At 42.3% G+C, this 576,716-nt stretch overlaps 4 protein-coding genes, 1 long non-coding RNA gene, 1 other non-coding gene and 1 pseudogene across 10 annotated transcripts in view; 3 read left to right on the top strand and 4 right to left on the bottom strand.

Annotated features, from left to right (window-relative positions):
* Positions 1 to 13,877: 13,877 nt before the first annotated feature.
* On the top strand, positions 13,878 to 173,753 carry CNMD (chondromodulin). Of its 2 annotated transcripts, none has more exons than XM_089668799.1 (7): positions 13,878 to 14,035; positions 21,249 to 21,389; positions 30,873 to 31,013; positions 60,184 to 60,297; positions 102,421 to 102,574; positions 105,211 to 105,401; positions 173,361 to 173,753. In XM_089668799.1, exons 1-7 carry the CDS (start codon positions 13,892 to 13,894, stop codon positions 173,397 to 173,399), a joined length of 924 nt encoding a protein of 307 aa, XP_089524925.1. In that variant the 5' UTR covers positions 13,878 to 13,891; the 3' UTR covers positions 173,400 to 173,753. The 2 variants fall into 2 exon arrangements, with proteins under 2 accessions (XP_089524925.1, XP_089524924.1); XM_089668798.1 differs by lacking the exon at positions 173,361 to 173,753 and adding an exon at positions 131,025 to 131,872 and having other exon boundaries at positions 13,879 to 14,035.
* On the bottom strand, positions 47,259 to 59,296 carry LOC149469672 (elongation factor 1-alpha 1-like; annotated as a pseudogene).
* SUGT1 (SGT1 assembly cochaperone of MIS12 kinetochore complex) lies at positions 148,666 to 351,351 on the bottom strand. The gene is made up of 14 exons (XM_089668800.1): positions 351,234 to 351,351; positions 343,803 to 343,884; positions 332,835 to 332,883; positions 323,710 to 323,800; positions 314,351 to 314,420; positions 302,002 to 302,072; positions 297,552 to 297,605; positions 296,151 to 296,170; positions 250,292 to 250,323; positions 215,329 to 215,425; positions 203,881 to 203,988; positions 166,401 to 166,488; positions 158,243 to 158,424; positions 148,666 to 149,037 (listed from the first exon to the last, which is right to left on the bottom strand). The coding sequence occupies exons 2-14, from the start codon at positions 343,832 to 343,834 to the stop codon at positions 148,936 to 148,938; spliced, it is 996 nt and encodes a 331-aa protein (XP_089524926.1). The 5' UTR covers positions 343,835 to 343,884; positions 351,234 to 351,351; the 3' UTR covers positions 148,666 to 148,935.
* Positions 351,352 to 377,610: 26,259 nt separating this feature from the next.
* ELF1 (E74 like ETS transcription factor 1) lies at positions 377,611 to 548,164 on the bottom strand. Of its 3 annotated transcripts, XM_089668801.1 has the most exons (11): positions 548,029 to 548,164; positions 527,084 to 527,163; positions 464,244 to 464,300; positions 425,957 to 426,242; positions 406,266 to 406,440; positions 401,270 to 401,377; positions 399,385 to 399,543; positions 398,678 to 398,761; positions 395,647 to 395,839; positions 393,642 to 394,112; positions 377,611 to 379,514 (listed from the first exon to the last, which is right to left on the bottom strand). In XM_089668801.1, exons 4-11 carry the CDS (start codon positions 426,026 to 426,028, stop codon positions 378,899 to 378,901), a joined length of 1,878 nt encoding a protein of 625 aa, XP_089524927.1. In that variant the 5' UTR covers positions 426,029 to 426,242; positions 464,244 to 464,300; positions 527,084 to 527,163; positions 548,029 to 548,164; the 3' UTR covers positions 377,611 to 378,898. The 3 variants fall into 3 exon arrangements, with proteins under 3 accessions (XP_089524927.1, XP_089524928.1, XP_089524929.1); XM_089668802.1 differs by lacking the exons at positions 527,084 to 527,163; positions 548,029 to 548,164 and adding an exon at positions 502,317 to 502,443; XM_089668803.1 differs by lacking the exons at positions 464,244 to 464,300; positions 527,084 to 527,163; positions 548,029 to 548,164 and adding an exon at positions 451,714 to 451,852.
* On the top strand, positions 426,588 to 450,412 carry LOC149469675 (uncharacterized). The gene is made up of 2 exons (XR_016311530.1): positions 426,588 to 426,751; positions 449,894 to 450,412. It is a non-coding gene; the product is annotated as an uncharacterized LOC149469675 (long non-coding RNA).
* On the bottom strand, positions 547,678 to 547,749 carry TRNAE-UUC (transfer RNA glutamic acid (anticodon UUC)). Its single transcript has one exon. It is a non-coding gene; the product is annotated as a tRNA-Glu (tRNA).
* A 341-nt stretch (positions 548,165 to 548,505) lies between the features above and the next one.
* The window catches only part of WBP4 (WW domain binding protein 4), a 32,254-nt gene continuing 4,043 nt past the window's right edge, over positions 548,506 to 576,716 (top strand). Inside the window, exons 1-9 of one of the 2 annotated variants that reach the window (XM_089668804.1) lie at positions 548,506 to 548,640; positions 562,015 to 562,037; positions 563,222 to 563,294; positions 565,820 to 565,882; positions 568,262 to 568,388; positions 571,032 to 571,193; positions 571,276 to 571,331; positions 572,251 to 572,326; positions 572,403 to 572,611. In XM_089668804.1, the coding sequence (XP_089524930.1) occupies positions 562,036 to 562,037; positions 563,222 to 563,294; positions 565,820 to 565,882; positions 568,262 to 568,388; positions 571,032 to 571,193; positions 571,276 to 571,331; positions 572,251 to 572,326; positions 572,403 to 572,611 (768 nt within the window). In that variant the 5' untranslated portion in view covers positions 548,506 to 548,640; positions 562,015 to 562,035. Of the gene's footprint in view, positions 548,641 to 558,593; positions 558,702 to 562,014; positions 562,038 to 563,221; positions 563,295 to 565,819; positions 565,883 to 568,261; positions 568,389 to 571,031; positions 571,194 to 571,275; positions 571,332 to 572,250; positions 572,327 to 572,402; positions 572,612 to 576,716 lie in introns of those variants that run through there. The other variant, XM_089668806.1, reaches the window with a different exon arrangement.

Consider the following 576,716-nt stretch of genomic DNA (forward strand, 5'->3'; position numbering starts at 1 on the left):
TTCCATAAATGGATCCATTTATGGAAACAAATACATACAATGTTTCAACCGCTGTATGGAAGGACAGTCCCAGAACTGTCATTAATAGTCTATTTCTGACAGTTCTATGACATTCCCTCCATACAGCGGTTGAAACAGCTGTATGGAGTGAATGTCCCAGAACTGTCAGAAATAGACTATTTATGACAGTTCTGGGACTGTCCTTCCATACAGCGGTTGAAACATTGTATCTATTTTTTTCCATAAATGACATTCTGCAAATACACTTAGAGGAGCGCTGCAGATACACTTTTTGCCGGCTTGGAATTAATCTTATTTTCATCCTACTTCTTCTTCTTCATCCTCATCCTCATAAGAAGAAAAAGAAGAAGTAGGATGAAAATAAGAATAATTCCAAGCCGGCAAAAAGTGTATCTGCAGCGCTCCTCTAAGTGTATCTGCAGAATGTCATTTATGGAAAAAAATAGATACAATGTTTCAACCGCTGTATGGAGTGAATGTCCCAGAACTGTCATAAATAGTCTATTTCTGACAGTTCTGGGACATTCACTCCATACAGCTGTTTCAACCGCTGTATGGAGGGAATGTCATAGAACTGTCAGAAATAGACTATTAATGACAGTTCTGGGACTGTCCTTCCATACAGCAGTTGAAACATTGTATCTATTTGTTTCCATAAATGGATCCATTTATGGAAACAAATAGATACAATGTTTCAACCGCTGTATGGAAGGACAGTCCCAGAACTGTCATTAATAGTCTATTTCTGACAGTTCTATGACATTCCCTCCATACAGCGGTTGAAACAGCTGTATGGAGTGAATGTCCCAGAACTGTCAGAAATAGACTATTTATGACAGTTCTGGGACATTCCCTCCATACAGCGGTTTCCGGCAAAAAGTGTATGTGCAGAGTTCCTCTATTCTGCAGATACACTTAGAGGAGCTCTGCAGATACACTTAGAGGAGCTCTGCACATACACTTTTTGCCGGCTTGGAATTATTCTTATTTTCATCCTACTTCTTCTTCTTCTTCATCCTCATCCTCATCCTCTTCTTCTTCTTCTGAGGATGAGGATGAAGAAGAAGAAGAAGAAGAAGTAGGATGAAAATAAGATTAATTCCAAGCCGGCAAAAAGTGTATGTGCAGAGCTCCTCTAAGTGTATCTGCAGAGCTCCTCTAAGTGTATCTGCAGAATAGAGGAACTCTGCACATACACTTTTTGCCGGCTTGCAATTATTCTTATTTTCATCCTACTTCTTCTTCTTCTTCTTCTTCTTCTTCATCCTCTTCTTCTTCTTCTGAGGATGAGGATAAAGAAGAAGAAGAAGAAGAAGAAGTAGGATGAAAATAAGATTAATTCCAAACAGGCAAAAAGTGTATGTGCAGAGCTCCTCTAAGTGTATCTGCAGAATAGAAAAACTCTGCACATACACTTTTTGCCGGCTTGGAATTATTCTTATTTTCATCCTACTGCTTCTTCTTCTTCTTCATCCTCATCCTCATCCTCAGAAGAAGAGGATGAGGATGAGGATGAAGAAGAAGAAGAAGAAGAAGAAGAAGAAGTAGGATGAAAAGAAGAATAATTCCAAGCCGGCAAAAAGTGTATGTGCAGAGTTCCTCTATTTCTGACAGTTCTCTCACAGCTTCTTCACATGTACAGCGGTTGAAACATCTGTATCCTAAATGGAAACTAATAGATACAAATTGTATCTATTAGTTTCCATTTAGGATACAGATGTTTCAACCGCTGTACATGTGAAGAAGCTGTGAGAGAACTGTCAGAAATAGAGGAACTCTGCACATACACTTTTTGCCGGCTTGGAATTATTCTTCTTTTCATCCTACTTCTTCTTCTTCTTCTTCATCCTCATCCTCATCCTCTTCTTCTGAGGATGAAGATGAAGAAGAAGAAGAAGAAGTAGGATGAAAAGAAGAATAATTCCAAGCCGGCAAAAAGTGTATGTGCAGAGTTCCTCTATTTCTGACAGTTCTCTCACAGCTTCTTCACATGAACAGTGGTTGAAACATCTGTATCCTAAATGTAAACTAATAGATACAATGTTTCAACCGCTAAACATGTGTTCCTTCTGTCAGAGAACTGTCAGAAATAGCAGAGCTCACTGCAGGGACACTTTTGCCGGCTGATCGGGAAATGTTCGATTCGCGCACCCGAAGTAGGCAAAATTTCGGTTTCGCCGCGAATCGAATATTTCCTGAAATTCGACTCGAATTCCGGTTCGCCTGGTTCGATTCGCTCATCTCTAGTGGATACTGCAAACCAAGTCAATTGTACACCTAAAGTAGAAATTCACCCATAACAACATGATAAAAAAGAATGTTCTTTAACAAGGAACATACATTCCACATTAATAATTATGCTATCAAAATGAGTGTGTGTGTAATTAGCCTCCAGCATTGGTCTTGTTTCTTTTTGCTGGAGGCTGCCATTTTGCTGAAGCTCAGAACCCCTGAGCAGCAGTAAATCTTTAGGCTGACAGCAGATTGGCCTCTACATACTCGGCACAGTGCCTAAAAATAGAGAGCTACTGAGCATGTGCAGAGCACAGTGAGACCATATATTACTGAATTCTAAACAGTACAAGTCCTTATTTTTAATATTTTACACAGCTATACCTGAAAAAGGGGCCAGCATGAAGTGATCTATCAGGACTGACTATAGTTTCACTTTAAGTCATTTACTTTGTATAAGGATTAATGCTTTCAGGTTGGAGGCTACTTTATACTTAGAGCCCCACACACTTACAGAAGGTCTGTGCCTCTTCTCCAGCCTGTAGCTAGGTCTATTCCTACCTGCCCCAACAATAGACTTTGTAGCATTTTGAGAAAATAATACAGAGTATGTCCTTAACTCTACCATCCCATTTCACATCTTCACTAGACACTTGTCATAACACAATAAACCCTTACACACACAGGGAAGCCACCATACTTCTCTTCACTAGATCTTGCACATCATGACCACTAGCTCAGTACATAGGCAAGACTTGTACCGCAGCAGTCTCCAACATGAAGACTCTGCCACTAAGTGGGAAAACATGAAGTATTAAATATTCCCTCTCTACAGAGTCTCCCATCACCTGCTACCATCACTGTTTCCACTGCCAGTTGGCTACTCTTCCTTCTTTTTACACCTTTGCTCCCTAACAGTAAAAGCTATCTAGAATATTCACGTGTAGGCACCTAACCACATAGGCTAACTTGGTTATCACATAGATACTCTTCTCCATAAAGGGTTAGTTTTGCGTTACCAAAAACATGCCAATGCACATAAAGCCCTGTACACATGGGCTGAATATTGGCCGGTATCAGCTGGTTCAATAGAAACCGGCCGATATTCAGCCTGTGTGTACACCCACCTGTCCGACAGAAGCCAGCTCAGGCATGCTGGAAAACCAGCATCCGATTGGCATCGATCAGAGCTGGCAGCCAATGGCTTTGAGCACTGACCGGTGTGTTCTGATGAGGGGGACAGGTCCCCAGTCAGAATACAATAGCTCAGCAGGGAGATCGCTGTACTAACATTGGATAGCTAGTACAGAGAGCTCCTTCTGAGGGTTGAACAAAAAAGACCTGATGGCGTGTACCCATCATAAGGGTCATCTGTAGATATAAACAAACTGTGCAGCTCTGTCTAAAATTGGAGAATACCCTTGCTGTAGGTGTAGGACATTTATGTACCTCCTGAAGCCTGACTGGAATACTTACAGGATGTTGCTAGGACATTAACAGAGGCCTAGCCATTACTGCTCACCCCACGATCACAGATGTGAGCTCTCACACGCTGAGCTATTGCATCAGCGGAAAACATGTATGTGAGGGAGTTTGAATCAGAGAAAGAGCTCACTACTGTGATGGTGAATGTGAGCAGTAAGAGCTAGCTTCTCTTAGTAATGTCTTAGAATTTTAGTCAGGCCTAATAAGGTAAGTAAATGACCTACACCTAAAGCAAAAGCATTTTTCAACTTTAATCCATGCTGCAGTTTGTTTTTATCTAGAAGCCCCTTACCTGTATACAGGGACAGATCTGGGGAGTGATGGGATGAGCTATGCCCCCCAAATTTCAGCTGCGCCCCCCCTTCTCCCAGGCAACCCATGGACTTTGTCCAACAAGAGAAGCTGTCTGCACAGTCGCCCCCCCCCCCCTTCCCTGCACTCACAGGAGAGAAGAGAGGGGATGGATGTACACTGCCTCCTTCTGCCCCTCTCCTCCTGTCTGCCCCATCCATACTCCAATTCCCGGCCAGTGCTGTGCCTAAGAAGATCTGTTGGTGGGATATTTGAAGCACTGCAGACAACTACATGGTAGCTGCAGGATTGATTCCTCTGCCTAAGCCTGAGACAAACCAGGGTGAGTGAACTGAGCTCTGCACTACAGCTGAACTCTCCCCATCTCTCCCCCTTCCCCTCTTCTATCCCCCCTATTTCCCCCCTTCTCTCCCGCTCTATCCCCCCTCTCTCCCCCTCCATCTCCCCCCTTCCCCCCCCCTCTATATATCCCCTTCTCTCTCCCTCTATCTTGCCCCCTTCTCTCCCCACCTTCAACCCCCCATCTCCCCCCTCTATACTCCCCTTCTCTCCCCCCCTGTATCTCACCCCCTTCTCTCCCCCAGTCTCCTCCATTCTCTCCCCCTTCTCTCCCCCGTCTCCTCCTTCTTTCCCCCCTCTCTCCCCCACCTTTCTCCCTCTCCCCCCACCTTCCCCCCCATCTCTCCCCCCTCTATCTTCTCACCTTCGCCCCCCTCTATCCCCCAACCTTCTCTCCTCCCTCTTTATCCCCCCTTCTCTCCCCCTCTATATATCCCCCTTCTCTCCCCCCTCTATATCCCCCCCTTCTATCCCCCCTTCTCTCCCCCTCTATTCCCCCCTCTACCTTCCCGCCCCCCTTCTCTCCCCCATCTCTTCCCATCCCCTCTCTCCTCCATCTGTCTCGCTCCCCCTCTCCTTTCATGTTAACACGCAGGGACAACTTTAGTATTATTGAGGGTGGAGCTCCGCTTTAAGCATTTTTATTTATGTTGCTGTTGGAGAGTTCCCTTGCATTCCTGTCTGGTAGAACCTTGTCAGCACTACAAGAAGTGTGGGTAAATCTCTGCAGTGGAGAAAAAAGAAAAAAAAGCTTTGGCCTTGATTTATTAAAGGCAAATTGGCTGTTCAATTGGTAAGGAACTTTCCTCAGTGCTTAGTGAATATAGAGAAATTTCACTTTGCAACGTATACCCAATCATATGCAAAGAACATTAAAAAACCAGCATTTTTATTTGCTTGTGATTGGATAATGGAAGTTAGAAAACCTTTATCTCATTCAGTAAGGTAAAGGAAAAGATATTTAGCATGGTCCAACTTCCCTGAAAATTAACAGTCTGTTTGCCTTTAGTAAATCAAGCCAAAAGCTTTTTTTCCTTATTTCTCCATTACGGAGATTTACCCACACTTCTTTTAAAACCATTAGTGTATTGATAGAATAGAGACATTTTAAGTATTTCAGTAGTAGCACATTACACCCCCTTCATGTCCAGGCTATTTTTCACTTTTCAGAGCTGCATTAGTTTGGCTCGGTCATTCAACACTTTGCCAAAATTAACCACATCAATACTGGGCGCTTTTACCCCCTTCTTGCCCAGGCTAATTTTCAGCTTTCAGCACTCTCGCACTTTGAATGACAATTGAGTGGTAAAGCAACACTATACCCAAATGAAATTTTTAGCATTTTTTTCACACAAATAGAGCTTTCTTTTTGTGGTATTTAATCACCACTGAGTTTTTTATTTTTTGCTAAATAAAACAAAAAAAAACCCTGAAACGTTTGAAAAAAAACAAGCTTTTCTTTGTTTCTGTCATAAAATAAATAACATTTCTTCATAAATTTAGGTCAAAATGTATTCTGATACATTTCTTTGGTGAAAATAATAAAAATAATAATAATAATTTCATTTGTATTTTTTGTCAAATGTTTCTATTATTTTTTTAATTTTTATTACATAATTTTTTATTTATTTTACTTTTTTTTTTCCACACACTGTGACCAAAGCAATACAGTGTTACCATAGTAATATTGAACTACTCTGGGCAAGTGATCATGATTTCTCTTTTTTTTTTAACACATAATGATTGCTAATACCAATGTATTTGATTGATATCTGCAATCATTGTTACTGAATGAAACTGATTAATTCACACTTTTGTTGTGATAAGCTGTGATTGGGCAAAGCTGATCACATGATACAGATGGGCTGTGAATGGCCCTGTCTGTATGATGTGACTGCTTTGACCAGTCACAGCTAACATCATAATTGTATACAATGGATGGCATGAAAGGAAGCCATCCATTGAATACAATTGACATGTGATCTGCTGTGATTGGTCAATTGGCCAGTGTAGTGATATGTAATCGGCTGTGCCCCGAGGCCGCGTGAGCGGCTCGTTTTAACTGGACGTCATATGAAGCCCAGTTACAACGAGGAGTGTCCCGCCCGGCCGTCAATCTGCAATAGGCCAGGTGGGAAGGTGTTAAATTTATATAATTTGTTTGAGACAGAAAGAGCTGTATGAGTGAGTATGAGGATATCACATGTGTGAGACTTTTTCAATGTTTGAACTGATTATGTACCTGACATTTATCTTATGCATGACATTTATCTTATGCATGACAAAATCAAACACATTTGTTTCAAAAGCTTTGCCCACTAACACTGCCTCATTGTATTATAACAAAAACAACAACAAAAATGATCACAGAGCAACACTGGTAGCGGGTGTTATCAGCAACACTGGAAACAATGGTACTGGCTGTAATCAGCAACACTGAAAACACTGATACTGGCTGTGATCAGCAACATTGAAAACACTGGTACTAGCTGTGGTCAGCAACAATGGAACTGGCTGTGATCAGCAGCACTGAAAACACTGGTACTGGATGTAATCAGCAACACTGGTACTGTTTGTGATCAGCAACACTGAAAATACTGGTACTGGCTGTGATCAGCAACACTGAAAACACTAGTACTGGCTGTGATCAGCAAAGCTGAAAACACTGGTACTGGCTGTGATCAGCAACACTGGAAACACTGGGACTGGCTGTGATCAGAAACACTGGAAACACTGGTACTGGCTATAATTAGTAACACTAAAAACACTGGCACTGACAGTAATCAACAACGATAGAAACACTGGTACTGGCTGTGATCAGCAGCACTGAAAACACTGGTGCTGGCTGTGATCAGCAACACTGGGACTGACTGTGGTCAGCAACACTGGAAACACTGGGACTGACTGTGGTCAGCAACACTGGAAACTCTGGTACTAGCTGTGATCAGCAACACTGGAAACACCATCACTGGCTGTAATCAGCAAAAATAGAAACACTGGTACTAGCTGTGTTCAGCAACACTGGAAACAATGGTACTGGCTGTGATCAGCAACACTGGAAACAATGGTACTGGCTGTGATTGGAAACACTGGTACTGGCTGTGATCTGCAACACTGGAAACACTGGTACTGGCTGTAATCAGCCACAATGGAAACAATGGTACTGACTGTGATCAACAACACTGAAAATACTCGGTACTGGCTTTAATCAGTAACACTGGAAACACTGATACTGGCTCTGATCAGCAACAATGGAACTGGCTGTGATCAGCAGCACTGAAAACACTGGTACTGGCTGTAATTAGCAACACTGGCACTGGTTGAGATCAGCAACACTGAAAACACTGGTACTGGCTGTGATCATCAAAACTGAAAACACTGGTACTGGCTGTGATAATCAAAGCTGAAAACAGTAGTACTGGCTGTGATCAGCAACACTGGAAACACTGGTACTGGTTGTGATCATAAACACTGGAAACACTGGTACTGGCTGTGATCAGCAACACTGGAAACATTGGTACTGGCTATAATTAGCAACACTGGAAACAATGGTACCGGCTATAATCAGCAACACTGAAAACACTGGTACTGGCTGTGATCAGCAACACTGAAAACACTGGTACTAGCTGTGATCAGCAACAATGGAACTGGCTATGATCAGCAGCACTGAAAACGCTGGTACTGGCTGTAATCAGCAACACTGGAAACACTGGTACTGGTTGTGATCAGCAACACTGGAAACACTGTCACTGGCTGTAATCAGCAACAATAGAAACACTGGTACTAGCTGTGTTCAGCAACACTGGAAACAATGGTACTGGCTGTGATCAGCAACACTGGAAACAATGGTACTGGCTGTGGTCAGCAACACTGGAAACACTGGTACTGGCTGTGATCAGCAATACTGGAAACACGGGTACTGGCTGTAATCAGCAACACTGCAAACACTGGTACTGGCTGTAATCATGTAATCAGCCACACTGGAAACAATGGTACTGGCCATGATCAGCAACACTGAAAATACTCGGTACTGGCTTTAATCAGTATCACTGGAAACACTGGTACTGGCTGTGATCAGCAACACTGGAAACACTGGTACTAGCTGTGATCAGCAAGAATGGAACTGGCTGTGATCAGTAGCACTGAAAACACTGGCTGATCACAACCAGTACCAAGTGTTTCCAGTGTTGCTGATCACAGCCAGTACCGAGTGTTTCCAGTGTTGCTGTGTTTCCAGTGTTGCTGATTACAGCCAACAGCAGCAACACTTGAAACACTCGGTACTGGCAGTGAGCAGCAACACTGTAAACACTCGATACTGGCTGTGATCAGCAACACTGGAAACACTCGGTACTGGCTGTGATCAGCAACACTGGAAACACTCGGTACTGACTGTGATCAGCAACACTGAAAATACTGGTACTAGCTGTGGTCAGCAACAATAGAACTGGCTGTGATCAGCAACACTGAAAACATTGGTACTGGCTGTAATCAGCAACACTGGAAACACAGGTACTGGTTGTGATCAGCAACACTGAAAACACTGGTACTGGCTGTGGTCAGCAACACTGGAAACACTGGTACTGGCTGTGATCAGCCACAGTGGAAACACTGGTACTAGCTGTGATCAACAAGAATGGAACTGGCTGTGATCAGTAGCACTAAAAACACTGGTACTCGCTGTGATCAGCAACACTAGATACACTTGGTACTGGCTGTAATCAGCAACACTGGAAACACAGCAACACTGGAAACACTCAGTACTGGCTGTGATCAGCAACACTGGAAACACTCGGTAATGGCTGTGATCAGCAACACAGGAATAAATCGGTACTGGCTGTGATCAGCAACACTGGAAACACTCGGTACTGGCTGTGATCAGCAACACTGGAAACACTCGGTACTGGCTGTGATCAGCAACACTGGAAACACTCGGTGCTAGCTGTGATCAGCAACACTGGAAACACTCGGTTCTGGCTGTGAGCAGCAACACTGGAAACACTCGGTACTGGCTGTGATCAGCAACACTGGAAACACTCGGTGCCGGCTATGAGCAGCAACACTGGAAACACTTGATACTGACTGTGAGCAGCAACACTGGAAACACTTGTTACTGGCTGTGATCAGCAACACTGGAAACACTCGGTACTGGCTGTAATCAGCAACACTGGAAACACTCGGTACTGGCTGTGATCAGCAACACTGGAAACACTCGATACTGGCTGTAATCAGCAACACTGGAAACACTCGGTACTGGCTGTGATCAGCAACACTGGAAACACAGCAACACTGGAAACACTCGGTGCTGGCTGTGATCAGCAACACTGGAAACACTCGGTACTGGCTGTGATCAGCAACACTAGAAACACTCGTTGGCTGTGATCAGCAACACTGGAAACACTCGGTACTGGCTGTGATCAGCAACACTGGAAACACTCGGTACTGGCTGTGATCAGCAACACTGGAAACACTCGGTGCTAGCTGTGATCAGCAACACTGGAAACACTCGGTTCTGGCTGTGAGCAGCAACACTGGAAACACTCGGTACTGGCTGTGATCAGCAACACTGGAAACACTCGGTGCCGGCTATGAGCAGCAACACTGGAAACACTTGATACTGACTGTGAGCAGCAACACTGGAAACACTTGTTACTGGCTGTGATCAGCAACACTGGAAACACTCGGTACTGGCTGTAATCAGCAACACTGGAAACACTCGGTACTGGCTGTGATCAGCAACACTGGAAACACTCGATACTGGCTGTAATCAGCAACACTGGAAACACTCGGTACTGGCTGTGATCATCAACACTGGAAACACAGCAACACTGGAAACACTCGGTGCTGGCTGTGATCAGCAACACTGTAAACACTCGGTACTGGCTGTGATCAGCAACACTAGAAACACTCGTTGGCTGTGATCAGCAACACTGGAAACACTCGATACTGGCTGTGATCAGCAACACTGGAAACACTCGGTACTGGCTGTGATCAGCATTTAACTTCAGCTTGTTCGATTCAGCTTTGCAATAAAACCTGGAAGCTGATTGGTGTGGAATCATGAATGCAGAGAGGTTTTTGGACTAGACCAGATATCCAGGTGGATAGATGAGACAAACTCTTTGCTTGTCTTCCCATTTAAAGTAGTTGTAAGCACTTACATACATTCAGTGAAGTGATACACAGAGATGTAAACAATCCTCCTACATAAGGTGTATCCGTTTATCTGCAGTTTTCTCTTCTCTACATCTGATCAAAGTGCTGAATTCATACAGCTTGTCTGAAAATTTGGAAAAGAGGGAACAGAGAGCTGAAATTACATTCTGCAGAGCTCAATGAGGAGAGCTCTGCGAGCTGATTGGAGGGAAGGGACACACCCCACCTCACACAGCTCACAGGAACAGAGCTGAGGCTGTCAATCAGCTGGAGTTCCCTCCCCTGTCAATATTTGTCTCTTGGTGTCAGGAAAACTTGACAGAAGTGATTCCTGCTGATAGCAGAGGAACAAAATAGCGGACAGAAATGACACTTAGTGCTCTTAACACAGACAAGTACACACTATAGAGGGATATGCTTTGTTTATATTTCATGTCTGACCTTTACAACCACTTTAACTGCTTCCCAACTGCCCTATAGCAGAAATACTGCTACAGGGCAGCACGGGTGCACAAAATCACGTATATATACCGGGCATTTCTGGGTAGGCGGCGTGCGCGAGCCTTGTGTGCTCCCTACCCATGCCGCCATGTGCGGCCGCGGCTGTCAATCACTGGGTTCTGGACAGTGATTACTCACCGGCGCCCGGTGATTTCCGAGGATCTCCAATGGGGAGGATAACTGTTTTGTTTACTAACAGTTCTCCTCCCTGTTAGCTCAGACACACTGCTTTGGATGGCTGTGCACAGCCATCCAAAGCAGTGTGATTACAGTGAAGTACACTGACACAGCCCCCTAGCAAAACATACCCAGCACACAGTTAACCCTTTGATCGCCCCTCATGTTAACCCCTTCCTACCCAGTGCCATTAGTACAGTGTCAGTGCTTTTTTTGAGCACTGATCACTGTATTGGTGTCACTGGGGATGTCAGTGACACCAAATCAGTTATCCCCAGTGTCAGAATGTCCGTCGCAGTCCCACAGTCCTTCTATAAGTCACTGATCGCCGCCCTAACTAGTAAAAATAAAATAAAAAATTCCAGTATATATACCGCCATTTGTAAACGCTATAACTTTCACATGAACCAATTCATTTACACGTATTGGGTATTTGGACATGTCACAAACTACAATTTAGCATACATTTGTGACTAAATTTGATTTTTAAAATTTTTTTACTGGACGTGTTTAACCACTTGCCTATTGGGCACTTATACCCCCTTCCTGCCCAGGCCAATGTTTAGCTTTCAGTGCTGTCAAACTTTGAATAACAATTGCGCGGTCATGCAACACTGTACTTATATGAAATTTTTGACATTTTTTCACACTGATAGAGCTTTCTTTTGGTGGTATTTAATCACCACTGGGTGTTTGATTTTTTGCTCTATAAACAACAAAGAGCAAAAAATTTGGAAAAGAAAGTTTTTCTTTGTATCTATTATAAAATTTTGCAAACAGGTAATTTTTCTCCTTCACTGATGTGCGTTGATGAGGCTGCACTGATAGGCTGCACTGATGGGCACTCATAGGCAGCACTGATGGGCAGGGATAGGCAGCACTGATGGGCACTGATGAGGTTGCACGGATAGGCAGCACTGATGGGAGGCACTGATGAGCTGGCACTGATGATGCTGCACTGATAGCCGACACTGCTGGGCAGCACTGATGGGTGGAGCTGCTGTGCACAGGTGGGTGGCACTGCTGAGTGGAACAGGTGAGTGGCACTGGTGGGTGGCACTGCTGAGTGGCATAGGTGAGTGGCACTGATGGGCACAGGTGGGTGGCACTACAGGGCACAGGTGCGTGGCACTAAAGGAGGTGGGTGGCACTGATAGAGGTGGGTGGCATTGATGGGCACAGGTGGGTGGCGCTGATGGAGGTGGTTGGCACTGATGGGTACAGGAGGGCAGCACTGATGGACACAGGTGGGTGGCACAGGTGGCGGCACTGCTGGGCATTGATCATCAGGTCACTGATCATCTGTACCCTGATGATCTGTGCCGATCCCTTCGCTGACAATTGCTGGTTGTCGGCAGTACTTTCCTCACGCTGTGACAGTGTGAGGAAAGTGCAGCTGAGAACCGGCAACTGTATTTACCCGATGAACGCTGTATCATTGGACACAGCTGATCACGTGGTAAAAAGCTGCCGTGATTGGCCGTTTACCATACCATGTGATCAGCTGTGTCTGTAGTAGGGGGGTGCGCAGGGCAGCGTGTCCTGGAATAATGTCCATGGATAGCGCGGTTGGAAACCAGTTAATAGCAAAAATTAAAAAACATTGTTTTTTCTCAAAATTGTTGGTCATAACGCAAAAAAATAAAAACCGCACAGGCCATCAAAAGAAAGCTCAATCTGTGGGGAAAGATAGGACATACATTTTATTTGGGTGCAGTGTGGCATGACCGCACAATTGTCAGTTAAAATAACACAGCGCCATAATGCAAAAAATGGCCTGGTCATGAAGGGGGGTAAATCCTCTGGAGGGCAAGTGGCTAACACCTCATTACCTGTCCTACACACACAACTTTCTCCATAAACACTTACCTGACTCCTGTCCAGGGGTGGACTGACAACTCATGGGGCCCCCAGGCAATAGGGGATCATGGGGCCCCTGTGTCCTTGCCCAAACTCAAAAAAGCCTATGAAAAAGGTACCAGGGGCATCTCATGGGGCCCCCTACTGACCCCGGGCCTTTGGGCAGTGCCCGAGTTTCCAAATGGTCAGTCCGCCCCTGCTCCTGTCACAACTGGAGACACTGAGAGCAGCAGGGCCATAGGCTCACAAATTCTGTTAAGAAGCAGAGGTGTGGCTTACCTGCACAGTGTGTGTCTATGGATGCACACAGCCCGGCTCCAGAGTGAGCATGCACAGGTATCCCCTTAGCACCCGGGAGAAGGAAGGAGTGGACAGAGACTGCCAAAGAGGAGGTAAGGGCTGGCTCTGTGCAATATAGCTGCACAGGGTAGGTAAGTATAACAACCTTTTTTTATTGTAAGATAAAAAAAAAGCCAATTTTAATATGACTTAATATACTTTGCAAATGTGACTTTATGTGAGCCAGGCAATGATGTAGGATGCATCCAGACATGAGAGAAGGGGCAGCACCCTGGGAATGAATAGCACTGCTGTCTCCTTCCCTGACAACACCTGAACCTCCAGTAGTGGGGAGGAACATTCCGAGTCTGGAAGTCATAATGGAGCTGTATGTGTACAAGAAACATTCCTGAGCTGAGGTGGAATCCAGCTGACCACAGAGGGAGGAGGGAGGAATGGCCCCCATGCTGTGCACCCTGAGGAGGGGAGGAGGTGGGCAGGTGGCAGGGTGATTGACAGGGGGAGTCACATGATCCTCTCCTGTCCAGCACAGATCTCTGAGCTCCATCTGGGGGGATCAGACTGGGACCTGCACTACACAATGGCAGAGAGTTCGGAAAAAGTTCCTATAGCCCTAGCTGGACCTGAAGATGTGGAGCAGTGCCTTCCCCCAGTGAGTACCAACCTACACTGCCAGCCTGAAAACTTTTAGCCCTGTCTGTCCTATGGGAGAATAATGCTTAGAGGACATTAACATCCACTTGGAGTTTGTCTGTGTACTTGGCTGTTGATGTGTGCAAACTGTGGCTGCAAAGCCAGATCTATATTACCTATGATATCATAAAATATTCTCTGTTTCTACTTTTCTATGTAGAACAGCGTTGTGTTTGTTATTGTCAACAATATTCTCTGTCTGTTTCCCAGCATAGATCAGAGCAGTGTGGAACTACATGTCTCAGCAGGGTGGATTGGCACAGTGGTCGGGAGTGCCAGGCTCTGTAGGTCGCACCTTATCTAGAACATGAAGCCAGCAGCAGTGAGAGGAATAAAATCTAGACTTCTATGGGATTATATTGGAGAATGGATGATGCTGTAATTCCCGTCTCCCATAGGTACAGAGGGATGGGGATTAAGCAGAGGAGACACGGGATTTTGGAAGGTGTTTGATTTTTGTTTACTTCCCGAAAAAGGTTAATTAGATCATTTCCCTGCATACCTGCAAAGCTGGAGATTAGTGCGGCACACTGCTCTTATTACTATAGGAACAGGCGGTGCTGACGTGCACAATGTGAGCGGCATTATCACAATGTGACAAACATGCCATGGTGCCCGATGATTATGGTCATATAATTGAAAATCCACAAGTAAGTTTGCAGGCGTACTGCCAAGACCGCGCTAAATGTGTAAGCACAGGTTCCCTCCTGCTGGAGGCTTCCCGACGAAGTTAGGATTGTAGATGATGGAGAACTACAAGTCCCAGCTGGCCTTCCTTGTTACATGCTGACACTTCTGGTTCTACAACCTGTGATGAGCCAAAGTTTGTCTATTCCTATTTTAATGTAAGGAATAGTAGAACAATTGTGGAAGCAGATAATGAAAATATCTTTCTGAAGGTCAACACACTTTGTACAATTTGACTGTACAATCTCCATACAATCCTATTTATACAATTTCTTTTATGGTGCCCATACACTGTTCAGTTTTTTAGTCCAATTGATCTGCGATTTGCTCAAATCTGCAAGAAATTGAATAGCCATAACTTTCCTCCCGATAAATAATCTGATTATACAACTACCTTTATATTGGCCGTACACGCTTCAGTTTTTGTAATCCAATTGATCCGCAATTCGGTCAAAGCTGCAAGAAATTGAATAGCCATAACGTCCCTTCCAATCAACAATTTGATTACACAACTTCCTTTATGGTACCCATACACGCTTTCATTTTTTTAATCCAATTGATCCGCAATTCGGTCAAATCTGCAAGAAATTGAATAGCCTTAACTTCCCTTCCAATCAATAATCTGATTATACAACCTCCTTTATGGTGCCCATACACGCTTCAGTTTTTTTTTATTCCAATTGATCTGTGATTTGATCAAATCTGCAAGAAATTGAATAGCCATAACTTTCCTCCCAATAAATAATCTGATTATACAATTTCCTTTATGGTGGCCGTACACGCTGTCATTTTTTTAATCCAATTGATCTGCGATTTGATCAAATCTGCAAGAAATTGAATAGCCTTAACTTCTCTTCCAATCAATAATCTCATTATACAATTTCCTTTATGGTGGCCGTACACGTTTCAGTTTTTTTTTATTCCAATTGATCTGCAATTTGATCAAATCTACTAGAAATTGAATAGCCATAACGTTCCTCCTGATCAATAATCTGATTATACAATTTCCTTTAAGGTGCCCATACACGCTTCAGTTTTTTTTTATTCCAATTGATCTGCAATTTGATCAAATCTGCAAGAAATTGAATAGCTATAACTTCCCTTCCAATCAATAATTTGATTATACAATTTCCTTTATGGTGGCCGTACACGCTTCAAGTTTTTTTTTATTCCAATTGATCTGCGATTTGATCAAATCTACAAGAAATTGAATAGCCATAACATTCCTCCTGATCAATAATCTGATTATACAACTTCCTTTATATTGGCCGTACACGCTTCAGTTTTTTTAATCCAATTGATCCGCAATTCGGTCAAAGCTGCAAGAAATTGAATAGCCATAACTTCCCTTCCAATCAACAATCTGATTACACAACTTCCTTTATGGTGGCCATACACGCTTTCATTTTTTTAATCCAATTGATCTGCGATTTGATCAAATCTGCATGACATTGAATAGCCATAACTTTCCCCCCCCCCCCGATCAATAACCTGATTATACAACTTCCTTTACGGTGGCCATACAGGCTTCAGTTTTTTTTTAATCCAGTTGATCTGCGATTTGATCAAATCTGCAAGAAATTGAATAGCCATAACTTCCCCTCCAATCAAAATTCTCATTATACAGTTTCTTTTATGATGGCCATACACGCCTCAGTTTTTTAATGCCATTGATCTGCAATTTGGTCAAATCTGCAAGAAATTTCATAGCCTTAATTTTCCTTTCTAATCAATAATATGATTGTACAATTTCCTTTATGGTGGCCATACACACATCCATTTTTTAATTCAATCGACCTGCGATTTGATCAAATCTGCAAGGAAAACAATAGCCATAACTTCCCTTCTGATCAATTTAAACTCAATTTCGATCAGCCAGGGCAGAAAACGGTCAGTTATCAATCAGCAGCACTGGGATACTTAGTTCATGAATACAATTGTATTTTGATCGATCAGATTACTTGATGGAAACAGAGATTTGATAGATTACTTACAATCATAAGATATGATCATATTGATCAAAATCCACTTCCCCATGTGTGGCATATTGATCAAATGGGTTGTTGTTTACAGATCAATTATTCAGTATGGAAAAGACTGGAAAATCAGTTATTGAGGCATGTATGGCCACCATTAGATTTACCAAAAGTGTACACTATGAGGACACGCCTTATCTATCCAATCAGGCAGGCCCTTGTATGGCATTGTTGATGGAAGATCTAAAAGAGATTGTACAATCCGATTTCATAGCATTTGGGGAACTTTAGATCTACCAACAAGTGCCTGCCTAAATTGATACAGATTGATTGGTTAGAATAAGTAGGGCTTTGTATTACATAGTTTTGGTAAATCTGAAGTGAATTGTGCAAAGATTGTATGGTCAGATTGTAATGTGTATGGTGACCCCTAAGATTGTAGGATCCTTTGTGTACAAGAAGTCGGTCCAGTAGTGATCTCTGACTAGTCATTCAGGGCCAGTGGTTCTATGCTGGTGTTGATTTTGTTCCCAACTGTCAGTATGTCCAGTAGGCTGATAAAGGAAGAGTCCGAACAGGTGACTTGCTCTTTAAAGTTTTGTTAATACTAGTGTTCACCACTCTTACATATACATAAATGGTTTGTAATCCATTGCTGAAATCATCTTATCTTTGGGTATTGCTGTTTTAAAAAAATATTATTTTTATGTATAGATTGTAATTATATGTTTGCATGGGGGTGGCCACATTTAAACTGTCTGCTGCAGTCTCTTATGATGTGAAACATCCACAATGCATTTTATAGCCAGTCCATGTGATCTTTGCCTTGGTTCCAAAGCAGCAGTTTTTTTTCATGGCAAGAAGAAGGCATCTGGTACACCAATAGTAATGTGATTTTTAGGTATAGTTAAATTCAAAACTTTTTTTCATTTAGGATGGAGCAGGGGACAGTTAAAACTGCTGACATTTTTTGCCACCTGTGTCTCATAAGGGAGATTTCCCTTCACTTCCTGTCCTGTAGACTCAACAGGAAGTGCTATGATATCCTTCAGTTGTGAGGGAGATTCCTGCAAATGGCGGCCTCACATTTTGCGTGCAATTGATTGATTTATTGTCTGGGAGAAAAATGTTTGGAAGATCAAAAAAAGATTTTTCTATATAACCTACACTTAGCGATCATCAATCTATCTTCTTTCCTATCTTTGGATTTTCCATCTGGACTAATCAGAATCATTTTGATGAAACTGATCTGTTTTGCTGTAAAGAACCATTCAATCAGATTGTCACCTGTATGGCACAGGAACAAATGTCCCCATTGGAAGATTTCCCTGGATTCCTGCTGTGGTCACTCAAAATTGTGGATGTACCCCTCATTTTAATTCCCAGTTACATTGGTGATCAGGACCAGTACAGAGGATGCATTCAATTTCTCTGATTTGCTCCGATAAATACACCATTGAAAGCATTTTATTATAACTGTTCAATAAGTGCAAAAATAAACGTAGCTGTTCATCCAGCCAGAAATCTGTGCTCTCTTCCTCTGGACTGTTATCAGTTGGCATGGTTCCCTGCTAGCTTAATGGACTACAAAACACCTCCCCCTGTTATGGAGACAAAAGGGAGGTGTTATGTAGTCCTACCATGGAGTAAGATACAAAAGAAAATCTCACAAGAGCACGTTCAGCTTCACCCACTCTTCTTCATTTAATCCTGACACGCATTGGGGTTGATTTACTAAAACTGGAGAGTTGAAACGCTTATGTCTAGGTTCACACCTATGCAGCTTGCGTTTGATGCGTTTCTACATTGCGTTTTTGCACTTGCATTTTTGCCGTGTTTTTGATGCATTTTGCAGGGGGGGGGCTTTTTTTTGCTTGTTGCTCAGCAGATTTTAAATGCAAAATGCAGCAAAAACGCAGCAATACATACTTTTCTTGAGGTCTATAGAACCAAAAACGCAACGTTTTGCGTTCAAAAAAGACCCTGACCCTTTCCAAAAAAAACCACACTGGGTCAAAATGCAGAAGTGTGAACTTGTCCCATAGGAAATCATGGTAAATGGACTATGCTGCAAATCACGCTTGGGTGTGAACCTGGGATAACAGAACAAGCTGAAATTAGAAACTGATTGGCTACCATGTCTCGCTGCACCAGAAGACTTATGTAGCACTGTCAAGTTACCCAACACTTTACATATATATTGTACATTCACATCAGTCTTAACCTACATTCATATGTACACATACTAGGGACAATTTAGACAGGATCCAATTCACCTACCAGCATGTCTGCGGAGTGTGGAAGGAATACCTGGAGGAAACCCACACAGGCACAGGGAGAAAATGCAAACACCAGGCAGGAGGTGCCATGGCTGGGATTCAAACCAATGACACTAGTACTGTCAGGCGGAAGTGCTAACCATTTAGCCACTGTGCTCCTATCCTGTCCTAGGGTGACAATGCTGCTCAGTACATTTGTTACTATTCCAGGAAGTGTGTTAATGGCAGGATTACCAGGTTAAAAGAAAGGTGGAAAAAAGGTGTAAAAAAGAAAATTAATGCAACATTTAAGGACAGTATGTTGCAATACTATCAACTTTTGTTTTTAGATGTTGATATCCTTAAAATGCCAGTTCACACCAGAATGTGGTCCCGAAAACCTGCATTTCCGAGTGCATCGTGTTCAAAATGCACAGCACTGCTGGGATCTGCTGGGGGTGTCAGTGTAATACTAACCACACCCCAAACGCAATGTGTTTGCCTGCACCGGATCGCATGGTTCAGAAGTGCAATGCCATCCAGTTGCACTGCATTTTATAAAGCAGTGCATGCACTACTTTTGCTGCAGTACCCGGATCGCATGTGAATCACACAAGAAGGCACAGCGCATTCCTGTGCGATTCATGGTGTGAACCAAACAATATATACCTGTGCTCAAATCTCAATAGCTTGTCCGTGTATTTATCTATCAGGTGGTAAAAGGGTGTAACCACATATTAGAAGAATTTCTAGTGTCATGGTGTGAACCGGCCCTCCAGCTAGGTTCACATCTGTGCGTTATTTAGTGCATTTGCGGATCTGCAGAAACACACCACAATCCATTTAGCATTATTTTTTTGGGGTACTATTCAAATTTATGCAGTTTTTGGAAAGGTAAAGGGACATTTTTTATATGCAACATGATGGGAGGGAGATTTACTAAATCTGGAGCACTCAGAATCTGGTGCAACTGTAGCCAATCAGCTTCTAACTTCAGCTTGTTCAATTAAATTTTTTCAATAAAACCTGGAAGCTGATTGGTTTTCTGCACAGAGCTGCACCAGACTTTGCACTCTTCAGTTTTAGTAAATCTCTCCCAATGCGTTTTGGGTTTCATAGACTTCAATAGAACTGCATTAAAAATGCATAACAAATGCACGGACATGCATTTTTGGTGTGTTTTTGGTAGGGTTTTGTATTTAACAACTAGTCTCCTCCTCCTACAATCAAATCGCATAAGCATGAAAAAAGGCATAAAAATGTGCCAGAAAAACGCATCAAACACACATGCATAGATGTGAACCTAACTTAAAGTGTATGTAGGTCTAATAATCCCATTTTTGAGAAGTAATAGTTGACTATAAGTGTATATAGGTCTAACAATCCCATTTTTGAGAAGTAATAGTTGACTATAAGTGTATGAAGGTATAACAATCCAATTTATGAGAAGTAATAGTTGACTGTAAGTGTATGTAGGTCTAACAATCCAATTTCTGGGAAGTGATAGTTGACTATAAGTGTATGAAGGTCTAACAATCCAATTTCTGGGAAGTGATAGTTGACTATAAGTGTATGTAGGTCTAGTAATCCTATTTTTGAGAAGGAATAGTTGACTATAAGTGTATGTAGGTCTAACAATCCAATTTTTGAGAAGTAATAGTTGACTATAAGTGTATGAAGGTCTAATAATCCTATTTTTGAGAAGGAATAGTTGACTATAAGTGTATGTAGGTCTAACAATCCAATTTTTGAGAAGTAATAGTTGACTGTAAGTGTATGTAGGTCTAACAATCCAATTTGTGGAAGTAATAGTTGACTATAAGTGTATGTAGGTCTAACAATCCAATTTTTGAGAAGTAATAGTTGACTATAAGTGTATGAAGGTCTAATAATCCTATTTTTGAGAAGTAATAGTTGACTATAAGTGTATGTAGGTCTAACAATCCAATTTTTGAGAAGTAATAGTTGACTATAAGTGTATGAAGGTCTAACAATCCAATTTCTGAGAAGTAATAGTTGACTATAAGTGTATGTAGGTCTAATAATCCTATTTTTGAGAAGTAATAGTTGACTATAAGTGTATGTAGGTCTAACAATCCAATTTTTGAGAAGTAATAGTTGACTGTAAGTGTATGTAGGTCTAACAATCCAATTTTTGAGAAGTAATAGCTGACTAATAATGTACGCTGTGATAAATTGTAAGACTAGTATGGCATCTAGTTTTTGATGATTGTGTCCTCTCTGACTCCAGGCATACACAGCAGTGACAATGAAGCCATCCAACAATGGCCGTCTCCTCCGAATCGGGGCCGTGGTGCTCATCTCAGGGGCTCTTCTGCTTCTCTTTGGAGCCATTGGTGCCTTCTATTTCTGGAAAGTTAATGACAAGCACGTAAGTGACCCTGAACAGAACACGAACAATGGGCATCTGTCCTCTCCTCTCCCCGAGCATGCTCCTGAAGAGCAGATGTGAGAATCAGGAGGTCATAAGGTTTCTGCTGTAAAAGGAGCCTATTCACTTCACTTCCCAATATCCATTTATAAACATACAAGACACCCTTCTATTTAAAACAAGGGATCCATCCTTAGAATACATCACCAGTAGTCAGCCACAGATCATTCTACCCTTGATAGGGAGATAAAAGATATCCGCCATATAAAATGTATATTGAATGCCTCTTTAATGCACAACTGTTTTCTAGCTAATCCGGCAATATTGGATAAATGAAATGTGGTTTTATGCACTTGGACAAAATGACACATTAGAGTTTATTATTTTTGGATTGTTTGAAAAGCAGATATAAATAAGATCATAATAATTTGCCTGACTATTTAACCTGAGTACAGATGGCTGTCTTAATTGGCAGAAATATAAATACATAAATTATTAAAATGGACCATTATAGCTGCAGTGGGGAAAGACGTGTAACTTGTCACGATAATTGGCTTTGGAGGAATAATTAGCGTCAAGTAAAAAGCTGCCACTTTCCCTTTCCGAATGAAAAATACAGTATTTAAAAGGATTTTTTTTTCCACTGATTGTGTTGTCCCATATAAAATGTGAACACTCTTGATGTGCCTTGAAGGGACTTGTACAGGGATGGCCTATGCTGGCTCCTCTGCTTATGGTCTTGTAGGCTGAGCTGGGGTCAGTGGTGACTGCTTGCAGACAAAAGCCCCTTTATGTCGGACTCAATCAGCTCTTGTATATCAGCCAGCTACTTCCCCCAGCACTACTTCCAACAGCAGCATGTCATGAATGCAGGCCAGTATTTGTAGACCAGCCAGCACCCAGCCAAACTAATGTGCGTTTTATCATTTCTGCATAGAGCTGCATTGACATAACATATAATATCATACAGGGCTTGTTGTTAAACTTATGTGGCTATTTATCAGCTGGCAGTATTAATTCATATGTCTGCTTAATTGGAAATGTTCACATTCAAGGACCTCATGGTGCATTATTGGGTACATTACTGTCACTAGTATAGGCTGCATCAGCGGCCTCAATGGCAATGTAATAAGTGTGAGTGTCATATAGCTGTGCACAGTTTGCAGCCGTAATGGATTTTGTTTGTTTGAAACATACATGTAATTGTTATTTCATCCAATTAGTCACGGAAAGAAATGTAACGTGTTGTATTGGTAAAATCAACATAGATAACAGCAACCATATGCTATTCAGTTTACAGCAGGATATTCATCTCTTTATTTCATTTAGGGAATAGGTCATTGATTTGGATGTCCTCATGCATTATCGTCTAAGTTGTGTTTAGTAATCTAAAAATGGAAAAAACACAATAGTGTTGGATAATATGTGACCAACCAAACACAGTTCTTTTTAATCTAACCTGATCACATGATATGATCCCAGTATCAGAAAATACAAAATTATGTATTTATTTGGTCCCATTCTTCTTACTTAATATCAGAGAGTTCTATAGTAAGTGAACATTCCTCCTTCTTTTCAGAACAAAGCTATGCCGGCCTAAGGGCTTGTTTATACCTGCATTGTAGGGGGTAAAAACACATGGTTGAGATACATTTTTACCGCATCCCGTGCTTTAAGTTTTAAAGGCAGGGGTGTTAAGATTCCATGCTCCTGATGTTTTGCTTCACTGTCACAGCAAAAATGATTCCACCATCACGTTCAGCTGGCAGAACCGCTGCTGGACGAGACCTGCTTGAATGAATGGGACCATGCTGCAACAAACACGCAACTGCATGCAACAAAGGAGGTTGTGGCACAGCAGCACAGCATCTATAGGGTTACAACAGGCAGTGAGGAGGTGGCATGTAAGCAGCCCTGATTTTCCAGCAGCTTCTGCCAAACTGGCCAAGGTATTCTCCAATCTCCTTCAGATATGAGTTAGGGTACACACACCTGTACAGGGAAAAACTCCGCCATCTTACTTACTCTTATACGCCTGTCCTGAGGCCAGTGGTGTCCCGAGGCAGGTGCGGGGGGTGCGCACCGCACCGGGTGACACCAACCGCACGGGGTGACGCCGAACCCGCTCCAAGAAAAAGCAAGTTGTAAAGAAAGCAGACGATCCCTGCAGGATGGATCCGATCCATCCTGCGGGGATCGTCGGCTTTCTTTACAACTTACCTTTTCGTGGAGCGGGTCCGGTGTCACCACATATAGGTTGCATGCCGACGATCCCCGCAGGATGGATGGGATGTGAGGATTGGGGAGCACAATGGATCAGACTCCGATCCATTATGCTCCCCAATTCGCAAATCCGAACCATCCTGCGGGGATTGTCGGCATGCAACCTATATGTGGTGACACCGGACTTGCTCCACGAAAAGGTGAGTTGGAAATTACGCCGACGATCCCCTCAGGATGGAGTGGATCTGCGGATTGAGCATAATGGATCGGAGTCTGATCCATTTATCCAGTCACCAAGTATTATCGCATCAGGTGACACCAACTCTAGGGACGCCTCTGCCTGAGGCTCACCTTCGTAAGAAAGGGTTGTCTACATTTACAGCCTTTTAACAATATTCTACTGTAGCAGTAACACAACAGAAGATCTGTACTTCACCTTTACAGCTTAAAGTGGTTCTAAAGGCTCAAGGTTTTTTACCTTCATTCATTTTATGCACTTTCTCTGTGCATCATCCCCCCCAATACTCCCCCCCCCCTCGATCCAGCAATGTGCACTGGAGTCTCACCTATCCCAGGACTCCCTCTCCTCATTGCCTAACACAGAAGCAGGAGCCATTAGCCTCCACTGCTGTCAATCACAGCCAGTGAGCCAATGAGAAGAGAGAGAGGGTGGGGTCAGGCCGTGGCTCTGTGTGTTGATTGAACACACTGAGGAGCCGGTGCCCCCATAGAGAGGAGGGAGGGGCAAGGAGCGCTGGCAAGGGACCCAAGAAGAGGAGGGTCCGGGCTTCTCTGTGCAAAACCACTGCACTTAAGTAAAGACATGTTTGTTATTTAAAAAGAAAAAAATACGCCTTTAGAATCATTTTGCGTTCAGCATCAAATTTCACCACAGTGTAATTACATATAAACTCCTCAACACAGGTCCCCCCCGTAGGTGGGTTCTCCTCCCCATGGCCTACCCTGAAGTGCATTCTCTCTCACAAGCTACAAACTTACATAGCATATATCAGGGGTAGCTTGTTTCCATTACTCCTCTCTCCAGATTCCTCCCACTCCAGAATATATAGGGGTGCCCAACTCCACCCATCAGATCCGCCTAGGGGAGGGACCTCACTAAAAGAGGTACTAACCCCTGCTTATGCTCTCCCTTTATTAACAGGGTCCTTGTGCCTGGGGTACCACAATGCTAGAAAATAATGACATGGCTCCAACTTAACCAAAGATAATAATAACCAAACCAGTAACCACACTCGTGGAAACAACAATAATCATGAGCTGCTAGAACACTATGATATCTTTTTTCACAGCAAACTATATATGCAAATTCAGTGCTGTGCTACAAATATACCACACAATAGAAAAGAAAAAAAAACAAAGTGTCCAAGTTAAAGACCAAATAAAGGTGTTTCAGGAGAAGACTTCAATCTTATATATAGTCACCATCTGCTAACCAAATAAATATGACTCTGTGTTTAAAGCAACGGTCACTAAATGGCGGTCCACGAACGGCCCCAGCAGCGCTGCCACCCGGACCGCCAGCCAACAAGACAGATCCGCCACAGAGCAGGGCGTTCGTCACGGCAACATGACATCACGTGTGCGCCTCTCCCCTTTCAGTTCGCTGTCTCTCTGGCTCCCGCTCTCTGCCTGTACACAAGCATCCAGCAAGGATCCCAGCACAGCTCCTGTCTGCCCTCAAGGTAGGGTGTAGTCTTACAGGGGCACTCTGATGGGCACATTGAATGTTAAGGGGCACTCTGATGGGCACAACATAGAATGTACCTATCAGAGTGCCCCTTAACATAGAATGTGCTCATCAATGTGCCCCTTAACATAGAATGTGCCCATCAGAGTGCCCCTTAACATAGAATGTGCCCATCAGAGTGCCCCTTAACATAGAATGTGCCCGTCAGAGTGCCCCTTAACATAGAATGTGCCCATCAAAGTGCCCCTTAACATAGAATGTGCCCATCAGAGTGCCCCTTAACAAAGAATGTGCCAATCCGAGTGCTCCTTAACATAAAATGTATCCATCAGAGTGCCCCTTAATATAAATGTGCCCATCAGAGTGCCCCTTAACATAAAATGTGCCCATCAGCATGCCCCTTATTTTATGTTAAGGGACACTGATCGGCATATTTTATGTTAAGGGGCACTCTGACAGGCCCATTTTATGTTAAAGGGAACAAATGGGCACATACTGTGGAAAAAAGCACTCTGATGGGCACATGTGATGGAAAGGGGCACTCTGATGGGGAATATGATGTAAAGGGGCACTCTGATGGGGAAATATGATAGAAAGTGGTACTTTGAGTGTAAGGGGGCACTCTGACAGGAATACCTGATGTAAGGTGGCAACGTGATGGGGATACCTGACGTAAAGGGGTACTCTGATGGGCACACCTGATGTGATGGGAATACATGATGTAAAGTTGCACTCTGATGGCAACACGTAATGTAAGGGGGCACGCTGATGGGCACTCCCTATTTGGACCTCAGCCAGAAGAAAATTTTAGTGACTGGGCCTCCTTGAATTTTAATTCAATACCCCTGATTTAAAGAGTCATATAGCGCACTGGGATTGCATGCAGATCCACACTCCCGGCCTCCAAATGCCTCCTGCTGTAAAGATAATCCTCCTGCTGGGGGCGATATCATGAAAGGTCTCACCTCCTGTTCATGATACCAAAAAAAGAGAAAGTCCCAATCTCCACATAGTGTGAAAACTGATTGACTTTTATTAAAAATTGCTCTTACAGGCAAAGCAAAGTAAGAAGCTCTGCATAAAATCTCTGAACTCACAGAAATTCTGCATAAAATCCCTGAACTCACTGAAATTCCGCACTTCCTGTAGACTGTGATGACATCAAAACAGGCTCCTACCTACGCATTTTGTCATAGTTGATGTCTTCTGGGGAAGAGGGGCCAGGAGTGTGGTGGCTATATTGAAGATTGAGTTTTTTGCTTTTTGCAGAAATGTGCTATAGTCCATTTAACATGGTTTCCTATGGAACATGTTCACATCTATGCTTTTTTGGGCTGCTGCTTGTTTGGAAAGTGTCAGGGACTTGTTTTTAAAGCAAAAACCAGCATTCTTGCTACAATAGAGTTCAATGAAGAAGCTGCTGAAACGCATGGTAGTGCTTTTTGCCACTTTTTGCATTTGCAAAAAAAATTCCACATTAACAAAAAAAAAAGAGCTGAACAAGACGCGGTAAAAACACGCCAAACATGCACCAAAAACACATGTAGAAAAACGCAAAATGAACTGAGAAAAGCACTCCAAATGGACAAAAAGCAAACTGCATAGGTGTGAACGGAGCCTTATTTGGACATTCATGTGGAGACTTTTGTTCTTTTTTATTCTGTGGTATATTAGTAGCACAGCACTGAATTTGCATTAAACATAAATAAAATGGCAGATGATACCAAGTATGCATCACATACAAAACTACTAGGTATAAAATAAAAGCATATACCTTTCTGAAAGCTTAAACGATTACAAACTACTGTATATAGGTTATAAAAATATACATGATATAAGGAACTATCTATAATGCTTTTATAAACCACTCAGAAGCATTCACATATAATAGTTGGGATTAGAGAATTCCCTCCATGCATCCATGATGGGATGCTGTCTATGGACGAAGTAATACAGGTCAACGCTACCTTTTCCATAAACACACGTCTCCTTTAGTTGTGACAGATAGTACAGAGGAGGCGCAGTAGTAAACAGAGAACACTAAATTGTATTAGGATGATTATATAAAACCTCTGCCCCCTTATATCAGTTGTTCTTACCAGAGTCCCTGCTTACATCAGGATTCATCCTCAAGAGTTCCATCTTACATTGAGGTTCCTATAATTGTCCTCCCTTTACATCAGGTGTTCTCATCAGAGTGCCCCTTACATAAAAGGTCCATTTCAGAGCGCACCCTTAAATTAATTCCTCCCCTCAAAGTGCCCCCTTACATCAATTGTCCCCATCATAGTGCCCCTTCACATCAATTGTCTCAATCAAGTCCCATTGATCAGTTTGATGCACACTTAGAAATCTGGGAGGGGGTACAACTAAAATCTGGAGGGGGCATAGCCCACCCTAAAACTCCCCTAGATCCGGGCCTGGTTGCTGGTGGCAGTGGTGTATTTAGGTTTTGTGCTGCCCTAGGCTACACAAAAATCTGTCTCCCCTCCCCAGCAGAGAGAAAGCCTGGCACCAACACCAGACCCCCTCCCCCCTGCGGAGCATGAGCCTGGCAGTGACCAACAACACCCCTGCCCCATCTCCCACCCGAGATAGCCTTCCACTAAGGGCTCGTTCACACTTGGCTGTTTTACCAACGCTTGCCAAACGCCCCTATAGCATTTGGCAAGCGTTGGTCCGGCGTTTGCAGAGCATTTTTTAACGCTCGGCAAACGCTCCGCAAATGCCACATGCGCGGTTTAGTGGCGGTTGCTAGGTGTTTACCGCCCCACAAACGCCTATAATACAGTTGAGTGGTGTTACCGCTCCGCAAACGCCCCGCAAACGCGTCGCAACCGCACCGCAAACGCCGGCTGGGCGTTTGCGGAGCAGCACCATAGACGAGAATAGGAGGCTTCAAAGCCTCCTGACTCGACCAGAGGTGTCCGTTTTGCCGCGACGCAAACGCTCCCGTTAGAACAGCACCATGTGCTGTAATGTGCAGAATTGGCAGAGGCGTTTGGGAAGCGGTAAAAACGCTTCCCAAACGCCTCTCTGCCCCCTGCACACAAGGCTAGTGTGAACGTAGCCTTACACCCACCTTCACAGCTCTGGGCATCCCCTGGAACCACAGCCAGGCTCTGCATACACCATCAAGCAGCCCGCAGCCTCTCTGGGATCCCACCTGGTCCCCATGTCACATATGTCCCTTCTTCTGGGGGGCAGTGCTGCCCCCCTAAAAAATGCCGCCCTGGGTAAATGCCTTGTTTGCCTCTGGCTGGCGGTTCATTGCTGGCTAGTGGTGGTGCAACAGTCTGCAGGCTCACTAAGGGGACTCGGGTCAGTTTTTCAATTCAACCTCTTGGTTGAAAAAAGGCAGCTTTAGGCAACGAACATAAATGTGTAGAAAAAAAAGTGCATGCTCTACACCTCAGTGGTTAGGTGTGAACCTGACATTATTGTTCTGGATTTTTGTTTCTGCAAACATTGATTTTCACTCAGAATGGCTTGTTTTGGGTTAATTCTTACCTACAGATGTAACCCATAGATTAAAGTGCCATTTTAGGGTGTTATATATGTGAAAATGCAGGATACATTGATATTATCTATATTCCCAACACAGTTCATGTAATGATTTGATAAACATATTTTTCAGCCAGAACAAGTGAGTCAGAGCCATGTTTCATGAGAATAAATATTTTGTACAGCAGGCATGTTCCAAATACAACAGAAGTTAGAGTCGTGAGCAGTTCTTACACTTTTTTTCCGTATTAGATGCAAAGTAAACACCTTTTCACCTCGCTCTACTCTTTTAAAATTCAATTTGTCTGAATGTACTTTTTCTAGCAAATCACAGTTTACATAAATTTCCTTCTTCCTCTCTTCATCTTTTTTCAAACACCTTTTGCTTTTATTTCGCTTAAATACAGTTTCTATGGACAATGCTGTCATTTGTACTGTATGTATATTTTTGCAATGGTTTACAATGCATTCTAGGTAGACCTACAACACCAGTAAGCAAGAATCACTAGACGTTCTGATGTCATCAGCATACAGTTACTTTATTATTACACATGATGGTGGGTTATACATGAAAGAAGTGGTCACTAAAGGCTCATTAACACTACATAGTGAACATTGCTTTGCGCATAACGTGTGTGCAATTTGTGCTGCAGTACACTATAATGCGTTGTTAAAATGCATTGCAGTTCTTGTTTGTTTGGTTTTAATTTTTTTTTAAACTTCCATGTAGTTGTATACCCTGCACCATTTTGTACGCTGGAATGTGCTGCCCAAAACTGCAACATATTCTGCAGCCTAAAGAGGAGTCCCATGCTCCACCAAAAAATTAAAAGTCAGGAGCTACATACTGTAGCGGCTGACTTTTAATATAAGGACACTTACCTATCCAGAGGTCCAACGCCATCATCACCTGGCTAGTTCTGCACTAGCCTCTGGGTTCCCAGCACCGGCATTGCCTCACGGCTTCACAGCCAGTTTCCTACTACACATGCGTGAGTCGCACTGCGGCTTGAGATTGGTCCCGCAGTCTTCAGGGACCTCTGAAGTGTCCCAGAAGACTGCGGGTGGAAGGAGGGGAGCCGGAGGTAGGAGTGGGAACCTGTCAAAACCAGGTACCTGCTCCCACCCCCCCACCCCAAAAAAAAGTGCCCAATGTGGCAATGTAAGGGGGTAGGAGGCAGACAAGTGGAGCTTCTCCTTTTGGGTGGAGCTCTGATTTAAGGATGAATGGTCCCATGTGTAAAATGTTCTTCACATATACAGAGCACAGACGCACAGAAACTGAATATAAGCCAAAGACACTCCAGCAGAAACTGTATGCAGAAAATGCATATTAAAAACACTCATCTCCAGATAAAAAAAAACACCACAGAGCAAGTTTACAAGGTAACTTCGCTTTTGTGGGAAAAAAAAAATAGCAAAAAAAAAATACAAATGCATATACAATTGCTATACAAGCCATATTGTCATTGCATGTTATTACAAATTACCTTTCCTATTCAATCTAATTTTCTGCAAAATTTAAAGAAATATGGCAAGCTCAAGGCGTCCATGCACTGAACATCCCCAGAAATGTAATTTCCTGCTTGTGTAACTGGCTCACTGATTTTCCCAGAAGTCTGCACTAAGATACAAGTCAGATTCTAGGCTTCCTCATTTTTGATGAGATACTCCCAAAGGGTTAATCACTTCTACAGAGATGCAGACCTTGCATTTTCTTCATTAGAACACTGCGATTGCATCAGCTGAGCAATGATGAAAAAGTCACTCCCATTCAGATTCACTCTGCAGGCAACAAACTGCTTTTTTGCAGAGCAGAAACAGGTAGGAATCTGCAACAAAGTTTGTTAAAATTGTGCAATGCTCATGGATCACCCACGGGATATATTGCTTTTTCTCAGCAACAGTGGAGTCACTCTTTAAAAGTAGCATACTGAAACCAGAGTATATATTTTAGTATGGACATGTAAGTGAGGTCTAACAATTTTGAGGTTTGTTAGTGTAAATTATAATCGTTATAAAAAAGATTGTTTTGATCTCTTGTTCAGGTTTACAACGTCCACTACACCATGAGCATCAATGGCAAAATACAAGAAGGGTCAATGGAAATTGATGCAGGGAATAATCTAGAAACATTCAAGACCGGCTCTGGTAGTGATGAAGCCATTGAAGTGCATGACTTCCAGATTGTAAGTATGCTTGTGTGTTTGTGTATTTGGGTCAGAAATGTCTGCAGGCACAGAGCATAGGTACTAGAAATGTGTCTATATCAGAGCAATTTAAAGTCTCCAGAGCTCTGAACCAATTAAACATCTTAGTGGAGCCAGCTTGAAGTGCAGATACCTGACAACGTTTACATATACTCAGCTATGGTAATGAGCATAGTCCTCATTGTTTTATTTGTCTGCATAATGGTCAGAAGAACCACTTTATAAGTAGATTGAGAAGGAGAGGGTGGGCAGGATAAGCAACGCTTACAGGTCATTCCACGGAGGCAGGCCATCATGGTGAGAACATTGATCAACCACCCACTCTCTATGTCCTCACACACTTAGGCGGAACTGGCCAAATTTTGATCCATCTATGGGCAGGCTGACTGTACTGAAGCTGATATATCAATCAATATAACAATCAGTCTTCTTTTGGTAAAATTACTGCTGTCGGCTATAGCCAGCAGCAGTAATCATTGAATTCTGACAGCGGGGGAAACTTTCTGCTGTCAGAGTACAATAGCACAGTGGGAGGGATTCCCCCATCAACACTGACTAGTTGAAGGAAAGAAAACTGCATAAAATTGCATGCAGCCTTTGGTAGTCCAGGTGGTTACAACTGCAGTGCTGTCACCTCTTTGATCTGTAAGGTCGCATGACAAGTCGCACCCGGGGTGAACAGAGGCTAAAGCTAGCCATACACATATATATTTCCTTAGTTCAGCCTGTGGGCTGAACAAGAGAATTCTGATTGATTCCTCCATCCATGCTAAACCATATAGGTGGAGAAATCACTCAGAATATCTAAACAGTGACTGCATCTGATTGGATGTAATCAGCACGCAACCAAAAACTTGCCACCTGGTTCCTTTTGACAAAAGTCACTTGAAAAATCAACTTTTGGACAGCAGGGTGGAGCCAACAGGGCCGCCTATGGCTCAAATTGCATCCAGTTCATGGCTGAATCGGCCAAGGTATGAGCCTTCTATGGTCAGTGACCTTTCAGCCCAAACTTTGTTTTGGATAAAAAGTGGGAGGGTTAGATCTTTTGTTGTTCTTTTGTTGCTGCCTATAGCCTTCTAAGGGGAGATTTCCTCTCACTTCCTTCCACAGTAATGTCTAAAACATGTGAACTGAACTCTGGAGTGTATTATTTCAGTAAGGTTCTTTCAAAGACTCCGCCATATATGGTTGAGCTCCATAGTTTAAAATGTGTAGTTTGTGCAGTGCTGAAATACATCTAGTTAGAAATCCCAATAAATTAGGATGCAGGCAGCCTTTCTTCAACTTGCTGAGGAAATATTAAACTAGTAAAGTAACGTAACTAACATCAGCTGTCTGAAAATACCTTTCAGTTTGTAGGATCTGTCATTTCAGAGTGCTCCGCCAGCAGTTATGCAAATACTGACTTTCTCAAAATTGCCTGTAGGCTCCATGTCTATTCCCACTATGAAGAATAAGAGACAGTATGGAGGGGGCTGTAAGCTGTGAAGGAATAGAAGAAACAAAAGTATGGGCTGACAGCAATCCACCATACAATTTACTTTACTATGTAATTATTTTCCACAGGTTCGTTTAATATAGAAATTTAAGGCAGCAAATTAAATTGGTCATTGAATGGATGATATCTACTAGCCTGACCACCATAGCAGAAAGTCCTTCCTGCAATCACACCTTAACATGTATCATGTAATCCATTGCAGCCCTAATTCATGAAGTTTCCTACATTTCACATGGTTCGTTTACCTCCTGAAGCCTTCCTGAATGCTGTGTGAGCTCATCTGTTTCTGCTTGGTTTGTCACCAGTTATATTCAGATTTCCATGGCAGGTTTGAACCTGACTGGTGACATCAAAGTGTCATAGATCTGAACCTTTGATGGTTTTAAGCATGGGAGAAATACCACTGAACGTTCAGTGGGTGTGTTTGGGAATGTCTGTTCAGTATCACGAATAGGTTTTATCAAAAGAGGTTCCCAAGTTACTTACAAAAGACAATGATGTGGACTGGTGTATTGCAGCAATGCTGGGTGAAAACTGAAGCAGTGCAAAGATGGTACGCTTTCTCCATATTCATTTGAAGGTACAGCAAATCCAAATATGGTCCAGTGTAAAGTATCTACATTTTTGTATGCATATGGGATTATCTACTTAGCAATATGTTAATAGTTTTACTAGCCTCTATTTTAAAGACTAACTCCATCTTTTGCTACATGTTACATTTGTGTGGGGTTCTTCTTCTGTCCAACAGCACCTGCTACTTTTGAAATCTATGTCACTGTGTGGGACTCCGCATAGCCATGTCATTCTTTCAGAGAGCTGTACATCAGTAGAGCAGATAGACTTGTAGTTCTCAGTGGAACACCGATGCGGTAATCACTGCACTTGTAGTCCATTGACTTCTCCTCCAGCTCTCTAAAGTCTGGTACACACTATCAGAAAATCGAATTAAAAATTGTCCTATTTTCCATTAAGGTACTTATCATGATGTAGTTGAGAATGGTTGTAATTTGTTCCAGATCGTTCTTTGCTTCTGATCATGCACATTGTTTTCTATTTGATTATTTCCACACGATTACTGTAAACATTGAGCGAAAATTGGACACTGTGTTCACGTTCGATAAATATTTTCTAGCTTGCACCTTCGTTTTTTTTGTCCAGTCAGAATCGGCTGCTGAAAGCACTATACCAGATGTGCCCATCCTTTTGGAGAGTGAGGGCCACTTAAGAGACTTGGTAACCGGTAGTGGGCCACAATGAGCAGAGCGGGCAGATGAAAGGTCTGTGTCTACTCTGCATTTGCAGAGTGGACACGGACACAACCTGGTGTACTTTGTGGGCCCTTCGATCTGATCTGATCTGCTCATACAGAAGGGAATGAATCCCCTTCTGTTTTTTGTAGCGGATCGGATTGGAGGTAGGCGGGTGAATGAAGGGTCCAATTGGGTCCACTGTAAAAACGGACAGGCGGACCCGATCGGACCGATCATGTGAAAGGGGCCTAAGGTTGCTTTCACCTTGATTTGCTGAGGGTTACCAACACTGCAGCATAGTGCACCTGTGACTTACCTGTGGGTTAACTGTTCTTTGCCATATAATTCTATTATATCCTGCAGGTGTGGTGCACTTTCTGAAATTGCACCAAAACTCCTGCATTCGAGCATTTTGGTGCATTTTCAGAAAGTACACCAAAGGTAATAACAGAAGTCTATGGCTCAGTGCAGGTTTGAAAGCAGTCCAGAGTAACCAGTGCAGAACTAGAATAGATATGCCCATTGCTATGTGATTTTAATTTGAAAAATTACCTTTAAACACAATCTTCACTTCAGGAATCACCCTGCAAGTATCGCTAGCTGTTGCTGTCCCAGGCAGGGTGCATTTGGAGCCAGTGCTATGCAGGAAGCATTGGCTCTGCGCTCTACTGCAGCCAGTACTCCACCACTGGCTCCATTATCAACACTCTGGTATGGCAGGTCAGGATCACGCGATCTGGGCTTGCCCACCCACCATCCCAGAGCAGGAGGTTGTGGGCCACATTAGAGGGCTTCGCAAGCCATATGTGGCCCGCAGGCCAGTGGTTGGGCACCCCTGCACTATACTAACAAACAGATCATGCACAGATCGTTCCTTGTACAGACATTTTTGTGCGATTTTCTTTACTGGAAGTCTGTACCTCTCTAGAGACATAGACCTGGAGGAATAATTTGCAGGAGCCTGGAATTGCACCCATGATCCACTGATTGCAGGTGTGATGTTTTGCAGGCTCCTATGGAAAAAAGAATAAATGTACCTTTTTCTTGCAAATATATGTGCATTTATTATTACTATTATTAATATTTTTTTTGCCAAAAGGTGGACTTAGCCTTTAAGAACGCATGAAATGTAACAGCATGGAACGTCTCAAGGGGCTGTTTTCTGCTCCTTGAATGGTTAAGTCTTTTAAGAAACCCCTTCTGAGGAATTTACATTTCTAGAATGATTTTGTCAAGGTCTGAACTTTCCAGTTGTTTACTACAAATATAGTGCTTTGTAGCTATAAATATTAATAACTCAGCATGGGCCATCAGGATATTGGGATATTACAGCATGTGACATTTTGTGTATGTGCAGATGCCTGATTTTCTATGAGCCTAAGGAGCATATATGCCACTTGAATAACACAGGACATGTGATTTGTGCAACGTTATGTCAGAGCTTGGGGTGACTCGCTGGGCAGATTAAGAATATATTACTTCTACATGTAGCTTTATTATTAAATCATGTACCCTCTTCTTTCTGTTGCTGGTTTTCAGTTTGCTATGGTATGGTGAAATATTACATTAGCTTTTTAACTCTATGCTGTCTTTTATGAACATCTATCTGTAAGATGCTTTGGCTTTATCAGAGACAATAAATACAAATATGACATTTGTTGATTGGTTTCAGAAAGGGAAGAATGCCTTCTTTACTGCAGTAACTGCATATTTACATGGATCAATAATCAAGCCATTTTAGAATGTGTTCAATAAACTCCAGTATAAGGTCTTCTAAGGATGTATCTTCCGGGCTTGCTATCTTCATTTGCATTCAGATTTCTTTACAGTAAACTGATTTTATTGCTTGATTTATGACCAAGGACATGGAAAAAAAATGAGAGTATCATCAAGACAAACAGAGTTCATCATGGGGCCCATCTTGTTGGGTTCCAGAGATAAATTTAGTGGTCACAAAGCAGAGCACATGCAATGCCCATTGACAGCTGCTACACATATGCGTCACTTATTTTATCATCCACGACTTGCCGAAGGGTTTGTGATCATTGCTGCTCACGTTTTCCATAGAAAACAATCGGTGAGAGCTCTGTGGCAGACCCTTGTACACAATGAGAGTAGAAATCTTGATGTACGGTATATCCAGCTAGACCTGACAGTTTAAAATGAGTCTGTGCTCACTCCAGCCAAAGTAGGTTGACATCAGAAAGTCTGTGCAAATTCCTTGGAACGCCATGGTTGCTTCAGCCTTAGGGTGCTCTAATCTGCAATTAAAGGCACACTAAACAGTATCCTTATTCACCAAAAATAATCCATACACATCCACTACTTAATGACCCTGTAATTTATTTTTCATAACAGTGTTTCTTACTGTATTTGTTTGCCTCTGCATGGCACAGAAATTGTAGTGTATACCTGTTGCAGTTAGATGAGTTTTCCATACAATAGTATGATGGGCCAGCCCAGTGGTGGGCAACCTGTTTTTTCAACTGAGCCAAATCTCGCCAAAACCACGATTGAAATTTATTTTGAGAGCCACATTTTTAAAACTGAAAATACATCCCCCATATAGTAATTCATCCCCCATATAGTAATTCATCCCCCATAGTAATTCATCCCCCATATAGTAATTCATCCTCCATAGTAATTCATCCCCCATATAGTAATTCACCCCCCATATAGTAATTCATCCCCCATATAGTAATTCATCCCCCATAGTAATTCATCCCCCATACAGTAATTCATCCCCATACAGTAATTCATCCCCCATATAGTAATTCATCCCCCATATAGTAATTCATCCCCCCTATAGTAATTCATTCCCCATATTGTGTCAATTCACTTACCTTTGCTCCGCGCGTTGTTCCGGTCTTTAGGGCGGACTGTGAGAGGAGAGGAGTTCGTCACGCTGCCCCGCCTACATCCTGACAGCCAATGTTTGCCACGCGGGCCGGATTAAAAGGTCCGCCGGGCCGTAGTTTGCCCATTGCTGGGCTAGGTGCAGAGTCCTGAATTTTGGGGCGGCCGCCCGAGAGGAGGGAGGGGAGCGGGCGCCCGGCACACAGAAGAGCCGCATTAAAGTGTGCAAAGAGCCGCATGTGGCTCGTGAGCCGCGGCTTGCCGACCACTGGGCTAGCCAGTACATTACTATTAGCCTACATTTACGCCCTATGCACACTGGGTGTTAAAAATGCAACTTTTAGGAACATTTGGCCTATTCTCTAAATGCCTCTCAATGTTAGCCTATGTGTCCATGCATGCGTAGGCATTTATGGGTGTTTAGAGGCAGAAAAAAATGCTTGATTCACTTAAACACATTTAAACGCATCTAACACTAGGTGCATTTAGCTCTTAAGTATTAATTCATTTAAATTATTTTTCTGGACAATTAAATTAATTAACGCCCAAGCACTTTACACACATAAACGCATTTAAACGTCCCTAAATGCGTTTACAAAAACACGACTTAGGCATGTTTGATACTGCTTTTTCCTTGCCAGGAGAAAGGTGTTCCATGCATGAGGCCTCAAGGTGAATCTGTATCCACCACATAGATGGAAACTGGCATAAGAATGTCTGCACAATCACCAGGGGAATGCATACGCATCTTTTGCTATCTTCGAAGAGTCACTAAACCCAGGATCTTCTCATTTGCTATATAGCTAAACTAGTTGCTGCTTTCTAGGGACATGCAGGATTTCCGAGCTGGCTATGTTTACCTCTGAATGGGTCGCTCTCAGGAGCTCAGTGAATTCAAGCATGGTACTGTGATAGGTTGCCACCTGTGCAATAGGTCCATCCGGGAAATTTCCTTGCTACTAAATGTTCCACAGTCAACTGTTAAGTGGTATTATAACAAAATGGAAGTAACTGGGAACAACAGCAACTCAGCCACCAAGTGGTAGGCCACGTAAAATGACAGAGCGGGGTCAATGCATGCTGAAGTGCACAGTGCACAGAAGTCACCAACTGTCTGCAGAGTCAATAGCTAAAGACCTCCAAATTTCATGTGGCCTTCAGATTAGCACAACAGTGCGTAGACAGCTTCATGGAATGGGTTTCCATAGCCAAGCAGATGCATCCAAGCCTTACATCCCCAAGTGCAGTGCAAAGCGTCAGATGCAGTGGTGTAAAGCATGCCGCCACTGGACTCTAGATCAGTGGAGACGTGTTCTCTGGAGTGACAAATCACACTTCTCTGTCTGGCAATTTGATGGAAGTGTCTAGGTTTGGCAGTTGCCAGGAGAATGGTACTTTCCTGACTGCATTGTGCCAAGTGTGAAGTTTGGTAGAGGGGAGATTATGGTGGAGGGTTGTTTTATAGGGGATGGCTTGGCCCCTTAGTTCCAGTGAAGGGAACTCTTAAGGCGTCAGCATACCAAGACATTTTGGACAATTTCATGCTCCTAACTTTGTGGGAACAGTTTGGGAATAGCCCTTCAGCCTTTACAACCACTTTAACTCCTATTGGTGGGTGGTTATATGTTTTCTTCATGGTCTGTATGTAGGAACATAGCCACCCTCTCTTTATCACTCACCAGCTGAACTATGGACGATGAGATCTGTAGTGTTCATAGAGCAGTGCACATGACTGCAACTAACCTGTACTACTCATTCTAAACAAACAGAAGTGAGGGGTAAAGGACATTACAAGGAGGCAGAAAAGAAAATATTTTTTTGGAGAATAATGATATTATTTGAACATTTGTTCCAATGTCTTGTATTCTGCTGATGGCAGGTAGCAGGACATGTCCCTTTGCATGTTTTTCAACTAGCTGCTCCTTTCCAGGGACGTGCAGGATTTCCGAGCCGGCTGTCTTTTCCTCTGAACATATGTTTCTGGTGATGTTGTCACCTATTTATTATAAGTGTCAGAAGAGGTATGCCATATAAGTGGTTTCAGCACCTTCTTGGTAATATGGTGGCGAGCTCTGAATGTGTTAATGGTCTGATACACCCTGAAAGAACTTGGGTAGAGTACAAGATAACAAACTGATAATTCACTTGTATCAGCCATGAGGGAGGGCCTAGAGCTTCTGTGTGATTTATGAGCCCCGGGATTAAACTTCCACTTCAATTACACATCACAAACAAGATGCACTTGGAGCTATATTTGTGAGATGTCAGCTAAAATGGAATTATATTTTTCTGATGACAACCAGAAGCACTCAGCATCCCATTTTTGCTTCTGTTGCTGTTTATCAAGTGTGAATATAAAATCCAGTTTCTACTTGTGTTGTTTAGGCTACAGGATATGCCCTTATGGGTATAGCAAATGCGAGAGGAAGCACGGCATAAATATGGGATTACCTAGCAGCACATCATTGTAATGTACAGCTTTTTAAATAGGGCTCTCACCATACTTTGCTGGGCTGTCACTTCAATGTGCAGGATGAGAGCCATGTGAAGAAATGACAGTTATAATTCTGGAGTCTCATTTTTCTTCATTCTGGTCACACAAGCAATATAGACACCGTAATAATAAGCCACCAAGCTGATAATTCTGTGGCAGAGTAAATGGTCTATTTTGACTCATTTACAGAAAAGTGACATTTCAGATTCTACCTTTGCTCCATTAGGCCCTGGCAAAAGCAGTGTTATTGGCCTCTATATTTAGTATAGAATGTAAGAGCATGGCTAGAAGCAGTAGTTAGAATTGCCCCCCATGGCCCCCCAAATAATATAAGGGGGATGGATAGCTGCTAAGAAACCTTTTAACCCCTGAGGCATATGTTCCAATGTACCATCTCAGCACGCCGTTTCAGCACTTAGGTAATACTTTTAAAACTGCTTGTCTCCTTCTAAATTGCATAGACCTGAAATAATGGTAATTACTGGTTTATGTGTTTTAGCAGTATAAAGGCACAAATGATTCAATAGAGGTTAAACGTTATGATATACGATGCTTGGAAATCAGCATAAATTTCAGCAATAGACACAGATCAATTAGGTGTATTTGGTAGGCAAAGCATAGCAGTGTGTTATTCAAAGTATAGGGCCTTGTTTACACGGGGCGTTCTAAAGCATAGGCCTGTGGAGAGCCGCATTTACCCGAACAGATGTCAGACTGGGAACTGTATCTTTGTCTGTGCACATCAATAGGATTGCCTGCATGAGGATGAACAGAACACCTTTGCACCCCCATGTGTACCCCATGTGAACAAGGCCTAAAGCTGCCCATACATATAGAGTTTTGTTTTGTGTAGCCAAAGGACTTAAATACACCAAAAAGGAGGTAGATGGAAGTAGCTCCTCCACTGGGACATTGTATTCTGATAGCAGCACTCTCAGCTGTCAGAATGCATTGATCAGTTGCTGTAGATCAGGGGTGTCCAACCCTCGGCCCAGGGCTGCATGCAGCCCCAGAGAGTTTAGCATGTAGCCTGGGGCCCGTCTGGAGGGACGTTAGGGATGCTGTGCAAGCACAGCAGCCACAGTGGCCGACACAAAAAAAACATCTGTAGGGATGCTGGGGCAAACATAGCAGGATAAATTGACAAGCCAGGGAAAAAGCATGGCTGGAGGGATGCCAGGGCTGCCAAGTTTGCATTAGCAATCGTTTGCAATAGCAGTCTGCAGCAGGAAATGCAGGGGCACCAGGTAAGTAAATATACAGTGGGGATCGAAAGTTTGGGCACCCCAGCTAAAAATTTGTATTAATGTGCATAAAGAAGCCAAGGAAAGATGGAAAAATCTCTAAAAGGCATCAAATTACAGATTAGACATTCTTATAATATGTCAACAAAAGTTAGATTTGATTTCCATCATTTACACTTTCAAAATAACAGAAAACAAAAAAATGGCGTCTGCAAAAGTTTGGGCACCCTGCAGAATTTATAGCATGCACTGCCCCCTTTGCCAAGCTGAGACCTGCCAGTGTCATGGATTGTTCTCAATCATCGTCTGAGAAGACCAGGTGATGTCAATCTCAAAGGTTTTAAATGCCCAGACTCATCTGACCTTGCCCCAACAATCAGCACCATGGGTTCTTCTAAGCAGTTGTCTAGAAAACTGAAACTGAAAATAGTTGACGCTCACAAAGCTGGAGAAGGCTATAAGAAGATAGCAAAGAGTTATCAGATGTCAATATCCTCTGTTCGGAATGTAATTAAGAAATGGCAGTCATCAGGAACAGTGGAAGTTAAAGCAACATCTGGAAGACCAAGAAAAATATCAGACAGAACAGCTCGCAGGATTGTGAGAAAAACAATTCAAAACCCACGTTTGACTGCACGATCCCTCCAGAAAGATCTAGCAGACACTGGAGTTGTGGTACACTATTCCACTATAAAGAGATACTTGTACAAATATGGTCTTCATGGAAGAGTCATCAGAAGAAAACCTCTTCTACGTCATCACCACAAAAATCATTGTTTGATCTTTGCAAATGAACATATAGACAAGCCTGATGCATTTTGGAAACAAGTTCTGTGGACCGATGAGGTTAAAATTGAACTTTTTGGCCGGAATGAGCAAAGGTACGTTTGGAGAAGAAGGGGCACAGAATTTAATGAAAAGAACCTCTGTCCAACTGTTAAGCATGGGGTTGGATCAATCATGCTTTGGGGTTGTGTTGCAGCCAGTGGCACAGGGAACATCTCACGAGTAGAAGGAAAAATGGATTCAATAAAATTTCAGCAAATTTTGAATGGTAACTTGATGCCATCTGTGAAAAAGCTGAAGTTAAAGAGAGGATGGCTTCTACAAATGAATAATGATCCTAAACACACCTCTAAATCCATGGGGGATTACATCAAGAGGCGTAAACTGAAGGTTTTGCCATGGCCTTCACAATCTCCTGACCTCAACATAATTGAAAATCTATGGATAGACCTTAAAAGAGCAGTGCGTGACAGACAGCCCAAAAATCTCAAAGAACTGGAAGACTTTTGTAAGGAAGAATGGGCAAAGATACCTCAAACAAGAATTGAAAGACTCTTGGCTGGCTACAAAAAGCGTTTACAAGCTGTGATACTTGCCAAAGGGGGCAGTACAAAATATTAACTCTGCAGGGTGCCCAAACTTTTGCAGACGCCATTTTTTTGTTTTCTGTTATTTTGAAATTGTAAATGATGGAAATACAATCTAACTTTTGTTGACATATTATAAGAATGTCTAATCTGTAATTTGATGCCTTTTGGAGATTTTTCCATCTTTCCTTGGCTTCTTTATGCACATTAATACAAATTTTTAGCTGGGGTGCCCAAACTTTCGATCCCCACTGTATGGTCAGATTTAGGAGGGTGCTGGGGTGGGCTTCATAGGGTTGCCATCTCATCCCTCTAAAACCGAACACAATATTAATTACACAGGTTCTGTAGCTGATTAAACTCACTTCGTGCCTTATCTGCATTCAATTATCCTCAGAACCTGTGTAATTAATATGTGTTTGGTTTTAAAAGAATGACGTGGCAACCCTAGGGCTTTGCCTCTCCGGATTTCAGTTGTGCTCCCCAAAGACCCCTGTCCACAACCTTCCCATACAACACATACATAGGCTACATTCACACCGGCGATTGGAGCTGGTGCAAATTGTAGCAGCAGTTCCTCCTTCGGTTCTCAGTGAGTAGGTATGGCCATCAAGCCCATTCACTATAATGACAGGTCACTGGTGGACATACCTATTTTTGCTATCTACACAGCCAGTAATTACCTGCAGTAATCACTGCCAGAGGCACTTTGCAGTGGCCGCACCTACCCACTGAGAGCTGCAGGAGGAACTGTTCATCAGTTATCCTTATTATTAATGTATTTTATATGTGGCCCAAGATGATTTCTCTTTTTCCAGTGTGGCCCAGGAAGTTCAAATTGATGATTGGCCGCAGCTGTTGATTTAAGAAAGTTTTCCACATATTTCTTCAATGTCTAACAACACAAAAGAGAAATTCCCAGCTCTAACTTGCCAGCCAGCCTGCCAACAAACCGAATGAACCTGTCTAAAAGTATGCGATGAAAACGGGCTCTGTAGCTTACGCATGCATTTGCAAATGTGTGATAACTAAACCCCTTTTTGGGTGAAACATACGTTGGATCGTCATACATCGCTTCCTGGTCCAGGAATAGTGAGGCTTGAAGGGAATAGCAAGGCTTGAAGTGCAAAGCAGCCTTCTTTAAAAACATATGTGCCTGAAACACTGGTGCTGGTTTACAAGCACCTGTACAAGTGAGCGAAATATTTTTGTCTATGTACGGTAATTTTAATCCCTATTAAAGTACTACACTTAGATAAGCTATTCACTTGTCTGATTCATTGATTGGCCAGCTGCATTCCCGTTGGAGGAATATCTAAAACCAATTTAAAGTATATTACTGGAAAACCTATTGGAATCCCTTATATCTGGCTATAATCCATGGAGATTTGGAGATGTAGAGGGAAAAACATGGAGAATTCAAAAAGAAAGTGTGGTTTCCTATATAACCAAAGGTTTATTTGACCACCATAACTGGGGTCAAAGGATCTGGTGAGTGAGTCATCTACACTAAACGATTCATGGTTTACCATACCATAATATATTGTGAATGGTTGCTAAGGGCTTTGGCAGGTTTCACATCAGTATTGAACTTTGCATTGTCTTGTTAAAACAGAATGAAACCCAAAAACAAAAATGTAATACCGTATATTGCAGCTTACCAATTCTTAGACGTGGCAGCTGCATTTGTTTTCTTTTTCAGGCTTTTTTCCCCCTTTATTTTCACCTGGTGATCCAGCCAGTAAGTCTGTAATTTTTTTAAGACCGGTCCAGCAAAAGTGAAAGAGGGTTGAGACAAACCACTAAAAGTTACATCCGCACAGACATTTTGGCCCGGTGCATATGGCTGTTTTTGACACTTGTAAGTGGCTAGCTGTGGCTGCTGAGCTTATACACTTTAATGACAGGTTGCTGGAAGCCGTTGCTATTTGTGGCTGTTTGTACAGCCAGCGATTACTTGCTGTGATCACTGCTGGATGCACTTTGTTGAAGAAAACCTTTCTTTATAGAAACATGGAGTCTGTCTTCTCATTTATCAAATGCTAGTTATCTGGCTATCACACTTCAGCATTTTAAAGAGTAACTCCATTTTTGTTGAGAATAAAATGATCCCCTCTGGGTTATCAGTGTGCATTTCAGGGATTTTAGTGAACTAGATTTTATTTGCAAGTACAAGCCACAACCAGCGGTCTCCTTACCGCAGCTGGTTTCACCGGCCATCCTCTTTCCCCGGCGGTGGCATCTCAAGTGTAGTCTTCTGGGATCTGTCATATGTCCCAGAAGACAACGGGAAGGGAGGACAACTTCCGCTTCTGATCGCCTAAGCAATTGCAGCAGAAGTGGGAGCGGGTACCTTTCAAAATCGGGTACCCACTTCACCCATGCTCCCCAAGGTGCCAATCCTTAACCACTTGCTAAGCCTGCTATAGCGAATGATGGCTACAGTGCGGTTATCCAGTTCTGGGAGGACGTCATATGACAGCAGATCATGGAGTAAATACAGTTGCTGGTTATCGGCAGCACTTTCCTCACTCTGTCACAGCATGAGGAAAGTACTGCCGATAACCGGTAGCCAACACAGAGCAGATCGGCACTTATCATTAGGGCACTGATGATCAGTACCCTGATGTTCAGTGCCCTGCAGTGCCACCCATCAGTGCTGCCCAGCAGTTGTGCCCATCAATGTCCAGCAATGCCGCCAGTCAGTGCTGTTCAGTGCCGTCAGTCAGTGCCCACCAGTGCCGCCTATCAGTGCCCATCAGTGCTGCCTATCAGTGCTCATCATTGCTTCATATCAGTGCAGCAGCATCACCAGTGCCTCCTCATCAATGACTACCAGTGCCGCCTCATCAGTGTCACCTCATCAGTGCAACCTATCAGTGCTGCCTATCCGTGCCACCTCATCAGTGCCCATCAGTGCTGCCTATCAGTGCAGCCTCATCAACGCACATCAGTGAAGGAGAAAAATTACCTGTTTGCAAAATTTTATAATAAAAACAAAGAAAAACTTTTTTTTTTTCAATTTTTTTTTTTTTGCTATTTTTTTGTTTATAGTGCAAAAAATAAAACCCCCAGTGGCAATTAACTACTTGCCGACCGCAGATAGCAGAATGATAGCTACACTGCGGCCGGCCAGTTCTTGGTGAGCGTCATATGACGTCTTCCCAAAATGCGCTCTCCTGCACACCCCCGAGGGCGTGCACCTGGCGATCTCCGTCATCGCTGTATCCTACGGACACAGCTGATCACGTGATGTGGTAAAAGGCCAATCAAAACGGCCTTTTACCACGTGATCAGCTGTGTCCAGTGACACACTGATCTCCGGGAAATGCGATTGCTGGTTCTCAGATGCACTTTCCTCAGATCGTGAGGAAAGTACTGCCGAGAACTGGCAGTTGTCAGAGCAGGGATCGGCACCGATAATCAGTGGCCTGATGATCGGTGCCCAGCAGTGCCACCCACAAGTTCCACCCACCTGTGCCCAGCAGTGCGCCCACTAGCTCCGCTCACCTGTGCCCAGCAGTTCACCCACCTGTGCCACCCAGCAGTGCCACCTACCTGTGCCCACCAGTGCCACCTACCTGTGCCCACCAGTGTCACCCATCTGTGCCTACCAGTGCCACCCACCAGTGCCCATCAGTGCAGCCCAGCAGTGCTGCCAGTCAGTGCCCAGTGGTTGTGCCAGTCAGTGCCCAGCAGTGTCGCCAGTCAGTGCCCAGCAGTGATGCCAGTTAGTGCCACCTATCAATGCTATTAGTACCCATCATCAGTGTCGCCTATCAGTGCCGCCTATCCGTGACACCTCATTAGTGCTGCCTATCAGTGCCGCCTATCCGTGCCACCTTATTAGTATTAGTGCTGCCTATCAGTGCCCTTCAGTGCTGCCTATCAGTACCCATCAGTGCCGCCTATCAGTGCCCATCAGTGCTGCCTCATCAACGCACATCAGTGAAGGAGAAAAATTACCTGTTTGAAAAATGTTATAATAGAAACAAAGAAACTTTTTTTTTTTCAAATTTTTTGCACTTTTTTTGTTTATAGCGCCCAGTAAAGCACCCAGCGGTGATTAAATACCACCAAAAGAAAGCTCTATTTGTGAGAAAAAAATGATAAAAAATTCATATTGGTATAATCTTGCATGACTGCGCAATTGCCAATCAAAGTGCGACAGCGCTGAAATCTGAAAATTGGCCTGGTAAAGAAGGGGGTATAAGTGCCCGGTAGGCAAGTGGTTAGATACCACCAAGAGAAAGCTCTGTGTAAAAAAAGTATAACAATTTCATATGGGTACAGTGTTGCATGACCGCACAATTGTCATTCAACATGCTACAGCACTGACAGCTGGCCTGGGCACAAAGGGGGTAAAAGTGCCCAGAAGGCAAGTGGTTAAAATAGGAGCAGGGGATGAGGCCTTGAAGCGGAACTTCCCCTTTTGGGCAGAGCTCCGCTTTAACTTTGTTTAATGGTCACAGAAAATTTCGTGGTAGGTTTTTTCTCAAGTTGTTCCCACTTACAAATGACTGATTTAAAAACACTAAACTTAAATAAGAACTCTAAGGTGCCCACAAAAAATGATCAATCAGTAAACTGACCTACATGAAACATTAAACAGTTAGGGCTCGTTTACACCATGGTGCAGAGACGTCAGTTTTTCTGCACGGGTTCTGCAAGGGCACAACATCAATTATTCTCTATGTGCTCTGTTCACACCATAACACTAGAATCACATGCAGAATTTTTCTGCGCAGGAATCTGCAACGTGTATAAAACTCATTGAAGCTTGAATGAAAACTGATGTAAACTGATGTCTCTGCAAGTGATATCTATGCGTCAGTTTCCATCAGTTTTTCTGCACATATGGAGTGAACGCGGCCTTAGTTAGTCTGTTAAAAACCCCACCGTTCAGGAGAAAAATCAGGTAGAAAATTCATGACGTTATCACTGATTAAATAAATAGCAGCTTCAGCCGAGCCAAGGAGGAGGTGTAAATGCAAGGAGAGGAGACCTCATATCCTCCACTCTCACTCTAAACTCATTACAAACTACAGTTCCCATCAAGCAAAGGGAACTGTAGTGAATGTGGGCGGGTACACTGAGCCCGCAAATATTGCCTGTGGGAAGATCAGACCACTAGTCTCAGACTCACAGACTCACCCACTACAGCAAGCAGGGACTGCATCACTGTACAAAGAACTACAGCGGGATGTGACAAGACTGGTGGCAGGTGGAATACAAGGAATAGCGGCCACCGGTCTTACAAAACCAAAGACTGAGATAAATAACCCTATAATTTAAAAAATGCATCTGCTATATCTCAGAAACTACAGAGCCAACCTGAAAATAGGCTACATATTTTAGGAAGGTAGGAAAGCAGCATTAAAAGTAAGTAAAGGACTAATTTTCATTTTGGCTTATCCGCCTATTGGACCTTGCGGTCCGTGCCGAGATGCGGTTGGCGGGGTCACTTAAGTGAGATTCAGTTGAGGAACCACCCTACTGTTGCTTTCTATTGTCCCCGTCTCCCAATACCCCCTCTTCTCTCTCTTCTCCTCTTCTCCTTCTTTTCGACAGCCATGATGACAACAACAGCACCAGTCTGCCTCAAGTGATGCACAGTGAAGCGTCCAAGGGGAGAATAGTCAGAGAAGATCTCAAGACACATGAGCTTGCCAGAGACCAGGTCCATAATGGCAGTGTCACCAGACCTGGGGATTTCTTCCAGATTCTTACCAGAACGACGATTGATCTTCTTCGTCAGCTCAGCAAACTATGCACTGATTTGCATGTTCATGGGGGAAATACGTATTTGATCCCCTATCATTCAACAGGATTTCTGGCTACCAGGTGTCTTTCATACAGGTAGAGATTAGAAGCAGTCTCTTAAAGGGAGTGCTGCTAATCTCATTTTGTTACCTGATTAAAAGACACCTGTCCATAGTGCATAATTTGTTAGACATGCATTTATTTTGCATTTTGTGTTGCTATTTTGTCTCTCAGTGTTACAATACACCTACCATTCGATTTTTAGACTGATCATTTTTTTGTGAGTGGGCAAACATTCAAAATCAGCAGGGGATAAAATACTTATTTCCTTCACTGTAAGAATAGTATGGCAATCCAGCACAGGCACTGATCTGTCCTGGGTGGTTCAGGATAATATGTGTAGTGCACCCACCACCTTCCAATGGTGGGTTGTTCTTACTATCACCAGCAACATCACTACAATGGATATCTATTTTTGAAATGTTCTTTACATTGAAACAAGTGTTGTCATCGGCAAAGCCTTGCTCGAAGCTTCATGGTGTATTTTAACAGACTTGAGTTCAGTTGTTGCATTGACTGCAGTAAAAGTGGTAGCCTCCATACTTGGCTTCAGGATACCAGTTTCAGCATGACTTACTGGTACTGTACCAATACCACCAATCTTGTACACATCCTGCAGAAGCAGACAAGGAGGCTTGTCACTAGGGCAGCTAGATTGTAGAATGCAGTTAAAAGCTTCCAGTAGTGTGACTCCATCGCCTTTTCCCACCTTGATGCTCCATCCCTTGAACCACATGGCATATTGCTTCTGTGTTCAAGCATTTTGAACAGTATCTGGGTTTTAACCATTTTTTTTATGTAAGTGTTGACTTCCTTTGCAATTTGCTTGTAGCTCTTCTGACTGTATGGTGACTCAATGAAATCCATTTTGTTAGCACCATCAATAAGCTGTTTCACTCCCAGAGTGTAGACCAAAGAGTATGTTACAAGTTTCTCAATTCTCTGAAAGATCAACTTCGAACTTGTCGACACCAGCAGCAACAATAAGCGCAGCACAGTCAGACATGTGCCAGTGATCATGTGCTTGATGAAATCTCTGTAGCCAGGTGCATCATTAAAGGATAAGTTCACCTTTGGGAACATATTATACGTTCCACCCATTTTTAGGGTGGAAAATGTAACATGTTTCTAAAGCTGCAGCCGCCGCCCACCGCCCCCTCCCCGACAGATAATGTGGGAAGAAGTCTCCCCATGTTATCTTGTCAAATTTGAAAACAGCCTGCATGCCGCATCATTCAATCATGGACTTCCGTGAATGAATGAACTGCAAGTCCCGACAGCCTTAGCAGCTGTCGGTTTGTAGTTTTCAATGAACTACCATGGCGTTGTGAAGTTTCGTAGGTCATTGAAGCTTCCTGTCCGAATATCTGCTTGATCGTACATCTTGTAGGGCAAGCAGATATTCTGACAGGTCTGCAGGAGACCTGCATAGCATCAGTGATCTACTGATCGGTGGTGCAATGCTTTCTAGGCTCCTGTAGACAATAATAATAAATGCACGCTTTTTTACCTGCAAAAAAAAGTGCATTTATTTTGTCTAAATGATGAACTTATCCTTTAATTGTGACATAGTACTTGCTAGTCTCAAATTTCTACAGGAAAATGTCGAGGGTAATATCTCGTTCATGCTCAGCCATCAGTTTGTCCAAGGCCAAAGCATATTGGGAAAAGAAGAGTGATCCAAAATTCCAGTAGAGAGGTGTAAGAAACTCATTGAAGGTCACTGTAAGCGATTGATTTCAGTTATTTTTTCCAAGGGGTGTGCTACCAAATATTAAATTGAGGGTGCCAATAATTTTGTCCAGTCCTATTTTGGAGTTTTGCGTGGAATGTGTCAGATTTGGCTATTTGTTTCTCCATTTTTTTGTGTAATACCAACAAAAGAAATAAACATGAGAATACCTAAACATTCGTAATTGCAACAATTTTCTGGGCGAAGTACATTATCAGAAATGCAGGGGTGGCAATATTTTTGACCATGACTATATATGCTATATTATTTTTTTATTTGCTATTTTTTCCCAAGAAAGTGGAGTTACTCTTTATGTTTTTAATACCAAAACAAGTAAGCAGATAAGGACTTGTAACTTTTTCTCTGATTTTTCTTATCTGCATAGTTATTTCAGGTCTGTGACTCAGAAATGATTGAAGTTAGTGAGTGGACATAATAGCCAGGCAACTAGCATCTACAGAAATAGGTCAGCAATAACAGCCCCTTTACAGCACACCCAAGCAGGAAAACAGCAATTATGTCTAAACATTAGTGTGTATTGATGAACTAGGGTTGCTTAGTCCCTTAGCATGTTAAAACAGAGCCAGGTTTTCATCATTAGGCTGCATTCACACCTGGGAAGAGCAATTTAATGGTGTTTTTGCAAGCGTATGTGCGTTTTAGTTTTAGCCAACGTAAAGCACTAAGGGGAGGAGACCAGTTTTTACAGGCTAACAAATGCCTGAAAAACATTTGAAAAAACACTTGAAAGTGTTTACAGGCATTCCCTTTGTAGCACTACCCCCTTAAGAGTTGCTAGAGATTTGAGTCCTCCTATAGTACTGCACAGCCAGGCAATATGCATTCCTCACAGACTTGCACCCAGGCGACAGTAAATAGTCCTTGAGCTTGTTTTGTTTTGGATTTTATTAGGGGATAAATAACGTGGATGGGGTAAGGGGTATAAGGGATGCCCAAGGGAACTGCAACTGACAACTTCCTGGAACTATGTACGAGGTTTTGCTGAGCAAAACCTCTTTTTGAAGAGCTCTCCAGCCTCTCCTGGTGTACCACCCCAGACCCCAGATAATCATCCTGAATCCAGCTGTCTGAAGGAATCCCTGGGCAAGGGGATCCAGTACCTGCCACTTTTAGGATGAACAGTTCTGGGTAAGGATCTAATTAGGTTCTCCACCAGAGTGTTCCTTTCCCCTTTAACTGGCCCAGGGGGTATAGGATTACTCACTCAGACTTGTCCCTATGAGTTAGTGGGTTGGAAGCTACTGTCAGGCCCTCCGCTGAGATGGCTTCTTCCCTGCTACACAGGTGGTCCTCGCTCTGGGGGGCTGATGAGGTCTGAGCTTTCCTCCTTTCCAGCATCACTGCCATAACAGCCCACCGCTCCTTCCCAACTGGGCCCCCTCCTAGGCTCCTGCCCCTCAGTCTTCTCAGTCCATCTTCCACCCAAACTCTCCTGCTGTTGAGCAGGCTCTAACATATTCTGGCAACATGCCAAACCTTCTGCTCTGGGAATGGTCAGGGACCCCTAAGTGTGCAGGCCAGCCCCTCTTCACCCCCCCCCCCCACTGCTTTTAGAATCTTCTTCAAGATTCTAGAGCAGGGGGAGGTATCAGGGAACTGACCTGCAGAACCTCTCAGCCCTGACCTAAAATAACCCCTTCTGACTCAGCCCAGGCTGCTACTCAACCTCCTTAGCTGAAAAAACCTGAACTAGCTCCCCTAACTACCTAGGAAGGTGCTACACCTTTGAAATACATGGGGTCAAAAATGCTAGTCGGCCTGAAAACTTGCTCATGTAGCTTTGTTGCGCATCAGGCGTTGAGCTACAGGTGCCTGAGCAATCATTTATGACGAGCCACAGGTTTATTACATGGGAGTTTGTTTGTTGAGCGTTTTGGAGCCCTAAGGGGTCTTTTTATAAATGTTTTTACACAACTCTCACCCAGGATTGGCACATTTTCCAACTGAGTCAAATTAGAAAAATGTGTGAATACTGGGTGACATAGATATTTAGACCCCTGTGACAATAAAATTGTTCCACCTCCAAAGAAAAGTAGCCTAGTGAACTTTTTATAATCTTTTTTAAAGTTTTGTATACCGATCAGCCATAACATTGTAACCACTCACCATGACCCTCAAGGCATGGACTCCTCTAGACCTCTGAAGGTATGCTGTGGTATCTGGCACCAAGCTGTTAATAGCAGATCCTTTTAAATCCTATAAGTTATGAGGTGGGGCCTGCATAGATCAGACTTGTTTTTCCAGCATCTCCTACAGATACTCGATTGGATTGAGATCTGGAGAATTGTGAGGCCAAGCTAACACCTTGAACTTTGTTGCTGTGTTCCTCAAACCATTCTTGAATTCATTAAAGTAGGCCACCTTCTTCCATTGCCCCGTGGTCCAATTCTGATGCTCACGTACCCAATGTAGGCACTTTTGCCTTATGGGCACCCTGACATGTTTGTGGCTAAGTAGCCCCATATACAACAAAAATGTGGTGTGGTGTGTGTTCTGATACCTTTCTATCAAAACCAGTATTAACTTTTTCAGCAACTTAAGCTACAGTAGCTTTTCTATTGGATGAGGCTACACAGACCTTCGCTCCACACTAGCATTAGTGAGCCTTGGCTGCCCATGATCCTGTCGTTGGTTCCTCAGTTTTCCTATGTTGGATCAGTTTTGGTAGGTCCTGACCACTGCAGACTGAGAACATTTTATAAAAGCTACAGTTTTGGCGTTTCTCTGACCCAGTCTTCTAGCCATTACAATTTGGCCCTTGTAAGTCCCTCAAATCCTTATGCTTGCCCATTTGTACTGCTTTCAACACATAAACTTCAGTTATTATTATACATTATTATTTAGGATTTATATAGCGCCAACAGTTTGCGCAGCGCTTTACAAAATGAAGGTAAACATTACATTTACAATAAAATTTGGTACAAGGGGAAACAGAGGGCCCTGCTCGTTAGAGCTTACAATCTAGGAGGAAGGGTTGAGTGATGCAAAGGTAATAGTTGTGGGTGGATGAGCTGATGGAGGAAATAAATGGTGATTTACTAGGTAAAAGCAGGATAGCCTTCTTTAAAGAGAGAGGTTTTTATGGATCCTCTAAAGGTGGATAGATTAGGAGACAGCCAGAAAGATTGGGGTAGGGAGTCCATAGGATGGTGGAAGCTCGGGAGAAGTCCTGGATGTGAGCATGGGAGGAGGTGGCACGGGAACTAGAGAGCAGAAGGTCTTGGAAGGAACGAAGAGAGCAGTTTGGTTGATATTTTGAGACCAGCTTGGTGATGTAGCTGGGGGCAGAGTTGTGGATGGCTTTGTAAGTTGTTAGTATTTTGAATTTTATTCGTTGAGCGAGTGGAAGCCAGTGGAGGGATTGGCAGAGAGGGGTAGCAGACACTGAACGGTTGGTAAGGTGGATGAGCCTGGCAGCAGTATTCATGATGGACTGGAGGGGGGATAGCCTATGTAAATGTAAGCCAAATTCAGTGACAACATGTTCACATGCTGTCTAATATATCCCATCCACTTTCACATGCCATTGCCGCAAGATAATCAATGTTATTCACATTGCCTGTCAGTGTTCATAATGTTATGACTGATCAGTGTGTGTTTTAATAGAATACTACAAAAATGAATAAAGAAAAGGAAAAAAACATGAAAGCTTTTTAGTAAAAAATCATACAAAAAGGAGAAACTGTTAATAAAGACTAATTAGGGTACGCAAAGAGTTAATAAAGGGTTAAATGGGAACTACTTTTATAACAGTACATTTTATTTTCATTTTTACAATTGCAAGTTGTTGTAACCGGTGTGATGTGCAAGTAAAAGGGCAGATTGATCTATATATAAGTAATAAACATAATACATTGTAACAAAAGTGTTACAATGTATTTATGAATGAAGCCTTCAACCATTGTTTGCAAGTTTTAGTCACACAGGAACTACTGTCTCTGCCCCTGATTTCAGAGAAAGACAGTTTGACACTTTGGGCTCGTTCACACTAGGCTGTTTTGCCAACGCTTGCCAAACGCCCCTATAGCGTTTGGCAAGCGTTGGTCCGGCGTTTGCGGAGCGTTTTTTAACGCTCGGCAAACGCCGCATGCGCGGTTTAGCGGCGGTTGCTAGGCGTTTGCCGAGCGTTAATAACGCCCCACAAACGCCTATAATGCAGTTTGAATGGTGTTACCGCTCCGCAAACGCCCCGCAACCGTGTCGCAACCGCACCGCAAACGCCGGCCAGGCGTTTGCGGAGCGGCACCATAGACGAGAATAGGAGGCTTCAAAGCCTCCTGACTCGTCCAGAGGCGTCCGTTTTGCCGCGACGCAACGCGACGCGACGCAAATGCTGCCGTTAGAACAGCACCATGTGCTGTAATGTGCAGAATTGGCAGAGGCGTTTGGGAAGCGGTAAAAACGCTTCCCAAACGCCTCTCTGCCGCCTGCACACAAGGCTAGTGTGAACGTAGCCTTTGATCTTGAAACCTTTACCAGGACAATGGATGCTGGTGGGAAAGGGGAGGGTGTGGTCCAGTTTATTTTGCAGTGTTCCCAAACTAGACCCTTTGCATAGAAATAAAAAAAAATGGATGGTGGTTACAAAAGCTGGACTGTAATGCCAATCCTTCACTGGTCACATGCTTGTTATGGGTTAAACACTCAGAAAGTACTGAAGCCAGAGAGAACTAGAAGGAAGTCAACAATGACAGTCTGTATGTAATTTAATGTCCGTATGTAATTGCATTAGCGAAACTACAGTCATACATGGGCAGATAAAATATGAGATGTTATATACATGCATACATAGTTCATGAGTCTCATACAAGTAAATGTAAAAAAAATCACATGATGCTTTCAGCCAGTTCAAATATGCAGTGTTCACGTCTATTCCTGTGACAGTGACAAAACGCTATGCACGCAGATAGATAATTGAAAAGAACATTGGATTCCTGCACTTAACAGTGTAGAAAATGTGCTCTCCTTTGTCTCTGCCCTTTCGTATATCGAATGTGTATGAATGTGGCTTGGCCATTGCCTTGTGTCAGTGTTTCATTCAGCCTTAACACTCATCTATATTGTCAGCTTCCCTCCACGACTACAGCACTGAGATATGGAGACCGAGAGCTGATCCCAGCTGAGAACAGACATAAAGCAACAGAGGGAGCACCCATGTGTAAAAACTATGCTCTTCGAAAAAAAATATCCCTGGATGAGCCAGGGACCTATACTCTTGTGAAGCAACAAAAAAAATCAAAAAGCAGGATAGGCAAATTTGTAGCAGAAATAAGTAATAGCCATCAGTTTAACAACTCCATAGCAGAACTGTTATGTAATTCTTAACAATCCGAGAGGCTCTCTCCGTTTTGCTCAAAGCAAGATATGCTTAGTAGATATCTTTATCACACTTCTTCTAATTTTATGTAAAGACTGAGACTGATGTGTTATCTGGAATTCTTGGCACTTGGGGCTTTCTAGATATGGAATGTTAATATAATTTGGAGCACTAAGAAATATACTTAATTACATGTAAAACAATATTTGCCTTCCCCACACTATCTTTAACATACTCAGACCCTGTCAGGCCTCTAAAGAAATAATGAATTCAGTCTCTTGCATAGAAAAGGTGGTATTCATCTACGATAGCACCGGTGCCCTACTTACCCACTGTTCCAGCACTGCAGCCTCTGCCAGTCTGTTTGGAATTTGGCACTTCCAGGAGTGTCAGATTGTTCCTATTAGTCTTTTTTGATACAATTTTCAATTGATATACTGCGGCTTGTTTACATCTGCGGATGAGTGTATTTTAAATCAGGGGTCTCCAAACTTACTAAGCAAAGGGCCAGTTTACTGTCCTTCAGGCTTTAGAAGCGCTGGACTGTGGCCAGTGGGAATAGAAAATGCCCATAATTGGTTTTAATAGTAGAAATCGTGCCCCATTGTTAGAATCAATGGGATGAACAATGCCAATGCTAATGATGTCAGTTGGTGGAATTGTGGCCTATCGTTAATTTCAGTTGGTGTAACGGTGGCCCATCATTGGTGTCAGTTAGTGGAATGGTGCCCCATCATTGGTGTCAATTGGTGGAATGTTGCCCCATCATTGGTGTCAGTTGGCGGATGCTGCCCCATCATTGGTGTCAGTTGGTGGAATGGTGTCTCAGGTGCCAGATAAAGACATGCAAAGGGCCACATCTGGCCCCTAGGCTGCAGTTTTGAGACCACTGTTTTAAATGTTTATATCTGGCTTTGTATTGAAGGCAAAATGGTGGCAGAAATACTTTTTGGATTTCTATTAGAATATAATTTGGATTCTTCTTCTTTTTTCTTGATGTTCTCCATGCATATATGACCATGAAACAGCCTGAGCAGCCCCCCATTAATGTTCTAATATGACAATGAAACAAATTGTGACAAGTTGCAAGCTAAACACTGTTAGAGTGATTTCACAACACCCCCTAAAGAACTAAGAAAAAAATAATATAGCGTAGTACAGTAGTCCTACTGATTAAGTCTGTCCCAACGGGTTTAACGTGTATATGGGTGTAGCCTAGCCAATGACGTTGTCATGCGGCCATTTTGGGTTTGCTGAGTGGTGAGAGACTGGTACATTTTTACTGCCTATTGTGAAGCACCGTTTTTAGCATGATCTGGTGCTTTTTTTTGTTGGCTAGTAAAAGCAATGGGCTAAAAACACTATCAATAAATACAATGAGCTCTATCAGTCCCTTCTTTTTTCTTTTATTTATGTGATAAATGATTGAGCCGCATATGTGGTTGAAGGCAATAAAGGGACCAGGAATGCTAGAATATTCTACATAACCTCCACACAGAGACACATTGTGAAACAAGGCAAAAAGTCAGCTGCAGCATGCCTGCAGGTAGTACTGGTGACTGTCTACTGCTTGCCATTTGTGGGCTTGGACAGTTTAGAACCTCTTTAAGGACATTCACTCTGACCTTCATTTAGGGTTGTTTATTGGAGACGGAGGTGTGATATATGCAAGTTGTTAGTGATCTATACATACCTCTTCATACCTTCTCTTTAAGGAGACCCTGTCTCCAGAATCATATCAACAAAATTTGTTCTAAAAATATTATATGTGCAATATTATTTAATGAATGGTATTTACCTGTAAAACCCTCCCTTGTGTAGATATCCAGAAGCCCTGAAACTGCTACTGGCAGCTGTCATCTTGAATGTGATGACAAACAGCCCTCCTGTGACAATCTGTAGTATTTTCCTTTGCTCTGCCCCTGGTAGCTACATATGAAAGGATATGTAGGGATGTAAAGGGAGGGGCAGAGGTACTGGGGCAGCACAGAGAGTAATTAGATGCTCCAGGAAAAGAAGTGGACTGTCCAGTGCAGGAAGAGAGGGGGCTGTGCTAGGGAATAAAAGTGTTACTAAGTCCAGGACCCTGAATTCACTATATCCGGTCTTACACAGTCCACAGAACATGGAAATGCAATTATTTTAATAAATAGAAACTGCTAAATACCTTTTCTCATCAGCAGTTTGAGAAGTCTTGTGACTTCTATCTGTGTCCAGCAGAGCACTGTCTAAACTTGTAGGAGGAGTTTTCATTCTGCTCTGACTGTCCTATGAGGCTGCATAACCGCTGACCCTCTATATGGACAGTGCTGATCAGTGTAGATCACGTTGCACCCTCCCAAAAAAAACCTCTAGCAATACACACTAAACCGAGCATGAGCAGACTTGCCACTGCTGCTCTAACTTTTTGGCAGATAGATTGGGGACAGCAAAAGAATGGGAGGATCAGACAAGACGGGATCAAACAGTCTTTTTACGCAGTGTGGAGGAATTACCCCTTAGGTTGCACAGTGAGTATAAGAAGCATGCTTTACTGCATATACAGACTGATTTTACTGTTGTGGGTTTAGTAACACTTTAACTCCTTCTGGATTAGTAATTTTTTTTAGTACAAGTTACATTGCATGGGAAAAAAAAACATTATTTATCATAGACAAAAACAGTGCCGCGCATATATCTCTATAACCTCATATATGAATTAAAGCATCCAAATCATGTGATTATGCAACAACGGTGAATACACTGAATACAACTTAAAAGTCCATAATGCGTGCTTGATCCATGCCTTTATAATTTGTTCCCAAACAGGTGCTCTTTATTGCTTATATCCACATATATTCCTATAGGTGCTCCTCCACCAGAGACATACATGTGTACTCTCACCTCCTTTTATGACCCAAATTGCATAGGTCAAATACCGTCTTTCCCTTTTAACCCAGGTAGGTATACTGTGTAGATGACTCCTCTTTCCTCCTCACTCTGCTGCAAACGGTCCCGTCTCCTCTTTATCCCACATATCCTCCGCATATGTAAACAGAAACACTGGCCATAGAGTAGTATATAAATATAGCGTGATTTATTTAAAAAAAAAAAAAACTGCACTCACATTTAAAAGTGTCCTGCTGGGACACCAAAGTTAAAAACCTTGTTATAATGTATTTTCAATGTGCTCAGGTATTTAATCGCCATTGGGTGTTTTAATGTTTGCGCTATAAACAAAAAAAAGAGCAAAAATTTTGAAAAAAAAAGTTTTTCTTTGTTTCTATTATACAATTTTGCAAACATGTCATTTTTCTCCTTCACTGATGTGCGTTGATAAGACTGCACTGATAGGCAGCACTGATGGGCACTGATAGACAGCACTGATGAGGCAGCACTGATATGCAACAATGATGGGTGGCACTGACTGGCAGCACTGCGGGGCATTAATGGGTGGCACTGACTGGCAGCACTGCTGGGCATTGATGGGTGGCACTGACTGGCAGCACTGCTGGGCATTGATGGGTGGCACTGCTGGGCAGCACTGATGGGCACTGGTGGGTGGCACTGCTGGGCACAGGTGGGAGGCACTGGGCACTGATGGGCACTGCTGGGTGGCACTGATGGGCACAGGTGGGTAGCACTGATGGACACAGGTGGGCGGCACTGGTGGGTGGCACTGCTGGGCACTGATCATCAGGGCACTGATGATCGGTGCTGATCCATCCTCTGACAATTGCCGGTTATTGGCAGTACTTTCCTCACACTATGACAGCATGGGAAAGTGCAGTCGATAACCAGCAACTGCCTTTACTGGTGATCTGCTGTGTCATTGGATGCATGTGTATAGGAGCTATGATCGTGGCACATCACTCTGAATGGACAGCACACTTGAGTACACCCCAAGAAAGCCTAAAAATATGTGCATTCATTTGAGGGGTGTTATAGTTATCATTGAACCCTGCCCCCGTTCCAGTCTGCAGTATGTCTCCATATCCCTGCCATGCACATACCACTTGCCACATTTAAATCTATGCAGGTTTCGGAGCAATGGTATCTGCCCACCTGCCTAGCTATTCTACTTCACTGAACAAGGTAGTCAGAGTTCTGACTGACAGCTCACGAGGAGAAGGGGCTTGACAGGCAGTGCACACAGAGCCCACACAGCCCCTGCTCCCTGTCATGCTAAGCTGCCAGATGGAACATCGTTCTGCTGTGCAGTGCTGTCTCCTCATCTCTCCTGTTTACACTGAGTCCAGACCTGCCACCAGCTATTCAGGGCACAGAGAGCGTGGAAACTGTCAGCTTGTGTTGTGAATGATTGTAGCTTTAGGAGAGCACTTTCAATTACAAGAACACAAGTCGACAACACCACACCAGCTACTACACTAGTCTCCCTTGGTAAGTGTAGTAGCTGGTGTGTGTGGTTGTCAGCTTGTGTTATGGTGAATGAAAGCTGTCTTCTTCAGCTGCAATCATTCACAACAACACAAGCTGACACTTTCCACTCTCTCTGTGCCATGAATAGCTGGCAGGAGAGATGAGGAGACAGCAATGTGTCGTTCAGTCTGGCAGCATCTGGGAGCAGGAGCTGTGTGGGCTCATTCTGCACTGCCTGTTAAGCCCCCTCACCTCCTGAGCAGCCAGTCAGAACTCTGACTCCTTTGTTCATTGAGGTTGGATATCTAGGCAGGTAGGCAGGGCTAATTATTGGACACCACTGCACAGCAACTCCTGCATGAATTTAAATGCAGCAAATACTTTGTACACAGGATCTCCTAAGGGTTTACAAGCTTCTTTTCATCTGAGGATCCACTTTATTGTCCTTCGGACTTTAGGGGGGCTGGACTGCAGTCATTAAGCATAGAAAAGGTCTCAACGTCAGTTGAAAAAAACAATACCCCATTTTTGGTGTCATTTTCCCCATTGTTAGTGTCATTGGGAGAAATTGTGCCCCATCGTTTGAGTCATTGGGTAGAATTGTGTTCTTTCATTGGTTTCAGTGGGGGGGAATTATTCCCCATTGTTGATTGGTATCAGTGGAGAAATAGTGCTCCAAGGGCCAGATAAAAGCAAGCAAAGGGCCGCATTTTGGAGACCACTGCTGTATTTCACCTGATGTCAGTCACTTCACTGGATATATGACAGAGTTTACAACCACTTTAAGTGACAGCTGTCTAAGCGGTGATTTTAAATAATTTCTGAGACATTTGTCCTCACTTCCTGTTGTGTCTCCAGGAAAGAGAGTTAAGGAAAATCTACTTAAGGGGAAATAGACAAACCATGATTGTAATAATTTCCTGCTCTATGTGCAAGATAAACTGGAAGGAAACCTGTGATTCTGATCTTATTCCTGCCAGTGCCAGTCAACAGTTTACCCTCTTGCTGCATTATTCATATTTGGTTTTTCTACTTGGCTTACATTTCTGTGTTTTTATATAAGAAGCATTGTACATTTATGTGCAGGTTGAAGAGATAAGGCATACAGTGTCAGTTAGTATGAGGATCTGTGGCGTACGGGCGTATGGCCATTGTGTATAACTGTGTCTATCTTTTTAGGGTATTACTGGAATTCGTTTTGCTGGAGGAGAAAAATGCTACATTAAAGCTCAAGCCAAGGCTCACGTTCCGGATGTTGACAGCGTGACAAAGGAAAGCCTCTCGTTTGAGTTGGTAAGCACCAGACAAAAGAATAGGAATATGTCACAATTTAAGCCCATTGTGACCCAAAAGTTGCAGTATCAGATTATATTTTCTGCATGATTTCTGGAAGCTTCGATGACAATAACAGCAAACTTCTATATGACTGAGTTTTCTAATAAACATAGTAATGTGAGGAAAAAAAAACTGGACATTGGACAGCCATATAGTCAAGCAGTGCACAGTGTTCTTTAAAAGAGAAGTGTGGGGGGGTTTTTTTTTCAAATTATATTTACCCAGGTGGATGCAGCATTGGTCCTATGCTGCATCTGGCTCTAACGGTAAGAATTCAGCGATCACATGACCGCTGATCGCTGAGTTCTCGCCACCGCTGTATGCAGTGAGCGCTGGGCTGCGGAGAGGGAGGTGTGACAGACGCAAGATCGCTGCTACCAATATGTGACAATCCCACGATCGCTGCCACCAATATGTGACGAAGGTGGCGTCAGACCCCAGCCCTTCTCACCAAACTCGTGACCGAAGGACTAGCCAATCTAAAACCGCGATGTCACATGCGTAACAATGCCAAACCCAGCTGCACCCTGCAGAACGATTTTCCAGCTAATTGGACCACAATCTATGTACCGGCAGCCTGAGCGATTGTTACTGGGTCAGGTTAATTATGCAATTAACCCTTCACACTGCTACCACCTCCAGAGAAAGAGGAAACTCAGCAATATCAGCTATAACACTATAATGGTTGAGATAATCGTCTGTATAACACGGTCACTGCAGGCCCGTTATACAGAGGGTTAAACAAACACAGTAGCGCTCTTTTTAGAGACAGGAATTCGTAAATTGCAATTAAGAGCTATAGAAACAGTTCAACATTTTCAGAAGGAAAGATTTATTACTAAAAGGTCAAAAAGGGTGCAATAAAAATATTTTCAGAAAAAAGATGTAACCAATATATATATATAAATATACAGAGAACAACAGCACAGTAAACAGGTACAGAAGGAGGTTAAAGGGTTAAAGTACTTGCCAAACAGCCTTGGGTTTGCAGATCAAGTTTCAGAGCGAAAGGTTACGGGTCTCCCCAGGTGGTTCTGATGTTAAAATGGGAGACTTCTTCAACTTCTTTTCTTAGGCCTGACAACCCAATTTGTAGTTCCTCAGCAGGGGGTGTCTCTGAAGTCAAGGACCAATACTCCGTTTAGGGAGGGATCGTCTGGGCGTAGGCCTAAACTAGAGCCAAAATCTCTTCTAGTTCAAACTTTGGCTCATAACTTTCCATATGCATAAGTGACACTCCACCCGTGAGTAGATTATTATGCGAACACATCTGAGGATTGATTAGATATTAAATATGAAATTCTACACTGAATGGTTCACAAGATCTACTTTTCTGCTTTCCTATGTATTCCAACCAAAATGTTCGTCTCCTCTTGGCCAATCTGACGATATGCCTGGTTTTTTATGTAAGTCTCTCATATTCCAAGATAGGAGACATAGGGGAAAAATGGATTTTTAAAAAGGTTATCTTGTTCAATGTCTTTTGAACTCCTGGGAAGGCTGCATTATCTTTTTACGAGGTGTTAAATGGCACAGGTTATTTGGACAGCGAGGCCCCAGCTCCCTTGGGGACTTTTTAGCTCCTAGTCCCCTGCTGGGCTCTAGGTCTCCTGTGAAGTTGATCCAGGGAATATCTGATTGCCTCTCAGGGGATCATGAAGGAATTTTTTCCCCTGCTTGAGCAAATTGGATCATGCTTTGCTGGGTTTTTTGCCTTCCTCTGGATCAATGGTGGGTATAGGATTATAACTTTTTTTATTTTTGGTTGAACTGGATGGACTTTTGTCTTTTTTCCACCAGACCAGCTATGTAACTATGTTAAAATATTCCTCTTGAAATTATCATTGCTCAACAAGTTTCTGTTAATGAAAGTTTTGTCTTATTAGACGTGTCCCCAGTCATAGGTATAGCATGCCTGTGGTCCCATGTATCTATCATGGGAGCAGGAGGTGACATCTCAGCCTATCAGCACCACTATATGTCCTTGTGGTACTCCATCTGAATTTAAAGGGAATCTTTGCCATTCTTGCGTTCAGCCCCCCCATAATTTAATATGATAGCCACTCATCATGGTATATGCGGTACCTGCCCATGCCTTACTGCATTCATTTTTCACTATGAGCTCAATACATTTACACTAATATATGTATACCTTGCAGACAAACCCAGGGCTTCATCAAGGGGGGTAGGAAACTGTTCTTTTTATTGCTGTCCACCTGTTCATAGTTCATTACACTATAAACCCAGTTTGTATACAGTGTCCTTATTATCCTACTAGTTAAAATAGTTTTTTTTGTGTGTCCCAGTTTTAGACAGGTACATTATACAACATGATATATACAGTAACTAACTGAAGAAGAGTCATTTTTAACAAGCGGAAGGGAAAATATATTTGTTGTCTGTCAGAACTAACACTAGATTGCAGTATGGTAAACTCAATTAGCACTTGTTGTTATAAGTAAATATAATGGCAATTTTTGATTGTAAGGTTTATAATAATAGGGATTGATCATAAAGCATTTTAACTAGTAGTATAATAATTTAAAAAAACATAATATTATGTGAGGCTTTGGAAACCTAGTTGTGTGTACATCTAAATACACTGTAGAGTAGATGATTACAAATAATGAATCTGCTGACGTGTATATGGAAAGGACGACTGGGTGGGAGTGTACTGGATCCAGGCTCTCCCATGTGTATAACTGGCGGCTCCTCCATTACTCTGTCCTGTAGATTTATTGCTTGTAAGCAGTCTGCTGTCACCTACCATCAATTTGAAGATAAACCACTCTTAATGCTGTCATGTCATCCATACTCCTGGGCTGTGACCTGCTTATATGCTTTCTGGGATAAGGGAAGCTTGATAGAATTTTATGTATGAAAATCTGCCTTTTAAGAATTGTACATTATGTTTAACCATATACAAGTTATTTTACTGTAAAGGTTTGTTTGACAACCAGAATACATTGAACCTAAGCAAAGTAATAACACAATTCTTTTTATTAGCTTCATCTTTTTATTAGTTTATCAACATAAGGTTGGGCAGAAATAGTTATATATTGAGAAAAATCTAGGCCCATGTATAAGGCTAAGACAAATGCCTGTATTCCTAGCAGGATTTGCTGTAGTTACGGTGCCAATCGAGTGAAAAAAAAAAAGTTGTCATAGATAGGTATAGTCTATGAGAAGTTTATAAGGCAGATTAGGCAGATTGGTTACTGAGATCAGTGGATGGTGAGAGATTAGGCCATGTTAATCCATGTGGCTGGACCTCCTGTGACCTTTTACTATACCCTAGCAGTGCATGTGTCCACGATTAAAGTGGTAATAAAGTCCGCTTTTTTGATTTATACCTACAGAAAAGCCTATAATAAGGCTTATCTGTAGGTACATTAAATATCTCCTAAACATGCAACATTTAGGAGATATTTACTTTAGTGGCAACCAGTGAGATTACCCACGTGTGCTCTGAATTAAGGATGCCATTCATTCAGAGCTCTGTGCCATGGCCATGACTCCCGTGAGCATACGTGGGAGTGATGCCATTCAAACGGCCAAAGCCCTCCAACACAGAATGAAGACCTGGTGAAGATGGAAACCTTGGAGGGCTTCGTTTTAGGGCTCGTTCACACCATATGTACATGAAAACTGAAGAAAACTGATGCGCAGATTTCACTTGCAGAGACATCAGTTTTCATGCAAGCCTCAATGAGTTTTATGCAGGTTGCAGATTCCTGCACAGAAAAAATCTGTACTTGATACCAGTGTTGTGGTGTGAACAGGGCACATAGAGAACAATTGATTTTGTTGTGCCCTTGCAGAAAGCGTGCAGAAAAACTGACGTCTCTGCACCATGGTGTGAACGAGCCCTTAAGGTAATTCTTTCATAATTTGCTACTATGCTATGCATACTAGCACATTATGACACTATCCTGCAATGGCCCAATTTTTAATTTTTTTTTGCAGCAAATTACTCCCTGTTTAAGTTACCTGTGTAGGCAGCTTGATACCTACTAGGAAGCCAGGCTATACAGCAGAAGTACCTGTATCACTGACCTTTTAAAGTGGTTGTAAACCCTTACATATATACAGCATCCAGTGAAGTGACTGGCCTCAGGTGATACACAGAGATGAAACAAATTCTCATACACAAGTTATACCTGTCTATCTGCAGTCTTCTCTACATCTATTCAAAGTGTTGAAGCTTGTCTGAGAGTTCAGAAAAAATGAGGCGGAGAGCTGAAATTACACTCTGCAGAACTCGGTGAGGAGAGCACTGAGAGCTTAGTGGAGGGAAGAGACAAAGCCCCTTCCACACAGCACACAGGAACAGAGCTGAGGCTGTCAATCTGCTGGAAGTTCCTCCCCGTCACCATTTTTCCCTGGGTGTCACTTGTCAGAAATCATTCATGCTAATAGCAGAGGGACAAAGCAGCAGGCAGAAATGACACTTAGTGCTCTTACCTGAGACAAACACACTTTAGAGGGATGTGCTTTGTTCATATTTCATGTCTGAGATTTACAACCACCTTTCATGCTGTGACTTCACTGCAGACCTGGTTAGCAGAAGAATATTTAAAAAAATCGTCCACAGTCACCTGATTTCTGATGCTCCATACAATACATACAATACACAGTCCCCCCTCCTTCCCCCTACCTGTACCCCCAGCCTCACCTAAGCCTGTTAATATGGGGGGCACTATTGAACCTCCTCAGGCTGCCATCGCTGGGGATCTCCACATCCAGCTCCACTTTCTGCTGAGCAATGATGGCAGCAGCAATGCTCTCCTGATCCTCCTCCATCTCCCTCTCCAGTACAAGGCCTCAGTAGACAAGCTCAGAGCTCCATCCTGCAACTAGGGAAGACGATCACCACCCTTCTGCCGTGAGGCCAAGGAAGCTCCAGCTGAGACCCAGGCCAAGGCCAAGGAAGATCCAGCTGAGACCCAGGCCAAGCTCTCCAGCCTTCCCTATGCTGAAACTGAGCAGTGCCCAGCACGCATGCGCACAGCCAGTGGTGTATTTAAGTTTTGTGCTGCCCTAGGCAACACAACCCCCATGGAGAGACCCTGACACTAGCCAACACCCCCCTTCCCCACGAAGAGAGCCTGACATTGTCCAACAACACCCCAGTCCCCCGCCCACCCCCACCTGAGAGAGCCTTCCACTACCACCGCCTCCCATACACTGGCAAACCCCCCCCCCCACCCCACCCAGGTCAAACAAAATGGTTTTCTGCGGAGCCCGTTCACATTCATGCGAACCAGCCACAGTGTGATTTTGAAAAGAGTCCTATGTGATTTTCAGTGCGGTGTGGGTGTGATTTCCAGTCTGCATCCCGGTATCCTTTTATCTATACAATTTTAGAACTTTTTAAAACATTATTCTGTCATCTGAGTGTGCAGGGAACTTAAAGGTCAGTGGTACAGATGCCTGTACTGTATACCCTGGTTTCCCACAGGATATCAAACTAGAAGAAGGATGTGAGATGTGAGGGAACAGTTCACTTGCGGACTCTGGGAGGTAAACAGCTACTAGGGGGTTGTTGCATACTTTCCTATAGTAAATCACCCTGTATGTAAAAATACATTTAGCTATATTATCCTGTGGATATCAACATGCTATGACATATTTGTTTAACTCTCACAAGATCAATACATTGTATGGATAAGCAGACATCAGAATCTTCAACTATCTTTCTGGTGCGGTAGCTCAAATTCCTATAAATTTTAGGACTTTTGATACACCTTTTGTGCGGGCACGAGAGCCCATTCATTTGAATGGACTCCTGTGCCCCGTGACACACAGGGAAGAAGTCCCTGCACTTCTTTGGAAACCGCAACCCGCATGAGAACCTCGGTTCCCAGTACGGTTGCGTTTTCCAGTGCAGGCGTCGTGCCATTAGAACTAATGGCACCCGCCCGCGGGTCCGTATTCCTCCATGTGGGCGGTGTGGCTGCAAGGATTTTCGTGCGGATCCGCAGCGACATCACCCGCACAGATGTGAATCTATTCTAAGACAGTTGAGTGTCTGGTATGAATTTGAGTTCACTTGATTGGATAAAACCACACTGTCATGGATTTGTATTTGCCTTCTATGCCACCAGCTGGTGGGGAAAAGTTTTTAAAAAAAGTGCCAGGTCTTCTGGCAGAGCCTATGATGGTGGGGATAGGTATGGCTGTTGGACATCTCTCAGGCTGGCGCCCTCAGATGAGTTCATGCCAACAAATGGTGCACAGGTAAGCACCCAATGCTTTCTCAAACTAGAAAGATGTGAGATGTGAGGGAACAGTTCACTTGCGGACTCTGGGAGGTAAGCAGCTACTAGGGGGTTGTTGCATACTTTCCTATAGTAAATCACCCTGTATGTAAAAATACATTTAGCTATATTATCCTGTGGCTTACACTTATTGCAAGGCAAAGATTTCCAGGATCCGTAAGCCATCTCTAGAGTATTAGTTCAAGCTTAGTTACATCAAAGATAATTATGTTCATTAAGCAGTATTCTGCAGTAGTAATAGCCAATTCCACTTGATGTGTACCCCTGATAGAAATTTTGTACAGAGATGCACCACTTTGTATCACATGGCCGCTTCACAGACGATGAACTAGGTGAATTCTCAAATAGCTATAATTAGTCAGACTTCATACTACTACAGTGTACAGCAGAATCAGTCAATTTCTATCTAGACAGGCCACTGCCTTCCTGATCTTTCAAGGATATTCATATGCACTTGATGTACTGGTGTAATATATCATATAAATTGCTGCCTTTAGGTCATATCACTTCTTTACAGGATATATTATCTCACAAATGTTCCTGCCGAGACAGCTGTAGTCAGTAAAATTAGACAGCATTAAGCATGTTAGTGCTCACATAATTGTGTTTATTACCCTTATTTTCAGATTTTTTTTTCTCAAGATATGTACTCCCTGTGCATCATTCATATCCCAGACACGTGTCATGGTTATTTTGTCCTCTGTACAGATCAAAACCAATTACTAGGTGATATTCTCAATCATAATTACACTGAGAAACCTTTGCAAGCATTTTTGTTAGAGATTGCTTTTCATAGTTGATGTGTACTGCAGGAGAGATATGTTTAAAATAATTGATTCTCCCTGGAACATGCATAAAATGTACTGTATTACCTTTTAATGAAATGCAAAGAAGTGAATGGGAAAAACATTTAAGGAACCCTTCCACCTAAACCATATTCTGGGTAGAGTAGATTAGGGGTTAATCCTGTCTGAGAGTCCAGACATAGCGTACAGGCCATTATGGGTTTCTTTTCAGCTGATCTACTGCTGTCGCAGTTCTAGGTGAGTTCCTATTACATGAAGAATTTTGCAGATATATTAAAAAAGAATTATTGTGCAACATGTAACAACATTTTGGAACATACACAAAATGCACTGTATTAGCTCTTAATAAAATGCAAGTAAGAAATAAGAGGAAAACCATTCAGGGCGACCCAATGGCCTTCTTCACACAGCCGTTTAGCAGCCACCAGATTCCAGAGGAAAGAATCAGTAGATTTTTGTGACCAGAGCATGTGAATGTGCATGCAGCTGAGACTTCTGCCCTAAACTGCAGGTAACCACCTTGCTGAATTGTAGCTGTGGAACAATGTACTTGGTAGGAAGTAATTGACTAGCTTTATGGTAAGATATATTGTCTATTATCTGCATAGTGGTGTCTACAGTTTGCAGCGTTGCAAAATACTAACTCTAACCATAGGCAGGCTCGGACTGGCCATAGGGCACACCGGGCATCTGCCCGGTGGGCCGGGGCCACCGGGCTTAAGATGACGGGGCCGCACAGTGGGAGGTAAGTGGTGACCGTGGTCTGGGCGGGACTAATACAGATCGCGGCTGCCATTCACCTCCCACTGTGTGGCTATGCCTAAAGCAAGGCTGTCAGGAGTAGTGGCAGTGACGGCTCTAGGTGATGAGCAGGAAGCGCCGCTGACACAGGGACACCACCTCGACCAGTCGCGGCACTGAAGGGACAACGGCGTCCTCTCTTCTTCACCCACAGACACACTGTGACAGCTCTGTAGCGGCGGAGGATGGGGCTTTGTCTTTGCTGGATGGGCTTTGTCTTTGCTGGAGGGGCTGTCTCTTTGTTGGGCGAGCTGTCTCTTTGCTGGATGGGCTGTCTCTGCTGAACAGTCTGTGTCTTTGCTGGAGGGGCTGTCTCTGCTGGACAGGCTGTGTCTTTGCTGGAGGGGCTGTTTCTTTGCTGCAGGGGCTGTGTTTTTGCTGGATGGCTGTCTCTTTGCTGGGCGACTGTCTCTTTGCTGGATGGGCTGTCTCTTTGCTGGATGAGCTGTCTCTTTGCTGGATGATCTGTCTTTTTGCTGGATGGGCTGTCTCTTTGCTGGACAGGCTGTCTCTTTACTGGACGGGCTGTCTCTTTGCTGGATGAGCTGTCTCTGCTGGAAGGGGTGTCTCTTTGCTGGATGGCGATGTCTCTTGGCTGGATGGCGATGTCTCTTGGCTGGACGAGGATGTCTCTTTGCCCAGTTGGGTCCCTTTGGGCGACTGTCTCTTTGCTGGATGAGCTGACTCTTTGCTGGATGGGCTGTCTCTTTGCTGGATGATCTGGCTCTTTGCTGGACGGGCTGTCTCTTTGCTGGACGGGCTGTCTCTTTGCTGGACGGGCTGTCTCTGCTGGGCGAGCTGTCTCTTTGCTGGGCGAGCTGTCTCTTTGCTGGACAGGCTGTCTCTGCTGGACAGGCTGTCTCTTTGCTTCAGGGGCTGTGTCTTTGCTGGGTGGGCTGTCTCTTTGCTGGATGGGCTGTCTCTTTGCTGGATGAGCTGTCTCTGTTGGACAGGCTGTCTCTTTGCTGGATGGATGTCTCTTTGCTGGACGGCTGTCCCTTTGCTGAATGGGCTGTCTCTGCTGGAAGGGGTGTCTCTTTGCTGGACGGGCTGTCTCTTTTCTGAATGGGCTGTCTCTTTGCTGGGTGAGCTGTCTCTTTGCTGGATGGTGATGTCTCTTGGCTGGACGGGGATGTCTCTTTGCCCAGTTGGGTCCAGCAAAGAGACATCCCAATCCAGCAAAGAGACAGTCCAATCCAAGAAGGGATATCCCTATCCACCAAAGAGACATCCCTGTCCAGCAACGAGACATCCCATCTTTGCTATATGGGGATGTCTCTTTGCTCGATTGGGCCATCTCTTTGAATATATAGGGGGCACAGTGATTAGATCTCAAGGGGCACTGTAATGTAAAGGGACTCTGTGATATAAAGGGGACTGCACTGTAAAGGGGCACTGTAACCAATACAGTGCCCCTTCACAGTGCAGTCCCCTTTATATCACAGTGCCCCTTTATATTACCGTGTGGAGGACCGACTCCGTGAATATTCTGTCGCTAACTGCCCCCGAAAACGCCCTTGCACACATGCAAACCTCCCCCGTCCCCCCCGGAAATTGGCTGCTCAGTCTGCCCGGGCCTATTTTTTGTCCCAGTCCAGGCCTGTGTGTGTGGCTACATGCAAACAGCAGCAGCCTCTGTCAGCATGTCACTAGATTAAAAAGGCTGAGTGGTTGCCACCATTTGCAAGTAGCCAGTTAGGATAACAATAGAAAGGAGGGAGCAGGTGTCCAGAAGGGATTCCAGCATCAGCCAATTCAATGGGGAAATGGACACTGGCCTCTGTGATCAAGCCCCAGTGGGCAGGGTGAAACACGTCAGAGGGCATGGCCAGAGCGGTGGCTTAGGCCATCCCATACATTTGACTCCTGGGGACAGTTGAGCAGTGTCCATTTCCCCATTGATCTTTCTTGCTTGCAGTTAGGGTTAGGCTTTTGCACTGCAGCACGGCTATGCAGATAATAGACAATACAACTTACCATGAAGCTAGTCAATCAATTCTTGCCAAGTACACTGTTCCACGGCTACAAATAAACACAGCTTGTTTTTTTTTTTTATTAAGCATTTCAAATTAAATAGGAAAAAGGTTATGGGATGCCCAATTTGACTTGCAGAATGACAAAAATGAGGACAACTTTCTTCTCTGGCATACTGCAGCAACATACCATACATCCTGGGCTCCTGGGCTGGCATTATAGAAGTTTCAGGCAGGAGAGCTACTGGTTTTGTAGTAGTCTCCCCAAATGCAAGTGTAGACATATCAGTGCCCACTCTCATTGAATACAACCAGATTTCAAACAACAGAGAGGAGATCCCTACTCCTGTAGTTGCCTCTCACCACTCTCACTTGAGAGGCATAGCTGACCACATACCAGCTTTTGACAGAAATGCAGATAAATCCCAACGGTACACAAGGTTCACCAACAAATCATTGGGCCACATGATGCACCATATGTCCAGGTTGAATCATCATAGGCAATGTCTGTCTGATAATGTCAGGGGATATTCCACAGTTTCTTCTTTCAAGGCTTGCCAAATGGTCCCCTTACTTGTTTCACAACCATGTTAAAAAAAGACTTTACAGTAAAAGCACAAAACTAAAGACAATGAGCTGGCATCCACTATGGAAGACAAGGAGTTCCTAAAAAGTATGAGTAAGGAGCTGTATCAGGTCAATTCCAACAACTGGGTAGCACCACTGCGATTTCATGTCTCAAGAAAAAACTTCCAAATAATGTTCAGCATGCAGAAGCATGATTTACTTCTTTATAACTCCCCCTAAACATAAAACCTGACACTTTGTTGACTTTATGCAAAAGGTGTTTGCAAGAAATCATGTTGAGGCTGCACCACTTCTAGGGAACATTCTAGGGAATGTCGGTACCTTTGGCGTACTCACAAGCCAGACCAGGTCAGGGTGCTCTTTGACTCAAGACCTTGATATGAAGGTGTTTCCCTGAACGATGCCCTTCTCACTGGGCCTAATATGAACAACAAACTTATGGGAGTTTTGCTTCACTTCAGACAAGAACCAATTGCTGTTATGGCCAACATTCAGCAAATGTTCCACTGTTTTATCGGTCGAGAAGACAACAGAAACTTTCTCAAGTTCCCCCGAAGTCATAGACTTCCAATTGAAAGTACATGTTTTAAGTAACAGCCCTGCTCCTGCTGTAGCAATTTATGGGCTAAGAACAGCTCAAGAAAGTGAAAAGGGATTTGGATCAGATGCACTTGAGTTTGTGGAAAAGAATTTCTACGTAGCAACAGGCTCAAATCTCTGCCTACAGAAGAAAAAGCAATTGATCGTTTGAAGAGAATTCAGGATATGCTTGCTACTGCCAGCCTCAGGCTTCACAAAATTGTCTATAACTGTGACAAGGTAATGAAGGCCTTTCCTTTGGATCACCATGCTGTTGGCTTAAAGGGATTCAAGCTATGAATAGAGCTTCCCCTTATGCAGTGTAGCTTCGGGATGCCTTGGGATGTCAAACAAGACACATTCATGTTTCAATTCTCAACTTTTGACAAACCCTTCACGAAACAAGGAATGTTGTCTGCTGTGAACAGCATTTATGATCCTCTGGGTTTCATAGTACCCTTTAGCATTAAGGGTAAGATACTTCTAATAGAGTTTACTTCTGAAAACACAGACTGGGATACCCAGAGGGAAACAAAGATGGGAATTATGGAAACAGTCCCTAAAAGTACCAGAATAACTTCAGATACCATGCTCTTACAGTTCTACATCCCTAACAAATGCAACAAGGAGAGAAACCATATTTTCTTTGATGCTTGCATTGAAACAATAGTTGCAGTAGCCCACCTCAAGGTTATTGATCCAAGAGACAAAGTAAAAAGTGTGGATTTTGTCCTTGGTAAGGCCAAGCTGACCCCAAAACTAGCACATACCATTCCAAAGCTTGAACTACAGACATGTTAGCCATTGAAAGTGCTAAGCTAATAAAACCTGAAGTAAAATAGACTGTTTTTACTTTTACATGGACAGCAAGATAGTGCAGGGATACATACACAACCAACTGAAACAGTTCTACTGTATATGTATGTCAGTAACAGAGCAAAATATATCTGAAAGTTCTCCAGTCCAGATCAATGGCATTGGGTGTCTACATGCCTTAATCAAGGCACTCCTGTAGTACAATCCACTGCATATCTGGACATTTCATGGATGTCCCCAACTGATTTCTTGAATGGTGACCTCATCACAATTAACGTTGATTCTGCATTCGAACTGAGTCTGACAAGGAAATCAGAGCTAATACCATTACACTCAACACTTCTGTGAAGACAAAGTCGAGTTCTCACCATTTTGAATGCTTTTCAAAGTCCTCTGTTGTACGATCTATCGCACGACTTATACATGTTGATCATAATTTTGCAACCAATGCTGAGGACCACCAAGAGTGTTTTAGATGGCACATCTACAAAGGACCTCCCACAATTCAAGAGGATTCATCTTCTAAAACAACATCTTGATTTAAAGGAAGGTAGGAAGGACTGGTGCATGTTGCTGCCTTCCCCTCTGAAGATACACCCTTAAACTGTCTTCTGTGTCATCTTACAGACATCGATACTTACTTTACAAGTTTTGCAGTATGTTAATGTTTGCATTGTTCTTCCATGTTCTCCTCTTTCTTCTTTTTCAGGTGATCCAAGAATATTCTTCGCTTACAATGTTTGAACTTGATTCTCAATCATTTAATATTTGAAATGATAGATTTTGATGGGGCATTTCATGGTACACATGCATTGCTGTTTGTTTGCCTTTAAATAATTTTGTTCCTTCTTCACTCCATAGGTAGGGGGTGTGCAATGTAGGTAGTCCCATCATTCTTCTTCATGCTTCTCCTATGCCTATCTGCCATTCATCTGTTATGATGTGCACAAGGATGTCCCAGACAGGAATGCCTGCCTCTGTGGATTGATTATGAATATTAGTTTAGCCCTCAAATTAGTCATCATCCATAGGTATAAATGTAGAGAAAGATTTGTGTAATGTGAAATACACAGAATTGAACGCAGCTCGTTATATAAAATGGGGAACACTAATATAGTATGTATACTGAACAGCCTTGGGGAAATAAAAAATATTTTATGTTTTATTCAGAATTGTACTGATCTGCAGTGAAGAATGTCTGTAGGAAGAAGGCTAACAATTGCAGACAGAGCTGTCCTATTCTTCACACACTTACATATGCTGTCTATTGCTCACTTGTCTGCAGTGGACTAATAGTGACAGATCTGTCAAGTGAGGGTATGAGTGACAGTAAAAGGGGGCGGGGGATCTGAATGGGTACTCTACTAGTACCGAGTGTACATATGCATGAGAACTAGGGAGTGATCAAACCCTTCAACAAAATTGTATTATTTCACATAGTCATCCACATGCAGTGGATAGGCGTCCGTCAAGCATCACCGCACTGGTGGTTTGCTGTTTAATCAGCAGCTGCACAGGCATTTTTCCAGTACAATGATCATAACACTACCTGCAAGAGCTCATCTGGGCAATCATTTTTACTAGAGCTTAGCATCTTACTGGAACAGTCCTATTCAGTGGACACAGTCAGTGGAATTTATAAGGAGTCTGGTAGACACTCTTTAGAATCCTATCACTACTCTACACGACAAATATTGTTGTGGATGAAACATTCATATATCAATCATCAACAGGTACATGAATCAGTTGCATGGTGGGGAGCAGAACTGAGGCTGGAGTGTCCATAACACAGACACTTTGCCCTCATCCCTGGCCCCATTCAGCTGCCAGCCAGTAGATTTCCTAGCTGGCAGTTAAAACTAAACAAAGGGGCTGGGATGCTGATTGGCAAACGTGTCCAAATATAGCCATTGCTATATTTAGGTAATAGCATCAGCCAGTATCCCCAACCGTTTGTTTACTTTCAGCTGTTTGCATGGGAATCTCCTAGTCTGCAACTGAATAGGGCCAGGGATTGCTATGATGATGGCAAATTGTCACTGGTCCAATCAGCTGCAACCACAGAATTTCCAGATTCACAGCTGCACCTAAAAAAGTTGTGAGGATGCTGGTAACATAATTGACCTGATATGGCCACAATGTTATTGCTCAAATATGGTCACGTGGCTATAATAGGTCAATGATGTCACCAGCATCTCATTGTTATGAGCGGCTGTAGGGTAGAGAATTCCACAGACACAGTTGCTTGGATTTGCAGCCTGCTAGGATGTGACAATTTTACCACAGGTCATCTTTAGCTCACCCTTAGCCTTAATTACCACCGGTTTGCTTTTCTGAAAACTAGTAGTAATTCTGTTTTAATTCGTCGCAGTCAGAGTGGCAAATTCTAAAGGTTACAGTAATAAGAAGTACCTTAATCTGGAAGACATGTCTGAAAGCTTTATGAAGCTGCTGTGAGGCTTTCCTGAATTTGGTGCAGGCCATTTTAGAGGAGCCATACTAGGAAAAACAAGTGTTGTAACTGGTTTATTGAATTACCCCCAGTTTGTTAAAGCCGGCCATAGATTGTTCGAATATCAGCTGGTCCCTGCTGAACCGGCAGAGATTTGAACCATCTATGGGCAGGCTGATTGTATCCAAATCAATTGTTGTGCGACTTGGGTAGAACCAGCCTGTCGGATTATTCATGCTATTATTGCCAGTGGCTATAGCCTTACCACCTGTTTTAACCCCATTTTTGCAGACTAATGCACCACAGCCATGTATATTGCACACGGTTGCAGGGCATTTGCGTCTCTTCCCCATTGACTTTTATGTGTAGCATTCGGTGGGCAGCATAGCTACAAGTTGGGTCAACTTTGCAGGGGCCGCAAAGAGAAGCATTGCAGCCGCTACATCTAAACAACCCCCCCCCCCCCCGCGTGCTGCCTATTGCACCTTAACGGGGGGGCAGCTGGCGGGTGGCAGAAATGCAGCTCAATGCAGCTGCCCCCTCCAACTGCAAGTTTAAACAAAGCCTAAATCCTTGTCCATGAAAGGAATAATACAGTGAGGCTGTGTTTAGCTGCATAGGAATGCACAGGTCATGCATCCTCATGCAGGCATTCCCGTTGATGTGGGACTAGTCACTGCTCCCACACCAACACAGATGTCAGATCTCTCCTTGCAGCCGCTGCATCTCAATTGACATGAATGGGACTGCCTGCACAGGGATGCACAGAGCCCCTGTGTATCCCTGTGTGGGTAAAAACGGCCCTCCATACAGCCCTCTATGGGCATACACTTTAGTACATATGTGATCCAGGCCTTAGTAGGAATTTTGTAAGTTATGCTGTGTTCTTGTGTGCTAATAAGGTATTTAGTGTTTTTTTTTTTATTAAAAAAGCAATTTGATAAATATTTACGTTGAGCTACTACTGTGGTGCCTAAAAAATCAGTGGCAACTTATTATTATTATTATTACTTTTTATTCTACTGGTTATGTGCTTTCAGAAAATATATGGTTTGGGGGGTCTTTTACAAAATCTAAAATTTGTAAGTGAAAGATGAAAACCTCCAAATTTTTTGAGAAATTTGGTTATTTACAGTTTTGTGTATGTTCGATTTTCACCATTTTGCAAAAAGGCGCAATTTGAAATTTACAAGTATTTGTTATTTATCAACTCAATACAGGTTAAACTTTTATATTTAGTAGGAGTTTTGTAAAATTTACTGTGTTTGTATCTGGTAATAATGATTTATTGTATGTTTAGCGGAAAAAATTGTTTTGAGGAACGTTTGCACAAATATCATGGGGCCCTAAAAATCAGTAGCAATATTTTTTTTCTATTCTACTGGTCATGCAATTTCAGAAAATATATGTTCTGGGGGGGGCTTTTACAGTCTCTGAAAGCTATAAGTGGAAAATAAAAAAGCAATGGAAAAATTTCAAAAATGGTCTGGCCACCTGAGTTTAAAAGTGGAGCGCAAGGCCTGGCAGTGAAAGGGTTAAAGAGTACGTTCACCTTTCTTAACCTATTACATGTTATACCCATATTCATGGTGTAACATGTTGTTGAACATCTGCCTCCTCACCTCCTGATCCACTGCCTCCTTGTGACAGCGGGTGGGGGATCTTCACACAGAGCTCTGGGGCCACTGGGCCGCATCATTCACTCCCAGAGATCCGTGAATGAATACCTACAAGTACCGTCTTCCTTTGAGGATGACATCTTGTAGTTCTCAATGAACTGCAAGGGCACCGATGACAGCTCTCATAGTCCATTGAGCTTGCTGTACTTCAGTCTGCAAGAGCCTAACATTGCACCAGTGATCTGTTGATCACAGGTGCAATGCTTTACAGGTTCTTAAGAAAAAAAATAATGCACATTTTTTTTTTACCTGCAAAACAGATGTGCATTTCTTTTTTCTTTTTTTAAGGTGAACTTATCCTTTTAACTAGCAGCATCAGAATTTTCATACAAAATGTGAATAGGCAGCCCCTCATATTGCATACAGAAATTTTTATCAATCCTGTTTAATCCTGATGAACGTAATTATTATAAACTGATATATAGTTATTTCTTTTGCTATCCAGTGCTTGTTTGTATTATTGGAAATATTGAATTTGATTAGTTAGGCGTATGCACATATGAGCAAGCAAATAGTGGGGACAATTCACTAAGCGTTATCTTACTGTGTCCAAGTTAGATATTTCACAGCATTTAAAAAAAAACAAAAAACTTGGCATTCACTAATATACGCTACTAAAATACCACATGAGTTATTTTATTAAGTATACAGTATTTTAGTAGTTAAAACATGTGGTAATGTATCAGCTGAATGTAAAAAAAAAGAAATTACCGACAATTATAAATTAATTTTAAAAAAAAACAGAGTGGGGTTCCCCCAAAATCCATGTCAGATTCTTATCCCAGCATGCTTTGGAGTGCTGTGGGGCACTTATCAGAATCTGGAAGATCCCCCAGATCCCAAAACCCCCATGTGAGTGAGTATGGGGTACATGGTACTGTTACTCATTTTCCCTCCAAAAAAGGTGTAGTGTAAAAAAACACAGGAGGCAGTTTTAGAATCCTTTATTAAAAAAAACAAAAATATAAAAAATGTCTCCTGGTGTCAATTACGATGCCTGCCGCCATTGCTGAACTGAAAAGAGAAAATAAAAGGCTTCGTTCTCAACGAAGGCTCCCGCTGTCTGACAGCTCCGCCATCTGACAGTTCTTAAATAACTAGGGGGTAGGGCCATCCGGTGATGTCACCGGGTGACCACGCCCCCTTGTGGCATCATAGACCAGGGCATGCTGGGTCGATGATGTTACAAGGGGATGGGGACACCTGACAATGTCACCGGATGGACCGGCCCCTTAGTCAAAAGACCAAAAATTTAAAAAGAAAAGTTTTTCTTCTAGGCCAAAATGTATACTGCTACATTTCTTTGGTGAAAATAACTCAAATTAGTGTACATTATTTAGTCTGTAGGAAACTTATACAATCCGCAAACTATGGTATATATCTGAAAATCAATCAATTCTGATGTACTGACAGCCTATCTCATTTCCTGAGACCCAAAAATGCCAGAACAGTACAGATATCCCCAAATGACCCCTTTTTGGAAAGTAGAGAGTCTGCTGTATTTAGTAAGAGGCATGGCAAGTTTTTTAAAGTTCTAATTTTTTGTCATAATTTTTTAAAAACTAATTTTTTTACATACTTTCACCAGTGCAGTACAGTGTCATCAAATAACTGGTGTGGAGAGGATCAGGGACACTGCCTGTCCCACACTGGTGGCAGTGTGAGATTGGCTGGTCCTTTTCCGCAAGTTGGGGGCAGGGGTCGGGCACCGCGTTGCGTCACAGATGACATAAAAGCAAGCCATCCATTGTTTACAATTGTCATGTGACCTGCTGTGATTGGTCATAGTAGTCTCATGGTGACAGATCTCGCCGCACTACGCCGGCGATCTGGGAGGATGCCATATGATGCCCACCCGGATCAGTGAAAGTCCCGTTTGGCTGTCATTTTGCTGTTGGCCAGGCAGCAACTGGTTAATAAAGGACTGGTCAAAAACTGCCTCCTATGTTTTTTTACACTTCACTTTTTTTTTTAGGTGAATGAGTAGTGGTACCATGTACCGCATACTCATTCACATGGGGGGTGCAGGATCTGGGGGCCCCCTTGTTAAAAGGGGCTTCCAGATTCTCATAACCCCCCCCTGCCCTTAGACTGACACAACCGTCGGCCAGGGTTGTGGGGAAGAAGCTCTTGGCCTCATCAACAAGGGGCCCCTCCTGCCCCAAAGCCCCCCCCCCAGGTTTACGACATATAGCCTGGTATGGTTTGGGGGGGGGTGCTTGCTTGTTCCCCACATTCCTCACCTGCCGAGCTCGGATAAGGGTCTGATATGGATTTTTTTTTTTTTTGCCGTGGGGTTTTCCCTTTAAAATCCATAACAGACACAAAGGGCTTGGTATGGATGGGGGGGAATTCTTTTTTTTTTTTTTTACATTCAGCAGGGAACCCTACTGACAGCTGATGACTCATAGGCTATTAAGGACGCGGTGGCCGCCCACTCCTTAACAATCATAACAGTTACAGACAGTTACCAGTACATACCGCATGCCTCGACCACTACTTAATTACTGCATGCATTTAATTATTTATTTCCTTCTGTGAATTGACTTTTTGTGGTATGTACTGAGCATTTTTCTATTTGTTGTAAATACCACATACTAGCAATAGTGAATTTATATTTTCAGTATCGCATGCGATATGTGGTCACGTGACTGACATAACGCATGCGATAAACCTTAGTGAATTGTCCCCACTGTCATCTACAAATTTTCATTTGTGTTGATTACGATTATTTGGGGATTCTAGAGGATCAGATTTTAGTTGTCTCCTAGTTTACAGAAAGTAGTATGCACTCAAAAGGAGCTAAATAGCTGGGCGGATAGATACAATTTATCCATAGACTTGACACTGCCATGGGCCTGGGGTAGCTTGACACCCTGCATTTCTTTTACTCACAGTCCAGAACTCTGTGTGTCACTATTTAATGAAAGCATTCTTATCCTTTCATAGAAAATAAAATAATAGACCAGTCTGAATAAATTTAACAATACAAGAAAGATAGTCATGTCCTGTATGTCTGCCAAACATGTTTTCCTCTAGATGAATCACCCAAAAAAATGTAAAAATTAAATATGTATCTGTCCAACCCGGGTGCAGTGTCAGCTCACGCCTTGGAGGGATTTAATATGTGTAGTAAATGTTTTACAGTCAATTTATATTTCAGAAAATCAACATCAGCTAATTTCAAATGGTGTCATAAACCAAAGGGGATATGAATTATGCACTGCTCCATACGCTGAACTGGATTATAAGTTTGTTCATCTGAAGACTGAATGCAAATCAATGCTTACATTAAAAAAAAAAAGCCATGCGGAACATTAACTTGTTCTAGGCTCAGTTCTGGAATCTTTATCTTTTATTTAATATAGTATCATCCATTGCTGTGTTTCCCAGCATCCTATTTACAGGAGAGGGAACAATTACTGCAGTAATGTCACACTACTAATAAATAGCAGCAACGTTTAGTCATCGGGGCCTAATACTTTACTCTGTGCAATCATAATTTTTATTCCAGTAGTCACCTGAATAATGAAACATCATGTCCAAATTTGCTGTCATCTATTACTGCTGTGGATACTATATAGAAAACACACAGCAATATAACATATCCGTTTTGTCCCTGGAGAAGTGTGAGGTTCATATCATTTGACGATCAGTACGTCTGCAGTGTGAAATCTGTAATAATGTGGTTTCAGTAAAACAATTCTCTGTGCAGTGATACACTATCACGTTTATGATAATAGCTACTGGCTGTATAAATGCAATGTTTATGAAGATATCATTAAGACAGGATAATGCAGCAGAACAAGGTAATGCTGTCTGTCTTCCTCTATTTTGTTGTCGCTTTCTTTTGAATGTCATTTTCTTCCTACATAGCAGTAAGCACTATATTACTGGGCTGTCTATACAAAGAGGAGGTGCACAAAGTGTCCCTGGAAACTTGGCTGGGTGCTTGGGATCTGCATTTAGGTTTCTCAGATTTCCTCATTTACAATACACTGGCATCCCTAACAATGGCAGTACTCAAAGTGTGGTTCCTGAATAGAAATAATCTTAGCTTCAAAATAGTAAAGGACCATTAAAAGTTAATTGTACCCAACCATGCAATTTTAGGTTGGAAATATGTATACATAATTCAGCGTTTTTATTTTTTGCCATTATACAGAGTTTGAAGAACCTCCGTATCATTTGCATTTTGTTTTAACATGTTTGTCCAGCCAAAACTTACAATATTTTTTTACAAGAAAGGATGGAAGGGTAGAACTTTTCCGTACTCTGTTCAAAACTACATAAAAAATTTTAGCTGGACATATATACTATATTGCCAAATGTATTGGAACACCCCTCCAAATCATTGGATTCAGGTGTTCCAATCACCTCCAGGGACACAGGTGTATAAATCAAGCACCTAGGCTTACAGACTGCTTCTACAAACATTTGTGAAAGAACGGGTCGCTCTCAGGAGCTCAGTGAATTCAACTCTGGTTGCCACCTGTACAATAAGTGAAATTTCCTTGCTACTAAATATTCCACAGTCAACTGTGGAAGCAACTGGGAACAAGAGCAACTCGGCCACAAAGTGGTAGGCAACGTAAAATGACAGAGCGGGGTCAGCGCATACTGAAGCACACAGTGCGAAGAAGTCACCAACTGTCTGCAGAGTCAATAGCTACAGACCTCCAAACTTCATGTGACCTTCAGATTAGTACAACAACAGTGCGTAGACAGCTTCATGGAATTGGTTTCCATGGCCGAGCAGCTGCATCCAAGCCTTATATCACCAAGTGCAATGCAAAGCGTCAGATGCAGTGGTGTAAAGCATGCCGATACTGGACTCTAGAGCAGTGGAGACGTGTTCTCTGGAGTGACGAATCGAGCTTCTCTGTCTGGCAATCGGATGGATGTGTCTGGGTTTGGTGGTTGCCAGGAGAACGATACTTGCCTGACTGCATTGTGCCAAGTGTAAAGTTTGATGAAGGAGGGATTATGGTATGGGGTTGTTTTTCAGGGGTTGGGCTTGGCCCCTTAGTTCCAGTGAAGGGAACTTTTACGGCATCAGTATACCAAGACATTTTGGACGATTTCATGCTCCCAACTTTGTGGGAACAGATTGGGGATGGTCCCTTCCTGTTCCAACATGACTACGCACCAGTGCGCAAGGCAAGGTCCATAAAGACATGGTTGAGTGAGTTTGGGGTGGAGGAACTTGACTGGCCTGCACAGAGTTCTGACCTCAACCCAGTAGAACACCTTTGGGATGAATTCGAGCGGAGACTGTGAGCCAGGCCTTCTCAACCGACATCAGTGCCTGATCTCACAAATGCACTTCTGGAATAATGGTCAAACATTCTCATAGACATACTCCTAAACCTTGTGGACAGCCTTCCCAGAAGATCTGAAGCTGTTATAGCCGTAAAGGGTAGGCCAACTCAATATTCAACCCTACGGACTAAGACTGAGATGCCATTAAAGTTCATGTGCGTGTAAAGGCAGAGGTCCCAATACTTTTGGCAATATAGCGTATTTCAATGATGTCTCAGGGCCCATTCATACCACCTGCATGTAGGCAGCTGCAATCTGTACTCTGTAGGTGTAGGTGGCACTAGATTTGAGAGGCAAAGCCGATGAGGAAGGAAATTGTGAGAAATCTAGTTTCTCTCTGACTTCCTGTGGTCATTAGGGGCGTAGCCCTGTTTGACCTTGGTAGCCATCTTTGGTGAGGGCAGTGCTTATTTAAGACACTGGCTTCCTGGTTTGGCGTGCATTTTGTGGGTGGTTAGTGTAGGTACAGGTTTCCCTATCTGTCTGGGAAAGAGTTTAGAGTCAGGGAGAGGTTCTGGAGGAGTAGGGACAGTGCAGGGACTAAGCATATCCTCTACTATAGGAAGCGCCCCCCTTTGGGTGTGGACCAGCCAGGCTGCATTCCTAGGGTTGCCACCCCATCCCTTTAAAACCGAACACATATTATTAACACAGATTCTGAGGATAATTTCTTGCAGATAAGGCACTAAGTGAGTTTATTACCACCTTAATCAGCCACAGAGCCTGTGTAATATATACAGTTGTGTTCAAAATAATAGCAGTCAGACATCACTAACCTGATCAATCACTGTTTTTGGTAGAAATGATATTTCCACATGGCAAATAATTTACTAGCAGGTGTAGTAGAGTAATAGAAATCCAACAGACCCAACAGTCATGACATGCATGAGGCTGATTCTGTGTAATTGAATCACTGATTGAAAGGGACATATTCAAAATAATAGCAGTGTGGAGCTCTATTAGTGAGGTAATTAATTCTTTGAAAAACAGGTGGCAATTATTGCCCTTATTTAAAGAAGGAAGGCAGCAAATGTTGTACATGCTGGTTACAGTGCATTTCTCTCTGAAATTCTGAGGAAAATGGGTCGTTCCAGACATAGTTCAGAAGAACAGCGTACCTTGATTAAAAAGTTGATTGGAGAGGGGAAAACATATAAAGAAGTGCAGAAAATGATAGGCTGCTCAGCTAAAATGCTTTAAAATGGCAACCAAAACCTGGAAGACATGGAAGAAAGCGAAAAACTACCATTCGAATGGATAGAAGAATAGCCAAAATGGCAAGGACTCAGTCAACAATCAGCTCCTGGAAGATCAAAGAAGGTCTAAAGTTACCTGTGAGTACTGTTACAATTAGAAGATGCCTATGTGAAGCCAAGCTATCTGCAAGAAGCCCCGCCAAGTCCCACTGTTGAAAAAAAAAATGGCACAACATTGTGTGGAATGATGAAAGTAAGATTGTTTTTTTTGGATCTAGTGGCCGGAGACAGTTTGTCAGACGACCCCCAAACACTGAATTCAAGCCACAGTACACTGTGAAGACAGTGAAGCATGGTTGCGCAAGCATCATGATATGGGGATGTTTCTCATATTACGGTGTTGGGCATATTTATCGCATACCAGGAATCATGGATCAGTTTGAATACATCAGAATAAGTGAAGAGGTCATGCTGCCTTATGCTGAAGAGGAAATGCCCTTGAAATAGGTGTTCCAACAAGACAACGACCCCAAACACACCAGTAAACGTGCAACATCTTGGTTCCAGACCAACCAGATTGAGGTTATGGAGTGGCCAGCCCAATCCCCGGATCTTAATCCAATAGAAAACTTGTGGGGTGACATCAAAAATGCAGTTTCTGAGGAAAAACCAAGAAATAGAGAAGAACTGTGGAATGTAGTCCAATCATCTTGGGCTGGAATACCTGTTCACAGGTGCCAGAAGTTGGTTGACTCCATGCAACACAGATGTACAGCAGTTCTCAGAAACAGTGCTTATACAACTAAATATTAATTAAGTGATTCAAAGGAAAGCAAAATCTTCAAACATTTTTCAGTTTATATAGTGAATGTTTGAGTTTGTAAAGAAGAATACAAACACTGCTATTTTTTTGAACAGTCTAATATTAACTTTTCTTCAATTTTTTTAGAGGAACAACACAAATTTGATATATTTTTCTTTGGAATTTTTGATTTGGAATAGAATGTGTAGTGTTCCCAATGCATTTGTGTGTATGTAAATAAAAGTTATTAGAAGGATTTTGAGCTTTATTCACTTTTTTCAACACACTGCTATTACTTTGAACACAACTGTATGTGTTTGGTTTTAAAGGGATGAGGTGGCAACCCTATGCATTCCCGCTCCTCATTGCAGGTATTTTTGGCATTATCCAAAGTCCACAAACCATTGCTATAGTTTTGTAAGTGGTTCGGACAGCTGTACATATCCACTGAGCATAATTGTATCTTGTTGGAACTTTCTGAAATACTTTCAGCCTCTGTATCATTTCTGTCGCAGACACACCATGCTGCACCCTGCTCACATGCATTGGGCTGTGTGCTGGGCAGCTTTGCTCAGCACTATTCCAACCCCAAGATATTTCATCTTGTTTTCTATGAAGTAAATTCACACCAGTGTGTTGTGTTGTGATGGTATGGACTGAAAAAAAGTACTACCATGCGGTGCCTATTTTCAGCGCAGTGTATTGCAACACAAATTACCACATTGTAACGTTGCTGTAGTGAATAGAATTGAATGAAAGGTCTCTTGTGACATTCCAATAAAGTTCAAACAAAACAAAAAGTTAACAGAACAATGCTGCAAGATCAGTGCAATGGAACTGTTCTTTGCAGGGCAGTCAGAAAAGCTTGCTGGTACCATAGCAAAGACAAGATAACAGAAATTGGTTACTGAGCAATTAAGTCCAATTGAGGACAATAGAAGGATCTAGAGACTCCGAGCGTGTAGCCTGACTGTCCCACGTCTGTGCTCTTCTTCCCCACTGACCCTCCTCCTCTTCCTGTGACGTCACATGCTGCCGGTGTGTTCCAGGCTGGTTACTAGGCTCCTTCCTGTACAAATGCCTCTGGATCGGCTCTACAACACCACCACTCTGCAGGATTGACCACTACCGTGTCTCTCACCATCTCCATCAGCTCAGCTGCTCTTGCACCAACCACCAGTGGCGCCTGCAGGCCGTTTTGAGGAACAGTCATCTCTCATATACACAGATGAGCTTGTTTTATTACTTCTTTTGTGAGTTTTTTAATCCTTTGCTATTAAATACAGTGTTATTACTACACTCAGATGGGCGCCTCCGGTCTCTTTTCTTCTGAGCAATTAAGTGTGAATACCCCAGAAAAGCAGTGAATCTGCAGAATAGAGTTTGTCATTCATACCCTCCTGATGGCATTGTTTCCAGTCGTTCACACTATGCACAGGAATAGAAGGTGCAGATCTTAACTGCTGCCCACTATTCATCCCCAGTTGGCTTGTCCACTTGATTCATATGTTGCAGAATGACAGCGGATACTACCAGCCACTTGGGGGACATAAACACAGAACAAACCTGTGGTATAAAAATAAATTGCTGGTAGCCAGACTGGGCAGTAAAGGATAGTAGGGAGGTCACAAGAACAGGAAAGAACACAGCAAACCTTCAAGGTGCAAATCACAGATACGTTTGAAGCTATAAGTTGCAGAAGGCAGAAAAAAAGTAGGTTTTGTGAATGTGCTGCTACAGTATAGAGTCTCAGGTGTGTATTTATCAATGATTCACAAATGATAAAATTCACCTGTTAAAGCAGTATTAAACCCAAAAGCAAACATTTATTATATTGCAGCTTACCAATTCTTAGATGTGATGGCTGCATTAATTTTCTTTTTCTTTTTTAGGCTTTCTTTCTTCTATTTTCACCTGGTGATCAGGCCATTAAGTCAGTGAGACAAACCATTTAACACTGGCAGGGGTGCTAACAATGATTTTATGTAAAACCTTTATCTTGAAAGGAAAAAAAAGCAGTTTGCCGTAAATAATTCTAACGTATTAGCTGGAGTTTGACTTCTGCTTGTTAGTGTATTTAAATCTGCAAATACATCTCACACTCCCCTCCCCCCCAGACTGACAATGCTGCTGTCCAAAGATGCCCCTGTGCTCCTTCATGCGGTAGTAAACTGTGTCCATTATAAAAAAAAATTTAAAAAATCCCCTGCAAGGTAAAGACATAATGTGTGAGTATGCATCGAATGCTAGCACATTATGTAAAACTTGCCTTAAATCAAAGGTAATCTTCACCTGGTCTTCCTTCCGGTTTTGTGAGCTCCAGCCATCTGACTAGCTGGGCCACGAAGATGTCACTCTCGCGCATGCGCACGGGAGTCTTGGGACACGGCATAGTGCTTTTAAGGAACGGCACAGATATGCCGTTCCTTTAGAGTGCAAATGCCGGCTGCAAAAAAAATCTAAATATTTCCTAAACGATGCACCTTCAGGAGATATTAATTTTGCCTGCAGGTAAGCTTTATTTTAAGCTTCCTTTAGGTAAAAATATATAAAGTGAGCTTACTACCATTTTCATTCATTTCCTGCCAATATCACTTCCTGCTTATCCAGCATTTTTCTTTATCAGTTAGATAAGTTGTTTACCCTTTAAAAAAAGGAAGCTCAGCTTCTGGCTGAACCTCAACATTAACTATCTTCCAGATGGAGCTAAAAATTTATTTCCCCATATATATGCTATAAAAAATCCCAAAAGTATCCATAGCAACACCATTCCCTACCTAAAACTAGAGAATAGTTTAAATATTTTGCAAGGTGAAAATGGGCAAACAGTGAATGATAAATGGGATGAATAGTACAGTAAAGCACTTTCTCATTGAAGAACAGATGTTGGGGGAATCCTGTTTGATGACGTTTTCACAAGGACAAATCTAGTTTGATTCCATTTTCGACAGGTAGATCTTGTTTGAAATGGACAAAAAACATTGTGATAAATAGAGGGAATGTTAAAAATTGAATCTTTGTTAAAAAAAAAAATGGGTGAATGTTGGGCAAATTTTATGTTGAATCATTGATAAATACACCCTTTAGTATCAAACTACAAGTTTGTTACAAATCCAAATAAATATGTATTATTCATATTCTTCATGATTGTATAACAAAGACAACAAATTTCCCTGCAAACATCAAATCATTCTATAACTCATGTAATAACTAGTTTCATTATTATATTATACATTGTAGGTAGATTATCTTACATTGTGTACTAATAACTGATAAAGGAAGGGGCTTTATAGACCAACAATGATCACAGTGAAATAGGGAATATTTTGAAACTCTCTAGTCCTGCTTGTTCATTCTAATTTTTACTTTTACTTTATAAAAACCCCACTCATAGATTTATAATTCTATATCAGTTTTCACATTCATACATAAACATCGGAATTGGACACTTAGGCCCTGATTCACTAAGATGTGAGTGTAATAGCAGAGACTGACCATTCAGGCAGACTCCGGTCAATCAATCAGTGGTCTGACCAGCGTCTAGCAAGCTCATTAACGAGCGTCTACTGACTACTTTGCCATTAGTGAATGAGGTATCCTGTCTGGCACATTTTTAGGTGCAATACCGGATATATTCGCTAGATGGCGCACAAGCGCGGGCTTTATTAACATTGGCGTTTTTCTGATAGAAAATTCTAATACAGCTGTACTATTACATTCTGAAAATTCTCTTTTGCTATTTTTTTTTTTTTGCTGTTTCTCCAAAATGATCAGGAAAGTATTGCATTTACTAATGAATGTCATACATTCTATTTTCAAATGTTAAACATTTTCACACTTATATCTCAAATAATTTATATACTTCTAATTTCCCAATATAGTTATATATCTTCATTCTCTTTAATCACATAACTATTCTATGTTAAAGACAAGTGCAGCGCTATAAATGCATGTGATCAATAATGAACGCATGTAAAAACCAAAAAGTGTAAAGAATTGCAATAATGATGTAAACTGGTAAATCGTGCTAAAATAAGTTCATATAATTATTTCTGAATAATGGAATGTCCTTGGTGTGAGAGTACCAACTCAGAGAGTGCCTATGAATGGCACATGTGTTCTCTCCGTGACGGACAGTAGTGCATGAACTCGTGAAAGGTAAACCACCCTTGGGACTGGTCTACACTCACCAGAACAAAAGTATTAATGTGCATGGGTTATACACATCACACATCTGGGGGTGCAGCGGTATGCTGGCAGCTATGGGTTAGTCATCCAGCTCCATCCATCCATCCATCCATCCATCCATCCATCCATCAGGGTGGGTGCCCAAATGGTCCTGGGGAAGAATTAGCTCAGCCACAGGAGCCAGAAAGGTGCTCAATAGTGTAGTACACTGTCACAGGGGTGGATGACCTTTCACGACTTCATGCACTACTGTTCGTGGTTATATTTATCTTGTGTAAGACCATTTTACTAGTCTATATCATTTGACCAGCGCTCGCTTTATCATTTTTAAACAATGTAACTATTCTACATTATAACTCAAACTGTGTTTCCCACAGTGGTTTAGTGGTTAGAGCTCAGAACTTACAGCACTTGGGTCATGGGTTCTAATCCCAGTCTTGGCAACATCCCAAAAAAATGGAGATCAATTTTCTGGGTTGTGGCAGGAATATTGATCAATCAATTATGATTTTGCCTAATGACTAGAAAGTGGATGAATGTTACTTGCGTACTGTTCTTCTGCCAATTAGGTCATGTGCAAGTTTCATGCCGTGTATATTTCATTGTAACTTTTTTCTCTTTTAAATCTGTCTCCTTATACAACTTGACCCCCTCCCCCACCCCATCATCACCTGTCCCATATGCAAATCTATGGATCACCGCCCCACTCTTTAACTATCTATTTACTGATCAAGTGAATGTGTCTCATTTTCTATCAGCTACAGCTCAGATCTCACATTATTATACAATTGCTGATTGTATCTCACCACTAGTCTGATTGAATTCACAATTCCTGGTCAGTCCTGTTCCCTGACCTCTAATAACCTTTAGGGCCAGTTCACACTACATGTGTTTCAGTTGCTTTTTCAGCATCACAAACGCACAGAAAGAAGGTTATATGGTTGTCAATGTAATAGTTCACATCAGCGCTTGCATTTTCAATGCATTGCAGGTGCTGTAAACAAAGTTGACCACGCTGCATTGTTTCTGCACAGAACTGTACTGGAACACATTGAAACGTCCTTGAATGTACTAAAACGCACATGTCCCTAACTACATTGAATACAAAGAAAATAGAAAAAAATAAGTGGAAGGGATACAAAAATGCAATGTAAACATGTCCAAAACGCATCCAAAATGTACTGGAACACACTAAACATGCATGCCAAAAGGGCATGAAAAAAACCCATCAGGAACACATCTAGACTGTTTCTATAGTGTGAACCAGCCCTTAGGACTTGTTCACACCATTGGTGGTGCAGAAACGCATGCAAGAACACACATTTTCCAGCACAGCAAAGAAATGCAATGCCCTGTGTAGATGTGCGCAGGTACCATGATGAAAACGTTGTTGCACCTACACACGTCTATTAAAAACAGCCCCATTCACAGCCACAAATACGCATGGCACCACACTACTGTGCGGTTAGGTGCGACACACTTGGAAAATAACATAAAAATAAGCCAACATGGCTAAAACATATCTTGAAAATATGGGGACTCTGATATCCGGCGACAGTCCGTTCACGAACGAGAAGCAATTCTGCACCCCTAAAACCAACATAGAGGAAAGGGATGGTCAAATTGCTGTGCTGCTTCCAAACCACCTCTGGCATGCCAGGGTCATTATGCAGGTCCTCGATGCCAGTTCTTGCCTGCGGCCACAAAATATCCACTGGCCACAAGTGAAGGTGAGTGGAGGACGTGAAGGTGGATTTCTACCAGCTTCAACCGCAAGCAGTACAACTCCTGAAAAATGAGAGCAAATAATCATTGACACGTCATCATGACAGTCAATTCTCAGTGCAGGCTATCTAGAGTGTCTTTCCTTTTTAACCATTTCAAGAGTTTAAGGAAACATTCTTGGAGCATCTACTGTGTTTGGAAAGGCCAAAGGTCCCCCCCTCCCCCAGGCACACTAATGCTTATGCAGGCCATAGACGGGGAGAAAAACAGCCGATTTTTCTTTTAAAAAATGAAAAATCGGTTGTTCAAGCGGCCGACGTTACCAGCAATGGTAAAAAAAAAATCGGCCGATTTTCATCCCGTCTACAGCCGGCAAAAAGTGTCCCTGCAGAGAGCTCCGCTATTTCTTTGACAGTTCTTTGACATTTATAGCGGTTGCAACAATGTATTTGTATCCATTTCGGATACAGATGTTTTTATTCGGAAACAAATAGATACAATGTTGCAACCGCTGTAAATGTCAAGGAACTGTCAAAGAAATAGCGGAGCTCTCTGCAGGGACACTTTTTGCCATACTGGAATTCCTCTCATTTTTCATCCTTCTTCTTCCTCTTCTTCTTCCTCTTCTTCTTCATCATCATCCTCTTCTTCCTCTTCATCATCTTCTTCTTCTTCATCATCATCATCCTCTTCTTCATCATCTTCATCATCATCATCCTCTTCTTCTTTTTCTTCTTTTTGTCTTCCTCTTGCAGGTCACTGCTCATGTGCAGATTTTTTATCAGTAATAAAATCGGCCGATTTGCCCATCATTGCCGCGAAAATCGGCCGATCGGCAAATTCGGCCGTTTTTTTCCAACTTTACCGAAAAAAAAAATCTGCCAAAATACCGAAAAACGGCCGAACAAATAGCCCACCAACGATCCGAAAATCGGCCGATTTTATTTTCGGCCGAAAAAATCGGCCGATTTTCGACCCATCTATGGCCTGCATAAGATATGGTGTGGCCCTAGGGTCAATGTGTGTTTAGAATACTTCCAAAATGCACATACAAAAACACTCCATCCAAATGCATGTTGCATTTCTATAGCATGTTAAACAGAAGAAAAATGCACTTCCATAATGTTAACATGCGCAAGTAAAAATAGACAAAATCCACATCCTTTTATTCTGGCTTCACATACATGCATTGTGGTCTAACACCGCACTCCTGGGCAAATCACATGCAATTTGTGTGCGTTGCAATTAGAGACAAACATTTTGCACACCTCAAATTGCACCGCATCTGGGCCAAAAATGTGCAGGACCCTTTTTCAGGGTATGCACATGGGTGTGAATAGGCATGCCATCCAATTTGGCAAATCGCAATACGCTTTGTGTACCAATATTGGTGTGTTGGTAACTTCACCTAGAAAGCCGCAGCAGGTGGCATGAAGGGGTTGCGGTTGTGATGCGGTGCAGCGCTTGCACAGAAAACACTGCAAATTTCACATCGCATCTGTGTGACACCAGAATGTGCCAATATGTGGCTTGACAAAGCACAGTGGTCAGTGCAGATTATTTTCAATCCATGTTTTTTTACACTTTTCATTCACTGGTTTAACTCAGGTGATCATTAATCACAATTATCTCCGGAGATCACATGCAGCCCCTCAACCATCTACACATATCTCTGGAAATCTATACAGATCTCCTTGAAAAAATGTCTCCTCTCCTCTTCGGAAAACAATTGTCCTCCACCTCATAAACAGGGGGACAGAGAAGACTTCTCCTTGATAACTAAAATCAGATGAATTATCTGTGCTTAATAAACATACACCAATACTGCAAATGCATTGTACTGTCCAAGGCATTGCACACTAACGCATTGCACACTAGAAATGTCAAATGCGTTAGTGTGTACAGTGCATGAGTGTAAAATGCTTTAGTGCACACTGCAGTGTACAACGCATTGCACACTGTAATACTCTGTACAAAGTAATACCGTGTACACCCACACATTGTAGACTGTAATGCACTGTACTCTGTCATGCAGGATGGAGCAACGCATTGCACACTGTGATACCGTGTACACCCACACATTGTAGACTGTAATGCACTGTACACTGTCATGCAGGCTGGAGCTACGCATTGCACACTGTGATACGCTGTCCACTGTCATGCAGAATCCAGCAACACATTGCACACTGTGATACCGTGTACACCAACACATTGTAGAATGTAATGCATTATACGCAGTATCCATGTCCAGATATTCAAAGATTAGCCATGAAGGCCTAGCTGGTTACCTATTTGGCGACCGCAGATAGCCGAATAACGCTACACTGCATCCAGGCAGCTCTGGGAGTGTGTCATATGACATCCTGGCAGAACGCGCTCTCCGTGATTGCTGTGTCCTAAGGACACAGCTGATCACGTGATGTGGTAAAGACCAATCACAGCGGCTTTTTACCATGTGATCAGCCATGTCCAATGACACGCTGATCACCGGGAAATGCATTTGCCAGGTCTTGGCTGCACTTTCATCACGCTGTCAGAATGTGTGGAAAGTACTGCCGAGAACCAGCAGTTATCAAAGCAGGGGTCGGCCCCGATGATCAGTGCCCACCAGTGCCACCCAACAGTTCCGCCCACCTGTGGCCAGCAGTGCCGCCTCATCAACGCACATCAGTGTTGCTAAATTACCAGTTTACCAAATGTTATAATATAAACAGCCTTTTATTCATTATGAGCTATTTTGTGGTTTATCGAGCAAAAAGTAAAACTCACAGCAGCAAGTCAATACCACCCAAAGAAAGCTCTATTTGTCTGAAAAAACTGATACAAATTTAAGATGGGTACAATGTGGCATGACCGCACAATTGTCATTCAAAGGGTAACAGTGCAGAAAGATGAAAATTGGCCAGGACAGGAAGGGGGTAGGAGTACCCAGTAGGCAAGTGGTTAATATAATTGACCCATCAATACCCAGGAGCTAATGTACAGATAAGTAGCATGTGCACCAAGTGAGATTCTGCTAGGCCCCACCCACAAAATTACAATTACTTGTCCCTCACATGTTATAAACATATTTGCAATGGCCACAGTTACTTTACATATAAGGATCATCTCCTCAGTTGAGAACTGTGCTCTCGCCATGTCCAAATGCCAATAAAGTTATCAAAATTTTCAACCAACACAAAACCTCCAACCACTTCTCATCCACTTACACTCCCCACAACCACTTCCGGGTGCGTGCGCACCAGATGACGGACTTCCAGGAGGATAGCTGCTCGTGCGCCATGGGGGACACCTGTTTGGCGTTTATTTGTGCACGATCGCGCATATCTATGCACGATCGCTCATTTCTATGCACGGCTATAATAGCTTTCGCGAATGTGTGTTTTAGTGATTTTTTTTCTTTTTAAACCTTGGCTAATATATCTTTGTTGCCAAAGGCCAAAAATCAACATACAGTGGGGACTATTTTATTACTGTAAATCAAATTGTAGAAAACCTGTAGCTGGCTGCACAGTGAATGTGACATATTCATTAGTACATAATATTGTGGTGCAAGCAGGTTTTTTATTTTTTTGTTTGGTTTTGAAAAAGCCAGTTTGCACCCACTTGCATATTCACGCTCTTACAAGCTACATTTGAGCAGATTATATAAGTATACAAAGTAACTATTAAGGTTGTTCATATATTGAACATAAAATAAACACAAAAACATCGGTGAAACATTTATTGATCAAATATATCTTCATTTATTTTGTCAGCAGGAACAAGTAGGTACAGTCAATATCTTGGTGAGTCACAAAAATAGGATTGATGTGGCAAAAAGAAAACACTCCTGCTCATAAGAGCTTACAATCTAAAGATACTTCTAATGAACTGTGTGTGCTCAGGTTATAGCAGGAAACAAAGGGGAAGATGAATCAAGTAACATTTTCGTGCACATAAGGTTTACTTACACAATCATTTAGTATAAAGATCCATTCACAAAAAAGTCTACACATCAAAATATAAAGAAAACAAGACATATGTGAAAAACCCCTCCCACCTCTACAAATCCCCTACACATACATTTGTCAGCAGGTTTGTAAGAAAAAAGCATTTGAGTCTAAATAAGCAAGCAAAATTAAAACAAGAGCAGATTTTAAACAAAACGATTGACATGTGTGAGGCTTTCAATGCAAAAAGAAAAAACACAATCATTGTGCAATAACACACAAACACTTTACAAGGCCAAAAATATGCAAACATTTCCAGCCCACTTCCAAACACAGCCTGAGTGGTGTCTGGGGCAATTCAGCACAAAATCTCTTCCTCCCCCAAACCACTACAAGCAAGGACTTAGTCACAAACCACCCGGCCTAGTAACAGGCCAAATCACTCCCTACTGCACATCTTTATATAAGCTAGGTTGTATTTGGAGCACGCCAAACAAGGCCCCACACCCAATGAAGCCACACCCACCACTGACCTTAGTTTGGTCAGTGAAAGTGTTTTCACCTGATGAATCCGCTTCCTACCTGCATTAACCCTTGGTATACAGGCCCCACAAATCAGAAAGATATATACAGTGAAATGTACGTGTGCAGCATACAACAGAACATTGAGCAGGGATGTGAAAGGGAACCCCAATTGGAACCTTTATTGCTACTATGGTCACAATTCCCTCCAGATTCTCGCATGAGTTAAGACAGTCACATGACCACATCTTGTATGCAATACTGAAAATGACAAATCGATTTGACTAGTATGGTGAATTTCCCATCAATTGGTAAAACACTCCAGAAATCAAACATCACCAAACATTACACTCTGGGCAAAGCTGATTTACAAATCATGCAACTTACAGTAAAGTTGACCATTTCAATGCAATTTTCAAGACATCTGACACAGATCTCTATGCAAATTGCCACTAAAGTAGTACATGTACTACTATAGAAATCAGTGTTTGAAACGCACCCATGTGGTCACTCTAATAGCAGACAATAGGGTGCGACTTTGCAGACGATTTACAGCTTGCATGTTGTGCAAATCACATGCCAAGTCCCACTCAATGAGCACGCTATTGGAGCGTTCATATTGTTGTGGTTCAAACTTGGTAGGAGCCGCAAGTAATAATAGAGTAATGAATACACTACTTTTCATGCAATTTGCTGAGAGATCGATGTCGAATGTCTTGCAAATTGCACTTGAAATCACCATGTACCCCGACTTTGAAATCATGCAACTTCTATGCAAGTCACATGATGTGACTGTGGTGTCAATAACACCACTTAGAAATCTGCTTTAATGTGACCGGGTAGCCCCCAGTAACATTGTTTGCGATTGCCATGCAATTGGCATGACAGGCGACTTGCAAATCGTAGACCAAGTCGCACCCTATTGGCCACTGTAGGCTCTGTTCACATCCAATTGGATTGTGAACTCGTGCAACTTCACTGTAAGTTGGACAATTGCCGCATCGGATTAGATGTGACAGTGGTGTTGGCCCCCAGTAACATTGGGTGCAATTTGCCATGCAAAGAGCAAGCTGCTGGCCATGCCAATCACATGACAAGTCACATCCAGGGTGTGCAATTTCAGGTGCGATTTGTGCATTGACATCGTACCTGATATTGGATATAATGAATGTGAGTGTATTAACATACACCATTTGTTGCAGCGAGAGTTCAAAGGTATTTGAGAATTGTGGCCATTTATTAGCAATTTAACATCTAGACTCAAATAGAAATCGCAATGCTACACACAATTGAAAACACAACTAGTTAGTAATTCTCTAGAAAACACAGTAAAATTGGCAACTTAAAGAGTAATTTTCAATTGCATATAGTGTGAGCGAAGCAGGAAAATCAACAAAGGAAATAAATCTTTGAAGGCGTGCGGTACCTGCCTGCTGGGATAAGGGTCTGCTATGCATTTGGGGGAAAAATGCACGCCAGGATTTGTGACAAGTTTGATGTGTGGATTCACCAACCAAGTCTTTTCTCTCTCGTTCACTCTTCTGAATGTCTCTCTTTATCACTCTTCAGTATGTATCTCTTGCTCACTCTTCTTTGTCTCACTGGCTCGCTCTTCTCTCTCGCTCACTCTTCTGAATGTCTCTCTTTATCACTCTTCATATGTATCTCTCGCTCACTCTTCTTCGTCTCACTCTTCTCTCTCTCTGTCAGCTCTTTGCTTGCCAAATCCTTCACAAAAGTGGGTGGAGTGTAAACCATCATTATCAAATCTATTAGTGATTCAGGCCCTTATCTTATCCCATTGTATGACATTCACATAAGGTGCAGCTTTGAAGGTGTTTCAACAGACAAGGCCTCATTCTAATTCACATTTTAGGGATCATTTAGACAGAATGCAAAGATGTTGCCAGAACATGTATGTGAGACAGCCACACACGGAGATCATGAAGACAGCCACACACGGAGGTAGTAACCTCGCCGGGGTTGGGATTCGAACCGACAACCCTAGAGTTGTGAGGCAGCAGTGCTAACCACTAACCCACAGAGCTACATTGCTAACCCAGCCTGTATTTCTGTGCTGTGAATCAATCCTAGGTCCCTGGGCATGGTCAGTTTAACTAGCCAGATATCTCCAATGTGACACAAATGTTGTGCTATGTTGCCAATTCAGATGTATGTTGGTTCTATGTATCCCAATACAAAGGATTGCAATACTAATACAGGCGTACCTCGGTTTACCAACGCCTCAGGGAACGTCATATTTGGGGTACAAATGTCAAACCATTTCAGTTAATTGGTCTGTTTACAAATGTTTGAATAATTTGGTCTGGGCATGTGGCCTGGTATGGTTCAGGAGGGGGGGAGGCACTCGCTCGTCGTCGTCGTCCCCTTTCCTGACCTGCCGGGCTGCATGCTTGGATAAGTATGTGTTATGGATTTAGGGGGGTACCCCATGCTGTTTTTTATTTAATTTCAGCGTGGAGTTACCCCTTAACATCCATACGAGACCCGAAGGGCTAGTATGGATGGGAGGGGGGACCCCACGCCAGTTATTTAAAGAACTGTTTATAAATCACTGCAATACTTTGACATTCAACTGTCAGTGGGGAAATCCGCCGACAGCTGAAACATGAGCGCTGCATTGGTTTTCATTACTAAAATGCTGCATGAGTTGATAACATAACTCATGCGGGATTGTAGGAGCGACAGCCATGAGTTAATGTTTCATCTGTCAGCGGGGTTCCCCACTGACAGCTGAATGTAAAATAATTCCCTTTATTGCATAAATAATAAAAAAAAAGCGTGGGGTCCCCCCTCCCATCTGTACCAAGCCCTTCGGATCTGGTATGGATATTAAGGGGGAACTCCACGCTGGAATTAAAAAAAAAACCAGCGTGGGTCCCCCTCAATATCCATACCAGACCCTTATCCGAGCATGCAGCCCGGCAGGTCAGGAAAGGGGGGGGACGAGCGAGCGCCCCCCCCTCCTGAACCATACCAGGCCACATGCCCTCAACATGGGGGGGTGCTTTGGGGCAGGGGGGGCTCCCCCCCCAAAGCACCTTGTCCCCATGTTGATGAGGACAAGGGCCTCTTCCCCACAACCCTGGCCGGTGGTTGTGGGGGTCTGCGGGCGGGGGGCTTATCAGAATCTGGAAGCCCCCTTTAACAAGGGGGCCCCCAGATCCCGGTCCCCCCCCCCCCTACGTGAATGATTCTGCGGTACACGGTCCGCAGACTCATTCACAAAAAAACTAAGTGTGGTGTAAAAAAAACACAGTACAGGGTCTTTGACAAGTCCTTTATTAAAACAATGTCCCCCGAAGTAGATCCAACGTCAATCGCGGCGGCGGCGACCCGAAAAAAGGAAAAAAAAAAAAAGGTTCCGCTCCCGTCCGAGGCTTCCAGCCTAGTGAAGAAAAGCCTAGCTGACAGTTCTTATATAGGTATGGGCGGGGCCAGCCGGGAACAGCAAGCATGTGACATGGGGCGGGTCACTGGGATGATGTCCCCGGCTGGCCCCGCCCATACCTATATAAGAACTGTCAGCTAGGCTTTTCTTCACTAGGCTGGAAGCCTTGGACGGGAGCGGAACCTTTTTTTTTTTTCCTTTTTTCGGGTCGCCGCCGCCGCGATTGACGTTGGATCTACTTCGGGGGACATTGTTTTAATAAAGGACTTGTCAAAGACCCTGTACTGTGTTTTTTTTACACCACACTTAGTTTTTTTGTGAATGATTCTGTGGACCGTGTACCGCAGAATCATTCACGTAGGGGGGGGGGCCGGGATCTGGGGGCCCCCTTGTTAAAGGGGGCTTCCAGATTCTGATAAGCCCCCCGCCCGCAGACCCCCACAACCACCGGCCAGGGTTGTGGGGAAGAGGCCCTTGTCCTCATCAACATGGGGACAAGGTGCTTTGGGGGGGGGAGCCCCCCTGCCCCAAAGCACCCCCCCCATGTTGAGGGCATGTGGCCTGGTATGGTTCAGGAGGGGGGGGGCGCTCGCTCGTCCCCCCCCCTTTCCTGACCTGCCGGGCTGCATGCTCGGATAAAGGTCTGGTATGGATATTGAGGGGGACCCACGCTGTTTTTTTTTTAAATTTCAGCATGGAGTTCCCCCTTAATATCCATACCAGACCCGAAGGGCTTGGTATGGATGAGAGGGGGGACCCACGCTGTTTTTTTTTTTTTTTTTTTATTGCGGACCTTTATTTTTACATTCAGCTTTCAAAATAAATTTTATCTAGACCTTCAAAATAAGTAAAATCATAACAGAAATAATTATAAAGGATAAGAAACAAAAATATAATCACTAAAACGAAGGAAATCTAATTAGATTACATGAAGATATGCTTAATGCTGTTTATTAAACACAGTAGTCGCGACCGAGTGTCGGCTGTCAGAGGAATCCACAATCAGATTCACTATTAGTCAGTGGCTAAAAAGCAAACGCCCATGGCAGAGGACTAAAATGTGTTCTGCACATGCTCAGTTCTATCTGCCAAAGACACTGCACGGGCATCTAGATTTTTACTGTGTCGATTTCCTTGAGAAAAACGATTTTTAACACATTCTTAATTTTTTTGGAAATAGCAGATATTGTTTAAAGTGAAGTCCTGATATTTGGCAAAGCAAATTTCTAAGTGAACATGTCTCTACAGTGATTTTTCATGGTGTTAGACGTGCTTCTTAGCAAGTCTGCTTTTGTGAGTCTGATTCCGGGCGTGTGTCTTTTTGTGAATTAGATTGGGCGTCTGCTTATGGGCTCTGCTCAATAGTGAATTAGGTTGCAGGGTCAAAAATGGACGGACGCCCATGAAAATTGGGCTTAAGCCCATAAATATGCGCCCACGCCCAATAGTGAATCAGGGCCTTAGAGCCCATTATTCCTTTCTAGTGTTATGTGATGCATGCAAGAATGCAAATATATTAAAGCTCGTTAGTGCAAAGGCACCATAACACATATTTAATATGTTAGCACATAGCAGTGCTGTTCATTTTAAATGGAACCCCAATGCACAAATGCAACACACATCAGATGCATACGCTTTACAGCACATTCATTTAGATTGGAACTCCACGCAGGTGAGGATATTTCTATTTTATTTTATGCCCTAAAATGTCCATGCTACACATTGTGTATCCAGTTTATCATTTAGATAACGGAAATGCATGTCAATGTGTGGCCCAATGCATTGCACGAGTTCGGAGTGGTCTGAATGGACCCTAACCCTAAATTTGGTAGGTGTTCTAGTTTTCCTTTCTCCCTGCATTACTGTGTAGTGACTGGTGTGCTTTTAAGTGTTGTTTGTTTTGCACATAATATCTTCTCGCTTTTTTAATTTGCTGTCACTTTCTAGTCTGTAATTACACATACAGAGAAAAGTGAGATATACTGCGCCCCGAATAGTGACACAAATACAATCTGACAGATGGCTGCTCTGTGGTTACTGTTCATCACTCACAGAAGTACATTAATATAACTAAAACCGAATCCCTGTGTTCTGGCAGTTTGTGGGGCTTGTGTATTCAGGGTGATGTTACATGCCCATCGGTGCTCTTAGTGAGGTATAAATAATCAATATACATGCTTTTCACACTTTAGACTACAGGCCAGACTTCATTCCCACTCATCCATATGTTGGCACTGTACGTAATTAAAATAATAACTACAAAACAAACCAGACTTATGGATTTATTTTTAAATAAGTCTGTGATATTAAACAGAATACAAATTACCATTGTTTCTGAGATGGCTTTAGCATCAATTCTATATCGGATTATTCTTATATTAAAAATGTTATAAGTACTACAGAATGGTATGATTGGCGTCATATGAACATTGTGACTGGTTATAAAAATATGAGTAAAAAAGCTTCAAGATACTGTGAAAGAACATGGGTTTTTTTTTTCAAAGATAAACCATGTTGTGTAATTTGTCTGCCTAACTATTACAGGTATATGATATTTTTTTAATGAAAAAGACATATTTTATAGTGTTCCCTTGTACCTTAAGAAACACTGGTAGTCCATAGTCATGCTTCAGGTCATGCCTAGTTATCTTCCTACTGTCACCACTGGTCATGGGCAGGTTCTTCTCATAAATGGAGCTGTTGGATAACAATAAGGAGGGGAAAGACTATGGACATGGTCCACATCAGTAGGTTGTAGGTACCATTTTCCTGGCATCTTCTCTGAGCCAGGATGAATGGCACTTGGAAAAACAAAAACCTAGAGTGACATGGGTCTACTGAAAGAAAAATATTGAACAATGTTGGTATTAATGGTTGCTAACTATGAATTAAAACACGGCTCTCCAAAAAAACTCTGCCACTTATCTTAAATTTGCCCTTCCGTGGTACTACTGGAACAAATTTCTGTGGAAAGGTACGCAGCATTATATATAGCAACACTAAGACCTTATCTCAGAAATTAGGATTAGTAAAGGGGGGTATATGGAATGGGACTGCTTTTTGTCCCAAGGCCTTGAAGAGTTGCAAACATTAAGGGCTCCCCGAATTCAAGGTTGTATCAGAAAACATAATCATCAACAGCTATAGAAATAATTTGGTTAAAGTTGTTTTCAGTAGAGTAGGTATCACAGTTTGCTTTAATGTGGTTCTAATGGTATTTTTTCCTCTAAAACAAAAATTACTTATACGTGCCTGCTCTGTGCAATGCAAGCTGTGCCCAGTCATCTCTGCTGTTTTATGGAGCCGTCCAAATAGGGGAGGAACTTCAATCAATCTCGTATTCCAATCAAAAATGGTCCCCGCAATAACCAGACCTCGATATGAATTTAGAAATGGATTAACCAAGCCTCGGTTTCAATTTAAAAATGGCCCCTAATCATCCAAACCTCAGTCTGGAATAGCAAAACGTCCAATATGGCCGCCGATATTTATCAGCATATGCATAACTATATTAAAAAAAAATATTAAATCGCTATATTTATAAAAAAAGAATTTATAATCTAGAACTGAATGTTACTGCAGCTCATCATTAAAATATAAATATAAACTGCATAACAGTCTAAAAGACTATATTAAAAGATATTTACAATTATATATACAATAACCCAGTTTGGACGGATCCATATAAAATACCCTAACAAATAATATCTAGAATGATAATACATGATATTGCAACAGTGACATAATTAAGCATTGCTAATGAACAAATAAATATCCCACTCAACATTCATTCCGTGAGGGAAAAATATTTGAGCTCATAGATCCAACATGTCTCTAACTAAGACACCCACCTTTTAGAAGACCCCCCACCATAATGCCACATATTTATCTATAGCTATAAAGAAAGTCCCCCTTACATCTTTGTTATAATAAAGAACATAATGTTTGTCCTCTACCTTTACGGTCTAATTGAATGCACACATTGGAGACACATAAGTGATAGTCTGAAAAGATCCTTTCCGCTTATTATGATTGTCCAGCATCTTTCCCCTGCTTGAGAGTTATGGTGGATATACATCTTCAGGCCATTACATTCATGCGTTTATGACTTTTATTAGTTTAAGGGTCCACATGTTCCGATAAGAGTCCTACCATTACTTGGTGGTGGTGCACTTGGTTTACTTGAAGATACGTGGTGTTTGATTACACAATAACAGAACATTGGAACTTTATTCACGATTTCTCAATTTGGACTTGATTATATGTTGTTATTTTCATTCATACAGTTTTCATTATTTATGTATTTATTCTGACAACAAAGATGGTGTACAACGGCAATTTATTAATGCTTATTTGATCTGATTGTTTTGCCAGCAGCTTTTTTTAATTTTTTACTTTTTGTGCAACTTTTTTGCTACTTTTTTCAGCTTTTCGGCCTACAATGTGCTTTGTAACGTGTGCAAAAATGGAGAAGAAAATGCAGTGAAAGGGTTAAACTCTTTGTTCACTAAAATTTATTATAGGTTAACTAAGGTGACATGGCGTTTTAGGGGACATTCATCATAAACTTGATACTTGCCAAGGTTCAGAAACTTTTTATTTCAGGTGTGTGTGTCTATAAATATTATATTATTAATTCAAATATAAAATGTAGAACATGCTCGTTTTGATGTCAGTCTATGAGAGACGAGACTCATTTGGCCTATATTCTCCTAACTCATATGTCATTTTAAAGTATGCTAGTTTTAATTTACAGATAAAACACCAAGACCTACTTTCAGCAAATGGTGCTATGCTTTAGTTTAATTCCCATTAGCATAAGTGGAAGATAAGGAATAAAATCTCTTTGCTGCCTTTGATAAATGTGGGCCTTAGAGTCCTCATTATACAAAATACTAATTTAAGTACACAAACGCTAACACCAAACATTAATAAGAAAATCTAAGTGGGATGTAAACATTTCAGAACATTGTGTGTTATAGTTTGCTTGTCTTTCTATCGTGCCAGGAAGATGAGGTCATGCCGGCCAAGTTTGATGAGAATTCTCTTATCTGGGTGGCTGCAGACCAGCCCGTGAAGGATAACAGCTTCCTGAGTTCAAAGATCCTGGAACTGTGTGCCGATCTTCCCATCTTCTGGCTTCGACCTACATATCCCAAAGGTGGGTTTTCTATAAATAGAAAGTGGAGAGTTTAAAAGGGTTTACCCAAAAGTGCTGCTTATGGTAAAAATCAGCATCAACACTTTTTAACAAGGAAATTGAAAATATCTGGAAAATTAAAACTAATGTATTGTGTGTTATTGTTCATGGCATGAACAATAAAATGTAAAAACAACAAAAATTCTGCACTCACTTTTTTTTTATCTAACCCTCCTACCCAGTAGCAACTGTATAACTATGCTAACTGGATATTAATAAAAAGTGACGTAGCTACAGTGCTTACCATAAATCAATAACATAAATACATGATCCCCAAACCAAAAAAACTCAAAATAATAAATAATAGCTAAACAAGCAAATTAAAAGTGCAATTTCATATAAATCATACATATTATATACAATAATCAATACATCATGTGTAAAAATGCATAAGCCATATTAGTATTCATTTGATATATTCCACATAAAAAAGTGAGAACTGCAGATTTTCACTCTCGATGTAAAGTGTTAGCCTTTCATCACCTCCAGCATGCACCCCAGTGACTCAAATCACCCACCAGATTACAACATTTTTACAGGCCATGTGATAGCATGTGGGCAAGAAAGGCTTTAACTTTTGAGGGAATATTAATTGCTATAATAAACCTCCAAAAATGAGATGTATACATCCGACGACCAAAGTGTCTTTAATGTCTCTACTGCCCAATGATATTCGGCTGTATGCCAACTTCAAGAGTATTGTCCACCATTAGAGTATAAAAAATACTCTAATGGTGGACGATACTCTTGAAGTTGGCATACAGCCGAATATCATTGGGCAGTAGAGACATTAAAGACACTTTGATTGTTGGATGTATACATCTCATTTTTGGAGGTTTATGGTGATACCATCTTGATACCCTTCCTTGATGTCTATTTTACTATCAAGTAGTTTTTGAGCCATATCACTTGTCAATATAAGGACATTGATCCTGAAGAAGTGAGAATATCGTAAAACGTGTTGGTCCACTACACCATCTTGGAACAGAAAACATGTCTGTCATACTTTAATATGATATGGCAACTAATTTTTGTGCTTTTAACTATGTTTTGACTATATATAAAGTCATTTATATTTTATCTATTATGTGGTATATGTCCTCTTTAAGGCACATCTAAAGTCCCAATTCATCCTTTCCACTCTCCTTTAGTGTTTTGCATATAAGGGATGGTGCTATAAGAGGGAGTACCTTGGATGGTTCCACCCATGGTTTAAGTTTGAATACTTCACCAACCAGATTAATTTGACCCCTTAAAAAAACGCATTAAATAATGATGCCAAAAATAACTAAATTATGATGCCAATTTATCAGGCTGCAAAGGTCCTCCCGGCTCCTTAAGTATTTCTCCATGGTCTCATTAAGAAGAGCACGAAAAATTTACAAAGTCATACAGATTGTTTGTTTCTTTAGAAAGAAGCCCTTAACCTGCCAGCATGCTGTAGAGAATGAGTCTTGCTCATTCTGTGAAAGCAGTGGTCCCTCTGCAGAGGTCCAACCCTGCATTCACTATATCTGGTCTCCCACAGTACACAGAACATGGAAATGCAATTATTTTAGTAACTATAAACTGCTAAATACCTTTTCTCATCAGCAGTTAGAGCAGTCTTGTGCCTTCTCTCAGTGTCCAGCAGAAGACTGGTTAAAGCTTGTAGGGGGAGTTTTCATTCTCCACTCAATATCCTATGAGACTGCAGGACCCCTGACCCTTTGTTTGGGCAATGCTGATTGGCCCTGTGCTCATCACATGCACTCTCCCAAGACAAAAAACTCTTTAGCTATGCACACCAAACTGAGCATGTGCACATTGCCACTTTGCTCTGTTTTATCAGGAGATGGATTGGGGACAGTGGAAGAAGGCGGAGGATCAGAGAAGTCAGGATTAAACATCCATTTTACACAATACAAAGGATTAACCCTTTAAGTTCCACAGTGACTATAACAACCATTTACTGCATTCAGTTTGATTTTGCTGTTGTGGGTTTAGTGGGTAATACTTTAAGAAAATGAACTGTAAGACTTTGTACACCTTTTTGTTTTGATGCACCTGAAAACTATTGGAATGTTTTTAGCTGATTTAGGCAACTGATTTACGCAACTTTCACACTTACCTGCATGATAAAATACAGCCTTTTACCTGTGCAGACTAGTGTCAGTGTCAGCTGTGGTATGGAGCAGTGCGTCACACTGCTGACTTGTTTTTTTTTTAATCCTTTATTATTTATCTATTTTATAAACTTTACCTGTTACATGGGTACATCTCATGCATGTCCCTGCACAACAGCATGGTGCATTGTGCTTCTGTGCGATGACATACAGTGCCATCCAGTGTGCTGCAGAAAAATACAAACATGCTGCAATTGTTTTCTATGTGACCTAATGGTGAACTGCGTTTATCCAGTGCATTAATCCAGGTCATAGTGTAAATGAGCCCTAAAACAAAGTTCAATTGGGCTTTATATCAATGAAAGATTCACTCTAATTGGTTCTTAAGAATTACATGACACATCTCACTAATAGTATAGAGGACACATTGTTGATGTCAATATACTGTATGTGCTTTTTGAGGAACATCTCATTTACTTCACATATTTTTAGAGAGTCAAAGAGGTAAAAGAGATGTTGGAAGAAGAGCAAGACAAGCTCAGCACATCAACTTGGACCAGTTTGAAGCTGCGGCAGAGGAAGTAAACACAAGGCGCCAGGGGAACCGACGAGCTAAGCCAGCCAATGAAACACAACCGCCTGCTGAAAGAGAAGTTCCCTTCAACCCCGAGAACCCATACCATGTAAGTTCACCTAGTGATAAACCGCACTAGAGATATACATTTTTAAATATTTTGGATAGAGCAAAGCTGACAAAGTGTTCCCACACATGTGATTCTAAGTCTGATCAGCTGCTCAAATTTAAGTCTTCTTCCTCCAGTCTGTTATAAAAAGCAATAGTAATTTTAGCTATAACTGTTAGAGGATTCTGCCACTTAGTGTAAATTTAGCAGGAGAGCCCAAGAACCTCACATCTCAGATCCAACCTTTTCCCGAGTCTCACACTGCAATACTAATGCCTCGTTCATATGGACATCAAAGCCATGAACATGCTGGGTTTTTATGAGTGTCTGTAGACTCCAGGTCCTGCTTGCAGGCAGCCCATTGAAGTCCATTAGGGCGCAGTGGCTGCACAGACATAGCCGCTTGTCCTAATAAGATAAGTGAACAGGTGAGTGGCCCCGAACGCACACTGTCTGCTGAAAACAACATTCTTTTCACTGTATACAGAGCTCAGCGCCTCTTTGAATGAAGTCCAACAGTTCCCCCAGCACAGACATTGTTTACTTAATATTGACTATGGTGGAGACATTCTTTACCTTTACCTTCAGTGTCAACATCTCCAACACACATTGTTCTCCAAGCAAACTCCACCACATCTGTAGTAGCTTCTTGTCCAGTTCTCTTCTCATTTTCTGCATGCTTTTCAACTCTCCACACTCTATTCTTTTGTTATCAATTCTATATTTATCCTAAAATACAAAATATGGTACAGAAGTTGTACGTGACAGTGAAAGCAAAAGGAACCTTCTGAAGCTCTTAAATGTAGTGCCTTGCGCACAGTACCATCAGAACAGAAAAGGTTTCTGCCTCCCTTCTAAATGGAATCTGAAGTCATACATATGCCTGGCCCCACACAGCCATACAGGCTAAATAAAGGAGATTCAGGTGACACACACAAACCTCCACACCATTTGAATTATCATAGGAAGTGGAGCACCCGTAATCCAGACCATGTTTTCTGGCAGCTCCTCCCAGCTCTCTGACAACTATTCCCTTACTGCCTTCAGTATTTATTCTTGCAACTCTCTGCAATTTTCACACTAAAGCGGACACGATTTTCATTCAAATGTTCACAGAAAAATAATTTGTCAGAACATTCTTTCTTGTTATTAAATTGAATCAACTAACTTTGTTCAGACCTGATGCTTGAATGGAATTCCAGATGAATTAAGCAGGTTTCATTACAATATGTACGGACTATTACATTCACAATTGTAAATTATTTGGGTACATAATAAATGGGACTTTAAATATACCTCTGGAATTCACAAATAAATTGACATTTACTATATATGTATATAAAATTACAAAATGTTTATTTCATTAGTTACATAAGTTAAATTACAATGCACATAAATAATTTTTCCTGAATGTATTATGCGTCAAATGATGTAGGTCTACGCGTTTCATGGTTACGCCCGCTTTCTCAGTACCCAAACAGTTTAGTAAGAGAAAGTGCGGTTTTACATATTGTATAAAAAATATTCTGAAAAAAAGAAAAGAACTATAAATCAATCATGTCCAGTTTGCTGAACTGGCTGAATTTTGCTGCACATCTGGGGGGTTTAAGTCTTGCGGCTGCCCCTTGTCAGGTCTTTGTTTTCCAATGTTCTGGCATTCTGTCTTCCCCATTCCCCACTATACTTTCTAAGGTATGTTGTCTTTGAATAATGTCCTGACTGCTCCTTGGCTGTCATTGTGGAGACAAACTCCAAAGAAGTACTAATCCCAGCCCCTTCCCATTAATTCCCAGCCCTTGTTATGGATGTATTATGGTCCCAGCCCATGATTAGTACCACCTGTGCATCTTCTCCCAGTGAGACACAATCAGCCTCCAACTCTCTCTCTCCTCCAAACCTTAGCAACAATTTCTTTTTTGCCTCTTGTCTCCCTGTTCATGATCAATTACTGCTCTGCTCCCACAGCAATAATCTTCTTTTCTTCTGCCCACCAACTATTCTCAGCCCCACTCTTGCTATTGCACCAGTGGACCATGATCAGTTCATGCTTAGCCTGCTCTATCCACTGTCCACAATCAGATCCAACTAAATCTCTCTATTCCTTTAATTTATGACTGACAATTCTGCTTTCTCTTTCTCTCACTTTCCCCTGTATTATTGGCTCATGCTGTGCTTCCTCAAACTCCTGTCCCTGGGCATTTTATTCTGCCTTCTCAGCCTTCATTCCCCATCAGTTTACACTGTGCATCCTATGTAGCTCTCAGTACATGTCCAGCCACTATTTTGCCTCCTCATTGTGTCTCTTTCCCCCATGATTAGTGGCAAACCTGGCCAAATAATACATGCATACTACTGTGTTGTGAACCAATTAGTTACATTGAAGGACATTTTTGTCAAAAGTAACAGGTAACCTTATCCAAATTTTGGACTTGCTAATTCTTCATCGGCTGTCTGTATTTCTTTAGAAATATTACAACACTTTGATCCTTTTTAAAACTACACCTTCCAGCATTCCATAATAAGACAAGTTATAACCAAGCAACGATGGCATCTGCACCCAGCTTCTTTATAGTGCCGTTATATGTGTGTGCATGTCATCTTACCTTGTACCCTTACAATCTTCACATCAATCCAACACTGCCTTTTACAAGAAAAAATATATATCATTGTTACTGTGTCTCAAGAACAGAAAGGATCTTTTGTTATGACCTTTTCTTCTGCAAAGGAACTGCAGATGCAATGAGCTTTCCTTTAAACTGGTAGAATACATGGTAAATTTAACATTTTCCCCTAATTTGCATATCATGCAAACAGCGAGTAAATGTAAGAAGCTGAGGCAAACATAAACAGCATACCTCCAGTATAGAGGGTGTCTGTCTGTCCGTCTGTCCGTCCGTCCGGTGGCTAAATGGTTAGCAGTTCCGCCTGGCAGTACTAGGGTCGTTGGTTCGAATCCCAGCCATGATGGTAAGTTAATTGGCTCTGTCTAAATTGGCCCTAGTATATGTATGAATGTAAGTTAGGGACCTTAGATTGTACGCCCCTTGAGGGTTAAGGACTGATGTGAATGTAAAATATATATGTAAAAGCACTGCGTAAATTGACAGTGCTATATAAGTACCCTAAATAAATAAATAAATATATATATTGCATTCAAAAAAAGGTTTAAGTTCCCCCTGCGCTTAACATATATTACTACTTAATATGGTATATGAACGCACAAGCAGCTATCACCTTAACCTATACCAATGGCGTAAACAATTTTATAAATACAAATGGTGAAGCGCTATAAATAAATAACAGTAAATAAATTATGCTTCAAAGTGCTACATAAGTGACATTCCAAAGTGACAATGTGCAAAAAAACTGGTCCCACAAGTGGACCTATATATAGTGCAGATGAACCCCCACACAAAATAGGAGTAATATAAGTGATAAAATAAATAAAATCACTCCAATTAATAAGTGCTATAAATATCTAATAACAATTGATTGATAAATACCAAACATATAAAGTGATGACATAAAATTGATCCCAAATAAAGTGCAATACAAATCCCTCACAGTCCCAGTGGGGGACATATATAGTGATTTAATTAAGAAGTACACTATTCTAACTAAAAGTGACTTGTGTTAATAACAAATATCAATATTTAGGTGAAATAACTAACGATATAGTCCATCATTGTGCAAAAAATGCAACTATTTTCAGTGCTTGTGCGACACTCAGGTGAAACACATATCCATAAGTGGCCAAAGTGCCTCCTCACCTCCTTACCGCGACCACTAAGGGCCTCAAAGCTTTATACAGCATCCAATTCCACACCATGCGGCATCACATATAACTGAATCCAATAGTTCCACTTAATCTCACCTCTGGATCTCCCCTCAAATGGTGGTCCCCGCAGTATAGCTCATAGGTACATACCATTAAACCAGGGCAATAAAAAAATAAGCAGAAGAGACCTCCATAGTGTAACTCTATTTTATTATATCAAATGCCAAAATAGAGTCGCCAAGTGAACACTCACAGTTTTGTAGATTTCATATCAGCAGTTTTCCCACATACTATGGGTGTATTGCAAGGCTTTCAGTGTAGTAAAATGGCGTCTACCGGAAGTGCGTCTACCGGAAGTGCTTCACAGCGTTCTATGCCTTACGTCACAATTGGCATGTGACTTCCTCAGGAACAGCACCATTGATGACTTGCTCTTCTTGTTCAAACAATTTTATTAACAATAAACGGGGATGACACAAACAAGGAGACATTGTTAATACATATTAGGCATTGATGTGACAGTAGGATACAATAAAATGAATGAGGGTCAAGGCATTAACGCCTATACATTTCTAACTGAAACAGGTAAATAGAAATCAATGACAGAATGCAAGATGGTATCAGTCAATCATGGTAATGTCTCCCAAGTGCATTAAAGAAATAGGGGGAATTCTGGAGGTGGTCAGACAGGGGCGGAAGGGGGGGGGAAGGGGAAGAAGAACAACAAAAATGACTCCATGAATATTCATCAAGTTCACAACAGCCTCTACGCGCTATGCACGAGGGGTTATGTACCATATCCTTGTCGTACAGTACTGAACTCAAGGGAGAAGCAGTGACTCGTCAAAGTTAGACGGAAGGAAATGCTCTACCCAAGGGCTCCATATGCGCAGGAATTTAGGGATCGTGTCAAGAACTGTGGCTTCCACCTTTGCGTGTATCATGGCTTGAGTTATTCTGGTTTTGACAGCCGCGACACTAAGAGTAGGGGATTTCCAAGACTTTGCTATAACCTGTTTAGCCGCTGTCGTGACTTGCATAAACAGCTTAAATTGCGAGTTGGAGATGCCAGAAGGGCATTGGTTGAGTAGGGCTGTCGTTGGGTCTGGCTGTATAGTGATAGTGCTAAATGTAGATATCATGGTAAAAATTTCATCCCAAAAGGTTCGGGCTACAGGACAGTCCCACCATATATGGTAATGTGTTCCCAGATCCACACAGCCTCTGAAACAGTTGGGCGAGTAATTAGGGGTAAATTTTGCGATTCTTGCTGGGACCAAGTACCAGCGGGTTAAAACTTTATAATTCGTTTCCAATGCTACAACGTTCTGCGAAGACGATTTTGTGTTGGCCCAAATGTGGTCCCAATCAGACGGGTTGAATTTCTTACCTAGATCCACTTCCCATTTATGGGTATATAGAGGGGGGGACGTGGTGGTTGAAGCGGCGAAGAGTGAGTATAAGCAGGAGATAAGCCCACGTCTATGAGGGTCTTTGCAACACGCTCGTTCAAAGAGAGACATGGTGTCTGGCCGATTGGTTATTGTAGCGTATGGTGCGTAAAAGTGTTGTAGCTGCAAGTATCTAAATATCTCAGAGGCCGGGATGCTATGCGTTTCCCGCAGCGAGGCAAAGGATTTAAACTTATTCCTCTGTAGGAAGTGATGCGTACGGAGCAAATTAGCGGAGGACCAGGCTTTGAATAAACGGGGTGTCTGCCACGCCGGGGGAAAAGCTGGGTTTCGTAGAAACGAGAGCATAGGATTATGTAGTGATTGGAGGAGGTAACAGGTTTTCAATTTATCCCATAAGGATAAAAAATGAGAAGTGATGGGGTTGGTTATAGAGCGGCGGTCTACCGGCCTCAACCAAAGTAGGTTAGCGGTAGATAGGGGATCGCATTCTATTGATTCAAGCGCAACCCATTGAGGGATTTCAAAGGTTGCATGATACTTAGGTAATTGGGCTAAATGCGCTGCTTGGTAATATTTGCTGATGTCGGGTAGGCCTAGACCTCCAGCAAGCTTAGGGCGGTATAGGGTGGAGCGGGGTATACGAGGGCGAGTATTGCCCCATACATAGGAAAAGATGCGACGCTGCAGTGTGCGGAGGTAATGAGGGGGGACTGGGACTGGAAGGACTCTAAACAGATATAGAATTTTTGGGAGGACTGACATCTTGATAACTGCTATTCTGCCTAGCCATGCGAGGGGGAGGGAAGACCATTTGGACATAAGGGCAGAGAGATGGTTTAGCATCGGAAGATAGTTAGCTGCGTAAAGGTCTGATAATCCAGGAGTCAGTTTGATTCCCAAGAAAGGGATATGACACTGTGACCAAGGGAATGGTAAAATCTGTTTCAGATGCGTCAACTCTTTAGGGGGGAGAGAAATGTTGAGTGCTGTAGATTTATTTGGGTTTATTATTAGACCAGAAAGCGCGCCAAACGCCTCGAGAAGCCGGAGTAGGGAGGGTGAAGAAGTCAACGGTGACGTGAGAAAGAGCAAGACGTCATCCGCAAAGAGACATAGCTTATGGTGTGTGCCCCCAATTTCGAGTCCCCTGACATCCGGATTAGTTCTAATTAAGAGGGCTAGGGGCTCTATAGCCAGACCAAAGAGCAAGGGGGACAGAGGGCAGCCCTGTCTCGTGCCTCTGGAGATCGGGAACTGAGCTGACCTGTGCCCCAAATACCTAATTCTGGCCGAAGGTTCTCGATACAGCGAGAAGATCCAGGTTAAGAAATGTGGGCCAAAACCCCACCGATGCAAAATATAATCGAGGTATGGCCATGAGACTGTATCAAATGCTTTCCGGATATCTAGGGACAGGAAATATGCAGAAATATTACGGGATCTTGCTAAGTTTGCCAAAAGGGATGCACGTCTGATGTTATCTCCCGCTTGTCTAGTCGGGATAAAGCCCACTTAGTCATTATGAATTAAAGAGCCAATATACAGGTTAAGACGTGAAGAAAGGACTTTTGCTAGCAGTTTGATGTCAATGTTGAGGAGAGAGATTGGCCTATAGTTGGACCACTGCGTGTCATCAGAATTCGGCTTTGGGATCATTGAAATGTTCGCTTGCACTGTTTCATGGTTGAAGGTTTGGGCAGATAGTAAAGCGTTAAAAGCATTAGTGAGGATAGGTGTAAGGAGATGAGCAAATTTTTTATAGTAAGTGGCTGAGAAGCCATCTGGCCCTGGGCATTTACGTAGCTTTAGACTTTTAATAGCGTCTAAGGTTTCGGCTTGGGAGATGGGTCTTTCAAGTGCCGCTAACTGGCACTCTGAGAGTTTCGGGAAAGAAATGGAAGTTAAAAGGGTATCAGCCTGTGTGGGGTTGAAAGGTGTGGAAGAGGAGTAAAGTTGTGACAAGTGTTTATGGAACGTCTGTAGGATGTGTTCTGGGTTACTAGTGAGGTTACCAGAGGAGGTGCGTATCCTGATAGGTTTAGTGAGCTGGTCGAGCCTGCGAAGTGAAAGAGCCAGAAAAGTGTTGGGTTTATTTGCCCTAGTATAGTATTTGTGCCTAGATCTACGGAGTGAGAGTTCCGCTTGGTCTGTGAGAAAAAGATCTAGGGCTAATCTAGATCGCTCCAGGATTTCACGATTGGCAGGCGTGGGAGCCGTCTGGAAGGCTTGATGAGAACGATCATAAGTTTGCTCCAGTAGAAGACGTTGCTGCCTTTTGGTTATATTTAAGAAGGATGCTTTGCTAATGCAAAACCCTCGCAATACCGGTTTGTGTGCTTCCCATAACAAGAGAGGGGAAATATCAGGTGATTGATTGAGAGAGAAGTAGTCTTTAAGGGCTGCTTCTATTTCTAGACAGTGAGCTGGGTTTACAAGCAGGTTATCATTAATGATCCAAGAGGATTCAGCGGGGGATGAGGCCAACGAGGCCATAGATGTGAACACGGCGCAATGGTCAGACCAGGGAATGGGAATTATTTCAGAGGTCAAAAGCCGAGGGGAAGAGGCAGTGGTGACAAAAATATGATCTATAAGATTTAACATGTAGAGGGAGAGAGAATACTAATGGTGCTAACCGTAGTGACAATCAAAAGAGTATATCGCATGGTGTGTGCGATAAAAAATAAGGGGGGGAAAAAACATGGGACAGAGTTCAGTCCATGGTGTCTTGTGAGGGTAGGCCCGGAGACGAAAAACGCCCTCTCTTGTGGAAGTTGGATTGACCTTCAGTTGCACGCGTGGGGAAGGACTTCCGTGGCGAGCTGGATGTGGACCTCCGCTTGGCGCTCTCTGAAGGCGTCGCTGGGAGATGTAGTTGCAGGGTCCGCAGGGTGTCTATAAGGTCCTCAGGTGTCTTGCAGGTGTAATCTCGGGACTGGTGTTGGAATCGCACTGCAAAAGGGAAACTCCACCTATATTGTATTGCATGTTGTTGAAGTACTTGTAGGTGAGGTTTCATAGCCCTGCGTTTGGCGATGGTTGTAGGGCATAGATCCTGGAATAGTTGGTAGGTATGACCTTGGAACTGTAGAGATTCTGCGTTAAGGGCAGCTTGTAGAAGTTGCTCCTTGGTACGGAAAAAGTGAAGCTTGGCTATAATGTCACGTGGCGGACCATCGTTGCGTCGTGATGCTAACGCCCTGTGGACTCTGTCTAATTCCAATCTATCGATTGGGATAGCTGGGGCAAGCTCTTGGAACAGAGCTGTTATTGTCGATTGTACATCAACGATCGTTTCCGGAAGGCCCCGGACACGTAGATTTGAGCGCCGTGCTCGGTTTTCAAAGTCCTCTAGCCGTGTCAAAAAAGTTGCGTTTTCGTCACGCAGGAGATCAAGGTCATCTGTATGTGTCTGAAGTGAGACGTCAAGACCATCCACCCTCTGTTCTAGGTCCGCAGTGCGCTGTCCCAGTTCACGGATTTCCCTAGATAGTGTGGCAGTGATGCGGTCTGAGGTTTGCTTCAAAGCCTTGTGTAGCATTTTTTCAAAGCGTGATAACAGGTCTAGGGGTGTAAGGTCAGGCGTCAGGGCTTGTGTATGGACATCTGGTTCAGGGTCAGACTCACCCTCAGACGTGCAGGGATGGCTGGGATGCGGATCCTGCAGGGCTGCATATGCTCCTGCTGCCTGCTTGCTTCCACGTGCTGGGGCGGTGGCCATCTTTGTGGAGGCCTTTGCCAGGGCCTCCTTAATAGTTTTGGTGGATGGGGGGACCTGGTGCCGGGGTGCCCCTTTAACCATAGTGCTGCTTATATGGGGGGGGGCTGTTATTCCAATCTCAGCCCCCCTGTTCTCTCTCTTCTCTCCCCTGGCTCTATGTGAGAGGGTAGTGGTGGGCGGGCCTATGGACGGCTTGCTGCAGGGACGGAGTCCTCTGTCGGATTCCTCCGACTCACCGCAGAGGAACCGTCGCTGCCTAGGGCGGATCGGACCCTGGGAGGATCACCACGGGGACCGGGTCCCCTCCTGGTATATTGCGGGCCGGGACCCGCTGCTTCAAGGCGCTGTCACCCGACGGGGAGACGGAGCCTCAGCGGGACATGTCTTTCCCGCCAGCCGCGTATGCGCACTCCACTGATGACTTGCTCTTCTATTTATAGGGCAGTCAGATGTCAATCCACCCATTAGGGCGGACACTATAGGACCATACTATTGTTGTCTCACTTGCTAATACCGCGGCCATTTTCCCTGAGTCTGCTCAAGACTTGTCCTGATGTATATACACCCACCTTAATTAACTACCGGCTACTGAGATACTCGTACCAATGACAGATAACACTCGCCTTCTAATCCTACAGACTATATATTGATGGCAATCAATATAAATTTGACTTATGTATGAATAATTAAATAAGTCAATACATAGCATTAAATTACAATAGAGAATACCCATAAATTTAATATTAATAAATAGAAAAATATATATATAAAAATGAATATTAAATCTTTATTATTCCAAATAAATATAATAAACTAAAATAAATTAATAAAATGACTAAATCCTGAGGGGATAAAATAAGCCCAACTAATTAAATTAAATGTAGGAAAATGAGATTTAGTTATACAGTTGCAAAAAAAAGTATGTGAACCCCTTGGGATTACGTAGAGTTTTGCATGAATTGGGCATAAAATGTGCTCTGCTCTGAACGTCATCTAAGTCACAACAATAGAAGGACACAGTCTGCTGAACATAATACTACACAAACATTAGATGTTGCCATGGTTTAATTGCACATAACATGTAAACATTCACAGTTCAGGGAGGAAAAAGTATGTGAACCTTTGGACTTAATAACTGGTTGACCCTCCTTTGGGAGCAATAACCTCAACCAAACGTTTCCTGTAGTTGCAGATCAGAGCTGCATAACGATCTGGAGTAATTTTGGACCACTTCTCTTCACAAAACTGTTTCAGTGTAGCAATATTCTTGGGATGTCTGGTGTGAATCGCTCCCTTAAGGTCATGCCACAGAATTTCAATCGGGTTGAGGTCAGGACTCTGACTGGGCCACTCCAGAAGGCGTATTCTGTGCTGTTGCAGCCATTGTTTTGTTGAATTACTTGTATGCTTTGGGTCATTGTCCTGTTGCATCACCCATCCTCTGCGGAGCTTCAGTTGGCGGACAGATGGTCGTACGTTTTCCTGCAAAATGTCTTGATACACTCTGGAATTCATGTTCCCATCAATGACAACAATCCGTCCAGGCCCTGAGGCAGCAAAGCAGCCCCAAACCATGATGCTCCCTCCGCCATGTTTTACAGTGGGGATGAGGTTTTGATGTTGGTGTGCTGTGCCTTTTTTCTCCACACATGGTGTTGTGTTCTTACCAAATAACTCAATCTTGGTTTCATCTGTCCACAGTATATTTTGCCAGTAGTGCTGTGGAACATCCAGGTGCTCTTTTGCAAACTTCAAACATGCTGCAATATTCTTTTTGGACAGCAATGGCTTCCTCCGTGGTGTCCTCCCATGTACTCCATTCTTGTTTAATGTTTTCCTTATTGTAGATGTGTCAACAAAAATGTTAGCATGTGCCAGAGATTTCTGTAGGTCTTTAGCTGACACTCTGGGATTCTTCTTTACCTCATGCAGCATTCTGCGCTGTGCTCTTGCAGTCATATTTACAGGATGACCGCGCCTAGGGAGAGTAGCAACAGTGCTAAACTTTCTCCATTTGTAGACAGTCTGTCTTACCGTGGACACATGAACATCAAGGCTTTTGGAGATACTTTTGTAACCCTTTCCAGCTTCATGCAAGTCAACAATTCTTGATCGTAGGTCTTCTGAGAGCTCTTTTCTGCGAGGCATGGTTCACATCAGACAGTGCTTCTTGAAACCAGTAAACCCAAAACAGGTGTGTGTTTTTTAAGGTCAGGACAGCTGTCAGCAACACATCCAATATCATTTCACTGATTGGAGTCAAGGGTGGCTCACTCCCGGCTCCAATTAGCTCTGGGAGAAGTCATTAGGCTAGGGCCTCACATACTTTTTCCCCCCTGCACTGTGAATGTTTACGTTATGTGCAATTAAACCATGGCAACATCTAATGTTTGTGTAGTATTATGTTCAGCAGACTGTGTTCTTCTATTGTTTTGACTTAGATGACGTTCAGAGCACATTTTATGCCCAATTCATGCAAAACTCCACGTAATCCCAAGGGGTTTACATACTTTTTCTTGCAACTGTATATATATATATATATATATATATATATATATATATATGTGTGTGTATGGAAAACATATACATATAAAAATATAATTTTTATTACAAATGTATGTTAAAATGTATATTAAAATAAAAATAAGCTCTCACAGAGCAATATTGCATTGTCTACTGGAATAACCTGCTGTTTTAAAGGAAATTGGCATATTGCTGCTTGACATCATGCCAGGCCACTGTTCTGGTTCAAATTTGTATCAGTGCAGCCTTTCTTCTTTCTTGCTCCATAGACAAATTTTCAAATACATCCTGCCTTATTCCAGTTTTATCCATTCAGTGATTATTTTCACACAATTTTTGCTTAGCAGTCTATATAGAGAAATTTGAGCTACATTTTGAAATATGTAGGCAAAGTCAGTAGTTTTGCAGAAATCATGCCCATACCTAATAAAGGCAGACACTGATGAAGGTGCATTGTGATGCTTTATCTACAGTGTCCAAAGAACAGGCCGAGTTGATAAGAGTTTATTTGAGAGGATCCAGCCATTTCCCCATGATTCTACCTTACCAGGTGTGCCATCTTAAAATTCTGCTAGGGTGTTGTGTAAGTACCCAAGTAAAGACACCTGTCATTCACAGCATGGCCCCTATGTATCCAAATATGTAAAGCCATATGTATTTCTGCTTGCTGCCCTGGTAACAACTTCAGCTTGCACTTTGTTTCTCTTACCTGTCTGTCTGCCACCTACCTTGAGCTATTACCTATACAACAGCACCTATCTTGACCTTGCCCTGACTTCTGCCTGATTTTGGATTTTGCTGTTCCCAAACAGTTTGCTAGTTTTCAAGTGGGTAAATCCAAGAGGCACATCCAGGGAGAACGTGTAGCTTAGCCTAAACCTCTTTGCAAGGGTTCCCTCTGAAGACTAGACACTCATTAGATCCCATGCTTTGCCATCAGCCTAAGTATACACCTGGTATCACAGGGGATCCATTGTGACAGAAGACTTTTCTATAGCAAAACTTTGTTTATGAGCTTTAATAGACCATTTGTTGTCTCGGAAAAGGTGCAACTGAGAGAAGGTTTTGTGTGAGTCACACAAACAAGTGTGGCCTACTGATACATACATTCCTAGTGAACTAGATCATCACTGTAAGAGCGCCCCTGGATACAGAGAGGGTCTAAATACTGTAAACTACATTTATTATGTTTCTTCATGTTTAAAGCGACAGAATACCCAAAGTGATATCTTATTACTAGACAGAGCCTGGCCTACTGAGTCAGCCCTTGGCTTCTTATACATCTTGAATATTCCAACAGTGAGATCCGCTTGCCATAATTTATGATATTGCCCCTATCCTTCCATTGAGTTTTCGATCTTCACTTCTACCTTGGCATCTTCAAAAACATGTTGTATCCTACATAGTATAAAATTAATTGAAAATCCAACAATGAGAGTAATAACGCCAAACCACAGACCCAGTGACTCACTCTGAGATCCCTCACCCATAGACTCCTCTAGAGATACAAGAAACTGTCAGTTGGTTTCAAGGTCTAGCATCTACCAAAAATGTTTAAAATGCAAAGCCAAGTAATAATAAATAAGCACATTCTGCATATATTTAACCAGGGCTCCTTTAGTAAACCCCCCAAAAAGTAGACCAGCTGCAAATATTCAAAGTGGCAGAAGAAGACCAATGTAATCTTAATTTACAAAAAGCAGGTGATAAATAATAATCACAATAATAGAGTTTTGTCATTTATACTTCACACAGTACAAAATTATTATACACCAGCTGCAGTGGCAAAAAGACATTTTATCCAAATTCATGAAGAATAAAAAACAGCTCTTTGTTCTTTAATACAAACATGGAGCATTGGCAGTAAAAAGAGTTAAACATTTAGATGATAGACTACTCCTTCTTAAGTTCTTGTACTACTGATAGTACCACTATAAACTTCTCTTCTGCAAACAGCACTTTACATGAAGCCCACGTAGTAAGCAATTTCCATAACAGTTCTTTTCTAAAGATTGCTATGCATTTTCTGCTATTCAAGGTGTACAATGTTCTGAAAAACAGTAATTTAAATTGTGAATTCTTTGATGCGTACACACTACTTTTCCTTTTCTTTTCTCAAAAAAATGCTGTAGTAATCTAATGTACGTTAAAGGGAGTTTAAAGTTGGCTTTTTTTTTTTTTTTTTGCTAGAAAGCTAGAAAAAAAAAAAGACATTCACTTTACAGTACAATCTGGAGAAATGTAAACTAGATATGCCTTGTGGAAAATCAATATTGCGCTGGCTTGGTTTTCTGATCAATGTCATTTGAGTATTTAAAGCAAGCTCACATTTCAAGATTTCATCAGTATTCGTTCCCTGCAGGAGTTCTTGTCAGGCCTTTCAATAAAGTATTGTTCTTCCAATCATTCCTTAAAATCTAGCCACAAGTGCAAGCCAGGAGAGAATACTGACACTGCACTTTATGGTACAACAGACTTCTTAAAAGTAAAGTTTATTTTACCCAAAAAAAAGAAAGCTGTGTGACACTGACAGCTAAATAGAAGCATTTGTCTTTCTAGTGCAGTGTTTGGGTCAGGCTGGACAGGTGAGTTCTGATTGTCTGTCAATCAGCCAAGATTGGTTATGAAATTGTTTGCAGTCGATTGTGAAATATAAAAGAACTGGAAGTTATATAAAAGTCTAGAAGCTAAGCTATACAGACTTTCTTTGTTACCAGGATCTGTTGTCACACACAGTTTTGCAATCCATATCTTTCCATTGATGGGATTGTTGTGTCTGGTATTGATAATAGATTTTTGACTCCACAAAAGGGTAAAAGAAAATTTCCAATGTAGCACAACTTTTCTTGAAAAGATGTTATATATGTCTTTATAAAAGCTAAATTTGTAACAGAAGGGGGTTGAGGGTTTACCCAGAGGAAGGCCTTTTTTTTTATCTCAGTGAATTTTGGTGTACACTTCTGTCATTGATACAGCCAATGGTTCCTTATCTGAGGGTCACAGTCCAAGCAGTGCATCCAGTCAAGCATGCTAACTTTGGTCTTCAGGAGACAACGCAGAAAGTACACCAAAACTATTCATCCAAAAGTGGGGCTTCAGCAGAGTATTACCTCTGCTCCCTATCAGTACTTTGTAGCTCGCAGTTGACACATCATTTCCTATTTTCGGAAGGGGGAGGTCAAGAGTTTCTTTAGGAGTCCATTTTGTTTGAGGTGATTGTAGCCGTATTAGTGCATTTGCGTCAGAAACAATTGAGTACTGTCCGTGATACTTTTTTTATTTGCACTAACATACAATTTTGAGGACAAGCTTTCAGGGTATGTCCCCTTCTTCAAAGTACAAGCAGTACTATACAAATCACAAAGTTTCATTAAAATGTTAGAAGAGATGAAGAGAAAAAAAAAAAAAAGTGAGGCTAGAGATAAGATACAGCCAAAGCGAGGGGGGAGGGGGGGATACTACACTCACACAGAGGGAGTCAAGCTTCAGCTAATAGTTATAAAACTGTTGGATAATGAGTGAGGAATCCCATGTCCAAATTAAGGCCGTTATCTCTTGTGTCAAATAGAATTATCATTCTTAGTTAAAAAGTTTTTCTTTCCTGGATGGATTTGAAATTTCTTTTAAGAACTAAAATATTGAGGACTCCCATTGTGTGGCCTGGTTGTGTGAAATGGTGTCCTACAGGTGTGCAGAGGTCATCTTCTTTATGTTCCTTGATGGTATGTCTGTGCAAATTCATCCGTGTTTGCAACTTCTGTCCTGTTTCGCCAACATAAGATTCTTTGCTACATTTTCTGCACTGGATAAGGTACACAACATTACTGGAGGTGTAGCTGTATGATCCGGAAATATTGAAGATCCCTTTTGAGTGTCTGACACTTTTTGATGGATTGATTTGGTTGCACAGTTTGCAGCGTTTTTATTGCAGGGTTTGCTTCCATTATTTGTGACATCATAATCAGAAGGAAGTTTCCTACTGATTAGTTTATTTCTGAGGTTGGGGGGTTATCTGAAGGCCAGTATTGGGGGTTGCTGGAATATTTCTTTCAGAGTTCCATCCTCTGTTATGATGGGTTGTAAATCTGTGATTATTTTTCTTATCCCTTCTAGTGCTGGGTTGTATGTGGTTAGTAGAGGTACACGGTTGTTTGTTTTTTTCTCTTTGTACTGAAGTAGGTTTTCCCTTCGTGTTCTCAAGGCTGTGTTTATGCTGGTGTTGATAGTTTTGTCCTTGCAACCTTTCTTATGGAAGGCGTCTGCTAGTGTCCCGAGATGTTTATCTCTGTCTCTTGGGTCAGAACATATTCGGTGGTATCTAATAGCCTGACTGTGTATGATGGCACGTTTTTTGTGTTGGGGGTGGAAGCTAGAACTGTGCAGGTAGTTGCATCTGTCGGTGGGTTTCCTGTATATTGAGGTGTGAAGCGTATCATCCCTGATGTATACTGTGGTGTCTAGGAAGTTGACGTGTGTGTTTGAGTATTCCATTTTTAGTTTGATTGATGGATGAAAAGTGTTGATTAATGAGTAAAATTGTTTTAGGTTTTCTTCACCTTCTGTCCATATGATGAAAATATCATCAATATAGTGATAGTATTTAGGAGTCCATCAAATCTTCTTAGAGCGGGCCACCCGGCCAAAATGAGCGATCGAGGCAGAAGGGCCTTAGCCAGGGAGGTAACCAAGCACCCGATGGTCACTCTGAAAGAGCTCCAGAGTTTCTCTGTGGAGAGAGGAGAACCTTCCAGAAGAACAACCATCTCTGCAGCACTCCACCAATCAGGCCTGTATAGTAGAGTGGCAAATGGCAACCCACCAGGAGTTTGCCAAAAGGCACCTGAGGGACTCTCAGACCATGAGAAACAAACCTCTCTGGTCTGATGAAACAAAGATTGAACTCTTTGGCCTGAATGCCAAGCCTCATGTCTGGAGGAAACCAGGCACCGCTCACCACCTGGCCAATACCATCCCTACAGTGAATCATGGTGTGGTAGCATCATGCTGTGGGGATGTTTGCAGTAGCAGGAACTGGGAGTCTAGTCAGGATCGAAGGAAAGATGAGTGCAGCAATGTACAGAGACATCCTTGATGAAAACCTGTTCCAGAGTGCTCTAGACCTTAGACTGGGGCGACGGTTCATCTTTCAACAGGTTACCGACCCTAAGCACACAGCCCACATAACAAAGGAGTGGCTATGGGCCAACTTTGTGAATGTCCTGGAGTGGCCCAGCCAGAGCCCAGACTTGAACTCGATCTGAGAATGGTTGTGCACCAACGCTCCCCATCCAACCTGATGGGGCTTGAGAGGTACTGCAAAGAAGATTTGGAGAAATTGCCCAAAAATAGGTGTGCCAAGCTTGTAGCATCATACTCAAAATGACTAGAGGCTGTAATTGGTGCTAAAGGTGCTTCAACAAAGTATTGAGCAAAGGCTGTGAATACTTATGTACATGTGGTTTTTTTTTGTTTTTTATTTTTAATAAATTGCAAAGATTTCAAAACTAACTTCATTCACATTGTCATTATGGGGTATTGTTTGTAGAATGTTGAGGGAAAAAAAATGATTAATTTTGGAATAAGGCTGTAACATAACAAAATGTGGCAAAAGTTTCTGGATACTTTCTGGATGTACTGTATGTAAACATGAAGTCTGTGAGTGATTTATATTGTCCTGTATGTCTGTACTGCCTGCAACAATGTGCCCGCTATACAACTGGGCATGCTCCTTCCACTGCAGCTAAAACGATTGGCTCTTTGTGTTGCTACTCCCTCAGTGAAGCTGATGTGCAGGGACTGCTAGAGATGACTAACAAGTTAAAAATAAAGCGCTTACACTGTCTGCAATTTAAAAAATGCATTTAAAGGATAACTGTACATATTTTCAACTAACCTTTAATCAACTGCCAAATTTCTTCCAAGTGAAATCAAGCAGCTCAAATACTTGATGGGCAGGCTGGTTGTACTGAAGGCGATCCATCATACAACTTCAGTACAACCAGCCTGTTGGATTTTTTTATATGCGATTACAGATCACAATAGCACTGTGGGAGGGATTCTCTGATCAACACTGACTCTACTGATTGGGGAATCACGTGATTTTCTTCCCTGCAACCTGTGCATCTATGGCTTGCTTTACTTCTTAAATCCAGCAATCTTCCCTTAGTGTTCGCACGTGCTGGGACCTCATTCATTACTATGGGTAAGCTGTACTCTGTTTGATTGCTGGAGGCCCCTGGGAGGACAGCTTACTCTTTGGAATCAACAGGACCATGGTACTCACACACAACAAGACATTGGCACTGTAAAGACTATGCTTTGCAGGGCAGGGCCATATAGCAAAGACAAAGAAAAGATTTCTCAGTAACACTTACCAGCCAGCCTGCAAAACAGCCAATTTGGCCCTGTCTAACAGTTTGTGTTAAAAACAGAGGGTTTTGTTTGCACACATTTGCAAATACATGCATAAGCCACAGTCCCGTGTCAAGGGTCCTCTGTATACTGGGGACCTACAGTAACTCTAAAATTTCCAAAATCTTCATAGTAGGAGCACATATATCAATGGATAGTTTAAGGGCGCGTATGCCTGGAGGAGCCCATCCCTCCTTAAAGGTACAGGGCTGTACGTGGCACCCAGCTATACCAAAATGACAGCAAAGGCATCCAGTGCGTCCCTGCCCCAGTTAACCAACTCCACAAAAAATGGCAACTGTCCCAACCTGTAAACAGCCTTAGCAGTAAGGTGCACATGGAAGGGCAATGCACATCGCAAACAAAGAATTTCCCAGCAACACTTACCAGCCAGCCTGTAAAACAACCAATTTGGTCCTGACTAACAGTTAGCGTTAAAAACAGAGAGTTTATAGCAAAGAACATTGGATCCAGGAAGAAGTTAAGGGTTTGAGCAGGTGGGTTGCACTCGGGTTGGGGGGGATTGCTTAACAACCAAAAGGTACAATTGTACCTTTAAGAATGTATTGATGAGTAAAGAGCATGTAAAGGGGACCAGGTATCCTAACTCTAAGAACTGTCAGATTTAGGAGATATTTTGCTAATCAAGCTAATTAAGAGAGGAAATATAGGTGGCTCGGGCAGCAGGACAGGTAAGCATTTTTTTTACAGGGTTACTTGCACATGTGCAGTGGGAAGCCGGATGTAAAGCTGCAAGGAATCACAGCCAGCTTCCCAGAGTACACATGCAAGGGACCTGCAGACCCTTGAATAACTGGGCCGGGTGAGGATGGTGCTGGATTCCTGGACAGGTGAGTGCTCTTTTATTAAAAGTCAGCACCCACAATATATGGATCTGCTGATTTCTAATTATTCTCAGACTGAAGCTCTTCAACCCCTTTGCGCCCGCGCCTCCCAGCCCTTTAAGAGGTTTCAGAAGTCGGGAGGCCGGGCGGGGTTTTTAGGATCATTTGACCGCCGCGATTCGTTGGCACGGCTGTCACATGATTGGAAAAGGTCCCGATAGCAAGGGGAGATCGGAGCCTTTCCGTGAGACACGGACATATGTGCTGGGAGCACATATGTATTTTCAAATGTTACGTAAAAACCTTCTGTGAGCAGAACCCCTCCAATACGTACCTAATCCATATGCACGAGAGCAGCTGCTCTCCAGGGAAGCTCCCTCCTCATTGGCTGAGACAGCAGCAGAATCCATTGGCTCCCACTACTGTCAATCATAGCCAGTGAGCCAATGAGGAGAGAGTGGGGGTGGGGTCGAGTCACACTCTGTGTGTGATTGAAAACACAGAGCAGTGGCTTGGGTACCCCCATAGCAAGCTGCTTGCTATGGGGGCACTAGGCAGGAGGGAGGGGCCAGGAGGGCTGGCAGGGTACCTGAGAAGAGTTCTGCTCTGTGTAAAGATTGGGGCTGCTCAGACCGGGAAAGTGTAACATGTTTGTTAATTTTTTATTTTTCTGCCTTTATTATCACTGTAAGTACACAGTAAGCAACATGAAAGCGTGACACAAATATATAGTACATTACCTTTCACAGATAGTGCAGTACTCCTCTAGAAAACGCCTTGGCTTTTCTTATCAGAAGTATATCTCCATCTTTGTCCAGACATCATCCAGGGTCACCATGTAGATCACTGGTGCCCGGCGTGCAGGTTGCAACATATTCAACAGAACCCAAATTTTCTGGAATAGAGGTGCATGAATGGGCTGCCTGGCTAGAGAAAGCCATCTATAATTTTCAAGTTGACCACCACAGATCAAGATGTTGGCTCACAGATGCCACGGTCATGTAAATCCACCTTTCTGTGACACTTGTGACTTGCTGACTGAGTCTGATTACTGGGGTAAAAAAAAGACTTAGGAAATGCTTTCTCCTGCTTGCAGAAGACCAATGGCATCAGCCTAGGCAAAGTCACTTAATTGGAACTCAAGCACTGCTTTTTAATGACAAAAGGAGAATTCTTTTAAATTATACTGTTACTCCTTATTGCCAAATGTTAACAATTCATTCATGCAGGCTAGTAAGGTAACTTAAAGGTCATCTTTAATAGAACCGAGCATTTAAACAATGTGCTTATCTACTCAAAACATATAACCGGTGTGCTCAATTAAACAGAGTTTTCTTTGTAGAGTTTATTGGTTATATTAAACAGCAGTGTTTTTGTGAGATGTTCGCATTGTGTGGAAGCTTTCTTCCTCACACATGTGATGATGACTACATTAGTGCAGTCCCTCTTGCCTCTACTCTGCCACTCTGTCCCTTGCTGGTTTCCTTTGTTTTCCCATGTGCTGCCTCTGTCGGTGTTATTTTTGTGCACCGCTGTGTAATGCTCTGTGCCTCGTTTCACTCAAGCTGAGAGCTTAGTTAGATGATTTCACCAAAGTGCCTTGTGTTATTCCCAGCAATGCAGACACAATAACTGAGACAATCATCTCATATAGGTCGACTTGTCAAATTCAGTCTCTTTTTCCCCAGTCATGGAACTGTTTTAATTTGCAATTACAACACCTAGTACTCATGTCATGTTCGTTCAGATTTTCTGCTTACATTTGTATAGGTACTGTGGCTATTGTTCTATAAACCCACCTGCATATGAATAATTAGAAGTGGTTGTGTCGCTATGAGAAAAATAAATTGAGGCAGCTTATAAAATAAGCGTTGTACTCACCTGTCTGTGAACATTTATCCAAATCTTTGCTTTCTTTTTTTTTTTCTTTCTTTCTTTTCATAATAAAGTTTTATTTGGTTTTACAAATCTTTGCTTTCTTGAAGGGGTTCGACTTCGCCACTAAACGACACTTCCAGGTGTGTCAGACAGTGGGCGCTGTGGTTCCTCCCATATGCAAGACACTGTAATGAGATAGGAGTGGATGGGAGGAAGGACAGCGCCCAGCAGGAGGGCTCACTATCCAACACACCCTGAAGTATTGTTTAGCAGTAGAGCTCTTAACACTTCATGAATGTCAATATGAGTGTTTAGAGAAAGAATAATATGAAGCTAGGCAAAAAGTCTTTGGAAGATAAAATATAGACAATTAGTAACACAAACCTGGATACAATTACCATAATGGTACTTGTGGGGCAGTGCCAAAGCTTAAGGGAAGCAGCACTAAACTGTGATGTTGTTTTAATTGTTGGTTGTTATATTTTGTATGTGGCTAAATTCAGCAAGAAAACCATAGCTGGTGGCATTTTATGCTAGAAAACTACTTAGAACCCCCAAACATTATATATACAGTATATTTATTTTAAGCAGAGACCCTCCAGAATAAAAATGGTTGTTGTTGTCGTCGTTGCATTTTTTTTATGTTGTGCAATATTTTTCCAAGGTTTTAAAAAGGCAAATTTTCAGGGAAAAATACACTTAGAACCCCAAACATATTTTATATATATATATATATATATATATATATATATATATACAATGGGGCAAAAAAGTATTTAGTCAACCACCAATTGTGCAAGTTCTCCCACTTAAAAAGAAGAGAGAGGCCTGTAATTGGCATCATAGGTAGACCTCAACTATGAGAGACAAAATGAGAAAAAAAATCCAGACAATCACATTGGCTGATTTGGAAAGAATTTATTTGCAAATTATGGTGGAAAATAAGTATTTGGTCAATATCAAAAGTTCATCTCAATTCTTTGTTATATATCCTTTGTTGGCAATGACAGAGGTCAAACGTTTCCTGTAAGTCTTCACAAGGTTGGCACACACTGTTGCTGGTATGTTGGCCCATTCCTCCATGCAGATCTCCTCTAGAGCAGTGATGTTTTGGGGCTGTCGCTGGGCAACACGGACTTTCAACTCCCTCCAAAGGTTTTCTATGGGGTTGAGATCTGGAGACTGGCTAGGCCACTCCAGGACCTTGAAATGCTTCTTACGAAGCCACTCCTTCATTGCCCGTGAGGTATGTTTGGGATCATTGTCATGTTGGAAGACCCAGCCACATTTCATCTTCAATGCCCTTGCTGATGGAAGGAGGTTTGCACTCAAAATCTCATGATACATGGCCCCATTCATTCTGTCCTGTACATGGATCAGTCGCCCTGGTGCCTTTGCAGAGAAACAGCCCCAAAGCATGATGTTGCCACCCCCATGCTTCACAGATGCAACTCAGCATTCTCTCTCCTCCAAACACGACGAGTTGTGTTTCTACCAAACAGTTCTATTTTGGTTTCATCTGACCATATGACATTCTCCCAGTCCTCTTCTGGATCATCCAAATGCTTTCTAGCAAACTTCAGACGGGCCCGGACATGTACTGGCTTAAGCAGGGGGACACGTCTGGCACTGCAGGATCTGAGTCCCTGGCGGCGTAGTGTGTTACTGATGGTAGCCTTTGTTACGTTGGTCCCAGCTCTCTGCAGGTCATTCACTAGGTCCCCCAGTGTGGTCCTGGGATTTTTGCTCACCGTTCTTGTGATCATTTTGACCCCATGGCGTGAGATCTTGCGTGGAGCCCCAGATCGAGGGAGATTATCAGTGGTCTTGTATGTCTTCCATTTTCTAATTATTGCTCCCACAGTTGATTTGTTAACACCAAGCTGCTTGCCTATTGCGGATTCAGTCTTCCCAGCCTGGTGCAGGTCTACAATTTTGTTTCTGGTGTCCTTCGACAGCTCTTTGGTCTTCACCATAGTGGAGTTTGGAGTGTGACTGTTTGAGGTTGTGGACAGGTGTCTTTTATACTGATAACAAGTTCAAACAGGTGCCATTGATACAGGTAATGAGTGCAGGACAGAGGAGCCTCTTAAAGAAGAAGGTACAGGTCTGTGAGAGCCAGAAATCTTGCTTGTTTGTAGGTGACCAAATACTTATTTTCCACCATAATTTGCAAATAAATTCTTTCCAAATCAGCCAATGTGATTGTCTGGATTTGTTTTCTCATTTTGTCTCTCATAGTTGAAGTCTACCTATGATGCCAATTACAGGCCTCTCTCATCTTTTTAAGTGGGAGAACTTGCACAATTGGTGGTTGACTAAATACTTTTTTGCCCCACTGTATATATATATATATATATGATATAATTTTTTTAAGCAGAGACCCTAGAGAATAAAATGGTTGTTAATGCAACCTTTTATGTTGCACAATATTTGCGCAGGGGTTTATCAAAGGCACATTTTCAGGAAAAAATACACTTAGAACCCCCCAAAATTATATATTTTAAGCAGAGTCTGGAGAATAAAATGGTTATTGTTGCAATGTTTTATGTTGCATAATATTTGCGCAGAAGTTTATCAAACACATATTCAGAAACAAATACACTTTAATGAAATTTAGTGAACACAAACACAATAGAATACCCACATTTTTTGGTAAAACATAAAAAGTCATGTTATGCCAAGTAAATAGAAACCTAACATGTCATGCTTTAAAATTGCATATGCCTGTGGAATGGCTCCAAACTGCAGTACCTAAAAATCTCCATAGGCAACACTTTAGAAGCCTTTACTGGTTACCAATTTAGAGTTTCATAGAAGGTATGGTACTAGAATTATTACTCTTGCTCTGACATTCACAGTGATACCTCACATGTGTGGTGTGAACACCATTTACATATGCATGTTCACATTTGCGCACGAGCATGGGGGGGATGTTTTGTATTTTATTAATTTTTTTTTACACTGTACCTTTAATTTTTTAAAATAAACTTTATTACTATAACAAGGGACGAACAACATCCCTTTTGATAGCATAACCCATGGCAGATCCTTTCTATGGAGAGATCTGGGGGTCTCATAAGACCCCATATCTCTCCTCTTGCCTCCAAAGCATCTCATCAAACTGAGATCATTTTGATCAGATGTTTTCACAAGCTGCTAACAGCTTGTTTACATGAAACCAAAACCAGAAGTGACAAAATCCTTGTTGCTTCCAGTTTTTGATGTCATACAATGGGAGGATCAACATCAGTTCCTCTCATTGTGTCCGGGGAAGCTGATGCCGCCGGTCGCATCCTTACTGGGCCCCCCAATGGAACAGGAGAGCCTGGTAAAGGTGGTGGAAGGAGGAGTGGGATCCACTTTCACCACCTTGAATGTGATCCAGTGAGTGTATAGCTGCTTAGATCACTTCTACCAAAAAGAAAATTGTCAGCTGAAAAGAACAATACCAGGATCATGACTGTAGCTGCACTCACAATCCTGGTATAACCATTTCAACCCGAGGCTGGTTTGTAAAATGTCTAAGGATGGGAAGGGGTTAAGAAGATAGAATACAGCCTCCTCTAGAGCATTGGAACATTAGTTAGTTGATCACATGACATAATTGGTGGTATTAACATTCTGGCGGCCACATGTCAGTCCCAATACATGGACCGGTCACAGGCAGTGTGCACAAAAATATTCAAAATTAAATCTGAATTCCAGGTTTGATTTGTATTGCATAGTAACATTGTTCCAGCGTGGCTCAAAATGTCATACCTGAGAGAAAGCTGACCATTGCTGTAGTAGTCAGCTAGAGTGTTGACCATGATCTTTTGGGTCCTGTGCATAGCAGATTACCCTATGCACACTGGCCACAGGGGTGTGATATGTCAACACTGCCACCATTCACAGAATTTGTTATTTCCATGCATACAAGGTGTTCTCTGATTGGATTAGGTGAAGATTATGATATTATAATGCCTCCTCTCCAACTTGTCCAGTTGATTAATTGTGAATAACGGCTCTGGTGAGCAAATGATCCTCTGTGGTCTTTGTGCCATGGGGCAGCTGCTCGGCACAGGACCCGAGAGTATGCAGCTATCACTGTAGTAGGGCCAACTACTACAGTGATTTTCAGCTTCCCCAACTGCCCCTCAGGGTATAAGATACTGCACGCTTAAACCAGCTATAGAAGGTTCAGCAGGTATCGGCTGAATTTTGATCTATCTATGGGCAGGCTAGTTGCATAGAAGTTGATCTTTCCATTGACGGTTGTACAACCAGCCTGTTGGAAAATTTTTGCTTGATCAGGACCACCGACAGAATGAGTGTATTCTAATGGTGAGGAAGTCTCCCCTCTGTCAGGGATTCCCCTATCCTCCTTGAATGTGTAGATGGGGTAGTCAATCACTTCCGCCTGGCAGTACTAGGGTCGTTGGTTCGAATCCCAGCCACAGCACCTCCTTCCTGGAGTTTGCATGTTCTCCCTGTGTCTGCATGGGTTTCCTCCGGGTAATCTGGTTTCCTCCCACACTCCAAAGACATGCTGGTAGGTTAACTGGATCCTGTCTAAATTGGCCCTAGTATGTGTATGTGTATGAATGTAAGTTAGGGACCTTAGATTGTACGCCCCTTGAGGGTTAGGGACTGATGTGAATGTACAATATATAGCTAAAGCACTGCGTAAACTGACAGTGCTATATAAGTACCTGAAATAAATAATAAATCAATTTCTTTTTTCATTCAACCCGGTGGTTGAACAAAAGTGTATGAATTATTTATAACCTGCCTTACATTGGTCTAAGCTGGACCAATGTAAGCATGCAGCAAAGATTATGAGCAGGAGGTGAGCTTTAAATTTCCTCCTAAATAGCAGATACCCAGCATGACACACCCTGCCAGGTACACCATTGCATCCTCACCAATTGACATACTAGCCTGGAATAACTGTATCGAATTGTTTCAGCCGTGTAAACACAAAGTTGCATCCTTGATCATTTATTCAATATCCTCATATTTGCATGACACAACTAGAGCTCATGATAACCAATTTTTTTTTTATGGCAGTTGGAAGGAGAAGGTGGGATGACTTTTGACCCCATGCTGGACCATCAAGGCATATGCTGCATTGAATGTAGAAGAAGTTACACCCAGTGCCAGAGAATCTGTGAACCTCTTCTTGGCTACTATCCATGGCCATACAATTATCATGGGTGCCGCTCAGCATGCAGAATCATCATGCCCTGCAGCTGGTGGGTAGCCCGCATCCTGGGAGTTGTGTAAAATAAATGGCATTAAAATGACAGATGGAAATAACTTCAGAAAGAAAAAAAAAAAGAAGAAAAGTCCAAATTGAAAAGAACAGTGTATCAGAAAATGTTGTTGACATGTTATTTGTTGTAAATAAAGACCTAAGTTAATATGTGATGGCCACATTCATTGAGTAGAATGTGTTCAGTTCTTAGGCATGATCTCTGTATGGAAGGTGCAATAGTCTTCATGGGAATTTTCCTACACTTTACCTTCTTTTTTTATTTCTAGATTAATCTTTTCATGTAGAAACCTGTCCTGCCATGAGACATATTTGCTGACGTGATTTAGAGAAACGTTCATTTCTAAAGGTTAACTTGACTGGCTGCCGTGTTTCACATTTCTGTAGCTTGATGTAAATAAATCTCAAGTGAATTTGCACCCTGTTGTTGTTGAAGCGGATACATTTCAAACAGCGGAAACCAGTTGATGCCAGCTTGTTACTTGCTGCTGTTTCCAATCAGTAATTTCTCTGTAGATGGAGGAATAACATATTTGACAGAAACTATTTATATTTTTGACAATGTAATGTATAACACAAGTTTAGCTAATTTTATACCAATCACTGCAATAAAAAGAATAATTACTTTTTTTTTTCCACGGAATGGGCTATAATTCTCCTATGCAAATGAGTTATTTTATGTACGGTGCTCCTGAAAAAAAAATACTCAGCTATGCTTCCTTGTCAGTCTGAATAAACTTGCGCTAATAATATCCATAGCTTGCCTAATGTGGCCAACTGAATTTCTAAACAGAGATGCTAATGTGTTCTGCAATCAGATTAATCTGATTTCCAGGCAGATTGGATTATTTTATTTTCCTGAATGCGTGCTAAAATGTCCAGCATGAACAGAATCATGCAGCTTGTGCATTCTGTTGTTCTCCAGATGTTCACAAAAACCAGGAACTATTTTGCTTGGAAAATATTTCTCTATATTTTTCCTTTAGTTTTTAATTTCTTTGTATATTGTAATTACAGTAACTGGTGCATGAAAAGTGTCACTCTTCCATGTTTATGAAAACTGCAGAAGGTGTTCCATTTGAAGTCCATCTCTCGGCCTTCTTGGCTAGATTTAAAAAAACTAATTAAAGCAGTCTCTTGGTTGGTTTTTGCACTCGATCCACTTTTCCTTCTTCCAGGTTGACCAATCAGATCCAAGTAAGAAATCTTTAAAATTGTATTATATTGTGAAATAAATGTTTGAAAAACCCAAGCTTTTAAAAGGCCGTCAATGGCCATCGCTCCTGTAAAACATTTCATAAAGAGTAGTAAATATTATTAGGAACTGTAATATTATTCCTGATTTAAAGGGAAACAGTAGTGCATTTGAATGAATATACCTTGACTTATTGCAATGTTTACCTAAAAGGAAATGTTGTGACATTTTATACGCTTGATCTTCTATAGTTTCATGATGGAATGTCATACACAGGTTTGTAGATTTTCCCCAGAGAGTCTCTCTCTATAGTTGACAGCTTCAGTTAATATGCTTGCTTGAAAAACTACCAGAAATGTGATAACTAGCTTAGTTTTTCTTCCTAAAGTGGAACTGTGGGTAAAATAAAAAATACATGATGTACAGTATATTATATTGTCTGTCATTACCATTAACAAGCAGATTTTTTTCTCCCCTCCCCCATTACATAGCGGTAATACCTGTTGATCCTGCCAATAGGTCTGCTATTTTTCTGCTTACTGTAGGAGGCCAAGCTGTCCAGCAAATGTAGTAGCTACAGGGTTGGGTAACAATAACACTTAGCTTTTAACCACTTCAAGTCCAGACAATTTTACTCCCTTCCTGTCCAGGCCAATTTTCAGTGCTGTCACAATTTGAATGACAATTGCGCGGTCATGCATCACTGTACCCATATGAATTTTTTAGCATTTGTTTTGAGACAGATAAAATTTTATTTTGGTGGTATTTATTCACCACTGGGATTTTAATTTTTTTTTTGCTATATAAAAGAAAAAGTCCAAAAACTTTAAAAAAAAAAAAAGTGTTTTTCTTATAAAATTTTGCAAATAAATTATTTTTCCTCATAAATCTTGGCCAAAATGTATTCAGCTATCGCTTTAGTAAAAAAAAATAACTCAAATTAGTTTATAACCAAAAATTATAATTTTTCAAACTTTTTTTACATTCCTATTTTATATTATTTATGTTTGGGTTTTTTTTTTAACATACTGTCACCCTAGCAGGTACCTTGTCACCATAGTGACACTGTACTACTTGTGGGGGGTGATGAAGATTTTATTTTATTTTTTTTACACTGATTGCGGTTACACCCATAAAGGCTGTAAAAGCAATAATTTCTCTTTCTCTCTGGCTGCATTCTTGCAGCCATTGAGAAATACTGTGTGAGCTGTGATTGGTCACAGCTTGTCACATGGTACAAGGCTGTTGTGAATAGCCTTGTACCATGCGACCTCTGTGATCATTCACAGATTTCACATGTAGTAAGCAATGATGTCAGGAAGCGACATCTTGCTTTCTACTATTCATGTGATCACTGATTGGCCAATTAGTGATCACATGATCGGGACCTCACACAGAGGTTTCGTACAGCAATCAGTGTTCCACTGTGTCAGAAGGACACAGCGGGCACCAGATCGCTGTGGTGCGTGCTCCCAGGGTACGCGCGCACATGCTAAAATGGCGGGCGCTGTTTATGAATGGCAACCCGCCCCTGCAATGCTCCCGTCCGGCCATTTCTATACATGGGCTGGACGGGAAGTGGTTAAAAGTGTTAGCTGGACTTTAATTTTTTGCCGGATACTTAGTGCTGGTTCACATATACTGTATGTGGATTGGATGTGGTTTGAACCGAATCCAATCCGCATGACATGTGAAATAACATTGCTCCCTATAATGCCTGTTCACATATATCTGGTGCACTGGTGGTGCGGATTCAGTTCGGTTTGAAAAAGAGTCATATACAATTTCTGAGCAGTGCCCTCAGGTTCAGGTGCAGATTACAGGCTGTTGACTTCTATAGGAACCGTTTCTAAACTGCACATGTGGGAACAGGATAAAATCCTGACCTAATCCTATCCTGAACCTGATGTAAACCTGACATTAACCGCTGAACAATTACTGTATTAATTAGCTGTGAAACCTGAGCTTCAATCCGCACCGCACATGTGTGAATCAGCTCTTAAGGGAAGATTTACTAAAACTGGTGCACAGAAAATCTGGTGCAGCTTTGCATGGTAGCTAATCAGCTTCCAATTTTTATTGGCAAAGCTCAATTGAACAGGCTAACGTTAGAAGGTGATTGGCTGCCATGCAAAGCTGCACCAGGTTTAGTAAATCTTCCCCTTAAAGTCCATTTAAAACCACATACCCATTTAAGACAACCCTATCAGCAGGGTGACAGTGTTGCTGTGCAATATCACAGCAATACAAACATCATTATCACCTTGTTAAAAGAAGCGGAAAAACTATGGATCTACATAAACCCAGAATTTATAGGTAATAAAATTTTGTCATGGGTGGCAAATAAAAACTGCTGAGTTAACACTACAGCAGTGACCGACTATATCATGTGTCATTTTTCATTTGCCCAAAGTTCCCCAAACCAGCCAATCAGAATATACACTATATTGGCAAAAGTATTGGGACGCCTGCCTTTACACACACATGAACTTTAATGGCATCCCAGTCTTAGTCCGTAGGGTTCAATATTGAGTTGGCCCACCCTTTGCAGCTATAACAGCTTCAACTCTTCTGGGAAGGCTGTCCACAAGGTTTAGGAGGGTGTCTATGGGAATGTTTGACCATTCTTCCAGAAGCGCATTTGTGAGGTCAGGCACTGATGTCGGACGAGAAGGCCTGGCTCACAGTCTCCGCTCTAATTCATCCTAAAGGTGTTCTATCGGTTTCAGGTCAGGACTCTGTGCAGGCCAGTTAAGTTCCTCCACCCCAAACTCACTCATCCATGTCTTTATGGACCTTGCTTTGTGCACTGGTGTGCAGTGATGTCGGAACAGGAAGGCACCATCCCCAAACTGTTCCCACAAAGTTGGGAGCATGAAATTGTCCAAAATGTCTTAATATGCTGATGCCTGCACTGGAACTAAGGGGCCAAGCTACCAAACTTTACACTTGGCACAATGCAGTCAGGCAAGCACCGTTCTCCTGGCAACTGCCAAACACAGACAGGTCCATCAGATTGCCAGACAGAGAAGCGTGATTTGTCACTCCAGAGAACACATCTCCACTGCTCAAGAGTCCAGTGGCGGCATGGTTTACACCACTGCATCTGACACTTTGCGTGGCACTTGGTTATGTAAGGCTTGGATGCAGCTGCTCGGCAATGGAAACTCATTCCATGAAGCTCTCTACACACTGTTGTGCTAATCTGAAGGCCACACAAAGCTTGGAGGTCTTTAGCTATTGACTCACCAGACAGTTGGCGACTTCTGTGCACTGCAGTTCAGTGTGCGCTGACCCCGCTCTGTCATTTACGTGGCCTACCACTTCGTGGCTGAGTTGCTGTTGTTCCCAGTTGCTTCCACTTTGTTATAATACCACCAACAGTTGACCCTGGAATATTTAGTAGCAAGGAAATTTCATGGATGGACTTATTGCACAGGTGACAACCTATCACGGTACCACGCTTGAATCCACTGAGCTCCTGAGAGTGACCCATTCTTTCACAAATTTATGTAGAAGCAGTCTGCATGCCTAGGTGTTTGATTTTATATACCTGTGGCCATGAAGGTGAAAGGAACACCTGAATCCAATGATTTGGAGGGTGTCCCAATACTTTTGGCAATATAGTGTATCTTGTACTGAGCCAAATTTAGAAAAGTGCACACTGATTAGTACGGGTTACTGAATAGTTAGCATTTAGTTAGATCTTTGCTGAATGAGGGTATAGAGTATATTGTTTTCAGTCAGTTGGGAAAGAATGCCCTGTGAAATGAGAACAGTAATGAATATCACTGTAAAGCCTGCACTGTATATGAAACTAAATAATATACACAGAAATGAATTGATTTATCTGAAAGCAAAAACCAAAATATCCTAAAAATACTGTATGGTAAGTTGGCTGTTAAAATTACAAAGCAAAAAAGGAGACTTCGCATTGTCATAGGGTCAAGACATAAATGTTGTAGCGAATGCAGAAATATTCAAATTCACTCACAAGTGTAGCCCATTTGCTGCTCTTTCTTCAGAAAATGCCAAATATGAAGCTGCAAAATTATAGGGTGTTTTTTTTTCAGCAAATGTCAGAGAATGTTTAACAGTAGTGGCTATGGATTGAAGGTAGTTGTGTAACTGACCGATTTGTCTAGATTAAAATGGATATAGATCTTTATAAACCAATAACAAATAAGCCTCAAATAAAACAATGAATACATAGAAATAGGATCCAAAGACATCCAACAACGATTGTCATGTTTAATTTATGAAATTTACATCTAGTGACATTTTGGTATGCAAACATGTATATGAATGCAAATCTGTGTGCATAGAAACTAATCTAAAGTGTATCCATAGAGTACACATTATGAGTTGAACGTTTTTTTAAGCAATTTCTAATTTGTTTTAAGCTTGTTTTTTGCATTTTATATTTTACTGTAACCCTAGTGGTGACTTGTATGTCTAAAATCAGGGAGGACTTTAGTTATGTCACAGATGGCCAAACATCTTTGGCTGACGATAGATGGATTTGTTTGTTTTTTCTTTTGAACAGCCAATCGATAGAAGTCACTTGTTAGATTGGCTTTTTTTGAGTGGGAATAGAAATTTGGCTGCTGTGTGCTGAACTGGAAGAATTTCAATTCATCTATGGCCAGTTTTAGTTAGAATGAGCCTGGGTTCAGATATAAGTGGTGCGGGAAACCGTATTTGATTCACATAGAAATTGCACTGCATTCCTGTTCCAATCACATGTGATTCTTTGCAGTACGAATTAAGTCCATTCATTTTGTATAGCTCAAAATGCACCACACCAGCATGAAAAGGGTGCAGCCTTTTAATTATTTTGGCGCACTAGAATCAGATCATGTGGGAGTTCACCCATGCGATCCAGTTCTGGCAATCACACTGTGTTTTGCGACCTCTGTTTGGGGTGTCATTTTTACATTGGCATCCGCAGCAGATCGCATGAACACAATGCGATTCGGATGCGGTGCGGGAACACACAGGATTCACGGCATTTCCCACATATACTGTATGTGAACCTAGGCTAAGTGACAATAAGACATTTGCCAGTCATCAAATGTTTTTCAGCTCTTCCAAGATCTGGCTTGACCTCTCTAGCTCAGATGATGACTTTAGCAGTAGATGCATTCTGAAGCCTAAACTTTAAATCGTTATTTTGGCCCAAGCTCCTCACAATCTCCAAAGAGCTCATCCTGGTTGGGAAAGTGATCTTCTGGGAATCTCCACCACTAATCTAGGAAAAGGGAGAAAGACTGACATACACTGTCTTCAAAGTCTGATTGCTATGAGATTCAGGGATTTATATTACAGTCATTACTGTGTATAATGGCCAGACTGCTACAGCTGCTGGTTGCATTTGAGTCTTCATCTCCATAAAGGATGTTCTCTGCTAAGATTGCTGACAGGGACTAAAATGCTGATCAACCTACTAAACTGTAAGAACATCATCTCAGTCTTAAATGTGCATGTGCTTACAGCGGTAATAATCCGCCAAAAGAAAAAAAAAATCAGGTCCCCTGCAGGTTTAAGTCATAACGTATGAACCGCATACTAGTACAAGAGAATCACCTGCACACTGAGCCCTCCAGCGCAGCTCTGTCACGGCTCCTGGGCATTTCCATCTTCCACATTGGTGGGCTCTGGCTGCTCAAATGGCTGGTGCTGCAATGACATCACTCCTATGTATACGCATGGGAACCCCAGCACAGAGCGCTGAAGGTACAGCTTTGGTCTTTCATCCCTTCAGAGCACTTGTGCCAGTGATGTCACAGGCTGCATGCCATGTGAATATCTCCCAAACAGTGCAAGTTTAGTAGATATTCACTGTACCTACAGGTAAGTCGTACAGGCTTACCTGTAGGAACAAGTTAAAAAGTGGACTTTCCTTCCACTTTAAGAGCACAAACCCGTTTATAGCTGAAGACCAGTCTCCCAAGTGGCAGCAGCCCTTTATATATATATATATATATATATATATATATATATATATATATATATATATATACATACACACACACACACATATATATATATATATACACATATACAAAATCAGATTGAGCGAATCACATGTTTTTATCTCAGAGGTGTTCAACCTTTTTATGACAGGACCAAAAGTTCTGTGAGTTCCTGTTGGTCATTTTGCACTTAATTCTGTCCTCAAAATTCTGTGCCATTGTTACCCAATTGAAAAAAATACCGTATCTTATAACCTCCAAACAAGACTGTGGGATACCATATGAGTTTCCTCCTCTTCAGAAGTCTCTCCATCACCGAGTTGAAAGATGGACAACCTTTCCACAGGAACTCAGAGATTGAGTCCTGCCAGGAGACTTTTAAAAAGAAGGTAGTGTACCACCCAGATACAAACATCAAAGTACTCAGAAGAGCAGAGGACAGGTATTGACAGGGTGGCATCATTTAAATAGCCTTTAAAAGATATAATCTTGTAAAATTGTTAGATGTGTGTAAAGCTGACCATTCACATTACAGTCTGATTATACAATCTCATTTAGATCTACCAGCATTCATGCAGTGCAAGGGGCTGCTGACTGTATACAAACTTAATAGATTTTTTTTTTTAGATACAAATTGCAACAAAACAACCAAAAAAGTACCAAAAAAAAAAATCACACAGCAGGAAATGCGTATTTATTTATATACATGTATGCATATACAGTGTGTACATAGTTATGATTGTACATGAATGTCTTTTGTACAAAAAGTCTTCCATACACAAAAGAGAAACCAAGAATGCATGATGTTGAGGTATTGCCAAGACCTAGAATAACCCTGGGTATGTTAAGAGAGTGTGGAACACATACCTTACCACTGCAACGGAAGGGTTTGGTCACGCTGCATTGGCAGTGGGAAGGGCATAAAGGAGAGTTGTTCATTCGAACTTAAAAAAGTGTTACTAAACCCACAACAGTAAAATCAGTCTGTATATGCAATAAAGCATGCTTGTTATACACACTGTGGAACCTAAAGGGTTACTCCTCTGCATTGTGTAAAAAGGATGTTTCAGCCTGTCTTTTCTGATCCTCCTCATATTCTACTGTCCCCAATCCATCTGCTGATAGTACAGAGCCTAGGAGTCACTCTGCACGTGCTGATTTCGGTGTGTGTTGCTAAAGAGTATTTTTATTTCTTTGAGTGGGTGCATGTGATCAGCATAGGGCCAATCAGCACTGCCCAGACAGAGGGTTAGGGGTCCTGCAGCCTAATAGGACAATCATGGAAGAATGAAAACTCCCCCTACAAGCTTTAACCAGTGCTCTGCTGGAGACTGATAGAAGTCGCAAGACTGCTATATACCGCTGATAAGAAAAGGTTTTTAGCTGTTTATATTTACTAAAATAATTGCATTTCCATATTCTGTGTACTGTTGGAGACCAGATATAGTGAATGCAGGGTCCTGGGTTTAGTATCACTTTAAGCCTACTAATTGTGTACACGACATACAGTCCTTGTTAACCTCAACATTTTCTTTAGTTACTATGCCCCAAGCTGGAGTCTTACAGATACATACCGCAACAAAAAACATTTTTGAAAGATTTCCCATTTCCATTAAACATAACATATTCATATTCTTAAACCACTAAATAATGTACCTTGCACTCCCGGACTTCTGCACTCCCAGCATCCAGAGTGGTCAGGATTATGTAACAAAAATGCCCTGCATGCAGAGTGCAGTGACCAGGAGCATGCAAAATACAGTCCAGCACAGAATGTCATGGTCAGCTAACTTGAAGAAACATCTGTTGATTTTAAGGGGAATATTATTGAAGTCAATAGGAGGATAAGTCTGTACAGATTACCTTGACATGGCGTTCCTCCTTATAACTTAAACCCAGTTTACCATTTTTTTGTTGATTTTATAAGGCAATTTTCCTATGTCTTGGTTCACACCATGTGAAGTGTCTAAGTACCAGGTAGCTAAGACCTTGTAGATTGTGGGTCTTTCCTGGTGATTTCAAGCTCAAGAAGATGATCTCTCAATTCTTGGAACTTCTGTTTGTCACTCTAGGAAAGTCCAGCACATTCTTTTAGTTCAGGGCTGCCATAAATTTAATCTAATCTTCCTCATGCAAGATTAAAGCACTTTTCTGGCTTGTGGATGTGAACAGCTTGAGATCTCTTAACAGAGCCCGACAACTGAGGACCTGTTTGTTTCATAACTGTCTCTAAAGCTCATCTCTGGGATTAAAATAACTTTTCTCCCACCATCTTCTAGCTGATCAGTAACATGAAAAAAGAAAACAAAAAATCACTTATCTGAAACCGTGGTCATACTTTTATTACCCAGAAGAAGGCCAACAGTCTAAGGGGAGACGAGGATTAGTGGTTTTGGGTGCACTTGTGGCGGTAGATAGGCAGTCCCCGCACCTGGAAATGGCATCAGTAAGGAAACAGGATGGAAGAACTTGAGTATAATGTTACTTCAACAGGTAAGAAATATAAAACTCCTTACAATATGGGTTAGAGAGAAGGGGAACATAATTTGCCTGGGCTTTGAGCTCTAAGTAAGGCTTAACTGTGCAACTGAATCGCGTATATACAGCATATCTACCTGTTGCAAATCAGCTTAATCTTGAAAGTCAAAGTCCAGCAGGGGCTCATATCCTTGCTGAGACATGAGCTATTACTGTCTGCACACAAATTATGCAGAAGGCAGGTGTTTGTGAAGAGCAGAAAATAAAACAATTCCAACAGCATTGACAATTCTAAAAATATTAGTTTTTGTACTTCCCCAAACAAGTTCAATACATGTAGGATTCCAATATTTGCACAGGTTTGCAAACTGTGTAAAGATTTGCCTCTGAGTGAGATCAGACATTCATTTAATGCAGGAAGCTGTAATCTGATCCTCGGTTGTTGTGCAGAGGAGACCGTGCACTTACTGACGCATGGGGGACACGTCACACCAGATCCAGCAGAGTATAAAGGCTTTAGGAATCTGTCCTCTTACCCATGGTTCACACTAGTGCGAACAGAAGCCGCTGTGGGACTCGCACACAAAACCTGCAGGCGGGTGCCATTAGTCTAAATGGCATGATACCTTTACTGGAAATTTCACACGCACTGGGAACTGCACTGTAGGGCGGTTCCCAGTGCAAACTGCGATTTCTGGAAAGGAGCAGGGACCTTTTCCCTGAGTTTTGCAAGGCATGGCAGCTCATTCAAATGAAAATGGCACTAGTGTGAACCAAGAGTTACTGTTCTTTTTCATGTGTAGCTTTATGCATTGACATACCTCCATAGTCCCAGTCTATTCAGACAGTACAGTCATCTGCTGACTTTGCATTATCCACAGGCAGCTTATCCCTTCAGTAAGACACAGAAGTTTATATCCAACGCAATTTTACTTCAGCAAAGTGCAATGCAGAGGATGTTTTTCCAGTTTTGACTTTCTAAACCATGTTTTTGCAATGACTAAAACTATATTGAGGAAACATGGAGGGTCTAGTTGACGCAGGCTATTTATTGGCTTTCAAGTGATAATAGCACATTCCTACCAGCAGTTGGCAATTCTATAACTAGAGTTGCTGCTTATCACTAATTTCCCTGCCAAGCTATACAAATTGGTAAGTCAAAAGACAGCACTGTGACGACACACACGTTCAGATCAGTAATGCAGTTGTGATGAAGTTATAGACTGAAAAAAGAGAGAATGACAGAAATTCTGAACGTAGAACCAGATATAAATGTGAAAAATGAAGATACAGTGCATCCAGAAAGTATTCACAGTGCTTAACTTTTGCCACATTTTGTTATGGTACAGCCTTATTCTAAAATGGATTAAATTTTTTCCTCAACATTCTACAAACAATACCCCATAATGACAACATGAAAGAAGTTAGTTTTGAAATCTTTGCAATTTATTAAAAAAAAAAAAAAAAAAAAAAAAACATTCACAGCCTTTGCTCAATACTTTGTTGAAGCACCTTTAGCACCAATTACAGCCACAAGTCATTTTGAGTATGAAGCTACAAGGTTGGCACAACTATTTTTGGGCAATTTCTCCCATTCTGCTTTTCAGTACCTCTCAAGCTCCATCAGGTTGCCATTTTCAGATGTCTCCAGAGTTCAATCAGGTTTGAGTCTGGGTTCTGACTGGGCCACTCCAGGACATTCACAGAGCTGGCCCATAGCCATTCCTTTGTTATGTGGGCTGTGTGCTTAGGGTCGTTGTCCTGTTGAAAGATGAACCGTCACCCCAGTCTAAGGTCCAGAGCACTCTGGAACAGGTTTTCATCAAGGATGTCTCTGTACATCATTTCCTGCATTGAACCTGTATAGCACCCTACCGCAAAACAGGATATACACCATTACGAAGGGCTCCAAAACGCAGGGTCCATTGCCAACCAGCCACAATACAGGCTGTTCCCGTGCCCTCTCTCATCTGGTGTGGGAGCCGGGTACCATTTATCTGAGCAATGATAGCTGTAGGAATGAGTCTGGATGCAATTAATCTCCTGATCCCTGTAGGAACTGTTGACAATCTGGTAGAATCATGTTGCGAGTTGCACAGCACTTACCATCACCTTCAGACACTGGCAGAAAAACTGAAGCCTTTTCTACAAGGGAGAGGTTATGCCCAGGAGGGGACTTCTGATCCTTTTTTTTTTTGCCAAAGTACAAGAATACCATTTGTAAGGGATTACGAAAGAGACTTTGTGCCCCATGTGAAGTACAATAAAGAAAATGTAATTCCAGCAATGAAACAAGTGGTATATGAGAATTTTGAGCCAACCTTTAGGTACCTAGCATAAGCTGTTGTTGACACCCTTATAGCACTGTGGAATGTTTACTATACTGACATACTTATTAGCACAACAGTGGAGTGTTTTTCAGGTCTTGGGGAGCATTGGATATCTGTTATTTAGACCCGGTGACTGTACCTGAATCTTTCCGGGGGGGGCTATAATCTGATTAATTACATTGTGTAATATACAGTTGTGTTCAAAATAATAGCAGTGTGTTGAAAAAAGTGAATAAAGCTCAAAATCCTGCTAATAGCTTTTATTTCCATACACACAAATGCATTGGGAACACTACACATTCTATTCCAAATCAAAACATGAAGAAAAATATATCAAAGTTGTGTTGTTCCTCTAAAAAATTGAAGAAAAGTGAATATTAGACTGTTCAAAAAAATAGCAGTGTTTGTATTCTTCTTTACAAACTCAAACATTCACTATATAAACTGAAAAATGTTTGAAGATTTTGCTTTCCTTTGAATCACTTAATGAATATTTAGTTGTATAAGCACTGTTTCTGAGAACTGCTGTACATCTGTGTTGCATGGAGTCAACCAACTGCTGGCACCTGTGAGCAGGTATTCCAGCCCAGGATGATTGGACTACATTCCACAGTTCTTCTCTATTTCTTGGTTTTGCCTCAGAAACTGCATTTTTGATTTCACCCCACAAGTTTCCTATTGGATTAAGATCCGGGGATTGGGCTGGCCACTCCATAACATCAATCTTGTTGGTCTGGAACCAAGATGTTGCACGTTTACTGGTGTGTTTGGGGTCGTTGTCTTGTTGGAACACCCATTTCAAGGGCATTTCCTCTTCAGCATAAGGCAGCATGACCTCTTCAAGTATTCTGATGTATTCAAACTGATCCATGATCCCTGGTATGCAATAAATAGGCCCAACACTGTAGTATGAGAAACATCCCCATATCATGATGCTTGCGCAACCATGCTTCACTGTCTTCACAGTGTACTGTGGCTTGAATTCAGTGTTTGGGGGTCGTCTGACAAACTGTCTCCGGCCACTAGACCCAAAAAGAACAATCTTACTTTCATCAGTCCACAAAATGTTGCGCCATTTCTCTTTAGGCCAGTCAATGTGCTCTTTGGCAAATTGTAACCTCTTCAGCACATGTCTTTTTTTCAACAGTGGGACTTTGCAGGGCTTTCTTGCAGATAGCTTGGCTTCACATAGGCGTCTTCTAATTGTAACAGTACTCACAGGTAACTTTAGACCTTCTTTGATCTTCCTGGAGCCGATTGTTGGCTGAGTCCTTGCCATTTTGGCTATTCTTCTATCCATTCGAATGGTAGTTTTTCGCTTTCTTCCACGTTCTTCAGGTTTTGGTTGCCTATCATTTTCTGCACTTTATATGTTTTCCCCTCTCCAATCAACTTTTTAATCAAGGTACGCTGTTCTGAACAATGTCTGGAATGATCCATTTTCCTCAGAATTTCAGGGAGTATATGTTTTATAGCAAAAAGTCAAAAATGTTTAGAGCTTTTATAGGATAGGTTAGGTGTTAAGTTTCACAGGCAGGAAAGCATGACAGTATGGGGTCAAACTCGAAATCCAGTAGATGAAACAGCAGGCAAGGAAGTGTAATCTGTGGTCAAGTCAATGTCTGTAGCCAGAGGCATCAGATTTTAAGTGGAGAGTGAATAATGGTGAAGGTGGTCACAGTGTAGAGGTAGCAAGAAACTGGCATCTGGCAAACAAGAACTGCAGATGCATGGCTTAATATGGCCATAGATGGATCAAAGTGTGGCCAGTTCAGTAGGGACCGGCCAGATTTTGATCCATTTGAAGCCATTGCAGTTGACAAGACTTCCATTCAACCTCCATGCCAGATAAAAGCTGCTCAATCCGCGACTGCACCCAGTGGCTGCAGCGCTGATCTGTGTATTCTGACAGTAGGGGGACTCTTCCTGCTGTCAGAAAACAATAGTGCAGTGGATTCCTCTATCTATCTTGAATATGTGGAAAGGGAAATCTGTTCAGTTGTCTTTTTTTGTTCAGCCCACTGGGTGAATGAAAATAACCAAATCATGTATGGCCAGCTTAAAATAGGAAGTTCAAGGAAGGAGCAAGAAGTTCAGAGTTCAGCAGAAAACTGGTTATCAAGAAGACTAATCAACAGATCAGGCAAGTAGATATTTAAAGATTCAGGTGTTTCAGCAGGAAAAGCCACTGCTACAGGCACAGCAGAGACCCTTCCAGGACAGCTCCTGGATGTCTTGGTCCATTAGTTTTGCTTCCCTGGGTATTTTTAAAGTAACTAATATGTTCCATACAGTGGTACAGTTGTGAGAAAGGATGTCTCACAGCTGTGCAGGGATGCTCTTCCTTATGTTTTATTATGGAACTTGAATTCATCAATTTTTCACATCACATAAAAGACAGTAATTTAATGACAATTGAATGTGACAAGGAAAAAAAAAAAAAAAACTTCACAACTCCAACATGACGTAACTCTAAAATGAACACCATATTAACAGCTTCAGATTGAGTTACATTCAGGGGAAAAAAACACTAGACGGGATAAGAAAGATAACCAAAATAGACACAACCCATAATAACAGAGGGTATAATGCTAAAAGAAATTTTGCAAAGAACCCTAATGCTGGCTTTCAGGTAACCACCCAATCGCAGACAATTTTTTTAGCAGGAAAACTTCATTCTAATTACAGAGATGCAAATAAAAAAAAAAGCCTTGCAACAACAAATGCTACAAACTGTGCAACCAAATCAATTAATTAAAAAAAGTGTCACACATGTAAAGGGTACCTTCAATTTTAAAGGATCATACAAATGTACCTCCAGTAACTTTGTGTACTTCATTCAATGCAAAAATGCAACCAAGGATCTTACACTGGCAGATCAGGACAGAAGAAAAAATAGTAGGAACTCACAAAAACACACCAAAAACTAACATAAGAAAGAACATTACTGTACACCTGTGGGACATTATTTCTAACACACACACCACTGTATGGAAAAAAAGATTGTTTTAGTTCACTAAAGGAAACTTTACAAATATTTCAAAAGTTTTCCTTTAGAGAGTAAGAATGTTAGGTTTGACACAAAACAATGGACTAAATGTTGATCTACATTTTCTAAATCACTATCCCAACAGTTTTATGACCACTCATCTCTGACTCTCCTTCCATTTCCATAGTCCACTCCTATCCTTATTTTACCAACCATCCCAGTACAATTATCATTTGCGGTGTGTTTGTGGGTTTGTTTTTTTTCTCTCAAGAGATCCTACTTAACATTTTGCTAAAACTTGGTGTATCAAATACTGTTTGGGCCTTAAAAAGAAGGGGGTACACCCCAAAGGCTTGTCCTGAAAATTTCAATGCATTTTGTACAGTTCTCAATTCAATTTAGTGCTGTAATTTTTTTGTTTGATAGAGTACCCCTTAAGTGGAGTTGCAGCTACTGATTGGGAAAAGATTAAAAAACAAACAAAAAAAAAACCTGTGCCTCTCATCTTACTTGGTTTTACTAGATTTTATGAATACCTTCTGTTATTTGAGCTCATTTGCAGGGACTGTTGAGGAAAGACCTAGCCTATGCATTCACTGGCATTAGCCTGGATATGAGTGGACCAGACGTATGTGCGTCCTTGATCAGCATATTGTCAGCACTGCACCCACTACCTTTAGAGAGAGGATGCAAAGCCTGCACATGTGGACCTCAGAGTTGCAGCCACAAGTGACAGATGCAGCTACGTCAAAGGACATCTTTGCAGTAATGATGGCATACCAAATAAAATCAATGTGTGCAGTCATTGCACATTGGCCCACTCCCCCTTGGGTCTGTGGGCACTGCACACACTGTACATGTTAAGGACACACCAGTGAGAGCACTGCAGTACTTTTTAACATCACCTGCAGCAGTAACTTTACATTGAGGCTACATTCACATGGGCAACTAGGGCCAGTGTGAATTGTAGCAGCAGTTTCTTCTGCATCTGCAAGTGCCTCTCAATGGGTAGGTGCGGCCACCAGCCCCATTCACTATGATGACGGGTTTCCTGGTGGCTGTAACTATTGACCACACTCTGCAGGGCTAGCAATTACCTGTGGTGATGGCTGCTGGACACACTTTGTGCCTTAAGGATACAGATTACACCTTGCTACAGCTGAACAGTAACATTTTGTAATTTTGGACTGGTTATGGTCACCACTAGATGGAATTGCATTATCATGGTCTAAAATAAATAGCCAATATGACAAACTGTGGGGGACAAGTTCCCAAATGAACCTCACAACTGTTCATTCTATGTTGCCAGGCTCCTATAGACAAATCAAGAAAAGCTTTATTCAACATTTCCTTACAGCAGCCTGCTCAGTTATTGCTAGACATTGGAGGCAAATGTCTCTGCCCTCATTGCCTAATTGGGCTTGTGAAATGGACAGGAGCAAACATCTGGAATGCATGATAGCCCAGGAGGATGACAAGACTGACTCCCAAAAATTGATGGACAGTCTGGTCCCATTTTAGGTTTTCCTCCAATTTTGAAACCCTTGAAGCGGATCCTTTTGAGGTCTCTCAGGTTTAGATATAATCTTCCCTTCCCTCCTTCCTCCCTTTGTGCACCCCCCCCTTTTTTTCTCTTTTCTTTCGATTTGACAATGTATATTAAGTTACCATATGTCCGGTGCCCCGGATTGTCTCGTTATGTCTTTTCTGATAACACCAGTCCGTTTTTCTGTGTTTTTTCACATATTGTAAGATTAAGGAATTAACAATATCAACAAATGCTTTGCTATTTTTACTCAGCCTTAATGACCTTTACTATGACATGTCTTTGTGTAGATTCTTTCTAGGTCATTTGACCTGATCAATATTTCTGTATACTTCATGGCAGTTAACATGTACTCTTATGGTTAGTCTCTGTTCTGTTGAAAACCGAATAAACCAGTTTAAAACATAAACAGCCAATTGTCCAGAATCCATGGGGAGAGGAGGTCCTATACTAGAATGTATTTCCTAAAGTGGACACAGCCTGGATGTTATTTCTAGTATATATTCCTAAACTTGTTTGCTTTGATATTTTAACAGGTATTATAAATATGTAGCTGCCTGTCACACTGGGAATAGAGTAATTTCCATTTAAATATATGCATATTATACTTTCGAAAACAAAGTCGCCTTTTCTTTTCCTCATTACTTCTCAATGTGTACTGAGTTTACACTTGTACAAATCAATTTCCTTTATTTGGTGACAAACCTATAAATGATATGCGGTGTACAACTCCCACAGTTCAATTACTTCTTTCCAGTAATGTCAGACAGCCATCAGTATTTTGGACTTGCTATGCAAATCAAACATGACATCAAGTTTCCCTGCTAGTATATAAATAAAGTACTAGATCATATATTTGCACAAGAGCATAGCTACAGCTTCTGCAGCTTAAATCAAAAATAGAAAAAAAAGAAAAACAAGTGTTTATTGGAAAAAGTATATTTGTATTTTGCGATTCATAAAAGGGCAAACAGTAAGGTCGCTGTGAAAGATTTACATCAATCTGTCAGAAGTGATGACATTTACCACCCTGGTTACCAATAAAATAACTTGATGCACAATAAAAATCAGTATTCATGGAAAAGGTGGACTTGTGACTTAATCCTTAACATTTTACAGAAGCCGCAAACACAAAAACACAAAACAGTGTCAGTGTGATTTTCAGGGGTAGATCTCATGCCGGAGAAAAGAACTCAGAATTTCTTCCATTCCATATCATCTGGAGGATTCACATCAACTTTCCTTTTACCCACATCTGACCAGTTTGTGCTAAGGACTGTGCCACCAGACTCCATCTGTAAGACAGATATTGAGAAATATTGTCAGCAAACATGGAAAAGCTGATAAAACATGAAGGTCACTTGTACATTATGGCCCATTTCGTAAGATGAGTGGGTAAGAGTCATACATTTCATGAAGTTTTGCGGTTTGTGTCTTTACTGGCATATTTCCCCTCACTTCCTGTCCTGCTGAAAACAGGACAGGAGATGAGAGGGTGCTGATGTGATTGAGGAGCCAGAGCATTAGAAAACCAAGCAGATGTTCTAAGCTCTCCCCACTTTACAATATACATGTACGGGTCTCTGTCACAACAGAGGTACTGCATCACTTCCCGCATTGTGACTGGACATCCCAGGGGATGTGAGTTTAGGTTATATCTCTGCAATGAGTTAAAAGCAAGAAGAGACAGCCATGGTTGGTTCCTTGAGACATAAAGATGTTAAAAAGGCCCATAGAACATACCAAGGTTTGCAGAAATGATCAAAATACAATTGTGTCAAGAAAGTGGCAGGTACAGACTGAATTCACAGTGGTAACAATGGTGTACTATTTTTCAAGGATTTTTTTTTTTTTGTAAAATTATAACAAATTGTATTGCTTTTGTTTTTAATCGTTTCGGTTCTACTCACTGCACTACAGAACTTCTCAGCCATGAGCCTGTCAGTCTAACAGACACAGTAGGTAGGGGGACCACAATGAGAAAGCGATGTCCAATATGGATACTCTACCTAACTGCTAGGATCGGTCAGATTCATGCACTGGGTCCCTGACAAGTACAAGAATCTGGCTAAAGCATTTAAAAATTTTAGTGCAGCAACCCGACAGAAGTAAGTACTGTATATGAAAACCTCTCTCAGGAGATCATTTATGTAAGGCAGTGAGGGTAAATGTAAAAACAGACTTGGCATCAGTTTTATTTCAGGTATTTATATAGCGCTATCAATTTAAGCAGCGCTTTATGCATATATATTGTACGTTCATATCAGTCCCTACACTCAAGGAACTTACGATCTAGGGTTTACAACTCCCATTCATACATATACAGTATCTCACAGAAGTGAGTACACCCCTCACATTTTTGTAAATATTTTATTCTATCTTTTCATGTGACAACACTGAAGAAATGACACTTTGCTACAATGTAAAGTAGTGAGTGTACAGCTTGTATAACAGTGTAAATTTGCTGTCCCCTCAAAATAACTCAACACACAGCCATTAATGTCTAAACCGCTGGCAGCAAAAGTGAGTGAAAATGTCTAAATTGGGCCCAAAGTGTCAATATTTTGTGTGGCCACCATTATTTTCCCAGCACTGCCTTAACCGTCTTGGGCATGGAGTTCACCAGAGCTTCATAGGTTGCCACTGGAGTCCTCTTCCACTCTGCATGACGACATCACGGAGCTGGTGGATGTTAGAGTCCTTGTGCTCCTCCACCTTCCGTTTGAGAATGCCCCATAGATGCTCAATAGGGTTTAGGTCTGCAGACATGCTTGGCCAGTCCATCACCTTTACCCTCAGCTTCTTTAGCAAAGCAGTGGTCGTCTTGGAGGTGTGTTTGGGGTTCTTATGTTGGAATACTGTCCTGCTGCCCAGTCTCCGAAGGGAGGGTATCATGGTCTGCTTCAGTATGTCACAGTACATGTTGGCATTCATGGTTCCCTCAATGAACTGTAGCTCCCCAGTGCCAGCAGCACTCATACAGCCCCAGACCATGACACTCCCACCACCATGCTTGGCTGTAGGCAAGACACGCTTGTCTTTGTACTCTTCACCTGGTTGCCGCCACACACGCTTGACACCATCTGAACTAAAGTTTATCTTGGTCTCATCAGACCACAGGACATTGTTCCAGTAATCCAAGTCCTTAGTCTGCTTGTCTTCAGCAAACTGTTTGTGGGCTTTCTTGTGCATCGTCTTTAGAAGAGGCTTCCTTCTGGGACGACAGCCATGCAGACCAATTTGATGCAGTGTGCGGCGTATGGTCTGAGCACTGACAGGCTGACCCCCCACCCCTTCAACCTCTGCAGCAATGCTGGCAGCACTCATACGTCTATTTCCCAAAGACAACTTCTGGATATGATGCTGAGCATTTGCACTCAACTTCTTTGTCAACCATGGCAAGGCCTGTTCCGAGTGGAACCTGTCCTGTTAAACCGCTGTATGGTCTAAGCCACCGTGCTGCAGCTCAGTTTCAGGGTCTTGGCAATATTCTTATAGCCTAGGCCATCTTTATGTAGAGCAACAATTTTTTTTTTTCAGATCCTCAGAGTTCTTTGCCATGTTGAACTTCCAGTGACCAGTATAAAAGAGAGTGAGAGCGATAACACCAAATTTAACACACCTGCTCCCCATTCACACCTGAGACCTTGTAACACTAATGAGTGACATGACAACGGGGAGGTAAAATGGCCAATTGTGCCCAATTTGGACATTTTCACTTAGGGCTGTACTCACTTTTGTTTTGAGGGGACAGCAAATTTACATGTTATACAAACTGTACACTCACTGCTTTACATTGTAGCAAAGTGTAATTTCTTCAGTGTTGTCACATGAAAAGATAGAATAAAATATTTACAAAAATGTGAGGAGTGTATTCACTTCTGTGAGATACTGTACATACTAGGGCCAATTTAGACAGGAGCCAATTAACCTAGCAGCATGTCTTTGAAATGAGGGAGGAAACCAGAATACCCAGGGAAACTCACGCAAGCACATGCAAATCTCAAGGCAGGTAGTGTCATGGTTTTATACAATATGGTTAAATAAAATATTCTCTGACTGATCCAACAATTTCCTGTCATGCCACTTGAATAGCAGCAAAACATTTTTTCTCAGCAAGTTCAAAATAGCAATTAAAACAAGGCTGGCTTATGTATCAATAATTGCATTACCAGGCAAGCAACGCGTGCATTGTGAATAATCTTTGCACTTTACTCAAAAGGTGCTTTTTTTCTCGTACTAAATTTCAGATATCTAATTTCACACTGCTAAAATGGAAGTTCTATAAAATATTATTAGTCACATTTTTAAATAGGGCTAGCAGGATTTTATTGCACAAAAAGATTTTAATTTTCTTTCCTGCATCAGTCATTTTTCAATCCTGAAGCTGATGCAGTTGCAGTCCTGGGAAAAACAGTATTTCAAGAAAAAAAATTCAAATCAATCCTTTTTTGAGCGCGACACAATTTTATATTATTTTGTTTTTAATGAAATAGATTGCTACCAATGAACTTGGCAATAAAGAAGAGAAATTAAACAGAAGGGAGACCATAAAAATAAATCCATATATTCACAACCGATATAGTAAACCGAACGCTGGTAAGTTTTGTGGGGAAAAGTTTTGTGGGGACACATGAACAAGTAGCAATGAATGTAAATAGGGCAGAGGTCACTATAGTTCAAAAAAACCTTCCATGTAGTCTTCACCTTTAGAGTAAGACTTATATTGGCCCCAATGGATTTAGTGGTAAGTGGGTTGAAGAACCACTTAAATAAGTATTTATCACTTCTAGTCCTCAATTACCTCAAGCCAAGCACTTGGGGGATGTGGGATCAGCTACGATAGATGCTGATCCAGTATTAAAAAGGTACAAATTTATTTAGAAAAATGCAGTACTGTGCATAAGTTTTAGGCACTTGTGAAAAAGTTCATAAATAATGGAATTAATAGTTATTTTTCATCAAACAACAAAGGTTGTCCCAATTGCTTCTCTTTTCCTTCATATAACCCCAGAGAGACTCAGTTGTGCAGAGATCAGGGCTCCGTGGGGCCACACAATCTCTTTCAGGACACCTTGTTTTTCATTTTGATGAGGAAATTCCTTTGACTTTATCCTCTATGTCTGGGGTCATTGTCCTCTTGCAGAATGAATTTGGAACCAACCTGCTGCCTTTTACTGTATATTTTTTTTTCCATTGACGACTAAAACTTTTGTGCAGTACTGTATATTTCCACATGAAGAGAAAACCGCAGCAAAATGGTTCAGATATATTATAAAGTTTGTCTAGTGACAAAAACTTTTTTTTTTTGTTTACAGTGCCTTTAAATAGTTTGTCCCAAACAAACTTTCTTTTGCTAACAGAAGCACTTGCTGGGAGCTTTAGCTATATACAGTGCTGAGTTCTGGCAGCCGCTGTGCATTGCTCAGCTATTCACAGGAAGCTATATATTCTTTGAATAAATACAAATGTTTCTCAGATTGCCTGAAGCGGATGACATCACAATCTCAGACTCAGCCCATCAGTGGAAGCTTTGCATTTATTCATAAATTATAAAGTTTCTGTGAATGGCTAGGCAGGGCTCAACTTGATTTTGATTCAAAATGGGGACAGCTTGGGCCAGATTAACTTTTTAAAGGCACAGTAAACAGGCCCTTGAGCTTTAAGTTTCAGATAGACTAGTTAGAGGGTTAGAACCCCCCGTACGATTTATATAGACTGTGTCCCCATTAGGTAGATTCATTCTGTTGTTCTGATGACCAGTTGCTGGGACTGAATATGAGGGAAACATCAAGTCATGTTATGACCGTAACAAGAATAGAGAGTAAATCATCCAATGAGGACACTTTTTATGGTGACAAATGTCATAGAGGGTTATTCCTTTTACTTTGGAGAGATTTCCTTTTACTTCCTTTTGTGTACACATCTGAAAGCGTCCACTTTAAAATGAAAGAAAAATGGTTCTGGCTTAAGGTATAATTTTAAGGAAACCTGTACCAACAGAAATACAAAGACTTCAATTGATAAGATTTGCTCATAGAAAATGGTGCACGGCTACACTTTTCCAGAGAGCAACAGTCCATATACAAAACAGCCAAGACTCTTGGCCCCAAACCTGCTAAGAAAAAAAACTTTATTCATACAAGTAACATGATTAAAGTAATCTCGCTGACATGCTTTGACCAATCCTGGCCTTAACGCCCAATTCTAAGCACAACACAAAAAACATGAACCAAGTTCAATAACATATAAATTCAGTTTCCTAAAAAGCCACCCCGTCATGCCGACTTTCTCATACATTAGGCTACATTTGCACAGGCATTTAGCCACGGTGCAAATCCTACTAGTAGGAATTGGATTCCTGCTGCTGGGTTTGACAGCTGCAAGCAGATAGCTGTGGCCACTGAGCCCATACACAGCAATAACAGGTTGGCAGTGGCCCTAGCCATTTGTGCCTATTTGCACAGCCAGTGATCACCTGCAGTGATTGAGCTGGACACACTTGCGTGTCCAACCACGGTCACCTGAATCTGCTCTGGCAGCAAGATCTTTTAGCCTTTACCTTACGGAGACCAGGATTGTCTCACTTGACTTCAGGCCATACAAGGCAGTAATGTAGTCTCTGCTAATTTTTCCACAAGATTATATACTGCTCTATCTGCAGTAACAAGAACTTTAGCTGGATCACAATGGCAATCGTAGGAGAAATGTACAGACAGATCTACCAGGGCCCTCTTCCTTTTATATGCAATATATGTATACACGCTTAATTTATGCTGTCTGTAACTAAACACAGAATATGTTAATACAAGATATAGACACTGATCAGCCATCATTTTATGACCACCCAACTAATATTGAGTAGTTCCCCCTTTTTTGCAGACAAAACAGCCCTGACCCATTGATGCATGGACTCCACTAGACCTCTGAAGATATGTTGTGGTATCTGGCACCAAGCCAGCAGTAGCAGATTCTTTAAGTCCTGTAATTTGTGAGGTGGAGCCTCCTTGGATCAGACTTGATTTTTCCTCTCCTCAGTGCATCCAGGTGCCATCTCTTCCCCAGGTAGGTGATTCAAATGCACAAAGCCATCCACATGATGTAAAAGAAAACCTGATTCATCAGACTAGGTCACCTTCCATTGCTCCATGCTCCAGTTCTGATGTTCATATACCCATTGTAGGCGCTTTTGCCTGAGGACACAGGTCAGCATGGGCAGTCTGACCAGTCTTGCAGCTACACAACTTATACAAAACAAATGCAATGTGCTGTGTGTTCAGTCACCGAACACAATCGGCATTAACGTTTTCAGCAATTTGTGCTCCAGTAGCTTTTCTATTGGATTGGACCACTTCAGAAAGAAAATAACCCACAGGAGCTGAAGTTTTGCTATGACCTAGTCATCTAACCATTACAATTTGGCCCTGATCAGTTGCTGAAATCCTTATGTTTACCCATTTATTTTCTGCTTTCAACACAAACTTCAGGAACAACATGTTCACTTGCTGCCTAATATGTCTCACCTGCTTTCAGATGGCACCGTAATGAGATTATGAATGTTATTCACTTTATCTGCCAGTGGTCATAAAGTTATGGCTGATCGTGTGTGTGTGTAATATATATTATTATACAGGATTTATATAGAGCCAACAGTTTGCTCAGTGCTTTACAATATAACGAGAGACAATACAGTAACAATACAGTTCAATACAAGAGGGATAGGAGGGCCCTGCTCCTTGGAGCTTACAATCTAGGAGATATATATATATACATACATACATACATATATACACACACACACACACACACGCATACATACACACACACAGCGGGTAAAATAAGTATTGATCACGTCACCATTTTACTCAGTAAACAGATTTCTAAAGATGCTATTGACATGAAATTGTCACCACATGTCGCTAACAACCCATGCAATCCATACATACAAAGAAACCAAAACAAATAAGTTCAGAAATAAAATGGAATGACACAGGGAAAAAGTTCTGAACACGTGAAGAAAAGGTGGTGCAAAAGGCATGGAAAACCAAGACAAATGTATCAGTAATTAGAAAGCAATCCTTCCCCTTGTCAGTGCAAATTAATATCAGCTGGCTCAGTCTCAACTGATGGCCTATAAAAAGGTGCCATTACTAAGGTATCACATCTCATGATGGGTAAAAGCAAAGAGCTCTCTTAAGACTTTCGCAACCTTTTTGTTGCAAAACATACTTGATGGTATTGGTTACAGAAGGATTTCTAAACTTCTGAATGTTCCAGTGACTACTCTTGGGGTCATAATCCGGAAGTGGAAAGAACCTCCTTTAACCGTAAACCAGCCACAATCAAGCACTCCTCGCAAGATTTCTGACAGAGGAGTTTAAAGAATTATTAGAAGAGTTGTCCAAGGACCACTTCTGGAGAGCTTCAGAAAGACTTGGAATTATCAGGTTTAAGTGTTTGAAAAAAACAAAAAAAAAAAAACAAAAACAAACAAACAAACAAATAATGCACTTAACCGCCATGGCCTGTATGCACACTCACCACATAAGACTCCATTGCTGAAGAAAAAGCATGTTGAAATGAAGCTAGTTTAAAGTTTGCTGCACAACATTTAGACAAGTCTGTAAAATACTGGGAGAATATAGTCTGATCAGATGAGACTAAAACTGAACTCTTTGGATGCCATAATACTCACCATTTTGGAGGTCAAATGGTACTGCACATCACCCCAAAAACACCATACCAAACAGTGAAGTTTGGAGGCGGGAACATCATGGTGCAGGGCTGTTTTTCAGCCTATGGTACTGGCAAACTTCATGTCATTGAAGGAAGGATGAATGGAAATATATACCAAGACATTCTTGATAAAAATCTGCTGCCATCTACCAGGATGATGAAGATGAAGCAAGGGTGGACATTTCAGCAAGACAATGATCCCAAACACAAAGCCAAGGAAACTCTCAATTGGTTTCAAAGAAAGAAAATAAAGCTGCTAGAATGGGCCAGCCAATCACCTGACTTGAATCCAATAAGAAAATCTATGGAAAGAACTAAAGATCAGAGTTCATAGAAGAGGCCCACAGAACCTTCAAGATTTGAAGACTGTGTGGAAGAATGTTCCAAAATCACACCTGAGCAATGCATGTGAGTAGTTTCTCCATACAAGAGGTGTCTTGAAGCTGTCATTACCAAGAAAGGATTTTGTACAAAGTATTAAATACATTTCAGTTAGCGTGTTCAATACTTTTTCAATGTACCATTCCATTTTATTACACATAATTTCTGAATGTATTTGTTTTGGTTTATTTGTATGTATGAATTGCATGGGTTGTTACTGACATGCGGTTTAGTTTTCATGTCAATAGCACCTTTAAAAATATATATACTGAGAAAAAATGGCGACGTGTTCAATACTTATTTTATCCGCTGTGTATATATGTATGTATGTATGTATATACACACACACACACACACACACACACACACACACACACACACACACACACACACACACACACACACACACACACACACACACACACACACACACACACACACACACACACACACACACACACACACATATATATATATATATATATATATACATACATACATATATATACACACATTTAATGATTTTTTTTTTCATTGTGTGCATTCACACACATACAGTATATACACACACTATATGTTAAGATGTTCACACTAATATCTATCAAGTGGGAGAGAAAGTTGACCCGGAATGTTGAAATTTGGAAAAGACAAAATAAGCTATGCCCCAGACAATGTCAGATATGATGAAATGCGTAGGATGGAGCAAATGCTTGCGGCGTCATCATATACACTGATACATGGAAACGGTCTGTCTGACTCCCAGGTCCAGCTGGATTCTCTTTAGTGCACATGAAATATATTATTGTGTGTGTTTTAGCCTTCTAATTCCCTATATTACAGTTTTATACTATGTAGCCTCTCTGGCTCTCTTTTATACTTTTGCCAAATGATGCAAGTCTGAGGTTTTAGCTTGCAACATGATATCTGCTTTGCAGGAGGAAGTGCACATTATTTCATGTGGTGATCATTTGGAGACAAAAAGTGCATTTAGAGGCTTTCTTAATTGTAAGAGTCCATTTGCTCTGGTAAGCGTATCTGTGGCTCATGGTGGTGGATCACAATGCTGTCATTGCTGGTGGAGAGCTAAATGTAGAAGCATAATTGAAAAATTCAGCTGACCACTTTGGGACTGTCACCACTATCTATTTTGGACTCACCTCTTATTCACTATATAATTTGTATCTTTATGTCATTTTATTAGCGCTGCCCTTTTGTTTACATACCAGGCTACTAGCTAACTTTTGGTCTCAGCAAAAGAAGAATAGAGATAGATAGATCTGCAGATCTTTAGTACTTGTCTCATGCAAAACATTTCATACTAAAAGCATTTTGGTTATAATTCAGTAAGGTTGTTCAACATTTGCAGATGCTTCTCATACTTACAAATGATTTGTTCATGGCACGTTTTACTTCATCATTGCCATCTGAATAAATCTGTTGGAATAACTGGTTAAGTGCTGCATCTCCCTCCAGTTTTTCAGTTTTCTCCTCCTCTTTGATTTCACCAACCAGCTTATCCCAGTTCCTGGTATAGTGAGAAGATGTTGGGTATTTGTGCAAAGAATCTGGGAACATAAAACACAGCAGATGGATCAGAATAAGCACAGTAAGTTTGTAGTTAATGGTGATTAAAATAAATAGTTTTTACTGTCATTTATCTGATGATCAGACTATTTATATAAAAAAAAAAATATATTGTTTTTATACAAGTTAACTTTTCAGGCAATTTTCAGATATCAAGGAGAAATGGTACATAATGTTATATTATTTTGTAAAGATTAATACAGTATATGCACTCGTTGGTGAAAATAAATGTAAATAAAAGCCATAAAGTCTAGAGCATAGGATATCCATAAGCAGTCAAACTGAGGGGTTGGCAACACAGCAAATGAATGCTGACAGGCCCACAGAATAAAGGGTCAAGAAAGGCTTGATAACTCAGAGGGCAGCATTATTTATCTTATATCCGAAACTGGCAGTGTCATCTAACAAAGGTCTACATTCAATGTCATTGACAAATAGTCATTCATATATCAATTAGTCCGAGGCAGGGATAATAACGAAAAATAAACTGAATGACATGTGGGTAACCAAAACTCTAGAATGACAAGTGGGTAACCAGAGCTCTAATCTCCAGTTTTACATTTTCCAGGAGGGGAAGAGAAACATACCAAAGGGGCTGTGAAAAATAGTGGCAAAATTAAAGGTGAGTGTGGGACAAAAAGTAGGGAAAGGAAATAAAGACTGAAAGAAAGCCCGGCAGACAAAAAAAATGGGGGGAGGGGGATAATGGTAGGGAACGGGAATAGGAACGGGGGATGGCTGGGTGGGGTGTTTGAGAGGGGGACAGCTCCCACAGCCCACTGCCCAGAGGGTCATTTTATGCAGCTGATTCACACGGTCTCAGAAGTCTCTGTGGATGGACCAAGGGGTCCAGATCTTAAAGGATTTTTCCATTTGATTTCTCAGGACAGCCGTTAACTGCTCCATCAACTGTATGTCAGATACTGGTACTTGTTTTTCTACCTTTTTCCATTTGAGTGCTCTTAACATATTTTCAGTCTTGAGGCACCCCAGTCTAAGCCTTGGTTCACATTACTGTGTGCTGATTTTTAGCAGACGCGCATCAATCACAATAATTCTTATGGTACCCCCATGCATTGGCAAACGTGGCAGGTTTTAGTGTGTGGCAAATCTGTGGAGCACAATTAAAAAAAAAAAAAATTAAATATTGGGGACTTCTTTCCCTGTATTTCAGTGGGTAGTGCAGCCCACTCAAATGAATGCCCTACAAGCAGCACACAGCCATACAAATGTGAACCAAAGGCTTTTTCACACATGGAGGTTGGGCGGAGGCTGTAAACCAAGCTATTTAGCTGCGTATTTACAACCCCCAACTGCTCCCTATTTGGATGCAGAGGCAGCAGCCACGGTCGTACACATGATGTGGCAGGGTCAAGAAGTATACCCCCAGGTGAATGAGGTCTCCCTGCAACTACATGAATTGCAAATGGTTGCGGCATGGTAGTGCTGCATTTAGGGGGTTGAAGGATAAGTTGACCTTTTGGACAAAAGTAATAAATGTAAATTTTTTTGCAGGTAAAAAAAATTAGCATTTATTACTTTTGTCCAAAGGAGCATGTAAAGCATTACACCATCGATCAGTAGATCGCTGATGCCATGCAGGTCTCCTGCAGGCCTGTCAGAATATCTGCTTGCCGTACGGGATGTACGAGCGAGTAGATATTCTGACAGCAAGCTTGAATTAACTACCAAGGCGCTCCACAGCACCGTAGTAGTTCATTGAACAAGCCGACAGCCACTAAAGCTGCCGTGACTTGTAGGCACTCATTCACAGAACCTCTGTGAATGAGTGATGTGGCCGTGTAGGTGGAGCCCTGCATGGCCATGCTGTTTTCAAATTTGACAGATAGTACGGGGAGACTTCTCCCCATACTATCTGTCAGAGGGAGGGGGGGGGGGTAGCGGGCACGGCTGTGGCTATGGGAACATGTTACACCCTAAAAATAGGTGGAACATGCAACATGTTCCAAAGGAGAACTTATCCTTTAAAACAGGTGGTGAGGTGACAAATTGACACTTCACTGCCTGTCAAATGCCTCTTTAAAATGATCCATGGGTCGCTTTTTGGGGGGTGGCTGTTCTGATTGTATGGAATTAGGGGTTAAGGTTAAAAGTAACATACAGTACACACACACAGCCGTTTTACAAAATTTGCAGTACTGTACTTTTATCAACACTGTACTTCACAGTACCACCCTGTAGGGAGAGCTCGAGACTCAGGAAGACGCCTCCCCTGCCCTGTTCTGCAATTCACTATGCTTACCGAGCTCTCCTTGTGACAATTAACAGTCCGGCGGAGCAGCAGGAGCTTAGGCTGATCTTTGAATTTTAACCAATATGCCACAGTACCCCCGATGACCTCAGATGACACCCCAAGATGCTGCACCCGACCCAGTTGAAAAAGGCTGGTCTAGCCATTGCTCAATAGTAGGTGGAGAATAATTCTTCCACGTGACTGATATGCAAGCATTAGCAGCACCGAGAAGGTGTTTGAGAAGAGAGTTTTTGTAGCGTTTCAACATTGGGGGTAACGTGCAATAGGCATGCTGCTGGATCTCCCGCAAAAGACACACCCATGTCCAAAAATTCTGTAAGGAAGGACATTCCCAAAATATGTGGAGTAAATAACCCTCCGCTTTGGTGGCATCTACAGCATAGAGATGGTATATGGGGGTCAATTTTATGTAAAAGGTGTGGGACTTTATACAACTTTCTTGGTAGGCGTTCGCTATAGAGGCTTGGACAAAGGAGTATGCTGTCTTTTTTGGGTTTAGTGAATGTCCTCTTAACCCCTTCACGCTGGCGCCTCCTGGCCCTTTAAGGGGGTTTCAGACGCTGGCAGGGTTTAGGGTCATGTGACCGCCGTGACTGGCTGTCACAGCAGTCACACGATTGGAAAGGTAACAATCGCAAGGAGAGAAAGGGACCTTTCCATGGGATGCCGACATGTGCTGGGAGTGCGCACTCTCAGCACGTTTGTTTACACATGGTATGCAAATATGCGGCCACTCGGCATCAAGGGCCAGCTGCCGAGAGGCCACAGATTTGCGTACTGTCCATGAGAAAATTTTAAGGTCTCCTCATTTTCACAAGTGACATGGTTAGTGAGTGTCTGAGATCAACATAGAACAGGATAGCTATAGAGAATGTCTCAATGGAGATAGAACTTTTTTTTTTTTTTTCTTTTATTATTATTGGTGGCATAGATTCAACATTCTGTTAGAGGGTGGCTAAGTTCATTCTCAAATGTCCCACCATATCTAGGAATGTAGCAACCCTCATTTGCTTGCACCCGAGATGAAATAGGTACTATGGAATTTGTATCATGCTTAGAGTAGTGCACATAACCACAAAGAAGGCGTAGTATCTGTTCCAAACAAATGGAAGTAAGAGGGAGAAGGAGATGTTCAGAAACTCAAGGAAATTTTACAAGGAAGCAGAAAAACCCAGTCAGATTTAATGAAAAATAGATTACAGGGCCATTAAGGAGTGAAATGTAAACATTATATTTGGAGTAAACATATCTTTTAGTGTCAGTCTAAAAGTGTGACTAGCAGACCAGATGGCAGTCTTGCTAATCTGGGAAACGGACGCCTGATGTCGAGACACCCATGAGATGCACACAGAACTAGTGGAGTGTGCCTTAGCAGGGAAGGATAAGACACTATCCTTTAGACCACAGGTGTCAAACACAAGGCCAGAGGGCCAAATCCAGTCCTCCAGGCCATTTCATGTGGCCCTTTAACCTCTCCTGCAGGTACCCCCTTGTCTCTGCCCACACCTAGTCTCAGCAGTCGGCAGCAGAGAGGAAAATAGAATCCTCTGCCAAATCCTGCACCTCCCAGTGCAGCTGCAGCACCCCCTCCTCATCTCTGCCTCCCCTGGTCTCAGCATTCAGCAGACTCTGGTAACGGACTTCACTCATCCTCTGGTCTTCCTCCAGACCCTGCACTTTCGGTTTTCCAGCTCTGCCCCCAAAAGGGGTGCACAGTGATGTTAGGGAGGGTGTGGGATTCTTGACATCTGATGTAAGGGTGGGGAGGGGTGCTCTGGACATCTAGGCTTACAGTTACTAACCAGCCCTTCGAAGGCAACCATAATGCTTATACGGCCCACGATGAAATGGAGTTTGACACCCTGCTTTAGACTATAGGCTCAAATAATGACAAGTCTAATACACCTAGAATTGGTGGACTTGAGAGGCAGAGAGCCCTATATGGGAACTTTCAGAACGGGCAAAGAGAATTTAATTGCCAAAAAAAAGAAATATATGTAGACTTGCACAGCACATTCCATATTCAAACAGTGGAGAGATATTTCCTTGGAAAATGTTAAAGCATGAAGCGGGTTAGAGGCAGAGACCAAAACACTCGTTTGGTCCCAAGAGGTACAGAGAACCCATAGTCCAGAGGCTGCAGATGGCTGCAAAAGGTGACAAATGCCCCCCCCCCCCCCCCTGACAACTGGCAATGCCCACACATTGCAAGGAGGGCTTGTTCCTGTACTTGGAGGGTTCAGAGGTTGAAGTCTTTTAGCAGAAGTGAGAGCTGGGTTTGGACTTGGAACCAAAGGCCTGAGAGAAACAAAGAAAACTTAATTTTTTTTGTCTTAGTAGCTGAAGGCTTGGCAGGCACATCAATTCAAAAGGTGTTTCACAGGTTCCTATGCCTGTTTCCACTCAGACATAGAAAACGAACATGTTCTTAAAAGAGAAGTATCACCAGAAGATAAGAAAAAAATGTTTTTCTAATCTACCAGGGAATCCAGTGCACACTTGTCCTTGTTCAAATCCATGCTGTGGATTGTAAATTAAATGATTATTTTTATCTGCAAGTGCTGCCTGTAGCTCCACCCCACAAAGCCCAATATATGGGCATTCCAATGGGGGAGTTACAGCCAGCAGTGATCTCCTCCCCCTCTATATTCTGTAGCACTGTCATCTTTCACAGGGACTATTTACACTAATGCACAGTGTTTAGTTAAGACCAAGAATGAACCCTGCTGCCTGCTATACATCCATGTTTTCATGGACCTTGCTTCGAGCACTGTTGTGCAGTCATGTTGGAACAGGAAAGGGCCATCCCCAAACGGTTCCCACAAAGTTGGGAGCATGAAATTGTCCAAAATGTCTTGGTATGCTGATGCCGTAAGAGATCCCTTCACTGGAACTAAGGGGCCAAGCCTAACTCCTGAAAAACAATCCCACACCATAATCTCCCCTACACCAAACATTACACTTGGCACAATGCAGTCAGGCATGTACCATTCTCCTGGCAACCACTAAACCCAGACATGTCCATCAGATTGCCAGACAGAGAAGTGTGATTTGTTACTCCAGAGAACACATCACCACTGCTCTAGAGTCCAGTGGTGGCGTGCTTTACACCACTGCATTCGACACTTTGCATTGCACTTGGTGGTGTAAGGCTTGAATGCAGCTGCTCGGCCATTGAAACACATTCCATAAAACTCTCTGTGCACTGTTGTGCTAATCCAAAGGTGACATGAAGATTGGAGGTCTCTAGCTATTGACTCTGCAGACAATTGGCAAATTCTGCGCACTTTACGCTTCAGCATGCACTGACACCACTGTCATTTTACATGGACTATCACTACATGGCTGAGTTGCTGTTGTTCCCGGTTGCTTCCACTTTGTTATAATACCACTAACAGTTGACTGTGGAATATTTAGTAGCAAGGAAATTTAATGGATGGACTTATTACACAGGTGGCAACCTATCACGGTACCACGCTTGAATTCACTGAGAGCGACTCATTCTTTCACAAGTGTTTGTGAAAGTCTAGGCAGTCTGCAGGCCTAGGTGCTTGATTTTATACACCTGTGGCCATAGAGGTGATTAGAACACCTGAATTCAATGATTTGGAGCAGTGAACCAATACAGTATATCGCTAAAGGATAACTTCTCTTTTCATTAAAAGATAAAAGGCAGCAATAGAAGAACAGACTTTGAGCTGCCACGCTAAATAAAAACTGGACCGTTTCACCACTTGAATAACCTGTCAGCGCAAGAAAAAAAACAAACAAAAAAAACCCCTCCTCCCCCCCAAAAAAATGCTGGCTCAGAGTGTATAATAGACAGACCCCTGCCCTGTGACAAAAAAAAATATAAGCAAAGTACTATAGTCATATAATTACACTCCTGCTCCTGATACTAGATTGCATTGCATCCAGAAAGTATTCACAGCGCTTAATTTTTGCCACACTTTGTTATGTTACAGCCTTATTCCAAAATGGATTGAATTCAATTTTTCCCTTAACATTCTACAAACAATACCCCATAATGACAACATGAAAGAAGTTAGTTTTAAAATCTTTGCAATTTATTAAAAAAAAAAAAAACCAAACATGTACACAAGTATTCACAGCCTTTGACTTGACACTCAAAATTGAGCTCTGCTGCATCCCACTGTTCCCACTGATTATCCTTGAGATCTTTCCACAACTTGATTGGAATCCACCTATGGGAATTCAGTTAGGAAAGGCATAAACCTGTCTATATAAGGTACCAGTTAACAGTGCATGTCAGAGCACAAACCAAGCCATGAAATCCAAGGAATTGCCCGTAGACCTCTGAGACAGGATTGTATCAAGGCACAGATCTAGGAAAGGGTACAGAAAAATTTCTGCAGCATTAAAGGTCCCAATGAGCAGTGGCCTCCATCATCCGAAGAAGTTTGGAACCACCAGGAATCTTCCTAGAGCGGACCGGTCAGCCAAAATGAGCGATCGAGGGAGACGTGCCTTAGCCAGGGAGGTAACCAAGCACCCGATGGTCACTCTGAAAGAGCTCCAGCATTTCTCTGTGGAGAGAGGAGAACCTTCCAGAAGAACAACCATCTCTGCAGCACTCCACCAATCAGGCTTGTATGGTAGAGTGGATAGACGGAAGCCACCCCCCAGTAAAAGGGAAATGGAAGCCCGCCTGGGATTTGCCAAAAGGCACCTGAGGGACTCTCAGACCATGAGAAACAAAACTCTCTGGTCTGATGAAACAAAGATTGAACTCTTTGGCCTGAATGCCAAGCGTCATGTCTGGAGGAAATCAGGCACCACTCACCACCTGGCCAATACCATTCCTAAGTGAAGCATGGTAGTGGCAGCATCATGCTGTGGGGGTGTTTTTCAGTGGTAGGAACGAAGAGACTAGTCAGGAACGAAGTACTCTGGACCTTAGACTGAGGCGATGGTTCATCTTTCAACAGGACAATGACCCTAAGCACACAGCCCACATAACAAAGGAGTGGCTATGGGCCAACTCTGTGAATGTCCTGGAGTGGCCCAGCCTTGAACCTGATTGAACATCTCTGGAGAGATCTGAAAATAGCTGTGCACTGACGCTCCCCATCCAACCTGATGAAGCTTGAGAGGTAATGCAAAGAAGAATGGGAGAAACTGCCTAAAAATAGGTGTGCCAAGCTTGTAGCATCATACTCAAAACGACTAGAGGCTGTAATTGGTGCTAAAGGTGCTTCAACAAAGTACGGAGGAAAGGCTGTGAATTCTTATGTACATTGTTTTTTTTGTTTTGTTTTTTTTAATAAATTGCAAAGATTTCAAAGCGAACTTCTTAAACGTTGTCATTATGGGGTATTGTTTGTAGAATGTTGAGGAAAAAAATTAATTCAATTCATTTTGGAATAAGGCTGCAACATAACAAAATGTGGCAAAAGTTAACCATTATGAATACTTTCTGGATGCCCTGTGTATTCAGGAGGCCTGGGTCTAGGAACAGGGCATGCTATTAGCTATAGTGAATGTCTTTACTGATATGATGGGTCCAATACAACCAAACAAAAGCAGGCCTAGGCAAAACAGTAGCTGAAGATTGCCTACTATAAGTGCAATATAATTCACTATTGACGTGTCCTACATTATATGAAGGATATACATGCCTTAGTATCACTTTAAAACACTGTGTGGAAATATTGCACATACCTGGTGTAAAATGTTTTGCATAATAATCTGCTTGACCCTCTAGTTTATCCCATCGAATAGCTTCTGTCTTCTTCATTTTTATCTCAATCTATAAAGCACAAAAGTACAAATATATATATTAAAATAGCATTCCTTTAGTGAGGTGCATATATAAAATTATAGGAAAGGATTAGTGGTTATACCAGGAGGAACCAAAAGATTGCATTACTTTCACAGCACTATTAGAAAATTTCACATAGAAAAGCAAAGCTTCCAATGGACAAAGCTAAAAGACAAGTTCACCTTTGGTTAAACGTTCCACCTGTTTTTAGAGTAGAACATGTAACATGTTCCCAGGTATACATCTGCTGCCCGATCCCCAGCTCGTACTAGCTGTCACTTTTTAAAAACAGTGAAGCCGCGTGGGCTCCGTCCACGTCATTCATTCAGTGTTCTGTAAATGAATGAACTACAAGTCCTGACATCCTTAGCAGCTGTCGGCTTGTAGTTCTCAATGAACTGCCACGACCCAGTGGAGCACCATGGTAGTTCATCAAATCGTCCTGTCAGTATATCTGCTTGCCCCTACATCCCGCATGGGTATGTAGATATACTGACAAGTCTTCAGGAGACCTGCATGGCACCAGCGATCTGCTGATCGCTGGTGCAATGCTTTACAGGTTCCTGCAACCAAAAATAATAAATGCACTTCTATGTCCAGCATCAAAACTAATGCACCAATTCATTAAGGAGAAGAAATAACATTGTATATTTTTGTGTGATGCGTTGCTCCCCATGGAGCACCCTCCCATGTGGCTCCTGTAATGGAAGCCCCTGGACTCACACTAAGGGAACGAAGTCTATTACTTCCCTTGACAGAAATCGTATTTGGTTTTTGGAAAATGCAGGAAAAAAAATGAAAATTTATTTATTTTTAAAGTTCTCATCAATATACTTGTAACACACAGCATAGGTATATTTAGAATTACACCCCAGAACACATTCTACTCTTTCTGAGCATGGTGATACCACATGCCTAGCCTTTTTCACAGCCTAGCCACAGAGAGGCACTTTTAGGCATACTAGGGACATAAATTACGCATATAATTTCCTGACTACCTCTCACATTTTTGGAGGTCCTGGAGAACCAGGACGGTAAAAAATAACCATAAAATGACCACATTTTGTAAAGCAAACATCCCAAGGTATTTTTCTTAAGAGGCATGGTAAGTCTTTTGAAGACTTCATTGTTTTGCCACAGGTTTTTGGAAAATGCAGACTGTGTAAAAAAAAAAAAAGAAAAAGAAAATAATTTTCTCTAAGTTATCAATTTAATAAGATATTTCCCACACACAACACAGGCATACATTTTCGAATTACACCCCAAAATACATTCTGAACTCCTCCCAACTATGTGGAAATACCACATAAGTGAGATTTTTCACTTTTTGAATGGATTATATGCCGAATATTGTATCTTGTGTATCACACAAATGAACCAATTGTATCAAAAGCAATTTAAAGTAATTGTCACCTCTCTACAAGTTTTCAAGGAATATAGCTTAGGGTAGCATCACCTATAGCAGTCTCCATTCCCATAAGCCAAGGAAGCCTAGCCTACTGGTACATGACTGTCCCCAGGAATGCTCTATTCACTGGCCAGGAAGTACTGGAAGCTTAAGAAAAGAACAGAAGAGTTCCTGTGATTCCAGGAGTGCAGATGTCTATGGGGGATGGCTGGGAAATCTTGAAGGAACATAGTCAGATGCGCAGATGGATCAGTTCAGGCCACAGACAGAGACATGGTCAGCAAACAGGCAAAGGATCATTTCAGGCAGCAGGCATGTAATCAATAAACAGGCCACGGTCAATACAGGCAGCAGCCAAAGGTAACACTGTTCTGGAGTGGCAGTAATTAGGAACATTGCTGCTGGCTACACTGGTCAGGAGTCATTGGGGTTTAGTGTGGCAGCAATCAGGAACACTGCTGCTGACATACACTGAGATTGGTGTGGCGAAAAATCAGGGACACCGTTGCTGGCTTATACTGCAACTGGTGTGGCGGTGATCAGGGACAATATGGCTGGTGTGGCGGTGACCAGAGACACCGAGTGGCAACACTGGCCTGGTGACATTGTTAATTTTTTTTTTTTTTTTTTAAACACAATTTTTTTCATTTACATCCTGTTACCAGAGCACTGCATTGTTAGATTAGTTGACACTGCACTACTCTAGGGAGGTGATCAGGTTTTTTTTTTTTTTTTGCGTACTATGATTGCTTATACAGCCTGCCCATTCAGCCATATAAGCAATCATTTCACACAGTTTTCAGCTGCATTCATAAAGCCATTGGGAGCTATTAATTGGCCACAGAAATCACATGGTACAGGGATGATGTGACTGGCCCAGAGTTCACTGTGAACTATCACAGGGATCACAGTAGTTCTCAATGGATGTATGAATGACAGCCATGTTTACTACTGGACATATAATCACTGTTATGGGTCACAGAGATCACATAGTAGCAGGGCAGAGCACAGCAGCCTGGTACTCAGATCGGTCATACTCTGTGTCCGGTGGACACAGTGATCACAAGAGTGAATGCGCACAAAGCACAGTTCTGGGAGCAAGTATGGGCACATCCTCTCAAAACTGTGCTTTGTGCACACCCACTCTTGTGACCACTGTGTCCCTGTAACACCAATCTGAGTACCAGGTGGTTGTGCTTCACCCTGCTACCATGCAATCTCTGCAGTTAATATAGTTGTGAACATACAATGTTATACACCTTTTCTAATACAGATATAACTATGCAGTTACCCTGATTTGCTTAGTTTCAGAAATTAGCTTTCTTACCTTTTTTACAAGGTTAAACATTTCTGTTGTGTAACTGTGCACCTCTTCTTTCAGATAGTGGGGGGGAAGACTTACAAGACACTGTGCAGATACATAGTGTATTCCATAGTCAGAACGCAAGAGCAAGATGTTCTTGAGCACGGAACATGTTCAAGAGGCAGGCTGTGATTGGGAGGGGCTGTGTGCCAAAAGCAGGCTGTGATTGATCAGGGGTGGCTGAACAAACTACCCAATAGAGGCATGCTGTGTTCCTGTAGCTCTAAATGGCCAGCGAAAGGATGAAAACTGATTACATGAACACAGATCAGTTTGTTTTGTGTGGTCAGTTTAGGATAAGGAATAAAGGTGACTGGCATGATCAACCAGGTAGTTAAGATGGAAGAAATACATGAAAATGATAAGGACGATGATTCATAAAATACACAAGTGACCACACATAGAAAACAAATATTTAGGGAAATATACTTTAGATATAATAAAACAATATAAATGGCGCCACAGAAGAAATCTAATCTCAATGGCCCAATGGCCAATTACTCTTTTACCATCTGCAAACTGCGCCCTATAATAATAGGTGTATAAACAAAAAACAAAATAATTTGCGCTAGTAAAAAAGTTATATATAAATACACATATATGTGAATAAATGTCCCAAAACAAATAAATGTCAAGTAAAGTCCAAATAAAAAAAAAAAGTCCAAATAAAGTGAAAAAAATATATGTAAAAATGAAAACAATGTATGTATAAGTGAAAAGAATTATTACATTATTTAAAAAAAACCCGTGACAATCCACCACCAGAAAATACTAAAGTAACTCACCAGAGCTAGATGCTGATAATATTATAAATCAGCATAAAGCGCTTTTGCTCTGGGAGCGATGGTCAGCAAGCTGATGAAACGATAATTGGCTTTGAAAGACTTGATCTTCAGGGAGCAATACTCTGCAGCACACACTATCTGGCTAATAATTCGATTCCAGGGAGCAATACTCTGCAGTCGGTGTATCACAAGGAAAATCCACAGGGTATTGGACCAGGCACTCGGGAAAAAACAATAACTCATAGTGCAGTACCTTTTAAAATAGATTAATTTAATATGCACACATCGAACTTACAGCAAAATGTGTCCTAGCCGACACCAGCAACAAAAGCATGTTAGACACAATAGACGAACCCAGCTACTCCGCACATGCGCCGTAGACCACTGGGAAAATGTAACGACGTCACATCAACCCCTCCCTACGCGTTTCGTCAGACGTCCTCACGTAGCGGATCAATGTGAGACGTCTCAACCTCATTAAATATGCAATGCATGTGAAAACGGCCAGCTGTCATCAATCCGGAATCAAGCGGCAAAGCAAGACTCACACATGACAGATCGCCGTGTTTATAATACAAAGTATCATATTGCAGACATCAGAAGGCAAAGAGAGTATCTATAGAATTAAAATGATACAAAACAAACTAAATATAGGAACATGGAAAAACATAGGATTGTAAGCCAAATCACATATATATACACATATATATATATATATATATATATATATATATATATATCCAGAAAGACACGATATTATAATTTTAAGGGCCAGTCCAAGTATAAGGAAGGACCTCCACAAAAATAAAAATATACTTTATTAAAAAAATATTTTAAAAAAATCTATAAAAAAAATCTCATGGCCAAATGATTTTTTTTTTGTTTAATATACACTTTAGAACTGAAATGTAACAAGTTTTAATAAGCTCATATTTTGCCTTTCTTGTTCTTCCCTAATCTATCAATGTGCCCATGAAATTATTAACTAAAACCTGTTTAGATTATACTTGTTAATGTTACACTCAGACTCAGGTGTAAAATAAAGTATGTAGGTCTTTGTTCTTCTCTATGCACTGTAGCCAGATCATGATTGGTGGGAGATGCTGGCAGGAAAACAGAACATTGTGGTAATGTCCACATGTAATGCTAAACGTATAGGACTGGAAGAACTGAAATCCAATGAATAATAGGGTTGGGCAAGGACAGTAAGGATTGGGAAGAAAGAGCTAGAGGATACTGAACTGTGCCTTACAGCCAGGAAATGAGGCAGGCTCTACATGAATTCCTACAGCTTCTAATGTACATACTGAAAACCTTGCAGTGTACAGTGAAAACAGAGTAAGCAGTACAGGATGTGAGCCTATACAACTGTGCAAGATGGAAGGTGAGGCTGTGTCCCTCAATGGTTGAGAAAGAAAAGGACCATAATGGGGAGAAACATATCCCAGGTCAGAACATTAGCCAATGGGAACTTCCTGAGAAGGTTTCACTTATCTGCCCTTGTGATAATTTTTGGGTACAATTCACACACTTAAGCCTTGTACACACAGGCTTTACCTTGCATAAGTGCAATGCATAAAGCAAGATTTTTTTCTTTTTTAAGAAGTATGGCCAAAAGATCTACTGGCCCTACTTCTCATGTGAGTTATAAGAGTGCCCTTAGTTCTGCACTCCTGTGACCCCTTTTCAGATGACAGCAGGCTAAAGTCAGCTTTCTGCTGACATCACTGAGCCAATCCAGGCTCTGGAGAGATCCCAACTTTAAGGCCAGAATCCACCCACATTCCTGACTGACAGCTAGCTCCCAGCCTCTCAGAGCAGCACTGAGAGCCTCAGCCAGCCACTCCCACCCCCTCCACAGCCTGGTGCTTCAGTGAGCACTGAAGAGGAAGAGCAGAGAACCAGTGTTCTCCCTGAGCAGGTTTCCACCAGGTACTCCAGTTTCCTTCCACATTCCAAAGACATGCTGGTAGGTTAAGTGGCTTCTACATAAATTTGCCCTAGACTGTGTATGTAAAAATGTGAATTAGGTACCTTAGATTGTAAGCTCGAGGGCAGAGAGTGATGTGAAATGTACAATATATATGTAAAGCGTTACATAAACTGACAGCTCTATACAAGTACTGGAAATAAATGACTGCACAGTGGTGGGAAGCCACTGGTCACAACCTACCTACACCTCCCTTAAAAGAACAGTGTTAGCCTAGCTTGGGGCTAATCTTGAAGACTTGCTTCCTTTACTGTAGGGTACAAAAATACTTAAGCATTCCAGCACAGGACTCTGGGCTCCAATGTTTAGTGCCACACTGGCAAGCAGGAGATGTTTTGGAGAGACTCTAGGACCTTTTAGCTTTTCAGGTAGGTACAACCTTTAGTTAGATCTAAGATTCAGGTACAGTCCTCTCATTATCTTTGTTGTATTGCACAAATCTGTTTTACCTTATGACTGTCCATTTCTGTTGCCTTTTTGTTATTGTTGCCTTGATGGGTGTATACCCCAAAAAAATTTTCCTTCAGCTTTGGTGCGTCTATTAGCTTGGCTGAAATGCACCAGTGACTGATAAGTAAACTGATAGCATGACATGCAATGCATTGCTCAGACAACAGTTAAAGTCTTCCTCCGAAGTGTATGGGGGAATCTAATATATATATCTCAAATATGTGTGCATCAATGGAAACTCAAGGGATTTTGTAAGGTAGAAAGAGGCGGTCTCCTCGATCAAACTGAAGTATCAAGATCTTGCTCTCTCCAACAGCTCTTCCGGTTAGTTGAACCAAGTCAAAGATGAACTCCTCTAGATGAGATGTCCTAACCTTTCCACATTTTCATGGAGTAACATCACCAGCACATGGGCTTGTGTCTGGTTCAATTATGGAGGTGAATTTATATTAGTGGGTAGGTTCATCTCCTTTAATGAAGGTATATGACTTTATCAGGTGTACCCATCTTCAGACCTCGTAGCACAGGAACAGCTCCAGTCACTAGACCGATAAGTCGCATCCTTCCCCATAGGGCACACACAGTCTCACTCCAGCTGTGGACAAGAAAGCGGTTTGGAGCTTGCGGAAAGCTTTAGTTATGCTTTGTAAAAGGCTGCTATATAAGCTGAAGCTTGTACAAGACTTTAGGGGAAAATATTCAAATGTTAAGCTGTAGGAGAAGCAGAGCATTGTTGAAGAATTCACATTCAAAAACACACCCTGACACAACCACTTTGCTTTAGAAATTTGTAAGACTATTTTCTCAGCAAAACACTTGAACTGATATGCATGTTTGACACCTTACATTTTATTTCCATTTTAGTTGACTGGAATGTCAAAAAGCAAGTCAATAAAGATGTAGACACGCAGGACCTTTTCCAAATGCACTCCAATGCAGAGGATTGAACAAGCCCTGTTGAAAACATAATTTCTCTTTGAAATGCAAAGGAAAAAAAATGAAATGTCCGATGTGAACATCCCTAAGGGCAACAGCAGCATTTATAACAAACAGCGCCTTGACGTAGGGATTCCATGGAGTAATCATGAGAGTGGATATGGTAGTATGCATACATAACAAAGCTTTACTCTGTGGTCAGCACTAAGGAAATCTGGTATGTTCAGAAAAAATTAAAACATTTTAAGTGTATGTTTGATAAAAGATTGTCAGTTTAAGATTCCATTAAAATCTGCTCTTTCCAAAATTTCAAAACAGAAAGTTGTACAGAATTAAATAAGTAGTGTATAATTGCTCTGTCTTACAAACAGTATATCTAGTTTCCTGTAATTGCATAAGGAACTGTGAAAGGAGTATTGCTGCCTATGACCACTATGTCCTAGTGAGCCCTACAGGCCCTGCAACAAGCAGACTATTGTGGACTGCAGTACTGACACCAGCACCCAGAAAGAACCAGTCTGAACTGAATTTTGTCCTTACAAAAAGCAAACATATCCCATACCCTCAGCTGCAGGTAATCTTTAGCAGTTCCAGTATTTCAGTGTAGCCTGAATACCATTACGGAAACTGTGTTGTGCCACACATTCATATGGGGATTCCTGCGTAAATAAAGATTTCACCTTCACTCAGTCTGTAATTTATCTAGAAACTGCAATTCCAAACCTTTACTCGTTTCAACAAGAAACCGTTTTTGTGCTGTAAATCTTCATTACTGTAGCAAATAAAATTGGCTCATATTACAGAAAGAGTGAAGTTTATTAACTAGCAAAAGGAGTTGCCCTAGAAATGAATGTCGAGATCTGAAATATCCCACTTACTACTTTTACATTTACTCATACATTCAACCCATAATGATGGGATATGATGAAATGTAATCAGAATTAGCCACTAATTAATATCACTTGCTAAAACAGAAACTATGTTACAGAAAGTAATTGAAAGGTTTTCTAGCATATGTAACGCTTACCCCCGAAGGAGCCACTTGGTATGACGCATTCTCTGTTCTCGGTCACGACCCTATAAAACTGTCCCTTCTGACACCTAGTTATATAATGTCACAAACACCTGTCTGAGCTTAAACTGGTTGTAAACCTCACACATGAAATATGAGCAAAGCATTTCCCTCTATAGTGTGCACTTGCCTCTGTTAAAGTGGTAGTAAAGTCGATTTTTTAATGTAAATATCAGCTAAACGTGCAACGTCTAGGAGATATTTACTTTAGCACTGCTGGTGATGTCACCAGTGCATGCGCACAGCACTCTCATTGAATGGCGTGCCAGTCAAACGGATGAAGCCGCGAACCTGGAAAGAAGAACGGGTAAAGATGGAAGCCCCGGTGAACCATGACCGTGCTGCATTGAAATAATCCACAATATGCTCTTAACTTGCAGGGAGATTTTTTGCAGTTTAAAAGCACCAAGTATCATTTCTGTCTGCTGCTTTGTTCCTCTGCTGTCAGCATGAATCTCTTCTGACACGTTTTCCTGACACCAACAGGAAAAAAGGTGATGGGGAGGGATTGCCAGCCTCTACTCTTTTCCTGTGAGCTGTGTGAAAGGGGACGTGTCCCTTCCCTCCAATAAGCTCTCAGAGCTCTCCTCACTGAGCTCTCTAGAGAGTAAATTCAGCTTCCAACCTTTTTTTCTGAAGCTCAGACAAGCTTTATAAATTCTGCACTTTTGAATGGATGTAGAAATGAGAAGACTGCAGATGAACTGGTGCAACATATATAGGACGGATTTTATTGGACCGTCTAACGCTTGTCCTATATATTCACTATTATTTTAGGCGCCATTTTCTTGTAGACAATATTCAGCTCGTTGGCACCATTTTGTAGTGGTCCTGTCCTAGACCACTATATTAATAAAAGCACATTTCCCTATATGGAATTGTATTCAGGCTCCATTTTTTTGTAGTGCATGTAAAATCCGCTACTATCGAATCCTTTACAAGGACCACAACAGAATTAAAAAAGCAAATTAAATATCAAACTAAACTACAAAAAAAAAAATTGTAAAAAATACAACTGATGAGTTGATCACTTGGTACCGGCAACGGCCAGAACACAGATCAGTCATCGGCTTTGTCCGATGGACACAGCTGGTGACAGATCTCGCCACAGCACAGCCCCGGGGGCCCAAGTCAGTGATATGGGAGGACACCATAGGACGTCCACTCAGATCGACGAAAGTCTCGCCCAGCTGTCATTTTACTATAGGCCGGGCGGGAAAGGGTTAAAATACAGCAAGGAGTTGATGGTGTTGACTGAATCCAATGACAAAATAATTAAATAATTAAGCAAAGAGTGATTTCTCCATAATGGAGCAGAGGTCCATCACCTTATGACAGGGTTATAGGAGAGGCACCCAGAGGGCACGGCCCCAAAAGCTTTGCCATTGTCCAATCACCTGAAGGTATCAGCCTACAACCCAGGGTCTATGAATACTCAGTCTGTGTCCTGTGGTGTACAACTAAAGCCCAACTCTGGACAATGGGGCTGTCCCTGCAGGCAAGGGTTAATAGCTAATTTTACCCAGGATAAAGGAGAAACAATTTTACTCAGCTGGTCCTTCACTTCCCTTGCAGAAGATGCTCCCCCATAATCCGGGGGTGGACTGCCCTCAGCATCCTCATCTCCAGAGCAGGGCTATGGATTCTGCTCTAGACTTTATGACTTCAGGACCCTAGATTGCCAGAGTGTGGGGTTACAGAAGCCAAGGGGAAAACTCTAGATGTGGAAAGGAGGAGAAGATCTCGTAAGAATATCTCCTATTATTGTTTCCCTAGACATAATCAAGCAATTAACCCGCGCAGAGCAGGCACAGCCCCACTACAAGGAATATTTTTTTTTTTATTTGCCTAAATACATCTAAAAAACAATATGCATCACATATGAACTTAAACTCTATTATCAATTATGTTCTCTTGCCTATGTAAAGGAACTGCATTAGTGTTAGCATATTTTAAGAATGTGCCAAGATCACCAAAGGTGATGTCCTCAATGACCCCATTTTGTTTTTTGTTAGAAATCTATTTGCATATAACATGAAGCATATAAAACCTAACGGTCGAAACCTACGTGGTGGAAGGCCACTTGTGAAACCAAAAACACATTATAATTTCAGAAAAAACATGACTCTTGTAGGCAAAAGTAAACATGTCAGAGGTACCAAAGAGTTGCCTGCTCTAGATCCATCTTCTAAAAGCATAAAATGTTAAAAGGGGAGGATACTTGTAGAAACACAGGTAGGAGGCCTCATATACTAAAGGGTAAGTGCTGATGCTGTTAATGTATCTTTAAGCCATCTGCTTAAATGTGTGGAATTTTTTTTTTAGACATCCCCTGTAGTGGTAAGTATCCTGATACAGACACAGGTTTGAGCTGATTGTTGTTTCCAGAACTGAGAAAATGGGGGAGTAGACACTTTCCAATGTATAGTGATAGCTTTCCTGGCATATAAAAAAAAAAAAAAACCATAAAGAGACCTATAAAAAACATTCTTTCAGCTGTTGTAGGGACCACATCCTCAACTAGGCCCAATAAGCAAAATTTAGGAAAGAAGCCAAACTGGTCTGCAGCAACCACATTCAAAATAAGGATCTCTCGCTAGTATGCACTTATGGTAGGGCAAGATCAAAAGATGTGAAAATAAGACTCCCTTAATGTGGTCACATCACTGACAGACAGAATGTGTGTCAGAATCTACTTTTGAAGACCGTATGCCGTGAAGTACGCCCTGTAAAGTATTTTATATTGGATCAATTGATCCCTAGCTGATAAAAGTTGTTTAAGGGTAAGTCCCAGAGTTCAAACCAGTTTTCACTGTCCAGGTCCTGAATATCATGCAACCATTTTTGTTTAGGGGCTGATAAATCTGAAAATTTGATCCAAAGGAGATGTTGGTAGAGCGCTGAAGCTGGTTTTGAAAGGTGGTCAGCTCAGAGTAGACTTTCAAGATTGGGACAGGTCAGGGCAAGCTGTTGAAAGGAAAACCAACTACAGAAGGCGTTTGCAATCTGCAAATATCTGAACTGATAAAAAGAGGAAATATTATATCTAGCACAGAGCACATCAAAAGGAATTAAAGTGTGGTTGAGACAATATGCACAATATTTCGCATTTTAAATTGACCGCAATAGTGCAGGACAGAAATCAAGAAGTACTGTTATTCTATAGATGAGTGTACAAAAAAGTAGCTCCCAAAGGTAATTAACCCAGTGAAGGCATGTTTTCTGAGCCTTAATAGTAGTTTTCATAGAGGGGGGAAATTGAAAATAGAGCCTGCAGACCACAATATAAGTGACTGGAGAGCCTCAAAAAATGTATATTAGTGACTTCAAGCACTGAGTTATTAAAGTAATACTAAACACACACTGTTTAATTTACATTATCCTTTTTTTCCCTATATGGCTATGATGGCACTGTAATTATTTTAATTAAAAAAATCCACTTGACTTTTTACTAATTGATATATACAGCTGTCACATGACCCAGCTCTTTCTCTGTCTGCAGGGAGGAGCTTTTAGCTAGGAGCCATGTTAAAAAAAAAAAAAAAAAAAAAAAAGCCTTTAGAATACAGAGTAAAAATAATTAAAATCAATACAAAGTTTTAAACCGTCAAATATATATTGGAAATCAAATCTTTAATATTTTTGGCAATAACATGGTGTGGGCACATTTCTGCCAATTACAGGCCGTGTCATGCCCCTCCAGTCTGCGTATTAGAACAGGGAGGTGAAGCCTCCAACAATCAAGATGCGCTCTCTCTCTCTCTCTCTCTCTCTCTCTCTCCGCCATTCTGGCTGGCTGGTTAGTGGGCATGGAGGAGGAGGGAGTGGGAGGTAATTTAACACTTTGTATGCGCCCACATGTGTGACTGTATAGTCACAAGGGCTACTCAGATGCGACAGGGAGGAAATGCTCGGCCTAGAAAAACTCATAGAAAACTGAGCATGTGCAGCAGATGCTGAGCCACCTGAGATGCTGGACAGCATCCTGTCAGCTTCTGCTTGATCGCCACTTGCAACCAATTGTTACCAGCCTTTGGCTTGTTTACTTGACTACGCTTCTATTTAATCCCTATTTGTTATCTGCTACTGAACTCAAAGCTTGCTCACTTTCTGGTGGGGCAATCAGGTCTGCGAACAGGTACTAACATGCAGTAAAACCCATCTCCACCATAAGGAGCTCTGGTTTATACTGATTAGTGCTTAGACTTTGCACCTTGTGTGAGCCCGTGTCAACCGCCAGAGTAACCTGCTTGTGTACTTATCCAAGTGGTCAGTGGGAGCATCTCTACTGTTATAGCTATTGGTGTCTGAGCCTGACCACTGGCTGTGACATTAGGAGAGCTATAGGCCTTTACAAAGCACAAAGAAAGGGATCCTAAGTGTGCTTGTGAATGACAATATGTTCTTCCCACAACAAGGAAGACAAAGTGTCTACCGGCCAGAAAGGTAGTGAATGTGGCAGTGAATTCGGGGGCTAATGTGGTAGCGTGGGTCTTATAAAATTCCATGAGAATGCTGTCAGGACGAAGAGCATTACCACTCGGAAATGACGGAATGAGAATGGCCCTTTCAACATCAGACAGCCTTCCTAATGTTATGGGGCCCAAGTCTCTCCTGTCAGTAACTGAGAGGAGAAAGCGTTTCACAGTTAGCAGTCATATGCATTGAAAAGGACAATGTCTCTAAATATGTATGACAGAGGCCAGTATATACTTGCAGTTAGCCAGAGATCAGTGACATCTGATAATGACCAGCACTGTAGAAATTCAGGAAACAGATTAGTGTGTTGAGCCATTCTAAGAAAGCAACTGGGTAGTGTCTCCCCCTCCAGGATGCGGAGCTTGCTAGGGTATCGGAGACTGCATTTGGAGCCTCTCTCCTAAAGGTGTTTCTGCACATCTGTAATGGATCTTCTGTGTTGGAACTCCGGCTAATAATCTGGAAATAGGAAGATTGCATAAGGTAGGGCCGTGATGGCACTCCCAGCACAGAAGGAATCAGGGGTGCACTATGTGCCCATTCAACTACAAACATGAATGGAAGGCCCAGTGGCATGGTGAGAAAGGTTACAGCAAACTCTGCTGGTTTAGAGCCCTCTACATGTTCCAGAATGTCTAGCAAACTAAGGTTGTTACAGCGGAACCAGTTTTTCCCTATCAAACTTATTTTGTAAGGCCTTATTCTAGCATTGCAGGGCTCGTAACTCAGCAGTCGGTCCTTTGCCCTCCAGCTATGAGATGTGACCCTCTGCCTCAGTGAGGTGTGAACAGAACTTGTTCAGATTGTTTCAAATGAAACTAATGTAGACAGGGAGTCTCTCTTTTCAGTAAGTGTTTCCTTCCAGGTGGCGATGGCCGCAAGTATGTCAGCATCCAAAGGTCCAGGCTCCTCACCATCAGGTGGGGAGGACTACATGCCCTTTGAAATCTTGGTACAGGCAGCTAGCATGCCTAATATGACCAACACAGGAGGACAACGAGAGGAACCCACTCAGCAGGCTGGTTTAGATTTCTGGGTGACATACGGAGTGAAAATAGCGAATGGCCAGATAGCAGAGAGCAAGTTCACAGGAGCAGGACATTCAGGCACAGGGTAAACATTCAATTCAGGCTGGCATGTCTCATCGCACATGACAAGCTTGAGATGTCTGCCATCCTTGAACCCATGGCACTGTTTTTTATGTCTTAGGTGATGAGCAGAAGAAGTGTACATGGTTACTTCCCTATCCTCAATGAGAGGTGATAAGGCTGGAAGGAAATACATTACTTGGGACTTTAAAACAAAAAAATTGCACATCTCGCATGATGTAAATCAGTCCTCTCTGATCACACCAGCTGTTATATATTATGGAAATTTGTTCAAAAATCAACTGGAGAGAAGGACAGCAAAACTGAGCTATAAAAAGTAAGACATGATAAGTGCTACCTGCTAAATTATTTGCTCTGCTAAGATATAAATAAATCAATAGGCAGCAGCAAAATTGGCACAAAAATTACCATAATAAATCATAGAAAACTAACCATTTACTTGTAAATAAAGCATCACCCACACATGTCATTCATTTTGTTTTATTCAACATACAAACTATCATTATCACTTTAAAGCAGTGGTGCTCAGCTGACAGCCCAGGGGCTACAAGGTAAATCTGTCAAAAAAGAATTTCCATTCTCTCTCTCTTTATCCCCAGTATTTGACAGGGAAAATGGATCCAGTAAACTTTCTGCCCTGTTCATGGTACCGACTATTAAAATGTTACTAAACCCACAACAGTAAGTCTGTATATGCAGTAAAGCATGCTTGGTATACTCACTGTGGAACCTAAGAGTTTAATCCTCATTGCAAAGAAAGGCTGTTTTGAGCCTGTCTTCTCTGATCCTCCCCTTCTTTTACTATACCCAATCCATCTGCTAATAGTACAGAGCCCTAGGAGACACTATGTACATGCTCAGTTTGGTGTGTATTGCTAGAGTGTTTTTTTTTTTCTTTATGGGAGAGTGCAGTGATCAGCACCAGGCCAAATCAGCACTGTCCAGACATAGGGTCAGGGGTTATGCAGCCTCTTAGGAAATTTAGAGGAAAACGAAACCCCTCCTACAAGCTTTACCAGTGTTATGCTGGACAATGATGGAAGTCACAAGACTGCTAAATACTGGTGATGAGAAAAAGTATTTAGAAGTTTATATTTACTAAAATAATTGCATTTCCATGTTCTGTGTAATGAGGGAGACAAGATATAGTGAATGCAGGGTCATGGGATAAGTAACACTTTAATGTTGGGGTGAAGATATTTAAATTATTAAATGCTTGTGAAGATCCCAAGTTCTGGCCATTTGAATGGCACTAGTATGAACGGATCCCAACTCATTTGCAGGTTAAATCAATTATAAAAACAAAAATGTCTTCCCTATTAAAATTATATACAGTATGTTAAGTTATGTGTGCCAAACAAAAATCCTAACAGCTAAACCCAAAACAAAAGCCTACCAATCACATCGCAGCAAACCCCCGCCCCCCCTTCAGTTACTGCCTGTTCTAATATAGCAACACTCACTTGTTCTACTGCATTAGGGTGAAACAATTATTAGGTGACTACAGACATCTCTCCCTCTCCTCCATAGCATAGAGGAGAGGGGTTCTGTGTTCCTCTGGGATATCCAAGAACAATGTAACTGATAAGAATGCAGCCCAGGCAAAGAGCGCAGCTCACAAGATTAACAGGCATTTTGGAACTTCTCGAACAGAAATAATAAAACACTTTCAATAGTATATTAAAATACCACTGAATCCATGGCACTATTGAAGAGCTAAGTTGTTCAGATAAATATAATTCTTTAAAAATTAAAGCCCAGCTAGTTTGATTCATTTCGCATATGTAAGTTATGATGCAACACTGAAAGGGGGAAAAAAAACACTTCTAAAAATTGAAGATCATTTTTAACCACTTGAAGGGCACTTTATATCATTTCTCCATTAAAATTTGTGTTTTTTGCTAGAAAATTACTTGAAACCTCCAAACAACCATATATTTTTTTTAAAGCAGAGGCCCTGTAGAAAAAAAACAAATTGTGCCAGATGCAGTTTTTATATGCCATGCAAAATTTTTAAAACTCTTTATTCAAATGCCTACAATTCAATTATTTTTGTAAAATATAAAAAAGGGGGTTGGGTCAAATGAATAGAAAGTAAAAACATCAAGCCTTAAAAATACAAGCACCTGTGATTTAGCAAAAAACTACAGTACCCAAAAATGTTGCTTTAACCACTTGAGCTCCTGAGGATTTACCCCCCTTAATGACCAGGCCTCTTTTTGCTACTTGGCGCTGCACTAATTCAACTGATAATTGCACGGTCATGCAATGCTGCACCCAAATTTAAATTTACGTCCTTTTTGTCACACAAATAGAGCTTTCTTTCGGTGTAATTTGATCACCTGTGCGCTTTTTATTTTTCACGCTATAAACAAAAAAAGCCACAAACTTTGAAGAAAAACAATATTTTTTTATTTTCAGCTATAAAAAATATATAGTAAACTCAAAGTTGGTTATAAATTTAGGCCAAAATGTATTCTGCTCCATGTTTTTGGTAAAAAAATCCCAATAAGTGTATAATAATTGCTTTGTGTGGAAGTTATAGCATCTACAAACTATGGTATAGATACTGCAATTTACGCCATTTTTCTGCTATACAGCGCTGCGCTAGTTTAACGGACAATTGCGCGGTCATGCAATATGGTACATAAATGAAATTTACATCCTTTTTTTTCCCCACAAATTGAGCTTTCTTTCGGTGGTATTTGAACGCCTGTGCGGTTTTTATTTTTGCGCTATAAAAAAAAAAAATGCTGACAATTTTGAGGAAAAAAAAAATATTTTGGACTTTTTGCTATAAAACATGTCCAGTAAAAAAAAATGCAAAAATCAAATTTAGTCATAAATTTCTGCCAAAATGCATTCTGCAACATGTCTTTGCTAGAAAAAAAACTCAATACGTGTAAATTAATTGGTTTACGTGAAAGTTATAGCGTTTACAAATGGCGGGAAAGATACTGGGATTTTTAGGGGTTTTTTAATAATGGCGGCGATCAGGGACTTATGGCATCGACCAGCGACTTATGGCGGGACTGCGGCGGACATTCTGACATTGGGGGGTACTGACTTGGGGTCACTGACATCCCCAAAAACACTAATACAGTGATCAGTGCAAAAAAAAAAAAAACTGACACTGTACTAATGGCAATGGGGAGGAAGGGGTTAACTTTATTTAGCAGGGAAGGGTTATAGGAGTGAGGGGAGTGTTTTACTAGGGGGCGGGGATGTGTACTGGGCAGGACAAGGCTGATCGAGAAAGTGAAACTATTCTTTCTCGATCAGCTCATCCTTGAGCTGACAGAGAGGTGACAGACAGCACAGCTACTGCAGCTGTGCTCTCTGTCACCGTTTACCGCCGATCGCCGGGACATAGCCGCTAATGAGCGGCTGTGACCCGGCAACTGACATCTGCGGAGGTGATCCACAGGACAAATAGGGCGGCAGCGCGCTTCGCGTGCGCCCCCTATTTGTTTACAAAACATACGTTTTAAAATGTGGTTTTGCCTGTGAGTGCCGCCCTGCCGCCGTATATGTACAGTGGCTGGGCAGCATGCAGTTAAAAGCCTATACAGGTTATCAGTTTAACATTATTACAGCCGTAGAATTAATGCTCTCAAGCTGATGTTCGCAGCACAGTGGCTAAATGGTTAGCACTTCCAACTGGCAGTACTAGGGTCGTTGGTTAAAATCCCAGCCACGACACCTCCTGCCTGGAGTTTGCATGTTCTCCCTGTGCATGCGTGGGTTTCCTCCGGGTACTCCGGTTTCCTCCCACACTCCAAAGACACGCTGGTAGGTTAATTGGATCCTGTTTAAATTGGCCCTTGTATATGAATGTGAGTTAGGGACCTTAGATTGTACGCCCCTTGTGGGTTAGGGACTGATGTGAATGTACAATATATATGTAAAGCACTGCGTAAATTGATGGCGCTATATAAGTACCTGAAATAAATAAAGGAGAAATAAGGGCAAAGCTCTTTTGGCCCTACTTCACCTGTAGGTCACAGGAGTGCACTTCGTTCTAAACTCCTTGTGACCCATATTCAGCTGACAGGAGGCTAAAGTCTGCTGTCAGCTGACCCCACTGAGCCAGTCCAGGTTCTGGAGAGATCCTGACTTTAATGCCGGGATCCATCCAGATACCCGACCGGCAGCGCATTGCTGAGAGTCTAAGCCAGCTGCTCTTGCCCTCTCCACAGCCCGGCAGTGGGGAAGAACAGAAAGCCAGTGACTAACACTGAAGACAGAGCTGAGCGACCAATGGTCATTGATTGCCGCTTCTCAGTCTTTGAAGTGGCAGAGGACAGGTGTTTCATCAGATCGATGCTGCATCCACCTAGGGGAGTATGTATGTTTTTTTTTTTTTGTTTTTATTTTTTTAACTCCCAAACTTCTCTTATAAAATGGTCAGCAAGTTTCATTATCAATTTAGGGATGTTTAACACATTAAAAGGAGATAAATAAATATAATAAAGAATGTAGCGCTACACCCAAAATATATATGCACATGGAAAATTAATATATATAAAAAAATGTGAAATCACAAAATCTCATGAAAAAATATATATATAAATGTGACAGTGATATCAATTAATATTAATTAGTGCCCATAAATCATAAAATCAACACAATAAAATAAATAGCTCAAAACATGTGAAAAAACATTTCCATATATATATGTATAAACCACGCATACACATATATATAATTATAATCACACGTGCCTCTTGTGAAGTGAAATAACCATTAAAATGGTACAAACAACAGTGCTCTCAAAGTCCAATAAATATTGCTGGTGACCAAAGAGAAAACAGTGCTACCAATAACTACTGTTAGTGACCATAGGTAAAACTCGTGCAGATCTCTGAGTGCATATAAATCTGAGAATCCGACCACCATCTGGATAAGCCTCTCACCTCATCCCTTCGACCCTTGCGGATCAAAGAGCAGTAGTGGATCCCCCTCACGGATCCTCCAAGAAAAACTAATCACGCCAAAGGTTGTTCTCTCAGAAATAAGTATTCCCACTCTGGCTCTTCTCCAGGAAAGTATTGCAGTATCAATCTCTCAAATGAGACAAAATGAATCCTCCCATAGTGCAGTATGTTTTATTTACAACATAGGGACAGATGACATTAAGCATTTGCATTTGCATAGCAGCCAGTCCAAAACCTCATGCTTTCGGATGAGGATATGTATGTATGGGTGTACAGCTGAATACACAGGTGTACCAAGATGGCCGCCACGCCGGAAATACGTCACCACGTCAAGCCGACGCGTTGCGTCACAATGTCATATGACTTCCTCAGGGCTGTCAATCACAGTGACGATCTCACCTTAAATACCCATCTTGATGAGAGGAAACGCCCTCCTGGGAGGTGATTTCCTCGTCATCAATCCACCACTACTTCCCGCGGCCATAACTATGAAGACCACAGGGGACTCCTATGCAATTGATTCATACTATTAACTAAAGCAGGCACACATATACACGGATCAAACGAACCATATATATTAATGCACCCACTACAATCTATGCAACCCTAATCTTATAAAAACATTCTGCCTTATTAACATTATAGAACCATATAATCTTCATCTTCTAATTTATAAAAAACAGATTTTATTAAATAATAAAATTTAAAAAATACAAACAATATATTATTTTTATTTGATAATTAAAAACTCCATCTATCACATAATTACATACAATATTAATCAAAAACCAGTCTCAATCCATCTATTGATTTTGATCAACATATTATCTCCTATAATATATAAAAAATTTATACAGAAAATATATTAATAAATAAGGATGTATGCAAGAACATATATATATGTACATATATAAATACACGCACATACATATATATTCCTCCCTTCGATTAAAAAAGAAAATTAATAAAATATATCCAAATTAAATTACCTGTAAACAACTAAAAACGAATGAAAATATTAAAGCATATTTAAAAAATACTTAAAAAATATTTAAAAAATATTTAAAAAAATATTTAAATTTTTTTTTTTTTTAATATTTAAATATTTTTTAAGTATTTTTTAAATATGCTTTAATATATAATATATATAATAATATATTAATATATATGGAAATGTTTTTTCACATGTTTTGAGCTATTTATTTTATTGTGTTGATTTTATGATTTATAGGCACTAATTAATATTAATTGATATCACTGTCACATTTATATATATTTTTTTTATGAGATTTTGTGATTTCACATTTTTTTTATATATATTAATTTTCCATGTGCATATATATTTTGGGTGTAGCGCTACATTCTTTATTATATTTATTTATCACAATCACTGGTATATGATTTAATGTTAGCAGCTTCCCGGGATCTATATATATTTTTATTTAGTTTAAACACTTGGGAGCGCAGGAGGTTCACACCACTACTGTTACATTAAAAGGAGAGTCACAACAAGCCAGCTTCAGTTTTAGAGCTCATGCGCAGACTTGGGGCCACACAGTGGTACAATCCAACAAATACAGCGGAAAACAGATTGTGGTCTTTGATTGCTCATTCTTGGCCTTAGTGGCAGTGGGGGACAGATACAGAATCAGATCGATGCTCCATCCACCTAGGTGAGTATGCATGTTTTTTTTTCCCCAGTTCCCAAACTTTTCTGTCTCACGTGTGCTGCAATTGCTGTTTACAAACATATGTATACGATATGCATGCATACGTAAACAGCAATCGCAGCATGGTATAAATTTGTGCAATAACATGCTGTTATTTTGTTTAGATTTTTATTGTAAAATAATTTTTAACCATTTTTTTTTACTTCATTGCTTTTGCAAGGGGCTAACAAGACCCTTATGTGATAGCATGGGCAGGTGACAGTTTTTCTTTATGGGAACATCAGGGGTCTATTAAACCTCTATTTTCACCTCTGCTGCTAATCAACCACAGATTGTGATTGATTAGCTGCTTACCCAGCTATAGTATCTGGGGAATGGTGGCACTGAACCAGGAAGAAGCAAAATTCTAGTTGCTTCCGGGCTCATTAAATCACAGAGAAGATCTGGGAATGGATGTTCCGTGACCTCCCCCTGTTCAGCATCCCGAACATACTCAACCATGGTCCTAGGCTTCCCAGAGGAACAGGAAAGCCAAGGAACAACCTTGAGCGGTAACAGTAAGTGGCCCTTCTCTATGCAGTAAAAGTGATTGGGCCACTACAGCCGCCTGCATCACTTTTACTGAAACGTTGGGAATCTCAAAGCTGTCCCCCTAATGACTGGTGATCTGGTAAAATGTGGAGGATATTTGCAAAGAAGCAGGAGTGGTCCACAAAGTACAGGTTTACAAAACAAATGATGCAAAATCAGAGAGATGCATGCAGTACAGATTACTCACCAGCAAGTGGCACAGTAGTGACATCAACAAATCTCACTCCAAATCTTGTGAGCATAACAATTACAGGCAGCAGATGAGCTCACACTGTAGATTCACAGCTATAGGAGTGTAGACATTTTAGGTTACTGCTCAGCCACAAAAAACAGCATTTCCTCTGAAGTTTAGATCCACTTTATATTTGTGTTTACCAAGTCACATTTAAAATGTCACCCTTCTATTCTAAATTAAAGCTATAAAAAAGGAGAGAGGGGGGAGAGGGGGGGGGGAGAGAGAGGGGGGGAGAGAGAGGGGGGGGAGAGGGAGGGGGGGGGGAGAGGGAGGGGGGGGGAGAGGGAGGGGGGGAGGGAGAGGGGGGGGAGAGGGAGAGGGGGGGAAGAGAGAGAGCGGGGGGAAGAGAGAGAGAGCGGGGGGAAGAGAGAGAGAGGGAGGAGAGAGGGGGAGAGGGAGAGGGGGAGAGGGAGAGGGGGGAGAGAGGGAGAGGGGGGAGAGAGGGAGAGAGGAGAGAGGGAGAAGGAGAGAGGGGGGAGGAGAGAGGGGGGAGGAGAGATGGAGAGGGGGGAGGAGAGAGGGAGGGGGGGGAAAGAGGGAGGGGGGGGGGGGAAAGAGGGAGGGGGGGGGGAAAGAGGGAGGGGGGGGAAAGAGGGAGAGGGGGGGAAGAGGGAGAGGGGGGGAAGAGGGAGAGAGAAACGGGGGAGAGAGAGAAGCGGGGGGAAGAGAGAGAGAGCGGGGGGGAGAGAGAGCGGGGGGGAGAGAGAGCGGGGGGGAGAGAGAGCGGGGGGAGAGAGAGAGCGGGGGGAAGAGAGAGAGAGCGGGGGGAAGAGAGAGAGAGCGGGGGGAAGAGAGAGAGCGGGGGGAAGAGAGAGAGAGCGGGGGGAAGAGAGAGAGAGCGGGGGGAAGAGAGAGAGAGAGAGAGGGGGGAGAGGGGGGAGAGAGGGAGAGGGGGGAGAGAGGGAGAGAGGGAGAGGGGGGAGGAGAGAGGGAGAGGGGGGAGGAGAGAGGGAGAGGGGGGAGGAGAGAGGGAGAGGGGGGAGGAGAGAGGGAGAGGGGGGAGGAGAGAGGGAGATGGGGGGGAAAGAGGGAGATGGGGGGAAAGAGGGAGAGGGGGGAAAGAGGGAGAGGGGGGAAAGAGGGAGGGGGGGGGAAGAGGGAGGGGGGGGAAGAGGGAGAGGGGGGGGGAGAGGGGGGAGAGGGAGAGGGGGGGAAGAGAGGGGGGGAGGGGGGAAGAGGGGGGGAAGGGGGAGGGGGGGAAGAGGGAGAGGGGGAAAGAGGGAGAGGGGGAAAGAGGGAGAGGGGGAAAGAGGGAGAGGGGGAAAGAGGGAGAGGGGCAAAGAGAGCGAGGGGCAAAGAGAGCGAGAGAGCGGGGGCAAAGAGAGCGAGAGAGCGGGGGCAAAGAGAGCGAGAGAGCGGGGGCAAAGAGAGCGAGAGAGCGGGGGCAAAGAGAGCGAGAGAGCGGGGGCAAAGAGAGCGAGAGAGCGGGGGGAAAGAGAGCGAGAGAGCGGGGGGAAAGAGAGCGAGAGAGCGGGGGGAAAGAGAGCGAGAGAGAGCGGGGGGAAAGAGAGCGAGAGAGAGCGGGGGGAAAGAGAGCGAGAGAGCGCGGGGGGAAAGAGAGCGAGAGAGCGCGGGGGGAAAGAGAGCGAGAGAGCGCGGGGGGAAAGAGAGCGAGAGAGCGCGGGGGGAAAGAGAGCGAGAGAGCGCGGGGGGAAAGAGAGCGAGAGAGCGCGGGGGGAAAGAGAGCGAGAGAGCGCGGGGGGAAAGAGAGCGAGAGAGCGCGGGGGGGAAAGAGAGCGAGAGAGCGCGGGGGGGAAAGAGAGCGAGAGAGCGCGGGGGGGAAAGAGAGCGAGAGAGCGCGGGGGGGAAAGAGAGCGAGAGAGCGCGGGGGGAAAGAGAGCGAGAGAGCGCGGGGGGAAAGAGAGCGAGAGAGCGCGGGGGGAAAGAGAGCGAGAGAGCGCGGGGGGAAAGAGAGCGAGAGAGCGCGGGGGGAAAGAGAGCGAGAGAGCGCGGGGGGAAAGAGAGCGAGAGAGCGCGGGGGGAAAGAGAGCGAGAGAGCGCGGGGGGAGAGAGCGAGAGAGCGCGGGGGGAAAGAGCGAGAGAGCGCGGGGGGAAAGAGAGCGAGAGAGCGCGGGGGAAAGAGAGAGAGAGCGAACGGGGGGAAAGAGAGAGAGAGAGCGGGGGGAAAGAGAGAGAGCGGGGGAAAGAGCGAGAGCGGGGGAAAGAGAGAGCGAGAGCGGGGGGAAAGAGAGAGAGAGAGCGGGGGGAAGAGAGAGAGCGGGGGGAAGAGAGAGAGCGGGGGGAAGAGAGAGAGAGCGGGGGGAAGAGAGAGAGAGCGGGGGGAGAGAGAGAGAGCGGGGGGGAGAGAGAGAGAGCGGGGGGGAGAGAGAGAGCGGGGGAGAGAGAGAGAGCGGGGGAGAGAGAGAGAGCGGGGGAGAGAGAGAGCGCGGGGGAGAGAGAGAGAGCGGGGGAGAGAGAGAGAGCGCGCGGGGGGAAAGAGAGCGAGAGAGCGCGGGGGGAAAGAGAGCGAGAGAGCGCGGGGGGAAAGAGAGCGAGAGAGCGCGGGGGGAAAGAGAGCGAGAGAGCGCGGGGGGAAAGAGAGCGAGAGAGCGCGGGGGGAAAGAGAGCGAGAGAGCGCCGGGGGAAAGAGCGAGAGAGCGAGAGCGGGGGGAAAGAGAGAGAGAGCGGGGGGAAAGAGAGAGAGAGCGGGGGAAAGAGAGAGAGCGGGGGAAAGAGAGAGAGAGAGCGGGGGGAAAGAGAGAGAGAGAGCGGGGGAAAGAGAGAGCGAGAGCGGGGGAAAGAGAGAGCGAGAGCGGGGGAAAGAGAGAGCGAGAGCGGGGGAAAGAGAGAGCGAGAGCGGGGGAAAGAGAGAGCGAGAGCGGGGGGAAAGAGAGAGAGCGGGGGAAAGAGAGAGAGAGCGGGGGAAGAGAGAGAGAGCGGGGGAAGAGAGAGAGAGCGGGGGGAAGAGAGAGAGAGCGGGGGAGAGAGAGAGAGCGGGGGGAGAGAGAGAGAGAGCGGGGGAGAGAGAGCGGGGGGAAGAGAGAGAGAGCGGGGGGAAGAGAGAGAGAGCGGGGGAGAGAGAGCGGGGGGAAGAGAGAGAGAGCGGGGGGAAGAGAGAGAGAGCGGGGGAGAGAGCGGGGGAGAGAGCGGGGGAGAGAGAGCGGGGGAGAGAGAGAGCGGGGGAGAGAGAGAGAGCGGGGGAGAGAGAGAGAGCGGGGGAGAGAGAGAGAGCGGGGGGGAGAGAGAGAGAGCGGGGGAGAGAGAGCGGGGGAGAGAGAGCGGGGGGGAGAGAGCGGGGGAGAGAGAGCGGGGGGAAGAGAGCGGGGGGAAGAGAGAGAGCGGGGGGAAGAGAGAGAGCGGGGGGAAGAGAGAGAGAGAGCGGGGGAAGAGAGAGAGAGAGCGGGGGAAGAGAGAGAGCGGGGGAAGAGAGAGAGCGGGGGGAAAGAGAGAGCGGAGGAAAGAGAAAGAGAGAGCGGGGGAAAGAGAAAGAGAGAGCGGGGGAAAGAGAGAGAGAGAGAGAGCGGGGGAAAGAGAGAGAGCGGGGGAAAGAGAGAGAGCGGGGGAAAGAGAGAGAGCGGGGGAAAGAGAGAGCGGGGGGAAGAGAGAGCGGGGGGAAGAGAGAGAGAGAGCAGGGGAGAGAGAGCGGGGGAGAGAGTGAGCGGGGGGGAGAGAGCGGGGGGGAGAGAGCGGGGGAAGAGAGAGCGGGGGGAAAGAGAGAGAGAGAGCGGGGGAAAGAGAGAGAGCGGGGGAAAGAGAGAGAGCGGGGGAAAGAGAGAGAGAGCGGGGGAAAGAGAGAGAGAGAGCGGGGGAAAGAGAGAGAGAGAGCGGGGGAAAGAGAGAGAGAGCGGGGGAAAGAGAGAGAGAGCGCGGGGGAAAGAGAGAGAGAGCGCGGGGGAAAGAGAGAGAGCGCGGGGGAAAGAGAGAGAGCGCGGGGGAAAGAGAGAGAGCGCGGGGGAGAGAGAGAGAGCGCGGGGGAGAGAGAGAGAGCGCGGGGGAGAGAGAGAGAGCGCGGGGGAGAGAGAGAGAGCGCGGGAGAGAGAGAGAGCGGGGGAGAGAGAGAGCGGGGGAGAGGGAGAGAGCGGGGGAGAGGGAGAGAGCGGGGGAGAGAGAGAGAGCGGGGGAGAGAGAGCGGGGGGAGAGAGAGAGAGCAGGGGGAAAGAGAGAGAGCAGGGGGAAAGAGAGAGAGCGGGGGAAGAGAGAACGATAAGGGGAGAGAGAGAGGGAGAGAGGGGGAGGGGAGAGGGGGGAGAGAGGGGAGGGGGGAGAGAGGGGGGAAGAGAGAAAGGGGGGAAGAGAGAGGGGAAGAGAGAAAGGGGGGAAGAGAGAGGGGGAGAGGGAGGGAAAGAGAGAGGGGGGAAAAGAGAGAGGGGGAAAGAGAGAGAGAGAGAGAGAGGGGGAAAGAATAGAGAGGGGGAAAGAATAGAGAGGGGGAAAGAATAGAGAGGGGGAAAGAATAGAGAGGGGGAAAGAATAGAGAGGGGGAAAGAAGAGGGGGGGAAAGAAGAGAGGGGGGGAGAGAAGAGAGGGGGGGAGAGAAGAGAGGGGGGGAGAGAAGAGAGGGGGGGAGAGAAGAGAGGGGGGGAGAGAAGAGAGGGGGGAAAGAAGAGAGGGGGGAAAGAAGAGAGGGGGGAAAGAAGAGAGGGGGGGAGAGAGAGGGGGGAGAGAGAGGGGGGAGAGAGAGGGGGAGAAAGAAGAGAGGGGGGAAGAAGAGAGGGGGGAAGAAGAGAGGAGGGGGAGAGAGAGGGGGAGGGGGAGAGAGAGGGGGAGGGGGGGAGAGAGGGGGGGAGAGAGGAGGGAGAGAAGGGGGAAGAGGGGGGGAGAGGATTATAGACAGAAGGGAGAGAGAGAGCAAGAGAAAGGTGGGGGCGAGCAAGGGGGGGATAAGAGAGGGGGTGAAAGAGAGGGGGGTGAGAAAGACAGCGGGGGGTGAGAAATAGAGACAAAAAGGTTGAAAGAGAGAGAGGGGGGTGGGGGTGAGAGAAAGGGGGTGAGAGGGAGAGAAAAAGGGGGAAGGGGGCGACACGTGAGAAGTGGGGTGAGGTCAAGAGATGGGGGGGAGAAAGTGTGAGAGAGAGAGGGTGAGGATAAAAGACCCCTCGCCCTGTCTGCGGTTCTTCCTGTGCCTCCCTGTCTGCCAGTAGGTGTGTGTGATCCTTGGCACCTGGCATGACAGTAGTGGGTTGAGTCCATTTTCATTCTGGGTGATCTGTTCCTTCCTCTGCTCTGCGGTCCCTGGCTATCTGCAGTCCCTGGCTATCTGCGCTCGAGCCCGTTCTTGTCCTCCGGGCCCTGGTCAGCCTGTCCTCCAAGTGTTGGAGCAGCAAGCTGGGAGGTTAGAGTCGTCCATGCTCTGGGAGGTGCCGCCATTGGGGATGCTGCGCTCGCCTCTCCGGGTGTCAGTGGAAGTCTTCCCACTCACAGGCTCTAAATCCTAGCTAACCTCCATGCTATCCTTCCCCCTGCTCCCACTGCCACTGGGACCAGGACCCTCCAAGACAAGGGGCTCAAGAAGCAGTTGCTTTGGGACCGACAACAATGACTGGGCCTGGGGCAGCTGTCCCTTTTGCCCTGCGTTAAAGACGGCCCTGACTGTACATCCAGATGTCCAGTTCAGGACACAACAAATTGCATCCAGGACCGATCATCTGTACAAGTACATTGCAGGGCTATAGGTCTTGCATTTTACGTGGTGGGGGTGACCGCAGCAAAGAAAGGATTAGAGAGGAGGCTGCAAAGGACCAATTGAGTAGACTGAGGGAGCCTGCTGGAGTGAGAAGTCAAGTAATACAGCAACTTCCACAATTCCTTAGACTTTAGGAGCATTCAACTCTAACATTTTCCAATAAAAAGAACTGAAAAAGAACAGCTCTACACATGAAAATAACGACAACACCAGTGCAACTATCTAAAGATGAAACACAAGGTGAAAATGAAAATAAGCCTGGAACTGATGCCTACTGCAAAAATAAGATTTTGCCATTGCATTTCAAAGAAGGATAGCTGAAACCTGACTGTATTTCTAGCACAACATCCTTATTTTCCCCTTTCATCTAGTTTTAATAAAATGGCACTAAATGTTCGTTTGGTGCCAAAACAATGGTAGAAGTATGGCAGATTCCACTTTTGTTATTTGGAGCAGACATTCTCAATTCCCAAAAATGCATAAAGTAATAAAGGCAATCTGTACACTGGATTCATAATCCAATAAACAATATTCAGGTTGTGACTAGTAACAAACATCATAGCTATAACATACATTGTTGAAACTAGAGAGGACCTGAGTATATGAAGTGACAAAGGAAACCTCACACAGCTGTTGAGAAACCCCATTGAAGCACATGACTTGTTCTTTGATTGTGGCTTGTGTAAATGGAGCAGCTCCTAGCTCTCTGTGCACAGGCTGTCAGCTGTCACACAAGGGCACAGAAGCTAATTGGTATTCTTCCTCTTTGTTTAAGCTATCAATCTAAGAAACTGTTTCATTTGCATACATTCATATTTTCAGACGCCAGTTATATGAAAAATGCCCCACCTAAACCTCAAGTTGCATGCAGGCCACCACATATTCTGACTAATTAGAAACTACCATGCCCTAAACTAATTAGTTATGCTACCAAGCCTGTGCTTCTGTCAAACAGTGCAAGCAATTAAGGCTTGTGTTCCCTGAACATCAGAGCTTTATTTACTGCCATCCATAAGAATAGAAATTCGCACATAGACTATTTCTTTCATCGGCTAGATTTTCAATAACATTCGGTTTCTATTGGTTATGCTGAGAATGCTAATGCCTTAAGGGCATAAGATCTGTCTTCTACAGAATATTTTTCATAAAACTAACCTTCACTGAATACAAAAATTCCATCTATTTTCTATTTTATTTTGTCATTTCCTAAGAACTATGTTTTTAACCTAGAGCAGTTTCAGCTTCCTCAAGCAGATTTAAATGAACCATTCCTAGGGGAGGAAGCCTTAGCCTATATTTCCATGTCGATAATTTTAAAGGAGGAAAAAATGATCCTAGTAGTTCTAAACAGCAAACCTGCACTTATTTTGATAATTCTCTTTTAATAAAAAATTTTTCCATCATAAGTCAGTCTGTGTTACTGCACAATCTATTATAAAGAAAGCCCACAGTCAGAAAGGGGGCACTATTTAAGGCTGTTGTACTCTTGGTCTCAACAAGGTTTTTCCCTGCTTTTTGTGTGCAGTAACTACCTCTGATTTTTACTTTTAAAAAAAGAATTCTTCAGGAAAGCCTGAAAACTGTAAGAGAAGAGAAGATGGATATTGGGCACAAGATAATTTATAAGCACCACAAGGTTAATTGAGCACAATATTCATTTACCAAATTCATAAACAAAATACTTCCCAGCATTATGCACGGTACGTTTTATATACACAACACCTTGTCACATTGGGGTTTGTAATCTAAAGCCACGGTCATACAAGCACACTTTCACACAAGTTTCATACATTTCTCACAATAAAAGAGCAAATGACTGATCTTGGTGATGTGTAAGAGACAGCCCACAGCCCATAAGGGAAACTATGAAGAACATTGAAGATTGACAATGCAAAAAGTACCATTTACACAGCTATTATTTGCAACTACTACTCACTGGCTGAGACAGTACTGGAGTTGAGAAACACTGCCCTAGGGCAAGCAGCTTTCTGCGAGGGCACTGCTGCAGGGGGAGGGGTTAAGAGCACCTTTGGGGGACCCGTAAAGAAGAAAATCAGGGCAGTTGTGTGCAAAACTACTCCACAGGGCAAGCATGACAGGTTTGTTACTTTATAAAAAAAAAAAAAAATAATGAAGGTTTAGTATCACTTTAAGAGTTGCGCAAGTCTTGTCACAAATCTTGCACACGTCTTCTAAACTTAGAGCAGATATTGTTCCTAACAAAATGGGTGCTATCCCCTTTGTTAATTAGTCCTTTGTTCACATGTCCATTTAGCCGTTTATACCAGATTCTAGTGGCAAGAACCAGCAGATTCCTGCAGCTAGAATCACGAGTGCATGTGAATAGTGGGGGTTGCTCAGCCTCTAAGTCTTGACAGGCTGAGAATGCCTATGGCTGCCAGCATGTAGCTGCATACCAAGGGCTTACCTGCAGTTAGGGATGGGTGTCCCAAGCCTGGACACAGAAGGCATCCAGGCTCAGACACCTGCCCCTAACCACATGAGACCATTGGTGTGTGGCTACCTGTAAACAGGGATGGCCACTTACAGCTAGTCAATACTTTGTACAGGCTAAGTGGCCACCACTATTCACATGCACTTGTCATTCCAGCAGTAAGAATTTGCCGATTCCTGCTGTTAGAATCCAGTGTATGTGGCCAAATGGCCATGTGATGGAGGCCTAAGGAACAATTAGTTCTCAGTTCTGTGGCTGTGACAAATACAGCACAGAGAACAGAGGGTTAGAGATGCAAGCTCTGATCTCTTTCCCCATCCCTGCCCAGCACAGAGCGAAGGCAGGAGGAGGAAGTTGGTAACCCTGAGCAGTCTTTGCTCATGCTGTATAATCACTGCACAGGCAGAAGGGATGTAAGCTGTCTGCAGACAATTCACATACTGTATGACAAGGTCACGCCTGGTGAGAAAACTGCCACATTCCCTCTGTTAATCAGGTGCTGAGCTGCACTAGTTTCAACTTCACTTTGAAAACTGGTCTATCTGCTGTTAATGTTGCACACCACTCCTGGCCACATTCCTGCACCATTATAATGGAGAAAGGATCTTAATTCCTTGGTATGATCAAATTATTTCTACACTGATCACACAGGGAGTCAGACCATTTAAAACTATGAATATTATGTGTACAAACCAGAGGCAGTGCTGTAATACTGATAATTAGCATGTATATCATTAAAAGTACAAGAGATAGAATGTATTATATCAGCAAAAAGCTTAATTAAATATTATACCATTTTGAAATGTCACTTTACTGTGCATTGCTTATTAGTTATGTCACATAGGAATCCACTAAGTACAGCTCAAACTATTTTCCCCACCAAGTAATTAGTCATATATGGTCGTGTTTTAAATATAGCCAGCATAGCAAAGGCTGAATATGACTTGTCTAAGCTGCTTTCTAAGGCGATGTTCATATCAGCAGCAACCCTTGCAACCCCTCTGAAGACTGATCAGCCACAGACTGACAGGGGGTTTCCAATATGTCATCTCCTCACACCTTATGTTATCCCTGAAAAGCCTGCACCACCGCACTGCCACTGCATGAACCATGGTTGCAGGGCAGCTGTGGAGTAACCCTATTCACTTGAACACAGCGGGTTTCATTTTTGCCACAGACGCAAAGCACTGTGCCATGTGTACAGCTGCATATTTTTTAGGTGGGCAGGGATGGTAAAACTGCACCTGTTTTTACCATCCCAGGCACCCATGTGAATGAGTCCTAACAATGTCATGTTGGATAGCACCTTCTTAGGATTGGCTTCTCAGATGAAACCATGGCTGCTTAAAACAGGGGTAAGCAACCTAGAAGTGAATATCAGAAAGGCATGAAGAGATAAAAGATCACCAGAATGCAGTGTGTTTTTTCTTCCCATTAAAAACAGTGAGGAAGGTTTGAAGATAATTTTGAAAACTAAAAACATACAAATGTAGTAAACATAAAAACATATCTTGCCCTTTTTGGTTCAGTGGAAAACTTGGCAATCATTTGTATTCATGTCTGGAGAGTAAGCTGGCTTTCTGGGCTGAATTCTGGCCAAACTAGTTGGCTGGGCTCAGCATTTCAGTGCAGTAATTATTTTGGTCATGTCAATGCAGGGGTCAGGAGTAAAGAATGTAAAGTTCTGAGGACAGTAGAATGTAACGCACAGTTCAGGGGCAGGAGTAAGACAACATACAGAGCTCAAAAATATGTAGGATGAACTGCAGAGGTGAGTTGCAGGCATGAGCAGTACATAGTGCAAAGTGCAGAGGTCATTATTTGGTTTGTAACAGAGTTCAGTAGTATGTAATGCTGAGTGCAGGAGTCAGGAATAACACTCCTAACTGTAGCCAATCGTCCAAAGTTCCTTCACTTGCTCCAATAGGACTGTAATTAGACAACAGTTTCTTGACCTTGCAGCTCTCTCCAGAACTGGAGAAATCTTCAAACACAAAAACAAAACAGTGTCCTTGGCTTATGTAGTATATTTAATAAATCTTTATTAATAAAATACTTCAAATACTCACAAGGGTACTTGAAAAACAGCATCCATATAAATGCCCTACAGTAGGGACCCATAACTCCACCTTCTGACACAGTCTCAAATATGCATAATGCTGATGTGTATCGAGAGCCAGACCCTCTTTCTTGGAGCTAAGTGACCTGCACAAAGTCCACATATCAACCCACTGAAAAACAAACTGGCAACATGATAAACATCTGCCTTTTTTGTATGTTTTATTAAAGGCTAGGTAACGTAAAATGAGCTGTTTTACCAGCTGAATTGCTTAAGTATTGTTAAAGCAGAACTTCCTCTTGTTGGTTATGCACAAACATTTGGGTCAGTGTTATACACCCTGTTCCAAATTATTATGCAAATTCTATTTAAGTGTCACAAAGATGAAATAGTTTGTTTTTCAGTGTAACTCATGGATGGCATTGTGTCTCAGGGCTCTTTTGATCACTGAAAACCATTTCGGACACCTGTGATAATTAGATTGGCAGGTGAGCCCAATTTAAGGAAAAACTACTAAAGGAGGGTGTTCCACATTATTAAGCAGAGCACCATTTTCAAGCAATATGGGGAAGAAAAAGGATCTCTCTGCTGCTGAAAAGAGTGAAATAGTTCAATGTCTTGGACGAGGTATAAAACATTAGATATTTCACGAAAACTTAAGCATGATCATCGCACTATTAAGAGATTTGTGGCTGATTCAGAGCACAGATGGGTTTGTGCAGATAAAGGCACATTGAGGAAGATTTCTGCCAGATCCATGCATCGGATCAAGAGAGCAGCTGCTAAAATACCATTACATAGCAGCAAACAGATATTTGAAGCTGCTGGTGCCTCTGGAGTCCCACGGACATCAAGGTGTAGAGTCCTCCAGAGTCTTGCAACTGTGCATAAACCTTCTATTTGGCCACCACTAACCAATGCTCACAAGCAGAAACGGCTGCATTGGGCAGAAAAATACATGAAGACTAATTTTCAAACAGTCCTGTTCACTGATGAGTGCCGTGCAACCCTGGATGATCCAGATGGATGGAGTAGTGGATGGTTGGTGGACGGCCACCCTGTTCCAACAAGGCTGCGACGTCAGCAAGGAGGTGGTGGAGTTATGTTTTGGGCCAGAATCATGGGAACAGAGCTGGTCGGCCCCTTTAGGGTCCCCGTAGGTGTAAAGATGACCTCTGCAAAGTATGTGGAGTTTATGACTGACCACTTTCTTCCCTGGTACAGAAGGAAGAACTATGCTTTCCATAATAAAATAATCTTCATGCATGACAATGCACCATCTCATGCTGCAAAGAATACCTCCGCATCAATGGCTGTTATGGGGATAAAAGGAGAGAAAGTCATGGTGTGGCCACCATCCTCCCCTGACCTCAATCCTATTGAGAACCTTTGCAGCATCCTCAAGCAAAAGATCTATGAGGGTGGTAGGCAGTTTACATCCAAACAGCAGCTCTGGGAGGCTATTCTGACATCTTGCAAACAAATTCAAGCAGAAACTGTCCAAAAACTCACAAGTTCAATGGATGCAAGACTTGTGAAGCTGCTATCAAATAAGGGGTCCTATGTTAAAATGTAACATGACCTGTTAAAATGTTTAAAATGTTAAAATGTTGTTAAAAGTTTGATTGAAATAGCTTTTGATTTCAGTAAATATGCTGCAAACACAACAAATGATAATTTTCAGTTCTTTACAACCTATAAAGTATTTTGAAACTTACTGTGCGTAATAATTTGGAACAGTGCATTGTAAGTTTTTTATGCGTAAAAAAAATAAATACTGTTAAGAGGTTTGTTCAATAAAATTTGAATTGTACTCTTAATAGTTGATAACATGAGAATTATGCTGACTTATTTACATCAATTATTTAGGTAAATGAGAAAAATATCATTTGCATAATAATTTGGAACAGGGTGTATTGGTAGGCTGGTTGGTTTCCCTCATGCTCGACTTCTGGCCGAGAATATCTGTACAGGTTATGAGGATGGCATTCTTTTGCTTTATCTTTTGAAGACAACAAACTGAAGGATCACTCGGTCCTGAAGAAGTGAACATTGTCCGAAAAATGCATCATCATTGATCTGCACGCAATGTGGAACCCAAAAGGGGAAGTTCCTCTTTAAAGCTTCATCCTCCCACTCCCCATTAAGGACTGGCACCTTTGGGGGGCGGGAAGGTATACAAATTTGACAGGTAACCTCTCCCACCTCCGCTGCGATGGCCTAGGCAATCGGTAGAGGAAGCAGTCCTACCCCCCCCCCCCCCCCCTTCACTGTAGTCTTCAGGGACACCTGACAGGTCCCAGAAGACTACGGGACCATTCACAAAGCGCAGTGCTTCTTGCACATGCGCAGTGGGCACCTGGATGTGAAGCCCCAAGTTGTCACAGCTGGGCACCCACACTGAAGATGCCAGCACTGGGGATACAGGATGGCCAGTGAACCTAGCCGGTGTGAACACACCGTGGGACCGAGGGACAGGTGAGTGTCTGTTTTTTTAAACGTTAGCAGCTACAGTTTTTGTAGCTGCTGACTTATTTTTTTAAATTTTGACTGGACCTCCACTTTAGGTCATGGTCAGTGACTGTGTACTACTGATGTGCAAAAAATCTAGTTTAGTAAAGATAGTGGATGAATGTCCATCACTGTTTTTACAGTGTCAAACTATTTTGGTTTTAGATTATTTCTCAGGTGTTACATAAAGCAGAACTTCAACTGCAATGAAACATATAAGGAAAAGATGGCACTATGTGCTGAGAGATTATAACCCATTCTTTTGCAGTCTAGCCAAGTGTTTAATTTACATATTAATTTCTTATGCATGGCAGTAGTCTAGTCCCCAACATGCCTTTAGTTATCTATATAAGAAACACTACCAGTCCCCAGTCCTCCATTATCTGCTTGCAAATGACTTAGCAGCAACAACAGGAGAAGCACATGCCTTGGCCATTCCCTGTCTACATTAACACACTTTCTGCCACTTACTGCAAGTGCCTCAACATAAAACCGCCACAATTTATTTTGAAAGTTGTCATCTGAAAACAGACATAGGTGGCAAAGGAGCAGCTGCAAGCTGTATACTCATCTACTGGAACATATTTTAAAAGCAGCACATGCACAAAGAAAATTAGATCCAGTTTTTAAACCAGTCAATACTCTCATAGTACTGAACAGGCTCCACAATTAAAATGCAGGCATGGAGCAGTACCTGCACAAATCTTAACAGGCTTTCCACACGTCTTTGGGTGCTGTTGAAACTTGTTTGTTACAGCGCCTCCAAATTCAGGCCAGCCAAGCTGCTAAAGAAGCTCAGAAAAAAGGAGCTTCACATACAATAGTTTTGAGTCCCAGTGTATATATTTCCTCATAAATATTCCAAAGTGACAAGCCAACACATTTGTAGGGTTCTGTAGGTCTCCCATCATCAGGGCTCTGGGGTAATGGTTAAGAGGAAAACACAGTATTCCAGATTCACAAAGGTTAAAAGCCAATATTTGAGGAGTTAAAAAGGCTTCAGCAGCTGGCTTACATACATGGAAAAAAGAAGAAAGACTGCCTCAAATGGGTCTATGGTGATTTCTACATGACTGCAATCATGCAAACCTTAGGGTCCATATATAAGAAAATGGCATGTAGATGTCTTTAGCAACTGCACAGGCACAGTGAACTATATTTTTTTTGGTAATATGATAGCATCACTATGATACTAACTCTATCCATCTAGTGGCCATAATGCGGTATTTTTATTTTTATTGAGGTCTTTCCAAAACCTACTACGTTATGGCCACTAGATATAGCGGACAATCATCCTAGATTGTAAGCTCCAAGGAGCAGGGTCCTCCTATCCCTCTTGTATTAAACTGTATTGTTGCTGTATTGTCTCCCTTTATATTGTAAAGCGCTGAGCAAACTGTTGGTGGTATATAGATCCTGTATAATAATAATATGATATAATATTACAATTAATACAGTGTTAATTCTTTGTGCCTGTGCAAACACTGAAGACATCTGCATGGATGTTTTATACATAAAACCCTTATGCAGGCCATAGATGGGTCGAAAATCGGCCGATTTTTCGGCCAAAAATAAAATCGGCCGATTTTCGGATCGTTAGTGGGCTATTTGTTCAGCCGTTTTTCGGTATTTTGGCCGTTTTTTTTTAATCGGTAAAGTTGGGGGAAAAAAATCGGCCGATTTTCGCGGCAATAATGGGCAAATCGGCCGATTTTTTACCGATAAAAAATCTGCGCATGAGCAGTGACCTGCAAGAGGAAGACAAAAAGAAGAAAAAGAAGAAGAGGAAGAACAAGATGATGAAGATGATGAAAAAGAAGAAGAGGAGAAAGAGGACGAGGAGGAAGAGGACGAGGAGGAAGAGGACGAGGAGGAAGAGGACGAGGAGGAAGAGGACGAGGAGGAAGAGGACGAGGAGGAAGAGGACGAGGAGGAAGAGGACGAGGAAGAAGAGGACGAGGACGAGGACGAGGACGAGGAGGATGATGATGAAGAAGAAGAGGATGAAGAAGTAGAAGAGGATGATGATGATGAAGAAGAGGATGATGATGATGAAGTAGAAGAAGAGGCGGATGATGATGATGATGATGAAGAAGAGGATGATGATGATGATGATGAAGAAAAAGAAGAAGAGGAAGGATGATTATGATGATGAAGAAGAAGAGGATGGATGATTATGATGATGAAGAAGAAGAGGATGATGATGATGAAGTAGAAGAAGAGGATGATGATGAAGTAGAAGAAGAAGAGGATGATGATGAAGAAGTAGAAGAGGATGAAGAAGAAGAAGTAGAAGAAGAAGAGGCGGATGATGATGATGAAGAAGAAGAAGAGGCGGATGATGATGATGAAGGGGATGATGATGAAGAAGAGGAAGAAGAAGTAGAAGAAGAAGAGGATGATGACGAAGAAGAGGAAGAAGAAGTAGAAGAAGAAGAGGATGATGATGACGAGGATGATGAAGAAGAAGAAAGGATGATGACGAAGAAGTAGAAGAAGAAGAGGATGATGATGATGATGATGACGAGGATGATGATGACAAAGAAGAAGAGGATGATGATGAAGAAAAAGAAGAAGAGGAGGATGATGATGAAGAAAAAGAAGAAGAGGATGATGATGAAGAAAAAGAAGAAGAAGAAGAGGAGGAGGAGGATGATGATGATGATGAAGAAGAAAAAGAAGAGGATGATGATGAAGAAGAAGAAGAGGATGATGATGAAGAAGAAGAAGAGGATGATGGTGAAGAAGAAGAGGATGATGATGAAGGAGAAGAAGAAGAAGAAGAAGAAGGATGAAAAATAAGAGGAATTCCAGTCCGGCAAAAAGTGTCCCTGCAGAGAGCTCTGCTATTTCTTTGACAGTTCCTTGACATTTACAGAGGTTGCAACAATGTATCTATTTGTATCCATTTAGGATACAGATGTTTTTATTCAGAAACAAATAGATACATTGTTGCAACCTCTGTAAATGTCAAGGAACTGTCAAAGAAATAGCAGAGCTCTCTGCAGGGACACTTTTTGCCGGCTGTAGACGGGATGAAAATCGGCCGATTTTTTTTACCATTGGTGGTAACGTCGGCCGCTTGAACGACCGATTTTTCGTTTTTTAAAAGAAAAATCAGCCGTTTTTCTCCCCGTCTATGGCCTGCATAAGTCTCACAAGCATAACATGACTTTCAAAATATCGCTTCAAAATCCAGCAGAGGAACTTCAGACGAAAACTAGTTTTCAATATACAATTTCTTCCCATTTGGCCATTTTCTTAAAATTTTATTTCCATTTGTAGAATATAACATAATACAACCCTAAAGTGGAAGTAAAGACAAAACCTAACCAACTCTAAACCTACTCTCAGCCACATTCTAAACCTAATCTTGATAGCCCTGTAAAGAAAAAAAAAATCATTGCTATACTTACCTGTTCTGCAGCCACTCTGATCCAGTCCCATGCTGAGCTGTCAGGAACAGCTGCAGTGTGTAGGCGAGGCAGTCGTCAATGGAAGCCCCATAGTAACTATAGGTGAGGTCACTTCCCAGCCAGTGTCGGCTTTCTCCTGCAGAGGGCGCCGCTTGAGACTGGACCGAAGTGACTGCAGAACAGTTACACGGCTAGATAGATTAGACTTAGAAAGTGTCTGACAGTAGGTTTAGAGTTAGTTAGGTTATGCCTTTACTTCCACTTTAGGTGCAAAGGCACCATAAGACTCACCTTAGTTGAAAGCACTTTAAATGTACTTTGATCTGGCACAATTGAGTGGAGCAGGAAAAGTGTTAAATTGTACATTTCTCCTGTTGGAAGCTTCACATTTACATTTAACTGTAAAAGAAGAATATTTTGAGTTAATACAGGAATCATTACAGAAAACAAAATGAACAAGACATTTGATTTTTTTTGACAATCATCTCTTCATTTTGTTGGCAAAAATTGATTTTGAAAGAAATTAGCCTTAATTAGGATTCAAGGTCAGTAGTAAATAACTGCAACTACTGCAGCACAGGCATTCACTAACAGTTGCAGCGAGCAGGTGGTGCTTTTCAGGTTTTGTAAATGAGTCTGTTAGATTGACATGAACTTGTACTATTCCACAAAAAAGTAAAGTACCAACATTAAAAAGAACAGCATTAGGAAAGAAATAATGCACACCTGTCAAATTACTACAAGAGTGAAACAGTTCTCCATACAAGAGGAGGCCTAATTGGCTAGATGAGTCATTAACATTTATACCCCTTTTGTAAAAAAAAAAAAAAATGGTAAAAGTAGTGCAAGATTGTACTGTTGTTGGAACTCAGAAGCAATGGAATTGTTTTGAGTTTAATAAAAAAAATAAATACAATTTTATCAACTCTGCCCTTAAAATTTACAAGGCCCACCATAACTTAAAAAGCAAAAAATCAGAGGTCACAAACTTCTATGGAGACTATAGTCCAGTGGTAATGTGGGCTAAAACCCTAAAACCCAGACAAAACACAGCAGAAAAAAAAAATAATGGGTGTTGGTTTGACTGAGGTTTCATCCTGTACTGCTTTTAAGGATAAGTGAATTTTCACAAATGTGAAAGAAACCCAAAACATATTCTGCCACTCCTCCCCCAAACCTTAAATAATCCACACTTCCAACTGTGTGTACATCACAGTTGTCCATTTTCTTTTGTTTCAGACCCATACAAGTTCATTGTAAAGAAACAAAGCACAATGAAGCTCAGACAGACAGAACATGGCAAGCACAAAGTGCATGGGCATACCTTTCATTGGCAGAAGATGGAAGATAATATGCTTGTCATTCAGCTAATCTGTACTTTTAAACCACCATTCCCACCAACCCCCTTAATTTTAGTGAGATTTAGGTAACAAAATAAATGTGGATACAGGAGCTACACTGACTTTGCAACACACTGGAAAATCTTACCCATGTACACTCACATAGCAATCAATGTTCAAAACGCTCAACCTGCTTGCAAATATAGAGATGTCCAACACTGCCCATAGTTATATAATATATGATGCATGTGCAAGAAAAGTTTGTGGGCCCTTAGGAATTGCCTAGAGTTTGCTATGAATTGCTTTTAAAATGTTGCAGGACCCACAGCTAACTTAGTTTAATTAACTACAATCTGCGTAACGTAAAAGCTGATCTCCATCCTCCAAAGAAAATTCTCTCATCCGCTCTTTTGTTTATTTTAAATTTTTTTTTTTTTAGTTAAAAAGGTATGGTCTCACCACACCTGCACATCACTCACCTAGGCAAATGATGTGTACTGTGTTCCCTGTACATCAGGAGGCTGTCTGCTCCTCTGAGTTCAGCCAGCCATGTTCACAATGACGTCCCCCCCTTGTGAATGGAAGACAATCCCTCCTGGGATATGTGACGTGCATATCCCAGGAGGGATCGTCTTCAATTCATAAAAAAAAGGAGGGGGGGGGGACATCATCTTGAAGATGGCTAGCTGAGCTCAGAGGAGCAGACAGCCTCCTGATGTCGTCAAGAACAACATGGTGGCATGGGACCAGATCGGTCGAAGAAGAGAAGCGGATGTCCGCAGGGCAATGCCGCACTCACTGGGTGAGTGAATATCTGAATTGTGCAGAGACTACAACCTGGCAAGCAAAGGTTAAAAAGCAAAAACTACATAAATAAAACATTATAGTGGGGGGGGGGGGGAGAGAGTCCACTTTAAGAGCACAAACAACAACTGTACACTTTTACATCTTTAATGAGAGAACATTGAGGCCCATTTATAAAGGAGGCCCATTTTGCAGTACATAAAACCAACACCTGTGTCTCAAGGGGCTTCAAAGAAAGTCTGCTTTTCTGGTGCCCTACACATCCGGGCAGACAGTACTGACAGAATGATGAGATACCCATTTAGGTAAAGAACAGGATTAGAGACTGGGTCACATCAGAGGCTTTGCCATGACTCTGAAACACTGTCTGGGGCTAACAGTACATAAAGAACTAGAAAGCACACCAATGCAGAGTCCAGTGCTGTAGGACAAATAGGTTAGCTTTATCCCAATCTGAGGTTCACTGATAATAGAGGTTTGAGAGACTGGACTACTCTAGAGGCTGCACCACTGCTCTAGACCGGGAAAGCACTCTGAAGCTAACAAATACATACTATGATGTCTCTGCCATATCCAAAGGCTCACTCAGAGACTGGGTCCCACTAGAGAACTGAAGAGCACACTGCAGCTACTTAACACTGTACACAAAGGACTGAAAAGGGCCACAAGCAAAGCCCAGTTCCCAAAAGTCACATTCTAGGCTAGCCATGGGGATTATGTCCAGCAGGGTTTAGGGACAGCCTCTAATCTGATATCGAGGAAACGCCTATTTGGATAAACTGTTGTAGAGAAACCAGTTCAAGCAGTACAGCAAATTTCTTGCCTGAAGAGAGAAAAAACATCTACAAAGTACCAAGTATTTTGACAGAAGAACAGACAACAATAGAATTATTCTAAGCAGAGCTGAGGAAAAATTCGTCCAACCTACCAGAACATTAGCAAAAAACTGAGGTATGACTGCTGGATGTGGATTCATACAGGTGTTGACTGAAATTCAATACATGGATGGCACAATTAAATTGATTTTGGCCTGTTTTAAACCAGGTACATAAATACATTGCCTGCACCAACATTTGTCATGTGTTGGCACGGCGGATTTCTAAAGAGTGTCACTCTTTATACTCATTATGAGTGTCCCACTCGTTATCAATTTCCCAGAATGTCTTGAATCCTGATACACAGAAATGAATATCTAAGCTCAACACATGCTTTCATATAAGTGTATGTTCCACAGAGGTGGAGGTCAACCCCTTAAAATGTGCAGATGAATTCATTTCACTGTCTTTAAAGGAAAATAGATAAGACAAAAAGCACTTAAAGAAACCATTAGTGCATTCTTTCTAATGCATTTCTTTAACTGTCATTTCATTTTACTTAGGAATCCATTCGATCCTTTCTAAATATTACCAGTTAATGTAATCATTACAGTAAGCTCAGTAACCCCGAACACCTTGTGGTTAAGCACACCAATTTCTCACAAGATGTCTTTACCTCCTCCTGTACAGTGGCTGCTTGACCTAAATTATAACTTGTTCAACATAAAATTGGACAGCAATCCACGAACACAACTATAAAAGCAGAGGTTTTAGATACTTACAAGTGAAGACATTTAATAATACATTTTCAAAACCGAAAAGGATACATAAAGTTTAACACATACACCATTACAAAAAAAAAAAAAAAACATTTGTGTACCTTTTTATTTTGCAATGCAAATACAATACAATTTTATTTAAGTCAAAATAAAGAGCATCTTCTTAAATAAAAACATTTTACAATATCAAATTCTTTACAGAACAGAAATCCAGAAATGTATTAAAGAAGTCAAAAGTGCAGAACATTACCTAGTATACCCTTAAAACAAGGCTAACAGCACTTTACTAAGAATATGTTTGCTGGTCACAGGCAGCAAAAGGAAAGGTGCCATTGAGTTAGTGGGTACTAAGGTAAGATCATATAGTAAGATCAAGGGGTATGCAATTTCAAATCGTTTTAAACACCTCAATCTATCAAGCAGCCATAGTTTAGCTTTAAATAGTCAGGGTCTTTTACATAAAAGTGTATTAACAATAACCACAGTCAATATCTGTCTGTAACTACTGGTCATTGGTTGCTCAGTGAATACAAACCATCCAGGCTCAGAGGCTGCCTCCACTCCACCTTACAACTGGGATAATGCTTTAGTTTCAGGTATGCAGTGCACGGTTTTATTTAAAACACTATGTACACGTGCCATTGTTCAAATAGTGCTGTGGAACACCCAGCTGGTCTATAGCAAACAGCTTTACTTATTATAGTAGCAGGCATATATATTTCTGCCAGCAGCTGGCAGAAACATACAGCATAAACAATGCTCATTTTGGCGTATGGTTATGTGCAGTAAACTCATTGTACTGGCAGGAATATTCTAGCCACCAGAATGAACTTACACGCATACGTTTATGCATGTACATTATGCTAGTAAGCTCCCCTCCAAATGCAGGTTTGCAGCATTTTTTCATACCCCAGTATGCTGGTCTAAAATAGGAATCTAAAACACAACAATGTGAATGGCAACGAATATGAGTGGTATACAAAAAAATCCCTCAAAATGGCATTTTGCTGTCCAGCAGTCTGTGCCTATGACTGAGCAAATTAAAAAAAGAAAAAAAAAAACTCCAAAGCATTCACAAACCTTTTCTCATGACTATGTACGGTTTTACAGGTTGTAAAAATATCAGCAATTCTCTTGCTAAATACAACTGCTGGCTGTAATGGAAAACTGCTAGTATATTATGTACAAACACCGTCACATACAGAAATCAAGAAGGCTTTTGAAAACTGTATAACAAAAAAATTGCAACTATTATGATTGTAATAATGTGTTGCAGTGAGGTGATGTTGCCACATTACTTTTCATAAGCAAGCGTTAAAATAAAAAAAAACAAACACTTAAATGCTGAAAACCACAGGTCAATCTGGCCCATAATTTCACAAGGTATCCCGCTGAGTATACAATTTGTTTTCTTTTGGAGGAGGAGAATAAATGCAATGTTTTATAAATATTGGGTTTTTCTGTAACTCTGTGGGACATTTCTTCACACATCACAAAAATCTCAAGGCATATGGGTTACAAAACATAGCATGATGGGAAGTCATCAGTCTATTGTTTCTAGTAGTCTACAGTGTTAGTAGAAACCAAAGGCTTATTGTAGAGGTTTTCTAATTTAGCAGAGATAAGATAGGCCACACTACACCACCTATGGGGAAAACACAGTGAGATAACTTGACAAGCCCTGAATAGTGAATGTGCATGTCAGATGAATTAGGGATCTGCCAGAACGATTGCTTATAACTTTCATGGTATACTGTCAGCTTTATAAAGCAACATTTTAGAAAGATAGCTGCAGGATTTCTATAAAGATGGGCTATACATGGAGATATTACAAATGAAGCCTGCTCATACTAACAGGATCACTTCATTATTGTAAGCTCCTGCAAGCAGTTTGCATAACAATGCTCCTGTCTACTAAATTGCTGCCCAAACACTGTCTAATCAAGTTGCCTGGTGTACTTTCTAAGGGTGCCTGTTTGCGTGATAATAGAAGATTCCTGGAATATATTAGCATTAAATGCTAAGAAACATGCTAATCTTGGGATACCTGCATGGCTAAATCTTAAAGGGAAACTAAAGTGTATTTTTAAGCTGCACTAAAGCCAAGTCATTATTGTATAATTTACTGAAAAGTAATTTTTACATGACTTCCACATTTTTTTCTTCTCACAGTTCAATCATCTGGATACTGGCTTTTAGCTACAGATAAATTCAAGTGGAATTCCAGTTAACATCTAACTATCCTTAAAACTGTCCTCTTCCCCCACCTAACACCTATACTTACTAACCTGTGTAAGAAAGATGTATATGAAAAAATGTATCAGCCACACTCCTCTCTTACCTGTTCTTACTGTATTTATTAGTTGTCACTAAAATTACTGCATACAATATCTCCACCGAGGAACCAATCTTCACTGATGCATTTCACCACTCCTGGATTGGTCATAAGGACAGGGGAAGTCCAAAAGATATACTGTATACTTAATATACTATATACTTGCCTATTTTCAGGATGCTCTGGTCCGGTCCGGATATCTCCCCTGAGTCAGCCAGTGGTGGCTGCAGGGGAGAGGAAAGTGCGCTCAGACAACAGCTACAGTAAAGCCTGGAGCAGTGATTTCATATATAGGCTTCAATGGCCCATACATTGTTGGCGCTCCTCCTCTCCCATGCAGCCACACTGGTTGACATGGGGAGCCGGATCACGTGATTGCACCAAAGTGGCCTGAAAATGGGTATGTATATACATCTTTCTTACACAGGTCACTTAGCATAGATGTCGGGAGGAGATAGTTTTAAAAGGACAAGTTCACCTTTGGGAACATGTTACATGTTCCACCCATTTTTTTTTTTAGGGTAGAACATGTAAAGTTTCCAATGCTGCAGGTGCTGCCTGCTACACACCCATACCCCCCCGCACTTCCCCGTGACATTATACATGCACATTTACCTGCAAAAAATGTGCATTTATTATTTTTGTTCAATGTGTGAACTTATCCTTTAAGGCTTGTTAGGTGCAAGCTGGCATTCTACTGAGGCGTGTACCCGAAAAAAAAAAATCCTTGTATCCTTCAATGTGGTAGCTGTAATAGTTTTCATTTTCTAGGCTAAACACATTTTTCAGCAAATACAGAAAATACATGTTGATTTCCCAGAACTGAAGTGTCTTGGTTAGTTCCTGCCAGAAAAGACAGCAAAATGTTATATAATTTAATTTCTTAGCTACTGAACCCATCAATTCACCATGCACTGCAGACAAACAAAAGCAGTTGAGCCTCAAAGTTCAGCCTTTGTGACAACCATGACGCTCTCCGGAGATACAATGAAGAAATGAGTGTAACCACAAAGGGACAAGAAGTGTGTTAACTGCAAGATTACTATGTGAAAATAAATGGGGGGGAAGGGGGGGTCTGAAAAACTAATGCAGCCACTGATGAGACTAAATATAATACATTCTGTTTTCAAAACTCATTAGCCTTTTCTTTTTAATTAAAACATGACCCATAGACATGGGCTTTACGGGAGAAAGAATGAAGTACAATCTTCTGGAACAACTTCAAAACAGGGCCTACAAACAATGGATATAAAAAGTCTACACACCCCTGTTAAAATGTCAGGTTTATATGATGTAAAAAAATGAGAGAGATAAATCATTTCAGAACTTTTTCCACCTTTAATGTAACCTATAAACTGTACAACTCAGTTGAACAACAAACTGAAATCTTTTAGGTGGAGGGAAGTAAAAATAAAAAACTAAAATAATAATATGGTTGCATAAGTGTGCACACCCTTACACTAATACTTTGTTGAAGCACCTTTTGATTTTATTCCAGCACTCAGTCTTTTTGGGTATGGGCTTATCAGTATGGCACATCCTGACTTGGCAATATTTGCCCACTTTTCCTTGCAAAAACACTCCAAATCTGTCAGATTGCGAGGGCATCTCCTGTGCACAGCCCTCTTCAGATCACCCCACAGATTTTCGATTGGATTAAGGTCTGGGCTCTGGCTGGGCCATTCCAAAACTTTAATCTACTTCTGGTGAAGTAATTCCTTTGTTGATTTGGATGCATGCTTTGGGTCGTTGTCATGCTGAAAGATGAAGTTCCTCTTCATTTTCAGCTTTCTAGCAGAAGCCTGAAGGTTTGGTGCCAATATTGACTGGTATTTGGAACTGTTCATAATTCCCTCTACCTTGACTAAGGCCCCAGTTCCAGCTGAAGAAAAACAGCCCCAAAGCATGATGATGCCACCACCATGCTTCACTGTGTGTATGGTGTTCTTTCGGGTATGTGCAGTGTTGTTTTTGTGCCAAACATATCTTTTGGAATTATGGCCAAAAAGTTCAACCTTGGTTTCATCAGACCAGAACACATTTTCCCACATGCTTTTGGGAGACTTCAGATGTGTTTTTTTTGGCGGGCTTGGATGTTTTCCTTCGTAAGAAAACGCTTCTATCTTGTCACCCTACCCCATAGCCCAGACATATGAAGAATACGGGAGATTGTGGTCACATGTACCACACAGCCAGTACTAGCCAGATATTCCTGCAGCTCCTTTAATGTTGCTGTAGGCCTCTTGGCAGCCTCCCAGAACAGTTTTCATATTGTCTTTTCATCAATTTTGGAGGGACGCCCAGTTCTTGGTAATGTCACTGTTGCTCCATATTTTCTCCACTTGATGAGGACTGTCTTCACTGTGTTCCATGGTATATCTAAGGCCTTGGAAATTCTTTTGTACCCTTCTTTTGACTGATACCATTTAACAATGAGATCCCTCTGATGCTTTGGAAGCTCTCTGCGAACCATGGCTTTTGCTGTAGGATGTAACTAAGAAAATGTCAGGAAAGACCTACTAGAACAGCTGAACTTTATTTGGGGTTAATCAGAGGCACTTTAAATGATTGTAGGTGTGTACTGGCTCCTATTTAACATGATGTTGAATGCGATTGCCTAATTATGAACACAGATACATAGCCAGTTATAAGAGGGTGTGCACACTTATGCAACCACATCATTTTAGTTTTTTTAGGTTTACTAGCCCCCCCCCCAGAAAAAAAAAAAAAAAAAAAAGATTTCAGTTTGCTGTACAGTCTATAGGTCACATTAAAAAGGTGGAAAAAGTTCTGTAATTATTTATCTTTGCCTCATTTTTTAGATCACAAAAACCTGACATTTTAACAGGGGTGTCTATACTTTTTATATCCACTTTATATAGTGAGCAATTGGCTTAAAAGTTTAAAAACAAAAAATGGAGAATGGGTGGAACAAGGCTCACTCAACAAAAGGATTTTGAGCAAATAAAAAAAAAAAAAAAAAAAAAAGACTTCAAGCAAAATAGATTTTGAAAGTATTTAATCTACAATAAATGGTTTATCATTATGTGTATGGCCACCTTTCTGTGGGGAAAATGCTTATATTTATACAGCCCTTGGCACTTGTATTTTTGATTAATAAGGGAGAATCACAGTTCAAACTGTCAGACAATACTAGTCACGACTAATACTGGATTAAGCATAGAGCAACATGTTCTCCTGGAAAGTCAAATATATAATCCTTTGCATTATGTGTACTGTGACCATATCAGTGCAATATGTTTTGTAACAAACAGTTGAAAAATTACTGCAAATAAGAAAAGAATTGCATACAGTGCTCAACACAAGCCTCTTGAGAGATCTATTCTCTTCTTCAGATCAAAGCAGTAATGATTCACAGATTAACAAAATGCCAAGACAACGTTATCTACAATTCCAAATACAATCTGTGAAGGAGTGAAAAATATAAGAGTGTAAAGAGTGGGCTATGGAATGAGAGGGGTAAGCATGGTCATCATGTGTTAATGATACATTTTTGCACGCATTTTTGTGCATGTTTAGGTTATTCATTATGCAAGGTAAGGATTAAACATTCAGAACAGGTATCCAATCATTGTGCATGAGTTTTATACATTTACTGCTGATTTAATCAGGTCAGGAAATGCATAAAAACATAAAAATGCAGCATGTCTTTTGTTCTAAAAGTGCACTAAGCTGCAGTACACAGATGTAAACCAGTCACATATAAATAAATTAGATTTCTCTTTGAATCGCATTATTAAAGCAGTAAAAATCATGGGTTTTACTGAATGTAAGCCGACAAGTTGGTATGGGCTCTCAGACTGATATTAAAGTGAAACTAAACTAAACTACAAAAAAAAAAAAACCCCAAACAAAATAAAAAAAATCAAGCAGAAGTGAAGCGGAAAAGAAGAAGTCCAGGAGCTCAGGAACGCCGTTACAAGGAGGCCAATAAAATGCATTTTGTGAAAAATAGATTACAGCTGTTAAGTAATGTATGTGCACTAAGTGTAATTTCTATCTGCCGCCTCACTTCTCTGCATAAGTCACTTCTGACAAGTTTTCCTGACACCAAAAGAAAAATGGTGACAGGGGAGGGAGCTCCAGCAGATTGACAGTGTCAGCTTTTTTTTTCTACCTGTAACGCTGCAACGGGCAAGCAGAGGGCTCACCTGTCAGGTGGAAGCAATTGGGCGGCAGCACTGCCACCCGATTGCTTATGCACAGTGCCAGCCTTTCCCCCCCACCCCATGAGGTCTCCTGGGCTCCACTTGCCCATATCAGCTCTCCGCCGTCGGCTACGCCCTACGTGTCCTGACCCGGAAGTGACACTATAAGCTCACTTCCGGGTCCTCGTTGAGATATTGCGGACCATGGATGCTGGGAAAGAATGTATTGCGGCTAAATGTAATACCGCATTAAATTTAGTGGAGCAGAGGGGAGACATGCAGGGTCTTTTAGACTGCGCACGCCAGAATGAGAGCAATAATTCTAGCACCAGACCTCCTCCATAACGCTAAACTGATGACCTATAAGGAGCTTTAAAAATGTCGACCTATAGAAAATATAGTGTACTGAAGTTCGTTACCATTTCACGAGCACGCAAAATTTTAAGGCTTGACCAGTTGGATATCTATTTACTCAGCACAACCTCGTATTTTACATCTTACAAAAAAATATGGTAACATTTCTTTTTTGTGCCCTAAAATTAACTTACTTGTATATTTTACTGAAATTTTGCGGTAATATCATGCGACATAAAAAATTGTAACTACCACTATTTCATTCTCTAGGGTCTCTGCTTTCAGAAAATATATGTTTGGGGTTTTTTTGTAATCTTCAGGCCTAAAATGATTTTTTAAACTTGTGCAAAAAAATGCAAAAACGGCTCTGGCAGCGAAAGGGATAAAGGATAAGCCCTGACCCACCCTTTCCTGGGGAGCAGCCAATCAGTCCTCATTACACTGCAAGGTCTCTCCCCTCCCTGCTAATCCCTGGGTGCGGTGCTGGAGACAGGCAGGGAGTGGAGGAGGAGATAAACAGCGCAATGTTAAAAAAATTAAACCTTTAAGTCGCCAAAAAACCCCTTTTATGTTTAAAAGCCCCAGACACTCCTAATATCACCTCCGATTTAAATACAGTTTTGGTTAAAATTTTTAATTTTTTTTTTCATTTGGACAAGTAGATTGTCATGCGGGACAAGTAGATAGGGGCACTGATTTAGTCCTTGGACAAGCAGTTTTTTAAAAAAAAAGTCCACACTCCTGCGGTCTCATGAAAAAGGCACCATTAAACCCTAAAGTAAACATATTATATTTCAGCTTACCAATTCTTAAATGTGGTGGCTGCTTTAGTTATAATTTTTTCTAGATGCATCAGTTTACAAGGATGAGACAAACCATTTACCACTGACAGAAGTGGTTACAAAGAAACTCTAATTTATTCACATAAAACCTTTATCCCAACTGATCACGCTGTCCTGCCTAGTGTGGTCAGTTTTTAACAGGAAAGCAGAGGGACTGGCAAAACACTATGGATTTCACACAAAAGGAAGCAACACAAAGATAATAGGATACACGGTACAGCAGACACATATCAGGAATATGAAATGTTGGATTTTATTTTTTTAAACCTCTTAAACTTTTAGAGCCATAAAAACACATTACCTCTCTTTCAGCAAACTGTATGTGTACATCATCTTTCTGTGCATTCTTGATCATTACTGTAATGATAACCTGAGACTCTGTTTGGTACCAGTCGTGCCTTGAAAATATAAAAAACAAAACATGCAGTATTTAAACAAGGTCAAATGATTCACTCTGAGTGTATTCAGCCCTCTCTTGATCATAAACAAAAAAAAAATTACAAGGGAACAAGGACACCACTTTTCTCTCTCTGTAACTCTACCATTCTCCAGTATTCACACTATATAGAGGGTTGATGGGTTAAATGCAACAGTCATCCATCTTCATTCTGGAAGCTTACCACTTAAAACACCATATGGTACAGTGAAGGAAATAAGTATTTGATCCCCTGCTGATTTTCAATGTTTGCCCACTCACAAAGAAATGATCAGTCTAAAAATTGAATGGTAGGTGTATTATGACAGACAGAAAAGCAAGAAAAAATTCAAAAGAAATACATGTCTAATAAATGATGCACTGATTTGCATGTTCATGAGGGAAATAAGTATTTGATCCCCTATCATTGAGCAGGATTTCTGGCTATCAGGTGTCTTTCACACAGGTACCAAGCTGAGATTAGAAGCAGTCTCTTAAAGGGAGTGCTGTTAATCTCATTTTGTTACCCGTATAAAAGACACCTGTCCACGGGAGCAATCAAACAATCAGATTCCAAACTCTCCACCATGGCAAAGACCAAAGAACTGTCCAAGGATGTCAGGGACAAGATTGTAGACCTACACAAGGCTGGATTGGGCTACCAAACTATCGCCAAGCAGCTTGGTGAGAAGGTGACAACAGTTGGTGCAATCATTCGTAAATGAAAAACACAAAACAACTGTAAGTCTCCCTAGGTCTGGGGAACCATGCAATATCTCACCTCATGGAGTGTCAATGATCATGATAACAGTGAGGAATCATCCCAGAACTACACGTGAGGATCTTGTCAATGATCTCCAGGCAGCTGGGACCACAGTCACCAAGAAAACAATTGTTAACACACTATGCCAACAAGGATTGAAATCCTGCAGTGCCCGCAAGGTCCCTCTGCTCAAGAAAGCACATGTCCAAGCCCATCTGAAGTTTGCCACTGAACATCTGAATGATGCAGAGGAGGACTGGTTAAAAGTGTTGTGGTCAGATGAGGCCAAAATTGAGCTCTTTGGCATCAACTCAACACGCCGTGTTTGGAGGAGGCGGATTGCTGCGTATGACCCCAAGAACACCATCTCAACTGTCAAACATGGTGGTGGAAACATTCTGCTTTGGGGGTGTTTTTCTGCTAAGGGGACAGGACAACTGCACCGCATCAAAAGGACGATGGACGGGGTAATGTACCGTCAAATCTTGGGTGAGAACCTTCTTCCCTCAGCCAGGGCAATGAAAATGGGTCGTGGATGGGTGTTCCAGTATTTTATTATTATTATTATTATACAGTATTTATAAAGCGCCAATAGTTCGCTCTGCGCTGTACATTACAAAGGGGGACAGAACATGTGACAGAACAGTAACAATACAATGCAAAACATGGGGGGATCGAGGGCACTGCTCTTTCGAGCAGTATGACAATGACCCAAAACACACGGCCAAGGCAACAAAGGAATGGCTCAAGGAGAAGCACATTAAGGTCTTGGAGTGGCCTAGCCAGTCTCCAGACCTTACTCCAATTGAAAATCTGTGGAGGGAGCTGAAAGTTTGATATTTTTAGACTTTTAGATAAGTATGAAAGATATTAGACTGCTTAAAGCAGATAAGGAGTGTTTGTGGGATTGAACGTGTTTATGACATTTAGAAATGCTACATTAGGCTGCTTAAATTAGACAAGAACTTGTTTGTGCAATTAAAGATGTCTACTTAATTGAGAAGTTAGAAATCTTTAAGTTTAGGGTAGATAAGAAGCTGATCTGAAGCAATAGTGTGATATTCTTAGATAAACGTTGTTTGTTCAGTGTAGTGGCTGGGCTTGACTCTGTTACCCTCACAGAACCTTTCTGCTAGCTCCTCCTAGAGTGGGTGTGGTCCCCACCCACTTCGGGAAAGCTACCAGAAAAAGGGCTTAAAACAGGAAGCTTGAGCGTGATCAAGGTGGGCAGCCTTCCTATGCGGAAGAGGACGTTCTGACGCTGGCACTCTTGCCAAGGCTATATAGGTTCATCGATTGGTAACATTTACGGCTTTCCCGCGACCCCCTGTGCATTATGGTTCTGATGGAGTCTGTTCCTTCCCGTCTTCCCATAGCTTTGGTAATGTATTAATTTTATGCTGTGACTCTGTCAAAAGAGGTGTATTTCATGCTGTAACGCTCACATTAGTATTGGTGTGTATTAATATGCAGATTGTGATGACTATAAGATATATCCTCCTGTGTGTCGTGTGATTATAAAAGTGGAGGTTTTGACAGTGCAAGAATATTGCAGTTGTATTCTGTTATTTCTTAGAGTGCCGAGTGAATGCTATGAAGTGCCAGGGCAGGTGTTCATCTGGTAGTGGGTCTTTCACATGCTTAGAATAGTGTAAATGCTGGTTAAAACGTACCTGTGTATTGTGTGTATATGACTAGCTTTTAGTTATTGTATTCAGCATTGCATTACAGTTGGGGACCCCCGAGTCTCCAGAACTAGTGCCCTTATTGGAAAAGTATCCCTCTATTACTTTTCGGGGGACAACCCAAAATTGGGGGTTTCTTTTACTTTCAATGACAATGATAAACAGGACAATTAGAGAGGATGAACATCCCAAATGGTGGCACAGACCTCAATAAAAACCAACAAATGTTTTAAACCATCTCCACTCTGTCTGAAACTTAAAGAAAAAAAAAAAGTTTTATCTTTAGCTATACTTTTACGTGTAAGGGAGTAAAGTATGTTACAGACAGCCTAAGGGCCATGATAAAGCTTGCCATATACTAGTAGAATTATTTTCGAAATTTTTGTTTGAGATTTGCTTCAAAAATATTCATTGGGTTTTCTAATCATTACTGTTGTCAAATCAATGTTCATTTTCTATCACAGTGGTGAGATCATTATCCTCAACCAAATTTCAAACAATATATAAAGTTTTCATTTCAGTAAAATCCACTAGTTCCAAAATTGAATGTTGAATGCAAATGTAATTTTGAAGTACTTTCAAATGATGTTGGTCAAGTCATCAAATATCCTGAGAATTTTCATACAAATGTTTATACAAAAAAACTTAGTTTGAAAATCTACTATGGTATGGCCAACTTAAGGTTAAAGGTCAGGGTGAATTAGGCTGGCCATGGACGGAGCGATTTTAATTTCTGCAACCACAATCACATGGAAAAATCGGTAGGCTGTTTTTACCCAAGTTGATCAATTAACTTGAGCACATTCAGCCTTCCCGTACATAGTTTGAATCTTGAGCAGTTTTAGCCGGCTTTAAGAATACTTTTTCACTTGTTACCGCTGCTGCCATGCTCTTGCATTTGAGAACTAACATACTAGTATATGGGGCTTTTTTCATCTCCAATAAAGGCTTAACATATGGACCCACAAAATGTATTTGATTTTTTTTCTCAAAGCACAGAGCTATCGTTAATAAAGGAGAATATACACGAGTCAGAACTAGAAAAGAAATCCATCTATTAAAAATAGAACAAATGGTTGTAGGCCTAAGGTGTCATTTTGTAATAGAGGAAAGCAACATACTGGCTAATTAGAGAGCTATAGACCTACAGGCTTCACTGCTTTGCTTCCCACTAGATCCACGTTTGCTTTAAAAGATGGGGTAAGGGAGGTAAAGCAATAATGCTTTAAGCAGTCTCCAGCTTAAAAGAAAAGTCTAGAAATCCAAAACTGTGCACACATCTTTAATTTTATTCAGGAAGAATTAGCCATTTTTATGTTTTAATGGTCAGCTTACGGTTCCATGTGCACATGTCCCTAGCCTAAATATATTAGGAACACAAAAACATCTGATTATATATATATATATATATATATATATATATATATATATATATATATATATATAAAAAATTATCGGTTGATTGCCTGTTGTTTAAAATATAACCAGACACACAACCATTCAAAACTGGATTTTCTATACTCAAGTGCCAGTATAATAGCAAGCAAAAAGCAGGAACAAAACTCAGCTTTTTAAAGTACAGCAGCAAGGATATGCAGTACATTTACTGACATTTAAAAGCAATGATCGTTAAGCTTTTAAAAACATCTCTCTCACACATTTCTGCTGAAGATTAGCCTTTAGAAAACAAAATCAACCAAGTCTATAAGCAAGTTAATATGAAAATCCTTGCCATTTCACTTACTTTAGAAGTCAATACTGACCATAAAATGGCACAACAGTGCAGACTAGTGGCTAAAAGTACACAGTGCTGTTGCACAATACCAATTTCTATATTCATTTTACCTGCAGGCAGTTTTCTTTTAATCCACAAAAGTATACGGAGAACATTACAAATATAATGATAATGTGGGTTTAATTATTTTCAATTACATTAAACACTGAAAATGGTAAAACAATGAGGTCTTCTGTGTATTCAAATCATTGTCCTGCATTTCTCTTCAAACTTGATGCACAGAGGAGAAGCAGATTAGAAAAGAAAAAAAAAAAAACATGTTCACTCCCACAAATCTATTATTGATTCCATGTTAAATTTCATCATAGTACAACTGCAAACTGTCTTAAGATGAAAGTATACCTATTGCCTGCACACAGAAGATGAAGATATTTGCTTTTTTGTGAAAATGCAATCTCCTGACAAGGAACCAAAGCTGTCACAGATTTCTATTGAACGGATTACCTATATTCTCATGAATATTTGCTCAGAACATGTTGAAATCTAAGGTCATAAAGGGTATTTCACATCAAGAATGCTTATAGTTTCAATATATTTTCAATCGTAAATAACCATTCTTAAAAAAAAAAAAAAAAAACACTTGTGGCCCTCTAGGAACCTGCTGGATTTCTGCACAAATGTCTTGTAAAAAATAAACACACTGCCATCTATATGAAGAAATGATACCACTAAGGTCACCAGACATATGAATTTCTGCAGTGACGACTCCCTAAAAAGAGTGAGTAAATGGGTTTCACAATTACACAGTTTAGGCTCAATGTTAAATTCAGAGGCCTTTAGAGAAATGTTGCTGAAGCACTAAAGGGAATGAAACATGGTTTCTAAAGACAGAACTCCTTCGGTCTATAGTCATTGCTTTTCCTCAGGCAAAGCCATCCTACAATGGTAATAGCCAGTGTTGATGAGTTTTTGTTCACTTTAAACGGTTTTGCATTTTCATACCTGTCTACAAAATGTTCTAAAAATGTACATAAACTGACATGGACCAAAAAAACAAACAAAACAAAAACAAACAAAAAAAAAAACCTTTCTGCAGTGCAGGTCTCTAGTACAGCAGAAAGACAGCATTTGGCTGCGTTTGGTGTCAACAAAGGTGCTTCCACTGATCATTTAATGGAATTACAATTCACTTACATTTTCCGTCAGATTTGATTGCTTAAAATATCTGCTGAGTAAAAACATGCAAACTGCTGTGTGTTTTTGTCAAACAGGGCTCCCTAATCATGATCAGCTCAGACCAAAGCTGGGACAAGGTCAGTTAGTGCTCAGGGAGAAGATGACAAAGTACCCACTCCATGCAACATATAAAATCCCCTCCCCTTACCCGTGAAAAAATCCATTGCGGAGCTGCATGCTTGCCCACCCCCTTCCCTTCTAGCACAATAGTGTCCCCAGTACAATTCCCCCTCCCTCCCTGAAACGTTATAGAGATGGGAACACACCATGTGGTGCCCCCCTCCTTCAGATAGCAAAAGTCCTTCACTGGTGCAGTTCACTGCGCCAGGGGCAGCCGTCCCTCCTGCCTGCCCCTTGTCCCAACCCTGGCTCAGGCTTTAGGAGACATCCACACAACTACAGTATCTCACAGAAGTGAGTACACCCCTCACATTTTTGTAAATATTTTATTCTATCTTTTCATGTGACAACACTGAAGAAATGACACTTTCTGCAATGTAAAGTAGTGAGTGTACAGCTTGTATAACAGTGTAAATTTGCTGTCCCCTCAAAATAACAACACACAGCCATTAATGTCTAAACCACTGGCAACAAAAGTGAGTACACCCCTAAGTGAAAATTTCCAAATTGGGCCCAATTAGCCATTTTCCCTCCCCAGTGTAATATGACTGGGGAGCAGGTGTGTGAAATTTGGTGTTATCCCTCTCACGCTGTCATACTTGTCACTGGAAGTTCAACATGGCACCTCATGGCAAAGAACTCTGAGGATCTGAAAAAAAGAATTGTTGTTCTACATAAAGATGGCCTAAGCTATAAGAAGATTGCCAAGACCCTGAAACTGAGCTGCAGCACGGTGGCCAAGACCATACAGCAGTTTAACAGGACAGGTTCCACTCAGAACAGGCCTTGCCATTGTCAACCAAAGAAGTTGAGTGTGTGTGCTCAGCGTCATATCCAGAAGTTATCTTTGGGAAATAGACGTATGAGTGCTGCCAGCATTGCTTCAGAGGTTGCAGGGGTGGGGGGTCAGTCTGTCAATGCTCAGACCATATGCTGCACACTGCATCAAATTGGTCTGCGTGGCTGTCATCCTGGAAGGAAACCTCTTCTAAAGATGATGCATAAGAAAGCCTGCAAACCGTTTGCTGAAGACAAGCAGACTAAGGACATGGATTACTGGAACCATGTCCTGTGGTCTGATGAGACCAAGATAAACTTATTTGGTTCAGATGGTGTCAAGCGTGTGTGGCGGCAACCAGGTGAGGAGTGCAAAGACAAGTTTTCATGTGACAACATTGAAGAAATGACACTGTTATACAAGCTGTACACGCACTACTTTACATTGTAGCAAAGGGGTTAAATTTATTGTCCCCTCAAAATAACACAGCCATTAATGTCTAAATCCTTGACAACAAACGTGAGTACACCCCTAAGTGAAAGTGTCCAAATTGGGCCCAAAGTGTCAATATTTTGCGTGGCCACCATTCACAGGTTGCCACTGGAGTCCTCTTCCACTCCTCCATGACGACATCACAGAGCTGGTGGATGTTAGAAACCTTGCGCTCCTCTACCTACTGTGTGAGGATGCCCCACAGATGCTCAATAGGGTTTAGGTCTGGAGACATGCTTAGCCAGTCCATCACCTTTACCCTCAGCTTCTTTAGCAAGGCAATGGTCGTCTTGGAGGTGTGTTTTGGGTTATGTTGAAATACTGCCCTGCGGCCCAGTCTCCGAAGGGAGGGGATCATGATCTGCTTCTTCAGTTTGTCACAGAACATGTTAATATTCATCGTTCCCTTAATGAACTGTAGCTCCCCAGTGCCAGCAGCACTCATGCAGCCCCAGACCATGAAACTCCCATCACCATGCTTGACTGTAGGCAAGACACACTTGTCTTTGTACTCCTCACCTGGTTGCCGCCACAGACGCTTGACACCATCTGAACCAAATAAGTTTATCTTACTCTCATCAGACCACAGGACATGGTTCCAGTAATCCATGTCCTTAGTCTGCTTGTCTTCAAACAGTTTGCGGGCTTTCTTGTGCATCATCTTTAGAAGAGGTTTCCTTCCGAGATGACAGCCATGCAGACCAATTTGATGCAGTGTGCGGCGTATGGTCTGAGCACTGACAAGATGACCCCTCACCCCTTCAACCTCTGCAACAATGCTGGCAGCACTCATACGTCTATTTGCCAAAGACAACCTCTGGATATGACGCTGAGCACATGTTCTCAACTTCTTTGGTCGACAATGGCAAGGCCTGTTCTGAGTGGAACCTGTCCTGTTAAACAGCTGTATGGTCTTGGCCACCGTGCTGCAGCTCAGTTTCAGGGTCTTGGCAATCTTCTTATAGCTTAGGCCATCTTTATGTAGAGCAACAATTCTTTTCTTCAGATCCTCAGAGTTCTTTGCCATGAGGTGCCATGTTGAACTTCCAGTGACCAGTATGACAGCGTGAGAGGGATAACACCAAATTTAACACACCTGCTCCCCAGTCATATTACACTGGGGAGGGAAAATGGCTAATTGGGCCCAATATGGAAATTTTCACTTAGGGGTGTACTCACGTTTGTTGTCAGTGGTTTAGACATTAATGGCTGTGTGTCGAGTTATTTTGAGGGGACAGCAAATTTACACTGTTATACAAGCTGTATACTCACTACTTTACATTGTAGCAAAATGTCATTTCTTCAATGTTGTCACATGAAAAGATAGAAAAAAATATTTACAAAAATGTGAGGGGTGTACTCACTTCCGTGAGATACTGTATCTGGAATATCACGAAGGTTCACAAACTTCTAACAATGTTGTACTGCTTTTCAAACCACAGAATCTACAGGAAACCCCTTGCTACCCAAAACAGCAAGGAACAATTCAAGAATGAAAAGACATGAAAGGTTAGTCAACCGTTCTGTTTGTGAAAAATATTTAAGAATGCTGTATACCCAGAAATAAGGTTACCACTAAGAAAAGGGAAAAAAAAACAATGAAAAACAAGACCATTTCCATTTTTATTGTTTTATTTTTAACCCAAGCTTTATGTACCAGTTATTAATGGCTCAGTGATATTACAGACTGGGAAACACAAAACATTCCTTGCAGTTATAGAATGCATGTAAAATGCCCTCTAAGATTATAAATACTGTAGTGTTAGCCAGGAAATTATTAAGAGTAAAGAATTACACTGCAATAAGAATGTGCTATAAGTAAACATATTCTGGCAACTCTATCATCATAATCTGTGTCCTGGACTGTGCTTTATGGTCACTACTTTCTAAAAAGTAAGCCGTAGTTAAAGCTTTTCTTACTGAACTTTCAACAGGATAGCAGGTCTGTTTTAATAAAGTGGGGGACACAAATAAAAGATCTCTTCAGTGAGCTTTAAACAGAGGTTGTATTGGTAAAGCCAAGTAGGAATTTGGTGCTCATTGTAAAATCCTTTTCTCAATATCCATTGAGAGACACAGCTGAATAAGGGTTATGTTGATCTCTACTGGAATAAAAATGACACTAGGTACATGGAAACCTGAAGGCCAGCCTCAATGAGGTTATAACATCCTTCAACTCACACCTTCTCAGTTGTAGCAAGCAGTACAAATGGCGACACAGCTGAATACTAAGAAACCTAGGGAATCCAAAGGAAGTCCAAACAGAGGCAGACACACCACAATACACACAGGTGAACCAACCCAAACTAGAAAAAAAAAAAAAAAAAAAAAAAAAGGAGCATAAACAGCTGTTTGTGGAACCTTTCACTCAAACTAGCAACTGTGGAGACAGACATATTGATCAATTTAGAAAACAACATGTCCAAAAGACCAAGTCACAACCTAACAGTCTGAGACACAGAAGCTTGAGAAGAAAGCTCAAGAAATGCGCGGAAAAATGAAAGTGGCCAGTGTTCAATACCTGAAGCCGGCCACTAGCAAAAAGCAGGGAGCTCCAGGACACTGCAGCGCTGGCGTCAAGAGGAGTACATTTCAGCTTTAAGTGAGATCACACTGTGGAGCTAGAAGAAAAATTTACCCAAGACATACAGAGTATAGGGAAAAAGGACAGATCAGGTGCCAAGGTGAGTATGGTGGATGTCCAAGCACAATGGTGAGTGCGTGCACTCAGTTGGGAAACTGGATGGTGGGAAGGTGGATCAGGCATGTTGGTGACAGTGGGAAGGGAACAGTGTGCAGAAACCGGTGTAGTGGTGAAAGCAGAGAAAGCAACAGAAAGCAAAGGGGTGCAAGCTTGGTGGTGAGGATGCACAGGTAGTGAAATTGGGGGAATTTTTGTACAGGCAAAATGGTGAGAACTACCAAAAAAGGATGGTAGTCAGGCACCAGTGACAGGAGGAGGAAGGGGTGTGCGTAGGTATAGCAGTTGGAACCTGGGGAAACTGTACTGGTGTGAGTGCAAGGGGATTCAGGCGTGAGTTTGGCATGGTAGTGTTGGGGGGGGGGGGGCAGGGGTTGAGGTTGCTTCTGGCAAAATTATGAAAGTAGGGGTGGGGGGCAGAGATCATAATGTGGAACAAGATAGGATTAAGAGTGGTGGATAGAGAAAAAGGGCTGTTGACACAGTGTTGAGGGCAACAATCATGGCACCACTACCCACAGCCATTCACTTGCATGCCATTGCAAATGTTACCATGTGCATACCACGATCAGTCTCCAGGACTATATCATAAGTATCCTGAAAACAAAATTAGAATTTTGATTTACCTGTAAAATTTTTCTTAGGGTGCATCACAGAACAAAAAGCACTTAATACACATGACTACATGGATTATATTGCCACCTTCAAGTGAACAGACACTGACCAAAAAAAGGCAGGAAATCCTGCCTAGGCATAACCCCTCCCAACTCAGCTTTTTTAGCAAGCAATGAAGAACACAGGCAAGATCCTAATTTCTCAATTGTATATCACAGGACACAGATGACCTGACATTCATGACTACTTGAAAACTCCCAAAGCACTGAATATAAAGAGTGGGCAACACGACGACAAGATCAACACACCCAAAACCCAATAACAGAAGGTGGGAACCCCACTTTAAAGCCACTTGCAAGACCTTAAGCCCCAAAACTGGCTTTCACAGAGTGAACATCCACCTGGTAGAGCTTGGCAAACATTTGAAGAGAAGACCAGATAGCAGCTTTAAAAACTTAGAACAGACGCTTGATGCAGTAAAGCCCAGGAAGCAATGACACTCCTGGTGGAATAGGACTGAACCAGAAAGGAAGGAACCCTGCCCTTGATACCAAAGGCCTGAGAAATGAGCTGACAAACCCAACCAGAAATAGTGGATTGAGAAACAGCCTGACCCTTACGAGGAAGCTCAGGTGGAACAATCAGGAAAGCAGCACAGAGCAGAGAAAAATATACACAGCGCTCCTATCAGGTATGCAGTGCTGAACAGTCCATATAGAAGCAGTGCTTAGAGTCTGTCATGCAAACAGCAGATGAATGCAGAGATGGATGGATGGGTGGGTGGGCTGGAAGGATGGATGAATGGATGGACTGACAAGTGAAGGATGATGGATGAATGGACTGACAAGTGAAGGATGATGAATGAGTGGATGTCCCCTGCAGCACCAGCACCAGATCTGAGAAGGACACTCACAATTAAGTATAGAGAAAAGTAAAGCAGAGCACTGGAGTAAGCGCCACATGCCGGGGTATGACAGCTGTCAAAATGCCACATGGACATTGGAAGGGGGGGTGGTGGGTGCGGGCATAACGTGTTTCATGGGCTCCGCTTTTTCTTTTTTTTTTTAAATGCCAAGCCATGTCATTTGGCATCCTGTGCTGCTGTCTACTGGACTGCTGTGTGCTGTCACAGTAATACAAAAGTAATAATATAAACAAACAAAACTTCTTTATATGTTGTATTGTTTCTTACGTTATTACTTTGGTTTCTTTGTAGAAAAAATCTAACGATTGCAATACATATTTGAGAGCAGAAGAGTCCTGAAGTGGATATTTCCTGTGAGGCGCGTAGACTTTGGTTCTCACTTTGCATTTATATTATGTTGCTTTCTGTGGTCTTGTATATGCACCTTAAAATGATGAACACTCTACAATGTTTTCATGTCCGTTTTTCGGCTAGTTTTCACTAAACATTTTGAATAAAAACAACATTTTATGACTTTTACTTACATTGTATTCATAAGTTACTGTTGGAAGTATATACAAAGTCCCCTTTATTCTGGTTGGAAGTTTTGTATGAATGAAGAAACCATTGGCCCCAGCATCACATTATAAGAAATTCTCTACAGTAAAGCGCAGCCAACCCTGCATGCTGAGGTAACAGAAAGAGAAATACATGGTACAGAAGAATGTCATCCACATACACTTTGGGACCAAATGCCCGAGTTCTTAAAGTGGTAAACTCATTTTTTAATGCTTTTACCTACAGGTGAGCTTATAAAAAAGCTTACCTGTAGGTAAAATGAATATCTCCTAAACGCACACCGTTTGGGAGATATTAGCTCTTGCATGTGCCGTTTCTTCAGAGCACTGTATCGTGGCCCAAGATGGACAGCATCGCAGCTCGGCCAGATGGCCGAAGCTTGCAAACCCGGGAGAAAGACTGAATGAAGATAGAAGCCCTGTGTGCGATGCATACTAGCACATTATGACATTACCTTGCAGGACGATTTTTTTTCCCCCTTACCTGCGGTTTACTACTGCTTTAAGATGGCAAGAAGGGGTGCAAATACCTTTGTTAATACTCTGGGAGCATGATAGGCAAAATGGCAGTGCAAGTGTGAAACTGGAAATGTCTGTCTCCTACTGCAAAGCACAAAAATGGCTGATGAGGTGGGCAAATGGTAATATGCAGACAGGCATCTTGGATCTCTACAGATGCCAGGCATTCCTCTTGTCTCAGAGAAGCAATAACTGACCTTGCAGATTGCATGCAAAACTTTGTAGCTAGGATAGGATGAATACGCAATATGAACAAGTTTTGATACCATGAACGAGTTGGAATAGAATCCTTTAACCACTTCTCGACCGGCCGTTGTATATAAACGGCTGGACGGTGGCACTGCAGAGTCGGGTGGCCGTTTATAAACGGCCTCCCCGCACCCTGCTTGTGCGCACTCCCAAGGAGCGCGCAGCACCGCGATCTGGTGCCCGCTGTATCCTCCGGACACAGTGAAACACCGATCGTCGGATGGGACCTCTGTACGAGGTCCCGATCATGTGATCACTGATTGGCCAATCAGTGATCACATGCAAAGATGTCACTTCTGACATCATTGCTTACTACCTGTGAAATCACAACAGCCTTGTACCATGTGACAAGCTGTGACCAATCACAGCTCACTTAGTAGTTCTCAATGACTGCAAGAATGCAGACAGAGGAGAAATGATTGCTTTTACATCCTTTATGGGTGTAAAAGCAATCAGTGTAAAAAAAAAAAAAAAAAAATCTTCATCACCCCCCAAAATAGTACAGTGTCACCATGGTGACAATGTACTGCTAGGGTGACAGTATGTAAAAAAATAAAATAAAATAACTAATATAAAAAAAATAAAAATGTAAAAAAAATGTTTAAAAATTTTTGGTTATAAACTAATTTGGCTTTTTTTTTAATAAAAAGATAACGGAATAAATTTTGGCCAAGATTTATGATGAAATATTTAGTTGCAAAATTTTATAAGAAAAACATTTTTTTTCAAAATTTTTGGACATTTTCATTTACATAGCAAAAAAAATAAAAATCCCAGCGGTGAATAAATACCACCAAAATAAAGTTTTATCTGTCTCAAAAAAATGGTAAAAAATTCATATGGGTACAGTGTTGCATGACCGCGCAATTGTCATTCAAAGTGTGATAGCGCTGAAAGCTGAAAATTGCCCTGGTCAGGAAGGGGGTAAAAGTGTCCGGACTGGAAGTGGTTAAACTAGTGCTCCAGAGGTACTGAACAATTATACTCCTTGTGTCACAATGAGGGTTTTAGGGCGTTCTGCAAATTTGAATGTCCTTGAGCAGATTTTGGTTGGTTTAAGAGAAGAAAGCAGTGAGGGGGAAGAGTTGTAAGCTTTATTTGGTACCCCTTTACAATCACTTATTGAACCCACAGGTATGGAATGTCTGTGATCCAGAGAAAGGCAAACTGTAACAGCTGTCTTCCTACTCTTAGGAGTGAGGGCACTCCTTTCACTGAGAAGAGCGTTTTGGAATAAGCGTGGGGATTTTGTGCTCCAAGTCTTGCATTGAAAGAAAAGGAATGAATTTTAACTTGAAGCCTGGGTAGAGCATTGAGATGCTCTGCATTTTGAAGGGGTAGAAATCCCTAAAAACAAGGATTTGGGAACCTTCTGCTTTGGAAAATACCTACTGTGACATTTTTGATGAATTTGTCAAGTGCCTCTATCAGACAACTTCTTTCAGGTATATGTGAGAGACATCTTTTATAGACCGCTTCAACTGACCAGGCTTTGAGTTACAAGATTCCGAGCATGTGAATGGAAATTAGAGCCATTCTGGAAATTTGTGAAATTACTTTTTCTAGACCCTCCACACAAAAAAGCAAGGTAGAAGGTAGTTAGTCAAGATATGGTCCTGAAAAACAGGAAACGCCAGGTGTACTTCCAGAACAGACCGCCTAATTGTGAACTCTTTTTATCAAAAGATAGAGCTTGGTAACGACTCTGGGAAGGGTGAAAATCTATTTTGGAGTGAATCTTCACAGGTTGCACATTCTACTTGTTCATGAAAGAGAAATGTCTTTATACTTAGCAGATCTCTAAGAACCCAAAACGGCATGGTGAGATGGACGCAAGCGCAGCAATGCAGAGGCCTTTGCACCCATCAGAAGTGAGCATATAAATACTGGCAAGCATATTGCATGTAGCTGTAACAGATATAACAAAGCCTGGGGGCAAGAAGTCTTCCATAACCTCCTCTAACACCCTTCCCAGGTGTCCCATTCCCTTCATTCGTATCTAGGTCTACCTCTTCTAGAGTAGGCATACTGGGATCTGACTCAGGTAGAAACGGTGGGGTGGAGAAGCCTGGCATTTCTGGGTTCTGAGAGAGTGATGACTGAGATCGAGCTAAAATTGGATGCACAGATTGGTGTTAAAATAGAGTCCTGCTCCAATGCAAGGTAAGCATCATCAATCTGAGCAGTCCATCGGGAGAGTGAATGTTCATCTGAGCTTTTGCTGTAGTACCCTTGTACCTGGTTTCTGCCATTACTATCACAGAGGATATTCTCCTGTGAAAACTCATGGAGTGGAGTAGGGTCAAAGGGAGATGCATGTGGGCATGACCTCTAAAGTTTTGCCAGTGTCCAATCACCTGAAGGTTGCAGCCTATAACCCAGGGTTTATTAAGCCTGCGTCCTTGTACTACACGAATAAATATAAAAGGATAATTAGGACTGGATTAGGATTCTCTGAGATCTGTAAACAACTGACTTTTTCCATGATACAATAATAAACATACAATATATGCTGGACATACTGGCTGGAAAGACTACGTAATATACTGCAATGCTTTATATTATTCGACTTATTTTTTATCACTATTCCCTTGACAGTAACGTGACGGACTGACTGGCACCCGCCCGGGTGCGTCCGCCAGACAGCTGCTTCCTCGCCGATGGAACACAGGAACAAGGTACAACCCCTGGCAAAAAGTATGGAATCACCACTCTAATAAAATGTTCATTCAATTGTTTAATTTTGTAGAAAAAAAAAAAAAAGACAATCACAGACATGTCTCAAAACTATTTTCACTTAACATTCCAACCTTCTGGCTTTAAGAAAACTTAAAAAAAAAAAAAAAGAAAAAGGAAAACTGGTCAACTGCACTGCAACTGTTTTTGCAGATCAAACAAAGCAGAGGGAAAAAAATATGGAATCACTCAATTCTGAGGAAAATATTTTTTGGAATCACCATGTACTTTGCAGTTCTAAAACAAACGTCTGCATCAGATTACATCTGCTAATTAGTTTGTCGTTAAAAAGAAAAAAAAAAAAAGAAAAAAAAAAAAAAAAAAAGAAGGAGTGCTTGCACACCTTAGTGAGCTGTTGCACCAAGCTGATTGACACGAATCATGACTCCAACACAAGAGATGTCAGTTGAAACAAAAGGAGAGAATTATAAAACTTCTTCAAGAAGGTAAATCACAGAATGTTGCAAAAGATGTTCGTTGTTCCCAGTCAGCTGTGTCTAAAATCTGGACCAAGTACAAATGGGAAGGTTGTAAAAGGGAAGCGTACTGGTAGACCAAGGAAGACATCAAAGCCTCAAGATAGCAAACTTAAAGCAATATGCCTTGAAAACAGAAAATGCACAACAAAACAAATGAGGAAAAAATGGGCAGAAACTGGAGTCAATGTCTGTGACCAAACTGTAAGATTTTGCCTAAAGGAAATAGGATTCACATACAGAAAAGCCAAACAAAAACCATTATTAACACCTAAAGAGAAAAAAAAATAAGGTTACAGTGGGCTAAAGAAAAGCAATCATGGACTGTGGATGACTGGATGAAAGTGATATATCATGAATCTGCATTGGACACGGTGATGATGCTGGAACTTTTGTTTGGTGCCGCTCCAATGAAATGTATAAAGATGACTGCCCGAAGAAAACATGCAAACTTCCAGTCATTGACGATATGGGGTTGCAGGTCAGGTAAAGGTATGGGGGAGATGACAGTCATTAAATCTTCAATAAATGCACAAAGTTTATATTGAGATTTTGGACACTTTTCTTATTCCAACAATTGAAAGGTTGTTTGGCGATTATGACATTTTTCAGGATAATGCATCTTGCCATAGGGAAAAAGCCATGAAAACTTTCCTTCAAGAAAGACAATTTCAATGGCATGGCCGCCTGCAAATAGTCCGGACCTCTATCAATTGAAAGTCTATGGTGGAAATTAAAGAAAATGTTTTTTTCATGATTACATATTATTTTCCTTAGAATTGACTGATTCCATATTTTTTTCCTCTGCTTGATCTGCAAAAACAGTTGCAACCGACAACGGTTTCTTCTTTTTTTTTTTGTTTCTTAAAGACAGAAGGTTGGAATGTTAAATGAAAAATAGTTTTGAGGCATGTCTGCGATTAGTTTTTTTTCTAAACAATGGAATGAACATTTTCCAAGAGTGATGATTCCATACTTTTTGCCAGGGGTTGTATTATAGCTGGTCATTGCACTCAAAACTAGACAACACTAGCTTGTAGTTTTATATTACAGCAGTACCCATCAATCTGTTGTCTTATATTACGTGGTGAATGACAAGTGTGTATCATAGATATAACTATATAGCTTAGGTGCAAACAGGAACTGAACTTTATTGAAAATTCAAACAATTTATACCACACAAAATCAGATGAGCTTGATGACAATATCCTAAAAAATTCAAACTTTAAACGGTAATATCATGAGGACATCTAATGAACAGGCAGCCACTAACAGTAACCTGATTAAACAGTGATCTAATTAACAATAAGCTAATCAACAGTCAGGCACCCAAACCAGTCAGGAAGCCCACCCCAGACAGTCCAGTAACTACAACCCTGAATACACAAAGTACATTACACATGCGGTCTTTCATGGGTTTGGCTTTCACTGGTGTAATCTGTCCACTAGAAAAGTCAACATAAGACAAAAAACTCACCTTCTCCAACCCAGTTTGCATGAGGGCCAACATATTTCCTCTGACCAATAAATAACCTGTACAAGATTAATATTGCACCTTTCCATCCACTCCATAAGGGAAGCTTTATTGTCTTTATTCAGATAATTAATCCAAGCCTTGCTCTCAGCATTCATCACGTTGTTGTCCATCATTAGAGAATAATCTGCTCTCTATGGTATCAAAGACTGAACTGAGCTTTTTTCCATGCTTTGACCGGTAGAAGCAGACAAATCCCCAGTCTTCTCCATGGGCCATAATCAGTGGGTAGAAGGCTAGCCCCTAATCTCCTCCAAAAGCCCTTGTCTAGGTTGGGTCTGTCACAAGTTACATAAATTATTCCCATTGACGGGCCAGTGTAAGTTAAGTGAAACTGAACTATAACTTCTTGCTAAAAAAAGGTTCTTCGGTAAGAAACATACATTCCACATTTATAATTATGCTACTCAAATAAGTCTGTGCTGTAAATTAATTGCCTCCAGCATTGTTCGGGTTTCTGCTTGCTGGAGGCTGCCATTTTTCTGAAGCCCAGAGGCCCAGCAATCTTTTGGCTGTCAGCAGATAGGCCTCTACATTTTCGGCACATGACAAAAAATAGAGAGTAACTGAACATGTGCAGCGCATGAGACATTGCATTACTGACTTTTACACAGTATAGGCACTTATTGTTAATGTTTTACATAGTTCTATCTGAAAAGGGGCCATCCTGAAGAGATCTAGCAGGACTTAATTGTATGATTAAAGTTCCACTTTAAGTGAAAAGGGAAAACACCCCTAAATGAAAGGTTGAAGAACCTAAAGATGAAGGTATAAGATTACATTTTGAGTAAAAATCTGGGGTGTGCTAATCATGCAAAAGTAATTCTGAGAAAATACCAGATAATTGTTTTGTTTCTTTTCTGCTGTTAAACAATACAGTCTGTTAGAATAGGCTTCAAAGCTAAAATATATTTTTAGATTAAACAAAAAATACTCTTTGCTGCCAGAACAAAAACTATTAAAATACCCCAAAAAAGCTGCATATACAGTATGTCATTTACTTTAGCGATTTGTATCTTTTCATGCTCTTTAAAAAAAATCTTTTTTTTTTTTTTTTTTTTTTTTTTAACCTCAGAATTATAGGAATTCAGCAGGGGCATTGCTCAAGTGAAAATAATGTGAGCACAAGTAGGAACCTGTGTGGCGATGGCTCGCCATTGAATCCCTAAGTAAGTGTAAGCAGATGGCATTTGCTGTACAACACCTGCAAACACCCCACGCTCAAAATATTGTAGTTTTATGTGGACTCTGAAGACAACCATTTTTCCACATCTGCAACAGTTAAAAGTAAGCACTGCGGTTTAGATATCAAAACATTTACATGTGTTCAACAGCTGTCAACAATTTCCTCAAGTTGTTCCAGCAAGTATCCTGGCAGTAATTTTACTGATAACATTTAAAAATTATTACTGCTATCTGAAAAGGTGGCAGCGTCAATGAACACCCTAGAGAGTCTAGCTGGTAATACTTGAAGTAACACTCCTTTCAACAGCACATCAGAAACACTGCACAGCAACTTAACAGTCAACATGGTCCCAGCACAGGTGCAGCTAGACACATTTACAATTTCTTTTTAACTCCTGCGGATGCTGGCATATCTTTGTATATTTCCATCACACAAACCTAACAGACTACTTACATGCTCACAACTGTAGAAAATCAACATTTCTGTCTTCTTCGTGGTCAAAACTAAATTGCACCTTATGAAGTCTTGCAAGTGAAATGGAGAAAAAAAAAAAAAAACTATTTAAAAAGGGGGCTTTTTAAACTTTCTTTACATATGAAAACCCACTCCACTGGCATACACATCTTGATCAGTAGTGGTCTCCCCACTCACAATTCCTGTCAACCAGCATGTGGTGTTACTGAGTAACAAAGTATTTTATAAGTAAGATACAACTCTGGCTGGTTGAAAGTGGGAAGCCTATTTAAAAAGGCCTCAAAAGTGATAAGCAGTGGGGAAAAAAAAAAAGGAATTTTGACTTGCCTGTAAACCCCATATCTTGGCGTACAGTAAAGGACACATGCTTCATATTTAAAGACCCTGGGTTATAGGCTGATACCTTCAAGTGATTGAACATGCCTCCAGGGCAATCACAGTCAATATTCCCAATGCAAACGTTCCTGAAAATAGCTGTTTGGTATTGCTGGGTGCTGCAGTGTTCACAGGTTGGGACCCATGGACACTTTATGTGAGAAAAGGTCACCAGCACACCAAGGATTCTTCAAACAGGTCCCAAGTTCTATTTTGTGGCCACATAGTGCAAATAAAAAGAAAAAAAAAAAAAAAGGCAACCCAGGGCCCTTTCTTCAGGCAAGTGCCTCCAGGGCATTCCCACTATAACCCTAACCCAGCTCATTGAGTCCGCAGTTTTGTAGCAAGAGAAATTAACACGGGAATTGAAAGAAGGTGTCCTGTACCTTAACATATGGAATTCATAGGCAAGTCAAAATTCCTTTTACCTTAAATTGTGTAGTACATGATACAGGTTGAATATTTGTACACCCTGGGACTTCCCCCAAGCAATGAATGAAGAGGGTGTGCAAAATGTAGGCAAACAAACTGTGCCAACAAGACCAACAAACAAGTGTCAACAGAGGTGTTGCTATGGGGGTGTGAATAACACCAGGGTGAAGGCCGCCAGAGGGGTGACACCATCCAAGACAGCCATCGAGCGGTGGAGTGGGGAGGGGGTTAAGCCTGGAGGAGGCAGCATGACATCCCTGTCAGCGACTGATGCAGTGCTTCGAGAGGATGGGATGAGAGAGGGATAGTGGACCCAGGGGGATGAAGGCTACAGCAGCTGCCACTCCGAGCACTTTCCCTCCTAGGGACCTCAGTGGAGGGGAGGGGAGGGGCCACAGTCCTCATCCCGGCCGTAGGAAACAGCAAGTTGGACTCTGTGCTGAAGAGACCTGGAGGTAGCAGACAAATGCACTGTGAACTCGAAGCAACCTGCATTGTGTGAAGCAGGTCAGTGACAGTGATCGCCAGCCCAGCAGCTTAGTGTGTCCCTCTGTATCAATACCAGCCAGGCTGAGTGTTCCTGCCCAGTGCCCATACACCAGGTGCTATTCCCTTTCTAACAACCATGATCTCTATACATGGAGTGCCAGCAAATTATATCTTCAGTCTCTGACCATCTCCTGTGGTATGTGTGCAGTCTCTGGAGGTGACACCATGGTTTACCACACCAGGTGACACCAACCCTAGTGACGTCACTGTCCACAGACCCAACTTCAGAGAGCTTCCACAAGAAATTTGCGAATGGAAGCTGCATCCATAGAAGATTAGACGCAGAGCTAGTAGAACTTCGAAAAGGTATGAACAGAGGATAATGTCGGGAGCTTTACAAAGCTAGGCAACAGAGGCTTTATGTCAGAATGCGCAGCAAACACCCACTGACCCGGTGGAAGGAACATTTAATATTGCAGGAGGAGTTTTGTTCTTTAGAGTGTACACTTCAACTATGAGTTGTCTTATGCATCTTGTGAAGGTGGGCTTGGAAACAGGATATACCTTGGGAGGTCCTGAAAGTAGGACGAGAACAGAGATTCTGTCTCCCTGATAGAAGGGAGATTCTGATGGCTTTTATTATGTCCAGGAGGTGTAGAGCCATTTCCTTTGGGTGTTTGGGGCAGGGTACAAAGAGGGAAGTACTAGGTCTTCATTGAGGTGGAAAACTGATACCACCTCAGGAAGAAAGGATGGCCTTGGGCATAAGACTACTAGCTCAGAGACATGTCTGGCATGTGATAGCAACAAAGAAGGCAACTTTACAGGAAAGGTTGTTTAAAGCAACCTTTCTCAACCAGGGTTCCTTGAAACCCATTCTTCCCAATGGCCACCAACATAAGCACTTTTCCCAGTGACCCCAACTCTAATGTACAATGAACTGTAGATCAGCCTTTCCCAACTGGGGTGCCTCAGCACCCTGGAGTGCTGCGGCATTCTGGTAGAGAAAAGCTGTCAGAGGAGACCAAACTCCAGATCTCCAGCCGAACCGTACTTTGGGAGTGAAAGAACTCTGTCAGACTGTGAACGCACTTAGCAAAGTGAAAGCAAGAGGAGGGGGAGTGTGTGAGTGAAGATATTGTACTGCAACTTTTTAAAAGGCTGTATATAGGTGTGTGTGGACATGTGTTTGTTTTTAAATCTGTTCAGTTTTAATTCTGACTCCTTATTCCTGTGCTATCAGAACTGCTTTTTTAGGGCTTGTTCATAATACCAGCAAACACTGCTGCTAGTCTGAAAAGCAGCCCATGGTCAGATTGCTTTTCAGAGGCATTTCACAGACAGTGAAGAGGCAATATATTGCCTCCTCACCACCTGTTTTAACCCCCTAAATGCAGCATCACCACATGGCAACCACATGCAATACACACAATTGTGGGGTGGTTGCAGTGGAGCCCTGATCACCTGGGGGTATACTTCCAGCCGCAGCCACAACATGTGTACACCTCCAGCTGCTGGCTCTGCAGCTAAAGGGGGAACAGTTGGGGGGTGGTAAAAACAGCTCAACTGCATGGTTTTACTGCACTCCAATCTCACATGTGAACAAGCCCTTGGTTCACATCTGTGGGACTGCGTGCTAGGTGTAGGGCAACATATTACTTTCAATGTGCTGCCCTACTCACAGAAATGCAGGGAAAAGTCCCAAACCCTTTTTTAAAAATTGCATCGCACCACAAAAAACATTCCGCATTTGCCAATGTGTGGGGTACCATAAAGAATTAATGGCACCCCTGTGCATCTGTTAAAGAGCAGAGCATTTGTCTTTGTGTCAGGAATGAGTGCAATTTTACATGTTATATGCGACACACAGTAATGTGAACCATGGGCTTAGACTGGGGTGACTTGAGACGAAGGGATTTCGCTAATGGGTTCAAAATGGGGGTTCTGCAGGGCAGAGAGAACCAGATTGAGGTCCTAAAGAAACACAGGGTGCTGTAAGGGGGGCCTGATCTGACCAAAGAGTAAAGTTTTTGACAAGGTGTAGAAAAGCCAGAGGTTTTTGTAAAAGAATGGTCAAGATGAAAACCTGTCATCTCAGAGTGCTTAAAGCCATGTTCTGGCCTGTTTGCAGGAAGGCCAGAATATGAGGCAGCGCAATCTCTGGGCTTGAAGTGGCGTGAAGGTGGTCTAGATAACCTGTGACCTGAATGCCCTAAGTTCTTAGAAGGGAAAGAAGAGGTACAAGGATCTTTGAAAATAATCTGGGTACAGAGGATAGGCTGAATGGCAGTGCAACAAATTGGACATGATTATCTCCTAATGCAAAGTATAGAAGACACTGATAAGGTGGATAAAATGGGAATATGCAGATAGGCATATTAAATATCTATGGATGCCAAAAATTCCCGTGTCAAAGAGGCAGTAGCTGAAATTCAAAATTTTGGAATTTTAAAAAGGTATTTGTTAAGGGATTTTAGGTCAAGGAAAGGGCGAATACGCCCAAATCGTTTTTGGCCCAATACACACGTTTGAATAGAATCATTTAAACCTGTCTTCCAGAGGTATTGGAATTACCACTCCCTGTGGAAAGAGATGGTTCAGAGCATTCTGCAAATCTGACTGTCCTTGGGCAGATTTTGGCTGAACTGAGAAAAGGAAGCAGCGAGGCAGAAAGTTTTGAACTCTATTTTGCACCCCTTTGAAACCACCAATTGAAACCAAAAGTCTGGTACATCAGTGATTAAGAGATAGACAAACTGAAAAAGACGTGCCCCCCCCCCACACTCTTAGAAGTGAGGGCACCCCTTCATTGGGAAGAGGGCTTTGGGGAAGAATTGTTGGGTTTTGAGGGCCAAGTCTTATGCTGAAAGGAAGGACTGAACTTGGCTTCGAAGTTGAAGCTTGGGTAATGTTTTGAGGTACTCTATGTGTTGAGGAGGAAGATCCTCAGGAGGATTTTGGAACCTTCGGCTGAGCAAGAACATTTCCACCAGTGACTTTTTTGACTTTGACTAATTTGTCAAGTTCCTCACCAAAAGAAAACCTTCTTCAAAGGGCATACATGTGAAGAATCTTTTAAAGGCAAAGTTAACTAAAGATGTATAAACAGCGCTCAGGCTGTTATTTGATTCACCTTTAAAGTGATATACGAATTATCAAACTAACATCAATGCAAATTAAAGTGCTCAAAGTGCACAAATTTAAATACAGTGCTTTACCAAAATGTAAGCAAAAATACAGATTTCAATATTAAGCTGTGTTCATTACAATAACATAAAAAGTACTAAAAAAAAAGTGTCCACAATGTCCACATTCAGAGTGCCCTCATACACCTTCAAAAATGTCACTGCACACATGCTCCTCCACTCCCTTCAAAGCATCCACTGACCAGTACTATATGACCTCTTATATTTAACCACTACCTACCGGGCCAATTCTGACATTCCTCTTCAACCCAGCAGGCTGAATGAAAAAAAACTGACAGCTCAGGAGGAGCCACTGTATTAACGAACTATCTGATGTTAGTACAGCGATCTCCCCCGCTGTGCTATTGTGTTCTGTTAGGGGGAATGGCTCCCGCCAAAATACTCTAGTCAGAGCTCTCAGCCGATCGGGAGCCAATCAGCCAACCTTTTTCGGTCGTGCCCCTTTGACAGAAGCCGGACGCCGTACATACGGGCTGGGGAAAAATATCATGCTGGATATCTATACCGATATGAACTGCGTAATGTGTTAGGAACGTAAGGATGCCCCATCATTTAATTGAAATTAAAATCAACCTGCAGAGGAGTGAATTCAAAGACACCCTGAAAGTGAAAAGATGATGCAGCAGGCTAGTCCATTGCTACTACTAGTGACACTGACCCTAGCTAAATGCAGACTAGTGAAAGACAGTCAAAAAAGATGAGTAGGGGGAAAAAAATGTCAGTGGCCTCCACCTATAAAACCATTCCTGTTTTGGGGGATGTCTCACATTGTAGCCCATCTAGTGCACCTGTTAATTTTATTAACACCAAAGCAGCTGAAACTGATTAACAACCCTCTCTGCTACTTAACTGACCAGATCAATAACCCAGGAGTTTAATTGACTTGATGCTATACTCTGATTAAAAAGTGTTCCTTTAATTTTTTTGAGTAATGTATTTTTTAAGCAGGGACCATGGAGAGTAACAATGGTGGGTGTTACAGTTTTTTGTCGCACAACAATTTTCCAAAGACAATTTACTGGGGAAAAAATACACTAACTGCTTGCTGCACACTTACTGTACATTTCCTGTGGGCAGGTGGCAGAGCCAGGCTAAGCAACATACCAGTATGTCGCCTGGCACATGCACACTAGCGAGCCCCCTGGGACACACAGCAGTACAATCATGTGATCGCGGTGTCCAAAAACTCCAAAAGTGGACTGGACAAAATTATTGGCACCCTCAGTTTAATATTTGGTAGCACAACCCTTGGAAAAAAATAACTGAAATCACTTCCTGCAACCATCAGTAAGTTTCATACACCTCTCTATTTGAATTTTGGACCACTCTTCTTTAGCCAACTGCTCGAGGTCTCTCAAATTGGAAGAGTTCCTTTTCCAAACTGCTGCTCTGAGATCTCACCACAGGTGCTCTATGGGATTGAGATCTGGACTCACCACTGGCCAGTTCAGTACTTTCCAGCGCTTTGTCTGAAACTGTTTCTGGGTGCTTTTTGACATGTGCTTTGGGACATTTGTCCTGCTGATGGAGACCCAACTTTCTGAAACTATTCCCTACATTGCACCACAGAATTCTTTGGTAGTTTCAGATTTCTTAATGCCATGCACACTGTCAAAGACATCCAGTGCCCGAATCTACAAAGGAACTCCAAATCATCAATGAACTTCCACCATGTTTGACTGTAGGGACTGTATTCTTTTCTTTAAAGGCCTCATTGCTTTTTCTGAAAAAAGTAGAATGATGGACTTTACCAAAGAGCTGTAATTTTGTTGCTTCTGTCCACAGCATATTCTCCCAAAAGGATTTTGGCTTCCTCAGGTAAGTTTTGGCAAATTACAATCTGGCTTTTTAATGTTTCTTTGTTGGCAGTGGGGTCCTCCTGAGCTGACACAGTTGTACCCTGTACCTGAAGTTCAAATTGAATTGGTCTGGAAGTTGATCAAGGTTCTTTAGCCACCATTTGAACAATCCCTCGTTGCAATCTCAATCAATTTTTCTCTATCGTCCACGTCCAGGGAGTAGGCTACAATGCCATGGGCTGTAAATTTGTTGATAATGTTGCGCACAGTGGACACAGGAATATTAAGATCTCTGGAGATGAACTTGTAACCTTGAGATTGTCCATGCTTTTCCACAATTAATGTTCTCAAATCCCCAGACAATTCTTTGCTGCTTTTTCTCTTCTCCATGTGGCACACAGAGACAAACAGAAAGGATGAGTCAATTTATCACCACTTTACCTGGTTGCCAGGGTGATATCTACATGGTCAGCACCTGTTAATTGATACAGGTGAGAGTAATTACAAATTTCAGTTGCATCACAAACTTGGAACTCAATTATTTCTTACAATTTTGAGAAGGTGCCAATAATTTTGCCCAGTCCCTTTTTGGAATTTCGCGTGGAATGTGTCAGATTTGGCTCACAGTGATACCTCACGTGTTGAAAACACTGTTTACATGTGAGTACAACCTACGGATTAGTTCGCCTTTGCACATGAGAACTTCCGGCAACGGTCTTTCTGGGAGTCTTCTAGCTACATGAGAGATACCGGCTACGCCATCTACAGTAAACACAATACTGACACCAGTTCAAAAGCCCCTCCCTCCCTCCTCCTCAGAAATTAGGTAAAGTAGACCAACATCAAGAAGGAAGAATGGGGGGATAAAAAAGGTCAGGGTCAAACAGCCTTTTTACACAATGCAGGGGATTAGCCCCTTAGGTTCCACAGAGAGTATAACAAGAATGCGTTATTGCAAAAACATATTGATTTTACTGTTGTAGGTTTAGTAACACTTTAAACTTGGGAGCTATGGCAGCTGCTTGCGGCTCCTCAGGAACATATCATCCATTTTTAGATTTGTGAGACGCTGTCAAGCAGATGCTCTAGCCATTCAGATATGTCCGAAGCAGATTCTGGTGGGGAAATATTAGAAGTATGGGCTCTGCATTCTGAGTTACCAAACATATTTGCAGTTTGACCCAAAAATCTCAAGAAGAGTTGAGAACTTCTTTATTGGATAAAGCTGAGGTGGCGGGGCTAACAAATACACTAAAGGAGTCTCAAGAAAGCGACAGAAATCCAGACTGTCAGTGTCAGATTCTGGAGAAGGGACACTGCAGACCGCCTCAGAAATATTAGTGCATCGTGAGCTGGAGAGGCTCGATTTAGCAGGACTGCTCCCCCTGCACTTGGAATATGACATGATGCATAGCTTAACAATGACAACTTAACTGAGAAACCGTGGGTATCAACAAACCAGCTACTGCGAGCAGAAGAGATTCAAGAGGTTCAAATGACTCAAGTGGCTAAAGGTAACTTAATGTCTCTTAGGTATCTTAGAGAATGTAGGGATATGAAAAATTATATTAACACACACACGTTGAACTGGATGGATTAGTGTCTTTATTCAACTTTACCAACTGTGTAACTATATGGAATTTTGTAACTATGTTGCAGTAGCTCCCGATGCTCATCTTGCCTGGCCTATGAGCCTTCTCTGATTGGGCCACATGAGATCACTCTGCAGCTGACAGAGTAAACACAGGTCTGAAAAACACCACAAGCAAAGCCAATTGCCAGAATCTAACATCCTGGGCAGGCCTGGCAATCTCCAGTCAAATAAGCCAATCTGGATAGTTGCATTAAGTGCCCAGCTAAGCAGCATGTAAAAAAAAAAAAATTTTAAAGCTGAAACTTTACTGTTCGGTTTCTCATGCCGCTCTACAAACTGACATACCTCCTTAGACCCAGTCTGTCCAGACATTATGGTTACCTGTTGCTCTGGCACCATCCACAGGCACAATATTATACAAAGTATTGGGTTAGAGCCAGAACAAAAACCCATACATGGGTAACACATCCCAATAGGAAACTCAGCAGAAAAAAATTGTGGACAACTACAGACTATCAGTACTGCATAAAAACGTCACAGACAATAAAATAATTTTTTTTACAACGACAACTTCCAATAAAAGACCTGAACATACACACAATTTATTAAGAAGAGGAGATGCCCCAATGTCAGAGCAGGAGGAACCTCCAATACATGAACAGAGATAATTATGTAAATAAATTAAACCATGGGCAGCACAGTGGCTAAATGGTTAGCACTTCCACCTGGCAGTACTAGGGTCGTTGGTTCGAATCCCAACCACAGCACCACCTGCCTGGAGTTTGCATGTTATCCCTGTGCCTGTGTGGGTTTCCTCCAGGTACTCCGGTTTCCTCTCACACTCCAAAGACATGCTGGTAGGTTAATTGGATCCTGTCTAAATTGGCCCTAGTATGTGTATGAATGTGAGTTAGGGACCTTAGATTGTACGCCCCTTGAGGGTTAGGGACTGATGTGAATGTACAATATATATGTAAAGCACTGCGTAATGTGATGGCATTATATAAATACCTGTAATAAATAAATAAAATAGTAGGATAAGAAGAAAGACAGAAAGAAAAATGATGAACAATGGTCGAGGGTATTCCTGCTATTTCTCAAGTCCTCAACATGTTTCGTGGAAGAGCCCAGATCTTAACCCCAAAGAGTTGCTATGGAATGACCCCAAGAGAGCCATTCGCATCCTACAAATGTGCCTAAGCTGAAACAATTTTGTAAAGAGAAATGGTCAAAAACCTGAACTTTGTGCAAATCTGGTCCAGAGCTACTGTAAGTGCATGCTTGAAGTTATTGCTGCCAAAAGGAGGTTCGACAAGATATTAACTCTAGGGGCTCGCTTACTTTTTTCCTACAGCATTGTACATGTTTAATGGGTGTTTTCAATAAAGACACAATAGATTAGAATTGTTTGCGTGCCATCAGCTTAAGCATATTGTGTGTGTCTATTGTGATTTAGATAAAGATCACACCACATTTTATTAATGCAGTTAATTCCAAGGATTCACATACTTTTTCTTGCCACTGCCTGGCTTGCGACTGTATACCAAGGTATCAACTACCAGATCTAATAATTGCAAGGATCTCTCCTTGTTAACCAAGCAGTCAACTTTGGGTTGTGAGGAAGCAAGACCAGCCTCTGGGATAACTGGTTTTGTCTCACTGAAAGAATGTATGGTGGAACAACTGCTATAGATAGAAATAAAGAGAACCATGCCCTCTTTGGTCAGTATAAAGCTATCAAGATCAAGCTTGTCTGTTCATGCAGGAACTTGTGCAGAACCCATGGAATAAGATGCATTAGGGGAAATGCATAGCAAAGACTGAACTTTCAGGGATTCAAGAAGGCGTCCACCGCTAAGGCTGGAAAAAAAAAAAAAAGGATGTATGTTCACGTTTACCAAAGAGCCAAATAGATTCACTTCTGGAAAACCCCATAAACAAGTTATCTTGGGAGTAAACTTCTGAATGGAGAGGCCACTCCTGGAGAAACCTTGTGATAGCTTAAAAAATCTACCAAAAAAGGATGTGTTCTGAACCTGAAACAATAAGGCACTGGCCACCACACTTAACTTCCTCCAATTGGATGAGACTTTTGACCCCGTTGGAGATAATTTTCCTTGACACAAGTTGGACCCAGATTTATGAGCTCTCCAGCTCCATGTGCTTGCATTTGTTGTAAACTTCAAAAGACGCTGGCCAGGTCCAGAGAAGTCTCCTTTTAAGGTGTAAGCTATATTACCACCACCAGAGTGTTCACTTGACCCTGTACAGAATATACACCTACTTGTCTAGAGCTTGCAAGTTCGCTTTCCAAACCTGGAGGAGAAATCCATAGGAGGGATCTTAGATGATAACTTTCACACTGGATCTCAGGAATAGTAGATGTCATTAGGCCTAGGGCTGGTATAATGTTCCTTATCAGAACCAAATGGTGGCTCTGAAATTGAGTCATACATCTTATCTTTTGAATCTTTTCCTCTGGTAGAAAAATCTTCTGCTCCTGAGAATGAAGGGTATAACCCAGAAATTAGATTACCTGGGAAGGTTGCATATTGGATTTCTCTAAATTTACTAACCATCCTCATATCTCTGTAGCTGTTCTTCCAAAGAGATGGTCAACAAGAGTTCACCCAGGAAAGGAATGAATGCAATCAATTGTAGCCTCAAAGGAGCTAGGGCCTCTGAAAACAGAAAACATTCTTGGAGCTGAAGACAGCCCGAAGGGTAAAGCTCTTCATTGTTGATGACAGACAGCTCCCTCTATATCCACAGCCAGCTGCAAAATCTTTTGAGAGCTTTCCTTGATCGGGATACATAAATAAGCATCTTTTAAATCCAAGGTCACTGTGAGGCAATCCTGTTGTAGGATGTTCGTCACTGAAAAGATGGATTCCATATAAAATGTCTTGTATGTTATTGCTGTGTTCAAAGGTCTAAGGTTGAGGATCAACCAAAATTGTCTCGACGATTTTTGACAACAAAATTATACTTTTTTGAAACAAGAACTAAAATGTTTTTGTCTACTAGAAGAATAATTAGGCTTTTCAAAATCTTTAGGTAGATTTAATCTCTTTGGAGGATTGCTGTTGACATCTAAAGCATACCATGTTTCTATAATATTTAAAATAAAACCATTAGATGTAAACTTTTGCTATTGTAGAAGGAAACTAATTGAAGTACAGGCAGGCTGTCTTCCCAAGTAGAATTCAAAGAAATAAACTACCCATGCTGGGATGGGATGGGTGTCTATGTCACTGCATGGTCAATTTGAAAAAGAAAAGCAGGAGGCCTGGTAGGATCACCAGGTAGTTGAGACAAAAAGTAATGGAAATAGAAAAGGATACTTTTTTTTTTTATACAGGTACAACAGACACCTCTAAGGAATATGAAATGTTGGGGTAACACTTTAATGGGAAGAGAACCCAGTGAGATACAAGGGGACAAGAAACCGCTTAACACAAATTTTGAAAAACAATTCTAGTGCATTTTCATCTCCTTTTTCTATTTTCTAGCATCTATGGCTGAAAATGTGCTTTCAGGTTAGACATATGTATAAACTGATGTCTTCTCAGCTTCTTAAAATGTACCTACATTCAGATTTTTCTATGTCAAGTATTGTGGAAGTGTAATATTTACAAGGTATTTACAGTATCAACACTTAGTACTGCTCCTAACAATGTTTTCATCCCCATTTCTGCCCCTAATGACATTGTCACTTTGTTTTTTATAGCCGAACATCAGGGATGCTGACCTTGGATGATACTGTAACTGAACAGTAAGTTCCCATGTTTGTACAGTTCCCTTTGTGTTCTTGGGTGTATGTACTGTACATGCAAATTTCTGCACACAGATCATTTTCTTGTTGCTACCTCTTACTTTGTAAGCAGCAAAAAAGTAACAAAAGTTTAAGTGATTGATTATATCGTACACCCAAATATCCCTCCCAGGCTTGGACTGTCACTTCACTGAAGCCCAAGGAATGCTTTTAAGATCATAAAACGTATACGGTTGTATGTTGTGACTGGTGAGAAATTTATTCAAGCAAAATTGATAGGTCCACAATATACTACTGTCTAAGGGGCACAAGTTGATTTAATTTCGTCCTCACTCCAACAAATTACTCAATGCATGGCCAGCTTTAGTTTTATGAGCACAGATTTGGGCAAATCAAATCTACACTTTGTTTTGCACACTTGTGTTTCAATTCACAAACATGGGCCTAATTTATGAGAAATATATGTTCAAACCCTGCGCTGTGCTATACAAATTCCCTGATTCTAGGGGAGGAAGTCTGACAATGAAAATGCGTCAAGTGGAAGTGTCAGAGACACCAGGAAGTACGGGTGTTTTTACCTGCAGGTTCTGGGGCATTTTTTTTATGCTGAAATGTGAATATACTACCACCATTTAATAAAAGCACTTTTTTTGGTGACAATTTTACTACAGAAGTCTTTTATTTTGAATGCCTGTCCTATGAGGAGAGACAGTGAGTGAAGAAACAAGGGCCTTTTTTTATGACCAGACAAGTGAGGAGTGGAGTTGAAGGGGTTCATCTACCTGAAAGAAATCTATTATGTATAATAGGAGCCTTGATGGAAACCTGAATGTGATGACAGTTACCTGTTAATGCATTTCATGGCTCACTTAGCAATAAGGTCATGAAAATCTGGTGAGTCTCTTTTTACTTAAGGGCACAGAGGTGAAATAAATTTCCATGGAACATACTGATTTACCCTTCAAGGTTGAATGACTCTTTGGGGCAACCCTGAACAACATCATTAACACTTCAGCCAGAGGACTCGCCAGAGTACCATGGCCGAGAGAGAGCTTGGAAAGCAGTGGAGCCACATCACACACATACTGGAGCCTGTGGACCAGTTGGTCTGCCAATTCCAAGTAGATCAGGGAGACCTGTTCATTACCAAGACCTTAGTGTAAAAGCTTAGTCCCACCAAAGTAGGGGGACTTTCTGCCATTGTAACACTATCTCATGGACATCAAGTGCCCAGTTATGTGTTCCTGCAAGATGCACATTTGGCAGCCGCCTTGGTCCATGATTGGGCTGTTGGAGCAGACTCCACACGTAGCTAGGGGTGTGCTTGCGCTCGTTGGCCAGGCTTGGGTGACTACTGTACAGCAGTTATTTAAGATCTGGCAATCCTGTGCAATACCGCCTCCACCACTATACAATTACCGAATTCTCATATGCTGTACATATCTGGTGCAATCTAGCACTTGTTTCATGTGAGTGCATACATATTTGTTTTATGAAGTGATTAAACATTTTAAAGGATAGAGTTTTATTTGCAAGTAGTGGAGCGGATATTGAGAAGGAGGTAAGCGGAAAGCTGTGGACACTGGCATTGGCTATACCTAGGAGCTCTACGTGGTCCAATAAAGGGACAAAGGCACATTATGATCGAGCAACTGTTGTGAGGTTATATAGTGGAGGTGAACGGAAATCTGGTGGTGGTGCAGTCACTTAATATTGTTGGATGAAGCACAAGTGGTGGTACACATTTAAAGCAAAGGACACTGTTTATTAGTTGATTGCAGAGGACTTTATTTGGTCAATGATGAAAATTTATGTTTATTCACTACTACACTCAAGAGATCATATGGTGTAAGATGTTACTTACGTTATAACATTAATCAGCGTTGCATGAATTGGTTAGCATTTTATTTGCTTCACATTTTTAGGTGTAACTCAGCATAGTAAAGCTCCATGCACACTAGCATTATTTTAAGCTCCTGGAAGCCATTAGCATTTTTTTCTGCTTCTAGAAGCTAAATAGTGTTATCCTGTGTTCATGCACACTACATTAGATTTGCGCTTTTTGAGTTTCAGCATCTAGGAGCAAAAAAAATTTAAAAAAATAATTATTTTTGTAGAGTTCTTTACGCTTTTTTCCCAAGCGCTCCTAACAGCTTTTTTCTACATGTACTGTAAAAACGCTAAAGCTACTAAAAACTGCTAATTTACCAGCGTTTTCTATCCAGCTTTTTTAACTAAAAAAAACGCTGGTGTGCTTGGAGCATAAGAAAAATTGTTTAGATTGTCACAGGTTTGTATGGAGTGGGTCTTATTTTTATTTTTCATTATTTTAAATTTTTCTTAGCAGCTTGCAAAAAGGTATACAGTGGGGCAAAAAAGTATTTAGTCAGCCACCAATTGTGCAAGTTCTCCCACTTAAAAAGATGAGAGAGGCCTGTAATTGGCAGCATAGGTAGACCTCAACTATGAGAGATAAAATGAGAAAAAAAAATCCAGACAATCACATTGGCTCATTTGGAAAGAATTTATTTGCAAATTATGGAGGAAAATAAGTATTTGGTCAATATCAAAAGTTCATCTCAATACTTTGTTCTATATCCTTTGTTGGCAATGACAGAGGTCAAACGTTTCCTGTAAGTCTTCACAAGGTTGGCTCACACTGTTGCTGTTATGTTGGCCCATTCCTCCATGCAGATCTCCTCTAGAGCAGTGATGTTTTGGGGCTGTCGCTGGGCAACACGGACTTTCAACTCCCTCCAAAGGTTTTCTATGGGGTTGAGATCTGGAGACTGGCTAGGCCACTCCAGGACCTTGAAATGCTTCTTACGAAGCCACTCCTTCGTTGCCCGGGTGGTATGTTTGGGATCATTGTCATGTTGGAAGATCCAGCCACGTTTCATCTTCAATGCCCTTGCTGACGGAAGGAGGTTTGCACTAAAAATCTCACGATACATGGCCCCATTCATTCTGTCCTGTACATGGATCAGTCGTCCTGGTCCCTTTGTGGAGAAACAGCCCCAAAGCATGATGTTGCCATCCCCATGCTTCACAGTAGGTATGGTGTTCTTTGGATGCAACTCAGCATTCTCTCTCCTCCAAACACGACGAGTTGTGTTTCTACCAAACAGTTCTATTTTGGTTTCATCTGACCATATGACATTCTCCCAATCCTCTTCTGGATCATCCAAATGCTCTCTAGCAAACTTCAGACGGGACCGGACATGTACTGCCTTAAGCAGGGGGACACGTCTGGCACTGCAGGATCTGAGTCCCTGGCGGCGTAGTGTGTTACTGATGGTAGCCTTTGTTACGTTGGTCTCAGCTCTCTGCAGGTCATTCACTAGGTCCCCCCAAGTGGTCCTGGGATTTTTGCTCACCGTTCTTGTGATCATTTTGACCCCACGGGGTGAGATCTTGCGTGGAGCCACAGATTGAGGGAGATTATCAGTGGTCTTGTATGTCTTCCATTTTCTAATTATTGCTCCCATAGTTGATTTGTTCACACCAAGCTGCTTGCCTATTGCAGATTCAGTCTTCCCAGCCTGGTGCAGGTCTACAATTTTGTTTCTGGTGTCCTTCGACAGCTCTTTGGTCTTCACCATAGTGGAGTTTGGAATGTGACTGTTTGAGGTTGTGGACAGGTGTCTTTTATACTGATAACAAGTTCAAACAGGTGCCATTGATACAGGTAAAGAGTGCAGGACAGAGAAGCCTCTTAAAGAAGAAGGTACAGGTCTTTGAGAGCCAGAAATCCTGCTTGTTTGTAGGTAACCAAATACTTATTTTCCACCATCATTTCCAAATAAATTCTTTCCAAATCAGTTAATGTGATTGTCTGGATTTTTTTTCTCATTTTGTCTCTCATAGTTGAGGTCTACCTATGATGCCAATTACAGGCCTCTCTCATCTTTTTAAGTGGGAGAACTTGCACAATTGGTGGCTGACTATATAATTTTTTGCCCCACTGTATATTCTTGGGCAACTACTGGATCTAGATTATCCAGCTGGTCTCTCAGCCAATAATGAAAAACACCATGGAACCCAGGACCGAAAAGGTAGCTAAATCCTAACTCAGACTAGGCAGAAAAAACTGAGTCGTCTATGGCAGAAAGATGCGCTATAACCCTACAGAAAAGATTAAAAAAAGCTGTGTCAGTAAGAGAAAAAGGATGGATACAATTTCAACAATCATATGTCACTGATATTTACCTAAACCTTTTGCAGTCCATTACATAGAAATAAAAATTATCTTTTCTACATGTGAGGATTTTACCTATAGGTGCTGATTTACACACACACAATTTACATTTGAATTTCCTTTCTAATGATAAAACTACTCCATATGCACGACAGTAAGAAATACAACTACTTACAAAACAAAAAAGAAAAATCAGTTACCTGTATTTCGATTTTATTTGTTGGTCTGGGGACTGAAATTGGAAAAAAAAAATGTTAATAATTAACATTCTGCAACTGTTAAACTGTAAATAAATAAATAAATCTTATCACACTGGAACCATAAACAGAATGTAAAAATACAGGTGAAACTTGAAAAATTAGACTATCGTGCAAAAGTTAATTTATTTCAGTAATGCAACTTAAAAGGTGAAATATATGAGATGAACTATCTTGCTTTGTATGTAATGAGTCTAAGCCGTGATTTGTCATAATTGTGATGATTATGGCTTACAGCTCATGAAAACCCCAAATCCACAATCTCAGAAAATTAGAATATTACATGCAATCAATAAAACAAGGATTGTACATAGAACAATATCGGACCTCTGAAAAATATAAGCATGCATATGTACTTAGTACTTGGTTTGGGCCCCTTTTGCAGAAATTACTGCTTCAATGCGGCATGGCATGGCACTGTTGAGGTGTTATGGAAGACCAGGATGCTTCAATAGTGGCCTTCAGCTCTTCTGCATTGTTTGGTCTCATGTCTCTCATCGGTCTCTTGGCAATGCCCCATAGATTCTCTATGGGGTTCAGGTCAGACGAGTTTGCTGGCCAATCAAGGACAGTAATCCCACGATTATTGAACCAGGTTTTGGTGCTTTTGGCAGTGTGGGCAGGTGCCAAGTCCTGCTGGAAAATGAAGTCAGCATCCCCATAAAGCTCGTCTGCGGAAGGAAGCATGAAGTGCTCCAAAATCTCCTGGTAGACGGCTGCGTTGACCCTGGACTTAATGAAGCACAGTGGACCAACACCAGCAGATGACATGGCTCCCCAAATCAACACAGACTGTGGAAACTTCACACTGGAGTTCAAGCATCTTGCAGTGTGTGCCTCTCCATTCTTCCTCCATACTCTGGGTCCTTGGTTTCCAAATGAGATGCAAAAGTTGCTCTCATCAGAAAAGAGGACTATGAACCACTGAGCAACAGACCAGGTCTGTTTTTCTTTAGCCCAGGTAAGAAGCTTCTAACATTGTTTGTTGTTCAGGAATGGCTTGACAAGAGGAATACAACATTTAAAGCCCATGTCCAGGATCCGTCTGTGTGTGGTGGCTCTTGATGCACTGACTCCAGCCTCAGTTCACGGCTTGTGAAAGTCCCCAACACTTTTGAATGTCTTTTCCCTGACAATCCTCTCCAGGCTGCGGTCATCCTTTTGCACCTTTTTCTTCCACACTTTTCCCTTCCACATAACTTTCTATTAATGTGCTTTGATACAGCACTTTGGGAACATCCAACTTCTTTTGCAATTACCTTTTGAAGCTTTCCCTCCTTATGGAGGGTGTTAATGATGGTTTTATGCACAACTGTCAGGTCAGCAGTCTTTCCCATGATTGTGATTCCTACTGAACCAGACTGAGAGACCATTTAAAGGCTCAGGGACCCTCTGCAGGTGTTATGGCTTAATTAGCTGATTAGAGTGGGACACTTTGAGCCGAGAATATTACACCTTTTCACAATATTCTAATTTTCTGAGATTGTGGATTTGGGGTTTTCATGCGCTGTAAGCCATAATCATCACAATTATGACAACTCACGGCTTGTACTATCTTGCTTTGCATGTATATGTATATGAGTCTCTCATATATATTACTTTCACCTTTTAAGTTGCATTACTGAAATAAATGAACATTTGCACGATATTCTAATTTGAGTTTCACCTGTATATAAAATATTGTTTGTTTCCTCCCGCAGCAGCTGGATACAATCTTCTCCCCTTACAGGAAGAAATAGCAATTATAATATCAAACAAAATGATCGCAGAATGATCTGTCCAGTATTGTCCCTGTGTGTTTGAGGATCAGATGAAGTACAAAAATGCAAACTTAAGTTTTCGCATCTCCTTCATTCCTTATACAAGTGAAATCTCCATACTGCTAACCAATCTTGCTTTTCAATAATTCCACGCACAATGATTTAAAAGACACTATGTGCTCACTTTATAAAAATAAAAAAACAAGCATTATACAACCATGCCTGCTGCCTTGTGTTATCCTTCTTCATATACCCTTACTTTCCAGCTTATCAAAGAAGCTGGAGGTTAAGGGTACATAAAGAAGTATAAGACGAGGAAACACACACAGAGACGTCTTTGGACAGCAACATTGTTAACCACCTGCCTACCGAGCCATCCCTGACAATTCTCACATACATGTAAAAATCTGCATTTTAGCTGGAAAATTATTTAGAACTCCCTCCCCACCTCCTTCTGTGCCCTGTCAAAGTGATTGGGTGGCTGTAGAGCCACTCGGATCACTTTCACAGGTCAGTCTATTTGCCTGCAGCAAATTTTGATATCCAGATCATGATCCCTGTACAACCATTTCCACCTGAGGATATATGTGTATGTCCTAAGAGCATGAAGTAGTTAATCTGGGAGGAAGAGGATCCTTAGGTGCACTAGCAGATTTAGGCCATTTGCAGACGATTGTAATAATTTACTAATGTTTATAAATAGGATCTTGTTGACAAAAAGATCCTGAGTAAAATGCTCTGTAAAGATGTTGTGTAAATGCGCTTAAGGAGAGTAAAATTCTTCTTTTTTGGTAGCACTGCAATATATGCATATACAGTGCATCCGGAAAGTATTCACAGCGCTTAACTTTTGCCACATTATGTTACAGCCTTATTCCAAAATGGATTAAATCCATTTTTTTCCTCAACATTCTACAAACAATACCCCATAATGACAACGTGAAAGAAGTTTGTTTTGAAATCTTTGCAATTTATTAAAAATAAAAAACAAAATAAACCACATGTACATAAGTATTCACAGCCTTTATACTTTATTGAAGTACCTTTAGCACCAACTATAGACTCAAATCATTTTGGAGTATGATGCTACAAGCTTGGCACACCTATTTTTGGGCAATTTCTCCCATTCTTCTTTGTAGTACCTCTCAAGCACCATCAGGTTGGATGGAGAGCGTCAGTGCACAGCCATTTTCAGATCTCTCCAGAGATGTTCAATTGGGTTCAAGGCTGGGCCACTCCAGGACATTCACAGAGTTGGCCCGTAGCCACTCCTTTATTATGTGGCCTGTGTGCTTAGGGTCGTTGGCCTGTTGAAAGATGAACAGTCGCCCCAGTCTAAGGTCCAGAGAGCTCTGAAACAGGTTTTCATCAAGGATGTCTTTGTACATTGCTCCATTCATATTTCCTTTAATCCTGACTAGTCTCCCAGTTCCTGCCATTGAAAAACATACCCACAGCATGATGCTGCCATCACCATGATTCACTGTAGGGATGGTATTGGCCAGGTGGTGAGCGGTGCCTGATTTCCTCCAGACATGAGGTTTGGCATTCAGGCCAAAAATTTCAATCTTTGTTTCATCAGACCAGAGAGTTTTGTTTCTCATGGTCTGAGAGTCCCTCAGGTGCCTTTTGGCAAACTTCAGGCAGGCTGCCATTTGTCTTTTACTGAAGAGTGGCTTCTGTCTGGCCACTCTACCATACAAGCCTGATTGGACGAGTGCTGCAGAGATGGTTGTTCATCTGGAAGGTTATCCTCCCTCCACAGAGAAACGCTGAAGCTCTTTCAGAGTGACCATCGGGTGCTTGGTTACCCCCCCTGGCTCAGGCCCTTCTCCCTTAAATGCTCATTTTGGTTGGGTGGCCCGCTCCAGGAAGATTCCTGGTGGTTCCAAACTTCTTCCATTTACAGATGATGGATGCCACTGTGCTCACTGGGACCTTCAATGCTGCAGAAATTTTTCTGTACCCTTCCCCAGATCTGTTCCTTGATACAATCCTGTCTCAGAGGTCTACAAACAATTCCGTGGACTTCATTGCTTCGTTTGTGCTCTGATATGCACTGTTAACTGTGGTACCTTATATAAACAGGTTTATGCCTTTCCTAATCATGTCCAATCAACTGCCTTTCCCACAAGTGGACTCCAATCAAGTTGTAGAAACATCTTAAGGATGAACAGTGGGAACAGGTTGCACCAGAGCTCAATTTTGAGTGTCATGGCAAAGGCTGTGAGTACTTATCTACATGTGGGTTTTTCCATTTTTTTATTTTTAATAAATTGTAAAGATTTCAAAATGAACTACTTTCACATTCTCATTATGAGGTATTGTTTGTAGAATGTTGAGGAAAAAAATTAATTTAATCCATTTTGGAATAAGGCTGTAACATAACAAAATGTGGAAAAGTTAAACTGCTATGGATACTTTCTGGATGCACTGTATATGTGCATAAACATGCATACGTGTGTAAATTACTATACTCATAATGTAAAATATTCTATTTTTGTTTTCTGACTCTGTACTGATTTCTCTATTACTCATCTTTGCACAGATGTAAAAATTTCACAGACAACAAAGCATCTATAGCCAGATTAGTAAAGAAAAACGTGGTGCTTTTTTACTCTGGTTAAATACACTAACAAATTGAAGCCAAACTCCAGCTATCATGTTCTAAGCAGTTACAGAAAGTTTTTTTTTTCCTTTTGGGAGAAGGGTTTTGCATTAAAAAAAGCTGACGTTCTAAGCATCCCTGTCAGTGGCAAATGGCTTGTCTCAACCCTCCAACTGCTACATCTGCAGAACAGCTTGGTCTGATGAAAAACAACAGATTTACTAGCAGAAATAATCAGGTGAAAATACAGGAAAGAAAGGCTAAAAAGAAAACTAACACAGCCACCATATCTAAGATTGGTATGCTGAAACAGAATGACTGCTTGCTTCTGGGTTTAATATTGCTTAACCTAACGGTATACACCATCTGTTTTTTGTATTCACCAAATATACAAGAAAAACAAACTGTGGCTACATAAAAGGGAAAAAAAATGCTTGCTTATTGTTTGAGGTTAAGCTGGCCATAGACTGATTGAAATTCATCCAATTTACAGTGACCAACCAAATTTTCAAAAAACAGTATTCAGTCACAAGCATCAGTCGCGATATTGGTCACAAATTACAGTATTAAAGGTTATGACAGAATATATAACGTTTCCGGTAAAACATTGGCTGGTAAGCATAAGCACGGTGGACATGGTCAACTAACCGAAAGACAAAAAAAAAAAAAAGACATTGCTCAGGATTGTGACCCAGAACAGAAAAAAAAAAAAAAAAAAAAGACTCAGATTGAGCTCTGAAGTCACTTTTGCAGCAGCAGTTTTCTTATCCTGCGCAATATCCTTTTGACTCTTTTGGTCAGTTGACCATGTCAACCACTGTTATGCTAATCAGAAGATAACTGTACATATACTACATTGAAAAAGTATTGGGATGCCTGCAATTACACACACAAGAACTTTAATGGCATTCCAGTCTTAGTCCATAGGGTTCGATACGGAGTTGGCCCACCCTTTGCATCTATAACAGCTTCAACTCTTCTGGGAAGGCTGTCCACAAGGTTTAGGAGTGTGTCTATGGGAATGTTTGACCATTCTTCCAGAAGTGCATTTGTGAGGTCAGGCACTGATATCGGACGAGAAGGCCTGGCTCACAGTCTCCGCTTCACAGGTCAGGACTCTGTGAAGGCCAGTCAAGTTGCTGCACCCCAAACTCGTTCATCCATGTCTTTATGGATATTGCTTTGTGCACTGGTGCACAGTCATGTTGGAACAGGAAGGGGCCATCCCCAAACTGTTCCCACAAAGTTGGGAGCATGAAATTGTCCAAAATGTCTTAGTATGGGGGGGGGGGGCGCTCGTGAGCAGCAACCAGGATGGCTGCTTTCTAAATTAACTCCTCGGCCGCCGGACACATCGGCCGATTTTCACTCCTCAGGGGGGGTCCCCCTGTTTCCTCCCTGGCCCCGTCTCTCCGGTGCCCTGATGGGCAAAAAAACGCCGGCCGCCCGTGCCTCCAGCTCCCGGCAGGCTGCTCCGGAGTTTGCGGCCTACCCGCCGGAGATCGCGGCTGAAGCCGGGGCCTCGATTTTGGGCCGGCCACCGCGGACTTCCAGGACCCCGGCCACGGATTCGCGGCTCCCGCCCGGGACCTCAGATGGAGCCCCAGCCGCGATTTTGGGTCCCCCGCTGTCACCATCCATAGGTGGGTCGGACCCTGGTAGTGTGGAGGACCTGGCACCAGAGCCATCCCTGCAGTCTCCCATGCCATCTCTGCGGGATGCTGAGCTCCTGCGCCGATTCCAATGTATGCTGCAGTCCGAGTTGTCCTCCGCTACCTCCAAGCTGGCCGACCGTCTTTCGCAGGAGATTCGCGAGTTGGGCAACCGGACGAACGACCTCGAAGATAAGATGGACGCTGCGGCCACGGTCATGGAAAATCACGAACAGGATTTGTGCGACCTCAAGAAGGAATTGGCGGACGCTCTGCTACGGCTTGAGGATTTCGAGAATCGTTCCCGCCGTGGCAATCTGTGGTTAAGGGGTATCCCGGAAACGGTCGCAGATCTTACTTCCACTGCTACAGCTCTGTTTCAGGAGCTGACACCCTCTGTTCCCATTGACCGGCTTGAATTTGACCGCATACATCGTGCTTTGGGCCCCAGGCGACCGGATGGGCCCCCGAGGGACATTATCATCAAGTTTACATATTACCGCACTAAGGAAACTATCCTCTTGGCGGCCAGAAACAACCCTAACCTCAGCTTCCAGGGGCATCGCTACCAGCTCTTTGCGGACCTCTCTCAGACCACTCTTCAGAAGCGTCGCCAATTGAAGCCCTTCACTTCGGTCCTGGTGAAACACAGTATCAAATACGCTTGGGGCTTTCCGTTTCGCCTCACCTTCACCTACCAGGGCCGCAGTCATTCTGTGGCTACGCCGGAGGAGGCCCATTCTCTCCTGAAATCTTTACACCTTCTTTCGCCTGAGGCTGCGGATCGGAGCCCAGCTCATTCATCTGGATCCCCGGCGAGGCCGCTTCTTCCAAGCCGCATCTGGGAGCGGTCATCCAATAGAAAGAGGGCCCTCCCTCAGACCCCTTCGCGATCAAGTCCTTCCTGTTCTTCTCCGGGCTGAAGATGTGTCTTGGACTTCCCATGTATCATCTCACCGATGGACTTCCTTGACGGGACCGTGAGTTTGGCCCTTAGGGCTCCCCCAGTTTGTCAGCATTACGGGTTGGGACTGATCCAGTGTGCCCCCTTGGGTTCCTTCCCTGGTTGGGGGGGGTCTCCTCATGGACTCGAGAATTATGACTTTCTGCTGCCGCAGCCTATTTTGGGCCTGGGTGATGGTATTCCGTTTTTTTTTGGTAGCACGGAGTGAGGGTTCCCTCTGGTTTCGGGGTGGGAGGTTGATCTGGTAGGCCCGGCTGGGTGGGAGGGGGTTAGCCCCATGGTTCTCTGGGTTGCTATGGTACCCCGTTCTATTGTGTTTATTGCCTTATTGTCCTTTTGCCCCCTGGGGGCTTATGTTTCTGATGTTTCCATTTGCAGCCATGTGTCCGGTGGTAGAGCCACCCCTAACTGGTATCCTTCATTTGTAGGATGCACGTCACCATTGGCGTGACACGATTGCACTATTGTATATTCTTTTTGTGTCCTTTTCCTTCTTTCTTTCTTTGTTTTTTTTTCTTCTTTGGTTTTTTTTTGTTTTTGTTTTCTGCAGGGTTCCGGGACGCCACGGTCCGATCGCCATTGAGAGCGGACATTGCTAGCTGCTTTATGGTTTCTTCTGCTGAGCGTGTTGCCCTGATGCCGCCATGGCCTCGCCCCTTTTGAAAATTCATTCACAAAATGTTCAAGGCTTTAATTCGCCTCAGAAGCGGGCTAAAGTTTTTCATCACCTCAAATCACAACAAATTGACGTGGTATGTTTACAAGAGACCAGGTTTTCTCAGTCCTCCGCCCCACGTTATCTTTCACCTCACTATCCCACCTTTTACACGGCCTCGGCCCCTGAGAAGCGTTGGGGTGTCCTGATCGCTTTTAAACGCAATCTCCCCTTTGTCTGTGCTAGGAATATAGCGGACCCCACGGGCAGGTATCTGCTTCTGCAAGGCACCCTCTGGGACCAGGAGGTTACTTTTGTTTCTTACTATGCGCCTAATCGTTTTCAGGATAAATTCTTTTCACATCTTTGCACCATTGTTTCCCGACACTCCAAGGGTCTTCTTATTGTTTTGGGGGATTCAAATGTTACTTTGGATTCCGCATTGGATAGGCGCTGCGCACGGGGGGCGGCCCCTTCTCATGACTTGGTGCTGGAGGAACGTATGCGCTCTCTCCTGCGGACAGCGGGGCTGGCAGACGTCTGGAGGGAGCTTCACCCAACGGAACGCGACTTTACATTCTATTCCAGTCCTCATGATAGTTTTTGTAGAATTGATCATATATTTATGCAGGTTCAGCAGCTTCCCTTGGTCAGGCGGATAACTATTCCCTCCTTGCCTTGGTCGGATCACGATCCCTTGGTACTTCTCCTTGCCCTCTCTGGGTCAGAACGGCGCCCTTTTCATTGGCGCATTAATGATTCTTTATTGACCACTCAGGCTACCTGCCAACAAATAGAATTTTTTTTACGAACATACTTCACGGAAAACACGGGATCGGTCTCCTCGGCAGTGCCCCTATGGGAGGCGCATAAGGCCACGGTGCGGGGTCATGTTATACAGCTGGCGGCGGTCCGGAAGCGGGAGCGCCGACTTTTGGAGCTTCATTCTCTCCTGGCCTCTGCGGATGCGCGTTGGAAGTCATCTCCATCTGCGGCCCATAAACGCGCTCGGGACGCTCTGGCGGCAGAGTTGGACCTGCTTGCCTCTTCGGAGGCGGAACGGGCCCTGCGTTGGACCAAAGACAAATTTTATTCCTGTGCTAATAAGCCAGGCCCGATGCTGGCCAGGAAACTCAATTCTGTGGGGAAACCCCATAAACCGATTCGACTGCGACTTCCTACAGGTGGCTGTACTTATAATCCCCTGCAGATTGTTTCCCGTTTCTCAGACTTCCTTTCACGCCTCTACGCTAAACCAGATCCCTTCCCCGTGGCTCAAGCAGAGGCATTCTTTCAAGATCTCCGACTCCCTGGGTTATCCGAGGCAGCACAGGTGGCACTCAATGCCGGTGTCACTGTACCAGAAGTGCTCCAAGCTATCAAATCTTTACAGTCCACCGCGGCCCCAGGTCCCGACGGCTTTTCCGGTCTTTATTATAAGAAATTTTCAGCCTTGTTGGCGCCCTTTTTGGGTATTTTAATGCGTTACGACAGGGCTCCTCGCCCTCCCCAGATGCGCTTAGAGCGCATATCGCCATGATTCCTAAGACGACCGATGATGTACAGGAACCGCAAGCCTTCCGGCCTATTTCTCTTCTTAATGAAGACCTGAAGATATTGGGCAAGATCCTTAGTTTCCGCATTAATAAATATTTGCGTAGCCTGGTCCACAGGGACCAGGTAGGGTTCGTCCCTGGGAGGCAGGCGGGTGATAACGTTCGTAAGGTGGTCCATCTTATACATTTTCTGCAACAGCGGAAAATCCCGGGATTCTTACTGTCTTTAGACATATATAAAGCCTTTGATTCTCTATCCTGGGAAAATCTGCGGTTTGTGCTGTCTCGTTGGGGTTTTGGGGATTCTATCCTTTCTTGGATTCAGGCCTTGTATTCTTCTCCTTCGGCCTCCGTCAAATACGCTGGGTATTTTTCAGACCCCTTTCCTATTGGGCGAGGGACGAGACAGGGTTGCCCCCTATCCCCAGCGCTCTTTGTCCTGGCGCTTGAGCCGCTGGCTTTGGTGCTTCGGACCGATTGCAATGTATCGGGGGTTCCTTACGCGGGACAGGAATTCAAACTGAACCTTTTTGCGGATGATGCCCTCCTGACTCTTACTAACCCCCTGACGACGCTTCCTAATTTGCAACAGGTTTTTGAGCGCTTCTCTTTGATTTCGGGTCTCCGTATCAACTTGGATAAGACTGTCGCCCTCAATATTACTTTGGCTTCAGATTTGGTTTCGCGCCTACAATCCCACTTCCCTTACAAATGGGCTTCCTCTTCTCTTGAATACTTAGGCATTCGCTTGACCCCCACTTATGACTCCTTGTTTGCTGCAAATTATTATCCATTGCTTAGCTCTCTATCCTCTCTTATGCATTCTTGGCAATTTCCGCACCTGTCTTGGATAGGACGGGTTAATTCGGTGAAAATGACCATCTTGCCGAAATTGTTGTATTATTTTCGCACACTCCCGGTGCGGTTCCCCCTCATTTTCTTCGGTTGCTTCAGGCGAAGTTAATGCGTTTTATCTGGGCTGATAAGCACCCCAGAGTATCCAAAAGTACGCTTTTTGCCCATAGACTTCAGGGTGGTCTTGGGGTGCCTAATGTGACTAAGTATTATCAAGCGAGCCAGATTGCCCCGCTATCTATGTTGCACGCCTCTTCCGACGTCCCCCTCTGGGTCCTGTTGGAACTACCTAACTGTGCCCCTATCGCACTGTTGATGCTTCTATGGCTTCCCCCTGCCCTGCGCCCTATGGCACTGAGTCCGATGTTACTTCACGGTCTACAAGTTTGGGACTCGGTACGTTACTCTGGTGGTCTGATGTCACCTTTTCTGCCTTTGCTCCCAATTATTAACAACCCTCTTTTCCCGCCAGGTTTGGATCACCCAGGGGCGTTTTCTTGGTGGGTGACTAATGGTTTTTCGCAGGTGCGACACTTTTTGATTTTTCGGTCCTTTCCCACCTGGGACTCTCTTCGGGAATCCCGGAATATCCCCCCGGCGGAATTTTTTCGATATCTTCAATTGCGACACTGGCTGCTCTCGCTGCGGGGTACTTCTGCGTTCCCGTACCAGAAATCTGCCTTTGAACAGCTCTGCCAACAGCGTCCGGGCGCTCCGGGCCTTATATCCCTTCTTTACGCAGCTCTGAACAGACGCTCGTCGCATACTTCTCTTTCATATGTTGTTCAGTGGGAGCGTGACCTGGCAGTGGCTGTGGATCCGGAGGACTGGAATAAGGCCTGGTCACTCATAGCTAAATGCTCATTTAACACGACCACACTGGAGGCAGCCTATAAGGTATTGTTTCGTTGGTACTGGGTTCCGGCTCGGTTGGCCCGAGCTAACCCTGCCTGTAGTGATCAATGTTTTCGGGGTTGTGGTCATCGTGGTGATGTATTACATATCTGATGGTCATGCCCGAGACTGTTTCGTTTTTGGTCTCGTGTATTTGGCCTCCTTTTCACCTTGTTCCATCTCTCCATACACCGGGATGCTCGGTATGCCTTGCTTCATTGCCCCATATCGGGCCTCTTGGCTCACCAGCAGAAGTTGGCTTCCTATCTGTTTTTATCCACCACTAGAACAATTGCTCAGGCCTGGAGGAGTCCGTTTGTCCCTCTTCAGGGGGTGCGGGATCGCATGACCACTATGATGCTCAACGAACAGATGTCGAGTATCCGCAACGACTCCCAGCGTAAATTTTTGAAAACATGGGAGCCGTGGTTGCAATATGCCCTTCCCTCACTCCCCCCGGCTAGTCTAGGGATGTAATGGCGTTCGGTGTTGGCGCTCTTGAATCCCTGCTCTTTGCCCCCCCCCCCCCCTTTTTTTTTTTTTTTTTTCTCTCTCTGTTTTTGGTGTGACTGGACAGCTGCATTTAGTTGTTATAATCAGTTACATTAATGTTTTGTAACTTATGTGCCATTGATAGCCCCTGCGTGGGCGTACCTTTTGCCCTGTTGGCATTAGAGCATTGTTTTTCCCTCTTTTTTTTTTATTTTGCATTTTGTTTATCTGTGCAATTGATAGCCCCTACGTGGGCGTGTTTTATTGCCTCTGTTTATACGGTTTAAAAACTTTAATAAAAACCATTGAAATAGAAAATGTCTTAGTATGCTGACGCCTTAAGAGTTCCCTTCACTGGAACTAAGGGGCCAAGCCTAAGCCCTGAAAAACAACCCTCCACCAAATTTAACACTTGGCATAATGCAGTCAAGCAAGTACCGTTCTGCTGGCAACCACCAAACCCAGACACATCCATCGGATTGCCAGACAGACAAGAGTGATTTGTCACGCCAGAGAACACATCTTCACTGCTCTAGAATCCAGTGGCAGGATGCTTTACACCACTGCATCCAACGCTTTGCATGGCAAGGCCTGTTCTGAGTGGAACCTGTCCTGTTAAACCACTGTTTGGTCTTGGCCACCGTGCTGCAGCTCAGTTTCAGGGTCTTGGCAATCTTCTTATAGCCTAGGCCATCTTTATGTAAAGCAACAAATCTTTTTTTTCAGATCCTCAGAGTTATTTGCCATGAGGTGCCATGTTGAACTTCCAGTGACCAGTATGAGAGAGTGAGAGAAATAACACCAAATTTAATACACCTGCTCCCCATTCACACCTGAGACCTTGTAACACTAAGGAGTCCCATGACACCAGGGAAGGAAAATGGCTAATTGGGCCCAATTTGGACATTTGCACTTAGGGGTGTACTTACTTTTGTTGCCAGCTCTTTAGACATTAATGGCTCTGCATTGAGTTATTTTGAGGGGACAGCAAATTCACACTGTTCTACATGCTGCACACTCACTAGTTTACATTACAGCAAAGTGTCATTTCTTCAGTGTTGTCACATGAAAAGATAAAATAACGTGTACAAAAATGTGAGGGGTGTACTCACTTCCGTGAGATTATATATTATATACACACACATACATATACACACACACACACACACATATATACACAGTGGGGCAAAAAAGTATTTAGTCAGCCACCAACTGTGCAAGTTCTCCCACTTAAAAAGATGAGAGAGGCCTGTAACTGGCATCATAGGTAGACTTCAACTATGAGAAACAAAATGAGAAAAAAAAAAATCCAGACAATCACATTGGCTGATTTGGAAAGAATTTATTTGCAAATTATGGTGGAAAATAAGTATTTGGTCACCTACAAAAAAGCAAGATTTCTGGCTCTCACAGACCTGTACCTTCTTCTTTAAGAGGCTCCTCTGTCCTGCACTCATTACCTGTATCAATGGCACCTGTTTGAACTTGTTATCAGTATAAAAGACACCTGTCCACAACCTCAAACAGTCGCACTCCAAACTCCACTATGGCGAAGACCAAAGAGCTGTCGAAGGACACCAGAATATATATATATATATATATATATATATATATATATATATATATATATACACACACACACATACATACATACATACACACATACATACATACACTACACACACTATGAAGGAAGTCCAGGATCCCCAGCCAGCCATGTTGGTAAAACCAACAGCTTTATTTTCCAAAATGAGAAGGATAAACAAATACATCGAAAAAGTCTATACTCCTGGTACACAAAATAAAGATTCAGCTCACCACCTGTAAAACCTGTCCCTCAACAGGGTTTCATAGTCCCTGCCTGTTATGGGGTACACCAAGGTGGTCACCAGAGCTCAGGCAGACAACCCACAACAACCCACCATTTCTATTATTTCTAGCTTGATTACTGTTGGTTTTAAAACAAGTAATCCTGTAGATATAAATTAGACCTTTTATTCTGTAATTTGTTCCAAATAGAACACTAATTTATATTTATATTACAAAATCATTTACAGTTAAACATTACAAAGGCTTTTTGCCCCTTTTATATGTCTGTGTCATGGGCACCCGGCTCCCCTCGCCACTCCCTGCACTTCTTCCACCACTTCGACACCTCTAACATGTGGGGAGCAATTCATTCAAAGCCCAGCTCCTCGCACACAGCTCCCATCTCTGCTAGGTTCTGGGCAGTCTGAAACCCAGCTGCGGCCAGTGTGTAGATTCTCTCATGCCAGCTGCAAACTTCATCCCTCCAGATGCCAGAGTTCCAGTGGGCACCGCGTGCTATCCTTCCCATGCTGCATCCTGCCAAAGACAAAAAGATTGCCCCCTGTTGCACCTCTGAAGTGGAAGAAGCAGAGCATGTTGTCAGGGCAATACAATGGCAAATCTCAGGTTGCCTAATCCACAGGTAGGTAGGACATAGGTATATTTATTTGAAGCAGGGACAAGTGTGTGTCCCTCTGCCTCTCACCGTATGGGGACCAAAGAGTAAGTTCAGGCCTACAGAAGCTGCCATCTCTGCCCCCCCACCTACACCCTCTGTGCTCCAATACTGCGGTGTGCTGACAAGCAGATCTGAATTTGTGGCCAGGGTGCCCAGAGCTTCCCCTTCTCTTGGGACCCATAATTCTCCTGCCCAAGATCTGCTTCTGCAGATTATCCTGTATGGACATCTTCAACTCAACAGCTACACAGGATGATCAGACATTTGGAGTGCAAGTCCTTAAATCCTTGTGTTTCTCTTTGCTGTGCCATATTACTACCCTGGGGATTTTCCATCTTGCTGTGCCATGGATTGACCCCTGTAGTCCAGTGTGTTGTCCTGGACTCAAGTCTGGCTAACTTATGTTGCTATGTCATGATCTTGCTGTGCACCTCCCCGGTCCCCTGGATTGCTTTTTGTAGACCCACCATCTGCTGTACCCCTCCTGTACATCACAGTTTCCCAATAACTGCCCCACACATCAGGTTTGGCGTTCTATGCCTCATTGTGCTCTCTCTGCAATATATTATATAATATGGGCTTAAAAAAAAAAAAAAAAAAAACACAAACACAAAGACAAATACTCAACTCCATGTCTGCTCTAAAACAGAGAGCAGAGTGATCATAGAACCACTGACTGCTCAGTTTTCAGTCTGCGCCGAGCAGAGAGCAGTGACTGTTGGCAACTTCTCTCCACTCTGCCCCTCCACCACTCAGAGCACCCGGCAGGGGAAGGGGCAGGCAAGGCTAGCTCCAGTTCTCAGCACCAACCTGAAAAGCAGAGCCAGCTGTGAATCACAATATTGTGATCCTTTGAGACCCTGAAATAACTCAACCATCAGCTGATAGTGGTCAATGGCCCACTATAAGCTGATTTTGGGTCACAGGAGGACAAAAGTAATTGTACGCCTGTGACTCACATGTGAAGTATGGCCAAAAAAAAAGGTTTGGTAATACTCTTAATAAACAGTAACCAAAAAATGTAAACATTGAATGCAAGAAAACCAAGCGTGAAACAGGTAGTGGTGAGATCAGTGCTTGTGGCTGCATGAATGAGAACAAGACATGGACTTTCCGATTAAAATTACTATTTCATCATAGAATTCGGCCACCATTATACACCAGAATTTTTCAGGTATGAAACAAATGCATTATTTGCTATTGTTTAAAAAAGCTTAAACCATTAAAACACAAACAAGTAGGCAGAATAAATAAGGATTTTTGGCCACTGCAAAATCCTTTTTTTGAAGAATAGTACAAGTAACACAGGCTCCTTTAAATTGGTTATAGACTGCCATCTTCAGGTGATTACACTGGCAAACAAAGCAGTTAGGACAGCCTATATAACCCCTCACACTACCAGAAAACCCCAATTTTATTAGAAAGCAATCAGAAAAAAACAGACACAGGCAAGGGTAGCCTGTGTTCTTTAAGGTACTTAAAGAAAAGGCAAATCACAGATCTTTATTAAACGTTCAATACAGTATGCAGACACCTTTAAATCTTGACTATGTAGCAACCCAAAGCAATGCAACTGCAGGATGGGCAATGCAGCAAATGAAGTCAGCAGGCCCAAAACAAAAAAAGAATATGGGTTCCCAACTCGAAGAGCAGCTTGAAGCACCTTTATAGCCAAAACCAGCATCCTAAGGGGGCTGGAAATGCCTCTGACAAACATGTGATTAGAGGACAAGGTGGAAGACTCAGGCGTCATGTACACTGAAGAAGTAGTAGTTGCCGTGAGCCAACTATTGATGTAGGTAATAAACACCCAAGCAATGTAGCTTATATGTAAAATCACATTTTTATTATTCCCTTTGGGAGAAAAGGTAATATCCATGGATGGTGACATATACAATCACTGAATACACATTGAAAACAAATGAAAGACAAGCAATCCGGATTGCAACATTGAATATTTCTATTCACTTTGACTGGTTGAGATATACAGCAGCATATTAGCAAAGATAGCAAAAATTCAGCAGTTTATCACAAGGCTTTGTGTTGTACACATATATATCCTGCATATACAATGATAGCAGTGAGACAAAAAATTTGCCAAGTATATAGCTAGATATGTATCAGTTTGAGAACGGACATGGTGAAACAAACAGGATTTTTTTCAGAACAGAGAAAGCCTCTGGTCATTGAGAGACATTAGAATAAAGAGACGTCCGTATCCCTTCAGATGAAGTCTGGAAGTGACAAAACGCGTTAATGGATGTGACGTCAAGACGCACGCACGCTAACCGGAAGTGTCGCCGCGGCCATTTTGTTGGTTGTCTACACATGGTTTTCAGACAAATGTTTGCAGAGTCATTACAGAGCCATTGAGAAAGCTATGGTGTGAGCTGGAAGTTCCTTATTTTAAATGTAAGTTATGAATAAATTTGTCCCTACACTTTTGAGATCTGTCTAAGAGTCTTCTTTTATGAGGACTTTGGAGGAGTACCCCTGAAGCAGAGGAATGGGAAGAGTCTGATTTAATAATATAGCCTATGCATATGAATACTCCCAGAGGGTAATAGTATTTAGTATCACTGTAGGCTGGATCACAGAGTGCACACAATATTGGAGTGATCACGTTTTGGTTTATATATATTTATTTTTTTTGCACATTTAAAGAGTGGTTTGTGTTTTGCACGGATTGGAGTGTTATGTATATGTTTAAAGGTAATGCACTATAGATTATTTCTTTTTCTTGAGGTTTTCATGGAATAATTAGGATTATATTCCTTCTTACTGGATTGAAATGGAAAATTTGGATTTTGGGCTTTATTGGACACATTTGAGACTGAAATTGTATTGGACACTTTATGGTTTATTTGATTTATTTTTCATATTGTCTTTGGGAACTTATGTGGTTTATCACAAAAAAGTAGATTTATTATTTTGTACTTTCTAGGGAGAAAGTGTGACTGTTTGGTGGGAGTTGAGTTAAGGAGGTTATTTATCTATTGATATATAGCTAGATATGCATAATCACTAGATGTATGAGAACTGCAAAAAAAATGCAAGTTTAAAAAAGGAGTATGTCCATTTGTAGAGTGCAGGAAGGAGTTCCCATGGAATTATACAGTGTTAAAAGATTCATACTGTCCCATGTTCCTTCATAGCTTGAATACTGTGTGGTTTAAGCCTCCATATATCATGAAAATATGTAGATATATCTTTATTTCTTCTGGGTATTCCTCCAGATAAACATCATGGCAAAATATATTGTGAAGCTGAGAATAAATTGCAAAACTTCAGATGAGGTGTGCAGTAACATTTAACAATGTTTTAACAATGCACCCCATTCACCACTATTATACCAGCTAATGGCCTAGCCGTTTCCCAGGAAATAGATTCTCAGCCCGTTGAGACTTGATTGTCATGTTTTAGATATAGTGTGGATTATTCACACAGTTCCCGTTGGGGTAATGATCAAACCTCATATCACAAGTATGCCTTTTGCAGAGTTCCCACCAGATCAAGAGGCATATCGCATGGCGCAATAACATGGCCGCTCTCACCAGTCCATGGTGTTATCCACGTGGGACGTTGCTTCTGGGTGCGATGACGTCAGTATGTTATATTGACGCGGTTCTTCCGCCAATCAGTGCAGACTTCTTCAGAATAGGGAGGAGACAGTGAAGACTGCTTAACCAATTCAATACCGGGCAATTTTACACCTTCCTGCCCAGGCCATTTTTCAGGTTTCAGCGCTCTCACTTTGAATGACAATTGCGTGGTCATACAACACTGTACCCAAACTAAAATTTTATCATTTTCTTCACACAACTAGAGCTTTCTTTTGGTGGTATTTAATCAATCGCCAGGGTTTTTATTTTTTGCTAAATTTTTGAAAAAAAACACAACACGTTTTTCTTTGTTTCTGTTATAAAAGTTTGCATAAAAGTTTGCAAATATATAATTGTTCTTCATAAATTTAGGCCAAGATGTATTCTGCTACATGTCTTTGGTGAAAATAACCCAAATTAGGATGTATTTTTTAGTTTGCAGGAAAGTTATAGAGTTCACAAACTATGGTATAGATCTGAATATTGATCAATCCTGAAGAACTGACAGCCAATCTAATTTCTTGAGGTCCAAGAATATCAGAATAGTACAGATATCCCCCAAATGACCCCTTTTTGCAGAGTAGACAGTCCGACGTACTGCATAAGAGGCAAGGCGAGTTTTTTGAAGTTGTATTTTTGTCATAATTTTTTGGAAAATGAAAAAATAAAAAAATTATTTTCACTATTTTTTTTTTTTTTTTACATACTGTCACCAGTGCAGTACAGTGTCATCATATAACTGGCATGGCGGTGATCAGGGACACGGACTGGTGACAGTGTGAAAAAAAATTTTTTTTTTTATATAATTTTTTTTATTATTTAAAATTTTGTATTACATTTTTTTTCTTTTTTTTAAGATTTTCTTTTCATATTTCACTATGTCCAAAGTAGTACAATGTTACCATAGTAACATTGTACTACTTTGGGGAAGTGATCAGTATTTTTTTATTTTTTTTTTTTTTACACAAATTTGCTTATAGCAAAGAATTACTTTGCTATAAGCAAGCATTTACCTGAATGACATCTATTCATTCAGGGTTTTTTGTGGGGTTTTTTTGTGCTTAGCTGTGATTTGGCCACAGCTAATCACATGACATGTGCATGTGATTAGCTGTGACCATTCACAGCTAGACACTAGTATACAATGGATGGCATGAATGAAGCCATCCATTATATACAACTGTCATGTGACCTGCTGTGATTGATCACAGCAGGTCACATGGTACCGGCAAGGGGCCCAATACTCAGATCTGTCATCGGCTGTGTCCGAGGTACACGGCCAGTGACAGATCGCGCCGCTGCGCGGCTCTGCAAGCGTGCGAACTGCGCACGTGCGGGAGTAAGCCAAATGGCGGCCTCGCAGAAAGCTAGTGCATTTTTCCGGGCGCCATACGGCTATTGGCCGGGCGTCAATTGGTTAACCACCCTGTACCTTAATTGGGAATAATGTACAGCTCCCCCTAGTGACCAAAAGTCATCATGACTCATTCAAAAAGATTAAAAATGTCAGTATAAATCGGTAAGAGTAAATAATCTGACCTAATGGAAAAATTATTTTAGCATGGAAAATATTCAGAATTACCTAATTTCAATCCAAAAATACCTTGAAATTAAAGTTCAATATTTAAACCTTTTGCAACCAAAGTTTCAAGAGTGTATATCCAGAATTTTTCTTTCTGTAATAATAATAATTTGTCAAAATCACCTAGTCTTGGGGAGATGTTAAGGGAAAAGATACCTTTTACCTTAAAGCCATCAATTTGTCCATTATGGACTTCTTTGAAATGTTGAGCTAATGGATTTTCTCTACCATTTTCTTTAGGTTTAGATTTAATCTCTCTAAGATGTTCACCTATGGAAATTCTTATTTAATGTTTTGTTTTCCCTATATAGATTTTTACATGGACATTCAATTATATATATGACCTTGGAACTAGAACAGTTAATGAAATTACTATTGTAAAATTTAGTTCTCCCCGAGTTTGGAAAGTTCTTAGTTTTATCCACATGGGGGCAAATTTGGCAACGTCCACATGGAAACATACCAGATAGTGTAGATTGTTCAGTTAGCCAGTTACTTGATATTGGTTTTCTATATTCTAATCTTACTAATAAGCAGGGCTTTTTTTCTCAGAGGAAAGGTGGTGGAACTCCCCCACCCAAACCTGGCCACGCCCCCATCAAACCCTAGGACCACCCCTTTAGAGAACAGGAATGCAAGTAAAATTTGGGAGGGGCTATAAAAGTAAATGTATGGAATTAACACCGCCCCCCCCCCCCACATTAGTAAGAATAGCGAGTAACACTGCCCCCCCCCACATTAGCAAGAAAAGCGAGAAAAATTGTATCGCCGCTCCTTACCTGATGCTGACGATCCGCGCTATGGTAGGATCGACGAGCAGAGGGCGTGATGACGTCAGCGCGCACCGCCGGGTGTACTAAGATACACCTTTCCTATGGGGGTGGCCGCGCGCCCCCGATGTTTACACGCTGGCGGTAGAGGGGGGGGGGTGAAGCGTGCATGTCCCCGCTCACCGGCTGTGAGCAGCGGCAGTGACAGGTGCCGGGCACGCGCAAGCATGACATAAACAAGCCGCGTCCGGCACCTGTCACTTTCGCTGCTCTGCATAGCTTGTCAGCTCTGCAGAGGCAGTCGGTGAGCGGGGACAAGAAGAAAAAGGTGGCGGAACGCAGTACCGCCGCGTTCCGGCAGAAAGAAAGCCCTGCTAATAAGTCATTTAAATTAACTGCCCTACGTGCCACCATTGAAGGTTTTTCTCCCACCATATTAGCTATAATAAAATTAGCTGTTAGTATATGCCAATGCTTTAGCATTGTATTTTTTACACCTTGCCATTGTTGTCCAAATTTGGTAATGAACCAAATAGGTCCTTTGAGTTTTGATCTTGTGTCCTTGTGTCAAGTAGACTCTCTATAGGCTTGTATTGCTCTCCCTTTTGCTTTTCTAAGTGTTCTTTGGGGATATCCTGTCCTGTCCTAATTCGGAGGAATTGTCCAATTGGGATGCCTTGTTTTAAAGTAATTGAATGATGACTTGTAGCATGTAGCAAAGTATTTGCTGCTGTTTCTTTTCTAAAGGTTTGGGTAACTAAACCATGTACACTGGCAGTTCCTAAACTTAAGTTTAGGAGCTTTTGGCGTTTTTTTGCCAAAGTTCTTATACTCCACTCCATAAAACTATATAAAAAACTTAAGTAATCTTGCACGTACCCATCATAATAAGATTATTATTCACACAAAAAAATGATTAGTGACCAAGTGTTGCTGCTAGCAACTGTTAATGTGTTTCCACATCAAAAATATACAGTACCAAAAAAGTGCTGCGCACACCAATAATTCTTGTAGGTGTGCAATTATACATATCCTACACAGAGTATGTGTACAAAATATAAAACATGCATATTACCATAGTGATAAAACAGTGAACAAGAAAAAAAAAACTAGAAATGCGTCATTATAAAGGTCTCATGGAAAGCTGCAGAACATTCCTCCAATCTTGATACGAATAACCTCAATTCCCGTGCTCCAAAACTGTATTGGAAATGCAGTGTCAACAAATACAATGGGTATAGAAAATAATCAACCCTCTTTAAAGTGATTACATTTTGTTACTTTGCAGCCTGAAATGAAGACAGACATAGTTTTTGTTTTATATGGCTGTATGCGTATAGCATCCAAGTGAAACATATAACACAAACATGTCAGAATTTTTTTTTTTTTTTTTTAAATAATTCAAAAAGAGAATCACAGTGTTGGAAAAAGAATCAACCCCCCTCCTAAAAATGTAAACTAAATTAGGTGTAGCTAATCACCTTCTCAATGGCACACAAAACCATCTGACTTTGAACTGTGATCAGCATGAAAAGAGCTTTTCTGGAGCATTTCAGTCCCCGATAGTGCAACTGAAGCAAAACAATCAACTATGGATGGCAAGGCACTGTCAAAAGATCTCCGGGATAAAAGTTATGGACAGGCACAAGTCAGGAGATGGTCACAAAATAATTTCAAAAGCTTTATAAAAGCACAGTGAAGTCTATTATTAAGGAGTGGAAAGTATTTGGAACAACAAAGACCCTCCCTGGTTCAGTACGGTGCTCCAAACTGAATGAAAGAGCCAGAAGGAAACTGGTCAGAGAGGCTACCAAGAGGCCTACAACAACTGTGAAGCAGTTGCAGGAATATATGGCAAACAGTGGTCATTGTGTGCATGTGATAAGAATATCACAAATTCTCCACAAATATGGCTTGTATGGGAGGGTTGCAAGAAAAAAAGCCATTTCTCAAGGAAGGCCACATGCAGTCACGACCGAGCTTTACCAAAACGCACCCTAAGGATTCTGAAGCCACATGGAAAGAGGTGTTCTGGTCAGATGAGACTAAAATTTAATTATCTGGCCTCAACACTAAACGATATATCTGGCGGAAATCCAGTACATCTCACCATCCAAATAACACCATTCCTACAGTATAGCATTAAGGCGGTAATATCCCAATTTTGGGGTGTTTCTTTGCAGCAGGGTCTGGAGCATGTAGCAATTGTACGTACAGATATGGACGTGGACATCCATTTTGCTAAAGATCCACCATCTTGTTTCATTCTCACTCCAAATCAGTCCCCCCTCCCTTTTTGTTGAATGGCATGTGGTCCGTGTGTGTGCTGAGTTCAGGAGTGCACAGGGCACAGCTGGATACACTTCATGGTTGTAAACCCAATTAGCTGGTTCCAGGGTGTCTGGCAGACTCTTGCTCTTGCTGGATCGTAAAGCTATAAACCCATCAGTCACTGGACTTGAAAAGCATTCCGAAATAGCAGTAAAACATACATCCCACTCCGAACCACTTTTTCATACAATTTCATAACTCCCGGCAGGAAAAAGGTACAATAGAACAAAGCATATATTCAGATAGGTCAGTTTAATGCGAGTCACCTGATACCTTACATCCCTAGATTACGTCTACCCGAGAGCAGAAAGCGATATCTCTTTAACCGTCACAGGCAGATATGTCATATCTGGTGTCTGGACGTTCAGCAGATGAATCTGCATATTATTCTACCAGTGGATAGGATGCTACATATACCTATGGAAGGTATGGTATACACACGGGAGGGATTTGGGTCACAGCCTGGGTCTCCGCCTAAACCCCCTCCCCAAATGAGCAGATTGGCCCTTGGCTTCAGTAGACACCCCCTGCTGATGGACTAGAAAATAGGCTGTCAGGTCTGGAGAAGTAAGATGAAGAGATTCTCCCTTTTAACATCAGAAACCAACTTTGGCAGAAGGAACCCTTTTGTTCAGGACACTTGAATCTGCTTAAACCAAGGACTCCAGTAAGTATTCTACCTCCCTAAATTTCTGTTATCTCTCTGTATTATATATATATATATATATATACACATACATACATACATACATACACACACACACACACACACACACACACACATATATATATACATACACACACACACACACACACACACACACACATACACATACATACACACGCGCTACATCTTTTTCTGAAAATAATTTTATTGCACCATTTTGACCTTTTTAGTAATAAATCCTATTTTCTGCAAAGTGTTGAACTGTTTCTAAAGCTCTTTAATGCAAACTGAGAATCCCTGTCTCTGAAGAGCACTACTGTGTGTTTTAAACTTCTGCATACATCTGACTGCGGTGACAGTGTGTATACAGATGCTTATTCAAACATCATAGTGTTACTAAGATTTGTGAGTTTACTCCTCTGTACAAAAAAGTGGTGGTGGCAGTGTGAAGGGTTAATTTTGTAATTAACCTGACCCAGTAACAATTGCTCTCAGGCTGCGGCACATAGATTGTGGTCCAGTGAGCTGGAAAGTCTTTTGCAGGGTGCAGCTGAGCGTGGCATTGTTACGCAAGTGGCAGCACGGTTTTAGATTGGCTAGTCATTCGGTCACAAGTCAGTGAGAAGGGCTGGGGATCTGATGCCACGCCCGTCACAGAGCACTTGTCAGGATAGAAGGAAAAATGGATGGGGCAAAATACCTTCAAACTCTTGAGGAAAATCTGCTGCCCTCTGCAGAAAGTTGTCAATCGGAAGAAAGTTTACCTTCCAACATGACACTGATCCAAAGTACACAGCAAAAATGACCACACAGTGGTTGGAGGAGAAAAAGATGATCGCCCTTGCATTACCTAGTCAGAGCCCAGACTTAAACCCCACTGAAAATCTGTGGAATGACTAAGACTTCAGTCCACGGTCACCATCAAATTTAACTGAACTTGAGCAGTTCTGCAAAGAGTGGGCAAATATTGCAAAGTCTAGATGTGCAAAGTTAGTAGAGACATATCCCAACAGACTAAAGGATGTAATTAAAGCAAAAGGTGGCTCAACAAAATACTGACACGAGGTGGTGATCCTTTTTCCAACTCAGCGATTCTGTTTTTAATTTTTTTTTAACATGTTGGTGTTATATCTTTCACTTGGATGTTCTAAGTTGCACAGAGTAAATACAGCTGGATAAAACAAAAACTGTGTGTCTTCATTTCAGGCTGCAAAGCAACAAAATGTGATTGTTTTAAAAAGGAGGCGATTCTTTTCTATACCCAGTGTAAATAATAAAAATGTGTTCCCAATATTCACATGCTGCACAATTGTGTACTTCCACCTGTCAATGTTGCAGCTATTAATTGAGCTACTGAGCTGCTGACAGGGCGTTTGGAGCTGAGACTTGATGAAGAGTGAAAGTATTATAACCCATAATATTGGGAAGGCTTATTTTGACCCAACTTGAAAGTGGGTCAATAAGTGGAGGTAAGCAGCAGCATTGACAGCTGGAGGTACATGCTGGTGCAGTACATTAACATTGGGAGTAAGTTCTTATTACATATTTGTGGACACTGCATTTCTAATACAGTTTGGAGCACGTGAATTGAGATTATTCACATCAAAAAAGGAGAGGAATGTTCTGTAGCTTTCTAGAAGGACTTTATAATCGTGCATTTTTAGTTTTTCAGTCAACTCCATAAAAACCTATGTGTCCATGTAAACATAGGCTTTTAGCATGGCTCTGCCACATTTAAGTGAGATTAAACCTCCCTCTCCTGAACACGGCAGAATCGCATTCAGAATAGGAACGTTTTAACCGCCAGCCGTGGGAAGACGCAGAACACGTGTAAATGCGGTACTGCCTTTACACGTGTTTTTGCAGCGGTTTACATTTTTCTGAGGCCGCGGTCAGGATAGGCTAGTGTACATGTAGCCTTAGAAATCTGAGAAAGACACCTGGTGCCAGAAAGCCCAAGAGGCACTGATTGAATGAGTTCCAAGTCCAGCATCCCCCAACAGTGACAGATATCCAGGGATACTTCAGATTGAAGTGGCCATTCTCCAGAATCCAGGCGCTGATGACTTTGGCAGTCTGTCTGCCAATAGTCTATTCCGGGGATGTGAACTGCACACAAGGTTGAAACATGCCTTAAGCAAAAGCCATAATTAGGTCTGCTTCTTGAAGGGCTGTGTAACTTCTGGTGCTGTCCTGGTGGTTGACGTAAGCCCCAGACTGTGGTGTTCGAGTGAAACCTCATTGGTTACCCCTAAAGATAGTTGGTCTAATGCAGTGGGGATAGGCGAACGGTACTCAGTTCAAGAATGTTAGTGGGGAGTCTGGACCCCCTTGAGGAACACATCCTTTGGAACGTTTTCACCCCTAAGACACCACCCTAGACCAACAGTTTTGCATGTGTCATGAATGAGACTCATTCTGTTCAATGGGAGAAATTATTCCAAAGCAGGGCTGGTCAAACATCCGGCCAGAAATATCCTGGTTTTGGGACAGAGACACATGAGCTTGTGAAGACGGAGTGAGTCTGTCCCTCGCAGTGAGAACACTGAGCTATAGAGGCCTAGAATGAAACTGGGCAATCATAATTTTTGACTCAAATGAGGCCCAGAGCCTGCATGCAAAAACCAGACTACAGAGGTTATTGGAGCATAGGGTCCGGATATAAGCTCACAGGGTCAACGCTTATTCCCAGGATAGGAAACACTTAGGCTTGTGTTGTGTCCAAGACTAGGCCCAGGTACTCAAAGTAATGACTTCTGTTGGTTGAGAATCCACCAAAAGCTCTGAAGTGTCTGCATCGCCAGCTGCACATTGGTAATCAGGTGGAGTGATCCATAGTGGAAGGGGACAATCCCTGGACTCACCACCCAAGGGTACAGGCATCTTCCCAGGAAAGAAAGACCTCTAAAAAGGAGAAAACTCCCTACTTCATCCACTTCAGGAGAGCACAGAGAGGATGTTCAAGGACTGGAATTACAAGGATTCAGATTGCCACTGCCCTGGACCTGTAGAGCATTCTGCAGCTAACTGCACCATGTTGCAGTCCTGTACTGAGGGTGAGTGCCACAAGCAGAGTCCAGTACCAAAATATAATGTTACGGGCCAGCCATTCGTCTTCCATCCAATGGGGCCTGAGTACATTTTCCAGAGGTGCGCCCAATCAAGACGTTGCAATCATATAGCCTCAGTGGCATTGATGCAGCCAGGTAGAAAAAGGGTTTTTCCATGTGAGGATCCAAGTGAACCCTTCAATCCTCCCAGCAAATTTTGAAATATATACGAACAACCTGCCTTTAATAGAAAGGAGGATTTCTGGAAGATTGCCGGTGTCCTTACCTGAAGGTGGCAGCATATAACCCATGGTCAAATTTAAAAGCACCTGTGTGAAATTCACCCAACCCTGTGTTAACAAAAATACCAAACTCCGAACCTGGTAATACTAATGACAAAATCTATTATTTCATGCCATAAATGCAATTAACCTAGTTAAAAAGGACAGCAATTATACATACAACGTATATGCCATTGCTGAATTTCTCAATAATTTGAAAAAAGTCAGAACTATGTGCTACTGTTGGCTATGCAGTGGCAGAAGCAAACACTCCTCATCTTACATAGTTATTAAGGTTTAAAAATTACACAGGTCAACCTGCTTAGTCAGTACAACTTCCTGGGGAAGAGAGTTCCACATTTTTTTGCTGCTCTGACAATAGAGAGCCCCTTCCTCAATCTAAAGTTAAAACTTCTTTCTTCTAACCTCAATTCGTGGCCACAAGTGCTCTTCTATTACCTATCTTTTTCATCTGTAAAAACTGAAGAAAAAAAAAAATAGTTTAATACATTTGCCTTGTCATTTGTGACCAGCTTATCTGTTCTTTACTAATTTTTTTTTACCAATGATATATTTACCGCTTCCCACCCTGCCACCACATGTAAACGGCTGGGTAAGACAAGCACCTTTGTGGGAGGACGTGCCTGTACATCCTCCCATTTTTGGAGTGAGCGAGCGGTCTCAGGGACGCACAATCTTGTGGCGCTCGTTTCCCTTAGACACAGAGCATCACCAATGGGGATATGGGCTCTCTGACTGGCCTTTTTGATCACATGATGGCTGTCTCCAATCACTGCCATCATGAAAATGCAAACAAACATCACATCATTTGATCAGCCTCCTTATCCTCACACAGATCATGAGTGAGGAGAAGCAGAGCGATTTGTGCCTGCTACCAGGGATCAGTGAGTTTACCATCATTTTCCAGTGGATTAACACTCTGATCACCCAGCCAGTGGAGCCATCTGTTCTCAGTACGCATCATCTGTCAGTGTACCATTGATAATTGTCCCAGGGTTACCAGGGCACCAACATCTGCCACAGTGTCCCAGTGCACCAACATCTGCAATAGTATCACAAGGGCACCATCAACATCTGGCACAGTGTCAGCAGTGCAGCATCAACATTTGAACTCCATGCCTAAGAAATACACCAGCGAGACAGCATTCCAGATACCGAGTATGACGGATGAGAGTAGCAGGAACTCTTACTGTCAGATTCTGAATACGAGCCAGTTGAAAGCAGCGGGTTAGTAAAGGATTCTGAGGAGAGGGTCTTAACAGAGAATGAGGTGATCTAAGGAGGAGCGGGCAACAATCCGTAGCACTGTACATCCTAGTGAGATGGCAAGCACCAGCAGCGCATTACACCCAGAGGATAGGTCAGGTACTAGTAGCAGGGGCCCATAATAGCCTCTTGGAGGTGATTTTAACTGCCTCCCACCCGCCATATAAGGAAATGACGGGCAGGCGGCGTTTGTCATTCTGGGAGGACGTCTTTCCTGTGATCGGTGATCCACTGTGTTCAATCACAGCTGATCGCATGTACCAGGAAATGCCGGTTATCAGCAGTCCTCTCGTCATGCAAACAGTGCATGAGGAGAGAAGAGCCGGTAAGCAGCATTCCTCAGAGGAGACATCTACACTGATCATCTGGGAACTGATGATCAGTGCCCTGATGATCAGTGCCACCTGTCAGTGCCTACCAGTGCACATCAAAGCCACATATTAGTGCCCATCAGAGCTGCCTTTCAGTGACACCTATCAGTGCCAGTCAGTGCTGCCTTTCAGTGCCCCCTACCAGTGCCACCTATCAGTGCCCATCACTGCAGTCTCATTAATGTGCATCAGTGAAGGAGAAAAATTACTTAGAAAATTTATAACAGAAACGAAGAAAAAACTTTTTTTATCATCAAAATTTTCAGTCTTTTTTTAGTTTGTTTTGCAAAAAATAAAAAAAACCAGTGGTGATTAAATACCACCAAAAGAAAGCTCTCTCTCAAACAAAGAAAAAAATTGTTTGGGTGCAGTGTTGCATGACCACGTAATTGTCAAAGTGCGACAGCGCTAAAAAGTTGAAAATTGGCCTGGGCAGGAAGGAGGTAAAAGTGCCTGGTAGGCAAGTGGTTAAATTTCATATGGCCGCCCTCTAATTCGGCAGAACCTACAATACCAGCTTTTACAGTGCAGCCAGGCCCTCAGACAGTAATGAAAAATGTCAATTAATTTTTTTCATTTATTTTTTTACTGATGGTTTGCTAACAATCCAAATTCATCCTATGTCTGTCCATTTCAGTTTAAAACTTCTACCGTGGAAAAATATAAAGTTTTTCTTGGACTTACACTGAATATGGAACTGAGAAAAAAAAAATTAAGTTCACACACCCCATAAATCACATGCCAGTTTTTTCTTCTAATATGCCCAGAACACACTAGGAGATGATCATGAGATTTCTACACTTCAATTTCCTGTTCCTTGAAATCATCCAGCTTACGACAAGTTATTCAAATTTATTTTACCAGTAAGTTTTCGGAAATGTTAACTTCCGATAAAAATATTCAATTAGTCCCTAATCAATATCCCTGGAAGGCTGAGCATTAAACAGTACACTCCCAGTAAACAGGCCAAATATGAGGTGACGCTATACAAGCTTTGCGAAAGGCCAACAAGATACACGTATTTCTGAATTATGAAGGAAAGGACAGTCAGCTGAAGTCCCCTAGATGCCCTGACTGTAAGGGGACTAGAGGAAAAATTGTTTGGGACCCTGCAGAACCACTACTCCAGAAGTGGTACTATCAGGAAATTAACTTTTACAATAGCCTCCCACTATTCCACCATCTCTATCTCAAGCAAACTGTGGCCTGTGGGAGAGCACGGTCAAACCACAAGGGCTTCCCACAAAGACTGGTCACCACAAAACTCAAAAGGGGACAGTCGGCCAGTTTGCAGAATCAAGAGAGATAATAGATGTCTATGTCCTTTACTCCATCCATGATGACACCACAGTGGAACCTCAAGGAAGACTAGGTCCCAAAAAGTATGCAGATACTTTTTTCAGTTAGCCCTGTACAAATCCCAGGTCATCTTTCATAAGTGCACACAAAGACCCCTATCCTACCTGAAATACCAAGAGGACATTGTTACAGCCCTTATCTACCCGAAAGGCCATAACCCTGAATAAATTTGCTCCGACTTTGTGAGCAGACTTTCCCCATAACATTGTCCCCAATGTCCCTCCCAGCCAAGCCTCCCTATAGGAGAGTGCTTCCGGTTCTACCATACGTCACTACATTATTATTTCTCCGGTGTCCACCATCTGCCATTTCCCTGTATGAGCATGCCTCTGCCTGCCATCTGAATTGACCCCTCTTGTTTATTGACGATACCACTGACTGAAGCCTGAACTGACTGTCGAAAACGTTTCTGCCTTCCGCCTGAACTGGCCACAGTAAATCGACCATGCCTATTGCTATACTGATCTTTTGCTGTGCCAATGTAGTACTGAAATTCAAGCTAACACAGGGGTCTCACATATGTGAGGGGCTCTAGAGTAGTTTTTCTGGGTGGAGAAAACTACGTTTTTGGTTTTCTCAGGGTTTTGTAATTCCCAGATCAGGGTCTGGAGACCAAAGGTTTTAAAGAGATTTGGGTGGGATGAAGCCTGATGTTTCTGCCTGTTGCCACCTGACCCCAGCATATTAATTTACCAAGACTGACTACGGCCTGTACTGACCCTGGCCTATTTATGGACCATGTTCTTGCCTGCATGGACCCTGGACTGTTTATTGACCATGTTCCTGCCTGTTGCCTGGATGTCAGCCTGATGCCTGTACTGACCCTGGACTGTTTCTGGACCATGTTCTTGCCTGCTGCCTTGACCACTCCTTTGGCTGTACTGACCATGACTCTGCCTGCTACCCGGACCAATGCTTTCCCTGTATGACCACTTCTCTGCCTGGCACCAGTACTGACCCATCTACACGTCCTACTGGCTACGTTCCTGCAAGACACCAGGTCCACTAAGCATATGCCGACAACTGCACTACTAAAACCACAGGTGGGTGTTTACTTTAAAAAATGTGTTCATATTGTGGATGTTTCCATTGGCCTGGTGCTCCAGGTCCTCCAAAAATAGGATAGTCAGGAAATTAAATGTGCAATTTATGCCCCTAGAACATCAGAAGGTGCTTCTGAGATGTTGGGCCTTTATGTGGTGTGGTATGGTATCACCATATTTTGGGGTGTAATTCATGTCCATGCTGAGTGTTAGAAATAGCTTATAAATGGCCTTTTATTTTTTATTTTTTTTAAAACACAGTTTTCAAAAACTTGTGGCAAAAAGGACTTGTTCAAAAGACTTCTTATGCCTCATAGAAAATTAATTGGGGTGTTTGCTTTCCAAAATGTGGTCATTTGTGAGTGTTTACATTGCCCTGGTACTCCTGATAGGTAGTCAGAAAATTACATGAGTAATTTATGTCCCTAGAACGCCGGAAGGTGATCCTTGGATGTTGGGCCTCTAGGTGGCTAGGCTGTGAAAAGGTCTGATACATGTGGTATATCCCCTTACTCAGGAGGAGTAGCAAAATACATTTTGCATTAGCAAGGATATGATGTCCTGAGGAAGTCCCAGAAAAAGCATGGGACGAAACTGGTTGACATCAGTGGTACACCCCCTCAGAGTTCGGACCCCCACATGGCACACGGTAGTGGTGAGATCCTTTGTGAATACATTGGCATTAAACAGCTCCGCTCCTATGCTATATTAGGTCATATCAGCTGCATCTATGGACACATATGTTTACATCCGATAGGATAATATCTAGAGATGAGCGAATCGAAGTATCCGAAGTGGAATTCGAGTCGAATATCGGAAAAATTTCGATTCGTGCCGAATCCGAAAAACAGCCTAATTCGGACGCGCGAATCGAAATTTTTCCGAAAATGGCGGCTGACATGTGCGGCGACGGAGCGGGGATGTCGGGGAAGGCGCGCAGACAAGGCGCGCTGCCCCATAATGCATTCCTCAACGACATGTGATCGCATCAGCCAATCAGCAGCCAGCCAGCCAGCACTGTGTAATGGTCGAGGTATATATAGCGGCCATTTTGGAAATCTTCATTTGCCTGCAGTCATTGAACAGAGGCAGACCGCTCTGTACTAGGGACAGGGACAGAGTTAGGGCCACAGAAACGAGAATTGGGGACAGAGAGAAGTTACTTAGGGACAGAGAACCATTACTCAGGGACACAGACTTGTTAATGAGGGCCACAGAATCGTTATTTAGGGACAAAGAAACGCTAGTTAGGGCCACAGAATTCATACTCAGGGACAGACAGAATTGTTACTCAGTGCCAGAGAATTGTTACTTAGGGCCACAGAAACGTTATTAGGGCCACAGAATTTTTACTCAGGGACAGACAGAATTGTTACTGAGTGCCAGAGAATTGTTACTCAGGGACAGACAGAATTGTTACTGAGTGCCAGAGAATTCTTAGGGCCACAGAATTCATTCTCAGGGACAGACAGAATTGTTACTCAGGGACAGACAGAATTGTTACTGAGTGCCAGAGAATTGTTACTCAGGGACAGACAGAATTGTTACTGAGTGCCAGAGAATTGTTACTCAGGGACAGACAGAATTGTTACTGAGTGCCAGAGAATTGTTACTCAGGGACAGACAGAATTGTTACTGAGTGCCAGAGAATTGTTACTCAGGGACAGACAGAATTGTTACTGAGTGCCAGAGAATTGTTACTCAGGGACAGACAGAATTGTTACTGAGTGCCAGAGAATTGTTACTCAGGGACAGACAGAATTGTTACTGAGTGCCAGAGAATTGTTACTCAGGGACAGACAGAATTGTTACTGAGTGCCAGAGAATTGTTACTCAGGGACAGACAGAATTGTTACTGAGTGCCAGAGAATTGTTACTCGCACAGACACAAAATTGTTACTTGCACAGACACAGAATTGTTACTCGCACAGACACAGAATTGTTACTCAGGGCCACAGAATTCATACTCATGGACAGACAGAATTGTTACTGAGTGCCAGAGAATTGTTACTCAGGGACAGACAGAATTGTTACTGAGTGCCAGAGAATTGTTACTCAGGGACAGACAGAATTGTTACTGAGTGCCAGAGAATTGTTACTCGCACAGACACAAAATTGTTACTTGCACAGACACAGAATTGTTACTCGCACAGACACAGAATTGTTACTCAGGGCCACAGAATTCATACTCAGGGATAGACAGAATTGTTACTGAGTGCCAGAGAATTGTTACTCAGGGACAGACAGAATTGTTACTGAGTGCCAGAGAATTGTTACTCAGGGACAGACAGAATTGTTACTGAGTGCCAGAGAATTGTTACTCGCACAGACACAAAATTGTTACTTGCACAGACACAGAATTGTTACTCGCACAGACACAGAATTGTTACTCAGGGCCACAGAATTCATACTCAGGGACAGACAGAATTGTTACTGAGTGCCAGAGAATTGTTACTCAGGGACAGACAGAATTGTTACTGAGTGCCAGAGAATTGTTACTCAGGGACAGACAGAATTGTTACTGAGTGCCAGAGATTTGTTACTCGCACAGACACAAAATTGTTACTTGCACAGACACAGAATTGTTACTCGCACAGACACAGAATTGTTACTCAGGGCCACAGAATTCATACTCAGGGACAGACAGAATTGTTACTGAGTGCCAGAGAATTGTTACTCAGGGACAGACAGAATTGTTACTGAGTGCCAGAGAATTGTTACTCAGGGACAGACAGAATTGTTACTGAGTGCCAGAGAATTGTTACTCAGGGACAGACAGAATTGTTACTGAGTGCCAGAGAATTGTTACTCGCACAGACACAAAATTGTTACTCGCACAGACACAGAATTGTTACTCAGGGCCACAGAATTCATACTCAGGGATAGACAGAATTGTTACTGAGTGCCAGAGAATTGTTACTCAGGGACAGACAGAATTGTTACTGAGTGCCAGAGAATTGTTACTCAGGGACAGACAGAATTGTTACTGAGTGCCAGAGAATTGTTACTCGCACAGACACAAAATTGTTACTTGCACAGACACAAAATTGTTACTTGCACAGACACAGAATTGTTACTCGCACAGACACAGAATTGTTACTCAGGGCCACAGAATTCATACTCAGGGATAGACAGAATTGTTACTGAGTGCCAGAGAATTGTTACTCAGGGACAGACAGAATTGTTACTGAGTGCCAGAGAATTGTTACTCAGGGACAGACAGAATTGTTACTGAGTGCCAGAGAATTGTTACTCGCACAGACACAAAATTGTTACTTGCACAGACACAGAATTGTTACTCGCACAGACACAGAATTGTTACTCAGGGCCACAGAATTCATACTCAGGGACAGACAGAATTGTTACTGAGTGCCAGAGAATTGTTACTCAGGGACAGACAGAATTGTTACTGAGTGCCAGAGAATTGTTACTCAGGGACAGACAGAATTGTTACTGAGTGCCAGAGAATTGTTACTCGCACAGACACAAAATTGTTACTTGCACAGACACAGAATTGTTACTCGCACAGACACAGAATTGTTACTGAGTGCCAGAGAATTGTTACTCAGGGACAGACAGAATTGTTACTGAGTGCCAGAGAATTGTTACTCAGGGACAGACAGAATTGTTACTGAGTGCCAGAGAATTGTTACTCAGGGACAGACAGAATTGTTACTGAGTGCCAGAGAATTGTTACTCGCACAGACACAAAATTGTTACTTGCACAGACACAGAATTGTTACTCGCACAGACACAGAATTGTTACTCAGGGCCACAGAATTCATACTCAGGGACAGACAGAATTGTTACTGAGTGCCAGAGAATTGTTACTCAGGGACAGACAGAATTGTTACTGAGTGCCAGAGAATTGTTACTCGCACAGACACAAAATTGTTACTTGCACAGACACAGAATTGTTACTCGCACAGACACAGAATTGTTACTCAGGGCCACAGAATTCACACTCAGGGACAGACAGAATTGTTACTGAGTGCCAGAGAATTGTTACTCAGGGACAGACAGAATTGTTACTGAGTGCCAGAGAATTGTTACTCGCACAGACACAAAATTGTTACTTGCACAGACACAGAATTGTTACTCGCACAGACACAGAATTGTTACTCGCACAGACACATAATTGTTACTCAGGGCCACAGAATTCATACTCAGGGACAGACAGAATTGTTACTGAGTGCCAGAGAATTGTTACTCAGGGACACCTAATCGTTGAATTAAATAGTATGTCAGACAACATGCAGAGGAGTGGCAGAGGAGGCAATGTTTTAGGAGCGAGCAGACGTGGCAGCAGAGGAAGGGGTCGAGGCAGCAGTATTCGCAGCCAGAGGCCAGTGCTCCCGGTGTCATCCAGCGGTCGTGTCTCCACCGACAACCCTGCCGTCATTGATTGGTTGGCTCGGTCGTCTTCCTCTTCCCAGGTCACCTCTGACACCTACAGCCAACGGTCGGTGGGTACGTCAGACACAACCGTTAGTTGGCATGGCCCGGGACCAAGCCCACTGAAATCACGTGTCCTCTACCTGCCCCTGTCCTTTGCTGTTCCCTCACCAAGCGAAGTATCGCATGCTGTGGGCTCAGCCCCACTGTACAGTGAGGAAGAGCTAACAGAGGGCGGTCAGGAACGGGGGGAGACATCGGCCTTTTCAGCAGCCAAGCGAACAAGTACTGGCGAGGAGAGTGGCTCGGTAGCCGGTCTAGAGACAGGTCTGTCTCCTGACCCAGACGCAGCCGAGGGGGCTAGTAGTGAGGCGGAGACCCTACTTGATGATGAGGAGGTTGATCGCACTTGGCAGCCTCGTCGTCATCAGGCAATTTCTTCCGCATCATCAGGAGAAGAGGGTGGCAGCTTGGCAGCGAGCAAAACAGTCGGTGGGTTGCCCAGGAGACAGCAGCAGGGTCGCATCAGTGTCAGTGGAGCCAAACGTCCACGGAGTAGAGCACCAGCTCCACTGCAGCCTACCACCACGGCCAGTAGTGGTGCCGTTGCGCACGGAGGAAGTAGCAGTCAGCCAGTGAAGAGTAGCGGGGGCAAAGTTTCCTACTCGGTGGTGTGGCAATTTTTCCTCAAGCCGCCCGAGGAAGTAAACGTAGCCGTATGTCGACTATGTGGCCAGAAATGCAAGCGTGGCCAGGGGGCCCATGTTGGGACTACAGCGTTGCGTCAGCATATGCAGCGTCACCATTCGGTGGCCTGGGAAAACCGTGATAAACATACGGCGGTTCTGCCTGCCCCAGCCCCCGCTCCATCACCCGCTCCGTTACTTGCTCCGTCACCCGACGTCGTCAATCGCCCTCTATCAGCCAGTCAAGGCTCCAACACCTCTGCTGAGGGGAGTTGTCGCTCATTGGCATCTTCCGCTCGTTCAGATGCTCCTTCTCCTGCTACTCCTCTTCTCGGATTCCGTCAACAGTCTTTCTTGGAATCCGTATCCAAGAGACAACAGTTTGCGAGCACGCACCCGACGGTGCAAAAGCTGAACGTCCTCCTGTCCAAGTTGCTGGTGCTGCAGTCCCTCCCTTTCCAACTGGTGGACTCAGCACCTTTCCGAGAAATGATGGCTTGTGCCGCGCCGCGGTGGAGAGTGCCAAGCCGTCATTTCTTTGCCCAAAAGGCAGTGCCAGCCCTGCATTCACATGTAGAAGAGATGGTGGGCCAGTCTTTGAGCATGTCGGTCTCTGCCAAAGTGCACGGCAGCGCCGACGTGTGGAGCTGTAACTACGGTCAGGGACAGTACATGTCATTTACGGCCCACTGGGTGAACGTGGTGCCGGCACAGCCGCACCAGCAACTTGGACAGGTCACGACGCTTTTGCCTCCACGTTTGCACGTCCTTGGTCCAGCAAGCATGTCCGCCTCTACCACCTCTTTTTCCGCCGTGTCCTCAGCCGCCACCCCCGTGCCAAGTCCCATTACCCGACCGGCATATCACATGTGCAGGGCGCAACGGTGTCACGCTGTGCTGCACCTGGTATGCCTTGGCGAACGTAGTCACACAGGGGAGGAACTGCTGAGTGTAATGAACAGAGAAATCGACAGATGGCTGTCTCCGCGCAAACTAAAAATCGGAACCATGTTGACTGACAACGGAAAGAACATGGTGTCTGCTCTGCGTCAAGGAAGGTTGTGCCATGCGCCATGCATGGCTCACGTGTTCAATCTGGTTGTCAAGCGGTTCCTAAAATCCACCATCCCACTGCAAGACATCCTTAAAATGTCACGTAAACTGTGCATGCATTTCAGCCATTCCTACACCGCAAAGAACACCCTCATTGAGCTGCAGCGGCAGAACGGAATTCCACAGCATCGCCTGATCTGCGATGTTGCAACAAGGTGGAATTCAACCCTACACATGTTAGACCGCCTTTACGAGCAGCGAAAGGCCATCACCGATTTCCTGATGTTACAAGCGGATAAAGGTACTCCCCTGTGTAACTTAGATGTCAGCCATTGGCAGCTCATGCGTGACACCTGCCGCTTGCTCAGGCCCTTTGAGGAGGCCACGCTATTCGTGAGTCGGCAGGACTATGGGATGAACGACGTCATTCCTCTGTTGCACGTCCTGGAACAAATGCTGTTAACAATGGCTGGTCAGGGTGCGGTAGACGTGGCGCACAGATCTCAACGCCACATGACCCCTGTGGGGGCAGGACAGGAAGAAGAGGAGGAGGTAGAGGAGGACATTTGTGCTCAGGAATTATTGAGTGAAATGGGTGGTTTTTCCACTCAGCGGACAGGAGTGGAGGAGCAGGAGCATCTGGTAGAGGAGGAGGAGGAGGAGACAGAGGACCCAGACGCACCGTGGCAGTATGCTGTGGAGATGGAGGCAGGGAGTCCCTCGCATTCCTTGGCACAAATGGCCCATAGCATGCTCGGTTGCTTGCGTAGCGACAGCCGAATAATAACCATCAGACAGAGGGATGACTTTTGGCTGTCCACCTTGTTGGACCCTCGCTACCGGTCCAAAATGGTGGCCTTTTTCACACCTGCTGAGAGGGAGGCCAAAATTACGTACTATAAAAACCACCTATGTAGTCAGTTGGTCTCTGCCTTTGTGCGCCAACGTCCATCCTCAGACACTGTGGGCCCTGTGCGCTCGCGTTCCGCTGGCATGGCAGCAGGGGAGGGGTGGGGTGGTAGGAGCAGTGGCAGCTCCACCAGCAGTGGCTGCCTCAGTCTGCAGTCGATGATGAGTAGCTTTCTTCACCAGCGCAGTGAGGAAACTACTAACCAGCCGCAGCAGCAGCAGCAGCATCAGGTGGACCTGGAGCAGGAGCTCAAACAACAGGCTTGGGCCTACTTGGACAGCACCCTGCCAACCGAGGTAGACAATCCCCTTGACTACTGGGCAACGAAACTTGACCTTTGGCCCCAACTAGCTGAATTTGCCCTTGAAAGGCTGTCATGCCCGGCCAGTAGCGTGGCATCGGAGCGCGTGTTTAGTGCGGCAGGAGGTATTGTAACTCCGCGGAGGACACGACTGTCCACCCAAAGTGTGGAGAGACTCACGTTTGTGAAAATGAATCAGGCGTGGATTAGTCTGGATTTCAAACCACCAGTTCCTGACACAACTGACTAAATCCGCCATGAATCATGCCTCAAACATGTGCCACTTTCAGGTCTCCTCACACTGCTGGTGTGTTTAATTTTTTGACATAGGGTGCTGGCAGATTACGGGCCTCCTATAGCTGCTGCCAGGCCCCTAATCTGCCATGGGCCCCTATATACCGCCTCCTCATGCTGCTGCCAAGTCCAGAGTCTGTCATGGGTCCCTGTATGGCCTCCCATTGCTGCTGTCTCCATCGCCACACTCTGCTGCCATGTGCCACTTTCAGGTCTCTTCACACTGCTGGTGTGTTTAATTTTTTGACATAGGGTGCAGGCAGATTACGGGCCTCACATAGCTGCTGCCAGGCCCCTAATCTGCCATGGGCCCCTATATACCGCCTCCTCATGCTGCTGCCAAGTCTAGAGTCTGTCATGGGTCCCTGTACGGCCTCCCATTGCTGCTGTCTCCATCGCCACACTCTGCTGCCATGTGCCACTTTCAGGTCTCTTCACACTGCTGGTGTGTTAAATTTTTTGACATAGGGTGCAGGCAGATTACGGGCCTCACATAGCTGCTGCCAGGCCCCTAATCTGCCATGGGCCCCTATATACCGCCTCCTCATGCTGCTGCCAAGTCTAGAGTCTGTCATGGGTCCCTGTACGGCCTCCCATTGCTGCTGTCTCTATCGCCACACTCTGCTGCCATGTGCCACTTTCAGGTCTCTTCACACTGCTGGTGTGTTAAATTTTTTGACATAGGGTGCAGGCAGATTACGGGCCTCACATAGCTGCTGCCAGGCCCCTAATCTGCCATGGGCCCCTATATACCGCCTCCTCATGCTGCTGCCAAGTCTAGAGTCTCTCATGGGTCCCTGTACGGCCTCCCATTGCTGCTGTCTCCATCGCCACACTCTGCTGCCATGTGCCACTTTCAGGTCTCTTCACACTGCTGGTGTGTTAAATTTTTTGACATAGGGTGCAGGCAGATTACGGGCCTCACATAGCTGCTGCCAGGCCCCTAATCTGCCATGGGCCCCTATATACCGCCTCCTCATGCTGCTGCCAAGTCTAGAGTCTCTCATGGGTCCCTGTACGGCCTCCCATTGCTGCTGTCTCCATCGCCACACTCTGCTGCCATGTGCCACTTTCAGGTCTCTTCACACTGCTGGTGTGTTAAATTTTTTGACATAGGGTGCAGGCAGATTACGGGCCTCACATAGCTGCTGCCAGGCCCCTAATCTGCCATGGGCCCCTATATACCGCCTCCTCATGCTGCTGCCAAGTCTAGAGTCTGTCATGGGTCCCTGTACGGCCTCCCATTGCTGCTGTCTCCATCGCCACACTCTGCTGCCATGTGCCACTTTCAGGTCTCTTCACACTGCTGGTGTGTTAAATTTTTTGACATAGGGTGCAGGCAGATTACGGGCCTCACATAGCTGCTGCCAGGCCCCTAATCTGCCATGGGCCCCTATATACCGCCTCCTCATGCTGCTGCCAAGTCTAGAGTCTCTCATGGGTCCCTGTACGGCCTCCCATTGCTGCTGTCTCCATCGCCACACTCTGCTGCCATGTGCCACTTTCAGGTCTCTTCACACTGCTGGTGTGTTAAATTTTTTGACATAGGGTGCAGGCAGATTACGGGCCTCACATAGCTGCTGCCAGGCCCCTAATCTGCCATGGGCCCCTATATACCGCCTCCTCATGCTGCTGCCAAGTCCAGAGTCTGTCATGGGTCCCTGTATGGCCTCCCATTGCTGCTGTCTCCATCGCCACACTCTGCTGCCATGTGCCACTTTCAGGTCTCTTCACACTGCTGGTGTGTTTAATTTTTTGACATAGGGTGCAGGCAGATTACGGGCCTCACATAGCTGCTGCCAGGCCCCTAATCTGCCATGGGCCCCTATATACCGCCTCCTCATGCTGCTGCCAAGTCTAGAGTCTGTCATGGGTCCCTGTACGGCCTCCCATTGCTGCTGTCTCCATCGCCACACTCTGCTGCCATGTGCCACTTTCAGGTCTCTTCACACTGCTGGTGTGTTAAATTTTTTGACATAGGGTGCAGGCAGATTACGGGCCTCACATAGCTGCTGCCAGGCCCCTAATCTGCCATGGGCCCCTATATACCGCCTCCTCATGCTGCTGCCAAGTCTAGAGTCTCTCATGGGTCCCTGTACGGCCTCCCATTGCTGCTGTCTCCATCGCCACACTCTGCTGCCATGTGCCACTTTCAGGTCTCTTCACACTGCTGGTGTGTTAAATTTTTTGACATAGGGTGCAGGCAGATTACGGGCCTCACATAGCTGCTGCCAGGCCCCTAATCTGCCATGGGCCCCTATATACCGCCTCCTCATGCTGCTGCCAAGTCTAGAGTCTCTCATGGGTCCCTGTACGGCCTCCCATTGCTGCTGTCTCCATCGCCACACTCTGCTGCCATGTGCCACTTTCAGGTCTCTTCACACTGCTGGTGTGTTTAATTTTTTGACATAGGGTGCAGGCAGATTACGGGCCTCACATAGCTGCTGCCAGGCCCCTAATCTGCCATGGGCCCCTATATACCGCCTCCTCATGCTGCTGCCAAGTCTAGAGTCTGTCATGGGTCCCTGTACGGCCTCCCATTGCTGCTGTCTCCATCGCCACACTCTGCTGCCATGTGCCACTTTCAGGTCTCTTCACACTGCTGGTGTGTTAAATTTTTTGACATAGGGTGCAGGCAGATTACGGGCCTCACATAGCTGCTGCCAGGCCCCTAATCTGCCATGGGCCCCTATATACCGCCTCCTCATGCTGCTGCCAAGTCTAGAGTCTCTCATGGGTCCCTGTACGGCCTCCCATTGCTGCTGTCTCCATCGCCACACTCTGCTGCCATGTGCCACTTTCAGGTCTCTTCACACTGCTGGTGTGTTAAATTTTTTGACATAGGGTGCAGGCAGATTACGGGCCTCACATAGCTGCTGCCAGGCCCCTAATCTGCCATGGGCCCCTATATACCGCCTCCTCATGCTGCTGCCAACTCCAGAGTCTGTCATGGGTCCCTGTATGGCCTCCCATTGCTGCTGTCTCCATCGCCACACTCTGCTGCCATGTGCCACTTTCAGGTCTCTTCACACTGCTGGTGTGTTTAATTTTTTGACATAGGGTGCAGGCAGATTACGGGCCTCACATAGCTGCTGCCAGGCCCCTAATCTGCCATGGGCCCCTATATACCGCCTCCTCATGCTGCTGCCAAGTCTAGAGTCTCTCATGGGTCCCTGTACGGCCTCCCATTGCTGCTGTCTCCATCGCCACACTCTGCTGCCATGTGCCACTTTCAGGTCTCTTCACACTGCTGGTGTGTTTAATTTTTTGACATAGGGTGCAGGCAGATTACGGGCCTCACATAGCTGCTGCCAGGCCCCTAATCTGCCATGGGCCCCTATATACCGCCTCCTCATGCTGCTGCCAAGTCTAGAGTCTGTCATGGGTCCCTGTACGGCCTCCCATTGCTGCTGTCTCCATCGCCACACTCTGCTGCCATGTGCCACTTTCAGGTCTCTTCACACTGCTGGTGTGTTAAATTTTTTGACATAGGGTGCAGGCAGATTACGGGCCTCACATAGCTGCTGCCAGGCCCCTAATCTGCCATGGGCCCCTATATACCGCCTCCTCATGCTGCTGCCAAGTCTAGAGTCTCTCATGGGTCCCTGTACGGCCTCCCATTGCTGCTGTCTCCATCGCCACACTCTGCTGCCATGTGCCACTTTCAGGTCTCTTCACACTGCTGGTGTGTTAAATTTTTTGACATAGGGTGCAGGCAGATTACGGGCCTCACATAGCTGCTGCCAGGCCCCTAATCTGCCATGGGCCCCTATATACCGCCTCCTCATGCTGCTGCCAAGTCCAGAGTCTGTCATGGGTCCCTGTAAGGCCTCCCATTGCTGCTGTCTCCATCGCCACACTCTGCTGCCATGTGCCACTTTCAGGTCTCTTCACACTGCTGGTGTGTTTAATTTTTTGACATAGGGTGCAGGCAGATTACGGGCCTCACATAGCTGCTGCCAGGCCCCTAATCTGCCATGGGCCCCTATATACCGCCTCCTCATGCTGCTGCCAAGTCTAGAGTCTGTCATGGGTCCCTGTACGGCCTCCCATTGCTGCTGTCTCCATCGCCACACTCTGCTGCCATGTGCCACTTTCAGGTCTCTTCACACTGCTGGTGTGTTAAATTTTTTGACATAGGGTGCAGGCAGATTACGGGCCTCACATAGCTGCTGCCAGGCCCCTAATCTGCCATGGGCCCCTATATACCGCCTCCTCATGCTGCTGCCAAGTCTAGAGTCTCTCATGGGTCCCTGTACGGCCTCCCATTGCTGCTGTCTCCATCGCCACACTCTGCTGCCATGTGCCACTTTCAGGTCTCTTCACACTGCTGGTGTGTTAAATTTTTTGACATAGGGTGCAGGCAGATTACGGGCCTCACATAGCTGCTGCCAGGCCCCTAATCTGCCATGGGCCCCTATATACCGCCTCCTCATGCTGCTGCCAAGTCTAGAGTCTCTCATGGGTCCCTGTACGGCCTCCCATTGCTGCTGTCTCCATCGCCACACTCTGCTGCCATGTGCCACTTTCAGGTCTCTTCACACTGCTGGTGTGTTAAATTTTTTGACATAGGGTGCAGGCAGATTACGGGCCTCACATAGCTGCTGCCAGACATGTAATCTGCCATGGGCCCCCGTACCGACTCCTCATGCTGTGACGTTGCAACAAGGTGGAATTCAACCCTACATATGTTAGACCGCCTTTACGAACAGCTAAAGGCCATCACAGATTTCCTGATGTTAAAAGCGGATAAAGGTACTCCCTGTGTAACTTAGATGTCAGCCATTGGCAGCTCATGTGTGACACCTGCGCTTGCTCAGGCCCTTTGAGGAGGCCACGCTATTCGTGAGTCGGCAGGACTATGGGATGAATGAGGTCAAATCGGCCATGGGCCCCCGTACCGCCTGTTCACGCTGATGCTGGTCCCACAGTGTGACCTGGGTCCCTGTACGGCCTCCCATTGCTTCCACTCTGCCATGTGCCACTTTGAAATCTCCTCACACTCCTGCGGTTGTCCATTTTGTCATAGGTTGCTGGCAGATTACAGGCCTTCCATAGGTGCCACCAAGCCCCATATCGGCCATGGGCCCCCGTACCGCCTGGTCACGCTGCTGCTGGGCCCATAGTGTGACCTGGGTCCCTGTACCGCCTCCCATTGCTCCCACTCTGCCATGTGCCACTTTCAGGTCTCCTCACGCTCCTGCTGGTTTCCATTTTGTCATAGGTTGCTGTATGGCCTCCCATTGCTGCTGCCTCCACCGCCACACTGTGGCTCCAAACACTGGTTTTGGCCCCGTGACTGGCCAAAGGAGTGAAGTGTGCAGTGATTCTAAGATCGACGGCACTCATCTGCATGTCATACTGACAGACAGTATTATTTCTCTTCCCCAGCAGACTCCAAGGGCATTTAAATTAAAGGTACAGTGTTCTGCACTAATATTAAGTCTCTCTGAAGCCTAGAAACACCCTTTTTTAAGTTAAATTCACAGCGAATTTATTCGACTCGAATCGAATATTGTCCACGAATTCGCCGAATCAGTCGAATCGAATTTTTCATTTCTTCGCTCATCTCTAATAATATCCTTACATATGCAGGCTGGGTCATACTCTTTTATAGGGCATTGAGCAAATAGCCACTTGGCAATTGGGACTGTATTTATCTGCGGAAGCACACAACCGCAAACCAAACCGTATTCACCACATATCGGACGGGACACCCCATTGCTACTACTCGGCCTATCGTTTGGGTGTACTGCGCTGCTGGTGATCACCACTTCATCAGGATGTCCAGAGCTGCTGGCGATTGCCTGCTCCTCCTCAAATCAAATGAATTTCTGACAGTGAGACTTCTCCACAACTCATCTGTCATGCTCAGAATCTGGAATGCCTCCTCGCTGGTGTACACTTTTTTTTTTCCCCAGACATGGTGTTCAGATGCTGCTGCTGCCCTGCTGACCCTGTGACAGAGGTTGATGGAACAAAGAGACCGAGACAGATGTTCATGTGCACTTGGACAACAGATTCTGCTAGGTGCACTGGTGACAGATGGCTGCAGTATGTGTGATGTGTGTACCCACACAGTAAAATCAGCAGTTACACACAGATCTGTTCTGTTCCTCACTTGAGCTCTCTGTCTGAGGTGAAGGAAAGCAGATACACAGACACTTGTTTTTGTTTACATTATGTGATGGGTGTGTGTTTGGACACAGCCATCACGATTACAACGGCCAATCAGAGCGCCCATCTCCTGATCTGCGATGCATTGTGTCCAAAGGTTACAGGCATCACAAGATTGCACTACTGCATAGCCCCAAGGCTGCACGAGCTCCAGAAATGAGAGGGCATATGGGCATGTCCTCCCAGATCAGCGCTGGTCCCACCAGGCTGTTTATATTTGTTAGAATTTTGTTTCAGCCCCAATTGCTCCCTTGAATTTCTTGCTTTATTCCTTGTAACTTTGGAATGCAAAGGAATCCATTCTACTTTTTGAAGGCCTGTTTATCTTTTTTATTTACACTAGAATTTAGCCACATAGGTTAAAATTGTGTTTTCCTTTTATCTTTAAAACACTCCCACCTGCCTTGTGTGCTCTTAGTTGCAAATATTTGGGTGAGTGCCCTGCAGTGAAGAAGATCTCAGCTTATTGAGGTCAGTTTCTTTGAAATTTGAAGTTCTGGTCTTACCAGCATGATTCTCTTTCCTGTAACTTATGGCAAATGTGACTATATCATTATCACTTTACCCACGTTGTCTCTAACCTGCACATCTGTTACAAGCTCAATGTTGTTGGAAATTGAAATTATCAGATTCAACAAGGCATTTTTCCTTGTTGGTGAGTCCACCATCTGTTTCATGAAATTGTCCTCCAAAACATTTAAGAAACAGCAAGCCTTTGCCGACTTTGCAGTTCCATTTGACTAAAAATCAGGACAGTTAAATAACCACAACATCACCCTGTCTCCTAGACATTTCAATCCGTGAAAGGAGCAGAGACTCTTCCTCATCCTTTAAGCAAGGAGGCGTATAAATATATTCCCTCAAGTAATTTACCATTTCGTGCACTCTTATGGTGTTCCAGCCATAATGACTCCACCATCACAGATCTCGTTAGTGATAGCTCTCAAACTCACTTTCAGATGGCTGTTCACAAACATACATAACCCTTAACCCCTTCTGCCAATTCTGACCCTGCCGAAATAGCATGTATCCCTCTACATTTGTAGCCTAGTTGTGTAAGCTGTCCAGCCTGGTTTTCCTTATTTCCAGAAAGTCAGTGTTCCTCAAATAACAGAAGAAGTTTTAGTTCATCCAACTTGTTTTCCAGGCTTCTTGCATTTTAATTCTGTATAATGTTTAATATTCTATTACTCATTTTTGAGCTATAACTTGATGCCACTACTTACTGTATTGGACACGTCACTAATTTTTCTAGGTAAATATATTTCTAAAGGTGCTATTAAAATGAAAATTTTACTGCAGATCGGACACAGACACAGCAAGCTGTTTTCTATGAGGCAGTCGGATATAAAACGGACCGTCTGTCCATTTCCACCCAACTGTCATCCGATCCATCAGGTGGATGAGGAATGGATCTCCATTCATCGGTTTTTAACGTACAAGATCGGATGCTGGCGGGTGTTAGTGGACACATGTCCACTGACACCAGGCGCTCCATAGAGCTATGGATTGTCCGATCGGGTCCACCTGAAAAACTGACAGCCAGACACAATTGGACCGTTAGTGTGAAAGGGGCCTAAGAGAAGAAACTATTCAATGCATTTGACAAGCAAAATTGCATCCTACACGCTTTTCAGCATTATGGTCTTTACCATACAACATAAAAATGTTGAATACTAAATGTACAGAAGCAAAACTAGGAGAAAATGTAATTCTTACCAATTCAGCTGTTGAAGATACTATAAAGAAAAAGAAGGGGGTGAAAATTAACATACAGCACACATTTTACTACCAAAAAAAAAAAAAAACCCCACAAAAGGACACCACACCAAGTTGCTTACAGTGCTACTGCGCTTTCTTGCTCCACCAACAGCCTGGCACTGTACAGCTCTTTTCCAGATACTCACTTTTGGGTTGATGCTCCTCCTATACATGCACAGTACAACATCCATTCACTTTAATAGAAAGTGTGTACTCTGTCAGGCTGAGTGAAGTACAAACTTCCCATTAGAATGAAAGCAGATTAAAGCACACAGCCAATAAAGCCTAACCCAATATTAAAGATTCCGAAGAAAAGCAGTGAAGACCTAGTGGGCTGCGCAGCACAGACCTCAGAGTGGTAAGCACAGGAAATTGAGACATAGGGACCTGGAGATGGACTTTGCACTGGAACAAAAAAGTGTAAATGCACAAATAGTACAGGCAGAATTGAAAAAGTGGAAAACTAAGAAAAAAGTTTAGAGACAAAAAGGAGAGGGGAGTGAAGAGAATAGGCTGGTAGGAGCAACTGCAGAGGGAATTCAACCTGTTAAAAGTGTGTTGATGCATCAGTTAGTGATTTGTTAAACTGTACACAGTTAAAAGGTTGATTTTGGGGATGATTTCTGAAAACTGAGGCCAAGACAGCTGTAATGAACAGGAAATAAATGTAAACCCAATCACTAAAATCCCATATAAGCTTTAACATGTTAATGGGATTTTGAATGTTGTGAAGGAAGGGATAGTTTTAAGGCTTTATTTTTTCTAAGAGGAAATAGTTTTGCACTGAAAATCTCCACATGAAAGACTTTTTAGCAATAAATAACACACCAAGAGAAAATGAGAGAAGGATGTTTGTTGGCTGTTGGAAATAAAGGGCACATAACCTACACACAGCTTTAGTTACTTTACTAATTTGTAATTAGCCCACCAAGATTAAGCAATTACCTTTGGATTTTTCACTTCCTGAATATGAGAACAAGTGACAAGAAGTTTTTAGGTCTAATCAAGATCCAACTCAACTCTGAGGTTGTGTTTGCCATACATATTTGTGGAAATGAGGTACTGAGAACTAGGTGAAAGACTTGTGAGCAGATGACATCTGCACATTGTGATCTGCAGCCTTACAATGTCTTGTATTTATTAGAGGAAGACAGTCCCGCTGTTGAAGGTATTCCAGCCCTTTGAGTGGGTCGAACAGCAGTTCCCTACCTGCGGTTATCCGACAGCTGAAAAAACCCTTTTAGCTTAGTGTTAAAAAGCAGATGGGTGCATAAAATAAAACAAGGCCCTGTGTACAGTGCAGGCCAAGGATCTAAGAGACAAATATCATAATTGTGACAAAGTAAGAGATCTACTTACCACCTACATTTTCTTCACATCTCTTTATCCATGTTGAAAATGTTGACTCAGATGCTAAAAAGGGATTTAAAAAATAGTTATTTGAAGCATATTTTTGTAATTCAGCATACATTAGAACCACTGATCATTATGTACATTTTACCCTACTGTTAACATGCAATCTAGAATAACAGTTACATGTAAAAAAAATTACCACAGCAGCTAAAGAACTCAAATCACACTGGGAAGCTTCTCAGTCTGTATTGTCCATAAACTAACACACAACATAGGCATACTTACAATTACACCCCAAAATAAATTCTGCTGCTCCTTACAGCCAAACTGCATAGCAGGCCTAAAATCCATGCGGTACCTTCAGTGCTAGTTCCCACCACATGTACTCCAGTGCATTTTTTTCTGCATCAAAAGACGCATGGAAACCAGGTTATATGGTTTCCATTGGCATAGTTCACACCAATGCGCTCAGTTCCAGGGCGTTCCAAAAAAAAAAAAATACAATTTTTCCTGCACTGGACTGTAATAGAATGTGGTAAACGCATTTAAAAAATGCACCAGATCCCAACATAGCAAACAAAAAAAAGCATCTGGAATTGCATCAAAACGCATCTAAAATGTGTTAACAATCATGCAGAAACGCATCCAGAACGGATCTGGAGCTCCTTAAAAGCCCTGGAGCACCAGGACACTGGAAACACACAGAAAATAACACCATTTTGGAAAGCACTCAAATATAATTTCGAAGAGGCATAATAAGTCATTTGCTTACCACAAGTTTTTAAGAAAATGCGGGGAAAAAAATATGAAAACTGTACTGGTGTGGCAGAGATCAGGGACATTGGATGGCTGCACTGGTTCTAGTAGCAGAGGCGCAGGTGTGGTGGCAATTGGGAGCGCTGCACTGTTTACAATGGCCTGGCAACAGTGATTAGTGTGATGGTGATCAGATACACTGACTGGCTAGTCACACTGTCTGCGTTCTGGGCCCTTGGACCTACACCCTCATGGATGTCACAATGGGAGCAGCTACTGTGTCCAAATAAACAGTTGAACTGCCTACCCCTGAGCAGGTAAACACGGCTCTTGCATGGGGCACACATTCCTATATCCACGTGAAAGGGACCTTATGATAATACTAGAATTAGTGTGGCAGTGATCATGGACACTGACTGGTTGTACTATTAGGCCTGGTTCACACAGGGTGCATCAAAGCATACCCCATGCAAGGCCAGTGCGTTCTATGCATCCCCATGTAGGCTTTCCCACTGGAACATCTGCCATCCATGCTGGTGCATGTTACTTAACTCACACTGTGTGTTCGGGCCTTGCACCCACACGAATGTCAGTTTGGGAGTAGCAACTGTGTCCGTGCAGGCACTGTGCTCCAATAGACAGTGATGGGACTTGCCTGTATGTTGATGCACGGAAAAACTGTGCATCTCTGTGCAGGTGAAAACCTTTGCACAAAATACGCATTGATACACCCTGCGTGAAGGAGGCCTTGTGGTGACACACTTGGACAGGTGTGGCAGTATTCAAGGACACTGTGACTGGCTGTACTGGTGTGATGAGTGTTAGGGCTTGGGGGGGATAAAACCCAGCAGTTAAGCTGCATTTTTACCACTCCTCAACCGCTCCCCTTTTAGCTGGGAAGGTAGCAGCTAGTGGAGTGCACATGCCACAGGGATTATACCACCTGTTATACTTGACAGGCACTACCAACCACTCAGCGTGACCCATTCAAGAAAAACAGGGCTACGATGTAACTGCCCTACAACTGCAAACACCACATACAGTTGCAGTGTGGTAATATAGAATTTAAAGGGTTAAAACTGTTTAACGTTCTATGAAGAACAATCAGAATTGCCCTTATGAATAGCTCTTCAGAGATATATATATATATATACACACACATATACATATATATACACACACATATACACACACACACTTAATTTAATTTATATTACAATTTTATTTTTTTTACATTGAAGAAAAAAAAAAAAAGAAGGTCAAAGTCACTAGAGTTGTGCGGTGTCACTATGGTGACAATATACAACTTTGTGCAATGATCAGTGACACAGTATGCTGCAGTGTGCAGTGGCATGAAGCGTCTCTGATAACTAACCATAGCAGTGACACTGTACGGCTCTAGTGACAGCGATCAGTGACCGCTTTGTTTTATTTTTCTCAGTGTGTAGTACAATGCTCAGCACTGTACTATACACTCTCCTGGATGATCTCAGTTATGAGGAACGGCTAAATACATTAAACGTATTGTCCATGGAGTAGTGACACTTAAGAGAAGACATGATTGCAATGTGCAAATACAGTAATTTTAGCATAGGAAGAAAACGAATCAGTCTCAGGCTCTTTAAAAAAAGATACATAGCCACTCAACAAACAAAGCAGGATGAGAAGTGGCTTAACCTTAGACTGCGTAGATAGCGATATTAGTGAGCACAATATATAGGGAAATGGTAGAGATATAATACATACACGCACCCACACTGGCTGGACTAGTGTCTTTATTCAATCCTACCAACTATGTAACTATAACCCTTTCGACAAGTGGTCCAACTGGAGGGTGGGCAACAGCAGAGGAATGCTAACAGTCCTGGCATGAAAAATAAAAAACTGGGCACTGCTTGCTGCTTAAGCACCCGTTGAAGGGCTTGTGCCCAAAGCTGTTACCAGATAAGGCCACAACCTCCACATGGTAACAAAATATAGTGAGATCAAAAGACCAGGTGCTTATATAGCATGAGGAACCAAAGCCTGATGCCAGAAGAAGAAGAAAACAGCTCCTGTAGCTCGAGATTGCTCAGCTCAAATGAGATTGGGAATGTATTTTCTGCAGAACTCACCCCCCAAAAGGTCAGTTCCAGAGTACCCCATGTTATCTAATCTAGCCGGGTTTGAATGTGATACTCCAAAGCCAGGCTGAGAAAAGGCCAGGTAGCTGCAAAAGTAGAGACCTGCTCTAGCAGTGAAACAAACAAGAGTTTTGACTGAAAAAAAAAAAAAATTGCTAGCAAAAATTTAAGTTGGAGTTTCCCCTATTAAAGCTGAAAAATAAATCCATTCTTGACGGGAAAAAAAAAAAAATATCAGGTATTCTGGTAGACGTAGATGGCAGTACAACACAAAGTTGAAAGACTTCTAGTGTTCTTCTAAGATCAAGAAAGAAAGCTGTAGCTAAGTACTGTGCAGCAAGGAATAAGTCTGACATTATCTGCAGTTGCCTGTGTACTGAGAGCAAACAGACAAGCTTGACTTCAAAGCACTACCGACACCCATGAGCAGGGGGAGTGGGAGTGACGGCAGCACCCAATGGACTGTGAAGCTGACCGCAGTGGAAATGTGAGTTGAAGTCCAAGCAGGGAGAATTATTGTGGGCATTGATTACTCAATGGACTACAGCTCCCAGAGGAGGCTGGGACAGAGAAGGAGAGAGGAGCCGTTAGAGAGAAAAGCTGAGCTCTTGGGAACTGACTGCACAGCTGCTCTCCAGTCCATTACTGCCTGCAGACCTTACTTTGTCTATTCTCATGTGCACCAACGGTATAATTAGGCCTCAACATTAGCTGGCTAAAGACTCAAGATTGCCCATTTACTGGTGCAACGCAAATAGCTTTGCTAGTGCTTAGTTCAGAGGTACCTTGAAGGAATACCACATAGGACTTAGTTATTCTCTTTAGGTGCACTCTAAACAGTTGCAATACCAATATTCACAATACTATTAACATTTATATGTACTTTTTGCTGCAGATTTTGCCCATATATGCATCAATTCCAGTCTAGTGGTACAGAACTCTAATCTACAGTATGCTATTTTGGTCATAGTAACTCCACTGTCTAGCAGCCTGTGTCTAAACCCACCCTCTGCAGGTTTAGTTATGCGCATACCACCATTTACTTTAATTCATACTAATACATTGAGTTCCTTTACCACTAACTGGCCTTGAGTTGATTTTCTAGTATAAGTGCACTACAAGGTCAGAGGTATCTGTGCTTGTGATTCTTTACGTGTGTGCAGCAGGGGCGGACTGACAACTCATGGGCCCATGTGTCCTTGCCCACACTCAAAGCACACCCAAAAAAGCCTATAAAAAAGGTAGCAGGGGCATTTCATGGGGCCCTTGGGCAGTGCCCGAGTGCTCAAATGGTCAGTCCGCACCTGGTGTGCAGAAATTTCCATTTAATCAAGTGTGCTAGTGGGGCTGAGAGTGTTGTTGGAGTCGAGACATAGGACAGAGTAAACCAAGTTACCAAGTGACTCCTTTGGGGGTGGCGCCAAATGTATTTGCATACTTCTGTGCAGAGAGAATCCAGAAACTGAGGTGAGAACTCCAGACAGGGAATGCGCATTACTTGTTAAAGACAACTATTTTATCACCTTGTAAATAAATACCTCATTTAATGAACAAACATAATTTAGATTAATACTTACAATTTAATGCCTGTCCTTGTTGAAAAGTCTCTTGTGCCGACATGTAGTTCCCTAGATGGAATTCTGCTTCCCTGAAGAAGAAAAAAAAAAAAGAAGGAAAAAGAAAAAAGGGAAGAGGATTTCAATAAAATTATTTATTAGCTGTCTGAAAAAGTATACGACACATTCAAACAGAGGTATAATAAATAAAACTTTCTGCCCTCAATTAGTTCTTCTGGAAAGATAAAATAATCAGATATGTGTTGCACTGCAATGTAGGTCTATGTCATTTTATTTCCCATATGGAAATGGGCCTGTGCCCTGTACTGTACTTCAAGATATGGAATTAAAGACAAGTCAACATTTCTCTTAACTTAAATGTACAGTACAGGACACAGGCAAAGTATTCATAGACCCTGGGGACATCTACAACAATGAATTAGAAGGGTGGAGAAAAATAGGCAAATAGATTGTGCTAACAGGCTCAATAAGAAGGGTCATCCAACCCAACTTCAAGGTGGCACTGCAAGAACCTTGCAGCCAAAAGTTGCATCTGCACAAGACTGGACATCCACCAGGTAGAACTTTGAAAAGTATTAACAGAGGACCAGTTGGTGGCCTTACACAGATCGGCTACAAAGGCCTGGTGCCAAAATGCTCAGGAAACTCCCACCTATCTGGTGAAATGAGCATGTAAAAAGTGCAGGAGGAGATTTGTCCTTGAGAGAGGAAGTTTTAGCGATCAGATTATTAAACATCTTGCAATAGTAGATTTGAAAGCAGGGTGTCCCAAAGACAGAACAAAAAAAGAATCATTATGTTAGATTGAAGCTGTAGACTTGAGGTAGACCCTAACCGCTCTATGTCCAGACAATGAACAGAAAGTTCCTTTGGTTGCTGTGAAGCAGGACATAAGGATGATAGGATTGTGTCGCCATTGATGTGGAAGACTGATACCTCCTTGGGAAGAAAGGATGGTCTTCGGCTTAAGGCAACTTTGTCTTTGTGAAGTAGGAGTAATAGCTCCATATAGAAGAGTTTCTGCAGAGAGAACCAAGATGAGATCCCAAGGAATCACAGGCTGTCGCAAGATTGTTTAATGCAAGGGACTCCTTGAAGGAAAGTCTTTACAAGGGAGAGTGAAGCTAGAGATCTTTGAAAGAGAATAGACAGGGCCAAGACTTGTCCTTTGAGAGTGTTTAAGGCCAAAGTTCTGGTCAAGAGATGATAGTAGGAAGACCAGAGTGTGAGGGACAAAGTAATGTCTAGGACTGAAGTGCCAGGCAAAGAAGGATTTCCAGGAAGTGGTTTTTCTTTTGTTTAGAAAGGAAGAAATAAAACTCGGAGCCATGCCATTAAGGGTTAAGGTCAGGTTTAAAAAAAATAAATGCCCTTTTTTTTGCGGGGGAAAAAAAAAACCCAAAAAACGTGCTTTTTTTTTTTTTTTTTTGGAAAAGCATTGCACCAGTGATAAGCAGATAACTGGTGCAAGGCAGGACTCCAGCAGACTGAGCATAAGTGGTGTTCTCATACCTCTATTTTATACACCTATGAAACCAATCAATTTAACACACAGCTCAGGGACATCTGTAACCCAGAGAGAGGCAAACTCAAACAGTGGTATATAATGAAACCATTTTTGTTACAAGTATCGAATGGATCAGAACCCTTGGCTTGCAGACATTTGTAAAAGGTAGTACTGTGACCACAGCCATACAATAGATGCTCCAGTGGAGGTGCAGACAATTCCACTTTTAATGCACCAAACTGAGCACCAATAGAATGCTGCAGTAGGAGGTATTTGAATAATTTATTGTCAATGTGCCATTTCTCCTTAAGAGTCTCAAAGGAAATAAAACTCCCTTTTTCAAAAAGCTGAGATATATAAACACTACCTCTACTGAGCCACCAAGTAGAAGATGAGATAATGGAAGCTACAGTATATGTTAAAATAGCTTTGTGAAAAGAAAAGCTGAAGATGCGTTGATTTTTCCTCAGCCGGTAATATTGAATAAAGTAAAGTAACCCAAGTGACCGATTTGCCCACTGGATCTCTTTTACATGTGGCAGAAGGCCCCCCGGCTGCCTTCCTGGGCTCTCCCATCCCACCAAGGAGAGCCCAGGACTGAAGCCAGCGGTTCCACCATTTGAGCAAAAAGATGACAGAGGACCGTAACGTCCCCAATCATCTCTATGGTCTAAGAAGCCAGCAGCAACAAGTATTTTGTCACTTTCAGCTTCACTCTAATGTAAAACAGACCGTTACCAGCCTTTGAAAAGCATCAGATCAAAGCAATCTTGGTTTCATCTGATGCTTTGAAAAGCAGAGGAGAGATCTGGGGTCTCCATAAAGATAGCCTTTCACTGCTCTAGCTATCACAAGGGACGCTATTAATCTCTTGTGATAGCCATAAACATGAAAAACAAAAACTAAAAACTAAAAGACACTGTAAAAATAAAAAAAAAATAAAAATCTAAGTAAAACAAATTTTAAAAAATAATTATAAGCCCCCCCCCCCTCCATGCTCGGTTGCAACACACATCGCCACAAATATTATAGCAAGAGCAACAATTGTAGCACCAGAACACCTAAGTAAACTATTCTCTAGGCCTTGGCTTAAAATAAACAATGTTTGGGGGTTCTAAGTAATTTTCTAGGTGGAAAAAAAATGTTGATTTTTATATTTTAAAAGGAACTTTACAACCCAACAAAGTAAATCAATGCATCATTTACATACAAGGACATCTTTTCCTCCAGAGGGTCCAAGCAGATGCTGCTCACACCAGATGTCTGTCTAACTGACAGCGCCAGTGGCTCCAGAGTTGTGCCAAACAGGAGCAGTCATAATGGGTAGCCCTGTCAGGTGCTTTTCTGTAGTGAGAAGGCCACTGAAATATCTTGGTTAGGAGCTGAACACACTTAATAAAAAGTAGGGTCCTAAAGCCATTTGGGTCATCGTTTCCCAAAGAAAAGGCCATCTGACAGTATCAAATGCTTTTTTGAATGTCTAGCAAAAACAGCCAAACCACTCTTCTGTGATAAGGCAGCACAATGAATATGTAGATATAGGGATTGAATTACTAAAAGGAAATAGACGAAGATATCAGCAAAAGTTCTAACTTGAATTTGTGTGAGGTGAAGCTCTACTGATTTCCCTCATCCAATTATGTGCAAGCAGAAAAGGCTGTTTTACGTTTTATTTTCCTTGCACCCGACTGGGTATTCTTTATTAAGTGAAGCTTCACATTCACCAAGTTCTGTGGAAAATTAGTGCAACTGCACAGTCCATTTGCCTTTAGTATACCAAACCCATAGTCCAACATCATTATGCATACCTTTACACATCATAAAGCCTGATTGGTCCAGGTTAATAAGAGAGAGAATAACTTTATTCAAGCAAAAAGTTGGAACTTTTGCTGATATCTTAAATGTCACTGTTCAGGCGACTAGCTCCACCTGACAGGAAACACAATCAAAAGCTGACAGTTTAAATTCCATGCCCTTCCCTCCACTCCTCAGTTATGCAAGAGTGGCGCACCCTGGCGCACGAAAGGTATTCTGCCTCAAATTAATCAGCACCAGACATGGGTGGGAAGTAGGCCTGCCATCCTAGAAGACTTCCCAGAAACACCAGTAAGTGTAGCTGGTACTTTTCTCTAGTCATCTTCCAGGACGGCACACCTGATATGAGAAGCAAAGAACTCAGGCCTACCTTAGGGCGGGACCACTGCCTGTAATACTTTCCTGCCGAATGCCAGGTCCTGAGGTGACAACAGCTCTACCCTACAGTACCTCACAAAGGTGTCCTGGCTTGTCTATGTGGCAAGAGGTCACCAGCGATCTAGCAGAGTGAGCCCTGAGGTGTAAAGGAACAGATACCCCTGACTGCTTATAAGCTAAGGAGACGGCTTGTCTGATCCTAGCTATTGTTGGTTAAATCACGTGTCAAACTGGCTGCCCTCCAGCTGTTGCCAAACTACAAGTTCCATGAGGCATTGCAAGATTGACAGTTACAAGCATGACTCCCAAAGGTAGAGGTATGATGGGACATGTAGTTTTGCAACAGCTGGAGGGCCGCCAGTTTGACATCCCTGGTTTAGATGCGTGCTGTCCCTTGCTTAGGCCACTAAAAAATCAAAAAAGGTGACTCGACTTCCTGAATTCGCTTACTCTAGCCAAAATATACCAGCAAACACTGTCTAAGCACTACCCTGTCCTAATACCACCAGGAAGGGTTCCTTGCCGTTGTGATAGCCAACTTAAAAAGATAAAATCCTAACAGAAATCTGTGCCACTGGCTCAAATGGTGGCTTGGTTAAAGCCTCTATCACTATCAAAGGTCAGATCCAAACCCGGAAAAATATGTATCTTAAGGGGGGGGGGGGTCACTCTTTCCCTGGACCCCAGTAACCTCTTAACTAGGGGCTCTGACGCGAGTCTCTGGTCCAAATAGACAGATAAGGCTGCCACTTGCACCTTTAGGGTGCTTACAGCTATACCTTTATCCACCCCTGCCTAGAGAAAGTCTAAGATCACAGGGACCGTGGGAAGGGAAACCCCCTTCTCCTGACACCAACTAGAAAGCACTCCCCACACCTTGGCGTAAATCTTTCTAGTAACCGGTTTCCTACTGAGAAGAGAGTATCACCCTCTCAGAGCACCCCCTTCTTCTAAGGATCTCAATTTCAAGAGCCAAGCCATTATCCAAAAAAAACTCCAGATTGGGTGCAGAGTTGGCACCTGCAAGAGAAGGTCCATCCTGACTGGGATACGCTGCGGGGGAGCCATGGACCACCTCTTCAAAGTGGCAAACCAGGCTCTTCTTGACCACCACAGAGCTAGCAGGATCAGTCTGCAGCTTGACTGGCTCAACTTCTGTAGCACCACGGGGTCAATGCCAGAGGAAGAAATGCATATGCCAGCTCGAAGTCCCAATGTTTTGCTAACGCGACCAGACGCTTGGACCCCTGTTCCCAGGCCATGGAGAAATAACGCCTCACTTTCCTGTTTTTCCTGAAGGCAAAAAGGTCTATTTCTAGGATGCTAAAAACCTGAACGTGGGATTGAGTTCCCACTCCCACTAGCAGATTAAACGGTCAGTCAGAAAGTCTGCTTTCGTGTTGGCCGAGCCCTTTATGTGGATTGCGGACACGAAAGGACCCTCTGCACCCATCCTAGAACCTCCTGAGCTAAGTCCAGGAGCTTCCAGGATGATGATTCAGGTATGCCACTGTAGACATATTTTCTGACAGAACGTGGACTTCTTTTCCCCCGATCCTGCCTTCAAAGGACTTTAAGGCCTGACCTACTGCCAGCAACACCCTTTAATTGGGGGAGGTCCCCCTTAGGTGTGCCTCCCACAGGCCCTGGGCTTGTCGGACCTTTGGAAAGCTCCCCAGCCCCACTCGCTTGCATCCGTGGTTCTCTGCACTTGGTTCTACTATCTTCCTTTCCCCAGATTCTGGGGCCTGAGCCACCATCTCAGTGAGTTTTTTACATTCTCCGAGAGGGAAACTCTCTCGCCCAGCAATTCCGCTTTCCTGTCCCAACAAGATAGAAGGAAGAACTGAAGCTCCCTGGAATGTAACTGTGCCCACTCCATGGCCAGAATGCAGGCTGTCATGAATCCTAGGGACTCTCATGATGTGCCTCCGGGAGCAATCTGAAACCACTAACAATGCGGAGACATCCTCACTACCATTTCAGTCTTCTATTGGGGTAAAAAGATTCTGGACTCTGGCGTCCACTACGTACCCCGGGAACACCTTGGTTTGGAAGGGAGTCACCGAGGACTTCTTCCGATTGACAATCCATCCCAAAGTTTCCAAGGTGAAGATCAACTTTTCCAGGTCTCTCAGGACTTGGTGCCGTGAAACTCCATAGATCATCAGATTGCCTAGGTAAGGAATGAGGGAAATTCCATGAAGGTGTAAATAGGCTATTACTTCGGCCAAGACCTTGGTGAATATTCTTTGACTGGCCGTTAGCCCAAAAGGGAGGGCTCAGAACTGCCAGTGACTGACCCCACTCTGTGAAGATGGCAAAACGTAAGCCAGCTTGGTATTCCAGGGTGATGGGAACGTGAAAGTAGGCTTCCCTTAGATCCACAGTGGCCATAAAGAGTCCTTTGAGCAGATGTTTCTGTAGACTATAGATACTTTCCATACGGAACGTCTTGTACCGCAGGAAACTGTCCAACCTGCTTAGGTTTATGACCAAACGGAATTTCCCCGAAGGCTTCAGGACCACGAAGACGTGAATAAAAGCCCCAAAAAAGCTGGTCCATTGGCATGGGAACAACTACCTCCTGATCTGCTAAATCCCTGATCCCTCCCAAGTGACCCTCTACCTTTGTCCTGTTTCTGGGGGAATGAGTCAGTACAAAAGTTTGAGGGGGCAGTGAAGAGAATTCCAGCTGTTACCACTATCAACTGCAGGATGTACAGGCTCTCCAAAATCTTCCCCCATTGCTGGAGGAACCTGGACAGCCTTCTGCCCACCCAGAGATCTATGTCATTTGGAATCCTTACCAGTGGGTTTGGAGCCAGAAAAAAAGGAAGCTCCCTGTCTCCCCTTATTGGCCCATATCTTGGAAGAGGCCTTCCTAAATCTTTGCTGGCTCTGATTAAGGGGGGGGTCGAAAAAAACTTCTGCCCCTTATCCTTTTTTGGCCTTGATGGGGAATTTTTTCCCCTTTTCGGCAGACTTTGATAGCACCTGGTCCAGCCCTGAGCCAAACAGCAAGGAACCCTCAAAAGGACAGACCGCAGAGTCAGGCTCTTGATGTCTGATCATACTCCCAGGTCTTAACCCACACTGCACTCTGGGCAGAGTTGAGAGGCACTGCTGTCTTAGCTGATGTTCTGACCATGTCTAATGCAACGTCTGCTAAGTAGGCGACTGCCTTACTGACCATTTCCAGGGACTCTAACACCTGTGATCAATTACTCTATGCATCCAAGCATCAGTATTCCCAGCGGATAAGACCTCTCAGGATTCTTCCATTCTCTCAAGACAATATCTTTGACAGTTTGGTGTACGGGTAGTATCCTAGTCTGCGGCCTGACCAACCCTTTATACATCTTATCTAAAAGGAATGGTGTTTTTGAACCCTGGATAAAGAAGGAATGGCTGTATTATGGTTGTTTTCTGTTAATTGAAATTGTGACAACTGCAGAGAATTCTGCTTTTGTCAAATAGTCTGCTAATTGTGCGCCTGAAATAGAGCTAGTATCAGATGTGGAGGTCGGAGTTAGAGCCAGCTCCAGATCCAGGGGTGCATTGCCACTCTGAGATTGAGTTTTGTGCAGGCAGAGCGAACGTTTGCCTGTGGTTTTGCAGTGGCTCCCTGAGAGCATCCCCTGCCCTGTGGTATACTCCAAGCAGGATGTGAAATATAGGGTAAACATATCCAGAACACAGTGTAGACTGTAGCAAATCCTTGTGGATTGGGGTGGGAAGAAGCACCTGAGTACCGTTTAAGAGATACAGGCAAAAGTAGCAGAAGAATGTGCAACCTGTGATTTGGTGGTCATTCATCGGAGATCAAGCCCTAAGTAGTTGAGTTTTAGGGCTAAATTTGAAACATTTACACTGTAGTGAATGCAATTCAAATATCACCCTTGTCTTGAATAGTCAGAAGCATATAGGGTGACCTAGTCCTACTTGTCTGCAATGCTGGACTATGTATAAAGTCTAGGCTTTGCCCTTATTCGTGGGTATACCCTCACAGGGATCTTCAGGAACTAGGTTCTATTGGGATGGATCATGGCTCTGTGGCTGACTACACACGAGTGCCCATACAGGATCCAGTGCCTGAAGCAACATTACAGGCCATCCCCAGAGCATGCAGTATGGGTCCAGCTTCCAAGGTTTATGAAGGTTGTGCTTTCCGGGTGCACTTGTGGCATAAGACAGTGAGTAGTTGACTGAAGAATCTGCAGATAAAATAAGTTTTAGCCAAGAGGGATTTTTAGCTAAGGAGAAAAGCACCATCACCTTAGGATGCAAGTTAAAAAAAATATGAGGACTCACAGAGTGGGATAGCGTTATAGGAGAGTTTTCCTGGGGGAGGGGGGGTTTGGGCTGGGGCTTGTCTTAAAAAGCTTGCCAATGTCCAATCACCTGAAGGTACAAGCCTACAGCCCATGGTCTATGAAGACTTTGCCTGTATTCTCCACTGTACAGTTAGGACTTTTACTACTGTTCACCAAAAGTTGGTAGGATCACAAAGTATTTCTTGAATAGTGATGCTGTACTTTTTTCACCACCTCCCTTCATCTGGCTGAATATTTCTATTTAGATCCCAAACCATGAATGGGTAAAAAAAAAAAAAAAAAAGTATTTTTTGCGAGCAGAGCAGCGAATACATGGCAGATAATTTGATTCCAAATGTGCTGCTAAATGGAACTTGTGTCAGATATTTGCAACTGCAGGCAATCAATATCTACTCAGCTACTGAACATGACAGCTTGTAAAGGCAGATATAGGATAACCACGTCTGCAATTGTATGTGATCATCACACAACCACTGGAGACCTCACTTACAAAAAAATATTGATAATATAGAAAGTCCAGAGACGGGTAACAAAAATGGTGAAAGATCTGGGGGATAAAAAACATATCAAGAGTGCCTTCAGGAACAGTCTGGAGGAAAGAAGGGAAAGGGGAGACATGATTGAAACTTAAATACAACAAGGGGGTGATAAACCTCTCTGCCTGTATTCCTGAGTGTAGCTCGGGGTAAAGTTTCAGTACCACAAGCGGTAACATTGAGCTACACTCGGGAATACCCTGCAGTGCTGCTCCGGGATCCCTTCTTCACTTACCTTGTCCTGCGCTCCCGCGATGTCCCTCCTGCAGTGTCCCCGGCAATGTCCTCCGGCGGATTCCGGTATCTGTCTTCTGGGCTCCGTCCCCTGCGAGCGTCCGAACGCATAGGGACGGAACGGCGAGAAATTTGAAAATGACAAAAAGTGACATTCACTAAATATACTAAAATTACATTGATACAATAATGTTTTACTAAGCATTTCACATACATTTTGTCCCTAGTACTTTGTCCTGCGCCCTGCCTGCATTTTTACTGTTCTTTCTGCCTGGAAACTGAGAAAGGTCTATGGAGTCCAAAAAGCGTCCCTTTAGGTCAAAAGCAGTTTTAGACCAGCTAGAGAATAGCAATAGTAAATTAGAACCACTTGCAGAATTGAGTAATGATTCGTGGGGAAAGTCGCCATCAGACACTGAAAACGATTTTGCGACTTTGCTCAGTGATGTGAGAACTTGGCGCTATATTTCAAATTTCAGTGTTTTTGGTTTGATTATTTTATTGAATTAAATTTATTAGTTTTTATGATTATTTATTAAATTATAATTTATGATTTCATTTTTCAAATTTTATCATACCCAGGATGCTTACTAGACTCTTGTTCGGACAGATTTCAGTGAGTTATTGCTAAAAATTACAGGCCTACAATAACAAAAATACATATTTCCATGCAAAAAAATGTACCGCTTTCAGCACAGAAATATGGACATAATCAGACCGCTAGGGAGGTTAAGGATCAGGAGGGCAGTATTTTGAACACTAAATCAAGAACGGGGAACATGACCTTAAACTAACTGGAGGAAAGTTCAAAACCAATCTCAGAAAGTACTATTTTACTGAAAGAGTAGTTGATGCTTGGAATAAGCCTCCAGCAGAGGTCATAGATGTGGAAATTTTTGAAAAAACTACTTGTCGGGGACTAAATCGGTGTCCCCATCTACTTGTCCCTCATGACAATCTACTTGTCCAGATGAAAAAATAAATACATTTTAACCAAAATCGTACTTAAATCAGGGATGATTTTAGGACTGTTTTAAAAACAAAAGGCGTTTTATGGTGACTTAAATGTGTAACATTTTTAACATTGTGCTTTTTATCTCCTCCTCCTCCCCTCCCTGCCTGTCTCCAGCACCGCACCCAGGGACTAGCAGGAAGGGGTGAGACCTTGCAGTGTAATGAGCACCGACTGGCTGCTCCTCAGGAAAGGGGAGTGTCAATCTTATCCTTTTCGCTGCCAGAGCGGTTTTTTGCACAGGATTAAAAAAAATCATTTTAGGCCTGAATATTACATAAAACCCTCAAACATTATATAATTTTCTGAAAGCAGAGACCCTAGAGAATAAGTGGTAGTTCCAATTTATGATGTTGCATGCTATTACCGCAAAATTTCAGTGAAAATACAAGCATGTTAATTTTAGGGCAAAAAAAAAAATTACCCTTTTTTGGTAAAAAATATAAACGAGGCTGCATCGCGCAAATAGATATCCAACTTGTCAAACCTTAAATTTGCGTGCGCTCGTGAAATGGCGACGGATTTCAGTACCCTAAATTTTCTATAAGTGATCCTTCTAAAAGACCCTGCATGTCTCCCCTGTGCTAAACTGAAAGTAATGCAGAGCATATCGCACCGCATTACATTCTCTCAATGGGGACTCGGAGGTGACATAACATCACTTCCGGGCAAGGACAAGAAGGGAAGCAAAGTGGACGTGTCCGCTCTCCTACCTCCTCTCTAGCTGATGAAGCGGAGCCTGGGAGATAGTGGGAGGGGGGGAGTGGAGGCTGGCACTGTATTGGAAGCAATCAGCGACAGCGCTGCCGACGATTGCTTCCACCTGGCAGGTGAGCCCTGCTGCTTGCCCTTCCTTGCCTGGAAGGGCGATAGGAATTTAACACTCGAGAGGTAGTGAGCCAGTCAACAGTAAATAGCTTCAAACATGCTTGGAACAAGCTTAGATCTATACTCCGACAAAAAAAAATAACAAAAATGGGCAGACTCAGTGGACCACCCACTCTTTTCTATGTTTCTATGTAACCACATCTACTCTTGGGTGTGTCAAATCAAGAATTTAAGCACAAGTTATCAATAACTGTAAGAAGCAACTACATAGTGGTGGGATCAAAACTGTTAAAACTGACACATTTAATAACCATTCCCTTCTTTACTACTACTACAGAACACATCTCCATGACAAAGGGGTAAAGTGTTCAATAGCACGGGAAGGGAGAACTCAGGCAAAGCAGACAAACACTGCTTGGGATTTCAGTGAAGCAGGGAAAGCACTGCATCTCATTGGATTTCTGGCAGGATCAAAAGGTACTTTACTGGCAGTTTTTTTTCAGAAACAAAACATTGGGAAATGTGCATATGTTGCAGAGATGTAATGATTAGGCTTTTCTTTTTTTGTTCACACTTAAGTTTCCTAACACTTTAAAGGCAGCATTTGCCCTTGCCCTTCCTGATGGTGTATTCTTGCTTCACTTCTTTTTTGAGCAGAGAAGAACAAAATTAAAAAAAAAAAAGAAAGAAACGGAATCATTAAAATTCAGATTAAATATTCATTGTCACCAAATCAAAAATCCAAATCTTTCCTTAAATTAATAAAAATTGTTAATCAGACCCTAATGGACAACAAAGCACTAGTTTAAGGAGCAGAACATTTGTTGATCAGAAAAAAAAAAAAAATGGTGTGCAACCTTTAAAAGTTTTGTCTTTTTCTTGCCCAAACAATAATATGGTCCATAACAATTACAATTTATGGATACATTTTATAAATAAAAAAAAAACCCAAAAAACAAACAAAACACAGTATTTACCTTTTAAAACCCAATATGTTTGCACACTACATTGCTATAAGAAAAAACAGAGCAGGAAGGGCACTTTGTAGTCGATTACATGCTCCGCTCAATACAATGACATCATGCAAATAGGAAGCCTCACAGAGAAAAAAAATTGCAAATTGCAGTTTCTATGGTAACAAAGTAATCCAGAATAAGAGTGAAGCTGAATTTTAAAAATGTGCCTGATTTAAGAAGAGTGTGGACGGTGGGGGAGCTTCACATCAAATACACTCATTAAACATATCAATGCTTTTCTGATCCTCATGTTTTCTTCTTCTTGCTGCCACAGGCAAAAGAACATAATCAGAACATCCATTTTCAGGACTGTGGATGCCGATATATATATATATATATATATATATATATATATATATATATATATAGCGCTAGGGACTGATGGGTAAAGCAGGAAATTATTATTTAGGTATGCATGACAGTAGCACAGATGGCCAAAATAGTAAATATTTTCCTCATACAGAATATGACAACTCAAGCTGTTGACTATAGTTATGAACGCAAAACACTCTGTGTAAAGGTGATACATGTCATGCTATCTCATTAGCTCATTGGTATTCCACGTCTTTTCACAGGACAACTTCATCCATATTAGAGCAGCACTGATGAATATCCAATTTAACGCTGCATGGCCAGAGGTTTGCAGACGGTAATAAATGTAATTGAAAACTAGTACTGACACATACCCCTTCCGGAGGAAAGCGTTTGCATTGTTAGGCTGGAGCTCAAGGGACCTCTTCGCATCCAAAACAGCATCTGCATTAAACCAAAGCATTGAAAATTCAAACACAGCTCTGGATTGCACAGGGAAGATTCACTGACTGAAAACAATATCTGCAATAGAACGTGTACACATGCAGGTGCAAAGCAAATTTAACACTTGTAAATCTCACCATTAAGGACATAGTCAACCTTTTGTTAAAAAGAAAAAAAAAAAAAAAAAAAAAAAAAAGATAAAAATTCCCATATATTTAAGAATGAAAAAAATGTGGCGATTCATTTTTTCCAATGGGAACGGCAGTGGATATCAGGTGCAATGTACATGTTCCTGCAGACTATTCCTCCAGCACCATGTCCGTACAGAAGTCGTAGGGCTGAAGGAAGTCATCAATGGACTACAAATGCAGTGATATCACTGCACTAGTAGTGCGCATGTGAATGGATATGTAAATGGCTGATTCAGCTGTGAGAACAGTACAGAGGATAATGAAAAAACACTGGCATGCTTTAACAAGGTATCCCCTTATGGCAGAGATAGTGTGATCTTGTCCCCAAATAGTAGCCAGAAGGACACCTGTTGATGCAATTGGAGCTTGTGAAAAAACATGGCTGTCAAACCTATCCAAGAACAAAAAGGCATGTTTCCCCTGTGGACATTGCCAGGTCTGTCATTTTCTGGAAGTACGGGGGAGTTCCCGGACACGAATAAGAGCAATCTATGTACCACGAAAAGTTTAGTTGTGCAACTCCAGGGGTAATTTAGAGTTTAGTATGTCCATGTAGCAAATTCTATATAAGCAAAACAAAAGCATCACACCAAAGGGCCTGCGTCGGTGAACACCTTTGTGACGAAAGGAATAATGATCCTGGCAATCCACTTTCCCAATACTTTGCAACCTTCAATGGTTGAAAAAGTAAAGGGCATCTATGTTTTGAACCTCACACAGAGACAAGCTGACTTTAATACCATTCTTTTCAGAAAACAAACAGTGGATTTTTATACCGTGATACACACAAAAATGACAGGTGCCATTCAAGGCTCCACCAGATCCTACTGCATGAGAAACCACTGGGCGTGCCAACAAGGACAGAGCTCATCCCGGCTCAAAACAACCAGTAGGAAAAGGGAGTCCTAAAAGTTGCACATCAGAGCAAACCCTATGAGAAAGTGTATGACAGTCTCAGCCCAGGCTCCAACCAGGCCATGCCTCCCTATGCGTTTCACTCCACTTCTGGAGCTTAATCATAGGGATCCCCATGATTAAGCTCTGGGGGCGGAGTGAAAACATGTTGGGGGACGTAGCCCGGTTGGAGCCCAGGCTGAGGCTGTCATACACTTCCTGACAGGGTTTTGCTGTGATGTGCGAATTTAGGACTCCTTTTCCTAGTGGATTTATATAGTCTTAATACATTTGTTCCGAGAGGATTGAATACAGAATAAAATCTTCAATTATTTTTGCAAAAATGAATTTTTATATAGAAAAATAGATGGTTATTATAGTTACCCCTATATAAATTATTAGTTTATGCCTTATCTTCAAAAATAATATTTCATTCAGTTTTGAAGGTCTATTTCTATTTTAGGAGATGAAAGTCTCTTGTGCACAGTGGTAAATATGACATTTGAAAATTAAGGGGAGCAGAATTGTTTTGTTGATCTTGGGTAGTAGATTTGGTCCACCGTTCAATATGTGCATTTTAGTGAAGCGTTTGGGGACAATGAAGATAATATATGTAATCCTAATGCCACCAGGACTAGGTTTACAATGGGGAGGATTTTAATAAGAATGTAATTTGTGAACTGTATAGACCCCTTTTAAGAAGTTCGGGAGGATCGCAATGTTAAAAAGTGGGTATCTTTGGGGGTGCTACATCCTGATACAGCCAAGCTCCACCCCAATGGCAAAATGTGCTGATGTCATAGGGCTCTGACGGTCCCAACGTCATACTGGCCATGCCCCCAGCAGTTCCGGGGTTGAACGGACAGTCAGTATGACCGTCATTTGTAGCGGTTGTTGGAAAGAGTACTGAGTGCTTGTATTCAGAGATCAAACATTCCGCTCTGCAAATGGATTTGAATAAACCCCCTTGCTATGGGGGGAGTTTGGAGGCAGTAAGAGGATGTTTTGGAGGGTCGATACAGCTTGAGGAGCAATTACCTTACCTACTTGTTTAAGTTTGAATGGGCATTGCAGGATGGTAGTAGTGATTACGGTTTGGTTCTTGGCATCTATGACTTCACTCATTTATGTAGTTGCAAAGGATATATACAATCACAAGGGCTACATTTTGAATTTGAACTAGCATACTAGTAATGATTAATCTCGGTTTTTATTTCTCATAAACTGAAGTTTATAAGTGGGGGGCCATGCTTAAATAAATGCGAGTGTAACATGAAACATTGTCAGAAACGTAGATTTGGTCTTTAACAAAGTAAACCTGTGGTTTGATTTAAAGAAAGCATACGTTAACCTGCAAATGGAGAAGTTACCTTCAGTTAAACTGCATAACAAAATAACCCATAGATCCAGAGACAGAGGCAGAGGCAGCTGAATTACATTAAAACTTCAACCTTCATAGGCCAATTTTAGCACTGCTCCTTTCCAATTCCACTGCTCTTCTTCTGGGTCAAGCTAGAGTTACACAGGAAGAATGATGCAAATCTATCCATTGACCTAGCTATATGCTAGGTCAAAAATACCACCTTATATAGGAATGGTTCCCACCACAATAAGGCAGCCAGCTCTGAAACGCCTCCAAGCAGAGGTATAGTAACCAGAAAGACCACTTTTAGGTTAGGTCTGGCAAGAAGATCTCATGAGCAAATGCTCAAAAGGGGGGACCCTTCAGAGCCAAGAGCACCAAGTTAAGATCCCAAGGCATCACCGAAGAGTGTTTAGGGGGAGCAATTAGTGCCCCTAAAAAAAAATGCAACCTGTAAATAGTAATATCATTAGTACATCTAATGAACGGTTAACATTTACCAGTTTTCTAATCAAACAGTAATCTAACAGCTAGCAGTGATCAAATTATCAGTAAGCTTATCGACAGCCACGCACCCAGACCAGCCAGGAGCCCACCCCAGACAGCCCGGATACACAAAGTACATTACACATGCTGTCTTTCGGGTGTTTGCCTTTCGCTGTCCACTAGAAAAGTCATCATAACACAAAACTCAAACAATATTCCAACAGTCTGAAAAAGTGGAATTCACTTATCTTCATAGATTTCTTGAGGAAGATTGGCGATAAATATTTCTGTCCCAAGTGGAAGAGTTTCTCTAACCCAGTCTGAAGCAGAGCCATCATATTTCCACTGACCATTACCCAGTACAAGATTAATATTACACCTTTCCATCCACAACAGAAGGGAAGCTTTATTGTCTTTATTCAGAGAATTAATCCACAGTCTGTCACAATACCCAATCCAGGGTCATATCCAAGACTAGACGCAGATACTCCAAGCAGCGAGTAAGAATAACATTTTGGGAGGTGTGGGGGGGTTGTAACATCTGAACGGTCTACTGAATTGCTGAGGACAGCATCTGAGCTGGCCAGACCCTCTGCAGCAGGTAGTCCAGGTACCGCACAACCATGGACAGAACAAAAGGCAGTGCACTAACTGAAAAGTGACGTTCGCCCAGGTCAAATTGTAGATGCAAGGAAAGAAAAGTGACATGCAAACATACCCGATGTCCACTGAAGTCACATGTTCCCATGCTGAAAGAAAGCGATTACATATCTGGCCAATGCAAATGAGAATTCTTGGATCCACCAACACTTATGAGGCCCTTGAGATCTAGGGCTTCAGGACTGTGAACAAGTTGGAGTAAAAACCTTGAAAATCTTCCGTGTCAGGACAGGAACAAAATACTCCCTAAGAAAAGAAGAAGCTGCTGGATGGCAACCTGAAGAGACCTTGCCCACTGTGGGGAAGAGGGTAGATTAGAAGGTATGAAGGAGGGAATAAAAAGGGCCTGGAATGCCAGTTTGTAACTTTAGAAGAGGAGAGGCTAAACCAAAAAGATCTTTAATGTTCTGAGACCAGAAACTAGTAAAGTTTGACAGACCTATTCCTACTCAAATAAGTGGGGCATCTGATCACCGAGTAGAAGGCTTGCGACCAGACTTCGCTGGCTTGGATGACATAACAGAATTGTTGTGACGTAATTGGTCTGGGACTGGAGGAAAAGGACTGCAGGGGGAGAAAGGAGACCTCTGGACAGAGGAAGGAGACTTAGTCTGGGGACTTTACAATACTGTTTATTAGGCAACAGGGTACTTTTACCCCAGTGACCTTCTTAATAAATAAACTGAGGTCATCACCAAAGAGATGTCCAGCCGTAAAGGGAATACACTCCAGCTGCTTCTTGCATACCAGTCTACCAACCAATACTTGAGCCACAAGAGTCCACACATCTGGACAGATAAACCTCACTCTCAACGGCTGATGCAAGGGTCAACAGATATGTATTCTGAATCATGGGCCATGTGCTAGGTATATACCACTAGTCCCAACCAGGGAAAGAGGTCTTGAAAAAGAGGCTCCGGCCCTTTGTCTGAGAAGTGCTTGAAAGCCAGGACATGCTTGACTTGTTGACACATGAAATAGCGAAGTCATCCTCATAAACAAGGCCATTTTTGGAGAAACAAGTCCTTTAACAGCTACTGTTTCGGAGGGTCAGAATACAGCCAGTTGCCATACAGAACATCCTCCATGAAGACGTAAATGATAAGGTTTTTGCCGATTTGCACTTTTAAAGAGAATCCATGCCTGACACCTTAGGTCGCAAAGGCTCTGGTGGGTCACAAGTGCATCTCATCAATTAGCACTGAGATGGCATGTGAGTTTTCATGATAACCTAGCAGACAGCACCTCCTCCTCAGAGGAGACGAGAAATCAGCCTCCATACCCCCCCTCCCACATCCTCTACTGTGACTGCACTCTCCTACATTGGTAATTTTCATCAGTCAATAATGCATCAGAAACAGATTCTGAGGGAGAGGGGGAGAAGAGAGTTTGCAACTGTTGTGATCCACTAGTTGGATCAGGTCTGAAATTTGCCTCAAAATGCAGACATGGGAGACGCAGAATCCTTCCTTAGTTCGGCTAGGAGAGAGTGAAAAACTAGGTGGGGCAATGGAATAGTTTGAAGAGGGCAGAAAATCTTATGGGGATCAATGGAGCAAAGCATTAGTGGATTAATCCCGAGGCCTGTTCCACTTTCTCTGACCCATTGGCAGTCACAGCACCAAGGAAGACCTTTTTCCCCTGTTCTAGACCTCTTCTTTGTAAGGTGCGCCATATATTTTAAGGGGGATCCTTATAATAGGTACTAACTGTGGTCCGCCAGGCAAGAAAGCAGTTAAAGTAGCAGGTCTGAAAGTCCAGCCAGACAAACGAACGAGAAAACAGCAACTGGGAAATGTGTGTGCAACACAACAAGATGACTGTCGCTTTGTCTGGAGCAAGTGTAGAGCACTTTGCCGGCTTAAGTTCTCAAAGGGTAGAAGACCTGCGCAGCAGGAGTAACCCCTGGTCACAGAAGAGTTATAGCAATCAGAACAGGACTCAAGTGCAGGAAGGTTGAAAGGAGAAGGACTAGCACACCAGGTCCCCAAGGCCCTTTCACATGAGCACATACGCAGAGCGATGGAGGAAGGGAGACCAAACCAAAAGCTACCAAGGACTTGTAATGAGACAACAGAAGCCTAAGAGAGAAGGGAATTAACCCTTCACACCCCTGACTTCACCTACATCTGAAGGGCATACCCCTATACAAGAGAATCTTCAGGGACTGGGTCACAGTGATAAGTTCACGAGTGTCCTGGACTCGTAGAACACTCTGTGGCTAACCCAAGGTGGGCGCCCAACCCAGGATCCAGTGCCCAAAGGAACCTTGCAGGCCTTTTCCTGCATCTTATCTGCTGGGGTCTGGTTACAGTCCCTGAAGATCTCACCATAGGGCACTGATACACAAGCTTCAGAGTGGTCAGTACGCAGCATAGAAAAGATGAATGCAAAAAAAATTTAAGTGGAAACTAAAAAAAAAAAAAAAAAGTTGCTATTCAGTAAAGGAGACTTCCAACACCTAAAGACACTAGCAAATAATTAGTTCCCAGGCTTGCTGTGAGTGGGTCAAGGAGCCACTAACATATTTATGCAATTACTGCTGTAATGCTGGTCTTAAGGTAGATTTAGGGTAAACACCCCTGTCGATTGCCATTGTAGTTTAGTGTTACTAAACCAACAACAGTAAAATCAGTTTGTATATGCAGTAAAGTGGGGGGGGGGTAAGCAACCTGTAAATTGCGATCTACCAGCAGATCACAGCCAGGTGACTGGTAGATCACGGTCTGGGCTAGCACGACAGCCTTAGTGGCTGTGAGTTTGTGGTTTCCAATGAACTACCACAGTGCTGTTGACGCCGTGGTAGTTCATTAAAGCTTCCTGTCAATATATCTGCTTGCTCATACATCCCGTACGCCAAGCAGATATTCTGACAGCTCTGCAGACCTGCATGGCATCAGCGATTTACTGATCACTGGTGCAATGCTTTCCAGGCTCCTGTAGACAAAAATAATAAAATGCACATTTTTTTTTACCTGCAAAAAAAAAAAAAAGTGCATTTATTATTTTTGTCCAAAAGGTGAACTTATCATTTAATCCCACTCCAAAGCCATACTGATAAGTTAATGTGTTTCTGCTAAAATTGGCCCTAGTATTTGCACGTATGCATTTGAGGTAGGGACCTTACAATTTAGGTTTTAGGGCAGGGACTGATGTGAATGTAATGTATGTAAAGTTCTGCGTAGATTGTTGATGCTATATAAAAAGCCAGAGATAAATAAATAGGTTATACACAATATTACTGTCTTTTTATGTTTTGTTTACTTGTTTTTTGTGACCTCTTACGAAAAAAAAAAAAAAACTCTTAGTTTGCTATTTCACTGAATTTTCAACCAAAAAAAATGTAAAAAAAATGAACTGTATTGTACTATCAATAGCATAACTTTGTTTTACATTTCTCACTGTCCAAATTTAACTTTACATATGAATGAGGTGAGCAGGGGAAGCTTGGGGCTACTGTGCCGAATAATTTCAGTTTCACAATAAGCAACTCTAATAGCAGCCAGCAGAGGTCTCTCTTGCATTTCTCATGTTCAAGAAGACAAACATACAATCTTGATTACCTGTTCTGTCAAAGGATTTCACGTGTACAAAAGCCATTTAATTTAGCTTGGCTTGGGTCATGACAGTGCTATGGGGAACATGTTGCCATGGAAAAGTTTCTATAGAGAAAGATTATACTTTGTCAGGTTTTTATGGCCATCTCCCTGTAGGGAAGATTTGCTTTCATTTTCCAAACTTGAGCCCAATATCATCAGGAAGAATGCTGGCAGAAATCTAAAATCTTTAATTTGTCACAGAACCAGGAGCAGAAAGTTCCCAATTGGGAAATCTCTTCACACACACACACACAATATCCTGAGAGATTTCTTCTCTCTTCCTTGTGTTTCTGCAAGCAGGAAGGAAAGTAAAATCTCTATACTAGCGAGGATGCAGACTGCAAATAAAACAGAAGTGTGGTTATAACCCTAAATAAAAACAAATTAAAAAACATTTTTTTTGGGTGGGGGAGCGGGTACCTGGTCTTGACAGGTACCCGCTCCCACTTCGGCTCCGTTCGCTGCGGTGAATCAAAACGGAACTTCAGCCCCCATCCTTCCCCCCACAGTCTTCAGGGACACTTCACAGGTCCCAGAAAAATATGAGACCAATCACAAAGCGACTCGCACATGTACCTTAGGAAACCAGCTGTGAACCCACAAGGCATCACGGATGCTTACTTACAATGCCAGTGCCGGGAACCCGAAGGCTAATGAAGAACTGTAAGGCCTGCTCAATGCTGAACAGCCTTCACTCCTAATTCTTACAGTGTTACTAAACCCAGGACCCTGCATTCACTATATCTGGTCTCCCACAGTACACAGAACATGGAAATGCAATTATTTTAGTAAATATAAACTGCTAAATACCTTTTCTCATCAGCAGTTAGAGCAGTCTTGTGACTTCTATCAGTGTTCAGCCCAGCACTAGCTAAGGCTTGTAGGAGTTTTCTTTCTACTCTAGGAGGATGCGAAACCCCTGACCTTTGTCTGACCAGTTATGCTTGGCCCTGTGCTAATCACATGCACTCTCACAAGAAAAAAAAACCCTCTCTAGCAATACACACCAAACTGAGCATGTGCAAATGCATACGGTTCAGTCCGTCTTATCAGGAGAGAAGAGGTGGTCGCTTGAAAGAAGGGAGGAACAAAGAAAGGATCAAACAGCCTTTTTACACAATGCAGAGGATTAAGCCCTAAGCAGAGTTTATACTCCATTTGTTGCGAGGGAGTACAAACTTTCAAGCTGAGTAAATAAGAGATTGTGGCACAAAATGTACAGGAGGAATCTGAGCTGACAGTGAAGATTTTCAAAAGTCGATACCACATGGAGCAAGCCACACAGCAAAGGTTTCAGAGTAGTGGGAACAGGAAAGTATAAGGCCTCTTTCACATGAGGCAGATTCCGTTGCAATTAGCCAGGGATGTGTCTGCTGATCCCCTGATCAGAGCAGAGCAGGTGGGTGACACATCCATGTCCACACAGTATATGCAGAGCGGACACCGTCAGAGCCCACTCTGTTCTATGGGTGGCTGGGAATAAATGGACTCCACCCAGCTACCTCTGCTCCCCTAAACAGAAGAGCTGATCTGTTTACACCTGGCTGTCCATGGGGATGAATGGACCTTCCGATCAGGTACACATGAATAACGGTCAGGCAGACCTGAGCAGAAAACCCATCTGAAATGTGCCTAAGACTTTGGGAAAAAGGGCACAGGGATGAGCATCAGAGCCCAATAAATGTAACTGCAATAAAGGCAGTTACTAAACTAGCCAGACAATATACAATATTAAAAAAAAAAAAAAACACGTTGACAAAATTAACCTTGGCATTCCATAATTATTTGCACAGTCATTTCTGAATAACTCAGCTCTTACAAACCACAGTTTTCAAATGGATTCACTTACAAAACAATCTCATAGAAAAGTCACAAATTCTAGTTTCTGCAGAGAACTTGCACTGCTGATAAAAACAAGAAGGAAATTTAGATGTACATAATTATAAAAGCTTTCTTCCATGGCCTATTTGTTTTCTGTCTAAAAATTTCAGTAGCAGCAAACAAAATGCTCAAAGTCAACACATTTTACATATTCTAAACAGTATTACATTATGCCCACATAAAGTGTGAAAAATATAAGCAAAGCAATCCATTACCATTGTAATTTTGGAGAAGTATATGAGCATACGCTCTTTGACAGTAGAATTCTGCATTGTCAGATCTGTCTTCTAATGCCTTTGTTAGCTCCTGGAATTAAAAGAGAAAATTATGTCTACCGATTTCTACTACCTTACAATATAAATTATTATTATACAGGATTTATATAGTGCCAACAGTTTGCAAAGCACATTACAATATAAAGGGAGACAATACAGCAACAATACATTTCAGTACAGAAGGAATAGGAGGGCCCGGCTCGTGGAGCTTACAATCTAAAGGAAGGGGGAGATGATACAAAAGGTGAAAGCTGCGGGGGATGATCTGGCGGAGGTGATTCAAGTACAGTTCTTAGGTGGAGGTGGGGTAGGCTAGCCTGAAGAAGTGAGTTTTCAAAGATCGCCTAACGGACTGGGTGGGGGCTGACCGGACATATAAATATTACTAAACACAAAATCGGTAAATATCAATGTCATTTATGAAATAAAGTGAACTGTTATTTAAATACATGTATAACAAAATAACTAGTTGACGAATAACCTAATCAATGCGTTTTAAAAATATTGGGGAGGATTTGGTTTGGGGGGGCACGTTTTCATAAAAAAAAAAAAATCCACCACACTTTCTTCTGGCATCTGCCAGTTTAACTTAGCAGATAGCCTTGGTTAAGTTCCATATGCAGATCCAGCAGATTCTATTGCAGAGAGAAACAAAAGCTGGCCAAGCTTCCATGGCTAATGACAAAGGGATCACAGCAGTTTGCAGTACAGAAAACTGCTGTCAATCTCCAAATGACTGCATATAAACACAAATGAAAGGAAAAGATCACCTTTCTGAACATGTTACACCCGTACACCTCATCCAGCACTCCCCTCACCTTCCTGTGAAAGCAGGTGGGGGTTCTTCTCCCCTGCAGCCGCTACCACATTGTAAAATCAGTACAGCTGTATGAAGATCTGCCTGCACAGCCGCAACTTTCATTCATAGAAATTTGTGAATGAATGAACTACAAGTCGCGTCTTCCTCCATGGCAGACAGTTTGCAATTCTCAATGGACTGCAATGTCATTGATGAGTGCCCTCATAGTCCACTTACACTTCCTCCAGATTTCAAAACAGAAAATCTGTACTGAGGGACAGGTAGAAAGCTGGAGGACATGTCTGCAGATAACTGACATTGCACCTGCGATCCACTGACTGTGGGTCCAATACACTGCAGGCTCCTGTCAAAAAAAATAAATGAACATTTATTTCCTGCAAAAAAATATGTTCATTTCTTAATTTTTTCATAAACGTGAACTTAGTATTGAAGTACTCCAGTTATGGTGCATGGAGCAAGGGTTTTGACAAAAAACACAGGAGCCACATAGTAGCCTGCATTTTATGAATGGCACACAAAATGAATCCCAGTACCTAGTAAACATAGTAGAAGTATCCAGCCTAGACCAAATAACCATGTCCACTCATAAAGAGCCCTCTGTGCATCGGACTCCTAACTCAACAGTTGTTAAAAGTTGAAGTATAGGCCAATTTGTCAAAAATTTTGTCTCCCCCCTCCTCTTGCCTATGCTGCCTTCCATTTATAAAAAGTCAGTGTAATTACTTTATTTATCTTGCTTTGGTATGGTCACATAATCCAGATGCAGCAATTTCCCTGTTTCAGTGAATGGATTCTGCATGGGAAGTGGCACCAGCATCAGAGGGGCAACCCAAGCCAGGGGTGACATCACAACTCTAGGAGTTACACCACACTGTCAATGGCTCCCTGACAAATGAGAGTTGCTGCTTCTGGATAACGTGACCACATCAAAGGGAATTAAAGAAAGACGTATTTATCAAACTAGTCTCCGGGGTAGGGTGCGGTGGTCCTGGGATATTGGAGAGTTTGCTGGAGATGTATGGGATGCTGCCCTGGAATCTGTTTTGGTGATTTCTCTTTCTCCCTCTAGATATCTCCTCTGCCCAAGATCGGTGTGATCAGATGCTTTCCTAATTTACAAATGGTGCGGTTTATATCCTGCATAACTGAAGTGACGAAATGCTTGAGGGTGATCAGGGATTTTTTTTTTTTTTTTTTTTTTTTACACTTTGCTTTGCAGGAAAAATAAAGATCATTTATCCTGCAATGCAAAGCTTGCTATCATGAATCTAACTCATTCATGAACTGTCATCAATGAGTTAGGTTTTCGACAGCTCCAGATGATCTGCGATTGGCTGGAGCTGGTCACATGATACAGGCTGCTGTGATTAGCCCCAAGTATCATGTGACAGCTGTGGGCCAATCACAGCTCACTAGGAGAAGCAGAGCGGTTATGAATGAGATTGATTCATAACAGCTTAGCTTACATTGTGAATATGTGATCGGGTCCCGTTCACTGGGATCTTTATTCCACTGTGTCCACCGGACACAGCTGTCATGGTGGGGGAGCGCTGTGTTAGAACAGCCAGAGCGACGTACGGGTATGTTGCTGTGCCTGCAGCTGCCACCCGGCCGCAGTACATTGCAGGCGGATGGGCGGGAAGTGGTTAATCAAGCTTTATATGTGGCCTATACTTGCAATTTAAGAGACCATGCAAATAGTTGCACTGAGCCATTCAGAATTCCTTCTAGTGGCTAATCTACAACTCACTCAGGAAAGAGGGAAAGGAAAGAGGGAAAGGAAAGGAAAGAGGGGAGGGGAGAGGTGGGGGGAGAGGAGGGGAAAGGGGAGGGGAGAGGAGGGGAAAGGGGAGGGGAGAGGAGAGGAGGGGAAAGGGGAGGGGAGAGGAGAGGAGGGGAAAGGGGAGGGGAGAGGAGAGGAGGGGAAAGGGGAGGGGAGAGGAGAGGAGGGGAAAGGGGAGGGGAGAGGAGAGGAGGGGAAAGGGGAGGGGAGAGGAGAGGAGGGGAAAGGGGAGGGGAGAGGAGAGGAGGGGAAAGGGGAGGGGAGAGGAGAGGAGGGGAAAGGGGAGGGGAGAGGAGAGGAGGGGAAAGGGGAGGGGAGAGGAGAGGAGGGGAAAGGGGAGGGGAGAGGAGGGGAAAGGGGAGGGGAGAGGAGAGGAGGGGAAAGGGGAGGGGAGAGGAGGGGAAAGGGGAGGGGAGAGGAGAGGAGAGGAAAGGGGAGGGGAGGGGAGAGGAGGGGAAAGGGGAGGGGAGAGGAGGGGAAAGGGGAGGGGAGGGGAGAGGAGGGGAAAGGGGAGGGGAGGGGAGAGGAGGGGAAAGGGGAGGGGAGGGGAGGGGAGGGGAGAGGAGGGGAAAGGGGAGGGGAGGGGAGAGGAGGGGAAAAGGGAGGGGAGGGGAGAGGAGGGGAAAAGGGAGGGGAGGGGAGAGGAGGGGAAAGGGGAGGGGAGAGGAGAGGAGGGGAAAGGGGAGGGGAGGGGAGAGGAGGGGAAAGGGGAGGGGAGGGGAGAGGAGGGGAAAGGGGAGGGGAGGGGAGAGGAGGGGAAAGGGGAGGGGAGGGGAGAGGAGGGGAAAGGGGAGGGGAGAGGAGAGGAGGGGACAGGTGAGGGGAGAGGAGAGGAGGGGAAAGGGGAGGGGAGAGGAGAGGAGGGGAAAGGGGAGGGGAGAGGAGAGGAGGGGAAAGGGGAGGGGAGAGGAGAGGAGGGGAAAGGGGAGGGGAGGGGAGAGGAGAGGAGGGGAAAGGGGAGGGGAGAGGAGAGGAGGGGAAAGGGGAGGGGAGAGGAGGGGAGGGGAAAGGGGAGGGGAAAGGGGAGGGGAGAGGAGGGGAAAGTGGAGGGGAGAGGAGAGGAGGGAAAAGGGGAGGGGAAGGGAAAGGAAAGTAAAGAAAAGGAGGGGAGGGGAAAGGAAAGAAAAGAAGGAGGGGAGGGGAGGGGAGGGGAGGGGAAAGAAAAGAAGGAGGGGAGGGGAGGGGAAAGAAAAGAAGGAGGGGAGGGGAAAGGAAAGAAAAGAAAAGAAAAGAAAAGAAAAGAAAAAAGGAGGGGAGGGGAGGGGAAGGGAAGGGAAGGGAAGGGAAAGGAAATGAAAGGAAAAGGAGGGGAAAAGGAGGGAAAAGGAGGGGAAAGGAAAGAAAAGAAGGAGGGGAGGGGAGGGGAGGGGAGGGGAAGGGAAGGGAAGGGAAGGGAAAGGAAAAGGAAAGGAAAAGGAGGGGAAAGGAAAGGAAAGGAAAGGAAAGGAAAAGGAGGGGAAAGGAAAGAAAAGAAGGAGGGGAGGGGAAGGAGGAGAGGGGAGGGGAAAGGCAAGGAAAGAAGGAGGGGAGGGGAAAGGCAAGGAAAGAAGGAGGGGAGGGGAAAGGAAAGAAGGAGGGGAGGGGAAAGGAAAGAAGGAGGGGAGGGGAAAGGAAAGAAGGAGGGGAGGGGAAAGGAAAGAAGGAGGGGAGGGGAAAGGAAAGAAGGAGGGGAGGGGAAAGGAAAGAAGGAGGGGAGGGGAAAGGAAAGAAGGATGGGAGGGGAAAGGAAAGAAGGATGGGAGGGGAAAGGAAAAGGGAAAGGGAAAGGAAAGAGGGAGGTGAGGGGAAGGGAAAATAAAAGTTCATATAGCTAGTCCACAGAGTTCCCAGGTCTTTTCAAATTTGATGACCATATCTTGTAAAAACGCCATGTTATTGTGTAACATGATCCATACTTTTTTTCTTAACCACTTCGCTCTATAGCAGAAGTACTTCTACAGGGCAGAGCAAAATTATATATACACACACACACACACACACACACACATATATATACATACACACACACACATACACATATATACACACACACACACACATACATATATACATACACACACACACATACATATATATACACACACACACACACACACACACACACAGTCAGGTCCATAAATATTGGGACATCGACACAATTCTAACATTTTTGGCTCTATACACCACCACAATGGATTTGAAATGAAACGAACAAGATGTGCTTTAACTGCAGACTGTCAGCTTTAATTTGAGGGTATTTACATCCAAATCAGGTGAACGGTGTAGGAATTACAACAGTTTGCATATGTGCCTCCCACTTGTTAAGGGACCAAAAGTAATGGGACAGAATAATAATCATAAATCAAACTTTCACTTTTTAATACTTGGTTGCAAATCCTTTGCAGTCAATTACAGCCTGAAGTCTGGAACGCATAGACATCACCAAACGCTGGGTTTCATCCCTGGTGATGCTCTGCCAGGCCTCTACTGCAACGGTCTTCAGTTCCTGCTTGTTCTTGGGGCATTTTCCCTTCAGTTTTGTCTTCAGCAAGTGAAATGCATGCTCAATCGGATTCAAGTCAGGTGATTGACTTGGCCATTGCATAACATTCCACTTCTTTCCCTTAAAAAACGCTTTGGTTGCTTTTGCAGTATGCTTTGGGTCATTGTCCATCTGCACTGTGAAGCTCGTCCAATGAGTTCTGAAGCATTTGGCTGAATGTGAGCAGATAATATTGCCTGAAACACTTCAGAATTCATCCTGCTGCTTTTGTCAGCAGTCACATCATCAATAAATACAAGAGAACCAGTTCCATTGGCAGCCATACATGCCCACGCCATGACACTACCACCACCATGCTTCACTGATGAGGTGGTATGCTTAGGATCATGAGCAGTTCCTTTCCTTCTCCATACTCTTCTCTTCCCATCACTCTGGTACAAGTTGATCTTGGTCTCATCTGTCCATAGGATGTTGTTCCAGAACTGTGAAGGCTTTTTTAGATGTCGTCTGGCAAACTCTAATCTGGCCTTCCTGTTTTTGAGGCTCACCAATGGTTTACATCTTGTGGTGAACCCTCTGTATTCACTCTGGTGAAGTCATCTCTTGATTGTTGACTTTAACACGCATACACCTACCTCCTGGAGAGTGTTCTTGATCTGGCCAACTGTTGTGAAGTGTGTTTTCTTCACCAGGGAAAGAATTCTTCGGTCATCCACCACAGTTGTTTTCCGTGGTCTTTCGGGTCTTTTGGTGTTGCTGAGCTCACCGGTGCGTTCCTTCTTTTTAAGAATGTTCCAAACAGTTGTTTTTATATATATATATATATATATATATATATATATATATATATATATCTATATATATCTATCTATCTATCTATCTATCTCTCTCTCTCTCTCTCTCTCTCTCTCTCTCTATCTGTACCCGTCCTACCCATGCCACCATTGGCGGCTACAGAGGTCAATCACCGTGTCCCGACCAGAAATTCCCAGTCGGCACCCAGCGATTGCCAGCTAACACTAACAGGGGAGAGACCTGTGTGTAAACACACGTCTCTCTCCTGCCAGAGCAATAACATGCTGCTGTGTATTTCTCCGCACAGGAGAGAAATACACAGCAGCATGTTTCCCAAGTAAAACACACACACAGCACATTATGTAAAACAGCACACAGTTAACCCTTTGATCGTCCCTGACCCTTTGACTAACCACTTCCTGCCCAGTGTCATTAGTACAGTGTCAGTAGTTTTTATTAGCACCGATCACTGTATTAGTGTCATTGGGCTGTCAGTGGCAATTCCCATCCAGTGTCAGAATGCCCACCTGCTATAAGTCGCTGATCACCACCATAACTAGTATATAAAAAAAAAAGGAAAAAATTCCAGTACATATACCACCATTTGCAGACGCTATAACTTTCACGTAAACCAACTAATTTACATGTATTAGGATTTTTTTTAGTCGCACAGACATGTAGCAGAATACATTCTGGCCTAAACTTTTGATGAAATTGGATTAAAAATTTTTTTTCATTGGATATATTTTATAGCAAAAAGTCAAAAATACTGTGTTGGGTTTTTTTTCAAAATTGTCAGTCTTTTTTATTTATAGCACTAAAAGTAAAACCCGCAGAGGTGATCAAATACCACCGAAAGAAAGCTCTATTTGTGGGGAAAAAAAAGGACATATATTTCATTTATGTGCAACATTGCGTGACCATGCAATTGTCAGTTAAATTAATATAGCGCTGTATCGCAAAAAATGGCCTGGTCAGGAAGGGGGGGGGGGGGTAAATCCTCTGAAGAGCAAGTGGTTAATCCGCACAAGAGACACGGTAGATTGCTTCCACGGTTTAGCGGTAGTTATTTTTGCGCCTAGCAAAATAACAAAAAAAAAAAATCAAGCGTTGGAGGCATCTAGGGATGCCATCTACCGGAACATTAAGAAGAGCGATGTAGGGCGTCTGAAGGACTGACACTTCTGTGACTGCGCACTAAGGTCAAAGAAGCTACAAATGCGTGGACATTTCCACCTAACATGGTACATAGACCCTCACAAGTTACAACCTTGAAAACAAAAGCGGAGATACAAAGGAGAACATTTTGGACAAAAGGTGTCAGCATGAAGTACCATCAGGTAATTACCTTCAATTTAGCTTCAGACAAAGCAAATGTTCAGGATACCAGTTAATGATCTTAGAAAACACTTGTGCCATAGATTCAGATCTCTTTCCTCCACAAGGTCCCTTTCCCAGTCTAGCATATAGGAAACTTCGGAAGGTGTGCCCAGGAGCAGCCTATATATGAGAGATATGCCCCCTTGTTGACCTGTGTCCTGCGTGCACCACTTTTCATATGGGGTTACCTTATATTTTTCCTGATTCGAATGCTGAATATCAAGGATTATTTTAAAGAGTCACAAAACTCTGGTTTAAAAAAGAAAAAAAAATTCATTCAAGTATGTTTTTTTTATGCAAGAATGTAGTTTAAGTGACACTAAAGCTTTGCTTTTTTTTTTTTATATAACAAACAAGTCTATCCTTACCTGCTCTGTGCAGTGGTTTTGCACAGAGCAGCCACTGATCCTCTCTTTCCGAGTCCCCACCAGAGCTCCTGGCTCCTCCTGCAACCGCTGAAAGCCAGCTTCTCCTCCTCTCCCTTCCGCCGGCATTCAGCAGCTTCAGAAGGAAAAGGTTTATTTTGCTATTCAAAATAAAAAATTCAAAATTCTGAACCATTTCATTTCATTGTGGCCCGCGACCAGTTTGCCAAGTCACTTAAGCAGCCCTTGCTCTTCAAAATGGCACCCCTAGTCTACGGACTATGAAATGTGTACTGTGTATAGAGCAATGCACATGACCGCAGTCAACAATGAGTGCTTGTTCCAAACAAACGGAAGTGAGTGAAAAGGGGGTGGTGTGAGAGCTCACAGGTGATGTTAAAGGAGGCAGAAACACAGTAAGGGCTCATTTACACTTGCTTAGAAATGTGGCATGGCCATGCGGTTTGTTTTTTTTAAAGTGCTCTGAATGCCACTCAAAAGATCCGGTCACCAAATAAAATGGTAAGCTTACAGTCCTGTTGACACATTGCATTTGCTTTGTTTCACTTTGCGTTAAAAAGTATACCCCATGTCGCTTGCCTACAGCACCTGATGCTTTTCAGAGGCTTTTATTCGGCTTTAGCTTCACTTTGTTTTGAAGGTATGAGATATCACAGAATGCACTGGGAGACCAACAAGCAAACCAGAAAGACATCATCAGTCGCTACCGATTCATGTGTATATATTCTGGAAGTGTCTGGTGCAGACATATCTGGTGTACATATCTGGAGCAGCAGGAAAGTGAGCAGGGTCCAGACCACAGCAGAGCAACTAGCACACTAGACAGCACACATGCTGTGCAACATGGGAATGCTATAGCGGAAAGTGAACGGGGACCAGAGAGAGAGCACTGAGCAGTGAAAGATCAGCAGAGCTGGGAGACCAGAGCAGGAGAAACTAGCAAAGTCACATGTGGTGTGCAACATGCCCAATATAGCGGGATGTAAGTGGGGACCAGAGAGAGGCATCGGCAAATCAGTGGATCAGCAGAGCTGGGGGATACTACCGAGTGGCCCCAAGACAGAATCCTGGGGCAGACCACTCACAACTCTAGACCAGAGTTCCTTAAAATTCCCTCAAATATCTTACTGTATGTAAAACAAATATGAAAAAAGTGTCCAAAATGCATTGAGCAATGCAACACACAGAACAGTAAGCAAATTATTATTATTATTATACAGTATTTATAAAGCGCCAATAGTTCGCTCAGCGCTGTACATTACAAAGGGGGACAGAACATGTGACAGAACAATACCAATACAATGCAAAACATGAGGGGATTGAGGACCCTGCTCTTTGGAGCTTACAATCTATGAATAAGCCCCAATAGCAGACAATAAAGTACCATATCTTCAGTCATCTACTAGGAAATGATCTTACCTCTAATGATCGCACAGGGTTTTCACACACGTAAAGATCAGAAAATAATCTAAAAAGATAAAAAAAAAAACTAAAATTAATTTTAACAATTCAACATGGGATTATACTTAACTTGCCCTCCAGAGGATTTACCCCCCTTCCTGACCAGGCTATTTTTTGCGATACGGCACTGCGTTACTTTAACTGATAATTGTGCGGTCATGCAACACTGCACACAAATTAAATTTACATACTTTTTCCCCACAAATAGAGCTTTATTTCGGTGGTATTTGGTTACCTCTGTTTTTTTTTATTTTTTGCACTATAAAACAAAAAAAAAAATTACCAACAATTTTGATAAAAAAAAAAAAAAAAAAAACAATTTTTTTTACTTTTTGCTATAAAACATATCCAGTAAAAAAATGTTTTAAAAAAAATCTAATTTTTCAAAAAATTTAGGCCAAGATGTATTCTGCTACATGTCTTTGCTACAATAAAAATCCCAATACATGTAAATTAATTGATTTATGTGAAAGTTATAGACATGGCAGTATATATACTGGAATTTTTTTTTTTTAATACTAGTAATGGCAGCGATCAGCGACTTACAGCAGGCATTCTGACATTTGGGGGGGGAACTGACTGCCACTGACATTGCAATGACACTAACACAGTGATCAATTCTAACAAAAAGCACCGACACTGTACTAATGACACTGGACAGGAAGAGGTTAACATCGGCGGCGATCAAAGGGTTAACGGTGTGCTGTGTTGGGTTTTACTGTATGCGCTGTGTGTGTTTTACTATGTAAACATGCTACTGTGCATCTCTCTGCTATGCAATGGTAAGGCAACGCACACATGTGCCCTCTACCCAGAAATGCAAAATCACGTATATACACACACACACGTGATTTTGCGTAGCCCTGCTGCCCTGTAGCAGTAGTTCTGTTATAGGGCAGTTGGGAAGCGGTTAACATACCGTGCTTCATATGTGGTCCTTTTAGTCTTACTCTTCATTAATAGATTTTTATCGGTTTGCATATATTTGCCTACAGCTTTAACAGGTATTACTATACAACAAACAAATCACTTATATACACACACATGTACCGCATACCTGTTAATGTGCATCTAAATCTGGTTAATGTTCATTTTCATGTTTTTAGAAATGTAAAAAGCTGTTTTTCCCCGAAGAAGCAGGCTCTGTCCAGCGAAACGTGTCAAAAAAATGCTCAAGATGAAATAATGTGATCTATTTTGGAGTTATATCATTGTCGATATGGTTAAGTTGATTTAATGTGAACTATTTAGTTTGGAGATGTAGCATCCTATAAATCTAATTTCAGATCTCAAACTCCATAGGCCAAGCGTTTGTCATATGTGCAATTTACTCCCCTGCTTGGGATTTAAAATTTTGGTATGTTGTAGTGGTGCACCGAAATTAAAATTCTGCTGCTGAAACCGAAAATTCAAAATGCACTAGGCCGAAAACCGAAACTGAAATGCGCAGTTTTTAAAAATTAATGTATATTTTTTGGAAAAAAATACACTTTGATTAAAAAAAAATATATATATATACTCCAATTTTTTTATGAAATATGAAAGAGGATGTTATGGCGAGTAAATAGATACCAAACATGTCATGCTTTAAAACTGTGCATGCTCGTGGAATGGTGTGAAACTGTGGTACTTAAAAATCTCCATGGGTGATGCTTTAAAAATGTCTACAGGTTAGCAGTGTAAAGTTACAGAGGAAGTCTAGTGTGAGAATTATTGCTCTTGCTCTGGCATTCGTGGTGATACCCAACGTGTGGTTTGAACACCATTTACATATGTGGGCATGGCCTACTTATGCATTCACCACTATGTGCAAGCATGGGGGGACGGGAACACTTTAAACTTTTTTTAAAAAATTTATTTAATGTTTTTTTGGCAGAGAAAGGCTTAAAGGCTAAGCCTGACACTCCCTTTTCCTGATGAGCACCCAATCGGTGCTCATTATACTGAGATACAATAACCCGTTAAAAATAACAGGTTAAAAATATGAAACGTTTAAGTCGCCATAAAGCCCCTTTTGTTTTTAAAAGCACCTCCGATTTAAATAAGAATTTAAATTTTTTTTTTTTTCTTTTTATCTGGACAAGTAGATTGTCATGAGGGACAAGTAGATTGGGACACTGATTTAGTGCCTGGACAAGTAGCTTTTTCAAAAATGTTTACACCCCTGCACTTGCTTTTAAAATGAATGTAATTTCTGAACAAAAACCATATACTGTCTGAAAATTCATTTGATAGAGAAAAGTTTTCTGTTTCAAATTTCTACATCACTGCAGTTGGAAACAAACGTTGATTTGATTCCAGTAACAATTACAAAAAAAAATCAAACAAACATCCTTAAAATTAAAACTTTGTTTGTTTGTGTATGGACATCATGAGTTACAGCAGGCGCAGGTAGTTGCATCAAGCTACCTGTCTATGACAAGGGTGGCAGTCGTGCATAATATTATAGTACAATCCTGTCTGAAAATCTGCAAGAGAGCATTCTAGGACTTTTAAAAAATATTTTCGTTAAATAAATTTGATCTCCAAGACTGAGGATATGTACCAGATTAAACCTCTGAACACACACACACACACACACACACACACACACACACACACACACACACACACACACACACACACACACACACACACACACACACACACACACACACGTTATTCTCTTTTTAAAAACTTTAAATAACTAAATTATACACCACACTTTGGAGGTTTTTATCCAATTAATGAAATAAAAAAAAAAATCGACCAACTAATCGATTATGAAAATAATTGTTAGTTGCAGCCCTAGTACCAACCAAGCTCCTCCACAGAAGTGTACATGGGCACAGTGGGAGCTCAGTCAGGACAGTGACATATAGTCAAGAAATTGGAAGGGGGTGGTGGCTTCCTGAGTCCTGAGCACTCTGTCTCCCCTTGCAGCGCAGTACCCGACAGTGTGAGTGCAGGTACAGTACTGAAGATTTTTAAAAAGGTTGTGTGTGCACAGTATGTTTAGGTTTATATGTACATTACTTTTAACCTTGACCTCTAATCCTCTATGATCAGAGCTGCTTTTTTAGGGCTCGTTCATAACAGCAGCAAGGACTGCTACTCCTGTGAATAGCGACCCATGCTTTTTAGAGGCATCTGACAAGCAGTAAACAGGTGATATGTCGCTTCCTCAACACCTGTTTTAACCCCTTAAGTGTACCATCACTGTGCCAGAACTGCGTGTGTTGCATGTGGTTGCGCGCCGCTTGCAATACAGCCCCATTCACCTGGGGGTATACTTCCAGCCACGGCTACAGCACATGTACAACCCTGGCTGTTGCCTCGGAGGATTAAAGCAGAACTAGACTGCATCTGAGTGCCACAAACCAAAACCACTACTTAAATTTTTAATACTCAAAGCAAAATCATCCGTCCACCCATCTCTCCTTGCTTTATTTTGCTGAAAAAACACCACCTAGCATTTCTGGCAGTGGCCATCTTGCGTAAGGGCAGATGATTCATGCAGCATTTACTTCCTGAAATCCATCTGTCCTTAGCTCATGCATGCAGGCAGGAGGATGGGCTTAGTTGAGAAAACCCCTCCTCCCCTCCTGAAGACACATGGGATGTATGACATCATTTGCCTAGGCATGGAAACAAGGAAGTACTCGAAGAAATGTAAATAAATAAAGTTTAAAACAAGTAAATATAATACACCTTCCTATCCATTTACTAATGCTAGCAGCAGAAGGATTAAGAATAGTAATCGTTTATGGAGAGAGTGAAGTTCTGCTGGAGTAGTCAAGGGTGGTAAAAACTACTCAACCACCAACCATATATGAGGGGGGGGGGCCTACAGCCTACAAAACGTTCCTTCCAAAGGACAGATCCTGGCCGGATAACATGCCCACCCGATAGGGTTTCACAAAAACACAGGATGAGGACCATACTGCCATCCTTGCAATGTCTTCCTATTAAGCACCTGCTCCAAGATGTGACTAGTGATCTAATGAAGTGTGCTCCAACCTTAGCAGGTGACAAATGACTTGAATGCTTGTAAGCTAGACAAATGGTCTCTCCAATCCACCTAGCAATTGGACTTTTGGAAGCATTACTGCCCTTCTTAGAACCACTTAACAAAACTAGGAGTTGAAAGGGCTCCCTATGAACTCCAGATATCTAATAAGACATCTTCTAACAACTAAAAAGCTGAAGCATTCCTCCTCCTTATTTCTAGGGAAACTGCAGAAACTGGGTAAAACCACCTCATGACCTATGAAAATCAGAAACACAGGGCAAATAGAGCAGGTCCAATTTTAAAATCACTTTGTTTTCTAAAATAACTAGGAATGGATTCTTACAAGACAGAGCCTGCAATCCTTCTACTAGAGGTCAATGCCAATAGAAAGACCATTCTAAATATCAAAAACTAACTTTGCTTCCCCCAGCACTTCAAAAGGAATCCTCCTAAAGGAATTCAGCAACAATGACCAATCCCAAGGGGGAATAGCCTTGATCATCCACCTGAGTACATTGAATCCTAGCCATAAGGAACCGCCATACAACTTGATCCTCAGCAAGACTTGTATCTATGAAGACTGAAAGAGCAGCAACCTGTACTTAAAAAGGGAGCTGGTGGACAGGCCCTGGTGCTGGTGGACAAGACCTTAGCAACTCCCTCCTGAAGAAAGTCAAGGACAACTGGCACAGAGAAAGATTATCATCCATTCTTCCTCTGTCAAGTTCTAAATGTTTCCCAGACTTTGCCTTAAGTTCTCCAATTTGTTAACTTGAGACCCTGTAAAACAGGGTCAATAGTTCTGTCTGAAAATCCCCTAGTTTTTAAGATCTGCCTTTTAGCCTCCAAGCAGTCAGATGAAAGATCTGAGGGCTTTCTAAGACCGGACCCAGAAATAAGAGATCCCGCCAAACAGGCAGGACCCACAGGGGGAAACTGACATATATCAGAAGAAAACCAATATCATATATCAATATATATATATTACATATCAATATCAATATTACATCTGCTCATTCTCGGATGATCTTCATGACCACCAGTGGACACAGAGCAAACTGAGGGAAAGCATACACCAGCCCAAACTGTCAAGGGCAGGCAAACGCATCTGTTCCCAGAGCTGCCGGATCTATCGCCAGGGTGTAAAACCATTCCACCTTCCTGTTGTACCTGGTCACTAAAACATCCACCTATGGATTCCCCAACTTTGCAACAACCTCTTTAAACATTTTTGGGTGGAGTTCCCAATCGCTGTTGGTCACCCTAACCCTGCTTAAATAATTTGCTAGGTCGTTCAGGGTTCCCTTGACATGAACTGCCGAGATGGATGCAACAGTCTTTTTCGATCACCTCAGATCTGAAGGGCTGGGGTGTCTGAACAGGCTGAGATAAACCACACCATAACATCCCTCAACAGAACTTTGTCTTCCAGCACCTCTAAGGCTTTCTTGATTGCCAGCAACTCACAAATATTTGAAGGATTGTCAGGCCTCAGGGTGAGCTCTCCACTCCCCAAAGATTGGCATGCTTGGTCAGTTTTATGGGCGACCTTATCACCCAGGATTTCCCTGTCTCAGATTCCTCCCACCAAGATCCACCAAAACAGAGTCAGAGAGAGACAACAGTGTGTCCAAAGACTCACATTTGCAATTCCAAGCCCAAAGGAGAGAACTCTGGAGACACCTGGAATGCAATTGAGCATAGGTGACTCCTGCAATAATTGCTGTCATGAGACTCAAAACATTCATCTGTTGACGAATTGATAATCACGGGAGAGCTTTCAGAGTTTTTCCTGACTCGTGTATCAGATATCAAAGGAACGCCTTTGTCTGGGATAGCAGAAGACTATATTTTTCCTGATTTAATCTCCAGACAAGCCTAGATAACGTCTGCAGAACCACCTGAAGATTCAGAGAAAGTCACAAACTGTTCAGTTAGAAAATCCAGAAATCGTCATAAAAATGGAGTTATTGAAAATTCCCTGGAGTCTGAGGGCAGCCATAACTTCGGACATAATCTTTGTAAAATTCCTTGGTGCGGCCGAGAGACCAAAAGGCAGGGCCCTGAACTGCCAATGCTGTAACCCTTCCTCTGTCTAGTTAGCAAACTGCAGGAACTTCTGATGCAAGTGGTAAATCAGGATGTGAAGATTGGGAACTTGAAGATCCAAGGAAACCATGAAGACGTCCCAACAGATCTGATTTCTCACCAAAAAATATTTTCCATGCGGAATTTCAGGTAAATGAGAAACCTGTACAACCGACTTAGGTAGATGATCATCCAAAACTTTCTTGAAGGTTTCCATATAGAAAAATGTGGGTGTAAAAACCCATGAATCTCAGAGTTTCTGGAACTTGCACAATCGCCTGTTCCTTTACCCACAGAGAAAGCAATCTCCTCATGGCTACCCTCTTCCTTTGGTCTCTTGGCAGATTGGCAATGAAAAATCTCCAGCCTAGGATGCGGGAGAGATCTAGTTTGCAATCTTCCCATTATCTGGAGAATGTAGGGATTGTCTGTCAACTCTGCCCACAGATTGCAAAAATAAGGAAAGTGTTCTCCCTATCCCCAGCCTGGCATCATTGTGACCCTTTGGAGAGGGCTGAAACAGAAAAAAAAGTGTGCCTCCTTTGCCTTTAGCTTTGTCATAAGGCCAATTTCTTATTCTGGCCTTTAATTAACCTCTGTACCCAAAATGACCAAAATCCCGGCTACACATGTAGCAGCCAAGGCTGATCCTAAGACAAAAGCTGACGGATACCATGCCTTATAGAGCAGCGATTACTCTTTTCTGTCCATCTGATCCTTAATGACACCAGCATCCTCAAAGGAAAGGTCTGTATTCTTGGCTACTTGGGCAGCATCCAACTTGAGACACTTAAAAAGGGACTTCTGCTCCTTGGAATAGAAAGGAAACCACATTTAATGTGCTATTTACCCCAAGGTTCAGTGTTGGGACCCTTACTTGCAGTTCAATTTTGGGCACCAAGTCAAAAAAAGAACATTGGGGAACTGGAGAAAGTACAGAGAAGGGCCACCAAACTGATAAGGGGCATGGAGGAGTTCAGCTATGAGGAAAGATTAGAGGAACTGAATTTATTTTCTATTGAGAAGAGGAGATTAAGGAGGGATATGATCAACATGGGTAAATACATCAGTGGTTCATATAGTGAACTCAGTGTAGAGCTATTCACCTTGAGGTCATCACAGAGGACAAGGGGGCACTCTTTATGTCTGGAGGAAAATAAATTTAAATCTCCAAACACGGAAAGGTTTCTTCACAGCAAGAGCTGTGAAAATGTGGAATAGACTCCCTCAAGAGTTGGTTCTGGACAGCTCAGTGGATTGCTTTAAAAAAGTCTTGGATTATTTCTTGGATACACAGAATATAACTGGATACTAACATTTATAGGTAAAGTTGATCCAGGGAATATCTGATTGTCTCTCGAGGGATCAGGAAGGAATTTCTTCCCAGCAGGAGCAAACTGGATCATGCTTTGCTGGGGGGGTTTTGCCTTCCTCCGGATCAGCTGTGGGTGTAGGATTATAACTTTTTTTTTTTTTTTTTGATGGTTGAACTGGATGGTCTCTTGTCTTTTTGCAGCCAGACTAACTATGTAACTATGTAATTTACAAAAACAGCTTCCTCTCTGGATCCTGCCATTCCTTGAGGGCAATATTCCAGAGAAACTGATGAATTGGAAAATTCTTGCATTTATATTCTTGAAGGCCGCTATGCAAATTACCTTGTACAGAAAGAGCTGGTTGTGAGTCTTTAATCTGCTGTGAAGTATAGAATACATTCAGCAATTCATCAATATCTTCTGCCAGAAAAAGATACCGCCCTGAACAGCCATTATCTTAATCCCCCAAGGATGAACTATCTCCGGACAGAGAACCACATTTTTCTCCACCCTCCAAGTCTGACACTGGCTGGGAACTCAGTTTCCAACACAAACAGGCCCAGCCTCTACTACCAGTGTCTTAGAGGAAGGACCTGTGAACTTTCAGTCTCAGACAGCAAAGGTAAAGGGGGCAGCTTGGGATCTAAATCTGCAAAAATGGATCTAAATGCCTTAAAAGGATGTAATCATTTCCTCACGTACGGGCTGACATAATTTTGCATGCATGAGGTGGATTCTGTGCCAGCCACCTGAACAACACAACCCTCACAGAACAACTTAGATTATCTTTTTATTCTTATTAACCTGGAAAGAAAAATGAAAACCATTACTGAATTCCCCAGGATCCCCTACAGTAGGCCAACGATTACGCTGTCTCCATCAGATGTGTCACTCACATCCATCATGCAGAAAGAGAAACCCCTCCATGCACTCAATCTGTGATTCAGGGATCTTCCCCAGCTGCTGCACGCACTAATCCACCACTTCTGGACAATTGGAAATAGAAGAAAAGACAACCAGTGTTAGAAAGCCATATCTTGCTAGTAGTTAGCATGCCCCCGCAGTGGATGCTGAGCTCCTTTAACTGGCCCAGAAGAAAGTGTGTCAGCACACTTCCAGTACCGGCGCCACCTTGGCATCCCCAGAGCCCACAATCACAATGTCCTTTCAGCACCATGTTACTATACCCAGCCTGCAGGAAGCTAATAGAAAAAGCACCACCCCCAACAAGAAGTGACACCATTGCCTCTATCTTGGTCTACCTGACCACGCTTCCCGCAGTCCAGGTGGCCGCAATCCTCTTCCCAAGCAGCCCCATCCACACGAGATCCATAGGCAGCATAACCTGAGAGAGGACATCAAAAAGGGGACACCTTCTGGCAAAGCCTGACTGTAGAAAACAGGCACACTTGGCCTAAGCCACCAGAAAGGGGGTCCGACAACTATAATCACCAGACCAAGGAAAAACAACAAATGTAACGCTGTGCTCCTGGATGGTTAAAAAAAGAAAAAAACAAAACAACCGAAGGAGGAAGTTCAGGGGGAAGGGGGCTATTTAACCACTTCAATACTGGGCACTTTCACCCCATTCCTGCACTGTCACATTCTGAATGACAATTACTCAGGCTTGCAAAACTGTACAAAATAAATTTGTATCTTTGTTTTTTAGACAGATTTTTTTGGGTGGTATTTAACCACTTCCAGACCGGACACTTTTACCCCCTTCCTGACCAGGGCAATTTTCAGCTTTCAGCGCTATCACACTTTGAATGACAATTGCGCAGTCATGCAACACTGTACCCAAATTAATTTTTTAGCATTTTTTTGAGACAGATAAAGCTTTATTTTGGTGGTATTTATTCACTGCTGGGATTTTTATTTTTTTTGCTATGTAAATGAAAAAGTCCCAAAATTTTGAACAAAAGTGTTTTTTTTATAAAATTTTGCAAATAAATAATATTTCATCATAAATCTTTGCCAAAATGTATTCCGTTATCTTTTTAGTAAAAAAAAAAAAAAATTAGTTTATAACCAAAAATTATAATTTTTATACATTTTTTTTTACATTTTTATTTTATTTTTTTATATTATTTTTTATTTTTTACATACTGTCACCCTAGCAGTACAGTGTCACCATGGTGACACTGTACTACTTGTGGGGGGTGATGAAGATTTTTTTTTTTTTAACAATGATTGCTTTTACACCCATATAGGATGTAAAAGCAATCATTTCTCTTTCTCTCTGTGTGCATTCCTGCACTCATTGAGAAGTACTGAGTGAGCTGTGATTGGTCACAGCTTGTCACATGGTACAAGGCTGTTGTGAATAGCCTTGTACCATGTGACCTCTGTGATCATTCACAGATTTCATACGTAGTAAGCAATGATGTCACAAGTGACATCTTGCTTACTACTTTGCATGTGATCAGTGATTGGCCAATCAGTGATCACATGATCGGGACCTCGTACAGAGGTCCCGTCCGACGATCGGTGTTTCACTGTGTCCGGAGGACACAACGGGCACCGGATCGCGGTGCTGCGCGCTCCCAGGGAGCGCGCACAAGCAGGGTGCGGGGAGGCCGTTCATAAACGGCCACCCAACCCTGTACTGCCACCGTCTGGCCGTTTATATGCAACGGCCGGTCGGGAAGTGGTTAATCACCACTGGGTTTTTTAATTTTTGCTAACTTTAAGAAAATCATTTGTTTGTTTTTTTTCAAAAAGTTTCATTTTTTTTTTGTTTCTGTTATAAAATTTTGCAAACAAGTAATTTTTCTTGTTCAACGTGCACTGATGAGGCTGCACTGATGATCAGGACACTGATTAACAGTGTAAATGCTGTACTCACTGTACCCCCACATGCTGTCTCTCTGTGAGGAAAACCAGAAGCTGATAACCGGAAAAACAACCATTTACATTGTGACAGCTGTGATCGGACAAGTCTGCAAAGCAATGCAACAGCGGTCATTGCATCGTAGGTGCAATCCGCAGGCTCCCGCAAACCATCCTTCCAGCCCCAGGTTCCTATGGAGGTATGGACCTACCACTGTGGGGCTATCACTGTCCTAGTGATCCATTGAGAGTCCTTCTGGCATAGCGAACGTATAGCCTTTTATTCACAATTCACTCCACTCACACAACCATAGTGAAAAAAAAAAATAAATACTGTAATCAAGTAAATGTGAAAGTGACCATGTTTCACATTATACCCTAAATATGGGCATGACATGAAAGATCCTCAGGACAGTGGAATTAGCCTTTAATTTGTACAAACCAAAACCAATGCTGCAGCAGGTTGGGCACCAGGGTCCTAGGGAGAACGTTATTATACAGGATTTATATAGCGCCAACAGTTTGCTCAGCGCTTTACAATATAACGGGAGACAATACAGCAACAATACAGTTCAATACAAGAGGGTTAGGAGGGCCCTGCTCCTTGGAGCTTACAATCTAAGAGCACTGTAATTCGTGTAATCAGGGCCACATCGTGGATACTGCTATTGATGAATAACGTAAAGTAAACACACTCACTGTGTAGGAGGAGATACCACAGTCTCCGTCATTGTGCCTGGGCTGTGGATATGAGGTTCAATGCAAGTACTGCAGTTACAACCTGTAAACAAAATACAAAATGCGTTATCGACAAGTTCATCCACAAAATGTTCCTTGTACCTCTGAAGAATATACTGAAGGTACTCATTTTGAGTTGTTGTTAAAGCAGTATTAACCAATAGCCCCCCAGCCAATAGCCGCTTGGTGGCCGGCAAAATGCTGTAGATTTCCGGGTGGACGCCATATGGCGTCCTCCCGCACATGCGCAGTTTTCGCGCATGCAGAGCCGCGCAGCGGCGTGATCTGTCACCGACTGTGTACCTTGGACACGGCCGATGACAGATCTGCGTACCAGCCCCCGTTGCCGGTACCATGTGACCAATCACAGCAGGTCACATGACAGTTGTATACAATGGATGGCTTCATTCATGCCATCCATCACAGCTAAGCACAAAAAAAAAAAAAAAAACCCTGAATGAATCGATGTCATTCAGGTAAATGCTTGCTTATACTGTAGCAAAGTAATTCTTTGCTATAAGCAAATTGTGTAAAAAAAAAAAAAAATACTGATCACTTCCCCAAAGTAGTACAATGTTACTATGGTAACATTGTACTACTTTGGACATAGTGAAATATGAAAAAAAAAATCTTAAAAAGAAAAAAATGTAATAAAAAATTAAAAATAAAAAAAATATTTTTTTTTTTCCCACGCTGTCACCAGTCAGTGTCCCTGATTACCGCCATGCCAGTTATATGATGACGCTGTACTGCACTGGTGACAATATGAAAAAAAAACAAAAAAAAACTGAAAATAATTATTTTCATTTTTTCATTTTCCAAAAAATGACAAAAAAAATACAACTTCAAAAAACTCGCCATGCCTCTTATATAAGTACGTCGGACTGTCTACTTTGCAAAAAGGGGTCATTTGGGGGATATCTGTACTGTTCTGACATTCTTGGACCTCAAGAAATTAGATTGGCTGTCAGTACTTCAGGATTGATCAATATCCAGATATATCCCATAGTTTGTGAACTCTATAACTTTCCTACAAACTAAATAATACATCCTAATTTGGGTTATTTTCACCAAAGACATGTAGCAGAATAGATCTCGGCCTAAATTTATGAAGAACAATTATTTATTTGCAAACTTTTATAAAACTGAAACAAAGAAAAACTTGGTTTTTTTTTCAAAATTTTCAGTCTTTTTTGTTATTTAGCAAAAAATAAAAACCCCGGTGGTGATTAAATACCCCCAAAAGAAAGCTCTAGTTGTGTGAAGAAAATGATAAAATTTTAGTTTGGGTACAGTGTAGTATGACCGCGCAATTGTCATTCAAAGTGTGAGAGCGCTGAAACCTGAAAAATGGCCTGGGCAGGAAGGGGGTAAAAGTGCCCGGTATGGAAATGGTTAAACCCAAAAGCAAACATGTATTATTTTGCAGACTACCAGTTTGTAGATGTGATGGCTGCATTCATTTTCTTTTTAAGGCTTTCTTCTATTTTCATCTGGTGATCTGGCCAGCAAGTTTGTTTTTCAAAAGAACAAGCTCTCTTGCAGTTACAGAGAAGACACAAACCATTTACCACTTAGATTTTTTTAGTGTATTTAAATCTGCTGGTACTTCTAAACACCCCCATAACCCCACACTGACAATGCTGCAATCCAAATCTGCCCCCTGTATGCCTTCATCCAGAGTGGCATCTGTATAAGAGAGGAGGGGTGTTACTGGTCAGATCACTAGGTGAAATCAGAGAGGAAAAAAAGCCTAAAAAAAGAAAAATGAATGCATACACCACCCTTTCAGCCACACAGGTGCTTCAGTACCTTAGACAGCAGCACCCTTCTCCACTGTTTACCTTGCCAGGATTTCTCACTGGTGAAATTTAAGAATGGCTGTCCGGTCTCTTCTGAAAAAAATAAAAACTGTAGCGGCTGACTTTTAAAAAAACAGCCACTGACCTATCCTACGATCCAGCAGTGTGTTCGCACCAGCCGAGTTCACCGGCCATCCTCTCTCCACAGTGCCTGAATCTTAAGTGTGGGCACTCGTCTGTGATAGATTTTGCCCTCACAGCCGTATGCCCGCTGCGCATGCGTTAGTGCTGCGCATTGTGAATGGTACCGAAGTCTTCGGGGACCTTTCCCAGAAGACTATGGGGAGGGGGGGGGGTCAACTTTCACTTACAATCGTCTAGGCCAGTGGTCGGCAAGCCACGGCTCGCGAGCCACATCCGGCTCTTTACACACTTTAATGCGGCTCTTCTGTGTGCCGGGCGCCCGCTCCCCTCCCCTCGGGCGGCCGCCCCAAAAGTCAGGACTCTGCAGCTAGCCCAGCAATGGGCAAACTACGGCCCGGCGGACCTTTTAATCCGGCCCGCGGAGCGTGGCAAACATTGGCTGTCAGGATGTAGGCGGGGCAGCGTGACGAACCTCCTCTCCTCTCACAGTCCGCCCTGAAGACCGGAACGGCGCGGGAACACGGCAAGAGGAACGCGCGGAGCAAAGGTAAGTGAATTGACACAATATGGGGAATGAATTACTATAGGGGGGATGAATTACTATAGGGGGGATGAATTACTATAGGGGGGATGAATTACTATGGGGATGAATTACTATGGGGGATGAATTTTCAGTTTTAAAAATGTGGCTCTCAAAATAAATTTCAATCGTGGTTTTGGCGAGATTTGGCTCAGTTGAAAAAAAAGGTTGCCCACCACTGGTCTAGGCCAGTGGTGGGCAACCTTTTTCTTCAACTGAGCCAAATCTCGCCAAAACCACGATTGAAATTTATTTTGAGAGCCACATTTTTAAAACTGAAAATACATCCCCCATATAGTAATTCATCCCCCATATAGTAATTCATCCCCCCTATAGTAATTCATCCCCCCTATAGTAATTCATCCCCCCTATAGTAATTCATTCCCCATATTGTGTCAATTTACTTACCTTTGCTCCGCGCGTTCCTCTCGCCGTGTTCCCGCGCCGTTCCGGTCTTCAGGGCGGACTGTGAGAGGAGAGTAGTTCGTCACGCTGCCCCGCCTACATCCTGACAGCCAATCTTTGCCACGCTCCACGGGCTGGAATAAAAGGTCCGCCGGGCCGTAGTTTGCCCATTGCTGGGCTAGCTGCAGAGTCCTGACTTTTGGGGCGGCTGTCCGAGAGGGAGGGAGGGGAGCGGGCGCCCGGCACACAGAAGAGCCGCATTAAAGTGTGTAAAGAGCCGCATGTGGCTCGCGAGCCGCGGCTTGCCGACCACTGGTCTAGGCCACGGGTGTCAAACTGGCGGCCCTCCAGCTGTTGCCAAACTACAAGTTCCATGAGGAATTGCAAGATTGACAGTTACAAGCATGATTCCCAAAGGCAGGGGCCTGATGGGACTTGTAGTTTTACAACAGCTGGAGGGCCACCAGTTTAACACCCCTGGTCTAGGTGGTTGGAGTGGGTACCTGTCAAAATCGGATTGTGGATCTTCATACAGAAAACTGACTTCTATTGCAGTCCTTAACCACTTCCACTTGAGTGGATGTCACATGACATCCTGGGGTTTATTTGGTTGTTCTAGGATGATGCTTGCAGCTACAGAGAACATCCTGGTATCAAAATCTGCAGGCGGTGATGCTCTTTTATGTAGAAGTGATTTGAGTGGCTATACAGCCACTCAAATCACTGCTACAGGTGGCGGAAAGGGAACCAGGACAGCTAAGACAGGCAGCATCCTGTGCACTGCATAGGGAGGGAGGAACAAGTGTTGTTCCTCCCTCTTTGTGAGATCAGAAACCAGAAGCACCGAGGATTTTGTCACTTCCTGTTTCAGTTGTTTGTTTACTGGCCTATTACCAACCAGTGTAGCACCCAACCACACCAATCTATGTCTGATCAACTGCATTGGAGGCCAGAAGAGATACAGTTAGGTCCATATATATTTGGACACAGGCACAATTTTAGTTTTTTTCAGGTATTTAACAAAACATATTCAAGCTATAGTTCTATAATGGATATGGGCTGAAAGTGCACACTCAGGTTTAATTTGAGGGTATGTACATCCACACTGGAGGAAAGGTTTAGGAATTACAGCTCTTAAGATTAGCCATCCCCCCTTTTTCAAGGGACCAAAAGGAATGGTCAATTGAATCAAAAGCCGTTACATGGCCAGGTGTGGGCTACTCCTTTGTTATTTCTTTATCAATTAAGCAGGTAAAAGGTCTGGAGTTGATTCTAAGTGTGGTATTTGCATTTGGAATCTATTGCTGTGAACCTACATCATGCGTTCAAAGGAGCTGTCCATGCAAGTGAAACAGGCCATTGTAAGGCTTCAAAAATTAAACAAATCCATCAGAGAGATAGCAGCAACATTAGGAATGGCCAAATCAACAGTTTGGTACATTCTGAGGAAAGATGAATGCACTGGTGAGCTCAGCAACATAAAAAGGATGGACGTCCATGGAAGACAACAGTGGTAGATGATCGCAGGATCATCTCTATGGTAAAGAAAAACCCATTCACAACATCCTGACAAGTGAAGGACACTCTCCAGGAGGTGGACGTATCATTGTCAAAGTCTACAATCAAGAGAAGACTTCACAAGAGCAAAAACAGAGGGTTCACCACAAGGTGCAAACCATTCATAAGCCTGAAGAATAGAAAAGCCAGATTAGACTTTGCCAAAAAACATCTAAAAAGCCAGACCAGTTCTGGAAAAGCATTCTGTGGATGGATGAAACTAAAATTAATCTGTACAAGAATGACGGGAAGAAAAAAGTGTGGAGAAGGCTTGGAACAGCTCATGATCCAAAGCACACAACATCATCTGTAAATCATGGTGGAGGCAGTGTGATGGCATGGGCATGCATGGCTTCCAGTGGCACTGGGTTATTGGTGTTTTATTGATGATGTGACAGAAGACAGAAGCAGCCGGATTAATTCTGTAGTGTTTGGAGATATACTGTCAGCCTAGATTCAGCCAAATGCAGCAAAGTTGATTGGATGGCGCTTCACAGTACAGATGGACAATGATCCAAAACACACTGCAAAAGCAACCCAGAAGCTTTTGAAGGTAAATAAGTGGAATATTCTGCAATGGCCGAGTCAATCACCTGATTTCAACCCAATTGAGCATGCATTTCATTTGCTGACCAATCACTATCAAAGTCATGCAGGCTCCACCTCCGCAACATCTCCAAGATACGCCCGTTCCTCACCCCAGACACCACTAAACAACTCGTACACTCCCTTATTATCTCACACCTGGACTACTGCTACTCCCTTCTCACCAGCCTACCCCGACAAACACTATCCCCGCTCCAGTCTATCCTGAACTCAGCGACTAGACTCATACACCTCACCAACCGCTCCACTTCGGCCGCCCCCCTCTGCCAATCCCTTCACTGGCTCCCGATTGCCCAACGCATTAAATTCAAATTACTAACTCTGACATACAAAGCCATCCATAACGCTGCCTCAAACTACCTCACCGACCTGATACCCAAATACCACCCTACCCGTGCCCTTTGCTCCTCACAAGTCCTCCTACTCTCTAGCTCCCTGGTCTCCTCCTCCCACGCCTGACTGCAGGACTTCTCCAGGACTTCCCCCATCCTCTGGAACTCCCTATCCCAATCCATCAGACTGTCACCTACACTCCTCACCTACAGGCGCACCCTGAAAACCCATCTCTTCAGGGAAGCCTACCCCACCCTCACCTAACAGCCGTTCTCCTACACTCCTCCTACCACTCCATCCCCCACAGCCACTTCCTCCTGTACCTCTACCCCCTCCCTCCTAGATTGTAAGCTCGAAAGAGCAGGGCCCGCAAACCCCTTGTGTATTGTATTGTTACTGTATTGTCTCTTGTACTGTCCCCCACTATAATGTACAGCGCTGAGCAAACCCTTTGGCGCTATATAAACACTGTATAATGTAATATAAATATATATATATAGATTTGGGGTCCTATGTAATTTTCTAGCATAAACAAAAAAAAAAATAAAGAATCAGATTTTTATATGTACGTGAGAAAAAAAATGGAAACATTACATGGTTTGCAGGTGTGAGAGAGTGACATGTTTCATGTTGAAAGTGATGTAACATTCTTTTGCCTCCGCTGTGTGATGAGACACCTAGCTAACAGGAAGCCTCACATTCGTCATTCACTGTGTGTACTGCTAGTAATACGGAGTCGTGTCAGCGCATACTCAGATTCAAAGAGGGCAAAAAGTTGATGAGCGCTTAGCTGGTGCTTCTGACTGAAGTTAATTTATTTGCCGTGTCGTGAGGTACAGTATCAAAGGTTATGACGGCATATACAGTTTGAGAAAACGTCATCTGATAAGCGCAGGCGACATGGTCACCTGATTGAAAGAGACAAAAAGGACACTACGTAGGACTGTGACCCAGAATGAGAAAACAACTGCTGCAAAAGTGACTACAGAGCTCAGTCTCAGTCCCGTGAAGACACGACTCTGTATTACTAGTCTTCTTTGGTCAGCTGACCATGTTATCAGAAGACGTTTTCCCAGAAACTGTATATATGTCATCATAACATTTGACACTATACCTTGTGACACAGCAAATAAATTGACAACTTCAGTCACAGAGAACCAACTAAGCGGGCACCAATAATTTGCCCTCCTTGAAGCTCAGACATGACTCCGTATTACTAGCAGTACATGCAATGAATAACTAAAGTGAGGCCTCCCACCTGTTAGCTAGGTGTCTCATCACACAGCAGAAGCAAAAGAATGTAACATCACTTCCGCTTTCAACAGGAAACATGTTGTCACTTTCACACCTGCAAATTGTGTTTCCATTTTTTTGTCCAACCCGTATTTAAAAAGCAGATTTTGTTGTTGTTGTAAGAAATCACAAAGGACATCCGGCTCTCCTAACAAAAGGAAGATGGAGGCTCAGGATGCAGTGTGTGGTGGAATGCAACTGAACAAAGCTGGATTTGCTTGCTGTGCGCGTATCTGAAAAGAACTCTGCATTAATGGTGCAATTTTCTTGCTTTTTTTCTATATTCCAGTCCAGTGACCCCACACCTCTCTTTTCCTATCCTGGGGTCACTGGCCAGGAAGAGAGGTGACATCTCCCTCAGGAGGACACAGACTGTAATACACCTTGACAGATGTCCTGCTCTTTACTTACTCCATCAAACCCTACAGCAGTTCTGGGTGAAGCCATCCTGGGCACAGTCTGTACACTGGCAGTGCTCTGCAGTCCACCCTCCCCCATATACAGGGGCCACACTGACAGCTCTGGGGCCCAGAACAGCCTACTATGAGGAGGAGGCTCCCCCCACTCCATAGGTTATGATCGGTGACCACAAAAGCGCAGTGTAATGGACTTCTTAGGACAGTCAGTGTACTGCACGGAGCCCTGTGGAGGGAGAACCGCGCCTGTACTCACCGTGCACCGTCAGAGCGGATCCCCACCTGCAGCCGGGAAAGTTCTGGATTCGCCGGGCACTTACTACAGCTGTCAGCGAGGAGAGGCACACAGTTAGACAGAGCGGCTGTATGCTGCGCAGCGGCGCCCTCTGCTGCTCGGATGAACACAGGCAGGAGAGACTTCCGCACTGACACTGGCCGTTCTACACAGAGGCAGAAAGACATTGGGGGGAGGGAGAGAGGGGGGATTTATTAACCATTTCCCCTTCTGGGCAGAGCAGTGCTTATATCTCTGCTATAGACTTGTGTATTCAGTAATAAAATCATATTTTTTATTTGTCCCTCATTTGCAGCCACAGTGGTCACTGTATTGGGGCAGATGTGTAGGCCTCTATAATCAATGCAATACAAAGGTGTTACTCTGCACTACACCGTCACACAGACCTTTTCCTGATCACATTATTGCTTTAAAAGTCCACTATAAGGCCCCACTCACATCTCAACGCAGTGCACAGGCAGGTAGAAACATGGTTCTCCCTCGTGTTTGCAAATGTGCGCAATGCTTATGGTGTCTAGACGTGCGCTAGTTTTGTTTTGTTCACTGAAGAATTTCATTTAGTCATGTTCGTTAAGGTTGAACTAATTCGTTTTTCGGAATTCGTTTCATATCTCCGGCAATCATTTCGTATATTCGTTGGTCCGGGTAGATTAAAAACAGGTAGCAATTTTTTAGAAAAATTGCTACATATTCGTTTTCGGTTTCAATATTTCGGGTGGATTTGTTATTTACATATCAAAACTATTCAATGTTTTTGGACGCGGCAAAATAAATAATGCAAAATTCCCTTAATTTTTCAAACCTAAGAATTGCATTAGACTGAAATGGAACTGACTGACTGCGATAATAGACTGGAATGGAACTGACTGACTGCGATAATGGACTGGAATGGAACTGACTGGCTGCGATAATGGACTGGAATGGAACTGACTGGCTGCGATAATGGACTGGAATGGAACTGACTGGCTGCGATAATGGACTGGAATGGAACTGACTGGCTGCGATAATGGACTGGAATGGAACTGACTGGCTGCGATAATGGACTGGAATGGAACTGACTGGCTGCGATAATGGACTGGAATGGAACTGACTGGCTGCGATAATGGACTGGTATGGAACTGACTGACTGCGATAATGGACTGGAATGGAACTGACTGACTGCGATAATGGACTGGAATGGAACTGACTGACTGGCTGCAATAATGGACTGTTATGGAACTGACTGACTGCGATAATGGACTGGAATGGAACTGACTGACTGACTGCGATAATGGACTGGAATGGAACTGACTGACTGCGATAATGGACTGGAATGGAACTGACTGGCTGCGATAATGGACTGGAATTGAACTGACTGACTGCGATAATGGACTGGAATGGAACTGACTGGCTGCGATAATGGACTGGAATGGAACTGACTGGCTGCGATAATGGACTGGTATGGAACTGACTGACTGCGATAATGGACTGGAATGGAACTGACTGACTGGCTGCGATAATGGACTGGAATGGAACTGACTGACTGGCTGCGATAATGGACTGCTATGGAACTGACTGGCTGCGATAATGGACTGGAATGGAACTGACTGGCTGCGATAATGGACTGGAATGGAACTGACTGACTGCGATAATGGACTGGTATGGAACTGACTGGCTGCGATAATGGACTGGAATGGAACTGACTGGCTGCGATAATGGACTGGAATGGAACTGACTGGCTGCGATAATGGACTGGAATGGAACTGACTGGCTGCGATAATGGACTGGTATGGAACTGACTGGCTGCGATAATGGACTGGAATGGAACTGACTGGCTGCGATAATGGACTGGAATGGAACTGACTGGCTGCGATAATGGACTGGTATGGAACTGACTGGCTGCGATAATGGACTGGAATGGAACTGACTGGCTGCGATAATGGACTGGAATGGAACTGACTGCGATAATGGACTGGAATGGAACTGACTGACTGCAATAATGGACTGGAATGGAACTGACTGACTGCGATAATGCAGAGCGGATAAGCACACAGCCAGCTCTCCTCTATGGGCAGTCGGATGTAAACAGACCGGCTGTCCATTTACACCCAACTGCCATCCTCCCTCTTAGATTGTAAGCTCTAAGAAGCAGGGCCCTCTGATTCCTCCTGTATTCATTTGTATTGTAATCGTACTGTCTGCCCTTGTATTGTAAAGTGCTGCGTAAACTGTTGGCACTATACAAATCCTATATAATAATAATAATCTGATCCGATCCGCTGGACATAAGAGGAACAGATCCCCATCTGTCTGTTTTTAGCGGATCGGATTGGATGTAGGTGGGACACATGTCCGTTTAGACCCGCAGCTCTATAGAAGAGAATGGAGTTTCCGATCAAGTCTACCTGAAGAATGGACAGGCGGACCCAATCAGAACGTTCATGTGAAAGAGGCCTAAAGTAGAACTAAAGGCAAATTTTCTTCATTTTGTATAAAGTAAGGGAGGGTTAAAACCCGTCAGGTTGTTTTTTTGCCATCTGTATCCTATTTGGGAAATTCCCCTTCACTTCCTGTCCCATATCGTAAGTGAAGGGGAAGCCCTTGGTTGTCACCAGTGTCACCAGGACTACTATCCACAGTGGAAGATTCCCCATGTGCACATGTCCAGGTGACAACCCAAAATGTAGGATGTTCCTTGACTTTCAGTGCTAGAGGTCACCAGGACAAAAAGAGAGGGTCATTCTTCCTAACAGGGACACAGACAGAAATAAAAACCTAGCAGGTGTTCTAATCCATCTCCACTCTATCCAAAACCAAAAATAATGCTTGGTTTTATACTCTAAGATAACTATGATACTATTTGCAAAAATAATCTGTTTTATGGATACATTTTATTTCACACTTTTTCCTGTATTTACAAACGAAATACAGTTTTTCTTTTCATTTTGTGTTTAACCACTTCATGGAGAACCCAATTTTTAACTGTGACATGTTAGTAAAACTGTACATATCATCACAAATACTTTGTGTATCTAGGTGGATTATACTTTGTTTCAGGACAATTTGGGCTTTTATTTGGTGAGAAATGCTAATGTAGATCTCCTCTTTGTTTATACACTACTCAAAAAATGAAAGGAACACTTTTTCATCAGAGTATAGCATCAAGTCAACTAAACTCCTGGGATATTGATCTGGTCAGTTAAGTAGCAGAGGGGGTTGTTAATCAGTTTCAGCTGCTTTGGTGTTAATGAAATTAACAAACAGGTGCACTAGATGGGCAAAAATGAGACGATACCCAAAACAAGAATGGTTTTACAGGTACACTGACACATTTTCCTCTACTCATCGTTTCTGACTGCTTTTCATTAGATTTGCATTTGCCTAGGGTCAGTGTCACCACTGGTAGCATGAGGTGATACCTGGACCCTACAGAGGTTGCACAGGCAGTCCAACTCTTCCATGATGGCATCCCAATACATGCCATTGCCAGAAGGTTTGCTGAGTCTCCCAGCACAGTCTCAGGAGCATGGAGGAGATTCCAGGAGACATGCAGTTACTCTAGAAGAGCTGGACAGGGCTGTAGAAGGTCCTTAAGTATCTGCTCCTAGGTGCAAGGAAGAACAGGATGAGCATTGCCAGAGCCCTACAAAATGACTTCCAGCAGGCTATTGGTGTGAATGTCTCTGAGCAAACAATTAGAAACATACTTCATAGAGGTGGCCTGTGGGCCCAACGTCCTCTAGTGGGCGCTGTGCTCACTGCCCAGCACCTTAGAGCTCGATTGGCATTTGCCATTTAACACCAGAATTGGCAGGTCCGCCACTGGCGCTTGGGCTCTTCACAGATGAGAGCAGGTTCACCCTGTGACAGATGTGAAAGGGTGTGGAGAATGTTATCACTGGTGGGTCAGTGATGGTCTGGGGAGACATATCCATGGAGAGACACCCAGACCTCTACAGGCTAGACAATAGCACCCTGACTGCCATTAGGTATCTGGATGAAATCCTTGGACCCATTGTCAGACCCTACACTGGTGCAGTGGGTCCTGGGTTCCTCCTGGTGCACGACAATGTCTGGCCTCATGTGGCGAGAGTATGCAGGCAGTTCCTGGAGGATGAAGGAATTGATACCATTGAATGGCCCTTACGCTCGCCTGACCTAAATGCAATAGAACACCTCTGGGATATCATGTTTTGGTCCATCCGATGCTGCCAGGTTGCACCTCAGACTGTACAGGAGCTCAGTGATGCCCTGGTCCAGATCTGGGAGGAAATACCCCAGGACACCATCTGTGGTCTCATTAGAAGCATGCCCTGATGTTGTCAGGCATGCATACAAGTACATGGGGACCATACAAACTACTCAGTGCCATTTTGAGTTGCTGCAATTAAATTTCAGCAAAATGGACTAACTTCTTTGGTTTGATGTGGGGCAATTTGAGCCCAATCAAAATAAATGGGTTCAAATCACACCACACTGAATTGCATAGAAATGTGATGTGGTTCCTGTATGATTCACATGTAGTCCATAGTGTGAACTGAGGCTAACTGACACTGACTTTTTAAATCCTACCTATAACACCCTGACCCTGACTTTTGTTTCTGACAATTTGTACCCTAACCCTGATCTAGCTGTTCTATTTTTATTTTTTGTATTTTTATTTTTTACAATCCAGAAAGGAGAACAAAATACAGTGTATTATGGTATGGATCTTGTATGTAATTCAATGTATATTTTTCTCCAGTCAAGAGGAGAAACAACACAGGGATGGGCTCCTGTCAAGTGTCTCCAGAGCAAGCAGCTTGCTGTGGGGGTTCCTAATCACATGATAGATGTGATAGCCTCTGACTGGTTACTACAGTGATCAGAATGTAGTAGCCTGTCACAGACATCATGTGATTAGGAACCCCCATAGCAAGCTGCTTGCTCTGGAGACACTTGGCAAGGGGGAAGGGCCAGGAGCACCAGCAGGGGACTGGAGAAGAGGAGGATGGGGGCTGTTCTGTGCAACACCACTGCACAGAGCAGGTAAGTATACAGTGGGGATCGAAAGTTTGGGCACCCCAGCTAAAAATTTGTATTAATGTGCAGAAAGAAGCCAAGGAAAGATGGAAAAATCTCCAAAAGGCATCAAATTACAGATTAGACATTCTTATAATATGTCAACAAAAGTTAGATTTTATTTCCATCATTTACACTTTCAAAATAACCGAAAACAAAAAAATGGCATCTGCAAAAGTTTGGGCAACCTGCAGAGTCAATATCTTGTACTGCCCCCTTTGGCAAGTATCACAGCTTGTAAACGCTTTTTGTAGCCAGCCAAGAGTCTTTCAATTCTTGTTTGAGGTATCTTTGCCCATTCTTCCTTACAAAAGTCTTTCAGTTCTTTGAGATTTCTGGGCTGTCTGTCACGCACTGCTCTTTTAAGGTCTATCCATAGATTTTCAATTATGTTGAGGTCAGGAGATTGTGAAGGCCATGGCAAAACCTTTAGTTTACGCCTCTTGATGTAATCCCCCGTGGATTTCGAGGTGTGTTTAGGATCATTATCCATTTGTAGAAGCCATCCTCTCTTTAACTTCAGCTTTTTCACAGATGGCATCAAGTTACCATCCAAAATGTGCTGAAATTTTATTGAATCCATTTTTCCTTCTACTTGTGAGATGTTCCCTGTGCCACTGGCTGCAACACAACCCCAAAGCATCATTGATCCAACCCCATGCTTAACAGTTGGACAGAGGTTCTTTTCATTAAATTCTGTGCCCCTTCTTCTCCAAACGTACCTTTACTCATTCCGGCCAAAAAGTTCAATTGTAACCTCATCGGTCCACAGAACTTGTTTCCAAAATGCATCAGGCTTGTCTATATGTTCATTTGCAAAGTTCAAACGATGATTTTTGTGGTGAGGACGTAGAAGAGGTTTTCTTCTGATGACTCTTCCATGAAGACCATATTTGTACAAGTATCTCTTTACAGTGGAATAGTGTACCACAACTCCAGTGTCTGCCAGATCTTTCTGGAGGGATCGTGCAGTCAAACGCGGGTTTTGAATTGTTTTTCTCACAATCCTGCGAGCTGTTCTGTCTGATATTTTTCTTGGTCTTCCAGATCTTGCTTTAACTTCCACTGTTCCTGATGACTGCCATTTCTTAATTACATTCCGAACAGAGGATATTGACATCTGAAAATGCTTTGCTATCTTCTTATAGCCTTCTCCAGCTTTGTGAGCGTCAACTATTTTCAGTTTCAGTTTTCTAGACAACTGCTTAGAAGAACCCATGGTGCTGATTGTTGGGGCAAGGTCAAATGAGTCTGGGCATTTTAAACCTTTGAGATTGACATCATCTGGTCTTCCCAGACGATGATTGAGAACAATCCATGACACTGGCAGGTCTCAGCTTTGCAAAGGGGGAAGTGCATGCTATAAATTCTGCAGGGTGCCCAAACTTTTGCAGACGCCATTTTTTTGTTTTCTGTTATTTTGAAAGTGTAAATGATGGAAATAAAATCTAACTTTTGTTGACATATTATAAGAATGTCTAATCTGTAATTTGATGCCTTTTGGAGATTTTTCCATCTTTCCTTGGCTTCTTTATGCACATTAATACAAATTTTTAGCTGGGGTGCCCAAACTTTCGATCCCCACTGTAATTTGTTTGTTATTTTTTTTTAAATACCTTTAATATCACTTTAAAGTGTCTATAAACATTCACAATGTCTATTTTAAAAATCTCAGTTACAATGATTAGTGAGCAAATCTTCCACCCAGTGCTTGTTAACTTCACGCATGAATCCACTGTGCTCCTTTCCACCAGTGAAGTTTCCGCAGTCACCATTATAATGTCTGCTTTTTTTCAAGAAAGGCAAATGGACTATTCCCAGCAGAGGCAGCTCTTTAATTAGGCAAAAAAGGTGGTCACCTATGGCCTCACACTCACAGGGCCCTCGCAGCCTCCTAATTTGCCTAACGCAATGTTTCCCAACCGGAGTTCAGCTGCGATCTACCTGTCAGGGAAGAGGCTAACATACTATTGGCTGTAGCACACTTTTTCCCTCTGTCTCATTCTCCCCTCCTGTCCATCCTGGGTGCTTGTATGTGATCTTGGATGGACAGGATAGGAGGAGGGAAGGAGGGGTCGGTGGGGAACAGCACACCACAGGGGGACTGTTGAAAGCCACCTCTCATTCCGGGTAGAAGAAGAAGGAAGCTGGTACAGCTGTGTACCCCGCACTGTGCCCAACAGTTTGTCCCATATAATGTGCCTTGTCCCATGTAATGTGCTCGGTCTCATGTAAAGTGCCCTGTCCCATGTAATGTGACCTATGCCCTGTCCCATGTAATGTGCCCTGTGCTTTGTCTAATGTAATGTGCCCTGTCCCATGTAATGTGCTCTGTCTCATGTAAAGTGCCCTATCCCATGTAATGTGACCTGTGCTTTGTCTCGTGTAATGTGCACTGTGCCCTGCCCCATGTAATGTGCTCTGTCCCGTGTAATGTGCACTGTGCTCTTTCCCATGTAATGTACTCTGTCCCATAAAATGTACCCTGTGTTCTATCCCATGTAATGTGCCCTGTCCCATGTAATATTCTGTGTCCTATTTAAAGTGTCCTGTTCTCTGTCCCGTGTAATGTGCCCTGCTCCCACAATATGTGTCTTGCCCTCATGTAATGTGCCCTGCTCTTGTGTAATGTGCTCAGTTCCCTGCTTCCATGTAATGTGCCCTGTTACTATACAATATACCCTGCCTCCATGTAATGTGCCCTGTTCCCACATAATGTGCCCTGCCTCCATGTAATGTGCCCTGTTCCCACATAATGTGCCCTGCCTCCATGTAATGTGCCCTGTTCCCACATAATGTGCCCTGCCTCTATGTAATGTGCCCTGTTCCCACATAATGTGCCCTGCCTCTATGTAATGTGCCCTGCCTCCATGTAACGTGCCCTGTTACTACACAATATGACCTGCCTCCATGTAATGTGCCCTGTTCCCACATAATGTGCCCTGTTACTACACAATATGACCTGCCTCCATGTAATGTGCCCTGTTCCCACATAATGTGCCCTGCCTCCATGTAATGTGCCCTGTTCCCACATAATGTGCCTTTCCCCCCGTAATGTGCCCTGCTGTTGTGTTTCCACATAATGTGGACTGCTCTTGTGTAATGTGCCCTGCCTCCATTCTGCGACATGTCTTTGCTAGAAAAAAAAAACCCAATGCATGTAAAATAGGTTTACGTGAAAGTTGCAGCGTTTACAAATGGAGGTATATATATACTGGGCTTTTTTCTTTTTTTTTTACTAGTAATGGTGGCGATCAGCGACTTATAGCGGGACTGCACAGGGCATTCTGACACTGGGGGGAACTGACTTGGTGTCACTGACAACCCCAGTGACACCAATACAGTGATCAGTGCTAATAAAAAGCACTGACACTGTACTAATGGCACTGGGCAGGAAAGGGTTAACATGAGGGGTGATCAAAGGGTTAACTGTGTGCCGTTTTACACTATATTCTGTGTTTGTGCTTCACTGTAAGCACACTGCAGGAGCTGACAGGGAGGAGATCTGTTTTGTTTACTAACAGTTCCCCCCCCCCCTGTCACGACCCGCGGCCGCCGCCACCAACAGGCGACAATCGCACAGCCGCGACTAACAGTAATATGTCACGCCCACGGCGTCAGACCCCAGACCTTCTCACCAAACTCGTGACCGAAGGGCCGACCGATCCAAAACCGCGGTGTGACGTGCGTAACAAGGCCCCACCCAGCTGCACCCTACACAGCGATTGCCCAGCTAATGGACTACAATCGGTGCCTGCAGCCTGAATGCGCTTGTTACTGGGTCGGGTTAGTTACGCAACTAACCCTCTACTGCCACCACCACTTTTGTCGGAGACTGGGAAACTCCCGTTACCAAATATACACTATAATGATTGAAATATTGATCTATATAGCACGGCCCGCAGACCTGTTATACAGAGATATAATCCAACAGTAGCGTCTCTTCAAAGGCAGGGATTCGTGAATTGCAAGTAAGCGCTTAGAAACAGTTTAACACTTTCAGAAAGAAAGATTTATTGCTAAAAGCGTTGGATGCAAATAAATATTTACAAGATGTCACAAAAATATATATATGTATATAAAGACACAGCAAACATAGAATAGCGAGGAAATTACAGGGTAAGTTACTTGCCTTGCCTGGTTTTAGCAAATTCAAGATGCAGAGCAGAAAGGTTCTTTGATCTCCTCTGTTACGATGTTACCTCGGAGATCTCTGTGTGTGTGTGACCCAGTGTCACACACTCTAACTCTCTTGAAAGTCCCTCTCAAAAGAGGAGGGGGGGGGCTCTGACTTGGGAGTGGTCATTGGGAAACTCTACTCTAACTACAACTCATATCCTGTGATATGAAACATACAGTTCACCTGAGGAATGTGCAGTTTTCTTATCTTGACTAAGATGGGGGAGGAAGTACACTTTACAACCTTTTATGACTGCTGGTCGCAGGATGTCTTAACCTGGTTGACCCCCACACCATCTGCCAGAAGATAACGTTTTCCTCACAGGAATGCAGGGGGATGTGAGGAGTGATTTAAGGTATGCCTCAGATAGACAGACAGAACATGAAAAACAGAGTGTAAAGGGGAACTCCGCTCCAACAAGGATGAGCAAGTTTGCCACACCCCCCGTTGGAGATCCTCGACAATCACCAGGTGTCGGCGCGTAATCATGTGCGCATGCCCCCTACCCGGAAATGCAAAATCACGTATATATACGTGATTTTGCACAGGCTGCAGCAGTATTTCTGCTATGGGGTGGTGCTAAAGAGTTTAACTCTGCCTTAAGCAGACACATTTTAAAAGAAAAAAAAATGTTTTCCTTTTTAGTTGTCTGGTCGACAGCATCTGCAGATGAATGAAACAGAGTAGATACAAAAGTTACAAAGATACAAAAACAATATTACTTTGTATCTCTCTGTGTTGATGAGCACATTGATTGTCCATTTGTTTGACAGCTGGAACTATTCTACATACACAACTTCTAGCTTCAGTTTTAGGCTCAATACACACTGGGCGTTTTAACAACGCTGGTAGCGTTAGCTGTGTAAAGTCGCAATAACCCAAGTTTTTCAGCGCTCATTAGCGTTTTTGAATTAGCGTTTAGCCGCATTTTTTCACATTTGCGATTTTAGCTTTTTTAGTTTTTTTTGCATAAATAATAATAATTTTAAAAAAACACCCACAAATGCTGGTTTGCCGCGTTTTACCGTGTTTTTCAGTGTTAGATCGTTTTTACAGCTAAAAAACTCTAGAAACCCAGTAGTTCTGTTTTTTTTTTTTTTCAGCCAAAAAACGCTGCTGTCAAGAAATGCTGATTAAAGCCTATGTGTGCATGGACACATAGGATAACATGCTGGGGGGGTTACTGGCTGTAGAAAAAAAAAGCCAAAAATAGCAGCTGTAAAAATGTCCAGTGTGCATGAGGACTGCCAAAAACTGCTGCTGGTGATTGGAGAAGAGGATGCAGCAGAGGGGCAGATGGACTGGGCATGCTACACATGCCCTGTGTACTACTATGCCTTTTGTGAAGCATGTACTGAACATCCAATGTGTTAACCCAGTTAAACTGGAGAAGGCAGATATTTGAGCAGCTGTGCCTGGCAACCAATCAGCTTCTAGCTTATGCTTGTTCAGTTAAGTTTTGAAAATGAAAGCTAGAAGCTGGTTGCCAGGCACAGCTACTTCAGATTCTAATTGCTCCAGCCAAGTGGCGTCCCAAGGCAGGTGCGGGGGGTGCGGCCTGCACTGGGTGACACCTACCGCACGGGGTGACACTGGACCCGCTCCACGAAAAGGTAAGTTGTAAAGCAAGCCAATGATCCCCGCAGGATGGATCTGATCCATCCTGCGGGGATCGTCCACTTGCTTTACAACTTACCTTTTTGTGGAGCGGGTCCGGTGTCACCCCATACAGAGTGCATGCCGACAATCCCCACAGGATGGATCGGATCTGCGGATTGGGGAGCATAATGGATCAGAGTCCGATCCATTATGCTCAATCTGTAGATCTGATCCATTCGCACCGGGTGACACCAACCCTAGGGACGCCCCTGCTCCAGCCTTAGTAAATTCCTCTCAATGTATGCTGTGAAATAACTTGGCTGGAACTGGTTTCAAATACAACCTCAATGTATATGGAGACGCACTGCATTTGCCCATTTGCACAAGCTCTTGAAGAAGAACTTGCAGTTCTTCACATCATGTTGGTTAGTCTGCATAGATCGAGGGCCCATAGAAAATAATTGTTTTCTATGTGCCCTCTTCACGCAATACATGCATGGTGGTGTGTGCTGTGTAAAACTATAGCATGTTGCAATTTTTCTACAGTGAAACTCACGGCACCACATGTCCCTGCAGAGCGTTGCAATAGACTGTGGTGTACAGACTTGAGTAATTTTGTGACACTTCAGTGAAAGTGTTACTATTCCCAGGCACTACATTCACTACATTGTCTGGTCTTCCACAGTACACAGTACATGGAAGTGCAATTATTTTAGTAAATATCAACTGCTAAATACCTTTTCTCATCAACAGTATATAGCAGTGGTGTGACTTCTATCAGTGTCCAGCTGAGCACTGGTTAAAGCTTGTGGGAGCAGTTTTCTCTAGGAGGATGCAGAACCCCTGACCTCTGTCTGGGCAGTGCTGATTCGCCCTGTGTTGATGACATACACTCTCCCAAGAAAAGAAAAAAACCTCTCTAGCAATACACACTAAACTGAGCATGTGCAGAATGATTACAAATGATATGTCTTATCAGGAGATAAGAGTTTGGCACTGAAAGAAGGGGAGGATCAGAGAAGTCAGGATCAAACAGCCTTTTTACACAATGGGGAGGATTAACCCCTTAGGTTCCACAGTGAGTATAACAAGCATGCTTTACTGCATATACAGACTGATTTTACTGTTGTGGGTTTAGTAACACTTAAAGTAAAAATACAAAAAATGTAAACAGTGTGATGCGCTGTAACAACAAATTGCACCACCCTTATACAACACACACTAGTTTGCACACATTTTAGCATTCCAACTGGTGTAAATGAGCACTTAAAAAGCAAGGTCCACTTATTATATCAGGGCCCCTCCCCTATCATAAATAGGGTGGAATGGAAACTTCACTGGGACTATACCCACACTGCAAGGGTTAGCTATTAGTTTAGGCCTGGAGGGCATGGAAAAGATTTACTTACCTGAACCCAATCCAGCACTGTCTTCTGCCCCATGCTCCAGGGAGCAAGAATGGTGCAAGGAAGCAACAACATTAACAAAATGATGACAGTGTACATCCATTCGTTTGTATATGTAAGCTGTGCTTGGCATGTCAGGATTCCCAGAAGTGGGAAAGTACCTGGAGATTTACGCTAGGCATACAGTCTACTACATCTACCACCCAGTCAGTGCTCAGCACAGACACTGCCCACTGTGCTGGTAGTCTCTGTGCTAAGCGCTGAGCAGGTGGTCAGATGTAGAAAACTGTGGAGCTGATGGAGGTAATGAAGGTCTCACAGGAACCCAGTGTCTGAGAGTCTGAGATATAAGAGGTCATCATAACGGCAGAATTCTGTGGAGACCTTGGTGCTATATTCCAAATCACAACATGGTGTCCAACCTGGAAGGATTGCCAATGGTATCATGGAGAATGCAATGATCCCATTTAAAGGAGACTCAACCTTTATATGACCTTGTATTTTTATGTAGATCATATGCATCAGGTGAGAGCATATCTGGTGGAAGGGAAGCAGTGTTCTAGAGGAGTGGTGGTGTGCACTAAAGTGGTGAAAAAGTAAAGAGACACACAAGTTCAAGAGAGACTTTTTATTTGGAAAAACCTTTTATTCATTTTGAGATTTCAAAACAAATGGTGGTACAATATAATAACTATAGAGTTGATTAAGTGCTACACCATTTATTTATTAGTATTGGTTTCTGTAACACACATGAATGTGTTTTTAGGTAGGAGCAGCTAAAGTAGTTATTGATTTTGAATTGATTGTTCATAGCAGCTCACAGGTTTCAAATATACACTGCAACTGCCACTGTAATCACTTGTAGATACAAGATGAGGGCCCAATCTGGCCAAAAACAAAGATCACCGCATGTCTAGGGCTGCCATGCAGAACACAGTGGCTGAAAGACCTGAGTGTAAAATAAAGATCAGATTTAAAAAAATCTTGTCCGATGGAAGATTCTTCTGGGATAAGCGGATGCCAGGGGATGTCCTAGGCTAAATACAAACTTTTTTTAGTTGGGAAGATACTGGAGACTTTTATAAAAGACCAAATAGATGAGTTTTTGCTAGTAAAAAAAAATGTTAAAGTAACAAACAGCACGGATTTATTAAAGACAGAAGTTGTCAAACAAATCGGATTTATTTTTATGAGGACGTAAGCAAAACCTTGGGCAAAGGATTGGCTGTGGATATAATATACTTGGATTGTATCAAAGCATTTGACATCATTCTCTATACACCTAATGTGTAAGGTAAAGTCCACAGGCTTGGGAAAATCAGTTTGTAAATAGAAAACTGGCTAAAAGACCATATTCAGAGAGTAGTGGTTAATGATTCATACTCTGAATGGTCTAGGGTTGTCAGTGGTGTACCCCAAGGTTCAGTGTTCAGACACTTACTTTGTAATATATTTATAAACAATATAGGGTCTGGGATTAAAAATCCCATTTCAGTCTTTGCAGATGACACCAAGCTGTGCAGTGGAATAACGTCCTTACAGGATGTCTTCAACTTACAAGCCGACCTCAATGCACTGTTTAATTGGGCAACTATGTGGGAAATGAGGTTTAATGTTGATAAATATAAGGTTCAGCACTGGGGGGCTAAGAATATGCATGCATCATACATACTGGGGGGGGGGTACAACTGGGGAAATCAATGGTGGAGAAGGATGTTCTGGTAGATCACAAGCTTAATAATGACATTCAATGCCAAGCTGCAGTTTCTAAAGTGAGCAAAATCCTCTCTTGTATTAAAAGAGGTATAGACTCCAGAGAGAGATATCATATTACCCCTGTACAAATCATTAGTAAGACTTCATAGGGAATATGCAGTTCAGTTTTGGGCACCAATTCAAGAACATTGGGGAACTGGAGAAAGTGCAGTGAAGGGTAACCAAACTAATAAGAGGCATGGAGGAGCTCAGCTATGAGGAAAGATTAGAGGAACTGAATTTATTCTCTCTTGAGAAGAGGAGACTAAGGGGGGATATGATCAACATGTATAAATACATAGGTGGTCCATATAGTGAACTCGGTGTAGAGTTATTCACCCTGAGGTCATCACAGAGGACAAGGCGGCACTCTTTACATCTGGAGGAAAAGAAATTTAATCTTCAAATATGGAAAGACTTCTTCACAGTAAGAGCGGTGAAAATGTGGAATAGACTCTCTCAAGAGCTGGTCCTGGCCAGCTCAGTAAATTGTTTTAAAAAAGGCTGGATTCTTTCCTAAATGTACACAATATAACTGGAAACTAACATTTATAGGTAGAATTTTATAGACAGCACAGTGGCTAAATGGTTAGCACTTCTGCCTAGCAGCACTAGTGTCATTGGTTCAAATACCAACCATGGCACCACCTTCCTGTAGTTTGCATGTTCTCCCTGTGCTTATGTGGGCTTCCACCCACACTCCAAAAACATGCTGGTAGGGTAATTGGCCCTTGTGTATGAATATGAGTTATTGACCTTAGATTGTACGCCCCTTGAGACTTAGGGACTGATGTGAATATACAATATAAATACACTCAAAAACATTAAAGGAACACTTCAATGGGGAAGAATCTCATGCTGGATATCTATACTGATATGGATTGGGTAATGTGTTAGGAATGTAAGGATGTCCCATCATTTGATGGAAATGAAAATTATCAACCTACTGAGGACTGAATTCAAAGACACCCTGAAAATAAAAGTGAAAAAATTATGCAGCAGGTTAGACCATTTTGCTGAAATTTCATTGCAGCAACGCAAAATGGTACTCAGTAGTTTGTATGGCCGCAATGTGCTTGTATGCATGCCTGACAACATCGGGGCATGCTCCTAATGAGACGACGGATGCTGTCTTGGGGTATTTCCTCCCAGATTTGGGCCAGGGCATCACTGAGCTCCTGGACAGTCTGAGGTGCAACCTGGCGATGTTGGATGGACCGAAACATGATCTCCCAGAGGTGTTCTATTGGATTTAGGTCAGGTGAGTGTGGGGGCCATTCAATGGTATCAATTCCTTCATCCTCCAAGAACTGCCTGCATACTCTCACCACATGAGGCCGGTCATTGTCGTGCACCAGGAGGAACCCAGGACCCACTGCACCAGCGTAGAGTCTGACAATGGGTCCAAGTTTTTCATCCTGGTACCTAATGACAGTCAGGGTGCCATTTTCTAGCCTGTAGAGGCCTGTGCGTCCTTCCATGGATATGTCTCCGCAGACCATCACTGACCCACCACTAGAACGGTCATGCTGAATGATGTTGCAGGCAGCATAATGTTCCCCACTGCTTCTCCCGACCTTTTCACGTTTGTCACGTGCTCAGAGTGAACCTGCTCTCATCTGTGAAAAGCACAGGGCACCAGTGGTGGACCTGCCAATTCTGGTGTTCAATGGCAAATGCCAATCGAGCTCTATGGTGCTGGGCAGTGAGCACAGGGCCCACAGACCACCCTCATGGTCTGCTTTTGTTTCGTCAGAGACATTCACACCAGTGGCCTGTTGGAGGTCATTATGTATGGCTCTGGCAGTGCTCATCTTGTTCCTCCTAGCACAAAGGAGCAGATACCGGTCCTGCTGATGGGTTAAGGACCTTCCATGGCCCTGTACGGCTCTCCTAGAGTAACTGCCTGTCTCCTGGAATCTCCTCCATGCTTTTGAGACTGTGCTGGGAAACACAGAAAACCTTCTGGCAGTGACACGTATTGATGTGCCATCCTAGAGAAGTTGGACTGCCTGCGCAACCTCTGTAGGGTCCAGGTATCGCTTCATGCTACCAGCAGTGACACTGACCCTAGGCAAATGCAAAACTAGTGAAAAACAGTCAGAAAATATGGGTAGGGAAAAAAATGTCAGTGGCCTCCACCTGTAAAACTATTCCTGTTTTGGGGGTCATCTCATTTTTGCCCATCTAGTGCACCTGTTGCTAATTTCATTAACACCAAAGCAATTGAAACTGATTAACAACCCCCTCTGCTACTTAACTGACCAGATCAATATCCCAGGAGTTTCATTGGCTTGATACTATGCTCTGATTAAAAAAGTGCTCCTTTAATTTTTTTTTTGAGCAGTATATATTTTTGTTTTATTATTTATTTATTTTTTGTAACAGGAAGAGACTCTGTCACGGTGAAAGTGTTCATCAAAAGTACATGGGGTTTGCACTTTTGCTGAGTGCAGGACTAGGGAGCATAGGGTTTCAATGGAGAAAACTGATTTGCAGCTTTCTCCAGGTTTTGGTAGTCCTGGATGAAGCTCCCTAGTTTGGAAATTCCATAGTGTCTTGGGCAGGATGGAATCTTCAACAGTGACCAGGTTTTGTGGAGGAACAGCAGGGTGTGCACCCAGCCAGGTGCACACAACCCTTACAATGGAGGTTTAGCTCAGGGCTCCACCCAAGAGAAACAGAAGGTCTCCTACAGGATTCAGAGTATGATTGTCTGCAAGAGACAGATAACAACCTGAGGACTTGGCCAGCAGAGCTGTGTGTGTCCGAAGCTCTACGCTGTGTGCCTGGAAGAGCTGGTGGTCAGAAGGACCAGTATCTATAGCAGCAGTGCTGCTGAAGAATAGCCAGGTGGGCTAGTATTTTCATTTGGATTGTGTATATGTTACTGGAGAAGAACCCCTATGTGGGAATCGTTATGTTGGAATTTTGTTCTTGCCTTTCCTTTTAATAAAAGTGGGCTACCGACCCCTGAAATATAGTTCCTGACTGGCGTGAACTTGCTTGAAAATGCATCTACCATGGAGCTAAACATCCCCTATGTCACAATATGTAAAGCACTCCATAAATTGATGGCGCTATATAAGTAAAAAGATAAGTAAAAATAACTTAATCAAGGAAATATCTGATTGCCTCTTGGGGGAACAGGAAGGAATTTTTTCCCCTGCTGGAGAAAATTGGAGCAAGCTTTATTGGGTTTTTTTGCCTTCCAACTGTGGGTATAGGATTGTATAATTCCCCCCCCCCCCCTTTTAATGGTTGAACTAGATGGACTTGTGTCTTTTTTCAACCAGACTAACTATGTGACGATGTAAAAAAACCATCTCAGAAGACATATGAAGTTAATCAGATCACGTTTCCACATGTAGTGGTGCTCTGTTATTTATTAGCAGATTACATTATAAAGAAGAAAGAAAGAAGAACATCCTGAGGACATGTTGTCAATGAAAAAATGTCTTGTCTGCATTCTCCATTCATGCCACTAGATGGCCTAAATACCAAAGAGACCAATTTGCTTCTTTTTTACATACACAAAATAAACTGCAGTAGTGTTTCAGAAATATTTGTGAAAACGAATTTTATTTACAGAACAAGTCTGGTATAATTAACAAACAAATAGATTGCTTGCAAAAAATATCTTCTAAAATCACTAAATACTAGGGATGCACAAAGAGCGATACGGACTATTTTTACATGTACTCATACTCGTGAAAATGCTCCAGATACCTGAAACCGATAATTTGCACAGCGATTTGCGCCAATACAAAATGTATAGATGCAAATTGCACCGTAAAGAATAGCATGCGATTTGACCATGAATCCAAATCACATGCAGTTTCCCCACTACTCCTGTGCGAACTCAGGCTTTTCATAGCCTGGGTTCATGAAGGGTTGGTGTGGGAAACCTCCCTGCACCAATCCCATACTGTCACAGAAGGAAAAGCTGGGGATATCAAATCCCCATGGCTCTCTCTCCTCTCAATGTAGGGATGACAGACAGCTTTCGATTGGTCAGCCACAGTGCTGACCAATCAGAAGCAGTCTAGCCCGTACAATCATCTCTGCACGGAGAAGAGAAAAAGCCACAGGGAGTTCAAATCCCCAGACCTGTGAAGTGGCTTTTTCTCCTCTCAGTGCAGGGATGACAGTATGAGCTAGATGGCTTCTGACTGGTCAGCACTGTGGCAGTGCTGACCAATCAAAAGCCATTTAGCCCATAATGTCATCCTTGCACTAAGGAGAAAGCTACGCGGAGCTGCTTTTCCTGACTCTGTTGATGGGTGGGGTTAGGGAGAGTTGTGATTTTTAGAGTTCCTTCCCTCCCCCCACTTTTGTTTTCCTTCTTCATGTACATTAATTGATGTCATATATTCATTGTATGTGCTATATATCACATTGTACTATGTGTTCAGCCATCTCCTATATGCATGTTCAAGCATGGATCCTGAGGAAGCAGACCGTGTGAAATGCATCGATCCTATACGTTAATCCAACACTGTAATGCATTATTTAATGGAGAAACAGTTTATGGTGCATTTTGATTTACAGATTGATATTTGTAAGTTATTGATAGATTTTTTTTAAAAAGTGTAAATAAAAAGCTATTTTGGTTTATATTTGTTGTCATTTGTATCTTCCCATTGCTTGGCATAGTGTAAAGCTCCACTTCTTCTGGGGGTTTACCCCTTCCCACTGTGGGATCTGTAGGGGTGCCCCAGAATCTTTTCTGAAAGACTAAGTACTCCCTTGGCCTCAGAAGCTGGTATTGCCCTCTTTAGCAAATTACTTCTTGCAGGCATTTTGAATAACTGTCCACCAATACTTGGAACAGTATGTGTTGTATTGTCATTTTTATTGATCTGTTTAGGGCTTCATGCACATGGACATATGGCACCTGTGTAATGACATTGGCAGGACCCACTGCCACCATGTCTAGCCACACATTGATATGCATTAGAAGAGGTAGCTATACAGGGTTGTGCATAAAGCATCTGCATGCACATTGTAGGTTTCACCTACATAATCCCTGAGAAGGTTTCAATCATTGGCATCTAAACTGGAACACCAGGTTCTAATTTTCATTGATTTAAAATGGTGGTAAATATAGGGGGTGTACTTATTTTGTTCCATGTGACAAATCTGATATATGGTTAATTGATTGGTATATACCATTACAATTTTCTGTCTTATTTACCTAGTGTTACATAGTCTGGCTGAAAAAAGGCAAAAGTCTATCCAGTTCAACCATTTAAAAAAAAATGTTTTAATCCTATACCTACAGTTGATCCAGAGGAAGGCAAATAAAAACCCAGCAAAGCACAATCCAATTTGCACCTGCAGGGAAAAAAAATGCTTCCTGATCCCGAGAGGCAATTGGATATTCTCTGGATCAACTTTACCTATAAATGTTAGTATCCAGTTATATTCTGTGTATCCAAGAAAGAATCCAGGGCTTTTTTAAAGCAACCCACTGAACTGGCCAGAACCAACTCTTGAGGGAGTCTAGTCCACATTTTCACCGCTCTTACTGTGAAGAAACCTTTCTGTGTTTGGAGATTACATTTCTTTTCCTCCAGACGTAAAGAGTGCCCCCTTGTCATCTTTGATTTCCTCAGGGTGAATAACTCTACACCGAGTTCACTATATGAACCACTGATGTATTTATACATGTTGATCATATCCCTCCTTAATCCCCTCTTCTCAAGAGAGAATAAATTCAATTCCTCTAATCTTTCCTCATAGCTGAGCTCCTCCATGCCTCTTATCAATTTGGTTGCCCTTCTCTGTACTTTCTCCAGGTCCCCAATATTCTTTTTGTGGATTGGTGCCCAAAACTGAACTGCATATTTCAGATGAGGTCTTACTAATGATTTGTACAGGGGTAAAATGATATCTCTCTCTCTGGAGTCTATACCTCTTTTAATACAAGAGAGGATTTTGATCGCTTTAGAAACCACAGCTTGGCATTGCATGCCATTATTAAGCTTGTGATCTACCAGAACTCCCAGATCCTTCTCCACCATTGATTCCCCCAGTTGTACCCCCCCTAGTATGTATGATGCATGCATATTCTTAGCCCCCAAGTGCAGAACCTTACCTTTATCAACATTAAACCTCATTTGCCACATAGTTGCCCTATTACAATATTTGATCAAGTATATTCAAATATGTTGCAAATGTCAAGAATTTTCCTTGGGTGCACTTTTTCACATTCACACTATACAGTACATCAGTTTGCTGCTTGAACCATATATTGGACACCTGTACTGAAAACGTGTATAGACAGCCATTGCAAAACCCTTCCCATTTTATGGACAACCACATTCATTTTATTGTGTTTACCTGCATGCATTTTGCATGTTCTTGCCTGAAAAAAAGATCTGTTTGTTGGGCATAGTAAGCAGTGTTAAAACATTATGGGTCTTATTTATGGTAGATAATGGATGCTGCTATCCGCTCTCCATGGGACACCCCAAATTGTTGACTGAGCTGTGTTTTATAAATGTGCCTTTTTCATGCAGTAGTATGGCTGTGGGAAGACAAAACTGGTGCTTTATAACTGGACCTCTACATGTATGTTTTACTGTCTTACAAGGTGTCCCCCCCCTTTCGCACAGAAGGGACACTAAGGACAGGGGCTGCTGTGTTACCTGTCTCCGTGACGCCGTGTTCCACTTCGATTCGGTTCACAAGACACTGCTGGAGGAGGGGTAGAGGGGTTGTTCAGGCCGGTGTCTACATCTCCCTGGATCTTGGATCGCGATGTGGGCAGCATGACATGCCGCCTCTCTCATTGGGCCAAACCCCCAGGATCACTGGGCAGCCAGGCCCTCCCTCTCCAAGCTTCATCTCCTCGCCGGTGATTGGCCACCAGATTTGTAGCTCAGGGAAAGCACACAGGCAGCTAATCACCGGTGAGGAGGCGGAGCTTGGAGAGGAGAAGCCAAGCGACAGCACAAAGATCAAAGAAGCTGATTGGAGTGAGGGACCACCTGGAGTTGGTGAAGAGAAGGAGAGTGGCCAGTGAAGGAAGACAGCTGATCAGTAAGTTAAGTGTCTGTGCGACCGGGAGCAGGGCAGAGCAGATGATGGTGCTGCTGCAGCCAGGTATGCAGGCCATGGATGGGAGAGGGAGCCTGGGCTGGAGCAGGGATCATCAATATAAGAATCATTGGTGTCAGTGGGAGTAATAGTGCCCCATCATTAGTTCCAGTGTGGGTGGAATAGTGCCCCATCATTGGTGTCATTGACACCAATGATGAGGCACTATTCCTCCCAACACCAACGGTGGGGCACTATTCCTCCCACACTGACACCAACGGTGGGGCACTATTCCTTTCACCGACACCAAGGATGGGGGCACTATTCCTTTCACCGACACCAAGGATGGGGGCACTATTCCTTTCACCGACACCAAGGATGGGGGCACTATTCCTTTCACCGACACCAAGGATGGGGGCACTATTCCTTTCACCGACACCAAGGATGGGGGCTCTATTCCTCCCACCGACACCAAGGATGGGGCACTATTACTCACACCAATGGTGGGACACTATTCCTCCCACTGACACCAATGGTGGGACACTATTCCTCCCACTGACACCAATGGTGGGACACTATTCCTCCCACTGACACCAATGGTGGGACACTATTCCTCCCACTGACACCAATGGTGGGGCACTATTCCTCCCACCCTGACACCAATGGTGGGGCACTATTCCTCCCACCCTGACACCAATGGTGGGGCACTATTCCTCCCACCCTGACACCAATGGTGGGGCACTATTCCTCCCACCCTGACACCAATGGTGGGGCACTATTCCTCCCACCCTGACACCAATGGTGGGGCACTATTCCTCCCACCCTGACACCAATGGTGGGGCACTATTCCTCCCACCCTGACACCAATGGTGGGGCACTATTCCTCCCACCCTGACACCAATGGTGGGGCACTATTCCTCCCACCCTGACACCAATGGTGGGGCACTATTCCTCCCACCCTGACACCAATGGTGGGGCACTATTCCTCCCACCCTGACACCAATGGTGGGGCACTATTCCTCCCACCCTGACACCAATGGTGGGGCACTATTCCTCCCACCCTGACACCAATGATGGGGCACTATTCCTCCCACCCTGACACCAATGATGGGGCACTATTCCTCCCACCCTGACACCAATGATGGGGCACTATTCCTCCCACCCTGACACCAATGATGGGGCACTATTCCTCCCACACTGACACCAATGATGGGGCACTATTCCTCCCACCCTGACACCAATGATGGGGCACTATTCCTCCCACACTGACACCAATGATGGGGCACTATTCCTCCCACACTGACACCAATGATGGGACACTATTCCTCCCACACTGACACCAATGATGGGACATTATTCCTCCCACTCACACCAATGATGGGGCACTATTCCTCCCACTCACACCAATGATTGGGTACTATTCCTCCCACTGACACCAGTAATGGGGCCCTATTCTTCCACTGACACCGATGGGGCACTATTCCTCCAAATGACACCGATAATGGAATAAAATAAGAGGTGGTGCTCTAATAGGAAGAGATGGAGCCTAAAGAGAAAGGGTGGAGTTTACAGATGAAGGGTTAGAACGAATTTAGATAGGGGGGTGCCAATTTTAGTCTTGCCTAGGGCAGCACAAAAGCAAAATACACCACTGGGCTAGGGTACAGGGTAGAGAGGTTAAGCCTACCATACATGAACTGAAATTTGTCCAGTTCAGCAGGGACCAGCTGAATTTCGACCCATATATGGACAGGGTGGTTGTACAGAAATCAATCTACAGATCGACTTCTGTATAACCGCCCTGTCGGATTTTTGATGCTTAATCAGTGTATTTTGATGACAGAGAAGTCTCACCTCTGTCAGAAATCAGCTGCCAGGATTCCCCGATCCACCACGAGTATGTGGATGGGGGAAAAGGTTAACCCCTTGATGCCGACGTCTCACAAATATGCGGCCTCACAGAACTGGGCTTTTTTCCGTGGGGCCACATATTTGCGTACCTGTCTTTGTGCTAGGAGCGGGCTGCACAGCTCACTCCCAGCACAAAGATCAAGGTGTCACTGAGAGCCCCGGGTCCTGTTCTAACAAATGGGACCCAGGACTCCCGATTCCGGGTCACATGATCACTGTGATAGCCTCTGATTGGCTATCAAAGTGACCAGTCACTGTACAGCCTGGCCCCATTGTTTTTTGTTCGCTCTATGAATGGAAGAGAGAGATACACTGTATCTCTCTAACTCCTGGCATAGAAGTAAAAAAATGTTTGTTAAAAAAAAAGAAAATAAGAAAAAATACCTAGATCAAAGTTTGATCTAGTTCAGTGCCAGGGTAAGTGTTTGGGACAGGGTCAAAGGTCAAGAGATCAGGATTTAAAAAAAAAAAAAAAAAAAAAAGAAGTGGTATTATTGTCAGTGTGTTTTAGGTAAACAAAATGTGCACTAATTGATTCTGGGCTGTACTACGGGTACAAACAACAAAGAACACACACACATATATGGCATCGCTGCGATCGTCAAGAGCTGGAAATTTTATTTTGAGTTATTCTTTGATGATAGGTTATGGTAGTAACAAGAAACACACAGCTAAATTAAAAAAAAGAAAAAAAAGGGTTTTTTTTACGATTTTGGGCCAGTTTTCTTTTGATAATAAAACAAAAATCATCATCAGGAGATATCCATTACTATTTACCACCAAATGAAAGCCCAATTTGTCCTGAAGAAAAAAAAAAAAAAAACACCACAAGGTATAATTCACCTGGCTGGACAACGTAGTTGTGATATGTACAGTTTTACTAACAAATGTCAACGTTGCAAAATTGTGCTTAGGCATTAGGATTTGTTTTACCCTTAGACGTGAAGGGGTTAATTTTATTTTGTTCTACCCACTGGTTAAATGAAAAATAAAAAAATATACAGTATACTTTCTCTCTTGCTCTTTTCTGTCCATATGTGAGGAGTCAGAAGGCTCTTTGTAGTTCAGGAAACATGAAAATCTCTCTTTTCTTGTTTGGTGAACTGTACAAGTAATAAGTAGCTCTGTATACAAAGCATTACATGGCATTCTGTGTGTGATCATTCAGGCATTGGTTTTTCACTAAAAATGATTATACAATAGGTGGAGCTTGAACAAAAGGGTGTCATCATTCAGGCATGCTAAATTACTGCTAGGGCTGTAAAATGCCAAAATTCTTCCTTGCTGCATTAATATTTCTACAGACACCCAATATGCATGCTGATGCAGTAGAATTTATGCAGCCAAAACAATGGTCAAACTATAAGATCATCTATAGGAAGTTGATTGCTCATGCAAATAGGCATGGGCTTCTTTTTAATGAGAATCCCCAGGAACATTTTGGAAATACCTGTCAAGTATTCCAGTAGAACCACTGGATAGCTACTTTTTTGATATGGTGTCAACATCCTACCTTATGCAGTGAAATCCCTGAAGTGTTGTCACCCTCATTGCTGCTGTAGCTGTTTAGATGTTGGCACTGTTGATAGCCCCATTAGAGAATAGCCAGGCCTAGCTCTGACCACGGCCCTTTAGAGTGATAGCACATCTACAGGAGTATAGGACATGATGTAAAAAGACTTGCTCAGACCCTCTCCCCTCCCCAGCACTGTCTAGGGGAGGGGTCTCAAAACTTTCTAACAAAGGGCCACTTTATTGTTCTTCAGACTTTACGGAGACTGGGCAATGAGCGTAGAAAATGCCCCAGCATCAGTGGGAGTAAACAATGCCTCAGGCTTGGTGGTCAGTGGGAGGAATAATATTATCCCATGTAGTTACATAGTTAGTTTGGCTTAAAAAGAACAAAAGTCCACCCAGTTCAACCATAATAAAAGAAAAGTTATAATCCTACACCCATAGCTGATCCAGAGGAAGGCAAAAAACCCAGCACAGCATGATCCAATTTGCTCCTGCAGGGGGAAAAAAATGTGTATTAGTTGGAGGAATAGTGCTTCATGGTTGGCTTCAGTGAGAGGAATAGTGCCCCAACATTGATGTCAGTGGAAGGAACTGTGCCCACTGTTGGTGTTAGTAGGAGGAATAGTACTCCATCTTTGGTGTCACTGGGAGTGAAAGTGTTCCATTATTTATATCAGTGGGAGGAATTATGCCTCACCGTTGGTGTCAGTGGAAGCCCATGGTTGGTTTCAGTGAGATTAGTGCCCCATGATTGATGTCAGTGGAAGAAGTGCCCCACTGTTGGAGTCACTGTTGGGGTTGGGATGCCTCAATTTTGGTGTCAGTGGAAGTTATGGAGCCTCATGTCAGGAGGAGAAACTGGCTGAAATCAAACAGGGGATGCATTCGGCCTGCAGGCCACATTTAGGACACCACTGGTCTATCAGGCTTTGTTTACTATTAAAAATACCATATGTTTCGCTAAGACGCACCCCCCCCCCCCCAAAAAAAAAATGGGGTGAAATGTCTGTGCATCTTATGGAGCAGCCGGCCCGGTATTCCTGCCGCCATCGTGTTAGAATACTGGGATAGCCACTCGGCTCTTCTGTGCAGCAGAACCTATTCCTTGGTCCAGCAGTGTTTCTCACCTTCTTCTCTCCCTGGCGCCGGCATCTTTAGTGTGGGCACCCGGCTGTGACAGCTGCGGCTTCACAGCCGGGTGCCCACTGCGCATGCGTGAGAAGTGCTGCGCTTTGTGAATGGTCCAGCACTCTTCTGGGACCTGTCACATGTCCCAGAAGACAGGGAGGGAGGACAACTCTGCGGAAGTGGGAGCGGGTACCTGTCAAATTCAGGTACCAGCTCCGCCCCCCTTTCGCTCCCCAAAGGTCTGCAGTCTCTGGTCATCTCCTGTACTACGTCCGCAGTCTCTGGTCATCTCCTGTACTACGTCCGCAGTCTCTGGTCATCTCCTGTACTACGTCCGCAGTCTCTGGTCATCTCCTGTACTACGTCCGCAGTCTCTGGTCATCTCCTGTACTACGTCCGCAGTCTCTGGTCATCTCCTGTACTACGTCCGCAGTCTCTGGACATCTCCTGTACTACGTCCGCAGTCTCTGGACATCTCCTGTACTACGTCCGCAGTCTCTGGTCATCTCCTGTACTACGTCCGCAGTCTCTGGACATCTCCTGTACTACGTCCGCAGTCTCTGGACATCTCCTGTACTACGTCCGCAGACTCTGGTCATCTCCTGTACTACGTAGAATGAATTAAAATGGACAAAAACGGCAAATAAATGGAAAACACTTCTGCCACAAATCAAGCATAAATAAATTCACCTTTATAGAGAGGTGGCAGAATTTCTGATATGAACACACAGTGGATATAAACTGTAAAAAAAAAAAATTTCTGTGAATCGGATTTATTTTTCTTAATAAACCAATTAAAATACAAAAACAGGCTGAAAGTTATTTCAGATATTTTAAATCTTTTTTTAAATACAAATACAATCTCTATCAATACATAAAGAATAACTTTGAACTCTAAACATATATTGATCTCGAGTCTATAAAAATTGATTCTGTTTGGTTGAAATTTATGTTAAGACACGAATTTCTTTTTATTAAGCCCGCATTTAGCATTTTTCTCAGCATGTAAGTAAATATACATTATGTACAAATAAAAAAGGTACTCCACACCCTTACATTGCTTTCACATGCCTTGTAAAGGGTGGATTAAACAAAGGCACAACAGTTATTGCTTAAAGTCAATATTTCAAAAAGCAAAACTAACATCAGAATGGGAATAAATGCCTTTAGAACAGTGCAAAACATAAGTCGTATCTGATTTATAGATAACAATTCTTAAATTGCTGGCCTGCAAGTAGTCATGTATCAGTGGTATGATACAGAAGAAAAGTTCAGAACTATAAAAAAAAAAAAAAAAATAAGCTAAACTGTATAGGTTTGATGTGTTACAAGCTATCAAAATAGAATTTACAGACAGCACAGCTTATATGAACATACTAAAAGATTGTCACAATTTTTGTAGAAAAATATTTGCTTCAATGACAGTAAAAGTCTTGTCCTCATAGCAGAAAAGGCACGTTCCTTCAACAGGGGGTCCCAGAAACAAATTATACATCTATAGAATTCTCATTAATGTTCCCAACTGTAATTTATACTCACCTTTTCCGTGAGACTTCAGGCTGGTTTTATGATGCCGCAGGATCCCTTGTGCCCCTTCTCCAGGTGAGGCAGGGCTGTGATCAACATAGCACTCTGTATTATTACACTGAGTGCAGTGTACTGTGTTGACAACCCCTGCACTCATAGGAGGTCTTAAGTCTTTCAGACTGAATAACCATGGATGTCATTCTGAGGCTGAGGACATCAAGTGGCAAAAAAATTACAGAAGGGGACAGCCATGGAGAGGAAGTACAGCAGCCAGATATTTTTTGTTTTATTTTTTAACTAAGGGCAAAAAAAAAAGAAAAAAAAAATAAGTTCAGATTTAGGATTTAAAATCTAAACCAACTGAACACAAATTAAATGAGTTACTGCTAGGGAACTCTAAAGATAAAAAAAACAGGAATTGTGGTGGAAAAAAATAATGCACTTTGTAAAAAATTTTATGCAAACTGAAGAAGAGCCCATCACATTTGGGAAAACAATTAAATATGGAGGTTTTCTTTTTACTTGGAATCAAATTCCCAGATATCGTTCTCCTGTTTAATTTCCATCTGGGTTGGGAATCCATTTGGGCTGGCAACTACTAACACGCATGATGTTGGAATTGTTTGCTCAGTTTGCTCAACAGCTTGAGATGGGCCTTCCTGAGAATCTTGACTGTTGGTAACTTGAATAAATGTTTGTTTAGGCTCAGGTGATTTGATCACAGAAGTGATGACTGTGCCAGGAGTTTGGTTAAGAAGTGGTGAAGGGCTGGTTGAAAAGGACATAACTGGAGTGGTTGCACTGAAGACTGGAGATGAAGGCACACTGACTGTTCCATTACAAAGGCTTTGGACATTGCCATTCAGAACTTGCTGAACTTGGCTAGAGCTTAGGACAATGGACGGCGGAGGTGAGCCAGTTTTCTGAGGATGTAGCACCATGTTGTCCTTGAGTACGGTCATCGACTGGCCTGAAGGAATGGCTTGAAGGATGAATTTCTGTGAGCCTGCAGCAGCTGTTGGGTCTGTGCTTGTTATTACTGTGGTGAGAGGCACTGTCTGGAGTGTTACAGTATGCAACTGCTGACTGCCAGGAGAAACCACTACCGGGACCTGACCTGGAGATTGTATAGTCCTAAAATGTCAAAAAAAGAGGAGAGACAGATGAGTAATGCACCCATTTGCACACATCTGCAGTAAAAGGTATATATATATATATATATATATATATATATATATATATATCTCAACATATACAGTACATATGTTATGTGTTGTTACTGCACAGTGGTGGTAGAACTTTACTGCAGTCTTTAAATATAGTACAAATCAGTGTGCTTTTATAACGCAGTTGTGCTTGTGATGCAAGCTAATTTGAATTTCTAAATGCACACCAATTTGCATTTTGTTTCTTTAAATCATCTTTAAAGCAACACACCATAAGACCCTTTCAAAATTATGTGCACACAGTAATGAACATTTACGTGTTAAATGCATTTGACAGATGCATTAATGTGCACTTGTAATTCATATTTATATCTGTTATTGTGACTTATTTTAAACAGGTTTTGTGTTCATTCTTTATAAAAGGTAAGGGAAAGAACATTAGCAAATAGAGATTTTGCATGCACAACTGCACAAAATACACATAGAAAGCATCACTAAAAGGCAGGAGCTACTGAGCTCTGTAAACAACAGGCTTTCAGCAAGGTGAAAGGAACCTAGATTTGCACCTGCTAGCTAGAAAGAAGAATGCACATTGTTAATATACTATATTTCACATTTACCAACAAAATTTTAACTTCGGGACTTTAAAGGTGCTCAAAGACAAATGTGTTATATTAAAACCATTACAAACTGTGTTTGATCACAATAATAAAAAAAATATACGTATCATCACAAGGTCCAATTACTTTCATTCTATAGCAGTGAAGGTGTTAAACAATCCCGACATTTACTTAACTGTACATATTATGAAAATATTTGCCTTTGCTCTGCTAGAACAGAAAATATATACAAAATCACTATTAATTCCCTTTAATATTAAACTAGCTTAAGTTTAAGCAAAGAAGCATATAAAAAAAAGAGCCCTGGAAGAATGACACAATAGGTTTTCTATGCATGCCTACTTTCAGAAAATGTCCTTGGCCATACACTTACTTGGTTATGAAATATTCATGGTTGGTGGCTGTTATCAGCTGATCTTTGTTCACAGCTCCATTCATCAAAATGCACAGATGGCAAAATGGTGGTGGGTGTATTTAGCACCCTCTAACACAAAGTTTGTACACATTTTGAGCTAAAAATATCTATATTTTTATCTCTGCCGCACCAGATGAAATCTCCAGAAAATGTAGCACTTGGCACACTTACACAGTTCGAGCAGATGTTTTAATCTGCTTGCATTTTTTGGTTTATTACCCATAACGCACCTTCCTAGCATAATACTGGCTTAGTGTGTTGATAGCTGTTGCACACAGCAATCAGGGGGATATTAACAGTACAGTGCAGCACAGATTTAAAAAGGAACAAGAGCTGAAAAAAAGACTTTCACACAGCATAATTATACAATTGCAAAGTTTGTTACATCCGTATGTAAAAAATATAGCCAATGTGCTTTGAAAGTAGCAAGCAGTACTATAAAAGCATCTAAAACACAGTTGGCATCTTTAGAAAGCAAATGTTGAAACAGCACACTATATAAAACAATAGAAAGTACATAAGGATGTGTAATTTGAGATATAAAATAAGACCAGCTATTGTTTTAAATGTTCTGTTCCAAAAGTGTATCTAAACCAAATATGTTTCACATGTAATAATGTTTGAGCTTTTTGTATTCTTTACATTTCTGTCTCAGTTAAAACACTTCCTTTTCTACAGTGACAAAGCTGCAGCACTGCCATTCATTCCTGCCTGCTCCTAAGCTGAACACTTACCAGTTTTCTCTCATGTCTGGCTGCAGTCACAGCTGGGTTGCCAACTATCAAATATACAGTGTGTAAAAATCGCCTGAGTTTTATACTGTTCGTGAATGTCTGTTACAGACGGTGGCTCTCCGTATAAAATATGGCCACTGGCCAGCTTCAGAACTGCACAGCCAGGTGGGCGTGTGGTGATGTCATGGCGCCCACTTGGCACCTTTTACGAATTGTAGGAGGGGGAGCAGAGAGCAGGAGTGCCGGGCAGGGGAGGACTGGAGTCTAGAATAAAGAGGAAGGATCAAAGAACAGACAACTGTGGTCTGATTGAGCTTGCCCTCAGTGGCAGGAAGGTGAGCACCAGGACGGGAAGGAGTCCAGCCGGAGGATGAAGAAGCAGAGGACGACCATGGTCTGACTGAGTCTGCCTCACTGTTCTGCCGTCCTACAGAAGAGGCATGTCAGTGAGATCCTGTCAGTCCCAGGCCACACCAAGTCTGTGGGGGAAGGGCGCTGAATACACTAAGATAAGGGGGGGGGGCACTGATTTAAAGGTTCTCCCTTACATTAGTAACCCCCTTAACCTTAATGAATTCACTCTGCGGAAGGTCTGTGATCACCAGAGCCCCCCACTAGAGTTCCTGGTATCCCCCTTTAATAAATGTCCTCAGAGTTCCCCTTTATTTTTAATTTTATTTCAGGTACTTATATAGTGCCGTCAATTTACGCAGCGCTTTACATATATATTGTACATTCACATCAGTCTCTAATCCTCAAGAGGTGTACAGTCTAAGGTCCCTAACTCACATTTATATACAAGGGCCAATTTAGACAGGATCCAATTAACCTACCAGCATGTCTTTGGAGTGTGGGAGGAAACCAGAGTACCCGGAGGAAACCCACGCAGGCACAGAGAGAACATGCAAACTCCAGACAGGAGGTGCCGTGTCTGGGATTTGAACCAATGACCCTAGTACTGCCAGGCGGAAGTGCTAACCATTTAGCCACTGTTATAATAGCCTTTCTCAGAGTCTTCCTCCACTTCAGGATCCCATCTTCCATATTCCTCACAAAGCAAAGGAGACTCATATAATAGATTCCAAAGTAAAAGGATACATTTATTAAATGACTTACATTGGAGATAAAAATATCAGCTCTGTGGCTAACTCAACCAGCCTTGCAAACAATAGGGCATGTAAACCACGTTTTTCCAGTAGTTAAAATGGCCACGGCAGCACTTCCGGTTTTCCTGCGTGCGTCTTGACGTCAGGTCCCCTAACACCCCCTTAACTACTGGAAAAACGTGGTTTACATGCCCTGTTTGCAAGGCTGGTTGAGTTAGCCACAGAGCTGATATTTTTATCTCCAATGTAAGTAATTTAATAAATTTATCCTTTTACTTTGGAATCTATTATATGAGTCTACTTTGCTTTGTGAGGAATATGGAAGATGGGATCCTGAAGTGGAGGAAGACTTGGAAATAATACCTTACCAGAGATATCATGATAAGCTTATGAATACTACCAGAGGGTAATGGTATTTAATATCACTATCTTGAGTGTTCACTATATGAATTGGAGTGGTCACTGAGTGTTCACCATAAATATTGAAGTGTTCACTATAGATGGAATTTTGTTCACATTTAATAATTCTGAAGTATTAAATATATTTTGGGTTTATAATATTTTTTTTTTCTCTCTCTTGCATAATCACTAGTTTTTCATAGTTGAGTGGTTTGGACTGATGCACTGATTTATTTTGCACGTTTTACTGTTATATATTATTGTGGAAGATAATGCACTATATCAGTGTTCTTTTTTTCGAGGTATCACAGGATTGAAATAGGATTGGAATTCTTCTTAGTGGACTCATTTGTATTTGCTTTGGGTGGATTTCGGATTGAATTGGACTATTTTGATTATTTATAATATATATTATTTTGTATAATTTATTTATAAGTTATTTTTTAATTTTATAAGTTATTTTTGAGAATGTTGGAATAGATACCGTATTTGCCGGCGTATAAGACGACTTTTTGACCCTTGAAAATCTTCTCAAAAGTCGGGGGCCGTCTTATACGCCGGTACACATGTTAGGGGGGCTGCGGCATTAAGTACAGGGGTTTGCAGGGGCTGACGTCTCTTACCTGGATCCAGTCCCACGACGATCCGGTCCAGGAAGCGCGGCGTCTCCTTCAGTTCGGCCACTGGATGTTCGTGCGGCTGCGCGGCTCCGCCTCCTCAGCGGTGATTGGCCGCCAGAACTGTAGCTCAGGAAAGGCACACAGGCGGCCAATCACCGGCGAGGGGGCGGAGCCGAGCGGCCCCGCAAAAATTGAGTGCCGGAGCAACAGGTAAGTGCTCTGTGTAGAGGTGCTGCTGCAACCACATATGCTGGCTGCAGCAGCACCATACGAGAACAGGGTCAGCAAGTCTCAGTGGGAGGAATAGTGCCCCATCATTGGTGTCACTGATACCAATGATGGGGCACTATTCCTCCCACTGATACCAACGATGGGGCACTATTCCTCCCACTGACACCAACGATGGGGCACTATTCCTCCCCCCCACTGACACCAACGATGGGGCACTATTCCTCCCCCCCACTGACACCAACGATGGGGCACTATTCCCCCCCCCCACTGACACCAATGATGGGGCACTATTCCACCCCTCACTGACACCAATGATGGGACACCATTCCTCCCACTGACACCAATGATGGGGCACTATTCCTCCCACTGATACCAATGATGGGGCACTATTCCTGCCACTGATACCAATGATGGGGCACTATTCCTGCCACTGATACCAATGATGGGGCACTATTCCTCCCACTGGTGTGCATTGGAAGAGGGGTAGTCTTATACGGCGAGTATAGCCCAAACACTACATTTTAGCAGGAAAAGTAGGGGGGTCGTCTTATACGCCCAGTCGTCTTATACGCCGGCAAATACGGTAGATAGAATAGTCTCTGAGAAAGGTTATTATAATAGTTCTACTTTCTAGGGAGAAAGTGTTACTTTCAAGTGGGTTATTCACATATTAAGGTGTATTGTATTTCATTTAGCCATTCTGCTGCCCCCTTTACATCTGAGTCTGTAAGATTTACCCTTACAGTGTAAGGGAGAACCATGTGGACTCTGACAAAGGGGAACGCTGATGTAAACGGCAATGCTGCAAAGTGCAGATTCTGATGTAAGTGGGAAATCTGATGTAATGGGGAACACTGCAGACCATAATGGAAGGGGGAATGCTGCAGACTCTGATGTAAGGGGGGGAGGGGGCTCTGGTGACTAGAGACCTTCTTGCATCAGAATTTCCCTTTACACCAACATCTGCAGCATTCCCCTTTACATCACAGTCCACAAAGTTCAGGAACGAGCACACGAGTGCCCCCATAGCAAGTGGCTTGCTATGGGGGCACTTGCCGGGGGATGTGCAGAGCACCGGAGAGTGACCTGAGAAGAGGAGGGTTGGGGCTGCTCCGTGCAAAACCATTGCGGCAACACTTTAAAAGCCTTTATGGGTTACCAGTTTAAAGTTACACAGGAGGTCTGGTGCTAGAACTATTGCTCTCACTCTGACTTTTGTGGAAACATCTGACATGTGAGATGAAATCACTGTTTACATATGTGTGCAAGACCTACATATGCGCTCGCATTTCATTTGCGCATGAGCATGGGGGGACAGGGCACTTTAAATTTTTTTAATACCAAATAGGCTTTATTGAAACTTCAAAAGGTTCATAATACAACATACCATGAGAAAAGTATATGTTTAAAAGATATACATCAACTAGCAAAGTCACATCACTATTAAAGTAGCACCTTCACCCATGTTGGAAAGAAAGAAAATCGAATCATCTATAGGCTACCTTACAATTAGACAGAGGCTAAACTTGATCACCCTGTGTCTTTTTTCATTATCAACTGTAACATGTAAACTATGTATTATTGAAAAATAATTATGTGATTCTGTTTTACTTCCTTTCACACCATCAGCAATACAGCCCAACACAGTTCCAAGGCAAAGACAAGGCAAAAATCCTTATGTCCTATTGATTCAGCGAAGCCAATGTGCTGCATTTGTGCGATGAAAAAAATGCGGACACGTAGCATTTTTGTGCACTGCATTCTGACATGCTGCAAAAGCATTCAGTTAAAAAAAAAAGCACCAACGCTTGTTGCAAAAGCACTGCAGGGCATCACAGTCAAGCAACGCATCCTTAGTGTTATACAAAACAAAGCATTCTTTTGTGAGAATTGAGCTCTACGTGAAGTAACTTTGCTGCGATATTAAATAAGCCTGCTGAAAGATAGTCCACATCTGGCACATTGTAGGTGTGTCAGAACCTTGGACCCCTGCTGCACTCTGTGGATCCTTCCACTGTCCATGTCAATACTGTGTGCTGTAGTGGTGCAGGGAAGAAACCACTGGGCATAGTGAGAGATGCCAGCATCCCTTCCAGCAGTGCACAATTCAGAATATTTTCTAGAAAAAAACTTCTCTCTTCAATACAGCAGCATGGGCAGAAAGGCATTACTGACTTACTCTGTAGGTCACGTTCTTGCTTGGGTTTTTTAAAAATGACAGAGTTGCTTTAATGCATGATTGCACACAGAAGGTTCATACTTTCCAATTATAAACATAGGGCTGGAAAACAGCTGCAGTACAGCTCCAAAAGTATCATGCAAATTAGATGCTAAGAATCAAAATCTGATTCCACAGTTTCACTCACTGATATATCGTCTTCTATAACAAATTACAATTAAAGAATAGATGATAATTGCATTATATGACTTGTTTCTTTTATGTTGAGCATTTTTACAATAAATATACTTACCTAAACCACAATTCCACAGAGGTCTTTGCCATATGGTCTGCACTCAGTTACACTACCTAGCAGCAAAATTTTCTAAATGCCGCATTGCACCACCTGTGCATAGGTGTCCTAAAGGCCACTGACTTCAATGAAAGACCCTTATAGTGCACATGTCCTTTAAGACTGATCAAAGGATAAAAGAGGTGTTTCTTTTCTAAGTGGTATCTGCAAATATCTGTGTTAATCTTTTTACATATGTGGAATCTGCAAGTACCTGTTTTAGACTTCAAATTAATCCTGGTGGCGCCCCCGTGAACCTAGACCCACAATTTTTATTGGACCTAAGTAAGGTGAGGCTGAGCATTTTTGTTCGGCATAGAAGGAGAGTGTAGTTGCTGGGGGAGAGGGAGATAGAGTGGAACTGATCATTAACACCGGAAAAGGGAGGTGTAGTAAAGCTGGAATTCCCCAGCAGAATTGTCTACAAAAAATTTAGTTTTTGAAGCATTTGCTTGATTTTGTAATCGTTGAAGTGTTACTAAACCCAGGACCCTGCATTCACTATATCTGGTCTCCCACACTACACAGAACATAGAAATGCAATCACTTTAGTAAATATAAACTGCTAAATACCTTTTTTCATCAGCAGTATATAGCAGTCTGAGCATTGTTTTCTGATTGTCCTACGAGGTTGCATGACCCCTGACCAGGGGCGGACTGACAACTCATAGGGCCCCCGGGCAATAAGGGATCATGGGGCCCCTTTGTCCTTGCCCAAACTAAAAAAAGCCTATGAAAAAGGTACCAGGGGCAACTCATGGGGCCCCCTACTGACTCCGGGCCCTCGGGCGGTGCCCGAGTTTCCAAATGGTCAGTCCGCCCCTGCCCCAGACTCTGTCTGGACAGTGCTGATTGACCCTGTGCTGATCATATGCACCCTCCCAAAGAATAAAAAGCAATACACTCCAAAATGAGCATGTGCAGCTCGCCCCCAAGAATTTGTATTATCAGCAGATGGATTTGGGACATTAGATAAAGGGGAGGCTCAGAGAAAACAGGATCAAACAGCCTTTTTACATGAGAACGATTAACCCCTTAGGTTCCACAGTGGGTAGAACAAGCATGCTTTACTGCATATACAGACTGATTTTACTGTTGTGGGTTTATTAACACTTTAAAGGGGAGAAATTGAGGACTGTTTTTGACAATAGTGATAGGAAATGGAACACGAACCTGTGGGAGGTATCATGTCTGAATGGTCATTTCTTTTTCCTAAGTAACAGAAGACCATACTCTTTCTCCTGATGTGTGAAGTCATGATGTAGCTGTTGGCAATAGCCATGACACATCTTTGACAAGGGATGGGATACAGCCAAAAGGAGTGTGATATAACTGGCAAGGACAGAGCTTAACACATTCAGGACTCCTACATAACCTTGTGAAGTTGAAAAGTTAGGAGTCTGTCAGTATGGTAGTTGGACACAGTGTTTGGTGACAACATACTGTAGACAGGATAGCGCTGTGAGGAATGAGTGCAGAATGGCAGAGACATTAGAACACAAATATGGTGAAAAGGTAGCAGCCATAAGGCTCAGGTTTATAGTAAAACTATAGGCCAAATTTTTTTTTTTTCATTATGGATAGAGTAAGGGAGGGTTATAACCCGACAGATTTTTGTTCACACCATCTGTGTCCCATTGCGTAGATTTCCCTTCACTTCCTGTTCTATAGCCCAACAGTAAGTGAGAAGAAATCCCTGCAAATTAAGGGAATTCCTTGGGGACCTCCAGGTCACCAGAACTAGTGTCCCCATTAGAAGATTTCTACTCTACAACTTTTCTGGGGATTTTCTTTACCTTCACTTTCAATAATGGTAAACAGAACAAATGGAGAGGGTGAATCACATTTAATGGAGGTACAGATAAACGAACAAACAAAAAAAAAAAAAAAAACAACTAACAAGCCTTCTAATCCCTCTGCACTCTATCCAAAACTAAAAAAAAGTTTTGCCTTTAGTTATACTTTAAGGTGACATACAAAGCAAAAAGGATCAATAAGTCTATAGCACTGAATAGCAGTGAATGCAACAGGCGGTTCTAAGGAGAGAGATCCGGATCAGGGTGTAGTGCAGTGTGAACACAGATGCAGATATGATCAAGGTATAGTGTGAATAGTGGAGGGGTGAGGAGAGAGAATTGCAAGAGAAGCCAATGCTGACAATGGGTGGAGAGCTATAGAGAATATTAGGCTGGATGGGTAAGGGGCTACTACAAAACCTAATATGCGTTTCTTAATCTACATCAGTGTAGATTGAGTTGGGGGGTAGGTATAATCTCTCTTTATACCACAGAAAAAGAAGGACTGAGATTCATATGTACTGTGAGCAACTCATCAGGGCTAAGAATCATTATGTGCTGTGAATAGCTGATCACTCAGGTCTAGACTCTGCTCTTAGCACCAAGCACTCACAGAAATCCTGGATTCTCCAGTGAAAACTGTAGTTTTGTTCACTTTTAATAATAAAATAGGAGATTGTATTTACAATCAAATATACAGACTAATGAATAATCTCAGTTGTGATTGGTTTACTTGAACGTATTGACAGCATATAGCAAAGACAGATTGCAAAGAACAGTGGTTGCAGTTATTAGAAGGGATAGTCACCAAAAGTACAAAACAAATTGAGTCAACACCTCTGTGTCCATAAAGTGTCACTAAACCTACAAGAATAAAATCTGTCTGTATACGCAGTAAAGCATCCTTGTCATACTCACGCTGGCACCTGGGAGGGGTTAATCCTCAGCTTTGTGTAAAAACCCTGGTTGATCCTACCAGCCTCTGCTCCTCCCTTCTTTCACTGTCCCCAATTCAGCTACTAATTCTAGAGAGCAGCAGTGGCAACAATGAGCATGCTCTTCTTTATCTGTGTTTCAATACAGGCCATTTCCTCTGTGATTGGAGCTGTGCAGGTCACATGACTGTGCCATCATACATGTGGGCATATATGCAGATGCTGAATAACAGCCCACATCCTCCCTCCACCTCCATGCCCAATAGCTAGCAAAATACACAACGGGTGGGATAGTGAAAGATTATCATAGATGTGTAGCGCCGCCCACATCATGTTGTTCCTGAATAATTGCAAAGCTTGGATTTCATATATGTACTTGTATGACCATTTTATACAAGGATGTAATGTTAAACCTATATTTTTCTACTGTACCATCAAAGACCTTTTTTTTTCTGGGTCCTGTCATATGACTGGGAAAGCACCATCTGGACACAAGGGTCACAGTTCATGCTTTCTCTTCTGATGTACAGAGATGCATAAGAGGGGAATGGAAGTTCCACCTATGATCTGTTTCAGCACTTGGCTCAGCATTAAATATGAAGGATGTGACCACTGTATATAGCTATGGTGCACAGGAATGTATTTTTTTTTTTTTTTTTTAAATAAACTACGCAAACATGAATAGCATACTTTGGCAGAACATATAAAGGTTTTCATGGGGTATGTGTTTAGTATCACTTTAAATTGTAGCCTCAATTTAAATATTAAGTATATAAAATATTTGTGACGCTGTATGAAAGTTTCCAAAAATTTCAAAGTTTATGAGAAAAAAAAATATCACCCAAATGGCCCTGATCAAAAGTTTACATACCCTGGAATGTTTGGCCTTGGTATAGACACACAAGGTGACACACACAGGTTAAAATGGAAATTAAAGGTTTATTTCCCACATCTGTGGCTTTTTAAATTGCAATTAGTGTCTGTGCATAAATAGTCAATGAGTTTGTTAGCTCTCATGTGGATACACTGAGCAGGCAAGATACTGAGCCATGGGGAGCAGAAAAGAACTGTTACAGATCGGCATAAAAAGGTAATGGAACTTTATAAAAGAATATAAAAAGATATAATGAATATGCCAGTCAGTACTGTTCAATCACTTATTAAGAAGTGGAAAATTTAAGGATCTCTTGATACCAAGCCAATGTCGGGTAGACCAAGAAAGATTGCAGCCATAACTGCCAGAAGAATTGTTCGTGATACAAAGAAAAACCCGCAGGTAACCTCAGGAAAAATACAGGCTGCTCTGGAAAAAGACGGTGTGGTGGTTTAAAGGAGCAAAAAAATTAGCTGCATGGTCGAGTTCCCAGAAAGAAGCCATTACTGCGCTAATGCCACAAAAAAAGCTTGGTTAAAAAATGCCTGACAACACTTTGACATGTCTTATAGCTTCTGGCACACTGTAATCTGGACTGACGAAACCAAAAAAGAGCTTTATGATCACAACCATAAGTGCTATGTTTTGAGAGGGGTCAACAGCAACAAGAATACCATCCCCACTGTAAAGCATGGTGGTGGCTCACTCATGTTTTGGGGTGGTGTGAGCTCTAAAGACACAGGGAATCTTATGAAATTTGACATCAAGATGAATGCAGCATGTTCTCAGAAAATACTGGCAGACAATTTGCATTACTCTTCACAAAAGCTGAAGGTTCTAGAGTAGCCATCAGTCTCCTGACCTTAATATCATTGAGCCACTCTGGTGAGATCTCAGAAGTGCAATTCATACATGACGACAAAAGACTTTCCATGACCTGGAGGTATTTTGTCAAGACGAATGGGCAGCTCTACCACCTGCAAGAATTTGAGGCATCAAACTATGAGACAGACTACTATAAACTATTACAAAAGACTGCACGCTGTAACTGATGCTAAAGGATGAAATACACAGTAATGGCAATTAAGGGTATGCAGACTCTTGAACAGGGGTCATTTTGTTTGCTTGTTGCCATGTTTTGTTTTATGATTGTGCCATTCTGTTATGGCCTACAATTGAATACGAATCCCATAAGAAATAAAAGAAATTTGTTTTGCCTGCTTAACCATGTTGTTTTCTTTAAAAAATGGTACATACATTTCCAATCCTTCAAGGGTATGCAAACTTTTGAGCACAACTATATACATACATGGTGAGCTTCACAAGACTAAATGTTATTTTGAAAACCATTTATCTAATATGGTAAAAAAAAAGAGCCATTTTTAATGTAATTACAGCGTGGCGCTAATACAGCACTAAATGTAAAAATAGTTACCCCCAGATAGATAATAATACTGGAGATTAAATAAAACTAACTGTACATTGGCATACAGAACCAAGCAGCGTGCCTATCTTTGTACACTGTGTAGCACGCAGCATGTTTGCCACCATTAATTCTCCCTTCCCCACTTGTCAATGTTTTTTTTTTTTAAGGACCTGATGTGGAACTAGTGTCTTTCAATTCCCATCAGGATCCTCCCACCCAGCTTCAAAAATCCTCAGATGCTATGTTTGGATGTCCATAAGGACACTCCAGTCTCACTGCAACTCCACACATGGTGCTGACCAAAAATTCATGTACCTGTTTCCATATCTGTTGCCCGCAGTGACATTTGTCGTGCAGAGGCTGGATGGAATTTGAAACAGTGTTGTGGATCTCTGTCCACTACTAACCGTTACGGTCTGTGAAGTATGAATAACATGAAGAAAGCGGATTCTTTTCATCCCCACCTTAATCACCAGGTATAAATACCATTGAACCTTACTGGTAAGTCTTCCTGAAGAATAATGCAAAATCCCACTACCCAGAATTCAGGCATTGTCACAGCAGAAGAGATGGGACAAGGTGACTCCAAAAGCAAATGGCATCTGCACATTTAGTTAGGTATTTAATAATAATTATATTGCTGGGTGTTTTTATATTTATTCTATCCATCCTTATCTGATTTAATATTACTACAATATCAAGACAATGCAAGGTAAAATTTAAAAAATGTAATCACAAAAATAGTAACTAGCTAAAAGGTTTACGTTCAATTCTATTTAAACCCAAAAGCGATTAGTCAAAAGATGACAGCCAACTAGAATCTGCTTTCCAGAGTCCTAAGAGCATCTTTTGTGACCAAGGCAATCATCATTTATACATATCTGTACAGTCCCTCCATATTTGTGCATTTTTTACATATACAGTATCTGACTAATTAATTTAAACTGCAGCACTGTCCAGACTATGGACATTAATGTATTTATATATTCTTAACAAGCATTAAAATACTTTAAAACAAGCCCTGATCTCCCCAGCTGTTTGTACTGTGGTGTAATTCTTCCTCAAAGATCACAACAAAACATTTCTGGATGGAGGTCACCCATAATTTTTAATGTTACCATATTGGAAGTTCAGTTTACAACCCCAATTTGTCGATTGGGTTTACTAGAAAGATTATACCCACCGCAACCCAGACTTTACTGAGTATCTTGTTCTTTGGTATATGCCTGGAAATCCATTATTCCTAAATAGAAAAATGGATCTACTTCCCTAATTATACTGGGAAAAAATAATGAATGCTTTTACATTTGCAAGGCCACATATGATCGTTGAGTAGAACTACAGCAACTCTGCAGTGATAACTGGGTGCACCATACACTGGTCGTGTTGATGAGCACTCTGGGTGTGGGATGAAGGACATACCGCAAGTTCTCTTCCAGACATTCCCTCTCTTGCTTCTTGAGTTCCCTATTGCTCCTGTGTAAGCCTTGTTTAGTTGCCCTATGGACTGGGTGAGATGGCACAGTGTTTTTAGCAGCTGCCTGTTTCTGATATAGTGTTTGCTTGTAATGTCATTTTCTATATGCTGAACAATAAGGGCTCATTCATACCAGATGTTTTGTCTTTTTTTCAACACTGCAGGTTGTGATGCGAACCACCATATTGCAATGCTGCTATGGTCAATATAACCATATTAAAAATTTGCTTGTGGCATTTCAATAGTCTGTCAAAAAAAAAAGTAAAAAGTATGATGTTCTGGGATTGGCATATTGGCACGGTGTCTCGTAGCACATAACTGTGGCTGTGCATTCAGCATGGCTCACTACTGTAAAGCATCCCTAAAAAGAATTAAAAAAAAAAAAAAAAAAAAATCACAACAAATACTCTTAGGGCCCATTCACATCATTTGCTCAAGGAACAGTGCCCAGCACAGGTCCAACGCAAAAACAAGGCAATTTGCCTTGTTCGCTTTGGTGTCAGTTAAAGTTGTGAAGCAAACAACCACATCTTGACATTTCTGTGGTGAATAGAACTTAATGAAATGTAAGTTGTGACATTTCAATAAAGTTCTTACAAAAAATTTTTTAATAATGCACTGGGATTGACACTTTTCGTTGTTGTGTACTCTCAGCAGCATGAATCAACACAGCTGCTGGTGTGAATCAGCCCAAAAGTCTGATTTCAGTTGGATTTTAAACAACTTTGAATAACCTGCTGTGTGTTTAATTTAGAGGGTTAGCAGGCCGCCAGGATTCTGGTGAAATAGGAAAAAAGTGCAGATTTAAGTGCTTATGTTATGAACTTTGAAGATGAATATAGAGGTGAATGGGGGCTTGTTTAAAATGCATCCACTGCTTGTTCAAATTATGTCAATGCTTTAGTGTGCATCCATAAATAATAGTAGTGTAAGATTACAAAGTAAGACTCACCTAATAGCTTGTGCAGAAGAAAGTGAGTCATTTTGAATGGTGCAAGTTAGCCCTTGGTCAGGAACTGTTTGTCCAGACATTAAGTGGACTGTCCGATAAAGTTGGGTTGGGTGAGGATGAGATGCCTGAGAAGGAGTCACTGTCCTCAACATATCAGATGGGAGCAAGGACACCTGGGGTTGGCTAGGTTCCACTAGTTCTTTCACTTTTGAAGACTTTGGTGATTTGTGAATGGGGGTTGAGCTGTTTCTTGATCCAGTGTTGGAAGGCCCTTTGGACGCTTTTGCATTATTTCGATTTGGAGTAGAAACTGGAGAATGCAAAGACAGACTTGAGGACAAACTTCCTGAGTATTCCGCAGGGCTTGAGTCGTCTTCATCAATATAAATAAGATCCTTTGGCATCTCCTTGAACTGATAGACAAGGCGTTGGCCTTCCACCTTCGCTAGAATACCTCTTTGGTAATAGTACCTAAAAACAAACAAAACAATACATTCAGTTCCTGTTTTGGATTATTACCATGAAGGTAGATGCTTTTCAGTTGGGTTATCTGTTTTAGGTTCAGTGAAAGCAACCCAGTGACCAGTGCCATAAAAAAACCCTAACTTTTCCTCTTTTAAAGTGCAGGAGTGCACTATGATACTAAGAACTGTGTTCTATATGAAGTGTGGGAAAAATTCCTGCAGCTCCTCAGTTTTAAGATTAATCTACAACACAGGATGCCAACTTTGTTTTCAAACACTGAGAAGTGGATTGGACAGTCAAAACATTTGTGATGTACAAGAGAACAATCTATTTTTAAGTATTATTATACAGGATTTATATAACGCCAACAGTTTGCTCAACACTTTACAATATAACGGGAGACAATACAGCAACAATACAGTTCAATACAAGAGGGTTAGGAGGGCCCTGCTCAATGGAACTTACAATCTAAGAGGGAGGGGCTAGTGGTACAAAAGGTAGTAACTGTGGGGATGGACTGGTAGGAAGAGCAGAAGATTCCATTATTAGCTGAGGGCAGGATAGGCTTCCCTGAAGAGATAGGTTTCAGAGATCGCCTAAAAGTGAACAGAGTAGGCGATAGTCTGATAAATTGGGGTAAAGAGTTCCAGAGGATGGGGGAAGCTCTGGAGAAGTCCTCGAGACGAGCATGGGAGGAAAAGACAAGGGAGCTAGAGAGCAGGAGGTCATGTGAGGAGCGGAGAGTACGGTTTGAGTGATATTTGGAGACAAGATTGGTGATGTAATTTGGGTCAGAGTTATAAATGGCTGTATATGTTATTGTTAATGTTTTGAATTTTATTCGTTGGGCAATGGGAAGCCAGTGGAGGGATTGGCAGAGAGGGGTGGCTGATACAGAACCGTTAGTAAGGTGGATGAGTCTGGCAGCAGCATTCATAATAGACTGAAGAGGGGATAGCCTACGTTGAGGTAGGCCAATGAGGAGGGACTTACAACAGTCAAGGCGAGAGATAACAAGGGAGTGAATAAGTTGCTTAGTAGTTTCCGCGGTTAGGAACGGGCGTATCTTGGAGATGTTGCGAAGGTTAAGTCTACAAGATTTGGACAGCGATTGGATTTGGGGCTGAAAAAAAAGATGGGAGTCTAGGATTACATCTAGCACCCTGGCATGACAGGAGGGACTGATGGTTGTGTTATTGATCTTGATGGAGAAGTCAGGGAAGGGGGCACGGGCTGGGGGGAATACTAAGCGCTCAGTTGTGGAAAGATGGAGTTTGAGGAAGTGGAGTGACATCCATGCCGATATGTCACTTAGTAGGTTAGTTCGTTGTTTAAAGTTTGCTTGTTCAAATTCTGTCAATGCTTTAGTGTGCATCCATAAATACTAGTAGTATTGTTTATTGCAGTTATAGTGGCCTTATCCCAAGCTTTACCAAAAAGTGAAATAACAGATTTCAGGTTAATTTTTTCCCCAAATTAGGACTGAATCTTTTGTACTTGAAATATGTGAACCCATAACACATGTATTTATTATTCTTACCTGAGTGCTCTGCCCATTGTCTCATAGTTCATGTCAGGTTTATTCTTGTGCTTTCCCCAAAGCTTTGAAACAGCCTTAGAATCTACCAGTTTGAAAATGCCTTTCTCTCGCTGAGTCCATTTTATGTACTTTGGACATGTAGCCTTGTCTTGAAGCAAAGCTAGCAAAAATTCCCAAAGGTAAATAGTATTACCTGAAAAACAAAAGAGGTCAATTAGACTAAAGTATAATTTCATTATATCTTGCATAATATAAATTGTAAATAATCAAGCAGGTCAAAATATGAAAACACGCAACTTCTTGTTTAACCCCTTCCTGCCTAAGGGTAAAACAGATGTTAATGCCTAAGCACAATTTTGCAACTTTGGCATGTGTTCGTAATATCATCACAACTACTTTGTACATTCAGGTGAATTAAACCTTGGGGTTTTTTTTTAGGACAAATTTGGCTTTCTTTTGGTGGTAAATGATAATGGATATCTCCTAATTTTTTGTTTATTATCAAAGGAAAACTGGCCCAAAATGGTAAAAAAACTAAAATCTTTTTTCTCCCGATGATTGCAGCGATACCACATATGTGTATGTTAGTTGTATGTACCTGTTGTTTTTATTATCCTACCTAAAACACATTGACACAAAAAAAAAAATCCTGCCCAAAATATACTGTCCTTGACCATTGACCCTGACCTCTGACCCTTACTTGACCCAAACACTAACCCTGGCACTGACCTAAATCATACTTTGTCCTAGGTATATTATATTTTTATTAATATTATTACTAATACTTTTATTTATTTTTTACATACAGTTATGTTTTTTCTCTCTGCAAGGAGAGAGAAAGATACTTTGGAGTTGATTTACTAAAAGCAAATATTCTGTGCACTGTAAGTGCACTTGCTCCAGAGCTTATTACATGAGGGAAAGTTTCACTTTGTAAAGAATACCAAATCATATGCAAGGAAAATAAAAAAAAAACAGCATTTTTGCTTGCACATGGTTGGATTAAATAAATCAGCAGATCTTACCTTCAGATCTAAAGCAACTGCACTTGCAGTGTACAGTATATTTGCCTTTAGTAATTCAACCCCAGTGTATCTCTCTCCTCCATTCAGAGGAAGAAAGAAAACACAGGGGTATAGTTCACAGTGACTGATCACTGTGATAGCCAATCACAGACTATCACAGCAATCAGGTGACCTGGAACTGGGAGTTCTGGGCCCTGATCGTTTGTATGGGACCCGGGGCTCCTGGTGAGACCCCGGTCTCTGTGCTGAGAGCACACTGTGCAGGGGAGATGGCATAAAGCAGAACTTCCCCTTTAGGATGAAGTTCCACTTTAAATTCTCATGTTTACCATTTGTGCCCATTGGAACAAACCTCACTTTAGGGATGCCTTAAAAAAGGGGTCCCCTAACTTTCAATATAAAGGGCCAGTTTAATGCCCTTCAAACTTTAGAGGGACCAGACTGCGGCCAGGAGAAGTAGAAAATGCCCTAGCATCGGTGAGAGGAAACAATGCCATAGACTTGGTGGTCATTGGGAGTAAAAAAAAAAAAAATTACCTTATTGTCAGTGGGAGGAATAGTGCCCCATCATTGGTGTCAGTGGCAGGACTGGTGCCCCATCATTGGTGTCAGTGGCAGGACTGGTGCCCCATCATTGGTGTCAGTGGCAGGACTGGTGCCCCATCATTGGTGTCAGTGGCAGGACTGGTGCCCCATCATTGGTGTCAGTGGCAGGACTGGTGTCCCATCATTGGTGTCAGTGGCAGGACTGGTGTCCCATCATTGGTGTCAGTGGCAGGACTGGTGTCCCATCATTGGTGTCAGTGGCAGGACTGGTGTCCCATCATTGGTGTCAGTGGCAGGACTGGTGTCCCATCATTGGTGTCAGTGGGAGGAATTTTTCCTCATATCAGTGGAAAGAATAGTGCCCCAAGGGCCAGATAAAGGCAAGCAGAGGGCCACATCTGGCCAGCAGGCAGCAGTCTGGAGACTCCTGCCTTAAAACAAACAAATCATTGATGGCTATTATGTGCCATTTAAATGGTCAGACACAACCCAGCTTACAAAATATATTTTTTGTAATGTAATGTGTCAGCCCCAGGCTTTTTAAATATCTTGGGTACTTCAACAGTGAGACCTCTCTGCAATAATTTTTTCCTCCTGTTCTTGTCTAAAAGAGGAGTTTCAAGTGTTTTCATCCACATTTGTAAGTTCAAAGTTTCTTCTACTTTATTCTCCATAACACAAAATGAAGACAAAAACCAACACGAGGAGTGAGACCCAAACATAATGGCCATGTCATATTTTTAAACACAGTAACTGAAGTAAAAAGATATAAGAGATATAGGAACCTGTCTGGTCCGTTAGCTATCCAGCTTCTTTAAAAAAAAAGAAAAAAAAAAATCTGTTTGGGTAGGCTCCCCATTTATGCCCAGGTTATTGATACCTAGATGTCCAGGCCAAATTTATCAGTGTCACGATATGATGGATAACGTGAAACTGATGGACTAATTTGCATGATTATACACTTATTACACTGTTTTAGGTATATATGAGGCTTCTATTTGGTACACAGTTAAACAATCCCTGCTCATATTTCACATTGCAGGCTGACAACTGGACAATCTGCAATTATTTATTTTTAAATTATAATGGCAGAGAACATAATGGTAATTACAGAGCACAGCTGCAACTGTCACTGACATGGGTTTGTTTATGAACAAAGCTACGCGATTAGTATTGATAGTAGAAACCTGAAGCGGTTAGTGACAGCAGGGTCTCACAGCTAGAAGTGTGCAGAGCTGCGCATTCCTAGCTGAACATAGATTAATGAGACTGCTTTATAAATGGACCTACAGTATATGTTGCACAGTAACTTAAACAAACTGGGGTTGGATCTTGGCTAAAAACACCACAGAACCTATTTTGCAACTCACCAATGACTGTCCTAAGACACAAACCTATATTTTATGCCAATATCATATAGGCAGAAATTTTACATCGTAACTTATCTCTGCTGCCATTACCTTTTCCATCCTTGCTTTTTTTCTTTACAGATATATTTGGGGTAGTGGTAGGTGACTCTGGGCGAGGCATTTTTGGTTTTCTCCCTAAAGGAAAACATTAGCAAAAGAAAAACTTGAGCTTGTTTGTTGAAGAGTGTTTTAGAGTTTAAAGAAGAATTCCAGGTATGCTTCAACCAATATAACAATGTTCCAATGTCCCTGAAAGCTGGTTACTCCAGTGATCTCCAAATGCTTCTGGGCCCAGTGCTAAGCTGCTGGCCTTATGCATTGTGAAGTCAGGAAATCAGTTGCTCAGCACAGGCACCATTCAGAGAATGTCTTTGCATTTTCTGAATTAATGCAAAGCTTTCTCTGATTGGATGAGGTGGAAAGGTTGGATGGTGATGTCACGCTCTACACTGTGTCTAATCAAAGAAGGCTTTGCCTTAGTTTAGAAAATGCAAAGCATTCTCTGAATGACACCTGTGCTGAGCAGCTGAATTCCTCTACTCCGAATGAATCAGACCAGCCACCCAGCACGGAACCCGGAAGAAAGTGGACATAACTGGAGTAGCAATGTCTACTTGAGTTATTTCCAGATTTCAGTGGCATCAGCCAGGTATGGTTTATACATTGGTCTAAGCTGGACAAATGTAACCAAGTAAAAATATACCATACCTGAAATTCATCTTTAAGACAATTGATTTGTACAGTTATTTCCTCCATACCTTTCTTCCTCTTTGGTTGTTCATCCAGCTGACACTCTGCTGGATCTGCATACATGCTCTGGTGAATTTCCATCACTTCTGGAATTCCATCAACAGTGACAGAAACATGTGTAATGGGAGTGATCATCAGTTCATCTTCAGATGTACCAAAAATGTTAGCTTAAAGAACACAAATAAAAAGATGTCAATGCAAAGCATCATAGTGGAACACTTTATGTATAATTTTGTATAATAATGTGTAAAACAACCATGTAATGGAGAACCTGAGAAAAACTAGAACACTAAGTAGACCAGTTTCTTTGCTTCCATTTTTCACAAATCAATACCAATAAATAAAAGGCCATGTTGTTACAGTAATTCAGATCATTTACCAGATTAGATCAGTGTTATAGAACAGTGGTTCTCAACCTTTCTAATGCCACGACCCCTTAATACAGTTCCTCATGTTGTGGTGACCCCCAACCATAAAATTATTTTCGTTGCTACTTCATAACTGTAATTTTGCAGTGGGAGGACTAGTGCCACATCATTGGTGTCAGTGGGAGGAATAGTGCCCCATCATTGGTGTCAGTGGGAGGAATAGTGCCCCATCATTGGTGTCAGTGGGAGGAATAGTGCCCCATCATTGGTGTCAGTGGGAGGAATAGTGCCCCATCATTGGTGTCAGTGGGGGGAATAGTGCCCCATCATTGGTGTCAGTGGGGGGAATAGTGCCCCATCATTGGTGTCAGTGGGGGGAATAGTGCCCCATCATTGGTGTCAGTGGGGGGAATAGTGCCCCATCATTGGTGTCAGTGGGGGGAATAGTGCCCCATCATTGGTGTCAGTGGGGGGAATAGTGCCCCATCATTGGTGTCAGTGGGGGGAATAGTGCCCCATCATTGGTGTCAGTGGGGGGAATAGTGCCCCATCATTGGTGTCAGTGGGGGGAATAGTGCCCCATCATTGGTGTCAGTGGGGGGAATAGTGCCCCATCATTGGTGTCAGTGGGAGGAATAGTGCCCCATCATTGGTGTCAGTGGGGGGAATAGTGCCCCATCGTTGGTGTCATTGGGGGGAATAGTGCCCCATCGTTGGTGTCAGTGGGAGGAAATAGTGCCCCATCATTGGTGTCAGTGGGAGGAAATAGTGCCCCATCATTGGTGTCAGTGGGAGAAATAGTGCCCCATTGTTGGTATTAGTCACACAAATGATGGGGCACTATTCCTCCCACTGACACCAATGATACTTACCTTGCTGACCCCTGCTCCAGCCTGGGCTCGCTCTCTCACTTACCTGTCAGCTGTCTTCCTTCTCTGGCCGCTCTCCTCTTCACTTACTCCGGCAGTTCCCTCGATCTTCTTAGATCTACGCGCGCTGCCGCTCGGCTCCTCCTCTCCAAGCTCCAAGCTCGCCGGTGATTGGCCGCCTGTGTGCCTCTCCTGAGCTACAGTTCCGGTGGCCAATCAGTGGTGAGGAGGCAGAGTTGTTGAGGGATCCCGGAGGTGTGGCCAGGTGACAGGGCAGCGTGTCATCCCGCCCACACATCGACTGAGTCAGAGGAGCGGTGTCTCGGTTCCTAAGACCATCGGAAATATGTGTTTTCCGATGGTCTTAGGCGACCCCTGGGAAATGGTCGTTCGACCCCCAAAGGGGTCGCGACCCCCAGGTTGAGAACCGCTGTTATAGAAAATTGTTGATTGAACAAGATGTATCACTTTCAAGTATCTTAATCACGCACATTATGACACTATTTCCTATAGGTTATTTGCCACAGGTAGCCATTTCTAGAGATACCTCTATCCATAGAAACAGCTAGCTTGACTATATCAAGTTTACATACATTATGCGTTGCAATCTCTCAACTGTTTTTTTTTTGTAAATCATATGAGCATACTAAACTCACCTAATCTTTTCTCATCCAGCAATGCATCTGGAGAATCCATATTAAGAAGTGCTTCTGCTGCTTCAATTGTTTCCATGGTCTCATCCCCATTCTGACATGATGCTTCAACTAAAAATACAGATTTTTTTTTTTTTAAGTCACCAAGGTTTTGCTTATTTATATAGGATAAAAAAAATGCAAACCTATAATGTTGAAGTTAAGCATGGTGCAAAATGGTAGTGTTTTTCAAGTATTTTGGTGTTCACAACTAGAGGACAATAAATACATTTAATATATAAAATATACATTAAATATATCAGCATTATGATAGCATGAACCAAATGGTATTTATCACAATAAGCGGTTTCTGTTGGCCCATTTACATATTTTAGTGTATATCAGGGGTGCTCAACCTGTGCCCTCTGATTTGGCCCTTGGCCTCAAACCAGGGAAGTGCATGCGTGGGGTCAGCAATCCACTGATCGTGATCTGGGCTTGCCAACTCTCCATCCCAGAGCATCAGAGTGCATCAAGCCAGCACCAGACGAGCATGAAGTACAGTGGTTATAAAAGGTCTACACACCCATTAAAATGTCAGGTTTCTGTGATGTCATAAAATGAGACAAAGATAAATAATTTCAGAACTTTTTCCACCTTTCACCTATAAACTGTACAACTCAATTGAACAACAAACTGAAATCTTTTAGTTGGAGGGAAGTAAAAATAACAAAACTAAAATAATATGGTTGCATAAGTGTGCACACCCTTAAACTAACACTTTGTTGAAGCACCTTTTGATTTTATTACAGCACTTGATCTTTTTGGGTATGGGTCTATCAGCATGGCACATCTTGACTTGGCAATATTTGCCCATTCTTCCTTGCAGAAACACTCCAAATCTGTTAGATTGCGAGGGCATCTCCTGTGCAGTCCTCTTCAGATCACCCCACAGATTTTCGATTGGATTCAGGTCTGGGCTCTGGCTGGGCCATTCCAAAAAGTTTATCTTATTCTGGTGATATCATTCCTTTGTTGATTTGGATGTATACTTTGGGTCGTTGTCATGCTGAAAGATGAAGTTTCTCTTCATGTTCAGCTTTCTAGCAGAAGCCTGATGGTTTTGTGCCAATATTGACTGATATTTGGAACTGTTCATAATTCCCTTTACCTTGACTAAGGCCCCAGTTTCAGCTGAAGAAAAACAGCCCCAAAGCATGGTGCTGCCACCACCATGCTTCACTGTAGGTATGGTGTTCTTTTGGTGATGTGCAGCGTTGTTTTTGCACCAAACACATCTTTTGGAATTATGGCTAAAAAGTTCAACCTTGGTTTCATCAGACCGTAACACATTCTCCCACATGCTTTTGGGAGACTTCAAATGTGTTTTTACAAAATTTATCCGTGCTTGGATGTTTTTCTTCATAAGAAAAGGCTTCCGTCTTGCCACTCTACCCCATAGCCCAGACATATGAAGAATACGGGAGATTGTTGTCACATGTACCACACAGCCAGTACTTGCCAGATATTCCTGCAGCTCCTTTAATGTTGCTGTAGGCCTCTTGGCAGCCTCTCAGACCAGTTTTCTCCTAGTCTTTTCATCAATTTTGGAGGAACGTCCAGGTTCTTGGTAATGTCACTGTTGTGCCATATTTTCTCCACTTTATGATTACGGTCTTCACTGTGTTCCATCGTATATCTAATGCCTTGGAAATTCTTTTGTACCCTTCTCATGACTGATACCTTTTTACAATGAGATCCCTCTGATGCTTTGGAAACGCTCTGTGGACCATGGCTTTTGCTGTAGAATGCGACTAAGAAAATGTCATGAAAGACCTACTAGAACAGCTGAACTTTATTTGGGATTAATCAGAGGCCTTTTAAATGAAGACAAGTGTGTACGGACTCCTATTCAACATGACTTTGAATGTAATTGCTTAATTCTGAACACAGCTACATCCCCAGTTATAAAAGGGTGTGCACATATGCAACCACATTTTAGTTTTTTATGTTTACTTCCCCCCCTAAAAAATTTCAGTTTGGTTTTCAATTGAGTTGTACAGTTTATATCCACTGTATTTGGCCACGGAGAAACCAAGAGCCACATAAGCCAATGCTTCCTATGTAGGTGCCCCAGGTGGAGTGATACCAAGTGCACTTCACCTGGGACCTTTGTAGCAGCCTGGAGACAGAAAGTGATGCCAGCAGCAGCTGGAAGACGAAAAGAATGTTAGGGTCAGTGTATTAAACAACACATACACTGCGCCTTTGCAATGGGCATATTAGCACCTATAAAAGGGTTAACAACTATGAGGCTGCTTTCACACTGATCCGTAGGTGCAGAACAGTGCACCTGCAGCTTTCCGGAGGGATAGCTGCACTGAGCTATAGACTTGTTTATATATATATATATATATATATATATATATATATATATATATATATATATATATATAAATTTATTTCAGGTACTTATATCCTGCAGGTTTGGTGCATTTTCTGAAAGTGCACCATACCTGCTATGTATAATAGAAGTCTATAACAAAGTGCAACTAACCCGTCAACAATGACAGAAATTAGTTTTTGTATTAGTTCAACGGCAGGCTGACTGGCTTCATGTGGTACATCTTGGCTGATACTAAGTAAAATGCAGGTACGTACACTGCTTGCATTTAAAGTATATATTTAAATTATCATTTACAATGGATTATATGTAAAATCCTGCTATTACAGAAAAACTGAAAATAAACTCTGAATAGAGACAAAATTTGATAAGCATGTGAGTGAGCTGCATGTGATTTTTTTTTTTACATGATTTAGGTGTGGTTTACGTAGTTGGGTTTGGATGGAAACTACCAAAGTTGCAGCAAGCAAAGCTTTTTTTCATCAGTGCACCACAGCCATAACATGTGATGAGGCAGCAGTGTCAATACAGCCTCAAGCTGGGTATACACGCAGGAACTGGCCAACTTTCAGTATGTGTGTATCACTGTCTGTTCCAACAGCCAATGGCTACAATGCTGATCTGTGTATTCTGATTGTGGGGGGAGCCCCTGCTGTCAGAATATGAAACCACAGCAGGAGTGATCCCTACATCAACATCACTTGGTGAACGAAAAAAAACCTCTTGTGTACATTCTGCTTTAGGCTGGGTACATATTCTTGATTTTTGCTAGAGCGATCATCACAATATCACCCTGCAGTTAAATGCAAGTGATCAAAATACTTAAGCCAGCCATAGATGGACCGAATTTTGGCTGGTTTAGCAAGAACCGGACAAGATTCAATCTATTTATGGAGAGGCTGATTGTACCCAAGTTGATCCATCAATCGACTTGGGTACAACCAGTCTGTTGGATTTTTAGCAAGCGATTTTCTGCCATCAGCTATAGCCTGTAGCAATAATCATTGTGTTCTACCAGCAAGGAAGGCTCCCCACATCCCCCCTGCCACAAGAACACAATAGTTCCGGGGGAGTGATTCTTCTTTCAACACTGACTGTATTGATGGGGGAAACGAGTGATTTTCTTTTGCAGGAAACAAAATAGAATAATCTATGGCTTGCTATAGGGAGCAAGTAATATTGTTGTACAGGATTTGTATAGACAACAGTTTGAACAGCATTTTATTTATTTATTTCAGGTACTTATATAGCGCCGTCAATTTACACAGTGCTTTACATATATATTGTACATTCACATTCACATTAGATTGTACGCCCTCAAGGGGCGTACAATCTAAAGTCCATAACTTACATTCATACATACACATACTAGGGCCAATTTAGACAGGATCCAATTAACCTACCAGCATGTCTTTGGAGTGTGGGAAGAAACCGGAGTACCCGGAGGAAACCCACGCAGGCTCAGGGAGAACATGCAAACTCCAGGCAGGTGGTGCCGTGGATGGGATTCGAACCCACGACCCTAGTACTGCCAGGCAGAAGTGCTAACCATTTAGCCACTGTGCTGCTCATATTATAATGTAAAGGGAGACAATATAGATACAAAACAGATCAAGACAAGAGGGTTAAGGAGGCATGTATCAGGTAGTATCAATTAACCGCTAATGATAGCACAATGCTTCAAGTTTGTGAGATCAGTCTTTGCTGCATCCATGTATGTATGGCAATTGCTAACAATTATTCCAAGGCAGTTGAGATCAAGAAATGACACTAATAAAAATCACCCGTCTGCACCCAGCCTTATAGTGAGATTCAGGATCATCCAGTGCTACTACAAAAGACTGAAATGATCAGTCTGAATCCTTCCACTAATCTATTTCGTACTGCTGTTAATTTAAAACCTTAAACAGTGAAGTTCATTTTACACTTGCATTCAGTTCTGGCTTAGTGATAATAGTATATATTAATACTCTATGGCTCAACTCAATCCAACAGTTCAATATCTCAATACAAAATAATCAGCTACAGGAATGGTTTTAATAACATACCGGGGTTCATGGTCAACAAATTAAGCCTAAATCAAACATTCAAGAAGTTGGTGCATAAGCACCCTTAGGTTTTACAGAAGAGCATGCAGCAGTGTGCTTTCTAGACAGTAGTCTGTCTAGGACTAGACCACATTCAGCCTGTTGCAACATTCATCCACAGCTGCAAAGTGTTGATTGAGCCATTTGTGGAAAGGCAAAAATTAGCTTGGTAATGGTACAAGATCCAGTATAGAAAAAACAAAGACTGTGCATATAATAAAATAGGGCAGTATATTGGTTGATGCATTTCAAAGCATACAAGGCACCTCCCTCTGCAAGGGCTGAGCAGTCCTTGAAAAGGAACCTATACTGTTGCCATAGTTGGTACTGTTGCCAGCTTTTTTTTTTTTAAGAATACTGTCATGTTTCTCCTAGTTTCAATGCATGTTTGCTGACCAGCACGTACATATAGGGCTTCAGGATACTGGATAAGCAGGTACTGCGAGGAGAAGATGGCAGACAAGTTGCTCATCTCCCTGTAAATCTGATCACATCATGATTCTATCCTTACAAAAAGAGGACTACAAACCTGTAAGAGTGAGGTCATCGTCTTCTATAATCTGTTCCTCTGCTACATCCAGGGAGTTTTCAGCAATCATGTCATTTGGTTCATCAACACATGTTAATCCGGAATAAGTGTGCAGTAAATCTGCATTTGGAATGTGCTCCACAATGACAGCAGGGAAGATGGAAGGGTCATCAAGCTGCAATAAAAGATAAAAGGAGGTCATTATATTTTTAAGAAAAAACTTAAAAAACACTAAAACATTGCCCTGGCAGAAGTGCATGGAATTTATCTTCTCCCTTTTTATTTAAAACGTGAACAACTTTGAATATACACCTAGCAGCCATAACTTTAGGACCACCCACTTAACATTGAGTAGGCCCCCCTTTTGCCCCCAAAACAGCCCTGATGCATCAAGTCATAGACATCACTAGACCTCTGAACCTATGCTGTGGTATCTGACATTAGGCAGTCAGTAGCAGATCCTTTAAGTCCTGTAAGTTGCGAGGTGGGGCCCCTATGGATTGCACTTGTTTTTCCAGCACATTCCACAGAAGCTCTATTGGATTGAGATGTGGAGGATTTGGAAGCCAAGTCAACCCCTCAAACACGTTATTGTGTTCCTCAAACCGTTCTTGAACCATTTTTGCAGTGTGGCAGGGTGCATTATCCTGCTGAAAGATGTCACTACCATCAAGGAATACAGTTTTCAAGAAGGGATGTACTTGGTTAGCAACAAAGTTCAGGTAGGTGCTATGTGCCAAGTAACATCCATGTGAATGGCAGGTCCAATGTTTCCCAGCAAAACATTGCCAAAAGCATCACACTGCCACCACCAGCCTGTACCATACTGCATTTTAGTGCCATCTCTTCCCCAGGTAAATAATGCAGATGCACCTAGCCATCTTCATGATTTAAAAGAAAATGTGATTCTTCCATTGCTTGGTGGTCCAGTTCCAATGCTCATGTGGCCATTGTAGGTGCTTTTGGCTGTGGACACAGGTCAGCATGGGCTACCTGATCAGTCTGCAGCTATGCAGCCCCATACACAGCAAACAGAGATGCCAATTTTTTCTGCTTTGAACACATCAACTTCAGGAACAACATGTTTACTTACTGCCTAATGTATCCCACTGACTTTCAGTTGCCATTGTAATAAGATAATCAATGTTATTCACACAACCTGTCAGTGGTCATAAAGTTACAGCTGATCAGTGTATATAGTAAAAAAGCTGAACATTTCTAAATGTTACATATTAATCAACATTACCAAAGTATCTTCTAACCTACTGCTTGGCCACTGCCTTCGACAACCTATTCCTCAACCAGTCACTGAACTAAAAACAAGTACGGTGTGGGGGAATTCTGGCTTTTATTTGTGTTTTCATTTTATTTTTTTAACAAACTTAAATATGGTGGTCCCCATGTCCATACAGTATATAATTAGAAAGTGAACATTAACCAGGTTTCTAAAACATTAAAATACAGTGATTAACCACTTAAGGTCCACCCTATAGCAGTTTTACTGCTACTGGGCAGTCTTGTGCAAAATCATGTATATATATATATATATATATATATATATATATATATATATATATATATATATATATATATATACACACGGATTGCTTCTGCTGTGAACACTGATAGTAGAAGCCGATCTGCAAGTGTTGGTGAACGGATGTCCGCTGTCACCTGCCGATCGTCAGGCAGGACACAGAACAGAGGTCTGCCTATGTAAACAAGAGGAGGGGGAGGGGGCTGAAAGATCTTGTGTCCCTGCAATACTGGGAACATGATCCTTCACTTCCCCTAGTAAAAGCACCACCTAGTGTACACCAAGCACATAGCTAGGTGCACAGTTAACTCTATGATCACCCTAGATCAGTGGTTCTTAACCTGGGTTCGATCGAACCCCAGGGGTTCGGTGAGTCAGTCTCGGGGGTTCGGCGGAGGTGACCCACACCCGACTCATATGATTTGTGATGACATGCCCAGTGGTCGGTAAGCCGCGGCTCTTGTGTGCCGGGCGCCCGCTCCCCTCCCTCCTCTCGGGCGGCAGGGACTCAAATGCAATGATTGCCCAGTCTCGCTGCCACTCACATCCTGATAGCCAGTGATTGGCTGTCAGGATGTGTGTAGGCGGGGCAGCGTGACGAACGTGAGAGGAGCTAGGCTCCTCTCACAGTCCGCCCTGAAGACCAGAACGGCGCGGGAATACAGCGAGAGGAACGCGCGGAGCAAAGGTAAGTGAATTGACACAGGGGGGACTTGGGGACTTAATATGGGGGATGAATTAATAAGGGGAATGAATTACTATATGGGGGAGGAATTACTATATGGGGAAGGAATTACTATAGGGGGGATGAATTACTATATGGGGGGATGAATTACTATGGGGGATGAATTACTATATGGGGGATGAATTACTATGAGGGATGAATTACTATGAGGGATGAATTACTATATGAGGGATGAATTACTATATGAGGGATGACTTACTATATGGGGGATGAATTACTATAGGGGATGAATTACTATATGGGGGATGAATTACTATATGGGGGATGAATTACTATATGGGGGATGAATTACTATATGGGGGATGAATTTTCATACCGTTTGTTACAACATATCTTTGCGAGCAATCCTTTTCGAGGATGCTGGACATAAAGACGAAGAAAAGGAACAGACTTTGTTGCGAAAATGACATGAGAGTGGCACTTGCCAAGGTAATGCCGCGCATTTCTGAACTGGCCTCTGAAAGACAACAGCAGAAGTCACACTGATTTGCGGTAAATATTCATTATTTTGTTTTTGTGTGAAAATCATGTTTTAATGGTTTTGTTCTTTGTTCTTAATGGTTTTGTTCATTTTGTGCACCTATGTATAAATATATACCTATGTTTTGAATTTTAAAAATCATATTTTATTTTTCCAATTAAGAAGGGTTCGGTGAATGCGCATATGAAACTGGTGGGGTTCAGTACCTCCAAAAAGGTTAAGAACCACTGCCCTAGATGTTCAACCCCTTCCCAGCTAGTGTCAATAGTAGTGTCAGTGCATATTTGTACTATTATCACTGGTTCCCACAAAGTGTCAGGTACTGTAAAAATGTCCATTGCAATAATCGCAGTCCTGCTAGAAGTCGCTGATCCCTGCCATTACTAGTATTAAAAAAAAATAAATTAAAAAAATTCCAGTATATGTCCCATAGTTTGTAGACACTATAACTTTTGAGCAAACTAATAATTATATGAATATTGGGATTTTTTTTTTAACCAAAAATACGTAGCAGAATACAGTTTGGCCTAAATTTATGGTAAAATTTTATTTAAACTTTTTTTTATTAGAAATGTTTTATAGCAGAAAATTTAAAAAAGTGTCTGTTTTTTTTAGAATTCAAAAAGTAAAAAATGCAGAGGTAATCAAATCCCACCAAAAGAAAGCTCTATTTGTGGAAACCAAATGACATAAATTTCATGGACAGCATTGCATGACCACGCAATTCTCGGTTAAAGTAACGCAGCGCCGTATTGCAAAAAATGGCCTGGTCAGGAAGGGAGTTAAATCTTCTGGAAGTCTAATTGTTATACACATACAGTAAAAGATCTGCTTGATGTGTTTATCTAAAGATCCACTGAAAAGATACCACACTGTTTTAATAGGTTAGTTTATAGGGGATATCTGCAGTCCCCCACAGGTAAAGGGGGACTACAGGGAGCTACAAAAAACAAGACAGTACACCAAACAGGTTTTCGTTTTGTCACATCATAAGAAAACAGCAACAGAGTCTATTAAGATAGTGCTATAGTAAATTATAAGCTGCTCCATCAGGTCTATTGACAAGAAGATATATAGTTATACATATCTCATATATAGTTTATGTAGATTCAATTTTGGGCCTCAATAAGTAGGCCGGTATTGCTAACATCTTGTTCTAATATTACATTTGCCGGGTGGTTCAGCTAATACAATCCCTTCAATAATTTTGTTACTTAGACACCTGGACCAAGCAAACAAATCAGGAATGGACTTACGAGAAGTAATTTGGTCATGTATGGTGTTCAGCATCCAAATAACATATACATGTAAAGTACAAACGGTGATCAACAGCCAAATAAATAAGAGCTCTTCTGCTCTTTCCACCGCAGTTGCAACACTAATATACACACAGATTTCTCACCAGAACTATACAACCCCTTATTGCTAAGCAGGTCATATAAAGTGAAAATGAAGTACTCCCAAATGGCCACCAGACACCACTCTCCTCCAGACAGAATCAGGTCTCTGCAACTACTGCGCTCCTCACACCAGTATAGGCAACCCATATAAAAAAAAAAATATTCTTCATAGAGTAGTATTAAAAAACACTTATTAAAATAAAAAATATTTGCCCTCTGGGTTAGTACATAAAGGTCGGTATCAATAAAACACAAAAAATTCCCACTTCCAGTTCCCGGCTTCACTTCAGTCTCGATGCGTTTCATCACTGGGACTTTCTGAAGAGCCAGCAAGCTGCTACAGCTTTGCTTTCTATGACCTGAATAGCAATGAGGGGTCATACAGTGCTGGTGAGGGTTATGTGTGTATATTAGTGTGGTGACTGTAGTAGAAAGAACAGAAGAGCACTTATTAATTTGGATGCTTTTCAACTTTTGGACGTAACACTTATATGTTATTTAGATGCTGAACACATTTTATGGACTTTACACTCATATGTATTATTATTGCTTTTTCACTATAATTTTGTGGATTGGGGATTAATAGTCTTTGTCATTGTGCATTTATGGAATGATGTTCTAATTTGTCTACAGAATTTTTTTTTTTTTTTCTATTACCGCTGGCAAATTTATACCATTTGTTCTTATCTGGGGGATAGAAATTTTCCAGCAGTTTGGGATTGAGGAGTGGTTAGTGCAGGTTTTATAGCATACATGGTGACCATCAGTAATTAAATTCTCATGCCTAGACTTTGACCACAACGCCCAGATACAAAGTCACATTGATCCGAGAGATTTGGTGTTCCTGGCACATATTACTTGGTCATCCCTACCATACTCTGACAACACTTATTATGACCAACAAATACTTACCCTCTCCATATGCCCTATTAAAATCTTCTCCTCCTACTCTTTTCAAGAACTATGTTCACCAGAAGCTTTCACAATCTATCAATCTCCAAAACTAATTTATATATTAAATATTATAAAGGATTTATATAGCGCCAACAGTTTGCGCAGCACTTTACAAAAAGAAGATAGACATTACAGTTACAATACAATTTGGTACAAGAGGAAACAGAGTGCCCTGCTATATAACGTAATGCAGTCTTTTTAAATTCCAATAGGAAATTCTGTACTACATTGTGTATAACCATTCATCTCAAAAGGTTATTCAGACATCTCTGTACCCCTCTATTCTTTGTATAAAATGTATCTCTCTTTTAACTACCTGTTTATAAAAATTAATAAAAGATCTGTTAAACACAAAGTAAATTGGCTGTGAGAGAAAAGAAAGGGTGTTACTGTTCACCTCCTTCTGCAAATGCCAATTACCTGGATGTTATGCTCACCCTCAGCCTAAAATGCCTTGAGTAAGAGACAGGGCAGATAGCCATATCTACATAATTGTTCCATGAAGTCCTTACAACATGACCCACAGCACCTAGGTAAATCGGAAAGCAGAAGCAGAGTATTCTGTATCCTATGGAGAAGGTCACATTGGAGCACCTGTTTTTGGTTAAAGTTACTCGAAGTATTAAAGCCAGAGGGTTACCTTGACAGTCAGGCAGCTATCATCAGATAAGGTCATCAATGGCAGCCTCCATATTTCTCAACCACTACAGCTATCCTAGTACAGTTTTCCTTAAAAAAGTGGCAGCCATAACATCATATAGAAAAAAAATCTGGATCCAAATACTTTTCATTAAACATGTGGTGCATTGTTTTTGGCAAATAATGTTCTGCTCTGTACTGGAGAAAAAAAAAACCAAATCCTTAATGTATAATTAAAAGCAATTCTTTGTTTGTTATAGAGAGGAGATGGATTAGAACACCTGTCAGGTTTTACTGCTGCTATCACTGAAAGTAAAAGTGAACGAAAATCCCAAATCTTAGGTGGTCAACAAAACAGAAACAGAGTAATAGAGGGGGAATATTCATACGGGGACTACCAGGGATTTCCTCTTACTTTTCTGTTGTGCCTATGGGACAGGAAGTTCCAATGGGGTCGAGATGGCAAACACTTGACAGGGATTATTAACCCTTTAGAAGAATGGAGGTTTAACCTTAGATTGTTGAAAGGGTTCTTTACTATTAGAGCAGTTAAAATGTGGAACTCTCCCCCCAATGAGTGTTTCAACAGCTTTTAGAGGTCTCTCAGGAAGCAGAATATGCAGGGCTATGGGAATTGTTAGAGAATAAAAATTGCACGCATGTGTAGATTGAACTAGATGGACCTGTGTCTTTTTCCACCTCAGTTCTACCTTAAAGCATAATTAAGGCACAAAAATAGGTATGATGACAGATACACACTATTCTAATCATCTCCGTTTTCCTGTCATAGCAGTTGTAAAATGTATGTAAAAATGACTGTGCAGTCCAATAGAAAACAGATTAAGACTCAGGGCTAAACAGTAAGTGAAGCCGTCAGTAAAGTAAACCTTTTACTTACATTTTAATTTACAATTAATTTTTCAGGGTTAGACGGATTAAAATTGTGGATGTGACCATTACTTTCTTTGTGTTTTAAGTGTATGTCATACACTAGTTTTCCAAAAGTATTGGGACACCCCTCCAAATCATTGGATTCAGGTGTTCCAATCACCTCCATGACCACAGGTGTATAAAATCAAGCACCTAGGCATGCAAATTGCTTCTACAAACATTAGTGAAAGAATAGGCTGCTCTCAGGAGCTCCGTGATTTCAAGTGTGGTACTGTGATAGGTTGCCACCTGTGCAATAAGTCCATCTGTGAAATGTCCTTGCTACTAAATATTCCATGGTCAACTGTTGGTATTATAACAAAGTAGAAGCAACTGGGAACAACAGCAACCCAGCCATGAAGTGGAAGGCCACTTAAAATGACAGAGCGGGTTCAGCCCATGCTGAAGCGTACAGTGCGCAGACGTCACCAACTGTCTGCAAAGTCAATAGCTAAAAACCTCCAAACTTCATGTGGCCTTCAGATTAGCACAACAGTGTGTAGAGAGCTTCATGGAATGGGTTTCCATGGCCGAGCAGCTGCATCCAAGCCTTACATCACCAAGTGCAATGCAAAGTGTCGGATGAAGTGGTGTAAAACGTGCCGCCCTGAACGCTAGTGTAGTGGCAACGTGTTCTATGGAGTGACGAATCGCGCTTCTGTGTCTGGCAATCCGATGGACGAGTCTGGGTTTGGCTGTTGCCAGGAGAACAGTACTTGCCTGACTGCATTGTGCCAAGTGTAAAGTTTGGTGGAGGGGATTATGGTGTCGGGTTGTTTTTCAGGGGTTGAGCTTGGCCCCTTTAGTTCCAGTGAAGGGAACTCTTAAGGCGTCAGCACACCAAGACATTTTGGATAATTTCATGCTTTCAACTTTGTTGGAACAGTTTGGGGATGGCCCCTTCCTGTTCCAACATGACTGTACACCAGTGCACAAAGCAAGGTCCATAAAGACATGGATGAGTCAATCTGGGGTAGAGGAACTTGACTGGCCTAAGAGTCCGAACCTCAACCCGATAGAACACCTTTGGGATGAATTAAAGCGGAGACTGTGAGCCAGGCCTTCTTGTCAGACATCAGTGCCTGAGCTCACAAATGCACTTCTGTAAGAATGGTCAAACATTCCCATAGACACTCCTAAACCTTGTGGACAGCCTTCCCAGAAGAGTTGAAGCTGTTATAGCTGCAAAGGGTGGGCCAACTCAATATTGAACCCTACATACTAAGACTGGGATGCCATTAAAGTTCATGTGCGTGTAAAAGGTAGATGTGCCAATACTTTTGGCAATACAGTGTGTGTAATATAAGCCATCAGTGCCAAAATATGTGTACCAACATTTCAACCCCCACACCAAGAAGAAAAACACCAATTAAATGCCACAAAAGGTACTGGCACAGGTTACTGAATAAAACAGAAAACAACAATACAAATCTAGAATATCTAGCTCTTAGATGAAATTAAAATCTGCAACATTCATTTCAGTTACCAGCAAGCTGAAAGTTTTCTGTAACTGGTCCAAGCAGATCTATACTCATCTCAAAATTGTACTCACACTCCCCCTTAAGTGATAATAAAGACTATAGAGTAGAATGATAAGACATCACGAGTTTCCAGAGACAGGGGGCTGTCCCCCCTTAAAAGAGTGTCCCCAGATGTATCCACGTATTTGTGTGTCCCTGCACTGTCCATTACTGTAAGTCCATCTGATCTGCCACCTGACGATCCAGCATCACAGGTTGCCAAGATGCAGGCTGTCAGGCATCCCATCTGAACCATGGAATCAGCATCATTGGCATCAATTTGCACACTGGCATCATTGGTTGCTGTGGTGTTATCAGCCATGCATGTGCGCATAGCATGCTGGTTCTGCTCATACCTGCATCTCTCGCCTGGTGCCAAGGCTGCCTGCCAAGTTTAGTTTCCTGTGTTGCCCGGTGAGAAAGACTGGACAGCAAATCAGAGTGTTATGCACACTGTATTCTGCTTACAAAAGCTGACTGTAGAGCCATGCCTGCTGCTGAAAAGATGCAACTGTAAAATGTGGAGGGCCAGGTGAACTTCAGATGAGGGAAGGGGTTTTACAGTTGCAGGATTGAGATATGTGGATGGAGGAGAGTGATACAGAGAGGTGAGATATTTGGATGGGGGGAGGGGGATTTACAGAGGTTGTATCTGTGAATGGAGAGGAGGGCGTTATGGAGGAGAGATCTGTGGATGGGGGAATACAGAGGTGATGTGGGCTAAGTGCAGATGTGAGAGCTGTGGGGGGAAGGGGGAAGCAGAGATGAGAGCTGTGAAAGCAGAAGTTAGATGTTGTAGGGGGCACAGAGATGAGCTGTGGATGAGGGGCAGCGGTAAGTTGTCTAGTGTGCAATAGATGTTTATTTGGCAAGGGTTACTTTAGAGGGGGAGGGAGTCTGCTGAATGGCATTTTTTTCTTGGAAATGAAGGATAGAGATTTACTGGGGTACAGCAAAGAATACAGAGTTAAGTGGTCAAGAGTGCGTAATGTATGGCATGGCATACAGAATGCAGCAGTCAGGATTTTGTCTTCTATGTAGCATACCACTTTACTGTCCTTTGTTACATACTAATGGCCACTCTATTGTACTCCTGAAACTGCAATCTATATGACTGTATGTAATCTTCATATTCCTGAGCCTTGCACTCTGCATGCTGTGCTGCACATGAAATACACTTGACAACTGCAATTTGTGCACTGGGCTGTATGCCGAATACTTCTGACCACTACATTCTGTAGGGGGGCTATACGTGGCATTATCCTGACCATTCTGTTTGCTGGGAGTGCAACAGTTAGATGTAGTATACCACCTTAAAAGCGTTCAGCATTCAGGAGTGTGTAAAGAATGGCACAGTTAACAGAGCACAGGGGCTGACTATCATAAAGCCTAATGTAGAGAGAACAGAGGTCAGGATTACATAGTGTGTAGTGCAGTATACACATACAAACAGAACAAGTGAATTGCAACAGTCAGGATTATGTAGCATGCAGTGTACATTATCCTGACTGTACTCTGCATGATGTGCTGTGTGGCAGATACCTTTTACTGTATCTTAAATGCTTATGGCTGCTGCATTTTGCACTGTACATTACATACCCCCAACCGCTGCACTCTGAAAGGTTGTCTACCCCGATGTACAGTGTTGTTGTCTGGAGTATATAATGTACAGAGGTTGAGATCTACCTGGACAACATGGAAAGAAATCAAAGATCCCCAAGGAGATTGTGTTTTTATTGGGAGCTTTTTTCTTTTTTTTCTCTTTTTTTTTTTTTTTTTAAGGGGACAGTGACGCACAGTGTGTCACAGTAGTGTATTCTGCCCCACTTCAAATCACTACCCCTCACAGTAGTGTCCTCTGCCCCCCCACTGTAAGGCCCTCTGCTACTCCATAGGAGTTTCCTCTGCAACCTCCTCCCCCCCACAGTAGGGTTTTCTGCAACCCCCTGCATAGCACGATCCTACACACACCTACACACACACACACACAAACAAACAGCACTGTCCTCTGCATCCCCCCAGTAGTGTCCTCTGCCTATCTATACAGTGCCTTGAAAAAGTATTCTCACCCCTTGAAATTTTTTTTGCTTTGTCTTGTTACAACCAAAAACATCAATGTATTTTATTGGGATTTTAGGTGATAGACCAACACAAAGTGGCACATAAGTGTGAAGTGGAAGGAAAGAGATAAATGGTTTTCAAAATTTGATACAAATAAATATCTGAAAAATGTGGCGTGCATTTGTATTCAGCCCCCTTTACTCCGATACCCCTAACTAAAATCTAGTGGAACCAATTGCCTTCAGAAGTCACCTAATTAGTAAATAGAGTTCACCTGTGTGTAATTTAATCTCAGGAAAATACAGTGGTTCTGTGAAGCACTTGGAGGTTTGTTAGAGAACATTAGTGAACAAACAGCATCCTGAAGGCCAAGGAACACACCAGACAGGTCAGGGATAAAATTGTTGAGAAATTTAAAGCAGGGTTAGGTTATAAAAAAATATCCCAAGCTTTGAACATCTCACGGAGCACTGTTCAATCCATCAGCCGAAATGGAAAGAGTATGGCACAACTGCAAACATACCAAGACATGGCCGTCCACCTAAAATGACAGGCCAGGCAAGGAGAGCATTAATCAGAGAAGCAGCCAAGAGACCCATGGTGACTCTGGAGGAGCTGCAGGGATCCACAGCTCAGGCATGAGAATCTATCCACATTACAACTATTAGTTGTGCACTCCACAAATCTGGCCTTTATAGAAGAGTGGCAAGAAGAAAACCATTGTTTAAAGAAAGCCATAAGAAGTCCCGTTTGCAGTTTGCGAGAAGCCATGTGGGGGACACAGCAAACATTGGGAAGAAGGTGCTCTGGTCACATGAGACCAAAATTGAACTTTCTGGCCTAAAATCAAAACATTATGTGTGGCGGAAAACTAACACTGCACATCACCCTGAACACGCCATCCCCACCGTGAAACATGGTGATGGCAGCATCATGTTGTGGAGATGCTTTTCTTCAGCAGGGAAAGAGAAGCTGGTCAGAGTTGATGGGAAGATGGATGGAGCCAAATACAGGGCAATCTTAGAAGAAAACCTGTTAGAGTCTGCAAAAGACTTGAGACTGGGGAGGAAGTTCACCTTTCAGCAGGACAACGACCCTAAACATACAGCCAGAGCTACAATGGAATGGTTTAGATCAAAGCATATTCATGTGTTAGAATGGTCCAGTCAAAGTCCAGACCTAAATCCAATTGAGAATCTGTAACAAGATTTGAAAATTGCTGTTCACAGATCCCTGTGATCCAATCGGACAGAGCTTGAGCTATTTTGCAAAGAATGGGCAAAAATTTCACTCTCTAGATGTGCAAAGCTGGTAGAGACATATCCAAAAAGACTTGCAGCTGTAATTGCAGTGAAAGGTGGTTCTACAAAGCATGGACTCCGGGGGGCTGAATACAAATGCATGCCACACTTTTCAGATATTTGTAAAACATTTTGAAAACCATTTATCGTTTTCCTTCCACTTCACAATTATATGCCTACTTGCCACTGTGTTGTCTATCACATAAAATCCCAATAAAATACATTTACTTTTTGGTGGTAACATGACAAAATGTGGAAAATTTCCAGGGGCATGTATACTTTTTCAAGGCACTGTAGTTCTTTCCTATAGAAACACAGCCATGTTCCTCCCTAAAATCGGGAGGAACATGTAACATGTTCCCAAAGGTGAACTTATCCTTTAACAAGCTGATAATTGGTTGCTAGGACTGTCTAGCAACCAATCACCCGCTGGTTAACTTGCAAAGTTAACTATAGTAGCGACCGTGCTCCCGCCCTCCATCCAGCACTATTTTGCCTCTCACTCCTCTCGAAAAGGAGGAGAACAGCGGAGGCTGAGGTGAAGCATCGGCACTGCCCTGATCATGATCTACCTGTCGGCTTCCTGCGATTGACACGTAGATCGTGGTCAACAGGTTGCTGACCCTGGTTCTATATGGTAAATTATAATCACATACTCCTGACCAACATTTGCTGGCTGATGAATAGTCCCTGACTGTTTGAATGAAGTTCTTCTTTAAGGTAAGCTCAGGCAAAGTGTTAGCTCTCTGTCTATATTCTGCATGCAGAAAAGCACATGTAAAGAAAGAGTACAAGTTATTGTGCCAAGGTTTATATGTGTCTTAAAAGTATGGCTAAAGATTTTTTTGCCTACACTTTTGTGCGTCACAGGAATACATTTACTTTTGGCCTCCAGTGACCCAGAGTCAACTGATAGCAGTCTATTGCCCTCTTTTAGCTGATGGGGCAAAGCCGCACCAGGATCAGGAAGGCTCCTGAAAATATTATCAGGATCCACCCTGATGCCTGACTGACAGCTGGCTTCACATTTCAGTGCACGGGAGAGAGCTGAAGCCAGATGTGACTGACCCCTCCTTAGCCCACCACACTGCTGTCTGCTTTGAGCAGACAGAGAACAGAGTAATCCGTGTTCATGTGACCACTCAGTTCTTGGTCTCAGAGCCAATGTGGAACAGCTGTAGCATCACACAGATGAGTATGTATGCTTGTTTTTTGCCTTAGCTCAGTGCGCTCCAAGGAGGCACCCCTACCCCAGCCTCCTAGCTGCCCTCCTTCATCCCACTGACATGGATGCCAAGGCAGTCCTTCCTGAACAGACATGACTGACACAGTAGCTTTTTTTCCTCCAAATGACACCAATGCAGTGCCATTTTTCTTTTCAGTGACACCAACAACACTATTAGCAATATTTGTGCTTTTCTTCCTTCACCACTGTTAGCCCCTATATTTTGCACCACTATAAAAACGTTATCATTTTCTGCAGTGTTCCACAATCATGTGCACTATTTCAGAGCTTGCCAAAACCATTAAATATGTTTCAGTGCTGCATTTTCTTCTCCTACCATTAAGATGTTTTTCCCATCTATACATGTATATCTTGGTGCCTTATACAGCAGAGACAACTTTTGTGGGGGAAATACAGTATTTATTGTAGAAAAATATATTATGGGCTTGTGATCTTTTGTCATGAACAACGCACAATGAAGCTCAAAATTATGGACTTATTATACACTAATGTTTTTATTATGTCTGCAATTATGACTGCTGATATACCTCCAGATAATGTTTCACAATATACAGTGCATATCAGGTGAACTGAATGATCAGATGCTTTCATGTGCAGGCAAATTTAGAAGAACCACTGGCAGAACTACCAACTGGGGGGCAGCACAGTGGCTAAATGGTTAGCACTTCCGCCTGGCAGTACCAGGGTCGCCAGTTCGGATCCCAACCATGGCACCACCTGCCTGGAGTTTGCATGTTCTTCCTGTGCCTGCGTGGGGTTCCTCTGGGTACTCTGGATTCCTCCCACACTCCAAAGATATGCTGGAAGGTTAATTGGCTCCTGTCTAAATTGACCCTAGCATCTATTTGTGAGTTAGGGACCTTAGTTTATACACCCCTTGAGGGTTAGGGACTGATGTAAATGTACAATATACATGTAAATTGACAGTGCTATACAAGTACCTGTAATAAATAAACTACGCTCATAGGAGCCTGTACAGTGGCTAAGGGGCCTGGGCCAGGTGAGCCCAGTTGTTGCCCCTAAAGGAGTAGTGGTGGGTTGAAGGAAGCTCCCCTCCTAACCTCCAGGATGCTGTAGAGCAGACACCTGATGTTGGAATGCTGAGCATTTCAACAGGACTCAAGGTGGTGGAGGTGTAGATCAATTTCACCCCTTTTGCATAGCTGCTACAGACCTCTCATCAGTGCAGGCACCTGCTATAAATTTTGCTAAAAAGACAGCCTGCAAACGTATCTTGAAACTACCTTTATTATCATAAAAAAGTGTTGATCAACTTTTTTCTTTTTTTTTTAACATATCAGCGTGCTTATCAACTTTATTTGTATTATGTAGGAATGGTCCAAGTGTCACCTAGTGAATGTTGGTTTGTCTAAAGCAGCCCATAGATTATACAACTTAGCTACCTTCCACCATGGATGGAAGGGGCAGAAAATTGCTCGATTTCCCCATCACCACAGTCAGTGTTGATGGGGGGAATCCCACCTGGAGCCTTCCTGGCCGGCAGAACTCAATGATCATTGCTCGCATGAAAAAAATCCGACAGGGTGGTTGCAGTGAAGTCAATCAATGGATTGACTATGGTACAACCAGATAGGATAAGATAAGAATAGGCTTAAAAAATATTTAAAAAATGTGAGTGCAATATGGGCATCAATTTTTAATCATTAAAATGTTTATACAGTATTACACTATTGGCGTTTGTTATCTCTTTTGCATTGCTATCCATCTATGGGTGATCGTTTGGAGATTGTCAAGTAAGGATTTCCTGAGGGGGATACATTTGTGGAGGTTGTACCCCACCTTTAAGCCTGTTTGACTCTTAAGCCATATCAGCAAAGAGTCCACTGCATCTGGCGAGTGCAGGCAGGATTGGAAGTCACGGATGGTGTGGGCACGTTGGAGAGTTTTTTTTGAGCACTATTTTCTAATCTGAGCACAAAATTTACTACTCATTTGGGATTTTTGGATTTTTTGTTTATTAATATAATTCATTTATTATTTATTTTTTGTATAAGTTTATTTTTTGTATAATTAATTTATTTATACATTTTTTTGCAATGCGGTTTGGTTATATTATGGTACAACCAGCCTTCCCATAGATGGATCAAATCTCGTCTGGTCCCTGCTGAACCGGCTGAGATTCGATCCATCTATGGCAGGCTTTAATTACTTATTAATTCACTGCACATGCATTCTTAAGGGCCATCTCTCCTTTACTAATCATATGCTTTTATGACACCTAATCTAGTCTGTCTTATAAAAGATTTAAAATATGCAGCTGTCTACTATACTAAAGCAGGCCATATGATGACAGTCACTGCCCTTTAGGCCGCTGGATGCCTAAGATGGTTTTGTTTTCGACAAAATAGTGTAAAAATTAGGTGTGCAGTGTTTTCCAGGCTGTAACAGCCAGCTACTTGCTGATGGGTGTGCCTGCTTGGCTGCATAGAATACACACATTAAATTTCTGTACAATTGAAGCCCCATCTACCGACATTCTACTTTTAGATAAAGCCTCCATAAAGGTGGCACCCTTGAGTCCTTAAAACACATTGGATAAATATACAAATTTCTTATGAAACTTTTATGGGAATAAACACTGTTGGGTTTCAACATTGCAGTGTGACGCTCCTGTATCTACTTCCTCCTATATTTTCATCTCACATCATGTAGGACGGGAAGTCACCTGCCAGTAGATAACTCTTTGGGTGAATGTTAATTAGATTATGTTAGAAAACCTGTTCTGATCAGTACTGTTCTCCCCAGATATAAGCATTGATGTAACTGCAGTCTAATTTCTACAGACGGCTAATGTTTTATTAGGAATCTATCGGAAAACACCCATGATGGTGCACACAGCAATGCTTGTGACCAATAAAATAGACATATATAGTATCTTTATAGTACAAAAAAAGAAAAAAAAATATCCCTCCTAAATTTGGTCAACTTAATTTCAATTTAGTCAAAGCACAAAAGCCTATAACAATATCCTGTTGAAGTACAAAAGGCAGCAAATGACAACAAAATGCTCTGGGAAGACACATATTGGCTATTCACTGCACAGACATGCAAGATCTGTGAATCATTCATTTGCAAAAAAAACAAGCATAAAGAAACGCCCACTCAGCAGTGAGGTTGGCTGATCACCTGAGTATTGCAAAGACGAACAAAGGCTAATAAAGTGGATGGGCCAGGGCTTTGGGTGTGTCAAGGTACAGATTACATATTGCCCCTGGTCAGCAAGCAGATCAGTCACTGCTTTATCTGTTTGCTCTAAACCAACTTTGGGAGGTGTCTGCCCCAGCTGGTGAGGTGACATTTGTTATGAACACACATCTTCATTATCATTTCAGAATACTGGCTGGACATCACAGATTACTGGCTCCTGACCCTAATAAAGGCTCAAAAATGCAATTCTGCAATCATTGTTTAAAAAAAATACAGTTTAAAATAGTACAGATCAAAAAACTGGTCTACCATTTTAAAATTGCTGCCTTCACTTTTTTTAGTCATGCGCCTATGGGTGACAAGTGTTCATTAAAAATTCATCCTGGCTCGTAATGTAGCTGGAACATTTTATATTTAATTATGCAAGAAAGAAATGATGATCAGTTAGCTGGGTTTCAACATTTATTAGCTTGGTGATGGCAGAAGAGATGATTTCTGAATGGCTACACACTGCTGCTTGGCTTTGTATTGTGCCAGCGTGTCTATGTGCTCTGCAGACATTTTAGATCATGCTTTTATTTTAGAGAAGTTGTCTATAGGCCAAGATACTCCAACACAGCCCCTCTTCCCTCTGAGATCTGTCAATCAGTGAGGTGTCTATTGCAGTCAGTAAATCTACAAGCTTACCAATTAGCACCTGTCAACTGATCACCTATGATACTTAACATACACAATAATTTGAAGTGAACATCCATGGCACACCAGGGTGTAGATACATTTTCTCTGTATTAAGAATAAAGTCCATATACACAAACTGCAGGCACGGAGTATGCATGCCATTGTGAGCTGTATACGTTCTGGCACTGTGACTCATACTAACCGCCCCCCTGTCAAGCTTTTGTTTTTCATTAAAATTCCACCCTTAAGACCCTATTCACAAATGCATTAGAAACAAGAGTTTGGTGCGCATTGCTGTTGCTCCCTAAGAGACTAGCAAAAGCAGCCTACAATGCATAATATGGGCAGCAGACAGAGCTGTTCACATTTGAAAAACATGTAGCGTTTGTATAGCTGTGTGGCACAAATGAAGGTTCATGTCGAGGCTGGGAGGAGTTGAAGCTTGTTAACTCCTTCCATTCAAGTCTATGGTATTGCACTGTAAATGTGCCTGTACTGTTTACAGCATGTTTATGGTGTGTTAGACAAGTGTTTTTCAAATATCAGCGAGGTAGGGAAACAAAAAAAAAACAATAAAAAACACTTGGAGGGTGTTTCAGGTGCATTTTTAACTCGCCTTAAACATGCGTTAAATGTATCAAAGATGCACCTTACTGCTATAGGCGCGTTAGAACTTTAAAACTTATTCTAAAGCCGGCCATACTGTATATGGATCGAATCTAGTCTGGTCCTTTCTGAACTATCCGCGATTCGATCCATGTATGAGGCTGATTGTACCCAAGTCAGATTTTTTATATAAAGTTACTGCCAGCAGCTATAGCCGATAGCAGTAATCATTCTGTTCTGCCAGCCGGGTGGAAGGAAACAAAATGCAGTCATCTATGGCTTACCTAAATATCAAGGAATATCAGCACAATGTGCTAGCACTTCACAGCAATCTGAGAGTCAAAAAAAAAATTACATCTAATTAGGGCAATTTGATTGGAGACTCTTCTGTCAGGAAGGTACAAAAAGACACCATGCCATAAAGAGATTAGAGATGTAGCAATTTTAAAGCTACATCTAGCTTCCAAGAAGTCTTGCTGTCAACCTATATTGTGGTTAAAGAATGGTACAGCCTAAATACACTGTAAGGGTTCATTTACACTTATGGTCAGGGTGCAGTAAAAACAAGCAGTTGAGTCATGTTTTTACGCCCCTTGACTGCTCCCTGCAAAGGCAGCCAGACTGGGTTGTATACATGCCAAAAATAATCTTACCTGTCATGTAAAGCAGTAACACCACTGAACACGACCCATTCAAATAAATAGGGCCATACCGCACACATATGCAATGCACACGGGTGCAGCACGGTAATGAAGCATTTACAGGGTTACTACAGAGAATCACATATTGCCTCCTCTCTGCATGTAAAATGTCTCAAAAAATGATCCAGATTCCAAAGTGTAAACATAGCCTCTGTGTGTAATTGGCAGGCAGTAATGACCTCTGCCAAGGACTCCCAAATGATGTACCTAAATGTAACTCCTACAACGGCAAGACATTGTGGCCCAGTGGGTCAAATGCTTAAGCCAGGGCTGAATTTTATTTTTTATGTATGTTTCATCTGGCAGAGTGATTAAGCTGAGGACAGAACATTACCTACAAACCATACTACTTTGGACAAAAGGTGTGAATTTAGCCCCAGAGGTTGATGAGCTTGATTACATTTTCTCAGCTAGTCACCATTTAGGATAAAGCTGCCATTCCAAACAGAATTCTAGTCTGCAGCAATCTATATTTTTATACTCCACTCCCTGTATACAGTGCCGCTTTCTTCTCTTATTTTATAATTTTGAGGACCACATCTTGGAAAAATTACCACCCCGGTCTTTTTTAATCATGCTTTGCACAGGCCTGTGAAAGTAATAAGGTGGGGTCAACACATCAGTTCTGCAATGCCCACTCAGAGATTGACATTTAGTAGATGACATGTCTACACAAACTAATGCACACAGCATCTCCTAAAAGTAAACAGTAGAGGATGGCGTGTGTTACAAGTCCCATGTTTGCAGGCGCAGTTCATATTGCACAGCATACACTAAACGGAGTTCCTCTCCATACCCATTACTGCCTTTGTAAAAGTGGAAAATGCAGCCCACATGATCAACCAATGCAAAAAAGAACATGGCAAGCCAGTTGTACGCACAGAATAAAAAAAACTGCATTCACACAGAGAGCAACACAAAAAATTAAAAGGAGAAGCACAGCCAAAGCTTTTTTGCCTGTACTTCTGTGGATCACAGGATTGCAGATCGTTCTGCACTCCTGTGACCAGTTTTCAGCCGACAGCGAACATAGTCCGCTGTCGGCTGATGTTGCTCAGCTGGTCCAGGCTGGGGAAAGATACCGACTTCAAAGTCGGGATCCACCCCAGAGTCTGGAGCAGCACTTGGCTCAGACTCTCTGAGAGCCTCAGCCAGCTGCTCCCTCCCCCTCCACTCCAATGAGCGCTGGGGGGGCTGAGCAGACAGCAGTGACTGACAGTCCTGCTGTCTTCTCAGAGTGGAGAGGAGAACTCAGTGATCAGCAGTCACATGATCGCCACTGAAGTATAAAAAGAAAAAAAAAAGCACTACTTCTCTTTTAAAGTACTTTGTTAGCTGCAGTTCCTAGCAAGGATTCAGTGTGCACAGGAGGGGATCTGCTGTAATTCTCATCTAGATGAAACTGGCTCTGCAGAAGTCATATGCACCACAAAACAGTACAGCACCTGTAAATGACAACCCCTGAAGCTCAGGGGGTGGTTTTAAGGACAATCAATTTGTCTTGTGGAATACTGGGCTCTGCAGGCAGGAAGTGTGCTACAATGCTCTTCAATAAAAATTAGACGCAAACAGCAGAGGGGGAGAACATTTTAAGCAGCAAAGTTTTTCTCCAAACACCAAAGGCAGAAGCAGATAGGATAAAACAGGTGAGGCTGAAAATTTGCTTTATGGCAGGTTATGGTCAAAAAACACAAAAAATAAAAAACCTGTATTAGTGCATTTACCTGGTTCTCGTCGTCCATGACATTGCTTGCAAATTCAAACACCAGATCATTTGGTTGTACGGCAGTGGCCATCCTAGTGCGTCCCCTTCCCACAACTCCTCATGAGAAGTATGGGTCACCTTTCTGTTGTTTTAGAAGGCAAGCAGCAATATGGACAGTGTGAGTCTTTAAAAGTGCTTCTTTCAGCTACTGTAGCTTACATAAATATTCCACTTTTCTTGACTTTTATCGGTAGATGAAGACCAATACTTTTCTTAAAGTGCTCTTTTCATTGGATTTTCGGGACCTGCAAGATGTCAAAACAAAAACAAAAAATTTAATGATGCTCGTCATTAAGACAAAGAGCTTGAACACAATACAATCTACCCCACAAGATAAAGTCACCCTCCCCATAAATGTTCACATTTTCGACAAGAGATTTGGTTCATTTTTAATGCTTACATTAGAAAGAACTGTTGTTTGCAATCTAACAAGATACACCTTGTATAAACTATTTAAGAAGAAAGATATGGTAGTTAAAGATCAAATGTAAGGAAAATTGAGAATGTCATGCATAACATCACAAGCTAATAAAACTGATAACAAAACCATGAGTTCTCAGCATTTGTCCCTCTGACATTTTCAGGTTTTGCCTGCACTGTAAATACATTCTTATCTGAAGAACAGGCTTGTGAACTACAGGAAGGAAACAAGCAATGACCACGTCACGGCAAACGCGAACATGCAAAGATCTGCACACCACAGCCACCCCACCCAGACACTGAAAAAAAGTGTAGAATGGAAACAGCTGTACTGGTAAGAGTATAACTGGAATCCCCCCTGCTCTGGCTGTTGTGAAAGAAGCAACTCCCAGGGAAGGCTCTGGAGAGAGAGAGATAGAGAGAGAAGAGGGAGGGATGAGGGGAGAGACAGCCAGAGGTGCACACACAGGGCTAGCAGACAACTCCTCCATTAAAATATAATGATAAAAGCAATAAGCTCACTGTATGCCACCTTTCCCATTTTATATTACAAGACAGCCATTTAAGCCGCTTTTCTACAGGCAGATCATGGTTATGGCCAGCCTGATGTGCAACACATGTGGCTAGCCTAACATTTATGGTTACGCGAAGCTCCAATTTTGCAATAAACATTGGAACCAGTTCTACGAAGACCTCATGTGTACCTATGGCTCCTTACACTTATCTGGGGGATATTTATTGCCCTCCACAGTTTTCAGTTGTCCACAGAGGGGAATGGTTGAGGCCTAAAAGAAACTCTTTCTGGTAATAATATGCAATGTATATACATATAACCTGCAGTAGCGGTTTTACAAATCGCTTAACCCAAAGTGTTAACGTCTCAAGGAGATATGGCTGTAAGTAATGACTGCAAATATGCAGAAAGTTCACATTCATACAAGTTCACTGAAAATTACATTTCAGTGTCAGGTGAGTGTTATGATGCACACACTGGTTGCCTCCAGGGTGACGATGACCAAAATTGCCGACCAAAGATCAATGTGCCACACCTCTCATGACTCCAAGAAAAGGTGACCAGTCTCACTAGCTTAAATTCTTCAATACTAGATGGAAACTTACTATTTGCCCTACAATTAAACAAAACATTAAAAGCCATGGCAGACAGTACTTCATAAACTCCCACCAGCTGATGCTATAAAACAGATACAATATAGCCATAGGGACAAGTACATTATAATACTATTACAATTGGCTATAACTATATGACCACTGAAAGGTTAAGTGGGTGAGCTATATTAGGCAGCCAGTAAACATGTTGTCCCTGAAATGTATGTGTTGAAAGCAGAAAAAAATGGGCATCACAGTTTGCTGTGTATGGTGCTGTGTAGCCATAGACCAGTCTGGGTGCCCATGTGTCCACAGCCAAAAGTGCCTACAATGGGCATGTGAGCATCAGAACTGGACTATGGAGCAATGGAAGAGCACCATGTAGATGGCCGAGTGCATGTGCATCGCTTACCTAGGGAAGAGATAGCACCAAGATGCAGTATGGGAAGAAGACAAGTCAACAGAGGCAGTGTGATATCTTGAGCAATTATCTGCTGAGAAACCTTGGGTCAAACCAATCATGTGGATTTTACTTGATACTAACCATCTACCAAAACATTGTAGCTGACCAAGTACACCCCATTATGGAAACCGTAATGCCTGATGACAGTGGCCTCTTTCGAAAAAGATAATGCACCCTGCTACACTGCAAAAATGGTTCAAGAATGGTTTGAGGAACACAACAACCAGTATAAGGTATTGACATGGCCTTAAATTCTCCAGCTCTCAATCCACCTTGCAGCTCACAAGACTTGAAAGGATCTGCTGCTGATGGCTTGGTGCCAGATACCACAGAATACCTTCAGAGGTCTAGCGGAGTCCATGCTTCAATGGATCAGGGCTATTTTGAAGGCAAAAGGGGGACCTACTAAAGATACACAGAGAAAAAAAGCCTGATAAAGGGAACTAAAGCAACTACCACATCTTAAGACTGGTAAGCTGCAATATATTAAAAAAAATTTTCTTGGGTTTAGACACACTTGAAAATATACCTGTGACTTGTCCCATTCTTATTAGTCCAAGTACTGCTGATATGGGAGGTCACATGGCAATTTCCTTTTCCCCCCCATGATCCAGTTCCAGGGTGAACCTTCACTAGGCCCTAGAGGTGGGAGAATTCCAAAGGAGACTGACTCAGTTTAGACAGGGCTTTCTACTCACGGCTTCTGCAAATAAATAAGTCAGTTGGGAAACATGGAGAAAGTAGGTTGGAGGGGTGTGTTAACCATTCAGAGAACCTGTTACTTTTCCACGAATAGCAAAGTGACAAATTGACTTTAAACTGAATTCAAATAGCAATTTGCTACATTATGGGGAACATTTAGGAATATTATTTTTCCCAAGCAGGATCCTGAAAAATATACCTTTTATCTGGAAGTTAATTTAAAAAATAGCAGTTAATAGTGCACTTCCTGGTACATCCTCATCGCGGTGTATCTGCAGTGTGAGATCTAAGCTACTGGTGCCTCTGGCTGCTACTCTCATGAGATTTGGAGCGGTGATATCACTACTGTTCTGCTCACTCTTCTCCTTGCTGGAGGCCCTGACATGAGGAAGCAAAGTCCTGTCTCTACCAAGAAGGGCATTTGGTTACTGGTCCTTTGCCTTCTGCCTGTAATTTTTGGGCTCAGCTTCCAGAGTTAGGTTCTTTGTGGCCACACCTCTTGTCAGAGGTCTGAACCAGGAAAAAAAAAAGTTCAACTATCATGCTGCAGTGCAAATTCACTTTATTTACGCTGTTCGCATACACATTTCAAAAGGTATCAGGGCTTTCCTATTTTGAGGAAAAGGATAACATGTTAAAGCTCCACTCAAAAGAGGAAGTTCCGTTTGGGAAGTGGGGGGCTAGGCGGTCAGAAACGGAAGTTGTCCTCTCTCCCTAGCTGTGACAGGTCCCAGAAGACTGTGCAAGTTGTCACGACCAGGTGCCCATACTTAGGATGCTGGCGCTGGGGAGCGAGGAATGGCCAGTGAAACCGGCTGCGCTGAGTACTCCGCTGGATTGTGGGACAGGTGAGTGGCTGTTTTTTATTTAAAGTCAGCAGCTACAGCTTTTGTAGCGGACTTACTTTTTTTTTTTTAGTTTGACTGGAGCTCTGCTTTAAGCAGAGACTACTTTTAAAGCAATATTACACTATTTAATTAGAGCTAAGGTTATTTATAGCTTTCAGGTAACCAGTCATGAATGACTGTTGATTGATTTGCAAACAAGAACCTTAATAAAGCAGTAGTTTTCCATGCAAATATCACTTGTAATATACTGTAGCTCCAGCTGGCAGTTCTGTCATATCTTCGAAGCTTATTCGACTGTGTAAAATTACAATGACAATAACGACAAGAGGAGTTATCCAATACTAGATGGAATGCTGAAAACTTTAGTAAAAACAGGCAAAGGAAGGTTAAATTTACTTAAGGTTTAGATGGCACTGAGACCCCATAATCAAACTCCATCAATAATGAGGGGAGAGCTAGCAATTCAACTAATATCTCATGTAAACACACCCTCCATCCAGCTGTGTGTGTGCGCAGATGCTCTGACAGCAGGAACTAATGGAGAATTACAGACAGCTTGGGAATGAGATCACAGATCTCCATGACCTCACCACATAAGAGCCTGCATTCACGAAGATGAACAGGCATGCAAAAGAGACATTACAACTGAAGCCTAGATGACCCACAAGAAATTAATGTTAAATATTTACTTATGCTTTCATTGTTTAAACGTTTATATTAATTCAATAAAGATACCACCTAACCTGAAGCCAGAAACTAGGGAAATCAATGATGGCGAAGGATCTGGGTGTTCTGGCAGATCATAATCTTTAAAAAGCATGCAATGCCAAGCTGTGGCTTCTAAAGCGAGCACAATATTTGAATTTTTAAGGCCTCACACACAGGACATTTTGAAAGCTCTCCCAGATGCTTTTCCTCCTGACAGCAGCGATTTTGTAGAAAAAAAAAAAGTCTGACATTTATAAAAGTGTCTGAATCTTTTACAAGCATTTAGGCACATTTACAGGTGTCAAGCGCTTGGGCCTTAATATATTTCATTGGTCAGAATAATAATTTGGAGGGGGGGGGGGGAGAGAAAGAAGGGGGGGGGAGAGAGAGAGGGGGGGAGAGAGAGAAGGGGGGAAGAGAGAGAAAAGGTGGGGGAGAAGGAGGGGGGAGAGAGAGGAGGGGGGGGTAGAATGAGGGGGAGAGAGAGAGAAGGAGGGGGAGAGAGAGAGAAGGAGGGGGAGAGAGAGAGAAGGAGGGGGAGAGAGAGAGAAGGAGGGGGGGAGAGAGAGAAGGAGGGGGGGAGAGAGAGAGAGAGAGAGCGAGGGGGGGGGGAGAGAGAGAGAGAGAGGGGGGGAGAGAGAGAGGGAGGAGAGGGGAGAGAGAGAGAGAGGGAGGAGAGGGGAGAGAGAGGGAGGAGAGGGGAGAGAGAGGGAGGAGAGGGGAGAGAGAGGGAGGAGAGGGGAGAGAGAGGGAGGAGAGGGGAGAGAGAGGGAGGAGAGGGGAGAGAGAGGGAGGAGAGGGGAGAGAGAGGGAGGAGAGGGGAGAGAGAGAGGAGAGGGGAGAGAGAGAGGAGAGGGGAGAGAGAAGGAGGGGGGAGAGAGAGAGAAGGAGGGGGGAGAGAGAGAGAGAGAGAAGGGGGGGGGAGAGAAGGGGGGGAGAGAGAGAAGGGGGGAGAGAGAGAAGTGGGGGGAGAAGGGGGGGATAGAGAGAGAAGGGGAGAGAGAGAGAGAGAGAAGGGGAGAGAGAGAGAGAGAGAAGGGGAGAGAGAGAGAGAGAGAGAAGGGGAGAGAGAGAGAGAGAAGGGGAGAGAGAGAGAGAGAAGGGGAGAGAGAGAGAGAAGGGGAGAGAGGGGGGAGAGGGGGAGAGGGGGGGGAGAGGGGGAGAGGGGGGGGAGGGGGGAGAGAGGGGGGAAGGGGGGAGAGAGGGGGGAAGGGGGGGGGAGAGGGGGGAAGGGGGGGAGAGAGGGGAGAAGGGGGGGAGAAGGGGGGGAGAAGGGGGGGAGAGAAGGGGGGAGAGAGAGAAGGGGGGAGAGAAGGAGGGGAAGGAGGGGGGGAGGAGGGGGAGAGAAGGAGGGGGGGGGAGAAGGAGGGGGGAGAGAGAGAGGAGGGGGAGAGAGAGAGAGGGGGGGAGAGAGAGAGGGGGGGGAGAGAGAGAGGGGGGGGAGAGAGAGAGGGGGGGGAGAGGGAGAGGCGCAGGAGTACAAAGATTAAAACGGGCCTGCACAGTGTAAAGCTGGCCATACACAGTAAAATTTGCCTCACACGTGGCCCTCTTGGCAACTTCCCACCCAACATCTTTTGACTGAGAAATTCAAGGAGCCAGGCAGAAAACAACTTCTACATCCAGGCACGGTTCAGGTATTGAGACAGCCAACAGCATTGGCTGTCAAAATACAATAGCATAGCCGCAGCTATCTAAAGTGGTATTAAACCTAAGAGCAAACATTATAGGTGATAGCTGCATTAGTTTTCTTTTCTTGGCTTTATTTTCATCTGGTGATCCAACCAGTAAGTCTGTTATTTTTCAAGTTAGAATGTTAGTACAAATTATTTACCACTGACAGGAGTGCTTACAATGATCACCTTTTTATTTATTCATGTAAAACCTTTATCCCAAAAGAAAACAAAAATGTTGCTGAAAATGCTTGTGTAAGTGTGGTGTGAGCTGGAGTTTGGCTTCAATTTGTCTGTATATCTAAATCTACCAATCTAACACTCCTTCCCCCAGACTGACAATGCTGCTGTGCAAAGATGCCCCTGTGCGCCTTCATCCAGAACAGAGGCACTAATTCAGAAGGTGTGTTACTGTCCAGATCATCTGGAGAAAACAGCCTAAAGAAAACTAATCCAGCCACCAGATCTAAGGATTGATAAACTAAAATATATTCCATTTTTGGTTTTGCATTTGTATGGAAGAAACTGTTTTTATATTTCACCCAGCCCCAACTTGAATGAAAAAAAAAAAAATCCTATGTTCGTATAGCCAGCCTAAAGGTGCCTATAGACTTGTCATGATCTGCACTAGGTCCAGCCAGAAACCATCAATTCAAGCAACAACTGTACAATATCTTCTTGGGAATAGATGAATCAAAATTCAAGCAGTTCAACACAGACCGGACGAATTTTGTTTCATCTATGGCTGTTCCAACTCGAAATAAGTTGATTTCACGATCAACATCTGTCAAAAGGAAAAATTGGAAATCTTTCACTTGACCAGAGGCTGCAGCATTGATCAATGTATTGTGACAACTGAGGAGTCCCTGCTGACAGAATACAGTAACACATGAGAGAGGATGTCTCCTTCCACATTGCTTATGTGGATGGGAGAATCCGTTCAGTTTTTTTTTCCCGATCAGTCTGGTGGCTAATTGAAAGAAAATAATCCATCTACGGACAGCCTTACCTCCCCTTTGTGGGGGAGAGCCAAACAGCTGGGTTAGATTTTCTCAGCTGATCACTATTGTTTTTCCCAAAGAAAAGCCAGTTCCTAGGGAGTCTGATCCCCCGCTCTATAAACTTGCTTGTTCTGCTGATCCACCCTGGCAAGTTTAAAGCAAGATATCTGATAGGAGAAAGCAATGCCAATAGAGTTAGCTTGTAAAACAACATATTGAAAACCCTTCCAATGGGCAGCTAGCCTATTCTTCTGTCTCTTGCAAAGCTACTAGTACCTCCAGTATTCTTCCAGGTGTGTCAGATAGCGTGTTCCCTTCTGAGCATTGTTGTTGCTCTCAATAACTGTCCCTACTGCAACCTTCATCCAGAGGTGGCTTTTTACTTTGCATATGTTTCTAGGCTTCTACTTCGTGCTGTAAAACCATAGACTTCTGCATTGCACAATTCACAAGAAGCTAATGTACTTCTTCCCTGTTCACTGGAAACAGCTAACACACCACTCCTGTGTTAGTTAGGAGATGAGTCGATAATTAAGTCAGTATGTCTGAGAGTGTGGGGGTGAACAATCAGGTGACCTTATTTTTAGACACATAATCCTGTCAAGCTCCTATAATGTCAACTTGGCAACAGATCAAAACTACAATGCAGTACAAGAATACAGTATAAAATGTTAAACATAGATGTAAAACTAATTTCATATTCCCTAGGGTAGTAAGCAAAACTTCCACCATTGTTCAGTCAACAGTTAATCATACACATGTTAAAGAAGAACCACTTATTTTTGTATTTTTACAAATAAAAATATAGCACTTTACCCCGATTGGTAGCCACATTGTCCCCTAAACACACCTTGTAATGCTGGCTGTAGCACTGCCCCCTTTTGAAACCCAAATTATAGGTGTCCCTGTGGGGGGAGGCACAGCTAGCAAAGAGCCCTGCCCCCTCTAAGCCAAGAAGGATCTGCCACAATTATGAACAATAAAAACACTACTTGTTCATTCCTAATAGTAAATGATCTCACAGAACGTAAAGTGGTTCTAAAGGCTCAGGGATTTTTACCTTCATGCATTGTATGCATGAAGATACAACAACTACCTTTGTGCAGCAGCCCCCCCCCCCCCCCAATACTTACCTGAGCCCTCTCTTGATCCACTGATGTGCACAAGTGGCTTTCCCAGGACACTCCGTCCACATTGGCTGAGACAGTAGCAGGAGCCACTGTCAATCACATCCAGTGAGGAGAGAGTGGGGGCTGGGCAGGGCCAAACCACGCTTTGTGTGTGAATGGACATGCAGAGCAGTGGTTCAGGAGTAAGCATGCTCGGGTGCCCCCTTAGTAAGCTGCTTGCTATGAGGGCACTTGGCAGGAGGGAGGGGCCAGAAGCATGGGTGTGATCCGAGAAGAGTAGGATCGGGGCTGCTCTGTACATAAACACTGTACAGAGCAGATAAGCATGACATATTTTTAAACAATTGCCTTTAAGGGTATGACCAGCTCAAATATATTACCAGCTACAGTATGCAATTTTGCTTATTTATAAAAGAGTCAGGAGATGCATTTCATTCCCCAACACCTGACTCCCACTCTTCAACCCCCCCCCCCCCCCTACCCCAAACAAAACACCTGTAATAACCTGATGAAATAAATGGATATAACTGGATATTGCTAAATAAATTAGGCAAATTGCTTTGTATGTAGAAAGACCTAAAGCACATTTGTTTTCAGTCATTTTTACAGAGATTGTACTGTATCTAAAAGTTAATTCCATTTTTTTCATTTTTATCAAATCTGCACAATGATGCCTACAAATAATCCATCTGTAATAAGTGATGTCCAGGGAAATAATATGTAAAAACTGTCAGAAATAAAATATTAGTATTAAATTCTGTGACTTGTAGACACACCCACACAGGGGCACACTGGGTGAACTCATTAGCAGACCAGCCAAGGACAAACACCATTAATCTATATTAATTAGTCATATTTAATGCAATTATGCTTTTACATCATCTGCTGGCAAGCTATTACATAACCCTCTTTGTGAAGAAACATTTGCTCAGTCAACTGTATTTTGTTCAATCCACCTTTGGAGAAAAAAAAAAGAAAAAAAAAATACATAGTTCTCTTCAAATAATACTATTTTTTTTAACCTGAGAATAGTTGGCCTCAGTAAAACTGGAAGTGATTGTAAAGGGAATTTTTTAAAACAAGAAACATGTCATATTTACCTGCTCTGTGCAATGGTTTTGCACAGAGCAGCCCTAACCCTCCTCTCCTCAGGTACCCTGCCAGTGCTCCTGGCTCCTCCCCTCTTTGAGGTCCCCATAGCAAGCCACCTGCTATGGGGGCGCTACTATGGGCTCTATCCCGAGTGCACTGTGTGTGTCCAATGATGCACACAGCATGGCTCAGCCCCCCCCCCCTCTCTCCTGAGGCTTTGATTGATAGAAGCAGGCCACTGCTGCCTCCATGTCCAGTGAGGAGGGAGAGGATGGAGAAAGATGCTGCTCTTGTAAACAGTACTGTATAGAGTCAGGCTCAGGTAAGGTGTAGGGACGCACGAGCAGAGCACAGGTTTTTGCCCGTGAATACATTAGAATACATTAAAGTCAAAAACCTTCTGCGTTTACAGCCACTTTAAAAACTACCCAATGTGGACCTAGACAGCAAAAAACAATGGCCAAAGATTTCAACACATCTCCATTAAAGCCAAAAAACTCTTTTGGCTGCAGGTAGGCCTAAATATGAGAGACGCTGTCACCAGACCATTTGTTTCAACAAAGATCTCCCATATAATTATATGTGCATTTAATATATTTCATGTATGTTATTTACCTGGAAACCCTCCCTTCTGTTGACATGTAAGGCTCCATTCACACTAGTAAGATTTCAGATGTGGCTTGAGTCACACAGAATTGCATGACAAAGGGAATGACATTGTCTTCTATGGTGCCTGTTCAATCAATGCAACTCAGCATGGTAGGATTTTTTAAAAGGTTAATGTACTACTTTGGTGCGCTTCATGTGTGATTGTGGCCCCACCAAATATTCAAACCACATCCAAATTACACTACATAATTGCACTGAAAATCAAATCAAAAATTGTGTCTCGGTAGTGTGAACCTATCTTAAAAGCTCTGAGACTACTTCTGGTACCACCAACTTGGATGAGCTGCCACTTAAATGACATTCTATAGTCTTCCCCCTCACTCGTTCCCTGGCAGCTACACAAAAGGTTATGTAAGGAGGTGAGGGGTGGAAGAGCTGAGCCACCACAGACCACCAGGTAGGAAGTCAAAATAACAGACCCACTCCAAACATCAGCATCTTAGATCAATAAAGTCTGCACTATGGAGTTCTTCATTCATGTTTCACAAAGCAGATGGAGTTTACTTTTTGTTCATAAATGGGAATGTGTACTGGTGTTAACACAGCCCTACATAAAGATATCAGATATTAGGGCAGCCTTTTTCAACCTCTTCACCACCAGGAACCCTTGAAATCACTTTCTGGTCTCAGGGAACCCTGGTAAAAATGACTATATTTACAACTCATGATACTTTAGTGTGATGATCAGTGGGAAGAATGCTCCTTACACTTGTAGTCACTGGGAAGAACCCCCCTCTTACAGATAGCTAAAAATAACAATGGTGTCAGTGGGAATGATTTGAAAGGCAGAAATTGCTAATTGCTAAAGGGACCCCCAACAACCTCTGGAGGAACCCTAGGGTTCCATGAAACCCCGATTGAGAAACCCTGTATTAGGAGATTTAAAGTGTTACTAAACCCATGACCCTGCATTCACTATATCTGGTCTTCAACAGCACACAGAACATGAAAAGGCAATTATTTTAGTAAATATAAACTGCTAAATATTTTTTTCTCACCAGCAGTTATAACAGTCTTGTGACTTCTACCAGTGTCCAGCTGAGCACTGGTTAAAGCTTGTAGGAAAAGTTTTCTTTAGGAGGATGCCGAACCTCTGACCAGTCTGGGCAGTGCTGATTGGCCCTGTGCTGATCACATGCACTCTCCCAAGAAAAAAAAAACAACCTCTCAAACTGAGCATGTGCAGTGTCTCCACACGCTATGTCTTATCAGGAGATAAGAGGGGGACATTGGAAGGGGAGGATCAGAGAAGTCATGATCAAACAGCATTTTTACACAATGCAGAGAATTACCCCTTAGGTTCCACAGTGAGTATAACAAGCATGCTTTATTGCATATACAGACTGAATATACTGTTGTGGGTTTAGTAACACTTTAAACATCTTCACCTAGCAACTATATTTGTAAGAGATGAACTACAAAACAAAAGTAAAAAAAAAAAAGAATCTGAACTTCCACATAAATGTTTGGCAAACAGAATATTGTTTTACAGCATAAGCACACCATCTATTAACCTCATATTCACAAATAAACCTCCTATTCTCCAGTGCGGTCTAGAGAGATAAGCAAACTACGCTTCTTTCACTTGCCACAGAAAACTAGGGGCTAGAAATCAGAAACAATTATGATGGGTACACACAGTTTTTTTTTTTTTTTTTTTCATTCAACCAGCTGGCTGAATGAAAAAAATGTACATGCTGGCAAGGTGCATTGATAATGAATGCTAGCACAACATCAATCCAGAGTTAAAATGCATTATATGTGTTGTAAAACATGCACTGTACCATGTGTTGCTACAATGCATCAATGTAAGTGGTGTGAAATTAAAAGGTCATGTGTAGCAATGAAAAGGTTTCTTAAAGCGGAGTTGCAAATCAGTTTTTCAGCCAGCCATTGGTATACTGCACCAAATCATCCCACTCCCTGCTCAGTAATATGGTGATCTTGGAATGTGCCTTCTTGTGATGCTGGAGAGGCTCCAGGAAATACATTCTTACTGCCCGTGTACTGATCCTGCTTGTATGAGCAAAAGCTTAGAGAGAAGTCAGACCAATCATGCAAATCTCATGAGTTTTAAATATAATGCAGCGCTAGAAGATATATGACTGCACCAGTGCTTATAAGGTGGTGCAAAATCCCTTGAATTAATATCAAATAGTATAGGCCACATATATTGTATGTGACCTTCCCAAACAAAAATGAAAATGAAGTAATGGCGTGTACCCCACACGGCTTCACTTCACAATAAAAACGCACAATATGAATGCACAGTAAAAAGATAGTCCAATAATAGTCTAGTAATCAAAAAAAGGCCACAGATAGATGTATTTTGATAAGATCCCTGTGACGTATATAGTCCGGCGTTGTGCAGAAAAATGAATAAATTGCGCACTCACCGGAAGCACAATTTAATTGTGCGTTTATATCTCATACACCAAAGATCACTCCAGCTGTGGATGGAAAGAAGCTCTGAACAGGTGATTCCGTGATGGGGGGTGCCACATCTGGGGGTCCCTTATGGTAGACCTGGCTCCAAACAGGATCAGCTGAATGTTACTCTGGGCCCTGGGATAGTCACCTTGTGGTCCTGAGGGATTAAATGCTCGATGTAGAGCAAAAAAGGAATACCCATAGTGTAGTATTTAGGTCAAATATAAAACGAATTTATTGAAGATTAGAGCAAGAAACACTTAACATGAGTATGGAAGTAAAATCAACCCTTGTGCACAAAGGATGTCATGAAATACACACTGACCAGCTGGTATAGGAGAGTGGCCGCCGGACCTCCTTGATCCGGCGGCTTGACGAAGGAGGAGCCCCTGCTAGGCGTGACGTCAAGCCGCCGGATCAAGGAGGTCCGGCGGCCACTCTCCTATACCAGCTGGTCAGTGTGTATTTCATGACATCCTTTGTGCACAAGGATTGATTTTACTTCCATACTCATGTTAAGTGTTTCTTGCTCTAATCTTCAATAAATTCGTTTTATATTTGACCTAAATACTACACTATGGGTATTCCTTTTTGCTCTACATCGAGCATTTAATCCCTCAGGACCACAAGGTGACTATCCCAGGGCCCAGAGTAACATTCAGCTGATCCTGTTTGGAGCCAGGTCTACCATAAGGGACCCCCAGATGTGGCACCCCCCATCACGGAATCACCTGTTCAGAGCTTCTTTCCATCCACAGCTGGAGTGATCTTTGGTGTATGAGATATAAATGCACAATTAAATTGTGCTTCCGGTGAGTGCGCAATTTATTCATTTTTCTGCACAACGCCGGACTATATACATCACAGGGATCTTATCAAAATACATCTATCTGTGGCCTTTTTTTGATTACTAGACTATTATTGGACTATCTTTTTACTGTGCATTCATATTGTGCGTTTTTATTGTGAAGTGAAGCCGTGTGGGGTACACGCCATTACTTCATTTTCATTTTTGTTTGGGAAGGTCACATACAATATATGTGGCCTATACTATTTTATATTAATTCAAGGGATTTTGCACCACCTTATAAGCACTGGTGCAGTCATATCTTCTAGCGCTGCACTATTTATGTTATATTGTCAGTTTGAAGGTTTATGGTTTTTCCTTTTTAGTGTATCAGCTGCTGTATTAGTTAGCGCTCACTGAACCCCCTATTATTAAATATAATGCAGATTTGATATTTTAATTCTATAGCTTTCATTAAGTAATTTCAAGTGATCATTCCATGAAGGTCCTTGAGTAAACACTTCTAGTTGTTGGGTGACAACGCTCTGTCCCCATTAGCTGTGCTCCTGCATTGTAACCCTGTCATGCAGACTTACGATAGGGACTTCAAACAGTTATTTCAACACATTACATTAGCATGGTCCATGGTTGTCACCATCCTACCTGACGAAATGCCATAGACAAATCACTAGAGTGCACTTATGAAGACAGGATTTTGCTGAATAGATACTTCAGGAGATCAACCTCATCTTTTTAGTGCCCCCACCCCCCAAAGTATAAGCAGGTCCTTTGGGTTGAGTGATTGTAATGATCTGTTGCATAGTGTAGTGAATTGCATTTGTAGCTTACTGGTTGCTCTCACTTCCTCCCTGGAATTGCATGAAAATCCAGAAAACCAATTCCAGTCAAGTTGCTATCTGGCTCCTAAACAAACATTCAAGTTTAAGGTCATTAAAACCATGATCCTCGTCAAAGGAGGTTAATAAAATGCATGCCATTGTTCCACAGATATGAAACGAGTATTACCTGCAAAGCCAGATTCCTCTCAAACAATTTAAGGATTATGGTGGGCCAGTGTGAAATGTACAAAGACAACAAGAAAACCCATAAAATAGAGATTACTAAACACTGGTATTGCTGGGCCTTATGTTAGCGTAACTGAAAGAAAACTGTATGTAAATGCCCAAGATTTTCTTATTTTATTAAAATAGATCTGGAAAACTGCTTATCACCTGTAAAAGGCATCTGACTACAACCCAATACAATCCAAAGTAACAAAGAACATGAATATTTTGTAAATGTCCAGTGTATCAGGAAAAGCTCTGTTCCTTAGTGCTCCTGTATCTTTGTGACCATACTACATGCTTCCCCATGCCTTGCTTTATACTATACTGCAGACACCCCTGTGCCTTACTTTAGACTACTTTCTACAAAGGTCCGGTCAGTAAATGTTTCTTCCAGCGGTCCGAATCGCATGTTTACACCATGATTCAGAACATTTACATAAAAGCCCCTATCCTTTTTTTTTTTTTTTTATTATTACAATACCGTTCTTACATCAGTGTCCCGGTGTCACAGACCCACTTCACATCACAGTTCCCCACTGAACAGCAGTCTTCTGAATCCACCCTTCAAAGCGACGTATTCTGCCCCCACTGCACACCACCCCCCACAGTAGTGTCCTCTGCCCCATCACATAACCCCCCCCCCCCACAGCAGTGGTTTCCTCTGCCCACGGCAGCTCTGCCCCCCCTCACATCACAGCCCCCCATAGCTCTGCTACTGTTTACATCACAGCCACCCGCAGCTCTGCCCCCCTTTACATCACAGCCCCTGTAGATCTGCCCCCTTTACATCACAGCCTCCCATAGTTCTACTCCCCTTTACATCACAGACCTCTGCAGCTCTGCCCCCTTTATATCACAGCCCCCTATAGCTCTGCTCCCCTTTACATCACAGCCCCCAAAAGACCTGCCCAGCCCCCCTTTACATCACAGACCCTCACCGCTCTGCCTGTATACACAATATCACCCTGCAGCTCTACCCCCCTTTGCATCACATTGCCCCATAGCTCTGCCCTCCTTTAAATCACAGCCCCCAATAGCTCTGCTCCCCTTCACATCACAGCCCCCAATAGCTCTGCCCCCCTTTACATCACAGCCCCCAAAAGCCCTGCCCACCCCCCCCTTTACATCACAGACCCTCACCGCTCTGCCTGTATACGCAATATCACCCTGCAGCTCTACCCCCCTTTGCATCACATTGCCCCATAGCTCTGCCCTCCTTTAAATCACAGCCCCCAATAGCTCTGCTCCCCTTCACATCACAGCCCCCTGCAGCACTGCCCTCATTAACATCAAAGCCCCCTACAGCACTGCCCTCATTTACATCAAAGCCCCCTGCAGCTCTGTCCCCTCTACAACCCACACCTCTGCCCCTTTACTTACCTACCTTAGTAGGGTATAAAGAGAAGAGAGCGGGAGAAGGAAACAGGGCAGTCCTAGCAACCAATCATCTGCTGGTTAACTTAAAAAATTTATTCTGGCAGCTCACTCCTGCCCTCCATCCAAAGCTGCTATGCCTCTCACTCTCTGTCAGGGTGGATAAAAATCAATGATTTTTTTTTATCTTTAGCAAATTTATTTTAATAAAATGCTTTTGGAGTAAAAATCTATCTAAAGATAGTTTTCTATTTAAGATACATTAATAATTTAGTTTATTCAACATGAAATAGAGCTTAGTTATGTAGCATGAAGCTGTATATTCTGCAATATTTACATTTTTGGTAAACTCATTCAATGAATCCAAGCTCTGCAAGCTGAGATAACATGCACTGCATTGATGCATTCACACAATTTCACAGTAACCATGAGAAAAAAAAACATGAAATAAAAGAATTTGAGTACCATATTTTCCGGCGTATAAGACAACGTGGCGTATAAGATGACCCCTTCCTTTTCCTGTTAAAATGTAGTGTTTAGGCTATACTCGCCGTATAAGACTACCCCTCTTCCAATGCACACCAGTGGGAAGAATCGTGCCCCATCATTGGTGTCAGTGGGGGGGAATAGCGCCCCATCATTGGTGTCAGTGGGGGGAATCGTGCCCCATCATTGGTGTCAGTGGGAGGAATCGTGCCCCATCATTGGTGTCAGTGGGAGGAATCGTGCCCCATCATTGGTGTCAGTGGGAGGAATCGTGCCCCATCATTGGTGTCAGTGGGAGGAATCGTGCCCCATCATTGGTGTCAGTGGGAGGAATCGTGCCCCATCATTGGTGTCAGTGGGAGGAATCGTGCCCCATCATTGGTGTCAGTGGGAGGAATCGTGCCCCATCATTGGTGTCAGTGGGAGGAATCGTGCCCCATCATTGGTGTCAGTGGGAGGAATCGTGCCCCATCATTGGTGTCAGTGGGAGGAATCGTGCCCCATCATTGGTGTCAGTGGGAGGAATTGTGCCCCATCAGTGGTGTCAGTGGGAGGAATCGTGCCCCATCATTGGTGTCAGTGGGAGGAATAGTGCCCCATCATTGGTGTCAGTGGGAGGAATAGTGCCCCATCATTGGTGTCAGTGGGAGGAATAGTGCCCCATCATTGGTGTCAGTGGGAGGAATAGTATCCCATCATTGGTGTCAGTGGGGGGTGGAATAGTGCCCCATCATTGGTGTCAGTGGGGGGTGGAATAGTGCCCCATCATTGGTGTCAGTGGGGGGTGGAATAGTGCCCCATCATTGGTGTCAGTGGGGGGAGGAATAGTGCCCCATCATTGGTGTCAGTGGGGGGAGGAATAGTGCCCCACCGTTGGTGTCAGTGAGGGGGGGGGGGAATAGTGCCCCATCGTTGGTGTCAGTGGGAGGAATAGTGCCCCATCATTGGTATCAGTGACCCCAATGATGGGGCACTATTCCTACCAATGACACTTGCTGGCCCCTGTTCCAGTATGGTGCTCCTGCAGCCAGCATTTGTGGTTGCAGCAGCACCTCTGGACGGCACACTTACCAGCCGCTCCTTCAGTCAATTTTCGCGGGGCCGCTCGGCTCCGCCTCCTCGCCGGTGATTGGCCGCCTGTGTGCCTTTCCTGAGCTACAGTTCTGGCGGCCAATCACCGGTGAGGAGGCGGAGCCGAGCAGCCGCGCGAACATCCAGTGGCCGAACTGAATGAAGGAGCAGCCGCGCTTCCTGGACCAGATCGTCGTGGGACCGGAGCCAGGTAAGAGACAGCAGCCCCTGCCCAGCCCTGTACTTAGTGTCCCTTGGAAGGGGGGGGGGGTGGCGGCACCGCCCCCCTAAAGAGTGTCAGTATGCCGTATACCGGCGTATAAGACGACCCCCGACTTTTGAGAAGATTTTCAAGGGGTAAAAAGTCGTCTTATACGCCGGAAAATACGGTAGTTCTCTAGCTATGTGTGATTAACCTATTAACCTAAAATCGGTTCTAATACTGCTGTTTCACTAACCTGACAGCTTATTATTCTAAAAAGGAAACCTTCATTTGGTTTGCAAATATTAAAGATTCTAACTACCAGCAAGAATGAGTCGGATTCCTTACATTTAAAGAGCAGCTGTCATTTTAGATCCATCATGGTAGCGCCAGTTAGCACTCACTTGCTGCCGCCACATCCCTCACCTTGTTGTGTCACTGCCGCATCACCAGCTGTCATATTAAAGTGAATGGGACTGTCGGTGAGTCAACAGCGGGTCAGAGGAGGAGCTGCTACAAGACAGAGATGACAGTTGCTCTTTAAAAATTATGATTTAAAATCGAGCCTTTGCACTAGTGATTTAAATCAAATCCACCCTGCTCTCTGTCCAGAACTCTTCTGTCTCCAGATCTCTGCTCTGCTGTGATAATGACAGCGGCAGAGGCTGGGGTAAAGAAGCAGCTCCTAAATAGACGGCGGCGGTCCAGATGGGACAGTGACTCGATCCAGATCCAGACTGCAGTTAGCCATTTAGTGATACCTGCTTTATACTATATTACATACTTCCCTGTGTCTTGCATTATAATATACTGCATACACCCCTGTACCTTGCATTATACTATACTACCTGCACCCTGTGCTTTGCATTATACTAGAATACATGCATCTCTTTGCCCTGTTTTACACTACAATACACCCCTTAGGTCCACTAAGACCTCTTTCACACGGAAGTAAAAAAATGCCACATTTTTACAGATCTGAACACAGCTGCATTGTTGTCTATGGGATAATGCACACAGCTGCCTAAAGAGGATTAGGGATGCAGTGATTAGTACAGAGATGTAAAATAAAAATATAAAATTTTACATTTGAGTGTAGTCATTTTACGCATGTATACAAGTATTTATACGCGCATATACTGCAATGCGGCTTCTTGCACACGCCACAGTTTTTATCCGATCCGAACATAGGTGCATTGTCGTCTATAGAATGGACAAAGCTGTGTAAAGATCAGTAACTTACGTCCCTGTGCAAGAGGCCTAAAGGTCTCAGAATCACTGAAGGATTTTTTTGTGTTTGTGGCTGATGTAGGCTAGTGGAAAAAATGTACTTTTAGGCCTCTTGCACATGGACGTAATAATTTACTGATATAAATTTGGACAGAAAGATCCTGAGTAAAATGACCCGTAAAGTCCTTGCATAAACATGTGTAAAATTCTTCATTCTCTTTTAGTTGCCAAATGCACCTGTCATGAGAGAATTATGGAGGCCGCCATTTCTGGCCTCTCATTCTGAGAAAGGTGGTTCCCAGGCTGTCGAGTTGATGGTTTGGCTTCAATGCACTCTGAGTCACGGACCTGTAACAAGTATAGACATAAGAAATTCTGCTCTTTTACATCATGCATGTTTTGGGGCTGTGACTAAAAAATATCTAAGAAAGACACAGTCAGCAAATAGTATTTCCAAAAGTATATCAGCATTGGCAGCTCCCATATGATCTCATGATGGGTGTACTTTAAGTGGTACAGGAAAAAAGAATGTTCAAGAAGCACAGCTGAACTGAAAACCAGCCACATTCACAAACTCTGTTTCACAAAAGGATGGAGGTCCTCTACTCCCACAACCGTGCAGGTAAAATATAAGATGTTATGGTTTTTCATAAATGAAAAAATGGCTGCGTTTCTAAAGATCCCATGGGAGAATCTGAGCGAATAGGGACTCCGTGGATTGAATTCCATGGGTTGTAGAATACCTACTGAAAGACTGACTGGCCCCTGTTAGCAGTTTAACACATTTAATTAGCCTTACGGCTGGCCTACATTGAGATACATGGTTGTGTAGTTTCATTTCCAAACTCCTTGCCCTTACTCCATTCTATGAAACCCTTTTCTGACCCTTTTCTATTTGATTTCCCACCTCTTCTTGCAAACATTATGTTTTATTCTCAAATATTATGTTCTCTACCATCACCATATCCAATTTACTTACTTATGGGCTTCAACCCAAAAACCTGTAGAGCCATCCAGAAAACCACAGTGTAAGGGATTTCCGGCAAAGAGAATCGCTACCGGGAACGCGCATGCGCGAAAGATTCCGCAGAAAAGCTGCCGGTTATGCAAGGCGCGCAGGAATGCACGATCGCGCACATGCACACGCACAGCGAAGGTTGGCGCCAGACGGGCTATTTGAAGAGGGTCTCTGCTCTGGTTCAGTGCTGACTGGTCTTCCGCTCCCCCGTGTCCTGCTTACTCCTGTACGATTCCTTTGTTGCTGACCCGGCTTGTTCCTGACCCGACTCCGATTTCTCTCCTGCTCCTGGTTCCTGACTTCGGCTCTGCTCCTGACTTTGGCTTTTCCTACGGATTCTGTAACGCGCTGCCCGACTGTTGATGACCCTGGCTATCCTAAGACTCTACTCCTGTCCTGTGTCCTGGCTACCTACATTGCTCTGCTGCACATCGGGCATTACCCAGAACCTGCTCTGTCTGCTACTACGGTACCCAAATCAGAGGATACTCTGCCTACCAAGGTCATCATCTGCAAGAGCCGCAAGCAACAACCACTGGCGCTCTTGTCCCCCTGGTCCCTAGACTCCCTCTGTTCTAACCTCAGCGGGGTCAGGGCTAGTGACACAAGTGAGGCCGACCTCGTCAATTCAGTCTCCTATCAGGTACGTGACACACAGGTTATCAGAGAGGTGGTCCTGCTTATTCACGACAGGTTTTCTTTCAAACTTCATTTTCTTGGCACTAGAGTAACCAATGCTCCCTGTACAGGTGCCAACCTGGTTGAACTCCCTTATAAATGCCCCAATATCCTTTGTAACTTGTGCTTTAATGATTGCAAAGGGGCTTAAAGCTGTATATTTCCTTTATATTAGTGATGGACTGTCTGTATTTGTAGGAGTAGCACTTGCTTGTACTACCTTGCATATTTGCTAACTTCTGATTTTGAAACAGAAAAAAATCAAGTTTGTAAAATTGAATGAATAGATAAATGTGACCCACCCCAAAAACAAAAGCAGACTACCACTGCTACAAGTGGATAAACTGGTGAGGCCTGTTCAGAGAGGGACTCACCCATCCCCCATTATGAACACATGCAAACTGGATAGCAACAGTAAAAAATAAGACAAAAAATAGAAATATGAAACCACCTTTGTACTACCGAGAACACTGCATCTGCATTATGGCCTCAAAGAGCAGGTTGTATCTGAGAGACTATATAAATGAATTTACTCTTTATCATATTAAATAATTGTCTCTGCATTCCATTATTACTGATTTTAATAATAACTTAAGACTTAAGCTGTGAAGTGCAACGGCAGACCGGGACGGAGCCCAATCACTCCTGTAGCAGATGATGCAAGTCTAAAAAGGAGGGTTGCACACTGCTGGTACCATCCACAAGAAACTTTATTGAAGACTGCTTAGACAAGGTTCTGCCATGGTGTTCTGTCTGAGCAGTCTCCAATAAAAGTTCCTTGTGAATGATACCAGTGGTGTGTGACCTTCCTTTTCTAGCACAGAAATGTATTATTCTCATAATAATTATAAGCAGATGTCCAGAACACCTCACCCCACACATGTCAAAGAGTCCCCCATCTTCCCTTACATCATAGTGCACCCCCCTACCTTGTGCTGTTGCAAGGAAGCAGAAAATGCAGGGTCTGGAGGGGGACCAGAGGACAGCTGGAAACAGCTGCTGTAGTCTGTAGTCAGGAAAGGTGGAGATGAGGGGGTGCTGCAGAGAGGCAGAAAATCTGTAGGAGTTCTGTCCTCCTCTCTGCTGAGGACTGCCGAGATGGGGAGTAGAGACGAGCCTCTGTAGAGACGCAGGATCTGGAGGAGGAGTTCTGTTCTCCTCTCTGCCTTCACTTTAGGCTCATTTTCTACAATCACACACTACTTTTCCCAATGACTTATTAACAAAGTGCACTTGCTTCTTGTATGGCCAATTTCAAATAGCTTGTTTGAATTGTAAAGCATCACTATTTTTGTGGTTTTAAAGCTGAGCTTTGGGGGGGGGGGTGGGGGAGTTTTACTCTTGCAATGGACCCCTGTTCCCATTGCAAGGGCTAACTTTTAGTTTTGCCTAGGGGTGATGAGTAAGAAGATAAGTATATCACCTTGTTCATCATTCTCTAGACAAAAAAGGTTAGTTAACCATTAGTTAACCGTTGTGGGAGAGCTTTTTTTTCTTGGGGAGTTGGGGGGGGGGGGGGGGGGGACTAAAACCTCTAAGGTTTTAATTTCAGCCTGTGTCCCTGTTGCAGATTTTCCCTCACTTCCTGTCTGGTAATTGTTCTAAGTGGAACAGGAAGTCAGAGTAAATTTCTCCAACGTCCCTTATAGCAGTAAAACCCAAACAGAGTTCTAACCCTTCCCTACTCTATTCAAAACGAAGAAAAACATTTGGACTGAACACACTTTAAGCAATGTTTTAAAACAATTGTCAAACACTGTTACAAGGTCATTAAAAACATGGTGTAGAAATGTTCCCTTAAAAGTGGTGGTAAACTCTTGTGTGCCATTTTAACCTTACTTGTAGGTAAAATTAATATCTCCTAAACGAGCACCGTGCCTGGGGTTGTATACCCATGCCGCTCAGGCAAACAATCCAGATCAATCCACAACAGGTGCAGGTTTTGGCTCGCCACCACACATCCTGCAACAGAAAGAAGGGTCAGCCGCACACCAGAGGATGATGAATATAGTGTGTATTTATTGATCCATAGGACACACAAAACACCAGGACATGAATACAGAACTTAACGTGTTTCACACGATCTCGTGCTTAATCATAACAAAGAAAACAACAAAAGTGCTGTCTTATATAGGTATTAGTTAATAAAGAACACCTGTCCTAATCAGCACTCCTGAATCCTGAGGGTACGCCTACTAATACATTGTAACAAAACATATAAAACCATTGTATCAAAAGTAGTACTTCTGATACAATGGTTTTAATACCTATATAAGACAGCACTTTTGTTGTTTTCTTTGCTATGATTAAGCATGAGATCGTGTGAAATGCGTTAAGTCCTGTATTCATGTCCTGGTGTTTTGTGTCCTATGGATCAATAAATACACACTATATTCATCTATCCTCCGGTGTGCAGCTGACCCTTCTTTCTGTTGCAGCTAACATGTTGGCCAGCACGGAGAAGGGACTGAAGGAGATGGTGTGGCAGACATCTTCACCTAGGAGGATCCCTTTACCTGTTTTATAAAGCCCTTATACTGGAGAAGTCCGGTCCATGCTCATGGTTTCCTGAGATCCCCCACAAGGATCAGCACAAAAACGCTACTACACCAGTGTCATTCTGGATAAGATAGGTGGTGGATTTCCGCTTTGCATCATGAGCACTTTTGAATATCCCACTTGGTATTGCTGCACCTTGTAGTACCACAGATTTTCTTCACTAGATGAAGAGCACTTATTCACCACTTGGCATTTCTGTGATTTGCAGTACCATGGACTATTCATGTATATCACATACTGATTGCTGAGATTTGTTGTGACACGGATAATTTTATTTGATTTTTAAGATTTGAAATGTTTATCAAGTTTATATCACACTGACATTGTATGCTCACTATATTCACCTAAGCACTTTATTATTGCATTGGAGAAATATTTTTTAGCGCTGCACTTTTATCTGTATGAAGTCTTCAGGATGGCCACAATAAGCCGGATCATACCCTCTAATACAACCTTTGAGCTAGCACAGGCTGTTAAAATTCCATTTAATGCTAAAAACTTTCCATTTTAGTTTGACGGTATTAAAAGAGGACTTAGAGCCTGTCATTTTTTTTATTAGTTATTGGCATGTGTTCTGCTGACCCTCATTAGGACAGAAAATGAGGGAAAATCTAAAAATGTGAGGCTGTCTAAGAGAGGATTTCCCTTAAAGAGATTTTCTCTTGCTTCCCGTTGAATGTACAAGGAAGGAAGTGAAAGATATAACACCAATGAGACACTTTTTTTTATTTCCTTTTTTTTCCCTTTTTTAAATTATTTAACTGTTACCTACTCTATCTAAAAATGTTATAAAGAGTCTTTGTTTTAGATATACTTTAAGGGCTATTCTAGAGGGATACAATAAAGCACTTTTGATTGCGATAAGTACTTGTTAACAGGGGCGGACTGACCATTCAAGCACTGCCCGAGGGCCCGGGGTCAGTAGGGGGCCCCATGAAATGCCCCTGGTACCTTTTATAGGCTTTGTTGGGTGTGTTTTGAGTGTGGGCAAGGACACAGGGGCCTCATGATCCCCTATTGCCCGGGGGCCCCATGAGTTGTCAGTCCGCCCCTGCTTGTTACCACTAACAGTTTTTCCCACTTTTCCAATTGTCAGGTGTTTTAATATTTCCCTCTGTCAGGTAACAAAGAAGAGAAGAGAAACAACTATGAAAGACAGACTGATTATTTATTTTCCTTAGGTAGAGATCTGCTAGCCTGTCATGTAATATGTACTACTCACATACAGAAACCTCAAAGGTAATGCTATGATGTCATACTATGAAGATGCCATCAAACATAAGCTCCCACCACCATCACTATCACCCCCTCACGCATGGTCACCATTCAGAAATACAGGAGCTCTCACACTGGATTCCTATCCCACATGTTTGTTCAAGATCATTGTCAAAAGGTAGAGAAGAAATCAAAGAACTAAAATCCTGGAATATGCCTTTTCAAAATAAGTCCGTTCTCAGATATGGATATATAGATCTTTCAATTAAAATGTACAGTTTTTGGTTGAATCTTCTGTATAGTGCTGATTGGTTGAAAACATGAGAGGTGTGCTAAAAAGTACCATAACTGGCAAATCTCGACTTCAAAAGTGACAAATGGATAATTCATGGTAACTTTTCCACACTTTATTACATACAAAGATAGCTGTTCACACTTGTGTGTTGCTGCAACCTGTTTACCAATAAATACTATTGTCACATTTATTTGAATCCATTGCTGCAGATTTCCTCCACCTCTATTAGCTGCTTCCAGTCTATATGCACAAACTCCAGCTGCACATTTGTGCTCTGAACTGGACTGAATTCCTGACAACAGTGGGTTATATCTGCACAATGTGTGTTTGCAGAGTTGCTTGTAGTCACAAGAAAACAATCGGGAGACAGCTGTCACCCTATAACAGAAAGCACCTGAATAAAGACATTCATGACAGGATTACCAGGTATTAGATTTTAAAAGCTGCATATCTAAAAACATGGAAATGCATTAACATGTTACATGAGATTTTGCTGATTGGGTTTAGATTTGATTGGAGTTAAATTTAATTTTAAAAAAAGCAGTCACTGTTTCCCACCTTGTGCTAGTTGCATGCTTTTTATGCATTTTCCATGTGCTCCCATTGAAGTCTATTGGACCAAAAGAAGCACCTGTACTTTATCCCAAGTGCCATGGAAGCATGTTGCTTAGGTGTGAACAGACCCCATAGACAGCAATATGAATTTTCACATTGTCATGATGGCCAAAGCCTGAAAAATCACACAGGCGTTAATGGGAACTAAAAGTAGACTCTTTGGCAGTAAGTAGGAATTGGGAGCTTGTATACAGTCATGTTAGTATAAATAAAATACCACATTGTGATATAGTGATAGATTGGGCTTCACAGGGGTGCTGAGTAGTGGCATCGTATTGCTGCCTAGACACCTTACAGCAGAGTCCCCTAGAATTGAAATGTACTCAGCTGACGTGAACTCCCTATCTCATCATACAATGATCACTTCATAAAATGAATTAACATACACAGGCCCCGATCCAAAACAAGCTTTGCTGATATTTTTTTAGTTCATTAACATCACACAAACTACAAAAGATGTATTACATCAACCAAACCGAAGCAAGTACAGGGTCTGTTCTTTAGAAATACCATTCAATGTTCATGAGTACATAATCCCATCATTTGTAAATTGCTCTTGCTATACATGAATGCTTGGGGCCTAATGCCAAAAATGTGCAACGCACCCCAAAACCACTTCTCCTTCATGGATTCACTTGAAATCCAAAAGTCAAGGGGAATGGAACACAAAAAAAACAACTCACAGTCTGAATGCACAACATGCTGCTGCTGCATTTAAACAGTCATGCATACAATTCATACTGCATTATACACTATGAGATACTTTTTTACAGATGGCAACACTCATACCTGCGAAATGCACTTGGTTTTTGCAAAAGATCAGGCCTATGAATGTGTACCTACTTATAGTGCTGTAGAGACAAAACAGCCCCTTACCTTCATAATGGTCACACTGAAGCTGGTTGTGGGCAAATCAGACACTGGAAAACATCTCTGTCCCTTATTTCTGTTTTGAGCTTGAAACTGACAGCAATCACCAGTCTCAGCCCTGGGAGGGCCGGCTGCTATTACTGACCAAGACCTGAAATTCCAGTTCTCTTACATTGCTGCCTGCTTTCCTAGGCAAGTCAGGCCTGCCTACATGGTGTCAGATTGCACAGAGGGAGCATTTGTAGCACCTAGCAAAACAAACATATCACATACCTGGATGTGCCTCTACCTGTTGACTTCATACTTAACCATTTCCTCTCTGTTCCCAGCACAAAACAAAGCATGCTGTTTTACACAATGTCTTTTCCAACTAGTAATATTTTAATCTATGATTTAGGGTTTTTTTCTTGCACTTAAAAAAAACTGCAAACATGAAGTCATACAAGGATAACGTGTTTGTATATTCAGATATAAAACGCATACTGTATATAATTCAGTTGTGCAATGATGAAACAAAATACTAAAATGTATTTATGTAACCAAGTCTGGTTTGCACTTGCCTCCTGCAATCCCCTGTGTAGCGGCAAAAAACGCAGTCCTGCTTTGCAGCATTGCACGGTGCTGGGAATCCAACAAATGGAGCTGGTTAATGGAAGGAGAGAGCACAGAAAGAAACTAATCAGTGAGTGATCTGCTTCACTATCCAATCTAAGGCTGGCCATACACTATACAATTTTCTGTCCAATTTCCTTTAGATGTACCTTCAACTATGAAGAGCAAGGCCTTGCCTAGTTGGATACAATTGAAAGCGTTGTTTAGGTTTGACCACACATTATATGGTTTTTGGTAAATCTAAAGCAAAATTCTCGAGAAAATTGTATAGTGTATGGCCAGCCTAAGCCTTGACCAAGCTGTATTGCTTTTACTGCATAGTGTCAGTCCCCAATTATAACCCAGTCCTTTTCTCTAGCCTGACCCAAACAAATGTGCAAAATACTGGAAATATCTCCATCACATATGCTAGTCATTAATATGGGTTGTGTCTTGGTCCTTTAGGCTTGGTTCACATGAATGCGATGTGATTCTGGCACGATTTTCAGTGCAATTATGTAGTGTGACTTTGGTGTGATTTGGCTGCGTTTTTGCATATTATGTAAGGCCAAGTCACACTGCAAGTCGCACCAAAGTAGCACAGAAACCTTTTCCAAAGCTGCACTGAGCAGAGTTGCATTGATGTGAACAGGCATCACTGCTAATAATGTGATTTCCCTTGTCATGCGATTCTGCGCATCAGGAATCACAGTGTGAACAGAGCCTTAGGGCTTGTTCACACTAAAATGCTGCAGGTGGCATCTGTTGTGTGAGGCAGTGTGTTTTGTTTTTACAGCATATCACACGGTTTACATTTTTTTTCCTTTTTTAACTTTATTGAGGAGTCAAGAAATGACACTTCATACAAGTCTATGCACTGCAACGTGTTACAACATGCTGTAGTGCAATGACATGTGGTGCAGTGAGTTGCGCTGTGAAATCATGCAGAATATCTGCATTTTTATATAGTACACCTTTGTACAGTACAGTATTGGAATGTGAACAGGGCACAGAGAAAACAGTTGTTTTGTTATCTACCTACTGTAGTTGTCTGTTAGATTGGAGTTTTCTATGTGACCCAGTGTTAAGTCTGCATTGATCTGTGCAGAACTGCAGCTCAATGCAGATGGTGTAAAGAAGCCTTAGACCTTCCTCGACATGGCATCGCTACCCATTCAAGATGGCCCAACCCAAACGGTCTCTCACCCAGTGCCCTTCTGCTGCTCTTCATGCACTGGCTTGGTGTTAGTTCCTCTTCCTGTCATTTACTGAGCAACTGGTAGCAATGAAGTGGGAGAGGACCAATAAAAAAAGACAGATTAGAAAAAGAAAAAAAAGTCAATGTGTTAAGTAAAATGTTGCAGGTTTCGGGGGACTGCAGGGTTTAAAAGCAACATAACATGAAAAGAGTTGCACTTTTTATTATTATTGTGGCTTCACAAAATGTTCTCAGTGCAGATGTTTGTTTTAGCTACCCATCCACTTACTGGGTCATATATAAATATTTAAACTAGAAAGCTTATGGTCAGGGCTGTTGTGTATATGCTGGGACTTCTAGTCCCACATCCACTGGTTGTCACTCTACGTGTCATTCCCATGCCCAAGTCATACAAAATACTGGACGTAATCAATAGGTTATCAGAAAAGAAATATGGAACCACCTTCTGATACTGTCTTGATTCAGAGGTTTTAAAAACAGAATACGGCTTCTTGCACACTGCAGCTTGAAAAAGCTCAGTACAGCGGGGAAGGGGTTTACGGAGATAAAATACAGCCCATTATTTACAATGTGCCTTTGCACACAGGAGCATAAATAAGTGTATTCCTCAGTAAAAAAAAAAAAAAAATTAAAAAAAAAAGGAAAATCTGTATTGTTGGTCAGTTATTTATGCTGCCTGCACGCAAATACGCGCATAAATATTAGTCAATTTTCCCTAAGAATATATTTTGTGAATATGCGCAAAACAAGCACCTGAAATTATGTTAAAAAAGTAGATGCTTAAACATCAGTAACACGTGCAAGAGGCCTGTGTGTGTTTTTAAAGAAATAGCTCGGCAGAAACGCTTTTCCTTTGGACTCTCTTTCTCTCTAATGGAATCTCTGCTTGAATAGGTGATGAGAGGAGGGGAGTCACTGCTCTGACAGTTTCTTTATTATTACTTATTTTTATTATTAAATATTCTATAGGATACAGACGATACATTCTTATTTATTTATTTTTAATATTACTTATTCTATATTACACTGGCTATACACTGTTTTTCGTTCAGCCTGTGGGCTGAGCTAAAGAGTACTGACAGATTCATCCCTCCACACTACACTGCTGGGCTATCCCACCAGTGGTTGCGGTCAGAGTACCTGTGACAGGAGTCACTTTGGGTGGGGGGCCCATGGAACCCAGCTCCCCATATCCCTCTTATGTGTAAATCACCCTGTGCCTGTTAGGGGTACAGGGTGATCTGTCCTAATATTGGAGTGGGGGGTTGTTGATTGTTTAATGTCATGTGGCTGCATCCTATTGTTCTATTGTTTGTCTGGTTTGGGAGCAAACTATTATGGGATGTATGGGTTTGTGTGTATTAGCTTAGTAGGGGGGTCTCCAGCAGCCCTCCCTCCTGATGGAACTGTCTGCTGGTGTGAAGTTTGAACACCTGTGGGTCTCGTTACTAAATGTAGATTGCCCCGCCCTGGGTCATTATGCAGGGAGGGGTAATTGTCCCCGGAGTGTATATGTCTTGTATCTGTGTTCAAGTAAACTAGTCTACCTCCTGGCTTACTTCAAGACTGGTGTCCTCTAGTCTTGTATGGTCGGCTGTGGTGTCTGTAGTTGGTGTTCAGACGGGGAAGTGATATTCTAATGGAAGTACTCAAGTGCAGTCTGGGTCGGTTCCATTACAGTACCCAAAATAGCAGCTGCACCTGTTTCAATGTTGCTGCTGTTTGGCCCACAATTTTCCTTCTATTTTTTAATTGAAGGATGTCAGGTGGGAGGAGGCTCACAGAGTCAGCCACCGTGCAAATTTCAGCTGGTTCATCAGAAACTGGCTGAAATTCCAACAGTGTATAGCCATCTTTGTGTGCACAAAATGCCTTGGCAATTTGAGATATTACTTTGTAAATGTAGCATCTATATCATCATTGTGCTGTACATAGCCTGTACAGAGAGCAGAGATATGGAAGGAACCTAGCACACCCCACCCACTACATGTTGCCTTGGAAAAAGTACAGGGGGGCAGACACAAGACCAGTCACCTTGCACAAGGAGAGAGAGCAGCAGTGACCAGTCTTTATTACAGGAAGCTCCTGCATAGATTACATTTCACACTGGATTACTGCACAGATCTGGAAGAAATACACAAACCACACCAAGATTCCAGTAAGAAAACACATGACTCTTGTCTTTAGACAATAACTGATATGCAAGGCTGTTTTTCAGCAAATTTGGCAAGAAAGGCTGAAAAACCATGCAAAAAGAAGCCACAATTGCCACTTGCTGACAGTGTATTTATATACTAAATTATGATACATTCCCTTAAAGAAACAAGCTGGATTTGTATAACCTCACTTTCACGTTTCTGATCACAGAAATAATTACGTAAAAATATAATTATGCATTATGTGGAGCACCACAATGCCCACCGTAGGCTTTGCACACAGGTACATTGCCACCTACTGTAGTTGTCTGTTGGAGTGCCTTTTTAAATGAATACCACCACAACGTACCGTACAAAGTGCGATGCATTATCTTTTTTTTACCTCAACACATAGGTGTACAGCCAGCTATAATAAAGGCTTTAGGTCACCTTTTATACTGCAGTTTACTTTGCAATGAAACACATTTACCAACGTTGCATTTGAAAGAAAAAAAAAAAAGAAAAATGCATGCCATAGAAAGTAGTTTCAGTCAGTTGACTTTTTAAGGATTTAAAATATCCTGAGAGGGGGGGCCCGCACCTAAAAATAGATTGTAACATGCATGTTCACAAAACGCACTCAAAACATGCAATTGTAGTTCATTAAATCACAAATCCCTCATCAGAGTGAAAATTTTGCCAATACAATTTTTTTTGGTTAAATGAGTTTCCTATGGCTTTAGTAAAGACATTAGCCATGATAGCAGTGTCTTGTTACACTTGCATCCCTTAGATCCTCAGATGACATGTCCTAGTTCTCAGAGTACTGGCTAGCTTCGTATTTTTTTTTTTTTGATGTGTCACTCTGAACTATAATTAAAACAACTAATCAGGGGACCTGTTATGTATACATTCATAGAAGTCAGAATGGTGTTAAATGGCAGAATGCCCTTGGGATCTCTCTCTCCCAAGTGTAGGGAAGGCTCTATATACAGACAACAGCCACCAACCCCCACTTTGTGGATCCAGTTCTATATTATGTTACCAATTACCTTGTAATATGGATGCTAGCATTGGCACCATCAAAAAACAGAAGATTTTAATTGAAAGAGTACCACATCTTTAAAACGAAGCTGGGCTCTGTATCAGCAAATAACATCCAAGAACAGAAATTTCATTTTGCAGCTTACCATTCCTTAAAGTAGAACTTTAAGCAAAATTTGTTTATACATTTTGGATAGTGTGTGCGTATGTATGCGGGCGCGTGTGTATGTATGCGATGCGTACATTATTTCGCCATCTGTGTCCCATTGCAGAGATTTCCCTTGACTTTCTGTCCCAAAGGCAAAACAGGATGTGAGAGGAAATCCCTGCAAAAAAAGGGAATCCATTGGTGCTCCCCAGAACACCAAAATTAGTGTCCTCATTGGAAGATTTCCACTATATCGCTTTTCTGCAGACATCCCAAAATTGTGATTTTCTTTTACTTTCACTGTAAACGTTAATTGTAAACAGGACAAAGAGAGAGGGTGACTTTTCCCAACAAGGGCACAGACAGCAATAAAAACTAACAGGTGTTCTGATCCATCTTCACTCTATCCAAATCTAAAACAAAAACTCTGCCCTTAGTTATACTTTAAACTGGCCATGCACTGTTAGATTCTTTTCATTCAACCATTAGGCAAAATGGGGAGGGAAAAAAAAAAACAAAAAACAGATTCCTCCATTCACATAAATGAGGTAGATGGAGGAATCCGCCTGCCAGAACACTGTATTCTGACTTTGAATATACAACTGCAGGCATTTGGTTGCAGCAGCTGATTGAAATTTTCCAACTTAAAGCAGCGTTCCATTCAACCTATCAAAAAATAAAAGTCAGCAGCTACAAAAACTGTAGCTGCTGACTTTTAAAAAACAGCCACTTACCTGTCCCTCGGTCCCGTGGTGTCCCCCCCCGCAGCTCGTTTCACCGGCCGGCCTGTATTCCAGGAGGCCGGCATCTTCAGTGTGGGCACCCGGCTGTGACAGCTTGCGGCTTCAGAGCCGGGTACACACTGCACATGAGCGAGTAGCGCTGCGCTTCATGAATAGTCCTGTAGTCTTCTGGGACCCGTCATGTGTCCCAAAAGACTACAGGGAGGGAGGACACCTTCCGTTTCCCATCGCCTAGGCGATCAGACCGGAAGTGGGAGCGGGTACCTGTCAAATTCGGTTACCCGCTACCCAAAGGTGCCAATCCTTAATAGAGAGCGGGGGAGCAGTCCTTAAAGCGGAACTTCCCCTTTTGGGTGGAGCTCCGCTTTAAAGGTTCGATTTCTGATGAGCAGAGGTGGCCACGCACTGACAGAAAAAAGATTTCAGCCAGTGTATGCCCAGCTTTAGATGCTGTGACTGCATAGGTTTTCTTTAACATTTGCTGAAAGCACAGAAAAATATCAGGTGATCATGCTAGAATTCCAGTGTCCTTGTAAAATTAGGGAAAAAAGCCTTACAAGAAAAAATGCAGCCATCAAATCAACAGAATGGTAAGCTGTAATAGATTGCATGTACAGTATGTATGTTTTGGGTATAGATATGTTTAGGCACTGCTATAAAGACAATGAGAAAATGGTGTTTATTTATAAGCATGTTTTGGGCTTAAAAAAAGGGAGATGGGATCCTAGAATTGAGCAGCCATAGCAAAGTCACTGCTTCCCCACAACCTGGAAGTGTAAGTTGTCTCCAAGCCTCAAAGATGCTGAAGGCGCTGCTACCTTTCCAGCACATTGCGGGTCTGTGGCTTTGCCTTCTTACAAGGATCCTGAAAGGACTTTCTTTTCCACTCCACCTATCTGCTGCCCATGAAGGGCAGCTAGAGCTTTTACATTAGCTTGTGACAAGCTGCTCCACTCCTATATGCTTAGGAGTGTATTTTATTATCTGATTTGATTTTAATGCACAAAGGTTGCCTAGATCCCTGTTCCCCATTTTTCTGTTCCCTTTAATTATTTCCCTGTTTCTTTCACGAGAATCACTAAATAACATTGAAAGAAGTTCTGCAATACAGAAATATAGGAAGCTGGGAAGATCCTCAAGATGTACTACGTACACTAAATATGTAAATTAACTTGATTTAAAGGCTGATTATTAAATCCTGGAAGACATTTGGAATGTTGTTGGCTCTCTCTTGTGAATCAAGCACATCTGTCACACTGCACAGCCACGGTTTTACTTTTAAAGGAAAACTACAAGCAAACTCCTGGAAATGTAGGTATTACCTAAAGTTTTACCTTCGTAAGGATTTGTAGTTCTGTCCAGGCTTGCAATTTTCACAACTCAGCTGCACTGCGCAGCCGCAAAAGGGTACATTACTTTTCCAATTAAGCTTTGTCACTGTTCTGCCTCTAGCAAACTAATTGGACAATTAATCTGCATTATAACCTCTGTATGTTTAGCAGGAAGTAATCCAGGAATATGTAGGCCCCTTTGTACACAGGTGCCTGGGCATGTGCATTCTAAATTCAGCTTTATTTCCTCTACCTGGAAAGTCCAGGAGCGGAATACAGATGTCCATTGACATCAATGGCTGTACTTGGGTATACATTGGTGCTCACATAAACACCTGCACGCAAAGCAAGAGTGCTGCATATAGCCACCTACAGACATGAATAGCTGTGTATGGCTGTATTTGGGTAATTGCCCATATAGAATATGAGCATATGCTATATGGGCATTTTGCTTAAAGTGGAATTTTAGTCAGAAAATTAAGTCCTGCTAGATCACCACAGGTTGCCCCCTTTTGCAGATATAGCAGATATTTTGCAGATTTATGTAAAAGTAAAAATAAGTGCCTATACAGAATAAAATCCAGAAATACACGGTCTCACCTTGCTCAGCACATGCTCATGTGCTCTCAATGCTTTTGGCATGTAGAGGTCTAAAGATTTACTGCTGCTCATGGCTCTGGGCTTCAGCAAAAAGGACAGCCTCTGGCAAGAAGAAACATACGCAATGCTGGAGGCAGCTTACAACACAATACTTTTGGTAGCATAACTATAATGTGGACATATGCTGCTTTCTAAATAAATATTTTTTTTTCCAAGTTATGGGACATCAATGGGACTGCCTGCACGGGAATTCATGGAACACTTGTCTATTCTGTTGCGGGTAAACGTGACCCTTGTATGGGTGTACGCTGTAATGGGCTGTGTTTGAACGATGTCTAACAAAAGTACTTGGTGCCTGCTCTTCAGGAAAGTTGTTACTTGTTTTCAGGCTATGACAGGCTCACTAAAGGATTTAGACATAGTTAACAGAAGGTGTCTGATAATTCATTGCTGATAAAAGCAGCCTTAAACAAACGTTCTATAATATGATTATAACGGTAAATTGCTCACATTTCTATATAAATGTTATATTCATGTAGAGCAACAGCATAAAAAAAAACTGTCATTAAAAATAATAATCTGTTTTGGGACAAGAGCACATTACAATGAAGCTAGTCACATTATTGAGCTACACCACCTTTCATAAAGAGAAAGATCAAAGTGTTTTTAATTATATACCGAACAGCATGGTTCATTACCTAACATTTAAGTTAAATGTCCTGGAGTCAAAGGTCAGCAATAAAGAATCCCATTATATTATTAACAAAACCAGCAGAGAGAATTCACCCTATATACACCCAGAGCTACAATAACATGTGTGCTCACAATGTCCAGCACAGCGTAACTAATGATGCAACTCCCTTGTGATTAGGTTTTTTGTTCTCAGGTAACTATTAGGCTGGCCATACACGGCTCAATTTCTCTACTTCAGCCCAGCATGTTGAATAGAAGAAGTCAACCAATCCTTCCATCAACCTTTAAAGCATTGATGGAGGAATTTCCACTGCTGGCTATTGTGTTCAGGTAGCTGCATACCTGAACAGTGACTTTATCCTATATGATGTAGTCACAGGTGGACAACTTGAAGGGTGGCGCTCACAACGCCAGCCACAGATTATATTTTGGCTGAACCAGCAGGAATCAGACGAAATTGGGGCTGTCTATGGCTCCATTCACATTAGGTTTTTTCAAATTGTGGGCGGAATCGCTGCAATTCTGCCCCCGATTTGAAAACGCGCTGTAAAAGTGTGAAAACGCTTTTTCAGGTGCCATTCGTTTCAACGACACCTGAAAAATGCAGCGCTTTTTTTCTGCGACCATGGTGTGTTTTTCTACAAGACAAAAGGTGCTGTGATCACGCAAACAAAATAGCAGGATGTGTAACACCCAAAACAGGTTCCGGAACCTTTTTTGGGCCTTGCGCATCCTGCTATTTTGTTTGTGCGACAACGGCGTGTTTGCCGCATAGAAAAAAAAAACAAAAAAAAAAACAGGAAGAAACCCTGCGTTTTCACGTGCCATCGAAACCAATGGCACTTGAAAACGTGATTGCACATTTTCAAACCATGGGCAGAATCGCGGCGATTCCACCCACAATTTGAAAAAAAAAAAAAAACTTATGTGAATGGAGCATTAGGTTTTTACATTAAAAAATATGATGCTCCAATGTCATCAGTTGGCTGCCTTACTAGGCTTGGAGCATATACTGTGGATGAGTTGTATAGAAATATACAGGCTGCCAATGCTGACTTCCTTATTAAAAAGAAGGTTTCAAGGTGTCTTGAGTCATAAACCCAAAACAAGCATGCAGCAAGTGAAATCAGAATTCTTCATGTTCCCGATTAGTGACTAAGGAACCATTCACACCAGGTGTGCTGGGTCTGCGTTGGGTGGCTATTTCAACGCAGTCCCACCGCAAAACAAGGCAAAATGCCTTATCACCAGTGTGGCTGGTTCACACCACTGCGTGCAAGCGCAGTGCAAGTCACCAGACGCCAGCCAATAGAATTCTATGAGGTGTCACTGTGTGACATTTCAATAAAGTTTGTTTAAAAAAAAAAAGTGAACAGTGCAACATGCCTGTATTGGCGCATCAACACTGCGTTGGTCCAGCTGGACTGCACCACACACCAGGTGATGCGTTGCAATGCAGCAGCTAGTCTGAACAAGCCTTAAAACCTCTGCAGCCATCGTATCAGCATTACAGCCAGGAAACCAGGCTTTTCAGGAGGTCAGCAGTATCAACCTACATGTTTCTTTCACGACAGGTTTCCTTTAGCCATTTCCCCTATATGGGGCGGCATTGTCATACTTTTTATCTCACAGACACCTGCTTGTTTTTTATTACCAAAATTGATGTTTTGCCAATGTCTAAGACTTTCCATGGAAGCTTTCACTGACAATTTATGCATAGTCCATTATTTTCTTTGGACAGAAGCTGGTGAAGGATTTTTTTTACCTTGCCAGTTGGCTCTTTTCCTCATTGCACTACGATGGGTGATTAGGAGGCCCAGGCTGCAAGCAGTTGATCTTAGGCACATGGTGCTGGATATATGCGAGGGCAGGAGGCCCCCTTTTTTTTTTTTTTACCCCTTTTGGGCTTGTTCACACCAGATGCTTTCAAGTGCATTTTTAAAACATACAGTAATTGCCTTGTAGTCCAATGTCCCTAGTTCACACCAGTGTGGCCAGTTCCAGTGCTTTCAACAAAAGTACAACCTGCTGCAGTGTTCTAGCCTGGAACTCATCAAAGTGCATCTAAATGAATGTAAATACACTGGTATGCACATAAGAAACTACTGTCCTAAAATTTTTCAAGAGTCAAATCAAAAAAAAAAAAAAAAAAAAAAAAAAAAAAAAAAAAAAAGGGATTGGACACTTTGAAGACCCATCAAAAATGTATCAAAAACACATGTAAACGGACATGCAAAATTGCAGATGGAACATTGAAATTGTGGTGTGAATCAGCACTTGTTTGTTACTAATCAAGAAGAATAGAATTGTGTGTGCCAGGAAATTAACTGGATATGATCACTCTAGGATCATAACATACAAAGGCTTTACTAAAAACATATTGTAAAACTTTATTGTGCATGTTGCTGAAACCATCTCACCCAACCACCCCCGCCCCTGCATACCGGACAACCATAATAATTAGCTGGCAGACCCTCTCTGGGCAGGTGAAACAAGGGCGTTATAAATGATTCAGCAGTCCCAGCATCTCTGTGTCCAGTACAGTAGTGGTATAGAGGTCAGAAGGAGGAACCACTGAGCATAGAAATGGACTAAAGGCTGGTACACATTGCTCGAATATTGAGTTGAGCCAACCGACATTCAGCCAGTGTGTACAGCAGCCTGTCCAGCTTCTGTCGAACGGGCATCTGATCAGCGCTGGCAGCCAATGGATGCAAGCGCTAATCCGTATGTTCTGGCGGGGTCTCAGAAACCAATAGCTCAGCATGGGATACCAATGCACTAACATTGCATAGTTAATACAGTGACCTCTCAGTTTTTTTCGGTCAGCTAATAAGTGTACCTAGCATTAGACATTGACACTCCCAGAAGTGTCAGTTTCTCATTCTACGTCAAAGGAAAATTTTTTCTCAGTGAGAATAAGGTTACTTGAAGTCAATAAACTATTTCTTTAGGCACAGCGGAAAGTAATCATGCTAATAATGTGAAACAGAGACTACAGCACCATTAGCTGGCTGGATAAAACACTGCATAATATTAAAATGCAATATATTTCATAATTATTGGGCTAAAAAAAAAAAAAAAGAAATCTTTACTTTTCAAGCTTTTTTTTGTCCTGATCATAAAGAAGAAAATATGTACTGAAAACACTATGCTTTCCCTTTAAGCTGACAGTTTAATTTTAATTGGAAAAAAATAAAATCAACAAAAACAAAAGAAATTTGGACTGAGAGTTTTCCCTAGATGGAAGTAGATGCAGAGTATCATAGCAGGCTTCAGCAGTTCTGAAGACAGGAAGATGTCTTGAAAACTACCTGTCTGCATCTTTATACCTGTTGGCTAAGTCTATAGCCAGCCTATCAGGCATAGAACCCAAGTTGGTACACTAATAAGTTGAGCTAAACCCATCAATTTAACTGTTGCCCAAAACAGGTACATTCAAGGCATGCTGTGAATGATAACTGAATAATAGTTGCTTGTGTGGTCAACCAAACTGTCAAGCTATAAAAATGGTTGGTGTCAGGGCAATTGCAGATCAAGCAGCGGCTAGCATGTCAGCTTCCATGGCTGAAAAGGATATTCGAGTTTACTTCTGCTTTAAAGGAAACATATTGTTAGAGAACATAGAGATAGCCGTTACCAACCCCTCCTTCTGAAAATGCTAGTTACCTGGCTCAAATGAATCACTATAAAAATTTCCTGAATAAGTACTTACTTTTTGTTGACTTCCGTGACCTACAAATTTGTACTAGATCAGTGGCTTATACTGAGAAAGCATTAAAGCCAGAGGGTTACATTTTGAGAAGTATATGAGCAATGAGTGGCCCCATACTTTTTCCATGTCAGGTTTACTTTTAAATTCTTATGTCAGGAATGAGAAATCTCCCTAACATGGGCAAAAAGCAAAATACAAAACAAACAGAAATTCTTAAATTTCTTCACTGTATATAAAAATGGGAAAAAAACAAAAAAAGAAAACAATCCAACAGAGTATCTAAACATAAAAACAAAACGAATATAATTGCTGCTTACCAGTACTTGATTGTGGTGGCTGCGTCCGTTTTCGTTTTTCAGGCTATACACATTTTCCTGCAAACACAGAAAAATACCTGTTGATCCTGATAGACATCTTCAGTAACTTTCTGTGTACCAAACAGAAAACTCAGTGTTATCAGCTTTCCAAGCTTCTGTGGACTACATAGCAACACCACTGTATGTAATGGAAATTGGGAGAGCAGGAGGTGTTTGTAGTGCAAATCAGGAGAGCAGCCTAGGTAGACAACACTGGTCAGACAAAAACACAGTACAGTAAGGGCACAACTGCTACCCCTTTAGCTGGAAATGCAGGGAAGGGGGTGTACACATGCCACAGCAGCAATGCTTTGCTTCTGGCAGGAATTATTCTGTCATGTTCAGCAGACACTACAGCCCACCAAACACCACCCATTCAAGTGAACGGGGTGCACTGCAACCACCCTACAACTACACGCAATTGTGCTGTGGTAGTCTGGCATTTAGCGGGTAAAACTCAATCAAAAGTGTAATCTGTTACATTTTACCAGTCCTAAAATGTGGTGGCAAGTATTCGCTTTATTCTTTCCTTATGTCAGTAACACAATTCTGTCCTAGGATGGCAATGCTCACTAACACTCTGGTCACATGGGGAGCAATTTGGCATGCGATTTGCAAATAAATCATATGCCAAGTCATACCCTATTGTCCGCTATTACAACAGTCATATCGGTGCGGTTCTGACTTGGTCAGAGCTGCACCGATTTCTAAAGTACTGCATGCACTACTTTTGTTGTGATTTGCATAGACATCTGTGTCAGATGTCTTGCAAATTGCAACTGAAATCGGCAAGTCACTAAGTCGCACAATTTCAAAATCATCTGTCATGTGACCGGGGGCTCAGGCTTCCTTCACACTTGTGTTGCTCTCTAAAGTGCAATCCATGTTCTGATTGCTCTTCAGAGAGCATTTGACAGGTAATACAACACGTCCTCACTGCCAGGCAAATGCTCTCTGAAGAGTGATTTGAAATTAGATTGCATTTCAGACAGCAACACAAGTGTAAATAAAGGCCTTAGTGAGCATTGTCATCCTGGGACAGATTGTCTTACTGGCAGGATCACCAGATTAAAATATAAAAAAATATATATATAATAAATAAAATAAAAACTAAAGCTCCATGCACACTAGCATTTTTTTTAGCTCAAAAAGTTCTGGAAAAAATGCTGGATAAAAAATGCTGGTAATAGGATTTTTTAGTAGCATTTTAGTAACATTCATAAGCGTTCATGTTTTATTAGCGTTTTAACAGTACTTGCAGGGGGGGGGGGGGGAGCGGTTGGGAGCCTTTTAGTAGCTTTTTTATGCTGAAAAAAAACCCTCCCAAAAACATTTTTTTTTCTACCCCTAGGCACTGACGCTCAAAAAATGCTAATAGTAATGTGCATGGACACATAGCATAACACTATTTATCTTCTAGGAGCAGGAAAAAAAAATGCTAACAGTTTCTAGGAGCTTAAAAACACTAGTGTGCATGCAGCCTTATACTGCTACCACAAGACTGGTGTCTGGATATGCTTTGAACATAGGTACTGCACAAAAAGAACATAGCACTTTATTATACTTGATTAGCAGAGGGGTGGTATTGCCTCCAGTATTTCTGATAGAGACGCTACACTTCACCATGTGCTTATCAAGTCTCTGGCAGAAAACTGTGTGCAATGTGTGACACATGACCAGCAGCTCAAATGGAGTTATGGCAAAAGAGCCTGCAAAATGTGACCCATTTATTCATGAAAGCATTGTGTGCCTGCAGCCGAGACATACAGGGACAGAAACACATATGACTACTGTGATCCTTCACAAGCCATGGAAACAGAAAGGAATACAATTAGTCCCTATAGCTGTTAACCAGCTGAATCAAGACAGGATGCTATTGGCCGAAAGTACATGCTTTCCCTACACTGGGTATTTTATTCACCCTGTGTCTTAGCCCAGATAGGATGGCACATCACTCTGCTGTAACCATCATATAAACAACGGTTTTACTGCTAACAGGATTATTTATTTGGATGAAGTTTGAGAATTTTCAAATTTCAGATATGCATGAAAAGAACCTATGGACACTCTCACTAAATTTAAAAGGGAAAAATATGACCACTGCTCTTCTAAAATTGCTAGTTGCCTGGCAGCTAAACTAATCCTCTGATTTAGTACTTTTGAAGTCAATGATCTGGAGACACAGCTATTAAAGTTTAGGGTCATTATTGACATACATGACCTGGTCACTCACTTATACTGTACATTATATGTATAATATACATTTCATACTTTCTATTAGAAAACCAAAAAACTTTTGATCTTAGTTTTGAACAGAGAAAGGAAGTATAAGAACCCATCAAGTTTTTATTGTAGTCCGTCTCCTCACTGGGAAGCTTACCCTCTCTATTTACCCTGGTGATCAGTCACCAGAAAAGAAAATGGTAAATTGAGGATTTTAGATTTAAAATCCATACAACTGACTTTCAATCCATATATGTTGGCCATTCCCGCTCGTCAGACTCACAATTGACTTCTGGCAAACAGGAATATTGGAAAACTTGTGGATCAGCGGCTGCAACCACTGATCAGTGTATTCCGATAGCAGAGGAGTCCTCGATGTCAGAATACAATGGCACAGTGGAGAGGGAGGATTCTTTCATCTATCTCACCTGCTGGCTCATTGGAAAAAAAAAAAAAAAAAAAGTCTACTAGGACCAGCCTAAAAAGGAATTCACCTCACTTTACCGTTACCTCTTACTGCCTGTTGTGTTATAGAATAACAGCCCAAAAGTTTTCCAACATGTCCGATAGACTTCAGTCAAACAGGGATCGCCATGCATTGATCAAATTTGGCCAGGCTGCTGAATCAGCCAAATCTCAATCAGTATATGGCCTGCTTTACTTGATTCAGTAGTAACCTAATCACTTTCAGTCTGTGTGTACTCCTCTGTTCAACAGAAGCCAGTCCAACAACAGGCTTCTGTCAAATAGTCATGCTCGAAAACCATCATTCAATCAGCGTTTGCAGCCAATAACCTGCAGAACTGATCTGTGAGGGGGGAGTACTTGCTGTCACAATACAACAGTGCAGCGGGAGAGATCTCTGCATTCACATCACTTGTGTTGAGGGGATCTCTCAAGTTTTTTTCATTCGAAACCCTGGTTGAATTAAAGTTTGTGTATACCCAGCTTAAAGCGATTCTAAAGGTTCTCTCTTTTTTCCGTAAAATAACAAACATGTCTATACTTACCTACTGTGTGCAGTGGTTTTGCAGAGAGCAGCCTGGATCCTCCTTTTTCCGGGTCCCCCCGCAGACTCTCCTAGCTCCTCCTGTCTGTGGGGTGCCCCAAGAGCAAGCAGCAAGGAGCTGTGACTTGGCCCTGCCCTCTCTCTCATTGGCTGACTGGCTGTGATTGACAGCAGTGGGAGCCAATGGCTCCCGCTTGCGGTCTCAGCCAATGAGGAGGCAGAGACCTTTGACAGCTGAGGCTGTCATTCACATCGCTGGATCGTGATGAGGCTCGGGTAAGTATTGAGGGGCCTGGGGGTGCTGCTGCACACAGAAGGTTTTTTACCTTCATGCATAGAATGCATGAAAGTAAAAAACCTTCTGTCTTTGCAACCACTTTAACAGCATAGTCCTGACATGTAGGAACACCCTATTTAGAGTGTGTTCAAAGATCAATAAAAACAAAGTGTAAAATTTCAGGTTAGATGTGGCCCTTCTCTCATCATGATTTCGGAAAAGAATACTTACTGGGGTGCTATGGACAGCTGCCCCACCTTTGTTTTTTGAAAATATTTCCCAATATATTAAAGGTGAAGTTTAATCTGCATGTGCTTTGCCTTGCCGGTTCTTCCCTAACCAAAGTGAAAATGAAATTGTTAAAGCCCATTTTCATTAGATACCTTAATTTAGACCCAATGATGCATCACTAAGTTCCTGTAGTTCTCTCTGCAATGCAGGCAGATCAAGGCTGTTTAGGAGGGCTTGCTTGGGGCTTTACATCGCATCCTGGAAGCATCACAGCACCCTGTCTCAGAACTCCCATCAAGAGTCCTAGGCCCTGATACAAGCAGTGTGCTGGTTGTTGGGAGAAGTTATGCAAAAATCAAAATGCCTTCATTGGTGGGTATAGGTCTTGTGGAGTAAGCATTACTATGCAGGATTTATTTGCATGCAGACCACCCTAGGCAATGGCTCCATGTGACGCCAAACCTCTATGATTAAAAAGAACTATTATACAATGAATGAAAGGGGTGGCCCAGGGATATGCAGAATGGGGAGGAAAGTGCTAGATGATGCTGGACCTCTTCCAGTCAGTAAATGATGTGGCTACTATTTGACTTGCTGCAGCTTCTCATGCACATTGAGAGAAGTTCAGTAGAAGTGAGGAACCTGCACAACTGTGCAAGACTGAGGGTAAGGCTGGAGTTCAGCTTTACATTTTTCAAGGGTGCAAACCAACACAAGCAAGTCATGTGACAATCCTGACATGGCTTAAAACATGATTCTTTGTGTGTAGGGAAGCTCTTTTCACCTGCTTTGCACCTGCTGAACATTTTCTGAACTGTGTTTGCGTTTTAATAGAACAAGAAGTCACTGTCATCAAAATTTATTTCCATGTAAAATTTGAAAATCAAACAAGCAGCTTCAACACACATTCCACAATAAGGAAATGTCCTGTGTATATTGTGGATGCAGAAAGGGAAGATACAGCTTTCAAAAATAAATAAATATATCTCACACACTATATTACCGAAAGTATTGAGACGCGTGCATGAATTTTAATGGCATCCCAATCTTAGTCCGTAGGGTTCAATATGAAGGTGGCCCACCCTTCGCAGATATAACAGCTTCAACTCTTCTGAGAAGGCTGTCCACAAGGTTTAGGAGTGTCTATGGGAATGTTTGACCATTCTTCCAGAAGCGCATTTGTGAGGTCAGACACTGATGTTGGATGAAAAGGCCTGGCTAGCAGTCTCCACTCTAATTCATCCCAAAGGTATTCTATTGGGTTGAGGTCAGGACTCTGTACAGACCAGTCAAGTTCTTCCACCCCAAACTCACTCATCCATGTCTTTATGGACCTTGCTTTGTGCACTGCTGCGCAGTCATGTTGGAACAGGAAGGGACCATCCCCAAACTGTTTCCACAAAGTTGGGAGTATAGAATTGTCCAAAATGTCTTGGTATGCTGACGCCTTAAGAGTTCCCTTCACTGGAACGAAGGGGCCAAGCTCAACCCCTGAAAAACAACCCCACATCATAATCCCCCTCAACCAAATGCTACACTTTGTACAATGCAGTCAGGCAAGTACCATTCTCCTGGCAACCGACAAACCCAGAAACGTCCATCAGATTGCCAGAGAAGCATGATTCATCACTCCAGAGAACACGTCTCCACTGCTCTAGAATCCAGTGGTGGCATGCTTTACACCACTGCATCCGAGGTTTTGCATTGCACTTGGTGATGTAAGGCTTGGATGCAGCTTCTCGGCCATGGAAACCCATTCCATGAAGCTCTCTACTCACTGTTGTGCTAATCTGAAGGCCACACGAAGTTTGGAGGTCTTTAGCTATTGACTCTGCAGACAGTTGGCAACTTCTGCGCACTGTGTGCTTCAGCATGCGCTGACCCCGCTCTGTCATTTTCTGTGGCCTACCACTTCGTGGCCGAGTTGCTGTTGCTCCAAGTTGCTTCCACTTTGTTATAATAACAAAAGTTGACCATGGAATATTTAGTAGCAAGGAAATTTCACAGATGAACTTATTGCACAGATGGAAACCTATCACAGTACCACGTTTGAATTCACTGAGCTCCTGAGAGCGACCCAGTCTTTTTTTTTTGCATGAAACCAATAAGTAAAGATTTAGGCTCCATTTCACAGTTTATAGGTTCCTTCTACCTCCAGAAAAAAAGCCTGCTCAGGGCTCTGGATGAAATTTATACACACACAAATTCCTCTATTACTGGATGGCTCTTTAGCCAACTTAAAGAGCTTGTGGTATTATTTGTCATGTCACCAATCACCCTAGGGCTCTCTTCTCACCCATGCAGGGTGAGGGGCTCTGAAATGCTTTTAGCAGAGACAAATGGCTTTGCAGTTTTCTTCCAGGTATGGGTCCTGGAGCCCGTAGGTGAGATGAAGCCTCCAACCCTGGGTCCACATTTGAATGGTGACAAGCACCTATTGACTGTGCAAGTGTGTACAGGCTTTATGAAATGGGAGCTGACTAGAGTTCAGTGCTCTACTCTCACAGAGGACAAGACCACTGTAGTCAAGGAATGACCGGTGTAAACCTGGAACTGACGTAATACATATAATTTCCTAATTCAATAGTTGCGAGGGAATCAGAGAATGGATGTGGTTTAAAAGAATTAGCTGAAGTTCAGCTTTAATTTGTTAGTCAAGTTCATCTAAATCTGCTTGTGTATCTACCACTATACTTTCCCCAGAATGATCTGTGCAGTAATCTAGCATGCAGCTTTACGTGTGCACAGGAGCTTCCTGTAATGAAGACCGCTCACTGCTGCTCTTTCTCCTTGTGCAGTGAGTCTGGTCTTGGATCCGCCCCTCTTATAGATTTCAACATGCAGCCTGTAACAAGTGGGCCTGCCGTCTCCCTGCTGTCTCTGTCCTATATACAGCACAGGCATTGGATGTGCATAAAGTAGATTATATCCTTTGTGGCTACTAAGGAAAATATTTAAATAAAAGTGTTTGTGCCCAGAGTTGATCTTTAAAAGAGCAGTTCTGCTCACTATTTTTATTTTATCAACTCACATCATCCCTTCTAGCACAGCAAACTCCCTGATACCTTCTATGATTCAGACAGTGGTGAAACACAGGACGAGCTCAAAACTTGTGGTTTTTCTATGAATAAAATTATTTGTTTTCTTATTAAGACTTTAAAAATAACAAACACTCTAAATTCAAAATCCCATTCCAAAATACATACACCATGCCTTTCCTGTGCAACACCTCTGTCCAGATAATTAAGCTGATGATAGTTGGATGTTTTGCAATGAAGCTTGCAGTCTTTGCAACATCTGTAATTGCTGGTGGTTCAACTGACAGGAAGCACAAACACAGATATGCAATACAAGCGACAAATATTTCCTGCCTTTCCGGCATCAGTTTTAATTCTTGACTAGATAAAATACTACAGTTATAGAACAAGAAAAAAAGGGACAGGTAAATATAGACTGACTACAGACTACATCCATTTTTAAAAGAACTAAAAACGGTTTATTTGTGATATAATATCAATGCGCTATAAACTTTATGAAAGAATATCTGTCTATAATGTTCCAGAAAATATTTCACTGGTGCTTTTTGATCCATGTGTGTATACACACATGCTAGTTTTTACTGGCTTAGTGGTTGGCACTTCTGCATTACAGCACTTGTGTCATCAATTCTAATCCCAGCCAGGACACTATCTGCATGGAGTTTTTGCATGTTTCTTCTGGGTACTTCAATGTCCTCCCACATACCAAAGACCTGCTCATAGGTCTCATAAGTTAATTTGCTCTAGTCTAAATTGGCCCAAGTTTGTGTGTGTGTTTGCATGTATGTATACATGTGAGATGCAGACCTTCAACTGTAAGCTCCTTGAGGGCAGAGATGGATCTCCTAAAAGCAGAAGCATGGCCAAAGCTCTTTTGGCCATACCTCTCCTAGGGTTCACAGGACTGCACTTAGTTATGGACTCCTGTGACCCAAATTCAACCGACTGCTATGCAGTGATCCCAACAATAATGTTGGGATCCACGCAGATGTCTGATCAGCAGCTGACTCAGTCTCGCAGCACATCGCTGAGAGCCTGAGCCAGCCTCTCCCATCCCCCACAGCCCAGCACTCCAGTAAGCACTGAAGAAGCAGAGCAGAGAGCAGGTGACTGACAGTCACAGTGGTCTTTGATCGCTTAGTTATCAGTGAAGAGGCAGCGGGGGAAAGCCACAGCCTTCTAGAGGAATACGTACTTTTTTGTTTTGTTTTTTTTAATCCCATACTTTTCTTTTAACCCTGGTTCACACTCATGCAACTTGTCATACGATTTCACATTGTCAAGTCGCACCCTATTGTTTGCAATGGAACCATTCTAACCGGTGCGACTGAAAATCCTGCACTACTTTTAGAGATTTCGGGGGCAACTTGCATAGACATCTGTGCATGAAGTCAGACAGATGTCTTACCTGAAGTTGCACTGACAAGCGACTTTGAAATTGTGTGACTTCAAGTGACGTCACACACTTTCAAAGTTGTATTAAGTGTGAACCTGGGTTTAATGTACAATATGTAAAGCACTGCATTAACTGTTGGCACTGTATAGACACCTGCAACAAATAAATTACAGCTGGTTTTTTAACCAATAGAAGTGCATATGTCCGTTTTAAAAAGTGTGTTTGACACATCACATATACCGTTTTAAAAAACAGGGTGCTTGACATGTTGCATAGTCTGCTTAGTGTTCCCCAAGTGCTGCCCCAGAAGATGTACTTTGCTACAAGCAGCTACATAATGTATTTACTTTACATCACACTGCAGTACACCAAAATGATGCAGCAGGCAGCATTTTTGACACTTGCATTGCTCTTCCTGGCATGGGAAATTAATTATTTCAGCACCTAAACTATATATATACACAAATTACATGAGCATCACATACTTGGAATGAAATTATTTCTTACAATTTTGAGGTGTTCCGCTCCAAAGGTGAACCCTTTGATAAAGTCAGGTTGACAAAACACGTGTCAGGGTCGGGCCGCATGATATATTCTGGAATGAGGCATCCACAATACATCCCCTGCCGGAAGCGACGTATTGCTCGCGAGCAGCGAGGAGGATCGGGTGAGACCAGGGGCGGACTGACCATTTGGAAACTCGGGCACTGCCCGAGGGCCCGGGGTCAGTAGGGGGCCCCATGGGATGCCCCTGGTACCTATTTCATAGGGTTTTTTGAGTTTGGGCGAGGACACAGGGGCCCAATGATCCCCTATTGCCCGGGGGCCCCATGAGTTGTCAGTCCACCCCTGGGTGAGACGCTTGCTGCATGTGATATGCAGATACCCTTAACGGTTATTGTGGATATTTTGGCATGCTTTCATTTATTTCATGGGAGTGCAATACTTTCTATCCAATAAATGGTTTTAAAAGGATTCACGCTATGTGTTTCCTTTCACATATTTCTCCGATTATGGAGTGTAATAGTTTGGAGGATGTCCAGCCATCTTATCAGTCTCTAATTGATGAAGGGCTTGTTGATTGATGATCTGTACCATGCTGACACACCACAAGTGCTATTGCCTATCAGATTTGGATGGGCCACGATATCTGGTGAGTGCCACTGAATTGGGGGAGGTTTTCCTCTGGAGCACGTGGTAATATCTGAGTGCACTTTACTCAATCAATTATCATTGTGTTGTTCACGTGGTGATCTCGGTGGATCAATAAGGACTTTGCACTTCATCAAAATTTTCATTTTTCAGTTGGTGGACTTATGTCAAAAATTATTTAAATAAGGATTTAAATGTTTGTGTATATTTTGTATCATATTCCCACTTAGCTATTGTGTTTCACATACTTTTTTGCTGAGCGGCTTTTATTCATCATTGTTTCAGGAGTCGATTATTGGAGTTCATGAGTCGATTATTGGATTATTCACTATTGCGCAGCTGCATGTTTACACATTTTATGTATTTATTTAGGTTAGTGATATATTGTGCACTTTTTCAAGTGTCAGGTCTTCTATATTTTCACATCACACTTGTGCGGTGAATACATGGTTTATATATTAATTTTGAGAAGGTGCCAATAATGTTGTCCAGTCCATTTTTGGAGTTTTGCATGGAATGTGTCAGATTTGGCTTTTTGTTTCTCCACTTTGTGTCATACCAATACAAACAAAAGAAATAAACATGAGAATACCTAAACATTTGTAACTGAAACAATTTTCTGGGCAAAGTGGTGTATTGTCTAACAGAAATGCAGGGGTGCCAATATTTTTGGCCATAACTGTAAGCACTGTGCTAGCAACACCCATGGTGGCATATAAGCGCTGTGATTTCTGTTGGCTCTCAAACCGAGCTGCCTAGCTGCTGAATTCAACATTACCGTGCCCATCCATCCATATACTGTACATAAAATGCCCAACTGTCAATTATAATCAGGGAAGGCAAAATGTCATGTAAACAGTTTGATTCTGACCATTATCAGTCTCCTGACATGACGACTTTGTGACCATGACATATAATTTTTGAGACATTTTTAGGGCAATGTTGAAATGTCAGATATAATGATAAAGAGGATGGCATTTTGGTAAGACACTTACACTGTAAATGTAGATTACCAAAGTTTGAAACTGGTTTACAGCCCAACTATATTTTTTTTTCATTAAAAAATAATATTCTTTATAAACATCCTTTAGGCCAGTTTTACATGGCCGGTTGTTCTGCTACACAGAGATCACTTGCGTTTGTACATTGCGTTTATCTGCATTTACAAGCAGCTGTGTTTATATGTGGTAGTAAATTATTGCCTTTTCTATAGCAACGGTTTACTAATTTTTTTCTTTGTACTGCGATTAACTTATGTACAGATAGCTGCGGTACATTGCTTCTGGACGCCCTCAACTTTATTTTTCCTAAACGCATAAAACAGTAAGTTATGAAAACGTTGCTAAAACGCAGAATGGAGCCATAGGGATGCATGATCTTCATTTAGCTGTGGTAAAGAAGTTCCTCTAACTGCAGCTAACAGCTGAAATCTAACCGCCCATGTGAAAGGGGCCTTAACCACTTGCCTACCGGGCACTTATACCCCCTTCCTGCCCAGGCCAATTCTCAGCTTTCAGCGCTGTCGCACTCTGAATGACAATTGCGCGGTAATACAATACTGTACCCATATGAGATTTTTATCATTTTTCACACAAAGATTTCTTTTGCTGGTATTTAATCGCCACTGGGTGTTTTATTTTTTGCACTATAAACAAAAAAAGAGAAAAAAATTAAAAAAAAAAAAAAAACAAAAACATTTTTTTTTGTTTCCATTATAAAATTTTGCAAACAGGTAATTTTTCTCCTTCACTGATGTGCGTTGATGAGGCTGCACTGATAAGCAGCACTGATGGGCACTGATAGGCACCACTGGTGGGAAGCACTGACTGATGGCACTGGTGGGCAGCACTGACTGACGGCACTGACTGGTGGCATTGCTGGGCAACACTGCTGGGCACTGATGATCAGTGCCTATCTGTTCTCTGACAATTGCCAGTTATCAGCAGTACTTTCCTCAAACTGTGACAGCGTGAGGAAAGTGCAACTGATAACCGGTATCTGTATTTACCCGGAGATCTGCTGTGTCATTGGACACATCTGATCACGTGGTAAAAGGCCGCTGTGATTGGCCTTTTACCACATCATGTGATCAGCTGTGTCTGTAGGGAAAAATGTCACCAGCACACTGAGGATCACCAATATGGGTCCAAAGGTTTTAATGAACGATCACATAGTTACAGCAAGGCAATGTTTCGGAGTCTCGCAGGACCCCTTCATCAGGCATGTGACAAATTGTGATAGAAACTGGAGAAGTATTTAAGAAAACTATCCACCAATCAGAGTGAAGTGAAATGAGCTTGGCCCCGCCCCATGATGTCATGTTCCCTCCAAAAATGCATGCAAATCAATGTAAACAAACATTACAAACTGCGAAAATAAATAAGACAATAATCAGATGTGCATAAACTGCATTCCCGGGGATATAAACATTGTGGTCACATGTGTATCATGGTACTTCCCGGATTGTAACAGTGTCAGCTGAAAGCAGCGCTGGATTCTGGAAACAACGACCAGCAGCATATATGTCCCTAACAGAAGATAAAGACTTTTGCCTAGAGATGTGGGGGGGGGGGGGGTGTCTCCGATTGCCAAGTGAGCTGCAATGGGGACACACCTACAGTGGTCCTATTAGTGCAGCGGCCGATAGTTTAATAGCGACGTATGTCACCTGCATGCACCATGAGAGTTTACTACTCACGCATGCGCTCAAAGACATTCCTGCACCGGTCGCCATTATCATGGAATCCCATGACGTCGGCGCTGGGAAGGACATGGCGGAGGTAAGTTGCCGGCGTCATAAAAACACATGGCGCCGACGCCATGTAGTAATTGTATTTGCTATTTTTTTATTTGCCATTTCTTCAACAAAAGTGGAGTTACCTTTTAAAATTGAACTCTAGAGAAATTAAAAACCCTTCCTTGCAGTGTCCCTGTCCTGCAAAGGTTTACTGCTCATTCATATCTAGGGAACCAGGAAAAGTACTTTCATTTACCGGATCTTCCCTGCAGTCTCCTCTATGCTGCAAGACAGATCCCCGCAGCTTCTTCCCCCTTAAGATCCATCGGTCTAAGGTCCTCATACAGTGTTCATAGTCCTGCATTAACTGTGAGGATGCTGAGGGACAGTCCACATCCAGATTATGGGAGAGCTCCGTGAGCCAGGGGAGCAGAGGATCAGGGGAGTAAAACTGCTTTTCCATCCAAGACATAAATGAGCACTCAACCCTTGCAGTGCAGGGGCAGCCCCACTGCACGGGAGGTTTTTAGCTTTCCCAGAGTTAGGCTTTAAATGAAGCACATATAAATTAAATGAAAAGGACTATACAAGTTTTTCAGTGACTTTAAACTGCGTCTGCAAGACACACTGATAAGATCATCAGCTGATGATAGCAAAGGTCATAGGCTGTACAGACTCAGCATTTATTTTAACCACAAAAAACAAAGGAACATGAATGGAACGCAGCCACCTGTACCCAGACTATGGCCATAGCCACTCTGAATGGCCTATGATTTTTACTGTCAAATGACAGTGGGATCAAAAGGCATTGTGCACAAGTATGGCCTGAGTGGCACCAGTAAATGCCGATATAGTATAGATGTATAGAGGTTTCCCATGGTGACCATTTTGGCACAATGGCTGTTAGAGAAGCGAGTTAAAGTACTGCATTTACAAATTCTCAACAAGCAGTAAAAAAAAAAAAAAAAAAAAAAAAAAAAAAAAGCTTTAAATAAGCCCTCACTGACCTTTCTAGCTGATGGTTCTGTGAAGTAATTGATTGTCAAAGATCCTCAACAGATCACAATGAAAACTCCAATCTTCGTTTCAATCCATCTTCTATTAACAGTGTAGAAACCCCTACTGCATGATTACTCTAAAAAGCTGTCAGGCTGTCAATTTCTGGTTCAATAGAAAGTAATTGGAAAGGATCTAAGATTTCTGTGCCTCTGTACTGCCGTACAACAGCGATCTCTTCTATCTTCTGGGTCCCGTGCTGAACGCCTGCTCTGCTGCACTGTAACCACTGGGGGTCACACACTAGGAAAGGCAACATTTACAGAATGACTTGCATTTTTCTAAGTGATTGCAAGGCATTCTCTGATTAGACAAAGTGGAGTGGTGATGTTGCAATCTGCACCTGATCAAATCAGAAAATTCTTTGCATTAATTGAGGAAAAACGCAAGACGTTCTGTGAATGGCACCCATGCTGAGTGAACCTCTGTGGTTACTATGCAGCAGAACAGCCATTTGGCATGGAACATGGAAGACTGTTGTGATCACTGTAATAGGGGCAACTACTTTGCTTCAACAGCTGTCCCACAGGTATGACATATTTATACTTGCATTGATCCAGCTTGGATCAATGGAACTATGCAAAATAATCCATACCTGGGAGTTCAACTTTTAGGCTGAACTCCAGGTAGATAAGCAAACAGTTAATTGAGATTTAAAAAAAAATTATTCCACCTTTTATTAATGTAACTAGCGAAAAACCCTGAATTTACTTTGATATCAGCGTCCTGTCTTTGCAGAGTAGTAACTCTTAGAAGTAGTGGCAAATACGGTATGTATGCTGCAGTATAGTATGTATTCTCACAAGAAATATGGTGACAGAAGAGAGATCAATGACCTCTCAACATTTAGTATATTAACCTCCCCAGCGGTCTGATTATGTCAATATTTCTGTGCTCAAACCGGTATTTTTTTTGCATGGAAATATGTTTTTTTTAATTGTAGGCCTGTAATTTTTAGGAATAGCTCACTGAAATCTGTCCGAACAAGAGTCTAGTAAACATCCCGGGTAGGATAAAATTTGAAACACGAAATCATAAATTATAATTTAATAATCATAAAAAATAATATAATAAATTTAATGCAATAATATAATCAAACCAAAAACACTGAAATTTGAAATAAAGCGCCAAGTTGGCACATCACTGAGCAAAGTCACAAAATCATTTTCAGTGTCTGATGACGAATTTCCCCACGAATCATTATCACTCAATTCTGCAAGTGGTTCTGATTTACTATCGCTGTTCTCTAGCTGGTCTAAAACCACTTTTGACCTAAAGGGATGCTTTTTGGGCACCATGGACATTTCTCAGTTTCTAGGCAGAAAGAACAGTAAAAATGCAGGCAGGGCACAGGACAAAGCATTAGGGATAAAATGTATGTGAAATGCTTTGATACAGTAAGGTTTTACTATGTGATTTTAGTGAATTTAGTGAATGTCACTTTTACAACTTTCAAATTTCCCGCCATTCTGTCCCCACGTCTCAGGGAACGAAACCCAAAAGACAGAAGACGGCATCCGCCGGAGGACATTGCAGGGGACACTGCAGGAGGGACATCGCGGGAGCGAAGCACAAGGTAAGTGAAGACGAGATCCCGGAGCAGCGCTGCAGGGTATTCCCGAGTGTAGCTCGGGGTTACAGCTTGTGGTACTTAAACTTTACCCCGAGCTACACTCAGGAATACCTCCAGGGAGGTTAAAATAAAAATCATGTACAGACATAATCAACTATAGTGCCTAGCCTGTTCAGAGCCTGGCCACAGAGTATAAAGCTAGCCAGACACTTATTTTTTTCTTGCTCAACCAATGGATTCCTCCATCCACACAAGAAGTGGGTGGAGGAATCCTCTCCGCCTGAATTCTAACAGTTCATCAGTGGCTGCAGCTGCTTATCAAGAAAATTGTTCAACATGTCTCTTCAACAGATGTAGATCAAACATTTAACCTCTGTCCACTGGGGGGTTGCCACACACAGATTCAGATTTGGCCAGTCCCGGTTGAACTTGCCGAATTTCGACCAGTGTACTGCCTTATGACTGCCCTCCGGGAGAGAAGCATTAAATTATCATCTACAGACAGCATAAGTGGCCTGTCAGTCCTGTGAGGACGACCACGAACAGGCATCTGAGGATTTCTTTCTAAATACTAGTTTGCTGAAGAGGGCAAGGGGACAGGACAGCACTGTCCAGACAGAGATAAGAGGTTTTGCATCCTCCTACAGCAGAAAGAAAAAACTCCTCCTACAAGCTTTAGCTAGTGCTGGGCTGGACACTGATAGAAGTCGCAAGACTGCTCTAACTTCTGATGAGAAAAGGTATTTAGCAGTTTATATTTACTAAAATAATTGCACTTCCATGTTCTGTGTACTGTGGGAGACCAGATATAGTGGATGCAGGGTCCTGGGTTTGGTAACACTTTAATTCACGTTTAACATTCAAAGCAAACTCCCGCATTCATTTATGTCTCCATGGTTTATTGTGCTGAGAAATCACTTTGAAAAACACCCCCCTAGAATTTCTGGCTGTTGCCATCTTGAGTAGGGGCAGTTGATTTAAGTAGCATTTATTGCCTGGAAGCAATCTGCCCTTAGTTCTGGCATGCAGGCAGGAGGGTGTGTTTAGCTGAGAAAACCCATGCTCCCCCCTTGAAGACTCGTTGGATGTATGACATCATTTGCCTAGGCATGGAAACTAGGAAACTGATAAAGAAATGTAAAAAAAAATATTTTAAAAAAAGTAAATATGATTTACTTTCCCATCTATGTGAAGTTCCACTTTAAGGCAACAAAGTCAGCAATTATGAAAGACCTTTTCACTGCTGCCAGTATTTTAAATTATTTCCAGAGATGTTTGACTGGCAATTCTGTGAAATCCAGCCAATTATGTTCAGTACTGTCCCAGAGGACCACAGACTGCTACATTTCTCATTACATCACGTCTCATGAATTGACTAATAAACTGCTTTTCTGCACTGAAACACACATATAAACAATGACTTAAAGTGGTTCTAAAGGCAGAAGGTTTTTACCTTAATGCATTCTTTGCATTAAAGTAAAAAATCTTGTGTGTCTGTTGCCCCTTCCCCCCCAAAACACTCACCTGACACCACTCTTAATTCAGCTCTGTCCATGCCCACAGGCCTGCTCTCCTCTCGCAGCATTCACAGGCAGTGGGAACCATTGACATGTCATGTCAGAGCCTCTAGCAAGGAGAACAGTGAATTTGTTACATCACCAAATCTAAGGCAGCAATGCCTTAGATCTCACAATGCAGATATACAGGAGGGTCTAGACATCACATATCAGGAAGTGCATTGCTAGGTTTTAAGAGGAATTCCAGAAAAAAAACAAAAAACGTACAATTTTCAGTGTTTTGCGAAGACACAGGGAACATTTTTAGACGCTCCCTATAACATATAAGCAAATCTTCACTTTCTGAAAGTGGTTCTGAAAGCTCAATATTTTTTTACCTTAATGCAAGCTATGCAGTAAGGTACAGCTCCCCCCTAAGGCCTCATGTACACTGCTGTTCCTAGATGTGAGTTTAGGAGCTTTTGGGTTTTTTTGCCAAAGCCCCTGAACTCAACTCCATAAAAGTCTGTGTCCATGTACACATAGGCTTCTACCAGAGTTTAGGAGTAGCAGAGTTTAAGGGCAGTTAAACGTCTCTCTCCTGAACACAGAAGAATTGCGTTCAGAAGAGGACTGTTTTGGACAAAAAAAGCTAAAAACATGGCAAAAACACGTGTACACACTTATAAACGAGTCTAAATGCTAGCCGCATTTAGTGCTTGAGCGTTTATTCATGTCAATGTAAAATACTTTGACCAATCAAATAAATAACCGTCCAATCGCTAAACGTGGGTAAATGCAGCTAAACGCAGTACCACGTTTACGCGTTTTTGCCGCGTTTAGCGTTTTTCTGCTGCCAGGAGCATTAAACTTCTAGGGGAGTTCATGTATACATGAGACCTTATACTTACCTGCAGTCCCATGTTGATCCAGCAATGTGCATGAGAACAGTGGCTCTCCAGGGTCCCTCACTCCTCATTTGCTCCCGCTGCTGGAAATCACAGCCAGTGAGCCAATTGGGGGGGGTGGGCAATCAGTGTGTAAATGGACACACAGAATGTGGCTCGGGAGCGTGCTCAAGTGCCCCCATAGCAAGAGGCTTGCTATTGGGGGCACTCTCAAGGGGTAGGAGCCAGGACTGCCAGCAGAGGACCCACAAAGAAGAGGATTGGGGCTGCTCTGTGTAAAACCATTGAACAAAGCAGGTAAGTATAACATGTTACCTTAAAAAAAATATTCTATTTCCTTTAGAATCACTTCAACTTCTTCCCGCCTGGCCTATTGTACAATGACGGCCGAGCAGGAACCATATTATCCTGGGATCGGGCCACGCTCCGGCATGATCTGTCACCGACTGTGTCCATGGGACACGGCCGGTGACAGATCACTACACCTGCCCGCTGCCAGTGTCACGTGATCACTGTGACTGACCACAGCAGATCACATGACGGTTCTAAACGATGAATGGCTTCCTGTCATGCCATTCACTGCTTACAACTGTGATGCAAGCTGTGATTGGTCACAGTGATCACATGTACAGACTGGGACAATCACAGCCCATCTGTAGCATGTGATCAGGTATGGCCAATCATAGCTGATCACAACAAAAAATACTGAATGAATCAGTTTTATTCAGTAAAAATGCTTGCATATACCAATGTAATTTGTTGGTATAAGTGATCAAAATTGGTTAAAAAAAAAAAAAAAAAAAAAATCCTGATCACTTGCCCAGAGTCAAATAGTCAAAAAATAAAAACAAATGTAATAAAAATTAAAAAAATAAAAATAAAACATTTTCCCCTAACATATTGTCGCCAGTCAGTGTCCCTGATCACCGCCACGTCATTTATATAATGACGCTGTACTGCATCAGTGACAGCATGTTAAAAAAAAAAATATTTGTGAAAATTTTATTTTCATTTCTTAATTTTCCACAAAATTATGACAAAAAAATGGCAATTTCAAAAAAACTCACCATGCCTCTTACTAAACACCTCAGACGATCTACTTTCTGAAAGGCGATCAGTTTGGGGGTATTTGTACTGTCCTGGTGTTTTTGGGCCTCAGGAAATCAGATCAGCCGTCCGTACATCAGGATTTATATAATTTTAGATATATACCATAGTTTGTGGAGTCTATAACTTCCTACCAACTAAATAATAAACACTGATTTGGGTTATTTTCACCAAAGACATGCAGCAGAATATATTTTGGCCTAAATTTGTGTAGAAAGGCTATTTGCAATATGTTATAACAAAAACTAAATTATTTTTTTCAAACTTTTCAGTCTTTTTTAGCACAAAAAGCAAAAAAAACAGTGGTGATTAAATGCCACAAAAAGAAATCTCTATTTGTGTGAAGAAAAAATGATAAAAATGTAATATGGGTACATTGTGGTATGACCGCGCAACTGTCATTTAAAGTGCAACAGCGCTGAAAGGTGAAAATTGGTCTGGGCAGGAGGGGGGTAAAAGTGCCCAACAGGCAAGTGGTTAGGTTCGTTTCACTTTATAATTTTAAAGTTATAATAAAGGCTCCAGTTTAAAAAAAAAAAAAAAAAAAAAAAAAAAAATATAGGTCATACTTGCCATGTGCAATGGTTTTGCACAGAGCAGACCTGATCCAGCTCTTCTCAAGTCCCCCACTTGCGCTCCTGGCTCCTCCTCCTTACTGAGTGCCCCCAGAGCCAGCCGCTTGCTCTGGGGGCATTTGTGCATGCTTGCTCCTAAACTCTATTCTGTGTGTCTAAAAGACACACAGAGCGTGGCTTAACCACTTGCCCTCCTGAGGATTTACCCCCTTCTTGACCAGGCCATTTTTTTTGCGTTACGGCACTGCGTTATTTTAACTGACAATTGCGCAGTCATGCAACACTGCACCCAAATGAAATTTACATCCTTCCCACGAATTGAGCTTTCTTTGGGTGGTATTTGATCGCCTGTGCGTTTTAAATTTTTTGCACTATAAAAAAAAGAAAAAAAAAAAAAAAAAAAGGACCAACAATTTTGAGAAAAAAAAATATTTTTAACTTTTTGCTATTAAACATGTTCAGTAAAAAAATTAAAAAAAAAATCAAATGTCATCATAAATTTAGGCCAAAATGTATTCCGCTACAGGCCTTTGCTAAAAAAAAAATCCCAATATGTGTAAATTAATTGGTTTACGTGAAAGTTATAGCATTTACAAATTTTTTTTTTTTTAATTAGTAATGGCGGCGATCAGAGACTTATAGCGAGACTGCAGCAGACATTCTGACACTGGGAGGGAACTGACTTGGTGTCACTGACATCCCAAGTGACGCCAATACAGTGATCAGTGCTAATAAAAAGCCCTGGCACTGGGCAGGAAGGGGGTTAACATGAGGGGCGATCAAAGGGTTAACTGTGTGCTGGGAGTGTTTTACTGAGGGGCAGTGTGTTGGTGCTTCACTGTAAGCACATTTCTGGATGTGCTGTACTGTGCACAGCCATCCAGAACAGTGTGCCCGAGCCAACAGGGAGGAGGACTGTTAGTAAACAAAGCAACCCTCCTCCCCGTCAAGAGATCTCCGGTAATCACCAGGCTGGGACCCAATGATTGACAGTTGTGGCTGTGAATGGCAGCGTGGGTAGGTCGCGTACGCCCCCTACACGGAAATACAAAATCATGTATATATACACGTGATTGTGTGCACCCCTGCCGCCCTGTAGTAGTATTTCTGCTATAGGGCGGCGGGGAAGCGGTTAACCCAGCCCGCTTCTCACTGGTGGAGATTGACAGCAGTGGGAGCCAATGACTGTCGCTGCTGTGCCACAGCCAATGAGGAGAAAAACCCAGGAGAGTTGAGGCTCCCATGCACATTGCTGGATCAAGATCAGGCTCAGGTAAGTATTGAGGGGGCTGAGGAGGAGCTGCACACTGAAGGTTTTCTACTTTCATGCATAGAATGCATAAAGGTGTAGAATAAACCTACAGCCTCTATAGCCACTTAAAGTCTATATGAAATAAAGGCAATAAATATGTTAAGTAGAAGATAATGAGGAGAATCTATCAAAACTGGAGTAGCCAGAATCTGGGGCAGCTGTGCATGGTAACCAGTTTCTATGCACAGCTTGTACAGTTGAGCTTTGAAAATGAAAGCTAGAAGCTGACTGCTTGCCATGAAGCGCTTTAATTGCTCCAGTTTTAATAAATTCCCCTCAATGTCTTTATTTCCACAAACATGCTTTTTCCCCAGGAAACAGCCTGGGTCACATGGTCTCAAGCCACCAATGACTACTGTAGAGAGTCTATTGCTTCCAGTCAGTCCAAAATAAATCAGAAACACTCTCTGGAGTATATGGATAACTGCACAGAAGCAGTGTTACTAAACGTACACCAGTAAAATCAGTCTGTATATGCAGTAAAGCATGCTTGTTATACTCACTGTGGAACCTAAGGGGTTAATCTTCCACACTGTAAAAAAAGGATGTTTGATCCTGTCTTCTCTGATCCTCCTCTTCTGCTATTGTCCCCAGTCCATCTGCTGATAGTATAAAGCCTTGGGGGCAAGCTGCACATGCTCAGATTGGTGTATTGCTAGATAGTTTATTTTTTCTTGGGAGAGTGCATGTGATCAGCACAAGTCCAATCAGTGCTGTCCATAGAGGGGGCCAGGGGTCATGCAGCCTCATAGGACAGTCAGAGCAGAATGTATAAACATTCTGCTCTACTGGACACTGATAGAAGTCACAAGACTGCTCTGACTGCTAATGAGAAAAGGTATTTAGCAGTTTATATTTACTAAAATAATTGCATTATCCGTGTTCTGTGGGAGACCAGATATAGTGAATGCAGGATCCTGGGTTTAGTAACACTTTAGTATATTTAGGCCTCATTCTCATAAGCAGTTTCATAGACCATAAATGGGCTGTGTGTTTATATGTCTTAAGTCTCTGCGTGCGGAGTGGAGGCAGCCCCCGTATGTCTATAGGGAAGCAGCAGCTTCTTGCCTTAGAGGCGGATACAGAGATTCCTTGGTGTAGGCACGGCAGCTTACACATATATTTCCAAATGTGTGCAACTATAACAAGGGTTAGACAGGGTCTATATATATATATATATATATATATATATATATATATATATATATATATATATATATATATATATATATATATAAATATATATATATAATTTTTTGCAGGCTGGAAAGCATGCTGGGAAACTTTTGTCTGTTTGTGATGTGCGTTGCCCTTCCATGTATACCTTACTGAAAAGGCTAGTTATAAACTGGGCTGGTTGCCATCTTTTTGTATAGCCCTGAAGTCTATGGGGAGGCAGCAGGTGCATGGAGCAGTCTCTTGTCCAAATATGAAAGGTGTGTGGGTGCAGGTGAGAGGCTCTGACACTGGCTGCATTCGAGGTCTCTCACTCACATGCCTCTGTGCCAAATTAGGAGGAGTGCGTGCGTCCTCATACACTTACAGGGGCTGCCTGCACTCAGCACATAGAGGCTTAAAGTGATTCTAAAGTTAAAATTTTATTTGGATTAAATGGAATTGCAACCTGTGTGAATGAGGCCTTACAACAGGGGTGGGCAAACTGTGGCCCTCCAGCTGTTGTGGAACTACAAGTCCCATCATGCCGCTGCCACTGGAAGTCATGATGTAACTGTCAGTCTTTCAATGCCTCATGAGACATGTAGTTCCACGACAGCTGGAGAGCCGCAGTTGCCAACCACTGCCTTACAAGCTGTGATCGTTTTGTTTTTTAACATTAAATGGCTCCATGCATACTAGCGTTTTTTTTAAGCTCAAAAAATGCTGGAAAAAAAAATGTGGGATAAAAAATGCTGGTAATAGCGTTTTTAGTAGCGTTAAGAAACGTTAGCATTTTATTAGCGTATTTTACAGTACATGTAGAGGAAAAAAAATTAAAAAGCTAGAAAAAAGCTGTTAGGAGCATGTTAGTAGCGTTTAGGAGTGTTAAGCATTTTTTTTCTGCCACTCCAAAAAAACTTAAAAACAATTTTTTTTCTGCTCCTAGACACTGAAGCTCAAAATATGCTAACAGGCTAAAGTAGTGTGCATGGACACATAGGATAACACTATTTAGCTTCTAGGAGCCGGAGCAAATGATAATAACAGCTTCTAGGAGCTTAAAAAAAAAAACGCAATTATGTATGAAGACTAATATCTAAAAAAGCATAAAAAATATTTTTTATTTCCAATTCAAGCAAATCCATCTAATGAAATGGTTTTCATAAGCTGCACCTAAAGAAGCACCTGCATCTTTTCAAGACTCACACTGCACATTAATATGAATGGACACCATAGAGAATAATGTGATTTCCTTTGTCATGCACCGCAGCCTGGAGGCAGACATCAGAAATCACACCAGTGTGAACAGGGCTTTACAAACTAGGGTTTAAAGCAGTAAACTGATTGCTATTTATAAGATATATACACTGGGGTCGATTTACTAAAGGCAAATAGTCTGTGCACTACAAATTAACTTCAAGTGCAGTTGCTTTAGATCTCAGGGAAAGCTCTGAAATGAGGGAAAATTCTGCTGATTTCTATCAGCCAATAATGTGCAAGCAAAAATGTGTTTTTTTATTTTCCTTGTATGTGATTGGGTATTGTTTGCAAAGTGAAGCTTTACTTTATTTACTAAGCACTGGAGCAACTGCACTTGCAGTGCACAGTGTATTTGCCTTCAGTAAATCAACCCCATAGTGGGGGGGGGGGCATCATAATAGCAGAATTCTATCTTTTTATGGCCAGATTCCCAAAATACCAGAAAAAAACATTTTGTGAAAAAAACTTTTACATTTTGAAACAATGCAGGCTGAGAAAAGGCCATCATTAGATAAAAAACTGGGGGAGAACAAAGGCCTAAATATAAATTGTGTACATAAGCAGTTTTCAAACCCCATGACAGTGATGTCGCCAAGAACTGTATTTTTTCACTAGATTACAATTTTGTTTACAGAACTATGGTTTCCCTTGTCCAAGTAATAAAAATGCTGTTAATATGCTTTACAGCATTCTGACTGACCTTGGAATTTACAACTAATCTGCAACAATACCCATTCCACTGATATGTGTTCACACTGCACAATAACTTTCTTTTCTGAGTAAGCAGTGCAATCTTACTGTATCAGAATTCATGAAAGATTTGGGTTGCTACAGGTAATTCACTGCCATTTACTGCTAACATTTCAGCTATCCAGGCCAAGAAAACAAACAAACAAACAGACATAAAATGTACACCACAAAGGGATGGTGACAATATTTTTGAGTTCTGTGGTCACAGCATATACTTTCAGAATGCAAGTGTACAATCCCAACGCACACGTTCCTGCCTTAAAAATGGTTGTGTGTATAAGTGGGTGTACAGTGACCGTCGGCTGATACTGAACAGAATCAGCAAGGGAGAATGTCATCAGCACACCGAGGATCACCAATATGGGTCCAAATGTTTTAATGATTGATCACATAGTTACAACAAGGCAACATTTCAGAGTCTTGCAGGACCCTTTCATCAACGATGAAGTCACATGCCTGAAGAAGGGGTCCTGCGAGACTCCGAAATGTTGCCTTGCTGTAACTATGTGGTCGTTCAGTAAAACTTTTGGACCCATAATGGTGATCCTCGGTGTGCTGGTGACATTCTCCCTTGCACATACTTTCATTCTCGAACATCAACAGTGTAATAGTAACACAGTTAAACAGTTATTACTGACAATCCAATAGAAGCTTACTTAAAGCAGACCTATTCTGCATCTGAGCACCACAAACCAAAAATGCCATTTCATTTATTTTTGATATTCAAAGCAAACTCCCACATCCATCCATGTCCTCCATTCTTGCATAGAAACCACTTAGAAAAACACCCGCTAGCATTTCACCATTCACATGTGCATTCAGTATGATCATTTTTTTCATCCATCCATTGACAAATGAAAAAAACGCACGACGATGCATTTCGATGGGTAAACGGATGTAAATGGATGATCTGTTTACACACAACATCCATGTTTGTCAAACAGATCAAAGCCTTATTTTTGTTCCAGAATGGAGGAGAAACAGATATAAAACATACAAACAGTCCATTTCTGCATTCATTTTTGCACCGGTTGTTAGGAGCCAGCGTCCTAACAACCAGTGACTCATCTCTGCTGTCGGCAAGGATTCCCACTGACAGCAAAAAGTAAAAAAGAAAAAAAAAAAAGGCAGGATAAATGTGGGGGTGGGGGGAGGAGGCTGTGTGTACTGCAGAGAAGGGGGGGGGGGGGGGTTCAGTGTGTGCAAGGAGAGAGGAGGAGCAGTATATACAGTGTGTACAGGCAGGCTTCCTCATTTGACAGCGCTGACTGTCATTTATATTTGTCGGCTTTTTTTTTTCCTTTACGTCAAGAAAGAGTAATTTGGCCCACCACTGAAGTAAACAAAGGGGTGGAGTCCTGTATAGCATGTACTGTATATACCTGTTTATTGGCATTTTGATGCTGGCACTTAGTCCCAACTCCAGAGTAAAAAAAAAAAAAAAATGCTTTCACCAGGGAAAGATACACGACATTGTCCTTGTTATTTAACCAAAGTCCTACTGCCTTTGTAGAAAATGCAGATCATGTGGCCAGCACCAATGTTTGTAGAGCATAACCACAATGCAGAACAATGCTTCCAAATCTCGAGTTTTCTTGTGCGCATGAGCCATAATACATTAAGGATTTGAGAAAATTGGAGATAATTAGCCAATCTTAACAGGCAAATTCTAAATCCTTATTGTAGCAAGTATGTAGAGTAGTAGTAAGATTCCCCCATCAATGCTAAAACCCATGGACAAAGAAATCTCCCTGCCAGCTATTGTATTCTGACAGACAGCACCTGAAGAGTGACCGCATCTAATTTGATGCAGCCACGGATTGACAATCCATGGATTTTCAGATCTACAGTAAGGCAGTCAGGACAGATGGCCACAGCTCAAATTTTGGGCTGTTTATTAGGGCAATTTGCTACGTATATGGCCAGCTTCACTCTCAAGTTACTAAGAAAATGCTGACTGCATTTAGCTAGAAATGTAAGGGTCCATGCACACTGGCTTAAAAAAACAAAAACACTGCTCCTAGAGGAGTTTAGCATTTTGCCTGTAGGAACAACTAATGCTATCCTATGTATCCATGCACATTAGGGTCATTCAAAGGCATATTTTAAGCTCAGCGTTGAGGCAGAAAAAAAAAAACAAAAAAAAACCTGTTTTGCATTTTTGATAGCAGTTTTCTGGCAGAAAAAAATGCCTAAAACACTAGTACAAAAAACGCTCAAAATTAGGGATTTTTTCTTTTGCCAAAAGTACTGGTGATTTTTTTTAAGCCAGTGTGGATGGACCGTAATGATGAAGGCACATCAGCCATATTGCATCATCACTGCCTGACAATTTTAAAATTTGTTGTAAGCGTGGTCTGCATGTACAGATGCATGAACATAAAGTAGCACAAAAATAAGAGGTTCTAAAAAAAAAAAAAAAAAAAAAAAAACACGCTGTCCTAGACCAGTACGTTAGCAGTGAACTCTTCAAGTATTGTGATCTACTTTCTAAACACCAATTGCACTGTCTCCATGGTCATACACACCCTTTTGGATTGTTTGCTTTATCCCAACCCTTGCAAGCTCAGTCACTGCCCTTTGGATCCTCTTACATCACCTAGAATAAACCAAGATATGCATACTAAAATACCTGTGTATGACCCCGGGTTGATATAAGAAGTGGTACAGGGTGCGCTATTATGACCTCAAAATAAAATACTGACAGCAAGCAATACTGTCTGTCTGCGAAGGATATATAATTTAGTAGTAGGGGAGCTGCCTGGTAATTATTTTTATTCTTCATCACAATGCTAAATTCTATCTGGGGAAATCATTCCCCATCATTCATACTGAATATTCATGAGTGCGCAATGATGGCTGCCCAGTAGTGTGTTTAGTGGGTCACATCAGCAGCAGACGAAGCTTGAATGAGCAAAATATAAATAGTGGGACTGCCCAATGATGGCAGTCAGACAAGCTAAATTTGCTTTCATTTAATAACCTCTAATTTGACATACAAATCATTACAATTCACCACTGTACTAGACTAGCTATATTAAAATGGTAAATGAGGAATACAGAAAGCTCTGATAACTGTAGCTTCCAATATAACCAGAAATGTAATATTCATAGAAAGCCCAAAATTATAAAACTTTTTGAAACATTCTTTCTTAGCTCCAGCTCTTGAGGATTAAAAGGTGTATGACCAAAGCTTTTTTGCCCATACTTCTCTTGTAAATCACACAAGTATGCTTACTTTTTCTCTCCCATAATCCAGAATCAGCCGACAGCCAGCTACAGGCCTCTGCCAGCTCACTCCAGGCTCTGGAAAGATCTTGACAACTTTGTCGGGATCCACTCAGCTGGCTGAGAGATGGAGCCAGCGGAGCCTACCTGCTCTCCTACTCGGTGTTCCACTGGAGGCGCAGAGTGGAAAAAAGTGACTGACAGTCACTGCTCGCCATTCCGATAGACTGAGAACTCGGTGATCAGCAGCCAAGTGATCGTTCAGTTCTCAGTTTAACAGCAGATATGGGACAGTAGAGGTCAGTATATACATTTTGTAACCCCAAAGTTCTCCATTAAGTCCATTCTAGCTGTGTTATAGCCTGATATTGCCCAGATCTGCCAAATGCATTGAAAGACAGTAGTTTCACTCTCAGTAGACTGCTATACAGTATGACTGCTAATGTTAAACATATATATACAAAATGTACAGTACAACTCCAGAGCGATTCCGGGCAACTAGGTATTTTGGCCATTATTAAAGCTGGACTTCAGGAAACCTGGCAGACTCAGGACTGTCACCCAAGTGACACATAGTATTCCCCCTACATAAAAGGTTAAGTGGAGAGGTGAAGGGAGGGGCAGAGAAGCTGGGCCTGCAGAGAGAATGATTATACACTCCCAAAAGAGGAGAAAGCTACAATGTGCAAACAGGGAGGAGGTTGTTCTAGGTAAATGACTAATACATTTTCCTAGAATGTTTAGTTTTGGATAGAGTTGAGTGAGATTAGAACCCCTGTCAGTTTTTATTGATGTCTGTGGCCCCATTAAGGAGATCAGCCCACTCTATTTCTCCTGTTTACCATTACCATTGAAAGTGAAAGTAAAAGAAAAAAATACCAAATTTTGGGTTGTCCCTAGAAAAATAATAAAGGGGAAATCTTCAAATGCGGACATTAGTTCTGGTGACCTCAAGGAATTCCCTTAATATGCAGGGATTTTCTCTCACTTCCTGCTTGGCTACAGGACAGGAAGTGAAGGGAAATCTCAATCGGACACAGATGGCAAAAAGAAATCGGACGGGTTATAACCTTCCCTTGCTCTATCGAAAACAAAATGTTTTACCTATAGTTCTACTTTAAGAGTATTTTAATATATCGGTTTGACAAGTGAATAAAAGTAATCCACCAGTGAACCCACAACTTCCTGCTTGTGTGGCACTGAAATCCTAAACAAAGTTATAGTATCAGTCTTGATCAGTTCAGTCTAAACTACAGAACTCCGCATACCTTCCAACTTCTGAAATTAAGAATGAGGGACAACTCAGGGGGACAGTGGCCTATAGCGTAGCACGTTGCAGTGAAAAGTGGGTGTGGTTAAATTATGATGGCTGGGAGGGGACAATCTGGGACCCCCTGGGTGCCTCAACCGCTACACTGTTTAGCTGCAGCGTCTAGGGGTGTACACATGCTTTCGCCACATTGTCTTGCATCACACCCACGGCATGAATTTTACCCCTTGTTGACCATGACCCATTCAAGTGAATGGCGCTGCTATGCAAGCGCCCCACAACTGCCACTCAATTGCAGCATGCTAGTGCGGGGTTGAAGGGGTTAAGGCAGGGAGGTAAGGAGACGATACTATGCTCTTCTTACCAGCTGCCAAATGCTCTCTGAAGAGCAATCCGAATGCTGATCTCTCTTCAGAGTCCAAAGTGTGAGCAAACCCTTTTTTGTTTTTAGAATTTTTTGTACTTTTTTTTTACATTAAAACCCCTGTTGGAGCATTTTGTTGAAATATCAGGGGTCTGAACAGACTCGTCTCACTTTTGAGATTCCTCTGTTCCTTTCTCTGCAGTGGTACTGATTGCGCACTGTGTTCATTCAGGAAAGGAAGGGGCCCGCATTCTCCATTGTGAGAGTGTGTGTGAGAGTGTGTGTGAGAGTGTGTGTGAGAGTGTGTGTGAGAGTGTGTGTGAGAGTGTGTGTGAGAGTGTGTGTGAGAGTGTGTGTGAGAGTGTGTGAGTGGAAAAAGAGGGACTGGTGGAGCCTAGCACCGGAACTGAGATTTAGCCTAGAACTGCGGGATGCCAGGATTTCAATGAAATTTCAGGACAGAATGGCTGGAAGGTGTAGCAACATACCCCTCTGTTCTGTAGTCCTGACACATTACTGCCTCAGATACAGTATGGTGAGTGAGCATTTTCATACTAGAACAAGAAAAGTGTGCTACTGGCAGGATCACCTGGTAAAAATACCATGAAAAAGTAAAACTAATGCAGTCACCACATCTAAGGACTTGCAGGCTGCAATTATGTTAAATTTAACAGTACATTACAATCTTTTCTTTGGTTTACATATATGTTTGCAAAAATTGGATATGCCATATAAAGTGCCTGTGGTAGTTTTGGATCCTAACATCATCAAAAACTTCCTCTAGGCCCAGTTATAGATGAATTCAGTAGAGAATGGCCATAAAATTAACGTTTTTAGAAACTTAGGACAAGGCCTATCTAGCAACCAATGTCTTGCTACTCCTTCCTAGTGAGAAAAACTGAAAACGCAAAAGCAACAAAAAATACCTCAGTTTTAAAAGGTATAGATGGCAACTAACACCACAGATGTGACAGCAATGTCCTCGCTGATAACTGATGTGTACTAGTTACCTAGACCTCAGCTCACAAAGGTCTTCATTGTGCTTGGGTGCTTTCCATGCATGCCAACCACAGGTAGATTAGACTGGCACAGTAACCCAGCACTGGGTAAATATTTACTCCTGGTTATAAGGGTGATTTGTATCTTTGAATAAATTGAACAAAGCACTCACATAAAAACAGTTTATTCAAAGATTCAATATAGTAAGCTAGGATTGTACTGCAATACATTTAATATAGGTCTACTGTGCAGTGGGCAGCAAAGGCCATGGTAGGATGAAAAGCTTTAAAAGTCATGCTTCATCTTGTAAAAAAAAACTCTCCATATCACCAGGTTTTGTCTCATCCTCTATTGATTACAAAAATGTCCAGAATGCCGAATTCTATATACCAGACATAAACCTGTTATGAAGGCAATAAGCAAATGACAATCTAAGATATCTATATTCATCCCTGTTTTGAACATGGAGCGGTCAGTTACTGGTCACAACTAGTGCGCTACAATACACATGCTATAGAGGAGCACACTGCAACACTAGTGTGTATGTGGGTTGCTGTAGAATTTTCAGTGTGTCTAGAAAGTACTGACAGTGAACCATGCCATTCCTCTTGTTATTCCATCTAACAGTACCTGTGCACAGAGGCTTTTATATCTCTTTATTGCTCCCTTTCTCAGGGAACAGCTTTCTAGCAATCTCTAGATAGCAGCTGTGAAAACTCAGTGTAAAAAATCCACTTTACTTCCTCCTTTCCCTATAAACTGGACTTTTATATTTCTTCTATCGGCCTGGATCAACCAATTAAAATAAAATTGTTATTTTTCCTCCGATGTTTATTTTTACTTCTCAACTCCACAACATGGTGTTGCCCAGGCTCTTTCATTTGAGCAAACACTATTGTTGTGGTGTTTATTGAGAATCTCCTGTTTATGTATTATGTTTACACGACACGACTTTACAGTGAATGGTCTTTGTGTAGATGTGTTTACACTGTGATCTATAGTATTTAAAGTCAAAATGTTTAATAATCCTTATTCTTAAAAAAAATAAATAATCGTTTAGTCAAATCAGAAAAGAAGGAATTTAAAAGTCTGATTTCCAGTCTAAGTTTTCATGTCTAGGGATTGCTAGAGAGTTACGACACACAAGAAGCAAGAAGGGGCTTACAAAAATCTCTATGCATAGGTACTTCTAGATGGGATAGTAAGGGGAGGGGATTGGCATGGTTAATTGCAGCTGGCTGTGGACTATAAAGAGCTGGAGTTGCAGAAGCGTATAGGAGAAGTTCACTTTAAAAATAAATAAATGCACAGTTTGTTTGCAGATCGCTAGTGCCGGTCAAGGTAATCTGTCTGCCCGTATATCGCATGAGCAGGCAGTTTCACACTGAAAGGAAGAATCAATGAACAATGAACTGCTACAGCGCTCAACAGTGTTGTGCTAGTTCATTGAGAATTAAAAGCTGACAACCGCAAAGGATGTTGCTACTAGTAATTGATTCGTTCACAGAACTCTATGAATGAATGAATGATTGAATGATGAGTCCATGTGGGCGGAGTCTTGCACACCCGCACTTATTTCAAAGTGATAGCTACAGGGACCTTCTCTCCATGCTGTCACACAGAGAGCTGAAATGACCATGGCTCTGCGGGCGTGGGAACATGTTACATAAAAACAAGTGGAGCATATAAAATGCTCCCGAAGGTGAACTTATCCTTTAAGAAGTCATCTTCAGCTCATTCTAATCTCAAGGAAAAAACATTGGGTTGCACTATGGGGGAGTATCCAGAAATCTGCTGACACTCACAGACACTAGACCTACAAGCCTATGTATAGATCATCTTACAGCGATGAGTACATTAAGAAGTTTTTTACTCTAAGGGCTCATGTACATGGGGTGTTTGGAAGACTCTTCTGAATGATGGAAATTGACTGCTGGAAAACATAGGTTAAAAAACATGTTTAGCCTCATTTGCATACCGCGTTTGCATTTAGAAGAGTTTTTAAAAGATAACCTCAGGAGACCCTCCCAAATGCCTAGAATGCACTGAAAAATAGTAAATTAACTACTTCAGACATTTTATGAGAAATAGAGAGAGCAGAAGCAGAGAGATCAGTATGTGTTGAGATGACATGTCGTTTCTGGTTGTATTCACTATGGATCCCATCATGAGCATAATGCAGCACGTTCTACCATTTTTTCCTTCACGCAAAACCTGCAACTGACTGCGCTGGTGTACTAGGTCCATTTGAATACATGGAAAACGCTCTGCATGCATTTCTGATGATGAAAAAAGGCTCTGGACAGCATCTGGATATGGAACAGTTAAAAACACTTCTAAAACGCAAGTGCTTATAAACGCAGTTAAAATCTACTCCTGAACGCAAGTTTGGTGCGTTCAAAAAAACAACTGTAAACTCAACTGCCTGTAAACAACTGTGTGTACATGGACACATAGGAAAACATTGCAGAGTTCAGGGGCTGCTGAAAAAAATGCCGAACAGCTCCTGAATGGCAATTTAGCAGCTGCAGTGTACATGAGCCCTAAAGAAGTCATCTTCAGCTCATTCTAATCTCAAGGAAAAAACATTGGGTTGCACTATGGAGGAGTATTAAGAAGTCTGCTGACACTCACAGACACGAGGACCTACAAGTCTACGTATAGATCATCTTACAGTGATGCATACATTAACAAGCTTTTTATTCTAAAGACATTTTACATGGATATACTTTTTCCTCTTGCTCATACAAACAACCACAAAGTTACATATCGATTGGCAAAAATCTGAATAAAAGTGCTAAATAAAAAAAAAGGTATAAATTGTGCCACCAATGTTCTTATCAGCTTGATCAGAATAGGTATAACTGATCTCTGGGTACATATAAATAAATCGTTCTGTGAAGCAAATTGCCATTCATGCCATTGCCATGAAGCATAGCCATTCACAATTCAGCAGAACAAATGTTCAAGCATAGAACGAGCTTTCTACAGTAGCAGAACGATGCTGCCAGTGGCTACTGCAATGATAAGGGAGTTCTCTGTCCCCCTGTCACTGCCCAACACTCAGCCTACACTCTCAAGTACCTGACCACACTTGTTATGTCAGACACCATGCAGATCCCTCCTCTTGCTACACTCTTTAGACATTATGAAATCACAGGAAAAAAAACATTAGGATTTTTTCAGCCCCGTAAGAAGATCCAGTGAAAGGTCTTAGCAAATGGCTCATATAGAGAAGCAGGTGTTTTGAAGTAAAAAGAAAATGTGAATTCATTTGACATATATAATGGCCCTCAATACCTTCAAGAATGCATTCATCTCACTACATTTCCCACAAGTCCATCAGTGACAGTCAAATTGTATATAGCTTAGTCAATGATTATCCCATTTGACACTGAATGTTAAGAATAAAGGATGGAGAACAGACGTGATGGCATGATACAAGCATGCACAGACAGGAGCCATCATATTGCTGAACGGCAGTATGCAGACACGAAGAATTAGGAATCAGTTGGGTTTATACAGCAGTTTTTAGTCACTATTTCTGAGGCACCTAGAGTTGTTTTTTCACTTGCAACCACAAACTTGTGATGTCATCTAGGTTCTCTGATCTTCCAAAATATAAAAGATGTAGCCCAAGATTACTGCAGCTTTCTGGTTTTCCCAAAACATAAGTAACTGTATATACAGGCAACTCGGCAGATCTAATACTAGTGTGGTGCTCAAAAAAGTATATGTAAACCCAAAGTGAATGGCATTTAATTGCTAAAGCTCTGGGTGTAACAAACAATTGTCTTTTCTCTAAACAAGAGAACTTGTTTTAGCCTTTTTTCATTGCTTCTTGCATCTCAGCGCTGCTTCGGCCACTTCCTGTCTAAATGGCATTTCTCATGGTGGGTTTCCTGACACTGACAACAGTGCACCATGCCTGCGTATGGCTATATACTGATAACACATCCTAACAAAAAAAATCTTTTTTTTTCTTGGTGCCTTGCTTTTTAGACCTATTCTTGGGGTTATTTGGGTGCGGATTCAGAAAACTGCATTGGCTAGACCAGTGTTTCTCAACCTTTTTTCAGTCAAGGCATCTTTTAAAAATATGGACAGTCCCGAGGCACCCTTTAAAATTATGGACAGTCCCAAGGCACCCCATTCTAACATGGGAAAAAACTATTCTAATAGTTTTATATAACGCAGCAACGTCCACACATTTAGGACACCCAACATTAGAGGTAATTTATTCTTCCAAAGCAAATACACTTCTGCACACTGGTACTGACTAGTATTCCAATGTTTCTCTTATCCCTCAGTTTTTCTCCATCACTAAGCTAATATGACCCCAGCACTGATGGAGAGGGGCAGGGGAGAGTCAAACTAGGATGCTGTGCAGGCAGCGGACATCCTCCTTATCAACTGGTGATGTCATTGGTTGTCAGGACGCTGGCGGCTAGAAGGCAGTAATGGTGCACAATGAAACCTGTGGCTTTGTGTAACTAAAAGGCGGGCTAGTTCCACCTGCTGGCTTGTATACAAGTTTTGGGAAATTTTTCGATATTTTTCCAAGGCACCCCTGAAGAAACCTCAAGGCACCCGGTTGAGAAAGGCTGGATTAGACTACATCAGCTCTAGTTTCTTAGATATGGCCAAATGTATATAATTTGTTGGTCAGTCTTTGAAAAGATCTTGCTGATTAACGGATTCTTCTGTTACCTAGTTTGTGTTTTTGCATACAAGTTAGCAAATATAGTGAGAGTGTTTAGGTACTTTCAACAGTATTTTACATCAGAAACATATGGATTCTAAAGTGTAAGTTATCAACCAATTATGATTGTATAGGAGGTGTGTGTATATTGCCACTCATATTGTTTCATTCTCGCAGATCAAGCACCATGGAGGTTATGGCTACTTTTGTAAGCGTTTCTTTCAAGCTACAAAGGAGATTAAATAAAACACTACATTACAATATCATGATTTTTGACAGGCCACTACAGTGAAGAGTGGTAAATGGCATTTATGCTGTATCTCAAAACTAGAGCTGTTGGGGAAAATTGGGTGCCATAATTGGAATCAGCAGGTCAGATATAACCAGGAAAAGGTCTAACATCCGAGGCACCAAAATGTGTGTTGGTCTATGTAATTGTTCTTTCATTCACCCTGCAGGCTGAACAGAAACAAAAAACACCACAGCACAGATGGATGAATCGCTCCCTGCAGCTATTGTATTTTGCCAGCTGGCAATGCTGGCTGTCCAAAGAGGCACACAGCTGCAGCATCTTATCAGATGCAGCTGCTTTTTGGCCATCAAGGACACCCATTCCTTAGGAAATTCGTACAGTGTATGGTCAGCTTTATGTGTATTGAAATGGCCACTTGTAGTTTCCAGCAGAAGCCTGAGTTACAGAGTAAAGGGGAAGGGGCAGAGAAAATTAATAATTTTGCAAGGATGACTACAGATCAGCTATAAAAATATTGAAAATTACTTTTAACAGTAGATTAAAAAAATGATAAAAATTAAGAGATTTGTATTGATTGGGTTTACATGTAACATAATGCAGGTCATACAAAGTGGAGTTGCACACAAGTATTACAAAGCCCCAGCTGGTCACAGACATAAAACAAATAGTACATTCACAAACATACATGGACAGATTAAGCAGACAATCCCAGTGTCATACTTACTCTGGGATAACAGTTGTGACTTGCCGGGGAGATATAATAAATTGATTGGCCCTCCCTCCCAGAAAAGATGAGCAGGGGTTGTCTGCTATGGTTTGATATCATCAGCATAATAGTAATTACAGTCTAGTCTATTCTAACAAAGGTCAAATTAGGTGACAAACATATAACATGTAGGAGGTTTAGTATCTTAACTAGGCAACCTACATGAAACAGGCTACTAATTTTCAGTGGCTGAACCAACCAAACTGCAAGAAGCCAGACATTTATTACTGAAACTCAAGAAATTCTAACAGCATATTTCAGTCCTAAACCTTGATAAAGCACTCCTCTAGTCCATGGCTTTGTAAAACATAACGAAGAAGGGAAGGTGTCAAAGAGACATACCCTACCCAGTGTTCAGAACGTCAGAGATACGGAGCTGCCTCACTCTAATGTCAACTTTAAACATAATGGCTCTATACTGCTCAGTCTTTACAGAGCTTTTAAAGGGATATTAAACCCAAACATTTACGATATTGCAGCTTACCAATCATTAGATATCATGGCTGCATTAGTATTCATTTTTTAGTTTTTTTCCTCTGTTTTCACCTGGTGATCTGGCCAGTAACACACCTCCTGTATTAGACTGCCCCCACTCCAGATGAATGAGCTGAGGGGGCACAGTAGACAGCAGCATTCTCATTCTGGGGGGAGGGAAGTACAGAAATAGCAAACCCAAATACTCCTGCGCTTAGGGATGAACTCCAAAAGGATAGGACCACATCAAGAATTTCTTGGAATATGCACGCCTTGCTGCACTCAAAAGACCGGGGAAGTCCAAGTATACTGAGTAGAGAAAAGCAAAAAGAGGGCGCACGGGCCTAGTGCATTACCTTAAAAATGTATTAATGATAAAAGTAGGTATTGTACTCTGGAGGAAGAGGTAAGTTCTCGATATGTGTCAGACTGTTGGAGGTGACGAGTGCCCATTATGGACGCACACGTAGTGCGGATCGGGCCAAGCTGTTCCTATATGATGTACCTTTGACTGTATTGTCATTTTGTGAGTACAATACCTACTTTTTTAATTAATAAATGCATTTTTAAAGGTAATGCACTAGGCCCTTTGGGGGAGGGAAGTGTTAGATTTACTAGCAGAATTAGATACACTAACAAATTGCACTCAAAATCCAGCTACAGTAATACTTTACAAGCTGTTACAGCAAACATTGTTTTCTTTTGAGATAAAGTTTTTACGTGAATAAATAAAACTGATCATTGTAAGCACCCTCTCAGTGTAAAATGACATGTTTCATCCCTTTAACTCCAAGAGAGCTTCTTCTTTTGAAAAACAACAGACTTACTGGCCAGATCACCAGATGAAAATAGAGGAAAGAGCCTATAAAAGAAAAGTAATACTGACAACACATTTAAGAATTGGTAAGCTGCAATATATTAAATGTTTGATTTTGGGTTTTGATACCACTTAAATGACAAATTAATGATAACAATAACAGGAGGAATATGGGGAGCAGATTTATTGTGTAGCAAAAATGAAACTGCATTACCTGAAGGTAGATATACTTTAACTCCCAAGTTGGTCATATGTACACAGATTTCTTTCCTTCAGCCTGTGAGTTGAATTAAAAGAAATCTAAGAGATTCCTCCATCCACACTAAACAGTGCAGATGGACAAATCGTCTCTGCCTGCTATTGTATTTTGACAGCCAGAACCCACAGAATACCTGCACAGTGATGGCAGCTAATTGACTGCTGTCATTATTTGGACAATTGTCTACTTGGCTCCATCAATCTTCAGAGAGAAGATTGTTGAGCCGGTTTGTGTGTGGTCAACTTTAGTTAAAAATATACTGCAGTCATCCTATCAATGACAATGGGTAAAGCTGGACAAACGCACATTAACTGTCAGCCAATGCATACGGAGTCGATCAAAAGTCACTTTTTAGGTAGCCCTGTCAGTAACACCCAGATCAAAAAAAGATTTTTAAAGATTTTTCATTGACTTTTCTCAAAGGAGCCAGGTGGAATATTGTTGGCCTACCACAACCTGCATCTTGTCAAATACAGTCGCTACATGGGTAATCTGACGGTCAACGTCACTGGCAGGAGAGCCATCCATCCACGCTGTTAGTGTAGATCAGTGGTTCTCAACCTGTGGGTAGTGACCCCTTTGGGGGTCGAACGACCCTTTCACAGGGGTCCCCTAAGACCATCAGAAAAACATATTTCTGATGTGTAAAGAGCAGCTACTGTGTAGAAAGCAGCTACTGTGCTGAAAGCAGAAGTATTGGAGGTAAAACGACACTCATGAATTATAATTACTGGGTAAAATTTTATGGTTGGGGGTCACCGCAACATGAGGAACTGTATTAAAGGGTCACGGCATTAGGAAGCTTGAGAACCACTGGTGTAGATGGAGGAATCGGTTACAGTTTCTTTTGTTAAGCCCACAGGCTGAATGAAAGAAATCTTTGTCTATGGTCAGCTCAATTAATCGAACAACAAGAATTGTTTTTGGTTAAAAGTACATCACTAGAATGTGTTATACCTTGCTGTTATAATGATCTTCACGAATAAAGCTGGACACACGTACCAAAAGTCAGCCAGCCAACTTTTGGTATGTCGAACCAGCTGACTTTTGGTATGTGTGTACTCTTCTCCATTCAACAGACGTCTGTCCCCCTGTCAGAATACAATAGCACAGCAGGCAAAGTCTCTGCATCCACACCATTGTGTGGATGCAGAGATCTATCAGTTTTTTGGGGTTGAACAAAAACAAACAAACAGTGTGTGTATACCCAGCTTAACAGTTATGTCCATTAATATTGATAAACTAAGGTTCTATCAAAGCATAGATTAATGCAGCATCGGACGGTACTTAATTTTATAAACTATATATTTATCTTTTCTTTCTCCACGACAGACAGTAATTGCACTGAGCCAGCATGTCACTAGACAAGGATCATTATTGCTGTTGTAAAAGGCACTGCACACCAGTGATGCCACAGCTGTGACAAGGGGGTACACTGTTTATGGTTTACCCCATCCTCTTTTCCAGAGTACAGACAGCCAAATCTAGCTACATATAGACTCCTTACATTATGACTTCTAACATTGTTATCATGAGTTATGACAGCACTGTAATACAAGACAGCCCTTGTTTTCTCACAGGGATATCATTGCTTACCTGACACCATTGCCTTTTCAAGGCTGACACTGAACAGACAGCACTTACCTTGACTTTAATTTCTTTGTACCCTGAATGCATATGTTCCCAAAAGTCGTACAGCAGAAAAGGGCTTTAAAAGGCAGCAGTGTTAAAATGGCTACGATAGATTAGGGAAGTGGTATCTTTGCCTCAGCCTTATGAGTCATAGATGAAACTGAGTGTTTGTGAAGAAGGGAACGCCCATGTTGCTTGGGGCCCAATTATCCTGCTAGGTCAAACATGCAAATGTGCAGGTAAGACAACACACGGTGCAGGATGGGAAGAGGAACGCCCTGCCCCACCTTAACCACTTACAGAGCAAAGTGCAGGCGTGAGGCAGATGGAATAGACAGAACACAGCAACCAAAACAGAGTAGTGAAACTGTGACTGCAGCATTAGACGGTCAGAAAAAGAATATCTGATTTATTACAACACCACTCATTTCACATTCTGCAGCAAAACACAGACAACCAAAAGAGTAGCACTGGCTTTTAGAACTCTGATGTGTATTAACATAGCAGATGTCCTATGGTGGGCATACATGCTTTGATCTGGTTATCTGATCCAATCAGCAAACAATCGAATAGGAAGAATTTCCCTACCAATGGATTTAGACTTTATACAGACTGGATTCAAACAAACTGAGCAGATCGGAAGGCAGCAGCACTGAGATGCTTTGTTCATTTAATCAGTTGTAGTTCAATCATTTCATGGGTAGAGTTGAGCTCTGGCATCCTCCAGACACATCTCTATCCACACTACTTTAAAGCGGTAATAAACCACTGGAGAAAAAAAAAGTCCCCTGCAAGGTAATGTCATAATGTGATAGTATGCATCACATATTAGCACATTATGTAAAACTTAACTGTCACTGCTGCAGAGGCTTCCATCTTCACCCGGCCTTCCTTCTGAGTTTGCGAGCTCTGGCCGTCTGAGGCTGGGCCGCAATGAGTCCCGGGCCATGGCACAGTACTCTGAAGGAATGGCACGGGTATGCTGTTCCTTCAGAGCGCATGCGCCGGCTTTAAAAAAGAAAGAATATTTCCTGAAAAGTGCACGTTTAGGAGATATTCATTTTACCTATAGGTAAGCTTTATTATAAGCTTACCTGCAGGTAAAAGTAAAAAAAAATTAGTTTACTTCCACTTTAATAAAAACAACCAAACAAAAAACAAACAAAATCAGCTCTGCACCACATATAAACAAAGGTGATGATAATGTCAGTGCTCTTAAAAGGACACATTCCCATATTAAGTTAAAGTGGTTGTAAACCTCAGATATGAAATCTGAACAAAGCACATATTTCTGTAGTGCTTGCTTGCCTCTCTCCAAAGCACTAAGTGTCATTTCTGTCTGCTGCCTCGTTCCTCTGCATCACAATGAGTCACTTCTGACAAGTTTTCCTGACACCAAGAGAAAAATGGTGACAGGGGATGGCCCAGCCTGTTATTGACAGCCTCAGCTCTGTTCCTGTGTGCGGGGATGTGTCCCTTCCCTCCAATCAGCTCTCACAGCTCTCCTTGCTGATCTAATTTCAGTTCCCTGTCCCCTGCTTTTTGGAGCTGAGAGGTGTTGTGTAAATTCTGCACTTTGAATGGATGTAGGGGAAAGGCAGCTGTATATAACCAGGTACACCTTATGTAGGAAGATTTGTTTAAGCTCTGTGTATCACCTGAGGCAAGTCACTTCACTGGATATATAAAAGGGTTTACAACCACTCTGATGTCATGGGTTGTCAACTAAAGAAATCGATCATTTATTGACACGTGTATTGCCACCATTACGGTTCCATTTTAAACCATTTCTAATCTTTTAGAGATCATTCACACTAGACATTTCATTACGGTACACTTAAACTATGTGCATTACCATGTATTGAGTTAAAAGAGAAGTAAAGCCAAAGCTTTTATTTTGTCCATACTTCTCTTGTGGCTCACAGGAGTACATTTACTTCTGTACTCTTGATCCAGATTCAGCTGATATTGGGCTATTGCCCATTATCAGCTGACTGGGCAGAGCCATGCCAGGTTCAGGAATATTCTTCAGATCCAGGTGCTGTGGTTGGGCACAGTGCAATTTTGTCAGCAGATGTCGGCCAATGATTTATGGCTGAGACCTGCTAATTGGCAAAGTGTCCAATCACAGCACAGAGTACTGTGTTTACAAACACGCAGGACTGTACACATAGCAGTGATCTGGCAGTTTCTTCTCCTTGCAAAGCAGGGATGAAAAAAATAGCTAGATCTCTTTGTAAAAGCAGCACATATTATACTTGTTGCCCCTTGATTTTAACCCCTTCCCAACCAGTGTCAGAAGTATAGTGACAGTGTACAGTATTATATCTGATCACTGTATTAGTGTCACTACTGATGTCAGTGTCAGTTAAAGTACCTCCCAGTGGAGGGTCTGTTAGCGCCAGATTGCCCGCCACACTATCACATCACAGTCTCACAAGTCACTGATCACTGCCATTACCAGTATAGCATTGGAGCTGTGTAAATTACAGTATATATATTACAGTACACTATTACACAAAACAATATATACTTCATGGGTTGTTTTTTTTTTACCAAAGACATGTAGCAGAATAAATTTTGGTCTACATTTATGAAAATTTTTTTTAATTGGATATGTTTTATACTAAAAACTAGAAAATAACGGGGGGAGGGTTTCTCAAAATGTTCAGTCTTTTTTCATTTATATCCACTAGCCTACAGGGCACTTATACCCCTTTCCTGATCAGGTCAATTTTCAGCTTTCAGAGCTCTTGCACTTTGAATGACAATTGCACGGTCATGCAACACTGTACTCATATGAAATTTTTATCATTTTTTTGTGACAGATAGAGCTTTATTTTGGTGGTATTTAATCACCTCTGGGGTTTTTTTTTTTTTCTTAAACAAACCAAAAACCACTGAAAATTTTGAAAAAAAAAAAGTTCTTAGTTTTTGTTATAAAAGTTTGTAAATAAGTGATTTTTCTCCTTCACTGATGTGCGCTAATGAGGCTGCAGTGATGGGCACTGATAGGCTGCACTGATGGACACTGAAAGGCAGCACTCATATGGCACTGATAGGCGGCACTGACTGGCATTGTTAGGCGGCATTGATGCACACTGATAGGTAGCACTGATAGGTGGCACTGATGAGGAGGCACTGGTAGGTGGCACTGATGAGCATTGACAGGCATCACTGATGGGCACTGAAAGGCAGCACTCATATGGCACTGATAGGCGGCACTGATAGGCAGCACTGACTGGCAGCACTTATAGGTGGCACTGATTGGCAGCTCAGATGGGCACTGATATGTAGCATTGATGTACACTGGTAGGCACTGAAATGTGGCATTGATGTGGCACTGGCAGGTGGCACTGCTGGGGCTACACAGATCATCAGGGCACACGGATCATCAGTGCCCTGATGATCAGTGTACATGTCCCCTCTGAGGGATGCCGATTACCGGCTCTCCTCTCGAGCTGTCAGCGTGACAGCTCGTGAGGAGAGAAATGCTGATAACTATTTATCAGCTGTGATTCAACACAGCTGATCACATGACCGAGCCGACATCTTCGGCTCTTTCCATTGATCGGTGATCTCCACGCTGCGCACTCCCGGAGCCGCACATGCGTGGTTAGAATGGGAGGACATCATATGACGTCCTCCCAGAACGAGAGAACCGCCTTGCCCCCGTCATTGTACTACATATGGCGGGCGGGAGGCAGTTAAAATACAAAACTAAAAACCCAGTGATCAAATACCACCAAACAAAGCTCAATTTGTGTGAAAAAAAACTATGTAAATTTAATTTGGATACAGTGGTGCATGACCAAGCAATACTGAATAGCAAAAAGCATCCTGTTCATGAAGAGGATAAAACATTCTAGAGGTCAAGTGGTTAATATAAAGAGTGGTAGTCCTTCTCCAATTGCACTAAAGTTCTTCTTATGTTGCCTGAAGAGATGTAAGTAGTGCTTAGCTAAACCCTTCTGTAATGCACTGGAAAGGAAGGTGCAGATATACAGTGGTAACCTTAACATATAGCTGTTCTGGAATAGTCACTTCCTTTCTTGTGGTAGCTCAAGCAAACGAAACAAACTCACAGATAAACCAGAGAGGAAGAACATGTTAAAAAGGGACAAATGACAAGAAATATAGAAACACAGAAAACACAAAAGAGTGTTTCCAAATCACCAGAAAAAAAAAAAAAAAGAATTCATACAGTGCATTCATAAAGTACTCAGACTCCCTTCACTTTTTTCATTTTCTTTTATATTGCAGTCTGATACTACAGTTGTTTAATTAGGTTGTTTTTTTTTCATTAATCTACACTCAGTACCCCATAATGACGCGAAAAAATGTGAAGGGGGTCTGAATACTTTATGAATGCACTGTAAATTATATTCACAGATATACAGTACAATTCTAAAATGAGACCTAATAGTTTTGCAACATTTCCTTCTATGTTTGTTTTTAAATTATTTAATATTTTTTTATTGTTTATATAAGTAAAAACATTTTTTTCAAATAAAATTGATTTCAAGATTTTGCAGAGCATTATGTTATTTCCAAAGAGATATTACAGTAGTATTTGCTGCTTGTGTAGTTTTTTCTTTCAGCAAAGACTGGCCTAGTAAACTATGAGAAAAAAAAAAGTAGCTTAGGGCTCTACCTGCTAGCTAGAAACCATACAAACAAAATTGTCATATACAATATTTATGAACTAAAAAATTGAAAACAAAATTTTATGAGTGATGGTCATTACATATATAAAATATAAGCACTATGACATCACCTATCCTGTCATACATTTGAACAGTAATCATTTAACCCCCCCAATTTTTGTTCTTGCTCCTGCACTGCTCACAGGAAGCTGTATGTGCCCCATTAATGAATGACCTTTCCATGGATCTAAATGGAAGTTTTACAGACATGCGCAGAAGCAATAAGGGACTGGTCTGAGAAGTTTGTAGCAGTGGCTGTGTGATGGGAGTCACTTTGGGTGGGGGGCCCATGGAACCCAGCTCACTTTGGAGAGGTGAGGAGACCCCTGTCTCAGCTCCCCATATTCCTCATGTGTAAGTCACCCTGTGCCTGTTAGGGGTACAGGGTGATCTGTCCTAATATTGTGTAGACATGTCTAAGAGATAGGTGGGGTGGGGGTTGTGGATTGTTTGGTGTTATGTGGTTGCATCCCATTGTTCGTCTTGCTTGGGAGCACACTATTATGGGATGTATGTGTTTATGTGTATTAGCTTAGTGGGAGGGGGTGTCTCCAGAAGCCCTCCCTCCTGATGGGACTGTCTGCTTAAGTGAAGTTTGAATACCTGTGTGTCTCTTGTTACTAAATGTAGATTGCCCCGCCCTGGGTCATTATGCAGGGAGGAGGGATTTGTCCCTTGAGTGTCTATATCTTATATCTGTGTTCAAATAAACTAGTCTACTTTCTGGCTTACTTCAAAACTGTGGTGTCTGTTGTCGGTGTTCGGACGGGGAAGCAGTATTCTAATGGAAGTACTCAGCGCAGGCTGGGATGATTCTGTTACAGGCTGTATGGCTCCCTGTGGACTGCACAGAATGGATATGGTAGGGGAATGGAAAGGTGGGAATACAACTAAGGCAGGGGAGGGGGAGATATGTTAAACAATATCTATAAGAAAGTACAGATATAATTTATCCTCCAATCATGAACCACTGTCCATATGCAACATTAAACAATATAAAATAATACAAAAAATGTTGCTTTGATCTAGTCATCTTTACAGTTACAACAGGTATTTTCAGAATAAAGCAATCTTCCCTCAAACAAATATTTGCCTCAAGGGACTGCCTGTCTTTCTCGTTGGAGTTCATTTAACATGCAATGTATTTTGTATCAGCCATATGTATACACCTACACAAGGCAAAGAGTTTGTGCAAGATGCACGCAGTAGATTCTACTCCTTTCACTTCTGCTTTGTTGGAAACATTCAAATCCAGAGAAAAGCTGTCTCATGGCACAGTTTGCCATTTGCTACCATAAAGCAAAAATCAGTTGGGATGTTTTAATGACAGTTATGCTTTCACTAAAGACACATATTTTGAATATCAAATTAATCAATATACAGTATTCAGTGGTCGGATTTGTCTGAGGCCTTGCTGTCCATGTTCTTCCATGGGAATTAGTAATTATTGTACTCTTTGACCTGTTATAATGCAGAGCACTACTCATTCATTGTGCATCATTCATCATATTTCAGATTCAGTACCCCCAAAACAACCAGAACACTATGGCTGTGTACTAAACTGCATGTTTTGTGTTCCAGCCTGGTAGTGTCAAGGTAGCAAATCATTTTAAATAATGGTAGTGAACTCTTTTCTGTTACTTTGACCTACAGGTAAGCTTGTAATTAAGCTTACCTGTAGGTACAATGAATGTCTCCTCACTGTTTAAGAGATATTTCAGTGAGCAGCAGCCAGTGACATCACCGATGCATGGGCTCTGAAGGGAAGGCATACTCATGCAGTTTCTTTAGAGCTCTGTGCCCCGGATTTGACTCCCATGTGCATGCGCAGGTGTGACATCATCGCGGCTCTGCCATTGTAAGGAAGACCAGGTGACGATGGAAGCCCTATAAGGGGTGACAGCATGCCGCTGCAGGACTTCATTTCAAGGTAGGTCTCTCATAATCTGCTAGTATGCAATACAGGGAGAACTTTTTTTTTTTTTTTTTTAAATCGGAGGAAGTTTACTACTGCTTTAAGGCCCATGTGCAATATGATGCGTTCAGTTCCATAGGTTATACAGATCTGAGCACAGCAGTATTGTATACTATGGGCCCATTCACGCAATTCTGCTTTGGATAGCAGCATTTTGATATGTAAAACAAAACTGTAAGCATATAAACTTTTTGTGACTGTTTACATGCATACAGTACAAAACAAAACTAAACAACAACATGGAGGAACCCCTGGCAGTCAAGGTGCAAAAATTAACATGGCCTTCAGTCTTTATGAATGATAGGCTGAGGTCATTCTGTGCCTGCATTGCTGATTACACACTGTTGATGTTCACATCTCCCACAAAATGAGCAAGTCACGTGATATGGGGCAGAACAACTAAAGGTCGAGCTCACTCTGACTGTGTTGCCGCTGCTGATTGTGCTGATGTTTATACCTCCCTAAAAATTTGTCATTTACAAGGCACAAGTGAAGAATGGCTGAAGGCAGAGGTCATTCTGTGACTGTAGAGTCCGCTGCCTAGAGAACATCTTGTATACGTGGTGACAGCACAATTATGGCAAGATCTTAAACGCCCATATGTGTTTGGTTATTAATATTAAAATATACACAAAAAGTTAGCCTAGCTGCAAATTTTATCTATTGATGACACACACACACACACACACACACACACACACACACACGAGAAGAATGGTTCTGGGCCAATTTTTCTAAGTTTGTTTAAAAAATGTTTTACATGATTTATTTTTTATTAAAAAAAAAAAAGAGTCAAATGTAAATTTGATTCAAGATTTTTCAGTGTTAGCAGTTATTTCTAAAGACATAATACAACCATAATGTGTATACAGACACAATGACTTGTACCATAGCTCACATCTTGTATGTAAAGAAAGCTATATAAGAAAGAACCTGCACAGTAATAGTGTACTTACTGACACTGAAAGCACTGTTCTACACCATGTACAAATGAAGAAGTTACAAAAACGTGTCACAGCATACAGGTAAACGGATCTTTGCTTCACCCCCCCCCCCCCCCCCCACCATGTAAACATGTCTTGCAGTGCAGCTGCTGCAGATAGCTGGGGACTAGAAAACAAGATGCTCCAACATTGGACTGCCATTCACTCTCTCAACTTAATTCACCCACCTTGGAGTTTTGTATGTTCCCACTGTGACATTGGGATTTGGATGGGGAGGGTTGCATGATGCATCATGTAGCAAGTTTCTACCTTCGTTAAAGCTTAAGGTTAGAGTTCCAACCTCTGAAAACCTTCAGTTACTGTGCAGCAAATTGTTTTTCTCAAGGAAAAGCTGCAGGAACTCAACCACATCCCCCACCAAGTCGCAATGAATGGTGGGTGTGGCCAAATTGCACTAACAGTGGTTTTAACAGGAGTGCGTAGTGCAGAGTTCAGGGGTGAGCTATGTGCCGAGTGCAGAGTTCAGGAGTGCACTATGTACAGAATGCAAGGTTTAGGGGTGTGCTACGTACAGAGTTTAGGAGTGTGCAGGGTTCAGCTCTCTATCATAGGCTGTCCATATTTCACTTCCATCCCTCCTCAACTCTGACCTTGGCACCACTCTACCCCATCCGCCACCTCTGCAAACACCTTCCTCCACAGCCCTTATCCCCCCCCCCCAAAGCTTCCTCATGCCTCACCTTTTCAAAAAATACCCAGCCTAGCTCTAGTAACTCCCCACCTACAGCCACATTGCACCTGCATCTCCCTTGTCCCCGCTGTGAGTGCATAGCAGGCAGGGATCTGTGAGAGCTGACAACACAGAAGGCTTCTGTGTTTACAAATGACAGTGGTGAGTGGGGAGCAGAAGCAAAGGTCAGAGGTGGCAGAACAGAGTTCCACTACACTCCGGCTTAAAAAAAAGCCCTGGGTGCATGAACCACATGAAATGGCCTGGCAGGCTGGATTCGGCCCACGGCCTTGTGTTTGACACGTGCTGTACAGTATCCCAAGCTGTCCATATACCCACAGATTTCTTTTGTGCAGTCTGCAAGCCAAATGAGAGAATACCACCAGATTCCACCATCCACGCTAAACAATTTGGATGAACAAACCTTTTGCTGGGGTTATTGCAGAGATGGCACCACTGGCTGTCAAAATACCAGGACAGCGAGTGCCTCATCTGACTAAATGCAAGCGCTGTACTCCCAATAATATTTCAGCTGTCTCTTGAATTTTAAATTTTTATCTTGAAATTTACTGAGTATACAGCAAGCTATACAAAAACTGAAATTTGTTTACAAGAAGAGTATAAAGAATTTGAGTCAATTTTATGTCTTAACATTTGTTAAAGGTTTTAACCCAATTTGCTTCAAATCTAGGAGCCAGCTAAAAAAGTTAGTTTTTTGTGTTCTTTTTTTTTTTTTTTTAAACCAGCTGTCCGGAACTGCATGTCAGGGGGCATTGGGCCATAGGAATTGCTCACGCCTGGTGTCAAATGAAAAAAAGACCGAATTTTTTGGGAAAAAAACCCCCACTTTTTTTTGGTTTCTATTATATAACTTTGCAAATAAATAATTGTTCTCCTTCACCGATGAGGCTGCACCATTGCGCACTAATAGGCTGCATTTATGGGCTGCACTCATAGGTGGCACTGATGGATCTGTTCTATTACCTTACTCAAACTTGTGTTTCCCTGATTGTAGGGGAGGGTAAAAGGAACAGAAGCCATAGCCAGCTGCCCCACACTCTCCATCCACTTACTGGTGGTAAGGAAAGGGCGCCAGATCAAGCTCACAACTGCGAACCCAGCACCTAGCTGTTAAATTGGGAAGGAGGTGGGTGGGCAGTGACAGCAACCAAGGGAAACCCTCAGCCAGATTGGCAGGCATGCCATGCTCATCACAGCCCCGCCCACCACAGGAGGCCACCGGTTCCCACAAACGAGCGCTGTATCCCACTCCAAAAGGACGCAAAGCCATGGCCTCAATTACCAGCCAGCCTGACCACTTGGTCCCTGCACACGCGGGGGGCCACAAGGGGAGACCAAATCCAGAGTGTAGCCCAGGTGCCAGGATACAGTTTCTAGATGCCATGGTGACCTGACACCTGGGATTTGTCGAGCCCTGTTTTAATCATTTGTATAAAAAATTTATTTTACAAATAACATTTAACACAGGGTGCAGAGCGTTAATGGATTTCTAAAGAGAAAGCACAGCAGAAGTTGCAGGATGGAACCTATTGCTCAAATTAAAGTAGAACCATAGACGAAACCTTTTTTTCCCCATTTTGAATAGAGTAAGGGAGGGTAATAAAAAGGGAGGGTAATAAACCCCTGACAGATTTTTCTATCACCATCTGTGTCCTATTTCAGAGATTTTTCTTCACTTCTTGTCCCATAGCCAAACAGGTAGTATAAGGAAATCCCTACAAATGAAAGGAATACCTTGGGGACCACCAGGTCACCAAAACTAGTGTTCCCATTAGAAGGCTTCCCCGCTATTACTTTTCTGGGGACAACTCAAAATTTGGGATTTTCCTCTACTTTCACTTTCAATGATAATAGTAAACAGGACACAGACAGTCTCCATAATGGGGGAACAGACCGCAATAAAAATTGACAGGGGTTCTAATCCCTTTGCACTCCATCGAAAACTAAAAAAAAAAAGCTCCAGTTACACAGTTCTTTATAAAGAGTTCTCAGGTAAGCTGTTCAGGTTAGTCTAGTATAAATGTGTAGAGTGCCACCTGCTGGTTGCAACCAGAATATATGGACTAGTAATATGCAATATTTTATAGCTAACCAACAAAGTGGAAAATAATAAAATAAAGAAACAAAATGTACAAATGTATAAGCACTATGCAATATATTTGCTTAGATATGCCTGCTGCCTACCAAACTTAACTGCTGGTTCCTGTGTTAATCATGCTTACCATATACTTAATCTGACCTTTAAGATTAACCTGCCAGAATATAAATAAGGGTATTTCCATTGATGACTTGCTTCTGAAGCTGCAGGCTTCAGGGATATCATCCTTAATATTTTTCTGCTACCGATGAGCCACTGACCTGAAACATGTATATAAAAATAAGAGTAATGCAGTAGTTCCCTATAAAAAATGGCAGCTCCCATCTTAAATTCCGCATAGCTTCCCTTTAAATCAACCCTGTCGCAATATAAGAACATAATGCAGTAGCCCCCTATAGTGATGTATGGCCATCAGTGGGGAACCACAGTACCTAAAGGAGGGCATGCTATTTGACACGTGGCTGCTTTCCAATAGAGTGCAGTTTCAAAGTACCCTCCAAGGAGTATGAAGCTTCTGCTTTTACAGGACTGCTGCATTATGCTATTACACCTGGTAACCAGGTTGCTATAAACAAAATGCATTTCCCCTTTAATTTCATTTCAGATAGAATAATGAAGGATTTTAACCCGTCAGTTTTTTTTGCCATCTGCGTCCCATTGGAAGATTTTCCTCTATTCTTGTTATGGTAACAACGCAAAAATAAGAATTTTCTTTTACTTTCACTTTAAGCAATAATAGTAAACCGGGAAAAAAGAGAGGGTGAATCTTGCTAACGGGCACAGACAGCAGTAAAAAACTGACAGTTGTTCTAATCCTTTTCCACTCTATTCAAAGCAAAAGAAAAAGTTGTGCCTTAGAGTTAATTACTTTAACAGAGGGCACTTGCAGCAGGACCAGTATTTAGACAGAAAAAGTACTTTTTGTACTTACAAAAATGCACAAAGCACAGAATAGGTTGCAGAAGCTGGTTTTCATTTTCTTTAGAGCCTGTAGCTTTATACTAGTTTCTCAGAGACATTTCAGACTGCTGTTTCAGAAGAAGGGATTTCTGGTGAAAAGAGTTTTGCAATCTCCTGACCTTGACTGTGATGCAAGCTGTGACTACACCTCAAAGCATCACAAGACACAGAACAAACAAGTGTGTACTCACTGCTCTGCTTGGAACACTCATATAGCAAGTGATAATTGAACTGACCCACCCAGACAGCTCTACTGTACACTTACCTTCACTAGAATGGGTCACATTTGGCGGCATGTCTGCCTGCCAACTGTGACCTGTGGTTAAATTTTTGCTACGGTGCACTACAGTCACTGCAGTGTGAACTGACATGGCCAGTGGCCAGGTTAGCTTGCAGCTAGACAGTGGAACCACGGCTCAAATGCCTATTTTTTACTGCCCCCATGTAAACAAGGCTTTAGATAGGTCAATTTCAACTATAGCCACAAAAGATGCACTAAAATGTTTTTTTTTTTTTTTTTTTTTTTAAAACATATATATTTTTCAGACTACCAGCACTGCTGATCAAATACTTTGATAGTTTCATATTGTCCATTAATACCTGTCTAACCTGTTTTCTTGGAAAGCTTTCTATTCTTGTCACCTGGTATTTACAAGACAAGCCTGAACTCCGTTTTCTGCTAAAATTCTGGATTATGTTTGTAAAATTGGTCAGAAGATACTAGCTATATCAGTGTATGCTGTGATCTGCCAGGCCAGCACAAAGCCTTAAAAATCCTAATGCTGAACATCACACTAAAAGGGAAGCTCTGCTATTAAAATTTCCCCTCCCCTTCTAACATTATTAGCATGCTTCTTTTGTTTTTGTTTTTTTTTTTTAAGGGGGGGGGGTACTTAGTTTAGGCAAGTACCCACTCCCACGTATACTGGAATTGCCTAGATGGTGTAACCAGAAGTCCACCCACCCCGCCTGGCAATTTCTTGGGGCACATCGCAGGTACAAGGAGGCTACAGGAACATTCACCTCGCACATGAACAGTGAGAAGCAGGTTGTGAAGCCACAAGGAGTCACAGCTCTTTCCCACAGTAAGCATATCGGCCCAGGGGACCCGAAAAAACTGGCAAAGAATTGGCCTAGGTGAGGACAGCGCTGGGTCCCAGGACAGGCAAGTGTCCTTTACAGTATTTGAACTGTAGCTGCTGACTTTTAATTTTTTATTTTTCTTCTAAAGATTGAAGATCCTGTTTAATGCCCTAAAGCGCTTTTCATCATCCACCCCAATTCTCCAATACTGTACTTAGAGAATGAAAGGAATCCTAGGTAGTACTGTTGGCAGCACCTAGCTTGAAAACACTTCAACTGAGAAATCGAAGGAGCCAGGTGAAAAATTATCAGCTGACCAGTGCCTGAATCCTATCAGAAGCAGCCAATGTTTAGTATTTAGACAGCAGAGGGTGTCAGCGGCTTTCAGAATACAAGAGACAGCAGAGGAGAGTTTAATGGTTTGGGAAATCAAAGCATGTTTGGATAGCCTAATGCAGGCCATAGACGGGTCGAAAATCAGCCGATTTTTGGATCGTTACTGGGCTAATTGTTCGGCCGTTTTTCGGTATTTTGGCAGATTTCTTTTATTGGTTTTCGCGAAGGAGGGAGGGAGGGAGGGAGGGAGGGGAGGAGGAGGAGGAGGAGGAATTCCAGTCCGGCAAAAAATGTCCCTGCAGAGAGCTCTGCTATTTTTTTTTTGACAGTTCCTTGACATTTATAGCGGTTGCAACATTGTATCTATTTGTTTCCAAATAAAAAACCATCTGTATCCTAAATGGATACAAATACATTGTTGCAACCGCTATAAATGTCAAGGAACTGTCAAAGAAATAGCGGAGCTCTCTACAGGGACACTTTTTGCCGGCTGTAGACGGGATGAAAATCGGCCGTTTTTTTTTACCGTTGCTGGTAACGTCAGCCGCTTGAACAACCGATTTTTCGTTTTTTTTAAAGAAAACTCGGCCGATTTTCGACCCATCTATGGCCTGCATAAGGCTTTTGTCAAAGAGAAATGCTGGAAAACCAGCACCCAATCAGTGTTTGGGAGAGTCCCCGTCAGAACATAAAAAGCACAGTAGGAGCGATCGCTGCATTAACATTGCTTAGTTAGTACAGCCATCTCACAGGTTTTTTTTTGTTCAGCCCACTGGATTGAACTTAGAAAAACTGAATTTGTGTACCAGGCTTTAGAAGCAGTCAGTCTATGAACATGAATCACATGTATCAGAAAACCACAGAATTCTGCCTCTCAATGCATGCAAAAAGTTAGTAGCTAAAACATTAGACATCTCGAAGCATAGGTTTAATCCAAAAAACTAAACCTGTACTCCATTTTCATCATTTTTTAAATAAAAAGTTCTCCTCAACAGCAACAACCATTCAAAATTTTCTATTACTTTTTTTATGTTTTACTCCAGAAATGCCTCTCTGTGCCCCGTCTCTGATTTAGTTTCACTTTGTTATAGTAATTTCAGGGTTTTCCCTGACTTAATGGCAAATTTCCACAAACTGAGATTCCACTACTCAGTAACTGTGCCCTTACTGGTAACTGCAGTATTTTTAATTGGACAGTGCAATGGAAGTGGGCAGAGCTTAGCCATAAAATCAGGAAAAGCCAAGACCTCTACTTTTAAAAGTTTAAAATGGAGTACACTTTCTAAAAGGACCAACATAACATGACAAAATTTGCCAAACCTAGCTTTATTGACTATTTCTTTGACTTCATGGGAACACTTTCACTTATGCTACATTCAAACATCCTTATGAGTTAAAGTATAACTAAAGCAATACTGTTTTGGACAGAGTAGAGAGGGATTAGAACACCTATTAGGTTTTTATTGCCATCTGTGCCCCGTTATGTCAGCCATAGACGGGTTGAAGAAAAAAAAAAAACATCCGATTTGTGCACTGTTAGTGGGTTAATTGGTCGGCCGTTTTTCAGGTTTTTTGCGCAGTTTTTTTTTCCGGTCATGTTGGAAAATTTGCGGCCTATTTGGAGAAGAAAGAAGAAGGGAAAGAAAAAGAAGAAGAAAGAAGAAGAAAGAAGAAGAAAGAAGAAGAAAGAAGAAGAAAGAAGAAGAAAGAAGAAGAAGGGAAAGAAGAAGGGAAAGAAGAAGGGAAAGAAGAAGGGAAAGAAGAAGGGAAAGAAGAAGGGAAAGAAGAAGGGAAAGAAGAAGGGAAAGAAGAAGGGAAAGAAGAAGGGAAAGAAGAAGGGAAAGAAGAAGGGAAAGAAGAAGGGAAAGAAGAAGAAAGCAGAAGAAGGGAAAGAAGAAGAAAGCAGCAGAAGAAGAAAGCAGCAGAAGAAGAAAGCAGCTGAAGAAGAAAGCAGCAGAAGAAGAAAGCAGCAGAAGAAGAGAAAGCGGAAGAAGAAAGCAGAAGAAGAAAGCAGAAGAAGAAAGCAGAAGAAGAAAGCAGAAGAAGAAAGCAGAAGAAGAAAGCAGAAGAAGAAAGCAGAAGAAGAAAGCAGAAGAAGAAAGCAGAAGAAGAAAGCAGAAGAAGAAAGCAGAAGAAGAAAGCAGAAGAAGAAAGCAGAAGAAGAAAGCAGAAGAAGAAAGCAGAAGAAGAAAGCAGAAGAAGAAGGGAAAGAAGAAGGGAAAGAAGAAGGGAAAGAAGAAGGGAAAGAAGAAGGGAAAGAAGAAGGGAAAGAAGAAGGGAAAGAAGAAGGGAAAGAAGAAGGGAAAGAAGAAGGGAAAGAAGAAGGGAAAGAAGAAGGGAAAGAAGAAGGGAAAGAAGAAGGGAAAGAAGAAGAAAGAAAGAAGTCCAGTCCGCTATATTTTATATGAAAGTCTGCAACAAATGTATCAAAATAAAAACATAATGTATTTGTATTGCTGTCACATTGTATGGTGTGCTCCCCAGTCTCTGTCAAACTGGTTTCTTGTTCCATTCTTTCGTCAGCATTGGTGGCAGCATCGGCAACGACACTGACCGATTTTTCGTTTATCAGCCGACAATTCGGCCGATAAACGGCCCGTCTATGGCCTGCATTAATGAGATTCACCTGCTCTATTTGTCCTGTTTACCATAATCACTTAAAGCAAAAGAAAATCCAAAATTTTTGGTTGTACCCAAAAAAGTAATAGAGGGGAAATCTTCCAATGAGAACTAGCTGTGGCGACCTGCAGGTCCCCAAGGAATTCCCTTATTTTGCAGGGATTTCCTCACACAGAGAGCAAAAAAAAAAAAAAAAATCTATCAAGGGTTACAGTCCTCCCTTATTCTATCCAAAATGAAAAAAATAAAAAAGTTTTGCCTGTTGTTCTACTTTAAAGGATAAGTTCACCTTTTAAGAAAAAATAATAAATGCACATTTTTTTTGCAGGTAAAAAAAATGTGCATTTATTATTTGTTTGTGGAACCTCTAAAGCATTGCACCAGCTATCAGCAGATTGTCAGATACTACTGACAGGAAGGCTCAATGAACTACCATGGAGCTGTGGAGAGCCGTGGTAGTTAACTGAAAACTACAAGCTGACAGCCGCAAAGGATGCCGGGACTTGTAGTTTTCCCATTCACAGAATTCTGTCAATGAACAACGCACAGCCACGTTTTTCTTTAAATTGTGATAGCTAGCGGGGAGGAGAAGATCTCCCACTAGCTGTCACAACGGGGATGGGGGAGTGCGGGGGACAGTCAGATAGTAACGTGTTACACCCTGAATATGGGTATAACGTAAAAGTTACAAAAAGTGAACTTATCCTTTAACTTATTGATGCCCCAGATTTACAGTACTGCTGTTACCAAGAACCTACCCCCCCCCCCCCATTTCCTTTTATCCCTCTTCTCTTCCCGTCGTGCCTCCTACCCACAGTCTTTTTTTCTTCCTTGCTCCCTCGAATGCTGCTGCTGTTGCTCACCCTTTAGCTTTTGTGCTACTCACATCCCTGCGAAACAGCAAAACAATTTGTGGTCATGTGGTACTCTGTATGTATGCATTAGGGCACAGGCTCTTGCACAAGGATTCCAGGAGTTGTGGACTTCAATATACTACTGCACATATTGCCTGATAAACAAAAAACACCCACAAGAGCTCCACATCACACATAATATGCACCTTCACCAACAGTCAGTGGCATATCCAGGATATAGCACGTGCCCTGGGTGCCACTTGAAGGGGGTGTTGCTCAGGGATGAAGCCAGGGAAGTTCTTGGGTGCACTATAGCACCACTAATAATTCTGTTAGTACCTCTATCAGATTAGCAGATCAAAGCACCTTTAGTTTACTGTGAAATCCCAGATTTTCAGTACTCCTCTATGTAATGGTTCTGCACAGAGTAATGGGTTTCCATGGTGTAGGCAAGCCAGCCTGCTGTATTAATTATAAGGCAGGGCCTTGGTGAGAGGGGGGACCAGAGGTCACTGGTGCAAGGGGGTGGCCCAGAGGTCACTGGTGCAAGGGGGTGGCCCAGAGGTCACTGGTGCAAGGGGGTGGCCCAGAGGTCACTGGTGCAAGGGGGTGGCCCAGAGGTCACTGGTGCAAGGGGGTGGCCCAGAGGAATGATGTTAGGAAGATCTGAGGATTCTGATGTTATGGGGCTGAGGGCTCCCAGTGCTTGCCATATATGCAGTTTTCCCATAGATAGGACTCTGCCAATGGCTGACTGTTGGATGACCCAGTGATCTGCTGCCCACAACAAACAACGGAATGGGGGGTGTATTATATTCTGACAATGTTAAAGTGAACCAGTGCCCATGCACACTATAGTATCTATATATTCCAAACAAGCAGAAAAGCATTTTAAACTAGCCTTCATTCATCTCTATCTATAGGCATAGTGGACATTCAAAGTTCACAACACAGGCAGAGAAATCCCGGCTGCCTGCCATCCCTTCTAATTTATACAAAACAGCAATGTTTCTAAGCTGTTAGAAACTGAATAAAACTTTGCAGAGTCTTTCCTGTGATATTTGAGAATCTTTGAAAACTACACTGGTAAAGCATCCAAGGACATCACAGAGGGCTTATTTTAATGCCCCATTACTGCTTGTTAAATGCTTGTAAAAGCTCAAGGTTTTTTACCTTCATGCATTCTATGCATGAAGGTAAAAAAACCTTCTCTGTGCAGCAGCTCCCCCAGCCTCCCCCTAATACTCACCTAAGCCCCCTCTCGATCCAGCAATGTGCACTGTAGTTTCGGCTATCTCGGGACTCCTTCTCCTCTTTGGCTGAGACCCAATCACAGCCAGTGAGCCAATGAGAAGAGAGGGGGTTGGGGCCAAGCCACGGTTCTGTGTGTGAATGAACAAACAGGGCAGCGGGTACCCCCATAACAAGCTGCTTGCTGAGGGGGCATCCGACAGGAGGGAGGAGCCAGAAGCACTAGTGGGGGACCCGAGAAGAGGAGCCTCTGAGCTGCTCTGTGCAAAACCACTCAGAGATCAGGCAAGTATGATGCATTTGTTATTTTTAGGAAAAAAATGTAAGCCTTTACTATCACTTTAAGAATATGGAAATAAGTTAATGTGTATAGTATGGGCACAGGCACACTTTGACATAGTAAAGTGTTTTGTCATGTACACTGTGTCCACTTTGGGGTTCAGGCATATTTCTGTGTTTGGACAGAGTAGATTTTTTTGCAAAATTTTCTACAATTCACTTAAAGGAGAAATGCGGGATGTGAAAAAAAATAAAATAATAAATAATATATATTTCACCTAGGTTACTACAGCTTCGATCCAATGCTGCAGCAATCCACCACAAACTCTACACCAAGAACTGAGTGATCAAATACAGTCGATCACTTAGCTCTTAAGTCCACTCTTAGCACAGAGCGGTGACTGTCAGTCAATGCTCTTTGCTCTGCCCCTCCAGCACACATTGGAGTGCAAGACTGTGGAGGGGGTAGGAGCAGTTGGCTCAGGTTCTCAGCAGGCCACTGAGAGGCTGAGCCAGCTGCTGGTCAGGCAACTAGGCAGATGCAGACATTATTATTGGGATCCCTGCAAAGCCTGGACTGGCTCTATTACATCAGCGGAAAATGGGCTTTATCCCACTGTCGGCTGAATCTGGGTCACAGTATGAACTTAGATCGGCACCCACAGTAGGAGTATGACCAAAAGACCTTGACCATACTACTTCTTTGGAAAAAAAAAAAAAAAAAAAAAAAAAGTACTTTTTGTTATTTACCTCTATTCCCCAAGCACACACTTACCAGTTTTACTTTCACTTCACGCATCAGCAGATAATCTTGTGAAATCATTTATTTCACATGTAAACATTAACTAAGCTGTAACTAGGCTTGCCTCATCTGCATTACTCCCTTCCAGAGGTGGTGCAAAATTGTCTTACACAGTAAAACAAATCCTAGGAAACAATCAGCCAACGATTCTAAAATTACAGTACTCTCCATGCACTTTTAAACCCTATAATAATATAATTCATCATGTAGAAGCAAACCCTAAAACAAAGAACTGAAGTTTAGGTGGTTTCTATCTAATACCTTTAGAAGCTCTCACTTTCTAACTAAACTCATAAAAACATTCTACTAGCTAAAAGTAGTTAATGCTTTTTGGTGGGAAGGACTTTGCATGTTTCTTCTGCAAAAAACACTCAAGTAGGTTATGCATTTACACACATAATGGCAAAGGCTCTTCCAAGGATATACTTCAAGTAGATTTCCCTCTTCCCCTTTTTCCCTTTTAATTTGCTAAAAAATCTTCAGAAGAACCTGAAAGGGTCACAGTGGCCATAGACATGGACCATATCTTCAAAGTTTAAAAAACAAGATTTAAACATTAGTACTTAAAAATTGCTACATATTCATACCAATCAAGGGCTGAAGAGGTCTGTGCTGCTACTTCCATCTATTTGTTTACCACTATATTTTGTATTTACACAAAGTAGCCACAGGCTCTTAAAACACAAACATTGTCCAGAAGAGTTGTACATTTTTCAACCAGTTGCATGGGGTTATTTCATTTATGAACAGAAAGATGTGCCAACAGTGGGTACACAGTGTTACACCACATGGTGTAATATGGTATACATTACAATATAAATTGTATTAATTGCGCGGAAAATATACTATCTAATAAAGAAATGAAAACCAACATATGTGCAGGGTAAGTGTCAACAATGATACTCCCTCTCCATTTCTCCACATTTGCTCTTAGTTGAAATAACATTTTATATACACATTATACATACAGCATCTTGAGTATACAGTCCAGTTCTGGTCACCAGGCAACAGTACTGTAGGTGTTAGGATAGTCAGGGGATGGAAAGGGGGTAGGAAGAGAAAAAGAGAAGGTAGGAATGGGGTAGGGAAAAAACATGACATAAGGGATTTGAAAAGAAAAAAAAAAAAAAATGGGTGTAGGGAAATAGAGATGGCTTCCATTTATGTATGAAAATGGTCTCCTGTCAGATTGCACAGATGTAATGCAGACACTGTTCTAGGGAAAATAAGACCATTAACCCCTGCCACCTGCTAGGGGCTTGTAATGTTGCTTTGAAGGCGAGATTTTGACATGTCAGAGGATGCAATGATCTAACTCAAAGGGTTTTTTGCAAATTGTGGTCACTAACACTTCCTTGCAACCATGCATTGGTAGACAATAGGGAAAACTGGAAATGTTTTCACATACATTTTATTACATAAATGGGCTATATATACAGTGGGGCAAAAAAATATTTAGTCAGCCACCAATTGTGCAAGTTCTCCCACTTAAAAAGATCATAGGTAGACCTCAACTATGACAGACAAAATAAGAAAAAAATCCAGACAATCACATTGGCTGATTTGGAAAGAATTTATTTGCAAATTATGGTGGAAAATAAGTATTTGGTCACCTACAAAAAAGCAAGATTTCTGGCTCTCACAGACCTGTATCTTCTTCTTTAAGAGGTTCCTCTGTCCTGCACTCTTTACCTGTATCAATGGCACCTCTTTGAGGTTGTGGACAGGTGTCTTTTATACTGATAACAAGTTCAAACAGTCAAACTCCACTATGGTGAAGACCAAAGAGCTGTCGAAGGACACCAGAAACAAAATTGTAGACCTGCACCAGGCTGGGAAGACTGAATCTGCAATAGGCAAGCAGCTTGTGTGAACAAATCAACTGTGGGAGCAATAATTAGAAAATGGAAGACATACAAGACCACTGATAATCTCCCTCGATCTGGGGCTCCACGCAAGATCTCACCCCGTGGGGTCAAAATGATCACAAGAACGGAGAGCAAAAATTCCAGGACCACATGGGGGGGACCTACTGAATGACCTGCAGAGAGCTGGGACCAACGTAACAAAGGCTACCATCAGTAACACACTACGCCACCAGGGACTCAGATCCTGCAGTGCCAGACGTGTCCCCCTGCTTAAGCCAGTACATGTCCGGGCCCGTCTGAAGTTTGCTAGAGAGCATTTGGATGATCCAGAAGAGGATTGGAAGAATGTCATATGGTCAGATGAAACCAAAATAGAACTGTTTGGTAGAAACACAACTCCTCGTATTTGGAGGAGAGAGAATGCTGAGTTGCATCCAAAGAACACCATACCTACTGTGAAGCATGGGGGTGGCAACATCATGCTTTGGGACTGTTTCTCCGCAAAGGGACCAGGACGACTGATCCATGTACAGGACAGAATGAATGGGGCCATGTATTGTGAGATTTTGAGTGCAAACCTCCTTCCATCAGCAAGGGCATTGAAGATGAAACGTGGCTGGGTCTTCCAACATGACAATGATCCCAAATATACTACCCGGGCAACAAAGGAGTGGCTTCGTAAGAAGCAATTCAAGGTCCTGGAGTGGCCTAGCCAGTCTCCAGATCTCAACCCCATAGAAAACCTTTGGAGGGAGTTGAAAGTCCGTGTTGGATATATTTATTATATCCAAAAACAAATGAGAATGAGATCTCCAAGTTGCAAAACTTCTCTCTTTACTTCCAGTGTATCTTCATAAAAAGTAAGTTTCAAACATAACACTGCTCTTCATCGAGCTTGAAACCGTGCAGTCGCACTAATTTTTGTATGAAGATACACTTGAATTAAAACAAGAATTTTTTGAAACTTGGAGATTTCTCTCTCACTTGTGCTTGGATGTGTTATATGGATGGAATTATGGGAGCCCATCATTAATGAGATCCCCAACAGAAAAGATTTGCAACATAACAGGAGTTACCTGTAATAGATATAGATATATATATATATATATATATATATATATATATATATATATAGATAGATATATATCTATCTCTATCTATCTATCTTAGTGCTGAGACTACAAATCAGGGTATTTTTACTGCTTGTGGAGATTACACATACACGCTGCTGCACGTCTAGCTGTGAACCCAATCATTGCAAACCATTACATGCTTTCAGATGCATTTAGAAACTGGCTCTAAAACACATCTGAATGCATGTATTTTGACTCCTCTGTATATGGGGCCTAAAGAAAGAACATTTAAAAACGCAGAAAAAAGTGATCTGTGACACTCAAATGATGATCGTTCTACTGCATTTAGAAAAGCAGGAGTGTCATTGTGAAAGTTTACTGCATAATCTATGTTTGGTTTAGAAGAAACTCTTTACCATGACCTCATTTATTAGAATGATTTAAAAGGAATGCAGGGCACTGGGCAAGTGTTATCAGGTAGACCATACAAGACAAATTACAATGAAGGGCATTCTGCAAGATTGCAGCAGCATGAACAGCAGCTAGGTTGTAAAATCAGATTATTAATTGCACTTTACTATATTCAGAGATCACTCATACAGAAGACAAAAGTATCATTCTCATGAGAAGCCAATTCCAAAAACAGAGCTGTTTTTTAGGCCTGATACACACGGACGTTTTTCTATCTAGACGTCTTTCCTCCTGGCAGGGGCATTTTGGCAGACAGAACGCTTGACGCATGTAAAAGTGTGTAATGCGTTTAGGCAACCTTAGCTGTGTCAAGCATTTGGGCAATTATTCAGTTTCATGGCCAGAATCCTAACACCTAGAATTATTGCACATTTATACACATTTAGAAGCGCCAAAACGTTTTTCTGCCAAAAAACTCTGCTCCGGGATGGACTAGCAATGTTTTTTTCCTTGTCTGTAAAATCCTGTAAAAAACCTGTGTGTGCATGGACACATAGGCTAACATGCAAGGGCAATTAGAGGCAGGTAGAAAAGGAAAAAAAAACAAAAAAAAAAAAACACAACACCAGACACCCCTAAGAGCAGCTGCAAAAATGTCAAGTGTGCTTGAGGCCTTATAATATTGTGCAACATTGGATCTCAAAATCAATATACTCCGAGTAACTTTGCTACTTCATAGGTATGAACATAAACTGATCAAAAAAATTGAAGGAACACTTTGAAAGCACAACAGATCTCAATGGGGAAAATAATCATGCTGGATATCTATACTGATATCGACTGGATAATGTGTTAGGAACGCAAGGATGCCCCATCGTTTGATGGAAATGAAAATTATCAACCTACAAAGGACTGAATTCAAAGACACCCCGAAAATCAAAGTGAAAAAATTATGCACTAGGCTAGTCCATTTTGCTGAAATTTCATTGCAGCAACTCAAAATGGTGCTCAGTAGTTTGTATGGCCCCCAGGTGCTTGTATGCATGTCTGACAACGATGGATGGTGGCCTGCGGTATTTCCTCCCAGATCTGGACCAGGGATCACTGAGCTCCTGGACAGTCTGAGGTGTAACCTGGCAGCATCAGATGGACCAAAACATGATATCTCAGAGGTGTTCTATTAGATTTAGGTCAGGCGAGCGTGGTGGCCATTCAATGGTATCAATTCCTTCATCCTCCAGGAACTGCCTGCATACTTTTGCCACATGAGGCCAGGTATTGTTGTGCACCAGGAAGAACTCAGGACCCACTGCAAAAGTGTAGGATCTGACAATGGGTCCAGGGATTTCATTCCAATACCTAATGCAGTCAAGGTGCCATTGTCTAGCCTGTAGAGGTTTGTGCAGCCCTCCACGGATATGCCTCCCCAGACCATCACTGACCCACCACCAAAACGGTCATGCTGAACAATGTTACAGGCACATTAACATTCTCCACGGCTTCTCCAGACCCTTTCACGTCTGTCACGTATGCTCAGGGTGAACCTGCTCCCATCTATGAAAAGCACAGGACACCAGTGGAGGACCTGCCAATTCTGGTGTTCAATGGCAAAATGTCAATCGAGTTCTGTGGTGTCGGGCGGTGAGCACAGGGCCCACTAGAGGACGTTGGGCCCTTAGGCCACCGTCATGAAGTCTGTTTCTGATTGTTTGGTCAGAGACAGACATTCACACCAGTGGCCTGCTGGAGGTCATTTTGTAGGGCTCTAGCAGTGCTCATTCTGTTCCTCTTTTCACAAAGGAGCAGATACATGTCCTGCTGATGGGTTAAGGACCGTCTATGGCCCTGTCCAGCTCTCCTAGAGTAACTGCCTGTCTCCTAGAATCTCCTGCATGCTCTTGAGATTGTGCTACAAGACACAGAAAATCTTCTGGCAATGGCATACATTGATGTGCCATCCTGGAGGAGTTGGACTGCCTGTGCAAAAATGTCAGTGACCTCCAAATGTAAAACCGTTCCTGTTTTGGGGGTCATCTCATTGTTGCCCATCTACTGCACCTGTTGTTAATTTTATTAACACCAAAGCAGCTGAAACTGATTAACAACCCCCTCTGCTACTTAACTGACCAGATCAATATCCCAGAAGTTTAACTGACTTGATGCTATACTCTGATTAAAAAGTGTTACTTTACTTTTTTTGAGCAGTGTATAAAAGCAGAGCAGTCTACTGAGAATGATCTCCCAGATCAGTCTCTAGCTGCTGACCAGCTTACACTGAGATTTGTAGTCCCACAACACATCAAGATGTCAGAGCGAGCAAGTAGGAAGTAAACTGGATGGGGGAAAGGAAACTGCAACCACCATGGTCTGGTCCAGTGACTCATTGTTGAGCTGCATGCACACACTGGGGTTTATTTACTAAAGCTGGAGAGTGCAAAATCAGGCTTATTTCAGCATAGAAACCAATCAGCTTCCAGGTTCAATTGCTAAAGCCTATGTGAACAAGCTGACGGTAAAAGCTGATTGCTAAATCAGGCTCACTTCTGCATAGAAACCACTTTCCAGCTTCAGTAAATAAGCCCCACTGTGCTGCCACCAAGAACAAAAAGAAAAGAGCTGCTTACATCACCTCACCAAAAAAAAAGAAAAAAAAAACAAAACATATTCGCTGCCCCTAAAGGTCCAACAACTTTATAAAAGGTGTGCTCAATCATTTACACATACATAGGCAACTGTCCCCCAACCAGAAAGTGTGGATTATTTGCTTACCTTTTAAAAATCCATCATTCTATACTTCAGCTTGCATGGGACAGACTTCATTTGATAACAAACAAGACTGCAAATCTAAACTGCAACAGAAAAGAAAAGAAACTATTTTAGCCGAATATACTATCATCACAAAAAAACCTTAAGAGCCTACAGTGAAATTACTGCAATAAAGGAAGTCAAGGTAATCTGTGGGGAGTATTGATTTCTGTCTTCTATGCGTACTTGCTGTAATGGCAATTCTTTTTAATAAGAATAAAAATTAGAAGCAAATGTTAGGGAGGACTCAATCATTACCATATTCACTGAGTGAAAAGTGAACAAAAGCATATGTGACCTATCATTGTGAGGCCTGTGTTCAGCATGGTACAGACTGACTCTACTCCACCCACATTTACTCTGATGACCTGTGGACTTTAAACGTACAGCCACGTTTATCCTACAAACACCAAGCCGAGTGTTTCACGCCGTACACTTGTACACCATTGCTTTGCAATACGTCCAGAACAGGCTGATCTGCCTAATATTAATAACTGTACAAATCAGGTATATCTAATGTCACAGTACAAGCTTCTAACAGCAGACATTTTTCATGACAAATGAGAAGTTATTAGTAATGTTGTCTCAGGAGCTAGGAGGGCTAGCAATACACAATTAGCCGATTTCTCAAACAAGACACTGCAAAATAAGTGTTGCCTGTATCTTGGGATAATCATTTTTCCCCATCCTGTCAAGTCTTACATGGAACAAAAAATAAAAAACCCCAAAAAACAAAACTGAATAGACAGGCATTTTACTGCAGAAGAGACATGTAATGTCACATAGCTGCCTGTTCGCTGTGCTCTTTAGAACATACACTGAGCTGTACATGCACAGTTTACATATCAGTACAGTGCTTGTGTGCCAGGATGACTGGCAAAGGGCCTTGTGTGTCAGACTATTGGAACAGAGGTGTGTATTGCAGACTTTAGTACCACTTTCAATTTTCCACACCTGGTGAAGGAAGTTATACTCATCCAAGTCCCCCCCTTCCAGGTCTCTGGGTTATGCGGTTTCCACCTGTCAGAACAGCTAGTCCAAAGTTGCACATTAAAGCGAGCCAGCCAGTCTCCTTCACTCCTGTCAGTCCAATGTCAGTCTTCCTCTGGATCCTAACTGGAACCCTCCTCTGGCTAGCCAATGAGTATTGTCCATGACACCAAGGCAGTGTCTTGGACACCCAGAGGAAGGGCCCATCCAGGAAGTAAACAGAGATGAGATGGACCCAATGAGATGGACACTAGCAAGCCTAGTGTACATAGGCTTGCTAGAAGCCTGGGTATAAGTCAGTGAGGTGGTTACTTCAGGTTAAAGCTGGAGGGTTCTGCAGGTTAGTTCTTCGATACCTCCCCCTGCTCTAGAAACTTGGAGAAGTTTCTAGAAAAAGTGGGCAGGGGTGAGGAGGGGCTGCTCTGCATACTTAGGGGAATCTGGCCAATCCTCAAGCAGGAGGCCTGGCATGGTGGCTAGGTCAGCCCTTAAATATGAGAGAGCTTGGTCAGCAGGGGAGTCAGGTGGAAGATGAAGTGAGGAAGTGCTGCTGGTGTGAAGCCTGGGAGGGGGCCCTTGAGAGGGGGTCTGCCTACAGGCTGAAGCTGGACAGAAGGACCTCTGCTGTCCCATACTCTCCTAGGGACAGGTAGCCTGCCAGGAGGGAAGGAGCCAGCCCAGAGTAAGGCCTAAAATCAGCTTCAACCATTAAGCTACAGGAACAGGACAGTGCAAGTACGTCTACAACCCCTGGGCCAAAGAAGGGGGAGGTGCAATACCAAACTAGTTCTCCCTGGGACTTCCATTACTTGTGTGTATTGGAATCCCTTGCCCTGGGACACTCTCAAGACTGCCAGGTGGAAGAGGAGATTTTCATCTGGGGTCTGAGGAGGTTCATTTGAAAAGGGGACCAAGTGCTCCTTGCAGAGGCGGTTTGCTGATTCTTCAGAAAGGAAGTGCCACTTCTAAGTGTAGGGAGCCTAGATCTATTTTGTGCTGTTTGCTGCATTCTTGCCATTTTGCAAGTTTGTCCTCCAAGTCATTCAGTTCCTTCGGGCACCCCATATACCCCTAGACCCCATTCAAGTTGTTAACCCCTAATAAAACGGACTTTGGATGAAAGTGTGGAAAACGCATCTTGCCTGGCTGTACAGAGCTTAGGGGGACCCAAAAAGTCAGCAGCCCTCAAGAGGGTAGTGCTATACGGGAATGAAAGCGGAACTTCACTCCCTCAATCAACATTGACTATTTGCAACTGTTATGCTGCTAGCATTAGTAAATAGATAGGAAAGTATATCATATTTACTTGTTTTAAACTTTTTTTTGTACCTTACTTCCTGGTTTCCATGCTTAGTAAAATGTCATACATTCCAGGAGGAAGGATTTGCTGAGCTAAGCACACCCTCCTGCCTGCATGCCTGAGCTAAGGGCAGATGGACTTCAGGAAGTAAATGCTACATGAATCATTACCCTTACTCAAGATGGCCATGGTCAGAAATGCTAGGGGGTGTTTTTCAAAGTGATTTTTCAGCAAAACAAAGCATGGAGGACATGGATGGATGGAGGAGTTTGCTTTGAAAATTAAAAATGAATTAAATAGCGTTTTTGGTGCTCAGTGTAAGGTAGTTCCACTTTAAGTAACATTTTTTACCCAGTGAGAGGAGGGGGGGGGGGTGTTAAATTTATTTTGGAGAAGAGCATTAAGGTAAGTGTCCAACCAAAACATTCTGTATTCCATTTTGGATAGAGTGGGGAAGCATTAGACCTCCATCAGGTGTTACTGCTATCACAGGCTCCATTAAAAAAAATCTTCCCTCACTTCCTGTAGAAAATTTCCCCTCATTTCCTGCCTGTTAAAACCATTGTCAGCAGGATAGGAAATCTTGCTAATGGAGCCCCTGATAGCAGTAGAAACTCCAAACCACTCTATCAAAAACTAGAAAAAAGTTTTTGGTTTGAAATACACTTCAATACTATATGGTGTCAGTGGGAGGCAGGGTATAGCTTTGCCTGCAGCCACCAAGAAATTAGAACTAAACCCTCCTATTCAGCCAAGGAAGCTGCCATCTTAGCTTTTGTTTGAGCTTTAGTTGCCATGGTACTGCTCATGTGATCAGTTAGTACAACAGCCATTTAATGTTTTGACAGTTGGGTGGAGAGCACAAACAAATGTGACAGTTAACATTCGCAGCCTGACTTGAATGGAACGGTTTTGGGAACTATTAAATTGATGGGTTTAGTTCCACTGTAACAGCCATATGTAGAAGACGTGTGGCCACACAGAGCTACACATTTTTAACATCTTACACATAAGAGGAAGGAAACCTATAAGCAATAAGGGCTCATTTAGGCCCCCTTCACAGGTTATGATGTACATGTTTCATAGCACATAACTAACACATGGCAATTAATTTAGAATCACACACAAACACAAGTACCAACAAAATGTGGGTTGTGATCAGCTGCAAGTCTGTCGCCACACGTTGTCAGAGTGTTCACATGAGGTATCTTGAACAGCAACACTTGTATTTTGCAGATTAATGTATGGTACGTTAAAGATGCTCATTCATTTTTCAATGGACTGCCAATGCACCTCAATACATAGATTTAATAGGCATGCAGTGCACCACAATGCATGAAAATTACACAATGTTTGATGTGCTAAAAACCTTTAAAGCCTGTCCCCAGGGAAAACAAAAAGTCCCCCATGCAGTGGAGCTGCCTCCGCACTGCAAGGGTTAAATGCTTGTTTATGTCTAGGGTACCGGAAATATCTATTTTACTTAACTAAACCCACCCCCACTTCTAGTCGATGCTCCCCTACACTGTGGCTTGTGGACTGTCCCTCTGCGTCTTTGCATCGAATGCAGGGCTAAAAACGCTGCACTGTGCTTGATGATGTCAGAAACGAACAACCACCGGAACATAGGGTACAAGAGGCAGGGGACAGCAGTCTGAAGCTCCATTCACATTTGGCATTTTGTGATCTTGGGTAGAATCCCTGCAATTCTGCCCATGATCGCAAATCAGACTGCAATGACGACAAAACACATCACACATGTTCAATTCTACACTGTGTGCACAATTGTTAGGCAAGTAACTTTTTTGACCAAATCATAATTTTTATGCATATTGTCAACCATAAGGTGGAGGTGGGGTTCTGGTATGGGCTGGTATTATTACAGTAATAATTCCAGCCCATACCAGAACCCCACCTCCACCTTGCTGGCGTCTGAGTCGAAGTGGAGCTCTGTGCCCATTACTGATCCAGACACAGGCCCATCCATCTGGTCCGTAAAGAGTCACTCTCATCTCATCAGTCCATAAAACCTTTGAAGAATCTGTCTTCAGATATTTCTTGGCCCAGTCTTGACGTTTCAACTTATGTGTCTTGTTAAGTGGTGATCGGGTTTCAGCCTTCCTTACCTTGGCCATGTCTCTGAGCACTGAACACCTTGTACTGCTGGGCACTCCAGGTAGGTTGCAGTTCTGGAATATTAAAGCACTTGAGGATAATGGGTTCCTGGTAGCTTCAAGTTTGAGTCTTCTCAAATCTTTGGCAATTAATTTGCGTCTTTTTTTTCTCTCAACACATTTCTTGCGACCCTGTTGACTATTTGCAACAAAACGTTTGATGGTTCTGTGATCATACCTCAATATCTTAGCAATTTCAATCCCTCTGAAAGACATTTTACAATTTTTGACTTTTCAGAGTCAGTAAATCTTTTTTTTTTTTGACCTGGCCATTTTGTCTGAAGAAAATAAGCTGCCTAATATTTATGCACACCTTGGTATAGGGTGTTGATCTCCTTAGATCACATCCTCCCTAATTACACAAATACACATCACCTGATTTGCTTAAATCTAATAAGCATTCAAGTTTTATACAGCTTGTAGTTGGACAATATGCATAAAAATGATGATCTGGTCAAAAAACTCACTTGCCTAATAATTGTGCCGACAGTGTATACTCTGTGCGGTTTTGCCACCCAAAAGAAATGCCTGCTCATGTTTGGGCAACAAGCTTTGCTCGTTGTGGTTTGCTGTGTAACAAACGCAGCATATCTGCACCAAGTTTAGGAGTCATTGAAAATGAATAGCACCTGAACATGTATGGTGCGTTTTGTCATTATTGCAGTGTGATTTGGGATCGTGGGCAGAATTGCAATGGTTGTGCCCAAGATCACAAAACAACAGAAGTGAACAAGGCCTTGAGGGAGCCTGTGAGTGGGGATCAGGTAATAAAGAGGTGCCTTTTCTGATCCCCTAGATGTAATTTTCCATTATCCCCCAAGCTGAAGCAGAACTAAACCTATCAATTTAACTGCTTTTCTAAAACAGATATATTCAATACATGCTGTGAATGATAACTGTTAGTTTTGCTTGCACCATCAACTGAACTATTAAGCCATCAAATGGCTGGTGTCATAACTGATCACATTTGCGGCACCATGGCAACTGCTCATCAAACAAAGGATAAGATTGCAGCTTCCTTGGTTGTAAAGGATATTAGGGTTTAAAGTATAACTAAAGGCAAAACCTTTTTTTGTTGATAGAGTGGAGAGGGATTAGATTATGTCAGTAGTTATTGCAGTCTGTGCCCCATTAGGGGAGATTCACCCTCTCTATTTGTCCTGTTTACCATTGAAAGTGAGAGTAAAAGAATATCTTAAATTTTGGGTTGTCCCCAGAAAAGTAATAGTGGGAAATCTTCCAATGGGGACACTAGTTCTGATGACCTGGGGGGCTCCAAGGAATTCCGTTAATGTGCAGGGATTTCCTCTCACTTCCTGTTGGGACAAGATGTGAAGTAAAGGGAAATCTCCAAAATGGGACACAGATGGCAAAAAAAATTAAAAATCTGATGGGTTATAACCCTCCCTTGCTCTATCCAAAATGTAAAACAAAATGTTGCCTACAGTTCTACTTTAAATTCTGTTTTACGTACATGATGAACATACATACTAGTCCCCCTGTAACACAGGTTTACCTGTTGGTCCTGCCCATAGATCTATCAGTTTTCAACTTCAGCAGGGTGATAAAACGTTTCATTTTGCAACAAAATCCCTGCAGTGTTGTCACCCTGTGAATTCTGGATGGACTGCAAGCGCCACTAACGCCATTATGATTGGTCCCGACCCCTATAGCTGTCACTTTTGCGGAACAGCTTGGTCTTAAATGTTGAGAAAAATATAAATAACAGCATGTGAACAAAAATAATTCTTACCGGAATACTACAGTCGTATTAGAAGTATTACATATTAATACCAGATAAATTGTTTTCATTACTATGAAGCATAAAAGGACGCCATTTCTGTAAAACCAGGATTAGGTAAGCAACTCCAGAAACTGCTGAAACTATTATATCAGCAATCATCTATGAATCCTGAGAACTCCCTTTTCCTCCAAACATTCATTGCATTCCATTTGTTGCCATCTGACTTGATGCTAGTGGATGACGTGCACATTTCTGGTAGAGGGAATGGATTGTATCAAGCCCATTAAATTCTCTATCGCTCCTCAGGCAGTTTGCATTACACAGAGAAGTGCAAATATAGCAACTTGTTTTCACATTCGTTTACATGATATCCATCAGACACCAGCATGTTGTCATACAGATCTAATTGTGACTATTTCTTTTCTGATACACTGACCCAGACAAATCTTTCAAAAACTCGTTTCGTGTGAAATGTGATCCAAATTAGCATTTTTAAGGGATGACATTTTGGGAAAAAGTGCTGTGCATACAAATGCCAGACAGTCCCCAATAAAGTCCAACTAATTATCAATGCACACTGAAGAATCTATATTCAACGTACACCTATAAACTGTGCTGACTGAAGAAAAAAACACTACAACTACCACCTAGCACATAGATATTTGCATAACTCTTCCCAAGAGCCAGCTTGCTATTTGCATTAGGACTGAGGGCTGTTGACAGAAGTACTGAGCAAGGGTGATGTGATGTGATGTACAGTAGGTAGAAGCTATGTACGGCCCCTCGTACCAGCCATGATCTGACTGCATTGTATAGAGAAGCACAGGGACTCAGTGATGGGGGGGGGGGGATGTAGGTTATAAAAATGGGTAGGTTGTAATAAAAATTAATATAGAAGCATGGGTAAAAAAAAAAAAAAAAAAAAACCACACACACCATACTCATTTAGATGGATACAGCATCAATCCAATGCTGCACCTGTCCCCCGAAGGTTCTGTAGTGAGAACTGAGAGATCAAACACCGCTTATTGCTCAGTTCTCCATTCTGACCAGAGCTGGGACTATTAATCACTGGAGTGCTGGGCTGTGGAGGGGGCGGGAGGGGCTGGCTCAGGCTCTTAAAGGGTTCGCTGAGAGGCTGACCCAGGTGTTAGTCCAGCTTCTGGGTGGAACCCGACCATATGGTCAGGATCTTTTCAGAGCTTGCGAACTGCACTCCTGTGATCCATAGATGTATAGCCAAAAGAGCTTTGGCTAGACTTTTACTTTAAGTGGATCATGTGCTTCCTGGTGAGAGAAGTCTCTGTACCTCATGTAAGCTGTCCTGGAAATGACTTGGGAAATTTTAATTGGCATAATGATGGAGGGGGGAGGGGTTCCATTGAAGACAAATTATCAGCCAACTAAACCATTGGGTTTTTTTCTTTTTTTGTAATGCATGTTTTTCATGCAATTTCAAGCATTTTTTTTTGTTCTGCCATTAAAGTTTGTAGAGCCAAAAATGCACATTAATTCACCAACAAAGCACCAGTGGTATGTTTTCTGATGCAGTGCACAGATATGAATCAGCCCCATAGCAAATCACAGCACCTCTTGTTGTGCACGATGGCCAATGTGTGTTAAGTCATACAGGTGTGAACAAGGCCTAAAAAGCAGGGGTATTGAATTAAAATTCACAAAGGTCCAGTCAGTGAAATTTCCTTCCAGCAGAGGTCTGAATGATGTTTGATTCTTAAAAGGCATCTCTGTGCATTGGCAAACATGGTGTGTTTTGCAAGTGCCAAACCGCATGTTGCCACAGTACCATGCAGCTCAGTATGGCACCATTTAAAAAAAAGATCAGGGACTTATTTCTCTGCGTTTCTACATATAAGGAAGCTCACTGACATAAATGGGCAGCCTACACGCAGAAAGCAAGGATGTGAACCTAGCCTCTGATCCTTCACATCACAGTCCTGTTTTTACATCAGTGTTCTCAGTTACCCTGCACATCATCCCTCCTTTCACATTACAGTCCTTAGTCCTCTTTCACATTCTTGTCCTTGGCCCCCCTTTATATCACCCCCCTACTTCAAATTGCAGTTCCCAGCCCCCCCTTCACATTCCTGTTCTCACCCACTTTATAGCATCCCTCCTTCACATTCCTGTCCACACCCCCTTTATAGAACCCCTCCTTCACACTGCAGTCCCCTTTCACATTACTATCCTCATTCCCTTTATTGCACTCCCCTTCACATTCCTGTCCTCATCCCTTTATAGAACCCCTCCCTTCACACTGCAGTCCCCAGCCCCCCTTCACATTCTGGTCCTCATCCCCTTTATAGTACCCCCTTCACACTGCAGTCCCCAGCCCCCCTTCACATTCTGGTCCTCATCCCCTTTATAGTACCCCCTTCACTCCTTCACTCTGCAGTCCCCAGCCCCCCCTTCACATTCCGGTCCTCATCCCCTTTATAGTACCCCCTTCACACTGCAGTCCCCAGCCCCCCTTCACATTCCGGTCCTCATCCCCTTTATAGTACCCCCATTCACACTGCAGTCCCCCTTCACATTTCTGTCCTCATCCCCTTTATAGTACCCCCCTTCACACTGCAGTCCCCAGCCCCCCCTTCACATTCCTGTCCTCATCCCCTTCATAGTAACCCCGTTCACACTGCAGTCCTCAGCCCCCCTTCACATTTCTGTCTTAGCCCCCTTTGTAGAACCCCCCTCATTCAGAACACTCACTTCACATTCCTGTTCTCACCCGCCCCTTTTATATCACCCCCTTCCCTTCACATTATAGTTTCTGGACCCCCTTCACCCCTGGCTTCCCCCATACTTCATAGTAGTGACAGACCCCACTTCCCTGTCTACCTTACAGTGTAGTGGGCGGAACGCACAGAAGGTCTAGAGCTGAAGTGCAGCACAGTGATGGACAGAGGGCGGGAGCTTCCCTAGTTAACTGACTGGTTGCTATGATGCAGGGCAGTCCAAGAAATCAATTAACTGGGCCAGCTACCGCCCTCCGTCCATTGTTGTGCTGCTTCCCTGTATCAGCTCTGCAAAGAAGACAGTGCTAGCAGCAGTTCCTAAATGGCGAGACCGCGGTGTGTCCGAGAGGTACAATGACTCGGTCCGCAACCGGACCGCGGTCCGCCATTTACTGATGGCTGGCCTAAAGGTTTCAAACAGTCAATTTGCTACACTTTTATGCCCCTGTTTTTGCTTTCACAATCTGACCTTTTTGAAACATTGTATCCCAGGTTGTGTTTGTCATTTCCATTTATTATTTCTTACCTATTACATTCCAAATATTCAAACTGTAAGCTATCAAATTTGGCATATTTGTAAAAGGAGTATGGGAGAGTTGTCAGTTTATTTTGTAGCTGTGACTCTTGTACCCACTATCCTGGGCATTTAGTCGAGGGAGTTTTGCAAAGATCTGTAAGAGATTTGCCTCTACAGTGCTGTTTTCACTCACCAAATGATAGCCAGAGGCATGTTTTCTATTGGCGGAGAGCTATTTTTCAGCAGCAGGAGAAAACATACTCATCACATAACTGTCTCACTGCTCTGGTTTTGTACAGTCTTGCTGTGCAATAAAACTGTTCCATAATGTGATATTGAGGACATATGATATATAGACAGCCAGTGGAATAAAAAAAAAAAATTATTAGACCTGTAGTAGCACATCAGGAACGCAATTCCAGTTCTGTCTAATGGGATGCAGCTCACATCATTGTCACTGATGGGCTAGAATGCTGAATAATAACTGCCTGAAAACATAGTTCACTTATATCCACCTTCATAATAATACCCTGACAAAACAGAATGAACATAGAACACAGAAAAGCCAAAGAATAAAAAGAAGAGGTAAATGCGAGTTAACCGAGCAGTGCAGCTGTGAGAACGCATACTTGCTCTCTGCAGATAGATCTCTTCCAGGCAGCAAGGCTTAGGGGCGGTGGTGCAGTGGCTGGGAACTTGCAGGTCACAATTAAGACAGCCAATCTCAGGATGACATGTCTATTTACAATTAGGACGCTGCCTACACAGGGACCTCTCCCACAATCACATGATGCTCTTCACTACTGATCATGACGGTTATTCCCAGCAACAGCCTGCAAAGCTGGAATCAGTTTTCCAGGGAAATCCCAGACTGGGAGGAAAGAGCCCCAAGCAAGCGTGTCATGTGAAACATTAGAGAGAATGCAGACTCTCAGCAGAATGAGATGTGGGCCAACTATGACAAGTACTTCATCAGCACGCTGTCCAGCACAGCAGAACACAGCAACAACTCGAACACAGAAACTGCATTGCATTTCAGGAAGAACACATTTAAAGGAGAAGTCCTCCCTTTGCCAAAAAAATGCACATTCATTTTTTTGGCATTGCAACCACAATCATTGAGGCAATGTAGAGGCTCCTGCAGACTTTTCCTACAGCTCAGGTCTCTACATAGGATTATTATGCTGGAAGTAGTAGCAGTGATTTGTGCCCTATTAAAGTGGTATTAAACTTATCAAAATGTAATATATTGCAGTTTACCAATCATTCGATGTGGTGGCTGCATTAGTTTTCTTTTTTTTAGGCTTTATTTCCCTCTGTTTTCACCTGATGATCTGGCCAGTAACACCCCTTCTGCATTAGAGTGCCCCCCACTCTGGATGAAGAGGCACCTTTAGACAGCAGCGTTGTTAGTCTGGGGGGGAGGAGAGTCTTAGATGTATTAGCAGATTTAGATACATTACCGGAGCCAAACTCCAGCTCACACTGCAGTTACAACAACAGTTTAGTGATGAAGGTTTTACATAAATAAAAGCTGTAAGTGGTAAATGGTTTGTCTCAAACTGCTACATCTGCAGTAGAGCTTGTTCTGTTGAAAAACAACAGACTTATTAGCAGGATTACCAGGTGAATATAAAAGAAAGAAAGCCTAAAAAGAAAACTAATGCAGCCATCACATCTAAGAAGCTGCAAGATAAAGCGTTATTAAACCCAAAAGCAAACATTTATTAAGTGACAGATGGGACTTGAAGTTGTTTTCATCTCCACAACTCTGTGAATGGCTGACGCTGCTAAGTGGGAGGAGCCATGCACAGCTGCATCGAATTCAAATTACAGTAGCTGGCAGGGAGACTAATCCCTGGTTTCTATAAGTGTGGGAGGGGGTTTTGGTAGTGGGGGGCTGCAGACTGACCATTTTTCAACCTACACCCTATCTATAACAAAATGAATACATGGTGTAACATGAAACATGGGTCAGAAAGATGGACTTTTCTTGATTTTTTTTCTGTGTTTGTCCATGTATATCTCTCTCACAGTAGCCATTTACTATTTCCAAAAAGCTCCAGGACCTCTTTTCCCCTCTGGCGCAGCTTCTCCATCTCAACAACGGATGGAGCAGTGAATGCTGGTGGGTGATGTCCCTGCTCTATCCAAATCACCCCCCTTGTCAGCCCTCCCCATTACAGAGAGCACCCAAATCACATGCATAAAACACTGAAAAGAAAAAAACGCTATTTACACAAGGATTTGTAATAAACAGCATGATGGCCTATGAGAAAAAGAAAGGGAATATTCAAATGTCAATTCAATAGTTAGCCTTTTCTGCTATTTTATAGTATTTTTTTCTTCAATTTATATTTTTATTGCTTTCCTTGTTTATTATATTAAATAGAGAGGTAAGTAAATTGGTCACTAGAGGGCATTCTCTGTGGCATTTCTCTGCAAGAACGATTTTTTCCACACACATGCTAAAATGCATATTTTACACATAAATATTTACTTAAAAACCCCAAAACAATATATAATTTTCTAAAAGTAGGAGATCCTATATATGAAAATGATGGCAATTACATTTCTAATTTATTTCATTATGCTTTTAAATTTGTTTTTCGTTTTAACACTGACAGCAGAGCCTTGACATTGTCATCCAGTGACCAAGGTAACAAACGAAAAACTGCATCCCTTCCCTCTTTGGTGGTGTTGCCAAGAGGATTAGTGTCAGTAGAGAAAAAATTCCTCGAATTAGTGGTGTCACAAGAAGGAAAAACGTCTCTGTGTCAGTGATGCTACTGAGAATATAGTTACATAGTTAGTCTGGCTGAAAAAAAGCAAAAGTCCATCCAGTTCAACCATAGGAAAAAAAAAAAAAAAAAGTTATAATTCTATACCCACAGTTGATCCAGGGGAAGGCAAAAAAAAAAAACAGCAAAGCATGAGAAAAAAAATTAAAAAAATAAAAAAATAGCCGTGCATTGGTGGTTTTGATGTAAGGAAAATGGGCACTGCACCAGTGTCAGTGTGAAACCAGGGCCCCTGTGTAAGTGGTGTCAGCCTGGCAGCTCCTTCTTCCCATCTAATGTCATGTGATATGTCATATAACAGGGGGAGACAGGAAGAGGATGAGTCTGCCTTCACTCCCCAGTAACGCCATATAGAGGTGTTCTTTTGCAGCTGCCTACTCTTCTGCCCACAGCAGGCTGCTATTGAAGGGAGGAGAAAGCAGAATCCTCTCCCCAGCAGGTAGTAGCCTCTTGCTCCTTCTGACAGGAGTGATGCTGCAGTCACTGTGGCACCGAATGAAGAGCATCCCCCTTACATCATTTAAAGGGAATATTTTTATTGTGTTTTTAGCAAGTAAAAATACATCAGTGTGAAAGTAGCCTAAGCCTTTCACACTCTTTCAAAAACTAAAATTTTTAGGTGGACTATTAGAGACCACACATAACTAAAAACACAACTACTGCTGGAAACATCATCCAGCAGCCACGTATTTCAGCCTGTCATTGTATCTGCTGGGCTGTTGGCCGCAGGCTGTATTCTGCACCTGTGCCTTTCTTACACCCAAAAACTCCCTATCATTTAGGCCTTGTTCACACCATACATGCAGAAAAACCGATGGAAAAAACATGCAGATTTCACTTGCAGAGACACAAGTTCACATCAGTTTTCATGCGTGCTTCAGTGAGTTTTATACACGTTACAGATTCCTGCACAGAAAAAAACTGCACATACCAGTGTTGTGGTGTGAACAGGGCAATTGTTTTCGTTGTGCCCTTGCAGAACCCATTCAGAAAAACTGATGTCTCTACACCATGGTGTGAATGAGGCCTTACACTCATGAAAAGAGTAAAGTAATTATATTATTTAAACTGACAACAGCTCCACAAGCCATCCAGTAACTGTTTACATTATGCAAATGTGTATGGATTCAAACAAATCTCTAATTTGCATGGCAAGGGGATATATTTGAAATGAATGGCTTTCATAAAATACTCCTGAATTTTCCCATAACAAATTATATGCTGAATGGTGTCTCCATTTTTTTCCCATGATAGACGTATACAGGAAAAACGTATTTCATTTGGTTTGCTTTTCACTATACTAAAAAAAGACTTTTATAAGGTTCTTAAAGGGGAAAGTAAGGTGATCACTTCATCTCTCCAGTGAGCCAGTTTTACATCAATCACATGGTGTAATCACAGAGAAGTTAACACCTATTCTAAACAGTGCATCCCAGTAATGCACACATTTCATATGTAATATTCATACATTAACATACGATGTGCTAGGCAGCCCATTCATGTTAAATGGGCTGCCAATGTACCACGATGCACATAAAACCGGTCATACATCATGTTTTTTAAGTGTATGTAAACCATGAACAAAAATGTATATTGCAGATTACCAGCCCTTAGATGTGGTGGTTGTATTGGTTTCCCCCTTTTTTTTTTTTTTTTTTTTTAAGGTTTTCCCTTTATTTTGACCTGCTGATCCTGCCAGCGCCACTCTTCCTGTCCCGAGTGACAACACTTAATCACCACACTGAATCTATGAAGGAACATTGTTGTCTTTCAAAGCTGCTCTTATTTCAACTACAACCCCCTTTTGGTGCAGATTTTTGCCACTAAACACCCCTGCTTCTGAATTCCTCTAAACATCTATGTTTGCATCGACGCACAGGCTAACAGAGTAGTGTGGCGTTTAGAGTAAAAAGAAAAAAAAATGTCAAACGCCCGTAAAACAGGCATTTATGAGCTCAAGTGTGCATAATTATGTAAAATCACTTCCTGCCATTGTGTGGGTGCGTTGGAAACCCACAGAGAGAAGTAAAAAAGGAGAGACTGTGACCACATGTTCTACTACAGAGAAGCTACTACTAATCCAAACCAGAAGGAGGGATTATTCAGCAAGCATTCAGATGTTTAATAGTTTACTATTCTTGGCCATTGCTTTTCGGTATATATACTGTATTTAAATACGGGTGACAGAAGTACATCTGTACCCTTGTTATTTCACATGCACTATACCTGTGAGTGTGTGTAGTGGTTACTTTGCTGTATAACAGTAGGTGAAAGTTTATTGCAATAGAGTTTATATACAGCTCCTGACATTTTAGGCAACACTGTCCCTTCTAGTCTGGGATTTTATAGATAGTTTTAGCTTGGGGCTCAATAACTAGCATACACATACAGGTTAGATTGATGGCACATGAGTAGTTAAAGCAGAACTTCACTCCCTCAATCAGCATTGACTATTTTCAATCCGTATACTGCTAAAATTAGCAAATAGATAGGAAAGCATATCATATTTCTTGTTTTAAAGTTTTGGGTTTTTTTTACATTTCTTCAGTTACTTTCTGGTTTCAGGCTCTAGGCAAATGATGTCATACATTCAAGGACTCTTTAGTAGGGGTTTTATCAGCTAAGCATACTTTCCTGCCTGCATGCCTGAGCTAAGAGAAGATGGATTCCAGAAAGTAAATGCTACATAAATCATCTGATCTTACGCAAGATGGTCACCACCAGAAATTCTAGGGAGGGTTCAAAGTGATTTCTTGGCAAAATAAAGCGTGGAGACATGGATGGAAGGGGTTGAATGCTTTGTATATTAATAATGAATTTAACAGCACTTTTGGTTTGTGGTGCTCAGATACAGTGTAGTTCCATTTTAAAGGTCCAGATGCACAGCAGATTAGAAGTTACTAGGAACTAAGATGAAGTGTAGACAGGGTTCTCGCTGAGTTCCAGTGTCACACCATGTTTACTGCTGGTGAGAAGCTTTGTTCTAGGCTGGTTAGACAACAGTTGGAGGATCTCCCTATCACTGCTGATCATGTCTTCACAACAAAGACAGATACTGTATAATGATCATCCTCAGGTCCCTTTACAGCTGGACTTTGCTGCAACAGTCATCTGGAATTATCTTTAATAACTATACACTGAAGGAAATACGTATTTGTTCCCCTGCTGATTTTGAATATTTGCCCACTCACAAAGAAATGATCAGTCTAAAAATCGAATGGTAGGTGTACTGTAACACAGAGACAGAATAGCAACAAAAAATTCAAAAGAAATGCATGTCTAACAAATTATGCACTGATTTGCATGTTCATGAGGGAAATAAGTATTTGATCCCCTATTGTTCAGCAGGATTTCTGGTTACCCGGTGTCTTTCATACAGGTACCAAGCGGAGAATAGGAGCAGTCTCTGAAAGGGAGTGCTCCTAATCTCATTTTGTTACCTGTATGAAAGACACCTGTCCACGGGAGCAATCAAACAATCAGATTCCAAACTCTCCACCGTGGCAAAGACCAAAAGGCTGTCCAAGGATGTCAGGGACAAGATTGTAGACCTACACAAGGCTGCACTGGGCTACAAAACTAAGCAGCTTGGTGAGAAGGTGACAACAGTTGGTGCAATCATTCGCAAATGGAAGAAACACAAAACAACTGTCAGCCTCCCTAGGTCTGGTGCACCATGCAAGATCTCACCTCGTGGCGTGTCAATGATCATGAGAACAGTGAGGAATCATCCCAGAACTACACGTGAGGATCTTGTCAATGATCTCCAGGCAGCTGGGACCACAGTCACCAAGAAAACAATTGGTAACACACTATGCCGACAAGGACTGAAATCCTGCAGTGCTCGCAAGGTCCCTCTGCTCAAGAAAGCACATGTCCAGGCTCGTCTGAAGTTTGACACTGAACATCTGAATGATGCAGAGAAGGACTGGTTGAAAGTGTTGTGGTCAGGTGAGACCAAAATGAGCTCTTTGGCATCAACTCAACTCGCCGTGTTTGGAGGAGGAGGAATGCTGCCTATGACCCCAAGAACACCATGCCAACTGGCAAACATGGTGGTGGAAACATTCTGCTTTGGGGGTGTTTTTCTGCTAAGGGGACAGGACAACTACACCGCATCAAAGGGATGATGGACGGGGCAATGTTCCATCAAATCTTGGGTGAGAACCTTCTCCCCTCAGCCAGGGCATTGAAAATGGGTAGTGGAGCTGAAATTTCGAGTTGCCAAACGTCAGCCACCAAACCTTAAAGACTTGGAGAGGATCTGCCAAGAGGAGTGGGCCAAAATCCCTCCTGAGATGTGTGCAAACCTTGTGGCCAACTACAGGAGACGTCTGACCTCTGTGATTGCCAACAAGGGATTTGCCACCAAGTACTAAGTCATGTTTTGTGAAGGGGATCAAATACTTATTTCCCTCATGAACATGCAAATCAGTGCATAATTTGTTAGACATGTATTTCTTTTGAATTTTTTGTTGCTATTCTGTCTCGGTGTTACAATACACCTACCATTTGATTTTTAGACTGATCATTTCTTTGTGAGTGGGCAAACATTCAAAATCAGCAGGGGATCAAATACTTATTTCCTTCACTGTATATACTATGGTATACAGTCAGGTCCATAAATATTGGGACATCGACACAATTCTAACATTTTTGGCTCTATATACCACCACAATGGATTTGAAATGAAACGAACAAGATGTGCTTTAACTGCAGACTGTCAGCTTTAATTTGAGGGTATTTACATCCAAATCAGGTGAACGGTGTAGGAATTACACCACCTGCTTTAACCTCCTGAGGATTTACCCCCCTTCCTGACCAGGCTATTTTTTGCGTTACGGCGCTACATTACTTTAACTGACAATTGCGCGGTCATGTAACTCTGCACCAAAATAAAATTTATGTATTTTTCGCACAAATACAGCTTTCTTTCGGTGGTATTTGATCGCCTGTGCATTTTTATTTTTTATTTTTTGCACTATAAACAAAAACAGACCGACAATTTTAAGAAAAAAAAACTATATTTTTGACTTTTCGCTATTAAAACATGACAAATAGAAAAATTAAAAAAAAAATCAAATTTTGTCATAAATTTAGGCCAAAATGCATCCTGCGACATGTCTTTGCTAAAAAAAATTGTTTACTAGTAATGGCGGCTATCAGCTACTTGTAGTGGGACTGTGGTGGGCATTCCGACACTGGAGGGAAGTGACTAACTGCCACTGACATCCCCAGTGACACCAATACAGTGATCAGTGCTAATAAAAAGCACTGACACAGTACTAATGGCACTGGGCAGGAAGGGGTTAACATGTGGGGCGATCAAAGGGTTAACTGTGTACTCTTTTACTATGTGCTGTGAATGTGCTTCACTGTAAGCACACTGCTATGCAGAGCCATACAAAGCAGTGTGCAGGAGCTGACAGGGGAGAGATCTGTATTGTTTACTTACAGTTCTCTCCCTTTGTCGGTAATTCTCCTTGATCACCGGGTGCCAGTGAGTAATCACCATCCGGGAACCGTTGATTGACAGCCGAGGCCGCAAGCACCCCTTACTCGGAAATGCAAAATAACGAGTATATATATATATACACACACGTGATTTTGCGCACCCGTGCTGCCCTGTAGCAGTATTACTGCTATACGGCGGACAGGAAGCGGTTAACCCCTGGAACACCATATTAGCACACCACAACCATATACATTGCATGCAGTTGTGATGTTCTTGCAGATCAGCCCTATTCACTTGACTAGAACACGCTTATCAGGCACTATGTCCACAGAAAGCAACAGTAATTTTTGTCATGGCCATGAAACAAAGAATCAAAATGGCTGTGTGTTGTCAATCGTCTGTAAATTTACAGATGGTTGGTAAAAAAAAAAAAAACAGGCACTTTTCTCCTGTCCATAAATGCAGTCAGGAGAAAAGAGCCCTAAAAAATCCTCTTGTCATCAGCTCTGAAATGCACATACACAGTTATGGAGCCATCTGTGACGGGAGTCACTTTGGGTGGGGGGCCCATGGAACACAGCTCACTTTAGAGAGGTGGGGAGACCCCTGTCTCAGTTCCCCATATCCCTCTTATGTGTAAGCCACCCTGTGCCTGTTAGGGGTGCAGGGTGAAATGTCCTGATATTGTGTAGACATGTATAGGTGGGGTATGGGGGTTGTTCATTGTATATGTGTTTGTGTATTGGCTTGGTGGGGGGGGGGGGGTGTCTGTTGATGTGTCTCTGGTTGCTAGATTTGGTTTGCCCTGCCCTGTGTCCATATGCAGGGAGGTGGGTTGTTCCCTTGAATGTTTATATCTTGTGTCTGTGTTAAAATAAAGCAGTCTATTTCCTGCGTTATTTCAAGACTGGTCTTGTCTAGTCTTGTGTGGTCAGCGGTGGTGTCCATGGATCTGTGTTCGGACAGGGAAGCGGGAGTCTAACGGAAAAACCTTAGTGCAGTCGGGGTCCGGTTCTGTTACACCATCCTATTAGAGAATTGCTGGGCTCGGCCTCAGATTAGGCAGCAGGGCAGGTCCAGGTATGGGTGGTCCAGGTGTGCCTCTGTACAGTGACATCATGGCACTTATCAGGCATGGCTTATATTCACTCACTACACCGCATGAGTTTTGGCCGAACCTGGCAGTTCACTAATTGGCTGGCTCTGGAACTGTGCATTCGCAGTTAAGATCCAGCAACAAGGGGATTTTTTTTAAAACCTTTTCATGCCAGCCACCTGCCAGTGGTGAAAGGGGCACTCTGCTGGGCTCTGATGTAAGGGGCGGGAATCTGATGTAAAGTGGGACTCTGTGGACTCTGATGTAAGGTGAGGCTTTGAAGACACAGATTTAAAGGGGACTCCGATGTGTAGGGGGAATAGTGTTGACTTTGATATAGGGGAGAATTCGGATATGAACATGGCGCTCATCCCGACTGCTACATTCTATACATTTTTCTTTTTTTACTTCCTCCTGACCCATGTACTTTATACAGTATGCTGTACATAGACCTGATCAAGGTGTTCATTGTCTCAACTGTTGGTGTCAATGAAGATTTTTCTTTAAAGTGCAAGTTCACCTTTATAGAAAATCTGTAAGATGACCTAACACTGGACCCCTATCCATCCCCCCCCCCCCCCCCCCCAGGTCCCACTGTACTTACCTCCCACATTCCTGTGCTGTCAGGCTTCTGCATGCGGCTACACTGATCAGGGGATTGGAAATCCCTGTGGCTTTCTCTTGTCTCCTTGCAGTGCTGACAGGAACTGCCATTCATGTGACAGTGCTGACCAATTACCGGAATTACGGGAACCGGACAGCGCAGGATCATGCGAGGTAAGTATAGCGGGGCTGGGGGGGTATGGGAAGGGTGCAATGTTATGTCACCATACAGATTTTTTATAAAAGGTGAACTTACACTTTAAGGCAGGCTCAGTAAGGCAGCCCATACATCAGTCATTTTTTTTGTTCAACCAGTGGGTTGAACAAAAAAATAATTAAATTCCCACATCCAGACATTTGACACTGCCCTGCTAACCAACTGTACTCTGCCTAATGATTTCTGTTTCTTTACACTGTCCTGCTGACCTCACATCCCTTGCCCCCCTTACCCTTTTTTTTACTGCACCCCCACATCAGACAGGCAAGATCCAGCCCTGTTACAATGGCCTGTTTCACTTGCATGGACAGCTACTTTCAACGCCTGATGTAGGTTCACAGCAACAGATTCCACATAACACACTTAGAATCAACTCCAGACCTTTTATTGTTTAATTGATGAAGAAATAAAGAAGGAGTAACCCACACCTGGCCATGAAACAGCTTTTGATTCAATTTTCCAATTACTTTTGGTCCCTTGAATAAGGGGGGTGGGGGCTACTCTTAGCTGTAATCCCTAAACCCTTCCTCCAATTTGGATGTACATACCCTCAAATTAAACCTGAGAGTGCGCACTTTCAGCCCATATCCATTATATAACTTTAGCTTGAATATGTTTTGTTAAATACCTGAAAAAAACTAAAATTGTGCCTGTGTCCAAATATATATGGACCGAACTGTATGTTTTCTAGTAACAGAACACAGCACATGGATGCCTAGCAGCAGACACACACTGTACCCTATACAGCACACATAGAAATTGTATATGTCTCCTGTACACTGTATAGATTTAATGGAAACTGCTATAGAATATGTGATAAATTCTAGTCCCAACATGTCTTATCAAATTTTTTAATCACCAAGCAGGACACGATAAAGAAGTATGATTATTAAAAAAAAAGCATTACCTTCCCATACCGGGAGTCGAACCCGGGCCGCCTGGGTGAAAACCAGGAATCCTAACCGCTAGACCATATGGGAGAGCTATGTGCTTCAGCGTCTAGCACCCAACACAGCTCTATCGCCCCCACACGGCACTACATCACATGACAAAGCTTGTGACGGCCGTTCACCCCTTTCTCAGATTGTCATGTGTAGTGTTCAATTCCCAGGGGGCTCCTAGAACAGCAGAGCGGGGTTCCCCCCCTGAAATGTACCCAGGAGCAGTTCAGGGACATAAGAAGCGCTCCTACTGACATACAATGTACGGGGAACCCTCCTAGTAATGAGGGGTGAGCCTGGAGAGACAATGACACTCACCTAGGTTCAGGTCCCGGGCAGCCTCTTCTCTCTCCTCAACGTCCAGACTCCGCACACTGCACAGGACTGAACGCTGCTCTCTGAACTTGCCCGCACGGCGCTCCTGACAACTTTCTTTTCCCCGCCCACAACAAAGGGGAGGAGCCGGAGTGCTCTCGCGGATGGAGTAGGTTTGGTCCTCGCCAGTCTCCGTCCACTGGTGTAGTATGGATAATGCAGGCTTCCGTACTCTGATGTAGTATGGGCAGTGCAAACTTCCGTACTCTGATATAGTATGGGCAGTGCAGACTTCCGTACTCTGATGTAGTATGGGCAGTGCAGACTTCCGTACTCTGATGTAGTATGGGCAGTGCAGGCTTCCGTACTCTGATGTAGTATGGGCAGTGCAGGGTTCCGTACTCTGATGTAGTATGGGCAGTGCAGGCTTCCGTACTCTGATGTAGTATGGGCAGTGCAGGCTTCCGTACTCTGATGTAGTATGGGCAGTGCAGGCTTCCGTACTCTGATGTAGTATGGGCAGTGCAGGCTTCCGTACTCTGATTGAGTATGGGCAGTGCAGACTTAAGTATCTTCTAGTGACGGCGAGTGCTGAAGATGTCCCGGTGATTGGAGGTGGGTGATGGAGGGTTACCATAGGTGTAGAAGAGCCGATCTGTGTTTTCATACTAGTCTCATCCTATGGGAGGAGCTGTGACCCCTCTAAGACTGTTACAACCTGTACACTACTTTGTGGTCAGTGGGTAAGGAAGGTAATTGGCGATGGTAGTTGTCCCGGGTCCACCATACTTCTCAGCTCCTTCCTTCACCCACCATCAGGATGTTGTGTCTGCTCCCAGTGATTGGGTCATTAACTGGTGAGGGCAGTACTCCCACTGTCTGACCCCCCCCCCCCTCCAGTACACAGCCCCAGCCTGACAACCCATGGGAGCACTGCCTGGCTACGTGGATCTCTATGAAAGCCCATTCCCTCTAATGCAATCTGTTGTAGTGCGTTAATGGGTGTTATGGCATGTGTTGTCATACGTTAAAAGTGTTATTAAAGGCTTGGTTTTTTTTTTTAAAGTAACAAACATGTCATACCTGCTCTGTGTAATGGTTTTGCAAAGGGCAGCCCCGATCGTCCTCTTCTCAGGTCCCCCACTGGCGCTCCTGGCCCCTCCTTCCTGCTGAGTGCCCCCACAGCAAGCAGCCCGCTAGGAGGGCACTTGAGCAGGCTCGCTCATGAGCTGCTGCTCTGCGTGTCCATTCACACACAAAGTTGCAGCTCGGCCTCCCCCCTCTCTTCTCCTCACTGGCTGATTGACAGCAGCGGGATCTAATAACTCCCGCTGCTGTCTCAGCTAATGACAAGAGAGTCCAAGGAGAGCAGAGGCTCTCATGCACATCACTGGATCGCAGTAGGGCTCAGGTAAGTATTATGGATGCTGGGGGATGCTGCTGTACACAGAAAATTTTTTTACTTTCATGCACAGAATACATTAAGGTAAAAAACCTTCAGCCTTTACAACCACTTTAGGGGTGCTCAAGCTTTAGAAGAGTGAGGGCCACTTAAAGTGGAACTTCACGCTCCAAGGATGTCTAATTTGTATCTCCCAACGCCCAGGACATGTACAGTTGTGTTCAAAATAATAGCAGTCAGACATCACTAACCTGATCAATCACTGTTTTTGGTAGAAATGATATTTCTACATGGCAAATAATTTACTAGCAGGTGTAGTAGAGTAATAGAAATCCAACAGACCCAACAGTCATGACATGCATGCTGCTGATTCTGTGTAATTGAATCACTAATTGAAAGGGGCATGTTCAAAATAATAGCACTGTGGAGTTCTATTAGTGAGATCATTCATTCTTTGAAAAACAGGTGGCAATTATTGCCCTTATTTAAGGAAGGAAGGCAGCAAATGTTGTACATGCTGGTTACAGTGCATTTCTCTCTGAAATTCTGAGGAAAATGGGTCGTTCCAGACATGCAGAAGAACAGCGTACCTTGATTAAAAAGTTGATTGGAGAGAGGAAAACATATAAAAAAGTGCAGAAAATGATAGGCTGCTCAGCTAAAATGATCGCAAATGCTTTAAAATGGCAACCAAAACCTGAAAGACTTGGAAGAAAGTGAAAAACTACCATTCAAATGGATAGAATAATAGCCAAAATGGCAAGGACTCAGCCAACAATCAGCTCCAGGAAGATCAAAGAAGGTCTAAAGTTCCCTGTGAGTACTGTTACAATTAGAAGATGCCTATGTGAAGCCAAGCTATCTGCAAGAAACCCCCGCAAAGTCCCACTGTTGAAAAAAAGACGTGCTGAAGAGGTTACAATTTGCCAAAGAGCACATTGACTGGCCTAAAGAGAAATGGCGCAACATTTTGTGGACTGATGAAAGTAAGATTGTTCTTTTTGGGTCTAGTGGCCGGAGACAGTTTGTCAGACGACCCCCAAACACTGAATTCAAGCCACAGTACACAGTGAAGACAGTGAAGCATGGTTGCGCAAGCATCATGATATGGGGATGTTTCTCATACTACGGTGTTGGGCCTATTTATCGCATACCAGGCATCATGGATCAGTTTGAATACATCAGAATACTTGAAGAGGTCATGCTGCCTTATGCTGAAGAGGAAATGCCCTTGAAATGGGTGTTCCAACAAGACAACGACCCCAAACACACCAGTAAACGTGCATCATCTTGGTTCCAGACCAACAAGATTGACGTTATGGAGTGTCCAGCCCAATCCCTGGATCTTAATCCAATAGAAAACTTGTGGGGTGACATCAAAAATGCAGTTCCTGAGGCAAAACCAAGAAATAGAGAAGAACTGTGGAATGTAGTCCAATCATCCTGGGCTGGAATACCTGTTCACAGGTGCCAGAAGTTGGTTGACTCCATGCAACACAGATGTACAGCAGTTCTCAGAAACAGTGCTTATACAACTAAATATTCATTAAGTGATTCAAAGGAAAGCAAAATCTTCAAACATTTTTCAGTGTATATAGTGAATGTTTGAGTTTGTAAAGAAGAATACAAACACTGCTATTTTTTTAAACAGTCTAATATTCACTTTTCTTCAATTGTTTTAGAGGAACAACACAAATTTGATATATTTTTCTTCATGTTTTGATTTGGAATAGAATGTGTAGTGTTCCCAATACATTTGTGTGTATGGAAAGAAAAGCTATTAGAAGGATTTTGAGCTTTATTCACTTTTTTCAACACACTGCTATTATTTTGAACACAACTGTAGTTCCGGGCACCAGGCAGGTAGTTTTTTCTTTTATCCCTTATCCCTGCTGCGGGCAAGCAGCAGGGCTCACCTGCCAGGTGGAAGCAATCTGGCGGTAGGGCTGCGCCCGATTGCTTCCACACAGCTTCAGCCTCTCCCCCCTGCCCGCTATATGTCCCGCGCTCTGCTTGCCCATCTGCGGGCCAGTTCGGTGGCTGCCGGCAAGTATATGGGAGGGAGAACGGACGCATCCGCTCCCCTCCCCTTCTATCCCCTCCCCTTCTATCCTGACCCAGAAGTGATGTGACGTCACTTTGCAGTGCACTCCAGAATGAGAGCAATAATTCTAGCAGCAGACCTCCTCTGTAACACTATACTGATGACCTATAAGGGGCTTTAAAAGCGTCATTTATAGAAAATATAGGATACTGAAGTTATTCGCCATTTCACGAGTGCATGCAAATTTAAGGTTTGACATGTTGGATATCTATTTACTAAATGCAACCTCGTCTTTTATATTTTACAAAAAAATTGGATGATTTATTAATTTTTGTGCCCTAATAGCAAAAGCTATTCTGCTCAGTGTATGTGTTGTTTAACCACTTGCTCTCCTGAGGATTTACCCCCCTTCCTGACCAGGCCATTTTTTGCGTTCTGTTGCTGCGTTATTTTAAGTGTATTTTTTACTGAAATTTTGCGTTTCCTAGACCTTTGTGATAATATTGTGTGACATAAAAAATTGGAACTACCACTATTTTATTCTCTAGGGTCTCTGATTTCAGAAAATATATAATGTTTTAGAGTTTTGTGTAATCTTCAGGCCTTAAATGTTATTTAAACTTGTACAAAAAATACAAAAACGGCTCTGGCAGTGAAAGGAATAAAGGATAAGTCCGACACTCCCCTTTCCTGACGAGCAGCGAATCTGTGCTCATTACACTGCAAGGTCTCTCCTCTGCCTGCTAATCCCCGATGCTGGAGACAGGCAGGGAGGGGAGGAGGAGATATACAACGCAATGTTAAAAATATTAAACGTTTTAAGTCCTCATAAAGCCCTTTTTGTTTTTAAAAGCCCCAGACATTACTTAAAGCAGATATTAATACGGTTTTGGTAGTAGACTGTCATGATTGACAAGTAGATTGGGGCATTAGTAAATGGATTGGAAAGTATATCATCTTTACTTGTTTTAACCTTTTTTTTTTTTTTTACACATTTCTTCAGTTATTTCCTGGTTTCCATGCCTAGGCAAATGAGGTCCCAGGAGTCTTCAGGAGGGGAGGGAGGGTTTTCAGCTCAGCAGATGGATTCCAGGAAGTAAATGCTACATGAAACATCTGCCCTTACTCAAGATGGCCACTATTAGAAATACCAGGGGGTGTTTCTCAAATTAATTCTTAGCAAAATAAAGCATAAAGGACCCAAACCATAAATGTAAAGGCTGCTTTCACACTGATGCACTGCAGTTTACCTGCACCATGGGGGCTGCACAGTGCACCTGCACCTTTCCAGCAGGTTAGCTGCTCTTTGCTATAGACTTCTTGTGGATGTGGTGCACTTTCTGAAAGCGCATCAATTCAGCAGGATATAACAAAGGTCTATGGCTCAATGTAGCTAACCCACAGGAAAGCCACAGGTGCACTGCATCCATGGATCAGTGTGAAAGCGGCCTAATAAATTGGTAACCTTTTTATAGATGCTAATACGCCCATTGCAAAAGCTATTATGCTCAGTGTATGTGTTGTTTAACCACTTGCTCTCCTGAGGATTTACTCCCCTTCCTGACCAGGCCATTTTTTGCGTTATGATGCTGCCTTATTTTAACTGACAATTGCGCGGTCATACAACGTTGCACCCAAATAACATTTACATCCTTTTTTTTCCCAAAAATTGAGCTTTCTTTCGGTAGTATTTGATCGCTTGTGCATTTTTTATTTTTTGCGATATAAAAAAAAAAGCCCGACAATTTTGAGGAAAAAAATTAATATTTTTGACTTGCTTTTACACATGTTTAGTAAAAAAATTTTAAAAATAAAATGTCATTATAAATTTAGGGCAAAATGTATTCTGCTACATGTCTTTGGTAAAAGAAAATCCTAATACATGTAAATTAATTGGTTTACGTGAAAGTTATCGCATTTACAAATGGTAGTATATTAGATTTTTTTTTTACTGGTAATGGTGGCAATCAGCGACTTATAGTGGGACTGTAGCGGGCATTCTGACATTGGGGGGAACTGACTTGGTGTCACTGACATCCCCAGTAACACCAATACAGTGATCAGTGCTAAAAAAAAAAGCACTAATGGCACTTGGCAGAAAAGGGTTAACATGAGGGAAGATCAAATGGTTAACTGTGTGCTGGGAGTGTTTTACTAGGGGTCTGTGTCAGTGTGCTTCACTGTAAGCACACTGCTTTGGATGGCTGTGCTGTGCACAGCCATCCAAAACAGTGTGCCTGAGCTGACAGGGAGGAGAACTGTTAGTAAACAAAACCGTTATTCTCCCTGTCAGAAATTGTCGGAAATCACCGGGCGCTGGCGAGTAATCACCGAATGGGACCAGTTAATTGACAGCCGCGGCTGCGAATGACTGCACGATTAGGGCACGCGTTGCTTGTGCGCCCCCTACCCAGAAATACATAATCATGTATATATACTCAATTTTGTGCACCCTGTAGCAGTATATCTGCTATAGGGTTTACGAGAAGCGATTAAAGTTGAATAATTGTTGTAGGTGTAGTCCATTTACATACCTCCCAAAGCCTGACTGGAATACTCCCAGGACATTGCTAAGTGAGGCCTAGTCATTATTGTAAACCTTCACCAACACAGGAGTGAGCTCTTTCTCTGACCCCCCTCACATGCTCTCCCCCCCGATGCAATAGCTCTGAGTGCAGTGTTTGAGAGCTCACTCCTGTGATGGTGGAGGTGAGCAATAATGACTAGGCCTCACTTCGCAACGTCCTGGAAGTATTCTAGTCAGGCTTCAGTAAGTATATGGCCTACACCTGCAGCAAGGGAATTATTAAACGTTAGTCAGAGCTGCAGTTTGTTTTTATCTACATACCCCCCTTATCTGCATAGGCAGTTTTTTGGTAAAGGTGAACCAACCCTTTAAGTTGCAAAGGTAGCTGAAAGAGGTGTACACGTGCTGCAGACACAATGCTTTGCTACACAGCAAAAATTCTCCCGTCGCACTGAGCATCAGTGCCACCAACAGAACCTGACGCATTCACCTAAATGCCACACTGAAACCACTCCATAAATATGCGCAATTTACTTGGTTGTAGTGTAATGGTGTGAGTTTTTGGTAGTTAAAACAGGCAGTGAGGAGGTGACATAACACCTTCTCACTGCTTATCATGTGTCCTTTGATCAGCGCTCCCCTGCATATCACTCTTTAGAGGGCTAACACTAGTGTAAACTAGCCCTAAAGCTGGCCATATGTGGACTGAAATTCAGGTGGGTTCAGCAGGAACCAGCTGAATTTCGAACCATGTGTAGCCCTGCCTGTTCAACAGAAGCCGGTCTTTAGACCAACTTCCAGCGAACAGTCCCGCTGGAAAACCAGTATTCAATCAGCACATGCAGCCAGTGGGCTGCATCGCTTATCGGTGTATTCTGACGAGTGGGAGGAGGGGTCCTCTGTCAGAATACAAAGACACAGTGGGGAGGCTTTCCCCATCCACTTTTTTTTTCTTCATTCAGCTGGCTTAAAAAGGTGGTAAACCTAGTGAAGTGACTGGCATCAGGTGATACACACAGATGAAACAAATCCTCCAACATAAGTTGTACCTGCATATCTGCAACCCTTTCTTCTCTACAGCCCTTCAAAGTGCAGAATTTATAACACTTGTCTCAGTTTTCAAAAATAAAAGGGCAGAGAGCTGAAGTTACACTGCAGAGCTCAGTGAGGAGAGCTCCAAGAGCTTATTGGAAGGACAGGACACCCCCCCCCCTTCACACAAGAACACTGCTGAGGCTGTCAATTATAGCCCTTACAAATCATGGAGGTCATACAAAATACTAGATGTAGTTGTTTTTGCTGTGGGGTGTATTCAGTTTTACATCACCTAATTTGAGTAAAACTGAAGATTTTGTAATCTAAGTTATATTATTAACCTTATCTTCTTGTAATGAGCTAAAGAAATGTTCTATAAAACTCAGTTTTGTCAAGCTTTAGGAAATTGTTTTTGTGTTCATTGAGATATTGATTAAAATCTTACTTTTCAAAAGGGATGTACTCATTTATGCTGAGCACTGTAGCTGTGTTGCTAATAGCAGGCAGATAAAAGCTAAATATTGATATTGTTGTTAGTTACAGAACTAAAGCAAGCATCTGATTTAATACTGTGAGCCTAATATCTACTTTTTATACATTGACCTACGGCATCTTTTCCTATAGTTGTATAGTTCACAATGCAAATCTATAAGTCAGTTAAAGTGATATTAAAGGTTAGGATTTTTTTAAAATAACAACCATGTCATACTTACCTGCTTTGTGCAATAGCTTTGCACAGAGCAGCCCGATCCTCTTCTTCTACGGTCCCCCGCCGGCGCTCCTGCCTCCTTCCCCTTGAACAGTGCCCCCAGTAGCGAGCAGGCAGGTGGTCAGGCCTACATCACTCAGTGGTTGAGTGGCAAGGTTTATGTCTCCCAGTGGGTGTGCTTACATCACACAGTGGGGAAATATGTTCCTTGTTTGTGTACTGCATTCCAAAATCAGCTGGTGTTTTGACAGCAAGGCTCCAGTTGGGACCTGCTGTCAATCGACAACAGCAGGGCTAGCCGGGGTTGGTGTGACTGTGAAAATGACCACGGGAGATACAGGCATAATGTGGATTGACATGGCATCCTTTACCTGCTAGCATCGATCCCTGGGGTGAAAATGAGTACGCCAGCACAGATCATCTTCCATGTTTGGCGTAGTCAGTTTGAAACCGGAACCAAGGGGAACTGGCAGGATCACCAGCTGTTTTACAGCAAAGGAATAAATAAACATATTAAAGGCTATATTTAAAAAGAAAAATATGTATATACACAATCACAAATATTGAATCTTCATTTTTGGTGTAATATACAATTTAATAGGACACGCTTTTTTTTTTTTTTTTGTGGCCAGTAACTTATCTCAACAGTCGTCATCTTTAGAAACAATTGCACTGAACCAATTAGTATACTCTTTGCATGCATAAATCATACTAAACAGCATTAAAGATGGTCCATAGAGGTAAATTTAAATGTATGCAAACCCTAAGAATGAACTTCTTTGATTTTGCTTTCTTCTGGTCACCCTTAAACTTAACCTATCCACAACCGAGCTCCTGGTCTTCCCCCCTTCCCGCACCCCCCCCCCCCCCATCCTCTCCATCACCACTAACAACGCCACCATCTCTCCCACCCCACACGCCAAAGTCCTGGGTGTCACCCTGGACTCCCACCTCTCCTTCCTACCCCACATCCAACTTCTATCTAGATCTTGCAGGCTCCACCTCCGCAACATCTCCAAGATACGCACATTCCTCAGCCCAAACACCACCAAACAACTCGTACACTCGCTCATCATCTCACGCCTGGACTATTGCAATTCCCTTCTCACTGGCCTACCCAAACGAACGCTATCCCCAATCCAGTCGATCCTGAACTCAGCGGCTAGACTCATCCACCTCACCAACCGCTCCACATCCGCCTGCCCCCTCTGCCAATCCCTTCACTGGCTCCCGGTTGCCCAACGCATCAAATTCAAACTGCTTACTCTCACCTACAAAGCCATTCCCAACGCCGCCCCAAACTACATAACCGACCTGATACCCAAATACTACCTTACCCGTGCTCTCCGCTCCTCACAGGACCTCCTACTCTCTAGCTCCTTGGTCTCCTCCTCCCACGCCTGATTGCAGGACTTCTCTAGGACTTCCCCCATCCTCTGGAACTCCCTACCTCAATCCATCAGACTGTCACCTACCCTCCTCACCTTCAGGCGCACCCTGAAAACCCTCCTCTTCAGGGAAGCCTACCCCAACCTCACCTAACACCTGACCTCACCTAACAACTAACCTCCTCCACTCCTCCCACCACTCCATCCCCCACAGCCATTTCCTCCTGTACCACCTTCCCCTCCCTCCTAGATTGTAAGCTCGAAAGAGCAGGGCCCTCGAACCCCTCGTGTATTGTATTGTTACTGTCTTGTCTCATGTTCTGTCCCCCTTGCTACTGTACAGCGCTGAGCAAACCCTTTGGCGCTATATAAATACTGTATAATAATAATAATAATAATAATAGGCTGTGTGCTGGAGCTCGCTCCCTCCCTTTTTACCTCTTGGTGTCAGGAAAACTCATCAAAAGTGACTCATGCTGATAGCAAAGGAACAGGGAAGCAGATAAAAATGACACTTAGTGCACTTATTTGAGTACACACTGTAGAGGGATATACTTTGTGCATGTTTCATGTCTGAGGCTTACATTTTCTGTCCCATAGTCACAGCAGGAAGTGAGAGGAAATTACTTGTAGTCACTATAACTAGTGTCTCCATTGAAAGACTTCCCTTCTAATCCTGTTCTGGTGACAACCCAAAATTTTGGATTTTATTTTCATTAGTTCTAATCCCTTTCAGCAGTATCCAAAACTAAAAAAAAAAAAAAAAAAATGTTTCCTTTCAGTTATACTTTAAAGTAGACCCACCTGAGTGTGCTATTTCAGCTCACTCCAGAAGAAAAAGAAGAAAGGGGGGGTTACATACTTCTTGTCTGGGGGTCATCCATTCTGGATGGAGGAACAACAGTGACACCTTTGGATGGCAGCATAATCAGTCTGTTTGATGCACTAGCAGATAACAAATTAAAGCCAAACTACGTCTGCCGTTCATACTTCTGTGCTGCTGGCTCCCTGTTACGTTTATTCTCAGCATCTATATGTGTATAGCCAGCTTTACTGATTTACAAAATTCCTTTCTCATGTAATTTTTTTTTTTCATTTTATTTTATTTTGAAGTAAAGATTAATTGCACATTCATTATGCATGGGCAGGTTGTCTGCAACGTGTTCCTATCCCCTGACCTTATCTAGACAACCCTTTACATGACTGCACATGCATGTGAGCAGACCGCCTGCTTGTATGAGGAGCTACATATGAGTAGTTGCTCTGCTCACCCTTTATCCTCACTTATTTACTCCCTGTTGGCCTTTATTACTGGTAAAAAGTGTTATATCTGTTCAATGATATTCGTTTTGATCTGTTCAGAGCTGTCATGTGTATGCTTCCCTGTTATCTCAAGAGGCCCAATCACCCTGTCAGTTCTTATCTTGGAACTACAGAACAATAAGCCTTCCTGATGGGTACAGTAGACTAGTGACAACTGGAAGGGCTGCCAAACCTTCGTCTATGAAAATAGTGTGTTGTGAGCCCACAACAGAAATTAGGAGCTGAGTGCATTTCTGGAACATCAACAGGTATTTTCTTTATTTTCAAATTTTTTAAAAGGGATAAAACAGGAAATGTATTGCAGATTTACTGCTTTTTTTTCTTTTTTGCCCTAACATTCAGTTTAAGAGCAGGCATGAGATCGCTGTTGTCCATTCTGGCTTAAAGCGGAGCTCCACCAAAAAGGGGAAGTTCCGTTTTAAGGTTTGCTCCCCATTAAGGATTGGCATCTTTGGGGGGGAGTGGGTACCCAAATTTGACAGGTACCTGCTCCCACTTCCGGTCCGATCGCCTAGGTGATCAGAAGCGGAAAGTGTCCTCCCTCCCTGTAGTCTTTTGGGACACGTGACAGGTGCCAGAAGACTACAAGACCATTCATGAAGCACAGCGCTACTCACACATGCGCATTGGGCACCTGGCTGTGAAGCCGCAAGCTATCACAGCCAGGTGCCCACACTGAAGATGCCAACCTCCTGGCATGACGGAGGGGGGGTGTCAGCTACTAAGGAGGTTTTTCATACAGACTGTGCATGGCCTACATGTATAAAGGGGGGCCGAAACAACTATTTGAACACTGGAGGAGTGTTATGTAATGTGCTGGGGATACTGGAAAGCATGGGGGATTTTTTTAAAAATCACCCTGGTTCACACTGATGCGGTGTGGCACATTGCATGTAAATCACATAAACCACATTTCTGTGCTTTGCAATTTGAGCCATACATTTTGTATGGCTCAAATTGCACCGCATCCGCACTAAAATAGTGCAGGACCCTTTTTCATCTATACCAGAATCAGATCGCATGAGTATTTGCACCCATGTGATCTGGTTCTGCACATCGCACCGCATTTTGCAAACCGATTTTGGGGTGTTGTTAACTTAGAATATACACCCACAGAGGTTCGCATGAACGGGGTGCGATTATGATGCGGTGCAGAAATCGCACAGAAACTGGTGCAAACTCTGCACCACATCAGTTTGAACCAGGGCTAACTCTTTAGAAGGGGAAATCTTTGCTAAATTATGCTATGGGAACATATAACAAATCTAAAATAGATGCTATCTCAATTTGGCTGCAAAAGTGGAAATACTCTTTAAGCACTTGTTTACCAGGGTAGGTTTATAAACGTCATGGTAGAAAAGTGGTTCAATCAAGCTCACAGCTGCAGCAGGCTTTAAGGGCCGGTTCACACCATTGAAACGCAGTCCGGATGCGTTTCCGCATGCGTGTTTTTGATGCGTTGGTGCGTTTTTTTATTCATTCCACTTCATTTTTTCATTTCATTTTTTCCCCTCTCTTTTTCTTCAATTTATATAGGGTCATATGCATTCCAGTGCATTTTGTATGCATTTTACCATGTTCCAGTACAGTCCTGCAGAAAAAATTCAGCATGTTCTTCTTTTTTTTCCTGCATATGGAACGCACTGCAAAGTGCAAGCACTGATGTGAACTATGTCATTGACAACCATATAACCTACTTTGTGTGTTTTGGATGCAGAAAAAAGCAACTGAAACGCATGTAGTGTGAACTGGCCCTAAGAGCGAAGAGCCGCTCAATAATTTTTTTTATGGTGCTCTCAAAGTGCACACCACGCCTCGACACGTTCCGGTGGCACGGTAGTTGCCAGGCTATCCTGCTCAACCAGGGAGCCCAGAACAAACAAGAAAAAGCAGCGTAGGGCAATATGTATGTAAACATTATCTGTGCCGCACATGTAAGGGAATGTTGGAGTGAGAGCAATAATTCTAAGGTCATAGTTAAGTTAACTCTAAACTGATGACCTGTAAAGGCTTTTAAAGCATTGCATATAGAGAATTTTGGGTACCATAGTGTGCAATTTTAAGACCTGACATGATTGGTACCTATTTACTTCACGCAACCCCAAGTTGTATATTTTAACAAAATTTGGGTGTAATATTGTGTTTGCTTGCACTAAAATGCATTTTTGTGTATTTTTTCTTGAAAATATGTGATAACTGTACAAATATAATGTTACACAGTGTGGCTGAAAAAAGACAAAAGTCCATCCAGTTCAACCATTAAAGGAAAAAAAAAATGTATAATCCCACACCCACAGTTTTTCACAGGAAGGCAAAAAACCCAGCAAATCATGATCCAATTTGCCTCTCAAGGGAAAAAATTCCTTCTTGTTCCCCCGAGAGACAATCCGATATTCCCTGGATCAACTTTACCTATAAATGTTAGTATCCAGTTATATTCTGTGTATCCAAGAAAGAATCCAGGCCTTTTTTAAAGCAATCCACTGAGCTGGCCAGAACCAACTCTTGAGGGAGTCTATTCCACAGTTACACAGCTCTTACTGTGAAGAAACCTTACACCATGAAAAATTGCAAGTACCATCTTTTTTTTTTTCCAGGGTCTCTGTTTCAGAAAATATATACTTTTTTGAGGTTTACATTAATTTTTAGAAACAAAATGCAAATTGTAACTTGATGCCTTAGGGGACTTAGTTAAAATGGTCATAAGGGAAAAAACCTTTTGTGTACTGCTCCCCCCACAGCCCCCCCCGTAATACTTACCGGAGCCCAATCTCGATCCAGCTCTGTGCATGGGAGCCTTGGCTCTCCTGGGTCTCTCTTGTTGGCTGAGACACAGCAGCGGGAGGCAGAGAGGAAAGGGTGGGGCTGAGCCATGCTCTGTGTGTCTTATAGACACACAGAGCGGGGCTCAAGAGTGAGCAGGCACGAGAGCCCCCAGAGCAAGCCGCTTGCTCTGTGCGGGGTACTCAGCAGAGGTGAGGAGCCAGGCGCACCGGTGGGGAACTCGAGAAAAGGTGGATCAGGGCTGCTCTGCATTAAACCATTGCACAGAGCAGGTAAGTATGACATGTTTGTTATTTAAAAAAAAAAAACTTTAATATCACTTTACTTAGCTAGGGTAGAAAACTTGCAAGTGTTGTGAATGAACCCTAAAGCTAGTTTTATATATTTATACTGGTAACAGGGGCGGACTGACAACTCATGGGGCCCCTGTGTCCTTGCCCAAACTCAAAAAAGCCTATGAAAAAGGTACCAGGGGCATCTCACGGGGCCCCCTACTGACCCCGGGCCCTCGGGCAGTGCCCGAGTTTCTAAATGGTCAGTCCGCCCCTGACTGGTACATTCTGATCTGTCTGAGCAGCACAATTTACCAATAATTGTGCAGCACCTTCTTATTCATAAATGGAACAGATTGTTGTAGAATTTTGATGAAGTTTTGGGGAAAATATAAAGGTTTTCAGGATATCGGCAGTGTGCCTAACTGTGTATATACCAGATGTCTCTGATGACGTATATATTTGTGGTTTTAATCTGAAACACTTGCTTTGTTTATTTCTGCAGGAAAGACACAAGGAAGCCATCATGTAAGTTTCCTCACAATTTTATGCCCTTCCGATGATAAATGCTGAGCTCCAGGAAAACCACTAATATCAGTTTAAATTCATATAAAGGAGCTGTTTTTCCTGCAACCGTGTTTGTATTTCTGCTCATCTAGACTTGAGGTTACACAGCCCTGCCACACAGCACAGCCAGGCACACTAATAACATTTCTCTGTTTGTTTATAAACTGTAGAAAGGATGCATTGTTTTTCTCACAACCCCCAGCTGGGAGTTGGATAATAAAGGAGCTGTAGCAGACTGATGTCATCTGTCTGCTCACTCTGCTATAACTCCAAGTGGTGCTCTACAGGGTGTTTCGAGAAATTGATACTTGGTCAAATCCATGCACTTACATTGGTTACATTTTATTATTTGGTAAACCCAACAACAAAAGCAACTTTTCCAGGAAACAAGCTTAACGGGCTCCTCTGATTCTTGCACTGCTGTCACAGGGGTGTGTTTCATACACACAGTGACCCCAAATGGCGTATTAGCAATAAAAATGTTTTAGAAGATTTAGCCTTTCCATGTTCTATTTAAAATGGGGGAAATATAATTTTGGCTGGCTTAGAGCTGTAAATTTGTAAATGTTTTTTTTTTTCTACATTTATCCTAAGCATAAATAATGTATGCGCTCTGTAAGGCCTGGTTCACACCAATGCGTTTCTTAGTGCTTTTTGCAGAAACGCATTACAGTCCATTTAACATGGTTTCCTATGGGACATGTTCACATCTGTTCTTTTTTGACCTGCTGCGTTTTTGAAAATGGTCAAAGACTTTTTTTAAATGCAAAAAGCAACGTTTTTTCTACAGTAGAGTTCAATAGGGAAGCTGCTGAAACACAATTAGTGCATTTTTGTTGCATTTTTGCTGCGTTCTGCCTAGCAACCAAAAAAATTCCGCTTTAACTGAAAGAAAAAAGCTGGAAAAAGTGCAAAATGTGGTAAAAAAAAATGCGCTGCGAAATGGATAAAAAGCATTATGTATTGGTTTGAACCCATCATAAAGAGAATAATAATAATAATAATGGATTTACTGACAGAATTAGAAGGTATTAAAGCTGGGTTATATGGGGGAGTGCTGTGTTAATGCTAGTGACCTACTGTTTCGTATATGTAATTTCTTTTTTATTTTGCTCATGCTTTAACATGCAGTGCTTCTTTTTCAGGGCTGACTACTGGAAATCTCAGCCTAAGAAATTTTGCATGTATTGCAAGTGTTGGATTGCTGACAATAAGCCGGTATGCATTATTCATTAGTAGTAGTGTTAGTGTTCACTCTAACACTGCCCTGTAAAACCTCTTCATTACCAACTCCATTTTTCAATTTTAAGCGATCTGGTAGTTTGGCTGAACATGTCTCCATCATGCAGCATTGTATCCTTTTTAAAAATTTTGGAGACATTTTTTCTTTTGGTGGTGCTTAATAATCCCTGGTGTTTTTTTATTTTGTTTTTTTGTTACTGTAATTGTGAAAAGTAGACACCCCAAGGTGATCTTATTTGCCACATCATTTTGGAAATGAAAAAACATGAGAGGGTTAAACCATGGAGCTTGATAATGATGCAGGCCATACACAGAGAGAGGAGGTAAAGGGGTTAATACACAGGTCACATACAGCAACACCTGTGAGCTAGAGGATGAAGATGAAGGGGTTAATACTCTGATGTGCATAAGGGAAGTGAAAGGGGTTAATAGGTCACATACAGCTAGAGGATGAAGATGAAGGGGTTGAGGTTCAGATGTGTATGGCAAGAGAAGTGAAAGGGGTTAATATACAGGTCACATACAGCTAGAGGATGAAGATGAAGGGGTTGAGGTTCAGATGTGTATGGTAAGGGAAGTGAAAGAGGTTAGTATACAGGTCACATAAAGCTAGAGGATGAAGATTAAGGGGTTAATGTTCAGATGTGTATGATAAGGGAAGTGAAAAAGGTTAATATACAGGTCACATACAGCTAGAGGATGAAGATGAAGGGGTTGAGGTTCAGATGTGTATGGCAAGAGAAGTGAAAGGGGTTAATATACAGGTCACATACAGCTAGAGGATGAAGATGAAGGGGTTGAGGTTCAGATGTGCATAAGGGAAGTGAAAGGGGTTAATATACAGGTCACATACAGCTAGAGGATGAAGATGAAGGGGTTGATGTTCAGATGTGTATGATAAGGGAAGTGAAAGAGGTTAATATACAGGTCAGATACAGCTAGAGGATGAGGATGAAGATGAAAAGGGTTGATGTTCAGATGTGTATGATAATAGATGTGAAAGGGGTTAATATACAGGTCACATACAGCTAGAGGATGAAGATGAAGGGGTTGAGGTTCAGATGTGTATGGTAAGGGAAGTGAAAGAGGTTAGTATACAGGTCACATACAGCTAGAGGATGAAGATGAAGGGGTTGATGTTCAGATGTGTATGGTAAGGGAAGTGAAAGAGGTTAGTATACAGGTCACATACAGCTAGAGGATGAAGATGAAGGGGTTAATGTTCAGATGTGTATGATAAGGGAAGTGAAAAAGGTTAATATACAGGTCACATACAGCTAGAGGATGAAGATGAAGGGGTTGAGGTTCAGATGTGCATAAGGGAAGTGAAAGGGGTTAATATACAGGTCACATACAGCTAGAGGATGAAGATGAAAAGGGTTGATGTTCAGATGTGTATGATAAGGGAAGTGAAAGGGGTTAATATACAGGTCACATACACCTAGAGGATGAAGATGAAGGGGTTGAGGTTCAGATGTGTATGATAAGGGAAGTGAAAGGGGTTAATATACAGGTCACATACACCTAGAGGATGAAGATTAAGGGGTTGAGGTTCAGATGTGTATGATAAGGGAAGTGAAAGGGGTTAATATACAGGTCACATACACCTAGAGGATGAAGATTAAGGGGTTGAGGTTCAGATGTGTATGATAAAGGAAGTGAAAGGGGTTAATATACGGTTACATAGAGACTGGATGTAGATCAAATTTACACAAGAGGAGGAAGAGGTGAAAGGGTTCAAAACTTTTCTGTAAACACTACACTGTCCTCACAACAATTTTGCGGTACAGAACCATTTGGATCGGCTCTGTACATATTGTCTGTGAACTGGATCAACCTTGAGTGGCTCACTTCACAGCCATTAATAGGTGCACTTTCCTCCCCAGGGCTATTTCTGGAGTGACTTTTACAAGCGGCACTCCAGAAAAAGACGTCCACCAGGTTTTTTGTTTTCAACTTTTTTTTTTTTTGCAATATAGTGGTAGTAAAGGAAATTTTTGACAGCTGTGGCAAGTAATTCTTCTTAATATATACCCTGGCTATATACTGTATTGGTGTATGTTGTATTGTGTGATAACGTCTCATTTGTAACAATATTATCAGGGTATTAATGTCCTCATTGCCCTCAGAAATCAGTCACATTCATAAGCCTGCCCTGTAAAATGGTAAGTGACAGGGCAGCAGGAATCTGGTCTCTACAGCTCATTACAGGCCGCTCTGGTTTTACACACTTTGGGGGAGATTTACTAAGACTGGTGCACACAGAATCTGGTGCAGCTGTGCCTAGTAACCAAACAGCTTCCAGGTTTTATCGTCGAAGCTTAATTGAACAAGCTGAAGTTAGAAGCTGATTGGTTACCATGCACAGCTGCATCAGGTTCTGAATTCTCCAGTTTTCGTAAATCTCCCCCTTTGAGAAACAAGACCCTGATTTATTAATTGGAGAAACTTATTTTTTTAAATTATTTATTTTGACGCCTTTTTTTTCTTTTTTTATATAGAGTATTGAGTTCCATGAGCGGGGAAAAAACCACAAAGAAAATGTTGTCAAGAAAATCAGTGAGGTAAAGTGCTTGTCTCCAGTATAATGTATTGCCTTCTAAAAGAGGAACATAAAGCTATGTTACAGTAGTATATTTTCAATAAGCGTTTACCCCAGCTACAGTGGGGCAAAAAAGTATTTAGTCAGCCTCCAATTGTGTAAGTTCTCCCACTTAAAAAGATGAGAGAGGCCTGTAATTGGCATCATAGGTAGACCTCAACTATGAGAGACAAAATGAGAAAAAAAAATCTAGACAATCACATTGGCTGATTTGGAAAGAATTTATTTGCAAATTATGGTGGAAAATAAGTATTTGGTCACCTACAAACAAGCAAGATTTCTGGCTCTCACAGACCTGTACCTTCTTCTTTAAGAGGCTCCTCTGTCCTGCACTCATTACCTGTATCAATGGCACCTGTTTGAACTTGTTATCAGTATAAAAGACACCTGTCCACAACCGCAAACAGTCACACTCCAAACTCCACTATGGTGAAGACTAAAGAGCTGTCAAAGGACACCAGAAACAAAATTGTAGACCTGTACCAGGCTGGGAAGACTGAATCTGCAATAGGCAAGCAGCTTGGTGTAAACAAATCAACTGTGGGAGCAATAATTAGAAAATGGAAGACATACAAGACCACTGATAATTCCCTCGATCTGGGGCTCCACGCAAGATCTCACCCCGTGGGGTCAAAATGATCACAAGAACGGTGAGTAAAAATCCCAGGACCACACGAGGGGACCTAGTGAACGACCTGCAGAGAGCTGGGACCAACGTAACAAAGGCTACCATCAGTAACACACTACGCCGCCAGGGACTCAGATCCTGCAGTGCCAGACGTGTCCCCTGCTTAAGCCAGTACATGTCCGGTCCCGTCTGAAGTTTGCTAGAGAGCATTTGGATGATCCAGAAGAGGATTGGGAGAATGTCATATGGTCAGATGAAACCAAAATAGAACTGTTTGGTAGAAACACAACACGTCGTGTTTGGAGGAGAGAGAATGCTGAGTTGCATCCAAAGAACACCATACCTACTGTGAAGCATGGGGGTGACAACATCATGTTTTGGGGCTGTTTCTCTGCAAAGGGACCAGGACGACTGATGCATGTACAGGACAGAATGAATGGGGCCATGTATTGTAAGAGTTTGAGTGCAAACCTCCTTCCATCAGCAAGGGCATCGAAGATGAAACGTGGCTGGGTCTTCCAACATGACAATGATCCCAAACATACCGCCCGGGCAACGAAGGAGTGGCTTCGTAAGAAGCATTTCAAGGTCCTGGAGTGGCCTAGCCAGTCTCCAGATCTCAACCCCATAGAAAACCTTTGGAGGGAGTTGAAAGTCCGTGTTGCCCAGCGACAGCCCCAAAACATCACTGCTCTAGAGGAGATTTGCATGGAGGAATGGGCCAACATACCAGCAACAGTGTGTGCCAACCTTGTGAAGACTTACAGGAAACGTTTGACCTCTGTCATTGCCAACAAAGGATATATAACAAAGTATTGAGATGAACTTTTGATATTGACCAAATACTTATTTTCCACCATAATTTGCAAATAAATTCTTTCCAAATCAGCCAATGTGATTGTCTGGATTTTTTTTCTCATTTTGTCTCTCATAGTTGAGGTCTACCTATGATGCCAATTACAGGCCTCTCTCATCTTTTTAAGGGGAAGAACTTGCAAAATTGGTGGCTGACTAAATACTTTTTTGCCCCACTGTACATCACTAACCTAGCCTCCCAGTACCAAACAAATCGTTCTCTTTGTTCCTCCCAAGACCTCCTGTTCTCTAGCTCCCTTGTCACCTCCTCCCATGCTGCCCCCAGGACTTCTCCAGAGCCTCTCCCATCCTCTGGAACTCCCTATCCCAATGTGTCAGACTGTCTCCTACTCTGTCCACTTTTAGACGATCACTGAAAACTCCTCTTTTCAGAGAGGCCTGTCCTGCCGCTACCTAACAGTTGTACATGTATCTTCTTCATCAGTCCAAACCCCCCACAGTTATTACCTCTTGTAGCTCCCTCTTAGATTGTAAGCTCTAACAAACAGGGCCTTCTGATTCCTCCTGTATTAAATTGTATTGTATTTGTACTGTCTGCCCTTATGTTGTAAAGCGCTGCATAGACTGTTGGCGTTATATAAATCCTGTATAATAAATAATAAGCAGCTTACTAATTGTAGTTTCTGGTTGCCAGATTGTGGGTTTTAAAAGTGTAGTATTACCAACTATGTAGAATATGGCCATACATATCAGAAAACTGATGTGCAATCTGACCTCCTTGCTATATCACCTGGCCCAGTTTCAGCAATATGCAGGGTTGTGCAGGTCTTGCTGTAGTTCTATAGTTTACATAGAAGGCATTTTGAGTACACTTCTGTAGCTTAACTGTTCTTTTAGATTAAACAAAAAAGTGTGGCCAAAGCCAAGGAAGCTGAGAAGATGTCAAAAGAATTTGCAGCCATGGAAGAAGCAGCATTAAAGGCATATGAAGAAGATCTGAAGAGGCTTGAGGGCACAAAACCAGGTACTGTGGATGTAATGATTTTCCAAGCTATCCAGAAAATACACAGCCAAGGTGTTTTACTTATTCCAGTCTTACATTGACAGGATGTATTGCTCCCATGGTAACAATCATTCACACAAGGTCCCTTAACCCCTTCACGCCTAAGGGTAAAACAAATCTAAATACCTAAGCACAATTTTGCAATGTTGACATGTATTTAGTAAAACTGTACATATCATCACAACTACTTTGTATATCCAGGCAAATTATACCTTGTTTTTTTTCAGGACAAATTGGGCTTTTATTTGGTGGTAAATGGTTAATGGATACCTCCTGATTTTTTTTTTTAAATTTAGCTGCGTGTTTCTTGTTACTACCTACCATCAAAGAGCAACCCAAAATAAATTTTCCAGCTCTTGACGATCTCAGCGATACCATATATGTGTATGTTATTTGTTGTCTGTACCCGCAGTACAGCCCAGAAACAGTAGTGTGCATTTTGTTTTGTTTTTGTTTTTTTTTACCTAAAACACAACACCCTGGCACTGAACTAGATCAAACCTTGATCTAGGTACTTGTTCTATATTTTTTTGATATTTATTTATTTATATTTTTATATATATTGAGATATATATATATATATATATATATATATATATATATATTTATTTTTATTTTTTTTTTTATTTATTTATTTTTTTACAAACATACTTTACTTTTCCCTCTATGCCAGGAATTAGAGAGATACAATGTATCTCTCTTCTCCATTCATAGAGCGAGAAAAAAACAAGGGGAGTCCTGGGTCCCAGCAGAAAGAGAGGTAAGCAAATATGCGGCCCCATGGACAATAGCCCAGTTCTGTGAGGCCGCATATTTGTGTGACGTCAGCGTCAAGGGGTTAAAGCCCAAATGAACCCTCTTAATGCTGACATTTTAGGTATGATTTTTCTTGCATAGTTACATTGGTCCAGCTTGGACCAATGTAAGTGTGCATATTTCATACCTGAGCGATCTTTGTGTAAGCTGCAAATCACAACAGTGCAGTAGTGCAACAGTGTTTTGGGTCCAGTGCCGAGTGACTGCATAGTAAACACAGCCTGAATAAATGTAAATATGCATATCTTTTATACCTGGAGAACACTTTGAAATCTGACAATTACTGTAGTAGTTAGCACTACTACAGTGATCGATGTTGTGTGTCCTGTGCTGAGTGGCTGCCCCACTGCACACTGACCACAAGAGGTCAGTCATATGCTCGACACTGCCTCAATTGTGTGAAAGCCTTGTGTCTCAACAATTACAAGCATTTTCTGATTGGACAAGGTGAGATGCAGGATGGTGATGCCACAATCTCCAATTTTCCAAACACCTTGAATTAATTGAAAGTAATAGGAGGCTTTCTCTGAGAGGCAACAGTACTAAGTGAGCGACCCCCTGTTAATATGCAGGACAGCAGGTGTTTGGCACTGGACCTGGAAGACAGCTGGTATCACTGTAGTAGTGGCAAATACTAGAGTGATTTGCAGCTTTAAACAGGGATTGGTCAGGTATGAGATGTACATAATTACATTGGTCTAAGCTAGACCAATATAGCTATGCAAGAAAAATTATATCTAAACGTCAACTTTATTTATTACTATAATGCAGTCAGGCTGCATATACTATTCTTTTTTTCATTAGCTGAGTGCTGGAGCAAGGGTAAAAAAAATCCCTGCACAGATAGCAGTAGGAGTACCTGACTTTTTTTTTAACACACAAGGGGTAACCTGGCCCCGTTGGATGCTGCTCTAATCTCTGATGGATGTTCCTGAAGGCTGTGCTGACACACATCATACAGACATGACCCACCATTGTTACTATGAGGAAAAGGTTCTTTAGCAAAAATGCACAGAAAGTAGCTGAAAGAAGCTGCAGGAGATCAGCAGCAATGAGATGGGAAAAATATGAAAATTCTATTTTGTGAAAAATAAAACGACTGGCAATTGTTTAACAGTACAGTACTTCAGCAAATTAAATTTCATCCAGTTACTTATTAGATTTTATTTAATTGAAAAGCCATGTACATCATCTTTGTATAGTTTTGGTACATTATGCTTTATCCCCAAGGCTTCTCCTCTTCACTCAGTGCCCATTCACACTGAGTGTGTTTGGACTGTGTTAGGCAGCCTTACCCAGTACATTGTAAACAAGACAACCTGCCTTGTCTTGCATATAGAGTCAGCTTGTTTCACACAATTGGGATGAAGGGGTGTGTACTCTGTGATTGATAAAACTGAGTGAAATATCACTTTTTGCCATTTCATTAAAGTTCAAGGAATAAATGATTAAAAAAAAAAAAAAAAAAAAAAAAAAGATTGCTGTGTGTTTCACTATTTTCATTGCATCAGTTCTGCAGCCTTCTTAGCACATACTTGCAGCTGGTGTGAAAAGGCCCTCACTGTTTTTTGTGGTCTTTAATGTTGTTTTTCATTTGTGCACATATATTGTACTACTTATAATTAGGGGAAAATAAAAAGGTGTTGATTAACAAATTGTTTAAAAGATTTGTTTAAACCTTTTAGTTGTATACTAAACATTGTGACAGCGGTGTGATTTTTTTTTTTTTTTTTTCCCCCATTTATGTATGAAACATAAAAGTAATAAATGACTCACATTTTTCTTTAGCTCCTATAGCTCCTGTAGGGCCAACAATTGAGGAGAGAAGAGCACGTGATGAACAAAAAAGGAAAGAAATAGAAGCTCTAGAAAAACACCATGCTAAAAAACAGTGGACAAAGGCATTCTCTGGTGAAGGATACCCATACTACTACAATACACTGACTGGAGGTACTGCATGTTTTACCTAATGGATTCCACCTTGTGAAATTGAAAAAAAAAATTTTCCTAAATGTTTTTCTCTCTATGGTAGAGACTCAGTGGGAGGTGCCAGATGGATTCCAAGAGAGCGAGAACCAGTCTGAAGAGGTGAGAGGTTATTTTCAATAAAAATAAATAGAAAATGTGGTTTATAAGTTCCTCACACTGACCAGAGCATGTTGGTTCAGACAAATAGAGGCACCTTTTATATTTTAATTGGCTTCGAGAGCATTCCAGCAAATGCAAAATCTAAGGCAGTCTAATACACAATAAAGGCACGATCGGCCAATAAAGCTGGTAGACAACCATGTCTGATGGGCAACAAGAGGAGACTGGGTCAAGCACCAACTTCGTAGTAGGAAGTCAACAGAGACATGTTGGTGGCACTTCAGTCAGTATGGAGTCACTTAAAAAGCACTAGAGTGAAAGAAATCCTTAATGAACAAATGCAGATTTGTCAACAAAATTCAGTGGTCAAAACACAAGTAATAGGTGTGAATTCGTAAGTAGATTAGGTCATTTTAATGTACGGTTTTTGTTTCACAATGATTTCAGCACAATCATTTATTTCATTTGTGTAAGCAGACAAGTACCAAAACAAATCTTAGGTTGCAAAGATTTTTGTGTGATTTTTCTGTTCATCATTGATGACAAAAAATGAGGGGAATTCAGATTAACCAATACTTCCAGCTACTGGTATGTTCTACTTCCATCTAGCATTCCACACTAAATAATAGATGTGCATGTTAAGTGATCACAGGCTTCTTTCAAGGTTCTGTTCATTGTTTGGAAACCAACCAGATACCTCTTTGTATAACTAGCCGTAGACCTACAGTATATTGCCATTAACAAGGCTCCATATGATTATCCATAAATTACCCTTAAAGTCCAATAATCATAATAACCTTGTGATGGTTTGTTTTGTGTGAGGTTTTTGCAGTTTTTGCCCATACCTACATATGGCAAAATCAGTTAAAGCTCATTATTTGAACATGTATGAGCTTTTCTGATATGTTTTTTTTAACAGCAAGGAGAAAAATCTGTGTGGGTAGAAGGTGTATCTGAAGAGGGTCATACATACTACTACAATACTGAAACAGGAGGTATGGGTTTCTACCAATAATCATAGCCTATCCATTACCCTGGCAGCAGTAATAAACAGGGGTTTTATTTTTGCAGAATCCAAGTGGGAGAAACCAGAGGACTTTGATTGTGGTCTTTCATCTAAAGAAGAACAAGAAAGTTCCCCTGACAAACAAGACACAGCTGCAGAGGAAGAAGCTGACAGTGTGGCGTTAAAAACTGAGACATCATCAGATGAGTCCAGCCCATCAGAGGAAGCCATATCCACACCTTTAGCAACAAAAACTCCTAAAATCAGTTTCCGGGTAAGACCACCTTTTGATGATAACTGTTTAGGGAAGAAATGGGACTTTTCAATTTCATATGACGATAATGGATTCAATGGGGCCCAAAAAAAAATTCAACACTTCTGCCTTTTATGGATAAGAATGGTATAAAGTGAGCGCTCCTGACCAAGCAGCTAGCACTAAAGGTAATCACAGTGTACCCATAAAAAGCAGGATAATAACAACAGAGTGCAGCGCTGAGAAATGAGTGCAAAAAACAAATAGTCCGTGGTTATTACTTGAATATAAATATATAGTCCCAAGAAATAGATGATGAAGACCAGGAAGCAATGGAAAGAGTGCGCACTCACCGGACGTGCATGGAAAATGCGCATAAATGAATATCTCCTGGAATCCTAGAGTAGATGGAGAGAGTGAACTCCAATCTGTGGATCAATCAGCCTGGGAAGATATATCAGAGATCCGGAGGTCCCCTTAAAGGTGGTATGATTATCAGCCAGACTCCAAAAGCTCCGTCCCTCTGGTGGTGATAGGTAAGCACTACAGGGATCCTGCAAATGGATTTAGCTCCCAATGGGAACCAAAAAACAGGTGCCCATAGTGTAGTATTTTAAAATAGATTTATTGAATAAAACTCGAGTGACAAACAGGGTAGTAAGGCTGTGTACAGTACGTGTATTAAAGCAGAGTACGCAGCAATGGTACTGACCCTAAATTAAAATGGCCGCGGGGCTGTCTCGTGGCTCCGGGCAGAAGATGACGTCATGCTCTGTCGGTTCCTCCTGTATTTACCCTGCGTTTCCTGGTATTATCACATTTACAAATAACGCACCTGTTACATGGGTGAAAACCCATTAGGTCGGCAAATAATTTTACATTTTTAGGGGGGTCAATAACATTAGGTGCCAAACTGTGTCTCATAGAAGACGTTCTCCTAAATACAATTTCTGGTTTGTCTGGCAGAATGTTACTCAAAATTGGATCAGTTTTAAGAATATCCCAATTCTTTTTTATTATTCTGCTAATAGATCTATGCTGTATTGAAAATGTTGTGACGAATGGGCAAACTTTTGCTTGTATAGGTCTAGTACTATTCTGTAGCATTGCATTCCTATCGATATTAGCTACATTGTTAAGAGTGTTTACCAGAATGTTATCGTCATATCCTTTTTCAAGGAATCGATTTTTCAAAATATTGGCCTGAGAATGGTATACCTCCAGATCTGTACAATTTCTCCTAATCCTCATGAATTGACTTTTAGGTATATTAGCCAACCAGTTAGGGTGGTGACAACTGTTGGTGGGGATATAGCTGTTTCGATCCGTGTTCTTGAAGAAAGATTTAGTTATAATCCTTCCGTCCATGTTCATGAGTGTTAAATCTAGAAAATTTATCTCTTGTTTACTGTAAGAGTAAGTGAGGTGGATATTTAATTTTGTTGTTGTTCAAGGTCCCAAAAAAGTTAATTAAAGATTCCTCATTACCATTCCATACCAACACAATATCATCTATATATCTTTTATAAATAGTCAGTTCCGGCCATTCTCTAGCATATATCAAATCTTCCTCCCACCTTGACATAAACAGGTTAGCAAGACTGGGGGCAAACTTTGCCTCCATGGCCACTCCCTTAATCTGCAGATAGTGGGTCTTATTAAACCAGAAATAGTTTTTCACCATGGCAAAATCCAGTAACCGCAAAATGAAATCTTTCTGTACAGTGGGTACAGTGCTGTAATGTGTCAAATAAAAATCAGCGGCCTCCATTCCATCACAATGGTTAATGTTAGTATACAGTGAAGTTACATCCGCTGTAACTAAAAATGTGTCTGGGGAGATATTAACATTGTTGACAAGGTTTAATACTTGCTTGGTGTCCTTTAAGTAAGACGGTGTCTGTATAACCAAAGGCTGCAAAAAGAAATCGATATATTCTCCAATTTTTGAGCACAAAGACCCAATTCCACTAATTATAGGGCGACCTGGTGGTTTAATGGGGTTTTTGTGGATTTTAGGCAATATGTATAAGATGGGTAGTTTAGGGGCAGCTGGAATCAAAAAAGCCTTCTCTTTCTTATTTAGTATGTGATTATCATACCCATAATTGATGATGTCCTTAAGAGACCGTTTATAGCTGGTAAGAGGGTCCTTTGCTAGTGGGACATATGTAGTCCGGTCTTTCAAAATATTTTCGACTTCTGCTATATAGTCACCCACTGTACAGAAAGATTTCATTTTGCGGTTACTGGATTTTGCCATGGTGAAAAACTATTTCTGGTTTAATAAGACCCACTATCTGCAGATTAAGGGAGTGGCCATGGGGGCAAAGTTTGCCCCCAGTCTTGCTAACCTGTTTATGTCAAGGTGGGAGGAAGATTTGATATATGCTAGAGAATGGCCGGAACTGACTATTTATAAAAGATATATAGATGATATTGTGTTGGTATGGAATGGTAATGAGGAATCTTTAATTAACTTTTTTGGGACCTTGAACAACAACAAATTAAATATCCACCTCACTTACTCTTACAGTAAACAAGAGATAAATTTTCTAGATTTAACACTCATGAACATGGACGGAAGGATAACTAAATCTTTTTTCAAGAACACGGATCGAAACAGCTATATCCCCACCAACAGTTGTCACCACCCTAACTGGTTGGCTAATATACCTAAAAGTCAATTCATGAGGATTAGGAGAAATTGTACAGATCTGGAGGTATACCATTCTCAGGCCAATATTTTGAAAAATCGATTCCTTGAAAAAGGATATGACGTTAACATTCTGGTAAACACTCTTAACAATGTAGCTAATATCGATAGGAATGCAATGCTACAGAATAGTACTAGACCTATACAAGCAAAAGTTTGCCCATTCGTCACAACATTTTCAATACAGCATAGATCTATTAGCAGAATAATAAAAAAGAATTGGGATATTCTTAAAACTGATCCAATTTTGAGTAACATTCTGCCAGACAAACCAGAAATTATATTTAGGAGAACGTCTTCTATGAGACACAGTTTGGCACCTAATGTTATTGACCCCTCTAAAAATGTAATACAGCATAGATCTATTAGCAGAATAATAAAAAAGAATTGGGATATTCTTAAAACTGATCCAATTTTGAGTAACATTCTGCCAGACAAACCAGAAATTATATTTAGGAGAACGTCTTCTATGAGACACAGTTTGGCACCTAATGTTATTGACCCCTCTAAAAATGTAAAATTATTTGCCGACCTAATGGGTTTTCACCCATGTAACAGGTGCGTTATTTGTAAATGTGATAATACCAGGAAACGCAGGGTAAATACAGGAGGAACCGACAGAGCATGACGTCATCTTCTGCCCGGAGCCACGAGACAGCCCCGCGGCCATTTTAATTTAGGGTCAGTACCATTGCTGCGTACTCTGCTTTAATACATGTACTGTACACAGCCTTACTACCCTGTTTGTCACTCGAGTTTTATTCAATAAATCTATTTTAAAATACTACACTATGGGCACCTGTTTTTTGGTTCCCATTGGGAGCTAAATCCATTTGCAGGATCCCTGTAGTGCTTACCTATCACCACCAGAGGGACGGAGCTTTTGGAGTCTGGCTGATAATCATACCACCTTTAAGGGGACCTCCGGATCTCTGATATATTTTCCCAGGCTGATTGATCCACAGATTGGAGTTCACTCTCTCCATCTACTCTAGGATTCCAGGAGATATTCATTTATGCGCATTTTCCATGCGCGTCCGGTGAGTGCGCACTCTTTCCATTGCTTCCTGGTCTTCATCATCTATTTCTTGGGACTAGATATTTATATTCAAGTAATAACCACGGACTATTTGTTTTTTGCACTCATTTCTCAGCACTGCACTCTGTTGTTATTACTTCTGCCTTTTATATATGCTTCAACTGTTAACTGAGCACCTCTAACTTGACTGCCAGTGTCACCAGGCCACAACATTCCATCTAAGTGTCCCTTGTTCAATTTTGTTTCAAAGCGGTTTTGGATGTTTCTGCCATATATTCACTTTTGCTGTTGTCTGAGCACCTTTTATCTTGACGGCCAGTGTTGCCAGGTCCCACACTTCTATCTTAGCATCCCAGGTGTAATTTTTAAAA

Source organism: Staurois parvus, unplaced genomic scaffold (genome assembly GCF_062004578.1).
Source record: "Staurois parvus isolate SC_StPar_1 unplaced genomic scaffold, SC_StPar_1.0 ptg000064l, whole genome shotgun sequence".
Lineage (NCBI taxonomy): Eukaryota > Metazoa > Chordata > Amphibia > Anura > Ranidae > Staurois > Staurois parvus.

Bases quoted from the DNA above. Each gene is read 5' to 3' on its own strand.
- ELF1 (XM_089668801.1), bottom strand. From the start codon at position 426,028: ATGGCCACTGCCGTACAACCAAATGATCTGGTGTTTGAATTTGCAAGC. The intron at 395,840-398,677 runs GTAATGGCAGCA...TTTGTTTTTCAG, and splicing joins AAAAAGCAAGGATGGAAAAG to GTAATACTATTTACCTTTGG. The intron at 394,113-395,646 runs GTAAGAATAATA...GTTTGTTTTTAG, and splicing joins ACAATGGGCAGAGCACTCAG to GTACTATTACCAAAGAGGTA.
- CNMD (XM_089668798.1), top strand. From the start codon at position 13,892: ATGATCCTCTCCTGTCCAGCACAGATCTCTGAGCTCCATCTGGGGGGA. The intron at 21,390-30,872 runs GTAAGTGACCCT...TCTCTTGTTCAG, and splicing joins GGAAAGTTAATGACAAGCAC to GTTTACAACGTCCACTACAC. The intron at 105,402-131,024 runs GTAAGTTCACCT...TTTTTATGGCAG, and splicing joins ACCCCGAGAACCCATACCAT to TTGGAAGGAGAAGGTGGGAT.
- SUGT1 (XM_089668800.1), bottom strand. From the start codon at position 343,834: ATGACGGAGACTGTGGTATCTCCTCCTACACA. The intron at 166,489-203,880 runs GTGAGTCTTATG...TGTGCTTTATAG, and splicing joins TTAAAGTGCTTTCAACTAAG to ATTGAGATAAAAATGAAGAA. The intron at 149,038-158,242 runs GTAAGTATGAGA...TCTGTCTTACAG, and splicing joins GTGCCATGAACAAATCATTT to ATGGAGTCTGGTGGCACAGT.